Below are 576716 nucleotides of genomic sequence, written 5' to 3'. Positions count from 1 at the left end.
GTTCCTTGAAGGCACGGTGACTACTTGAACGGTACCTGACGGTTTTGGAAGATGATTTCATCCCTGTTATCCAAAGTCACCCCTCCCCCCGAGAACCATGGACTTTGCCGTTGGTGGGGAGGCTTGCTCGCCTCAGCGATACAGATAGCCGTATCGTAGGTGCAACCACAACGGAGGGGTATCTGTTGAGAGGCCAGACAAACGTGTGGTTCCTGAAGAGGGGCAGCAGCCTTTTCGGTAGTTGCAGGGGCAACAGTCTGGATGATTGACTGATCTGGCCTTGCAACATTAACCAAAACGGCCTTGCTGTGCTGGTACTGCGACCGGTTGAAAGCAAGGGGAAACTACAGCCGTAATTTTTCCCGAGGGCATACAGCTTTACTGTATGGTTAAATGATGATGGCGTCCTCTTGGGTAAAATATTCCGGAGGTAAAATAGTCCCCCATTCGGATCTCCGGGAGGGGACTACTCCGGAGGACGTCGTTATCAGGAGAAAGAAAACTGGCGTTCAACGGATCGGAGCGTGGAATGTCAGATCCCTTAATCGAGCAGGCAGGTTAGAAAATTTAAAAAGGGAAATGGATAGGTTAAAGTTAGATATAGTGGGAATTAGTGAAGTTCGGTGGCAGGAGGAACAAGACTTTAGGTCAGGCGAGTACAGGGTTATAAATACAAAATCAAGTAGGGGTAAAGCAGGAGTAGGTTTAATAATGAATAAAAAAATAGGGGTGCTGGTAAGCTACTACAAACAGCATACTGAACGCCTTATAGTAGCCTTATAGTAGCCCGCGCCTACTACAGTAGTACAAGTTTATATGCCAACTAGCTCTGCAGATGACGAAGAAATTCATGAAATGTGTCTGATGAGATAAAAGAAATTAATTCAGGTAGTGAAGGGAGACGAAAATTTAATAGTCGTGGGAGACTGGAATTCGACAGTAGGAAAAGGAAGAGAAGGAAACGTAGTAGGTGAATATTGATTGGGGCTAAGAAATGCAAGAGGAAGTCGCCTGGTAGAATTTTGCATAGAGCATAACTTAATCATAGCTAACACTTGGTTCAAGAATCATGAAAGAAGGTTGTATACATGGAAGAACCCTGGAGATACTAGAAGGTTTCAGACAGATTATATAATGGTAAGACAGAGATTTAGGAACCAGATTTTAAATTGTAAGACATTTCCAGGGGCAGATGTGGACTCTGACCACAATCTGTTGGTTATGAACTGTAGATTAAAACTGAAGAAACTGCAAAAAAGTCGGAATTGAAGGAGATGGGACGTGGATAAACTGAAAGAACCATAGGTTGTACAGAGTTTCAGGGGGAGCATAAGGGAACAATTGACAGGAATGGGGGAAAGAAATACAGTAGAAGAAGAATGGGTAGCTTTGAGGAATGAAGTAGTTAAGGCAGCAGAGGATCAAGATGAGGGCTAGTAGAAATCATTGGGTAACAGAAGAGATATTGAATTTAATTGAGGAAAGGAGAAAATATAATAATGCAGTAAATGAAGCAGGCGAAAAGGAATACAAGCGTCTCAAAAATGAGATCGACAGGAAGTGCAAAATGGCTAAGCAGGGATGGCTAGAGGATAAATGTAAGGATGTAGAGGCTTATCTAACTAGGGGTAAGATAGATAATGCCTACAGGAAAATTAAAGAGACCTTTGGAGAAAAGAGAACCACTTGTATGAATATCAAGAGCTTAGGTGGAAACCCAGTTCTAAGCAAAGCAGGGAAAGCAGAAAGGTGGAAGGAGCATATAGAGGGTCTAGACAAGGGCTATTTACTTGAGGACAATATTATGGAAATGGAAGATGATGAAGATGAAATGGGAGATACGATACTGTGTGAAGAGTTTGACAGAGCACTGAAAGACCTGAGTCGAAACAAGGCCCTGGGAGTAGATAACATTCCATTAGAACTACTGACAGCCTAGGGAGAGCCAGTGCTGACAAAACTCTACCATCTGGCGAGCAAGATGTATGAGACAGGCGAAATACCCTCAGACTTCAAGAAGAATATAATAATTCCAATACCAAAGTAAGCAGGTGCTGACAGATGTGAAAATTACCGAACAATCAGTTTAATAAGTCACGGATGCAAAATACTAACGCGAATTATTTACAGACGAATGGAAAACTGGTAAAAGCCGACCTCGGAGAAGATCAGTTTGGATTCCGTAGAAATATTGGAACACGTGAGGCAATACTGACCCGACGACTTATCTTAGAAAATAGATTAAGAAAAGGCAAACCTACGTTTCTAGCATTTGTAGACTTAGAGAAAGCTTTTGACAATGTTGACTGGAATACTCTCTTTCAAATTCTGAAGGTGGCAGGGGTAAAATACAGGGAACGAAAGGCTATTTACAATTTGCACAGAAACCAGATGGCAGTTATAAGAGTCGAGGGAAATGAAAGGGAAGCAGTGGTTGGGAAGGGAGTGAGACAGGTTTATAGCCTTTCCCCGATGTTATTCAATCTGTATATTGAGCAAGCAGTGAAGGAAACAACAGAAAAATTCGGTGTAGGTATTAAAATCCATGGAGAAGAAATAAAAACTTTGAGGTACGCCGATGACATTGTAATTGTGTCAGAGACAGCAAAGAACCTGGAAGAGCGGTTGAATTAAGTCGGGTGATGCTGAGGGAATTAGATTAGGGAACGAGACACTTAAAGTAGTAAAGGAGTTTTGCTATTTGGGGAGCAAAATAACTGATGATGGTCGAAGTAGAGAGGATATAAAATGTAGACTGGCAATGGCAAGGAAAGCGTTTCTGAAAAAGAGGAATTTGTTAACATCGAGTATAGATTTAAGTGTCGGGAAGTCGTTTCTGAAAGTATTTGTATGGAGTGTAGCGATGTGTGGAAGTGAAACATGGACGGTAACTAGTTTGGACAAGAAGAGAATAAAATCTTTCGAAATGTGGTGCTACAGAAGAATGCTGAAGATTAGATGGGTAGATCACATAACTAATGAGGAGGTATTGAATGGGATTAGGGAGAAGAGACGTTTGTGGCACAACTTGACTAGAAGAAGGGATCGGTTGGTAGGACATGTTGTGAGGCATCAATTGATCACCAATTTAGTATTGGAGGGCAGCGTGGAGGGTAAAAATCGAAGCGGGAGACCAAGAGATGAGTACACTAAAAAGATACAGAAGGGTGTACGTTGTAGTAGGTACTGGGAGATGAAGAAGCTTGCACAGGATAGAGTAGCATGGAGAGCTGCATCAAACCAGTCTCAGGACTGAAGACCACAACAACAACATCCAAAGTGACGCTGATACCGACAATATGTGGTTCATGCAAGACGGAGCTCGACCCCACCGAAGCAGGAGAGGAGAGTGATGTCCTGGAGGAGCACTTTGGGGACCGCATTCTGGATCTGCGGTACCCAGAGGCCACTGGCATGGGCCTCGTTGGCCGCCATATTCTCCAGGTCTGATTACATGCGATTTCTTGTTCTGGTGTACAAACAAGACGTATAGCAATAAGCTCAAAACCATTGCTGAACTGAAAACAGCCATTCAGGAGGTCATCGACACCACTGATTTTCCCCCACTTTCAGCGGGTCATGCAGAATTTCGCTATTCGTCTGCGCCACATCATCAACGATGATGGCAGGCATATCGAACATGCCATAGCCTAAATCCGAATATCTTTAGTGAATAAAGTTCGTAACTAATTTACGCTGTTTTTCGTATAGCTCAGTAACACTCACCCTGTATATCGTGCGTGGCAAATAGAAACACGATCCAATACCGGCGCAAAGGCGACCGTGGAGCAACACGGGCCTTACATGGCAAATGTGAAGGACAGTAGTGCTGAAATGTGTACGGGTGAACAGACGTGCTAATGTTGAGCAACTGACTGCCCACATGAAACATCCACGTTGACTGCTGTTCATCGGCGACGAAGGCTGGAATTTTCACGCCATTATCGCAACTGGGTGTCCACTGAGTGGTTACAGGTAGCTTCTCCATATTAATCACGTTTTGTGCTCCATCAAACAGATGGCCGTTGACGTTTACGGCGTGAAATGTCTGAAAGCAAGTACCCTGCAATAATATTCAGAAGGGACCAGGCCGGAGGTGGGAGCTTTATAGTCTGAGGGTTGTCGATCACGTCCACCCCTATACGCAGTGTGTTTTTCCTTGGCACGACAGCATCTACCTGCAGGACAATGCAGCGCGTCACGAAGCTCACAGCGTACGTGCGTGGTTCGAAGAGCACCATGATGCGTTTAAAGCACTCCTATGGTCATCAGAATCCGCGTATTTAAACCCGACCGGGGACCTGCGGCACCACCTCGATTGGGCTGTAGTCGCAGCGGATCGTCAGCCGAGAAATCTGGGCCAGTTGACTACTGCACTGAAGTTGGCATGGCTCCCCATGCCTGTCGGTATCTCCCAGAACATCATTCTCTATTTGACTGTGAATTATTGTATTTACTTTTCGTACTATCCAGATTTAGGATTTTATGTCACGGTCAAGTACAATGGTAATAGCTGTAAGACCATATCTTAATAATGGTCTGAACACTTTTAGCATTGTACTTGACAATGACACACAAGCCGAAATCTGGATAGTACAAAACATAATATAATAATACACAGTCAAATGGCAGATGGTTCAAATGGCTCTGAGCACTATCCGACTTAACTTCTGAGGTCATCAGTCGCCTAGAACTCAAAACTAATTAAACACACATCCATGACCGAGGCAGGATTCGAACCTGCGACCTCCGGCCAGCGTCAAATGGCAGTTCACTCTTTTAGAAAGTATTGCATGACTGTGGGTCAACGCCATCGAAAAAATTTTTATCTTTGATTCTCTTCCTGCACGTCTGGTACCGGTCCAGGGTGTAAGCTTATATCACCGCGACTGTGGCTTGGAGATGTACAGTCGCACTCAAAAGTATCCGAACGACCTGAATTGCATTTCACCTGATTCGAATACAACCCGCATAACGCAGCTGTCTACCAGATCCTCTAATTGCATCTTGGTACAGTCGTTTGACTATTGAAAATGGTTCCAAGTCACCACTACAAAACTCGCTCTGTATCGGAATAACTCAAGATGTAAAGCAATACCACGATACTACAAATATCAGGGAACACCTTATCACAGATAAGACTGTCCTTAAGGCTTGTAAGCTCACATTTATTGCAATAAATGACATACCTGAAATGTTACCACTCTCATTATTACGTCAGATAGGTAATGCACGTAGTAAGTTCGTCGTATTCATGATTTCCTCTTCAAAGTAACATACCATACAGCTAGTTGAGAATATGTATGAACTTCAAATGACACGACGAACCGACTCGTTCTGCATATGGATTTAAACCCATGTCGTGCAGAGTAAGATTTCGTGACTGACGGAAACTAAGTCATTCCTGACTAGGCATACAGAGAGTGACATACCTCGATCTTAGACAGTATCAGTTAGCAAATATCAACTTTATATTTACATAACGTAAACATTTTTAACGGATGTGAATTCCTACCCAGCATCTATTGTTAAATATTGCTTCTTTACAAGTAGCTTACTTGAAATGCCGTGAGGTAAAGATTTGTGTTGGACAGGGATTCGAACCCAGAACCTAATCGGATTGTTATCGAAGCACAATCAACTGTGACATATCGGATTTTTACGGCAGTAGCTAGACGTTTTAACTGAAATGACGAGACGAAACATTAAGTTTTTCCTTACCAGGACTCCAACCTGGCACCTATCGCTGTTAGATTCTAACATCGAACGTTAATTATGGGTTTGTTACGCCAGCAGCGACATGTGAGCATATTTGAACTAGAAATAATTTGACGAAGAGTTCTGTTCTGACTGGGAATCGAACCCCACACATATCGTTGTTGACTACACACAAAGAGACGTCAGCTACTTTTCTCCACCAGCAGCTCGGAATAACATTCTTGAACTTACAGTGATCTCTCAAATAGTTCTATGTCTCACTGGGAGTCAAAAACGTCAGATAACGTTAGTGTTGACAACGAATGAAAATGCATTAAAAATCAAAATTATTATCCACCAGCACATAGGTGTTCTCATGCTAGAGCTTGATAACACATAATGAAAACTTTAGTGCCGGGCCAGGATTCGAACCCATTCACGCGCAATATGTGGAGATGTTGAGGAATCTGCAGTTTTGAACAAACAAAAAATTATAGTCGAGCTGTATTGTCACGAAAGGATCAAATTCCGCGTTAAGGGCGGCCTGAGTTGCTTTCCCAGTGCAGAACCAATTTTATCGACATACAATACCTCAAATAAAAGATGGAATAAATGTCATGTGACCCTACATAGCGTTTGTTTCGTCACTAGAGGTAAATAACTAGTATAAGAAAGGTTACTGGTGATACAGTTCCCACATTTCGCCACTCCTGACTTTATTGTGGTTCAACCTAATGTCTACTTGGTAGAGAAGGAATATCATGTTTAATGTGAATTTCAGACCACAATGCCATTATACCTTCTTCACTTGGCGTAGCCAGAAGAGAATAGAATCTGTCTCTCCCTGTTAAAAATCATCGGCAGCAGTTGGAATCGAACCCACACCATCGACATAGGAACCCATCGTCTATCCAACAGACTACCAAATCTTCTTCTCTGAGTCATATTTTTCTATTATAACACTGGTGCGGCACACTCGATGAGAATTCTGACACACAGACTCCCTGTAATGGTTTGCATCATGTTCAGTACATTCATTTACTTGGTTGACCGAATCGCCATGAACTAGCTGCCTCGGCTACCCATTGCATACATTCGACTCTATTTTGTAATCACAAAAAAAAAAAAAAAATCACTTAACTGCTACCTACATAGAACTGCCAACAGTGTAGGATGCAGAAATTTAAATAGGAAGTGTTCATTTCCATTTGAGCTACACTATTGCGGTATCTGTTTGTTGAAAACGTCGTGCAGTGCAAAAGAAAAGCTGTAACTGTCTGTCTCTCGGAAGTCTAGGTCCGTCCATATGCATTATCTCACGGCACTGTGAAATTTGGAATTTCTGGAGGAACCGTTCATGACTTCTAGAGCTGCGGTAGCTACCTAACAGCTAATAGCACAACGGCAAGCGTCACGCACTGTAGATAAGACGTCCTGAGTTCTATTACCTTTCCTGCTACGTTTTTTAAACCGCAATTCTGTTGTCTGCTGAAGTTATCAATATAATGGAACTTTGAACATAATTCCCTTCACTTCTCAACCCAAAATAGCCACATGTGGAAAAGGGCTGACTTCTGCGACATTTTGTTCTTTTCAGGTTTAAAAGACGATCTGGCAGCAGATGCAACTTGAAGCTTTTGTATTATGTATGGGCAGAGCGCATCGTGCCAAAATAGTCAGAAAACTATTTTCTATATTAGCTGTCGTCTGGTAGTGGCATTTCATTCTTCTTCAAACCTTGTTTGACAGCTTTAACTCAGAACAAGTTTTCTATATGCATGTAATCAATAAACTGCATGTGCATTGTCAGACAGTTATACATAACATAACATAATTCGCATATATCGTTGAGGATTAATTTCTCTCTCATGTTTAGTATTGTTTCAACAACACTAATAGAACCCTTACGAAAACTATGCACTGTATTATAAGAAATGAAAAAAAAAAACTACCCACGATAACCTTACGACGAAAGTCTGTTTTAATAAAACTGAGCCCGCATCTCGTGGTCGTGCGGTAGCGTTCTCGCTTCCCACGCCCGGGTTCCCGGGTTCGATTCCCGGCGGGGTCAGGGATTTTCTCTGCCTCGTGATGGCTGGGTGTTGTGTGCTGTCCTTAGGTTAGTTAGGTTTAAGTAGTTCTAAGTTCTAGGGGACTGATGACCATAGATGTTAAGTCCCATAGTGCTCAGAGCCATTTGAACCAATAAAACTGAGTATCTGTACACAAGCGTGCCTCTATCGGCACGAATTAGTAAAATACTACTCACTTAGACTTCGATTGGGTCTGTGTTTAGTTGGTATACTGTGGCATACTCAACAGGTATGCAAATGTGGCATTTCATAAATACAGTTATGTATTCCTGGAAACCCAAAATTTGCTTGTCAGCAGCGGAAAGAGGCGTTACCTGCTGTGTAGCATTGTAAGTTTTCACCATTGCACTATGAGCTGAAAGTATTTTCTTGGGGTTTCCTTATCGATGTTTGATGTGATTGCTTGTAGCTCTTTCACAGAAGGGATAAAAACGTTTCAGTCAGCGAGACTGGAACGTCGAAACAATAACAGATGCTTTTTCACGGCTCAGCTCGTCACCACAGAGCTAGCGAAGAGGTACGTGTTATGCATTCCTCTTACGAGGCCAATAGTGGCTAGAAGTCGTAAACTGCTATTTAAAGGACGAGATTAGCTGCGATTTCCACGTGCAACGACTTTCCTGTGCTGAAAACCTTAAATTTACATTCTTTTGTTACACCTCAAGCCATAATAACTTTGATCAGGGCTTCACAACATACGTGCTCGCGGAGCAAGCTGCGAGCAGCAAGGCGCGAGCACGGAGCAGCGCAAGCACGCTACCCCCACTACCGGACCAGAGCGGAGAGTGGGGAGAGTCACGTGGGGCACACAACAGCTGCCGCCAGTCAATGTAAATCCGCGGCCACCTGCAGGGATATCATTCACAAATTATTACTGCGACAAATGAAACAAATAAAGGAGTATGTACACATGCCACATAATTTTATTAGCTTAGTGTATGCCTCTACATTCGCATCAATTTGTGAACTGTTACACAATAAAAGGTGTCATTGAAGTGTGGGATTCTCGGTTATCTTGTACTTCTCGCCCTTTACAATTGCGTCTACGTTCGGAGTAATTGTTCTTGTGCATTTTAGGCGCAGCGTGCAGTTTAAATTTCGATCTGACAATGCGTTTCTCAGGCGCGTCTTGTTACATTTCATTGCAGAGAACAGTTGTGCACAAACATACGTGGAACCGAACATTGATATTATTGTAGCCGCCAGTTTGTGCAAACGAGGAAATCTATCCTGAGGGAAGTGTCTGTAGAATTCCAAAATGTTTTTATTGTTCTGAAATTTGTCTCTGTATTCTCTGTCACACTGCAGGTCAATAATTTCTTGCTGCAGCTCAGGACGTATCTCTTAAATATTCGCTGAATATGGAGAGAACAGATCAAAATCACTGTCTAGTGCTGTCAGATCTTGAAAGCGCAGATCAACTAAACTATGTGAATAACGTTCACAGTCTTTGAGAACATCTTGCATGGATGATAATTTAGGAAAATGAGCTAGGTTTCCTGTTTCCAGCTGACTCACCCAAAGAGTCAATTTCAATTTAAAAGCTCGTATTCGATCTATGAAATGAATAATTAGCAGATCTTTACCTTGTAGTAAAATGTTCAAAGCATTCAGATGGCTAGTTAAATCTGCTAAGAACGGGAGATCACATTCAAACGTGCGCGCGCATTTCCCCTCCCTCCCCTCCCTCCCTACTCCGCGACCTTGCACCTGCTCGCGAGCATGTGCCTGAGCAGACGCAAGTACTCGCGCTCAAAACCGGCCAGTTGTTAAGCCCTTACTTAGATTGTTCAATGGAAATGACAGGAAAAATCAAGTGAACTTTGAGGCTTAATTCCGTGCACACCAGGAAGTAACTCGTCGATCACGGAGTTGCCAAACATACCTTGCGTTGTTGCCAAATCTCAGTTACAGTACAACCAGGAAGAAGACGAACGTATGCGATCCTTCAGTGGGCTGGGAAGTGACCATAGCTGGCGTCTCAAAGACGCGGCTGCTACGGCCTGGAATACATAATGCGTCTGATTCGCATTTATGTAACTAGGTTTAGGGACTAGTTAGTAATAATACTCAGAACTGACTGCAAACTAAGCATCATAAATCAGTAACTCTCACAGTTGTTTTTATATTTATTTCGTAACTGTACTCAAAACTAAGAAACTCATTCACTGACCTTTTCGTGCCTCACCGATAGCCGAGCACACCAAACAAATAAAAATAAATAAAGAATGTGTGTGTGAGATATATATATATATATATATATATATATATATATATATATATATATATATATATATATATAAGTAAGAAAGAATGAGAGAGAGAGTAAAAAATTGTTGTGAAGAAATTGAATACCGCTATGAAAAGAAATCTTTCATTAAGATGACACGTTCCACATCATTACGAAATGTCGTATTCATGATCTATGGATCAAGTATTAATCTAACCTAATCTAATCACATCATATTGCTGTCTAGCCGTGAACAGTCATGAATTACCGAAATTTTCGCCCTAACAGTAACCAAATCTAAACTTCAAAATAAAAGACGACAGTTTCTGTAATAAACCGGGACTTCTATCAAGACCCTTTCATCCCTGTTAACTAACCACGAAAGATGTCTGATATGCCTCCATTCAGAAGTAACAAAGTGTGCATGCATTTAAAAATGAATCAATTTATGTGAAGTTCTGTGACTGAAATAACTAAGTAAAATCATTTGTTACGTATTGGTTTTTCTTATCAGCTGCTAGGTGTTTGAATCTAAAATAAGGATACAAATTTTTGTGCCTGAGCGACAATCGAACCGCACTCCTATCGTTCTTCTTTATCGTCGACGAATATAGCTTAAGTATCAATTACCTACTCACCAACAGTAAGATATGTGCGTATTTGACCAGACATTTTTGCAACACATGAACAGACATTAAAAATGCACGATAATTTTCACTAGCAGGCCGGTGTGCAAGTGACAGGACTTGAAATGAAAACATGAATATTTTTGTACTGGATCAGGAATCGGACCCACATACTTACCTTTGGAGAAGACCTAGAGAATATTGCAGTCTTGGAAAAAGAAACGAAATGATTATACTGTTCCGAGAGATTCAGATCCTCGAAAGAGGAGATACGAATTCGAATCACAGTCTAGCACCAAAATTTTCAACGTCTCTAGTTCAATCAAGTACAAGTACAATAAGAGCCCTGTTTCTTTAAATGGCTATCGGTTCGTCAAATAAAATAAAATTTTCTAAAGTAAGTAAGTTTACTGGGGACAGTATTTCTGATTACCATGACCACCACCTATGTCATTTCCCAAAGTAAAGCGGCTCTGTCCAGTTCGGAATGAAGGAACGTGATGTTTAATGCGGATTCTGCATTATAACGTCTTTCTCTTGAGGTTATCAGAGGTAAAGTAAATCTGTTTATGCCTCTTAAAAGTAAATGTCTGAACTCACGAATTGCACTTGTGTTAGTTCGCTCCACCAGACCATTGTGGCCACATTTTCCAACCCCAGGAGTGTGCTGTAACGGATGATGTGCTTAGCTTACAAAATTAGTCACGGTGGAATAAAATGCGAGCCTATGAAATGGTTAAGTAGAAGCAAGCTTCTGACGCGGAGATTATGCTATTCTCACGTCATCAGGATATAAAGACTCTTCTAGGCACCATAGCCTCGATGTGAAGCCATTTTGAAATTTTCACTAATTAAGGAAACTTCTTAGTCCGAGAAAATCCACTATGAAGTGTGAAGTTACCGGATAATTCGATTATTACTCTCATTATTACTATCATTTTCTCCATACCGGTGCTGGAACACACGTGCTTGAAGATCATTTAAAGCCTTTGCGTCATTATAGAAGTAGTTGCCCAAGAACAGGTCCTTTCACTGTCTACGGAATCCTTTTCGTGTTAATATCAAACATCAGCAATTACTCGTAGATGACATTAAAACTAAAGTAATTGATGAAGAACTTACTTAATAACAAAAACTCTCTGCCTTTCTTCATTTACTTGCGCCTAGAAATGGCTGTCGAATACTGCCAAACCAAAAGCCAAGGGGTCATTCTGCCTTCCGATATACGCCACTGTCAGTTCTTCCATATGATTTGGTCGACGTGACCTGTTCCAAGTTGTGTATGACAGAGAATGTTTTAGAAAAACAATAGTTTTCTTTTGCAATAAACAGAAAGATTTTCATTCTAAGCTACCCAAGTTGAAAATTTTCCCAATATTAGTTCAAATTTAATATTCGCTTCTATAATGTAGGGAACTATTTCACAGTTGCAAACCCCACATCTGACTCATTGTCCTTACACTTAGTCGCTGACCATAAATTCTAGCTCAGAGTGACACCAGTTTAAGTAACCTAATGTAGCGAAGACTGTTTGCCGGTGCTCTTTCTCACCGGAAAATACCCAATTCACTCATTGGGCTCCATAAATACACTGTAACAGTAATCTTTGTGTGTATGCAATGGATACGGATTGTAAAATTTAGTGGTGCTCTCTCTTCCACCCCTGTACACAATATGCCTGACCTAAACGGGCCCTTTATCATTACAGGCCCTGGGCAGTGCATCATCAGATTGACAACAGGAATGTGCTTATACTGACAACCTCACTGTTCGTTTTAGCTGATTTTGTAAAAAAGGGGACGAAATGTCTCCCACTGGAAGGTCATGTTGTTTTATTTAAAACAACATGACCTTCCAGTGGGAGACATTTCGTCCCCTTTTTCCTTCTGTGAAATTTGTCAGTAAGCTTTTTGCCTTCCAACCAGCGAAATGCGGCAGAGTACGGCCAGTAAACGATTCACAAACCACGATTTAGTGCCGTTAAGACGATTTCTTTAAACATTGGCGTAGCTGAAGGAATTTAGTTTCTTCTTAAATCGTCTTATGCAGCAACGTTCACAGATATCTCAAATAGGAGAAGCTCTTTTCCAGGTACGAAGGTTGTAAAACAAACTTCCAAGAGTTTATGTCAGGTTGATCTTTTCGTCTGGTAGCACTGCGTAAGTATTTTGTCTAAGAGGTATCACAAGTAGTGTTCCTGTAGCTGTTTGAATCGTTGGTTGAAAACGAGTTTAACACCAGTGGGTACCGCACTGCTAAATATTCAAAATGATTATCAACCTAAGTCTGAGTTCATCCACAAACTGAGGTGTATTTATACTATTGAAGCTAGACTGTGTATCCTTGTCTTCCTTGAGTGGGCATCGGAAGGCGTTTACACACATGTATACGGGGGTAATCCCGAAAGTAAGGTCTCCTAAGGGACACGCAAGTGTCAACGCAGGCACAAACGAGAGATTCTTCATTTGAATGCCCAGCAGAAACCACAGTAGTAGCTGCATTGTGGCAATCTGATAAAGAGCAAGACTGCAAATACGAAGGTCTCAGGTTGAATCCTTAGTCAGGCCCATGATTTTTATGTGCCATTTTACACTTATTTCCCCTCGGGCAGTGTTTGTTGACGTGAAAAATGCCGAGTTGCACTGTGGTCCGAAAGCCACGTAAAACTGTTGGTTCCCCTATTAACTGGCTAGGCAAGACAACTCAGAGGCCGGAGGAAAACAACAGCATATCACCTCCAACAAGACCGTGCCTGTTAAAGCACTGTGGTGTTCAAACCACTCTTCCGACTGATGACTGCTTTACTTTCTACGGTTTCCAAAGTTAATGGTCTTCAGGTTATTAACATTTTTGTGCTTTCATGCTGTAGCTTTGATATCAGTAACCGGCCGAGCACTGTCGCCGTTCGAGTTGACAAGGTGCTAGACGACGATGCTGTCGACCCCAGTTACAATCTTGGTGATGGCTATGTTTCAGCTGAATACCTCTATGTGACTTTCTGCGTATTTCAAGATATACATTTATACACTTGGTACGCATCCAAGCCGATGATTTTTAATAGGGAGAGACAGAGTCTATTCTCTTCTGGCTACGCCAAGTGAAGAAGGTATAATGGCATTGTGGTCTGAAATTCACATTATATTCCTTCTCTACCAAGTAGACATTAGGTTGAACCACAATAAAGTCAGGAGTGGCGAAATGTGGGAACTCTATCACCAGTAACCTTTCTTATACTAGTTATTTACCTCTAGTGACGAAACAAACGCTATGTAGGGTCACATGACATTTATTCCATCTTTTATTTGAGGTACTGTATGTCGATAAAATTGGTTCTGAACTGGGAAAGCAACTCAGGCCGCCCTTAACGCGGAATTTGATCCTTTCGTGACAATACAGATCGACTACAATTTTTTGTTTGTTCAAAACTGAAGATTCCTCAACATCTCCACATATTGCGCGTGAATGGGTTCGAATAAAGTTTTCATTATGTATTATCAAGCTCTAGCATAAAAACACTTATCTGCTGGTGGATAATAATTCTGATTTTTAATGCATTTTCATTCGTTGTCAACACTAACGAAATCTGAAGTTATTGACTCCCAGTGGGGCACAGAACTATTTGAGAGATAACTGTAAGTTCAAGGAGCTGCTGGCGGAGAAAAATTTTGTGGCTGACGTCTCTGTGTGTGGTCAACAACGATATTTGTGGGGTTCGATTCCCAGTCAGCACTCTTCTTCATATTATTTCTAGTTGAAACGTGCTCACATGTCGCTGCTCGTGTAACAAACCCATATTTAACGTTCGTTTTCTCTAGAATATAACAGCGATAGGTGCCGGGTTGGAGGTCTGGGAAGGAAAAAATTAATGTTTCGTCTCGTTATTTCAGTTAAAACAATTAGCTACTGCCGAGAAAATCGGATATGTCACAGTTGATTGTGCTTCGATAATTATTCGATTAGGTTTTGGGTTCGAATCCCTATCCAACACAAAGCTTTACCTCACGGCTTTTCAAGTAAGTTACTTGTGAATAAGCAATATTTGACATCTTTCGTAGTTCGTTAACAGGGAAAATAGGTGCTGGGTAGAATTTCGCGTCCATTAAAAATGTTTACATTATGTAATTTAAAATTGATATTTGCTAACTGATACTCTCTAAAATCGAGGTGTATCACTCTCTTATGCCTAGTCAGGAACGATTGTTAGTTTCTGTCAGTCGCGAAATCTTAGTCTGCGTGACCTGGGTTTCAATCCATATGCAGAACGAGTCGGTTCGTCGTGTCATTTGAAGTTCATACACATTCTCAACTACCTGTGAGTGAATAACTTAAATTTTAATGTAATTTTGTGTTAAATAACAGGTACGATATGTTACTTTGAAGAGGAAATCATGAATACGACGAAATTACTACGTGCGCTACCTATCTGATGTAATAATGAGAGTGGTAACATTTCAGGTATGTCATTTATTGCAATAAATGTGAGCTTACAAGCCTTAAGGACAGTCTTATCTGTGATAAGGTGTTCCCTGCTATTTCTAGTATCGTGGTATAACTTTACATCTTGAGTTATTGCGATACAGAGCAGTGTTTTCTAGTGGAAACTTGTTGGAACCATTTTCAATAGTCAAACGACTGTACGCAGGAGCGCTTAGAGGACCTGCTAGACAGCTGCGCTATGCTGGGTGCACGACAATCAGGCGAAATGCAATTCAGGTCGTTCGGATACTTTTGAGCACGGCTGTACACGTGCAACAGTACTGAACGGCTCACAATGGGGCGTCGCTACTGTTGTCATCTTCGCTCGCGCGCGACTGTATATTGTCACGTAGAGGAAGGTGTAAGTAGATGAATGACGAACACTAACTTCGCTTAACGAAGGTTTATCCAGTACTTGCACATACAAGAGCACGGAGCGAACTGCCTCCGGCCAGAACGCATACGGTAAATATACAGCTACATAACATTCCGGTAAAATGCTTCCTGCCATTTGTCGATACTTCTAGAATGTACTCGAACCGAATATAGATTAAAATTGTACCCTCCAAGTGAGTATTAAACTCGCAACTCTCGATGCAACAGTTAAGTATCATATCCACTACACCACGGTGCTACTCAACTTCTTCTGTCACAGTATAAGGCTATAGACAATGGTGAGTTGGGGACTGCTGTTATGACAGCTAAGAACAACGTTGAAGACATCGCTCCTCGTGCTGTTATTGATGGACCCTGACAGGTGATCGTATTAATGTGACTGGAGAGTGTAGGAACATATTTAGCAAAGGATTATATTAAAAATAGGGCGTCCGTCGTTCGTTCAAACTACACTTATTTATAAACGTAAATACTACTAAGGGAGTAGGCTTTACGCCTGGTCCTACCAACTGACATCTGCTTGCAATACAGTACGATTAGCGGTCTATGATTGTTGGAAGTGCAATCAGCATAACGCAAATCCCTCCAGCCGTTGTCGCCAGTGCACGAATCCTGGTGATGCTGCCGCTTCTTTATTTGATCAGTCCCTCAATTGGGGCCACGAGGCTGAGTGGAGCCCGTTCTAAGGCCTCCTACGTGAGAAACATCCGAGCAGGTATCGGAAATTGAACCCAGGTCCTTCCGCATTGAATACGGAGGTGATCCATAGATAAACTGCCTATTGGCTTCTGTCTCGGGTTCTTCGGCCGACGTTCATCTAATGATTTTTCTGACGTTTCGCCAGCACGAGTGGCTGGCATTGTCAAAGCTTCACCCTCCATTGCCGGTGGTGAACTGGAGGGTGAAGCTTTGACAATGCCAGCCACTCGTGCTGGCGAAACGTCAGAAAAATCATTAGATGAACGTCGGCCGAAGAACCCGAGACAGAAGCCAATAGGCAGTTTGTCAACAAGTGGCCACGAAAGCCTCAACAATTTTGGATCCATAGATACTTAAGACACATATTTGTTTTACATGCCGTTAACTACATACTTTATTCCAGATTGTGACATCATACGACACTCCAGAGCGGTGTATAAAACGATCAAAATATAAATGAATGTAAAAGCCTTGTAAAAAGACAATGTTTGTGACTTACATGTCACAACATTTAACCACATAGTATGCACTTGAGTTTGTTTGTTTTCTGATCTCGAAAAATGGAGCTCTTTGTTGAGAAGCAATACAGACGGCTACACTCGGTCATAAGAGGGCAATATGATGCCGCCAGTTGCTTCGAAACAGTTAAGTTGAGTCAATCACGGAAATGCATCTTAATGCATCAGTTTAGGAGATGCTAGCATCAAATTCTCATACTGACCAATATTACGGAAATAAATTAATGATCTCGCAGACAATATTATTTGTAATCTCAGACATTTTGTATGTGATTCTGTCATCTATAATGAATATCTGTTTGATAAAAATTGAACAAATATCCAGTAAGATATTAATAAGATCTTCCCCCATGAACCATGGACCTTGCCGTTGGTGGGGAGGCTTGCGTGCCTCAGCGATACAGATGGCCGTACCGTAGGTGCAACCACAACGGAGGGGTATCTGTTGAGAGGCCAGACAAACATGTGGTTCCTGAAGAGGGGCAGCAGCCTTTTCAGTAGTTGCAGGGGCAACAGTCTGGATGATTGACTGATCTGGCCTTGTAACATTAACCAAAACGGCCTTGCTGTGCTGGTACTGCGAACGGCTGAAAGCAAGGGGAAACTACAGCCGTAATTTTTCCCGAGGGCATCCAGCTTTACTGTATGGTTAAATGATGATGGCGTCCTCTTGGGTAAAATATTCCGGAGGTAAAATAGTCCCCCATTCGGATCTCCGGGCGGGGACTACTCAAGAGGACGTCATTATCAGGAGAAAGAAAACTGGCATTCTACGGATCGGAGCGTGGAATGTCAGATCCCTTAATCGGGCAGGTAGGTTAGAAAATTTAAAAAGGGAAATGGATAGCTTAAAGTTAGATATAGTGGGAATTAGTGAAGTTCGGTGGCAGGAGGAGCAAGACTTTTGGTCAGGTGATTACACGGTTATAAATACAAAATCAAATAGGGGTAATGCAGGAGTAGGTTTAATAATGAATAAAAAAATAGGAGTGCGGGTTAGCTACTATAAACAGCATAGTGAACGCATTATTGTGGCCAAGATAGACACAAAGCCCATGCCAAGTTTATATGCCAACTAGCTCTGCAGATGATGAAGAAATTGATGAAATGTATGACGAGATAAAAGAAATTATTCAGGTAGTGAAGGGAGACGAAAATTTAATAGTCATGGGTGACTGGAATTCGTCAGTAGGAAAAGGGAGAGAAGGAAACATAGTAGGTGAATATGGATTGGGGGGAAGAAATGAAAGAGGAAGCCGCCTTGTAGAATTTTGCACAGAGCATAACTTAATCATAGCTAACACTTGGTTCAAGAATCATAAAAGAAGGTTGTATACCTGGAAGAATCCTGGAGATACTAATAGGTATCAGATAGATTATATAATGGTTGTTGTTGTTGTTGTGGTCTTCAGTCCTGAGACTGGTTTGATGCAGCTCTCCATGTTACTCTATCCTGTGCAAGCTTCTTCATCTCCCAGTACCTACTGCAACCTACATCCTTCTGAATCTGCTTAGTGTATTCATCTCTTGGTCTCCCTCTACGATTTTTACCCTCCACGCTGCCCTCCAATGCTAAATTTGTGATCCCTTGATGCCTTAAAACATGTCCTACCAACCGATCCCTTCTTCTAGTCAAGTTGTGCCACAAACTTCTCTTCTCCCCAATCCTATTCAATACCTCCTCTTTAGTTACGTGATCTACCCACCTTATCTTCAGCATTCTTCTGTAGCACCACATTTCGAAAGCTTCTATTCTCTTCTTGTCCAAACTGGTTATCGTCCATGTTTCACTTCCATACATGGCTACACTCCATACAAATATTTTTAGAAACGACTTCCTGACACTTAAATCAATACTCGATGTTAACAAATTTCTCTTCTTCAGAAACGATTTCCTTGCCATTGCCAGTCTACATTTTATATCCTCTCTACTTCGACCATCATCAGTTATTTTACTCCCTAAATAGCAAAACTCCTTTACTACTTTAAGTGTCTCATTTCCTAATCTAATCCCCTCAGCATCACCCGATTTAATTTGACTACATTCCATTATCCTCGTTTTGCTTTTGTTGATATTCATCTTATATCCTCCTTTCAAGACACTGTCCATTCCGTTCAACTGCTCTTCCAAGTCCTTTGCTGTCTCTGACAGAATTACAATGTCATCGGCGAACCTCAAAGTTTTTACTTCTTCTCCATGAATTTTAATACCTACTCCGAATTTTTCTTTTGTTTCCTTTACTGCTTGCTCAATATACAGATTGAATAACATCGGGGAGAGGCTACAACCCTGTCTCACTCCTTTCCCAACCACTGCTTCCCTTTCATTCCCCTCGACTCTTATAACTGCCATCTGGTTTCTGTACAAATTGTAAATAGCCTTTCGCTCCCTGTATTTTACCCCTGCCGCCTTCAGAATTTGAAAGAGAGAATTCCAGTTAACGTTGTCAAAAGCTTTCTCTAAGTCTACAAATGCTAGAAACGTAGGTTTGCCTTTTCTTAATCTTTCTTCTAAGATAAGTCGTAAGGTTAGTATTGCCTCTCGTGTTCCAACATTTCTACGGAATCCAAACTGATCTTCCCCGAGGTCCGCTTCTACCAGTTTTTCCATTCGTCTGTAAAGAATTCGCGTTAGTATTTTGCAGCTGTGACTTATTAAACTGATAGTTCGGTAATTTTCACATCTGTCAACACCTGCCTTCTTTGGGATTGGAATTATTATATTCTTCTTGAAGTCTGTGGGTATTTCGCCTGTCTCATACATCTTGCTCACCAGATGGTAGAGTTTTGTCATGACTGGCTCTCCCAAGGCCATCAGTAGTTCTAATGGAATGTTGTCTACTCCCGGGGCCTTGTTTCGGCTCAGGTCTTTCAGTGCTCTGTCAGACTCTTCACGCAGTATCTTATCTCCCATTTCATCTTCATCTACATCCTCTTCCATTTCCATAATATTGTCCTCAAGTACATCACCCTTGTATAAGCCCTCTATATACTCCTTCCACCTTTCTGCCTTCCCTTCTTTGCTTAGAACTGGGTTGCCATCTGAGCTCTTGATATTCATACATGTGGTTCTCTTCTCTCCAAAGGTCTCTTTAATTTTCCTGTAGGCAGTATCTATCTTACCCCTAGTGAGACAAGCCTCTACATCCTTACATTTGTCCTCTAGCCATCCCTGCTTAGCCATTTTGCACTTTCTGTCGATCTCATTTTTGAGACGTTTGTATTCCCTTTTGCCTGCTTCATTTACTGAATTTTTGTATTTTCTCCTTTCATCAATTAAATTCAATATCTCTTCTGTTACCCAATGATTTCTACTAGCCCTCATCTTGATCCTCTGCTGCCTTAACTACTTCATCCCTCAGAGCTACCCATTCTTCTTCTACTGTATTTCTTTCCCCCATTCCTGTCAATTGTTCCCTTATGCTCTCCCTGAAACTCTCTACAACCTCTGGTTCTTTCAGTTTATCCAGGTCCCATCTCCTTAAATTCCCACCTTTTTGCAGTTTCTTCAGTTTCAATCTGCAGTTCATAACCAATAGATTGTGGTCAGAATCCACATCTGCCCCTGGAAATGTCTTACAATTTAAAACCTGGTTCCTAAATCTCTGTCTTACCATTATATAATCTATCTGATACCTATTAGTATCTCCAGGATTCTTCCAGGTATACAACCTTCTTTTATGATTCTTGAACCAAGTGTTAGCTATGATTAAGTTATGCTCTGTGCAAAATTCTACAAGGCGGCTTCCTCTTTCATTTCTTCCCCCCAATCCATATTCACCTACTACGTTTCCTTCTCTCCCTTTTCCTACTGACGAATTCCAGTCACCCATGACTATTAAATTTTCGTCTCCCTTCACTACCTGAATAATTTCTTTTATCTCGTCATACAAAGACAGAGATTTAGGAACCAGGTTTTAAATTGTAAGACATTTCCAGGGGCAGATGTGGATTCTGACCACAATCTATTGGTTATGAACTGCAGATTGAAACTGAAGAAACTGCAAAAAGGTGGGAATTTAAGGAGATGGGACCTGGATAAACTGAAAGAAACAGAGGTTGTAGAGAGTTTCAGGGAGAGCATAAGGGAACAATTGACAGGAGTGGGGAAAGAAATGCAGTAGAAGAAGAATGGGTAGCTCTGAGGGATGAAGTAGTGAAGGCAGCAGAGGATCAAGTAGGTAAAAAGACGAGGGCTAATAGAAATCCTTGGGTAACAGAAGAAATATTGAATTTAATTGATGAAAGGAGAAAATATAAAAATGCAGTAAATGAAGCAGGCAAAAGGGAATACAAACGTCTCAAAAATGAGATCGACAGGAAGTGCAAAATGGCTAAGCAGGGATGGCTAGAGGATAAATGTAAGGATGTAGAGGCTTATCTCACTAGGGGTAATATAGATACTGCCTACAGGAAAATTAAAGTGACCTTTGGAGAAAAGAGAACCACTTGTATGAAGATCGAGAGCTCAGATGGAAACCCAGTTCTAAGCAAAGAAGAGAATGCAGAAAGGTGCAAGGAGTATATAGAGGGTCTATACAAGGGCGATGTACTTGAGGACAATATTATGGAAATGGAAGAGGATGTAGATGAAGATGAAATGGGAGATAAGATACTGCGTGAAGAGTTTGACAGAGCGCTGAAAGACCTGAGCCGAAACAAGGCCCCGGGAGTAGACAACATTCCATTAGAACTACTGATGGCCTTGGGAGAGCCAGTCATGACAAAACTCTACCATCTGGTGAGCAAGATGTATGAGACAGGCGAAATACCCACAGACTTCAAGAAGAATATAATAATTCCAATACCAAAGAAAGCAGGTGTTGACAGATGTGAAAATTACCGAACTATCAGTTTAATAAGTCACAGCTGCAAAATACTAACGCGAATTCTTTACAGACGAATGGAAAAACTGGTAGAGGCGGACCTCGGGGAAGATCAGTTTGGATTCCGTAGAAATGTTGGAACACGTGAGGCAATACTAACCTTACGACTTATCTTAGAAGAAAGATTAAGAAAAGGCAAACCTACGTTTCTAGCATTTGTAGACTTAGAGAAAGCTTTTGACAACGTTAACTGGAATTCTCTCTTTCAAATTCTGAAGGTGGCAGGGGTAAAATACAGGGAGCGAAAGGCTATTTACAATTTGTACAGAAACCAGATGGCAGTTATAAGAGTCGAGGGACAAAATACAGGGAGCGAAAGGCTATTTACAATTTGTACAGAAACCAGATGGCAGTTATAAGAGTCGAGGGACATGAAAGGGAAGCAGTGGTTGGGAAAGGAGTGAGACAGGGTTGTAGCCTCTCCCAGATGTTATTCAATCTGTATATTGAGCAAGCAGTAAAGGAAACAAAAGAAAAATTCGGAGTAGGTATTAAAATTCATGGAGAAGAAGTAAAAACTTTGAGGTTCGCCGATGACATTGTAATTCTGTCAGAGACAGCAAAGGACTTGGAAGAGCAGTTGAACGGAATGGACAGTGTCTTGAAAGGAGGATATAAGATGAACATCAACAAAAGCAAAACGAGGATAATGGAATGTAGTCAAATTAAATCGGGTGATGCTGAGGGGATTAGATTAGGAAATGAGACACTTAAAGTAGTAAAGGAGTTTTGCTATTTAGGGAGTAAAATAACTGATGATGGTAGAAGTAGAGAGGATATAAAATGTAGACTGGCAATGGCAAGGGAATCGTTTCTGAAGAAGAGAAATTTGTTAACATCGAGTATAGATTTAAGTGTCAGGAAGTCGTTTCTGAAAGTATTTGTTTGGAGTGTAGCCATGTATGGAAGTGAAACATGGACGATAACCAGTTTGGACAAGAAGAGGATAGAAGCTTTCGAAATGTGGTGCTACAGAAGAATGCTGAAGATAAGGTGGGTAGATCACGTAACTAATGAGGAGGTATTGAATAGGATTGGGGAGAAGAGAAGTTTGTGGCACAACTTGACTAGAAGAAGGGATCGGTTGGTAGGACATGTTTTGAGGCATCAAGGGATCACAACTTTAGCATTGGAGGGCAGCGTGGAGGGTAAAAATCGTAGAGGGAGACCAAGAGATGAATACACTAAGCAGATTCAGAAGGATGTAGGTTGCAGTAGGTACTGGGAGATGAAGAAGCTTGCACAGGATAGAGTAGCATGGAGAGCTGCATCAAACCAGTCTCAGGACTGAAGACCACAACAACAACATTAATAAGATTTCAAAGTGGTGCAAAGATTGACGACTTGTTTTAAATGGTCAGAAATGTTAAATAGTTCATTTAACAAAAACCAGAAAAATAGAATCCTATGACTAGAGTGTCACCGACTCACTATCGGAACCATTCAGCTCATATAAATACCTAATTATAACAAATTGTAGGGATATCAAATCGTATGATGACATAGGCTCAGACTTGGGTAAAGTGGGTGGCAAACTTCAGTTCTATGGCAGGATTATAGGAAAATGCAACCAGTCTACGCACGAAATGGAATGAAAATAATGTGTGCATCTCTTCTTAGAATTTTGATGTCTGGGGCTAAATCAAAATGGATCTAATTCGTCATACTGTACATATGCAAAGAAAAGGGGCAAGAGTTGTCACAGGTTTCAAATGGTTCAAATGGCTCTGAGCACTATGGGACCTAACTGCTACAGTCATCAGTCCCCTAGAACTTAGAACTACTCAAACCTAACTAAGCTAAGGACATCACACACATCCATGCCCGAGGCAGGAACCGCTCGGCCACCCCGGCCAGCGGTCACAGGTTTGATTGGTTCTTAGTTAACGTCATGGAAATGTTGAAAAGCTTGAATTGGCAGATGCAGGATGCGAAAATTACAGTAATTACGAAACAAGCAGAGGCATTTAAAAAGTCATTCTTCCCCTGGTCTAGATGCAATTACAACAGGAGAAACTCTTAACGTACAGGGTGGCCTAGAAATGTTGTGGTAAACTTTGGAGGGTTTACAGGTTGCCTTGTGGAATAAGTGGAGGAGAGGAATCCGTGTCCAGAAATATCATTGTTGTTTTTGGGGAAGGAGACCAGACAGCGAGGTCATCGGACTCATCGGATTAGGGAAGGATGGGGAAGGAAGTCGGCCATGCCCTTTGAAAGGAACCATCCCGGCATTTGCCTGGAGCGATTTAGGGAAATCACGGAAAACCTAAATCAGGATGGTCGGACGCGGGATTGAACCGTCGTCCTCCCGAATGCGGGTCCAGTGTCTAACCACTGCGCCACCTCGCTCGGTGGAAATATCATTCAGCGCCGCTACAGTGTGTGAAAGTGAGAGGCGCCGGCGCCTGGCACTAGGCAACCCCTTTGGCAGCAAACGTGACTTTGTACGCTGACCCACGGTAGGCGGAAGGTCTCGCAAAGTTGTGTGTTATTCAATGATCGCGACTGATTGTCACGATCGCCAGTGGAGCAGATGGAGGTTGCTGCTGTATAGAAAGTCTTTTGTTTCCTGTGAATGCAATACTCTGTTGGCTAAATTGATGGCAGTTTTGGACAAAGGTTTTCATGTGTAGTTTACTTTTCTCTAGGAAACCTCTAAAATCTCCAGCGTTTTACGTTACACAACATAAAAATAAGCTGTAAGTGGCCTATCAGTGTACAAAATCTCATTTGTTGCTGAAGGGGTGGCATAGTGGTAGGGGCCAGCATCTGTAACTTCGACGCCCTTTGCTGTCGTTGGATGAGGTTTATGGGCAGGGGTTCCTGTCTTTGATTTGCTCCTCAAGAAATCCTCCACGGTCACCCGGATTTAGTGGCAACATTTCTGGGACACGTGTGTGTAATATCAAGCAAAACTGATGATTAATGAGAACCACCACAGCTGTATTAATACACATTTAATGTGTCATGACAAGCTTTCTTCGTTAAAACACCACCAGGTTGCGGGGTTGTCGCAAAATGATTTAAGAGGTCTTGTTGACTTATGCAACGTTAGAAGCAAACTATGATAATGACGATCATATAAACATTCTACCGAGAACCTGGCGGAAACATGGAGTGCAGCAAGTACAATTGGCATTTTTCGTTGTGTACGCTAGTTCATTAAATCATGATATTGGCACTGCTCAGAAGCCTGATGATGTTCTAACGAACGGGACCGGTCGTGAGGTAGTAAATGTGTATCAATACAAGTGTGATAGTTCTCATTAATATTGGTGTCACTTAGCTGTTGACCTTGTGTAGTACCGCCGCAGAAGATGGCAAAGATAGGCTTTTAGAATTACCTTTGTAACAAAAGAGGAATCTCAGGAGAATATTGAGTTCTTTTCAACAACTTTTGTTTCAATTTCGCTTGAGAGTACTTTATATATATATATATATATATATATATATATATATATATATATATATATATATATATGAGTTATCATAGACGCAAGAATATTTTTTATGTAAAAGCATGACTTTCACGTGCAATCATAAGAAAAGGCAGTAATCTCTTCCATCCTGCAAGATATCGTAAAATATATATATATGAGCGAATCATCAAGATTTAATGAATGGACTGTATGATCGGCAATCACAGAAAAATTAGTGGTAAAACAATATCAGCGTAACTTAACATTGATTTCTATTAAATATACATATGTGTAGCAATCGAACAATTGCCTTTTTGTCAAGCACCAAGTGAGCTGCAAAATAGGGTTTGTGGGACTTCAGTATTGGTACGTTGTATTGTATTTTTCTTACGTTGCGAAGAATGTTCATGGCACCAAATTTAGTTTCAACAAGAATTCATGCTTTAATTCCAGTACTGCAAGTAGTAATTACTCTCATTACGTAAATTTCATGCCGATTCATTCTCTTTGTGTTAGCTGTTGGGCTGCCTTCCAGCACGATTATTCCAAAATCTACCAAGACTAACAAAACCTAAAAATGATGAAAGACTGTTACCATGCTGTGCTGTGATTTGCATAGCGCCAGTTCAAGGCGTAAGAGACACAAGCCCCGTTTGGGTAGCCAAGTTGAAAGGGGCGTTAAGAACACCGTAATCCAAGATTTCTATGCAGTGCGTATCACAATTAGTAGCGAAAACGACACGGATTATTGTGTAGAAGGGAAAAAGAGATATGGGGCCGGGGGAAGAGGGGACAATGCCAAATGATGAGTCGCTTACTTAGATAAGGTCTCGAAACGATGTGGATGGATGAAACCATTAGCAAATGAAGGGGCAGGACATATGCGTCTTAATCTAAAATCAGACAGAAGAAGTAAAACTCGTCAAAGTGCTACTGTCCGTCAGCGATCTCAGGAATAACAGACGTATAAAGCTAAAGGTCATAAGCATCCACGTGGCTGTGGTTTTACTTTTTACGTTGCTTTTAACGATCCGAGTGCGGCTGAACGCCATCCATCTTGTTTCTCCTCTGCCACACATATTTCAACGTCTAAAATGCAGCAAATGTTTTCCGGAGTTGGTTATCATCGCGAGAACTTTGCGACTCCGGAACAAATGGCACAACTTTTCGCGGCGCGCCGAAAGAAGTACAAGAGAATCGTCAGCTCTCGCGGAATTTCTTGCCTTCTTTCTTTGTTCTTCTGTGCTTTCGTACTTCTTTCATTTAATTTAGAACGGCGCGGCGCTAAAGAATTGCACATCTCACGGTCTCCCGAGTGGTTGTCTCACGGCGGAGCTCATTCTGTGCCGAGGAACAAATTCGCTTTATTCCGCCCGCCTTTAGCGGTATTACAGCCTCAGCGCCCCCGCCCCCCCCCCCCCCCCCCCCAAGGCCAGTAATACAATTTCGTCCTGAGAGCGAACCAAGAATCTGTCTCTCGGGAAATGGAATTCCTTCCTATATAAAATCCAGATTCTCCCAAGGCGAGCGTGACTCGAGATCATTTCTGCCTCGTTTGCTGCCGCTACAAATGTGAAATCCGAGAGCGACCAGCGTCGCCGACAGTGACTCGGGGCATCCGGCCATGTGCTGTCGGGTGTTTGCATACTGTCCATCTTTGCCGAAAGACTATATTCCCGAATAAGCTTGCTTTTCTGTTATTCCTCCATTTTTCCCGAATTCTCGCGCGAACAAGACAAACGTGGACTATATTTAGATAACAATACGTGCTATTTTTTCTGTGTATCTTAAATGTTTATGCCTGGTAGACAAAAATATTACCAAAAAACGTTGATAGGACGTCAACACTAAAAAACAAATAGGACAACAAGAACAAAAAACAGAAAACTGCCGTCTACCGTTACAAAAATGCTATACAGCCCTTAACCAAATACCCAATTACTAACACTATAATTGGTACTACAAATACTCTGACTACAATCGATAAACTTTCGTTTTTGTTCATTTATGAGCGTACATATAAAACGCACATGGTTGTTTCCGCTACTGGATGCACCCTCAAACAACCCGAGTCAACAGCCACTGAGTGCTGGAATCCTTGGGCATTGGACAGCACGACAGCTACGTTTCCATTGTGACAAAAGATTCCACGATTCACTGTTCTGTTTTAGAATTCATATTCCCGTAACGAGTTGCAGGAACGCGGTGGAAGATCTTGAAAACCATTCCATTCATTTTACCATGATGTCACGCCAGGAATATAACATACTGTATAGCTGGGAAGAAGGCAACTGAGATCGGTGAACACTGAATGAATTCTTTGTTGATCAATTGTCAAATCTGGTCAGCGGTCGGTGAAATATGAAATAAGGAAAGTCGCCAAACAGCTGCATGTTTTGCGAGGTTATTTTATTTATAAAACCAGTTTCGACATTCCGATAAAGCCATCTTCAGGCCCCTCTTCCCTCCATGTACAGACAATCTTATACATCGATACTTGCATACTGGAGCCGTCAGTATATGGATTCCATGAACTCATCTTTGGAGTGTCCACTTCGAAGATTTGACAACTGAGGTTGTCAACTGACTGACAACTGTTGCTGTCAAGTCTTCGAAGTAATCACTCCAAACATGAGTTCACGGAATCAATATATTGACGGCTCCAGTATGCAAGTATTGATGTATACGATTGTCTGTACATGGAGGGAAGAGGGGCCTGAAGATGGCTTTATTGGGATGTCAAAACTGGTTTTTAAATAAAACAATCTCTCAACGCATTCGGCTGTTTGGTGATTTTCCTTGGTAAGTATTTCACCGACAGCTGACCAGATTTCGCAATGGATCAACAGAGAATTCACTCAGTGCTCAACGATCTCAGTTGCCTTCCTCCCAGCTATACACAATGTTATATTCCCGGAGTGACAGCATGCTAACGTCTGGTTCAATGTCTCATAAAGTCATCCTTTGTCTTTCTGGATAATGCGGCTGCTATATCGTCCGAGATGCATCAGGTCGACTCGTCCCGAAGTGCTGCTTTGGGATGCAGTGACCTTAATGTCTAATCAGCATTACGCTCAAGCAATCACAGCCCCACAATGTGTGCTCTGTGTGCCCACACAGCCGCAGTGACAACTACCATTCGTCAGTTTTTTTGATTTTGTGCAGACCATGACAGGCATAGTAATATCATGACAAGCACAGTAATAGTATCAGTCCGCTCGACATGTAAAGAAATCTCATTTTTAGTCTGAATTTAATATGCTCTCCTACCAGTGTCTGAAGTGTCACATTCATTTTGCCACAGCTGTAACATGCGATCTTGTATTAATGTTTTCATATTGGCCTCGGTTGCAGGTGTCCTTCATATGTCTGTTTCATAGCCTTTGTTTAACAAATCTTTTGCTGATTTCTAAATCTAGCTTTCATATTACTAGTGTTAATGCATCATTCAGGGTCGCGTAGTAGTCACTCGTTAGTCTCGTTGCAAACTCCATTGTAATCTTCTAATGGGAAGCTAGCCTCAAAGCTGTAATACATAAGCGACAGTCAAATGAAAACGAGACAGATGGAAAAAGCAAATAAACTGTTTATTATATCAAAAGAAATCGCCATAATCGTTAATAGTCCGCCCCTGGTAGCTGAGTGGTCAGCGCGACGGAATGTCATATTAACGGCCCGGGTTCGATTCCCGGCTTGGTCGGAGATTTTCTCCGCTCAGGGACTAGATGTTGTGTCGTCCTTATCATCATCATTTCATCCCCATCGACACGTAAGTCGCTGAAGTCTCGTCAACTCGAAAGACTTGCACCCGGCGAACGGTCTAACGGACGGAAGGCCGTAGGCACACGGCATTTCCATTTCCAATCGTTAATACATTTATTGCACTGTAAGACAATACGAGCATTGCCTTCATGGGAAAATGGTTGCGGCTGCCTACGGAACCATGACTGTACCCAGGCGTGCACCTCTCCTTTCGAAACAAACTGACAGCCAAGAATGTCTTTCTCCAGCGTTCGAAAATCATGGAAATCGCTTGAGGAGACATCGAAAGAGTATGGTGGATGTTTAGGGCATACAAGCGAAACCTCTGCAGCGTAGTCGAAACACACTTGGAGACATATGGGTAGACGTTACCCTGCAACAGGCTGACAGCATCTTTCAGCATTCCTGGGCGTTTGGACTCGATGACACGCTCCAGTTTTTGCAGTGGTCCACGTACCACTGTGCGTAATTGTCACCCCGTGTTCCAGAACGTCAATGAGCAATTGGCCATTGCAGTCAAAGAAACAGGTCATCGCGACTTTCCCGGAGCTGGCGGGCACGGCTTCGGGTATTTTCGGTGGGGTGAATCCATGTTATTGGATTGTTGGCTCTGATGCTCGCCCTCTGGCTCAAAATGACACCATGTTTCATCCTCCGCGACAATGCTGAGCTGCAAATGATGTTCCTCATTGTTATACCGTTCCAGGTGATGCAATGATGTCGACATTCTGTTCAGCTTCTGCTCTTCCGTCAAGTTGTGGCGACCCCATGCGCACAGATTTTCCGGGACTGCGGATGCTGTGACGTAATGGCGCGAGCGGTATCGCGGCTGCTGCCAGGCATGAACCGAATGTGTTCCACTGTCCGCCGTCGGTCACATCTGAGGGTCAGCTGCATCAGTGACAGAACGGGTAACGATGCAGTGAGCCAGTCCTCCTTCAATGACAGCCAACCTTCTCCAAATCGCTGATTCTACGCAAACACAGGCGCACGTGACACACTGTGTTCGCGACACACAGCAGACTCTGAGGCATGAGCTTTGCTGCCTGCTACTGATTCCGCAGTCAAAAACCGCACTACACCTCGCCGTTCCTGTTTCCCTGCCTCCATAGCGAAGTCGGACGCATACACGACTCGCTGACCGCACGAACGGTCCAACAGACAACTGGCACAGCGGTGAACTATCACGCTGTTCCTCCCTGATTCCCAAGAGAGGGCACTTCTATACACACACCTACCTGCGTTACCAACTCAGCCCAACTCCACGCCCTTTATATAGCCTGTCTCGTTTCCATTTGACTGTCCCTTATATAAGCCGAACTGTACCCTCTATGCCCTGCACATGATGCTAATACAAACTGGTGGTATACTCTGATCGTTTTCAAGTCAAGGCTCTCTGTTTGGGATGGTTATAATTTTATGCATCAAGTTTCTGCTTGCCTTCTCTACATGCCACCTGAAATTACGACGTTCATCTAGACATAGCTGTAGATATCTCATCACCACGGCTCTTCTGGTCATTGCATCGTTTAGTTTTATTTTAACATTTCTCGCGAGGTTCCCTTTATGTTGGAGGTACGCAATTTTGTTAGGTGCTGGCGTCAATTTGACCCTTGGTACCATCCTACTCGTTCATGGGGTGCCGCATTACATTTGGGTCTACAAGGTGGTCAGGAACAATCTGGAAAGCTTGTAAGGCTCTTGCTGGGTAGGTTGTGCTAAGAAATAATTTCTTTAGAAAAAAAATTCCTATACACTGCGCCGTTTCCGAGTTAATTACGAGTATGATAGCAAACAAGAAGGTTGCGCGCGCGTACTCAAGCGACCCGCCAAATACAGTTAGTTTCAGTGTTTCTCGTAGAGCAGTTGAGAGCGCACAAGACTGCTCGTCCTTTAGCCCGAGTTGTGTCTCTCTTTTGGTCTGTTTTATAGAAAACAAAAGGAAGAACACGTCTGGAGGCACGGTCCCTAGCGGGCCGCTTGAATTTGCACGCACAACTGCCTGATTGACTAATTTAGACGCTAAATTATTCAGAAATAGCATAACGTATCGTATATTTTTCTTAACAATTATTTCTCAGCACGACCTACGCTGCAACACTGTAACAAGCTTTTCACAGTCTTTCTCGCCATTCTGCATAATTCTTCTCGAGTCTCTACTTACGATGAACAACACGTAACCTGTAAATGTTGTCAATTCGTTTTTGTTATCGATGTCAGACCGTGTTATTTACATTCGCGCTTCAGTACATCAACTCTATTGATAACTCCTTATGTTGTCGAATTACTGCGTCCGTCTGCGACAGTAATCCGGCCATTGGCATGGCAATTTTCTACAGATTCTCGTTTTCTAACGATAATGCGCCTGTATTGAAAAACATGAACGCGAAGAATATTTGCTTGAGGATTTTATTTATCAGTTATATTCAAACATCTATTGAGAAAGTTCCGGGAGTGGAGAAGCGGCTGCTTTTCAGGCATTTTAAAATAAATTTAGACGAGAGTAAGTAAAAAGTGACCTGCACAACTTTTACCAATTTTTGGAAATTTGTGGTAAGTTCTTATGGCACCAAACCTCTCAGGTCATCGGTCTCTAAGCTTACACACTACTTAATCTAACTTAAACGAACTTACGCTAAGGACAACACACACACCCATGCCCGAGGGATGACTCGAACCTCTGACGGGGGGAAGCCGCGCGAACCGTGACAAGACGCCTAAGACCACTCCTCTTTTTTTTTTTTCTTTTCTTTTCATATGAACCACAGCAGTACAAAAGTTACAAGTTTTTATCTCTTCAACATAGTAACGCTGCTTTACAATGCACTTGCTACTTCGTTGCATTACCTCTCAATTGCCACAAAAAATGCATTTTATTCGGTTGAGCAAAAGTAACGTGTCCACCACGTCCTTCCTCTCTTAATTTAGTTATATTGTATTCAAATAAATCAAACAAATGGAAATCGAAATGGGCGAGATAACGACTGTATACTGAACTTTTCAACACTTGGAAATATAATGTGTGATAAAAACGTTAAATACCCATAAGACATGGTCGGATGTCAGTGTAACTGCACACACATACGTACTATCGGCGGGGAGTACGTAAATGATTAGTTACAATTCTCTGTGACCGAGAGGAAGGCCACCAGAGTTTATTAATAATTGTTACGAGGCCTGGTAGGGTATACACGGGGAGTGAATAGCGTCAGGTTTTGAGTTCTTTCCACGAAGGTCACGGAGATGGCACGAACTTTTGTGTGACGGTGTTATCAGTAGCTGAAACTGTTTCAAAGGCATCTCATTTGGCCAACTGGTTAAATTGTGCGACGTCCATATTTGTGGTGCATCAGATGTGTCACTGACTGATGATGGACAACTTGGGAACGTGAGGGAAGACGTACCTGCGTTAAGGTTCCAGTTGACCACGTCCGACCACCACAAGTGAAGATGACAGGGCAAAGCTCCTTCATACCTGCGCCTGCCACCCGAGAGCAGATGTTGGACTCTTTGCAGCGTTGTGTCATTACAGCCCTGCTGACCGGAGGCTTGCAGTTTCCGGATCAGGGGATTAACATCCCGTGCACTGCCTGATGTCTACACCACGACGTACAGGCCTGCGTCTCGAGTGGTGCTGTGGCCGGGAACCATGGACTGCTGATGAATGTCGTCAGACTGTGACCAACGATGAATCTCCCTTCTGCGCTACACTGGGTAACCATCGTTGATGAATATGGTAGCGACTTGGGGATGTTATTGTTGTCGTCTTCAGTCCTGAGACTGGTTTGATGCAGCTCTCCATGCTACTCTATCCTGTGCAAGCTTCTTCATCTCCCAGTACCTACTGCAGCCTACATCCTTCTGAATCTGCTTAGTGTATTCATCTCCTGGTCTCCCTCTACGATTTTTACCCTCCACCCTGCCCTCCAGTACTAAACTGGTGATCCCTTGATGCCTCAGAACATGTCATACCAGCCGATCCCTTCTTCTCCCCAATTCTATTCAATACCTCCTCATTAGTTATGTGATCTACCCATCTAATCTTCAGCATTCTTCTGTACCACCACATTTCGAAAGCTTCTATTCTCTTCTTGACTAAACTATTTATCGTCCATGTTTCACTTCCATACATGGCTACACTCCATACAAATACTTTCAGAAACGACTTCCTGACATTTAAATCTATACTCGATGTTAACAAATTTTTCTTCTTCAGAAACGCTTTCCTTGCCATTGCCAGTCTACATTTTATATCGTCTCTACTTCGACCATCATCAGTTATTTTGCTCCCCAAATGGCTTCCCAAATAGCAAAAACCTGGGGATAGGCTTCTTTTTTCCATCATTTTGGAGAGACACAGTGGTGTTACTCCTTTAGTCTTGAAGAGGGCAGCCACAGGATATGACTTCAAGTCACGTCTGGTAGTGAATGAGGAACTCTGACAGTATAACGGTACCTCACGGACATCCCGCGTCCTTTCATTCGATAGTGTCGTGTTGCTATTATTAAACAGGACAATTCTCGTCCACACTTGTGTTTCTACGAACCGTCTGCGTGATGTTCAGGTACTCCTGTGGCTGAACTTTATCTCCGACAGAACGTGTGTGGGACACCAACTCAGATCTCAACGTCGTCCCAACCAGTATCAAGAATGTCGAGGACCACTTAGTTTCAGCTCGCACCAGAAGGGGATGACACGGCTGTGCGACACTCTTCTCTACAGAATCAGTGCACTAATCAGAGCCAGAGGGTTGCAACGCAGTACTGATAACTGTGGTCGTACTGCCAAGTTCTTCGCGAATTTCACTCGAGTTTTCAATCACTGAAATACGTCACGTGCCCTCTCAGCCTGTGAAGTTTCATTTTGTTTCCTCCTCCCCTTCTGGGTGCTTCACCTCTTTTGTCAGGCAGTATATTTATGATGAACAGTATGAACGCCGTTTGACAATAAACATCATCAATTGTTTGGAGCTGCAGGCTTCAGTTCGTTACAATGGATGCAGCTGTAACGTTCACTGATTACTAATTACCTCTTTTTGTCGTGATATTTCACAACTGGTCCTTGTGTTTCCCACGTGAGGGGGACCTGGAGATCCAGTGTGTTCCCAATCTGTGCTTTTCCCTCTCCGATTTAAAACCTATGTTTCATTTCCAATGATAATCCGTCTCAAAAACATTTCACCTTAAGTAGCCTGAGGGAACGGTACCTGCTGACGTGTTATCCCAAGGTCGAGTTTATGGTCTTCACTAAGATATTTGGGACCTACCTAGCACAAACTTTCAAACTTCGCCATAGTTGAGACTGTTACGGAAGATGTAATGTGCAGAATCATGACTAATGTGTATTTGGTTTGTCTCTTCAACAACACTCCCTCGCTTGATATTCAAAATCAGTTTACGTACTGACTCAATGCAGGCATCAGTCAGAAGTGGATTTGAGTGGACGCCCTGCTCTTTCCTCATCCTTCACGCTTGGTAAGCTTTTTTTGAATGGTTCTGTGCACTGGCAAACACTTCATCATGGTAATAATTTGCCCCGTATTATACTGTAAGTCGTCTACGGATTTCAGCTCCTGATACATCTTCGGGCCACAAGAAAACGGATTACAAAAAATGGTTCAAATGGCTCTGAGCACTATGCGACTTAACTTCTGAGGTCATCAGTCGCCTAGAACTTAGAACTAATTAAACCTAACTAACCTAAGGGCATCACACACATCCATGCCCGAGGCAGGATTCGAACCTGCGACCGTAGCGGTCGCTCGGTTCCAGACTGTAGCGCCTAGAACCGCACGGCCACCCCGGCCGGCAACGGATTACAGAACTCTGTGACTTATCCATGTTTACTTCCAAGGGCGCAAAGAACTCGTGGGGCAACACTGTAGCTTTCTAGTAAAGAGAACGAAACCATGGAGCGCCCTGCATCCCCATTATGTCTTACTGCAACCTAAAAACGATGCTAAAGAAAGTACAGACACTTATTGAGTTACCCTTGTACGATGAAACACTGATGATGCAGCGCTTGATTGATGATGATGGTGATGTGAGCATGCTTCATTAAGGATGATTTGAGGAGGACTTTGTGTAACAGTAGCTTATGACTTTCGATTGAGATAGGACTAAAAAGAATAACAGCTATATAAAGAAGATTGGCGAACATCTGTTGTGAGAGGATCGAATGAGCGAGACAGTGATGATGAAAGGTGAGTAGTGTTCTGGTTAGGAAGGAAGAATGTGGATTTGAGCCTCCATCTGGAAAGACCTGAGAGGAATAGGTTACAGATGATAAGATACCTAGATCTGAAGCATGATTCACGCAGTCTAGGAGAGCAGAGTGATTAAAATTTTCCTGCGAATCGTGTTGAGTGTTTGGAGACGGGGGGAAGGTGGTAGGTGGTGTTTTCAAGGACAGGGAAGTACTGAAGTCTCAACTGAGGCTTGTGAGAGATTTTACGAAGATACTCCAGATATTTTTGATGTACTGACGCTGGTGCTGCCTATGCTGAGAGAAGATAGTCGACTACGAAAAGTAAGATGGAGTACATCTAGCTCATGGATTTGGAGGCAGCCGTAAAACTTGGAAGAAACGAATGTTGATATTATTTTTATAAAGTGATTGATGACGTTTTTGTATTTGTGAGTACTAGCCGAGGCATTTATTCCCCCTGTTCTACTGGTTAATAGCTTTAGTCTGTTTTAGGGGTTTTGATGAGTATTAAGTGGGGATTGAAGTTAGTTTTTCATCGAGTGTTAGGCCTTGCTATTTTAGTAGTTTCGTACAGTGATGGGGCTATTGTAGACAGCTAGACATCACTAAGGTGGAAATTTAGCACAATTTTTCTGTGATTATTGCCTTAATTTCGCAGGATCCATGGAGGAACCTGAGCAACATTTCTTTTACCAAGAGCTCGTTCCGTGCCCACTACGGGAAATCATCCATGATAAAGGAGTATTGCGATGTCTCCTGTCCCTGGAGTTTCGTAACTCTATTCTGCTGGTATTAAAATTTTTTGTCTTATCGTATCTGGTTTTCTTCAACCACTCTTTCCAATGTTTCATCGATGTCGTAACAACCGACTTCGAAGGAGTTCTTCCCTTTTGTACTTAAGGTCGTCGACGTTTACAGGACGTCGGAGTTCGGATGCGTACTGTGATGCCCCTGTCAATCCAAAACGTGGCTTCAGCTCTTCACTTTATTTGCAGTACAGGAAATTGCTACCGAGGGCAAATAGTTTCGAAGCCTGATTAAACACTCCCTGGTGAACCAATACAAGGAGCAAGTCTCTCTCGCCGGCCGCGGTGGTCTCGCGGTTCTAGGCGCGCAGTCCGGAACCGTGGGACTGCTACGGTCGCAGGTTCGAATCCTGCCTCGGGCATGGATGTGTGTGATGTCCTTAGGTTAGTTAGGTTTAAGTAGTTCTAAGTTCTAGGGGACATAACCACAGCAGTTGAGTCCCATAGTGCTCAGAGCCATTTGAAGCCAAGTCTCTCTCGCGGTGCATCGACCAGTCCGTTCAAATTGACTAGCGCTCCGCGTTTCATAGATTCCAGCACTTTACAGAGCACATGCGGGGCATGTCTAGTGTTGACTTTACGTAGGAACTGCCCTTCCCTGCGTCTGAATACAAATTTTACTAACGCCGACGTGAACTCTGTCTCTACAACATACATACATTGTGATGGAATTCTCTTTGGATATTTTTCCTTCTTTCTTTACGCCATCTATGTTATAAGCCATATAAAAAACTTATACGAGGCCTGTTCAGAAAGTAAGCTCCGATTGATTGCCAAATTGAAACCACAGTGAACATCAGAAATGTTTTACTTGTAACAATTAGCTACACCTTTCAGCTACTTCTCTACGTAGTCGCCGTTCTGACTTAGACTTTTGTCATAGCGTTGTACCAACTTTTCAATAGCCTCATCATAGAAGGCAGCCGCCAGTGCTTTCCGCCAATTCTCCACGCTGGCCTACACCTCGTTGTCTGTGTCAAAATGTTGTCTTCAAAGACAGCGGTTCATGTGACCAGAGTTGAAACTCAGGGGGAGACAATTGCGGACTGTATTGTGGGTAATCTCACATTTCCATTTGAAAACGATGCAGGAGCATCTTCATTGCCCCTGCAGAATGCGGCTGAGAATTGTCTTGAAGAAGAAACAGCACGACAGTTATGTAATGTTAGCTGCATAGCTTCAGGCGAAATTTCTCACCAGGCCCTCGTACTTGGCGGCAGACACTATTTTCTAGACATCTTTACGCACTCACTGCGAGCTCAGAAATGAGAAGAGCGACGTGATGCTAACTGGGGTCATACTAGAGACACTACCCAACACATCTATACGTAGCCTTTAAAATGCCTCCTGTAACGGTGTTGCACTCCAAACAGGGAACTCTCATCGAGCTGTTTTGGCGGAAAACCAGAGGATCGCATATATCTTTAGGAGCTTTTCTGTAGTAAACTAAAGAGTTCACTTAAATCATGTCTTTCATTCCACTAGATGTTGCCTTGCTCGTCACATTTGATGTTTTTCATTTCTCCGCCTTAAGATTCACTGCTAGGACCACGATCTTTCAATGTGTTTATCAATACGCTGCGTACATTTACTACGGCATTGGGTCTCGAAGTTGTGTCTGTGTCACGACTATTTCTGATTCAGTTAGATTCGCTCACATGCACGAGGGTTTTTGCAGGGGTAGTTGCTATCTGAAGCAACCGTGTAGTAGAACGCCACTGGATTTCTTCTGTTATGTGCGCACAGTTTGTTACATTCTCTGTGCCAGTTTTCTATCCTATGTATTTCGCTAATCCACCGTCTACCGGCACAGCTACGTTCCTCTTATAGACACCTTATTTTTATATGTGTTTTGTGTAAGGACACTGATAACCTCGGCATGAGCGTCCGTTAGCTCTAAAAACACACACACACACACACACACACATGCATTATTTGTGACCAGCCTCTGCATGTTACACTCCTGGAAATGGAAAAAAGAACACATTGACACCGGTGTGTCAGACCCACCATACTTGTTCCGGACACTGCGAGATCACACGCACGGCACAGCGGACACACCAGGAACCGCGGTGTTGGCCGTCGAATGGCGCTAGCTGCGCAGCATTTGTGCACCGCCGCCGTCAGTGTCAGCCAGTTTGCCGTGGCATACGGAGCTCCATCGCAGTCTTTAACACTGGTAGCATGCCGCGACAGCGTGGACCTGAACCGTATGTGCAGTTGACGGACTTTGAGCGAGGGCGTATAGTGGGCATGCGGGAGGCCGGGTGGACGTACCGCCGAATTGCTCAACACGTGGGGCGTGAGGTCTCCACAGTACATCGATGTTGTCGCCAGTGGTCGGCGGAAGGTGCACGTGCCCGTCGACCTGGGACCGGACCGCAGCGACGCACGGATGCACGCCAAGACCGTAGGATCCTACGCAGTGCCGTAGGGGACCGCACCACCACTTCCCAGCAAATTAGGGACACTGTTGCTCCTGGGGTATCGGCGAGGACCATTCGCAACCGTCTCCATGAAGCTGGGCTACGGTCCCGCACACCGTTAGGCCGTCTTCCGCTCACGCCCCAACATCGTGCAGCCCGCCTCCAGTGGTGTCGCGACAGGCGTGAATGGAGGGACGAATGGAGACGTGTCGTCTTCAGCGATGAGAGTCGCTTCTGCCTTGGTGCGAATGATGGTCGTATGCGTGTTTGGCGCCGTGCAGGTGAGCGCCACAATCAGGACTGCATACGACCGAGGCACACAGGGCCAACACCCGGCATCATGGTGTGGGGAGCGATCTCCTACACTGGCCGTACACCACTGGTGATCGTCGAGGGGACACTGAATAGTGCACGGTACATCCAAACCGTCATCGAACCCATCTTTCTACCATTCCTAGACCGGCAAGGGAACTTGCTGTTCCAACAGGACAATGCACGTCCGCATGTATCCCGTGCCACCCAACGTTCTCTAGAAGGTGTAAGTCAACTACCCTGGCCAGCAAGATCTCCGGATCTGTCCCCCATTGAGCATGTTTGGGACTGGATGAAGCGTCGTCTCACGCGGTCTGCACGTCCGGCACGAACGCTGGTCCAACTGAGGCGCCAGGTGGAAATGGCATGGCAAGCCGTTCCACAGGACTACATCCAGCATCTCTACGATCGTCTCCATGGGAGAATAGCAGCCTGCATTGCTGCGAAAGGTGGATATACACTGTACTAGTGCCGACATTGTGCATGCTCTGTTGCCTGTGTCTATGTGCCTGTGGTTCTGTCAGTGTGATCATGTGATGTATCTGACCCCAGGAATGTGTCAATAAAGTTTCCCCTTCCTGGGACAATGAATTCACGGTGTTCTTATTTCAATTTCCAGGAGTGTATGACAAGCAACATGGATGTGTTTTGTACTCATACTGTTACTCTCCACTCCAAAACACATACTTAGGTAGTAAACTTATGAGTATAAATGTATTAAAGTGAATCTTATATTGTGGCTTGACAGCTATATTGCGTCACTCCGCAGAAAAGCGATACTTACTGCAAAAGTCCAATCTATCTGCAACGTTTTCGATGTTTGTGATCCCACACAGGAATCACTGATTGACTGACGAAGTGTCCCGAATGTCTTTCAGAGTAGCACACCCCTGTCTAATTCATACTTAAACTGCCTCCAGTGTGTAGAACATTCTAGGCACCCTCCAAAAACTCTTTCCAGATTATGCTTACATGGACCGAACCGAAATTCAGATGCCACCATATGATATGCAGTGAAGATTATTTCCATCGTATAACGTCCATCATACTTAGTTATTAGGATAAGCAACTTTCGTCCTCCACCCTGGTGCAGGTAGGAACACGTTCACAACATCCATCAAACACAGAGCACATACGAGAGTTATCGCCGCCACAGACTGCGAGCATACAGAGACACCCTCACCACTAGCGCGACAGCTACTTCTGCAACTCATAATAGAGTAAACATGCACCGTATTCACAATTCAATGTCAATGTCGTGACCATCGTTTCGCAGAAGCTATGGGACTGGTCTACATTCCTTCTGTGGCGCCACCATACATATGATACTAATGCGCAGCTGTTAATCGCTTCCAGCCTCAGCATGGCGCACAACTGTGCTAGTAAGTACTAGACTGTGGATTGGCATGTCCCAGTTTTCGATCCCACAGCAGTCAGTAGTAGTATTTGGATCTGTCAGTTCTACACTGTCCACTCGCGTCAATGTAAACACCTGTCAAAAGCCTGAGTAAGCACCTTTTGCAGCGTGGACACCTGCAGACGTGCAGGAAGAGAGTCTATGAGGTTCTGGAAGGTGTCTACATGGGTGTAGAGCCGTGTCGACTCCGGTGCTGTGGCAAGCTGAGCTAGGTTTCTCGCTTGAGGATCCATGGCGCGAACAAGCCGAGCGATATGGTCCCACAGATTCTCGATTGGGTTTTAATCTGGGGAATTTCGCGGCCCGGGGGAGTACTGTAAACACCTCCTGGTGTTCTCTGAATCACGCACTTACGCTGCGAGCTGTCACACACGTTGCATTGTTCTGCTGGTAGATGCCATCGCGCCGAGGGAAAACAAATTGCATAAAGGAAACGATAAGATCCCGAAGTACAGATGCATGCTTGTGTTTGTCCACTGTATCTTTCAGAAGGACAAGACCACCTGGGGAATGCGCTCTGGCCTGTTGCAGGGTGCGTGCTTTCAGACATTTCAAGCTTAACCATCCACAGGCCATCTGTCCGATGGAGCACAAAACGTGACTCATCAGAAGAGGCCACCTGTCGCCACCCAGTGGACGTCCAGTTGCGGCACTGGAGTGCTAATTCCAGCCTTTGTCGTCGATGAGCAGCGATCAGCACAGGTGCAGGGACCAGACGCCTGCTGCAGAGGCCCATAAGCAGCAACGTTTGCTAAGTGATCTTTGAGGAAACACTGTTGATAGCCCGTTAGTTCATCTGGGCGGTCAGAACTCGACAGTTGCACTTTTGTTCTCCCTCGGATGTTTCTGCAGCTGCCGTTCATTACTGTCTTCCATGGGCCGTGGTACACCAGAGTTGCTTCAGCGCCTGTTTTGAATGGCGCCATTTCGCCATGCACGCTATACTTTAACGACGATGGCACGCGAACTGTTTCGTAAATACTTGCACCTTTGGCCCGAAAGCCAATGATCATGCCCGTTTGGTCGTCAGATAAATACGTCTGTTTCCGCATTGTGACAATGACCGCACTGTTTTCAGCTTTCCCCCCCCCCTCCCCCCTCCCCCCCCCTCCCCGATAAGCTTTATATACCCTACACTGCTAGTGCCGCTACCTGTCATCTATCAGTTGTTACTGTACGTTGACGTCCGACATGGTCGGTGGTTACATTTATGTGACCGGCTACCTGTCATCTATCAGTTGTTATTGTACGCTGACGTCCGACATGGTCGGTGGTTACATTTATGTGACCGGACCGTGTATTAACGTGTAGAGTCGAACATTGTAGCTATAAATTGTAGCTTAATCCTATCTTCTTCTTTAGTCAGTTCATTTTATTAATTGTCCATTTTATTAACTGTGTGTAGTAGTCCGTGTAATCCATTTCCGTGTAGTTTACGTGTAACTTCATCCCTCTGACAAAGCAAATGGTCGTTAAAAATAATTCTGGTTTTTATTCTATATTTTAGACATGGAGTTCCTGCAAGTTACACCAGTGTTATCAATATCTTAACATACTGTATTTTTTATAAGTAGCATAAGTCGTTTGGATACTTTTGAACTTGGTCGAGAAGATACCTACATACTGACTGGCTGTTTCATTTTAATGACGATTGTGATTGGGAGAGTAAAACATTTACGCGCGTGCGCGTGTGCTTTCTTTCTCATTGCCAATATTTCTCTTCTCTAAAATAATTATGAACCAGGATATAAACAAATTATGAGAGAGGAGGGGTGGATATTGGTTCTGAAGAGTTAATACGGTTCTGATTTCTTAAATTAAAGTCAGACGAAATGGTTGAAGCTCTCAAAGATGGCTGGCAAGCGATGTTCCCTTGTTGCTCCGGATGCGGGACGCCATCTTCATCACACGGGATGCGGAGGGTCTAACACTGTAGAATTTCCAACGTACTGCCCCTCGAATCCTGAAACTATAACCATAAACCACTACCATAGTCGTGGCGATAGCTTAGTGCAGACCCTGATGCTCACTGCGAGGGATAAAGAAAACCCAGTTCATTCAACAAAATTCTTCCCTCAAGCTGTCTAACCCGCATTAAAACTAATAACCGTCATTATTGCGAGTACAGTTAAAAACGGCCTGCAAAATTACGAATGCAACTGGCCATCACAACTGAGAAATAAGTTTAATAACTAATTAAAGCTGCAATAATAACCTTATTAAACATATTATAAAAGACAAACTTAGCTGGTAAGAAAAAATTTCTAAAATATACAAGCAGCCTTGGCAAAATGGTAACAAGTCTTCAATGAAAACCTCCGACATGGCAATAATATAAGCTACTGTACAACAGAACTATTCAAATACGACAGCTAGGTCCATTAATAACTCAACAAATATCATTACGGGTAAGTGTAATTGTCATCAAATAACACTCATAAGCCTGGACCGCGCATAACTGCACAAATTACACTCTACAGCGACAGTCCAGTTCAGACATACACAGAGCCCCAAGTTAGCTTAGAATAACAGGACAGCTTCAACGCCTTTAACTAACAACCTCGCTCCGTAATACGTTTGCCTGCGTAAGGCTCCCATTTGCTGTTGCGTGCCATCGAACGATCAGAACAGCTATGTGGTGCGGGTACCCAGAATCATAATTACGGTCAAACCAGTAATTCAGATTAGCTATCTAACTACAGCGGTGCACCACTACTAGATTAACCAAAGATTAGTACAACTACTTTCGATAAGGTACCACACTGAATACCCGCCATGGAAGACGGAATTGTTGTACGATACCAGATCTTTTGAAGTCAACCAAACAGGCCGGAAGCCACCCACTCACGACCAGACCCAACTCATTTCAAAACACGATTCAGCTCCAGAAATCATATAATTCAGACTCAATCCTTCCGCAGTACAAAGTCCATTGGCTCATAACAAATGATTACGCTCTCGCAGACTTACTCAAACAGTTAATTACACAAAACGGTCAGATCGAGAGCTTCAGAAAATTGCGAAACAGGACCTAGACTTCTGCTGGAAGAAGTACAAGCTGAGGTAAGTGGAATGAAAGTTGGTAAATCACCTGTTCCCGACAATGTGAATGCCAAAATTCTCAAGTTGCTGTGTGAGGATAATTTAAAATGGTAGACTGCAATACTCCGTGACATCTACGACTCTGGTAACATTCCACGGGAATGGCTTAAATCCAAATTAATTACACTGCCCAAAGAGCCCGGAGCTAAAACTTGTCGTGAATACAGCACCATCAGCCTCATGAGTCACCTGCTAAAGACATTTCTGAGGGTCATTCACCACCAAAGAAGTTACAAGATTTGTGAAGAACAAATTTCTTCTACACAGTTTGGTTTCAGAAATGTATTTGGCACGCGCGAAGCATTATTTAGTATCCAGGTACTATTTCAAAGGTGCAGAGACGTGAATTGCGACATTTATGCCTGCTTTATTGATTATCAGAATGCTTTCGACATAGTAAAACAGCAGAATATTGTTAACGTTTTAAGAAGCATTGGTTTGGATGACAAAGATCTATGTATAACTGTGAACTCATACTGGAACCAGTCGGCTTCTGTGAGGCTTGACAGAGAAAATACAGAAGACTTAGACATACTAAGAGGTGTATGGCAGGGTTGTATATTATCCCCATTGATTTTCAGCATCTATTCAGAACGCATCTTTAAGGAAGCTCTTGATGAAGTAGAGATGGGAGTGCTCTTAAACGGAAAATATATTAACAGCATCTGATATGCTGACGACACAGCAATATTTTGGGATAGGGAGGATAGTTTGCAGTACCTTGTCGATAGACGTGCACAAAAAAGCTCTGAATATGGTCTAGATGTCAGCCCTCGAAAAACGAAAACAATGATAATCAGTAAAAACAGAATACCTGCATGTCACATTAAGATAGGCCAAAATCACATAGAGCAAGTACATAAATGCACGTACCGTGGCACTACAATAAATCACCAGTGGGATCTTTGTGATGAGGTGAGAATTGGAAAAGCCAGGGCTGTCTTCAATAAGATGAGTAACCTTTTCAAGAATCATGGCTTAGCAGTGACGACGAAGGTCAGACTTCCACGCTGCTACGAATTTTTCATCCTCTTCTATGGTGTTGAAACACGGACTGTGGCAGAATCGTTGGGTAAGCGGCTGGAGGCTTTTGAGATGTGGCTGTACAGGAGAACGTTAAGAATACCGTGGACAGCGCATGTCACAAATGTCGAGGTTCTACGAAGAATGAAGAAAGAGAAAGAATTACGAGCCACCGTGAAAGCAAGAAAGATCCAGTGCCTTGGATACATCATGCAGAACAACGATGCCCTCTCCTCCAGACCATCCTGCAAGGAAAAATACCAGGGAAGAGAAGCGTTGGCCGGAGAAGAATATCCTGGCTTAAGAACATCAGAACGTGGACCTCGAAAACATCTACAGAGCTATTTAGAGCTGCAAGTGACAGGAAAAGCGCCGCCAAAATGGTTGCCAACATCCAGAACCGATAGAAACCAGAAGAAAAAGAAGAGAGCTTCAAAAGCACAAAGCCATTTTACCTTATAGGTGTTTACCACGCTACGACGCCGTAACACTCGGCTCCATAGCTCAGCTACGTGAACTAAGAATTAATCAACACTCAGTCACAAGCAAAACCAATTACACTACTGCTCATTAAAATTGCTACACCACGAAGATGACGTGCTACAGATGCGAAATTTAACCGACAGGAAGAAGATGCTGTGATATGCAATGACTAGCTTTTCAGAGCATTCACACAAGTTTAGCGCCGGTGGCAACACCTACAACGTGTTGACATGAGGAACGTTTCCAACCGATTTCTCATACACAAACAGCAGTTGACTGGCGTTGCCTGGTGAAACGTTGTTGTGATGCCTCGCGTAAGGAGGAGAAATGCGTACCACCACGTTTCCGACTTTGATAAAGGTCGGATTGTAGCCTATCGCGATTGCGGTTTATCGTATCGCGACATTGCTGCTCGCGTTGGTGGAAATCCAATGACTGTTAGCAGAATATGGAATCGGTGGGTTCAGGAGGATAATACGGAACGCCGTGCTGGATCCCAACAGCCTCGTATCACTAGCAGTCGAGATGACAGGCATCTTATCCGCATGGCTGTAACGGATCTTGCAGCCACGTCTCGATCGCTGAGTCAACAGATGGGGACGTTTGCAAGACAACAACCATCAGCACAAACAGTTCGACGAAGTTTGCAGCAGCATGGACTATCAGTTCGGAGACCATGCACCCTTGACGCTGCATCACTGACAGGGGCGCCTGCGATGGCGTACTCAACGACGAACCTGGGTGCGCGAATGGCAAAACGTCATTTTTTCGGATGAATCCAGAGTCTGTTACAGAATCACGATGGTCGCATCCGTGTTTGGCGACATCGCGGCGAACGCACATTGGAAGGGTGTATTTGTCATCGCCATACTGGCGGATCACCCGGCGTAATGGTATGGGGTGCCATCGGTTACACGTCTCGATCACCTCTTGTTCGCATTGACGACACTTTGAACAGTGGACGTTACATTTAAGATGTATTACGACCAGTGGCTCTATCCTTCATTCGATCCCGGCGAAATCCTACATTTCAGCAGGATAATGCACGACCGTATGTTGCAGGTCCTGTACAGGCCTTCCTGGATACAGAAAATGTTCGACTGCTGCCCTGGCCAACACATTCTCCAGATCTCTCAGCAACTGAAAACGTCTGGTCAATGGTGGTCGTGTAACTGCCTCGTCACAATGCGCCAGTCACTACTCTTGATGAACTGTGGTATCGTGTGTAAGCTGCATGGGCAGCTGTATCTGTACACGCCATCCAAGGCCTGTTTGACTCAATGCCCAGGCGTATCAAGGCCGTTATTACGGCTAGAGGTGGTTGTTCTGGGTACTGATTTCTCAGGATTTATACACCCAAACTGCGTGAAAATGTAATCATATGTCAGTTCTAGTATAATATATTTGTCCAATGAATACCCGTTTATCATCTGCATTTCTTCTTGGTGTAGCAATTGTAATGGCCAGTAGTGTAAACGCCAAGCTAACTTTGTTATTACAATCAGATGTTGCTTTTGATCCTTCGCTTCGACACTGCTTGCACAACTTGTCACTCATCCATTTGTTCATTATTCATAATCAACAATAGCCAATTCTGTCACTGGTACACACTTGCTTCAGCGTCCAGCTACAGGTGATTGGCTGCACGCTATTCACTGTTCAAAAAATGTCTTTCTCCACGACTGCGCATTGTTTATCTTTTAACATCCGTCGCAAAGCAGGAGTTTACATTGTTGCTCGTGTGACAACACAGCAGTGCTCCGCAAGCTGTTAAAGGCGTCATCTGGTTCAGTGCGCTAGCTAAACGCGTTCCCACGCTGCATCAGTTTATAACTTTATACAAAGCTAATTCGTAACGGTCGAGGGCACGGGTCTTCACTGATATGATGACGTCACAGGTAAAACAAATACTGCGCGAGGGACACGTAGAGTTGCGATCTATCCGTCGTGGGCTGAAAGACAGTTTACACATTATCAGCCTCATAGTTATTAGTTATTCAAATCTGACGGTACCTGTTCACACACGAAAGTTGGATCGACGAGCGAATAGATGCTTTCACGTCAAAACTGTCATCACCAGTGTTCGTTCGGCAAGAAGAGCAGAGATGGCGAGGTTAAGTTCCTGATCACTGTTTCTGTGTCACTCGTCTTCTAAATCTTTCCCAGCGTTACATCGATTGAGAACATGCGGCACCGTTAACGGCGATTTGCCAGTATGATCAGGATGTTAATCTCGGCGCCTCTTTCGTGCTACTTGAAAGTATGAAACATGTGAAAGCGACGAGTTTTGTCCATGCACCTTCTCTTTCGTTGTCATAAACAGCATAGTTGTAACAGAAAACTCAAATCACACTCATCAAAAACTGGCATTGAAAATGTACTCTAAGAACACAACATTTACAGTCGCCGGAATGGTTCCGATGTATCTTTGGAATTAGAGCTTTGAGCCTACGCCTTTGGGTCCTCCAACGGCAATGTCATAAGACTTTCAATTTTTGTGGGTTCGTTTATTTCCCAGCTTTAGGTCTGGCTATAAAGCTGATCTGGGCCTTAGTTTATGTATGCACATCTTTGGTACAGATTTCATCTACAGAGGTTCTTCATTCAGTTTTGCCAATAGAATTTCCTCTTATTACCTTTATTTTTTGAGAAGTGTGCATCAACGTCCAATGATTCGCAATCGAATATCAGACAGGTGACTATCCTTTCCACTGCTGTTTGTGGTTGTTGTGCCGAGATAGTAAATCATTTTACTCTACAAAGCGTATTGACAAGGATACTGTGTTTGTCTGATGGTCGATTGTTCTGTTCAAGAATACGACCTTAGATATCTCATCGATGACTGATAAATGTCTGTAAGAAAAAGTACAACGTAGAATGCCATAACGGACATTTTATCGGAATACAGTCATTAGCGAGGCTATAAAGCCGATAGTTAAAATTCATTGTGAAATCCTCAACCGTCATTTATTTTACACGATTCCCTACTTTTTTCCGTCAAAGATGTTTATCAATCTTAGCTGGCATAAATGGCAGCTGAGCTTGATAATGGTCATTGACCGAAACTAGTAGGGAATTGTGCAAAATAAATGATAGTTGAACGTTTCACCATGAATTTTAAGAATTATTTCGGGGATGAATACCCTCGCCTGCCCATACATAAAATAAAAACTGATTATTTCTCCTTGTGTGTTAGTTCAAATGGTTCAAATGGCTCTGAGCACTATGGGACTCAACTTCTGAGGTCATTAGTCCCCTAGGACTTAGAACTAGTTAAACCTAACTAACCTAAGGACATCACAAACATCCATGCCCGAGGCAGGATTCGAACCTGCGACCGTAGCGGTCTTGCGGTTCCAGACTGCAGCGCCTTTAACCGCACGGCCACTTCGGCCGGCCTTGTGTGTTAGTCAATGGCTATATTTAGAAATTAATTTTCTGATTTAACTGTGCAACGTAACATGACTGATGAATCCAGTCATGTTTGTACATAACAATGTGGGTGTTCACATGTGAATTAGACACAGCAGTAGTGCAATGTTTTAATATTGATTAATGACTGAGCCATGCTGCGGTATGCATTGGTGCTGTTTTTAGGTTTCCGCCCTCCGTTACAAGCCAGACGGTATCGTTTAGTTGGCATGGTTGCGGTTGTTTGTCTTCTTCTCGGGTTGACTGTCGCCACTCGGCTTCACAAGCGTTGCCTGTCCGCTAGTGGCAGCAGCGGCGGTTATCGATATGTAGTAACTGTTGCCCTATCTTTGGGGCGACGTCGTTGATTGTCTGGGTCGTGTGAGTGGGCCACTTCGGTTGGGGACTCAGGAGGAGCCAGGTCCACGCGCTGCGGAACCACGGCGGGGCCGCTGGCGGCACGCATAGACTGCCGGAAGGGCTGTGGTCACGAGGGTGCAAGACCTCGTCGTAAACCGGATCCAGCAAGCTTTAATATGAGTGCATTTCAGTCCAAGTAGCGCGGAGTCAGTCACCCGTGCGGGCCCCGTAGTACGTATGTGACGTTGTGACACATTATACTCGCGCCGTCATGTGCAGTTTGGTAGATCTGCGTTCCACTTATTACTTGGAGGCCCTACTTTGTTGAAAGTACTTGGCTCAGTGATTAGATGGTGTGGTTACTCAACTGTGAATCAATAAAACAATGAAGAGATTTGTTTTATTCTGCCAACCGTCGTCAGAGTTGTCACAGAGAGCTCAGTGCAGGTTTTTGTGCCTAATGAATTTGATGTCACTCATTTGGTACTTGGGTTTGGCTCGCTTTGCGATTGGTTCCGGAAAACGTGTGGTTGGTGATTCTAGTTGGTTACATTTCGGTTTCGCCTCGCATGCAAATCTAGTGGGGTTTTAGTTACTGTTAGTTTGTCTGGTGTTGTGTACTGTGACTTGTTTGTTCATATTTTCGGGTTTGTGGAATCGGACGGAAATCTGGTAGTGGTTCCTTTCTCGTTCCAGGCGCTCTAAACACAGTATTCTGGGGACGTACTGCAGACCGCCGGTTCCGGCTTCGTCGTATTGTTCCGTCGTTGCATTGGGTTTATCGGACGTCAGGTATCTTCAGCAAGATTATCATTAATTAGACTGCCACTAGTCTGACTTACCATTTTGTGAAGTGAATGCAACTCTTGACTACCTATCTCATCACTCGCGAAAGTGTTTGTTGCCAGACCTTCTCAGAGGTCGATTCCTGGAGCAACGTCTGGATCAGCTGTTTGTGTTTTTAATTAACTTTTGTTACTGTATTTGCTGTTTTACAGCAGGTTTCAAGATTTTATTATATTACTGCCGTTCTTGGCGTATAAGGTCAGCCATGATTGTGGTTATTTGCTTTAAAATCCGATTTGGTATTTGTATTTCAGTAGTAAGCCATAAAACCTTATTTACTCCCATTCCTGGCGTCTGATGCCTTCTGCGGTGTTTGTGGCGACTTGCCTTTAAAATTTCAATACTCATAATTTGTAAGTTGCAACGAGTTTTAAACAGTTCTTAATTTATCGCCATTCCTGGCGTGTAAGGCCTTGTGCCGAGACCACAGTGGCTTGCTTTTAAAATATTATCTGTTGTATCTGAATTTAATGGTGATTTCCAAAATTTTAACTCACTGAAAACACTATTATTTACACTTGCTTATTCCTTCATTAATAACGTGTGGTATTTTTTTAAATTTACTGTTGAGTCTGGAATTACTGGTTTAAAATAAATTGTGTGTAACTGTAGAACGCAACCAATAGTAACTGATTACGGCCCCGTCCACAATCGTAACCGAATCCTGCCTTCCCTTGACCACCACGGTTTCAATGACATTAACTTCACTGCTGTAAGACCCTGGCTGAAATACTTGTCTGGTCATCGTGATTTAAGTTTCCTCTGATTTCTCTAAGATATTTTAGATTCATTGCGAATTAGTTACTTCTAGAATACACTGAGTGATGCTATAGATCTTCACTGACTACCTAAGCTAGTGCAGTCATTCATACAAATGGTAGGTACAAGTATAACGAAAAGGAGCAAGTTCGTCATTGAAATTTGAAAATAACTGACAAAATTATCCAAATAACGTCTGTAATAATTATTTTTGTCTTCGCATTTCGCGGAGGCAGTCTCATAGATATGAAGTACATAGAAATTTACTTGAGTATTTTTGTCGCGTGGGGTTTAGTTGGCCTCCGAGATGCGCATCTCGTGCGAACTCTGCCTAAAGAAAGCATTGCCTGAAGCGAAGGAGGCATCAGAAGGAACACCAGTGTGTGCTCGCTGCTAGAGTGGTGGTGGTGTTGGTGCTGGTGAGCCCATCTGAACTTCATGGAGCACGGAAGCGCACTCAGCTGCAAAGTTTACGTTGAGGATGCGGAAGAGCTTACGCAACTTTCAGCCAGAATATTTCCTGCGAAACTGCGTTCACTCTTTCTTGCATTCGCACAGATATCGCGTATCTAAAGACCGTGCTACCTATCGAACGTTGATTCCAAATACATTTTTTAACAGAGCAGTAACAATGATTTATGAAGCGAATGAAACAGATAGAAATTTCGACTGCTGGTAAACATTAATAGCCTTTACGGACCAGACTGTGTACACCATTTTACACGTAGGGAAAAAAAAAGAAGATTAATGTTCAGTGCACCGACCACGATAAGATCATGGGAGAATAAGCTCCCACTGGATAAGGATATTGCACTAAATTGATCTCGCCTTCGTAAAGGAATAATCTCTGCTTTCATCCTGTGCAATTTAAGGAAATTAAGAACAATTTCAATCTTAATCACAAAACAATTTTAAACCCAAAAAAAAAACCATTGCATTACTTTACATAAAAGATGTATGACTCGTAGAAAAAAGTACTTTACATGTTGATACCCACAGCCAACGGGCATTTCACGTTCTTTTGATACACGTTACGAGCGAAAGTACTTTACATGTTGATACCCACAGCCAACGGGCATTTCACGTTCTTTTGATACACACTACGAGCGAAAGTTGCATTGTCACTGTCAACAGTAACTCTGAAGTGAATGTTGTTTGTTGCATCGAGACCTTGACTCCTCTCTACACAAACAATTCGTGTCAAGAAGCTTAATAAAGTGTGTGCACGATTTCAAAGTTCGATGGCTACGTTGGTGTCTAGGGAAGGTCGTTGTCTCATAGTCCGATAACTACTCTGCTACTTTTCCGCTAATTGACTAAAGTCCATGCAAGATATGGTTGACAAATAGAAACGACCCTGCCCAAATGTTGGTTCTTTTTAGGTTAATAATAAGCCTTATTTCACCCTGGTTAATACTATGACTGGAACGACAGATAGGTCTGCAAGCTCATTCAGTAAATGACTACAGTCCTCAACAACACTCTCCTGTTGAATGTTACGGTCCAGCAAAATTAACTGTGAAATAACTCGTACAGAAATTTTACAAGTTCACAGAGCCGTCGCGCGTCATTTTCAAACACTCTGGTAACGAGTGACACGTCGTACGTCCACATTCACGCTGACGAGCCAAAACATTGCACCAGTACGCTTAACAGCATGCTACTCCGCAACTGGAGTGCGATACAGCACCAGCTCTACGTCGTACAAATTCAACCATCCCTTTGGTAGGTCTCCGGAGATATGTGACCCTTGATTACTATACACAGGTCACACAATTCCTGTAAACTAGTGTCCAGGTTTGTGGGCACGGAGGTGGCACCCGACAACGTCCAAAATCTGTTACTCCGGGTTCGAGTCAGGCAAATTTTTGTGGCCAAGACATCGATGTAAGTTTACTACCACGCTTCTCAAACCTCTGTAGCACCAAGCTGTCATAGCGATACGGAGAATTTCACTGCTAGAGGACGTCTCAGCGACGGAGATGACGTTTACACCTACATCTACGTCTACATACACACTTCCCAAGCCCCGTACGATGCATGATGGAGGGTACCTTCATCACTACTAGTCGTTTCCTTTCCTCTTCCAAACAGAGCTGGGGAAAAACTAGTCCACATGCCTCCGCAAGGGCCGTCACTCCTGTTATCTTCGAGGTTCTTACGCGAAATGAACATCGGTGGCAGTAGAATCGCCCTGCAGCCAGCTTTAGACGCCGGTTCTCTAAATTTTCTCAGTAGTGTTTTGCGGCAAGGACGCCGTCTTGTCTCCAGATATTTCTGTTTCAGTTCCCGAAGCATCTCCGAAATACACGCGCGTTAATCGCACCTGCCACTAACGAATGTAGCAGCCCGCCTCCGGATTACTTTTATGTCTTCCTTTAATCCGACCTGGTGTGAATCCCAAACACCAGAGCAGCACTCACAAGCGGGTCCTAGCAGTGTTAAAAAAATGGTTCAAACGGCTCTGAGCACAAAGGGACTTAACATCTGAGGTCATCAGTGCCCTACACTTAGAACTACTCAAACCTTCCTAACCTAAGGACATCACACACATCCATGCCCGAGGCAGGATTCGAACCTGCGACCGTAGCAGCAGCGTGGTTCCGGGCTGAAGCGCCTAGAACCGCTCGGTCACAGCGGCCGGCTGTCGAACACTCGCCATCGAGGACAACGTACTGCGTCCTATTACTTAAGAAGTCTTATAGTCACTGAAGGTAGGAGACGAGATACTGGCAGAAGTAAAGCTGTGACTACCGGGCGTGAGTCGTGCTTCGGTAGCTCAGATGGTAGAGCACTTGCCCGCGAAAGGCAAAGGTCCCGAGTTCGAGTCTCGGTGGGGCACACAGTTTTAATCTGCCAGGAAGTTTCAGTCAGTGACATGTCTGGCAATATACACGTACCTTCGTTAACAGTCTGCAGTGGGGCCGTGTGAAACGCTTTCCGGAAATCTAGGAATATGGAATCTCCCTGTTACTATTCATCCATGATTCCCAGGTGTCATGTGAGAATATTGCAAGTTGAATTTTCAACGAGCGATGCTTTGTAAACCCGTGCTCATTTGTGGACAGGAACTTTCCCATCTCAGAGGGAATTATTATATTAGAACTGAGAAAACGTCAAGAATTCTACAGCGAACTGATCCTCGTGCCTGCATCAGTACTGTGCCACGGATCGCAGCCCGCTTTAGAGAGCGGGTGAGCCTCCAACCGCCACGTTCTGTGATGCGTCGCGAGCGCCCAACAGCTTGTTGCCTACTCGTTTGGCCGTCTACCTGCCACGTCCCATAGATGCTGACGACAATAGCATGCGGCCAGCTGATCGGCTTCGCCAGTTCCGAGACTCCAGTTTCCAGCCGCTGGAACATGTCTGCACTTTGTCAACATCGCTTATGTCAGTTTATTTCCCCATCTGCTGCTCGTATCGTTGCTAGTAAACATTCCCCATTCGTCTTTGGTCAGCTCATATACTTTCTGGACCGTGTCACGTGACCGTATTTCCATCAGCCGGCATTCAGACTCGTAGTGAGCAGTGGTCTTAATGTTTTGGCTCTTCAGTTTGGATCCTGCCTCGACTAGCTCTCTACAACAGACTAACACCTCTGTTGCCGCTTCTCTGCCAAGTGGATTGCTTTTTATAGGTAAACTTCACATAATGTTTCACATCGATCACGTGTTCTTTTCAACGAATAAAACCGAAATTAAACTTAGCAATACCGCAAGTATAATACATCAAATAGAACTAGAATTTCACCAGCTTTACGTGATGACAGGTTTTCGCCGGATAACTTAGTGTGTGAGTTATTTACATCTCACTATGATGAGTTAATAAAAATGTCATTAACTATTTAAACCTTCTATGAAGTGGTAGGAGAGTGCTAGTTGATTAAATTCACTGTGTTACATATATGGTATTTATTAAAAACCGCTGCGTAGTGTACCATCAACATTGCAGCCATTTAACTTATGATTAACTCAAAGATAATAAACAGAAAAGACTTAACACAGATAAAGATCTCAACTTATTATATAATGTTTATATGTAGGACTAGTTTAGCGCCCGCTGCTTGGCTCACGTAGATTGTAGGGCGTGCAGATACTTTTTTGTTTTAATTTAATCGAATTTTTATATCGTTCGAAAACAGTAACACTTTCTAAGCGTTTCACACTAATTAAGACCATACGAGCATGGTATTTTCGAAATGTACTTCTCATCGACGGCCTTGGTGGCCGAGCGGTTCTAGGCGCTACAGTCTGGAACCGCGCAACCGCTACGGTCGCAGGTTCGAATCCTGCCTCGGGCATGGATGTGTGTGATGTCCTTATGTTAGTTAGGTTTAAGTAGTTCTAAGTTCTAGGGGACTGATGACCTCAGCAGTTAAGTCCCATAGTGCTCAGAGCCATTTGAACCATTTTGAACTTCTGATCAAAATGCGATTCTGGTAGCTGGAGTGCAAAGTTTTTGTAAATCATGCCTTTTGCATCTTTGTCGAGATATTTCCATGGGAACTTTCATCCGCTAACAAATTTTTCTCTATATCTAACCGAGAAGTGAAATACCAATTTTCATAAATTTAGCTTTCAAATATTTTTAATGTAACTAAATATTTTCTTAATAATTTTCATCCCCTATTCGACTCCCGTACTGTTGAATTTCCAGAAACACTGAAACACGTATTTTTCAATTTCTAACCTGGAAGTCAAATACCTGTTGTTATAGATGTAACCTTAAAAATCCTTTAGTAGGACTTTAGAAGTTATTTATTTTCAAAAAAATTATCACCCACTCTTTTGCCTCCATACTGGTTTTCCAAAAATTCAGAAACACGTATCTTTTATTTTCTGACCGAGAAACCAAATTCCAGTTTTCGCAGTTCTAACTTCCAAACTCCCTTGGTAGCGACATAACTATTAGAAAACTTGAATTGTTAGGTGTATTAGCACATCATCATCATCAATCATCATCATCATTTAAGACTGATTATACCTTTCAGCGTTCAGTCTGGAGCATAGCCCCCTTATAAAATTCCTCCATGATCCCCTATTCGGTGCTAACATTGGTGCTTCTTCTGATGTTAAACCTATTACTTCAAAATCATTCTTAACCGAATCCAGGTACCTTCTCCTTGGTCTGCCCCGACTCCTCCTACCCTCTACTGCTGAACCCATGAGTCTCTTGGGTAACCTTGCTTCTCCATGCGTGTAACATGACCCCACCATCTAAGCCTGTTCGCCCTGACTGCTACATCTATAGAGTTCATTCCCAGTTTTTCTTTGATTTCCTCATTGTGGACTCGTTCCTGCCATTGTTCCCATCTACTAGTACCTGCAATCATCCTAGCTACTTTCATATCCGTAACCTCAACCTTGTTGATAAGGTAACCTGAATCCACACAGCTTTCGCTCCCATACAACAAAGTTGGTCGAAAGATTGAACGGTGCACAGATAACTTAGTCTTGGTACTGACTTCCTTCTTGCAGAAGAGAGTAGATCGTAGCTGAGCGCTCACTGCATTAGCTTTGCTACACCTCGCTTCCAGTTCTTTCACTATGTTGCCATCCTGTGAGAATATGCATCCTAAGTACTTGAAACCATCCACCTGTTCTAACTTTGCTCCTCCTATTTGGTACTCAATCCGTTTATATTTCTTTCCCACTGACATTACTTTCGTTTTGGAGATGCTAATCTTCATACCATAGTTCTTACATTTCTGATCTAGCTCTGAAATATTACTTTGCAAACCTTCAATCGAATTTGGGTTCACATATCTTGATCTCACCTAGCCAGCCTATTGTTTTCAACATATGATCCATAAATAATATGAACAATAGTGGAGGCAGGTTGCAGCCTTGTCTTATCCCTGAAACTACTCTGAACCATGAACTCAATTTACCGTCAACTGTAACTGCTGCCTGACTATCTATGTAAAGACCTTTAATTGCTTGCAAAAGTTTGCCTCCTATTCCATAATCTCGTAGAACAGACAATAACTTCCTCCTAGGAACCCGGTCATATGCCTTTTCTAGACCTATAAAGCATAGATACAATTCCCTGTTCCACTCATAGCCGGCCGCGGTGGTCTCGCGGTTCTAGGCGCGCAGTCCGGAGCCGTGCGACTGCTACGGTCGCAGGTTCGAATCGTGCCTCGGGCATGGATGTGTGTGATGTCCTTAGGTTAGTTAGGTTTAAGTAGTTCTAAGTTCTAGGGGACTGATAACCACAGCAGTTGAGTCCCATAGTGCTCAGAGCCATTTGAACCATTTTTTTGTTCCACTCATAACACTTCTCCATTATTTGCCGTAAGCTAAAGATCTGGTCCTGACAACCTCTAAGAGGCCTAAACCCACACTGATTTTCATCCAATTGGTCCTCAAATAATACTCGCACTTTCCTTTCAACAATACCTGAGAAGATTTTACCCACAACGTTGATTAAAGAGATACCTCTGTAGTTGTTACAATCTTTTCTGTTTCCATGTTTAAAGATTGGTGTGATTACAGCTTTTGTCCAGTCTGATGGAACCTGTCCCGACTCCCAGGCCATTTCAATTATCCTGTGTAGCCATTTAAGACCTGACATTCCACTGTATTTGATGAGTTCCGACTTAATTTCATCCACCCCAGCTGCTTTATTGCACTGCAATCTATTGACCATTTTCTCCACTTCCTCAAATGTGATCCTATTTCCATCATCATTCCTTTCCCATTCTACCTCGAAATCTGAAACATTGCTGATCGTATTTTCACCTACATTGAGCAACTCTTCAAAATATTCCCTCCATCTGCCCAAGGCATCCACAGGATTCACCAGCAGTTTTCCTGACCTGTCCAAAATACTTGTCATTTCCTTCTTACCTCCCTTTCGAAGACTGCTAATTACACTCCAGAATGATTTTCCAGCAGCTTGACCCACATTCTCCAACCTGTTTCCAAAGTCTTCCCAAGATTTCTTCTTGGATGCTGCAATTATCTGTTTGGCTTTGTTTCTTTCTTCAACATAACTTTCTCTACCTGAGTTCTAGTATGTAGCCATTTTTGATACGCCTTCTTTTTCCTTTTACAGGCTGCCTTGACTGTGTTATTCCAACAAGCTGTTTGCTTCATCCTACTTTTACACACTACTGTTCCAAGACATTCTTTAGCCACTTCTAGTACTTGCTAGCGGTAACAGCCAGAAGATGTGCTTTGTTGGTGCTGCACAATTTAGAGATTTTGATCGAGATAAACTTACGCTGGCGTGTAGAGGTGTGCACGGACCAGCTAAGTGAAAAATCCGCGCAATACGCACGCCTATTTACATATAAAGGCCAGCTTGTGAATTATCCCACGTGTGAGGCCGCTTGTACAAGATCGTGTGTCGATTTAAGGTTCTGTATTCGAATATCTTACTGTTCGTATCGCGTAATCTTTGGTTAATTGTGTCAATACACGTTTGTATTGCGGTATATTGTGAAGTTTTGAACATTCGCGAGTGTCGCGATAAACCACTATTGTTATCGTCAGTTGCAGGCTTAAACCAAATTGTGCTCTTTCATAATTTTTATGGGCAGTAGGCCTGTCCTCGTTCAAAACAGTCTTTCTATAACTTCATTTTCCAATTACGTGAGAAATAGGTTACTTTCAGTACTCTCGGACGCTCATAAAACTATATTTTCGTAAATTAGTGGTACGAGTGTTTTGGTTAAAATGACTCTGAGCACTATGGGACTTAACAAATGGTGCAAATGGCTCTGAGCACTATGGGACTTAACATCTATGGTCATCAGTCCCCTAGAACTTAGAACTACTTAAACCTAACTAACCTAAGGACATCACACACATCCATGCCCGAGGCAGGATTCGAACCTGCGACCGTAGCGGTCGCGCGGTTCCAAACTGTAGCGCCTAGAACCGCTCGGCCACCCCGGCCGGCCGAGTGTTTTGTATACGTAATTTAATTCGTAGCAAATCAGCGTTTGTGTTCCGCAGTTCAGCCAAAGTGTACATCACGCGGTTCTAGGCACGCAGTCCGGAATCGTGCGACCGCTACGGTCGCAGGTTCGAATCCTGCCTCGGGCATGGATGTGTGTGATGTCCTTAGGTTAGTTAGGTTTAAGTAGTTCTAAGTTCTAGGGGACTGATGACCACAGCAGTTGAGTCCCATAGTGCTCAGAGCCATCTGAACCATTTTTGTACATCACTCCTGAATTTCAAGCATATAAACATGCGTTTTTGAGGATTTTCGGAAGCTACCATTGTCGTTCGCATAATAGACGAGCAATCGTGGTTTGTGATTTAGTTTCTGTAGCAGATTTTCTAACAAAAACCTTGTGTTGCATGTAGTTTTCCCTTAAAAAGGAGTAGCCCTATATATTATCTGCATTTATCGGAAATTATCTGGGTTTTAGAGTTTGCTAACAACATAAAATGTTTTAAGAAACTAGTTGTTTGTACCACAGGTTTCTGTGTTAGCTTAATAGAAATCTCGTTTTACGTATCTGCTTCAATTCCTTTAGGGAATTGTCAACCTTTTAGCTCAACAGATTAAAAGATAATCAGCAGGTTACATTTAAAATCCTTTCTTCACTGCCCTATAACACATTGCACCAGCCAAAATGCAGCCCCACTGTGAATGCTGTTGTCAAACACGAGATGCGTTGGTTGACGCTCGTCAGCAGCTGGAAATCGGCCCTGGCTGCTGTCTAACGTCTGACAGCCGCTGAGAACTGGTGTGTTGGAAGAGCTCCCGAGAGTCGTGTACCTCTATCAGTGTACCTACGTCAGCCTCTGTAGCGTAGCGGTACCGTTACCGCTTACCATGCTGGGGGCCTGGGTCCGATTCCCGGCAGGGGACTGGGTGTTGTGTGTCCTTCGTCATCATTTTCATCATCATTGACTCGCAAGTCGCCGACGTGGCGTCAACTACAGAGGACTTACAATACGGTGGCAGAACTCCCCGGAATGGGGCCTCCCAGCCAACAATGCCGTACTTTCAGTTCATTTCAGTATAGCTATATCAGCGTAAGATCGAAAGAAATGCCTCTGACAGGTGAGAGTTGAGCCGTGCGTGGCTCGTGTTCGTGCCATTTCTTATTTTACACCCTGTTTTTACCGTACTGCCACCCCGTTATGTTAATGTTCAAATATTGGTGCCACTGAGTCGCTGCCTTGCCTGCCCGTGAGCGGCAGCAGCAGTGCTTATCGATATAGGCCCTGCCGTATTAACTTTGGGACTGCTATTACTCCCTGGTCGTCGTGTGTCGTCCAGTGAGTTGGAGCGCGCCACCAGTGCAGTCGGGACGCAACAGCAGTGAAATCGGCGACGGAGCGCGGTCACGCGCGGACAGCCAGTACTCGCCCGACCGCTGCCGACGTACATGCACCGTCCAGCGGAAGGAGATTTGATCGCGGACGACCGTTGGTCGGTCGTTCCGTCGGTCGTCTCATCGGGCGACGTGTAACTGATTCTCTGACCGCTTCTGGGCCCCTTCAGTTACCGTCTTGTGGGACTTGGGTCGGTCCTTTCCTGGTGCAGGGATGCCACTTAGCCAGTGGGCGTGTTTCCTCTGCACGGTTGGGTCAGAGCCAGTATTTCCGCCGTCGTGTGTCTGGAAGTGAGAGGGAGACGCACCAGCAGTGCAGTCGCGACGGAGCGGCAGTCGCGGACGGACCAGCAGTCCCGTTGGTCGGTTGGTTGAAGCAGCGAGGAAATCACCGAGGCGCTAGTTTTGGTCGGGGCCGCTGCAGGCGTCCACGCGCGGTCAGCGTGTGTACTGCTGTTCCCATTACTACGAGGTCCGTGGGTCACCGATCCTGGACACGAAAGTTTAGTATTGACTTAATGTACTGTTCGCGTTGTGTCGTTTGGATATCGTTGTCGGCTGTTGGGAAATGTAATCTTGTCGGTGGGTCCGCTGACTGTCGGTCGGTTGGGTTGTGAATGGTTGGCCCGACTGCCTGTCTCACCCGTGCGAGCATTAGTGGTTGAATTAGAGCCACACCCTCGAATATCTGGGCGCCCGTATGTGGACTGCTTTATTTATTTTTAAAATTTGTTCTTCTTGTGGGTACTTTTATGGCTTCTAGCCGGTTTTGTGTTTTAAGTTAGAGTTGTTTTACCCTTAAGGCCTTCAGCCGAGTTTAAAGTACTGTTTCACGTAACCCCTTTGGCATTTAAAAAAAAAATTTTTATTTTTAAGGCTTCGGCCTTCAGCCGATTTGAATTTAACTTCTTTACTTCAGCCTAACTAATGAACTGTTTTAATATAAGGCTTGCCTTTTAAATTTCTAATTATGCTTGTGTTTTAAGTTAGTGGCCTTCAGCTGTTTTTAAATTAAAGGGGCTTTCACCCGGTAATTAAATCCAAAAGATTAAAGCTGTGTGTTCAAGAAATTTTTTGGGCTCTTGTAATTTCATTTTGGATCCTTTCCACTATTCTATATGTCCTGTCCTGCGGGTCAAGCAGGGCATTTCAAGAGTATTAAAATCCTAATGGTAAACCACCGGAGCATTCCTAACTAAATGCGAGAGTTTGAAGCGCTAGTGAAACGCAGTGAAGCTCACATAATGCAAGGTACAGAAAGCTCGTTGAAACCTGAAATCGATAGCAGTGTGAATTTTAGGAAAATTTTAGTTTATATCGAAAAGACAGGCAAACGGCCAACAGATGTGGTGTATTTCTAGCAGTAGACAAAAAACTCAGATCCACCTAGATATAAATTGAAGCTGCATGTGAGATTATTTCGGCAAGACCCAGTATCGGGTGCTTCAGTCTGGAACCGCGCGACCGCTAAGGTTGCAGGTTCGAATCCTGCTTCAGGCATGGATGTGTGTGATGTCCTTAGGTTGGTTAGGTTTAAGTAGTTCTAAGTTGTAGGGGACTGATGACCTCAGAAGTTAAGTCCCATAGTGCTCAGAGCCATTTGAACCATTTTGAACCCAGTATCAGGGGTGGGCATAAAACAACTGGATCCTTCTATCGCCCACCAGACTCATCTCCTGATGTAAGCGAAAACTTGAGAGAAAACCTCAGTTCACTTGTACGTAAATTCCCCAATCACACGGTAATTATCGGCGGAGACTTAAATCATCCAACAGTTAATTGGGAAAATTACAATAATGTTAGTGGTGGGCACGATGAGACATCCTGGGAAACTTCACTAAATATCCTCTCTGAAAATTACCTACAACAGATAATTAGGAAGCCCGGTCATGGTGAAAATACATTGCGTCTAATGGCAGCAAATAGACTTGACCTCTTTGGGGATGTCCACATCGAAAGTGGTATCAGTTTTACGCGGTTGTGGCAACAATGATTACCAAAGTACAAAGGACAACTAAAACCAGCGGAAAGATACATATGTTCAGTAAACTAGATAAAAAAATCATTAATGTCCTGTCTCAATGAGGAACTTGAAACTTACGGCACAATTCATGAGCATGCAGAGGAACTTTGGCTCAAGTTTAAAAGGATGATTGACCACGCACTGGATAGAAATGTACCCAGTAGAACAGTTCACATCGGGAGGGAACCTTCATGGTACACAGTCACTGTAAAGAATATGTGTAAAACACAACGTAGGGCTATAGATAGAGATATGCTGACTGAAAATCCTATGGTTGTCAAGAGAGCAGTGTGTGATACCGTAGCCGAATATTGTCAAATTACATTTCACAAAAACCAAGAAAATTCTGGTTGTACGTAAAGGCTGTTAGTGGCCCTATGTTAGTGCCCACTCCCCAGCAAATGAGACAGGGTGTCAAAGCAAAAGCTGAAATACTGAACTCCGTTTTCAAATGTTCTTTTACAAAGAAAAACCAGGAAAATTGCGCCAATTTAATCCCCGTACCACTGAAAACATGAATGAAATAAATATCAGTGTCAGCACTATTGAAAAAGAGCTGAAATCGTTGAAACTGAGCAAAGCTCCAGGCCCGATGGAATCCCTGTCAGATTCTGTAATGAATTTGCGGCTGAGTTAGCCTTTCTTCTCATTATAGCCTATCGTGGATCTCTCGAACAAAAACTCTACCCAGTTCTTGAAAAAAGGCACGGGTCACATCCATCTACAAGATGGGAAGTAGAAGTGATCCACAAAACTACCGCCTAATATCCTTGACATCGATATGTTGTAGAATCTTAGAATTTATTCTGAGCTCAAACATAATGAGTATCTTGAACAGAATGACCTCCTCAAGGCCAACCAGCATGGTTTTCAAAAACATCGATCATGTGAAACCCAACTCGCACTTTTCTCACGTGACATACTGAAAGCTTTGGATCAAGGCAACGAGGTAGAGGCAGTGTTTCTTGATATCCGAAAAGCATTTGACTGAGTACCGCACCTACGTTTATTATCAAAAGTACTATCACACGGGGTATCAAGTGAAATTTATGACTGGATTGAGGACTTTCTGGTAGGGAGGACACAGCACGTTATATTGGATGGAGATTCATCGTCAGATGTAGAAGTAACTTCGGGTGCGCCTCAGGGAAGTGTATTGGGACCCTTGTGTTTATGTTGTATATTATTGACCTTGCAGACAATATTAACAGTAAAACCCGCCAGGATAGCGGAGAGCACTAACGCGCTGCTTCCTGGACTAGGGTAGGCGCGTCGGCCCCGAATCGAATCCACCCGGTGGATTAACGACGACGGCCAGTGTGCTGGCCAGCCTGGATGTGGTTTTTAGGCGGTTTTCCACATCCTGCTAGGTGAATACCGGACTGGTCTGCACGCCCCGCCTCAGTTACACGACTCTCAGACATTTGGAACACATTCACGCTATTTCACGATTTCTACTAGACGCAAACAGCTGGGGTACACTAATTACGTCGCAGGGGGTATGGGAGGGCGGCAGGAAGGGCATCCGGCCAAATCCGTACTTGACCCTGCGCGCAATGCGGGATAAAGCCAGCAGCAAAGAGACAATATTAACAGTAAAATCAGGCTTTTTTGCAGATGATGCAGTTATTTGTGATGAAGTACTATCTCAGAGAAGCTGCATAAACATTTAGTCAGATTTTGATAAGATTTCAACATGGTGCAGAGATTGCCAGTTTGTTCTAGATGTAAAATTGTTCACTTCGCATAGTACCCTATGACTATAATATCAATGAGTAACTGCTGGAATCGGCCAGCTCATACAAATACCTATGTGTGACACTTCGCAGGGCAATGAAATGGAATGATCACATAGGCTCAATCGTGGGTAAACTAAGTGGTAGATATCGGCTTATTGGTAGAACACCGGGAAACCACAATCAGTCTGAGCCGTGGCGCGGCTCTCGGGCGCAAGACGCTATCGATTACTCCTCTGGTTGAGGTTGGCACTATGTGCGATCGCAAGCGCCTCCAGTCGGAGCGGGTCCTAAGGAGGGAGTGAGTGCGAGTACTGGAGTCTGGGACGGACAGCAGGGGAGATCCGACATTGCGGCCGCACTCTGAGGAGACCAGAGAAGAGTCGTTGTGCACGGCCGAGAAGGGAGCGCTGAGCAAGGCGGCAGTCAGCATCGCTTTCCGGGGGACAGAGAGAGGCGGCAGTCCAGCGAGCAGACACCGGCTCCGGGAACAGTGCTCCGGTTTGTGGACGTGACGTGGGTCGTATTTTGGCGCAGTATAGATTGCTTGGTACGCATCTGCCGCTCCCTTTATGCCCACGTGTGTTGTTCTGTCCGTATGTGGATTGAAAAGGTTACGCTCCGGCTGGAACAGTGGCTTGTGCTTTATGTTCATGCACCCTGACTCATTTCTTTTGCTGCAGGCAGCTGTAATTTCAGAGGTTTTTTTTCGTCGCGATTGTCTTAGCCTGCTGGTGCTTAGTATCCGAGAACAAGACAGGTAACGTGTGACCTGTTGTTTTGGGTTTTGGAGTCCTGTTTGGGCAACCTAGTTATCACGCACACGAATGTATTGCTGCCGAGTGAGGTTAGTCCTAATCTTGTGGAACTGAGCTTTCAGTGACTGGCTCATCTGCAAATTAATTAATTTAACCTTTTTGGTGTGTCGTTTTTTTGCGTTCAATGGTGAATTTCTTGTTATTCATTTGTGTACGTTTCGGCGTGAATGATAACTGTAAGATAGCAAGGTCTTGAAGGGCTTGCGTATCGTGACTGTATTTTTGCCAACTGCTTATTTTGATTTCTCGTTTATCGGTCTGGTGAAAACTTATGCCAAGTTTACTAATTTCCGCCTGTGGTCCGGAGGTTGGTTTGAAGGTAAATCCGTTGGTACATCTTTACTGGACCTAACTGTTAACTGATCTTGCGTTGAACTAATGCCATTATTAAATCGTTTCTTGTGTGCTATAAATTGTATTACCATAGACAAGGAGACAGAGCACATTCTGTGGTCGAGGGGTAGGCACGGTTGCTGCTTTGCGCATGGCGTCTTGTCACTCGCTATCATTTCCCGCGTTAGTACGGGCGGCGTGAGATTTGTTTGCTCGCGGCTGTATGCACGCTAGTTAGCTGTGCCTGCTCCCGCTTCAGGGTGTGCCGTGTTTCGTAAGGCGTACGCCGACTTTCAGTCACTGTTACTCCTGTGTTCCTGTCGGTCGCTTACCGAAACGTTAGTCTGTTTTAGCACGGTGGCCACTGGGCCGTGACGATGTAGGTTGATGACCAGCGTTGGGGCGGTCGTCCGCTCTGATTGGCTTCTGGTTAAACAGATCAAACTTGTTTATTTGCTGTAAATTCCTAAGTAGTTTGTGAGAAAAGTTGTAACTCAGCTTTTCATGATTTTACACAATTGAAGCATTTTGGTAAGGCATTTTCCTATCTATGTTTTATTTAAATGAGAATTCTTTAGTGGGGTTATTCACCTGTTGAAGCTTAACATAAAATTTGTAACTTAGCTTTCATGATTTTACTTAATTTAATCATTCTTGTAAAGCAGTCCTTTATCTACATTTTGTGTTTGGTAATTATTTATTGGGGTTATTCACTGGTTGAAGGTTAACATATGTTTGTAACCAAGTTCATGTCCTTGCTTAGTTGAGATTTGTTAAGAGCCTTTATTGCTGGAAGATCATTAAAGCTTGGGTGCTTGTAATTGTGAATACTGTTGTCTGTCTATGTTGTGGGCTACCCTTCCACTTCCACAGCCAAGCGATAAGGGTCATCTGCAAGGGGGAGCGAGAAAGCATTTTGGGGCTCTTGAGCCAGTTGCCTGATGTGTTAACTGATGAGTTAGGGGTGACTGACCGTATATGTTACTAGATACAATTAACTGATGATGTTCCTGTTAGGCTGCCGTCTTATCGCCTGTCGCCCCCTAAGCTGGATGCTTTGCGTCGTATTACAGACAAAATGTTAGAACAGGGGGTAATTATACCATCCACTTCTGCCTATTCGTCGCCCACGTTCCTGGTCCTCAAGGGGGATTCAGGTTACAGGCCAGTTGTTGATTATAGGCAGCTTAATCAGAAGGTAGTTTTGGAATCGGTGCCATTGCCAGACCTACATCACTGCTTTACTTGGTTTGCGGGAGCAAAGATCTTCACTGTACTCGTCTTGAACCAGGCATACTACCAGATTCCTCTTGCTGAGCAGTCTAAACCAGTCACTGCATTTTGCACTGACTGGAACTTATTCGAGTTCAATAGAGTCCCTTTTGGTCTGTCTACCGGTGCTGCGTCCTTTCTAGGTTGTTGGATAATGTCTTAGGCGATGTTAAGTATAAATTTATTTATAATTATCTTGACGACGTGGTAATTTTTAGTGCGAGTCTTGAGGAGCATCTTCGACACCTTGAACAGGTCCTTCTACGCTTGCGTAGTGCGGGCCTTACCGTCTAACCATCTAACATTAAGTTAGCATCCAAGGAGATTTCATTCCTGGGGCACTTGGTGTCGGCCGGTGGGGTTCGTATTGATCAGGACAGGACTAAGGATCTTCAAAAATTTCCTCCTCCAAAGAATAGATGGGCAATTGCTCGCTTTATTGGAATGGCGAACTTCTTTAGGAAGTTTGTACCCCAATTCGCTCAGTTGGCTGCGCCCTTGAATATTCTGCGCAAGAAAAATCAAGCATTTCAGTGGGGTGAGTCCCAGCAGTCAGGATTTGAGGCAATCAAGGCCGCTCTGGCGAACCCACCTGTTCTTGCTGTCCCCGATTTTCGTAAGGCCTTCGTAGTTCAAACTGATGCTTGGGGTTCAGGCGTAGCCGCCGTTCTCCTGCAGGAAGGTGATGGTGAGAGCCGTCCTATTGCTTATGCATCGAGAATGCTTTCTCCGGCGAAGCTCAAATATTCCGTGTACGAGTTGGAGGCGCTTGCCGTTCTATTCGCGCTTGATAGGTTCAGGTTCTACCTTGAGCAAGGCTTTTCTTACTGGAGACAGACAACCAGGCCTTGAGTTGGATCTTGGCGCGCCCCAGGAAAACTGGTAGAATAGCTCGGTGGGCAGTTAGAATATCGGCCTTTAGATTCACGGTCCGACATATTCGAGGAACGGAGAACTCTGTCGCCGATGCTCTAAGCAGGATGTTTGACGAAGGGACTAGTAATGAGCAGGAAGTCGTTGGGGTCGAACCGTGTAGTTGGGCAATGGATATTTTATCCGAGGTTCCTGAACTCTTTGGTAACCTTCGTGAAAGGTAAGAGCAGGATGTACATATCGCTGCGATTAAAGGCCAGCTTGCCGAGGGGAAGGAGGTGCCAGGGTATTGTGTCCATAAAGGGATTGTCTGCTATCGCACTAAGAGAGATAACAGAGAAAAGATTTGTCTTCCTGCGGAGCTGGTTCCTGCTGTCTTCCATTTGTTCCATAATTTGGTGGTTGGTGGACACTTGGGTCTGGCCAAGACTTTAGCTAGAATCAGGGAACACCTTACTTGGCCAACCTTGTATAAGGATGTCCGCAGATTGGTCAAGCAATGTTACCAGTGCAAGGTTTCTAAGCCAAATAGTAACACTCGCCGGGGTATGCTGCAGTCTATCAGGGAAACTAGGCCCATGGAAAGGCTATATATTGATTATGTGGGGCCATTACCTAGAACCAAGGAGGGCAACCGGTACGTTTTAGTTGTCGTAGACGCCTTTTCGCGTTTTTCATGGCTTGTTCCTAGTAGTGGTGTTAAAGCGGGCCTGACGATACGCCATCTCCCCCGTATATTTTGTATATTTGATCCTCCCAGGACGACGGTTAGCGATAATGCGCCAGCCTTCCTGTCCAGACAGTTTAAGAGATTCTGCTTTGAGAATGCGATTTGCTATCAGACCACGATTCCTTAGTATCTGCAACCTTCTTTAGCGGAACGCGTGAATAGGAACCTTAAGCCCGCCTTAATTGCTTATCACCAGAATTCTCAGAGGAAATGGGATATCTCTCTTCCCCGGATTAACCTGGCCTTCAACTCAGCTCATCATGAGTCCAGTGGTACCACGCCGGCCACCCTGATATTTTCCTATTCTAGTAATTCGCCCTCGGCTAATCTGTGGTCTGTGGATGATATTCTGCCTGAAAAGCTCAGTATTAAGGAGAATTGGGATAGGGCGCGGCGGAATATCAGGGCCGCACATCAGAGGCAGGCGCGGCGTTATAATGAGGGGCGTCGTCAACATCAGAGTGGGCGAGGAGGTCTTTGTTCGTAATTTTGCCGTAGGAGGTCAGGGCAAGGGAGCCATTTCTGGCAAACTGACTGCTCGGTTTCAGGGACCGTACAGGGTAATGAAATTCATCAACCGAGTCAGTCTGTTGGCCAGCCATACGACGACTGGTAGGGAGCTGCGGGTCCATATCTCCCAGGTGAAGACCTAACCCCCGACTTAGCCCTCTTAACAAAAGAAGAAGTTGGGGGGGGGGGGTCTCTTCCAGTTTTAGTGGGGGAGGATTAAGCCGTGGCGCGGCTCTCGGGCGCAAGACGCTATCGATTACTCCTCTGGTTGAGGTTGGCACTATGTGCGATCGCGAGCGCCTCCTGTCGGAGCGGGTCCTAAGGAGGGAGTGAGTGCGAGTACGGGAGTCTGGGGCGGACAGCAGGGGAGATCCGACATTGCGGCCGCACTCTGAGGAGACCAGAGAAGAGTTGTTGTGCACGGCCGAGAAGGGAGCGTTGAGCAAGGCGGCAGTCAGCATCGCTTTCCGGGGGACAGAGAGTTGCGGCAGTCCAGCGAGCAGACACCAGCTCCGGGAGCACTGCTCCGCTTTGTGGAGGTGACGTGGGTCGTATTTTGGCGCAGTATAGATTGCCTGGTACGCATCTGCCGCTCCCTTTATGCCCACGTGTGTTGTTCTGTCCGTATGTGCATTGAAAAGGTTACGCTCCGGCTGGAACAGTGGCTTGTGCTTTATGTTCATGCACCCTGACTCATTTCTTTTGCTGCAGGCAGCTGTAATTTCAGAGGTTTTTTTTCGTCGCGATTGTCTTAGCCTGCTGGTGCCTAGTATCCGAGAACAAGACAGCTAACGTGTGACCTGTTGTTTTGGGTTTTGGAGTACTGTTTGGGCAACCTAGTTATCACGCACACAAATGTATTGCTGCCGAGTGAGGTTAGTCCTAATCTTGTGGAACTGAGCTTTCAGTGACTGGCTCGTCTGCAAATTAATTAATTTAACCTTTTTGGTGTGTCGTTTTTTTGCGTTCAATGGTGAATTTCTTGTCATTCATTTGTGTATGTTTCGGCGTGAATGATAACTGTAAGATAGCAAGGTCTTGAACGGCTTGCGTATCGTGACTGTATTTTTGGCAACTGTTTATTTTGATTTCTCGTTTATCGGTCTGGTGAAAACTCATGCCAAGTTTAGTAATTTCCGTTTGTGGTCCGGAAGTTGGTTTGAAGGTAAATCCGTTGGTACATCTTTACTGGACCTAACTGTTAACTGATCTTGCGTTGAACTAATCCATTATTAAATCGTTTCTTGTGTGCTATAAATTGTATTACCATAGACAAGGAGACAGAGCACATTCTGTGGTCGAGGGGTAGGCACGGTTGCTGCTTTGCGCATGGCGTCTTGTCACTCGCTATCATTTCCCGCGTTAGTACGGGCGGCGTGAGATTTGTTTGCTCGCGGCTGTATGCACGCTAGTTAGCTGTGCCTGCTCCCGCTTCAGGGTGTGCCGTGTTTCGTAAGGCGTACGCCGACTTTGTCACTGTCACTCCTGTGTTGTCGGTCGCTTACCGAAACGTTAGTCTGTTTTAGCACGGTGGCCACTGGGCCGTGACGATGTAGGTTGATGACCAGCGTTGGGGCGGTCGTCCGCTCTGATTGGCTTCTGGTTAAACAGATCAAACTTGTTTATTTGCTGTAAATTCCTAAGTAGTTTGTGAGAAAAGTTGTAACTCAGCTTTTCATGATTTTACACAATTGAAGCATTTTGGTAAGGCATTTTCCTATCTATGTTTTATTTAAATGAGAATTCTTTAGTGGGGTTATTCACCTGTTGAAGCTTAACATAAAATTTGTAACTTAGCTTTCATGATTTTACTTAATTTAATCATTCTTGTAAAGCAGTCCTTTATCTACATTTTGTGTTTGGTAATTATTTATTGGGGTTATTCACTGGTTGAAGGTTAACATATGTTTGTAACCAAGTTCATGTCCTTGCTTAGTTGAGATTTGTTAAGAGCCTTTATTGCTGGAAGATCATTAAAGCTTGGGTGCTTGTAATTGTGAATACTGTTGTCTGTCTATGTTGTGGGCTACCCTTCCACTTCCACAGCCAAGCGATAAGGGTCATCTGCAAGGGGGAGCGAGAAAGCATTTTGGGGCTCTTGAGCCAGTTGCCTGATGTGTTAACTGATGAGTTAGGGGTGACTGACCGTATATGTTACTAGATACAATTAACTGATGATGTTCCTGTTAGGCTGCCGTCTTATCGCCTGTCGCCCCCTAAGCTGGATGCTTTGCGTCGTATTACAGACAAAATGTTAGAACAGGGGGTAATTATACCATCCACTTCTGCCTATTCGTCGCCCACGTTCCTGGTCCTCAAGGGGGATTCAGGTTACAGGCCAGTTGTTGATTATAGGCAGCTTAATCAGAAGGTAGTTTTGGAATCGGTGCCATTGCCAGACCTACATCACTGCTTTACTTGGTTTGCGGGAGCAAAGATCTTCACTGTACTCGTCTTGAACCAGGCATACTACCAGATTCCTCTTGCTGAGCAGTCTAAACCAGTCACTGCATTTTGCACTGACTGGAACTTATTCGAGTTCAATAGAGTCCCTTTTGGTCTGTCTACCGGTGCTGCGTCCTTTCTAGGTTGTTGGATAATGTCTTAGGCGATGTTAAGTATAAATTTATTTATAATTATCTTGACGACGTGGTAATTTTTAGTGCGAGTCTTGAGGAGCATCTTCGACACCTTGAACAGGTCCTTCTACGCTTGCGTAGTGCGGGCCTTACCGTCTAACCATCTAACATTAAGTTAGCATCCAAGGAGATTTCATTCCTGGGGCACTTGGTGTCGGCCGGTGGGGTTCGTATTGATCAGGACAGGACTAAGGATCTTCAAAAATTTCCTCCTCCAAAGAATAGATGGGCAATTGCTCGCTTTATTGGAATGGCGAACTTCTTTAGGAAGTTTGTACCCCAATTCGCTCAGTTGGCTGCGCCCTTGAATATTCTGCGCAAGAAAAATCAAGCATTTCAGTGGGGTGAGTCCCAGCAGTCAGGATTTGAGGCAATCAAGGCCGCTCTGGCGAACCCACCTGTTCTTGCTGTCCCCGATTTTCGTAAGGCCTTCGTAGTTCAAACTGATGCTTGGGGTTCAGGCGTAGCCGCCGTTCTCCTGCAGGAAGGTGATGGTGAGAGCCGTCCTATTGCTTATGCATCGAGAATGCTTTCTCCGGCGAAGCTCAAATATTCCGTGTACGAGTTGGAGGCGCTTGCCGTTCTATTCGCGCTTGATAGGTTCAGGTTCTACCTTGAGCAAGGCTTTTCTTACTGGAGACAGACAACCAGGCCTTGAGTTGGATCTTGGCGCGCCCCAGGAAAACTGGTAGAATAGCTCGGTGGGCAGTTAGAATATCGGCCTTTAGATTCACGGTCCGACATATTCGAGGAACGGAGAACTCTGTCGCCGATGCTCTAAGCAGGATGTTTGACGAAGGGACTAGTAATGAGCAGGAAGTCGTTGGGGTCGAACCGTGTAGTTGGGCAATGGATATTTTATCCGAGGTTCCTGAACTCTTTGGTAACCTTCGTGAAAGGTAAGAGCAGGATGTACATATCGCTGCGATTAAAGGCCAGCTTGCCGAGGGGAAGGAGGTGCCAGGGTATTGTGTCCATAAAGGGATTGTCTGCTATCGCACTAAGAGAGATAACAGAGAAAAGATTTGTCTTCCTGCGGAGCTGGTTCCTGCTGTCTTCCATTTGTTCCATAATTTGGTGGTTGGTGGACACTTGGGTCTGGCCAAGACTTTAGCTAGAATCAGGGAACACCTTACTTGGCCAACCTTGTATAAGGATGTCCGCAGATTGGTCAAGCAATGTTACCAGTGCAAGGTTTCTAAGCCAAATAGTAACACTCGCCGGGGTATGCTGCAGTCTATCAGGGAAACTAGGCCCATGGAAAGGCTATATATTGATTATGTGGGGCCATTACCTAGAACCAAGGAGGGCAACCGGTACGTTTTAGTTGTCGTAGACGCCTTTTCGCGTTTTTCATGGCTTGTTCCTAGTAGTGGTGTTAAAGCGGGCCTGACGATACGCCATCTCCCCCGTATATTTTGTATATTTGATCCTCCCAGGACGACGGTTAGCGATAATGCGCCAGCCTTCCTGTCCAGACAGTTTAAGAGATTCTGCTTTGAGAATGCGATTTGCTATCAGACCACGATTCCTTAGTATCTGCAACCTTCTTTAGCGGAACGCGTGAATAGGAACCTTAAGCCCGCCTTAATTGCTTATCACCAGAATTCTCAGAGGAAATGGGATATCTCTCTTCCCCGGATTAACCTGGCCTTCAACTCAGCTCATCATGAGTCCAGTGGTACCACGCCGGCCACCCTGATATTTTCCTATTCTAGTAATTCGCCCTCGGCTAATCTGTGGTCTGTGGATGATATTCTGCCTGAAAAGCTCAGTATTAAGGAGAATTGGGATAGGGCGCGGCGGAATATCAGGGCCGCACATCAGAGGCAGGCGCGGCGTTATAATGAGGGGCGTCGTCAACATCAGAGTGGGCGAGGAGGTCTTTGTTCGTAATTTTGCCGTAGGAGGTCAGGGCAAGGGAGCCATTTCTGGCAAACTGACTGCTCGGTTTCAGGGACCGTACAGGGTAATGAAATTCATCAACCGAGTCAGTCTGTTGGCCAGCCATACGACGACTGGTAGGGAGCTGCGGGTCCATATCTCCCAGGTGAAGACCTAACCCCCGACTTAGCCCTCTTAACAAAAGAAGAAGTTGGGGGGGGGGGTCTCTTCCAGTTTTAGTGGGGGAGGATTAAGCCGTGGCGCGGCTCTCGGGCGCAAGACGCTATCGATTACTCCTCTGGTTGAGGTTGGCACTATGTGCGATCGCGAGCGCCTCCTGTCGGAGCGGGTCCTAAGGAGGGAGTGAGTGCGAGTACGGGAGTCTGGGGCGGACAGCAGGGGAGATCCGACATTGCGGCCGCACTCTGAGGAGACCAGAGAAGAGTTGTTGTGCACGGCCGAGAAGGGAGCGTTGAGCAAGGCGGCAGTCAGCATCGCTTTCCGGGGGACAGAGAGTTGCGGCAGTCCAGCGAGCAGACACCAGCTCCGGGAGCACTGCTCCGCTTTGTGGAGGTGACGTGGGTCGTATTTTGGCGCAGTATAGATTGCCTGGTACGCATCTGCCGCTCCCTTTATGCCCACGTGTGTTGTTCTGTCCGTATGTGCATTGAAAAGGTTACGCTCCGGCTGGAACAGTGGCTTGTGCTTTATGTTCATGCACCCTGACTCATTTCTTTTGCTGCAGGCAGCTGTAATTTCAGAGGTTTTTTTTCGTCGCGATTGTCTTAGCCTGCTGGTGCCTAGTATCCGAGAACAAGACAGCTAACGTGTGACCTGTTGTTTTGGGTTTTGGAGTACTGTTTGGGCAACCTAGTTATCACGCACACAAATGTATTGCTGCCGAGTGAGGTTAGTCCTAATCTTGTGGAACTGAGCTTTCAGTGACTGGCTCGTCTGCAAATTAATTAATTTAACCTTTTTGGTGTGTCGTTTTTTTGCGTTCAATGGTGAATTTCTTGTCATTCATTTGTGTATGTTTCGGCGTGAATGATAACTGTAAGATAGCAAGGTCTTGAACGGCTTGCGTATCGTGACTGTATTTTTGGCAACTGTTTATTTTGATTTCTCGTTTATCGGTCTGGTGAAAACTCATGCCAAGTTTAGTAATTTCCGTTTGTGGTCCGGAAGTTGGTTTGAAGGTAAATCCGTTGGTACATCTTTACTGGACCTAACTGTTAACTGATCTTGCGTTGAACTAATCCATTATTAAATCGTTTCTTGTGTGCTATAAATTGTATTACCATAGACAAGGAGACAGAGCACATTCTGTGGTCGAGGGGTAGGCACGGTTGCTGCTTTGCGCATGGCGTCTTGTCACTCGCTATCATTTCCCGCGTTAGTACGGGCGGCGTGAGATTTGTTTGCTCGCCGTTGTATGCCCGATAGTTAGCTGCGCCTGCTCCCGCTTCAGGGTGTACCGTGTTTCGTAAGGCGTACGCCGACTTTGTCACTGTCACTCCTGTGTTGTCGGTCGCTTACCGAAACGTTAGTCTGTTTTAGCACGGTGGCCACTGGGCCGTGACGATGTAGGTTGATGACCAGCGTTGGGGCGGTCGTCCGCTCTGAGTGGCTTCGGTCGCTTGCACTTGGCAGTCACCTTCTGGTTAAACAGATCAAACTTGTTTATTTGCTGTAAATTCCTAAGTAGTTTGTGAGAAAAGTTGTAACTCAGCTTTTCATGATTTTACATAATTCAAGCATTTTGGTAAGGCATTTTCCTATCTATGTTTTATTTAAAAGAGAATTCTTTATTGGGGTTATTCACCTGTTGAAGCTTAACATAAAATTTGTAACTTAGCTGTCATGATTTTACTTAATTTAATCATTCTTGTAAAGCAGTCCTTTATCTACGTTTTGTGGTTGATAATTATTTATTGGGGTTATTCACTGATTGAAGGTTAACATATGTTTGTAACCAAGTTCATGTCCTTGCTTAATTGAGATTTGTTAAGAGCCTTTATTGCTGGAAGATCATTAAAGCTTGGGTGCTTGTAATTGTGAATACTGTTGTCTGTCTATGTTGTGGGCTACCCTTCCTCTTCCACAGCCAAGCTGTCCTATCTCCCAGTCTACCAAAGAGACGTTACAAATCACCCGTGCGACCCATCCTAGATTATAGCAGAAGTGTGTGGGAGCCGTACCAGACAGGACTAACGAGGGGTATTGCACGGATACAGAGAAGGGCAGCACGAATGCTGACAGGGTGTCACAGAGATACTGAAGGAATTGAAATGGCAGACACTTGAGGATAGACGTAAACTATCCCGATAAAGTCTATTAACAAAGTTTCAAGAACTAGGTTTAAGTGATTCCTCTAGGGATAACACGACCCCTTTCATAACGCTCACACAGGAAGAATGAGGACAAGATTAGAAGAATTACTGCACGCACCGAAGCATTCAAACAATCATTCTTTCCGTGCTCCATTCGTGAATGGAAGACGAAGAAACCCTATATATCTGGTTGAATAGGACGTATCCTCTGCCATGGCACCTCACGGTGGTTTGCAGAGTACAGATGCAGATGTAGATGTAGAAGCGTTTCATCCCCTATTTCATCCCCTTAGGAGTGGAAGTTCGGACAATCCCTTCTTAAACGATGCCTACGGTAGAAGAGCCACACGTTCAAATGGTTCAAATGGCGCTGAACACTATGGGACTTAACTTTTGAGGTCATCAGTCCCCTAGAACTTAGAACTACTTAAACCTAACTAACCTAAGGACATCACACACATCCATGCCCGCGGCAGGATTCGAACCTGCGACCGTAGCCGTCGCGAGGTTCCAGACTGTAGTGCTTAGAACCGCTCGGCCACCCCGGGCGGCGAGCCACACGTCTCCAAATTTCACGTTTCTATCCTTGGCGAATTGGACTGGGCGGCCGGCCGAAGTGGCCGTGCGGTTAAAGGCGCTGCAGTCTGGAACCGCAAGACCGCTACAGTCGCAGGTTCGAATCCTGCCTCGGGCATGGATGTTTGTGATGTCCTTAGGTTAGTTAGGTTTAACTAGTTCTAAGTTCTAGGGGACTAATGACCTCAGCAGTTGAGTCCCATAGTGCTCAGAGCCATTTGAACCATTTTTTTGGACTGGGCGATGATCAGCCAGCCAGTCAGTCAGTAAGGACATTGCCTTTTGTATATGGAGATTAATACTGAATCAAATACAAATTCCATTCAGAAAAAAGTGATTCCTCATAGAATAAAGATTCTCTTTCCAATATTAGCAGTTGGTCTTGGAATGAAGTTCAGTTAAGAGGATATGTACTATCACTGTATCAGCCAGCATCACTGACTGATTGTGTGTTATAACTTCCTCTGAAGGAGCGTTGCTAGTAACTGCAGTGTAAATGGTGACACCACACGGCACAGAATGGCCATGACCGTCGTGACGAACCCCACCACATTCACCGACACTTCCAAGCTGACCGCCAGGCTAAAGCCGGTGCCTTTGCCGTTGCCCACCTGAGAGAAGTACAACAGGTACAACCGCGCCCTCTATGTGGCCCAGCGGTGTCGTTAAACGCTGCCGCAGGAAAATTCAAATCCGCCTCTACCACTGGAACAGTTCTGTGCTTTTTTTTTTGAGTCATCAGTCTTCTGACTGGTTTGATGCGGCTACGAATTCCTCTCCTGTGCCAACCTCTTCATATCAGATAACACTTGCCACCTACGTCCTCTATTATTTGCTGGATGTATTCCAACCCTTGCACTCTAGTACCATGGAAGTCCTTCCCTCACGTCTTAACACATGTCCTATCATCCTGTCCCTTCTTCTCGTCAGTGTTTTCCAAATTTTCCTTTCCTCTCCGACTCCGCGCAGAATCTCCTCATTCCTTTCCTTATCAGTCCACCTAATTTTTGACATATTCCAGTAGCACCACATCTCAAACGCTTCGCTTCTCTTCTGTTCCGGTTTTCCCACAAATCATGTTTCACTACCATACAATGCTGTCCTCCAGACATATATTCACAGAAATTTCTTCCTCAAATTAAGACTGATATTTGTTATCACTAGACTTCTCTTGGCCAGAAATGCCGTTCTTGCCAGTGCTAGTCTCCTTTTCATGTTGTCCTTGCTTCGTCTGTCATTGGTTAACTTCATCTTCTTCGTGACCATCAATCCTGATGTTAAGTTTCTCGCTGTTCTAATTTTTGCTACATCTCATTACTTTCGTCTCTCTTCGATTTACTCTCAATTTGTATTCTGTACTCTCTTCATTAGACTTCATTCCATTCACGAGATCATGTAATTCTTCTTCACTTTCACTCAGGATAGCAATGTCATTAGCGAATCGTATCATTGATATCCTTTCATCTTGAATTTTAATTCCACTCCTGAACCTTCCTTTCATATCCATCATTGCTTCTCTATGTACAGATTGAACAGTAGGGGCGAAAGACTATATCCCTGTCTTACAGCCTTATTAATCCGTGGTCGTCCACTCTTATTATTCCCTCTTGGCTCTTGCACATATTGTGTATTAGCCATTTCTCAGAATTTCGAACATCTTGCACCATTATACACTGTCGAACGCTTTTTCTAGGTCAACAAGTCCTATGAACGTGTATTGACTTTTCTTTAGTCTTGCATTCATTATCAGCCGCAACGTCAGAATTGCCTCTCGGGTGCCTTTACCTTTCCTAAACCCAAATTGATCGTCATTTAGCACATCCTCAAATTTCTTTTACATTCTTCTGTAAGTATATTATTCTTGTCAGCAAGTCGGATGTATGAGCTGTTAAGCTGATAGTGCGATAATTCTCGCGCTTGTCAGCTCTTGCAGTCTTCGGAATTGTGTGGATGATATTTTTCCGAAACTCAAATGGTATGTCGCCTAGACTTGTACATCCTACACACCAACGTGAATAGTCATTTTTTAGCACTTCCCCTAATGAATTTAGAAATTCTGGAGGAATTTTATCTATCCCTTTTGCCTTATTTGACCTTAAGTCCTCCAAGGCTCTGCTGAATACTGATTCTAGTACTGGATCCGCAATCTCGTCTAAATCGACTCCTGTTTCTTCTTCTATCACATCAGACAAATCTTCCCCCTCATAGACTCCTTCAACGTACTCTTTCCACCTATCCGCCCTCTCCTCTGCATTTAACAGTGGAATTCCCGTTGCACTTTTAATCTTACCCCCCTTCCTTTTAATGTCAGCGAAGGTTGTTTTGACTTTTCCTATACGCTGAAACTGTGGTGTCACCGCTAGACACCACACTTGCTAGGTGGTAACTTAAATCGGCCGCGGTCCTGTAGTACATGTCGGACCCGCGTGTCGCCACTGTGTAATCGCAATCCTAGCGTCACCACATGGCAGGTCAGAAGACACGGACTAGACCTCGCCCCAGTTGTACGGACGACATTGCTTGCGACCAGAAGTATACGCCTTCCTCTCATTTGCCGAGAGACAGATAGAATAGCCTTCAGCTTAGTCCATAGCTACTACCTAGCAAGGCGCCATTTGTATCAGTGCTTATAGCTTACTACTATTCAAGAGATGTATTCCAACAAGAGAACAAAAGTTAAGTAACATCTACGTACTTTTCTTCTTATTCATTAATAAGTCTCATGTTCCAGAACTTCAAGCCCGTCTGCGTTAGTTTAGCGTGCACCTAGCTACCTCATTGTGTCTATGCTGTAGGAACTAGACACAACAGAAACTGTCCTTCCAAGAATAATTTCTTTTTCGATTTCTTCACATTTTTATGCAGCCATTTCGTCATAGCTTTCCTGCACATCCTGCTTATTTCATTCCTCAGCGACTTGTATTTCTGTATTCATGAATTTCCCTGAACATTTTTGTAGTTCCTTCTTTCATCGATCAACTGAAGTACCTTCTTTGTACCTATGTTTTTCTTTCCACCTTCTGTGATTGTCCTTTTTAGAGATATCCATTCCTCTTTAACTGTATTACTTTCTGAGCTATTCCTCATTATTGTATTTATAGCCGTAGATAACTTCAAGCCTGTCTCGTCATCCCTAAGTATTTCCGTATCCCACTTCTTTGCGTATTGATTCTTCCTGACTTCTCTTGAACTTCAGCCTACTCTTCATCACTACCACATTGTGATCAGGGTATATATCTGCCCCTGGGTACGTCTTACAACCCACTATCTTATTTTGGAACCTCTGTCTGACCATCATGTACTAAATGAAATCTTCCCGTGTCACCCTATCTTTTACAAGTATACCGCCTCCGCTTGTGATTCTTGACAGAGTATTCGCTATTACTAGCTGAAATTTATTACAGAACTCAATTAGTCTTTCCCCTCTCTCATCCCCTGTCCAAATCGCATATTCTCCTGTAACATTTCCTTCTACTCCTTCCCCTACAACTGCATTCCAGTCCTCCATGACTATAAGATTTTTATCTCCCTTTATGTACTATATAGTCCTTTCAGTATCCTCATATACTTTCTCTACTTTCATGTTCGGCTTGCGATGTCGGCAAGTATACCTGAACTATCGTTGTCGGTGTTTGTTCGCTGTCGATTCTGATAGTAACAACCCTATCACTGAACTGTTCACTCTAACACACTTTGCCCTGGCGTTCTACTCGTAACGATTCCTATTCCTGTCATACGTACCATTTTCTGCTGCTGTTGATATTACCCTATACTTATCTGACCAGAAATCCTTGTTTCTTTCCATTTCACTTCACTGACACGTAGTATGCCTAGATTGAGACTTTGAATTTCCTTTTTCAGATTTTCAAGCTTCCCTGCTACATTCAAGCGTCTAACGTTGCACGCCCCGACTCGTAGAACGTTATCCTTTCGTTGATTATTCAATCTTTTTCTCATGGTCACTTCCGCCTTGGCAGTCCCCTCCCGGAGATCCGAATGGGGGACTGCTCCGAAATCTTTTGCCAACGGAGAGATCATCATGACGTTTTCTCAGTTACAGGCCACATGTCCTGTGGATACACGTTATGTGCCTTTAATGCAGTGGTTTCCATTGCCTTGTGCATCCTCATGTCATTGATCATTGCTGCTCCTCCGCCCTTAGGGGCAGTTTGCCTCCCCAAGGACAAGAGAGTGCCCTGAACCTCTGCCCGCTCCTCCGCCCTGTTTTGTAACGCCGTTGGCAGGATGACTTACTATCCCGGAAGTCTTCGGCCACCAATGCTGATTATTAATCAAAATTGAAACGTTGTCGGGTTTCGAACCCGGGACCGAGGACGGTTTGACTACTAATCAAAGACGCTACTCTTTTTCTTTAATTTCATTTAGTTCGTTATTGTTCGCTTTATTTGTTCTCTGCGGACGTCCCATGATACCCATCCAAGTTCGTCAGTGACCCTGTCAATAAATTTTCTTTATTACAGAGGGCATCTAACCCTCTGACCGAACACGCTGAGCTACAGCGCTGGCATTGCTAGAGCACTGGTATACGGGTCTAGCATTGCACAAAACCGACGAATAATTGTACATTTACATATATATTCTGATTTATTATCCATTACGCACAGTATACTACCGTGTCTCAAATTATTTTATGTTTAAATTCTTTTTTAACGTCAATTCGACATTCCGGTTCATTGTCCAAACTCTACTGCTTTCGTAAAACTAGGATACATTCTTTGGACAGTGCAGCTCAAACGGAGGGAATGGTGTGGGAGTGACTATGACAAAAGGAACTGGCTGAGTGTGTGGAAAATGAAGACTGTGCAATTGATAGGGTTATTGGTGATAAGCTGAAAGAAACACAGAAAAATATTTTGTTCATCCAGGTTCATATGCTAACTTCGGAACGTGACGACCAGTTCGTTGAGAAAATAATGGATCATAATGAAGGATGCTACAAACAGTAATAGGCGATTGAAATGCCATCGTGGGACAAATGAAGGAGGGAACCATTGTACGCTGTCACGTCTTCGAAGGAGGAATAGCTGAGATGAATAGTTTACTGACTTCTTCAGGGTTAAGCTGCTAGTAGTGACAAATACATGGTCAAAATTCACATCGCAGGAGAAAGCTTGGAATCAAGAAGGTGCCCATTAGCACGTGCGGATATTAACAGCGGCCAAAATTTGCATACGACAGAAGTAGAGATAGAAATGAAAAAAACTGAAAAGGCTGCTGTGGTGAAAAAGTGGCACCAACAAAAGACAGGATCCGGGAGAGAAAGAACTACGTAAAGGCTATCACTTGAGCTTACTGAAACATTATGAGGCAAAGAACGATCTAATAATGTCAACGAGTATAGAAAATGCTGAAAGAAAGAAAGATAAAAGTATTAATTCATTCAGGGATGTCTTACCTGCGATACACCACTCGGTATCCGTCTCCGTCATTAGTCTCAACCCATGCCCAGACGAAGCCCATACCATTGTGCAACCGTTCCGGTACCAACAGAACCATAGGAGCAGTTCAAAAAACTGTAGGATATGTAAACGGAAATGGTACTAAAGAAAACCAGGGGCTACGCAGTAACTGACTTCAAAGATGGAGGTGGCCGGCCGAAGTGGCCGCGCGGTTCTGGCGCTGCAGTCTGGAACCGCGAGACCGCTACGGTCGCAGGTTCGAATCCTGCCTCGGGCATGGATGTGTGTGATGTCCTTAGGTTAGTTAGGTTTAACTAGTTCTAAGTTCTAGGGGACTAATGACCTCAGCAGTTGAGTCCCATAGTGCTCAGAGCCATTTGAACCATTTTTTTTTTCAAAGATGGAGGAGAGAAGGAAATTCAAAAACGAGACAATGAACATGCAAGAAAAACGTACCGAATGCTGAATAGCGAACTGCAAAGAGAAAAACAACAGGCTAAAACAGGATTGCGACGTAATGGACGGACTGGAGAGGAAGGGAAGATGTGTTATACTGTATTACAGAATAAAGGTTACGACGTGGGATCAAAATAGACCAAGAAAAACTGCTATGGAAATTCTCAGTAAAGACGAATGTGTATTGTACAAAGATCGCGAGGCTGCCCTCCAGTGATGGGAAGACTGTTTAAAAGGGGTATATGACGCAGATCACAAACTAACAATTTTGGAATTTGAATCCTTGAACAGTGTAGATTATGATAAGAAAGGACAAAGAAGCATAATGGAAGAAGTAAAGAGTGCAACAGATGCAATGAAAAATGGGGAATCAGTAGATTCAGATCGGATACCAGGAGAAATACTAAAATATACGAACGAAGAAGGGGGCTTTCTGACAACAGTAATGATCCCAGTACCAAAGAAACAAGGAACCAAGAAATGCCTTGCACACAGGATAATTAGTCTCATCCCACAAGCAAGCAAAGTTGTCTTAAGAATCATTAATCAAAGACTGCGAAAGGTAATGGGTAAGAATCTAGTTGAAGTGGAATTTGCTTTTGTATGAAATACAGCACAAGGAACAGGAATCTTGCGAATTTTGAGAGAGAGATTTACTGAAAAGGGAAGATCTGGAAAAGGTATCTGATAATGTGTCTCGAGGTAAACTTGCAACAAGAGTGAACAGGAAAAGCAGACGACTTATTATACTTCAAAAAAAAGTGCCAGTCAAAGTGTTTTCAGTCTGTACCTAGAGAATATGGCTGCCCACTGCCCACGAGACGGGAAAAAACTGGAGGACGAAAAGTATGGTGTTCCAGGTTTGTAGACGACATGGTCCTTCTAGCAACATATGATAAAAAATACCTGGATGGAGTGAATGCCAATGAAGTTAACGGAAATATTTATGGAATAAAAAACCGTACAAAGAAAATAAAAGTAATAGTGCTGGGAGGAAATAAAAATAAAAAAATAATGACTGAAGAAATATTAGAAGATGTGGCAGAACACGCACTGAATGAGACCGACCACGTAATAAAATTCGCCGACACGGAAGTTCTGGCTGTAGAGAACCACTATCACACGCGCTTGTTCAGAGAAGCTGTAGAAATACAAAAACACGCGAACAGTTTGAACAAGAAAGAGGAAAGCCTTAAGGTAAACGTATCCTGGCTTCCCGTACTGCAGCGAACGACCGTCGCAGGTAGCAAGAGGAGAACCGCACCGGAAATGACCGCGGAGAAGCCCTTGGACGTTGGCGCGGCAGGTACATATAGTCTGCGGCCGCGAGCTCGGCTCCAGTTCACCACCGGCAATGGAGGGTGAAGCTTTGACAATGCCAGCCACTCGTGCTGGCGAAACGTCAGAAATATCATTAGATGAACGTCGGCCGAAGAACCCGAGACAGAAGCCAATAGGCAGTTTGTCAACAAGTGGCCACGAAAGCCTCAACAATTTTGTAGATGTGGAAAGCTTTAAATACTTAGGAAGCAGCCGGCCGAAGCGGCCGTGCGGTTAAAGGCGCTGCAGTCTGGAACCGCAAGACCGCTACGGTCGCAGGTTCGAATCCTGCCTCGGGCATGGATGTTTGTGATGTCCTTAGGTTAGTTAGGTTTAACTAGTTCTAAGTTCTAGGGGACTAATGACCTCAGCAGTTGAGTCCCATAGTGCTCAGAACCACTTGCACCATTTGCACTTAGGAAGCAGGATGTAGCACAGAAATTAAAACCATGATAGTAATGACGAAAAAGGCATTTTGTAAGAAAAGGAGAATTTTCTGTAGCACTGTTGGCAAAGATTTGAGGAAAACACTAATAAAATATTTTGTGTGGTGCTGAAAGGTGGACACTGAGAAATAAAGTTACAGCAAACTGGAGGTTTTTGAGGTATAGGCGTGGCGGAGGATGGAAAAAATAAGACGGATGGATAGAGTGAAGAATGAAGATGTACTGATAATAGTGGGAGAGCAAAGGCAACTACTGAACGTAATAGAAAGAAGAAAAGGAAATGAAAATAGATTGGACAAATGTTAGGAACGAAACCGAGCGAGGTGGCGCAGTGGTTAGCACACTGGACTCGCATTCGGGAGGACGACGGTTCAATCCCGTCTCCAGCCATCCTGATTTAGGTTTTCCGTGATTTCCCTAAATCGTTTCAGGCAAATGCCGGGATGGTTCCTTTGAAAGGGCACGGCCGAGTTCCTTCCCAATCCTTCCCTAACCCGAGCTTGCGCTCCGTCTCTAATGACCTCGTTGTCGACGGGACGTTAAACACTAATCACCACCACCATCACCACCACCACCACCGTTAGGAACGAAGGAGGAGTTTGTAAAAAAAATCTTATAGAGAACAGTCTTAAAGAAGTGCACTGATGGAGAGGCGAGGGAGAGACAGATTTCAGATCCTGGATGATGCGATGGACGGCAGCAAATACAGCAGCATTAAGAAGGAAGCAATGGATCGCAAGAAACAAAGAGACAAAGCAACTGCTAATATAACAGAAGATATGATGATGATGTTGTTGTTGTTCAGACGTCATCAACGAATGTCACTGAAGTAGTAATGCATAAAGCAATAGTGTTTAACAGAAGACAGGAGGATAATGATGATGTTCCAACGTCGTCAATGAATGTTACTGGAATAGTAATGTATAAAGCAAAACTTTTCCCCAGGGCAACAATACTAAATCTGAATGAGAACTTCTAGTCGTCGCCTGACGATGTGCTCACTCCACAAACTACTGGATGTGACAAAAATAACTCATTCAAAAAATGAGGATTTTTGCAATTTCGTATTTAGTGATATTTATTTCTACTTATTCTGCGTCAGGGATCATACTGAATAAATGTTACTTCAACTTCAGCTCGCGGCTTTTGTCATGAGTGCTGATGCGCTGCCTGTCCAAGGCAACTGATAGACCTTCCTATCCATTATAAGTCGGTGGTAATTCATAGTGTCTGGCGAGAAATCGGAAAATCCTACGAAGTTCCAGTCATAGTTAAAGACAATGAACGATTTTGAATGTTCAGTGATATCTCTAGTGGAGCAGTCTCATGTTGCAGCTTGACAGACAGTAAGCTTAAATACTGAATTCCACCGGGAAAAATGTATTTATCGATGAAAAAAATGTGTGTGAAATCTTATGAGACTTAACAGCTAAGGTCATCAGTCCATAAGCTTACACACTACTTAACCTAAATCATCCTAAGGACGAACACACACACCCATGCCCGAGGGAGGACTCGAACCTCCACCGGGACCAGCCGCACAGTCCACGTCTGTAGCGCCTTAGACCGCTCGGCTAATCCCGCGCGGCTATTTATCGATGATTGTGCCATCATACTACTGTAAGATCACCGCAAACATCCACAAGTTATGTACTGAAACGAGACCTACTGGTGCTTAAAAAACATTTAAGAATGTTGAAAGCGAGCCAGGCCCCTGGCACAATTAGCTCCTGTCCTGTCGACCTCTTCATCTCAGAGTAGCACTTGCACAATACAGCTTTGGATGCCAGAAAATGGAGTGCCGAGTGTAGAAATGGAACATTTCCGACATATTCTTCTGTCTGAGTTCAGTAGAGGGATGACTACCAGAGGAGAGACATTTGCGCTGTATGTGGCGATAATGTCGTTGGCCAGTGCACGGTAAAAAATTGTTTTCTCATTTTGAGGAGGATCGCCTTGACATTAGTCACTCTCCACGTTCAGGAAGACCTTCGGGGTTTGATCAAGATCGTTTAGACACATTAATCCACAGGATGGTCAGCTATCCACGAAATGACGTTTCTTCCTTCGGGCGGCATGGCTCACAACACGTTACGCACTACACGTCGTAAACTCGTTCAACTTTGTACAGGTAAATAGAAAGCTAATCCGAAACAATGGACGTGCGACTAAAAGCTTGCGTAGTTTAATTGTTGCCGACGCGTACGGTATGACAGCGGAGGGAATTAGCCAGGCATCGCGGGCGCAGGGCACTGACTCTCTAGGCAATGGCCTATCTGTTAGCGATTGCACGCAGTTCTAGGTCGCGGTCAATCTGTGAGACATCAAAACTAGATCGAGCTAGAGACCGCCAGTTTGAATTTTTAAAATATTGTATACAAAGAGCGAAAATATGCATCGTCATTAATTTTTAGTTTAAATATACAATAAACGATGAAAAGGAGCCAAATATTCAAATGCATATGTAAATGCATATAGTCTGATCTCTAGTGATAAACTGTGATCATTGCACCATCGTGCAACATTTGTAAACAGTAAGAATGGTTCAAAAATCGGGTGTATGGGTATCGAAAGCTCTAAAACCAAAATCAAAAATGTCTGCAAGTGGCTGTATGTTCATCTCTGCTTGTTCGTCACCAATTATCTCGTGAACGACACCGACCATTCCTATCCTGTGCCGGCCGCGGTGGTCTCGCGGTTCTAGGCGCGCAGTCCGGAACCGTGCGACTGCTACGGTCGCAGGTTCGAATCCTGCCTCGGGCATGGATGTGTGTGATGTCCTTAGGTTAGTTAGCTTTAAGTAGTTCTAAGTTCTAGGGGAGTTATGACCACGGTAGTTGAGTCCCATAGTGCTCAGAGCCATCTGAACCATTTCCTATCCTGTATCATTACTGATGACGAAAAAAGGGTGTCTACATGCTAACATAACAAAAATAAGGAAATGACTGCCCCCAAAGAAAGCAGCAACTCCCCATACAAATGCCTGCTCCCGTCCACAAAAGACAATGTTTTGCAACACCGACAGTATGGTGTACTGCGAGTTGCTTCCCCCAGGTGTAACGATCGCTACTGACATTTGTTGTCAACAACTGCAGACGAAATCTAAGAATAACGAGCAGGAAGACTGCGTGAAGTGATGCTGCTTGACGACAGCACCCGCCCGCATTCTGCTTGACTGACAAGAAATACTATACAGGACTTGGGTCGAGAAACCATTCCGCACCCAGCCACCCTATTCACCTGATCTTGCGCCCTCATATTTTCACCTTTTCCACTCTCAATCGAACAACCTTCAAGGAACTTCTCTTCGAATGGAAATACGTTGCGATCATGGATCGACAAGTTTTTCGTCTCAAAACCACGTGATTTCTACAATCACTGAACCGAAAGGTTATCCTAGGGTTGGCAGATGCTGTAAAGTGTGAAGGAGAGTACATTATTGATGACTAAAGTCTCTGTTATGTGTATCTACTGTGCTTATTTATGGAAAAACGCTACAGACTTATGTACCAACCAGGGGGGATTCCAGCAGTCGGTCAATTTGGGGGGGGGGGGGGGCAGCCCTAATGAGGGGAGGGGGTTTAGGGGAGTGGAATATCGCTTAACAAAAGGAGAGTTAGGGTCCTCCGCCGAGAAACTGGTAAAATTTGGTGTTGCTTAAAGCAGTTTTTGATAGCTGTTTTGGAGTTCAGGGTGAAAAAAACTTATACATGGTAGATTTTATAAATTATATCAACCATAAAAAAGGTCAACTTACAACAAATAAGTTTTCATTAATTTTCTGGATACAGAAGATGACATGAATGTAAAAACTTGAATTTGACATGAGTTTAGAAAGAAATCTGTAACAAAATTCACTGTATATTTCCGTCTTCTGCCCAATTTGTCATGCTCATTCACCTCTGTTTCTTTTTACTGAATATGTCAGTGGGATTTTCAATGAGCATATCTCTTTCTTTCGCAAGACCCAATGCATTTAGTCTCGCCTGTCCCATTGTGTTACGCAAATAAGTCATTATTCGTCTCAAAGTAGAGAAGCTTCGTTCAGGAGTACTTTTGGTGACAGGAATAGTCTCAAATTTTTGAAGTGAAACATATACATTTGGGAAAAACTGCTTGTCACAGTTCTTTAATGCTTCAGTTGCTGTTTCAGGTCTTTTACTTTCATCAACCCACTTTTTCTTGCATCAACTCTTCTTTCATTAAAAGCGAAGAATTCTCCAAAAACTGTTCATATTTGTCGGATGCCTGGGTCACTTCAACCTCACTGTATTTTAAACAGAATGCACGAATAAGACCTTCAAGTCGTAATATGGCTGTTCATTCCATTCAACAGACCCTGTAATCCTTCTCCACCGTCACACTGAGGATAGCAATGTTGTCGGCGAAATTTATCATTCAACTTCTTTCACACGAAATTTAATCCCCCCTCTTGAAACCTCCTTTTATTACCGTCATTGCTTTTTCGATGAATAGATCGAAAATCATTATTAATCCCAGCACTTCGTTCTTGTCTTCCATTCTCTTTGTTCCCTCCTGGTTCTTGTACTGTCTCAGAATTTCGAACGTTTTGCACCATTTTTTATTGTTGAACGCCTTTTCTAGATCCAATGAACGTGTCTTGATTTTTCATAAGTCTTGCTTCCTTTACCAATGCCAACATCAGAACGGCATATTTCGTGCCTTAATCGTGCCAGAAATCGAACTGACTGTCAGTTTTCCTTTCAACAATACTGTACATTACCCTTGTTAGCAATTCGTTTGCATGAACTTTTGATTGTGTGATAGGATATGAGGTCGCATTCAGCTCAGTCCGCTAATAATCCCACTCTGACATGGCCGTTGGCAGAACGGTTGTGACTCCTTCTATTCTAAGTATTGACCGCCATTGACGATCAGTTTTGTTCAAAGTTTGGACAATCACTCAGTTCCAACCCTGCACGTTTTCACTACTAATCAAAAATGGTTGGTTGAAATGGCTCTGAGCACTATGCGACTTAACTTCTGAGGTCATCAGTCCCCTAGAACTTAGAATTACTTAAACCTAACTAACCTAAGGACATAACATACATCCATGCCGGAGGCAGGATTCGAACCTGCGACCGTAGCGGTCGCTCGGCTCCAGACTGTAGCGCCTAGAACCGCACGGCCACTCCGGCCGGCTAATCAAAAATATCCCTAGATCACTTAACTATTTTATACCACTTAGTAAACTAGAACATATGTTGTTGTTGTTGTTGTTGTTGTGGTCTTCAGTCCTGAGACTGGTTTGATGCAGCTCTCCATGCTACTCTATCCTGTGCAAGCTTCTTCATCTCCCAGTACCTACTGCAACCTACATCCTTCTGAATCTACTTAGTGTATTGATCTCTTGGTCTCCCTCTACGATTTTTACCCTCCACGCTGCCCTCCAATGCTAAATTTGTGATCCCTTGATGCCTCAAAACATGTCCTACCAACCGATCCCTTCTTCTAGTCAAGTTGTGCCACAAACTTCTCTTCTCCCCAATCCTATTCAATACCTCCTCATTAGTTACGTGATCTACCCACCTTATCTTCAGCATTATTCTATAGCACCACATTTCGAAAGCTTCTATTCTCTTCTTGTCCAAACTGGTTATCGTCCATGTTTCACTTCCATACATGACTACACTCCATACAAATACTTTCAGAAACGACTTCCTGACACTTAAATCTATACTCGATGTTAACAAATTTCTCTTCTTCAGAAACGCTTTCCTTGCCATTGCCAGTCTACATTTTATATCCTGTCTACTTCGACCATCATCAGTTATTTTGCTCCCCAAATAGCAAAACTCCTTTACTACTTTAAGTGTCTCATTTCCTAATCTAATCCCCTCAGCATCCCCCGATTTAATTTGACTACATTCCATTATCCTCGTTTTGTTTTTGTTGATGTTCATCTTATATCCTCCTTTCAAGACACTGTCCATTCCGTTTAACTGCTCTTCCAAGTCCTTTGCTGTCTCTGACAGAATTACAATGTCATCGGCGAACCTCAAAGTTTTTACTTCTTCTCCATGAATTTTAATACCTACTCCGAATTTTTCTTTTGTTTCCTTTACTGCTTGCTCAATATACAGATTGAATAACATCGGGGAGAGGCTACAACCCTGTCTCACTCCTTTCCCAACCCCTGCTTCCCTTTCATGCCCCTCGACTCTTATAACTGCCATCTGGTTTCTGTACAAATTGTAAATAGCCTTTCGCTCCCTGTATTTTACCCCTGCCACCTTCAGAATTTGAAAGAGAGTATTCCAGTTAACGTTGTCAAAAGCTTTCTCTAAGTCTACAAATGCTAGAAACGTAGGTTTGCCTTTTCTTAATCTTTCTTCTAAGATAAGTCGTAAGGTTAGTATTGCCTCACGAGTTCCAACATTTCTACGGAATCCAAACTGATCTTCCCCGAGGTTCGCTTCTACCAGTTTTTCCATTCGTCTGTAAAGAATTCGCGTTAGTATTTTGCAGCTGTGACTTATTAAACTGATAGTTCGGTAATTTTCACATTTGTCAACACCTGCTTTCTTTGGGATTGGAATTATTATATTCTTCTTGAAGTCTGTGGGTATTTCGCCTGTCTCATACATCTTGCTCACCAGATGGTAGAGTTTTGTCATGACTGGCTCTCCCAAGGCCATCAGTAGTTCTAATGGAATGTTGTCTACTCCCGGGGCCTTGTTTCGACTCAGGTCTTTCAGTGCTCTGTCAAACTCTTCACGCAGTATCTTATCTCCCATTTCATCTTCATCTACATCCTCTTCCATTTCCATAATACTGTCCTCAAGTACATCGCCCTTGTATAAACCCTCTATATACTCCTTCCACCTTTCTGCCTTCCCTTCTTTGCTTAGAACTGGGTTGCCATCTGAGCTCTTGATATTCATACAAGTGGTTCTCTTCTCTCCAAAGGTCTCTTTAATTTTCCTGTAGGCAGTATCTATCTTACCCCTAGTGAGATAAGCCTCTACATCCTTACATTTGTCCTCTAGCCATCCCTGCTTAGCCATTTTGCACTTTCTGTTGATCTCATTTTTGCGACGTTTGTATTCCCTTTTGCCTGCTTCATTTACTGCATTTTTATATTTTCTCGTTTCATCAATTAAATTCAATATTTCTTCTGTTACCCAAGGATTTCTACTAGCCCTCGTCTTTTTACCTACTTGATCCTCTGCTGCCTTCACTACTTCATCCCTCAAAGCTACCCATTCTTCTTCTACTGTATTTCTTTCCCTCATTCCTGTCAATTGTTCCCTTATGCTCTCCCTGAAACTCTGTACAACCTCTGGTTCTTTCAGTTTATCCAGGTCCCATCTCCTTAAATTCCCACCTTTTTGCAGTTTCTTCAGTTTCAATCTGCAGTTCATAACCAATAGATTGTGGTCAGAATCCACATCTGCCCCTGGAAATGTCTTACAATTTAAAACCTGGTTCCTAAATCTCTGTCTTACCATTATATAATCTATCTGATACCTATTAGTATCTCCAGGATTCTTCCAGGTATACAACCTTCTTTTATGATTCTTGAACCAAGTGTTAGCTATGATTAAGTTATGCTCGGTGCAAAATTCTACCAGGCGGCTTCCTCTTTCATTTCTTCCCCCCAATCCATATTCACCTACTATGTTTCCTTCTCTCCCTTTTCCTACTGACGAATTCCAGTCACCCATGACTATTAAATTTTCGTCTCCCTTCACTACCTGAATAATTTCTTTTATCTCGTCATACATTTCATCAATTTCTTCATCATCTGCAGAGCTAGTTGGCATATAAACTTGTACTACTGTAGTAGGCATGGGCTTTGTGTCTATCTTGGCCACAATAATGCGTTCACTATGCTGTTTGTAGTAGTTAACCCGCACTCCTATTTTTTTATTCATTATTAAACCTACTCCTGCATTACCCCTATTTGATTTTGTATTTATAACCCTGTAATCACCTGACCAAAAGTCTTGTTCCTCCTGCCACCGAACTTCACTAATTCCCACTATATCTAACTTTAACCTATCCATTTCCCTTTTTAAATTTTCTAACCTACCTGCCCGATTAAGGGATCTGACATTCCACGCTCCGATCCGTAGAATGCCAGTTTTCTTTCTCCTGATAACGACGTCCTCTTGATTAGTCCCCGCCCGGAGATCCGAATGGAGGACTATTTTACCTCCGGAATATTTTACCCAAGAGGACGCCATCATCATTTAATCATACAGTAAAGCTGCATGTCCTCGGGAAAAATTACGGCTGTAGTTTCCCCTTGCTTTCAGCCGTTCGCAGTACCAGCACAGCAAGGCCGTTTTGGTTAATGTTACAAGAACATATAGTAAACTAGAACATTATAACCTTCCTCGAGAAAAAGAAGCTTTTCACAATCAGTTTTAAGAATCACATCTAGCTTCTATCACGATATCTAGGAGATACCAGACGCATGAAATAGATTTTGACTTCCTAGACTTGCGACAGGTGCTCGACATTTTATTGCATTTTTGACGACCAAGGAAGGATCATACGTAGTGTGGTGTCACTGCCAGACACCACACTTGCTAGGTGGTAGCTTAAATCGGCCGCGGTCCATTAGTACATGTCGGACCCGCGTGTCGCCACTGTGTGATCGCAGACCGAGCGCCACCACACGGCAGGTCTCGAGAGACGTACGAGAACTCGCCCCAGTTGTACGACGACGTTGCTAGCGACTATACGGACGAAGCCATTTCTCTCATTTGCCGAGAGACAGTTAGAATAGCCTTCAGCTAAGTTAATGGCTACGACTTAGCAAGGCGCCATTAGCCTTAAATAGCTTGTATATAAAGAGTCACTTGTATCGCCACAATCTCCAGATGTCTCATCAAGAACGATGTATACAAGGATGTATTAAAAGTTAAGTATATTCCAAAGATACGTATTTTCTTTATCACATTCATTAAGTCTCCTGTTTCAGACCTCACTCCATCCTTCGTGAGTTAGCGCGTGCATCTTGGCCGCCTCTTTCAATTAGTGTGCGTAGTGTTGGCAAGTCTGCCGACACTACACGTAGTATCATCATAGGAATGCGATGGTCTCGAAGAATTTTAGATTTGTAGTACCTAGTATGCTATAATGCACGGCGAACGTTCAACAGTAATTGAAGTAACTTTACGTGTGTACCAGTTGTTTGTACTAGGAGCATTAATAGGTAAATAATTTGTCACGTGAAGTCAGCAACACCAACAGGTTCAGAAGCTTGTTTACCATATCCTGTTTGTATATTTATTTTAAAATGTCAGGATCAGGGGAACGTAGTTAATTAAATACTAATTAATTAAAATTTTATTTGAGTATACCAAGTTTGCTCACTGAATCGCACAATCGACCTTTTCATTAATCAGCTCGTTAAATTGGAGCTGTCCCGCTTAACCAATCTACACCACTTTGCCCAGTCACAAACAGGATGCTACAACTATTTTACGTGGGTTTTTTAATGGCGTACAGCAGCTCCTGAAGAAATGAATTTAGGCCTTTCATTCCTATCGAGGTAGTGGTACAATTTTAACAAAAAATAGCCAACTTTGAGACTGAAACTTGCCAGATCAGTGGTGTTTCAGCCACGTTTCTTGAGAATCTCATAGGGCTGGGGGGGAATCGGTCCACATTTCGTACTTTTCATGACTCTATTTGGCGAATAACTCCAGTGTAATCTTTTGTGTGTTATGTCTCTGTGCTCTCTTTTCTGTAGCTATCGAATGCCATGCATAAAGAAGGCGCCTACGTTACGTAGGGCTACCATTACGAATCTATGCGAGTGTACGTTTTCGTTGTGAGAGTAATTTCACATGAAATTCTTGGCGGTCGAACATACACTGGTGAAGGCCATTTGCAGTAGCAGCCAAAATGTTGGCTTTGTGTCGTCGTCGACACTGTAGAGTCTTGTACCATGGGAAGCAAGGAGAGGATGTTGTTTGGTGGCTGGTATGCTCTTTCTACAACAAAGCTGTGCTGCTGTATTAACAGGGTTCTTCATTTACCAGAACAGAAAGCTACTTGTCTTAAGTTAGTTCATGAGTTGTGGTACAAGCTCTTTCGTAATAGTCCACATTAGCCTCACTGCTACTCACATACAAGTCCTGTATGAACACTACATTCTCGTAGTCAGTGACGTGCACTGACAGACGCCAGTTACACTACTGACCATTAAAATTGCTACACCAAGAGGAAATGCAGATGATAAACGGGTATTCATTGGATAAATATATTATACTAGAACTGACATATGATTACATTTTCACGCAATTTGGGTGCATAGATCATGAGAAATCAGTACCCAGAACAACAACCTCTGGCCGTAATAACGGCCTTGATACACCTGGGCATTGAGTCAAACAGAGCTTGGATGGCGTGTACAGCTACAGCTCCCCATGCAGCTTCAACATGATACCACAGTTCATCAAGAGTAGTGACTGGCGTATTGTGGCGAGCCAGTTGTTCGGCCACCATTGACCAGAAGTTTTCAATTGGTGAGAGATCTGGAGAATGTGCTGGCCAGGGCAGCAGTCAAACATTTTCTGAACCAAGAAAGGCCCATACAGGACCTGCAACGTGCGGTCGTGCATTATCCTGCTGAAATGTAGGGTTTCGCAGGGATCGAATGAAGGGTAGAGCCACGGGTCGTAACACATCTGAAATTTAATGTCCACTGTTCAAAATGCCGTCAATGCGAACAAGAGGTGACCGAGACGAGTAACCAATGGCACCCCATACCATTACGCCGGGTGATATGCCAGTATGGCGATGACGAATACAAGCTTCCAATGAGCGTTCACCGCGATGTCGCTAAACACGGATGCGACCACCATGATGTGAGTAAACAGAACTTGGATTCATCCGAAAACATGAAGTTTTGCCATGCGTGCACCTAGGTTCGTCGTTAAGTACACCATCGCAGGCGCTCCTGTCTGTGATGCAGCGTCGAGGGTAACTACAGCTATGGTCTCCGAGCTGAGAGTCCAAGCTGCTGAAAACGTTGTTTAACTGTTCGTGCAGATGGTTGCTGTCTTGCAAACATCCACATCTGTTGACTCAGGGATCGAGAAATGGCTGCACGATCCGTCACAGCCATGCGGGTAAGATGCCACTCATCTCGACTGCTAGTGATACGAGGCCGTTGGGATCCACTACGGCGTTCCGTATTACTCTCCTGAACACACCGATTCCATATTCTGCTAACAGTCATTGGATCTCGACCAACGCGAGCAGCAGTGTCGCGATACCATAAACCGCAATCGCGATAGGTTACAATCTGACCAAGTCGGAAACGTGATGGTACGTATTTCTACTCGTTACACGAGGCATCACAACGTTTCACCAGGCAACGCCGGTCAACTGCTGTTTGTGTATGAGAAATCGGTTGGAAACTTTCCTCATGTCAGCACGTTGTAGCTGTCGCCACCAGCGCCAACCTTGTGTGACTGCTCTGAAAAGCTAATCATTTGCATATCTTCTTCCTATTGGTTAAATTTCGCGTCTGTAGCACGTCATCTTCGTGGTGTAGCAATTTTAGGGGCCAGTAGTGTAGAATAGTGACTGACACTGCGACTGTGACTGACGCACTGAATGACTGACTCTGTAACTGGTGTAAGTAGGCTGTTTGGTTTTTTTATTGGTAACACCACGTAGCGCTCTGTATGAAAATCACTGGCTGTGCTGATTGCAGCCTGTGGCTGGTTTGCATTGTTGTTTGCTATTGTAGTGTTGGGCGGCTGGATGTGAACAGCGCGGAGCGTTGCGCAGTTGGAGGTGAGCCGCCAGCAGTGGTGGATGTGGGGAGAGAGATGGCGGAGTTTTGAAAGCGGATGATCTGGACGTGTGTCCATCAGAGACAGTAAATTTGTAAGACTGGATGTCATGGACTGATATATATATTATGACTTTTGAACACTGTTAAGGTAAATACATTGTTCGTTCTTTATCGAAATCTTTCATTTGCTAACTATGCCTATCAGTAGTTAGTGACTTCAGTAGTTAGAATCTTTTATTTAGCTGGCAGTATTGGCGCTCGCTGTATTGCAGTAGCCGGCCAGGGTGGCCGAGCGGTTCTAGGCGCTACAGTCTGGAACCGCGCGACCGCTACGGTCGCAGGTTCGAATCCTGCCTCGGGCATGGATGTGTGTGTGACGTCCTTAGGTTAGTTAGGTTTAGGTAGTTCTAAGTTCTAGGGGACTGATGACCTCTGATGTTAAGTCCCATAGTGCTCAGAGCCATTTGAACCATTTTTTTGTATTGCAGTAGTTTGAGTTACGAAGATTTTTGTGAGGTAAGTCATTCATGAAAGGTATAAGTTATTGTTAGCCAGGGCCATTCTTTTGTAGGGATTTTTGAAAGTCAGATTGCGTTGCGCTAAAAATATTGTGTGTCAATTTAGTGATGGTCAGAATAAGTAAAGAGAGAAATGTCTGAGTACGTTCAGTTTTGCTCAGCTGTCTGAAAAGCAAATAATGTAAGAGGTTTATCAGCACAGTAATTCATTAATTTTTCTAAGGGGACGTTTTACTGGGCCCTCCGGTTGGCGGCGGCGATTGAGAGGGCGCTGCGGCGCTTTGCTTGCGAGTCTGTCCTTGGCCTCTCTCCTGATAGCCGCACTTGATTCAGCGCCTGTTATCGACTCGTTTTGCCGACCGGCGTGCTGGCGACACAATGCCACGATGGTTACACCAGTTCGTTCCCCACTTACGGCAATATTACGCCAAAACCAGAAATCATTGACCATCTGCCTTCTGTCATAAAGTATGTAATTTGTGACATTTTCTCAGACGTTTTCTTTTAGGAATATCTGACTTAGCATTCCTGCATCAAATGGAATTGGTATTAAAATAATTTACTATCTATTAAACGTTGCCGAAAATAATCCTCAAAACATTTTGTTACGATAAATGGAAGCACGATATTTGAAGTGCATAGGACTTGATGTTGCACTAGTGTTCAGCTTAATAGAAAAGCAAGACAATCTATTCTACAGAATTTACGAAGTGTTACAAAATGTTGCATAATTGTAAGACACTTGGCACATGAAGCGTCCAAAATATTTAATTTTAAAAGCTCTGAAACAATAGTTTCAAAATTACAACACAAAATACGGTGGCTGATAAAAAAAATGAAACGCCCAGTAGGGAAGGAGCAAATGGAATGAAATTTTTCTGCTTGAGGTGGTTTGTGGTGTTCTTGCAGTGATTGCAGAGTAAAGTCAAATTTACAAAGAACTTGGCAGTGTGAGTCCACTTATCTGTATGTAGAACCCCTCTGGCCTGGATGCACACACTAATTCGCTTGTGGAGGCTGTCACACAGACGTGGTATCCTCTCGTGAGGCAAGTTGACCCAGAACTCTTGTAACTGATCCTTGATGTCCTGGAACTGACACTACGATAGAGTTGACGTTCAAGCCGGTCCCACATATGTTCAATTTCAGACAAGTCAGGAGATGTTGTTGGCCACAGGAGTAACTCAGCATCATTGTGACAGTTCATAGGGACATGTGGCATGTGTGGAAGAATACTGTCCTCTTGGAGAACGACACTGCGATACTGTCGCATGAGAGGTAACACATGAGGACGTAGGATGTTCGTGACGACGTGATGACCTGGTCACACCTGACGGCTCCCCACACCATGACACCAGGAGTGGAAAAGAGGAAGAATCGGACACCTGCCCACGTTACCACCACACTCACTGATGATGGTAACTGGATTGTGCAGAAGTGCGGCGCATCACTGAAGTCGGTGTGACGCCATTTATCGCAGACCTTGCTTCCCGGTCACGACATCTTAATAGGAGACTGTAGATAGCTTCATGGGAATTTCTCTAGTATTTGGGTGTCATGAACGCGTTTGAAATTATACGCGCGCAGTATCATCAGAGAAGCAGTGTCGCCTGGAGGCCTGTTTGGACCATCTCCACTTTATTAGATGCACGGGACATGATTCGCACTGTTAATCGCGAGATGAGCAGACACTCCTCAGTCTAGTCAGCAACGGTCTGTCACGGGTAGTAGCACGCCATAGGCCGAGCGGTGCGGTTGTAGCTACATTCAGAGGAAGTGGAACATGTTGATTTACTTGTAATTGTTTTATATGGGGAAAAGATTGAAGAATTTTGAGGAGAATACTTTGTTATGATTATTTTGATGAGTAATAGAAGAGGATTTAATTTAGGGTAACTGATTTTAGATTTGCCACCTTATTGGGGAAGCTTGTAGTTAGGCACTCGTGGTCCAGACATCCTGAGACTTGAGTACAGGGAAAGATAAACAGCCATGTATAATTTCCAATTAAAATTTGGGGGTAGGAATAACAGTTGAATATTTAATGTCATTTTTACCACTTGTATTTTTGAAAATATCTCATTTATCCACTCAAAAACTGTAACTTTATGTGTATTAATGTTTGTGAAGCTAAAAAAGTGTAGTTTCTCAATATAGAACTTCTATAATCAGAGAACCAATTACATTTCATGTTATAATTTATCCCAAGTCATTGTCAGTATCCAAAGTCTACGGCAGAATGAGTTATCATTTCTACTTATTCAGATTTGTTATGAACCAAGTTGCTTTGCCTTTTTTTTCCCCAAAGAGAGCGCTGTGTGCAAGTGCATCTCAGTTGTAGCTCAGCAAATGCGACGCGCTTTCAAGACAAGTGCAGCGCCACTGTGCTTCCATTGTCCAACACATAAGCCAAAATTAAATAATGAAAGGAAGTTAACATTGAGATTTTCCTGGGTCCATTTATTACCAGTTTAAAAGTTTGATGATTCACAGCGTTGAATTCAGACGTTACGAATTTAAAAACAGAGAACCAGATAGCCACTTTCAATTACTTTCTCGCAGTCGTATTTTGCAACACACAACGAATTCTTTGTTGTAAGGTTACATAAGGCTGTAGCTAACATTTACTGCCAACAAACAAAACTTTCGTCATATGACAACAATAATTATGATTTTGTGTCTCAACCTCTCCAAACGCAGATGTTTGAGCTGTGTGGTGGTAATGGCAGCCAACGTATGTGCGTAATTCATCCCACTAATGATATGGGATGACGTAATTGGAAGGCGTCCGTTACTTGTTCTCGGATGGCAAGCGAAGATATGAATTGTTTACTATGGGGTCGGTGCACAATTCTACGTTCCTCCCATGCGGGGGTCAGACGTGTTCGACGGGAACCCTGATGAGTATATCTACTGTCACGTTTCCATCGGACCACTGTCACAACCACATTCGCCACAAATATGAATACTGCTCAGTCCGACCCGCTGGCCAAATGGCCAGCCACAATGAGGCCCCTTTGAAACTGTGTAATGTGCCGATAACGCAGTCCCACGTGGGCACGTGGCATCTGTGCGACCTTCAGATATCTGATCATCTGTTCACATACCCTTACATATCATACTAAGCCCGGTAGCCACACGAACACTAATACCCTGTGGCGGCCGTACTACCTGTCACTGCAACAGTAATAAGTTACACGCCCGAGTTACACTGACACCCGATCATATCTTCTGTGTTCTTTTTTTTTTTTCTTTTCTTTTTCAGGCGGTGTAGTTGCAGCTTACACACTTGGCAGCAACGTAGCATGACGTGGTTGGCAGCCGACCCTGTAATTAGGAAAATAATCTTGGCAGAGCCTCTCCATCACATCACTGATTCCATGTAGGAGATTCCGATCAGCCAGGGTTACGCATCTCGTCTGCTTCAGGGTCGTTGTATGCGAAACACAAGCACGCACAGGACATGTGTGATACCACACCCGCTACATTAGAATGGGGTTAATTAGAGATTAACAAGTCTCTGACGCTAGCAATAACATTAATTAATTCTGACTATAATGTGATTCGTGATTTTATGTGTGTTGCGAGAGCGAACGAGAGATAAAAAGTAGGCGGTAGTGATGCTCAGATGTAGAGGTATAGCAGTCATTTTTTGTTGGTTCTAATTCATGTTAATTCAGAAGTTCAGTGAATTTCGGCATGATGGCGTTTTCCGTTATAAGGGAGGTCTCTGTGTTAAGTCTGAAGTTCTTTAATTAGCGCCTCGAAAAAATAAAGGTACGTAATTAATTTTTTGTTTACTTGCAAGAGTCAAAACAAAATAGCGTTGCCTGTTGATAAAGTAGAGGTGAGCTGCTCCTGTAGAGTAGTGCAAGAATTTCACTGCGTACCATAACACTGCAAATAAATGAAAAAATAATTACGTACCTTTATTTTTTAGGGGTGATACTTAAAATCTTAGGGCTACCCCTGTTAGGCCTCCACGGGCGCACTCAGGAACTCAGTGTATCTTCCACTAGTATCATCTGTGCCTGGACACTAAAAATATATTTATTCGGCATCAAATCATTAAAGTGAGTTATCAGTGATGTCGTAGTATCATGTAACGGTGGTCGTCTGAGTAGACTTAAAGCGTTACAAATTTTGGTCATTGACTCTGGAGTTGTTACAGTCACAAGTCTTCGACGAGTCGATAGAATTCACATTGATAGATTCCCAATATCGAGGTGGATTTAGCACCAATGATGCTACATCAGTAAACTTTCTTATTACAAAAGGAAGAATCAGAAGCGGAATCTGGTAACACTGTAGGCAGTCTTTTGAGAACTGACAAACACTGGCTTTACGTAGACGTTTGTAATGAATTAAGTTGTTTCGATGTCCCACCTTCGACATTTGTGACTAAAATGATAATCGTATGTCACAAATCAATGAAAAATAACGTTCTCATCTGTATAGATGAATGTACTGAGCTAGATTCATGAAAAAGCATTTCTTTTTACATAATCATGATACTTATATGCTCAGTTTTGTATATATTTTTTTTAAGTTGAGTAATATCATGAAACCTGTGCATACCACTAAATACGGAAAATGTAGCATATTAGACATTCTAAATTTACGAGGGAAACCTATATAGTTACATTTGGATAGCTTCAACCCTAGGTTCTTAAGTCTACCAGACAACCTTCGAGCGTTATCGTCAGCAAGCACGGAATCTCGACGATCTGCACCTCGGAAATGGCGAACATAAACCTACGATAGTTCATGTCTACACTTTTGTCAACTAACATCTCTCCTCCGTATATAATGTATATCAGAAGCTCTTTACCATCATATATCACCTTCTTTATGCAGAATGAAGCGGCGAGTGAAAATTTGTATCAAGGCTAGGGAATCGAACCCAGGTCTCCTGCTTACTAGGCAGGTGCGGTAGCCACTACGCCACCTCGGCATAGCATTTTACATAACTAGACATCACCCTGGCACGCGTTACCCCTAGATGCAAATTCTCACTGCCGCTCCAGTCCACTTTAAATTCCCCCTTAAACACGAACAGAATTGTCGAGGATCGCCATGTTCTGGAACAGCACCTTAGCATCGGTCATAAATGGGGTATTCAGCCTCAAACCCAGGTGCAGGTACGTGTACAAATGAAATGAGACACGTTTTCAGAAACATTTGTGGTCTTATACAGATATAACTTTATGTATAAACACTAAAGCGGCTGGTGAAAATTTGTAGCAAGTTCGGGAATCGAATCTAGGTCAACTGTTTACTAAGCAGGTACGTTAGCCACTAAACCACTTGGACAAAGTGGTGCCGCCTGCTGTGAGCGAGCGGTTCTAGGCGCTTCAGTCAGGAACCGCGCTACTGCCACGGTCGCAGGTTCGAATTCTGCCTCGGGAATGGATTTGTGTGATGTTCTTAGGTTAGTTAGGTTTAAGTAGTTCTAAGTCTAGGGGACTGATGACCTCAGATGTTAAGTCCCATAGTGCTCAGAGCCAGTTGAACCTCTTTTTTTTTTTTTTTTTTAACACAGTGGTTCAGGCATGTGCACGGATTACCCTGACGACACTATCCACACTCGAACGGCAGTAAGAGTTGGCACCGAGGAGAAAGGCGTGCCAGTGTTATCCAAGAGTGCTGTGTACCCCCGTGCCAAGGTGGCTTAATGGCTAATGCAGCTGCATAGTAAGCGGGAGATCTGGGTTCGATTCCCTAGCCTTGATACAAATTTTCACTCGCCGCTTTAGTTTATATGCATCAAATCATATCAACAGTACAGTCTCTGAAATTGTGTCATTTCATTCATATATCATCTCTTCCGACGGCTATCATATATGGCTGTACCGTCTGTTTCCTTCCCACAAAATGTGCGGCTAGTATCATTTTTCAAACTATGCTCCATCCATCGCCAGTTCTGCACGCAGCTAGATATTCTGTTCTTTCTTTCTCCGCGTATGGTGTTACATCATCAGAACTTCCTTCCCGCGGAACGTGGAAGCCGCCTTGTCGAGTACAGTAGCGCACTCTTGGTAGATTTTTGCTACAGCCCCGCAGCACATTTCACACACTCTTCTCGTTTCCCTAAAACACAAGATTGTCATCATCTCGTCGTGCCAGGCGCAGACATTTTACCTGTGTTATGTTTTTTCCCGTACCATTTACGCGATACACATAAATTGTGGTAAACTCTGATGTTATTAGCGAAATTTTCCGTATCAGCAGTGACAAATTTATAAAGAATAATTCTGGGGCATTAAGAATAATCTTATTTCTCGCTGAGTTTTAACGGTTTTCCACGCCTGTGTTTCATTACAGAACACGAAGCAACTTTTTGAGAACGCTTACGAAAGACAATACCACACACGAGCATCTATGATAGGACAAAGAAAGCGGATATCCAATGAGTTTTGAAACAAGAACCACATTAGTGAAACATTTAATAAGGTGAATATTAAGAACGGAAAAGGCTTCCAATGCTTCAGCGCACTTCATTGTATTCTTGAAGGTAGCGTAACAACGACCTGAATGATTCACAAAAATCGTCTACTTCCAGTGGCGCCACAACATCTGGTGTAGATGCACTGCAACAGACAACCGATCACTGACCTTGATGAGCAAGCCTTTGTTTTGAGTAGGCCTGAAATTGCCACGAACAAAGTTTAGCCGGAACCGTCAGCTACCAAGTTCATTCCGCGATTCGTTCATTGCCCACCTCACTGCGTCTGGATCTACAGTAATCACACCTACATGGTTAAAATTGGTTTGCGGGAAGCAAATTGGTGGTGGGGTGTGGGTTGGGAGCTTACGGCGGAGCTGTGTTAAAAAATTCGCTAGCACTTTGTGAAGTAAGCTGCAAATTAATCTACACCTACCTCAGTACAGCGTTCAGCCCCGTAGTATGTAGACGACGTTAAAAGCAGCGTTGAAGAAAACCATCGTCCATACTTTGGATTCCATAGTCCGTGCACCACAGGTAACAAAATGAACCTGTAAATCTGTAGTAATAACGGGCAAAAGTGGATGCTTCCTTCCTTCACTGAAAATGTCCGCTTCACGATACTAATGTTTTTCATTGTCTTTTAGTTATGGTGTCAACAATCCCGCATTTAGGTCAATAGCAAGTCTACTACTAGTTCATGCAGCTTGTATCACACGCGAGACAGCCAAAAATGTACTAAGTCCATCCCGAAATATTATGGGATTAATACAGTCAATACTCTACTATGAAATGAGTTTCAACTCGGCCCTGTTCAGTGGATTCTTCAAAGGAAAATGCTCGCCAAAAAATGTTCTGCAAATGCATACTGAACATGCCACGCAGCAGTCTTCACAAAGGCCAATAGTTTCACACGCGGTTTTCTCTACAACAAACACTCCAAAATCTCTCAAACTTCACAGAACTGTCCGTAAAGGAATCTGCTTGCACGGCGATGTAAACTGAACGCGAAATAACAGTCACTTCTTCATTTTACAAATAACTTTTTCGGACACGTCTAACATGAGCTTCTCGTGCGACAGCTAGTCCACGACTCTCTCAATGACCTGAAGGTCATATAACTCGTTCCGATACTTGGGGAAGACTTTACTCTGATTGGTTGATCAAATGAACAGCCAATCAGATCAATCTTTCAAGATCATATTCGCGTCTAAACTGTTCTGAGTCAATAACTAGATCAGATTCATTGGCGTCACTTCGACAAGCAAATTATTACTGTAATGTTAATTAATTGAGACTAAACGACAATTAATCTTGAGATAACTCTAGAAAAACATTACCCTACCTAAAAACTATTCTGACTGCCTTCTTACAAAAACAAGCACGCTTGGACTTAAGTCATCAGCAATGTGGGTACAAACATCTTTCCCACACTATGAGTGCATAATGCATTACATGAAATTGATCTTGAAATTTAACGTATGTCTCACATACACGCACGCTCTCACTCGCTCTCATTGACTCCCACAATGACATAACACACAAGTAATAATTTTGCTTGAATTTTATAGGGCAACGGCCTTGCCGCAGTGGATACACCGGTTCCCGTGAGATCACCGAAGTTAAGCGCTGTCGGGCGTGGTCGGCACTTGGATAGGTGACCATCCAGGCCGCCATTAGCTGCTGCCAATTTTCGGGGTGCACTCAGCCTCGTGATGCCAATTGAGGAGCTACTCGACCGAATAGTAGCGGCTTCGGTCAAGAATACCTTCGTAACGACCGGGAGAGCGGTGTGCTGACCCCACGCCCCTCCTATCCGCATCCTCCCCTGAGGACGACACGGCGGTCGAGTGGTCCCGGTAGGCCACTCGTGGCCTGAAGACGGAGTACCTGAATTTTATATTACGATAATGAAAATTAAAGTTTTAATATGAAAATCTTCTGCAAACTGAGAGTTCTGTTTATGTTTTCAAATAATACCAAAAGAAACTAGTATAGTTCCTAACTGAATTTAATTCCCTAAGTGTCAGTTTTTGACTTTTTAAGCAATTTTCTTTATCTCCAAAACTATTATAGGTAGCGGTATCAAATTTTGACACAAATTTCTTCTGAATAACAAAAAGTCATGTACCAAATTTGGAATAAAAAAGATAAAATACAACGTAGTTATTTAGTTTCTTAGGTGAGCCGAGTAAGTGATTTTAGTACACGCCACAGTGGGCAGTCTCACGGTCCGCTTTAGCGACAGATGTGGCTGTAATAAATGATGACTAACTGACAACCTCAGCTGCTGACAGGTGTTGTTGTTATACCTCGATGTGGACAGCTGAAAATGTGTGCCTCGACCGGGACTCGAACCCGGGATCTCCTGCTTACATGGCAGACGCTCTAACCATCTGAGCCACCGAGGACACAGATGAATAGCGCGACTGCAGGGACTTATCCCTTGCACCCGTAAGAGTTTGGGCAACCTGTGCGCATTCGCACAGACAAAGGTCAATGGCTGGGTAGCCTTTACTATATATACAAAGACAGTAACTTGTTCTCGAAAGAACAGTTATTGTTGATGACCGTGCAGCTTTTCCCTGAAATAAATGATGACTAACTGACAACCTCAGCTGCTGACAGGTGTTGTTGTTATACCTCGATGTGGACAGCTGAAAATGTGTGCCCCGACCGGGACTCGAACCCGGGATCTCCTGCTTACATGGCAGACGCTCTAACCATCTGAGCCACCGAGGACACAGATGAATAGCGCGACTGCAGGGACTTATCCCTTGCACCCGTAAGAGTTTGGGCAACCTGTGCGCATTCGCACAGACAAAGGTCAATGGCTGGGTAGCCTTTACTATATATACAAAGACAGTAACTTGTTCTCGAAAGAACAGTTATTGTTGATGACCGTGCAGCTTTTCCCTGAAATAAATGATGACTAACTGACAACCTCAGCTGCTGACAGGTGTTGTTGTTATACCTCGATGTGGACAGCTGAAAATGTGTGCCCCGACCGGGACTCGAACCCGGGATCTCCTGCTTACATGGCAGACGCTCTAACCATCTGAGCCACCGAGGACACAGATGAATAGCGCGACTGCAGGGACTTATCCCTTGGAATCGCCAGCGCGTGCGCGAGTAATGAGTGGGTGGCAAATGTCTATAAGGTACAATACATATGTAGAATTGTGGACAGTTGGGAATGTGAGTCTCACGGGAAGCGTGCAAGGGATAAGTCCCTGCAGTCGCGCTATTCATCTGTGTCCTCGGTGGCTCAGATGGTTAGAGCGTCTGCCATGTAAGCAGGAGATCCCGGGTTCGAGTCCCGGTCGGGGCACACATTTTCAGCTGTCCACATCGAGGTATAACAACAACACCTGTCAGCAGCTGAGGTTGTCAGTTAGTCATCATTTATTTCAGGGAAAAGCTGCACGGTCATCAACAATAACTGTTCTTTCGAGAACAAGTTACTGTCTTTGTATAGATGTGGCTGTGACGCATACGCCGAATGCTACTATACTGCAGGCTTCCAAGACAGCTTGCCATAACGTAACAAACTGCAAAAGTCTGCAGTCGCGTAATAGCTGCGATGCTACAAGCTGAACAATAACTGTGAACTGGAGAAGAGAATTGTGAAGTGAAACGAATTGTAATTTAATATTTAAAAGAGCATGTTAGGTATCATTCTAAATAACAACCCTGGAATCCTTCTAAAATAAAATTAAAAAAGAAATTCTGTCTAGACACTTTAAATGCAAATTCTCTAAAGAAGACTGCTAAACTAAAACAACTAAAAATACTTTTGCAGGAAAACAAAAATCAGATTTTAACAGTTCAAGAATCAACGTTCCTAGATGAAAATGTAGTCGATACTTGTAACTATAGAATCTTCAAAAGCAAACCAGCAATCCAAATTATGAATCAGTTGCCATTGTTGGGTACAGCTTCCTATGTTCATAACAGTATAATAGGAAATGTTACAGAATTTAAATCCATCTCAGAGACGGTATCTTCCTTATCAGTTAAATGCAAAAACAAGAAAATACACACTTGTTAGTTGCCATGCACTAATAAATGAAGACAACAGGAAAATCCACAAAAAGCAGAGAAATTATGGGACTCTTTAGAAACTGTAATATCTAAAATTCCAAAGATGAACACTATATTATAATCAAGCGACTTCAGTGCACAAATAAGGAGAGAAAAGAAATTTAGAAATGCAGTAGGACAATTCCCAGCTCGTAGAAGAACCAACGACAATGTGTGGGGCGGCGGGTGGAATTAAATGTTGAATTGTAATGTTTTGTTTGTAATGTAGAAAAGATGCATTTCCCTGCCGTTTAACCATGTGAGGCGGCGGGTGGAATTAATTGTTCCTATTATTTATGCTGTCTTTTTCCGTTCTCAACACTGGCTCTCTAACTACAATATTGGCAACCAGAAAGTGATTAGCAATACGTGAAGACTGTAATTAGAATTCCTAGTGCCCACTTCATCTGAGAAATACACTTATAGCTACAGCTTAAAGCTCTGAGGAATTAGGAAATTGTCTGGGATTCATAATCAAAAACGATCGCGAAAAAAAAACGTACGATATATTCTGAAAGTCACAGATGAAAAAAAAAAAAAAAAAAAGGAATCCACACAATCTGACTAACAGAGCAGTTCAGAGTCTAATGCGCTGATGCACTATAACTGTCCAAATTAAATGTTTCAGTGAATGCTCGCCATAATTTGATGATTAGGTTCATCAAACGCCACGCTAAATAATGGTAGAATGTCTGTCCCGCGACGGCACGTGAAAAAACAACATACGCAAATTGAAGATAGATAATTAAAGTCGTCCCAGAATTAACACTTCTCTCGAAAATGATTTGATGGTTACGCGTATCCCGAGTAACTTAATACGGCATCCGAGGCTGTTTATAGCAATGATACCGACGCGACGCGACTCCCGACACAGATGGTGTGCTATTCAGCCTCTGGAGAGAACTGGGGCCTTCCTTCCTCGCGCAGCGTTCTTATATATAAAGCCGCGGTGCGGACGGCTAAGGGAACGCCTGATCAAATTGGCTTTCCCGACTAGCCGCTGTGCTAGTAATGCACCACATTAAGTTATTGAATATTGGTTCAAATGGCTCTGAGCACTATGGGACTCAACTGCTGAGGTCATAAGTCCCCTAGAACTTACAACTACTTAAACCTAACTAACCTAAGGACAACACACACATCCATGCCCGAGGCAGGATTCGAACCTGCGACCGTAGCGGTCGCGCGGTTCCAGACTGTAGCGCCAGAACCGCTCGGCCACCAGCGGCCGGCAGTTATTGAATAAATCGTAGCTTCTTTTGCTGATGGCAGTTGAAGCTCTCAATTTAAATGCGCAATCAGCACACAGGTAAGTAATCATAATAAAAGTTTGACATGGCTAAGTTAAATATTTTGGGCGAGAGAATTAATTTAATTACACTACACGCAGTAGACGAGCTCTGAACTTGCCCTTTGGAGATACGCTATCGCTATAGTTTTATAGTTATTCAATTGAAACTTCTCACATCTTTATGATTATAGCGGATCTCCCCTCTACTTAAATTTAAACATCCTAGCCTTATTTATTAGCCTACTTAATCTATCTTGCTTCCTTAATTTTTAAGACAAAAACCAGAACATCATGAATTTCCACTAAAATTTTAATTTGTGAGATCCAAAGTACTGTTTCTATTAAATAATTATGAAAAAGGAATCTAAATATAAATTTTTAAGTCTCTAGCTCTTTTCTGTTGCGCCAATGATTTTTACAGAAAAACGTCCAAATTTCGAAAAGGGTGAAAGTTATTAAACTGATATTCAACACATATTGATTTAGTGTTGCTCCTGACATCCTAGAAACGTTTCAGGTTATTTACTTGATTTTTAAAGTATTGTGCAAAATTTGACGTCAGAGCTAGTTACAGCGGACTAGGCTGGCACACAATGGAAAGACTGATGTGAATTTATTACGGCGTGAGTAGGCTGCTTCCCTACATCACCCTCTACTTAATTTTTTTTAATGTTAATGAACGAAAAAAAAAATTTAATTACGACAAGGGAAGCAAGAGTACAGGTTAACTCCCTATGAAATATTAAAATTGAAATGTAAACATATAGAAATATTAAAAGAAAACTGATTACCTACTTCAATTATTTAAGTTACTGGCATGTTCACTGCCTCTTAAGCAATATTATCCCTCAAAATTTAAGCAAAATCAATGAAACACTTTGGCATACCTTTACGGTACCTTTTATTGATAAAGTAGAAGGGAGATCCGCTATAATCATAAAGATGTGAGAAGTTTCAATTGAATAACTATAAAACTATAGCGATAGCGTATCTCCAAAGGGCAAGTTCAGAGTTCGTCTACTGCGTGTAGTGTAATTAAATTAATTCTCTCGCCCAAAATATTTAACTTAGCCACATCAGACTTTTATTATGATTACTTACCTGTGTGCTGATTGCGCATTTAAATTGAGAGCTTCATCTGCCATCAGCAAAAGAAGCTATGATTTATTCAATAACTTAATGTGGTGCATTACTAGCACAGCGGCTAGTCAGGAGAGCCAATTTGATCAGGCGTTCCCTTAGCCATCCGCACCGCGGCTTTATATATAAGAACGCTGCGCGAGGAAGAAAGGCCCCAGTTGTCTCCAGACGCTGAATAACACGCCATCTGTGTCGGGAGTCGCGTCGCGCCGGTATCATTGCTATAAACAGCCTCGGATGCCGTATTAAGTTACTCGGGATACACGTAACCATGAGATCATTTTCGAGAGAAGTGTTAATTCTGGGATGACTTTAATTATCTATCTGCAGTTTGCGTATGTCGTATTTTCACGTGCCGTCGCGGGACAGACATTCTACCATTATTTAGCGTGGCGTTTGATGAACATTATCATCAAATTATGGCGAGCATTCGCTGAAACATTTAATTTGGACAGTTATAGTGCATCAGCGCATTAGACTCTGAACTGCTCTGTTAGTCAGATTGTGTGGATTCTTTTTCTTTTTCTCATCTGTGACTTTCAGAATATATTATACGTTTTTTTTTTTCACGATCGTTTCTGATTATGAATCCCAGACAATTTCCTAATTCCTCAGAGCTTTAAGCTGTAGCTACAAGTGTATTTCTCAGATGAAGTGGGCACTAGGAATTTTAATTGCAGGCTTCACGTTTTGCTATTTACTTTCTGGTTGCCAATATTGTAGTTAGAGAGCCAGTGTTGAGAACGACAAGAGACAGCATAAATAATAGGAACAATTAATTCCACCCGTCGCCCCACATATGGATAAACGGCAGGGAAATGCATCTTTTCTACATTACAATTCAACTATATTAAATAACAACATTAATTTCCACCAGCCGCCCCACAGATTGCATGAGGCTAACTAGTTTGCGTCGAACTTCTCACCTGCAACTAATGACAACCTACATTAGAAAACTCCCAAGAAAAGCTAAAATGTGGATATCCTCCAACCCAATGTTAGAACAATTTCAGTTACATCATGTGACTATTTCGCGAAAACGTACAATGGAAATTACGAGTTTAAAAGTGGTAAGGAATGGTGAATTTGATTCTGATCATTACCTATCTAAAATCATTCAAACGCCTACCTAAGAAAGAACAAAGAAAGTCTCGAAGGTTAATAAAACATAATACATACATGCTTACTATACAAAAATGAACCAATTGAAAACCATCAAGACGAAATTAAAGTGACTAAACATGGCAAATAGCAAAAAAAATCCAGAGCAATAAATAATGCCGCACAGAAAACATTTGGGTCAATAAAAAAAATGGAAAATATGGTGGAATGGAATATGCGAAGAAGCCAGTGGAGAGGACTAAACAACTAGACAAATGGAAATTCTCAAAGAAAATTGAAGATTATGATCAATTTAAACAACAATCATAGGAAACAGCCAGGTTAACCAGAGATACCAAACGAGCCTTTGAAAAGGAGAAACTCGTGGAAATAGACAAAATTTTTTAAAAAAATAATACTCATGGCTTTTATCGAACTTATGAAGAAATTACAGGGGTACCAAACTGCAGACGTTTGTTTCAAAAATGAAAACGTCACAACTGGGTTAATCAATACTGAAAATTATGAAATACTAGAAAGATATTTTCATCAGCCTTTGGGCTGTCCTGAACCAAGTAAAAAATGGGAAGTCTCAGATATTAATGAAAATTTGAAACAATATTTACCACAACTACATAAGAAATTGAAGACACTGAAAGGCAACAAAGCTGTTGGAGAAGATTCTATTACGGCTGAACTTTTGAAGTGGTCCTTGCCAAATAAAACAAATGAGCCAAATTTAGTCTTTGAAAAAATCTGGAAAACAGAAAAAATCCCAGAGGAATGGAAAGTTGCACTGATACATCCACTCCACAAAAAGTAGTAAACAAGATGTAAACAATACAGAGGAATCTCTTTACTGCCGGTAGTATATAAAGCAGAACAGAAACAAAACTTGGAAGTCACTTAAGTGAATACCTAGGTGCTTTTAGGAAAGGAACGTCATCCTCAGAACAAACATTTAATGTCATGCCAGTAATTTGCCATAGATTACTTAATTCAAAGGACATATTAGTTATGTTTGTGGATTTGAAAAAGGCTTTTGATTCTTTTGACAGAGAAACTATAGATAATATAATTCGAGAATTTGGCTTTAAGTCTAAACTGTCAACCCTAATCCGTGAAACACTTACAGATACAGTCTGTAAAGGAAAATTTATGGAAGAAATTTCACAGACTTTCGAAATTAAACCAGGTGTACGACAAGGTGACGGCCTATTCCCAATTCTTTTTGATAGTGTTACAAAAAAATAGTAACAATTCGGAACGAGAAACGTATTGAACTCAACATCTCGCCTATAAGGTTAGGAAGAGAAAACAGAAAGATCGAAATCTACTGTCTTGCGTTTGCAGGTGATTTTGCTATACTTTCTGAAAATGTGGCATCTGCTATAACACAAATAAATCTCCTGAAACTTTGTAACAAAAGGATGATGCAAAATTGCTGGAAACAGATATTGGACAAATAGAGAGGGTAAAAAAAATGAAATATCTAGGAGAGATAATCCAGGAAAATGCTTTGGAAAAATCTACAATAGAGGAAAGGTTGCATAAAATTGGGAGAGCGTATGGTATTACCAAAGACCCCTACAATAAAAAATGCAAAAATAAGGCATTACAACACCGTACTGATGCCAGAATGTCTATATGAAACCGAACGCCTGTCATTAAACTATAATTTAGATAAAACAGAGGTACTTGAAAGACGAACTATAAGGAAAATATTAGGGCCACAAAACACAGAGGAAGGTTGGAAATTACGAAGTAATAATGAAATATACCAAAATAAAGAAAATATTTCAAACGTAATGTGTTTTGGACATTTATTTCGAATTCAAAATGGTTCAAATGGCTCTGAGCACTATGGGACTCAACATCTTAGGTCATAAGTCCCCTAGAACTTAGAACTACTTAAACCTAACTAACCTAAGGACATCACACACACCCATGCCCGAGGCAGGATTCGAACCTGCGACCGTAGCAGTCCCGCTATTTCGAATTCAAGACAGCAGAATAAAGAATAAGATTTTCAAATATTTGTGGTGTAAGAAGTCCACAAGAAGTCGAGTCAACGAAGGGAAAAAGGATTTAGAAAGAAACAATATAAAAACAGAAAATATAAACAACAAAGACGTCTTTCGGGAAAAAATATTGAAAATAGGATTCCAAGGCAGGGTAGCTAAAAGACTGGTTCAAAATGGTCTGAAGACAGAAGGAAGGAAACATAGTGAACAGATGAAAGTACACTGGAAGAAAAGAAAAGATAAAAGAATGAAGAATTGAAATTGGAACATGGTCTTCAAATGGCCTATTCACAGTAAAAAATAAATAAATAAAAATTCGCCAAATCCTGAGAAAGCAAACGAAGATGGTTATTATAAGTAGTCACCATCAATAGACAGAAAATACATTGTGATTTAGACTGCCACTTTTTATTCTTATACTAGCTGAGTACCCAGCGTCGCCAAGGTATGTATTAATTCCAATCTTCTATTAGTCCATATCCTCCTTAAACTTCTCTCGCCGTCCATGTCACCCTTCGCGCCTTCTCTGCCCATTTACTTCTCTCTCTCTCTCTCTCTCTCTCTCTCTCTCTCTGTGTGTGTGTGTGTGTGTGTGTGTGTGTGTGTGTGTGTGTGTGTGTGTACATCTGTTCCTCCCACCTCACACTGTTCATCTCCTCCTCTTTTCTCTGTCCATATCCTCCCCTTTTCTTTCTTTGTCCATTTCCTCTTCCCCTTCCCATTGCACGTCCCTACTCCTCCTCTCCCTGCCTGTCTCTTCCTTTTTAGTTTCTCATCCTCACCCCTGTCAATTTCTCCTTCCCCTCGCTCTGTTCATCTCCTCCTCCCCCTCTATGTGTCAATCTCCTCCATCCCCCTCACTGTCTGTCCATTTCCTCCCCCCCCCCCCCCTTCTATCTCCATGTTATCACACCGACCCTAAAAGGACGCTGGTGGTTCTTATCCTCTATTTCTTTCTAGATCATAGCTAACAGGTGTTCCAAGTTTAGTTGAAATCGTTCCATGGTTTTAGGATGAAATTTTTACCTGTGGCCTAGCCGCCGTAGACACACGTCAAATGTATTTCAAATTCATTGAAGAGGCAAAGAAACTGGTACACCTGCCTAATACCGTGTAGGGCCTCCGCGAGCACGCAAAAGTGCCACAACACAACATCGCATAGGGTCGAATAATGTCTGGAATAGTGCTGGAGGGAATTCACACCATGAATCCGGCAGGGTTGTCCATAAATCCGTAAGAGTACGAGGAGTTGGAGATCTCTTAATGAACAGTACGTTGCAAGGCGTACGAGATACACTCAATAACGTTCCTATTTGCGTGGTTTGGCGGCCAGCGGATATGTTTAAACTCAGAAGAGTGTTCCTGGAGCCACGTGTGTGAAATTCTGGACGTGTGATGTGTCGCAGTGTCCTGCTGGAATTGCCCAAGTCCGTCAGAATGCGCAGTGGACATGAATGGATGCAGGTGATCAAACAGGATGCTTACGTACGTGTCAGCTGTTTAGAGACGTATCTAGACGTTTCAGGAGACCCATATAACTCTAGCTGCACACGCCCCTCACCATTACAGAGCCTCCACCGCTTTGAACAGTTCCCTGTTGACATGCAGGGTCCATGGATACATGAGGTTGTCTCCATGCCCGTAATCGTCCATCCGCTCGATACATTTGTGTTGTGCAGTCATCAATGGTACACGAGTGGGCCTTCGGCTCCGTAAGCCCATATCGATGATGTTTCGTTGAATGGTTCGCACGCTGAAACATGTTGATGACCCAGCACTGAAATCTGCAGCAATTTGAGGAAGGGGCGCTTCTGTCACGTTGAACGATTCTCTTCAATCGTTGCTGGTCACGTTCTTGCAGCATCTTTCTCCGACCGCAACGATGTCGGAGATCTGATGTTTTACCGTATTAATGATATTCAGAGCACACTCGTGTAATGGTTGTACGGGAAAATCCTCACTTCATCGCTACCTCGGGAGATGCTGTGTCCCATAGGCCGAGAATGACACCACGCCCAAACTCGCTTAAGTCTTTATAACCTGCCATTGTAGCAGCAGTAACCGATCTAACAACTGCGCCAGACACCTTTTGTCTTATATAGGCGCTGCCGACCGCAGGGTCGTATCTGCCTGTTTACATATCGCTGTATTTGAATACGCACCCTATACCAGTTTCTTTGCCGTTTCAATGTATATTTGATATATTTTCCCACGTATCTGTTTACATATATCTGTATCATTAGCCAATTTCGCCCTGAAATTTCATTTTTACGCAGATAATAATTATCCTCCTGAATCATGTGTTGTACTGTGATATATTTTCATAGGTACCTTCAGCGTGTAGTGTAACGATGCACATGACTCAATGATTTTTTGTTTGAAATATGACCATGTGCAGACTTCGTCACCTACGTCGCTTACAAAACACTTCAAAAAATTATTTAAATTCTTTTAAAGTTCTCTATAAAATATTCTTGAACGAAACTGTAATTAAAACTGCTTCAGTTGAGTCGTTTGTGCCGAATTACGTCACTCAGTCCAACTAGTTTGCGCAAACTTTTGAAATTTAGATGTCGTTTGTTTCTTCTTGGAAATTATATTCTTGCAAGTTATCTAATTTTTCCCGTATTAAAATCAGACTGTAAAACCCTTAATATTCAAAAATCGAAATCAAACTCTTCTGAAAATTAATATCTTGGGAAAGGAAAAATTCAGTAATAATTCTTCCTCAATATAACTCTTCATAAATAATTCTCGAACACGTATTTAAGCTTTCGAGTATACACTGTTTTATTGTCTTCGTATATGCTACATACAGATGTGAACATCAGACTCGACAAAACAGAACTGAACGAAATACAACATGAACTAACAATTCTGTGACGTCATTACAATGGAAAATTACAAATTTTTTATTTATTTGAATGTTGGAGTTTCGACGGAACAACCCGGTCACAGGATCTTCTGCTGCTCTTTGGCCGTTGACCCGCGACATCTAGTGGCCAGCAATTTTCTTTCTGGTTCCGGCAGTGAAGATGCTGTTTCCGAGAGTTGCGCTGCTCTCTCCAAACATGAAACATACAAAACAAAAAATACAAAACTTTAAATATTTTACAAACATAACAAAATATTACAAATACATATACAAAACACTAAATTAAACTTATATTTACCTGCAGACTGAGCTGATCCTTGTGGATGGATGACGCTCTAATTTCGCGTCCCATTACAAGCGGAATATGTGGATTGTGTCTACGCTATACGCTGCGAACAGAGCTGGTAGTAAAGAAATGATAAATTGAAAGGTCGTACATGAATGCGTAGTTTTTCACACACCTCAGCACTAGACGTCGTATCTCCTGGAGAATGTCTTAAAATGATATATTTTCATAGGCACATTCAACTTCGTAAGTGAATACTGGTCCTGGCGGAGGTTCGAGTTCGAGTCCTCCCTCGGGCATGGGTGTGTGTGTTTGTCTTTAGGATAACTTAGGTTAAGTAGTGTGTCAGCCTAGGGACTGATCACCTTAGCAGTTAAGTCCCATAAGATTTCACACACATATGTTTTTTTTATGCCAAAAGTTTTCCAAATACTGTTAGTAGCAACGAAGGAATAAATTTAAAAGCCGCGCACGAGGCGGCAGTTTATTACACATCTCAGTGTCTATCACTTCTGTTGCACAATGATATAATTTTGCTCCTACATTCAGTGGTATATGTGACTACTGTCTGAAAAAAGTGTCGCGAATACATTTAGCAGGAAAGAAGTAATAAGTGAAAACGTTATGCTTCATACGATAGTTTTACTGCATGAAGAGCAAATATGTAGTAACCAAAAACTTTTTTTCGTTATTACTTTTTAGGGGGTGTCAGCGGGAAAGAATTTCGTAAAGGTTTGAAATTATGAGTAAGGACACTAAGTACTCTCATTTTCATATAGTGGAAGACTAGATTAAAGCCATTCGCATATCGTGGACTACACTGGCCTTCCCCCCCCGCCCCCCCCCCCCGCCCCCACCCCCCCGCCCCCCCGCCCACCCCGCCCCCCACCCCCCCAGCCCCCCCACGCCCCCCCCCCGCCCCCACCCCCACCCAGCCCCTTTCATAGGCCGGTGGTTCTTATCCCCACAGGACTTTCAGACAGTAAGTGATATATGTACCAAGTTTGGTTGAAATCGGTCTAGTAGTTTGGCAGGATATATACGACCATGAATTCAGAAGCTCCTAGAAGGTACTGGCCTGCAAACATGTTCTAGTCGCAAGACCAAGTTTTTGTTTCGGCGAGCACAAAGTAAGAAGAATAAAAATGTAAAGTCATCTGACACGTGCGAGCCCGGGCGGTCGCGGTCCAGACGGCAGGTGCAGCTCCCTCCCACCAGAGGCCAGCAGCGTCGCCCCGTCACCCCCGCGCCCTGCCGCCCCGCCACGCGGCGAGCGCGTGGGCGGACACACGACGCGCGTAGCGTAGCCCTCAGTAGACCCTCGGCCTCCGAGCGCGTCGCAGAGCTCTGGCGGAGGCAGCCTACGGCGTCAGCTGCCGCTACGCACGCACTGCGCTCGGAGGCTTCCGCGCCTCGAAACTAATGGCACGGCGTTAGACTGTACTGGCTCTTTTCGCTTTCAGAGTGCCGGCAGATACGATATCGAGTAGAGCAAATGAGCCCTTTACACCACCACTGCGACGCGGCTGCGACACCTGTTTATTTCTGGTCTCCGTGACAACCGATCCGGGAATGGGGAAAGGCGCGTTGTGCTGCAGAAAGCTGTTGATCGTGCTATGCGTGTCCTTGCGAGGTGGTGCGCTCGGAGGAGCGTTGTCGAGTGACAGGAGCGACCAAGATGAGCCCACAACTTGTGCCGGCGTGAGGTCCATCTTCGAAATGAAAAACGTGTCAGTGGAGCTGCCAGATGCACCGATAAGCGGTAAGTTCGTTACATCCTCTGGAAGTTTTTTGGGTAGCAGTCGTATGTTGCAATGTATATTTCTTCTCGTAGTGGGTGCATGACAACAAATGACACAATGAAATATTTGGCTTTACTGGTCTCGAATATATTTAGAAACATTTCTTACGAGTACTAGTCCACATTTGAACCAATTACGTCATGAATGTAGGACTTCGAAAGCTATACGCGTGTCACCCATCGCTCCTACAATTCCAACAACGCGTAATGTTATTCCAGAGAAGTCTTTCGCAGCGAGGGTTCGATTCAGTATGATTTTTCTTGGGTTTGTCGCAACATCGTGGCGTAGTATAAAATTATCTGTCTTTCGGCTATTGCTGTAGGCAGTCTTCGATGGGGTGTCGACAGTGTACAATGGAAGATTAGAATTAAAATCATGAAATTATTTTTACATTTGGTCACCCTTTCAGCTGGTTTGTACAGGGCCCCAAGTACTATGCAAAGATAACTTTATTCTGCTATCTCCTTGGGTTTGAAATTGCCAAGACTGGGAAGCGTAAGAAGCAGGTCTTCTGTAATTCCCTTATTTTAAACCAGCCATTCGTCATTAAGGTGGTTTGCGTACAGAAAAGACTGTTGATGAGAGGAAATCAGTGTTTGCGCAACCTTATGATAATCAATCCTGTTAGTTTTTAGAATTACATGCAACCTTCGACTGTCGATGTAACAATGGTCAGCGATACATTCCGAAAATTGTCGTGCGCTACAGTTCACGAAATAGCATATGATGATGCAGAAGAACGTCGCAAGACACAGTGGAGGAAAGGGAGAGAAAGAGGGGGGGGGGGGGGAGGGTAGTGAGGTGCACTCTTGTAATACGTGAGAAACCAGAGAAATCAAGTTTACTTTTACCGACAAAAGCAGCACAGCGACTGTTGGAATCAACTCGGCTTCGTGTTAAGTGGGGCTCGTTTTCGCGTCCGACCAGACTCGGGTTTCTTGTAGTTTCGACTCACATACACCCTCTGTCTGTGTTAGTCTCCTATTCCATCCCTCTTATTCACTCTCATTTCTTCTCTTTGTGTTTACATGATAATAGCTCTGCGCGCTCGCTCCATTGTGTGTGTATGTCTGTGTGTGTGTGTGTGTGTGTGTGTGTGAGAGCGAGAGAGAGAGAGAGAGAGAGAGAGCGAGAGAGAGAGATAAGAAGTTTGTTCGCTGTTTATTTGCAATTATTTCGCACACATTTTGTAAACATACAGAGACGAAAAATTAAGAAAAAGGAGCAACTAAGCGATAAAGTGTTTTGGGGATGGTATCGACAGCTTTTGTTGCAAGTACTCATAAGTGCTTTTGCAGCGACGTTCAAAGATGCCACGACTGAAGGAAACACGAAGTGAACGACGCGGATAGTCAGTATTACGAATGCAAATGCCTAACTAACAGTACTTCGGTATGTTTAACAATCGCTGAGATAATCTTTCCCTGTCGACCAAATTACGTTGTATCACTCGCAGTGTGATATTTGAAAAGAAGTATTGTATATTTAACAAGACGTACTGTGAGCGTGAACTCTATGGCTGGTCTCGGCGGAGGTTTATAGTCCTCCCTCGGGCGTGTGTGTGTGTGTTTGACCTTAGGATAAATTAGGTAAAGTAGTGTGTAAGCTTAGGGACTGATGACCTTAGCAGTTAAGTCCCATAAGATTTCACACACATTTCAACTTTTTTTTGCGAGCGTGAAGTTTAAATAACACTTTATTGTTGTTGTGGTCTTCAGTCCTGAGTCTGGTATGATGCAGCTCTCTATGCTACTCTATCCTGTGCAAGCTGCTTCATTTCCCAATACGCACTGCAGCCTACATCCTTCTGAATCTGCTAAGTGTATTCATCTCTTGGTCCCCTCTACGATTTTTACCCTCCACGCTGCCCTCCAATACTAAGTTGGTGATCCCTTGATGCCTCAGAACATGTCCTACCAACCGATCCCTTCTTCTAGTAAGTTGTGCCACAAACTCCTCTTCTCCCCAATTCTATTCAATACCTCCTCATTAGTTATGTGATCTACCCATCTAATTTTCAGCATTCTTTTGTAGCACCAAATTTCTAAAACTTCTATTCTCTTCTTGTCCAAACTATTTATCGTCCATGTTTCACTTCCATACGTGGCTACACTCCATACAAATACTATCAGAAACGACTTCCTGACACTTAAATCTATACTCGGTGTTAACAAATTTCTCTTCTTCAGAAACGATTTCCTTGCCATTGCCAGTCTACATTTTATATCCTCGCTATTTCGACCATCATCAGTTCTTTTGCTCCCCAAATAGCAAAACTCCTTTACTACTTTAAGTGTCTCATTTCCTAATCTAATTCCCTCAGCATCACCCGACCTAATTCGACTACATTCCATTATCCTCCGTTTTGCTTTTATTGATGTTCATCTTATATCCTCCTTTCAAGACACTGTCCATTCCGTTCAACTGCTCTTCCAAGTCCTTTGCGGTCTCTGACAGAATTACAATGTCATCGGCGAACCTCAAAGTTTTTATTTCTTCTCCATGGATTTTAATACCTACTCCAGATTTTTCTATTGTTTGCTTTACTGCTTGCTCAATATGCAGATTGAATAACATCCGTGAGAGGCTACAACCCTGTCTCATTCACTTCCCAACCACTGCTTCCCTTTCATGTCCCTCGAGTCTTATAACTGCCATCTGGTTTCTGCACAAATTGTGGTGGTGGTGGTGGTGGTTAGTGTTTAACGTCCCGTCGACAACGAGGTCATTAGAGACGGAGCGCAAGCTCGGGTTAGGGAAGGTTTGGGAAGGAAATCGGCCGTGCCCTTTCAAAGGCACCATCCTGGCATTTGCCTGAAACGATTTAGGGAAATCACGGAAAACCTAAATCAGGATGGCCGGAGACGGGATTGAACCGTCGTCCTCCCGAATGCGAGTCCAGTGTGCTAACCACTGCGCCACCTCGCTCGGTCACAAATTGTAAATTGCCTTTCGCTCCCTGTATGTTACCCCTGCCACCTTCAGAATTTGAAAGAGTATGCCAGTCAACATTGTCAAAACCTTTCTCTAAGTCTACAAATGCTAGAAACGTAGGTTTGCCTTTCCTTAATCTATTTTCTAAGATAAGTCGTAGGGTCAGTATTGCCTCACGTGTTCCAACACTTTATACTTGCTTAAAAACTGTGAACGAATCGAAGTAGTGAAATTTGAAGTTGTCGAGGTAGAATGAAATCAAATCCGTACAAAGAGTACGACGATTCGGCAGGTTCTTAAAATTTATCCTAACAAAATTACAGTAGTTCTCCTTCATTTTTTCCTGGTCTTATACTGTATCTCCACATGGTCGACTGTTAACCTGGATTTGGGAATGTTAGTGGCAGACAGTAGCCAGATGCCCTCTTTCCCCTCCCCTTCCCTCGCCCCTTCCCCCCAACCGCTCCTCTGAGACTCAGTTTGTGGTGCGTGTTGTGTACAACTTCATATACAAGAGTAAGGAGAGGTGGGGTACAGAAAGATGCGCCAACTGTCGTCATAGGAAAACTGGACAGGAGCAGAAATGATTAGTGAACAAGTTACACAACAAATAGATGACTTGTAAAGGCCGAAATACTAAATGTCTTTTTCCAAAGCCGTTTCGCAGAGGAATACTGCACTGTAGCTCCTCCTCTAGATTGTCGCACAGATGACAAAATGGTAGATATCGAAATTGATGTCAGAGGGATAGAAAAAACAATTGAAATCGTTCAAAAGAGGAAACGCCGGTGGACCTGATGGGATACCAGTTCGATTTTACATAGAGTACGCGAAGGAACTTGCCCCCCTCCCCCCCCCTTTTTGCAGCGGTGTACCGTAGGTCTCTAGAAGAGCGCAGCGTTCCAAAGGATTGGAAAAGGCCACAGGTCATCCCCGTTTTCAAGAAGGGACGTCGAACAGATGTGCAGAACTATAGACCTACATCTCTAACGTCGATCAGTTGTAGAATTTTGGAACACGTATTATGTTCGAGTGTAATGACTTTTCTGGAGGCTAGAAATCTACTCAGTAGGAATCAGCATGGGTTTCGAAAAAGGCGATCGCGTGAAACCCAGCTCGCGCTATTCGTCCATGAGACTCAGAGGGCCATAGACACGAGTTCCCAGGTAGATGCCGTGTTTCTTGACTTCCGCAAGACGTTCGATACAGTTCCTCACAGTCGTTTAATGAACAAAGTAAGAACATATAAACTATCAAAGCAACTGTGTGATTGGATTGAAGAGTTACTAGATAACAGAACGGCCGGCCGGTGCGGCCGTGCGGTTCTAGGTGCTTCAGTGTGGAACCGCGTGACCGCTACGGTCGCAGGTTCGAATCCTGCCTCGGGCATGAATGTGTGTGATGTCCTTAGGTTAGTTAGGTTTAAGTAGTTCTAAGTTCTAGGGCACTGATGACCACAGATGTTATGTCCCATAGTGCTCAGAGCCATTTTTGATAACAGAACGCAGCATGTCATTATCAATGGAGAGAAGTCTTCCGAAGTAAGAGTGATTTCAGGTTTGCCACAGGGGAGTGTTGTAGGACCGTTGCTATTCACAATATACATAAATGACCTTGTGGATGACATCGGAAGTTCACTGAGGCTTTTTGCGGATGATGCTGTGGTATATCGAGACGTTGTAACAATGGAAAATTGTACTGAAATGCAGGAGGATCTGCAACGAATTGACGCATGGTGCAGGGAATGGCAATTGAATCTCACTGTAGACAAGTGTAATGTGCTGCGAATACATAGAAGGAAAGATCCTTTATCATTTAGCTACAATATAGCAGGTCAGTAACTGGAAGCAGTTAATTCCATAAATTATCTGGGAGTAGGCATTAGGAGTGATTTAAAATGGAATGATCATATAAAGTTGATCGTCGGTAAAGCAGATGTCAGACTGAGAGTCATTGGAAGAATCGTAAGGAAATGCAATCCGAAAACAAAGGAAGTAGGTTAAAGAACACTTGTTCGCCCACTGCTTGAATATTGCTCACCAGTGTGGGATCCGTATCAGATAGTGTTGATAGAATAGATAAAGAAGATGCAACGAAGAGGAGCGCGCTTCGTTACAGGATCATTTAGTAATCGCGAAAGCGCTACGGAGAGGACAGATAAACTCCAGTGGAAGACGCTGCAGGAGAGACGCTCAGTAGCTCGGTACGGGCGTTTGTTGAAGTTTCGAGAACATACCTTCACCGAGGAGTCAAGCAGTATATTGCTCCCTCCTACATATATCTCGCGAAGAGACCATGAGGATAAAATCAGAGAGATTAGAGCGCACACAGAGGCATACGGACAATCTTTCTTTCCACGAAAATACGAGACTGGAATAGAACGGAGAACCGATAGAGGTACTCAAAGTACCCTCCGCCACACACCGTCAGGTGGCTTGCGGAGTATGGATGTAGATGTAGCTATTTCACCAAACATACGAATACTCATTACAAAAGATGCAACAAGGAATGGAGTACAGCTCTCGATGTCACAAGGAAGAAGCACAAAGGGAGGTATCGTAGCATAGTGACGTCAAACGCAAATGGGCTGGGCGGTTGCCACTGGGCGTCCTGTACCGTGGCGGCAGAGGGCGCTCGTGGTACAGAGCCGCTTGGTGGGCGCACGCCGTTGGGTTCGCCTGATTCCGCGAGACTGCTATCGGTGTCAAACGGTAATTTGCAGTTTTGTTACCAACGCAACGATGCCTGGTGGGTGGTAACGATATGTGATAGCACATATCCCCTTCTGTTTCCATGTAATGTTTTGTATGTGATAGTGTGAGAATGTTTTCGAAATGCCTGGGGAACTTGTAACTGAGGCAGGCGTACCATATTTTGTGGGTCCAGCCCATGACACAATTCCAAAGTTAGTCTTAAGAGCTTACTGAAACTTTAAACTTTATTTCTTCAGTTGCATATCTCACTATACATGACTTATTTTCAGGAATGATTTTTTGCGTTTGTAAGTAGGCTGTTTAGTTTTTTATGTTGGTAATGCCATGTAGCGCTCTATATGAAAATCACTGACTATGCTGTGTGCAGTCTGTGGCTGGTTTGCATTGTTGGAATATTCGCTATTGTAGTGTTGGGCAGTTGGATGTTAACAGCGCGTAGCGTTGCGCAGTTGGAGGTGAGCCGCCAGCAGTGGTGGATGTGGGGGGAGAGGCGGCGGAGTTTTTAGAGCGGATGATCTGGACGTGTGTCCATCAGAGACAGTAAATTTGTAAGACTGGATGTCATGAACTGATATATATATTATGACTTTTGAACACTATTAAGGTAAATCCGTTGTTTGTTCTTTATCAAAATCTTTCACTTTCTAACTATGCCTATCAGTAGTTAGTGCCTTGAATCTTTTATTTAGCTGGCGGTAGTGGCGCTCGCTGTATTGCACTAGTTCGAGTAACGAAGATTTTTGTGAGGTAAGTGATTCATGAAAGGTATAGGTTATTATTAGTCAGGGCCATTCTTTCGTAGGGATTTTTGAAAATCAGATTGCGTTGCGCTAAAAATATTGTGTGTCAGTTTAGTGATGATCAGAATAAGTAAAGAGAGAAATGTCTGAGTACGTTCAGTTTTGCTCAGCTGTTTGAAAATCAAATAACGTAAGGTGTTTACCAGCACAGTAATTCAATCATTTTTCCAAGGGGACGTTTCACTTTAATTACATGATAAAATTCGCAACAAGGAAGTTCTGAATTAATTTTAACACTTAGCAGATGTTTAACCCTACATACCGAAAGTTTATGTCTTTCTGCAGACAAAATGTTGCCTATAATTAGAAAACTCTCCCAACTGTAGCAGATGTCCTGGGCAGGGACATCGCAAGCACGACCAGTGTAGATAACCGCAACATCAAATGTCAGCCTTTCGAAAACAGCTTGAAAATTACTTCCCTGTTGTCTTTGACTGTATCTGGTACTCTTCCAGACTTGAATCACAGCCTACACTTGATTAAGAGGAATCCTATGTTTAGTTGCTTTCAAGTGGTCTTTAGTATCATCCATACCTTTATGTGCAACAGAAAATTCTCCACTACAAGGTGTGCTATAAATTCGCTCACTGTTACTGTCATTACGCAATTTCAAAAATTTGTATTCCTGCTCCAGGTTACTATTAAACAAAGACTTTCTTTTGCTCATTGCAAAACAGTCGGACGAAAAACATGATCAAAACGTATAGACGAGCTGCTTCACACACAAAAGCACTACAAACATTTTGCCGCTGTTGAGTTGCCAAAGGAGAAACAGTGAGCGAAAAGTTGTGGCAGTGTCGGTGGCATCGCCTTTCCACCGAGGCCAGCGCTTGCCCCAAGATCCACGGCTATAAGAGAGAGTCTTGCAATGTCCAACATAAAGTCTAAAACTTATGAAAAAATATCCACAAGTCACAAAATTCTAAAACCCTAGACATTTTTACAACCCCGGGTATTAACCAGGGCAGTGCTGAAAAAGTAAGACTGTTCGGGCTAGTTCCGGATGTATGGTAAGCGTACTGTGAGGAGAGATGCGGCAACCATTCCGGTATTCACCTAGCCAGATGTGGGAAACCGCCTAAACGCTACATCCTGGCTGGCTGACACACCAGTCCCCGTTCTTAATTCGCCGGGCGGATTCGATCCGGGCCTTGCGTTGCGCTCCGAACCCAGGAAATGGCGTGATAAGGCTCGCGGCTGTCCAGACCGGGCCCGCATCTCGTGGTCGTGCGGTAGCGTTCTCGCTTCCCACGCCCGGGTTCCCGGGTTCGATTCCCGGCGGGGTCAGGGATTTTCTCTGCCTCGTGATGGCTGGGTGTTGTGTGCTGTCCTTAGGTTAGTTAGGTTTAAGTAGTTCTAGGGGACTTATGACCACAGCAGTTGAGTCCCGTAGTGCTCAGAGCCATTTGAACCATTTTTGTCCAGACCGGTCCAACAATGATTTCACTGGCTAAATTTGTGGAGTAATACTCAAGGACCGAATTACCATGCTTTAAAACGTTTCTAATTACATGACTTGTTACAATGTTAATAAATGGAAAGTAAGCTTCATTTGAAAAAGAATTTTCAGTTTCTTAGGTTTTTTTAGTATGGAAAACGTATAGAGAAATAGCTCAATGAGCGACTGTATGCGTATAAGGTCGACAGAGTTGGCCGTACCAGATGAGATGAACACCGGCAAACGGGTAAATTTCCCTCTCTGTCACTGGAGCACGGATTAATTTCCGCTGTAATGCGCCGGAACGGAATTCCGGCACCTCCTAGAGATTTTTTTTTTAACTCACAGGAACAAGTAGGCACTTGGGATTTAAATTAGTAGATGTGTATTAAATCGTAACGTAATTATAATTTAGCGCGGTTCCTGGCACGAGTGAACTTGACAGTGCAACGAGATGCGATGGGCAGGAGCGTTGGGCGAGCAAAGGGGAGACGGGGGAACGTTTTTTTCTCTTCATGTTGTATTCCTAGCAACTGTGGCGCCACACACCGATCACAAGTGTTCTTTATTTGTAGTAACGAAAATGAACCTAAATCAGTCGAATTGCATTACAACTCAGTGAGCAGAAGACGAATGACATCTAAAGCATTTACTAAACATTTAACTCCGTGCCTCATGTCACAAACTGTTCCATTTTTCCTAACGCTTCGGGACGTCGAAATTGTGCGTGATACCGATGGGTCAGGAATACCTTCATCGCCATTTTCCGCTAAATGCTTCAGTAATTAATAATGAACACACATTTATCGAGCAGATACAATGCGACTGTTTGAACGTTGCGGCAGGCACCTGTTGAAAACATGACGTCAGAGTCACGAAGACTAACGACATGTGAAACTTCCTGGCAGATTAGAACTGTGTGCCGGACCGAGACTCGAACTCCGGACCTTTGCCTTTCCCGGGCAAGTGCTCTACCAACTGAGCTACCCAAGCACGACTCACGCCCCGTCCTCACAGCTTTACTTCTGCCAGTGTCTCGTCTCCTACCTTCCAAACTTTACAGAAGCTCTCTTGCGAACCTTGCAGAACTAGCACTCCTGAAAGAAAGGATATTGCGGAGACATGGCTTAGCCACAGCCGGGGGGATGTTTCCAGAATGATATTTTCACTTTGCAGCGGAGTGTGCGCTGATATGAAACTTCCTGGCAGATTAAAACTGTGTGCCGCACCGAGACTCGAACTCGGAACCTTTGCCTTCCGCTGGCAAGTGCACTACCGACATGTGTCGATATGTATCGAGCAGAACTAGGGAGCCGCTGCTACGCGAACAGACAGTAGCATGTGTTGATTATACTAAATCTTGTGGTTTTATTGTTTTCATTATAAGAAATTATGCTCTAAAAATCTGAACTTCAGACTAGTATTTTATAAAGAATGATTTCTCACTGTAAGTTTTATCACAAGTTTTCAAAAATTTAAACTTCTGAATTTTATGTCTGGTGGTGAGATGGTGGACGGGGGGGGGGGGGGGGGGTTGAAATTAAGCATTGCACTGCAGTCGCAGAGAACCAGTGCATTTGTCCATTGTGTGGATGTTTCCCAGAGCTACCTAACTTACAAATATTAGGTACAATATTAACAGCCTGGTCAATGGAGCTTCCTCCGTCGTTAGTACCCGGTGAGATTCATAACATAGTAAGAAGCAAAAACGTGTCACATTTTAGGAATGTGGATAAATACGTTTGGTTAACATCTGTGAAATAAATTTTGCGAAGTGGCATTACTGTTGTCGGTAAACCTGATTCGAAATTCAACACACAGCTGTTTGATTGTACGAAACAAAAGCAGTGTTCCAGAACCTGATTCGAATCTGGGCCCATGTCTTTCGCGGCCAGTGCTGTACCAATAGTGCCTTTCGGGCATGTTCCATAGAGGACTCAAAGCCTGAACTGGTCACGGGCTATTCCTCCGTCCTTCAGAATTCTGCACAAGCTCCTCCACAGTCTCGAGGCTAGCACTTCCGAGCGAACGGGTACAGGGGAAGCTAAACTTATCCATGGACTGAGAGAGGCTGCGGTTTGATTATTTTACTCCGTTCAGACCACTTGCTGCAATGATTGTATGCGACAACTCAAGCTTGTGTGTTGTGCAAAGATTTGCAGTTTTTTGTTGACAACAGTCTTCACGTAATAGTCGTCACAAATTTCAAAGAAGTGGACAAAGAAGAGACCTCAGTTTGGCTGTCTCCTGATGAAATGGACGCAAAAAGAACGAAGTATCGGGAGCATATTATTGTAGTAAGATTCGTGACGTTCTTACAATGAAGTGTGTGCCAATTGGATGGATACAAAACACCTAGAATGCATTTGTCTTTACGAAGAACATATGTGCGCCTGAGGAGGGTCATTTCAGAATCATGGTTGTAAAAATTGAAACAATATCTGAAGGACTGTGGATATCACTGTAAACGACATAATCATCGTTACGCTCTGGAGATAACATGGTAGTGAAATATATGTAGAGACGAAGTGAAGAACTACCGAGAACGAATGCATATCTTTTTGTAGACGGGCAAAATGTATCATCATAAGTGGCTACTTGGAAAAGCGTAATATCATAACTGTTTGTTACTACGCATCGTTAGCAGACTGTCTGCGACGACAGTTGAAACAGATCTAACAAAGATTAACGCACAAAAAAGTGCTTTGTGCGCGATTACGTCAGCTGTTGATAAAGGCAAAAGTCGGCTGGATGAATTTCGAAAATCATACAGTGAAGGCTTTCACGACCGGATGTCTCAGCTGCTGAGAATTTTTCCGGGTTGTATGGCCGTGGTTCAGACCACGCGCACATTCCACGGTGTTTAGGCCGCTCTTCGACGTGCGACTCGTCAGACGGCAAGACTCAGCACAACCAGGAGCACCTCCGAAGATGTCCAGCGTAGCCTTGGACGAAACGTCGGGGGTTGAAGAGTTCCATGGACCACGGCCATATAACCCGGAAAAATTCTAAGCAATTTCGAAAATGTTCTCAGCACTTCGTATTCTCCAGATTTTGTCTTATTCGCCTTTCTATCGTTTCCTACGCAAAAAAATGCATTTATGTGATGTGAATATACCAAAATAAAGAGAAAAATAAACGAATGTTATGCAGAATTGGAAAGAAATTTATTTTTTGATTGAGTAAGAAACTCAGATTCTTGTAGGATCATACGCATTATCTCAATGAAGATTTCTTTTAGTATTAAAGTTATAATTTTGAATAAAATGTTATGTTCGATGTAATTTTACCAAACTAATTAACACACCCTTGTTAAGATAGTAAGGCTTGGGGAGAGAATTGGCTTTGTCGAGTGAATAGAGACATTCATCGACACTGACTTCCATGAACCACGAGGAAGAAAGGTGTGGATTTCGATCTGCGCCTCCAAATTCTAAATAATGTGATATAGATAACTGAAACTACTTGAAAAATTGATGATATTCACAGAATATGAAAGGAAGGAGAGTTACGGTTCAACTCTACGAAAACATTGTCGGTGTGGTGTAAATTACGTGACCTTTATTACTCACTATGCTTTTTTTGACCTTATTCCTCTTCTGAGAAATAAAAAAGTGACACACTAAGTTTCGCCATAGATGTTAGGGCATCGACTCGAGTTCTTCTGCCCAACAAAAAAATTCACGTCCGTGTACGTGAATAGAATCTGTAATAGTCACCAAAGAAATGAAAACAGACATTGTTTATTTGAGCAGGAAAGGCTACGTACGCCTTGTAACACATAGGTCTAATTATGCAGAAGTTTGCAGACTGTAGACAGCATGCCAGCAACAAAGTATATGCAAATAAATAGGAGTGAATTAAGTGAATGCTATAGATCTGAAGACCTCGCAGACAACAGGCACGCACTCTATCGCCGTGGCTGTGTTTGGCAATTTAATGGCAGGCGTCTAGTGTCTGTGCTGAACGTTGTGGAGCTGTCCAATGAAGACAACAGGTCCTAAATCCCGTTTACGTGAAGCAGTCAAAGCGAAGTTCGTTAAACCGTGTAGCTCCTCTCTTTGTTAGAAAGGCTGGTGAGAGTTTGCAAAACGTTCCTCGTCGACAAAGCGTCTTCCCAGGAAGATGCGCTAACAATACATCCTGCTCTTCATAAAACTAGTGAACTACAAGTGTACGACAATAGAAGAACAACGCACGTTAGATGAAAAATATTTTGAAAAAAAAAACCTGTCAAATCTTTTGTGAGGCATTTTGTCCATAGGATGTAACAAGACAGATTAGAGGATCATTTGACACGCCTTTTAATGAATCTCGAAATCATGCACAGAAAATAAGGTGCCAGTTGAAAATGTGCATGCTCTCTCCTGATATTTCAAGGACTCTCTATAGAAAAAGTTTTGAGACTGAAAAATACACTCCTGGAAATTGAAATAAGAACACCGTGAATTCATTGTCCCAGGAAGGGGAAACTTTATTGACACATTCCTGGGGTCAGATACATCACATGATCACACTGACAGAACCACAGGCACATAGACACAGGCAACAGAGCATGCACAATGTCGGCACTAGTACGGTGTATATCCACCTTTCGCAGCAATGCAGGCTGCTATTCTCCCATGGAGACGATCGTAGAGATGCTGGATGTAGTCCTGTGGAACGGCTTGCCATGCCATTTCCACCTGGCGCCTCAGTTGGACCAGCGTTCGTGCTGGACGTGCAGACCGCGTGAGACGACGCTTCATCCAGTCCCAAACATGCTCAATGGGGGACAGATCCGGAGATCTTGCTGGCCAGGGTAGTTGACTTACACCTTCTAGAGCACGTTGGGTGGCACGGGATACATGCGGACGTGCATTGTCCTGTTGGAACAGCAAGTTCCCTTGCCGGTCTAGGAATGGTAGAACGATGGGTTCGATGACGGTTTGGATGTACCGTGCACTATTCAGTGTCTCCTCGACGATCAACAGTGGTGTACGGCCAGTGTAGGAGATCGCTCCCCACACCATGATGCCGGGTGTTGGCCCTGTGTGCCTCGGTCGTATGCAGTCCTGATTGTGGCGCTCACCTGCACGGCGCCAAACACGCATACGACCATCATTGGCACCAAGGCAGAAGCGACTCTCATCGCTGAAGACGACACGTCTCCATTCGTCCCTCCATTCACGCCTGTCGCGACACCACTGGAGGCGGGCTGCACGATGTTAGGGCGTGAGCGGAAGACGGCCTAACGGTGTGCGGGACCGTAGCCCAGCTTCATGGAGACGGTTGCGAATGGTCCTCGCCGATACCCCAGGAGCAACAGTGTCCCTAATTTGCTGGGAAGTGGCGGTGCGGTCCCCTACGGCACTGCGTAGGATCCTACGGTCTTGGCGTGCATCCGTGCGTCGCTGCGGTCCGGTCCCAGGTCGACGGGCACGTGCACCTTCCGCCGACCACTGGCGACAACATCGATGTACTGTGGAGACCTCACGCCCCACGTGTTGAGCAATTCGGCGGTACGTCCACCCAGCCTCCCGCATGCCCACTATACGCCCTCGCTCAAAGTCCGTCAACTGCACATACGGTTCACGTCCACGCTGTCGCGGCATGCTACCAGTGTTAAAGACTGCGATGGAGCTCCGTATGCCACGGCAAACTGGCTGACACTGACGGCGGCGGTGCACAAATGCTGCGCAGCTATCGCCATTCGACGGCCAACACCGCGGTTCCTGGTGTGTCCGCTGTGCCGTGCGTGTGATCATTGCTTGTACAGCCCTCTCGCAGTGTCCGGAGCAAGTATGGTGGGTGACACACCGGTGTCAGTGTGTTCTTTTTTCCATTTCCAGGAGTGTAGTTGGAACTTTTATACACCTTCGGGCGCATACCATAGAAATATGCCGAGGTCACACAACAGCTGACTGCACGGTCTACATACGTAATCCATCGGACAAATATCATCTAGCACTCTTCAATATTCTAAGATTTTAAATTAAATTATCAATAGGTACGTCATTTGCTGTACATGTTTTTGAGATTCATTCGAGGGGCACGTGAAACGTTGCTCAAATCTATTTCATTTCTTGCTTTTAGACAAATCATTTCACAAAATACTTATTAGTGATTTTCTTAACTTTCGAGTTTTGTTCAGAAAGCAGGAAGTTTTTTACACCTCATTTGCTTTCCTAGTCTCTTCTGCTCTCAAATTTCACTAAAGTTAGTACTCAATTCGAAAGAAACCTCTTTGACAGTGAAATGGTATACCAATGCAACATTTTATGGGCAAAACTCCCAGGCCTTAAAGAGACGAATTTTTCAATACTTCACTTACATAACCATCATTATGTGCTCGTGAAACATTTCAATTTTCCCTCAGATCACTTTTTCTTGATTAACATGATTACATTCACACACTTAAACTTTTATTACAACTCTAGATCTCACGCTGTTCTCTTTGATACCTCATTTATCCGCTTCCCATTTTTCGTTTGCCGAGGGAAGTTCTGACGTGTATTTTTCCTCGAATCACTAATTACGTTTCTCTTGATTATTCTGATTTCTTTGAAACAAATAACCAGATTTTGCAAAACTAGATCTGATTCTGGTCAACCTGACAACCAATTCGTCAGTTTCCAGTGGCTATGAAGATTCATACAAAAACCTGTTGTGTAATTTGAAGGGAGTCATGCTTGCGCTCCGGTCAAACATTTGATCAAAGATTAAAGCAGTGAATAAATGAAAATAACAGTCGGAACACACAATACGTACAAAAGGAGGGTAGTGCTTGCCACAGAAGTAAATGTTTTTCAATAAAAAAGCCTGTTACATAACTTAATGATTATATGCAAAATGCCTTAAAATATTTGCTAGTTCTACTCCTGCAACCCTTGAAAGGAACACCACGTGCGTAGATCGGAAGTAGATACCTCACAATAAGTGTACTCACGTGTGTAGCGGCACATTCTACCGATTTAAAGTGGAACTCTAAACGTGTGTGAACAAATTCTGAGCCATTTCTAACCAGTTGTGGAAATTATTCATCGCATTTAATTTTGTGTTTAGTGTATGGCATATTGTATCAAACCCTCCGCAGGATTTCGATAAAGTGAGCACATAATTAATTGAGTATCGTTCGATGGCCAGCTGAAACCTCTCTATCCGGTGAGGTTTATTTCAGAGCTGTTTCCACCATAGATTTCATTTCCTATACTTACTAGTATTTACAGTACAAGTTGTTTTTCACCAGTGTTTCTAACTACGTAGCAGGTGAATTGGTAAATGAAGCGTTATTCTTTATTGCAATGACAAATGAAGGTTAGTAACTGTGGCAATAAACTGTTCGATGAACACCCTCGCATGCGCTAGATTTGTTTTAAAATTTTATTTTTTAATTTTTTTATACAACAAAGAAAAGAAATATTCTCCAGAGCAGTTTGAAGAACACTTTTAATCCCGCTTTAGTCGAGACCGCAATCAGTACCTCAAGCGCTGATTCACTTTACTTGTTGCCAGATATTGTGAAAGTGAGAACAAAGATTAGCGACAACTAATGAAAGACAAGTGTGCTGTTGGATGAAGATGTACGACAAGCACAAAACATTTCCCACGCAATAATAGGAGTCTGAGTGTCGTGCAAAGTAGTTGCTAGATTCATTATTCGACAGCCTAACATAGGACCATGCAAGATCGCTGTTACTTTACTGACAGTATTTGGTTTATCTGTGCAAAGAATAAGCTAAACTAAACTCCTTCCGAACAGACCTAGGGACGACTAACGGTATCGTCCGACCGCCGTGTCATTCTCTGTCAATAGGCGTCACTGGATGCGAATATGTAGGGGCATGCGGTCAGCACATTTACATTCCGCAGTCGCTGTCGCTCTATCTATCGAAGCCTGCGAGGATTGTCCACGGACCAGTAATGCATGTTTCGTAAATTCACTGCACCGTAGTTTGTGAAACCTGCTTCATCGGTAAAGAGGCAGAACTGCAACGCATACTCTGTTAATGCTGATTGACAGAAATCGATTACTGAAGTCATCTCCATGTAATTGCTAATGCAGCGACACATGATACGGGTGGAATTTGTGACGTTGAAGTATGCGCATTACACTACTTTGACTCATTGCACTGCCTCTAGCGATGTCACGGGAACTCATGTGTGGATTCTCGGCAACAGCAGCTAACACACGGACTGCACTTGCTTCTCCTGTGATGGGTTTTTTAATGATCTGTTTGCGTGTTACCACCAGACCTGTTGCATGCAATTGTTTGTAGATATTTTCAAATGTGCGGCGCCTTGGATGACGTCTGTCCAGGTACCTTTCTGAATACAACCTGCAGACTGCAGCTGCATTTTGTCTACACTCGCCATAGATGACTATCATCTCTGCCTTTTCAGAGTTAGAATAAACCATTTTCACAGTTCTTAGGACACTGTACACACTGTTGTACTTGCGACCTTCTCACGTTCCTACTGTGCCTACTTCTGTTCTTACTTGTGTACACTATCACAGACGTCCGGAAAGACAGTGGAATGCAGTTATTCTGAGTACATGGACTAATTCAGCAAGCGCTATGTGCAGACACGGGAACAGCCAAACTCGTAAACATCGTAGTCTTCGTAAACATACCCCTGCAGATCTTGTTTGTTACAACACGTGACTGAACGTTTGAGGGTTCAAGCTTCAACTTTGCATTACAAATTACTCTGGATGTACGTAACACTTCACAATGTAAGAACCGGCGTTGATTAAGTATTTTTTTCTATTTTCAATTGTGCTAAAAATAATAACGGGTTTCCATTAAAAAAAACATAAGTATGTGTTGAAAATCAGACTTCCGTGCCTTTCTCAATGGTTTCTATTAACCAATTACAACAGCCCCTGTCCTATCCTTCGGTCTTCAGTGTTTGTTGTGGTTTGGGAGGTGTTGCCAGTGTTAGTGTTAAATGACTCACCCTGTAGTGCCACGCCGACTGCAGTATCGTGGGCAGACTCGCTGTGTTTATCCGTCGTGGATCCATGGTCCGAACAGCCAGATTGAGGTGGTCCCACAGTTTCTCTACTGGGTTTAAACCCAGGCACTTTGGAGGCCATAGGAGTATGGCAAATTCATCCTGGTGCTCTTCTAACCATGCACGTGCACTGCAAGCCGTTTAATACGTTGTATTGTCCTGCTGCTAGACATCATCGTGCCGCGGAGGGTAAAAACTTCGTGGAGGGGTGAACATGGTCCCCAAGGATAGATTCATACTTGTGTTAATCCATTGTGCTTTCCAGAATGACGAGATCAACATTCCGCAGACCATGCCGCTCTCTCCTATACCCTAGACCCAACCGACGATTGTTGCGCGACTATACACGACCAACTGAGGCACTGACGTGCAAATTCCAGCTTTCGTCCCTGGTGAAGAGCAGTCAGCATGGCTGCATGACCCAGGCGCCTGTTGCAGAGGTCCATAATTATGCAGCAACGTTCTCCGAACGATCGTTTCATCTGGCCGGTCACTTGCTCGACTGCTGATCGCCTGTTCGCCAGTTACTTCCCCGCAGCTGCCGTCCGCCCTTCTCAACTGTGGCCTTGGCGCCAGATGTTGAAAGCACCTTCTTGTGTACGGAGTAGGCCAACTTTAACCACGCTGGCTGGCGGCCGCTGTTTCAGACGTGCTTCCACCCTTGCCCCGAAATCCAATGATCATTCCCTTTCGGACGCCACATTCGCTCCGTTTCCACATTACGACAACGATTGCACTGTTTTCCGCGTCTCCGCAATACACTTCGTATATCCTCCATTGTTAGTGCTGCTACCTGCCTTCTGTGAGAACGAATGTAGGCAGTGGTCAGTCTAGTATAATACTAAGACGTATATCCTCCATTGCTAGTGCTGCTACCTGCCTTCTGTGAGAACGAATGTAGCCAGTGGTCAGTCTAGTATAATACTAAGACGAGAATAGTGTTCAGTTTCACTTACCTGACTGTGACAGCCAACATTTGTATAGGCTGAGCAGATTTCGTGAAAAGGTCCCGCGTTTGATTCGCTTTAAACTAATGGGATAATCCACTGTATGCTTTTCTCTTTTTGCTTTCCAAACGACGATAAACTAATGATGTTCTTCACGGGTTTGCAGCCGGACCATGTCGTCGTCCAGACACAATATTTCGGCGGACCAGCTGGTCGCCATCTTTAGGGGAGTCAATGCTAGCCTCGCCGGAACTGGATTCCAGCCACAACGACGGAAACCTTTATACACCATGATCAGAGCACCGCGCGTGCAAAGAAAGGATGATGGGACTTTTGGACATAGTGTGTATCGGAAACCCACTCATACTGACCGCTATCTTCATGCAACCAGCTGTCCTCCGCCACACCAACGTAGTGGAGTTTTGCGGACTCTGGTCAAAAGAGCTTATGCCATTCCTGATGACGAACATTTGAAAGAAGAACTTGACCATTTGAAGATTGTTTTTAAACACAATGGATAGCCGGCCGAAGTGGCCGTGCGGTTAAAGGCGCTGCAGTCTGGAACCGCCAGACCGCTACGGTCGCAGGTTCGAATCCTGCCTCGGGCATGGATGTTTGTGATGTCCTTAGGTTAGTTAGGTTTAACTAGTTCTAAGTTCTAGGGGACTAATGACCTCAGCAGTTGAGTCCCATAGTGCTCAGAGCCATTTGAACCATTTGAACCACAATGGATATACGGAACAACAAATATGCCGTGCTCTTCAGTTTGGTCCGTCACGCGAGGCAATAGAGGATACTTTTGAAGCTGTTGCTTATTTACCCTTTGCTGGAAGTGATTCACCCAAAATTTCAAGAATTTTAAGAAAATATAATACTAAAAGTGTTTTTACGCCGGTGGCCAAGACTAGAGCCCTTCTTGGCTCAGTTAAAGATAATTTGGGCTTGAAGAGGCCCGGGGTTTATGAAATTGCGTGTCACTGTGGAAAGAAGTATATTGGTCAAACTATTCCGGTGCGTGGAACATCATCAGCACACTCGGTTGTTCCATCCTGAGAAGTCGGCAGTGGCGGAACATTGCCTTAACGAAGGACACAGGATGATGTATGACAAGACACAATTGATCTCTCCTGCTTCTCGCTATTGGGAATGTGTTCTTAAAGAATCCATTGAAATTAGATTATCCAGTAATATTATTCACAGGGATAAAGGTTTTCCTCTGATATGGAATCCGATTTTGTCCGACATTAAACATCAACTGTCTTCTTTTCGATCATTGGATTCTTCCAACTAGTACTGTTTCGTTTCTGCCGTCTTCTCCCACCGGCGCGCTGCGTGTCTATTTGCCGCCAGGAGGCGCTGCCCATCATCTCACGTAGGCGCGGTGCTCTGTCCGTGGTGCATAAAGGTTTCCGTCGTTGTGGCTGGAATTCAGTTCCGGCGAGGCAGTGCACGAGCATTAAAGGCCTGGCCAGACAGAATCCGGCCTGCCGCTGCGACGGACGGCACAGCGGCGGGCCGCGCCCGTCAGCGGCCAGGAACGCCACACAGGCAACGGGGGGCCGGCCGGCCGCAGCGACTCTTGATGCCTCAGCTGTGTTACACTGTGGAAGGGGCCGAACCCCATTATTAAGCTTGCATGCGTGGCGCGATTGTCTTGGCCTTAGACGATTTGGAATTCTCACGCGGGACGCGTTATCTTTGTGCGAGTTTATTTACTTATTTATTTATTTTTAATTGCAGAAATGAGTAGCTCGCACTAGCGATACGAAATGGCACCAAGAAGAGGAGATGTTGGGTGCTCGACATCAATAGCAAGAGAGAAAGCTTACGAGAATACCATCGTCTGTGTATTGATCTAAGAGTCTGACGAAGATAGGTTCTTCAAATATTTTCGTATGTCACGAGAATGTTTCTAGGAAATGCATCGCCTGATAAAAAGGTAGCACCGAGAAGTGCACAACGAACTGGAGAAAGCCAATTGATAGAAGGCACAGGTTAACCATTTGTTTGAGGTACGTTTTACCGTTTGTAGCCTCTTTGTGCTTCAAACAGAAGTCATATAAATTATTCCATTTCAGTTTTGCTGTATCATATGAAAGGTTCGGCGGAAGAAAGTTCTATCTCACAACTTAGTTACGAGTGGAGTGATAAATTTATTTGCAGTGTTTACGAATACAGCAAACGATAGTAACATCTAGTTCCGTATGTCCCGCTAGAGAGACCTTTCTACTTAATAGATTGTTTTGTTTCATTGTATTCATACCATTCTCATTGAATTTAAACAAACATATCTTTGGTCGTTAACTTATCCATTCGTTCTATCGGCATAACAGATTTTAATCTTTTCCAGATACTTGACTACAGGCGACAGTCACCAGACCATAGCTTTTTCTTTTCGGTTAGGACGTTCAACAGTCTCAGATATTGTGAAATAAGTGTGCCAGGCAATATGGACTGTTCTACAGCCCAAGTATTTATTTACATACTCCTACAACAGAGATGTGGAAGAAATCTGAAGAAGGATTTCTAGAACTTTGGGGGTTTCCGGACTGCCTTGGAAGCATAGACGGAAAGCCTATCAGGTTAAAATGCCCGAAGGATAGTGGATCCCAGTTCTTCTGTTACAAACAGTTCTTTTAGCTAGTTCTCCTGGCGATCGTTGATCCATACTACGGAGTTTACAGTAGTTGATATTGGAAGTTATGGACGTCTCAGTGACAACACTATTTCTGAGAATTCAGCTTTCTATCGAGAGTATATCGAGGGCAAAAGTATTCTACCTCCAAATCAGGATCGCGTGCATCATACAAAAAGTTCTATTCTCTCACCTCCTCTGTAAGTCTTTGTGTGTCCATGATGCGTGCACTACGAGCTGCAAGACAAAAACCGCCTCACGCCGCTGCTTCCAGTGTGACAGAAGAGCAGTTGAATGCGCCACCAGGGGCAAGCAGCCGCTCCGGCTTGCGGCGAATCTGTAATCTGTGACAACCCGGCGGCGGCCGGTGCGGCAGGCCGGCTGCCGGTGCGTCAGAGCCGCACCCTGTGTGACCGCCGCCGTACAGTAACGAGCGACTCAACAGTGCGGCCTGCCGGCTGCGGTTCAAGGCCACAGGCCGGACGGCCAGGCCGCATTCTGTCTGTCCAGGCCTTAACTCACCTGAAGATCGCGGCCAGCTGGTCCGCCGAAATACTGTGTCTGGACGACGACATGATCCAGCTGCAAACCCGTGAAGAATATTAGAAGTTATTACGCCAGGAAAGTCTACGAAAAGACGATAAACTAAAACTGTACTAACATTACACTTTTTTACGTCCCATTTCTCTGGGCTTGTGCTGAGGGACTGGAGGGAAATGGGTACAGCCACTCGTGTCCGTCTGGGTCAATGACTGTGAAATCATTGCCGCAGGATGCAGTGAACTCTGTGCCGCTTAGGCTGCTGGACGAGTGCCAGTTGGGCCACTGTGCCTGAAGTAAACACAATTTAGTATCAATTCGCAATTTCATATCCTTTGTTCTCTACAATTTTCCAATAGATGTTTTCTCTACTTTTCTTACCACGCAGCATCAAGAGCTACAGAAAATTTTTAACTGTCTAATAATTTGTTTCGTATTGTTCAAAATTGCAAATAACCAATTGTATCTGAACTGATCACTCTAAAACACACATTTTAAACTATCTGTATATTACGCGTATTTGCTGTATCAGAGTAAGGCCAGAGCAGAGTACTGAAGCAGAGTACTGATTATAAAGTACGACACCGTAAGCGTGTCGGCATTTCGTTGTTTACGTTGCTTCTTCGTCTTCGCAATTTAGATTGCCGTAGTACGAGCCATTATAATCAGGTAACCCACCGCCGTGGGGCGTTTCTTGTAGATGATACGAACCCCTAATTTCAGCGTAGAATTGGAACATTCAGATGCGCAGAACAGCAAATTTGTCGTCAACATATACGTTTCTTAGAATCAATTTCTTTTATTTTCGCCAATGATCACAAAACTTTTGGTCGTTAGATTACCTGTTTCAGTCAGCAATGGCCATCTTCAGATCTGTCTTAGGTCAATGTGTAAAACACTTCTAAATATGGTCCCTGCTGACTGAAACTGGTATCATGAGGACCAAAAGTTTTGTGATCATTGGCGGAAATAAAAGAAATTCATTCTACACTTACTGTATCACTGTTTTCACCCGCGACCATGTCGTAATTTGTATACATTTATTCTCGCGACATAGGACGTTGTGGTGCTTACCCATAAATTTCCCATGAATCTCGATTCGCCTACGTATCAGCAATTGTAGTAGCACTTACTAACAAATAATGCATAACGCATTATGCAGATCTTGGTGCCACTCGCGTCCATCGAGAAAAGATAACCTGAAGATGCCTAAATAAGGCGAAACGCGTCGCTGAAAACTATAAGCGCAACCAAGACTGCTTTTAACCAATAAGATCTACGTTTATTGCGGCCGAAAAAACGCCGTGCAAGAACTGGACCAAAGACGACTGAAGAGAATCGTTCAGGGTGACAGAAGTGCAACCCTTCCGCAAATTTCTGCAGGTTTCAGTGACGGGCCATCAGCAAGTGTCAGTGTGTGAACCACTCCACGAAACATCATCGATATGGGCTTTCGGAGCCGAAGGCCCACTCGTGTACCCTTATGAATGACGACCCAAAGCTTTACGCCTCGCCTACGCCCTTCAACACCAATATTGGACAGTTGACGACTGGTCGGACGAGTCTCGTCTCAAATCGAATCGAGCGGATGGACGTGCACGGGTATGGAAATAACCTCATGAATCCATGGATCCTGTATGTCAGCAAGGGACTTTTCAAGCTGGTGGAAGCTCTGTAATTGTATGGGGCTTGTGCAACTGGAGTGATATGCGACCCGTGATATGTCTGGTTATGACTCTCACAAGTGACACGTACTTACGCATCCTTTCTGATCACCTTCATCCATTCATGTCGATTGTGCATTCCGACCGACCCACCCCACACGTCCAGAATTGCTACAGAGTGGTTCCAGAAACACTCTTCTGAGTTTAAACACTTCCGCTGGCCACCAATCCCCCCGACATTAAAATTATTGAGCATATCTTGGATGCGCTGCAACGTGATGTTCAGATCAGATGTCCACCCCCCTCGTACGCTTAAGGATTTATGGACAGTCCTGCAGGATTAATAGTGTGAGTTCCTTCCTACACTACTTCAGACATTAATCGAGTCCATAAAACTGACTTCGATTCCAATTTGCATATTCACGGGGTAAGGTAACTCGTCCTCTTGCTTTTGTTGATATTAGGCAAATGAAAACAGAACTATAATGCACATCGCTCGTTCAGTGAACCTTCAGTCCAACGCCTACCACTGTAAAAGAAAAGTAATAATGATGCAATATAATTTTTTAAACTTTTCCGGCGATTCGTTGTCACCTCGTAGGATCGGGTGTATTGCCAGAGCGCCGCGTCATTCCGCCACGATACTTCGACGTCTTAACTCGGCGTCTTGATGCGGTGTTTCCTGAGACTGGTCACTTTGCTGACTGGGTCCTATATTTATGCCTGGGCGGTGCCCGGTGTTCACTACGTGGTCCGCGCCCGCTGTGGCTGTTTCTTGCGATGATAACCTTCTCCAGGTGTTCCCGCCTCCGTCCGTGGCCATTCTGATTGTCTCCTACGGTGGCGGTGGCCCCATGGCGTCCCATATCAGGTCCTCCTTCCAGGAGAACTCCTAGGCCTATCGTGACTCTGCAGAAGTTCCTTGCGCTGTTCGTGACTGCTGCGGCGTTCTCTCGTGACCGCGTCATCCTCCTGACGTTCTGAATTCGGTACGCGCCTGCGATGTGCGCTTCCTGTGGTACCTGGCTGCAGTTGGAGTTGCATATTATGTCCGCTTCTCATACTACTTCTCATTACCTTCGTCTTTCTTCGATTTATTGAGAAGTAGTAGAAATGAGAACAGCGACAAACCTAACATCAGGATGGATGGTCACGAAGCAGATGAATTCTGCTACCTAGGCAGTGAAATAACCAATGACGGACGGAGCAACGAGGACATCACAGGCAGACTAGCAGTGGCCAAAAGGGCATTCGTGGCCAAGAGAAGTCTACTAATATCAAACATCAACCTTAATTTGGGGAAGAAATTTCTGAGTATGTACGTGTGGAGTACAGCAGCGTATGGTAGTGAAACATGGACTGTCTGAAAACCGGAACAGAAGAGACTCGAAGCATTTGAGATGTGATGCTACAGACGAATGTTGAAAATTAGGTGGACTGGTAAGGTAAGAAATGAGAAAGTTCTGCGCAGAACCGGAGATGAAAGGAATATGTGGAAAACACTGATAAGGAGAAGGGAGAGGATGAAACGACATCTATTAAGACATGAGAGATAACTTCCATGGTACTAGCTGTTGAGAGCAAAACTGTAGAGGAAGACAGAGACTGTAATACATCCAGCAAATAATTGAGGACGTAGGTTGAAAGTGATACAGTAAACGTGGTCTAGGGGTAGCGTCTTTGATTGATAATCAAAACGTCTTCGGTCCCGGATTCGATCCCCGCCATTGCCTAAATTTTGATAAATAATCAGCATTGGCGGCCGAAGACTTCCGGCATAAGAAGTCAGCCTCATTCTGCCAACGCCCTTGTCAAAGAGGGCGGACGAGGGGATAGAGGTTCAGGGCACTCTCTTGTCCTAGGGGTGGGAAATTGCCCCTAAAGGCGGAAGAATCAGCAATGATCAACGACATGAGGATGCAGAAGGCAATGGAAACCACTGCATTAAAGACACGTAGCGTGTATCCACAGGACATGTGGCCTCTAATTGAAGAAGTGTCATGATGATCTCTCCATTGGCAAAAGATTCCGAAATAGTCCCCCATTCGGATCTCCGAGAGGGGACTGCCAAGGGGGAGGTTACCATGAGAAAAAGATTGAATAATCAACGAAAGGATAACGTTCTACGAGTCGGGGCGTGCAATGTCAGAAGCTTGAACGTGGTAGGGAAACTAGAAAATCTGAAAAGGGAAATGCAAAGGCTCAATCTAGATATAGTAGGGGTCAGTGAAGTGAAGGGGAAGGAAGACAAGGATTTCTGGTGAGATGAGTATCGGGTAATATCAACAGTAGCAGAAAATGGTATAACAGGTGTAGGATTCGTCATGAATAGGAAGGTAGGGCAGAGGGTGTGTTACTGTGAACAGTTCAGTGACCGAGTTGTTCTAATCAGAATCGACAGCAGACCAATACCGATAACGATAGTTCAGGTATACATGCCGACGTCGCAAGCTGAAGATGAACAGATAAAGTGTATGAGGATATTGAAAGGGTAATGCAGTATGTAAAGGGGGACGAAAATCTAATAGTCATGGGCGACTGGAATGCAGTTGTAGGGGAAGGAGTAGAAGAAAAGGTTACAGGAGAATATGGGCTTGGGACAAGGAATGAAAGAGGAGAAAGACTGAGTTCTGTAACACGTTTCAGCTAGTAATAGCGAATACCCTGTTCAAGAATCACAAGAGGAGGAGGTATACTTGGAAAAGGCCGGGAGATACGGGAAGATTTCAATAAGATTACATCATGGTCAGAGATTCCGAAATCAGTACTGGATTGTAAGGCGTACCCAGGAGCAGATATAGACTCAGATCACAGTATAGTAGTGATGAAGAGTAGGCTGAAGTTCAAGACATTAGTCAGGAAGAATCAATACGCAAAGAAGTGGGATACGGAAGTACTAAGGAATGACGAGATACGTTTGAAGTTCTCTAACGCTATAGATACAGCAATAAGGAATAGCGCAGTAGGCAGTACAGTTGAAGAGGAATGGACATCTCTAAAAAGGGCCATCACACAAGTTGGGAAGGAAAACATAGGTACAAAGGAGGTGGCTGCGAAGAACCCATGGGTAACAGAAGAAGTACTTCAGTTGATTGATGAAAGGAGGAAGTACAAACATGTTCTGGGAAAATCAGGAATACAGAAATACAAGTCGCTGAGGAATGAAATAAATAGGAAGTGCAGGGAAGCTAAGACGAAATGGCTGCAGGAAAAATGTGAATACATCGAAAAAGATATGATTGTCGGAAGGACAGTCTCAGCATGCAGGAAAGTCAAAACAACCTTTGGTGACATTAAAAGCAACGGTGGTAACATTAAGAGTGCAACGGGAATTCCACTGTTAAATGCAGAGAGCAGATAGGTGGAAAGAATACATAGAAAGCCTCTATGAGGGTAAAGATTTGTCTGATGTGATAGAAGAAGAAACAGGAGTCGATTTAGAAGAGATAGGGGATCCAGTATTAGAATCGGAATTTAAAAGAGCTTTGGTGGACTTACGGTCAAATAAGGCAGAAGGGATAGATAACATTCCATCAGAATTTCTAAAATCATTGGGGGAAGTGGCAACAAAACGACTATTCACGTTGGTGTGTAGAATATATGAGTCTGGCGACATACCATCTGACTTTCGGAAAAGCATCATCCACACAATTCCGAAGACGGCAAGAGCTGGCAAGTGCGAGAATTATCGCACAATCAGCTTAACAGCTCATGCATCGAAGCTGCTTACAAGAATAATATACAGAAGAATGGAAAAGAAAATTGAGAATACGCTAGGTGACGATCAGTTTGGGTTTAGGAAAAGTAAAGGGACGAGAGAGGCAATTCTGACGTTACGGCTAATAATGGAAGCAAGGCTAAAGAAAAATCAAAACACTTTCATAGGATTTGTCGACCTGGAAAAAGCGTTCGACAATATAAAATGGTGCAAGCTGTTCGAGATTCTGAAAGAAGTGGGGGTAAGCTATAGGGAGAGACGGGTCATATACAATATGTACAACAACCAAGAGGGAATAATAAGAGTGAACGATCAAGAACGAAGTGCTAGTATTAAGAAGGGTGTAAGACAAGGCTGTAGCCTTTCGCCCCTACTCTTCAATCTGTACATCGAGGAAGCAATGATGGAAATAAAAGAAAGGTTCAGGAGTGGAATTAAAATACAAGGTGAAAGGATATCAATGACACGATTTGCTGATGACATTTCTATCCTGAGTGAAAGTGAAGAAGAATTAAATGATCTGCTGAACGGAATGAACAGTCTAATGAATACACGGTATGGTTTGAGAGTAAATCGGAGAAAGACGAAGGTAATGAGAAGTAGTAGAAATGAGAACAGCGAGAAACTTAACATCAGGATTGATGGTCACGAAGTCAATGAAGTTAAGGAATTCTGCTACCTAGGCAGTAAAATAACCAATGACGGACGGAGCAAGGAGGACATCAAAAGCAGACTCGCTATGGCAAAAAAGGCAATTCTGGCCAACAGAAGTCTACTAATATCAAATAACGGCCTTAATTTGAGGAAGAAATTTCTGAGGATGTACGCCTGGAGTACAGCATTGTATGGTAGTGAAACATGGACTGTGGGAAAACCGGAACAAGAGAATCGAAGCATTCGAGATATGGTGCTATAGACGAATGTTTAGGTGGACTGATAAGGTAAGGAATGAGGAGGTTCTACGCAGAATCGGAGAGGAAAGGAATATGTGGAAAACACTGATAAGGAGAAGGGACAGGATGATAGGACATCTGCTAAGACATGAGGGAATGACTTCCATGGTACTAGAGGGAGCTGTAGAGGGCAAAAACTGTAGAGGAAGACAGAGATTGGAATACGTCAAGCAAATAATCGAGGTCGTAGGTTGCAAGTGCTATTCTGAGATGAAGAGTTTGGCACAGGAAAGGAATTCGTGGCGGACCGCATCAAACCAGTCAGTAGACTGATGAACAAAAAAAAAAAAAAAAGGTAGAAAGTGCTACTCTGATATGAAGAGGTTGGCACAGGACAGCCGAATCAAGCCAGTCAGAAGACTGATGACAAAAAAAAAAAAAAAAAATTACGTCCGCGGATGTTGCATCAATCTCCCGTGGCGGTAGCTACCGTCTGCTGTTTCGTATCAGGTGTGCTCACAGGTTGTGCGGTGCCAGAGACTGACCCCTATATTATCCATGACCGCTGTGGCTGACTCCCGAGTAGATAGTTGTCGCCTGGTTCTCCAATGAGGTGCCATCCTGTTAATTACTCCTCCAGTCGTCTGAGGTTCATTATTAAAGATCTTATGTCTACTGTTCTGGTCGTTTGACCAATACAAGGCGTACCAAAGTCGCAAGGTATATGTTAATGTCTTGGTTTCTTAACGCCAGATCACCCTTGACCAATCCAAGGATGATGTAGTTTTAATGAAGAACCACCTTTAGTCGACAAAACATATTGTTTGAAAGTATTGTCGTCCGAAGTGGCCGTGCGGTTCTGGGCGCTGCAGTCTGGAACCGCGAGACCGCTACGGTCGCAGGTTCGAATCCTGCCTCGGGCATGGATGTGTGTGGTGTCCTTAGGTTAGTTAGGTTTAACTAGTTCTAAGTTCTAGGGGACTAATGACCTCAGAAGTTGAGTCCCATAGTGCTCAGAGCCATTTTTTGAAAGTATTACAGTATTTATTTATTTATTTATTTATTGAAGTGGGGACCTGGAAACGACAGATAGGCTTCGTCCCCGCCGTAATCCTCAGTAGTACACAACCCCGCAACAGACTATAGCAGTCCACTCACCCCACCGCCGCCCCGCACCGAACCCAGGGTTATTGTGCGGTTTGGCCCTCAGTGGACACCCCTGGGAACGTCTCGTTCCAGACGAGTGAAACCCCAATGTTTGCGTGGTAGAGTAATTATGGGGTACGCGTACGCGGATACTGCGCTGCAATCACCGACATAGTGGTGCAAATGGCTGTGAGCACTATGGGACTCAACTGCTGTGGTCAAAAGTCCCCCAGAACTTAGAACTACTTAAACCTAACTAACCTAAGGACAGCACACAACACCCAGCCATCACGAGGCAGAGAAAATCCCTGACCCCGCCGGGAATCGAACCCGGGAACCCGGGCGTGGGAAGCGAGAATGCTACCGCACGACCACGAGATGCGGGCACCGACATAGTGTAACTGAGGCGGAATAAGGGGAACCAGCCTGCATTCGCCGTGGCAGATGGAAAACCGCCATAAAAACCATCCACAGATTGGCCTGCACAGCGGGCCTCGACACTAACCCGCGGATCGCATTCGTGCCGGGGACCGGCACGCCTTCCTGCTCGGGAAGCAGTGCGTTAGACCGCACGGCTAGCCGGCCAGGCTGACTATTGCAGTACTGTATTACTTGCACCCATATTGTAAATAAGGAAACAACATTGCAAGCACTGCTCTGCTAACTTGGATTTTCAGTAGATGGGTAGCACTTCGTTGGCACACATTGCACTCACACAGACCATCTGCTGAAGACGGTTGGCTGAATTCCTGGTGTGTCTTTTCCTTTGTGTTTCCCTTCGTTTACTCTTCAGCAAGTGGACGAGTTACGTCACTGCGGGTACCTTTGCTGTGTTAGTACAGGAGAGGCAAAGTTAATTTTGTGCTACGTTCTTAATAACGTCATATTAGCATGAATGGTACACTGTTTTTGAACAGGTCTTGAGGAGACGAAGTGGAGGCTGCTATTTGCAAATAGACTTGCTTCGGTTCATACGTTCATAATGAACAAAGTTACAGGAAAGACATTTGTACTTTTTAATGTCATCTTGGTAGGTAAACAGCATTTGCTTGATACATTTTTTTTTATGTTGTGGTCAAGATAAATGTGATTTCCTGCATATGCTAGTAGGTAAAGTACAGCTTTATATACAATTATATGGAAATTCATTTCACTTTATACATTGTAATATCAATTTACACTTAATTAATACTGGCGCAGTTCATTCGTAATTTTCATTAACAGTAGTAGCACGTCTGAGCAAACCATATCAGCTTTGTGCCAGAGATGTATGAATGTTTGGTATACTTTATTTTCTCAAATTACTCGTAGTTAAGTGTTTGGCTAATGCTATATCTAATTTCTTACATTCTATTGCACCTCGTGATGTTGTTTACAAGTAAAGTTAACATAAAATTGGAGAAAAATTGAAAATGAAACAGTATCATCAGTCTGATCTGTGGAGAACTTATTTTGTGTTTCACGTGACAAAATGCCTCCTCAACGTGAAATAGCTGGAAGTGACGTCACAAAATGCGTAGAGCGCCACGTCGACGACAGCTGCCTCGCCACGTGTGCCGATGTCTTCACTCCGTTCCTCTCTTCTTCCCACGGTGTCAAGCATACAGCCGAGAAAATACCCACCCTTCTGAACACCCTCTCCAAGGTCAGAGATAACGTGAACAGACAGGGCTTTCGTCCATGATCGAGTCGAAAAGAGACCCACATCTACATTTTGAGAAGTTACTGTTAGTTTGTGAATGTTTATGACTGCAGAGCATACTGAACTCACATTTTGGAGTTTGGGAAATTATTAACAATTTACAGTTCTTCATGCCTGACACTAAGTGTGTTTTTATTAAAATCGTTTTTCAGGAGTGATTTAATACTAAAATGTGTGTAATTATTTGCAATTATGTAGTATGATACGGTAAATGTTCAAATGTGTGTGAAATCTTATGGAACTTAACTGCTAAGGCCATCAGTCCCTAAGCTTACATACTACTTAACCTAAATTATCCTAAGGACAAACACACACACCCATGCCCGAGGGAGGACTCGAACCTCCGCCCGGACCAGCCTCACTGTCCACGACTGGAGCGCCTGAGACCGCTCTGCTAATCCCGCGTGGCATGATACAGTAATTATTTTTTGGTTTCTCTTCCTTTTTTACTTAGATTTTTAAAATATAAGCGTAAAATTGAGTCCTTGCGACGAGGAAGCAGACTTAATGAATACAGTAACTTAAGTAGTACTTATTCAATACATAAATAAATGTATTAATGTACAGAGTCAGTTGGATGCCAGTGTTCTCGAAAGATATTTTTTGTGTAAAATCGTAGATTCATTATAAAAGCTTATTTCTTTGAACAGCTACAGCAGGAAGACTAATTAGAAGACTAGATTAACGGATTCCATGGAATAAGTCACTTTTGTATAATGCTCCTAAAGTTGGGTGTTTCGTAAAACAAGAGAATAAATCTGAAAATATTAGTGTTTCAGGAAAGCATAAAGTAAATCTGAAAATATTTCACGGTATGACTGATAAATTTTGTGAAAATTCATAGCATTGCTTGAAGAGCTAACTGTGAATTAAAAAATCATCTTCGATATGTCCAAAGGCAGATGCCACAACACGTGGCGAGCAGTGATCCAATGCATGTCTGCATTTGTAGATGTGTGTAATACTAATCGCTGTTCATTATCATGTACCTGAATTGTAGCATAAAATTATTTCCATTTACTATTATCTTTTTGGTCTTAAAGTTCCCACCGACCTTAATATGATGCTAAGAAGCCGGGACTATGAATTGAGGTTCATTTTGTAATCTAGCTGTGGTAGGTAATACTTTCAAAAGTTGAAAAACGAACAAAAAGTTATTTCATGTTTCTAAATTCAGTAAACTATATGGTCCTGCTTCGTTAACATTCTATTTTGCTATTTTGATATTGATAAGCAGATTCAAATTTGTACGACCCTTGGGCAAACAGATGACATATCTCGCATAAAAACAACAAAATCCTATAATAACCGTTCGGAAAAAAGAGAACCTCGAATTTATGGGGTGTTACGCATCAAGTTCGACTTGGAACACAGTCTGCTTTCAGATACGACCTAATATACCTCTCAGGTGGAAACGCAATCCTGAAGTATATAACACCAATAACAAAGAGTGTTCGAAATAATACCCTTGTAAAATTAATCTATGTTGCGGTTGTTGTTGTTGTGGTCTTCAGTCCAGAGACTGGTTTGATGCAGCTCTCCATGCTACTCTATCCTGTGCAAGCTTCTTCATCTCCCAGTACTTACTGCAACCTACATCCTTGTGAATTTGCTTAGTGTATTCATCTCTTGGTCTCCCTCTACGATTTTTACCCTCCACGCTGCCCTCCAATACTAAATTAGTGATCCCTTGATGCCTCAGAATATGCCCTACCAACCGATCCCTTCTTCTAGTCACGATGCGCCACAAATTTCCCTTCTCTCCAATTCTATTCAGTACCTCCTCATTAGTTTGTGATCTACCAATCTAATCTTCAGCATTCTTCTGTAGCACCGCATTTCGAAAGCTTCTATTCTCTTCTTGTCTAAACTATTTATCTTCCACGTTTCACTTCCATACATGGCTACACTCCATACAAATACTTTCAGAAAAGACTTCCGGACACTTAATTCTATACACGAAGTTAGCAAATTTCTCTTCTTCAAAAACGCTTTTCTTGGCATTGCCAGTCTACATTTTATATCGTCTCTACTTCGACCATCATCAGTTATTTTGCTCCCCAAACAGCAAAAGTCGTGTACTACTTCAAGTGTCTCATTTCCTAATCTAATTCCCTCAGCATCACCCGACTTAATTCGACTACATTCCATTATCCTCGTTTTGCTTTTGTTGATGTTCATCTTATATCCTCCTTTCAAGACACTATCCATTCCGTTCAACTGCTCTTCCAGGTCCTTTGCTGTCTCTGACAGAATTACAATGTCGTCGGCGAACCTCAAAGTTTTTATTTCTTCTCCATGGATTTTAATTCCTACTCCAAATTTTTCTTTTGTTTCCTTTACCACTTGCTCAATATACAGATTGAATAACATTGGGGAGAGGCTACAACCCTGTCCCACTCCTTCCCAACCACTATTTATCTTCCATGCCCCTCAACTCTTATAACTGCCATTTGGTTTCTATTCAAATTGTAAATAGCCTTTTGCTCCATGTATTTTACCCCTGCCACCTTCAAAATTTGAAAGTGAGTATTCCAGTCAACATTGTCAAAAGCTTTCTCTAAGTCTACAAATGCGAGAAACGTAGGTTTGCCTTTCCTTAATCTATTTTCTAAGATAAGTCGTAGGATCAGTATTGACTCACGTGTTCCAACATTTCTGCGGAATCCAAACTGATCTTCCCCGAGGTCGGCTTCTACCGGTTTTTCCATTCGCCTGTAAGGAATTCGTGTTAGTATTTTGCAGCCGTGGCTTGTTAAACTGATAGTTCGGTAATTTTCACATCTGTCAACACCTGCTTTCTTTGGGATTGGAATTATTATATTCTTCTTGAAGTTGCGGCAGGAGCACAAATAGAGCGGTGTCCATTATCTAACTGCTTACATAGTAATTTTTTAAATAATTAATTACGAAAGATTTATGGAATAAAACCTGTGTCTAAATTCTTCTAAAAATTAAGAAAATAATTCCCGCATACAGATCCGGAAAACTACCGGTATTCCATTTCTGAAAATATGAACGCTGGAAGTCTAGCATTGGCAACTGTGTTGTGTTCTATGTGACGAGGAACCGGCCTGTAGAGGTGATTAAAATTAATGTAAACTGAAATTTCAGAATACTCAAACGAATCACTGTAAAACGTCGAACAATATTCGGCAATAACTACACGGAGCTGCTGCGCTGCCACCATAGTTTTTATTTCAAGAAGCTTGTTAAACCTGAGCAAATTACAGTTGTTGCGGTAAGTTCTCCCTCTATCTTCCGGTGATTTTAATGAAGGGCTTGCACAGATATGGTGACTATTTATTAGACAGGATGACTAAAGGGTTCTTTGTGTCCTGAAATTAACAAATTTCTCGTTGATTCTGAGACTCGACTAAGGTACCGCTAAATTCATATTGTAACAAAAATCCTTAGAACACAAAGACAAAGCGTCAAAGTCGAAAGTTGTTTCTGTGTATTTCGCAATTTTAAATTTAGAAAATCGAGGAGTCGCTATCAGTATGAATGTGTAATTGAACAGTGTAGCGGCTTAATAGCACGATCTTGTTAGAGATACCACAGAACAAGCAATCACTGACGAAGTTTTCTGTGTGAAATAGTAGAAACTCCTTCTATTTATTTCCTTGAAATGTACAACTCTAAACATAGATATCACTTACAATAAGTCAGCATTAGTCTTTGACCGACCTGCGAAATGTTGCGTTATAGTTTTTATTTTTATTTATCGATACATTTTGTGGGGGTTAAACCCAATGTTCCTCTCTTCCTCCCTTCCTTCTTTCCCTTTGTATGAGGGGATGGGAGGGAGGGAGAGAGGGGGAGTGCTGCTGTAGTGGGGCGCCGTCTATTCTTAGAAGGGATGAATATCCGAACTTACAGAGTCCTAAGAAATACGGTTTCCCTCTGATTTCGAGGACAGATCCAACATCCGTATCTTTTAAATACCTGTAAATATAGCCCGGTCCGAGGCGGATGTTTACGGCGGGGACTGACGTGTTCGGGGAGACACGTGTCCCCAGGTTTCGCCGCTGGCGCTGCCTGTCACACGCCCCTTCCCCACATGCTGGTGCCTCCCTGCTTGTGGTAGGCGAGAGCGGTCCAACAGGTGCAAGGAAAGTTGCGGCGTATTCCTTGTATCTGGTTACCGCACACGTTCCTAAGGTAATGACAATTACCAAATGAACAACATGACTAACATATTCGTGAAAACGACTGACTTATTTCTATTCATTGTATCCGTATTACTGAACTGCTAAGACGAAGCACAGCACTTGTTGCAGGTTGCCTGTCTTAACGAACGACCTGAAGGTGAAACAAAAGTTTCGTTTTCAATATTTCTTATATTTTTGACCGAATTGAAAAATTGTAAGCGCTGTCATAATCTCCACGTAAAAAGGTATAATCTTACATTGAAGTTTAATTGCAATAAGGCGAGCATTAAAATTAGATCTATTTATTTATCGTATGGTGATACATATACAAAGATTACAAAGCTACTATATGTCAACATTTAAGAACAGCTCGCCAGCATAAAATAACACAAATAACAACTGCTGTATATGGATATCAAGATCTTTTATGTATTTAATAGCATCACTCGTCGCTGTGAGGTATTGACCCGCTAACAATGCGCATGGCCTCGTTGCGTTGTACGTCTATCTTTTTTACGCGTGGATTATTAAGCCACAAAGGCGCAAAGTAATCTGCCGCTGAGTATACCAAACTGAGTGCTGATACCCGGAGGGTGTCTGTTGACCACCCACAACAAGAGACGCAGAGTTTATGGAGAATGTTTTTTCTGGTTTTGAGCTTAGCAGATGTTCGTATCGAGTGCTCCGTGAAAGAAAGTTTCGTATATAACGTGATTCCAAAGTGTTTTGGATGCATATTATGATGAAGTTTAACTCCTTCAAAATACACTCCTGGAAATGGAAAAAAGAACACATTGACACCGGTGTGTCAGACCCACCATACTTGCTCCGGACACTGCGAGAGGGCTGTACAAGCAATGACCACACGCACGGCACAGCGGACACACCAGGAACCGCGGTGTTGGCCGTCGAATGGCGCTAGCTGCGCAGCATTTGTGCACCGCCGCCGTCAGTGTCAGCCAGTTTGCCGTGGCATACGGAGCTCCATCGCAGTCTTTAACACTGGTAGCATGCCGCGACAGCGTGGACGTGAACCGTATGTGCAGTTGACGGACTTTGAGCGAGGGCGTATAGTGGGCATGCGGGAGGCCGGGTGGACGTACCGCCGAATTGCTCAACACGTGGGGCGTGAGGTCTCCACAGTACATCGATGTTGTCGCCAGTGGTCGGCGGAAGGTGCACGTGCCCGTCGACCTGGGACCAGACTGCAGCGACGCACGGATGCACGCCAAGACCGTAGGATTCTACGCAGTGCCGTAGGGGACCGCACCGCCACTTCCCAGCAAATTAGGGACACTGTTGCTCCTGGGGTATCGGCGAGGACCATTCGCAACCGTCTCCATGAAGCTGGGCTACGGTCCCGCACACCGTTAGGCTGTCTTCCGCTCACGCCCCAACATCGTGCAGCCCGCCTCCAGTGGTGTCGCGACAGGCGTGAATGGAGGGACGAATGGAGACGTGTCGTCTTCAGCGATGAGAGTCGCTTCTGCCTTGGTGCCAATGATGGTCGTATGCGTGTTTGGCGCCGTGCAGGTGAGCGCCACAATCAGGACTGCATACGACCGAGGCACACAGGGCCAACACCCGGCATCATGGTGTGGGGAGCGATCTCCTACACTGGCCGTACACCACTGGTGATCGTCGAGGGGACACTGAATAGTGCACGGTACATCCAAACTGTCATCGAACCCATCGTTCTACCATTCCTAGACCGGCAAGGGAACTTGCTGTTCCAACAGGACAATGCACGTCCGCATGTATCCCGTGCCACCCAACGTGCTCTAGAAGGTGTAAGTCAACTACCCTGGCCAGCAAGATCTCCGGATCTGTCCCCCATTGAGCATGTTTGGGACTGGATGAAGCGTCGTCTCACGCGGTCTGCACGTCCAGCACGAACGCTGGTCCAACTAAGGCGCCAGGTGGAAATGGCATGGCAAGCCGTTCCACAGGACTACATCCAGCATCTCTACGATCGTCTCCATGGGAGAATAGCAGCCTGCATTGCTGCGAAAGGTGGATATACACTGTATTAGTGCCGACATTGTGCATGCTCTGTTGCCTGTGTCTATGTGCCTGTGGTTCTGTCAGTGTGATCATGTGATGTATCTGACCCCAGGAATGTGTCAATAAAGTTTCCCCTTCCTGGGACAATGAATTCACGGTGTTCTTATTTCAATTTCCAGGAGTGTAGACATCTAGGACACTGTGTGGCAATCTATTGGCCAGATGAAAACATGAAACTTCTGTTTCATTTGAGTTTGTTTGTAACCTCTATTTATGGAAACAGTTGCTTAAGATGTCCAGATCAGAAGTTAGGATTTCTTCAGTTCTTTCAAAAGTTTTGTGTTAGTAGCTATTGCCCAGTCGTTTGTTTAGCCGAACTTCAAATTCAAATGGCTCTGAGCACTATGGGACTGAACATCTGTGGTCATCAGTCCCCTAGAACTTAGAACTACTTAAACCTAACTAACCTAAGGACAGCACACACATCCATGCCCGAGGCAGGATTCGAACCTGCGACCGTAGCAGTCGCGCGGTTCCGGACTGAGCGCCTAGAACCGCTAGACCACCGCGGTCGGGCATAGCCGAACTTACTGGACTGTGCAAGAGGGATATCAGATACATATAAATTAAACAAGAGATTTAGAAACTGTCTTTAGGTAGCGTACCTGAAGATGTACTATATTCATCCAGCGTTTGAGAATGAGAGCACTTAGTAATTTCAAACATTTTAGAAACTTTTTCTCACTGATATCACTGTAAATTAATGAAAGGAAAAACAATTTTTCTTCTTTAGGGCCAGCACATAATATATGTCTAATAACGACATGATTATTAGATGCACCAAATAGCTGCTTATAATAAGTAATCTTTATTTACGACAGACTGTTTCGGCTTTATCGACATTTTGAAGTACGTCTAGATTGATGTGACTTTCATATTGCCCGCAGCTCGTGGTCGTGCGGTAGCGTTCTCGCTTTCCGCGCCCGGGTTCCCGGGTTCGATTCCCGGCGGGGTCAGTGATTTTCTCTGCCTTGTGATGACTGGGTGTTGTGTGCTGTCTTTAGGTTAGTTAGGTTTAAGTAGTTCTAAGTTCTAGGGGACTGATGACCATAGATGTTAAGTCCCATAGTGCTCAGAACCATTTTTGAACTTCCATATTACGTTGTTGGTTGAATGTTTTATAACTGTCACTGCCTTAATAAGATGGTAAATGATGTCATCACGTTGAAAATAAAATGTTACTTGCGACGTGAGAACAGTTTGACAGTTCCACTCTTACGATGCAGTATGTTTATCACCATACATGTTGTTTGTTGTGGTCTTCAGTCCTGAGACTGGTTTGATGCAGCTCTCCATGCTACTCTATCCTGTGCAAGCTTCTTCATCTCCCAGTACCTAGTGCAACCTACATCCTTCTGAATCTGCTTAGTGTATTCATCTCTTGGTCTCCCTCTACGATTTTTACCCTCCACGCTGCCCTCCAATGCTAAATTTGTGATCCCTTGATGCCTCAAAACATGTCCTACCAACCGATCCCTTCTTCTAGTCAAGTTGTGCCACAAACTTCTCTTCTCCCCAATCCTATTCAATACCTCCTCATTAGTTACGTGATCTATCCACCTTATCTTCAGCATTCTTCTGTAGCACCACATTTCGAAAGCTTCTATTCTCTTCTTGTCCAAACTAGTTATCGCCCATGTTTCACTTTCATACAAATATTTTCAGAAAAGACTTCCTGACATTTAAATCTATACTCGATGTTAACAAATTTCTCTTCTTCAGAAACGCTTTCCTTCCCATTGCCAGTCTACATTTTGTATCCTCTCTACTTCGACCATCATCAGTTATTTTGCTCCCAAAATAGCAAAACTCCTTTACTGCAATGAAATCTTGAAGATGACATTATGCCGAAAGTGGCCAATGGTGGAACAATAAATAATTCACTCATTTTGGCAGATTTTTTTAATCATTTAAACAGTTCTATACGACTGTGGCACGTAACATAAAGGAATGAAAGGAAAAAAGGAAAAACAAGGTGTCCGTAATTTATGGGCTCAAAATAGATGGACGATAGTTGATCTTAAGCTGAGTGCTTACTATTACGGAGAGAATGGTCCGAAATGAATAGTTCAGGTGATACGAGGTACTCAATGAGCCACGTGTCAGACACACATTTTTGTAGACTGTTTATGATTCACAAGAAAACAACCGCTTATCGCACCGACCATTGGTAACACCACCTAGAATAATATACGATCGACTCTGACGTATCCGTACAAGACGGTCCCAACCCATCCAAGACACCTATTAAGGGGTCCGGCTACCCTTTATCTATAACAATGGCTTCAACTCTCGCTGGGGACGCTTTCAATGAGGTGTCTGAATGCGTGCAGAGGAATGACAGCCCGTTCTTCCCAAAGAGCCCAAACCAGAGAAAGTAGTGGTTTCGGACGCTGGGGTTTGCAGCGAAGTCGACGTTCTGATTCATCCGAAAGGTGTTCCATTGGATTCAGGTCGGGACCCTGGTCACGCCAGTCCGTTTCAGGAATGTTACTGTCCACACACCGTTCCCGTATAGATCCTACTTTACGACAGGGTGCACTGTCAAGCTCATTTAAACAATTATGGTCACCGAACTGTTCCTCTGTTGTACGCAGTACATGATTCTCTCAAATGTGTTCATTTAGCAGTTTCTTAAGCGCAGTAAGGGGACAGCAGCCGTACCACCGAGAGCAGCCCTGTACCATAACACCACCTCCTCCCTATGTCACAGGTCGCACCATACATGATGGCAGATAACGTTCTCCAGATATTCGCCAAAGCGAAACTCTTCCATTGGATTGCCACAGCGTGCCACGTACTTCAGATCACTCGTTCCCAGTAATTCAATGTGCTGTGGGGTCGCTCTTTGCAGCACCTCGACAGCCACCCAGCACTGGCTGCAGAAATGCGTGGCCTGTGAGGAGTCGTTCGGCCATTTTTCCTCGTTTCCTTTTTTTTCTTTTTTATCTCACCACGCACAGTCTTTGCGCTAGTTGCACTGCTGGTAACGCTTCGGAACTCACGAGTGATTCCTTCCTCTGACCACCGCGCGGGGTGGCGCAGTGGTTAGACACTGGACTCGCATTCGGGAGGACGACGGTTCAATCCCGCGTCCGGCCATCCTGATTTAGGTTTTCCGTGATTTCCCTAAATCACTCCAGGCAAATGCCGGGATGGTTCCTCTGAAAGGGCACGGCCGACTTCCTTCCCAATCCTTCCCTAATCCGATGAGACCGATGACCACGCTGTCTGGTCTCCTTCCCCAAACCAACCAACCAACCAACCTTCCTCTGACTGCATGTGACTTTTACACCCACCTTCCGCAATGTCCGACGTTCTGCGTCCGTCAGCACATGAGGTCTGGCTGGTTTTGGTTTATCTGTGGTCGTGCCTTCTCGTTCCCTCTTCACAGTCGTATCATCTACAGTGGCCTTGGGCAGCTTGAGAAGAGTCGAAATGTCACTGTGAGATTTGTTATTCAGATCACATCCGTGACAGGTAAACGTTCGAAGTCAAGCGCTCGGAGAGCTGACGTAACATGCTGTTGCATACTCTATGCCGACAGATTCTAGATGTACCCTTGTCCGTTTTTAAGCTACGCTACAGTTCAATTTATTTGTGAAAATACAAAGTACAGTCTCCAACAAATTTTACATATTCACAAGTTCCTTTACCTTTACACCAAATAAACACAGATTCATTTACAGAAATCTTACGTCTACTACGTGTGGATAGGAAGAAGGGTGAGGGTGACATATAATTAGATTTGCCAAAGTCTTTATTTGCATTTTCGGTAACATGGTACGTCTTGTAGGCGATGATGTCTCTGTCTACGAAACTTTCAAGTCCAGACACGTTTGGAACACCTGTTCCTCCTCGTACAATGGCCACTGTCAACCAACCATTTCCATGGATGAATGTATCGTTAATGTCGATGCTGAAATTGAGTCTGCATCCACAGAATACTGCTGGTCCATCTAGAAGGGCGTGTGCAGCGACAGATTTAATTGTGTTCTTCTTCTTGTCAGCAGCAGATGTTGTCATTTCAACGTCTTCTATAGTTTTGTATATTGTCTGTCGTGCACGTCGCCGTTGTCGTCGGTAGCGCCGACGACAACGGCGACGTGCACGACAGACAATATACAAAACTATAGAACACGTTGAAATGACAACATCTGCTGCACGTAGTGACCAACCCATTCCCCTGTTAATCTTCTCTACTGACAACGCATTTTTTAAATTTTTTTTACATAGGGTGGAGCCCCTCCACACCCACACCGGCCTGATGGCCAACACAAATATTCTACTGCCATCTCTCCATAGGGGCTAGTTTTCACTAAGTGAGGGCTTTGCAGGATGCGGGTACTATGATGTTTGCGTATGTCTTGTTATGATTAACCATTAAGCCTAATACCCGCTCATCTAGAAATGGATTGGTTCGAAAATTGAACGAAGGGTGGCGGTTTGAAGAGCAGAGGAAAAAGTGCCAAGGCAAGAGCCGAGGGAGAAAAACCTCTGCGGTAGTCTGGTCGGGTAACAGCGGTAACGGATTGCGTGCTATCTGCGACAGATCGCGCAAGGTCTAGGTAAGTTAGTGGTGGGTATCATGCAGACTGATACCTTTGACGTTGCGAGTCGTTGTCACTCGACGGTTGCAGCTGGGTACCGGTGTTGTCTACTCGACCAGCATCAGCATACCTGTGACAGTTGAGTTCGTCATCGGTTAGTGTCCGATAGGTCACACATCGGATGCACATTGCAGAAGGCTAGTGTAGGTGGTTTGTTTGTTCGTTAGTGTGCGAGTTTTCGGCTTCCATGCTTTGCCTGTTGCTCGGCTGTGATAGCATCTGACATGTCCATTGAGTGTTGATGTGCAGGGACTCGCCGATGTTGTCCCTTGTGAGTGTGTGTTAGCTCGCCATAGGTGGTTAGGCCCTAGGTAACATTGTCTTATGCTTCCACCTGTGGTTCTGATCATAGTTCCGCAGAGTAAGGATGAAAAAAATGGTTCGAATGTCTCGAGTTCCTCCCGCCGGAGGTTCGAGTCATCCCTCGGGCATGGGTGTGTGTGTTGTTCTTAGCATAAGTTAGTTTAAGTAGTGTGTAAGTCTAGGGACCGATGACCTAAGCAGTTTGCTCCCTTAGGAATTCACACACATTTGAGCATTCACCCACATTTGTCACGAGTTCCTGTGTAGTCGTGTGACGAGTTTTGTGAATACTTCCTCGAGAGTTTCAAGGCGGTATTCATTGTGAAGATCCGCGGTGCCAGCGTAGCGGCGAGTGCTGCCAATGATACGTGCCACTTTGCTCTGTGTTAAGCCGTCGGCACACGGACCGTGCATCCGAAAGTTGAGCGTTGAGCGTGCCGAGTTTCTGGCGTCATAGCGTGGAATAGCACGTTCGGGAGACTTTCCGAGCGTGCAGAGCAATATCTGGCATGTCAGATATTCTGAGCGTGCATCTGAGCGTTGACCAATGAGATGCCACAACGCCACCTACGTCACACGCACGCCGTCTCCCTTCAGTACAGAGTTGTGAGGCGCCATATTGGCATTCATTTCAAGTTTATATGTATATATGCCGTTTCTGAGCACCAACAAATTCAGAATCACTGGAAAACCCTTTGTTAACTGTGTGATTCGTTCCAATAAAATAACGAGAAACATCATATTCATGGCAAAAGAATTATTGTAACTTGAGTATTATGAGAGTAGGCTATTTGAAGGCAGCGACACTCGGAAGACCCACCCAAAACGCATTGTTCTTTGTACAATTTGTTATAATTAAATTTCAATTAGTAACATGTCTACGATAAGGTTTTCTGCAACGGGTAACATAGTTTGATTGCTTGCCATGAGCGTGTGTTATTTGTTTAGTGTCATGAGTAGCGTCACCGTCTTGTGTTGATTTGAAAGTTGGGGTGGAGGTTCGCGTCTTAACACTACTAAATTTTATTTCCTAACATTCGCGTTTTATTAGGTTCTGATACTTTATTATTAGTTTAATATAAGTATATACTATAATATTTGATGTTATGTAAATATAAGTTCACCTTTTTTTGAGGGGTGACTTTGTTCGATTGGCTTAATCCACAGGACAGCTTGCGCTACTTGTATAAAGATATTTTGCTCCTTTTTTGTTGCAAAGATTCTGCTACAGGGTAGGAACAGTGATTAAGTAAGACTGACCTTGGGGTTTTACTAAAATGTGGGAATGATGAAATAATGTTTATCTTATGGGGAGAAGTATTCCAAATTTGTACCGTACTGTTTGTAATGGAACTTTTATATGTCTCTGTCCTTATTGATTGGACATGGTACTTTCCTTTTCGTGGACGATGGAGGAAATGTGCGTTTTAATAGAGCTAACGTGGGAATTTTACGCGCGCCCGTTGGGTAAACAGTGTGATTTACGAACTAGAAACATCCCTCGACTGCCGCTGGAGTGCGTTGCGATCGCGTATACCACGTTGGAGCCCACGTACCGTATGCACAAGTCGCATCGTTCCTGAGCGTTCAGCAGCACGTTGAACTTGGCACGCTCAGCGTTAACGTTCGACAGCACGGTCCGTGTGCCGACGGCTGAAGCTGCAGGCGACCCAGGCGTGTAGGAGCCGCGTACCGCCAGGCGAGAGCTGCGTGTCTCATCAGTGGTCTGACAACGCAGCACTCCCCACGTCCATTTATACTGGCGGGTCCGCCTCTCATGACACCTAGTGGTCAATTCCGCATTACACAGGTGTATCCACCGCATTACATAGGTGTATCCACATACTTTTGATCAGATAGGCTTGTTCATTACTGCCTGTCGAAGATGAAGCACTACTCCTAAAAGGAACTTCCAGAGACGCACTGAATGTGATGCAACAAGATACAGTGTCTAGGAAGCAGAGCGAATGTACAGAAAAGCGTTTTGCAGCAATCGTCTTCCTTAGACTAAGAAATATGCTGTCGTAAGGCAAATGCCAGGAAAAACCTGCTCTGCACTCAGATAAAAGGATGCTGACGTAGATTTTCGACAAGTAATTGTTCGCAGACACTACAGTTCAAGGAAATGGTGTTGGACAGTATGGGAAAGAATTCAGTGTAAACCTCGCGTTAACTTGGCGCTGGAACGTACTCAGTTACAGTAATGGTGAGGCAGCGGTTAACCCTTCATCTTGAACGACGTGTGCAATCAATGCGGTCAAATGATTTTGAACGCAGTTGTAAATTCTGTCAACGCATTACCCATGCCAGTACTCCATTGTCGAACTTCCTACAGTTCGCGGTTCGAGCCTCTTTCCAGGTTCATGTATTGTTTATCTGCCGCATTAGCAACAGCCGATAGAGAGTGACGAAAACTGCACGCCAGCGCATCTAGAACTGTCAGCGTTAATTTTCCATGAACTCGCAGGCTGGAATTACACAAGATTAACTAACGGAGCTTAAGCTGTCGTCAGCCCATTTGAATCGTGTCCGTTGCTTGGTATTTACTGCAAATGTTACGTCACAGCTGTCAGCCGCGATGGTTCCAGACCTGGGGGTAACATGAAAGTTCTGATCGATAAAAACAGAAGTGTACAATTGAATTTCGGCCAGGGAACTAAATAAGCTTAGAAAACCATTTCTGTTATCGCTAATTCGTGAGACTGTAATACTGATTACATGAGTTACCAAAAGTACGTATTCTTTTAAATACCATAATTAACCTGTGACACAGTGTGGCTGAGATTACAGCTTGTGAAACGGATTTATGAACAAAATTTTCCTCACATAGTCCATCCACTATATACATGTTCCTTAATTTGCACCTACGACCGTAAAATAGACTTATACATCACGTTTACTTACATATCTCACTGAAATGCCTTTTCTAAGTTGTAGAAAGTTCCCACAGTACACAATAAAATGGTTCATTATTCACTTTGCAACAATAAACGAACTAATTAACAACTCAAGAATAATTACTTAATGGCTACTCCATTGCTGTAGGGCCTACGCTCTATTATTATTATTATTATTATTATTAGCGGCAGTCTTCATACACAAAGCAGTCACAGCCTGAAGATGTCCAGTTTCTGCCTATTCAGCAGTAAGCAGTCCAGCAATCAAGTAATTTTCAAGCAACAAAATTAGTCCACATATTTTAATTTGGTTGTTTTTAGGAAGTGCAGGGTGTGAGTGAAGTAAATGTCGCTAGGGAAAGAAGTAGTGCACAGCAAACATGTTTTACAACAAGTGTCTACCCTCAATGTGGAAAATTGCCTTTCTTTTCTGAGATGGAGTTGAAGGTAGCAATCGTGTTGCAATCAAGATTGCTTCATAGTTCTGTAAAACAGCGGTGCCACAAATAAGAAGTATCAGTTGTCTCATTGACTCATTAGTTCACTAAATATCATTTATCTTTCGACATTTAGCAATGTAACTGTTCAAAGGAAGATTAGTTAGGCGCTGATGTTGATGGCTGATAGTGGTGATGGTATAGTGGGCAGAGGGGAGGCAGAGGGCGGAGGGGTGCTAGCTAGTATGTGATTGCGCTGAGGACTAGTGGTCTCAGAAAGATTGGGAACCAGTGTGTTACTGGATAATGAGAACATAGTTACAACCCGAGGATGTACCATCTCACGTCGATATTAATGTTCATGCGCACCTGGACAACAAACAACCGACATTGTTAGATTGTAAGGGGAAACGCTGTCCCACTGCCGGCAAGGTCACCGAATCTCGCCCCTCAGAATTTTTTCATGTTGGTTACAGGAAGTCGCTTAAAATAAAATTCTAGCCACCGCCCCAGGCTTCGCACAGGTACCACTAACTATCAACTGCCAGACGACTACAGCTGTTTCTGAGATTAGTCTTCGCATAGAGTCAGAAAAACGCGGCGGGGGGTTTTAATTTAAGATATGCAGTGATGTAAATAAGCCTAGAGGGACCAATACGAATGGAAGACCAAGAACGAAGTGCTCGGCTTAGAAAGGGTTTATGACGTTCTTTCGCCCCTAATGTTCAATCCACAAATCTAAGAAGCAAAGACTGATATAAGAGAAGGGTTCAGGAATTGAATTAAAATTCCGGGTAAGGGATATCAATGAGAAATTCGCTGTTGACATTGCTATCCTCGGATGCAGTGGTGAAGATTTACAGGATTAGTTGAATGGAATGGACAATCTACCGTGCACAGAATATGGATTGAGATTAAACCGAAGAAAATCGACAGTAATAAGGAGTGGCAGAAATGAGATTCATAAAAATCAGATTAACAGAGGCGAAGATAGCGTTCCTGACCAAAAGAAGTAGCAGTATCGGGCATAGGCTTTAATTTGAGGAAGAGAATGTACGTTTCGAACGCAGCATTACATGGAAGCGAATGATGGACTGTGAGAAATCAGAAAAGAGCATAATCGAATCGTTTGGGATATGAGCCGGAAGTGGTGGAACGGTAAAGAGAAATCGGTGAGAAGAGAAGAGCAAGGAACAAGATGACTGGACACACGTTAAGACATCATGGAATAACTTCCATGATACTAGAATGAGCTGTGAAGGGTAAAATCTGCAGGGGAAGACAGACACTGGAGTACAGGTCTGGCGCAGGAACAACTGGGACTAGGAAGTGCGTGGGGGCAATGTTGGCGTAAATTCGTAAGCAAATGTTATTCATTGTACATATAAACAAACACAACAATGGCGTATTCTACCAAGAAGTGACGGAGCAGTCAGTAATTGCAAATGGAATTCAATTTATTAACATGTATAACAATCCAGAGCACATACAGAGTAAACAACGACAAAAGAGTATAACAAAATCGAATTATTATCAAACCTAACTAGTCCCGAGTACATGGATGATAGGCAGTAACCAAAGAACTCGACGCTCAGAAAAACCAAATATGACTTAGGAATTAATATAGGTAAAGGTGGATAAATGGGTCCCTACTTTGTTTTTTTTATATAACACCTTTTATTTTTAGTATAATCACCTGAAATTAACATAAAGCATTTCTCTAGTATGTCCTGCAAATAGTTACGACATGTTTTGGTTCAACTTTTTAATAGTTAAAACACAATTTTATTTTTCCTGATAGTCTGCATTTTGTTGCGTCAAGAATTTGTGCTGGTAATATGGGCCCCGATGTAGTTTGAAATAAAAAGAAACAAAAATTTGAAAAAATAATTTTATTTAATTTTTGTGTATAATGAAAGAAAGATTCACTCTGAACATTGTTAATTGAGTCTACTGGTGGGATGATTTTCACAGCCTACGCCTGGTCTATTCACAAAAGTCACACACGTAAGTATCAAGTGATCCTGTTACAGCTGCAGATAATGCACCAACTTGCCTTTTTCCCTGCAGGCCGATGACACGAGAAATTTTTCTTTGAACGACACTAAGACCTGACTCATGTGCCGGCTGGGGTGGTCGAGCGGTTCTAGGCGCTACAGTCTGGAACTGCGCGATCGCTACGGTCGCAGGTTCTAATCCTGCCTCGGGAATGGATGTGTGTGATGTCCTTAGGTTAGGGACAGAGTACACTTTAACCGCTTTTTTCAACCCAAGTTTTTTCTCTTTAATAGCTACAATAGCATTTGACATATTTGCTTTGTCCCACGATTGCCGTTTCGATTTTTTTGGTGGTACAAGATGTCTTCGAGGCATCTGAAACATAAAGAGTAGCAATATTTGTAAATGGTCCCATACAATCTGATTGATTTTACGGGGCCCATAATACCAGCAGCAAAAGGGGCCCATATATCCACCCTCGACATCTTGGGAAAAACGATTTTGCCTACGGATAGTTTGGTTCGCAACCGACGTTAATTAATGTAAAACGGCATCCCAACAACAACCCAAATACGTACCTTACCTTAGTTTTAGTAATAAAATGTTAGAAATTTGAGTTTTATTCAAATAAACACTAACCTTTCAAACTTTTGATGACAGCGAAAAAATTCACAGCACAACTACTCACAAACCATGACAGCTACTACGTCTGCACACTCTACAGTGAAGTTAGGCAACTAGCTCTAGTAGCTCATGTGCTCTCCGCTAGAATTCATGGCCTGTACTTCCAAATATGTAGGGGGCCCATAATACCAGCAGGGGCCCATTTTTCCACCTTTGCCTCTACAGATAAAGCACTTTTAATCATCTTGCCCAATTTGAATCAAAGTTAGAAAACTGGGGAACAAATGCCTTTACAGGGTACTCGAAAATTCTCGTTACAAACTTCTAGGAGTTGTAGAGGAGAGTGAGTACATATATATTGAATAGGAACTCACGTCAGTTGTTTAACTCATCACTTCTGCTTGAGGATTTGAATTGGGTGTGACGCAATGCAGTTATTAGGTAACAATTCGAAAGGACACCCGACGAAATATCCATTTATCACTTAAGCACATTTATTTGTATTAACACTTAAACATTACGTTTTTACATTATTCCAAAACACAGCGGACCATACTATACATACAGAACTTAATATTCAAGTATTAATATAAACAAATGTGCTTAAGGGATAAAGAGGAGTTTCGTTATGTTTCCTTTCAAATTGTTACCTAATAAATGTACTGTGTCAAGCCGAACTCAATTCCTCAAGCAGAAGTCGATGAGCTAAACATCTTAATTGAAACCGTCTTACGTTTCTTGATATGGACTCGTATTCATAATATTACGTACTCCTCCTCTCTACAAGTCCTAGAATTTTTTAACGGGAATTTTCGAACTCCCTGTAGAATTTAACAATTCCATAGTATCTAATGTAATAGAAAGAATGACAATAAACCAGACCACCTAATGCGATTGAGGCAACACACAAGTTTTTGAGTTAAGATATAGAAATAACAACGCACAGTGAAAGCATACGAGACGCTCAATAACAGATATCACCCCAAAACCAAATTCAAAAAGTACCCAACCAAGGCCGACCCCCTGCTTACCGCGGAACAGAGGGGACAAGACAAACGAAGTTCACAGTGGAGCCAACGATCTATACATCCCGCAACACACATAATATCAGAGCAGTAAATCAAAGAAATCCAATAGCAGTGACACTATCTTCCGCTAGTGCTCTTTCAGTTGAATACACTAGGCCCAACTGCAGCGTCCTTGCATTTCACTGCGTAGTCAATACGCAATCCAAGTAGGATAGCCCTGCCTCTCTATATCATCCTCAGTCCTGAGCTTACATTTTGTAAATGAAAAGTTTATATAGATGTTCAATGCATCAATCTTGGGCAAAATGAGATTGAAATACTGAAACAAAAAAACCAGCGTGATTCATGAAAGTTTTAGTACATGTTCGATGTGAATACAGTCTATGTTAAAGATAAATAAAATATGTGCAATATTCGTAAAATTCAATATTAAATACCTAGAAGTTATGAAAAAAACGTCAATGGAATGTAAAAATATAAGAAGTTGCAAATTGCAGTCCCAGCGCTACATCGAAAGCAGTATATGTTTATATCGCTGTGATGAAATAAACAATCTCTTATTCGACAGTGCAGAGTCTGTAAGCATATTACATCAGTATCTAAATGCATTCTAGTCAAAATCATTAAGACCAAACAGAAATTACCTTTATTTTTCGAAGACGTGCTGACACTGCTATGAACACCTCTATTAAGCATGTGGTGCAAACTACTGGGGACATGCAGAGGCGGAGAGCAAGCAATGCAGTGTAGAGTATACGTTACGGTTGGGCACAGCAACTTTGGTTTATCCCCTGAGCTAGAAAAGAATGAAATTTCTATGTAGCATATATGCTACGTAGGGATTAAAGAGTATATGCAGTGCAGCCAGCACTTATCACAGAAAAAAACTCACTCCCCAGTAACTCTCGTGCTCGGAAACCACTGTAACCAGCCCTCCACTGCCGGCTGCCCTGCAGTCTTTGGATTCGCGAAGCCAAGCAGCATCCGCTGCTCCGTCCCGAATTCTGACCCTTTCTAACAGCAAACGCCTATCTGCCTCGACTGTCTCTCCGCTGTTTTGTGACACTTTTCTTGGTTCGTTTCTTTCCTCTGCCCCGCCACAGCTGATGACAGTGGCCAACCGCTGGACCAGCCATGCCAATGATAACAACCTCAACTTAGGTGCTATGCATGCTCCTAACGTCAAATGGAAGACTTGGCTCACACCACGCACGGCAGTACGGCGTGGGCTCAAGCTGACGCTGCCTGTGAAGTTGGTGTTGCCAGACCACCATCGGCTCTGCGTGGACCCCGCTTCTCGGTGCACTCGCTCAGTGACCAGCAGACACGACCTGCTGCACTCGGAGCGCATGAGCGGTTCTAGCTCGAACTGCTAAGTGGGGGCGGGAATTCAGATGTGCCATGAAATTTTTAAATCACGGCACACAAGTAGAACCAACAAATTACATAACTGCTTCTCTGAGAGGAGGGTTGTCACAGGAGGGGAAGTCGAGGCGAGCTATATAAAAGTAGAAGATGAAAAATAAAGAATAGAGGACTTCTTTGGTATTGTAAGTAGGCTGTTTAGGTTTTTATGTTGGTAATGCCACATAGCGCTCTGTATGAAAATCACTGACTGTACTGTGTGCAGTCTGTGGCTGGTTTGCATTGTTGGAATATTTGCTATTGTAGTGTTGGGCAGTTGGATGTGGACAGCGCGTAGCGTTGCGCAGTTGGAGGTGAGCCGCCAGCAGTGGTGGATGTGGGGAGAGAGATGGCAGAATTTTGAGAGCGGACGATCTGGACGTGTGTCCATCAGAAAGAGTAAATTTGTAATATTGGATATATGATGACTTTTGAACATTATTAAGGTAAATACATTGTTCTCTATCAAAATCTTTCATTTGCTAACTATTCCTATCGGTAGTCAGTGCCTTCAATAGAATCTTTTATTTAGCTGGCAGTATTGGCGCACGCTGTATTGCAGTAGTCCGAGTAACGAAGATTTTTGTAAGTGGTTCATGAAAGGTATAGCATATTGTTAGTCAGGGGCATTCTTTTGTAGGGATTATTGAAAGTCAGATTGCGTTGCGCAAAAAAAAAAAAAAAAATAAAAATAAAAAAAAAAAAAATAAAAAATAAATGTGTGTTAGTTTACTGTTGATCAGAATAAGTAAAGAGAGAAATGTCTGAGTACGTTCAGTTTTGTTCAGCTGTTTTAAAATCAAATAACGTAAGAGGTTTACCAGCACTCTCATTTATAAAATTTTTCTAAGGGGATGTTTCAGTATATGAATCTTTTGCAGAAAGGGAAGACGATCTGATTGATAGGGTTATAACTGTGTATCGTGTTTACGTTTGTTTCCTGTCATTTAAAGTCCATCAGTTAACTGGAAATCACGTCGAGTGTGAAATGTGAGTAACAATTCGTATTCTGAGTGCAAAACACATGAAAACGATCGAAACACACCGGGAGGTTAGCGTAGTTTGTGAAGAAAGCTCTGTCATCGCTGGAGTGGCAAGAAGGTAAGTTAGTGCATTATAATTCTTACTTCAAAAACACTTCTCGTATTCCATTACTTCTGGCACACCAGTAAACTTTGGCGCTAATGTCCATGAAGATGTGTGAAGTAGGTGGCCGTCTGTCATCACCGAAGACTTGGTGCAGAAAGTTGATGCAAACGTTCAAGAAAAGTACTTCACGAATTCGGTTTTACTTAATAAGTTTTCTCAAGTTTCAACAAGTGGTCACAACAAAACTCTGGAAATAACGCTCAAAGTAGCGGAAGATGCGTTCACATTGGGCAAGTAAAATGCAGACCGAGATGCAGAAACCAATGGAGCAGCCAGTGTTTTTAATTTCCTTATGAGGTACAGTAACTAATCTAAGGACATCACACACATCCATGCCCGAGGCAGGATTCGAACCTGCAACCGTAGCGGTTGCGCTGTTCCAGACTGAAGCGCCTAGAACCGCTCGGCCACTGCGGCCGGCAACGAATGTCATGAATAGTAGAAAGGTCCGGGGAAATGAAACTTGAGTGGAGTCAACGGCTGCGAATATCAGCTCCATAAATTAGTAATGATACTGCATTTCTATATTTTTCTCTCAGAATGTATAATGAATTCCGATACACTGTGTGAGACCTTAACCAAACTCAGTCGAGCAGCCCCCCCCCCCCCCAAAAAAAAATGCGTGTCAGCTAAGTTTTGTTCATGACAGTGCTCATCCATAAGGCTGAACGAGCGCTAGATCGCATAATATGGCTGGGAATAACTTGATTACTTTCTTTATACCTCCGATTTGGCTCTCAGTCGTTATCACTTGTTTCTGTGCTTGAAGGAGCATTTACATTGTCAGCGCCATGACGACGACGATGGTGTCAAAATGGTCGTTCAACAACGACTGGCAAATCAGCCGACAGACTTTTATGTGAATTGTAGCGTTGGATTTGGGTGGAGCGGCGTTCGTGCTGGGTGCTATGTAGGTGTGGCTTTACCTTGATGAAACGATTTTTAGTAAACCAAAATATATCGCTTGACTACTGGTGCGGCAACGCAGCGATTAACAAAGTGGCCTAGCATTCAGGAGGACGACAGCTCAAATCGCTGTCCCACCATCTTGATTTAAATTTTCCGTGAGTTCCTTCGATCACTTAAAGCAAATTATGGGATCCTTTGAAAGAGCACGATCGTTTTCTTTCCCCATCCTTTCTTAGTGTGAGCTTGTGCTCCGTCTTGTTGTCGATGGGACATAAACACTAATCGCCCTTCCGTTTTTTTTTCTTGTTGGACAACAGCAGTATGGCAACTGAATTTAATGCATCCCTCCCCCACTTATAGTTCCGAAAGCCAGAGCATTAGAACAAAATAATAAGTGAATAAAATTTCTTCAGTACAATGATAAAAAAATTTGAAATTAACAAGGCCCCATTAACATTAAAATTGGAAGCAACGACAAGAACATAAGCAGTTAACAGTATATGGCCATTTGGCCAAAAAAATACAATAATAACAAAATGAAAATAGCTTTCACATCGAAGCACTTGATACACACAATAAATCAGAACAGCAGCCCTCAGACGTAGCTGGACTTTCACACATTTACATTACTACTACAGAGTCTAGTCACAGTAATGTGCTATAACGATCCACAGACAGCAGCACTAGCAGTGGAGGGTACATAAAACGTGACAGGGGGACGCGGAAAACAGTGCTGTCGTTTCGTAATGTGGCCATGATCTTTGGTTTTCGAGCCAAGGCTGGAAACATTCCCCAGACGGCTGAGTTAGTAAACTGTTATTGTGCTGCCGCGATTAAAGTATGCCGAGGCAACTGTGGTATACCACGGACCTTAGACAACATGGGTGAACGACGGCTGCGGAGATGTGTGCAGGAGAGTAGACGTGCAACTGTGCAGCAACCGACCCAGATGAACCAAGGGGCTACCAACGGTGTCTGCTGAACGACCGTACATCGGCGACGAAGGCTGGAATTTACACGCCAATAGCGCAACTGGACGTCCGCCTACAGGTTTCTCAGATGAATCACGTTTTATGCTCCATAGGACAGATGGCCTTTGCCGTGTACGGCAGGAACTTGTGAAAGCAAATACTAGAGGAAGCTTTATGGTCTGGGTAATGTTTTCACGGCATTGCCTGCGCATAACTTCGAGACGTTGTTGGGACGATCTGTATTTTTATGTATATATTTGTGAAAGACAGGATCACTTGATTTCAAGACCTTTATTCCAGTTTGCCAGTTTCAAAAGAATCGTGCTGTCATCTGCATTTTGAGAGTTTTATAATGCATTTACACTTTTTTCTCAAAGTGTAATGCCAATCTGAAGATGACACTACGAATCTGTCGGAACTAGTAATTGGGATAAAGATCTTCAAATCAATCGATCTTGGCTTTCGCAAAAAAACATATACATTCCCTGAGTGATGTCATCATTTGGGAAGGCGCAACACATCAACCCAAGTACGTATCTATCCTTGTGGACCATATTCACACCTAGATGCACTTTTTCCTAGACACGATGGCATCTACCAGCAGGACAATGCAACGCGTGACGCAGCTCGCAGTGTACATGCGTTGTTCGAAGAGCACCAGGATGAATGTATCGTATTGCCCTGACTAGAAAACTCATTTTACTTAAGCTCAATGGAGAATCTGTGGGACCAACTAGATCGGGCTGTTCACATCATGGATCCTCAACGGAGAAACATAGCGCAGCTGGCCACAACACTGGAGTCGGCATGGCTCCACTTCCCTGTCGGTACCTTCCAGAAACCCAGTGACTCTCTTTCTGCACTTCTCGCAGTAGTCGGCACTGCAAAAGGTGGTTATCCCGGCTTTTGACAGGTGCTCACATTATTGTGACTGGACAGTACAGGTCTACCAGCCACTACCTTCACCACCTATTCACTGCTACACACAATACTACCAACCCACTAAAATACCACCTACGCAAAATTTTACAGTTCTCTGGAGATGGGACCTGGATAAACTGACTAAACCAGAGGTTGTACAGAGTTTCAGGGAGAGCTTAAGGGAACAATTGACAGGAATGGGGGAAACAAATACAGTAGAAGAAGAATGGGTAGCTCTGAGGGATGAAGTAGTGAAGGCAGCAGAGGATCAATTAGCTAAAAAGACGTGGGCTAGTAGAAATCCTTGGGTAACAGAAGAAATATTGAATTTAATTGATGAAAGGAAAAAATATAAAAATGCAGTAAATGAAGCAGTCAAAAGGAATACAAACATCTAAAAAATGAGATCGACAGGAAGTGCAAAATGGCTAAGCAGGGATGGCTAGAGGACAAATATAAGGACGTAGAGGCTTATCTCACCAGGGGTAAGATAGATACTGCCTACAGGCAAATTAAAGAGACCTTTGGAGAAAAGAGAACCACTTGTATTAATGTCAAGAGCTCAGATGGAAACCCAGTTCTAAGCAAAGAAGAGAAAGCAGATGGATGGGAGGAGTATATGGAGGGTCTATGCAAGGGCGATGTTCTTGAGGACAATATTATAGAAATGGAAGAGGATGTAGATGAAGATGAAATAGGAGATATGATTCTGCGTGAAGAGTTTGACAGAGCACTGAAAGACCTTAGTCGAAACAAAGCCGCAGGAGTAGACAACATTCCATTAGAACTACTGACAGCCTTGGGAGAACCAGTCCTGACAAAACTCTACCATCTGGTGAGCAAGATGTATGAGACAGGCGAAATTCCCTCAGACTTCAAGGAGAATATAATAATTCCAATCCCAAAGAAAGCAGGTGTTGACAGATGTGAAAATTACAGAACTATCAGTTTAATAAGTCACAGCTGCAAAATACTAACGCGAATACTTTACATACGAATGGAAAAAGTGGTAGAAGCCGACCTCGGGGAAGATCAGTTTGGATTCCGTAGAAATGTTGGAATACGTGAGGGAAGACTGACCCTACGGATTATCTTAGAAGCTAGATTAAGAACAGGCAAACCTACGTTTCTAGCATTTGTAGACTTAGAGTAATCTTTTGGCAATGTTGACTGGAATACTCTCAAATTCTGAAGGTGGCAGGGGTAAAATGCAGGGAGCAAAACGCTATTTACAATTTGTTCAGAAACCAGATGGTAGTTATAAGAGTCGAGGGACATGAAAGAGAAGCAGTGGTTGGGAAGGGAGTGAGACAGGGTTGTAGCCCCTCCCCGATGTTATTCAGTCAGTATATTGAGGAAGCAGAAAAGGAAACAAAAATTCGGAGTAGGTATTAAAATCCATGGAGAAGAAATAAAAACGTTGAGGTTCGCCGATGACATTGTAATTCTGTCAGAGACAGCAAAGGACTTGGAAGAGCAAGTGAACGGAATGGACAGTGTCTTGAAAGGAGGATATAAGATGAACATCAACAAAAGCAAAACGAGGATAATGGAATGTAGTCGAATTGAGTCGGGTCATGCTGAGGGAATTAGATTAGGAAATAAGGCACTTAAAGTAGTAAAGGAGCAAAATAACTGATGAAGGACGAAGTAGAGAGGATATAAATGTAGACTGGCAATGGCAAGGAAAGCGTTTCTGAACAAGAGAAATTTGTTAAAATCGAGTATTGATTTAAGTGTCAGGAAGTCGTTTCTGAAAGTATTTGTATGGAGTGTAGCCATGTATGGAAGTGAAACATGGACGATAAATAGTTTGGAAAAGAAGAGAATAGAAGCTTTAGAAATGTGGTGCTACAGAAGAATGCTGAAGATTAGATGGGTAGATCACATAACTAATGAGGAGGTATTGAATAGAATTGGGGAGCAGAGGAGTTTGTGGCACAACTTACTAGAAGAAGGGATCGGTTGGTAGGACATGTTCTGAGGCATCAAGGGATCACCAACTTAGTATTACAGGGCAGCGTGGAGGGTAAAAATCGTAGAGGGTGTAACGACAACTGTACATATAATAATTTTTTTCTGTATGAATTTCGATAAATTAGTGTGAACAATGTTTGATTTTATTTCTTTCTCTTTCGTGTCGTGTTAAAGAAACTGTGAGCAACTTTTGTGATGAATATTATTATTTATGTTAGATTTCAAATAATGTGATAATCAAAAGAAAGTGTACTTAATGTTAAAACTATTGTAAGATGTGAATATTGTAATTTAAACACTTGGTCCATACGTAGGTAATGCAGTAGGATATGTGTAGTAGAAAACCTGTGGTGAATACCCTACCTGTAGGGGAGCGGGAAAAGGTGGAGGCAGGCGAGCGCGGGAAAACGCACACTGGGCGCGGTTCGGCACAACGGGCTAAGTAAGACGGTCGGAGGCGAGTAACAGTAACAGTCGGAGTTGTGAATCGGTTAGAGGAACACGTACTGTACCGAGGCGCTACCCAGGAAAAGTGGATTCCATTGAGCCTCGGATGCACCGATTCCGACGACTACTTGGCATGGCTATATTCTGAGGCACAAAAATTGGAAAGATTACGACGCTAAGAAGATGGAAAGTGCCGATGTAGTGTGAGCCTTAGCCGTGCTTGTATGTGTGCCGTGCTGCCCGCTATCTCGCTGCCCGCCAACCGCCGCACCGACTTGCACAGGTCCAACTTTTATTTCATCTTTAGAAGTGTATCTGTGTGGACCAGTGTCGAAACTGTTTCTAAATGTTCAATAATAACGTGACTTTTACCAGAATTGCTTTAGCCATGACTTATCCTGATCACTGACCTAGACAGGATCCTTACCTCGTATTGTGCAACCCGAGTATCCTGAACTGAAAGTTTAAAAATTAGTGTTAATAAGAATTATCAGTAGATCTCTCTATGCTATAAAGAAGTTTAAAAAGTCTATGTGTTATTGCAAATGTTGGTAAAGAACAATAGTATGACTAACTTGGAAGAGAGTTTTTTGAATTGAGTTAGCGATGTTATTTAATTAATTTGAGACAGAACTAATGACAGTTAAATTATTCAGAAGTAAGACAAAAGAGTAGTTATCCATAAATAGATAAGTTTGAGTGTTAATTTGCCTTTTAGTACTTAACAGTTTCAGTATAACGACCATAACAGTTTCAGCCCCCCCCCCCCCCCCCTTCTCTTGTCCATTCTTTCAAATCTTGAAATGTGCTGATCAGATTTTACCAGTAAAGCTAAGTTCTATATTAATCCTAAGTGTATTAATGTCGTTTTCCAATTTTAATAGTGACATTGTATGTGTGCTTTCAAAACTGCTTATTCTAGGAAAATCTATGCCCGATTTCAGTCTGATCAATGCAGTTCGTAGTAATCATTGCTGTGTGGTGTTGTGTGAATTTATCTCGTCCAAATTAGTACAAAAAGAGAAAACTTTAGTTCAGTGGCTTTTTCTGGTTACAAACTTTGCCATATAACGCATCGTTACTACGTGTTACTATGCTTGTACATGCACCCACTTGTACAAGGAAAAACTCACTCATTGCCTAAGTAGGCTGGCGACCGAATTATTAATTATAGGTAGAATCTACTGTGTATACTTCTTGTCCATACGAACGAGCAATTATACTTTACATTTGCTTGATGCATCACTGTAGTTATTGACTGAGTACAAGTCCGATCTTGCTTCTATTAGGTACACGCGGTCAACTTATGTACTAAAATCCTTGTTTAAAAAGGTGAAGCCCGTGAACTTATTACAGTACAGGCTTTATACAGCTAACGTACGGCCGTTTAGGGCGGTAGCGTTACAAGTGGCTTCCCGGTGACAGGACATCCAGTTGTTGTCGATTACAAATTAATGTAAATACCGAACAGTGGATGTTCAGTGGCACGAATAGCAATAAAGCTCAGTAAAATAAATTACAGTGAGCGTCAAGTATAATAGTGTGGTATAGTTGGCATTCAATATGGACAGGAACGTAGGCAGGGTAAATGCGCCAAGCGAAATGGAGAATGCGGCTGGCAGTAGCCGGAGTTTACGTGGCCAGATAACAGATGGCGTTAGCGGAAGACAATTAGCGTACATACAATACCATGAACACGTCAACGAACAGATTGAAATGTCGAGATCGTCTCGAACACAGCAAGGGACAAAACAGGAAGTAGAGGGTGACTTAGTAGATGATAGTGGGTACGTGAACGAATCCACTGACATGTTTGATTCACCACAGATAAATAAAGAACCGAAAGAAACTTCTGAAGTAGAACCGGAACACACGGATTCCGTAGAACAAAACAGTGTAAAAATTTTAAGCATGAACGACTTATTTGAACAATTAACCAAACAAATTGCAGGACAGAGTGAACAACTCAAAACACAAAATGAGCAACTTCAAAAACAAGTCGGCAATCAGGTTAATCAGCTTAAAACGCACGTTGACGAGCAGCTCAAAACACAGAATGAGCAGCTTAAAACACACGTTGACGAGCAACTCAAAACACAGGGACGTCAGCTCAAAACACAGAATGAACAGCTTAAAACACACGTTGACGAGCAACTCAAAACTCAGAATGAACAGCTCAAAACACACATTGACGAGCAACTTAAAACACAGGTGGATCAAATTAAAGCACAGGTCGAAGGACAGGGAATTAAAATTAGTAAACAAATAGAACAAGTAGAACAGAAAGTGGGTAATTTAAGTTCTGTGGTAAATACTCTGAAACTTGAAGTTGATACCATTAACAAGAATATGGATGCTATGCAGGGGGAAATTGTTAACATTAACAGTAGGTTCGATGTTGAAATTCTCAACATCCAAGAGAAAGTAGAGCCCCTGGTAGAAACTAAGGTAGACGAAAAATTTTTCGGTCTTAAAACTGAGATCGTAAACGAATGTCAACACGGAATATCACGGTTGGAAAAGGTAGTTTTAGAAACTGAAAGGGATTTAGATAAAAAAGTAATCGGATGTGTTCAAAACTGTGAACAAAATTCTTCGAAAATTCAAGGCAAAATTTTTGAGCTTGAGAATAAAATTAAAGATAGGCCTGGTGTTGTCTGTAATGGCACACCGATTACGAAGCTGTTAGAAGGCGAGGAACGCTTCGATCCAGCCAAGAAACATAACGGGTGGCAACCGTTAGATTTCATTAAAAATTGCGAGAGAGTATTTCCTGAGCACTTGTCTGATCAGGAAAAGATAAATGTTGTAATTAGCGCCTTAGCAGGTGATGCTAAGCGCTGGGGAATAAATTTAACTACCGAACGAATGACGTTCGAAGAATTTAGGCGAAGATTTACGGAAGAATATTGGTCTGAACAAAAGCAGGACCATTTATGGCGGGAGTTCATCATGGCCAAACAGCATGATAACAGGGGCAGGAATTCTTTGAAAGATTTCTGCGAGCATTGGTACCGGAAATTGACGCATTTAAGAGGCAGAAGATCAGATTCAGAAATTATCTGGGAGTTATATAAAAAGCTCCCAGAAGATTCAAAGAGGTATGTAGGAAGCAATCATCGTAGCTTCCAAGCATTTCTAGAAAGAGTCGAAGACGAAGACCATTGGCGCGAAAATCTTGCCAATTATCAAAATTTTGGTCATCGTAATAATCGTAATAAAGACGAACGAAATGACGGCGAAGGATTTCGCGTCAATATGTTACAAAGAGGAAGAGGAAATTATTCAGGTCGCGGTAGAGGGTATACCGCGCAAAGTAATAACGACGCGGGAAACTAATTTCCGCGAACGTTGCGGGCCAAACGGAAGCGGACAATACATACCGGCCCCGAGTTGAGAAAAGATACCGGACCGACCGTAATGTAATGAGACAGGCTAGGGACAGGCACGGAACGCCGCGAAGTGTTGTGGCGAAACAAGCGTCAGCTGCGAGCCAGAATGAGTCATTTATGCCGCACAGAACGCTACATGTTAACAGGCGAGTGGAGCATCAGCGGACAACGACCCAACCTAGCAGAACATCTGTTAGGAAAGAAGCCGCTGGAAATACGGCAGCAGTAGATACGAACATAGCCGTCAGGGCTAATGAAAGTTTTACGAGTGATAATTCCGTGGCAAAGGAAACGGTAAAGGAAACTGTGAATACACAGAGAGGTGCGGTTAGCAGGGTTTGTAATGAGAGAAAAGTCGAGGATAAATTAGCAGAAGTAACTGATTGGCGTGTGCAGATCGACGATCTGTACAAGGGCCTAAAGCAATGTGAGTGGGAGGATTTTAAGAAGGAGTATGAGGTAAAGAAATTAGTTAGTGGAAAAGGAGATAGTAGGGACGTCGATAAGGTGACGTGGCCCGAATTGGAAGAGGAGAGAATAAATAGCGCCGCGCAAAGTACGCGTGCCGCCAATAGGATGCAGATTAAGGGTAGGAAGGATTTGGAGGATGAAATCCTCAGCATTGACGAAGAAATAACTTCTGCTAACAGTCCGCCAATAGTAAAAGCTGCTACCGAGAGGCACCGTGGAGAAGGGGCAGATGATTACCTGAAAGTAATCAAAGTCCACGAGGATTACACCGAATATGAAGTCACTGTGGAAGTGAATAAAACAGAGGACGAGGCCGTATTGCCAAAAGAGGAGGTTGAATTGAAATCCAAGCCTGACGACAATAGAGAGGAGGAACTTAGTGCCTGTCTCAGAAAAGCTTTTATGTTAGAACCTGATAGCGATCCGGTATGGTCGGATTCCGACGATAGTTCAGATGATGAAAGGTACGCAAATACAGACGAAAATGAATGTACTAACTCTCCCTATTGTGCAAAAGTAGAGTACTTAAGTGAATCTGATGGTGAGGAAGAGAGTAATGATGACTCTAGTGACGATGAATTTGCAGGTGTAAACGAAAGTGAATATACTTTTACTGAAAGAGGGTATGAGAAAATTAGTGACATTTTTCCAAAGAAAGATACAGAAAGTAGAACTGGGCCAAAACCGAATGAATTATTCAGTAATGTAAAACAGGGGCATACTTTGCAGGAACCTCCAGATGATACTATACTGGGGCACGCCTTAATAAATGTTTTGAAGGAGTGTGAATTACAGGAACAAAAAGAACCACCTGATAAAATGATGGCAGAACAGGGAATGTTGTACCTTGCTAAAGACTTTGAAATTTCAAAACCTAAAAAGCCACCTAATGAAACGAAACGTTGGCAAGATCTGAATGGCTTGGTGAAAGATGTAGAAAATAAAAGGCCTAAAAAGCCACCAGACTTAAGTGACTGTTTTATGAACCCTAAAAGACTGCCTTGTTAATAAAGAGACTGGGGGCAGGATAATGTATTTGTATATATTATTAGTATTATGCATGACTTTATTATTACTGTTTCTCAGTGTTACCTGAAAGTGAATTATTGTTTTGTTGATTTGGAGTCTGGGGCAGATTTATATCGGATTTTGAGAATGTCATGAACACATTACATCATGAAACTACAGGATTTCCACCGGAAGAAATTTTGTTAGGCAGAAATAGTAAAAGTTTAATTGAAGAAAAACTAGAGTTTCCACCTTGTACAAGTTTGGGATTGGATCAAAAGAAAGAATTGGTGATAAAAAGGGCAAAGCAAAAAGCTGAACCTAGATCTAAAAGACACAATAAAAATTTAAAAGTTTCAAAATTTAAAATTGGAGATTATGTTCTTTTAAAAACCCACGAAAAGTCTAGTGAACTAAACCATGAAATTTCAAAATTTAAATATATTTATAATGGACCATATATAATACAGAATATTCCACACGACAATGCTTACTACCTGATCTACCCAAAATCCAAAAGACCTTTAGGTGTAAGAAATATTGTGGACCTGAAACTGTATGTTCCTAGAAATGAGTGATATAAGGATAATCAGAAAGCGACTTGCAGTAAATGTGCTATATCTTATGCTGAACCCAAGTTATTCTAAATGTAACTAATCTTTGTAAATGTCTGTATACCCTTGAAAGTGTGCTAATGTAGTTATGTGAGTTTCAGATTACCAATTGTACTGTAACTGTAAAAATGTATGGAGAAAAGGACTGAAATGAAAGGATAAATGCTATCAGCCAGATAAAAGATGGGACTGTCAAAAAGGAAAATGGGCAGTGTATGAACCATGATATGAAGGACTGCCAAATACCAATGAGGGCAGATAAATAGTCGATGGAAAATTATAAATGTGATCCAGGAGATGTGACAATATGGAGTGAAAAGGACTGCCCAAATCTGCTTGATAGGCAGCAAATATGTGTAGTTAATTTTTTGAATATGTGTGTGTGTGTTTTGTTTAGTAAGTAAGGAAATGGACTGCTATTCAAAGTAAGCAGCGACAAATTATCTTATAGTGTATACAAAATATGCAATTGTTTTTAAATGCATTATTCCAGAATTTTAAATTATTTCTTTGAAAAAAAATGATTAAATTACTATTTTAGTAATGTTATGATGGGAAGTTGGACTGTGCAAAAGGCACTTGAGTAAATAACAAATAATTATTCTTGATGTGTTAAAAGTAGTGTAAACCTTTTGGACATTTAAGTAAAGATTCAGAACCACTGTATGATTGTAAGATTCAGTGTTCCCATAAAATTTGGACTTAAGCAAAATTTTCTGGAAACAGGGGCATGTGTAACGACAACTGTACATATAATAATTTTTTTCTGTATGAATTTCGATAAATTAGTGTGAACAATGTTTGATTTTATTTCTTTCTCTTTCGTGTCGTGTTAAAGAAACTGTGAGCAACTTTTGTGATGAATATTATTATTTATGTTAGATTTCAAATAATGTGATAGTCAAAAGAAAGTGTACTTAATGTTAAAACTATTGTAAGATGTGAATATTGTAATTTAAACACTTGGTCCATACGTAGGTAATGCAGTAGGATATGTGTAGTAGAAAACCTGTGGTGAATACCCTACCTGTAGGGGAGCGGGAAAAGGTGGAGGCAGGCGAGCGCGGGAAAACGCACACTGGGCGCGGTTCGGCACAACGGCCTAAGTAAGACGGTCGGAGGCGAGTAACAGTAACAGTCGGAGTTGTGAATCGGTTAGAGGAACACGTACTGTACCGAGGCGCTACCCAGGAAAAGTGGATTCCATTGAGCCTCGGATGCACCGATTCCGACGACTACTTGGCATGGCTATATTCTGAGGCACAAAAATTGGAAAGATTACGACGCTAAGAAGATGGAAAGTGCCGATGTAGTGTGAGCCTTAGCCGTGCTTGTATGTGTGCCGTGCTGCCCGCTATCTCGCTGCCCGCCAACCGCCGCACCGACTTGCACAGGTCAAACCTTTATTTCATCTTTAGAAGTGTAAATGTGTGGACCAGTGTCGAAACTGTTTCTAATTGTGTAATAATAACGTGACTTTTACCAGAATTGCTTTAGCCATGACTTATCCTGATCACTGACCTAGACAGGATCCTTACCTCGTATTGTGCAACCCGAGTATCCTGAACTGAAAGTTTAAAAATTAGTGTTAATAAGAATTATCAGTAGATCTCTCTATGCTATAAAGAAGTTTAAAAAGTCTATGTGTTATTGCAAATGTTGGTAAAGAACAATAGTATGACTAACTTGGAAGAGAGTTTTTTGAATTGAGTTAGCGATGTTATTTAATTAATTTGAGACAGAACTAATGACAGTTAAATTATTCAGAAGTAAGACAAAAGAGTAGTTATCCATAAATAGATAAGTTTGAGTGTTAATTTGCCTTTTAGTACTTAACAGTTTCAGTATAACGACCATAACAGTTTCAGCCCCCCCCCCCCTTCTCTTGTCCATTCTTTCAAATCTTGAAATGTGCTGATCAGATTTTACCAGTAAAGCTAAGTTCTATATTAATCCTAAGTGTATTAATGTCGTTTTCCAATTTTAATAGTGACATTGTATGTGTGCTTTCAAAACTGCTTATTCTAGGAAAATCTATGCCCGATTTCAGTCTGATCAATGCAGTTCGTAGTAATCATTGCTGTGTGGTGTTGTGTGAATTTATCTCGTTCAAATTAGTACAAAAAGAGAAAACTTTAGTTTAGTGGCTTTTTCTGGTTACAAACTTTGCCATATAACGCATCATTACTACGTGTTACTATGCTTGTACATGCACCCACTTGTACAAGGAAAAACTCACTCATTGCCTAAGTAGGCTGGCGACCGAATTATTAATTATAGGTAGAATCTACTGTGTATACTTCTTGTCCATACGAACGAGCAATTATACTTTACATTTGCTTGATGCATCACTGTAGTTATTGACTGAGTACAAGTCCGATCTTGCTTCTATTAGGTACACGCGGTCAACTTATGTACTAAAATCCTTGTTTAAAAAGGTGAAGCCCGTGAACTTATTACAGTACAGGCTTTATACAGCTAACGTACGTCCGTTTAGGGCGGTAGCGTTACAAGGGGACCAAGAGATGAATACACTAAGCAGATTCAGAAGGATGTAGGCTGCAGTAGGTACTGGGAGATGAAGCAGCTTGCACAGGATAGAGTAGCATGGAGAGCTGTATCAAACCAGTCTCAGGAGTGAAGACAACAACAACAACAACAACAAGTTCTCTGGACGATAGTATGCACAATTCTGATTACGCTCCCAGAAAAACCTAGCCCAATGTCTAAATAAATGCAGTAAATTCAAGAAACGATCGTTTCCTGTGGAATATGACTGACCTTACACTCCGTGCACACCACTTGTGCGCTTCACTGTACACTAAACAGAGCTTGAACCAACTAAACCGACCAGTATCCCACTGTCGGTCTTGTAATCTGGAAGGCCCTGTCTGCGTCTCCTCATAAACTAGCATCCTCTCTAGCCGTCGTCAAGGCATGTTGACCATACGCTGCCGTTTCGCCCAACATGGGCTGTTAGTGGTGCCCCAACTCTGCAGTAGGCTTTGTCTTACTGGCTGTCCACCGTCTCCTCGTTCCGTCTGCGCAGCTCCAACCACTGCCACTGTGACGCCTTCGGCGTGCTGCTCCGCTATAGACGAGGGGGGCCAATGCTGCTATTCACGCTCGGCGCCAGCCGTCGGCCCCCCAGCCGCCCACACCGCGGCTACCGGCGGAGGCTCTCCTCGGTGCCGCCACACAGCCCGCTCCGCTGCCCGCCCCACCAAGCGCCGTCACACAACTCGGCCACGTCCCAGCCGGCCCCACCGCTCCCCGCGGTCACTGTGACAGATGTTTCTACTTACGAGCAGAACAGGTGACTGACTTCCTATGGTTTGCGCCGTCTCCTACGGTCAGCTCGGTGCAGCGCTAGCAAAAAACGACGTGCTACGAATTTCTAATTCCTGACACAGGATGGAATTCAGGAGTTGGTTCTTCGCTATGTCGAGAGTCTTCATATCGCAGGAAATTATGTTGAAATGTGGCTTAAGGTATAGGCATTCATAGGGTAATAAATTCCACTTCTTTCTTTAAAGGCATAACGGTGCTGTAAAACAGTTGCCGTAGAGCAGATAACGTATGATTGTCCTGAACAAGTGATGTTCTGCAACCAGCAGATATTGGAAATTCATTGTACTCGCAAGATCTCGGATCCTGCAGCCACTCTGGAATGTTGGTTTAATTCCTCTGTGGCAGAGCACCTTACCGACCTCACTGACGCCTCTTACAAAAGATAAGTAATAGGAACAGATTCTTTTGTTCACTTGTCTGTTTTACACAGAAGCGCCAGAAAAACTGGTACAGACATGCGTATTCGAATACAGTGATATGTAAACAGGCAGAACAGTGTGCTACGGTCGGCAACGCCTATATAAGACAAGAAGTGGCCGGCGCAGTTGTTAGTCGGTTACTGCTGCTACAGTGGCGGGTTATCAAGATTTAAATGAGTTTCAACGTGGTGTTATAGTCGGCGCACGAGAGAGGGGACACAGCATCTCCGAGGTAGCGATGAAGAGGGGATTTTTTTAACATTTTGCGAATATACCGTAAGTGTCAGGAATACGGTAAAACATCGAATCTCCGACATCGTTGCGGCCGGATAAAGATTCTGCAAGAATGGGACCAATGACGACTGAAGAGAATCGTTCAACGTGACAGAAGTGCAACCGTTCTGCAAATTTCTGCAGATTTCAGTGCTGGGCCATGAACAAGTGAAAGCGTGCGAACCATTCATCGATATGAGCTTTCGGAGCTGAAGGGCCACTCGTGTACCCTCGATGACTGCACACGCAAAGCTATACACACTGCCCGGGCCGTCAACACCGACATTGGACTGTTGATGACTGGAAACATGTTGACTGGTCGAATGAGTCTCATTTCAAATCGTATTATCGAGCAGATGGACGTGTACGGGTATGGAGACAACCTCATGAATCCATGGACCCTGCATGTCAGCAGGAGACTGTTCAAGCTGGTGGAGGCTCTGTGATGGTGTGGGGCGTGTGCAATTGGAGTGATATGGGACCTCTAATACGTCTAGATACGACTCTGACAGGTGACACGTACGTAAGCATCATGTCCATTGTGGATTCCGACAGACTTGGGGAGTTCCAGCAGGACAATGCGACACCCCATACTTCCAGAATTTCTACAGAGTGGCTCCAGGAACACTCTTCTGAGTTTAAACACTTCCGTTGGTTACCAGATTCCCCAGACATGAACATCATTGAGCATATCTGGGATGCCTTGCAACGTGCTGTTCAGAAGATATCTCCGCCCCCTCTCACTCTTACGGATTTATGGACAACCCTGCAGGATTCGTGGTGTCAGTTCCATCCAGCACTGCTTCAGACATTAGTCGAGTCCGTTCCACGTCATTTTGCGGCACTTCTGAGTGCTCGCGAGGGCGTTACACGATATTAGGTAGGCGTACCAGTTTCCTTGGCTCTTCAGTGGTTTTGGGAGCCTACAAGTTCCAAAACATATATTTATTTTGTATATGCTTGATATCCGTTGTGTTGGACATGTCCAAAAGGACAGACACTACACATATATAACTACACTCCTGGAAATGGAAAAAAGAACACATTGACACCGGTGTGTCAGACCCACCATACTTGCTCCGGACACTGCGAGAGGGCTGTACATGCAATGATCACACGCACGGCACAGCGGACACACCAGGAACCGCGGTGTTGGCCGTCGAATGGCGCTAGCTGCGCAGCATTTGTGCACCGCCGCCGTCAGTGTCAGCCAGTTTGCCGTGGCATACGGAGCTCCATCGCAGTCTTTAACACTGGTAGCATGCCGCGACAGCGTGGACGTGAACCGTATGTGCAGTTGACGGACTTTGAGCGAGGGCGTATAGTGGGCATGCGGGAGGCCGGGTGGACGTACCGCCGAATTGCTCAACACGTGGGGCGTGAGGTCTCCACAGTACATCGATGTTGTCGCCAGTGGTCGGCGGAAGGTGCACGTGCCCGTCGACCTGGGACCGGACCGCAGCGACGCACGGATGCACGCCAAGACCGTAGGATCCTACGCAGTGCCGTAGGGGACCGCACCGCCACTTCCCAGCAAATTAGGGACACTGTTGCTCCTGGGGTATCGGCGAGGACCATTCGCAACCGTCTCCATGAAGCTGGGCTACGGTCCCGCACACCGTTAGGCCGTCTTCCGCTCACGCCCCAACATCGTGCAGCCCGCCTCCAGTGGTGTCGCGACAGGCGTGAATGGAGGGACGAATGGAGACGTGTCGTCTTCAGCGATGAGAGTCGCTTCTGCCTTGGTGCCAATGATGGTCGTATGCGTGTTTGGCGCCGTGCAGGTGAGCGCCACAATCAGGACTGCATACGACCGAGGCACACAGGGCCAACACCCGGCATCATGGTGTGGGGAGCGATCTCCTACACTGGCCGTACACCACTGGTGATCGTCGAGGGGACACTGAATAGTGCACGGTCCATCCAAACCGTCATCGAACCCATCGTTCTACCATTCCTAGACCGGCAAGGGAACTTGCTGTTCCAACAGGACAATGCACGTCCGCATGTATCCCGTGCCACCCAACGTGCTCTAGAAGGTGTAAGTCAACTACCCTGGCCAGCAAGATCTCCGGATCTGTCCCCCATTGAGCATGTTTGGGACTGGATGAAGCGTCGTCTCACGCGGTCTGCACGTCCAGCACGAACGCTGGTCCAACTGAGGCGCCAGGTGGAAATGGCATGGCAAGCCGTTCCACAGGACTACATCCAGCATCTCTACGATCGTCTCCATGGGAGAATAGCAGCCTGCATTGCTGCGAAAGGTGGATATACACTGTACTAGTGCCGACATTGTGCATGCTCTGTTGCCTGTGTCTATGTGCCTGTGGTTCTGTCAGTGTGATCATGTGATGAATCTGACCCCAGGAATGTGTCAATAAAGTTTCCCCTTCCTGGGACAATGAATTCACGGTGTTCTTATTTCAATTTCCAAGAGTGTATATACGTCTTGATGGCCATTAAGGTCATTTCCGTGCAATGAACTTTCTCTCCTGAACTCTTGTGGAAATGAGTGTGAGGCCGTATGGTGAACAGGGGGCGCTACGTAAGTAGTGCGCGACAAATTCGGGATTTTGGTTGGAGGGGAAGCGTGGCCGGGTAGCCAAAGCAGTAAAGGACAGAATCGGGGTTCGAATCCTGTCCGGCACGAATTTTTACTTGTCGCCATTGAATTCATTTCAGTGCCTGATTGCGACTGATGTCAGAATTTCTATTTCATTTCATTGTGTAAATATATTTGAAATCGAACCCAGTACCGAGTTCTTCGATATTGGCAACGAAGCCAAGAGAACGGTTCAGGAATTGAATGAAAATTCCGGGTAAGGGATATCAATGGGAAATTCGCTGTTGACATTGCTACCCTCGGAGACAGTGCTGAAGATTTACAGGATTGGTTGAATGGAATGAAGAATCTACCGTGCACAGAATATGGATTGAGATTAACCCGAAGAAAATCAACAGTAATAAGGAGTGGCAGAAATGAGATTCATAAAAATCAGATTAACATAAGCGAAGATAGAGTTCCTGACGACAAGAAGTAGTAGTATCAGACATTGGCTCTAATTTGAGCTTTAGACACCTTGCCAACTGTTCTTTGTCCAGTGAGCAGGATGGCGAGTGGAGAGGGTGGGGAGGGACAGCAGTGGTGGACTCTGCGGCGGCGGCGGCGGCGGCCAGTCTTGACGAGGTGGTCTCGGCGACCGCTCGGAAATAGAAACTCCGCCGAGAAGTCCGGAAATAGAGGCGCTCTACGATGTGAGAGATACCGAGCCGTCCCCTGCAGGCAAGTTTTGTATTTACATACAGATAGCTGAAGGGAGGGCTGCCACTGTCCTGCTAGCTGGGGGGAACTTCATTAACCAGCACGTTGTTTATTCGCAACTGCATGCACACGCGTAGGACAAAATAGTGTAAACGCTCTGACTGCGTGACCTCATTTCCGGAGCGTATTTCCTGACTTACGCCTGCTACGGCGAACTTATTTTCTCCTCTCTCGTCCGCATCTGTACTATAACGTTTCTAGACGTCAGCGATTCAGCAACTGTGTAAATTTGAAGATGTTGAAAAAATCAGCCAACTCGTTGCAAAATAAAGGTTTATTTACCTCTTGACCTAGGTTTCGATATTTCTAAAAAATATCTTCTTCAGAAGGAGTGGGCCTTGATACATCACATGGTAGTAAATTACATTAGCTTAAGTAGAGCGGCTCTTGTCATATATGAAATTGATATAGAAACCAGATACATCACATACCATGACATTAAGGCAGCAGCCAGCTCACGTCAGAATAAATGCACAAATGTATTCGCCCACTGGTAAAGGCTCTTGGTGACATAAAATTAAAAACAGGAGTCCAAGGAACATAATATTTGTGTAACCTAAGTGTTCACCATGCCAGAGACTGATGAGCTGGCCTTTGTCTCTGGTGTGAGGTAACGGGCGTGTTGCGGCGCCCTGGAAATATTCTAAGTTGAGTTGGCGGGCAGCTAAACTAATAAAGTTTAGTATCTGACAGTAAATTATAGAAGTAACATCCAGCAACGAATTTCCAAAATTTAAACGCTTCATCCGATTTCCGCGATCGACGTATCTTTAGAAAGCTATTAGTATAAACCTAAATTGGTATAAATTGCAGGCATGTAACTTGACTAGTACATGAGTTATTGGAGGTCCAAGTGGCCGATTACTATCGATCGCGACAGGCTATAAGTACTCCACAGTTACACGAAAAAACGGTAGCAGCATGCTTATAAATATATTTATTCGTCAATGTCTTTGTTTATTTCCGATATACACTATTCATGAAGAAATTGGTTAAATATTGACTGTGTTTTAGAAAGCAAAGTGACATTAGGCTACTGGCCTACCTTTTGATATATGTTTATTTAATTTGTTTATGTATCTAATAATGTGTGTTAGAGCGTGTTTATGGACCAGCCGCAGGAATATTTATATAATTTCAAGTTATTTAAATGTAAATCCAGTACTTCGAATGTGTTTCATTACGTTTATGTGGGAGGGTTCACAGCGCTCGTGAATGGGGAGGCTGGATGGAAGCGAGTTTGAGTGAGGAGTTCTGGACAGTGCGACGAGAGAGGACGGCACGGGACACGGGAGGGGGTGCTGGGCGCGGACAGTACAGCGCGAGGGACGCACAGTTGCGGGAAAGACTTGGAGTGGAGCAGTTTGCGAGTGGTCGCGGGAGATAGAAACATTTCGTAGTGCCGACTTGTGTACTTGTGAGATTTCCGTGGCTTCTGCAGTGAAGACGTAGTACGCGTTTGGAAGTGAAAATCTCCCGAGCTATGTTGTTGTTCATAACTAATTACGTGAGGTAGGAATCTATTGTTTCCCTGTTATTCCACTTATATTCTATTTAAATGCTGGACCATCGATACCAATAAGTGCTTTGCAGAAATATACCGCATTCTCAAAAGAACTTCCACTATCGTACTCACGATTTAAAGTCGTTAAGATAGTACCTGCAGATTTTATCTAATTGCAATCTTTCATTTATAAATTTATATGTTACTCTCATAATTCGCAATAGACGAGTGATAGAAACCTTCGACCATTCGATTCCTTGTGTGTATTCTTATCGTATACTGTAGACTCAGCAGCATTTGGCCTGTAATGCGGCAACTACGTATCCCAGCCCCTAGACAACGAAACCAGCCAAAACTTTTAATATTGCAACGTTGTTGAGTCAGAGGGTGCGTAGTTGAGGGCCACCACACACCTCATTTCATTTCATTTATTACTTTGAAAGCCCGCGCTGGCATGGTGAACACTTAGGTTTAGGCTTTAGGGTGGGGCGACTCGGGCGGTCGCCCAGGGCGCCGGGGCCCAAGGGGCGCCACGTACTAAACGCATGTAAAAAAAAAAAAATTACAATTTACAATCACCCATTTCGCGAAACTAAAATATTATTCAGTCTCATTCAACATATGTCGCTAATCTCACGAATGCGCGATGAATTCGGGGTAGCAGAAGAGAAATCATGCTGAATGCAATCTTCGTATTGTCTGCAACCATCCATGTTTGACGCGGGCTAGCACGGGCTCTACCAAAGCGCCTCTCTTATTTGTTTCAAGAACTGCAACAAGGAAGAGCCCATGCAGCCGCACCATCTCTCGTTTACAACAGAAACTACCGGTCGCTCCAAATAAAAGAAAATACAGACTGTGAAATATACATTACATTATGATTTAATTAATACGAATGTATTTATATCGAATATTTGTGACTTAATGACTCATGTACATTAATTAATAGAGCATGCAATGCGTGCACTGCATTCATAGAGAATTCTCCCCTAACTTACTGAAATAATACAGCGCCACACAATGTTTGTTAGACTGCATATGTTGGCAGCGCTACGATTTGCACCCGCATGTCAGTAATTGTCAGTAAGAGTCGGAGGCAGCGGTCATGTTTTCGTGGCTGAATAATTGTGAGTGAAACGAGTGTCGTGACTGTGTCAACATTTTAATTTTCTGGTAGGTGCGAAAAACATTTTTATCTTTCAGTTCAGGTTTTTTTCTAGTTACGTCTACTGATAGGTGAATTTCTTTATTTGTTATAGATCGAATATTGTGGTCGCGAAATAGAGCAGTGTCCAAGCAATAATTTGTCAAATTATTAAATCATGCCAGAAGAGAAGGAAATGATTAAAAAAAAGCTTTCTGGTTCAGAAAATCGGAAAAGAAAAGCTGAAAAAGAAAAAGTTCTTGAAGAAACTAAAAAGCACATGAATATTTATAAGTACCTTAAAGGAAATTCTAAGGCAAATACTTCAGATATTGAATCAAAAGTCCATGTATCAGCAAATATTTCTTCAGACTGTGAACAATTATACACAAAAAATATACAATCATCTATTGAAGGTGATCAAATTGACCAGCGCAGTACATCTTTGCATGAATCCTCTGATATTTCTCCAAGTCAAAATCAACACATGACATCTGTGGTCGATGAAAGTATCAACGTTCTTGCAATAAAAGAATACAATGTTTCTGATGTAGGTACGTGGCCAAAAGTACTTAATGCTAGAGATATAGATCGCATTATAATATGTGGACCCTCACAAGTATGTCTAAATAACTTTCCAAAAGATGAAAATGGGCGTCATTTCTCTTCAACTCGTTACACAAGAAAACTATCAAACGAAGAAACTATCAGACGACGGTGGCTAGTTTATTCTGTATCAAACGACAGTGTCTTTTGCTTTTGTTGTCGACTGTTTGATTTAAAGTCAACTACTAATTTGACTACCACTGTGGGTTTCAGAAATTGGAAACATTTAAGTGAAGCTCTGAAACTGCATGAAAATAGTCCTAACCACAAAAAAGCATTTACTCAATGGACTGAAGCTGAAATCAGGTTTAAAGCTGGATTAACTATTGACAAGGAAGAACAAAAGCTAATTTCTAAAGAAAGTTTACGATGGAGCAATGTGCTTCAAAGATTGTTGCACATTACTTTGTATTTGGCTGAAAATAATATGGCATTCAGAAGGTTATCAGATAAATTATTTACCCCAAATAATGGAAAATTCTTAGGTCTTGTACAGTTATTGGCAAAGTTTGATCCAATCATGGAAGAGCACGTCAGACTGGCATTGAATGGTGATTTGGCTGACCATTATTGCGGCAAAAATATAGAAAATGAATTAATAGAACTCATGGCATCACACGTTATGTCTACAATCGTATCCCGCATAAAGGGTTCAAAGTATTATGCAATCATAGCTGACTGTACTCCAGATATAAGCCACAAAGAACAACTTTCGATAATTTTAAGATGCGCCGACATAACAGAGGATGGCGTAAGTGTAAAAGAACATTTCATCTCATTTCTGCAATTAGATGATACAACCGGTGAAGGCCTCACAGAAAGCATTTTAAATACATTGAGTGATCTTGACCTTAACATTAATGACTGCAGAGGACAGGGCTACGATAACGGCGCGAACATGAAGGGGAAAAATAAAGGCGTCCAGAACAGAATTAAGAAGTTAAATCCACTAGCTTTTTTTGTGCAATGTGGATGCCATAGTTATAATTTGGTATTGTGTGATGCGGCAAAATCATCAGTAAAATCCGTGACACTGTTCGGAATGTTACAAAAAATGTTTAATCTATTTGTTGGATCGGTAAATAGATGGAAAATATTGACCGACCATTTGAAGATATACACCCTGAAAAATGTAAGTGACACACGCTGGGAAGCTCGAATTGATAGCGTCAAAGCGGTTCGTTATCAATTATGCGAAATGCATGACGCTTTGGTTTCCTTGGCCGATGCTACTGAACAAAGCGATGCTGCGGTGTCACACGAAGCGACAACACTAGGAGGACAATTAAAAGACTTCAGCTTCATTGTTTCTCTCGTGACATGGTATGATGTTCTGTTTCAAATTAACGTTGTTAGTAAAGCAAGTCAGTCACCCACAATCAACTTTGTCGAGTTTATGGGAATCCTTGACAAATGTTGCTCTTATTTGGAAACATATAGACAAACAGGTTTCGAACAAGCTATTGTAACAGCAACTGAACTGGCTTCGGATCTTGATACGCAGCCATTATTTAAACCACAAATGCGATTAAGACGTATTAAACGCAGGCCGGGTGAAGAGGCTGTTGATGATCAAATAACTGACCCAGAAAAGAAGTTTAAAGTAGAGTTTTTCAATGCACTGTTGGACACCGTGCACATATCCATGAAAGAAAGATTTGAACAGATGCAAGAATTTTCTGCGACGTGGAGTTTCTTGTTTGACATTAAAAAAAATCAAAATAAAGAAGAACTAATACAATGCTGTTCTAAATTACAAGAAAAGTTAACTGTCAACATGAAGTCAGATATTGATAAAAATTTGCTGTGCGACGAAATTTTAGGCCTGCAACACTATCTCGAAGACAGCCAGGCAACGCCTATTGAAGCCTTAAACTTCATAAAAAAGCATAATCTTCAAGAGTTATATCCCAACATCTGGATAACGTTACGTATTTTGCTAACAATACCAGTGACTGTCGCAAGCGGCGAACGCAGTTTTTCCAAACTGAAGTTGATAAAAACGTACTTGCGGTCTACAATGTCTCAAACAAGACTAACCAGTTTGGCCTCACTGTCCATTGAAAATGAAGTTGCAGAAAACCTGGACTTTGCTAATCTGATCAGAGACTTTGCCGACAGAAAAGCGAGAAAAGTAAAATTTTAGTCGTTTATAATTGTTTTTCATTAGGCGTAATATGTTTTGTGTTCAGATGACTGACAGAAAATATAGGTTTATGGCTTACAGTTATATTAAATTCAATAAAAATATGGTACCCAATTCAAAATTAGTGTTTTTTCGTTATACATATTACCTCCTATATATAAAAATCAATTGTTGTGTGTTAGTCTCACCAAAACAAAGAAATGGCTTGACCAATTTGAATAATTTTTGTTTTGTTTTGTTCGCTTTAGTACAGGGGTGCTTCAGAAAAGAAAAGAAATATTTGGGATATACGAGCCTGTTTCAACCACATTTTACGCATCTTTTCTTTGTTTGGAACACGCAAAAACAATTTTCTGGAGTTGTTGTAGATGTACAGTGCAGTACTACGCAATATTTTTAGACAATTTCCTAAAACGTGAATGCCCAAACAATATATCACTGCTATACTGACTGTTACGGCAGCGACAGCAGCATGCTGGACTGACGTCACAGGCTACACAAGCCTCACATGGAGCGTCTTAGCGGGCTTTCAGATTATTTGGATTTCATTTCCATTTAACAAAATAAAATACTCAAATTTACGATGGAAAAAACCATGTTATGATCATAAGATGACGCCATTAACCACTTAAGACGATTTCTAGAAAACAGTCAAATACCGTGTTGCAAAGCACTGCCAGGTTCGCTATTTATACAATAAAGGGCGCCAACTGGACGACTCGCCCGGGGCACCTGGATGGCTAAGGCCGGCCCTGGTTATGCTGATTTGCCGTCATGTCACTTTCGACTTGTACCAAGCTGAAGGTGTCCGCTTGGTATCCGTTACAACTACTGCAAAACAGACAGTCGTATATAAAGCTATTCGATGCAAATTCTCTTATATAAAGCTATTCGAAGCAGAGTCTCAGCAGCCTCGAGAGATATCCTGAGATATTTTCAGCAGATTATTGGAGTATTCCAAGAACAACTAAATCTAACGATAGATGGATCTTACGTCGTCACAGCCACTTCAGTTGCGCTTCAGTATGTCTAAGCTTACAGCTGACTCCTATGATGCCCCTGGGCAGGGAATAACAGGAAATACCTTTAACATAAATCATCGGGTATCTAATTTCACTAAGAGACTCCGTAATTTATACGATAAACACGCTAAGCTAAAAACGGTAAGAATCAGGAGAAAATCTGCACCATGGCTAACCGATCAATCCAAAAGCTTTATGAATATCAGAGTCGCGGCACACAGCAAACATAAACGGCACCTGGCCTCCGAGAATCATCCCGCCTAGAGGGGATTACGCAACCGAGTTAGTCAGTCGGTGAGAAATGCAAAATTTCGGTACGCCCACTCGTTAACTGAGGACTTTCATAGGCCCTCCGTCTGGTGCAAAAATCTACGAGGGCTAGGAATAGGCAAACGTCAATCTCCAGCTGAATCTGCCGTTCCTATTGAGGATCTAAATGAGTACCTCACCTCACCTACATCTCTACTTGGACAAGTACGCAAACCATCGACCTTGAAGTACCTGCGATCGGTACCGACGACATATCTTTTCTGCGGCCTCAACACAGTCAGTATGCGACAATATCACAATACAAATGATGTTTCCTCGTCGACCCAATTACTGCCGATAATAGCGTATATTTTTAACCGTTCCTGACTTCCAGCACTTTCCCAATGGCCAGGAAAAATGGACTCATAAAACCTCTACCCAGAACCGAACCTGCAAAGGAACCTCGTGACTGCAGAACCATTTGCGTTGTACCACCATTATCAAAGGCGTTAGAATACAGATTGTAGTTCACGATTAGTTTACCAGTTACTTAACGTCAAATAACCGTCTGAATGAAAACCAGCCTGGTTTCCGTAAAGTCGCAGTACGACGGCTGGTCTTATAAAAGCGACTGAAGATCTGAAACAGGATACGGACAAACATGATGCGACTTTTCTGTGCTTTTTGGGTTTCAGCAAAGCTTTCGAAACTGATGTGTCTAACATTCTACTTGCTAAACACAAAACTCAAAACTTTTCTTCGAATGCTGTAAATTGGTTCCACTCATACCTTACATAACACCAACTACGTGTAATGATCGCAACAAAGAAGTCACAGTTGAAGAATGTAGTATCAGGGCTCCCACAGGGATCACTTGTGCGTCCATTGCTTTTCTCATTATACGCTAATAATGTGCTGAATATTGTTTCTCATTGCAAAAATCATTTATATGCTAATGACCTTCAGTTATACCTAAGTGCCAGTCCAACAAATCTGCGCACAGCCATCCAGAACATAAATCCTGACTTACTTGCTTTATTAGAATGGTCACAGAACGTGGATTTGAATCCTAACGTATCAGAAACGCAAGCAATCTTAGTCGCTCACAAAAGAGTTATTACTCCTCACTTCAGAGAATTTCTTCCAGCCTTAATCCTAAACAGCACAGAAATCACGTTTTCTTCCTCTAGAAAGAATTTGGGGATAGTTCTGGACCATCTCCTTCACTAGACTGAACACGCAACTGCAGTCTGTCAGAAGGTGTCAACGTAACTCCATTCATTACGGAAGTGTAAAAAAGTATTTCCACTTCAGCTCCCCCTTCTTGATTATGGTGATCCTGTTCTCCAAAGACTTCTGTATGAGAGCTCATGTCGGCTTAAACTGGCGACGAATGTTTGCGTGCGATACATCTGTGATGTACGCGATTTGACTACATCCTTCCTGCTTATGGACAATTAGCATGGATACGTGTCAATAAGCATAGAGATTATCATACCTTGAGCTTGCAGCATCGTCTTCTCAAACATTGCGCTCCTTTCTGTCTATCTTCAACCTTTCCGCTACTAGCTTAACAACACAGAAAAAATACTCGTTCTCGAAAAAGTAAAATCCACTGCACAACGCTGCCATTTTCTCTAAATCATTTTCTGTGTCACGAACACGACTTTGAAACACCTTCCTGAAAATATCAGAGAAATTAAAATCCTTAGAAGCTTCAAAAGTCAGCTAATGGCCGTCTTTCTATAACAAAAGCTGTCTCTTCTTGCAGCTCACTCCAATCAGCACTCCCTCCACCACAATTTTTCCCAACCCTTGTGTAAATAGTTCTCTACTGAAATTTTCTGCTTTCCTAGAGCCACTGTCACTCTTATTTCAATCCTCTCCTCCCTCATTATCCTTCCACTTCTTCTAATGCCAAATAAGGCTTCAAAAGTGCTAGTCTAATCATTATGAATCTCAGTGCCTAAATTATTTTATTATTATTATTAATGTTATTATTACTATCACTGTCACTATTATTATTGTTATTGCAAATTATTACTTGCTGTTAATTATGTAAATGATTAGTATTTATTTTGTTATGTAACTACTAATTACTATCATTCTTGATCATCGAATATTTTATCATCATTAGTAGCGTTACTCTTATTACTATTGTTGCTAATTATTTTTTATTAATATTGCAAATTATTATTATTGTGATTGCTGTGTAATATTTTTTGTATGTGTTGTCCCTGGTTAGATGTAAGAGAGGGTCTTAGGCCCTTATCTGCTCAGGCTAAACAAGCAATAAATAAATTCATAAACAAATAAATATAACGTATTTTTTTTGTAAAGACGTATCAAGCTACAGCAATGATATTGATGATAAAATCTGAGTCGTTAGACTGCGTCATATTCCTCATCAAACTTCTGTAGTGCTCGACGTTCCGATACCTCTACAGGGACGTCCTTCAGCCTCTCAGTGGCGTCTCTAAATGGCTGAATTCTATCGAAAGACAGGGTCGCATTCACTCATAAAAGACTTTTTTGTCTTACTTCTTCGGGTAAGCTGAGTTACTGGGTAAAAGAATCCTCCAGGTTACTATTGGTGGACCGTTGTCATTGGGAAAATACTGAAAGCAGTGACTGACAGTCAGAGGGAACCCAAAATGGTGTTTCCTTGTAGTCGTTTGTGCTCCTCGCTCACCGTGGCTAGATTTTTACTATGGTGACAGTGGGTAACTACGAAGACGAAAGACCCTAACCTGTTGTAATAAAGATCTCGTTCTTCGAAAATAACCTTCTACTCTCGTTTGACAGAGTTCAACCATCCAATAACACCACTGGAGTCTTGAAAAAGGTTCCAGCAAGGGAGATCGAAACATCGAGCACTGAAGAAGTTTGAAGAGGAATGTTATACGGCCTAACGACTCGCAAGATTTTACCGTCAAAGACAAAAGCCACGACACTCTTCTGTGTTGTATAATAGTGACAATGTCCGGTTGTATGTTTGTCTTTGATTTCGTTAGTATGTAATTACCACATCGCTTGCAAACCTATCAGAGGTTTCGGCTGTGCACTTTGAGCATATGAGTGGGGTAATAACTGGCCTCTGGAAACTGAAAAAAAAGTCCAACTCTTTTGCGTATGTTTGTATCAGAACTTTTAGACTTCCTTCGTCTTTCTTGCTTTCTTATGCATACACGTGGTATTAAGGAACGCGGCTCCACACTGGCTAAGTTAATTGACTATCACGTTGGAGGAATAAGATTCAAATCTTTATCCGAGCTTTCGTATTTAGATTTTCTGTAGCCTCGCTAGATCAGTTAAGGCAAATGCGGAGACCGTCCCTTTGGAAAACTAACGATTAATTTCCTGCCACAACCTTATCCATACGTCTTCAGTGACACTGTTCTAGACTTGACACCAGTTATCTTTTCTGTCTTACCTCTAAGCCTGTATGCTTGCCATGACTTCCTCTTACACCCAACGCCATCGGTTATTGTATTATTTTTTGTTATATTCCCATCTCTGTCTTCGCCTAAAGTTTAATTTTCGTCCAGTACAGCTCCCTCCAGTACAATGCAAGATATTTCCAGATGTGTTAACAAGTCCTGTCAACCAGCCCCTTCCCCCAGCCAGTATCTTTCACTTTTTCCTTCCCTCGGCGTCTTCTCTTATCAGCCCACTTAATCTTCAGCAAGCTCCACATCTGAAACACTTCCAATACAGTACTCCAGACCTACACTCTCAAAACTTTCTTAAACTGGAAGACTTGTTCAATGCTTTGGAGCATTATGGACAGGATCCTTCAACCAGCTCGGAATTTTGACTATCTAACGTCCCTATTGGAGAAGTTAGCACGATATTCCTCAGGAGGAAACCCACACCCCTATGGATCAATGACATCCTGAATAACTACTTGCATAAGGGCCAGAGATGGACCAGCGCAGTTTGAGAAGCTCTTACTCTCGAATATATCATCTAACTTTTCTAAAGCTGGCTAGCCATTTGTTTGTCTCTACATGTACATCTACCGGCTTGAGTCCCATTCGGATGATTCCTATGTTGTGTGCCTTTTTTTTGTCTTGGAGTGTAAGCACCTGCCGCGCCAATGTCATTACTGCTAAGGTTCTTCTCTTGTTAACCGCAGGGTCGCAGGTTCGAATCCTGCCTCGGGCATGGATGTTTGCGATGTCCTTAGGTTAGTTAGGTTTAAGTAGTTCTAAGTTCTAGGGGACTGATGACCTCAGCTGTTAAGTCCCACAGTGCTCGCAGCCATTTGAACCATTTTTGTTAACTGCAAGCACTCCAGCACGCTAATCCAGCACCCATTTACCTTTCTAATCCATTTTTCTTCCTTGTTAAAACCATCGTTATGTTCATAAGTTTCAATAGTTCCCCTCAACAAAAGGGTATGGTTGTCTTTCTTCACTGCGAGAACCTGAGTGTCAGAGAGTTTTATTACGTGGTCACTCCAAGTGGCCCGGGCTTCGCTGCGGCTCATCTCCGCCTGTCCCAACTTGTAATACCGTTTATGTTCGACGATACTGCTATTAACGTATCGTCCGGTCATTCCAAGATAGTCCACGGCTTGCGAAATACTCCCAACATTACTAGTGCATCCCTTTAGTCTTTTGCCGTTGCGAGACATTCACTGAGTAGGATAATGCCTTCGGACGTAGACTGGACAGTTACATACATTCTGACATCGGACTCGGCTTAGTCTGACACCAACAGTGGAAGGTGAATATTTGACAATGACAGCAACTCGTGCTGGCAAAACGTAAGGAAAATCATTAAAAAACGTCGGCCAAACATCTCCAGACGAAAGGTAACATGCAATACGCCAATAGATGACCACGAAAGCCTCAACAATTAAGTAGCACAATTCATTCACTTCGGCTGCTACGTGGTTCCCAATTTTGATAAGTTTATTGCTAATCTCATTCCTGCTATTGCTCATCACTGTCATCTTTCTTTAGTTTATTCTCCATATTCAATTATCGATAGACAATTCCATTCAGCAGAGCCTGCAATTTGGTGAAACAATCAGCAACGAACTGCAGAAAAGAAATTTTATTCCTTTACCGGTTTCAGGAACCTAATGCCCTTCTTCAGAATTTTATTGATGATGAATTGGTTATTAAAATTAATGTGGTTGGAGATTTTGAGAGCTTTCAGTTTCTTTTTTTTTCTGTACGAGTAGGTGGTTCTTTGCGTCTGGTTTGCATTAAATTTAGTACTTTATCCATCTTCAGCAACAGTATTTCTGCTCGTGGAAGTAATCGGTATCCAGTTGCACAAAATAACCTTCTTCTGAATAAAATAGATCACATCGCCTGCTCTTCTCAAGAAGAACACTAGGTACCTGAAATCCGTAAAGAAATAAAATTTCTTTCGTGCAACTGACTGCTGATTACTTCAGAAAATAGAAATACAGTTGCTGAAGATGGGTATGATTCTAGATCCTGTAATTCTTCCTCACTCTGATCGAGAATAGCAGCGTCATCAGCGAACCTTATCTCTGTAATCCTTTTACTTCTCTGTCGGGAAAAGTAGGATCAAGTGGAAGTATCGAATGAACTCTCCAGCAACGGGTTAGTACAATCAGAAATATTTGTAAAGTGCAGTTGAGTGGTATCCATACCTACTAGGTACGTAATCAAGGAATTAGTCCAGGAGTTGGCGATTAGGTAATAATTTTTGCAATCGAATGAGCCGCTAAAGTGATTGCGTGAACAGGTTCATCAACCAAGTAAATAGTGAAGGAAAGTCAACTCTTACACTGCTGGCAGTTGAAACTGAAAATCTATAAAAGCGGCTTGCAACAAGATGGTTAATTGTCATGAGCTGGCCGGAGTGGCCGAGCGGTTCTAGGCACTACAGCCTGGAACCGCGCGACCGCTACGGTCACAGGTTCCAATCCTGCCTCGGGCATGGATGTGTGTGATGTCCTTAGGTTAGTTAGGTTTACGTAGTTCTAAGTTCTAGGGGACTGATGACCACAGCAGTAAAGTCCCATAGTGCTCAGAGCCATTTGAACCATTTGAATTGGCATGAAATGGATTACATGCTCGGATATACAAATGATTAGCATCTCAGCACAACCACACAAAGTAGGTAAGTATAACGCTATCTGTATTGTGTAGAAGCAATGATTATGCAAAGGTTGTTTGTTTGTTAGATGGCGTAAGGAGGACAACGTCTCCCAGTACGTGTCAGAATTCGACGGCGGTTTATCGTTCCACGATGTTGCTGCTCGCGTTGTTCGCGATCCCACAACCGCCATGTGAATGTGGAATCGATTGGGTCAGGAGGGCCTGGTACATACTTCTAGCGCCCGAAGGGACAGAAATGTTATTCACGCGACCTCGCCAGAATACTAGCTTTGAGTCCGCAAATGGGAATGTTTGCAGGAAGACAAGTGTGCACAAGAAAAGTGCGACGGTGTCTGCATCGCCATGACTGTCAGGGCGGCGGCTGTGTTGTTCTTTTCCTTTTTTTCCCGCTTTTGCAGAAAGAGGCGCCCAGACAGAGGAGCCTCTAATGATGGCAAGTTAATTGCTCGCCTTAAAAGTAGAGAATAACACTTGACACTCGGCTTTCCATAATATAGCGAAATAGAACACCGAGAACGAAACATGGGTTATCCAGATAGATTCATAATCCAAGTGAGTTCACTTTTACACACCCGTTCTACGCGATATGTCATCCGACCGAAACACAATAATATCCCACCCCACAACGAGTCCATCTTACGTAACCCACTGCACGTACTAAATTAGTCCGTAGATCTATGACCAAACAACATTCATGTTCATTTCGGGTTATAAACTACTTGACTTCGTGGAATACAGAATGCTCACGACTGATTACCTAACAGTATCTGACACTTAATCAGTAAGTCTTCCTTTGTTGGGAATGTTATCCGAAATGCCTAAACTAAGAGCTTAAGCCGGCCGGAGTGGCCGAGTGGTTCTAGGCGCTACAGTCTGGAACCGCGCGACCGCTACGGTCGCAGATTCGAATCCTGCCTCGGGCATGGATGTGTGTGATGTCCTTAGGTTAGTTAGGTTTAAGTACTAAGTTCTAGGGGACTGATAACCTCAGAAGTTAAGTCCCATAGTACTCAGAGCCATTTTAACCATTAAGAGCTTAAGATAAAGCAAATTAAATACTGAGAACGTGGAGCTGGGAGTAGAACTGCCAGACCGAGAAAATATTTACGCCAGAGAAACAATTTATTTTAGTTTTCTAAGGCAGTATTGCACCAAAGCAACGAAAACTGCTAAAGTTTGTTGCCATGAGGCTTAACAATAAACACAAAGAGTTAGTAATTTGTCAAACTGACACCTTAAATAATTTATAATCTTGATAACTTCATGCATTGGCTGACCATGGTAACTACAACATAGAAAAGACAGTTTTCATTAAACATGGAACTGAATAAAAGACATACCATACTACAAATATGAAAACAGACTACTGCTGTTTACACGCAAAGCATGTAGAAACAAAAGTAATCTTTAGCGCTCTGAATACACATAAATCAAGCTTTTATAATACTAAGTGGAAAAACCATTATCATTCAAGAACACTTCTCAACAGGCAAATTTGTACCAAAGCCCAATCACTTACACATACTGCTGTAGACAAAAATTCAGCACCCTCAAGGACTGTGTTCAGGTGCGCCAGGGCATAACACGTGCATACTGATGGGTTTTATTTTTAGCGATTTGACACATATGCATTCAACACGTATCCTGTCTCCAAAAATGCTCCAGAAATGAAGGGAAGCAAAGTAACTGAGGCCAAAAATATAGCCATTGATCTCAGCAGACTCGACAAGTTGCCACATAAAATGGCTGTCATGCACAGTACTGTGAGGATAATACGGGAACAAGAAATAACACTCCTATCATTCATAGAAAGCTGTAAATCCTATTGACTTCGGACTTCACGTCATTTTGAATCAGTTGAATGCAGAGCCGCGTAATCGACTTTCACTTTCCTGCGTATGTACTCATCTCGGGTGAAACCTCTTTCACCAGAGACTGAATGATCAACAGTTGCAACATCCGTCGGAATCCGAACTCTGCAGTTGTGAAGAACCATTCATAAAGATTTGCAGTGAACTTGTGGCGGCCCTTATCTGCTTCCTCCCGTTTAGTTTCATTGATGAACTCAGCGTTTCTGAGAAAACTCTTCACATTCTTGGGAGACATCGCACTTGTGGTCCCAATATGATTGAACCCCAACTCGCTTTACATATATAATTTTTGTGACTTTTGCTAGGCGTTCTCTGGAAGATGGACAGGAAAGACAGGGATTGTTTGTGCCCTTTCGCCTGAACCGTCCGCATTAGTATCCTCCTTTTAGGGTACTGTGAACATTCTTGTGTACAAGAGGTACTTATTGAAATTGATAAGAATCTACAGACAAGAATATTCGCGAATGGGGAGACAGCAATTGAAACACCGCTGACATGCCTGCACAGAAGCTCCGGGGGGGGGGGGGGGGGGGGATGCCGCACCTGGAGAAAGTTAACAGTTAAATAAAAATGTTAGAAAAATAAATGTATTTAGACTTCCTATCCTATGTTGACATATTCCGGTCTTCACCATCCCTGAAAGGTTGCTCAGTTGTCACGGAGACATTCTGTATGCAAACCACATTTTACGATCCTGTTATTTTACTCCTAGTGAGTAACAGCTATTTTACAGCCGCCTATGCGAGCACGCGCGTGCCTTCACGTTTCTTGTAGAGGACAGGGCAAATAAAAGTGGTCCACACGAGTAGATATGATTGGACGCGAATTTACGCATACACCTACACCCCGTGAAGAGCACACCACGTGGACGCCACCCATGTAATCCATACGAGTTCAGAGCGTAGTGCGGGCTGTGTCAGTGTGAGTGGAGCAGTGGAAAGGGGACGATGGTGCTCACAGTGGAGCAGCGGAAAGTTTCATGAAACAGTGTGGTCAGTTGTTTGTTGAGAAGTTTAATGGTGCCAAAGCGCCAGCAAAGAGTGGCAGGCAACGCTTAGTCCGAAAATGGCGTCAGACAGGATCTGTTTTGAACATGTCAAAAAAATCCCGAAACGTGCCCGCACATTAGAAAATGTGGCTGTAGTTCACCAGAAAATACTTCGGAGTCCGATCAAATCACCACAACGCCTGTCGCAAGCGATCGGCGTATCACAATCGTGTAGACGAATGCCTCGCCTGGACCTGAACATGAATCCCTACGAGTGTCTCTCTTTCATGCATTAAAACCTGCAGATGCTCCTGAGCGCCTCCAGTTTTGCGAGCGGCTGTTCACTGAGATAACAATGAGTGACTTGGCTGTGCATCAGCTTTTTATGTCTGGTGAAGCCTGGTTTCACCTAAGCGGTTATATCACCTCACAGAATCACAGGTTCTGGGCAGCGGAGAATCTAAATAATTTTCGCGAAACACGATTGAATGTTGAGAAGGTTGGGATTTGGTGTGCATTGTGTGCACTCTGCATTACTGGTCCCGTCTTCTTTCATCAGACACTGACTTCGGCGCGTTACATTGCCAACATTTTGAAACTATCTGCGGCAGAATTAACACAGGGGGAAAAGATCTACAGTTACTTCCAGCAGGGTGGAGGAACTGCCCACAGAGCCGGCCGATCATTGGAGCACATTTATATAATCTTAACGCCTGATAGAGTTAGTAGGATCGCGGCCCTCGCTATCGGTGTGCGATTAGTTTGTGTTTGAAGCTCTCAAGTCGAAGATGTATCGCAATAACCCTCATTGTCTTCAAGAACCGCAGCAGAACATTTCTAATGAAACTGCAGCAATTCCAGCAGTCCATCTTCGTTCCGCCTTGATGAACATGCTGACCAAAGCCCAAAAGTACCAAGAGATGAATGGTGGTCACTTCCAACATGTCCTATAGTCAGGTTAGCACAGTATTTCATTTCCTCTACTGTGTTTCTTTGTACCCTGGAATTCTGTTCTATGGGCTACTTTTATCTACCCCAAGGTATATTTGAAGTGGAAGATAGTAATAATATCAGCCAATATATTTTATTATTTATTTTCTGGAATTTATGATACATTTCAAAATAGTCATGAAGTCCTAGCTTTCAACCAGAGAAATCTTTGTTTATTTCATTTCTTTTTAGTTTAATTTTTATTTTACTTTTTAATGTGTTTTCAGCTGTTTGGAGAAATATATACTGCTGACCATTAAAAATACAACACCACGGCCGCAGCTCTCAGTAAACATCAAATTGGCATGAGGCGTACTGGATGCTTTAGCGCAAACGGTTTGTGTTTCAGCGTGGCTACACGGTTGCAAGAGCGATTTATCCTCCCGTAAAAGTACTGTCCGAGTTGGGTCATATCATGTCATACTGATATGCAGTCAGCGTTTTCAGGAGGGCCACACCAGGTAACGTACAGGGTATCAGCGGCGCCACGCGACTAGTGGCTGAGAGGACGTACATACAACTCGCTATGCTGTGCAGGATCGTACAGCCAATTCGCATACTTTCAATCAAGAAATGGGCCTGTCTGCATCAAGACAACTCTCCACAACGTCGATGCGATGACGTCTGGAGCGCCGCAGACTGTCAGCAAGTGTTGCAGCTTTCCTTGATGTGGCAGCAGAAAGAGGCACAGTGGGAGCGCTGGGCATATGAACAGTACGGTCAGGTCCCGATTCTGTGTACAGGAACATGGCGGACATATCCATGTACAGGAACATGACGGACATATCCATGTACAGGAACATGACGGACATATCCATGTACAGGAGCATGATGGACATATTCATGTACAGGAACATGACGGACATATCCATGTACAGGAACATGATGGACATATCCATGTACAGGAACATGACGGACATAACCATGTACAGGAGCATGACGGACATAACCATGTACAGGAGCATGACGGACATATCCATGTACAGGAACATGACGGACATATCCATGTACAGGAACATGACGGACATATCCATGTACAGGATCATGACAGACATATCCATGTACAGGAACATGACGGACATATCCATGTACAGGAACATGACGGACATATCCATGTACAGGAACATGACGGACATATCCACATACGGAAGCTCCAAAGAGAATGAACGTTACCAGATTGCATTCGTCATCGTCATGTCGTCATGAGGACCCAGCTATTCTACTTCTGACGTGATGAGGCTGATGGATATTTTCTATCTTTGAGACTTACATAATGTTAACTATCATCAAGATAACGCAAGGCTCTCTGTTGCCCACCCTACCCCGACCTACCTCAATACAGAAGATGTTCGACTGTGCCCAGCCCAGCACGTTCTCCACATCTCCGACCCACTGAAAAGTCTGGTGATGAAATATCGAGAATTTTTACAGATCTACGCCGGTCACTATGAGTGATGAATTCAGGCGTAGAGTTGGGGCAGCGTGAAATGACAGCCTCATATCTGTCACCCAAGCTCCGTTCGACTCGATGGCCGGCTTGTTTAGAGCCGTCCTTTAAGCCGGAGATAGCAGTTCTGTGTGATAAACTTAGCACCTCATAAATCCCCAAATCGCCCAGAAATTTAATCGTGTATTCTTCCTTTTATGCTGTAAGCATACAATAAGTAAAATTTCGTTATTTGCTGCCCTTCCTGCTGTTGAAACATAAATGGCCTGCAGTGTAGTTGCTACAGACTATACTATCTTGAGTCTTCTTGCAGAGTGAGCAAACGATGGTTTGTTTTTCCCCGGTTCTTGTTCTTTTTTCTAGGTAGTCTCTTCATTTCGTTGCTTCCAGCTTTGAAGTCAAGTCTCTAAGATCACTGCTTTTTTCTCTTTACATTTCTTGTGCAAACTATAATTGTTTACTACAGACACGACATACAACTAGGAAAATAATTGTCCTCACCAGTTGAATGATTGTATGACAAAACATCGAGTGACCTGCTCTGCCATCAACAGCGCCCATTTATAGGTCTCCATACCTCAATCGGTAGTAGCACAACACTTATAGTATCTTTGTTCTCCATCTATCTGTCTGACTGTTACAAACACGAGGAAGACGTGTCAAATTCAAATTTGTGGCCCATACTGAGACCTATGTTCCCTTTGTAGTGTAAAAACGTTAAGCTTCTAAGTCAGTGCAATTAAAAGATACGGCCGTTGTGTCACATCTTTTGACATTCACAAACTCACTCATTAAAACCTGTAGAGTACTTCCCATAGATCTACGAGTCATCAAACTTGGAAGAAGCAAGGTTTCGCAGTAAAAGTAAAGGGGAAAAATCTGAAAATATTTCTTTTTTATTCTGTTATCGACTTAACATTGAAATATTCTAGAAAGACTGATAATTCCCAGGACCGTTACTGGCCTTTATAAGTGTCGATAACAGGCAAAACATCGTTCGGATTCTCGATTCCTGGGATGGATTAATTGCGATATTGGCGTGAGTTTGGAATGGTATTGGGATTTTTTTTAAAGGAGGATAAGACCAATTGTATGGTATAGTTATTTTTTGTGATTTTAAGCCGTCCTTTTGCGGCACTATGCATATGGTTGTGTAATTAGGAACGATCTTTGTGACTAATTACGTAATTAGGATGAAATTTGGGTCAGTCTCCCGGCCTCCCGCATCTGGAGAGTCTGAATGTGTTAGGGGGTGCTCTTAGGCTTTCCATCCAGTCGAATCAAGGTTCGAGTGGTTGTTGTTGTTTTTTTTAACTTGCACTGAGTGTTTGTGCATTGAATTCTTTTCGAGTGTTTAAGCTTTGTGAGCGTGTTTTCATGCATTATTACAGTGATGTGCATGGTGTGTAACTGGATTATTTCAGTAATTTAGGAGTTGGATTGTTTGAGGGAAGAGACCAGACAGCGAGGTCATCGGTCTCATCGGATAGGGAAGGACGGGGAAGAAAGCTGGCTGTTCCCTTTCAAAGGAACCATCCCGGCATTTGCCTGGAGTGATTTGGGAAAAACACGAAAAACCTAAATCAGGATGACCGGACGTGGGATTGAACCGTCATCCTCCCGAATGCGAGTCCAGTGTGCTAGCCACTGCGCGACCGCGTAATTTACGAGTTGTTTGCGTCTCTGCACATCAGCATTATTTATGAGTACTTTCGAGGTCCGTCAACTGTATATTGTGACTCCAAGCACGTTAGGGTGAGTGTTTTGCATCAGCGTAGTAAATAAATTAGGTGAAATCCGTAGCTAAATAAATTGTCCAAAAAGTAAATAAAGTACACTCCTCCCTCTCTCCAGCAGCCCAAAACATGCTGATTCGTTTTTCACACCAATTTTCGCTCCTTCCAGACTGCCGGCAGGGTGAGTGTTTTGTATCAGCGTAATAAATAAACTAGGTGAAATACGCTCCTCGATGTATGTAGGAAATGTGGAAGTGAGTTGTTGGATGATTTGAAAAATAGTTGAAATTAGGTAGTTGAAAGTGTAACAGACCCTTTTTTTACCTATATAAAGCTCTGTGGGACTTCGGCCGCACATAGGGCTGGCCCAGACGGACCTGAGTGTTCTTAGAGAAAAGCGTATGTTTGTGCCCGGCAGACGTCGGTGGGTCTGAATGTAGGCTAGTCAGCTGCCATTATTATTATCAACACGCTCTGTCATCCGTGACACATAGACAGCCGGATGACAACTTGACATATAGAGAAGCACTGTAGTAGCAGCGAAGTAGGTCTGTTACCTCTTGTGCACAGCATGACCGTACTGTTCATATGTTCAGCTATCAATATGTCAGCCCCATTTGACGGTAACACGAAACTAATGATGTAGATAATAAATTTAAACAAATTATATTCGAATTGAACGGAAACACCATACTAACCCCTCCGCCCCCCCTCCCCCCCCCCCAGCCCCCCGTCAGCTGCAGGTGTAAGCTCTTAGAGTAAAGTTGGTGAACATTTTCTAAGATGATGGCGAGCACACTTGATGGTGGTACTGCGTATAATAGTTTAAATAAAGACTTTTGTCCAGTGCATGTAATACAGCTATCGATATCTCAGTCTCTTGTAGCGGTAACAAAAAAATTTATAGAAATTGTATTGGAATTGAATGAGCAGCACGATACTAACTCCCATCTTCTGCAGGAGTAACCTCTTAGAGCAAAATTCGAAATTCCAAGAGGATGACGAACACACTTGATGGTAGTTCTGCAGCTAATTGTTTAAATAAAGACTTACGTCCAGTTCCTAGGAAGAGTTGACTTAGGTTAGTGGAGGTAGCCCAAGTGCCCTTTATTTCCCACGATTTTCTTTGATTAGTAGAGATAGTCCAATTGACCTGTCTTTCCGCAAAAAGCCACAATTTAGGATAACGGCCACACTTGACGCTGGTAGTGTCTCTAATTGTTCAAATAAAGACTTATGTCCAGAGCGGAATGAGTGCATGTAATACAGCTATCGATATCTCAGCCACTTGTGGTGGTAAAACGAAACTAATGCTGTAGGTAGATAGTAAATTTAAACGAATTTAAAGATATTTAATGAAAGTTAAAGAAATTTTAACAAATTTAAAGAAATTTATAAAAATTATAGTCGAACTGAATGTAAGCTCTGAGAGCAAAATTCACACACATTTTCCAAGAGGGTGGCGAAGACAATTGGTGGTGGTACTGGCTATAACTGTTTAAATAAAGACTTTGTCCAGTTCCTAGGAAGAGGTTAGTGGAAGTAGCCCTACTAGCCTTTCTTTCCCGCCATTTTCTTAGGTTAGTAGATGTATTCCAATTGACCTATCTTCCTGCCAAAATTCAAACTTCCCGCGAGTTCGTAGGACGAGGTGGTGGGCGGGTGACTTAGGCTAGTAGAGGTAGCCCAGTTGACCTATCTTCTCGCCGTTTATGGATACCATTACTTTGGGGCGATGTCCTTGTTTGGGGTGACGGCCGCCACATTGGATTTGGGGTGACGCCGGCCTTGTCCTGCTACTCACGCCGTCCTCTTCTCCGCCTATCTTCGACGACTGTCCAGAAATATGGTAGACTGTAGTGGTTTATAGAACGACGTCACTGGGGACTGGGGGCCAGATAGTGCTTCGGACGAATCCAGCTTCTGTTTGTTTGAAAATGATGGCCACATTTTGGTTCACCACACGCAGGGGTAGCGGCATCACAGTGACTGCATTCGCACAAAACATGCAGCGCCAGGTCGAAGTCTTCTTGTGTGGGGTGCTGCTATTGGGTATAGCCACAAATCAGAGTCGGTGCGTGTTCAGGGCACTGTGTGAACCTTGACCTACGCGAATGACATCCTGCGGCCCGTAGCCAATCCTTTCCGCACACCATCTCAGACGCCAATTTTCAGCAAGACAATGCACAACCACATGTCGCTGCACGAACACTTGCCTTCTTGTTGTCACAGGATGTCAGCCTTTTTCTGGGGCCTGCTAGATCACCAGATTGTCACCAACAGAAAACATGTGAGATATGTTGAAAAGACAGGTGCAGCGCTGAGGGCCAGTGTCAATCACCACAGATGAACTTTGGAACCAGGTGAATGCACCATGGATGACTACTCCACATGACACCATTCGTGCCTTACACGCGTAGATGCCATCACCCATGGAACAAGTTATCAGTGCCCATGGCGAACCATGTGCCTACCAGGCAACAGGACACATGCCGAACCGAGATGACTGAAATGCTTACCATTTTTGCAGAACATACAAATGTACATGTCTTGTGAATATGACCGAAATGTATCTAGTCGTTCAAAGTGGTCTGTTTTTTTTCTGAACTTGAGTGTGTAATACGATCTCCACTTACCTCTTTTCCACGTAAAATAACATGTTTCCAAAAAGATTTCAAAACACTTCCCTATCACGTGCCTTCAACATCCCGTTAATAGGACGCCTCTGGTTGTCACACAGCTGCACACTACTTCGCATTCAGGGATTATAAGTGGGGGGGGGGGGGGGGCTGCAGTTAGTCTGAGCGACAGACAGATAACAAGTGTGCGCAAAGTTTAAAAGCCGTGCTACCAGAACTATGGGCTAAATTTCCACGCGGGGTGGATAGCTGGAGGTGACATCTTGCACGTGTACTTTTCTTCTCCTTAAAAAAATCAGGTCTATTTAGTGGTGTTTCCTTGTAAGAGATACCCATTTTTCAGAAACAAGTTCGCTGCAGTCTATAGTAGCGTAACTGCCTTCTCCGAGTTCTCTGCTGGTCCCCGTGGGCACACTAACCTGGATTGGCTTTGGCTTTGAAAACTTGTGTTATCGCGAGCAGCTCCCTGCAAAGTACCCTATTCGATTCCAAAGCATTCTACGGCGTTCGAGATTGCTAGCGTACGTCTCGGACCATTCCGAAACTCAGCCCAGAAACTCCTTTCCAGCTTGCATTTGACATTCATTTCAATCACTTGTTTCAGCTATCGTTTGGACTGATCTACGCCTCTTCAAATGAGAAGGTACACGGGTTATCAACGACTAATGTTACAATTGTTGTTGCCTACATAACCTTTAAAGGCACATTTGCAGGATGGGCGTGGATATATTGCAAAAACTTATATATAAGTTCAGAAAATAAATAAAGAATTACTTACGATATTAATTAGTACAAGTGGTTGTATCGATTGTAGGGTGCAACCGATGCAACATTAGAATAATTACGCAGTTCAGTTATTTTGCCGAGAAAACGGCACCTTTGTTGTTATTCAAATGGCTAAATGGTTCAAATGGCTCTGAGCACTACGGGACTTAACATCTATGGTCATCAGTCCCCTAGAACTTAGAACTACTTAAACCTAACTAACCTAAGGACATCACACAACACCCAGCCATCACGAGGCAGAGAAAATCCCTGACCCCGCCGGGAATCGAACCCGGGAACCCGGGCGTGGGAAGCTAGAACGCTACCGCACGACCACGAGATGCGGGCTTTGTTGTTATTGAAGTGGTCCAGATTGGACTTACATCTGCCATGGCTGCAGATAATTATCTGGCTCATCGCCATGATTCTATTTTATTTAGACGCAATGTCACTATGCGTACTCATAGCTACAAACAGCAACAGAATTAAACTTTAGTACAATATTTTGTGTATACAGTGATATTATTTAATCTTGTGTTTCATTTACGTTGCAAGCTATTGTTCCGATTAAGCGGCGTCTTGGCATGGCTAAAGGTCCCGTGTTAAAAATGCTGTGAATGGTCCAGCATGAACCAACGCTTTGTAATCATTCAATATACGAAATCCGATAAAGAAATATTTTAAGAAAAATCACTCACGATCAAATTTACAAAGAACGGACTTTACGCAAAACGCCATTGTCAAGAACCCATAGTTTCTGTAAACTGATCACATACTATTATCATTATCTATTATTCTTTGTCTGTTGGGTGATATTCACAAACCAGACCGGAAAAGCCACGACAAATAAAAAACCTTGGTATAAAATTAACTGATTCTCAATTGTATATGCCGTCTTTGAGGAAGCACAAACCTATTCATAGTATGCTTTAACAAATGTTTTGCCTAGTGACGAGGCTAAAATTACTGCAGGTTTTTCCTGTGACAGAAATTATAATTTTTTTCTAAGCTGACAATAACCGACAAATTTGTGTTCTTTACGTCGTGTGAGTACAAGTTCTACAACAAGGTCCAAATAGCGACAACTGCCGGCATCTCAACTTGCCCTGAAAGTTTCGTTTGAAATACAACATCGACATGATCTTTTCATCACCTCATCTCTTCTTCTTGCAACTATCTGAAGATGCCATTGCTCCACACTTTCTCTGCTCAATGGACTCGTCGCAAACATGTCCTGAGATATGTGTCCTCAGATACAGCAACAGTTGCGAGATATTCGGTCCTTGTATTTCAAACTACACTCCTGGAAATTGAAATAAGAACACCGTGAATTCATTGTCCCAGGAAGGGGAAACTTTATTGACACATTCCTGGGGTCAGATACATCACATGATCACACTGACAGAACCACAGGCACATAGACACAGGCAACAGAGCATGCACAATGTCGGCACTAGTACAGTGTATATCCACCTTTCGCAGCAATGCAGGCTGCTATTCTCCCATGGAGACGATCGTAGAGATGCTGGATGTAGTCCTGTGGAACGGCTTGCCATGCCATTTCCACCTGGCGCCTCAGTTGGACCAGCGTTCGTGCTGGACGTGCAGACCGCGTGAGACGACGCTTCATCCAGTCCCAAACATGCTCAATGGGGGACAGATCCGGAGATCTTGCTGGCCAGGGTAGTTGACTTACACCTTCTAGAGCACGTTGGGTGGCACGGGATACATGCGGACGTGCATTGTCCTGTTGGAACAGCAAGTTCCCTTGCCGGTCTAGGAATGGTAGAACGATGGGTTCGATGACGGTTTGGATGGACCGTGCACTATTCAGTGTCCCCTCGACGATCACCAGTGGTGTACGGCCAGTGTGGGAGATCGCTCCCCACACCATGATGCCGGGTGTTGGCCCTGTGTGCCTCGGTCGTATGCAGTCCTGATTGTGGCGCTCACCTGCACGGCGCCAAACACGCATACGACCATCATTGGCACCAAGGCAGAAGCGACTCTCATCGCTGAAGACGACACGTCTCCATTCGTCCCTCCATTCACGCCTGTCGCGACACCACTGGAGGCGGGCTGCACGATGTTGGGGCGTGAGCGGTAGACGGCCTAACGGTGTGCGGGACCGTAGCCCAGCTTCATGGAGACGGTTGCGAATGGTCCTCGCCGATACCCCAGGAGCAACAGTGTCCCTAATTTACTGGGAAGTGGCGGTGCGGTCCCCTACGGCACTGCGTAGGATCCTACGGTCTTGGCGTGCATCCGTGCGTCGCTGCGGTCCGGTCCCAGGTCGACGGGCACGTGCACCTTCCGCCGACCACTGGCGACAACATCGATGTACTGTGGAGACCTCACGCCCGACGTGTTGAGCAATTCGGCGGTACGTCCACCCGGCCTCCCGCATGCCCACTATACGCCCTCGCTCAAAGTCCGTCAACTGCACATACGGTTCACGTCCACGCTGTCGCGGCATGCTACCAGTGTTAAAGACTGCGATGGAGCTCCGTATGCCACGGCAAACTGGCTGACACTGACGGCGGCGGTGCACAAATGCTGCGCAGCTAGCGCCATTCGACGGCCAACACCGCGGTTCCTGGTGTGTCCGCTGTGCCGTGCGTGTGATCATTGCTTGTACAGCCCTCTCGCAGTGTCCGGAGCAAGTATGGTGGGTCTGACACACCGGTATCAATGTGTTCTTTTTTCCATTTCCAGGAGTGTATTTTGTACCTCTCCAGACTGCGAGCACACTCGTAAGCAATTGAATTACAGACAACTAACTCATATATTAATGTTCACTAAAAGTGCAATAGCATGAAGATGGATGAAAAAAACGCCAAACTAGTATGATGTGTACTACACTCTTGGGTATGCAAATGATTAGCATTTCAGCGAATCCGCAACAAAGCAGATAGGAGAAGCAAAGATAAATAGGGGGTGAGGGGTTTCTCATTTTGAATCTGCGTTTGAATGGTGTTTGTTTGTGAGTAGATTGTGGTATGCCTCGTGTAAGAAAGACTTGTTCACACGGCCATTGTCGCGTCCCATAGGTGAGTATTTTTATGGAAATGATGTGGAACGAGTCAGTTTACAGGATATGCATACGCGATTAGCGTTAACATGAAGGAACGGAATATCATTTTATTCCTACCCACGTAACTACAGTTAAAAACGTGGTTTTTCTGGATAATAGTTTTCACATAGAGATTCGTCAGTGGAATAGGAGGAATTGTCCAGGAGGAATTCTTTTAAATTAGATATAAAACTTCCTTCTCTACCTGCCAGACATGTTACATTATTGGGAAAATGATCAAAAATTTTTATTGCTGTGGTCGGAACTCCTCTCTGATCCAGTGATGTTGTAATAATGGGTAATAAAGATCATCTTCCGCCTATTGTTGTAGATATGTACATAACTGTTCTTGTCAAATTGTCATGGGTTATTTATGACTAATTTCACTAGCGAACATGTGTGTTGCGACGGTGCAGTTAAAATGCCTAGCTCCTTGAAGATTTACCTACTTATGTCCGTGGGTGAACACATATTATATTTATGCTCGCTTTTCTGCAACCAGCACTTTTTGAGTGGAAATATGTCAGGAGACTGACACGTTTGTTTCCAGGATTAGATGTTATACGTAGAGTAAAAGTTTGAGAAGCTCCATAATATATTTCTTCCACCTCAAGTTTTCATCATCATGTACACCCAAGTATTTGGAGCTACTGTCCGCTGCTCATGTGCTACGTCAATTACTGATTTGTTTTACAGAGAATTGAATGGAGAGTTTTTTTTTTTTTTTTAAACTTGCAGAGTGTCCATTTTCAGAGAACCACTTATTAATTCTTTGGAAAATATGGTTTACTAACTCTTCTGTTGTTTCTCTCTAATGCGAATCATTATAACGCTGCAAAAAGTACCAATTTCGTTTTTTGAATGTACTGTGGAAGGTTATTCACATAGATATATAAGTGACAGGAATGGATACAAACTTGAACCCTGTGGGACTCCCTTTGTGATTTTTTTTTTCTTTTTACCCCGTCACTAAAATTTTCTACCTTTCCGACACTGTATCAGTTGTTCAGCACAGCCCTTTACACTCTGTTTGACAAGCATGATTCGAACCAACTCTCTGCAAAGCCGTCAGATCCACTGAATTGAGTTTTTCGAAGCGAGTATCATGAGCTAGACAATCGAAGGCTTCGGAGAGATCACAAAAATACCAGCTGATGGTAAAGGGAGCTTGGCGGTTGGTCTTTGTGAGAGAGATTCTTGACCTAGCTGTAGTCTGAAATCTTCTATTACAAAAGGTAAGGATTGGAGGTGACGTGAGGTAATATCAAGCAGAGCTGGAACGCAACTTCTAAATTTATTCAGAAACTCTTGGTGTATTCGTATTGAAGGAGTCATACCCATGAAAATACCATATCTCAGGACAGACACGATGCTTAGCTTGCACCGTTGCGTCTCTTATGATAAGACACTCTCACTATAAGTTGCACCCACGACACGACACGCAGAGTTTCTCAGCTTCTCGCCTGTGATGTCACCTGTGCTGACACTGGTGCAACTCCCTCTGCCTTGCCCTTTATGGCTACTGATGTGTTTTGCCCCTGCCTGGCTCTTGCCGCCGCCGTTCATCTCATTCGGAGCGTCCTGCTCATCTACTCTCTGCCCATTGCTTGTTAATCTGGTCTGTTATTCTGTCATGGGTCATCGTACACACCGATTTTTATTCGGATTTTCCCTCGATTCGGAATTTTTCCTAATTACCGCGTCTGTCCCTGACATGACATGATCCTGAAAACACACCACCATATCATTGGCTCTGCATTGTATTTAGAGGCTGGGTGTAGAGAGAAAGGCATTTCTCCTTATATGGTCACACATTGCATTCAAGACCTGTTATTGGCTCCTCATAACGGGTATGTGTCCCTCCCAAAGACCCTCTCTCTATGCCTCTCTTCCCATGTTCTCTGTCTAGTCATAGCGCCGTGTTCCGAGTTCAGTTGAGCTATGCTTGTTAACAGTGTATTGTAACGCACTTGGTTATTAGCTTAATCACTCGATTGACTGGTGCCGGGTTGTTTGGTGGTTTCGTGGCTATGTCGCAATACGAGGGGCGAATTTCTTGTGGGGCATCGTGGAATATTCTCGCTTCAGCCCCTATAGTCTTATGACGTAACGGGGGTGCGTTCCTAGAAGAGAGCTGTCACAGATTTTCTTTTGATCGAAAACGAGACAATCGTAGGTATTTACAGGGCCTTGCAGAATGTCTGCGGAGACCTGGCAGTAAACAAAAGCAATGCGAGTCGTTGGGCGAAGCGACTGTCATCATCGCAACGAGGTCGCGCAAACCCGTCCGAGCTGCCTCGTGCCGTCCGGCCGCACACAGTTGTGCCCCCCCCCCCCCCCCCCCCCAATGAGATCGTCGCCACAAAAACGCTGAACTACTTCTCCTTCTCCACGACAACGCAAGGCGTCGCACAAGACTGCACACTCGAGAGGAGCTTGCAGAAAACTTGTACTTAACCTCCAGCAATGTCTCAGTTCAATCGTGGAGTCCTTAGAGGACGGTTGAGAGGCGTACGACGTGACTGGCCGTGCTTCTGCATCCAAGTTTTGCGAAGGTTAAGACAATCCGCCGTTGGACTATCTTAGGGAGTCGTCGTGTGTGGTTCTTTCGACCTGTTTTGCAGAGAAACTCTCAAAGTTTATGCCCCTTGCAGGAACAGAATCAGTGCCGTCGGGTTATCTGTAAAATGGAACTTTACTTCCTGTGATTCTAAGCGATGAAGCGGGAAGCTGGATTATTCGGAATTACGTTCAAAATGGATGCCATTATGTGTATTTGTTTACTAAACACTACAAACTGGAATTTTTAAGACAATGAATCATGGATGATTAACCGGAAACTAGTAACCTCCTGTGAGCACGGTCTTAGGACGGAACTAGATTCGAAGGCGTCCTATCGGCGACTCGCGACTATGGCGCGCAGCCTCTACTCGCACTGACACTTGTGATTTTTCGTAGCAGTTCGTACATTTTCTTCTAGTTTAAGAATTATTCATATATTTATCGAGATGATAGATTTCTCAGGTTTTAGTATTGTTGTAAGAAAGCTGTTATGACCTATAGGCTTCTTTTAATATCTACACTGGAAAAAGTTACTTTTATTACCAAATATTTGTTAAACAATATTAATTGCATCGCGCCAGAATAACTGTTTTTCCTGCCGCTGCTGATGTAACGGGCGTTCTCATGTCCAGCCACAGCGCCTCACACAGACGTGCACTGGCTACGCCGTATGCTCCACCGGCTCCTTCAAATAGCCTGGGAACTGAAACCTTACTCCCGATTGTGTGCATTCTGCAATACCGCTTTCCTGACTGAATGCTACAAGGTATCTGCAGACGCGATACGAAATTATAAAACTGGAAAATACGGAAATGAAATTTGCCTAGTACCTTATAAGCTCACAAAAGGTCATTGGACTGTTTTTCCTCATCCATCCTACACCCCGGATCACGCACCTTCCGACTGCCATGGCTTTGGCCAAATGAAGGATGCCCTCCGCGGAAAGCAGTAGTGAATGATTGGGTGGTTACTGATGGAGCAAGTCAATTGCTCCAACGTCGGCCAGTAGAGTGGTAGCATGCAGGCATACAGGACCTCCAAGTAAGGCGGCGTAAGGCCATCGCATTGAACGGAGATTATGTTGAGGAATAGGATTTTGTACCCCAAAGAGTGTGGTGTATTGGAGCGCTAAATAAAAACAGCCTGCTTTCAGAAAAAAATGTGTTTCATTACTTATCGAACGCCCCTCGTACTTCGACGACGTACATTACTCTCTATCAGTTACTATTTTCTTACAAAACTTGGCTTTTTCTTTGTTTCTACTACATTGTCCAGCACTGCGCAGCCACATCATGTACCTTGTATCAGAGAAAGGACATGTTGGCAAGAAGCCACGTATCCGAGACGACATCATGACGATACCTGCAGAACCAGGGAGTATCAGCAGCATGGCGACCATTGTTGCAGTTTCTATTGAAGTGGGAGCAGAGACGGGCTTCGCTGATTGCGGTGCGCTTAACGACAAAATCACGCCCACGATTCTGTGTACAGCATCGTAACAGATTTTTTGGCGTGTGGAGGTCCGAACGTTATAAGTTTTCGACTATCGCTCTCATTTTTGCCGCAACTCACATGCAGTGTAAGATCCGCAGAGAATGCAAGTATTGTCAAGGTTCATGCGATGGTCGAGAGGTGTTAGTAGGAATTCTTAGATCAATACATTGTATCTAAATGTAAAGACAATACGCAGAACGCCTCCTTTAACAGGTAAAATGTACAGTAAATTATAACACGCAATGCCGGCCGGAGTGGCCGTGCGGTTCTAGGCGCTACAGTCTGGAGCTGAGCGACCACTACGGTCGCAGGTTCGAATCCTGCGTCGGGCATGGATGTGTGTGATGTCCTTAGGTTAGTTAGGTTTAATTAGTTCTAAGTTCTAGGCGACTGATGACCTCAGAAGTTAAGTCGCATAGTGCTCAGAGCCATTTGAACCATATAACACGCAATGCACTGAAGGAGTATTGTATTTGTTGTCAAACTGAAATTGTTGGGTAAAAATTGAGCATAATTGGATGGGGACTTAATACACAAGTTTAAATGTCCAACACATTTGTGCTGAAGATGGCAATATTTCTTGCTGAACTCTGTGGCGGTTCGTAACCACAGATTCGCAACCATGTCAATTTTCACTATAAATTATTATCAAACACCCTGTGAATGGACTCGTGGAGCAGATGTCTCTCATACAGCTCGGGTCCTTAGTAGAGTCAATTAGGCGTTCGTCTGCAGCCGTTTCTTAAAAAAACGGATGAATTTCTGTACAAAGAACGTTGGCAATCGGCAGTGCCTGGGTGAAGTTGTATTGCTGTTAGGTAATCGACAGCGCTAATACGAGCAGTTTTGTGTATTGGTGTTACTGCGTGCAGTCTCGCCAGTAAAGCAATGTCACACGAAGTTATAGTCCTTGTGTAACTTGACAACTAGCGTGACGGCTTTCTATTACTGCAGGAAGATACTGTGAACTGCTAGAATGTGAGCTTGGACCCAGACGCGCATGCTTTTGAGTGATAGCTCCTGCGCTGTTTTTCTTAAAGGATTCCTTGAATGCTACCTGCGCTGTCGAGCCAGATCCGTCGCGCGTGACGTCACAATCTGAAAGCGCGGCTACGATGCAAACACGCTTGTACATAGGTATACATCACTACTCGGCAATTCACAATTAAGAACTTGTCAGAGAGTTCATCGAACCACTTTGGTTCGTTCTACTCTCGAATAGCACGAGGGAAAAACAAATACTAAAATCTTTCCACGTGAGCTCTCATTTTTCTTATTTTATTACGATTTTCATCTCTACCTGTATAGGTGGCAGTCAACAAAACATTTTCGCATTCAGAGGACAATGATGGTGGTTGAAATTTCGTAAAAATATTTCGCCGCAACGAAAAACTCCTTTGTTTAAATGGTAGTCACTAAAACTCACGCATCGTATCCAAGATATTCTCTCCCGTATTTCGGGACGATACCAAACGAACTGCCCTTCTGAACTTTTTCAATGTCCCGCATCAGTCCTATCTTATAGCAGAACCCTAGCAAAGGACAGACAAGCGTAGTGTAGGCAGTCTCTTCAGAGGATTTGTTACATCTTCTAAATGTTATATATCCATAAAATTGTAGTCTTTGGTTCGCCTGCCTCACAACGTTATCTATGTGGTTGTTTCAATTCAAGTTGTTCGTAATCGTTACCCCAGACATTTGGTTGAATTTACAGTCCTTAGATTTGTGTCATTTATCGTATAACTGAAGTTTAACGGATCTCTTTTAATACTAATGTAAAGGATCTCGCGCTTTTTATTATTCAGCATAAATTGCCGTTGTAAACATCATACAGATATCTAGTCTAAATCATTTTGCAATTGCTGTTGATCTTCTGATGACTTTACAAAACGGTAAGTGACAGCATCCTCTACAAATAATCTAAGGGTTGGTTATGTTATCCAATCGTTTATAGAGATAAGAACAGCAGCGCCCTATGGCATTTGCCTGGGGAACGCCAGATGTCGCTTCTGTTTCTCTCGATGACTGCCCGTCACTTACTAACAACTCTGACTTTTCCGATAACAACTCCATTCGCACAACTGCGACGATACTCCATAAGCACGCAATCTGATTAGAAACCGCTTGTGACGAACTGAGTCGAAAGTCTTCTGGAAGTCTATAAATAAATGGAATCATTTTGAGATTCTCTGTCGATCTCACTCATTACTCCAAGACAATAAAGTCATTTGTGTTTCGGAAGAACGGTATTTTCTGAATCCATGCTGACACTATATTAATAGATCGAATTATTCGAGGTTTTTCATAACGTTCGGACACACTACATATTCCAAAATCTTACTGCAAATTAATGTCAACGACAGAGGCCCATGATTTACCGGATAACTTTTATTACCTACCTTGTATATTGGTGTGATCTGTGCAGCTTTGCACTCTTTAGATACAGACCTTTTGTCCAGCGAGCTGTTGCATATGACTGCTAAATATGGAGCTATTGCATCAACTTACTCCGAAAGTAACCTAATTTGTACATCGTCTGGACCGGAACACTTGCCTTTATTTAGTGGACTAATTTGCTTTGCTACATCGAGGGTATCTATTTCTAGGTTACTAACGCTGACAGCATTTCTTCATTACAATTCTGGTAGCTTCGTAGTGCCATAAATACAGCAAAGAAGGTATGATTGTTTTATTTCATGCACACAGGGGATAATCGTGCCTATATCGCGTGAAATACCTCGTTATTACAACAAAAGTCAGTGTGCCTAAGCTCTGGAAAGAGGTTTGAGTTCTGCGTATATCGTGACGCGAGGGAAAACCATATGAACCAACCCTTTTAACTGAGATACATTCATTCTTCTGAACCAAATACAAAAATTCTTCCATCTTATTAAAATGAAATACAACATTTAAAAAGGATAATGTTTCTGTCTTTGGAAGGCTAATCTCAACTGTCCACCAACACTGGAGAGCATATCCTTATATCATTTCTGCTTTTTATCACCATTCTTTTGTTCATTTTTCATTATTGATTATCCCCGTATATGTATGTGACACCAAAATTTCTCCACCGTCCTCTCTTCTCCTGTATTTCAAGGTTTAATCAGTTGTACCTGTTCCTCGTGACTGCTAAACAACTCAGATATGGTAGTCTCTCTATACACATTCTTTAATGGTGATGTTCCCATTGTGGTGTCACTGCCAGACACCACACTTGCTAGGTGGTAGCTTAAATCGGCCGCGGTCCATTAGTACATGTCGGACCCGCGTGTCGCCACTGTGTGATCGCAGACCGAGCGCCACCACACGGCAGGTCTCGAGAGACGTACGAGAACTCGCCCCAGTTGTACGACGACGTTGCTAGCGCCTATACGGACGAAGCCTTTGCTCTCATTTGCCGAGAGACAGAATAGCCCTCAGCTAAGTTAATGGCTACGACTTAGCAAGGCGCCATTAGCCTTAGATAGCTTGTATCTAAAGATTCGCACTTGTATCGCCACAATCTCCAGATGTCTCATCAAGAACGATGTATACAAAGGAAGGAATAAAAGTTAAGTATTAGAGGAGCTGCATACTTTTCTTATTAGAATTCACTACTTATCCTGTTCCAGAATTCACGCCCGTCTGCGTTAGATAGCGTGCATTTCGGTCTCCTCTATCTACAAGGTGTTGGCACATTCACCAACACATCACCCATAATGTTTTTTTTCCCTCCAGTCCTTTCACTAACGTTATATATATCTATTTGATACCTAATGTCCTCATTTCTTATAAGGTCTTCCCCGGTAACATATCTACATTTTCTGAGAAATCTCATTTCAGCTTCTTGTAGTTTACTTTCATCACTTTTTTGGGGATCTATGACACACACACACACATATATAGAAATACATGTGTAGCCATTGTTTGATAAAATTTTAATTTTATTTCCTTCCGAAATTTGTTTCGGAATGTTTTGTTCATCATTCTGTGTACTGACTGGTATCTGCTAATCTTTTCTATATCGTTGTCCAAATCATAGTTCATATGCATCGTACATAATTACAGTTGGAGACCTATTAAAGTGGTGTATTATCTAATATTATTTTTGAGCGGCTGGGTTATTTAACATGATGAGCCACGATGAGTACTGAGCCATGATGAGTACTAATACACGAAGATCACATTCTCTTGTCCCTAATTCATGTCGTTTATACACTGCTTTTTGTAGTTGATTTTTACTTGCTTCCGAAATTGCTACATTACCTATATACATAAGGAACTGACATATTTATTTCTATTAATCTGTTTACCCATATTTACTTCTTCTATCCACTTCTTAAACAACTCTTTTACACTAAAAGCCAAAGAAACTGGTACACCTGCCTAATATCGTGTAGGGCCCCCTGCGAGCACGCAGAAGTGTCGCAACACGACGTGGAATGGACTCGACTGATGTCTGAAGCAGTTCTGGAGGGAATTGACACCATGAACTCTGCAGGGCTGTCCATAAAGCCGTAAGAGTACGAAGGGGTGGAGATCCCTTCTGAACAGCACGTTGCATGGCATCCAAGAGATGCCCAATAATGTTCATGACTGGGGGGTTTGGTGGCCAGCGGAAGTGTTTAAACTCACAGGAGTGTTCCTGGAGCCACTCTGTAGCATTTCGGGAAGAATGGAGTGTCGCATTGTTCTACTGGAATTGCCCAAGTCCGTCGGAATGCACAATGAACATGAATGGATGCAGGTGATCGGACAGGATACGTACGTTCGTGTCACCTAGCAGAGTCGTATCTAGACGTTCCAGGGACTCCATATCAGTCCAATTGTACACGTCCCTCGCAATTACAGAGCATCCACCACCTTTAACAGTCCTCTGCTAACATGCAGGATCCACGGATTCATGAGGCTGTCCCCGTACACGTCCATCCGCTCGATACAATTTGAGCCGGCCGCGGTGGCCGTGTGGTTCTAGGCACTTCAGTCCGGAACCGCGAGACTGCTACTGTCGCAGGTTCGAATCCTGCCTCGGGCATGGATGTGTGTGATGTCTTTAGGTTAGTTAGGTTTAAGTAGTTCTAAGTTCTATGGGACTGATGACCTCAGATGTTGAGTCCCATAGTGCTCAGAGCCATTTGAACCATTTGACACAATTTGAAAAGAGACTCGTCCGACCAGTCAACGTGTTTCCAGTCATCAACAGTCCAAAGTCGTGGTTGACGGGCCCAGGGGAGGCGTAAAGCTTTGTGTCGTGCAGTCATTAAGGGTACACGAGTGGGCTTCGGTTCCGAAAGCCCATATAGATGCTGTTTCTTTGAAAGGTTCGCGCGCTGACACTTGTTGATGGCCCAGCACTGAAATCTGCAGCAATTTGCGTCAGGATTGCACTTATGTCACGTTGAACGATTCTCTTCAGTCGTCGTTGGTCCCGTTCTTGTTGGATCTATTCCAGCCTGAGCGACGTCCGAGATTTGATGTTTTACCGAATTACTGATATTCACGGTACACTCGTGAAATGGTCTTACGGGAAAGTTCCCACGCATCGCCACCTCGGAGATGCTGTGTCCAATCGCTCGTGCGCCGACTATAACACACGTCCAGACTCACGTATATCTTGATACCGTGCCATTGTAGCAGCAGTAGCAGATCTAACAACCGCGCCAGGCAATTCTTGTCTTATTTAGGCGTTGCCGACCGTAGCGCCGTGTACTACATATTTGCACATATCTGTATTTGAATACGCATGCCTATGCGAGTATCTTCGGCGCTTCATTGTATATACACAATGTATAAGACTGGTGACAGGCTGCAGTCTTATTTGAGTCGTTTATTGGTATTAATTTCCTCAGTTTTATTATTGTTAATATTCATTATTTTTGTATTCTTGTATAAGTAATAGCGTTAATTTCTGTTAAAGATCGGCAACTACAATAGACTTTTTCCAGCCTATCACTTGCTGCGTCTCTAAACCTTGTAACTGCTTCGACTGCTAGTGCAACATTTGGCTTCATCCGGGTCACGTAGCAGGCGCACTTGCTCGAGTTACTGCATTCGTGGCGACAGCAGAGGCGCTGTCCCTCCCTTCCTCTCTCCCTCTCCCTCCCCCCCTCTCTATCTCTTTCTCTTTCCAGCAACAAACATCTGTAATATAATTGCTCTCATGTGTGTATTTCCTCCAAGTACTGCCAGCAGTCGGCTCTGGAATAACCTTCACATAACATTACAGTGAACAAGTGTCTTCCCAATTTTAGAATTAAGCTAGTAACTTATGTCTTGTAATGAATAAATTAAATCTTTAGGTTTCTGAATGCTACTACAATTCTTAGTTTATCTAAATTGTTACCCACAATCTGAAGCATGTATTTCATTCAATCCACCCTTCTCCTTTTCTCTGCCTTCTTTTCTTCCTTTCCTTTTTTTCCTAAGTTGTCATTTTATGTTACAGTTGTTTTATTAAAAATCAATGACATACCTGTGAATTGCCATTAAATGTCCTGTTACATTTGTTACAGCAATGTTGTAAAATGTAAGGATTCTTTTTCATGTGAGAGGCTGGTAAGCAACGGTTAGAGGGTCCGCCGAATATGAGTTGTGTAAATAACAATAAATGATTTTTCCTCTTTCAGCATTTGCCGTTTGTTGGTTCTATAATAAGTAGATATATTTTTATAATTGGTAATATTTTAATTTTCTTGTATTCTGCAACAACACAAATTACCTGGGCCTAAAAACCTTTCCGTTTTTCAGATAATCAGGTGCTCGGGTGTAATAATTCTTTTCCTTCTTCTGTTTTGGCAGTTGTTGACGTTGCAGCTACAAGAGAAAAATTCCTGGCCGAGTGTTGTAGGAGGTTATCAAATGGTTCAAATGGCTCTGAGCTCTATGGGACTTAACATCTATGGTCATCAGTCCCCTAGACCTTAGAACTACTTAAACCTAACTAACCTAAGGACATCACACAACACCCAGTCATCACGAGGCAGAGAAAATCCCTGACCCCGCCGGGAATCGAACCCGGGAACCCGGGCGTGGGAAGCGAGAACGCTACCGCACGACCACGAGCTGCGGACTGTAGGAGGTTATCGTTGTCGACCGGCATATTTACCTAATAATTTTTCATTCTGGAAATATTCACTGAGTTATAACCTGTAGAGGTAATATATAGTATGCCTAGATTCTTTGGTACAACTATGAAAAACTAGGAACTTTAGAAAGAAAAGTACATTTGTGAGATAAAGAGCATCGCAATGCAAAGAGAAATAAAATCCAGCTATAGCACAAGGTGATAAAGTTTTGAGGAATTGTTCACATCGAACAATACCTGCGCATACAGAGACATAGAGCAACAAAATACGGCACGCAGCTACCACTTCCCAACAAACAGAATTCTAGGCGACGATGGAATGGAGTTCTCGTGGTCCGCTTTATATTCCGCTGAACATAGGGATCTTCTTGGTTGCAGTGTGTTGAACTTCTTACCAGTGCTGAACATCATTGACAGATAAGACTACAAACAACTACACATAACTTTATGCCTAAGTTTTTGGACAACATAACATTACTCAGCAATATTCCCGCTTTCTGTGTCTTAGGTTAAGATGAACACACTGTGTACGGTAGTGGTATCACGAGAAATATAGCATCAGGTCGTTGCTCTCCATAGACAAATGTTGTCTAAATTTATGACTTTGTGTCTTTTTCTGCATTTCTTCTCCCTTTTCTCTCAGTACGCTATATTTTTGGTGTCGTTACGAGTCATTCAGTTTAGGTGTGAAGTGTTTTACAAGCATAAAAACCAATGTCTTATTTTAATCTAGAAACCTCATGTGCAATTTTTACGTCAAGTCTTTCTCCCGTGGAATGCGTTACTGACAGCATGCCCACGTTCAAACGAAATTTCTGTACCCCTTAACGAAACATAAAACAATATTTACTGAAAAAATTATTAACCGTTTTAATGAAAGGCCTGATCAAGCGTATATTACCTATTTTGAACTATCTAGGACTCGCAATAGAGGTTCCTCACTTGATTAATTGAATGCAAGAATATCGCAGATATGTTTAGTGCTCTGTCTCTGCAATATCCTTTGTTCCGCGGCGTGCTAGCTCCGCAAGGTATGTTGAACTTCTGTTTAGTTTAGAAGATAGGAGGCGAGGTGTTGGGGGAAGTAAAGCTAGGCGCACGGATCGTGAGTCGTGCTAGTATAGGTCAGTCCCCAGAGCATCATTCATCAGTGAAAGGCGAAGATTCCAGGTTCGTGCTCCCGTCCGGAATGTGGTTTTATTTTTCCACGAAGTTTAAAATCAGCGCACACTCCACTGCCAAATGAAAATTCTTTCTGGGAACATAACGACTTTGTAGCTGACAGAGGGTTCATTATCTGAAACTTCCTAGCAGATTAAAACTGTGTGCCGGACCGACATTCGAACTCGGGACCTTTGCCTTTCGCGGACAAGAGCTCTACCAACTGAGCTACCCAAGCACGACTCACGCCCCGTCCTCACAGCTTTACTTCTGCCAGTACCTCGTCTTTCTTTCAGGAGTGCTAGTTCTGCAAGGTTCGCAGGAGAGCTTCTGTAAAGTTTGGAAGGTAGGAGACGAGGTACTGGCAGAAGTAAAGCTGTGAGGACGGGGCGTGAGTCGTGCTTGGGTAGCTCAGTTGGTAGATCACTTGCCCGCGAAAGGCAAAGGTCCCGAGTTCGAGTCTCGGTCCGGCACACAGTTTTAATCTGCCAGGAAGTTTCATATCGGCGCACACTCCGCTGCAGAGTGAAAATTTCATTCTGTTCATTATCTGCTTGTTGTTTCAGCTGCCCCAGGCTGCTTTTGGTTGCTTACTAATCGTGTCCTCCGAATACCTGGTGTTGCAGGCCGTGAGCTGACCGTGTGCGTGTCCGAGACGTCGTGCTGCACGCCCGAGATGGAGTCGGCGCTCCAGCGGCTGGTGCAGAGGGACTTCCAGGCGCTGCTGCACCACAACTCCAGGTCGCTGGAGGGCCTGCTCGTCTCCGCCGCCAACACCATACGAGGTCAGTCTCCCACGTCTTTCTCCTCCCTCCTCCCTCCGGCCCTTTTTCTCTCTCTCCCTCCATCTCCCCCCCCCCCTCTCTCTCTCTCTCTGTGTCTCTCGCTCTTTCTCTCTCCATCCCTCTTAGGACTTAGTGCAGTAAAAACCTTAGAACAATGGTGACAAATACTAACGTATTCATAGTGGTAAGCGTCCACAGACGAAAATCCATAGATAAAATCATCCTGATTTTGAAGTTACATTTCTACATTTACATGTACATGCATGCTGTGGGGTGCAACGGTGGAGGGTACCTTCAGTAGAAGAGATTTGTTTCACATTAGCGAAGATACTCGTAGCTGTCAAGGTATCCACTTTATATCCCATTTTTACTGTACATTTTTTCCTTGTTTTGATCCATACTTTCATCACTCAAAAAGGGAAAGAAAAAAGCTTGCCGTAGAAGAGATTAACGAAGATGAAGTAATGCTCGTAACTGTTACGCAATGAATTTTAGACCCCTTGCATACTATACTTTTTTACTTCCAATGATCGTTCCTTTGCATCCCTGAATATTGAACAATTCTCCTGGGATGCTCTGCATAACAGGAAGAAACAGGAGCAATAACGAGATGATAGATGGAGATGAGACCAGCCTTCTGTGTGACCAGAGGCATAAATAGAATAAAAATTGTGTGTCTACAGAAAGCTCTAAGATATTATGCAAAATACTGAGCCCTGAAGAAGGTGGTGACAGATGCATGGAAGACTTAAGGAATAACTCTACTGGATTACGAGAACAATATATGGAGAAATCCGACAGAAAAAGGCAAGGTTTTCGGTCCAGGTGATCAGGACGATAATGGACTGTACAACTAAAAGATTATGTGTAGAGCAAGAGGAAACACAGGGAGCAACCTGGTTGCTGAACTCTGGAAAGACTAGCTGGAATTGGCAATCAAGATAGAAGGGAAGGAAAACTTTTTGAGGGAAGTCATTTCCCTGAGCAGGCTGATTTAATTTTGGAAATAATCACTTCATTTCATGATTTAAGTATTAGCTAATTTCGCCCACGTAGGCGTTATCAAGCTATCTCTGTTAGTTGCATCGCAGTGAAGTATTCTAAGCATATAGCATCATTTATTCTTCACATTGTGTGGAACAACGAACATTTGATTTTCGTCCTTGGTAAGAGTTTGACACAACGATGTTAGTTACGGACGCAAACGATATATACATCTGAGATGTGAAACCCATTCGTAAAAAGAGAAAAATTTGACCCATATGAGTTTCACGTTTGAGATGTGATGTATATGCAGTTGTGCCCGTAGCTACCATAGTTGTGTGAAGCTATCACTTGTCACTTCCTGCACACAGAGCTGAAAATATATGAAGCTATATACTTACAGGTTCCTACTGGCAAGTAACAGAAATAGCCTGACAATGCCCAAGGTAGCGAAATCAGGTAAGAGCTGAATCATGCAATAAAGTGGCTATTTAAAAAAAATAAAATAGCTTACACGGAAAACTGATTTATCTCAAGAAACTGACAGTGAATGTGGCACCGTACATACAAAAGACACGCACTGACCAATACACCAGAGATCAACGACAGAGAAGACGACAGGAAAACCTTGGACGTAGGTAGAGTAACCAAGAGAAGAGGATACCCAGAAGGTAATGGAAAAAAAGGGACAGAGGGGATGGGAAAGGATGAAGACGTTCTGGGAGGAAGAGAGAAAAAAAGGAAGGACGTTTAGTGTTTGACGTACCGTCGAGAATGAGGTCATTAGAAATGGAGTACAAACTCGGAACAGGTGAAGATGGGGACGGAAGTCGGTCGTGCCCTTTCAAAGGAGTCATCGCGGGAGAGTGGAATAGAAGACGATCCGTGAAGGGCGTACCCGCGGTCCTCTGAGGACCGTAACGAAGGAAGAAAAGAGAGAGAGCGGCAATGGTTTACAACAGAGCGTAGAAGAGGCAGCCCATAAAACGACGAACAGGAATCGTGCCGTTACGAGTTCCGCCGCCCGGAGGCAGCTCGTTTGCGGGGCGCCTCTGGCTGGCACCTCGCAGATGAAGACGCGTGAAGTGGCTGTCCTGTCCCCCCCACGTAACGGCCCATTTCCAAGGTTTCGATGCGTTTAGCGTAGGTATTGTGAGCTACGGGGCGACGCGAACTCCGTGTGTGGCGTCCCGAGAGAGATGCCGGCAGGAAGTCCGCCATTCAAAAAGGACGTGCGCTGTTTAATGCCGCGGAGGGCCGTGACAGAATTACTGAGGCGGTCGTCGGCGTCGCGCGCAGCGGGGGCGGCGGAGGCGGAGGGCGGCTGCGAGGATAAAAAGACCGCGGCGCTGGAGCTGGAGGCGGAGGCGAGGAGGTCCGGAAACGAGGCTATTTCCAGCCGGGGCGTCAGCGGCCCGCGCCGAGATCCAACCGGCGACGGCGTATTTCGGAGCGCACGGACCTATCTCTGGAGCGACAGGTAGAATTAACAACGGCAGGAAACGCCGACTGAGAGGTGTCTCCCCAGTGCCAAGCGAACGCCACTAAGGTCAACAGACAGCCCTCCGTCCTAATGGAAGTAGCTCTTATGGAGCGAGACGCCACCAAAAAATATCTCAGCAGTTAACAGCTTCTCCGTACCGCTTATTTCCTTCTTTTGCCTTATTGGTAATGTTGCCTTTTTTGGCGTCAACCTTTCAGCTATTTCTGCTTCTCTACCGGTCTCTTGATCTTTGCGTACCTGCTATACAAATGGTCCGAAATATATGTTTCGTTCTTTTTCTTCATTTACTCTTTATTTCTTACATTTTAAAGCTCACAGACAAAGTTTCAAGATGGTCAATTTATACGCTAAAAATACTTTCTTATAGATTACAACATGGCGAGCTGACAAACCCTGCACTGCCCAGCTATTCATTTTGCCAATTCATTTTTAGAAACGGAAACAAAAAATGAACTGCGTTTGTGGCGCAATATCGAAAAAAATTCATTTCCTTGTATTCGTGAAAACATCTCCAAAATTATGAAGCAGTCGTACAAACTTCCCGGGTAGTTTTTGTACACTGGGCGCAACTGTTGGTAGTGTTGTGAGGCAAAGAATGACATGACCTTATCTACACAGTCGGTTTCGTTAAGTGTGACCATTCTATTGCCTTTATCAGCTTTTAATGCTATAGCATCAGTTAATAGCAGTTAATGGTGTATGTTACTCAGAATGTTCAGTTCTGTCTTGGGCTGGTATTTGTATACAGTCTGTTCGCATACTTTCTCCCCTATAATGTTTGTCGCGTTAACTGTAATTTCATTCTGTTTTCTGTATGAGAGATTCGCTACGTATATTGCAACAGTCGGTCGTGAATAAAGATTAATTATCATAAGCAGCCATTTGGTGCATCTATTCTAACAATCATGTCTTCATCAGACGTATATTATGCTGCTGGCCGTAAAGAAAAAAAAATGTTGAGGATATCATCTTATAAAATAAAGGGGAACATGCTGAGTTTTATTCTCTTAAAAGTCAAATTAGCGAAGATACTTGAAGGCATCACATATAATAAGCACTGCCTTCGATATAATGTCATTCCTACATATGTCTACATAAAAGTGACAGCAAGACCAGACCTTGTGCCTGAGATCAAGACCTTTACAGCAAGATTGTGAATAAGATAAGAAATACAGGACAAATTACATCGAAAAGAAACAGTGAATCAAGAACACGATATAGTACATCTAAAGTTAAGTAACAGTGTAACATCAAAAACTTGATTAAATTTCACATTTTGTACATAGATACATTTCGAATAAAAGCAGACATAATCGATGTACCCGTAACAAGAAATTCACAAAACTTCTACACATTCAGCATCGCATACGACAAACAATACATGAATATGATCAAAATATCCACGGGTGTGCTGCCGGTCTATAGTGTCCAACGGGCACAATATTTCGGCGATCATACATGTCGCCATCATCAGGTGAACTGACGGACTGAGCTCCTGTGAACGTGCCGGCACGGAGATCCGTACGCTATGGCTGCTCAGAGGGAACTGGGTTCGGTCGCGGCGGCGGCCGATTTAAATACCCTCCGCCCGTGGCGCGCTCCCTCCGCAGTATACATGAATATGAATCTCATTTCCAATTTTACACACGTTTAGAAAATTTCACAAATATAGAATTTACAGATAACGACACATGTCTCCTTACAAAAGATCTGAAATACAAAATAGCCCCATCACTGCAGTAAAATTCTGTAAACCACTTGACAGCCACTGTTAAAGTTGCAGTAGATGTAAGGAATCTCTCATACAGAAAACAGAATGAAATTACAGTTAACGTAAGAAATATTATAGAGAAGGAACTATAAAAACAGAATGCACACAAATACCAGCCCAAAACAGAGCAGAAAGTTCTGAGTAACTTAACCATAGGAAATGGAAATGTCGTGTGACGAGGGCCTCCCATCGGGTAGACCGTTCGCCGGGTGCAAGTCTTTCGATTTGACGCCACTTCGGCGACTTGCGCGTTGATGGGGATGAAATGATGATGACTGGGACAACACAACACCCAGTCCCTGAGCGGAGAAAATCTCCGACCCAGCCGGGAATCGAACCCGGGCCCTTTGGATTTACATTCCGTCACGCTGACCACTTCTTTTTTTTTTTCAGCTACCGGGGGCGGACACTTAAACCATAAACTGGGTGGAGCTGCTTCGCGTGTCTGCAGTGCGATTTTGTAAACGTCTCTATGGCAACGACTCTTCGTAGCTATGTAGATGGCTGTTGTTTTTGCCCACTGGCCTTTGTTCTTCGCAGTTAAAAGCTGAGCAAAGACTTGCCAGGTGTCAGTGATGCCCTTAAGTTTACACGACTGCAGGACACGGCATTTTTACGCTCGTCTCAGCGTTTATGACGTCGTTTTTCCTGAACACTGTGTTGGATTACGATATAAATTTGTAGGTGCCCTTAACGGCATATGTGGATACCACCTGCAAAATTTATTGCGAATAGATTTAGGCAAGGAAGTAATAAATTTAAAAGTCATGCATGACGCAGCAGTTTTTCACGCATCTCATTGTTTATGATGTCATATCTCCGGAACTGTTATAGATAGGTTGTTTCTTACCCCCACAGCGATTGTTGCTTGACGGTACTGAGTATACATAGAATGTTACGTAGAAATCAGTTTAGTGGTTTAGGAACAGATGTGGAACATACACATAAACACATACACACAACCATTTTTATAATTATGGATGTAGGGCGGAAGTGATGCAGACGTAGTTCTTAATACAGTTTTGGAGGAATGTATCTTAGCCGGCCGGTGTGGCCGAGCGGTTCTAGGCGCTTCAGTCTGGAACCGCGCGACCGCTACGGTCGCAGGTTCGAATCCTGCCTCGGGCATGGATGTGTGTGATGTCCTTAGGTTAGTTAGGTTTAAGTTGTTCTAAGTTCTAGGGGACTGATGATCTCAGATGTTAAGTCCCATAGTGCTCAGAGCCATTTGAACCAATGTATCTTAGTGTCAAATACATAACTATGAAACTATCTTGGAGGTACAAGTAGATCGACGAGTAAACACTGCTTCCTGCATATATCTTGCCGTATTTACATCTATAACCTGCAACCTACTGTGAAGTATGTGACAGATGTTACTTCCAGACAAACTATATATTATGGATTACCAGTACACTCCCACCCCCACATTCTTTAAACAGTCGAACTTCCATGTACGAGGACCAATCAAAAAATAACGCGTCTTTTTTTCTCCTTAGATACATATTGTTAAGTGAATAATTTTAATCTGGCTGTATCCTTCAAAGCTTTTTCTCCAGTCCACTGCAGTAGTAACTGTCTGAGTCAACACATGGCAGTGCTGCAGTCGCTGGCAAAATGGCCGACTCGATGTCCGTATTAGACAGCGTTCTGTGACAGAATTCTTCAGCGCAGAGAGTGTAATGCCCATTCACATTCATGAAAGACCGAAAAATGTGTACGGTAATGCAGCAGTGGATATCAGCGGTATTAGACAATGGGTTTGTCGCTGTAACGAAGCTGAAGGGCAAACGCCGTTGGTTGAGTACAGTTACTCCACACAGTATTCAGAGGGTCGATGACACTATTCGTGATGACCGCCTGGAGACTGCCAATGACCTCTGTCGCAGCACTCCCTCAGTAATGGTGGTGTGATGACGGTTATCCAACAACTACGATACCCAGAGGTTTGTGTAAGTTGTGTACCAAGAATGTTAACCGACCAAAATATAGAGACCAGAAAAACAGTTGCCTCCTAACTCTTGCACCGCTTCTGTTTGGAGGGAGAAGACTTTCTGGAAAAAATTCTGACCGGAGACGAAAGATAGGTTCATTTTTTGAACCAGAATCAAATAGGCACTCAGTGGAACGGCATCACAGGAACTCAGCGAAGAAGAAAACGTTCAAAACTGTACAATCAGCAGAAGAAGTAATGACTACAGTAGTGTGGAGTGCAGTTAGTGTTATTATGGTTGATTTTTCCAGCACGGATGCACACTAAATTGTGTCCAATACGTCAGAACCCTCAAACAGCTTAAAGCAGGTCTTCAGCGAGTTCGCTCAACAAAAGCTATGCCGAATGTTCTTCTTTTGCATACCAGTGCAAGACCACATACCAGTCGCCACACCACTGAAGAGGCTGCGAAAACTGGATGGAAAGTCTTGCCTCGTCTCCCATACAGCCCTGACTTTGTACCATCAGACTTCTATTTGTTCAGGCTGCTAAAAGAAGATTATCATGGGATTCGTTTTGAAGATGAGGAGGCCCTGAAAAAGCCCGAGCGTCAATGGTTTCGTAAGCAGAACTGTGCGTTTTACCACACTGGAATAAATGCGCTTGTTAAAAGACAGCCTAAAGCTGTGGAAATGGACGGAGATTACACTGAAAAGTCAGAAATTAATCGTCAGTCGTGGTTTTCAGTCTATGTAGTTCTACTTGAAATTATTGACAGATAAAAAAGGAGGCATTACTTTTTGTCTGATCTACTACATCTACATCTACATCTATACTCCGCGAGCCACCTTACGGTGTGTGGCGGAGGGTACTTATTGTACCACTATCTGATCCCCCCTTCCCTGTTCCATTCACGAATTGTGCGTGGGAAGAACGACTGCTTGTAAGTCTCCGTATTTGCTCTAATTTCTCGGATCTTTTCGTTGTGATCATTACGCGAGATAGATGTGGGCGGTAGTAATATGTTGCCCATCTCTTCCCGGAATGTGCTCTCTCGTAATTTCGATAATAAACCTCTCCGTATTGCGTAACGCCTTTCTTGAAGTGTCCGCCACTGGAGCTTGTTCAGCATCTCCGTAACGCTCTCGCGCTGACTAAATGTCCCCATGACGAATCGCGCTGCTTTTCGCTGGATCATGTCTATCTCTTCTATTAATCCAACCTGGTAAGGGTCCCATACTGATGAGCAATACTCAAGAATCGGACGAACAAGCGTTTTGTAAGCTACTTCTTTCGTCGATGAGTCACATTTTCTTAGAATTCTTCCTATGAATCTCAACCTGGCGCCTGCTTTTCCCACTATTTGTTTTATGTGATCATTCCACTTCAGATCGCTCCGGATAGTAACTCCTAAGTATTTTACGGTCGTTACCGCTTCCAATGATTTACCACCTATGGCATAATCGTACTGGAATGGATTTCTGCCCCTATGTATGCGCATTATATTACATTTATCTACGTTTAGGGAAAGCTGCCAGCTGTCGCACCATTCATTAATCCTCTGCAGGTCTTCCTGGAGTACGTACGAGTCTTCTGATGTTGCTACTTTCTTGTAGACAACCGTGTCATCTGCAAATAGCCTCACGGAGCTACCGATGTTGTCAACTAAGTCATTTATGTATATTGTAAACAATAAAGGTCCTATCACGCTTCCTTGCGGTACTCCCGAAATTACCTCTACATCTGCAGATTTTGAACCGTTAAGAATGACATGTTGTGTTCTTTCTTCTAGGAAATCCTGAATCCAATCACAAACCTGGTCCGATATTCCGTAAGCTCGTATTTTTTTCACTAAACGTAAGTGCGGAACCGTATCAAATGCCTTCCTGAAGTCCAGGAATACGGCATCAATCTGCTCGCCAGTGTCTACGGCACTGTGAATTTCTTGGGCAAATAGGGCGAGCTGAGTTTCACATGATCTCTGTTTGCGGAATCCATGTTGGTTATGATGAAGGAGATTTGTATTATCTAAGAACATCATAATACGAGAACATAAAACATGTTCCATTATTCTACAACAGATTGACGTAAGCGAAATAGGCCTATAATTATTCGCATCTGATTTATGACCCTTCTTGAAAATGGGAACGACCTGCGCTTTCTTCCAGTCGCTAGGTACTTTACGTTCTTCCAGAGATCTTCGATAAATTGCTGATAGAAAGGGGGCAAGTTCTTTAGCATAATCACTCTAGAATCTTAAGGGTATCTCGTCTGGTCCGGATGCTTTTCCGCTACTAAGTGATAGCAGTTGTTTTTCAATTCCGATATCGTTTATTTCAATATTTTCCATTTTGGCGTCCGTGCGACGGCTGAAGTCAGGGACCGTGTTACGATTTTCCGCAGTGAAACAGTTTCGGAACACTGAATTCAGTATTTCTGCCTTTCTTCGGTCGTCCTCTGTTTCGGTGCCATCGTGGTCAACGAGTGACTGAATAGGGGATTTAGATCCGCTTACCGATTTTACATATGACCAAAACTTTTTAGGGTTCTTGTTTAGATTGTTTGCCAATGTTTTGTTCGAATTCGTTGAATGCTTCTCTCATTGCTCTCTTTACGCTCTTTTTCGCTTCGTTCAGCTTTTCCTTATCAGCTATGATTCGACTACTCTTAAACCTATGATGAAGCTTTCTTTGTTTCCGTAGTACCTTTCGTACATGATTGTTATACCACGGTGGATCTTTCCCCTCGCTTTGGACCTTAGTCGGTACGAACTTATCTAAGGCGTACTGGACGATGTTTCTGAATTTTTTCCATTTTTGTTCCACATCCTCTTCCTCAGAAATGAACGTTTGATGGTGGTCACTCAGATATTCTGCGATTTGTGCCCTATCACTCTTGTTAAGCAAATATATTTTCCTTCCTTTCTTGGCATTTCTTATTACACTTGTAGTCATTGATGCAACCACTGACTTATGATCACTGATACCCTCTTCTACATTCACGGAGTCGAAAAGTTCCGGTCTATTTGTTGCTATGAGGTCTAAAACGTTAGCTTCACGAGTTGGTTCTCTAACTATCTGCTCGAAGTAATTCTCGGACAAGGCAGTCAGGATAATGTCACAAGAGTCTCTGTCCCTGGCTCCAGTTCTGATTGTGTGACTATCCCATTCTATACCTGGTAGATTGAAGTCTCCCCCTATTACAATAGTATGATCACGAAACTTCTTCACGACGTTCTGCAGGTTCTCTCTGAGGCGCTCAACTACTACGGTTGCTGATGCAGGTGGTCTATAGAAGCATCCGACTATCATATCTGACCCACCTTTGATACTTAACTTAACCCAGATTATTTCACATTCGCATTCGCTAATAACTTCACTGGATATTATTGAATTCTTTACTGCTATAAATACTCCTCCACCATTGGCGTTTATCCTATCCTTGCGGTATATATTCCATTCTGTGTCTAGGATTTCGTTACTGTTCACTTCCGGTTTTAACCAACTTTCCGTTCCTAATACTATATGCGCACTATTTCCTTCAATAAGCGATACTCGTCTTAAACAACTTCAAACTTCTGTTCACTTTACAAATGAGTTAATGTGTTAAATATTTTACCCTAATCGTATAAGAAAGAAAAACGTGGGAAACGTTTGAAATTATGTTCAACATTTTCTTGGAGGAAGTCGCTAAGTCCTCCCATTACCAAACACTGGATGAGCGTCGTATGAACTGCGCTCCGTTATCTCCTGAACATAATGAAATAATTTTGCAGGTAGCCTACATTTAGTGGTGTATCTGGATACTCTCTGCAGAATGTGCTGCGAATACAGTTAATAGTAGAGACGTAAAAAATTTAAACATCAGGCCTGACGCTGCGGTTTTACTTTATGAACAGCGAAAATGTAGTAAGCAATAAACTTTCTTTTTCCTTTCCATCGTTTTTAGTCGGTGTTGAGCGAGAAAAAGTTTCGTGAAGGTTTGAAATTACGTGTTAAGTTTGTTGGGAGTAGCTCAGTGCTCCCATTCATAAATACTGGGTGAATATAGTCTGGGTGATTTGCGTTCCGTGGGGCGCGCTACCTGACTCTAATACAGGTTGAGTCTTGCAAAGAAGAAAGCAGCATCCAGATAGTGTCCCAGGTTCATGTTCGGACGACGGTTTACGTTTAGATGCACGTTTATTAATGCTTACATTTGTTTTCTGCTCTTTATTCCCCTTGTGGTAAAGGATCCTTGGGATGGTGGTGGCCTACTGTCTTAGAAACTACCTATTCAAACGTAACCGTCCATAACAACTACTAAGCACACTATAAACAAATCTTGAAGGCTGAGTCCTCTGAAGGACAGTTACATTTAAATAGGTCTTTTCTGACATCGTAGGACACCACCATCCCAAGAACCTTTTTACCTTACCTTAGCTTTCGGCAATATAAACATCAATATATGTGCATCTGACTTAAACAGGCGTCTGAAGTTGAACCTGTTGGTTCTAAACCGTTAACAGCGCTATTTTTATAAACAAATTGCATTATCAACCCTGGATAGTTACTGTCAGAATCAACCAGCTTTTTGTATACAGACATGGTCTGAAAATGTAAAGTTTCAACAAAATAGCATCTTACATTAATACTTTACTTCTTGTGTTAAACATTTAGAATGCCTTAGAAGTACTTAAACCTAATTGCTAATGAACAACTTTTGACTGAATGTTAAATTTTTAAATTCGGCCAATAACTGTATGAAACATGGAAATTCAAATTTTTGCTACCTCTGGAAGTCCACAGATGGGCAACCAGCAACGGTGAATGTGCCCAGGGCTAATAGTTTAGTAATGCACAGTTTAGTCAGAAACAGTCTGAAAAAATTGTAAGGTTCTGACGTTTCTATAAGCTGAGTCAGTCCTTCAGACAATCATTACTTTTTCAATTTCTCCTCATTTTTCATGCAGCCATTTCGCCCTATCTTCCTGCATTCACTGTTTACTTCGTTCCTAGGTGACTTGTGATTCTGTATTTCCATGAGCGTTTTTGTACTTCCTTCTTTCGTCGATCACCTGAAGTTCTCTTCTGTTACCTATGGTTCCCTCGCAGTTATCTTCTTTATACTTATATTTTTCTTTCCAACTTCTGTAATTGCCCTTTTTACAGATGTCCATTCCTCTTCAACTGCACTGCCTACTAAGCTATTCACTGTCGCAGTATCTCTAGCATCAGAGAACTTCAAGCGTATCTCTTCATTCCTGAGTGTCTCCGTGTGTCAGTTCTTTGGTCACTGATTCTTCCTAAGTAAGCTCATAAACTTTAGCCTACTGTTCATCATCATTAAATTGTAATATTAGTCTTCATGTTCTCCTGTCGGGTTCGAGTCCCGGTCCGGCACAAATTTCCACTTGTCGCAAACAGCTGACGTCAGTGCACAATCGAAGAATGCTACGTATTTCGTAATATCTCTTTTTGTAGTAATCTGACAAATTCGATCTCGTACAAAGGCTTAATGGTAGTCGTCCTATTCGTGAACCATTTGCGACTGAAAGTAATAATGGTAAGCGAGATGCCCACAACGCCGGCCGGAGCGGCCGAGCGCTTCTAGGCGCTACAGTCCGGAACCGCGCGACCGCTACGGTCGCAGGTTCGAATCCTGCCTAGGGCATGGATGTGTGTGATATCCTTAGGTTAGTTAGGTTTAAATAGTTCTAAGTATAGGGGACTGATGAGCTCAGAAGTTAAGTCCCATAGTGCTCAGAGCCATTTGAACCATTTTTTGCCCACAACGACGCACTGTGAGGTGGCTCTGGCGCAGTGAAAATACAAACGCTAGTGTGCGCTTTGGGTTGAATCGTGTAGACGAATCGTAAGACCTGTCTACTGATATCTCGTCACAGTCATGAATCATACTGTAATATCATCAGTGCCTATGAAAACTTCTATTACTGCAGTTTCGATTGTCACAAATTATCATCAGACAACATGATTTTCGGCAGATATGTACAAGCTGTGGGGTACAACATACTAAAAATATTTCTGGAGTTGTACCAACTTTCTTACTTTAAACTCAGTCAGCTTTGTTTACTATAGGGTGGCTAAAAACGGTTTATATCAGAGGCCATAGCTTTTGATTACTACGTCTCTGCAACAAATCTACACAAAGCATCTCCTCATGTGCGTCTGTAAAGCTGCTTCGAAGAAAGCCTGCAAAGGCAATGTAAGTTGTAGTGACCAAATATATCTGGAGTCTTTTAAATTTTTTCCTGTCTATGGCTAACCATATACTTAATGAATTTCATCTAAAAGGCTCCCATAAAATTAATATTAAAACCTCTTACTTGTCTTTTTCTTCCTTTAATGACCATTCTTAACCACAACCTATCCAGACGCTTCGAAATAAAGTAACCCACACTGCTGAACAGCAAAGTGTGCTGGAACTCCATCCTGTTGTAAGCACACATGATATGATCCGTGGTTCCCTTTCAAAAAATATGGTCCAAACTGGTATGTGATGTCGTCCTGCCCCATACTGCTATGAAACTACAATTAGATAATTCTGAAATGCTCCAAGTTTTTCGGTTAATACTGATCTCTCCTCTCATTTCAATCAGAGAAACCTAAATTCTGTTGACTCTGCAATAATGATCACTGGTACCATATTAATTTGCAAGCAATAACGATCAACACGTTACACAAAAAAACAACGCATTCGCAAATAAAGCGCAAACTTTGTAAAGTCTTGTTTCATTTCTATTATCATCAATATCCCTACGGCTACAACTGAGAAAAGTAAATAATAATTCTATTTTGTCCCTGTTTTTGAGCTGATGAAAAGGATTTTTCATAGTAATAATTTTTTCGGTATTGCGTTGTTTCAGTTGCGAAGCCAGGTTGATGTGAGCAGACGCAGTTATACTGCTGAAGATCGATTAGTGGCGTGTATGTGGGAACGTGAATATTCACATACAAGGTAACTAAGGCAACCCTGAGTGACTGGAAGAAACATACTTTTGTTTCAAGCTATATCAAAAACAGCCCAGCGAGTGGGCGTAAGAAAACGTGAGAGCAAACATGTGCCGTCATCAGTAGATTGAGTAGTTCCCAATGAAATTCACCTGCAAAAGAAGTACCGCAGTCGACAACATATGAGAATATTAAAAAAGGATTTTAAAATGAAACGGTTTAGACAGATTTTTGAACGAATTATCTGATAAGGTGGAGCTGTAACTAGCAACCTGCCTTTCTTTGCTGGCACAATTTTCAAACACACGAGTCTTATTTTCTAATGAATGACCGATACATCGCACTTTATTCATGATAAATATGGTTTAACTGTCTACGGGAGATCCTCATTACGTGCACAAAATTGAAAGAAACTCGCCTCATGTTTTTGAAGGGTATGCGGATGGAAATTCTTATTCGGACGTTTTACAAAGACTGGAAGAATAGGGAATCATGGTTCACCTGTGGTTACAGCAGGACTGTGGTCCAGTTACTCTGCTACTCACCTGCGTGTGTTGCTTGATTTCAAGGCCTCTGGTTTGGTCACGATACAGCAATACCTCTAGCCAGCACGAAGCCGGGATATTACCACACCAGACAGCTCATTATGGGGAATAATCAAGTCCCATGCGGCTCAGTGTCGGTACATCAGTAAGGAGTAATTGTGCCAAAGTGACCAGGAGTCCTTTAGACGCATTACTCCTCAGATGTTCTGCACGGTGTCAGGGAGGTCATAGACATGAGCAGATAAGACATGATGTGGCATAAACAAATGCTCTGGGTATATAGTTTTTATGTGTAAGAAATCCAATATCCAATAGAGGATGAACATTAATAAAACCGAGAAACTGCAGGGACGGATTTTTGAGTGAAAACTGAGGACAAGAGGTCCTATGAACATGTGTGCAAAAATGGATGATGTGCGTGCTACGAGAACAAATTGTCCTGGAACACAATACAGAGACGTATGGCATCATGAACTGCCGCACTCTTTCGTACGTTACAGCCTCTCTCCAGATAGCTTCACAGGCGTTGTGAACTCGCTGTTGAAGGGTCTGCACATCAGGAACTGGTTCAGCGTACACAGCACTTTTCAGATGCCCCACATAGGTAAAAATTCAGGACGTTTATGTCCGGCGATCTAGCAGACTACAGGGCCTCCGCGTACTATCCAGCGCCCGGGGTAGTTTTTGCTGAGGTGTCAGCGAACTGGTGTGGCCTTCCGTCATGCAGAAACCACATAGCCTGTCGTATTGCCAGAGGCACATTCTCAAGCAGCCCAGGCAGAGCATTCCGCAGGAAGTCCAGGTATGCTCCTCCGTCAAAGCGTTCTGGAATAAAAACCGGCCCACGTATGTGGTCGCCATAAATCCCTTCCCACACATTGATACTGAACCGTTGCCGATGAGACGCCTCAACCATTTCTCAAGGATTGTCTGTAGCCCACAGATGATGGTTATGCAAACTGATGATGCACGTTCTGCTAAAGGTTGCTTCGTCGCTAAAGAGGGCTGATGACGGTAATCCAATAACTGTGATAGTTTGGTGCAAAAACCATCGACAAAATCCTTCCCGTAGAGGGAAATGCGTTGCAGATAATCCTACCAGGCGTTGCGGTTGCCATGCAGGATACACATAACCTTACTTCGGCTTACACCATGTTGCCATGTTGGCAGGCCACTGGCATGGAGCTTGTACTAGGGTTCGCCTCAGTATCCTGAAGAACCTGGTCCTACAGATCTGGTGTATGCATAGTCCGCCGCGTCTCTAGCGTTTCCATCAGCATAGCCGTACACAAACACCACCTCTGCTTGTTCCCAACTTGAATACCGGACCATTCTGTTACTTACAGTACGCTGCGCCAATCACACAGCCAGCAACACACGAGGAGTACACGGCACGTGGTGAGAGGAACTTTCATTCCTCAGCGTCGTCTACCGTGGCAACGATGCATTTCCCGACACACGTTCATAGGACTTTATTCCTCCATTTACATTCAGGATCCGTCCCTGCAGTTGGTCGGTTTTTTGAGTGTTCACCCTATATACGTTTTGACCAAGAGGTAAAGAGACACAGCATAAGGTGAGAAGTAGAAAGGTGTTGAACCGTTGTGTCAAATGTATTAAAATAAATTAGATGAGGACGTGGTCCACAGCCTTAATGTAATAACTGAATTCTGTCATCCGTCGTAAGTCGAGTCTCAGTCTGTTGGTCTTGGGATAAAGAGTGTGGCTGGGAACAGTGGGTGTGGGACGAAATCCCAGCCAGATCGCAGAAACTTCCAAACAGAGACGCTAACCACTCAACAGTGTGAGGAGTCGCCAGGAAGGATATGCAGCTCGAATTCCATGTTAATCTGTGTGCCCACGTTTCCCAAGCGGATACTTGAGGTAGCTTACGGACACGCAAGTTTCTATTGTGGCGTCCAGTTTACAGACTTGCACCAGGCCATTGAGCCACATGCATATTGCACACATGTGGCTGTCAAAAATATTAAATACGATGTAATTTCGACATTCTGTCATCGTGAAACGTAGGCAAGCTGAAACATACTTCCCAGCAGTCTGAATCCAAATACGCAGCGTTGCAGAAGCGCACCTGCTCATCCAATCCCTCGCGAGCAGACTGTTCGTGCTCGCGTGGGATGTGCTTCTACCATCCTGTGTATTTGGATTCGGACTACTGGAAAGCATGTTCCAGAATGCCATACCTTGATCTTGTAGAGTAGGCTTTAGCATAATGTTTGACAATGAGAAAATGTCGAAACGCAATAAAAATTTTTAACAGCCATATGCGGAACGACCACGTTCAGTGTTAAAATAAACTTCATACGCACCCACGCTGACGTTCTCACAGCGCATTCGCCCAGTGCCACATTCAAAGAGAAAGGACCGCAGAACCCACACGGGGGGCGATCATTTCTACAGCCGAAAACGTTTTATCGGCGACAGCGAGTATCGAAATTTCTTCTCCTGCGTCGCGTGATCTATGTATCTCCGCGAAGCCAATAAGGCACACGACGCTGCAGTGAATTTGCGCCCCGAAGAGAGAGAGAGGGGGGGGGGGGAGGCTTTTTGCTCCGTTCGGTGCGAAATGGAGTTTTGGTCACAGCGAGAGAACCCCTTTTGAGATAAATTTGCAGTGGGGCCCCGACGGCTGCTCTGCGCTCATAAATCACGGCTCGGCCCGTGGCGCTAGATTGGAGAGCAGGCCGATATTCGCGCCCGCTTTGTACTGCGGTTGTACAAGCGGGCCGTCTGCCCTCCGACTCACCCTGCCGTCCACTGCCTAACGTCCCCTCCTCTCTCTCCTCTCTCCCCTTTCCTGTCCCTCTCTCGTTCCGAACCGTAGATCCTCACACCCTCCACCCTCCTCTGTCTCTCTCTGTCTTTTTCTCCCCTCCCCCCTCTCCCCCCCCCCTCTCTCTCTCTCTCTCTCTCTCTCTCTCTCTCTCACACACACACACACACACAAAAGTGCATCTTCTTCTCGTTTCTGTTTGTACTAGGAATTTGCTTTTTACGCCCTCTTGGTTGAAATAATTGATCTTTCCACCTTTTCCTCTGTCTTCCTAAAGATCTTCTGCCCACTGGGTAATACTTCATCATTAATTTTGGTACACTGTCGTCATCCATCCTTCTGATGACACGGTCCTGCATTCTTTAACCTGCTCATCTAAGGTTTTTACTGCCAGTTTGTCCCTGGTGACGGTACTTTCCTCCTGTTGGACTATGTGTACCCAAGTATTCTTCTTAGCAATCGCATCTCCGATGCTTGTATTCTTTGTTCATTTCTTTTTGTTACAGCCTTCGGCTCACTTGCGGATGTCTTAGTCGGTAATGAAATGGTTTTATAGAACTTAAGTAGGCTTTCCTTTCTTATTGTAGGTCTGAAAGTTATATAGAGTATATCGTTGCGTTAATGCAATAAGGCTTTCTACTTTCTTCTGTGTGTTGATTTCTGTAATGAATGGTAGTCTTACGAGTTTACTCTGTCTATTTTCTGATAATTAATTATTATTTTCCTGGGAATTGGGTTGGGTTGGGTTCTTTTGGGGGAAGAGACCAAACTGCGAGGTCATCGGTCTCATCGGATTAGGGAAGGACGGGGAAGGAAGTCGGCCGTGCCCTTTAAAAGTAAACATCCCGGCATTTGCCTCGAGCGATTTAGGAAAATCACGGAAAACCTAAATCAGGATGGCCGGACTCGGGATTGAACCGTCGTCCTGGGAATTGGTTTCTGGCCACTGGAAGCCCCAAACTCTTGTTATCTTTGAGTATACTAATATATTATATAACGTTGCCCTAGTGGATTAGATATGAGCAGCTATTTGTAGGGTATTCATCAGTCACCACTTAATCATCGACAAGAAATATTGTCACAAAATAATTCCTTTTGTTGAAGACATCAGTATAAGAAATTTATTAATTCATTGCCTCAGTATATTGTCAATATAAATGTTAAAAAGAATCGGAGACAAAGTGCATACTTACCTTACTTTAAAATTTTTCCTGCTCTTACATTTTCCGTTTCCAGCAATGGCGATTGCTGACCCTTGGTGCATCCGTTCTACTACCTTCGTTATGGATAGAAGTAATCATCGTCATTATATTCCACAGCTTTTCTCTATTTACTTTATCGAAAGGTTTCTCGTAGTCTATAAATACTCATTGTGTCTCTCTCCTGAACTCTATGTGTTTCCGCGATGATTTGTCTATTAGTGCACGTATTGTCTGTGCATCATCTGCCTTTCCTAACGTCCATTTACTCTTCCATCGGGATACACTACTGGCCATTAAAATTGCTACACCACGAAGATGACGTGCTACAGACGTGAAATTTAACCGACAGGAAGAAGATGCTGTGATACGCAAATGATTAGCTTTTCAGAGCATTCACACAAGGTTGGCGCCGGTGGTGACACCTACAACGTGCTGACATGAGGAAAGTTTCCAACCGATTTCTCTTACACAAACAGCAGTTGACCGGCGTTGCCTGGTGAAACGTTGTTGTGATGCCTCGTGTAAGGAGAAATGCGTACCATCACGTTTCCGACTTGGTCAGATTGTAACCTATCGCGATTGCGGTTTATCGTATCGCGACACTGCTGCTCGCGTTGGTCGAGATCCAATCACTGTTAGGAGAATATGGAATCGGTGGGTTCAGGAGGGTAATACGGAACGCCGTGCTGGATCCCAACGGCCTCCTATCCTTAGTAGTCGAGATGACAGGCATCTTATCCGCATGGCCGTAACGGATCGTGCAGCCACGTCTCGATCCCTGAGTCAACAGATGGGGACGTTTGCAAGACAAAAACCATCTGCACAAACAGTTCGACGACGTTTGCAGCAGCATGGACTATCAGCTCGGAGACCGTGGCTACGGTTACCCTTGACGTTGCATCACAGACAGGAGCGCCTGCGATGGTGTACTCAACGACGAACCTGGCTGCACGAATCGCAAAAAGTTATTTTTTCGGAAGAATCCTGTTTACAGCATCATGATGGGTGCATCCGTGTTTGGCGACATCGCGGTGAACGCACACTGGAAGCGTGTATTCGTCATCGCCATACTGCTGTATCACCCGGCGTGATGGTATGGGGTGCCATTGGTTACACGTCTCGATCACCTCTTGTTTGCATTGACGGCACTTTGAACAGTGGACTTTACATTTCAGATGTGTTAAGACCCATGGCTCTACCCTTCATTCGAGCCCTGCGAAACCCTACATTTCAGCAGGTTAATGCACGACCGTATGTTGCAGGTCCTGTACGGGCCTTTCTGTATACAGAGAATGTTCGACTGCTGCCCTGGCTAGCACATTCTCCAGATCTCTCACTAACTGAAAACGTCTGGTCAATGGTGGCCTAGCAACTGGCTCGTCACAACACGCCAGTCACTACTCTTGATGAACTGTGGTATCGTGTTGAAGCTGCATGGGCAGCTGTACCTGTACAAGCCATGCAAGCTCTATTTGACTCAATGTCCAGGCGTATCAAGGCCGTTATTACGGCCGGAGGTGATTGTTCTGGGTACTGATTTCTCAGGCTCTATGCACCCAAATTGCGTGAAAATGTAATCACATGTCAGTTCTAGTATAATATATTTGTCCATTGAGTACCAGTTTATCATCTGCATTTCTTCTTGGTGTAGCAGTTTTAATGGCCAGGAGTGTATTTTCAAAAATGCCTGCTAGGCTCTGTGTTACTATTTTGGAATATATTTTATACCCCGAGTTTAGCAGAGAGATAGTCCTCTGTTCTCGCAGTTACTTCTCTCTCCTTTCTTGTAAATAGGTGTTACTGTAGACAATTTACAGTCCTCAGACTAACATACATACGTACATGAATATATACACAATTACTGAGATCGCTCGACACGCTGATTCACAATAACAAACCTAAAGGACGATGCACGACTGTTAGGAAACGACGAGGCGTTTCGTTTTTTCAGAGAAACTTACATTGAGATTAAAATTCCTTTGGTCATTAGGACACGTCATTTTGAAACTAAATTTTCTATCAACACCGAGGATTCTATCGTCTTTGCAGTATTCGCCTTCAGGGTGACTAAACTGCTGGATTGTGGGAACATTTTTCCGTTTGTATGGCCCTGTTTCTGATATCACGTGACAAGTGACTTCACATTCGTGAACGTCACTGTACCTTTGGGCAACGTTTTCCTGCAACAAGAGGTCTGTGTGTTGAAGCTGATGACTCGCTGTGGCCTACCAGTCTCCTGCTAGGGTAGAACAAGCAGTAGCCGCCTGTACAACCATACCTCCGCAGGCACCTTGCCTCTTAACTGTGCAATGAATTTTAGCAAGTCGATTATATGGGGAAGACCATAATGAAGAACCCAATAGTTAGTCGCCCTGAAGAGAACCGCTACAATGGCTATCGAAATATCGGTTTTAATAATGGTTTCAATTTCAACGTTACGCGATCTAATGCCCAAGAGGACACTAGCCGTGGAATCCTTCATACTTGCGCACTGTCCATTCACGTTAAAGAGACCACATGACAACAGCCTGAATAACCACCTTCTGAGAGAGAACCTCAGCAAGACGTACAGTAAGAGCGTCAGTGAAGTTCTGGGAGGTATGTCAGGGATGTGGTAGCCATGCCGGCTCCAGTGTAGTGCCCAGCTGCGCTACGTTTCTTGGCTGATGATTCATGGCGCCTACAGTCCGATCGAGGTGGTCCCACAGATTCTCGGTTGGGATTTAATCCAGGGAGGAAGTACTGCAGATTCATCCTGCTCTTGGAACCAGGCACGTACATCGCTATCTGTGTGTCACGTTACACTGTCCCGCTGTTAGATACCACTATGCTGAGAAAATACTACATATAGTGGTGGACAAGGTCCCCAAGGATAGATGCATACTTGAGCCATTGTGCCCTCGATTAATGACGAGGTAAAGCAGGGAATACCACGCAAACATTCCCCAGACCACAACACTTCATGGTCTGGCCTGGAACCTTCCGACGATTGTCGCAGGGTGTTTGGTTTTAGACTTTTCAAGCCGTAAGCGCCAACGGCCAGCATATAACGTGACTCATCTGAAAAGGCCACCTGTCGCAACTGAGTGAACATCTGAATGATCGTTGAGGAGACACTGTCGGTTCATCGGGGCTGTCAATTGCTCAACAGCTGCACGGACACATTTTAGCAACCGTTGTTCACCCTTTCATCAATGGTCCGTGCTGCACCAGAACTGAATGGCGCCGGGTTTGGGTACCGCCATTTTGTCATGCAGGATATTCTTTAACGATGCTGCCACGCAAATATTTTGCAGACGTAGCCATTTCGGGAATTCTTCGATCACTGGTGCAAAAGCGAATGATGATGCTCAGAGAAATGACTTCACAGCGGCTGCCCCCAGCCCGCCGACACGCTTTGTGTAGCCTCCACTGCTTGTGCTGCCACCTACCTACCGTGAGTGGTTATTGAACTTTGACGCCGAACATAGATGGTGATCACATTAAAGGGTTGGTTCAAATGGCTCTTAACACTATGGGACTTAACGTCTGGGGTCATCAGTCCCCTAGAACTTAGAACTACTTAAACCTAACTAACGTAAGGACGTCACACACATCCATGCCCGAGGCAGGATTCGAACCTGCGAGCATTAAAGGGACTAGACCGTGAATTACTGCAGGATATCTGCGAGCCTCAGCCAAAGACAGAAGCATTCATTTCCAGTGCATAAGACTTCACGGATATCATAAATGTTGGGCCAAGGCAAGTGACACAGTGATGAAGGGCCAAAGAAGTACGAACTGAAAAACGTAACTTAAGACATTGTGCAAATGGCTCCGAAACGAGTCTTAGAGATATTTTAAAGTATGGCACCATACAAAAATATCAAAGATGACGCAAGGCAAGACGCCACATAAAATCTCACGTTACTCAGTTATTCTCCTAGATTTACACAGAGTGGGCAAAAGTCATAGGAAGGCGTTGAAAGTGATATCACTCAATGCCTGCTCAGTCCCTAATGTCTGGCTGAAGTCCTAATAGCGATGTGCACCTAATGAACTCGACGGCGATCTGACTCACAGTCTACCGTAGATTGTATTGTGTTGAACTACTGAACGTGTCAGTTGAACAAGATTGCGGAGACGATGAGAATATACTTTGATGAGCCAGAACATTTGACTATTGCGACTTCAACAAAGGAAAGACAGTTACGGGACGGCATCTGGCGAGGAAAGCTTCAGAAATGGCGAGGCCGATCCGCTGCTCACGTGCACCAATGAAACGTTAAAAGCTGAGAAATTGCGAGTATACGACAACTTGTTGGACGTTCTCGGGTCAACATAGAACTTGGTCGGAGGTTTGTGCTCTCCGTGAAACAAGAGAGGCGGCGATTTGTGGCAGATCCGACAACAGAGTACAATTAATTATCAATGAAATTCGTCAACAGCCGTGTAAGGTAGATGTTATTTTATTTCATTTTGACTACCTGTTTCGGTATTCTACTGTTCCTCTTCAGGCCCCACAGACATCTCTCAGAAATAAACGATGGACGCTTGTATCATGTAACAAGCATATGTGAGCAACAGGTATATGGACAGTGCCCTTTGGAGAAGGTGCCCAGTGTTTTAAATATTTTAGCGATGACAAACGCTTATAATGTGCTGAGTTTTGTCCAGTTCACGTGTGGAGCAGCAGTCAGTTACGGACTTCTCAAGGCAGCAGTGTTTGCCAAGTTGGTATCTTCAATCTGGTGCAGTGACTGGGATGATTGCATTAATGCTCATGGAGATTTTGCCTAATCGACATACCGATTATGAATGTACTATACAACCTGACACAGAGGCTGCTCTGAATTGAGTAATTCGTCCAAAAAGGTGTTTACATCAAATTAAGGTTTTATCCGTTTATAATATCATAATGATTTATAATAATATTCGACTGGTTAATAAGATACGAGGGCTATTCCGAAAGTAAGGTCCGATAGGTCGCGAAATGGAAACCACGGTAAAAATCAAAAATGTTTTATTTGCAACAGTTAGATACACCTTGCAGCTACTTATCTGCATAGTCGCCGACCCGACTTAGACGTGTATCGTAGCGTTGTACCAACTTTCCCATACCCTCGCTATAGAAGGCAGCCGCCAGTGCTCTCCGCCAATTCTCTACGCTGGCCTACGGCTCGTTGTCTTGTGCCGAAATGTTGTCTTCATAACCAGCGGTTCATGTGACCAGAGCTGAAACTCAGAGGGAGACAATTACGGGCTGTATTGTGGGTACTCTCACATTTCCATTTGAAAACGATGCAGGAGCATCTCCATTGCCCCTGCAGAATGCGGCTGAGAATTGTCTTGAAGACGAAACAGCACGACAGTTATGTAATGTTAGCTGCATAGCTTCAGGGGAAATTTCTCACCAGGCCCCCGTACTTGGCGGCAGACACTATTTTCTAGACATCTTTACGCACTCACTGCGAGCTCAGAAATGAGAAGAGCGACGTGATGCTAACTGGGGTTATACTAGAGACACTACCCAACACATCTGTGCAAAGCTTTATCGGAATTTCATAGTCGTTTCCATTTCGTGACCGATCGGACCTTACTTTCGGAATAGCCCTCGTACATCAACCACTACTGTGACAAAACTGTTCCTCCCTGAATTCAGGGTGCATAGAAAGGGATAAATATTCTCCAAGTACCAAAGAAGACAATTCTTAACTGATGTATTACCGAATCAATTTTTAACAACTACAATACTGAGACGCACTATCTATAGCAGGGACCGCCAAGAGCTCTGATCACGCGCACTACGGATGCATGCGTGCAAATCTCTTCACACGGGAGAGCACTTCCCTCTCTACAACGCTACGCTGGCGGAGCTGAAAGAGGGGGAAGGGAGGGAAACTGCCAAAGCTCTGCATGCAGCTTTGCTCATATTTCTCAGCAACATAGATCGCAAACGAAACTGATTTGGAGTTTTATTTAATTATTTTTCGGCGCACTGAATAAATAATAAAATTTATATCTGGTAAATCTGTCGGCATATGGCCAGGCACACACAGTTTCGCAGATTTTAGTCACGCAGGTTGCCAAGTAATCGTACTTAATTAGTTTCATAATCGAAATACTGATATCACGTTTGCAGCCTCATTATGGAGACCTGGAAACCATTCCTGAGGGAAACAACATAGAACTCCTGGACGGTTTTAACATAAAAGGATTTGTCTTTTAAAAGTCAATTACATTGCAGATGCACAAGTTCTGTCTGCAGATGTACAGGAGCGTCTTAACTGAAACAGTTCAAAAGCAAATGTAAGGTTGGAGTATCCTCAAATGCTTAGAAAGCTATTCCTGTAATTTTTCAAAGCCACTATCGTCTGTTCAAAATCTGCATGTTCTTGAACGTCGGTGAACTTAGAGAAATTGTCGGTGTTTTTGGTCAGAAGCTGTGTTTACAGATCGGAATTTTCTCTTTTAAATGTATCCACTTCCGCTGTGAAAATCACCTTGCAGTGTCTCGCTGAGGGTAGTCTGAAGTCAACTCTATTAAAAATGCGAGATCTGCAACCCATTCCGGGTCTTCTAATTCGCGTTCTTGATTTCCTTTTTCCTTCAGTAACTCAATAATAGTGTGTCTTAAATCGGAACCTCTTCTCAGGCACGTTCTTTTATTTAACCAACGTACTTTGCAGTAACAGGTGACATCTCCGTACTCTTCGATCAATACCATCAAAAAGTATTGGAATTAACGATGTAATACTGTGTGCAACTTCAGAAAATTTACAATTCGCACCACAAGTTCCATCACATGTCCCCCGAATGCCACATTTAACAGAAACTGCTTCTTGATGTACAGAACAATGAACCCGGTACAAGTCATCTGCGTTATAATTTTTATCGCTTTCGTCGTGAACTAAATCTTTAACTTTTTTTCATTGTTTTGCAATGACGTTTCATAGTAAATTTCCATTACCATACATTATGTGACTACGCAATAGATACTGAGAGTTCTCGTCCTTCTCCTCTGTGATTCCTATTAATTTTTAAAGGATTGCGACGATAGATCGATAAACTGCCTCTTTCTGCACAAACAGCCATCGGACCTGCGAACTTCCTTCACTACGAACAAACAGGAAAGGTAAGCAGTGCTGTAACAGCGATTCTGTCGAAGTGATGAAGTCATGCCGATCATATTAACCCCTACCAAATTCCGGAAGGAAGTGCCGCCTCGCATTGCTAAATGAAATGTCGCACTGCTCCGAGAAAGACCGACCAGAGCCGAGAGGTACCGAGTAGTGGCGAGACAGACCGAACCTTGGACCGGACGCGTGCAGCTCGGTGCGCACGCATGAACTTTGCACTCCGTACCTCACTCTAATTTACAGCGATTGCGGTCTGTTCACCAAAATTAGTTTTATTATGTACAGAAGAATGAAACTATTGGTGCAACCTGACCTGGGGAAAGACTATACCTGGGTTCCGGAGAAATGAAGGAAAAGACAAGGCAATACTGACTCTGCGATGGCATTTGTAGATTCAGAAAAAGCTTTTGACAACGTCGACAGAAATACCTTTTGAAAGTCTGATCCGATGAAGGTCGGTCCGCTGGAAGAGTTGTAGATGCTAATGAGGCTGTTTTAAAGAGCATTAAATGGAGATGTTTCATAGGTTAGCGGTGATCCCTTTGTTTGGAAGACTTTTCTCGAAGATACTGCAAGATCTGGTAGAGAAAGAAACAAGTAACCAGGAGCGAGAAGAGGAAGCAGGATTCCGAGTATTCCATAATGAAACTACCACTTGAAAAACGCAGAAACATTGGACTGGGAACGTATGTTGCATTGATTTACGTGGACAAACCATATGATAATGTAACCGCCAAAAAACTGCGGAAAGTTGATAGATTTATATCACAGATTGCTGCAGGCTGTTATGAAATTACATGAAAATAAGACAGCGAGAGTAAGGATTGGGAATACTTGGACAAAAGAATTCGACGTGAATAACGGTCTGAGGGAGGAACGTGGGCTGTCGCTGACCCTCTTTAAACTGTATCCAGGAGCAATCTTACAGGCTTGGCATCGAAAATGCCAGGTTATGAGAGTGTCAGTAGAGGACAGCAAGATACACACATGAAAAAAAAGTTTTGCATCACCGCCGTTCCGAGAGTTCCAGAACCTGTACAGAGAACTGGAATAGAGATCAACATAAACATCACTTCCGCACTTTTTATTGCTCATGGAAACCACACATTGCCTGTTGTACCACCATACAGCGAGACGTTCAGAGGTATTGGTCCAGATTGCTGTACACACCGATACCTCTAATGCCTCTTGCATTGATGCATGCCTGTATTCGTCGTGGCATACTATCCACAAGTTCATCAACGCACTGTTGGTCCAGATTGTCCCACTCCTCAACGGCGATTCGGCGTAGATCCCTCAGAGTGGTTGGTGGGTCACGTCGTCCATAAACAGCCTTTTTAAATCTATTCCAGGCATTATCGATAGGTTTCATGTGCTGGCCACTCTAGTCGAGCGATGTCGTTATCCTGAAGGAAATCATTCACAAGATGTGCACGATGTGGGCGCGAATTGTCGTCCACGAAGACGAATGCCTCGCCAATGTGCTGCCGATGTGGTTGCACTATCGGTCGGAGGATGGTATTCACGTATCGTACAGCCGTTACGGCGCCTTCCATGACCACCAGCGGCGTACGTCGGGTCCACATAATGCCACCTCAAAACATCAGGGAACCTCCACTTTGCTGCACTCGCTGGACAGTGTGTCTAAAGAGTTCAGTCTGACCGGGTTGCCTCCAAACACGTCTCCGACGATTGTGTGATTGAAGGCTTATGCGACACTCATCGGTGAAGAGAACGTGATGCCAGTCCTGACCGGTCCATTCGGCATGTTGCTGGGTCCATCTGTACCGCGCTGCATAGTGTCGTGGTTGCAAAGATGGACCTCGCCATGGACGTCGGGAGTGAAGTTGCCCATCATGCACCCTCTTGCGCACGGTTTGAGTCGTAACACGTCGTCCTGTGACGGCACGAAAAGCATTATTTGACATGGGGGCGTTGCTGTCAAGGTTCCTCCGAGCCATAATCCGTAGGTAGCGGTCATCCACTGCGGTAATAGCCCCTGGGCGGCCTGGGTGATGCATGTGATCGACAGTTCCTCTCTCCCTCTGTATCTCTTCCATGTCCGAACAACGTCGCCTTGGTTCACTCCCAGACGCCTGGACACTTCCCTTGTTCAGAGCCCTTCCTGGCACAAAGTAACAATGCGGACGAGATCGGACCGCGGTATTGACCGTTTAGGGATGGTTGAAGTACAGACAACCCGAGCGGTGTACCTCCTTCCTGGTGGAATGACTGGAACTGATCGGCTGTCGGACCATTTCCGTCTAATAGGCTCTGCTCATGCATGGTTGTTTACACCTTTAGGCGGGTTTAGTGATATCTCTGAACAAAAATTGGGAAATTTGTCCTAAAGACTATGGGATCAAGCTGCTGAGGTCATCGGTCCCTAGGCTTACGCATTACTTAATTTAACTTAAACTAACTTACGATAAGGACAACACACACACCCATGCCCGAGGGAGGAGCCGCGCGAACCGTGGCAAGACACCCTAGACCACACGGCCACCACGCGTGGCTTATCTCTGAACAGTCTGTGATACAATATCCACAGTCAACGTCTATCTTCACGAGTTCTGGAAACCGGGATGATGCAAAACTTTTTTTGGGTATGTATTTAGCCCGTATTTTTGCAGATGACCAGATTATACAAGCAGGAGATGAATATGATCGAGCCATAGGTATTTCTTTCTTTTCTTTTGAGTCATCAGTCTTCTGCCTAATTTGTTGTCGCCTGCCATGAATTCCTCTCCTGTACCAACCTTTTCCTCTCACAGTAGCAACTGCACCCTGTAGTGTACTACTTCGTACACTGCGGAAAGAGAGTGGTGCGTCAACTGTCGTGGTTGGAATGATGGAGCAGGAATCATTAGCGAATAAGTTAACACACTGAACAGAAGATTTACCAACTCGTATTTCTCCAAGTGTACAAAGACTCATTAGAAGTAATGCAGCAAGAATTAGCGTCCAGCTCCCAGTGTCAACAAGGAAGAGGCTCGCTGTACTGAGCGATGTCGCAGGAAAGAGGCTCCCAGTGAAAGTGTGATGTCTGGCTGCCGCCAGCCGCCCTGAACTGCGGCGGCACGGACTGCTCGTGCTACGGATTCGCTGCAGGAGTGGCTTGGGTCCGCCAAATCTCGCACGACCGTTTCCGACGTCCGACAGAAACGTGCAGTTTCGTTGCCAAGGTTGACGCTGCTGGTGGTATCAACACATGGTACCACACAAACTACGTCCTCAAGATCCTTTTTATCCCCTACAGCTCCCTGTAGTACCACGGGAGTTACTCCCAAATATCTCAACAGATGTCTTATCATCGAATCCCCCCACCATGTCAATGTTTTCCATATGTTCCTTTCCTCGCAGATTCTGCGAAAAAACTTCTGATTCCTTGCCTTGTCAGTCTACCTAATTTTCAAGATTTTTCTTTAGTTATATGATAATAAAGCTTAATGAGAAATATAGTAAGGCTGGCATGAGGAAGTGAGAGTACTTGGCTGTTGGAATAGGAAAAGTAAATAATTAGATGGCGAAGTAATTGTAGGTGTGGAAGGGGCAAAATATCTTGGGGTATTATTTAATAAAAAGGCCATAAGCAATGACGAAATCACTATTAGGATTAATAAAGGACGAGCTGTAACAATATCAATGGACTCTGTTCTGTGGAACGGAAAGTTAAGAGGAACAATGAAGAAGAGAATGTATAAGACTGCAGTCTTTTTTACGGAGCAGCAGCCTGGGACGTTAGCAAACAAAACAAGAATGATCTGAAACTTCCTGGCAGATTAAAACCGTGTGCCGGACCGAGACTCGAACTCGGGACCTTTGCCTTTCGCGGGCAAGTGCTCTACCAACTCAGCTACCCAAGCACGACTCACGCCCCGTCCTCACAACTTTACTTCCGCCAGTACCTCGTCTCCTACCTTCCAAACTTTACAAAAGCTCTCCTTTCTTTCAGGAGTGCTAGTTCTGCATGGTTCGCAGTAGAGCTTCTGTAAAGTTTGGAAGGTAGGAGACGAGGTACTGGCAGAAGTGAAGTTGTGAGGACGGGGCGTGAGTCGTGCTTGGGTAGCTGAGTTGGTAGAGCACTTGCCCACGAAAGGCAGAGGTCCCGAGTTCGAGTCTCGGTCCGGCACACAGTTTTAATATGCCAGGAAGTTTCATATCAGTGCACACTCCGCTGCAGAGTGGAAATCTCATTCAAGAATAATCTGCTTGCGACTGAGGTTGCTTACTTAAGGCGAAGCTGAAGCTGTATTAGGAAGGGTAGGATTGGAAATGACGTAATCCGACAAAGGACGAAAATGGATAGGGATATCTGTGACGAAATCCAACAAAAACAGCTGATATGGTTTGGCCATGTGAATAGGATGAATGAAGATGGTATACCAAATAGAATAGTACGATGGATACCATCCCAGCGGAAGGAAAGGGGTCGCCCACGACACAACTGGCAAAGGGATGAGGAGGAGACGATCGAAGCACGAATATGAACGCTGTTCATCAGAATGTATAGCGTCTTGAAATGCAATTATAAGACAAATACCGACACAATTACATGAAGGTGACTGGTAAGTCAGGTAATTCTAAAGGAATTACATCAGGAACTAGATGCTGAAAAAAACAGACGAGTTTTGCCATTTACGTAAAAACACAAGTGACGATGACAGAAGTAAAGAGGTCCAGCCACAGCAATGTGACCACCGACTGTGTTTGACGTCAGCGCGCAGTAGCCACTCACAAACGGCAGGTGGCAGCACGAGCAGAGGTGGGTATATAAAGCGTCTGAGGGGGAAGGGAATGCAGAAACCAGTGCAGTCGTTATCGTAATGTGGAAATGGAGCGATTTATCTGACGTCCCAAAGGGCATAAGTACTGGCTTTCGGGCTAAGGGTGTAATCATTTCCGAAACCGCTAAGTTTGTAAGCTGTTCACTTGCTGTTGTGGTTAAAGTATACCGTACACGACAAACTGGCGCTGTCTATAACCAGCGCAAACGCAACTGCGGCGCACCACAGGCCATAGATGACAGAAATGAAAGTCGGGTTGCGGATATGTGCACGGGCGAACAGAAGTGCACCTGCTGAAAAACTGCCCACCCAGATGTACCAAGGGACAGTGTCTCCTCAACGACTACTAAGCGAACGTTGCTGCCGATGATCCTCCACAGAGGGCGCCTAGTTCATGCACCTACGTCGAATGCTTTTCATCGGCGACGGAGGCTGGAATTTTCACGCCAGTACCGAAAATGGACGTCCACTGAGCGGCGACAGGTAGCCTTTTCAGATAACTCCCTGTTTTGCCCACCATCGGCGTGAAATCTGCGAAAGCAAACACCCTACAACAGTCGTCAGAAGGGTCCATGCCGGATGAGGGAGCGTTATGCTTTCGTTGCATTCCCCGGGAGGTTTCGCCATTCTGGGAAGCACAGTGCATCAATAAATATGCATCTATAGTAGGGGACGATGTCCATTCCTACATGCACTTTGTATTTGCTTGGCACGATGGCATCTGGCAGCAGGACAGTGCAACGTGTCGCACACTCGCAGTGCATCTGCGTGGTTCGACAGGCACCAGAATGAGTTTATCGTTCTCCTCCAGCCAGCGAACTCCCCGGATTCAAACGCAGTCGGGAATCTGTGGGACCACCTCGATCGGGCTATTGGTGCGATACACGATACCTAGCGCAGCTGCCGATGTCGCTAGGGTATGCGTGGCTCCAGGTTCCTGCCGGTACCTTCCAGTGCCACACTGACACTCTTCCTGCACGTCTCGCGCCGGTTAGCGCTGCAAAAGGTGGTTATTCGAGATTTGTGGACAGTGTAGATTAACAATAATAAGAATAGGTTGCTGAAAAAAAAAGAAATCTTTTAACAAAGTAGCTTAATAGTTGACGGAAGACTGGGAAAAGGGGGATTAAAAACTGTAAAGGGAGACAAAGCAATATATACACTCCTGGAAATGGAAAAAAGAACACATTGACACCGGTGTGTCAGACCCACCATAGTTGCTCCGGACACTGCGAGAGGGCTGTACAAGCAATGATCACACGCACGGCACAGCGGACACACCAGGAACCGCGGTGTTGGCCGTCGAATGGCGCTAGCTGCGCAGCATTTGTGCACCGCCGCCGTCAGTGTCAGCCAGTTTGCCGTGGCATACGGAGCTCCATCGCAGTCTTTAACACTGGTAGCATGCCGCGACAGCGTGGACGTGAACCGTATGTGCAGTTGACGGACTTTGAGCGAGGGCGTATAGTGGGCATGCGGGAGGCCGGGTGGACGTACCGCCGAATTGCTCAACACGTGGGGCGTGAGGTCTCCATAGTACATCGATGTTGTCGCCAGTGGTCGGCGGAAGGTGCACGTGCCCGTCGACCTGGGACCGGACCGCAGCGACGCACGGATGCACGCCAAGACCGTAGGATCCTACGCAGTGCCGTAGGGGACCGCACCGCCACTTCCCAGCAAATTAGGGACACTGTTGCTCCTGGGGTATCGGCGAGGACCATTCGCAACCGTCTCCATGAATCTGGGCTACGGTCCCGCACACCGTTAGGCCGTCTTCCGCTCACGCCCCAACATCGTGCAGCCCGCCTCCAGTGGTGTCGCGACAGGCGTGAATGGAGGGACGAATGGAGACGTGTCGTCTTCAGCGATGAGAGTCGCTTCTGCCTTGGTGCCAATGATGGTCGTATGCGTGTTTGGAGCCGTGCAGGTGAGCGCCACAATCAGAACTGCATACGACCGAGGCACACAGGGCCAACACCCGGCATCATGGTGTGGGGAGCGATCTCCTACACTGGCCGTACACCACTGGTGATCGTCGAGGGGACACTGAATAGTGCACGGTACATCCAAACCGTCATCGAACCCATCGTTCTACCATTCCTAGACCGGCAAGGGAACATGCTGTTCCAACAGGACAATGCACGTCCGCATGTATCCTGTGCCACCCAACGTGCTCTAGAAGGTGTAAGTCAACTACCCTGGCCAGCAAGATCTCCGGATCTGTCCCCCATTGAGCATGTTTGGGACTGGATGAAGCGTCGTCTCACGCGGTCTGCACGTCCAGCACGAACGCTGGTCCAACTGAGGCGCCAGGTGGAAATGGCATGGCAAGCCGTTCCACAGGACTACATCCAGCATCTCTACGATCGTCTCCATGGGAGAATAGCAGCCTGCATTGCTGCGAAAGGTGGATATACACCGTACTAGTGCCGACATTGTGCATGCTCTGTTGCCTGTGTCTATGTGCCTGTGGTTCTGTCAGTGTGATCATGTGATGTATCTGACCCCAGGAATGTGTCAATAAAGTTTCCCCTACCTGGGACAATGAATTCACGGTGTTCTTATTTCAATTTCCAGGAGTGTAGGTTCAAATGGATGTACGTTACACAAGTTGTAAAGGTATACAAAGAATAAATTCTCACTCTGCAGCAGAGTTCGCACCAATGTGAAGCTTCACAGCTGATTACAACTCTGTATCGAACCAGGACTTGAACCCGAGACTCTGGTCTTTCGCAAGCAAGTTCTCTATCGACTCAGCCATCACAACCTGACCTCACAGCTTTACTTCCACCAGTACTTCATCTCCTACGTCTAAAAGTTCACAGTTTTCCTACATAGCTTGTAGGACTAGCACTCCTGGAGAACGGTAAAGTCAGAGGAGCAAAGGTTCCAAGTTCGAGTCCATAACTATATAAAAAGACTTGCACAAGGCAGTTCAGCTTGGAGAGCTGCTTCCAACCTTTCGTCATACTGGTGACTATATTGTCTAGTCTCATTAAAGTGACCACCTGTCAAAAGGCTGAGGTACCATTTTTTCAGCTCTGACCACTCTGAGGGGTGGAGTAAGAGAGTCAACGACCTTATGGAAGTTACCATGCTGACTCCAGAGCCGCTGCGAACAGTAGAGGATTCGTGAAGCGAACAGCCCCGTGGAGGTGGTTCTACACATTCTCGGTAGGATTTTAATCTGGGGAGTCTAGTGGCCAGGGGAGTACCGTAAACACGTCCTGCTGCTCTTCGAACTACGCACGTACACTGCGAGCCGTGTGATAGATTGCATTGTCCTGCTGGTAAACACCATCGTGCCGAGAAAAGACAAATTTGGGGGTGGACGTGGTCCCCAGGGATAGATGCATCCTTGTGTTGTCCCGTTGTGCCTTCCTGAATGATCAGATCATTCGAGGAATGCCACGAAAACGTTCCCTAGGCCGTAACGCTCCCTCCTACGGCCTGGACCCTTTGGTTTCCAGTGGGAAATGTAATTAATCTGAAAGGGCCACCCGTCGCCACCTAGTGAATGACGAGTTGCGGTATTATCGTGAAAACTCAAGCCTTTGTCGGCGGTGCAGTCACCATGCGTGCACGAACGTCGTACTTGTGGCGGAAGCTATACACATTAAAATTGCTACACCACGAAGATGACGTGGTACAGACGCGAAATTAAACCGGCAGGAAGAAGATGCTGTGATATGCAAATGATTAGCTTTTCAGAGCATTCACACAAGGTTGGCGCCGGTGGCGACACCTACAACGTGCTGACATGAGGAAAGTTTCCAACCGATTTCTCATACACAAACAGCAGTTGACCGGCGTTGCCTGGTGAAACGTTGTTGTGATGCCTCGTGTAGGGAGGAGAAATGCGTACCATCACGTTTCCGACTTTGATAAAGGTCGGATTGTAGCCTATCGCGATTGCGGTGTAACGTATCGCGACATTGCTGCTCGCGTTGGTCGAGATCCAATGACTGTCAGCAGAATATGGAATTGGTGGGTTCAGGAGGGTAATACGGAACGCCGTGCTGGATCCCAACGGCCTCGTATCACTAGCAATCGATATGACAGGCATCTTATCTGCATGGCTCTATCGGATCGTGCAGCCACGTCTCGATCCCTGAGTCAACAGATGAGGCGTTTGCACAACAACCATCTGCACGAACAGTTCGAAGACGTTTGCAGCAGCATGGACTATCAGCTCGGAGACCATGGCTGCAGTTACCCCTGACACTGCGTCACAGACAGGAGCGCCTGCGATGGTGTACTCAACGACGAATCTGGGTGCACGAATGGCAAAACGTCATTTTTTCGGATGAATCCAGGTTCTGTTTACAGCATCATGATGGTCGCATCCGTGTTTGGCGACATCGCGGTGAACGCACATTGGAAGCGTGTATTCGTCGTCGCCATACTGGCGTATCACCCGGTGTGATGCTATGGGGTGCCATTAGTTACAAGTCTCGGTCACCTCTTGTTCGCATTGACGGCACTTTGAACAGTGGACGTTACATTTCAGATGTGTTACGACCCGTGGCTCTACCCTTCATTCGATCCCTGCGAAACCCTACATTTCAGCAGGATAATGCACGACCGCATGTTGCAGGTCCTGTACGGGCCTTTCTGGATACAGAAAATGTTCGACTGCTGCCCTGGCTAGCACATTCTCCAGATCTCTCACCAATTGAAAATGTGTGGTCAATGGTGGCCGAGCAACTGGCTCGTTACAATACGCCAGTCACTACTCTTGATGAACTGTGGCATGGTGTTGAAGCTGCGTGGGCACCTGTACCTGTACACGCCATCCAAGCTCTGACTCAATGCCCAGGCGTATCAAGGCCGTTATTACGGCCAGACGTGGTTGTTCTGGATACTGATTTCTCAGGATCTATGCATCCAAATTGCGTGAAAATGTAATCACATGTCAGTCCTAGTATAATATATTTGTCCAATGAATACCCGTTCATCATTTGCATTACTTTCTCGTGTAGCAATTTTAATGGCCAGCAGTGTACATAGCCACGTTCGCTGAATGGTCATTGACTAGACACTGTCGGTAGCCCCTTTTTCACCTGGGCCGTTAGTTACGTATCAATTGCACGTCTGTTCATCTGTACCCATCTTCGCAGCCGTCGTTCGCCCCTGTCATCTGTGGCAAGTGGTGCGGCGCAGCTGCTTCGGAGCCGGTCTTGGAAGCGCCAGTTTGCCACGCGCGATACGCTTTAGCCACGGCTGCACGCGAACAGTTTACAAGCTTAGTTGTTTCGGAAATGCTTCCGCCATTGTCCCCAAAGCCAATGATCATGCTCTTTGGACACCTGATAAACCGCCTCGTTTAAGACCGTGGCTGCAGTGCTTTCCGCGTCCCCCCACCCCCTCCCCTACCGAGACACTGTACTGTGCGTTTACAACTGTGTGGCTAATTCGGGTGCGACTGTGGTTTCTCCATACCCAAGTAGAGGAACGTTCTCCTCGTGTGGTGTGGGGTGACTCCTGTATCCTCTTGTGCACAATTTAGAGGCACGTCCGACTGTACACCGGTGCGTGCCCCCCCTACCCCCCCCCCTCCCCCAATCTTCGCGAGACGGCTGCACGTTCCCAGTGCACACGGCAAGTTGCACCTTCACATAGCCCCTACTCCTAGTGGTGTCACCTGCAGTCTGAGTCGTTATTTCACGTTGACATTGAACGTAGGTAGTGATTACATTAATTTGATTGGACGGTATAAAACAGCTGTAGCAAAGTAGTGTTCCGTTGCCATGTCTCTTTTGTGGGCGGACCTAACGTTTTCTTGCCGTAAGGCGGAGAACGCGCCGTGCGCCCACTTCTGGAGCCGTACGTCAGAACAGTGGTTGGCATGCGCCAGTCTCAAACCTGGCGCCAGCTGCCGCCTGGCACAGAGGTCGTCCGCGGCTGGGCCGGACCTCGCCTGATGGACGGCGGCCCTGCCACTAATGGCCGCCCGTAATTAACGCCGGCCTGCCCTCGCGGTTCTCTCCTCCCCTCCCTGCCTCCCACCTCCTGCGCCCCTCGCCCCACACTCCTTCTCCCCCTTCCCTTCCCTTCGCTTCCAGTTCCCTTGGCCTGCGTAATGGCCAATTTGCTTTAATAGGTTTATACTGAGGGAGCGCGCCCAGCCGTCGCTTGTTTTCGTGCTGCGGCCGCTCCGCTCCCCAATTGACTTCTTGTTACGGCGTGCCAGCTCCGCTGCCGCCGCGCCGGGACATCTGGGGCAGCGATTAGGAGAGGCGTGACCCGCGGCGACGTAACGGACCGCACGATATGTAGACTCACAGGGACTGACTGCTGCCGTGCAGCTCGGAGAGAAAGCTACAAGCTTGGGTTCGGTGTTTACGGTCGTGACTGGCCTTTGGTACTGTGATTTCAGTGAAAGTATCGTAGTTCGATGAACGAGCAGGAATCATCGGCATCTTCCTTGGACAAAAATAGAATACACAGAGTGAATCTCAGTTCCAACGACAAAATTCAGGGCGAAATTACAATGAAATGAACACCCTTAGCTGCTTACAGGCGTTGATATAGGTCAACGGGGACAGATGAAATGTGTGCCCCGACCGGGACTCGAACCTCGGATCTCCTGCTTACATGGCAGACGCTCTATCCATCTTTTTTTTGTTTTTGTTTTTATTTTTATTTTCTTTTTGTTTTTTTTTGTCTTTGCCTTTCGCGGGCAATTGCTCTACCAAGTTCTCCCTCTTTTTTTTTCTTTTTTTTCTTTTTCTTAGGATGGTCAGGGCGTGGTACACGCCGCACTAGCAGTGGGGTCTCTTCACGGCACTGCCAGTGCGTCGAGGCCTAAACCCCTCCCACCCCTTTTTTCATGTCCCCTGTTGGGTCACAGCAATAAGTGTGCAGAAATTTTAACACAAAACTCCCATTCTCCGATGTAAGAAAGACAAAGAAACCTCCTCTCTGAGTAGAAACTGAACACTGATAAAACTTAACAATTCTTCTTGAATCACACAAATACTTTGGAAGTCGAACACGAGTAATTCCGAACAAAACGTTGTGAAAAAAACTCTTCGTCTAACATAGAAGTTCCGGAAGCAAGGTAATATTAAATAAATAAGAACACAAGTGACTTAATTTTCTTCTGTTCGTTCTTGTTCAAGGTGTTGTAGTGGTTCCACATATTTAACCGACACCCATTCTTTCAAAAATGATCTTCAGCATGTTGCCGTAGTGCTTCTTGTGGTTACGATACGTTCTGATTTTTGCATATTAACACTTCATGTAAACGCGGAATTCTATCTCGTTGTCCGACCCAAATTTGTTGATGACATAACTAACATTTTTTCCCAGTAACCAGCTAATGGTCCCCCTATATTCACTTGTTGTGATCAGTTCCACATTTGATCAGGTAGCGTACGTGATGACAGAAAGTTATCGATGGAGTGGGATTGCCTAAAGAGGCTTCTGCTTCCATCTGCCACAGAAATAGTAAAGTAAATTGAAGACGTACAGTACGAAAGGCTGGGAGACGTCTTAGGGCAGGCTCAGCATCCAAATAAGAAATGCTTTTCCTGTCTATCGCACCAACAGCCACCTTTCCTTCGCGAAGTATACACTGTCCTTTAAAAAACTGTGTTATACCTCATTTCATGTTATTCATATATTATTTTTTTCCTTTTCTTTTTCTCTTTTACTTGCCCTGCACTCTGGCAACTTATTATCGATCTGTTTTATGTTTTGTAAGTTGATTTTCTAAAAAACGATACGCCAGTGTATTTTAGATTTTTCCTCCCCCCTTGGTCTGCTATGTTTTTTACGTACATTTTAAATTTGAATTACTTCATGAGTCACAAATGCACAAGAGGTATTTTGTGTTAATATCTTGCAAAACCAGTAATATTAAGTCTTCACGTGACACATGTCACATAGAGGGCGTTCCAAGCCCTGTCACACCGTGGTCTATTGTACAGGTGCATGTAAACAGCGGCCTCAGTTTATGTGATCGCTCTAAGCCTGTGGTTATAGCTTTATACCAGTGCCTACCAATTTTAATTGTATATTACAGGTATGTTCCTACCAACTGTTATGTTCATACCCAGGTGTAGTTGTAATTTTCGGTTTTATACTCTCTTATCGTTATGTGACAAAATTTTTGACTTCTAGCACTGAGGATGGTCACTAAGTGACCGAAAATCGATTTTGGTGACAATGAAACAACAAAATACGGCCAATGCTGATTTTCCTTCCAATTCTATTGTAAAATTTCGTATTTATTCATGGACAGTTTCCGAGTATTTTGTTATGAGGGAGACGTAGTCTCTGGTGTGTTGTTGCAAAGTAATCCCATTTGGTTTCATTTCTTATCCTCTGTTGCACTGAAAGCGTCTGAACAACAGTGCAAATGTAGACTATATGGAAACAACTTGTTCCACTGACTGACGGTAGCTGGTCTTGGCGACAGTAAAGCCCGTTTCACTCTTCGCCCGCTAGGAGGCATTCAGTACCGCTCGCTTCTGTCTCGTGTTTGCTTTTCCGGCAGTGTTAGCTGCAGTACAACAGTGATACTAACCGATATGAAGATTTCGACAGTCCGCAACTCGCGTATAAGTTTACTGGAAGGGAGAAGGCCACAATGGCGCCTATGCTCATCTGTTTCTGCAACGACGGTAGCCTCACCACGGTACGTTCTGGATCTTCACATAGGCGCCCACGAGAAATAAATCCTTCCATTCAGGAATGGTGATTGCACACTACAGGCTTTTGACCCGCCACGATAGCCGAGAACGCAAACGCGCTGCTTCCTGGACTCGGGTAGGCACGCCGGCCCCGGATCGAATCCGCCCGGCGGATTAACGACGGAGGCCGGTGTGCCGGCCAGCCTGGATGTGGTTTTTAGGCGGTTTCCCACATCCTACTAGGTGAATACCGGGCTGGTCCCCACTTCCCGCCTCAGTTACACGACTCGCAGACATCTGAAACGCATTCACACTATTTCACGATTTACACTAGACGCGGACAGCTTGGGTACACTAATTGGGGTGGCGGCAGGAAGGGCGTCCGGCCACCCCTTATAACTAACCCTGCCAAATCCGTACTTGACCCTGCCGAACCTGCGCCCAGTGCGGGATAAAGGCAGTAGCGAAAGAAGAAGAAGAATTGCACACTACAGGCTTTTCACTCTGAAGGTATTTTCACAGAATATGAGGTAATTAGGATAAGAAATCGAACACATCATAATTACACTATCAGTCTGTATCGATACCAAGGATCTATTTTACCAAAACACTCAGAAAATATCAATGAACCACCTTCCAAATTTTGTTCGCGAAATTCGGGTTCGCCCTTATATACCGGATTCCTCATATAGAATAACAATATTTCAGGAAGTTATATTAGTTTATCCACATACACCACAAAACACAGACACACTGCAAAATACAGGGTGATTCAAAAAGAATACCACAACTTTAAAAATGTGTATTTAATGAAGGAAACATAATATAACCTTCTGTTATACATCATTACAAAGAGTATTTAAAAAGGTTTTTTTTCACTCAAAAACAAGTTCAGAGATGTTCAATATGGCCCCCTCCAGACACTCGAGCAATATCAACCCAATACTCCAACTCGTTCCACACTCTCTGTAGCATATCAGGCGTAACAGTTTGGATAGCTGCTGTTATTTCTCGTTTCAAATCACCAATGGTGGCTGGGAGAGGTGGCCAAAACACCATATCCTTAACATACCCCCATAAGAAAAAATCGCAGGGGGTAAGATCAGGGCTTCTTGGAGGCCAGTGATGAAGTGCTCTGTCTGGCGGCCGATCCATCGCCTCGGGTAGTTACGGACAGATAAGTGCCAATGTGGTGGCGCTCCATCCTGCTGAAATATGAATTGTTGTGCTTCTTGTTCGAGCTCTCTGCTAGCTCTGCGAGTCGATTTTCCTGGGCTGCAAACAAATGCTTGCTGGATGCGTGCTACATTTTCATCACTCGTTCTCGGCCGTCCAGAACTTTTCCCTTTGCACAAACACCCATTCTCTGTAAACTGTTTATACCAACGTTTAATACACCACCTATCAGGAGGTTTAACACCATACTTCGTTCGAAATGCACGCTGAACAACTGTCGTCGATTCACTTCTGCCGTACTCAATAACACAAAAAGCTTTCTGTTGAGCGGTCGCCATCTTAGCATCAACTGACGCTGACGCCTAGTCAACAGCGCCTCAAGCGAACAAATGTACAACTAAATGAAACTTTATAGCTCCCTTAATTCGCCGACAGATAGTGCTTAGCTCTGCCTTTTGTCGTTGCAGAGTTTTAAATTCCTAAAGTTGTGGTATTCTTTTTGAATCACCCTGTACAAAACTAAAGATTTTTACTAAGTTATTTTCCTATGTTATAAAAGTTGCTCTGTGACCCGATTATAGGACTTTTATATTACAACGCAACGGGCATTCCTGGAAGCTTATGTGTGTTTAGAGAATCGAGTTGACCATTAGTTTTAGAGGAACGCCGCTGGATGCCAGTTCACGCATTCATGGTTCGCTCAGCCAAAGGCAACACGAGCCAGTGACTGCGACTCAGCGCGCTTTTCGTTGGCGTTTACGGATTGTTCCGCCTGTGGCGGAAAGTATTCGTCGATGGAGTCAGCAATATTAAGAGACAGGCTGCTTACGTAAAGTTAAGAATCCATCTCGCCCTTATGATGAAACAATTGAGAGTATTCGGCAAGCTTTCGAGCGGAACAAACAAACGCTCGCCGCGTAAGCTGGAACCTTTTGATTCCACACATGATTTATCTAGCAAGTGGTTAGATTTCTACAAATCATGTCAAGTTAAAGCTCTTCATAAAAGGAAATGTCTTGACGTCAGCCATACTCTATTAGTGGTTGTGGAATACAGACATTTACCGCTTTTAGTTTTCAGTGATGAAGTACCAGTAGAGTTAACTGGAATGGCGTGCGCACATGGAGACCCATCAGAAAATCGTTGATTGATAATGAGATAAGCCTGAAGCAAATGCATTTTATGTCACATCTAATGAAAAGGTACATTGCCTTTTTTTGGGGACTATAATGTGACTATAATGATGTAGCTGCAAATGCTGTTTCATTCCATAACTTCAAAATAACTCTAGTGATTTGATATTCCAACAGGTTGGAGCCCCACTACAGTAGTCCTTGAATGTACAATGGCTCCCTGCCTTAAAGTTCAATAGGGCGCTTGGGATCCCGAGACCCTACCTGTGGAAATATGTGAAAGAATGTATTTTTCGTTCCCTTTTCAGAATAACAGCAGCAGCAACTTATGTTGCTGTTGGTAAAGAAACTTTAATGAGGTGAGCCACGCGGTTGCCGTTGACACATAGAACACTTGTAATAACATGTCTTAAAAGGTTAAGATTTTGACTTTATTTTGCAGTTTGTCCCTGTTCTTCTGTATGTTTCCATCAGTAAATATAAATTGTTACGATGTGGTAATTATTTTTCAAAACGCTTCATACTTCCATATAATGACGAAGCTGGAATGATAATAACTGTTTCGACTCATTTACTTAGACAGTAATCATAAATAATTTAAAGGCAGCTATGTTACTATAGTAATCTAGAGCTTGATGGCGGCTCCAGCCAGTGATAACACCCATCACTGAAATAAATGGAGAAAAAATATCAGCTTGCAGTGGATACGGTAGCGCTGTGGAATTGAAGGGAAGGAAACGGCGGATGCAAAGACCAGGAAAGGAAAACAAATCCCCCTCGCTAGGGGAAATACACAACTGTACACCAGATGAGCCGTCCGTATTCTCTGTCGAGTGAAGGAATTATAGCTAGCTGTTCTGGTGTAAGAAATGAAGGCAAAACCTTGGCAAGAAGTCCAACAATCTTCACTCCCAGAAGGGTCCACAAGAGAAACTGGTCGTGAGATTTCGAAGTACCAGAAGGGCATGATTGTTTGGGCAGCCAGCTGCACAGGCAGGTATCTATGTCAGCCTAATCCTTAAGTCCTGCAACAGTCCATAACCCACGGATGACAAACGCGAAATGATTTCTCACTGTAAGCTAAAATTTTAATGTACACATACTGAATGAAAGGTTATGAGTTTTCTGACGCCATTTCTCCTCATACATAATTCACATATCCACAGTCCACGGAATTCCTCCAGGTGTCTTCAATCCCCAGGGTTGCCAGGTCGTCCATTAGCGCTACATTGATCGTGCTATGGGGCGTCTGGTGTTTGATTTCCCATCAAGTGTTTTCTTCATCTGTCTTTGCTGTGGGATACGGGATGCATGGCCCACCCACTCGATTCTTTTGCTCTTCGGCTTCTGCAGGATTGTTGGTTGTTGCATAAAGGGATACATTTCCTCATTCTTCCTCCACCTCCATTTTCCTTTATCAAAGATCGGTCTTCATATTTTCGTCATTACTCTTCTTTCAAGTATTAATATTTTTTCCTTTTCTCGTTTAGTCATGCTCCAGGTTTCCGAACCGTACATGACTACTGGTCATATCACTGTGTTATATATTCTCATCTTAGTATTCACTGTTATTGATTTCGGATTCAACGTCTCCTTGAGGGAATACATGCTTCTCATTTCCATTGCTGTTCTCCTTGATAATGATTTTGAGCTGAGCGTTTCCCTTAGAGATTGCATGCTTGCCATTTCCACTGCTATTGTTTCCTGGATGTGCATTCGTATACTGTTGTCACTGGTAAACCGAGATCACAGATAATTTAACTGGTGAACCTTCTTCAACCTCATGGTATCTATTTTAAGAAATTCTTCCTGCTCTGGTCTTCCTCCTAAATGCGTCAACTCCGTTTAGTCTTGATTCACCTTTAGCCCAACCTTCTGTGCGTAGTTGTCAATATTCTGGTTCACTTCTTTCAACTCATGGCTTGATTCACTTAACAGCATTATGCAATCTAAAGAGACAAATGAAATTACCATCCGTACTCCAACCCACTCATTTTGTTTACATTCCCTTATTACTTTGTCTAAGAGGACATTGAACAGAAGAAATGAGAGAGCGTCCCCTTGTCTGGGGCCTGTCTCAGTCCTTAATGGAAACACACTGCTCCCATTGACCGCTACATACAAGTTTGCACCATTCTCATTAGCCTCTCAGGGACTCTGAAGTCGTGCAGTGCGTTGTAAAGCCTATTCGTATGGAAGCTGTTTCTCCAGACAGCGTTACACGCTGATAAGCCAAAACGCTACGACTAACGTCCACCACGGAATGCCTTATGGTGAAGCTGCGGCAGGTGACGCGGCAAGTAAAGTATATAAGCTGAGTTCAGACGAACTGGTACTCGTTCACGATGCTGGCCCGAAATGGGAAAATCCAGTGACATAAGCGATGGCGGCAAAGGACGGATTATTGTGGTCCGGCGACTGGGAACGTGCTGCTGCTGTGGCCATCTGTGGGAAGAGATGAGTAGATGACACGAGTAGGCGAGCTGGTATCGGACGTCCACGACTCAGTACAGAAAGTGGCGATCGGAGGCTCTCCCGTTCTGTAAAGCTGAATACGCGTGGATGTCTGACAGATGTGACCACAGAGTACAAGGCTTGTGTAAGCGCGTTTTAGAGGGCATAGTTCACCGCACAGTGTTGGAAATGAAGCTCTGCAGCAGATTATCTCCACGTGTTCGTACGTTGACTCAGCGACATCGTCAATTGCGATTGTAGTGGGCAATGGATTATAGAGACTGGACATCACTAGAAACATGTCACCTGGACGGATGGGACCGTGGATCAGCAGAAACAGTCACCTGGACGGATGGGGCCGTGGATCAGTAGAAACATATCACCTGGATGGATGGGACTGTGGATCAGTAGAAACATATCACCTGGACGGATGGGACTGTGGATCAGTAGAACCATGTGACCTGCACGGATGGGACTGTGGATCAGTAGAACCATGTCACCTGGACGGATGGGATTGTGGATCAGTAGAACCATGTCACCTGGACGGATGGGATCATGGATCAGCAGAAACATGTCACCTGGACGGATGGGATCGTGGATCAGTAGGAACATTCACCTGGATGGATGGGATCGTGGATCAGTAGAAACATGTCACCTGGACGGATGGGATCGTGGATCAGTAGAAACATGTCACCTGGACGGATGGGATTGTGGATTAGTAGAGAGATGTCACCTGGATGGATGGGATCGTGGATCAGTAGAAACATGTCACCTGGACGGATGGGATCGTGGATCAGTAGAACCATGTCACCTGGACGGATGGAATCGTGGATCAGTAGAAACATGTCACCTGGACGGATGGGATCGTGGATCAGTAGAAACATGTCACCTGGACGGATGGGATCGTGGATCAGCAGAAACATGTCACCTGGACGGATGGGATCGTGGATCAGTAGAAACATGTCACCTGGACGGATGGGATCGTGGATCAGTAGAAACATGTCACCTGGACGGATGGAATCGTGGATCAGTGGAAACATGTCACCTGGACGGATGGGATCGTGGATCAGTAGAAACACGTCACCTGGATGGATGGGATCGTGGATCAGCAGAAACATGTCACCTGGACGGATGGGATCGTGGATCAGTAGAAACCTTGTGTCAGGTCGATGGTCGTGTCCGGGTGCGACGACATTCAAGCGAACGGCTGCTGGAAGAATGCTCCGCGCCAAGAACGCAGGTCGGTGTGAGCAGTACTAGAATGTCGGGGACCTGTGGCAGTAATATTGGGTTGGTACATAAGTTCGTAGCCTTTTTGTTTTGCATTTTGGTATTCTGGTCGTTATGAGTTTGTTTATTGACTGTCATTTTTTATTTCACTGGTGGTGCTTGAGTTTACATATTGTCATCTTGTCATTTGGAGCCAGCGAATGGAGCTGTGGACGCCAGAAAATGGGGTGCCAAGTGGAAAAATCTGAACGTTTCCCACATATTCTACTGTCTGAGTTCAGTAGAGGGTGACAGTATCGGGCGCAACCAGAAACATTTGCGCCATGTGTGAGGATAATGCATTTGGACAGAGGACGGCAAGAAAATGGTTTTCTCGTTTTAAGAAAGATCGTTTTGACAGTAGTAACTCTTCGCGTTCAGGAAGACCTCAGGGGTTTGATGAAGTTCATTTAAACGTGTTAATCCGTAATGACAAACGTCAGTGTACCAGAGAACTGGAAAATGTGATGAACTGTGATCGCTCTACCACTACCGTGTGACATTTGCATGCAATAAGGAAAGTCCAAAAATGGATGCTATAACCCAAAATCACAAAAGTTAGCGGATGGTCATGTTTGCATCTCTGCTTGCTCGCCATCAACAAGCGAAGATAAGGAAAAGAAAGGAATGGTTGAGCTGAAACAAAGCAGCTACTCCCCGTATAAAGACCTGCTTGGGTCCACAAAAGATAATGACATGCGTTTGGCGGAACAGCGAGGATGTGATGTACTACGAAGTGCTTGCCCGCAATCTAACCACCACTGCTGGCGTTTATTGTCAACAGCTGAGACGTCTCGCAGACATAATCCAAGAACAACGACCAGCACGACTCCTGAAGCGACGCTACTCGACGATAACGCCTGTCCGTATTCCGACAGACTGACAGAAAATACTGTGCAGGAGTAGTGAAGTCATTCCGCAACCGACTTATGCTCCTGATCTTGCGCCATCAGACTGTCTCCTTTTTCTGTTCTATATCGAACAGCCTTCAAGGAACTTCCTTTCCGGTTGAAAATGCGCTCCGAATATAGGTTTGCCGAGTTCTTCGCCTTAAAACCAAGGGATTTCTACAGTCGCGGTTTCGAAAAGTTACCCCAGCTTTGGTAGGCTGTTGTAAATATTGAAGGAGAATGTATTATTGATGACTCTGTTATGTGTATGTTTTGTATTTATTATAACTTGTGCAGAAACGCTACGAACTTCCGTGCACCAACCCATTAGGAGACACTTGACAGCTGTGGACTACGTGAATGTTATTGTGGACCACCGTGCTTGATGTCTTCCCCGACGTGGATAGCAACTTCCAATGGATAAGTGTCCCTCTAAAACGGCCATAATCGTGCTACAGTGGTTCGAGGAGCCTGATAGTGGCCTCACGTTGATGCCTTGGCCCCCAAAATCGCCTGATCCGAACACGATGGAACACATATGGGATGATTTCGCACGTCAGCTCCGCGCACACAAATCACCGGCCCTTAATTTACAGGATATGCGAGACGTGCATGTAGACACCTGACACCACACGCCTCCTAAGAACTACCGAACACTTGTCAATTTCATGATACGCATACTCGCTGCTTTCTAAAGGTGGACCAATGCGCTGTTAAACAGATGGTCATAATGCTTCTGCTCATCAGTATATGTGTGTGTGTGTGTGTGTGTGTGTGTGTGTGTGGTGTACTTCTGAGCACACATTTTCATGTAACTGCCACGTTTATCTTCGTCCTGCTAATTATACTGTGGTGTGCTTGTTTCTTTCGTGTAAATGACGTATATCGACGTCAATGTGCTAAATACATTGAAAATATTAAAGAAAGCTGATAATATATTACGCTGCTCACGTAGCAAAATAAAAATAATCAGTTGATGTGGTCGACATGAGACCTTTGCGCTGACTGAACCAGTTTCAGTATGTAAATTACTGTGATTAAGTTACCTTGGGCCATAATGATATACATCGTCGTTATGCAAATGCTTTGTAGTAAATAATCGTGCGACAACCCCTCGCGTTTTAACCAGATTTTGCACTGGCGGCCTAGGTCATAAAAGCGTAGTTGTGCTGTACACTACTCAATCGCACGAACGCGTACTGTGTGGGACTCACGCCAGTGACTTAACTTACTCAGTAGACCCTGAATTACGGCCCCGCATATACAGGGTGCTCCATTGATAGTGACCGGGCCAAATATCTCACGAAATAAGCATCAAACGAAAAAACTACAAAGAACGAAACTCGTCTCGCTTGAATGGGGAAACCAGATGGCGCTATGATTGGCCCGCTAGATGGCGCTGCCATAGGTCAAATGGATATCAACTGCGTTTTTTAAAAATAGGACCCCCGTTTTTTATTACATATTCGTGTAGTACGTAAAGAAATATGAATGTTTTAGTTGGGCCACTGCCCTCAGTTTAAGACGATCACGAAACAATAGCAAGGAAATAGTTAGGTTTTTGCATGGCGTCAGGATCCCTGCCCAGTTTAATGGAACAAAAGTTGCAATGTGGTTTTGCGCGGCTGGCTCATCTCTTTAATTCCGCGATCAACCAGTCATTTTAACGTCATCCAAGGTTTCAAAAATGGTTCAAATGGCTATGAGCACTATGGGACTTAACATCTGAGGTCATCAGTCCTCTAGAACTTACAACGATTTAAACCTAACCAACCTACGGACATCACACACATATGCCCGAAGCAGGATTCGAACCTGCGAGCGTAGCGGTCGCGCGGTTCCAGACTGAAGCGCCTAGAACCGCTCGGCCACTCCGGCCGGCTCATCCAAGGGTTACTTATTACTATTAACGTATGACGACTGTATCAATAGCTATACCGGAGATTGTGTATAAAGTTTTTCATGTGGCTGTCGCAGCGCTTTATGGCCTTTTCTTTTCGTTTTAACATGAGTAACTACTCTTAAAGCAGTACCACCATCTTGAGAAAGGCCTCTGATGACCAGGCTGTTAAGAGCCCAACACTTTTGAATCCATCCATCTATCATCATGAAGAGTGCTGGGTGGAGAACTGGTATGAAAGTGTATGTTTACTCCAGACACGGTCCATGCCTGAAAAATGGGGGAACTGAACAGACCAGTCAAGAATCCTAACATCTCCCAAGGCGTTTGTGTTATCTTGTATTAACGTGCTGGAACATGACATCGAGAACTCTCATCACTCAGACTATGACAACAGATTTTACCAATATTCGCGAGCATTCAGTCTCGCTTCAATAATTACGAAATCAGTCCTTTTCGCATGCCCATGAGATTCCACGAGACAGAGAGGTGTGGGTTTCGATAACTATGCTTTCACCTTTCTGGGACGTTGTGCCAGGTCGTCTATGAACTTGTTAGCATCGATCTGAAAGCCACACACAGAAACAAGGCTCATCGCTAAACGCCACAGAACGTCATCCTGACTCTGGCTCTGCACCATGCAAGTCTCTGCAGTCTGTGGTATGATGTCGGTGGAAAACGACGCATGACAACTCGAGATATTAAGCCAGCTTCTAGTAGTCTGTTCTCGGTGGTTCGTGCCAGTGGAATAAAGTTGCTACCATCTCGTGGTGTGGTCGTTCCAGGCGACCCATGCTTGGTTCTTCTCGCTGCAGTGTTGTCCTGAGAATATCTCGTCGGCTCTTGCTCTGTAGTCCTCGAACTGCAACCAACTGTCTGTGCGCTCTGTCGGTAAGAAGTCCGTCACGTCAACGATTCAACTTTCCTTAAAGTCAGAAAGCGGACTTCAAGACGCATATGCTCTTCCTCTGGTCATTCTGCCTTGCATCTACACTTTTAAATTTCCAGTAATGTTAGGGACACCAAATATCCATAGTGTATTCATGCCATTCTCCATGTGTATAGCTGGCTTTCTTTTTCGCTGAAAATGTTGCAAACAAAGTGCCATAAAGATGAAATTTTAAGCAACATACACTCTAAGATGCACCATAAAGGGATTCTTCAAAAGGGACGGAAATAGTAGATGTGATTTACTTCTACATATAAACAAATGATTACAATTTTAGAAAAAAAAGGGTGATTAATTCAAGAGAAAGAACTTCAAATTGAGCTAATCAATAAAGCGTTGGTCCTGCTCTGGCACTTGTGAAAGCAGTTATTTGGCTTGATATTGATTGATAGAGTTGTTGGATGTCCACCCCAGGGATATCATTCCAAATTCTGTCCAACTGGCACTGTAAAAATTCCTACCTGGTTGGGGGCACCTGCCCATAGTGGTCCAATCCTCATTAATTGGTAAGAGATCTGGCGACCTTGCTGGCCAAGGTGGGGCTTGGCAAGCACCAAGACAAGCAGAAGAAACCCTTGCCGTGTGCGGGCGGGCATTATCTTTCCCTCACTCCTCTGGCTCATTGCGTCAGAAATAGTCCACCAATAAGCGTTACTCTTACAAAAGGGACCTTCATTTCTTACATATCCTGACTTCGCCATCGTATTCTGCGTATCAAGACGTTTCATTCGAGCCGAAACTCCATAGGGTAGAGTCTATTTTACATACTTCCATTTAATCGATATGCAAATCTAATAAATAAATCTCAAGTGCTCACCGAGATTAAAAAGTCGAGGCTGGTGTACACAAACATTCAAGACACGATGGCCACAGGAGTTTTTGTCCCACGGAGCCAACCAGCCTGCTGGAAAGTCCGTAGGAGGGTGGGTTAGCATGCAGCTGCGCCGGCTGGCCAACTGCTCATGGACCAAAACAGTTTTTGCCAGAGAAAAGGGATAATGGCCTGCGTGTTCACCTTAAAAGCAAAACCCGCTGTATTGTTTGGGAGATCCCAAACAAACACATTTTTTTGATGGACCTAGTGTTCATTTTCAGAGTTCTCACAAGTGGTCAGTAAACACCTAATGCAGATGCTATAAATTTCCGGATTGGTCGGCTTAGCCATTCTCCCTTTTGTAAGAGTAACGCTTATTGGTGGACTATTTCTGACGCAATGAGCCAGAGGAGTGAGGGAAAGACAGCGGATGATACACCCTTTCGCTTTTTGCGGTTGTTCCGGTGACGCTCTTGTAGCGGGAACACGCAGCGGGAGCGAGTGTGCTCGTGCATGTACGTGGGGAGCGAGGAACAAAGTCTCTACTCAGTACTGCACTGGGAGAGCACCTCTGTCGCTAGCGAATCAGAGTGATACTCTATATTGAGTCAAGTCGCTCACAATTAAGCGTTTGTTCATTGTGTTGGCAATGACACTTAATGTGCGGTGTGAACACAGACAGAGTATTAGTTAGCGCCTGCGAGCGAACATTGAGTGGCGTTGCGGTGGACTGGTTATCTAACCTGTGTACCACGCCAATAGTTAGACTAGGGGCAGATAGGAGTGCTTGACTTCATCACGGCGTAGTGAGAGTTCGATTCGCGAAGGTAAATCCAGATAGAAAGAGATAGTTTCGTTATTTTTCAGCGGCGAACGACGCAGGCATCAGTGGTCGCAGCTCACAGAATTTTGCGCTACAGCGTAGGCGAGCCCCATCTTTCCTCCATTAAAAACAACATACTTCATTCACGTCACTCCATTACCTTTCTCATGCGACAGCCTCGACCGTACTTATAAAAATTCAATCGGATAATTATTCAAGTTGAGTAGGCGCGGCTCACACCATTCTGCCGAGTAAATGACATTTTTAAAGAAAAGGGATAAAAGAGCTTTCACACAATTTGTATATAACTGTCATTAAGAGGATTCCTGTTCATAAGACCGCAAATTTGTGTATCAGTTTATAAATAAGACCGCAAATTTGTGTATCAGTTTATAAATAAAAGTTTCACTTGATTTTCTCAGATTTTGCAATAAATAATATGTTCTGTTTGTTTAATGCTTTTCTCACACTAACTAGCAATACTCCAGTACCCAAGTATCCCACTAATATTTGTGTGTCTTTTCCATACAGCGGACGATTTCAAAAGATATTTATTGCTGAAAGTTTTTCAGGCATTTCTTTTTGGTACGTTAGGAGCTTCTGTCTGACTTCTGTAGCAGTGTGGTATGGAAATTGCTTCTTGCAGGAGCCAAATGGTGCTTGTCAGATCAATCCATTGCGCAACTCGTCAACGTAACACCCACACACTAACAAAATTAATTCCAGGATGGCTTTCCATGAAGCGCAACAAAACGGGGAGTAGACTGTTCGCCGTACCGCTGTGCTGTAAGAGGGCTGTGGATGGCGACCGAAGGTGTCCTGCTCTGAAATCAAATGGCACTCCAGACCTTCACTAGTGGCTGTTGGGTGATATGGCGGCAGGCAGTCAGGTTTGCCGCTGTCTGGAGCGTCTTCAGACTCGTTTTCGCTGGTCGTCGAGCTCAGCTGGAAGCTCGACTCATCCCTGAACAAAATACTACTACAGTCAATGAAAAACAGAACGAAGACGCGTCTGGCGACACCCACAACAACTGTCATATACCAACGTGAATGTCGCCCTCCGTATGGTCCGACAACCGGGAGTGGCGGTCTGGGGTGCGAGGAACTTCTTGTCGTAGCGGGACCCACTTACTTGCTGTCAGCGGCAGCCTTACAGCAGAGCAGAAGGTCGACAATATTTACCCGTTTTGTTGCGCTTCGTGGCAGTCCATCCTGGGCTTACATTCCAACAAGATAACGCCCGCCCGCACACGGGAAGAGATTCTAGCGCTTGCCTTCGTGCCTGGCAAGCTATATTTTGAGCACCAAGGGCGCCGGATCTCTCCTAGGTTCAGACCGTCTGGAGCATCCTGGACAGGGCCCTCCAATCAACACGCAATTTTGTCGACATAAAGTGCCAATTGGACAGAATTTGGCACGATTCCCCTCAGGAGGACATCCAACAAATCTGTCGATCAGTGTCAAGCCGAACAACTGCTTGCATAAGGGCCAGAGGCGGATCATCGCATTATTGATTTACTCAATTTGTGAAGATTTTTCACTTGAATAAATCAACCAATTTTCCCAAAATCGTAATTATTTGGTTGTCTGTGTACGTACCGGGTGATCAAAAAGTCAGTAAAATTTGAAAACTGAACAAATCACGGAATAATGTAGATAGAAAAAAATGTACACACGTGCTTGGAATGACATGGGGTTTTATTAGAACCAAAAAATACAAAAGTTCAAAAACTGTCCGACAGATCGCGCTTCATCTGATCAGAATAGCAATAATTAGCACAACAAAGTAAGACAAAGCAAAGATGATGTTCTTTACAGGAAATGCTCAATATGTCCACCATCATTCCTCAACAATAGCTGTAGTCGGGGAATAATGTTGTGAACAGCACTGTAAAGCATGTCCGGAGTTGTGGTGAGGCATTGGCGTCTACATCTACATCTACATTTATACTCCGCAAGTCACCCAACGGTGTGTGGCGGAGGGCACTTTACGTGCCACTGTCATTACCTCCCTTTCCTGTTCCAGTCGCGTATGGTTCGCGGGAAGAACGACTGTCTGAAAGCCTCCGTGCGCGCTCTAATCTCTCTAATTTTACATTCGTGATCTCCTCGGGAGGTATAATTAGGGGGAAGCAATATATTCGATACCTCATCCAGAAACGCACCCTCTCGAAACCTGGCGAGCAAGCTACACCGCGATGCAGAGCGCCTCTCTTGCAGAGTCTGCCACTTGAGTTTATTAAACATCTCCGTAACGCTATCACGGTTACCAAATAACCCTGTGACGAAACGCGCCGCTCTTCTTTGGATCTTCTCTACCTCCTCCGTCAACCCGATCTGGTACGGATCCCACACTGATGAGCAATACTCAAGTATAGGTCGAACGAGTGTTTTGTAAGCGTCCTCCTTTGTTGATGGACTACATTTTCTAAGCACTCTCCCAATGAATCTCAACCTGGTACCCGCCTTACCAACAATTAATTTTATATGATCATTCCACTTCAAATCGTTCCGCACGCATACTCCCAGATATTTTACAGAAGTAACTGCTACCAGTGTTTGTTCCGCTATCATATAATCATACAATAAAGGATCCTTCTTTCTATGTATTCCCAATACATTACATTTGTCTATGTTAAGGGACAGTTGCCACTCCCTGAACCAAGTGCCTATCCGCTGCAGATCTTCCTGCATTTCGCTACAATTTTCTAATGCTGCAACTTCTCTGTATACTACAGCATCATCCGCGAAAAGCCGCATGGAACTTCCGACACTATCTACCAGGTCATTTATATATACTGTGAAAAGCAATGGTCCCATAACACTCCCCTGTGGCACGCCAGAGGTTACTTTAACGTCTGTAGACGTCTCTCCATTGATAACAACATGCTGTGTTCTGTTTGCTAAAAACTCTTCAATCCAACCACACAGCTGGTCTGATATTCCGTAGGCTCTTACTTTGTTTATCAGGCGACAGTGCGGAACTGTATCGAACGCCTTCCGGAAGTCAAGAAAAATAGCATCTACCTGGGAGTCTGTATCTAATATTTTCTGGGTCTCATGAACAAATAAAGCGAGTTGTCTTTCAGCATCCCTAGAGATGTCGGTCGATCACGATACACTTGCGACTTCAGGTAACCCCAAAGCTAATAATTTCACGGACTGAGGTCTGGGGACCTCGGAGGCCAAGCATGACGAAAGTGGCGGCTGAGCACACGATCATCACCAAACGACGCGCGCAAGAGATCTTTCAAGCGTCTAACAATACTTTTTTGTTCTAATAAAACCCCATGTCATTCCAAGCATGTGTGTCAATTTTTACCTCTCTATCTACATTATTCCGTGGTTTATTAAGTTTTCAAATTTATACTGACTTTTCGATCACCCGGTACATCAGATCCGATGATTTGTATCCCTTACGGATAGTTCCTTCGTGGTGCGTTTTTTTGTTTCTTTCCCCTACGAGTTCTCCCGTGATCGGCTTCCTTCATAAGGTAAACGTGAATTGTTTTGTTTTTAATTTTCAACACTTACGTTCACATCAATTATTTCGTTGTTAATTTTGCACGTTAACTGCTTGTAATAAATAACAAAATGTACATTAAATGTAAACTGGTGTGTCAAGACACATTTTCCGGTGTGTAGGCTGCTGTTTGTAAACAAAATTGCATTTAAAACAAAGTCGGTGTGGCGCGCAAACTTCGTTACGCTGCCGCTGCGTGCGGCCTCGCCAGGGGTCACCACGCCACAGCAGCGCCAAGCGTTAACCCGCAGCCAGCTCACGCGCACCTGCCTGCCTTACCAGTCCGCCCTGACACACGGTTGGCTGCCCTCTGCGCGTTCCGTGCCTGCCGGACGGGTCAGTGCGCGTTACAAAACGGCCCCAAAAAATATAAATACAAAACGAATTGCTGGTGTCACCGAAGGCGTCACAATTGTTAGGAAAATAAAAAGAAATATACCGCCAGTGCTAGCCGACTACATGCACGCACTCAATAATTCAACGTCTATACGTAACATCCAGGAAGCTAAAGAGGTGTCGAATATTTTCAAAAGGGGTAGTACTCATCAAAACTCTTTCGAGTTTTGGTGAGTACTACCCTTTTTGAAAATATGGGAAACTGTCCAAATTCAGTCTCCAGGTCGTCTTTCTTTATTTCCACATGATCCGTTTTGGTACAGCTACCCACCAAGCAATTTTTAACCGCTCTAGCGTGGGATTTAGTGGACTGGGTGTTGGTTTGGGGACTGTGCAGACGTGGGACTCATTAACAGTTATGTAATGTAGCATACAACCTACAAATAACAGAAGAGAAAACGACATACAATAAAAAAGAATATATATTTCTGGAGCCCAGAAGTGCTTAAGTATGGCTAATAATCAACAGAACAATTATCTTTATAACAATATCAGTATAAATTTAAATCCAGAAAACATTCAGTTTTGGCCTCTACGGAAAACGTGCCAAGAGCACAAAAATTTACGTTTGGCACTCGACCATAACAACAAACAGCTGCTGTTAAACTGACGATGGTGAAACAAAATCTTCTACACCTGGATCTACTACACTACTGGCCATTAAAATTGCTACACCAAGAAGAAATGCACATGATAAACGGGTATTCATTGGACAAATATACTAGAACTGACATCTGATTACATTTTCACGCAATTTCGGTGCATAGATCCTCAGAAATCAGTACCCAGAACAACCACCTCTGGCCGTAATAACGGCCTTGATATGCCTGGGCATTGAGTCAAACAGAGCTTGGATGGCGTGTACAGGTCCAGCTGCCCATGCAGCTTCAACACGATACCACAGTTCATCAAGAGTAGTGACTGGCGTATTGTGACGAGCCAGTTGCTCCGCCACCATTGACCAGACGTTTTCAGTTGGTGAGAGATCTGGACAATATGTTCGCCAGGGCAGCTGTCGGACATTTTCTGTATCCAGAAAGGCCCGTACAGGACCTGCAACATGCGGCCGTGCATTATCCTGCTGAAATGTACGATTTCGCAGGGATCGAATGAAGGGTAGAGCCACGGGTCGTAATACATCTGAAATGTAACGTCCATTGTTCAAAGTGCCGTCAATGCGAACAAGAGGTCACCGAGACGTGTAACCAATGGCACCCCATACAGGGTGATACGCCAGTATGGCGATGACGAATACACGCTTCCTGTGGTGTCACTGCCAGACACCACACTTGCTAGGTGGTAGCTTAAATCGGCCGCGGTCCATTAGTACATGTCGGACCCGCGTGTCGCCACTGTGTGATCGCAGACCGAGCGCCACCACACGGCAGGTCTCGAGAGACGTACGAGAACTCGCCCCAGTTGTACGACGACGTTGCTAGCGACTATACGTACGAAGCCTTTGCTCTCATTTGCCGAGAGACAGTAGAATAGCCTTCAGCTAAGTTCAAGTCTACGACCTAGCAAGGCGCCATTAGCCTTAGATAGCGTGTATCTAAAGAGTCTCACTTGTATCGCCACAATCTCCAGATGTCTCATCAAGAACTATGTATACAAAGGATGGATTAAAAGATAAGTACCAAAGGAGCTACGTACTTTTCTTTATAGCATTCATTAAGTCTCCTGTTTCAGACCTCACTCCATCCTTCGTGAGTTAGCGCGTGCATCTTGGCCGCCTCTTTCAATTAGTGTGCGTAGTGTTGGCAAGTCTGCCGACACAACACTTCCAATGTGCGTTCACCGCGGTGTCGCCAAACAGGGATGCGACCATCATGGTGCTTTAAACAGAATCAGGATTCATCCGAAAAAATGACGTTTTGCCATTCGTGCACCCAGGTTCGTCGCTCAGTACACCATCGCAGGCGCTCCTGTCTGTTCTGCAGCGTCAAGAGTAACTGCAGCCAGGGTTTCCGAGCTGATAGTCCATGCTGCTGCAAACGTCGTCGAACTGTTCGTGCAGATGGTTGTTGTCTTGCAAACGTCCCCATCTGTTGACTCAGGGATCGAGACGTGGCTGCACGATCCGTTACAGCCGTGCGGATAAGATGCCTGTCATCTCGACTGCTAGTGATAGGAGGCCGTTGGGATCCAGCAAGGCGTTCCGTATTACCCTCCTGATCCCACCGATTCCATATTCTGCTAACAGTCATTGGATCTGGACCAACGCGAACAGCAATGTCGCGATACGATAAACCGCAATCTCGATAGGCTACAATCCGACCTTTATCAAAGTCGCAAAAGTGATGGTACGCATTTCTCCTCCTTACGCGAGCCGTCACAACAACTTTTCACCAGGCAACGCCGGTCAACTGCTGTTTGTGTAAGAGAAATCGGTTGGAAACTTTCCTTATGTCAGCACGTTGTAGGTGTCGCCAGCGGCGCCAAGCTTGTGTGAATGCTCTGAAAATCTAATCATATGGATATCACAGTATCTTCTTCCTGTCGGTTAAATTTCGGGTGTGTAGCACGTCATCTTCTTGGTGTAGTACCGAGCGAGGTGGCGCAGTGGTAACACACTTGACTGGCATTCGGAAGGACGACGGTTCAATCCCGCGTCCGGCTATCCTGATTTAGGTTTTCCGTGATTTCCCTAAATCGCTCCAGGCAAATGCTGGGATGGTTCCTTTCAAAGGGCACGGCCGACATCCTTCCCTAATCCGATGAGACCGATGACCTCGCTGTCTGGTCTCTTCCCCCAAAACAACCCAACCCCCTCTTGGTGTAGCAATTTTAATGGCCAGTAGTGTATTATTACTGTCACCAGATAGTTGAAGCACCACCTGTGGACAACAGTACCAAGACAATCACACTTATGTCTTAATAACTTCCCATACGTTAACATGCATACGATACTGCAGTGACTGTGTTATTAAGAAGAACGATGCATGCATGTCCGAAGTAACGTGACATCCATCGTTCATCTGAACAGCACAAGCACTGCAATATCATCTTATCCGGCGATAGCACGCAGCGACTTAAAGTTGAAGTGTCCCCCCCTGTATGGGAACGACATAATGTGTGCGCGAGTACAGGTTGTAACGCAGGAACGAAGACACATACAGGTTTGCGTCTGGCCTTGGTTCGTGCACGGATAGCCAAAGTAGTTACGGCGGACGCTCGCGTAAAGTGGGAAGTCCTGGTTAGAGACCCGATCTGGACGACCCAGAGCAACATCGTGCAGGAAATATCAGTTCACACGTGTACAGAGCGAACGTCAAACGATTCGTAATGCACCTGAAATTCGCGAGGAAGTATTAGGTTGGTGCATAAGTTCGTAGCGTTTTTGTTTTGCATGTCGGTATTCCGGTTCCCATGTGTTTATTTATCGACTATCATATTGGTTCACTGGTGCTGTTGGAGTTTACATATTGTCACTTTGTTATTTTGGGATACTGAGTGGAGTTGTGGACGCTAGAAAACGTAGAGCCAAGTGGAAAAGTCGGAACATTTCGCGACATATTCTCCTGTTTAAGTTCGATAGAAGGGTAACAGCAGTGGATGCAACCAGTAACATTTGCGCGGTATATGGAGATAATTCCAGCACGGCAGGAAAATGGTTTCTCGTTTTAAGGAGTACCTTTTTCACGTTCGTGACTCTCCACGTTCGGGAAGACGTTCGGGGTTTGATGAAGATTCATGTAAATGCAGTAATCGACGATGATCCTCGTCAGTGTACTCTAGAAATGGCAGATGTGACGAACTGCGATCTTTCCAGCTTTATCGTGCGACGTCTACATGCAATGGGGAAGATTCAAAAACGGGTGTATGAGTACCGTATGCTATAAGCCAAAGTTTTAAAAATGAGCGGGTGGCCATACATACATCTCTTCTTGCTTCTGGTCAGCTGGCTCGTGAACAAGACCGACTATTCCTACCCTGTATAGTTTCTGGTGACGATAAATTGTGTCTTTATGCTAAAATAAGGGAAAGGAAGGAACGCTTGCGCCCAAACCAAACAACAACACTTGGTACACAGACTTGCGCATATCCACAAAAGATAATGTGTATCTGGTGGAACGGCGACGCCCTAGTGTACTACGAATTGCTTCCCCGAGGTGTATCTATCACTGAGACGTCTAAGAATGACGACCAGGTAGACTGCGTGAAGTGATTGTATTCCACGATAACGCCCGCCCACATTCTGCTAGACTGACAAGAAACACTATACAGGAATTGGGTTGGGAAGTCATTCCACATCTGCTTTATTCAGCTGATCGTGTGCCCCCGCCCCCCCCCCCCCCCCCGCAGATTTTCATCATTCCGCTCTCTATAGAACAACCTTCAAGTAACTTCATTTCCGGATGAAAATGCGTTCCGAACATAGTTCGACGAGTTCTCCGCCTCAAAACTGCAAGATTTCTACAGTCACTAAATCGAAAAGTTGCGCCTTCATTGATTTCACTGCCTGGGGACTAAGTATTTCTGTTGTCCTCATCATTTCATCATCATCATCATCATCATTCGTGATAGTGGCTAGATTGCACCGCGTAAAAAATTGTGACTTTGTACGGGCGGTGATGACCGCGCAGTTTAGCACCCCACAAAGCAAACATCATCATCATCATCATCAACGACATCATTGGCAGACTGTTGTAAATATTGAAGGAGAATATATTACTGATGACTGAAGTCTCAGTTATGTGTCTCTGTTGTTTTTACTAAACTTACGGAAAAACGCTTTCAACTTATACAAAAACCCAAAAAATAGTATGGAAGCAGTGCCAAACTGTCTCAACAGTGCAACAACGTCTTCGTGAACAAGGTTTAAAGGGTTGCTTTGCGGCCAAGGAACCTTTAATACGCAAACAAAACACGGAGGAAAGATTGCAATACGCACAGTAACATAAAAATTAGAACGCGTAGCAGTGCTCCGAGATGTTATTCACGGAAGTACACTAGTGCCCATTAAAATTGCTACACCAATAAGAAATGCAAATGGTAAACGGATATTCATTGGACAAATATATTATACTAGAACTGACATGTGATTACATTTTCACACAATTTGGGTGCATAGATCCTCAGATGAAAAGATAGAGAAAATGTATGAGGATATTGAAAGGGTAATGCAGTATCTAAAGGGGGACGAAAATATAATAGTCATGGGCGACTGGAATGCAGTTGTAGGGGAACGAGTAGAAGAAAAGGTTACAGGAGACTATGGGCTTGGGACAAGGAATGAAAGAAGAGAAAGACTGAGTTCTGTAACAAGTTTCAGCTAGTAATAGCGAATACCGTGTTCAAGAATCACAAGAGGAGTAGGTATACTTGGAAAAGGCCGGGAGATACGGGAAGATTTCAATTAGATTACATCATGGTCAGACAGAGATTCCGAGATCAGATACTGGATTGTAATGCGTACCCAGGAGCAGATATAGACTCAGATCACAATATAGTAGTGATGAAGAGTAGGCTGAAGTTCAAGACATTAGTCAGGAAGAATCAATACGCAAAGAAGTAGGATACGGAAGTACTAAGGAATGACGAGATACGTTTGAAGTTCTCTAACGCTATAGATACAGCAATAAGGAATAGCGCAATAGGCAGTACAGTTGAAGAGGAATGGACATCTCTAAAAAGGGCCATCACAGAAGTTCGGAAGGAAAACATGGGTACAAAGAAGGTAGCTGCGAAGAAACGATGGGTAACAGAAGAAATACTTCAGTTGACTGATGAAAGGAGGAAGTACAAACATGTTCCGGGAAAATCAGGAATACAGAAATACAAGTCGCTGAGGAATGAAATAAATAGGAAGTGCAGGGAAGCTAAGACGAAATGGCTGCAGGAAAAATGTGAAGACATCGAAAAAGATATGATTGTCGTAAGGACAGACTCAGCATACAGGAAAGTCAAAACAACCTTTGGTGACATTAAAAGCAACGGTGGTAACATTAAGAGTGCAACGGGATTCCACTGTTAAATGCAGAGGAGAGAGCAGATAGGTGGAAAGAATACATTGAAAGCCTCTGTGAGGGTGAAGATTTGTCTGATGTGATAGAAGAAGAAACAGGAGTCGAAGAGATAGGGGATCCGGTATTAGAATCGGAATTTAAAAGAGCTTTGGAGGACTTACAGTCAAATAAGGCAGAAGGGATAGATAAAATTCCATCAGAATTTCTAAAATCATTGGGGGAAATGGCAACAAAACAACTATTCACCTTGGTCTGTAGAATATATGAGTCTGGCGACATACCATCTGACTTTCGGAAAAGCATCATCCACACAATTCCGAAGACGGCAAGAACTGACAATTGCGAGAATTATCGTACAATCAGCTTAACAGCTCATGCATCGAAGCTGCTTACCAGAATAATATACAGAAGAATGGAAAAGAAAATTGAGAATGCGCTAGGTGACGATCAGTTTGGCTTTAGGAAAAGTAAAGGGACGAGAGAGGCAATTCTGACGTTACGGCTAATAATGGAAGCAAGGCTAAAGAAAAATCAAGACACTTTCATAGGATTTGTCGACCTGGAAAAAGCGTTCGACAATATAAAATAGTGCAAGCTGTTCGAGATTCTGAAAAAAGTAGGGGTAAGCTATAGCGAGAGACGGGTCATATACAACATGTACAACAACCAAGAGAGAATAATAAGAGTGGACGATCAAGAACGAAGTGCTCGTATTAAGAAGGGTGTAAGACAAGGCTGTAGCCTTTCGCCCCTACTCTTCAATCTGTACATCGAGGAAGCAATGATGGAAATAAAAGAAAGGTTCAGGAGTGGAATTAAAATACAAGGTGAAAGGATATCAATGATACGATTCGCTGATGACATTGCTATCCTGAGTGAAAGTGAAGAAGAATTAAATGATCTGCTGAACGGAATGAACAGTCTAATGAGTACACAGTATGGTTTGAGAATAAATCGGAGAAAGACGAAGGTAATAAGAAGTAGTAGAAATGAGAACAGCGAAAAACTTAACATCAGGATTGATGGTCACGAAGTCATTGAAGTTAAGGAATTCTGCTACCTAGGCAGTAAAATCACCAATGACGGACGGAGTAAGGAGGACATCAAAAGCAGATTCGCTATGGCAAAAAAGCATTTCTGGCCAAGAGAAGTCTACTAATATCAAATACCGGCCTTAATTTGAGGAAGAAATTTCTGAGGATGTACGCCTGGAGTACAGCATTGTATGGTAGTGAAACATGGACTGTGGGAAAACCGGAACAGAAGAGAATCGAAGCATTCGAGATGTGGTGCTGTAGACGAATATTGAATATTAGGTGGACTGATAAGGTATGGAATGAGGAAGTTCTACGCAGAATCGGAGAGGAAAGGAATATGTGGAAAACACTGATAAGGAGAAGGGACAGGATGATAGGACATCTGCTAAGGCATGAGAGAATGACTTCCATGGGAGCTGTAGAGGGCAAAAACTGTAGAGGAAGACAGAGATTGGAATACGTCAAGCAAATAATTGAGGACGTAGGTTGCAAGTGCTACTCTGAGATGAAGAGGTTAGCACAGGAAAGGAATTCGTGGCGGGCCGCATCAAACCAGTCAGTAGACTGATGACCAAAATAAAAAAAAGATCCTCGGAAATCAGTACCCAGAACAACCACCTCAAGCCGTAATAACGGCCTTGATACGCCTGGGCATTGGAGTCGAACACAGCTTGGGTGGCGTGTACAGGTACAGCTGCTCATGCACCTTGAACACGATACCACAGTTCATCAAGAGTAGTGACTGGCGTATTGTGACGAGCCAGTTGCTCCGCCGCCATTGACCAGACGTTTTCAGTTAGTGAGAGATCTGGAGAATGTGCTGGCCAGGGCAGCAGTCGAACATTTTCTGTATCCAGAAAGGCCCGTACAGGACCTGCAATATGTGGTCGTGCATTATCTTGCTGAAATGTAGGGTTTCGCAGGGATCGAATGAAGGGTAGAGCCACGGATCGTAAAACATCTGAAATGTAACGTCCACTGTTCAAAGTGTCGTCAATGCGAACAAGAGGTCACCGAGACGTGTAACCAATGGCACCCCATACCATCACGCCGGGTCATACGCCAGTACGGCGATGACGATTTCACGCTTCCAATGTGCGTTCACCGCGATGCCGCCAGACACGGATGCGGCCATCATGATGCTGTAAACAGAACCTGGATTCATCCGAAAAAATTACGTTGTTCCATTCGTGCACCCAGGGTCGTCGTTAAGTACGCCATCGCAGGCGCTCCTGTCTGTTCTGCAGCGTCAAGGGTAACCGCAGCCAGGGTTTCCGAGCTGATAGACCATGCTGCTGCAAACGTCGTCGAACTGTTCGTGCAGATGGTTGTTGTCTTGCAAACGTCCCCGTCTGTTGACTCAGGGATCGAGACGTGGCTGCACGATCCGTTACAGCCATGCGGATAAGATGCCTGTTATCACGACTGCTAGTGATACGAGGCCGTTGGGATCCAGCACGGCGTTCCGTATTACCCTCCTGAACCCACCGATTCCATATTCTACTAACAGTCATTGGATCTGGACCAACGCGAGCAGCAGTGTCGCGACACGATAAACCGCAATCGCGTTAGGCTACAATCCGACCTTTATCAAAGTCAGAAACGTGATGGTACGCATTTCTCCTCCTTACTCGAGGCATCACAACAACGCCGGTCAACTGCTGTTTGTGTATGAGAAAGCGGTTTGAAACTATAATCATGTCAGCAGGTTGTAGGTGTCGTCACCGGCGTCAACCTTGTGTGAATGCTCTGAAAAGCTAATCATTTGCGTATCACAGCATCTCCTTCCTGTCGGTTAAATTTCGCGTCTGTAGCACGTCATCTTCGTGGTGTAGCAATTTTGATGGCCAGTAATGTATTTGCAAGCCATCGTAGAACATTTGTTCGACAATTTCGTGGAGAACATAAGCAAAGTCAGTGTGTGACACCAGTGGTGAAAGATGATTGGACGTCGCTCATGGTGAGTGGTTTTTTTTGTTTTGCGGGTGATAAAGTTGATGATCTAGTGAGAGTTACTGGAACATAAAATAAGGGAGGGTATCATGGGATACTGATGAACAGTGCCTTTCCATCTGACAAGGGTCATATTGGTCGTCGGTTTCTTCTGGAGCAGGATAATGATCCCAAATATTTTTCTAAATTGTGGAGAAGTTATGTCAATAAAAGAGAGAAATGTGGGAATTGAAGAATGTGATTTCGCCAGGTCAGTCGCCTGAGTTAAATCCCATTGAGCTTTTTCGGGATGAACTTCATTACGACCATCATATCAAGAGTTCAAAATATTTACCTTGAGCGCTGATCAATGTCACAAAATGATTTTGAGCCTCCAATACTGCTGACTGAATTTCATCTGAACATTTCGCTGCTACTCTCGTACTGTTCGACATGTCGTATCGTCGGGTGTCATCTGTATGTCCTTGCAGGTTTGCTGTTATACGACAGTCCACTGTTGTTAAATGTAGGAGCGAGTATGCCATTTTGAGTTTCTGTAACGACCGATTCAGCGATGTCCAATTATATTAATAAAGCCAGTAATCATCCTTGACGGATCAGCGGGCGACATTGATTGTCCCGTGGAATGAATTCTAAAAACTGCAGCAGGATGTATGCTAGAAAATGTCGAAACCTGTGTCTGCTTAGAGTTCTGTCAATGAAACGGAGACCAATGATGCGATTCTTGAAAAGCCTGCACCTAACGTCGACAGACCAAGGTCGTTGTTTACTCATTGCCTCTCGGCCAGCATGTATTTTCATCCATTCGTGCATATTGCCAATATTCATTTGTCCCTACTTTGTAAAAGATGCTTCACTTGCAAACAAAGTCTTGCATAGGAAGGCCACATTACTTTTTAGTTGTTCGTAGATATCATTCGCAGGACTGTAAGCGATTTTTAATGTTACTGACGTCAGGATGTTGGAGCGAAATGTGGAAAGGGTGACTGGGCTGGAATGTAGTATTCGAGGCCACTTCTTGCTCTGATCCCATCCGCACGATGAAGCTGACAGTGATTTATGGATCAGGTGTTACCGCTGCTAATGTGTTGGTTGCTTTTCTCTCAACAGCAGTTTTTCTTTTTAGTTGCCGTATTTTATTCTTCACATTTACAAATGTTTGATTTTTTTCGTAATATTTGCAACAACACATTGTTGGGGCTTAGCACGATCGGGATACTTTCAATATACAGCCGCATCGCTGCTCTAAAATTTTTTGTGACATTCGTCATAAGCGAAAATCATATCACTTTTTCGACTGGCGTGGGGATATTCAGGTGGAGATTATCGTACTCCGTAGTCTGGAATAACTGAAATAGAGACGTGTTCCCGGGAGAGGTCTTTGTTCCTCCCACGCTGTTAGCGGCGGCGGGCGACATTTCGTGGCGCGGAAATCACGGATTCATTATCGGCCAGCACGCTCACACAACACACGGAGATTAGGGGCGGCAGTGCCTTAAGTGCGTAAGTCCATATCGATGTCATCCCACGTGTGTGCATGTGTGCAGTACGATTGAGATTACGTGATCTCTGGGGCAAAGTGTGTACTCTCATGCAGCGAAGCGTCCTCCAACTACCCTGACACAATGCGGTGGTAATGGGATGGTGTACGCTTATTGTCTGCTGAGTACACAAGCCTCCTGCGAGGTGCGGATAGTCCCTCTGACAGAACGGGAGGGGATTAGAAACAAGAGGAGGGGGGTGGAGGGGTGAACGGGAGATGGCAGACGTACCACGGCATCACGACTGACCAGGAATTAACGCCGAAACGGACATCTTGATTCCCACCAGCTGCGTCCGTATTTATCCGACAGTGGACGTACTGACACCCATTAGTTGCCATATTATTTATCCATAGCGTAAAGCCGGCCGGGGTGACCGAGCGGTTCTAGGCGCTACAGTCTGTAACCGTGCGACCGCTACGGTCGCAGGTTCGAATCCTGCCTCGGGCATGGATGTGTGCGATGTCCTTAGGTTAGTTAGGTCATCAGTCCCCTAGAACTTAGAACTACTTAGTTCTAAGTTCTAGGGGACTGTTGACCTCAGAAGTTAAGTCCCATAGTGCTCAGAGCCATTTGAACCATAGCGTACATGTTGATTCCCATAAGCTGTCGCCGACCGTGGTGGCCACGCGGTTCTAGGCGCTGCAGTCCGGAACCGCGCGACTGCTACGGTCGCAGGTTCGAATCCGGCCTCGGGCGTGGATGTGTGTGATGTCCTTAGGTTAGTTAGGTTTAAGTAGTTCTAAGTTCTAGGGGACTGATGATCTTAGAAGTTAAGTCCCATAGTGCTCAGAGCCATTTGAACCATCTGAACCATAAGCTGTCAACAATTCTATAACACTTCCCTTCATATTTAACAGAGACTTAGGAGTGTCTACAAGCAGTTGGTGTGGTTAAAAATGTTTGTCTTTCTGATATTCTCATAACCTAAGTACAATACACACGAAGTTGCAATTGTCAAGCATAAGCAATAAAATTATGTAGTTGGGAGAAGCTTGTAGCAGATGTTCGGAACATATTCATAATTTTAAATAGTTTTGTCTGTCCCGCGTTTTTTGAGTTCTTTTCTTCTCGCTTCCCATTTCAATGTAAGTTTCAGTTTGAATACCCTTTAATATCTCTAACAGATGGGATATGTGTGGATACGAAGAGTAAAATTGAACGTTCAATTTGCAGTGGAATACCTCATAGCTCTTAGTGTGCATTCAGAACTAGTGCTAGTGTCGGAGCATATAATGATTGGAAAGTCTCTATCTGCAGGAATAAAAGTACGTAGTAAATAATCAGAAAAGTCATTCGGTTGTTCATTGCTAGTTTTACGGGACGTTAGGTCTGTGCAGCCAAATGACAATAATTTTCCTTATTCGAACCAAACCAAGGTTTTGGAACATATACTGTGCTAGAACATTATGAAGTACCTCGAAGAAAACGATTTACTGACACATAGTCAGCACGGATTCAGAAAATATCATTCTTGTGAAACACAACTAGCTCTTTGTACTCATGAAGTAATGAGTGCCATAGACAGAAGATGTCAAATTCATTCCATATTTTTAGATTTCCAGAAGGCTTTCGACACCGTTCCTCACAAGCGTCTTCTAACCAAACTGCGTGCCTATGGAATATCGCTTCAGCTCTCCGAATGGAATCGTGATTTCCTGTCAGAAAGGTCACAGTTCGTAGTAATAGACGGAAAGTCATCGAGTAAAACACAAGTAATTTCCCCAAGGAAATGTTGTAGTTCCTGATCTATATTAACGACATAGGAGACAGTCTGAGTAGCCGTTTTAAATTGTTGGCAGATGATGCTGCCATAAACCGTCTTGTAAAGTCATCAGATGACCAAAACGAAATGTAAAATGATTTAGATAAGATATCTGTATGATGAGAAAGGAGCATTTGTCCCTGAATAAAAAAGTGTGAAGTTATTCACATGAGTACTAGAAGAAATCCACTAAATTTCGATTACGCGATAAGTCACACAAATCTGAAGGCTGTAAATTCAACTAAATACTCAGGGATTACAATTACAAATAACCTAAATGGGAACGATCACATAGATAATATTGTGTGTAGAGCAAACCAAAGACTGCGATTGATTGGCAGAACACTCAGAAGGTGCTGCAGGTCTACTAAAGAGACTGATTACACCCCGCCTGTCTGCCCTATTCTGGTGTATTGCTGTGCGGTGTGGGATCCGCATCAGGTTTTGTATAATCGCGAAATAGGGGAGATAGTGCCACAGACATGATACGTGAAATGGAATGGCAGTCATTAAAATAAAGTCGTATTTCGTTGCGACGGGATCATCTCATGAAATTTCAAGCACCAGTTTTCTCCTCCGATTGCGAAAATATTCTGTTGGCACTCACCTACATAGAGAGAAATTATCACCACGATAAAATAAGAGAAATCAGAGCTCGCACAGAAAAATGTAAGTGCTTGTTTTTTCCGCGCGCCGTTCTAGAGTGGAACGGTAGAGATATAGCTTGAGGGTGGTTCATTGAATCCTCTGCCAGGCACTTTATTGTGAATAACACAGTAATCTCGCAGTTGTAGATGAAATCCTGAGTTTTCAGAATATCAGTATCACATTTAGCTAAGTTGAGGCGTATAATTTTGGAGAGGCGCTCACACAGATTTTCTTCAGCCTTTCTCATCACAATATTACTGACACACTGCCAGTTTAATACACCCGACTCAACACTTCCATTATTATGGTCCAACACGAACCGACAATGCAATTTAAAGAATTTAATTTTACAAAACACTCACATATTCTCCTCGTAAACTTGTATCCATAAACGCCATCGACGAAACGCTTATGGGAACAGAAATTTTAACCCTCTATCATTGTTCTCAATGGAGAGACGTCTACAGACGTTAACGTAACCTCTGGCGTACCACAGGGGAGTGTTATGGGACCATTGCTTTTCACAATATAAATATAAATATATATATATATATAAATATATATATATATATATATATATATATATATATATATATATATATATGACCTAGTAGATAGTGTCTTAAGTTCCATGCGGCTTTTCGCGGATGATGCTGTAGTATACAGAGAAGCTGCAGCATTAGAAAATTGCAGCGAAATGCAGGAAGATCTGCAGCGGATAGGAACTTGGTGCAGCGAGTGCCAACTGACCCTTAACATAGACAAAGGTAATGTATTGCGAATACGTAGAAAGATGTATCCTTTATTGTATGATTATATGATAGCGGAACAAACACTGGTAGCAGTTACTGCTGTAAAATATCTGGGAGTATGCGTACGGAACGATTTGAAGTGGAATGATCATATAAAATTAATTGTTGGTAAGGCGGGTGCCAGGTTGAGATTCATTGGGAGATTCCTTAGAAAATGTAGTCCGTCAACAAAGGAGGTAGCTTACAAAACTCTCGTTCGGCCTATACTTGAGTATTGCTCATCAGTGTGGGATCCGTACCAGGTCAGGTTGACAGAGGAGATAGACAAGATCCAAAGAAGAGCGGCGCGTTTCGTCACAGGGTTATTTGGTAAGCGTGACAGCGTTACGGAGATGTTTAGCAAGTGGCAGACTCTTGAAGAGAGGCGCTCTGCATCGCGGTGTAGCTTGTTGTCCAGGTTTCGAGAGGGTGCGTTTCTGGATGAGGTATCGAATATATTGCTTCCCCCTACTTATACCTCCCGAAAAGATCACGAATGTAAAATTAGAGAGATTCGAGCCCGCACGGAGGCTTTCCGGCAGTCGTTCTTCCAGCGAACCATACGAGAGTGGAACAGGAAAGGGAGGTAATAACAGTGGCACGTAAAGTGCCTTCCGCCACACACCGTTTGGTTTGTGGATGTAGATGTAGATGAACAGTCTCTTCCCCTTTTGACGCCGGCCGTGGTGGCCAAGCGGTTAAAGGCGCTACATTCTGGAACCGCGCGACCGCTACGGTCGCAGGTTCGAATCCTGCCTCGGGCATGGATGTGTGTGATGTCCTTAGGTTAGTTAGGTTTAAGTAGTTCTAAGTTCTAGGGGACTGATGACCTTAGAAGTTAAGTCCCATAGTGCTCAGAGCCATTTTTGAACCCCTTTTGACTTGTCATCATATCAGTCTCCTTCGCTCGCACATAATACACCGATTACTTACAAGACTAACTGACCTGTCTGCGCATGGGTTGAATGGAGTAGCCAGCAGGAAGCTATCGGAATCAACACGGATGTAGTTGTTCGGCAAACTTATCGAAAGTGCGAATCAAGTCGTTCATTATTCGACAGGTTGACGGAAAACGGCATCATCACAGGCCTGAATTTAGGTTTATTTATAAGAATGTTCCTTCGTACCAAGAGCTTTTAACCAGTTTCTACTCTGTGTCAACAGTCGAGGTAATCATTTCCATACTTCGTCCGATGGCGCTGGTCCTCTACCTGTGATAATCTCTGAGCCCTGTGGCGTTCAGGCAGTGGAGGGTATTTCACGGTGCAGTGGTTTCTGTAGCCTATACAATTAGTTCCCTTCCGTCTCAAGTTTTGAAGATAAATCCCTATTTTCAGTCACTTGCGCTGGTGAACGCAATTTTCCCAAAATGGAGAACGCAATCCTTTTTCTTCATTTTCAAATTGACCATCTGACTCAACAAATTTTTCTGTCAGAACACCGAACAAATTTTGCTTGCCTTAATACAACTGGGTTGCGCTGAGTGACCGCGTGGTTAGAGGGGCCATGTCACATATTGTGCGGCCCCTCCGGCCGGAGGTTCGAGTCCTCCTTCTGGCAGGGGTCTTTGTCTTGTCCTTAGGATATTTAGGTTAAGTTGGTTTAAGCAGTGTGTAAGTCTAGGGACCGATGACTTCAGCAGTTTGGTCCCTTAGTAATTCACACACATTTGAACATTTAACACAATTGTTGCGTGAATTGAGTTGTTTCAGGCATCGAGTCCAGACATAATATCGCATTTATCGGAAACATGTTGGCGTCACGCTTCCATCACCAACACTGGGTGTCCGCACTACAGGGTTCAGTAACCGCGACAGTACTGCAGCTTGTGCGAATTACGTCGTACATTAGAGTTTAATTGCCCTCCAGTACCTGATGAATAAATATTACTTTTAATGAATCTGAATATTACGCAACAGCTTCCTGTGTCCATATGAGATACAATGTTGAAATTAGCCAAAAGAGTTCAAAATGGTTTAAATGGCTCTGAGCACTATGGGACTCAACTGCTGAGGTCATTAGTCCCCTAGAACTTAGAACTAGTTAAACCTAACTAACCTAAGGACATCACAAACATCCATGCCCGAGGCAGGATTCGAACCTGCGACCGTAGCGGTCTTGCGGTTCCAGACTGCAGCGCCTTTAACCGCACGGCCACTTCGGCCGGCTGCCAAAAGAGTTGGTCCCACATGAAACCTACCTTTATGTGGTATTGTTCCTCAATTCATGGTAGCAAAATACGGGATAACTTATTATAGTGGTTTCAACATTCGAAAGATGGATTTATTACGAGAATCTTCAAATATTATTTCAGAACGATTGTACGGAACAACTGGAATAAGTAAACTATCAGCAATATTGTACATTTGTCATTAATTTGTCTTACGTTTGTCATAAATCTTTGGTTAGTTTTAACGAGTTTGTTGTTAGGTGCCGCAACCGATTTCCTTCGATAGTCGATAATGAAATTATTTCACATACTTCAATTATGCGTGAATTTTTGCTATAAACACAAAAAAAAACAGTAATTTCCTTCAAGACTTCCAGATCATAACGCACGGAATAAGAATGTTCACTGTACACTTTGCAGTACGAAATTTATCATTGTTCACATTGTACACGTGGGAAATAAAATGAACATTAATTCACTATTTAAAATAAACCGTCAATACCTGGCGGTGAAAACAGATTCACACACGGCAAAACAAATACTGATATTTTCATATACCTAGTGAGGCACAACTCCGGTTAGAAGTTCGTGAATTGCACATTGTTACAATAAAAACGCTATTCAACCAGTAGATACCTAAGTACTATGTAAAAGCAATGTGATTGCGTCAATCGCTATTGAACAACTAACCAATGTTCTTCCTGAACTACAATTGATGAGTGCTGGAACTTTAATAGAGGCAACACTGGCGCCCAAACGTAACGGAACGGAATCAGATAACGTCGTTTACACTACAGATCAGTTACGTATAACTGCTCATGCAGTTGGACCCTTCATCCCCATATCAAGGGCGCGCGGTGTCGCAGACGTCGTGTACGGTCTAGTGTTGTGCTGTCAGTATGCTTTCGACGCAAGAGAAACAAAGTTGAATAAAAACTGAATGTGTCATTGAGGTCTTCAAGACTCTTGTGGGGAATCTGCAGTGCCTTACAGAGCAGCGGCAAATGGGGTAAAATCTTTCAATGAGGGACGCAGATATTCGACGGCAGTTCGTGCTGTATCAGTGCAGAGGAAGTGCCTGCTCCTAGCCTCTTACATCGCGCTTAAAATTTTTGAAAACATTATCAGCGATCTTTAAAATTAAAATTTAAAGATTAAAAACAGTCCTGATAGCAAATTCTTATTTTTATTGGAGTGACCGGTTTCGATTCTGTGGTGTCACCGCCAGACACCACACTTGCTAGGTGGTAGCCTTTAAATCGGCCGCGGTCCATTAGTATACGTCGGACCCGCGTGTCGCCACTGTCAGTGATTGCAGACCCAGCGCCGCCACACGGCAGGTCTAGAGAGACTTCCTAGGACTCGCCCCAGTTGTACAGCCGACTTTGCTAGCGATGGTTCACTGACAAATTACGCTCTCATTAGCCGAGACGATAGTTAGCATAGCCTTCAGCTACGTCATTTGCTACGACCTAGCAAGGCGCCATTATCATTTGCTATTTATCTTGTGATGCATGTACCGTCAGACCGATGTTCACCAATAATGGATTAAAGTTAAGTATTCCAGAAGCTACGTACCTTTTTCGCTAGTCTCAAGACATTGTCCTGTTCCAGACCTCACGCCATCCTGCGTGAGCTTTAACGCGTGCCTTTCGGCTTCCTCTCATTGTGGGTTGGCGCTCTGGCCAATCCGCAACAGATTCTATTTAAGAACCATCTTTAGACTCTGAAAAAACTTATTACCAGATAGCGGGATCGTGATAATAGTAAGTATATATAACAAAATGTAGAACTAATAGATAAATATACCCAGAACGGTGGTTGGACTCTGTGGCGCCGACCGTCGACGCTGGAATAACTGCTAATCGGACGAGGAGAGAACGGTTATTAAATAGGTTTGGTCACGCCCACCGTCCTGAGTGTGACATCATTGCTAGCCAATCAGAAAGTCGTCTATGATCAGATAAGCACAAGAAGTAGATTAAAAAGTGCGTTATAGTTAAATTACATGGTAACATCATTATATATGATTATTCATCTTAAAAATAAAATACAAAGGTTACTTGGTTTAAGACCAGGTAAAAGTATGCTGCCCTCTAACTTCTATTCTGTGAAGATGCACCAAAGTTATTTAAATCGAAAGGGAGACGCTACTCGCAAAGATACATCAAGGGTTGCCATGGAAACGGCGTCCTATTCCGATGTGGCAGTCTACAGTTCTGTCAGAGGTCACAATAGGCGATGACCAATGGCCTCTGTCGATATAACATGTTGAAGACAACTAGAAGGTGAATTATAGTTATATCGTAACATCACATAAGTCTCATTATTCGTTATGAGATCTAAACTGTTAAGGCTAAAGATTTAAGATCAGCTAAAAGTACGCTGCCCCTTAATATCAATTCTGTAAAAGATGCACCAAAGGTTGCTATATCGACGGTGCTAGCGGAGGTACAACGAGAGTTGTCGTGGAAAACGCTCTGCTGGACAGTGGTCGACGTCAAACGATTCGGGAGATGGCTCAGGAGAGAGGATTAGTGCATACGGCTCTGGTTCACATTCTGAAAGAACTCCTGTAAATGGGAAAATTGCATCACGATGGGTTCCACATGATTTGACGGAAATGCAGGAATGTCTATGATACGATGCTGCTGGTACCCACTTGGAACGCTATGAAGGAGAGGTTTCCTCATGCCGCATCAGTAAGCTGGATGCGACGTGAGTCAAATAATGCGAGCCGCACCTGAAACGACAATCAGACGAATGACGTCATTATTGGCACTTGTGACTATCGATAGTTCGTCAGAACTACAACACTGTGATGGTGATTTTCGTGTACCGCTTCGATGGTGTTATCCTAACGCAAACCGTTTCCGAACGACAAACCACCAATGCGCTGTATCGCCGTTAATTTTTACTATACAGCCTGCGACCAACTTTTAGAAAGAAATGGACACCCTTTCTTCAGAACCATGTGGCAGGACAATGCTCCGGCGCATCCAGCGCAAGTTGTGAATTATTTTTTCGATTGATGGCGCTGGCAACTGCTGCGCCATCCCCACCCAATATTCCCCGTTACAGAGAGTCGTCGGGCAGTAGATCGCTCCATTCGAACTATAAGCTCAGTTGGCGCTGCTGAAGGTAGCTTAAAGACTGTACATCGCTGGCAGCGAATTACGGACAACCCTCGTGATCACTTTGAAGGACTGTAAAATATTGAAACATATATTTATTTTGTATCAGTTACAGTAAATAGTTGCTACTATCAAAATTTCGATGAGAATTCAAAGCCAATTCATTTACTTGTTGTTCATCTAGATAAAGATAGCGTAGTCAAATTTATTCAAAACTTGTACTATACGCATTGACGCCGCGCGGGATTAGCCGAGCGGTCTCAGGCGCTGCAGTCGTGGACTGTGCGGCTGATCCCGCCGGAGGTTCGAGACCTTCCTAGGGCATGGGTGTGTGTGTGTTTGTCCTTAGGATAATTTAGGTTAAGTAGTGTGTAAGCTTAGGGATTGATGACCTTAGCAGTTAAGTCCCATCATACGTACTGACAACTACACTCCTGGAAATTGAAATAAGAACACCGTGAATTCATTGTCCCAGGAAGGGGAAACTTTATTGACACATTCCTGGGGTCAGATACATCACATGATCACACTGACAGAACCACAGGCACATAGACACAGGCAACAGAGCATGCACAATGTCGGCACTAGTACAGTGTATATCCACCTTTCGCAGCAATGCAGGCTGCTATTCTCCCATGGAGACGATCGTAGAGATGCTGGATGTAGTCCTGTGGAACGGCTTGCCATGCCATTTCCACCTGGCGCCTCAGTTGGACCAGCGTTCGTGCTGGACGTGCAGACCGCGTGAGACGACGCTTCATCCAGTCCCAAACACGCTCAATGGGGGACAGATCCGGAGATCTTGCTGGCCAGGGTAGTTGACTTACACCTTCTAGAGCACGTTGGGTGGCACGGGATACATGCGGACGTGCATTGTCCTGTTGGAACAGCAAGTTCCCTTGCCGGTCTAGGAATGGTAGAACGATGGGTTCGATGACAGTTTGGATGTACCGTGCACTATTCAGTGTCCCCTCGACGATCACCAGTGGTGTACGGCCAGTGTAGGAGATCGCTCCCCACACCATGATGCCGGGTGTTGGCCCTGTGTGCCTCGGTCGTATGCAGTCCTGATTGTGGCGCTCACCTGCACGGCGCCAAACACGCATACGACCATCATTGGCACCAAGGCAGAAGCGACTCTCATCGCTAAAGACGACACGTCTCCATTCGTCCCTCCATTCACGCCTGTCGCGACACCACTGGAGGCGGGCTGCACGATGTTGGGGCGTGAGCGGAAGACGGCCTAACGGTGTGCGGGACCGTAGCCCAGCTTCATGGAGACGGTTGCGAATGCTCCTCGCCGATACCCCAGGAGCAACAGTGTCCCTAATTTGCTGGGAAGTGGCGGTGCGGTCCCCTACGGCACTGCGTAGGATCCTACGGTCTTGGCGTGCATCCGTGCGTCGCTGCGGTCCGGTCCCAGGTCGACGGGCACGTGCACCTTCCGCCGACCACTGGCGACAACATCGATGTACTGTGGAGACCTCACGCCCCACGTGTTGAGCAATTCGGCGGTACGTCCACCCGGCCTCCCGCATGCCCACTATACGCCCTCGCTCAAAGTCCGTCAACTGCACATACGGTTCACGTCCACGTTGTCGCGGCATGCTACCAGTGTTAAAGACTGCGATGGAGCTCCGTATGCCACGGCAAACTGGCTGACACTGACGGCGGCGGTGCACAAATGCTGCGCAGCTAGCGCCATTCGACGGCCAACATCGCGGGTCCTGGTGTGTCCGCTGTGCCGTGCGTGTGATCATTGCTTGTACAGCCCTCTCGCAGTGTCCGGAGCAAGTATGGTGGGTCTGACACACCGGTGTCAATGTGTTCTTTTTTCCATTTCCAGGAGTGTACTTCTATGCCCAGTAATCTCTTATTTTGTCCCAATAGTGTGTTCACATTTTTTGTGTGATTTGTTGACGCTTAATAGCTCATGTATCCAAGTTGCTGACAAGAAAAACATATCAAACAATTGAAAACAAAACTGAGGATGCACGAGGTGACGACCAGATTTGATTTAGGAAAGGTAGAGACACCGGCGAGACAGTTCTGATGTTGGACTTGACAATGCATACAAGACACTTTAATAGGAGTTCTCGAAATAGGAAAAGCGTTAAACAATGTAAGATGGTGCAGTATGTTCACAATTGCCAGGAAGATTGGTATAACCTGTAGGGAAAGATAGGTAATACACAAAATGGACAACAACCAAGAGAGAACAATACAAATGGAAGACCAAGAACGAAGTTCTCGCATTATAAAAGGTGTAAGACAGGGATGTAGTCTCTTTCTCCTACTGTTCAATCTGTACATTTATGGATAAATGGCGGAAATCAGTGTTCAGACGTGGCATGTCAATGATAAGATTCGTTGATGATATTGCTGTTCTCAGTGAAAGTGAGAAAGAATTACAGGACCTGTTGAACGGAATGAGCAGTCTAGTAAGGACACACTATGGCTTGAGGTTAAATCGAAGAGAAACGATGTGGGTTACGAGAATGGGAGTAGCGATAGGCGTAATATGAAAATTGGTGACGAAGAAGTAGATGATGTGAAGCAATTCTACAACCATGGAAACAGAATAACCCATGACAGACGAAGCAAGGATGACGTGAAAAGAGGACTAGCACAGACAAAGAGCTCATTCCTCGCCAAAAGAAGTGTACTATGACCAAAAGTACTACTCAATTTTAAATAAAAATCCTGAGAATGTTCATTTGGCTCACAGTATCGTATCGAAGTGAAGCACGGACTGTAGCAAACTCGGAAAGTAAGATAATCGAAGCTGAGATGTGGTGCTGGAGAAGAATATTGAAAACTAGGTGGACTGATAAGAAACAAGGGGCATTTGAGGGAGCCGTAGAGGGTAAAAATTTTGGGGAAAGACACAGATTGCAATATGTCCAACAGATAATTGACGACGTGGGTAGCAAGTGCTACTCTGAGGGGATGGAGAGAAGAAGAAGTCGTGAGACTGCATGAAACTCGTCAGCAGACTGACGCAGCACTGAAGGGGTATCGAGAGACATTACCTAGTGACTGAGAAAATAGACTCGTATTAGGAAGTAGCGGAGTTTAAATCTCATCCGGCCATCCGGTATTAGATCCCCATAAGAGTACCTAGAGGTAGATGAATGCCTGAGAATACCGGGATGGTTTCTCAAATAGGCCACCACTGAAACTTCCTGGCAGATTAAAACTGTGTGCCGGACCGAGACTCGAACTCGGGGCCTATGCATTTCGCGGGCAAGTGCTCTACCATCTGAGCTACCCAAGCACGACTCACGCCCCGTCCTCACAGCTTTATTTCGACCAGTACCTCGTCTCCTACCTTCAGAACGTTACAGAAGCTCTCCTGCGAACCTCGCAGAACTAGCACTCCTGAAAGAAAGGATATTGCGAAGACATGGCTTAGCCACAGCCTGGGGGATGTTTCCAGAACGAGATTTTCACTCTGCAGAAGAGTGTGCGCTGATATGAAACTTCCTGGCAGATTAAAACTATGTGCCGGAAGTAGAAGTAAAGCTGTGAGGACGGGGCGTCAGTCGTGCTTTGGTAGCTCAGATGGTAGAGCACTTGCCCGCGATCGGCAAAGGTCCCAAGTTCGAGTCTCGGTCCGGCACACAGTTTTAATCTGCCAGGAAGTTTCATATCAGCGCACACTCCGCTGCAGAGTGAAAATCTCATTCAGGCCGCCACTGGTTTCCTTGCCATAGTACCGAGTGGTTCTGGCACTCGACTCAACTTCGTGTGGAGGCCGTTTAGTCCCTACCCCGCGGACCACATATAGGTTTCCCGTGATTCCAGTACATCGCGTAACACGGCTGATTTCCTTATCCTTTCCTCCCTAATCCGATCTTGAGCTCTAATGACATCGTGGCTTACGGAAAGTAAAGCGCTGATATTTTTCTCTTCCTTTTGCGCCCTTATAGACGTACTGCTTTCGGACTAGCTGAAGGCGATACATGTCATCTACACGTAGCGAAAACAACAGTTTACTGCTGGTACCGCTTCATCATGAATTAAAAATTGTTCAAAAATTTTTTTACACCACCTGGGTATCTGCAAAAGTGTCTCGGCTACGTTTCAAGAAGACAAAGAAACTAGAGAAATTTGAATTTTACTGTAAAGAAAAAACAAAACAATAACCCAAATAAAGCCTATTAGAAAGCGTACATTTTCGCACTCCTTGCTGGGTAAGATTCAGTTCTGTGTTGTACCATATCGTGTCTTAAACGTACTGGCGTTCGAGACGTTGCTGCTCACGCCTCGCCCACTCTTCGAAGACTGCCCCATCAAAGTATTCAATGTGTGAAGAGGTTTCTTGCAATCACTCACCGCAAGTTTCCGATGGTCACAAACATTCTCAATCTGATTAATGTCAGCATACAACTCAGATCATTCCAGTCAGTTGATTCTTGCCTCCCGGGGTTAGGTGTTTATGTGGTCGGTGCAATGTGACCTTCCTTCACCGCCTTAAAACACGAACCCATCTTCAAAATGTCGACGGTAGGGTTTTTCAGTAGGTTGGAGATACCGTCCCGGTACTACAGATTCCTCCACATCAGACATCAGTACCAGACGAAAATATGACTGGCCCACAACCCTGTAGAACCAGGAGAGGTGCTTTGGCATCCAGCCGCCTCCACACTCTTTTACGGTGATCTTGAGGAATCAGAATGACCCTGAATATGTAGGACCGGAATTACAGCAACAACGCCGTACGCCAGAGACTCCGCCACCCCTGTTTCCTCACCTCTCGTTTCTTTACGTATTTCGAAGGTAGTTTCGTATATTTGTACCATAAAATTGAGATTCAAAATTACAATATTAATCAGTAACGGAATTAGTATAAGTAACATCATGGACTCTACAGTTATAAGTAATTTTTCTGCTTACAGTAAGTAACCTGTGAAAAGGAAAACTGCATTAGAGCTCGCGCTACTTGGCCTTCCGATGAGAAGGGAGTACGTAACATGGGTATCTGCACCAAAATATTTTCCAGAGGGACAGAGTGAGGGCGATCAAGACTCTAAAACTGCCATTCTGGATGTAAATGAACTAGTCCAATTCGAGACATGTCATGCCACAAACTGAGTTACATAAGTAATTTTTCAAAACATCTCTCTGGAGTACAACGGTTTGTTTATTACTTCAAAATGATTATGAGCAATCACAACCGCAATAAACTTTTTCTTATATACAGGGTGTTACAAAAAGGTACGGCCAAACTTTCAGGAAACATTCCTCACACACAAAGAAAGAAAATATGTTATGCGGACATGTGTCCGGAAACGCTTACTTTCCATGTTAGAGCTCATTTTATTACTTCTCTTCAAATCACATTAATCATGAAATGGAAAAACACAGCAACAGAACGTACCAGCGTGACTTCAAACACTTTGTTACAAGAAATGTTCAAAATGTCCTCCGTTAGTGAGGATACATGCATCCATCCTCCGTCGCATGGAATCCCTGATGCGCTGATGCAGCCCTGGAGAATGGCGTATTGTATCACAGCCGTCCACAATACGAGCACGAAGGGTCTCTAGATTTGGTACCGGGGTTGCGTAGACAAGAGCTTTCAAATGTCCCCATAAATGAAAGTCAAGAGGGTTGAGGTCAGGAGAGCGTGGAGGCCATGGAATTGGTCCGCCTCTACGAATCCATCGGTCACCGAATCTGTTGTTGAGAAGCGTACGAACACTTCGACTGAAATGTGCAGGAGCTCCAACGTGCATGAACCACATGTTGTGTCGTACTTGTAAAGGCACATGTTCTAGCAGCACAGGTAGAATATCCAGTATGAAATCATGGCGGTGGATCGAGGAAGTACAGTACATACTGACGAAACTAAAATGAGCTCTAACATGGAAATTAAGCGTTTCCGGACACATGTCCACATAATATCTTTTCTTTATTTGTGCGTGAGGAATGTTTCCTGAAAGTTTGGCCGTACCTCTTTGTAACACCCTGTATAAGGTTACTCTTATACACCCTCTTTAGACACACTGCATGACGGCAGATGGTGGAGGTGAACGCAGCAGTCAGCGTTCGTGGGGATGCAGCTCGTGATCCGTTCACTGCCACCATGTACCGTCATACTGTGTGTCTAAAGGCGACCTGAAACTGTAAACTTATATATAAAAAAAGTCTCGGGGATGTCTGTGGTTCATGGGAGATGAAGGATACTGCTATTTCCACCTTACAATAACAACGAAACACATCAGTCCACTGTTGCTTATTCACAGAAGGAAAAGAGGTAAGTTAGCATCACATATAGAAATCATCTCGTCGAGACTCTATTTAGGCAAAGTCACCGAATTTCTGCACCATTTAGCTTCTTCACCTCACTCTTCAAATTGAATAGGAAATCTTACAAAAATAAATAAATTAATCAATCAATAAAATAAAATAACGGATATCCGCGCAATGATTATAACCAACAACCAAAGCAATATAATCTTGTGCACGAATCAATGCGGAACCTCAGCTACACAGTGACATTAGCGGGTCAGTCGGTTTCCAACTTAACAGTTTACCACTGAGGGAAGTAGAGCAGTGCTTAGCACACTGGACTCGCATTTGGGAGGACGACGATTCAAATTCCCGTCCGACCATCCGTGTTTAGATTTTCCTTGTATCTCCAAATCCCTACAAACAAATTGCGGGATGGTTCTTTTGGAATAACACGGCCGATTTACTTCCCCATTCTGTCTCTAATGACGCTAAACCCCAGCCTTCCTTCCTATATGCCTTCAACAGTGTACCAAACAGAGTAGCGCAGAGTGGCGTGCAGTCGGAACCCGCGAGCTCTGACGGCCCACTCCGGCCGCCTTCCAGCTGCCAACCCGTCTGCGTTGTCTGGGCTGGGCGTGCGGTGTCATGGACTCCGGCAAGTAGGCAACCAGCACTCCGGCACGAGGCCACACGCGACGCGCGTCACGCCGAATCTCGCTACTCATAAAATATGACGCTGTCAAAGTGGAGCTCGCCACCTATTTCAAATTTTTATTCACAAGTGTCTCGATCTAATTTACTCCTCTGATATATTTTAAGCAACCACACTGAGTGTGTGATGACGACTTCGCGTGTTACTCTCGTAACAAGATACTGGATTTTTAGCTCTGGTGGTGACTCATTACAGTCGAAACAATTTAACATATATTTCAACACACTTGTGAATAAAATGAAATATTTCTCTAAATACTAACTTTAAATCAGGACGACAACACGATTGAAATAAAGCTGTCAATACAGTTCGTACTGTTCAATAACAGTTTGGAAATAGAGTTCCTTATAAAAAATTGAAAAACTGTAGGTAAATCAAACATACGCAACGGAATGTGGATTAAATAAAAAATTTTTCATAAGTACAAACAACATTAAATGAAACACAAGATGCAAAGAGTCTCAGCATTTTTTTTCTTTTTCTTTTTCTTTTTTCTTTTTTTTATTGACGTGTATGTGAAGTTGCTATTCAATCTGTATATTGAGCAAGCAGTAAAGGAAACTAAAGAAAAGTTCGGAGTAACTATTAAAATCCATGGAGAAAAAATAAAAACATTGAGGTTCGCCGATAACATTGCAATTCTGTCAGAGACAGCAAAGGACTTGGAAGAGCAGCTGAACGGAATGGACAGTGTCTTGAAAGGAGGGTGTAAGATGAACATCAACAAAAGCAAAACGAAGATAATGGAATGTAGTCGAATTAAGTCGGGTGATGCTGAGGGAATTAGATTAGGAAATGAGACACTTAAAGTAGTAAAGGAGTTTTGCTATTTGGGGAGCAAAATAACTGATGATGATCGAAGTAGAGAGGATATAAAATGTAGACTGGTAATGGGAAGGAAAGCGTTTCTGAAGAAGAGAAATTTGTTAATATCGAGTATAGACTTAAGTATCAGGAAGTCGTTTCTGAAAGCATTTGTATGGAGTGTAGCCATGTATGGAAGTGAAACATGGGTAGATCACATAACTAATGAGAAGGTATTGACTAGAATTGGGGAGAAGAGGAGTTTGTGCTACAACTTGACTAGAAGAAGGGATCGGTTGGTACGACATGTGTTGAGGCATCAAGGGATCACCAATTTAGTACTGGAGGGCAGCGTGGAGGCTAAAAATCGTAGAGGGAGACCAAGAAATGAATACACTAAGCAGATTCAGAAGGATGTAGGCTGCAGTAGGTACTGGGAGATGAAGAGGCTTGCACAGAATAGAGTAGCATGGAGAGCTGCATCAAACCAGTCTCAGGACTGAAGACCACAACAACAACAATGTGACAGTGTTACTTTAAAACCGAGAGCATCTCCACTGCCCGGGTGCAAAAGTTACCGTCTTGTGATAGGAATTAAACCGGTGGGACTAAATTTTCTTTCAGAATCCTATAAATGTGCTCTGAGCAGTCAGAACCTTTTTCCCGCTCGTTTTCCAGTAAGAAGCCACATTTTCTTCCATTTCGCAGTTTTGATTTATATATTTCTCCAATTCATCTATTGAGGTAGCACAGTCATTGACATCTGCTCACAAAGTAAAGTTTATCACTTTCGCTGTTAGTCGACATTTTGTGGAATTCGATGAAAGAATTGCCTCGTCATGGCTCGCACGTGTACTTTATCCGTAATGCTTTTTACCAGATTGGAAAAATACACAAGTTTTTAATATATCGTTTTGAAAATCAGCCTTGATGTGAATCCTACTGTGAATATAAAAGTATACTGAAAGTAAACATTAATGCGCTGTTGTTGAAGGTATTTTAACTATTTCATTCAAGGCTCCGCCAACGTCGCTCACAGATTCATCCTGGTGGTCTGATAAAGTATTCCCATGTATTCGGTTATGTTTTACGGTAGGGAGCATCGAATGTGACACCATGAGGCGTATACTCGCCTTTGTGACCGTCCTTAGTTAGGACTGGCAGTTGGCAATTCGCTGTGGAAACAGCTACTGGGGGATATTAATATTGCAATAAACTGATTTTACGTCTTACCTCTGCCTCGACTTCATACTTCTTTTCTCCATGTATCACTTTGAGACTACTAAATAGTGGATGCTGTAAAACTACTAATTCATGGTACCCCTGAGCACTTAACTCTTCTTCTAACTATAACTTGAGACGCTTACGTAAACGTCCTATTTCAGTGGCTTCTCTGTTCCGAGGTGCCTGACGCAAACGTTATAATAGTCTCATATTCCACATTAAAAGAAGATGCAGTGTGAGCGTTTTCTCCAATTCTATCTCGTTGGACATCTCCTTAAAGGGCTCTAAAATCCCCATCTTTTAAAAGGCTTTCTATAAGTTAAACGCTACAGTATCAGAATTACGGCAACAGAGTAGCATACACACCGTGAGAAGACAAATTACTTCGTTCACACCGTTATATCAATTCCTTCAATTCGAAGATTTTCTCCTTTCTCAGAGAGCCTTTCGCACAAGTCCGAATACTGGCTGTCAACAGATTCTATTGTAGTCAACCGCATATTCCAGCGAGTATCGTTGGACTTTTCCAGTGTTCTATCAAGTTTGGGAAGGCTACGTTTCTTTGCGTAAGTTGGTTGGTTGGTTGATTTGGGGGCCATACCCTTTGAATGGAACCATCCAGACATTTACCTGAAGCGATTTAGGGAAACCAAGGAAAACGTAAATCAGGATGGCCGGATGCGGGTTTGAACCGTCGTCCTCCCGAATGCGAGTCCAGTATACTAACCACTGCGCCACCTCGTCGGTCTTTGCGTAAGTGACTCAGTCAGAAGAGCATGAATTTGTGGACAATTAACCCATATATATATATATACAGGGTGAGTCACCTAACGTTACCGTTGGATATATTTCGTAAACCACATCAAATATTGACGAATGGATTCCACAGACCGAACGAGAGGAGAGGGGCTAGTGTAATTGGTTAATACAAACCATAAAAAAATGAACGGAAGTATGTTTTTTAACACATACCTACGTTTTTTTAAATGGAACCCCGTTAGTTTTGTTAGCACATCTGAACATATAAACAAATACGTAATCAGTGCCGTTTGTTGCATTGTAAAATGTTAATTACATCCGGAGATATTGTAGCCTAAAGTTGACGCTTGAGTACCACTCCTCCGCTGTTCGATCGTGTGTATCGGAGAGCACCGAATTACGTAGGGATCCAAAGGGAACGGTGATGGACCTTAGGTACAGGAGAGACTGGAACAACAGATTACGTCCACATGCTAACACCTTTTTATTGGTCTTTTTCACTGACGCACATGAACATTACCATGAGGGGTGAGGTACACGTACACACGTGGTTTCCGTTTTCAATTACGGAGTGGAATAGAGTGTGTCCCGACATGTCAGGCCAATAGATGTTCAATGTGGTGGCCATCATTTGCTGCACACAATTGCAATTTCTGGCGTAATGAATGTTGTACACGCCGCAGTACATCTGGTGTAATGTCGCCGCAGGCTGCCACAGTACGTTGTTTCACATCCTCTGGGGTTGTAGGCACATCACGGTACACATTTTCCTTTAACGTACCCCACAGAAAGAAGTCCAGAGGTGTAAGATCAGGAGAACGGGCTGGCCAATTTATGCGTCCTCCACGTCCTATGAAACGCCCGTCGAACGTGTACCTCACCCCTCATGGTAATGTACATGTGCGTCAGTGAAAAAGACCCATAGAAAGGTGTTAGCATGTGGACGTAATGTGCTATTCCAGTCTCTTCTGTACCTAAGGTCCATCACCGTTCCCTTTGGATCCCTACGTAATTCGGTGCTCTCCGATACACACGATCGAACAGCGGAGGAGTGGCACTCAAGCGTCAACTTTAGGTTACAATATCTCCGGATGTAATTAACATTTTACAATGCAACAAACGGCACTGATTACGTATTTGTTCATCCGGATGTAATTAACATTTTACAATGCAACAAACGGCTCTGATTATGTATTTGTTTATATGTTCAGATGTGCTAACAAAACTAACGGGGTTCCATTTAAAAAAAACGTAGGTTTGTGTTAAAAAAACATACTTCCGTGCATTTTTTATGGTTTGTATTAACCAATTACACTAGCCCCTCTCCTCTCGTTCGTTCTATGGAATCGATTCGTCAGTATTTGATGTGGTTTACGATATATATCCAGCGGTAATGTTAGGTGACTCACCCTGTATACTCCAAATTAAAAGTATTTTGTATCACTGCATTTAGCAAATCATAGGAATAATTCAATCGTGAAGGATAGGCATAACGTTGTCGTCTTGATCAGTTGTAAAAGGCATGACTTTCAAAGCAATCACTTGGGTACTAAGAGACATATATTGTCTCAACAGGGCTCCTCGAATCTTACTGCCAGTTTTTTACTCATCTTGAAACTGGATCATAAACATAACACCAACTCTGAGGTTCCAGTCAGGAAACAGGAGACAGTGAATGTAACATGATGATTCCTTCTTGCGTTACACGTCCACATATCCGTTGTTGCAGACCAATCACCTTTTGTGATATAGACAATTACCTCAGACGCCATAATCATATCTCTGGGTCTTTCAGCACTCCCTGCTATGTGGCACAACTCGGCTGTTGGGATAGTTCTCCATATGTCTCTCCATTATCGAATAATGTCTGAGCAAGATCTTAAAACCCTTCACCTCCTATAGTGCCGCTTGAAGCTTAAGTCTAGCGCACACATAACTACGCATTTATCAATAATCATGTCTCGAACGTGTTTAGAAAGGTGTTTCTCGTCAGCACAAGACTCTTGTTTCTTAGAGACGCATGGATGACGAAAATGTGCCAACTGCCATTTGACCCTTGAGCATGAGCGTAAACTTCATTGCACAGAGAAAAGCAGGCAAAACTAATGTTTCCCATCCCCACCATCCACTATAGACTTAAATACCGTTCAAAGGTTTTAAAATTCATTTCAGGCTCTGTAGTACTATATTCACCACTGACTTTTTTCTTCTTTTATTTAAATTTTTCTTGAAATACTCTCCTTCCTTTGCAAATGACATTTAATTTCTGCACTCATGTACTTCGACAAGAAAACCTGGAGAAGTCGGTGATGATATAAATTAGCCGACACACTCCGCTGCAGCGGTCAGCAGTGACCTGCTGGCCATTCGCAACGGCAGTCAGCTCTACCCACCAGGTCGTAGTACACCAACGCCAGCGCGCAGCATTGCACGGCCTATACAACGACGCTACTGTCACCTAAGGAATTACTCCATGAAAATTTCTCACAGATTTCCTTACTGAAGACTGAAATGTGAACGTGTTGTAGAGCACATACTTGTTTACAAAATGACTGTTTTATGAATTTTTAACATTGTGTATGTAGCCCTGTCAGCAACTGTGCTAATTGAACATGTAACACGTCAGCCCTAGAAACCAAGCTTTACCCAGGCGCCGGCCGGTGTGGCCGAGCGGTTCTAGGTGCTTCAGTCTGGAACCGCGCGACCGCTACGGTCGCAGGTTCGAATCCTGCCTCGGGCATGGATGTGTGTGATGTCCTTAGGTTAGTTAGGTTTAAGTAGTTCTAAGTTCTAGGCGATGGTGACCTCAGAAGTTAAGTCCCATGGTGCTCAGATCCATTTGAACCATTTTACCCAGGTTTCGGCCAAAATAATTTGGTATATATGAAGATGGTATCTGTTCTTTCGGACATGTCCGCAAGAACAGATACCATCGGTGACCAAGCAGCTCGTTAAAATGAAATTACAATGAAATGAATACCCCTAGCTGCATACAGGTGTTGATATAAGTCAACGGGAACAGTTGAAAATGTGTGCCCCGACCGGGACTCGAAACCGGGATCTCCTGCTCACATGGCAGACGGTCTATCTATCCGAGCCACCGAGGACAGAGGGGATAATGCGACTTCAGGGACTTATCTCTGTCACGTCTCCCGTGAGACCCACATTCACAACTTATTTTCCCGCACTTGTCTTCTTAGAGGAACCGGCGAAAATCCGCGAGTATTGAGTATAATGGGCAAGGGCACTTTAATATAGTGCGGGACAATAAGTTGTGAATTTGAGTCTCGCGGGAGGCGGTGCTAGAGATAAGTCCCTGAAGTCGCACTATCCCCTCTGTCCTCTGTGGCTCAGATGGATGCCGGCACCTGTAAAAAAAAAAAAAAAAAAAAAAAAAAAGAGTTAAAGAATCAGCGATCAACTTGAACGGATGTCATATGACGTCCGCCGAGACCAAGGGCAGCGAACACTACCGAACAAAATGAAGATAATTAAAAAAAATGAGATGGATGGAGCGTCTGCCATGTAAGCAGGAGATCCCGGCTTCGAGTCCCAGTCGGGGCACACATTTTCAACCGTCCCCGTTGACTTATGTCAACACCTGTATACAGCTAGGGGTATGGCCAGCGTGTGGCATAGCTGAGGACGGGGGAAGCTGTGCCACCACCTGAGTGAGTATGACGTCTGAGTGTGACGTTTTTGTCTTTTCTGCGCGAATATCGAAGGTCAAGACGCTGCAGCAGGGTCCAGACAGCCAAAACTTTGTCATCCAATCGAAATGAAGTGACCCACCACTGTGCTTGTCATAAAGTTGAAAATGGTTCAAATGGCTCTGAGCACTATGGGACGTAACAGCTTAGGTCATAAGTCCGCTAGAACTTAGAACTACTTAAACCTAAGTAACCTAAGGACATCACACACATCCATGCCCGAGGCAGGATTCGAAACTACAACCGTAGCAGTTGCGCGGTTCCGGACTGAGCGCCAAGAACCGCGAGACCACCGTGGCCGGCATCTCATAAAGAGGCCTGCGATTTGAGAAGACACTGCTCTAGATCAATACCAACAACGTGTTTGTTAATGCGTATTTTGAACTGCCAGATTTGGAATTTTCTGTTGCTTTCCCCTGTTTTTCCATGAAATACCGATTTCTCATCAGTCACACTGGAAATAGCATTGAGTCATCTCTTCCATGTAGTTTTTTGAAAATACAAAATTGAGGAAGAACAAGTAAGTTTCGTTGCGTTAGTGTTCTGGCCGCCATGCGATTAGTCTCTTGGCTGCCACTGGTGTTGATGGCCGCATGCTTTGCTGATTTTAGGGAAATGTAAGTTTCGCAATCTGCAGTAGCGCGATCTGTACTTTGAGTAAATCACTTCTTACGTGTTCTACCACGCAACTTGAGTTGCTCTTTTGATTATAATTTGTGATTTTGTCTCATAAACATTAAATTTACGAGCTGCCCAGATAGGGATAATTTGTTGCGTTTTCGCTATGCAGTCCTCCGTACAATTTCGTACCTCCCCACATTATGTGTGAATTCAGTCCAGATTTTTAGAAAACATTGCTCTCTTTGTGTAGCGTGTCTTATAACTAGAAGAAATAAAAATCTGTTATATTAAGACTTGATTTCACTTACAAGGCTGCGCGCGGTAGCTGTGCGGTCTGAGGCGCCTGGTAACCGTCCGCGCTGCTCCCCCCGTCGGAGGTTCGAATCCTCCCTCGGGCATGGGTGTGTGTGTGTTGTCCTTAACGTAAGTTAGTTTGTTAGTTTAAGTAGTGTGTAAGCCTAGGCATCGATGATGTCAGCAGTTTGGTCCCATAGTTCATACCACAAATTTCCACATTTTCAGTTACAAGATCCCTTAAATTGTCCTACAACTTTTTTTTTGACTAGGCATCCACTAATAATAAAAACTAGTATCGCGTGTAGTCGAAATTGTGATTGTAAAGTAACGAAAGTCAATTGTTTTACATAAATGACTGGAATTTATTCGTATGAAGATTCTTAGTTCAAGCTACCGATCAAAATAACAGAAGATTTGTCATTATCACGTTATTTCTATTACTTTGTCAACGCAGAAATCGTATCTCTAGCTCCTCAACTTTCAGTTCTTCGAGGCGTAGCCTAAAATATAATAAGGGAAGTTGTAGCCATTCAAAATGAAGTACTGTAAGTTAGAATGTGTGTGAAATCTTATGGGACTTAAGCTTACACTTGGGGACCTAAGCTTACACACTACTTAACCTAAATTACCCTAAGGACAAACTCACACCCATGCCCGAGGGAGGACTCGAACCTCTGCCGGGACCAGCCGCACGAAAGTTAGAAGTTTCCTTTGTTTTTATATAGTTTTTATATAGTTCTCTTAATTTTAATGTGTTCAAAGTTAGTATCGAGCATTCTTAGATGAAACTAAGCAAAAGACGATGCCAATAAACATCATTATGTACAGTCTGTGCTGTCTCCTATAGCTTCGTTACTATGATGTTTTGTTCTCCACTGCTGACAACATCAACGACCTAGTAGTGCCTGCGTTGTAGCTGCCCGGTATGCGTAGGTTACAAATGAACGATCTGTAACATTTCAACATGAGCCTCCGTGCAATGTGATTTCACTAAATGTTGTTACTTTCGTGTGTCGTTGCTATATTACTGAAATATATCTGCGTTATTGAAATAATTCTTTGATTTCTCTTGTATTCCTGAAGCATTAGAAGTGCGTTCACAAATTTTGTATTAACGATGGAAAATTAACTTTTTCCTGATGACAAAAAAATGGATTGCCGTGGTATTACGTGCGGTAACCTATAAAGCGAAATGTTTTTCATTACAAAATCTGCGTTGTAAATTCATCAAACCGCAAGTCAAAATTATGTGGAATTACTTTCAGTGCACAATTAAGTGTATCGTTTTATTAAAAGAATTGCATTATCATTATGAATGCCCACGTACCTATTACTTTGTCAATGCAAAAACTGTGCCTGTCTAGCTCTGCGTCTTTCACTCCGACTTGTTTGCATTCTCCTTCTAGGCACAGCATACGACAAGGAGTCGCAAACCGTAGCAATTCAAAATGAAGAAATTAAAAAATGGTTCAAATACCTCTGAGCACTATAGGACTTAACATCCGAGGTCATCAGTCCTCTAGAACCTAGAACTACTTACACCTAACTAACCTAAGGACCAAGGCAGGATTCGAACCTACAACCGTAGCGGTCGCGTGGTTCCAGACTCAAGCGCCTAGAACCGCTCGGCCACCACGGCCGGCGAAGAAATTAAAAATTAGGAACTTACTTCAACTTCTCTGGTGACAGTGGCAAATGACCGCAAAGTTATTCTTACAGAAAAGCAAGCGAAATAACTACATCAATATACAAAGTCATTTACAGACTTCGTTATTACGATATGTCGATTTTCACTGCTGTCAACATCACCGACCCAGCAGTTGTCGCTACCCGGTAAGCGCGTGCTACTGCAGCTGAACCATGTAAACATGAACGTCTCTAGAACGCGTTTTCACGAAACGTTGTTACATTCGTGTGTCATTTCTACCACAGCACACGATCGGTGCACAGGACAGAAGTTGGTAGAACTTCCATTTTCGATGGACTCGTCTTGGAGATTTTAATACACGATAGAGAATATATCATCAGAGCTATGAATATGAAAGCATCTACTTCCTTTTACCACTCGTAGCGGCCACGTATGCCCATGATTTTTTCTTTGTGCACTTCTGTGGCAACGTACCTTTCGAATTATATAGATTTCATTGGCTCCCCTGTATAATTAATTATAAAAATCTGTACTTCAATTTTCGTATGCATGTGGCCCAACTTAACGATCCGTCTGTTATTATTCAGTGATGGTAACAACCACTGCAGTCCCTCAAATTGTTTTACGATTATTATTTTTGTTTATTGAGTAGGGACAAGTGCGTCGATTTCCCACAGTTTTAAAAGTTTTCTGTGTGTTGTTTTATGACTGTTTGGCCAACGTCATTGCTGTATTCGGACGTAACAAGCAACAACATGTAATAGCCATGACATACCATAGCACAGGTGTCTGGTTAGAAGCTCACAGAAACAGCTTAAACTCTTCATTCACAGCGGAAATAGCACACCTGGCAACGGGGGACGGATTACCGATTAGCGCCAGCTTCCGGAAAGCATTTCCACTCATCACTACACGCTAGTTGTACTATGGGTCGTAACTGACACTTAGAAACCAAATACATCCCGCGGGGAAGATTGCGCACTGTCTAGTCTGTTTTGCGTTCTCCTAGGGGTACCTATGAGCAAAAATGTTTGGATAACAGGTGTTATTGACATCTGGCGACAACTAGGAGACGGATCTTCAATGTTCTGTAACTCATTACAGCGGTAGAATGTTTGAGTTGTCTCTGAGATGCACGTCATTTCCACGCGCAGCTTTCCGTGTCGACAACCCTTCATACTGTAAACTTGCAAAGAGCAGTTGGTCTGACCTTCTAATGACCTTTCGAGACATTTTGACACGCTGAACAATGTACAATAACAGCGCTGGTAAAAGGCTCTATAAATTCAGGCGTACTTTTGTGTCCATTTAAGTATAGATTCTCTGTGGTCAAATTGAGCGCAGAGAAAGCGTTTTCTGAACAAAAACGAACAGAACTATGCAAGTCGTCACGGTGGTGCAAAACGTTTTTTGACCACTCTATTGCAGTACAGCAATCCTATGACACGGTGGCTTACGAAAAACCTGCTGTCTACACGTGTTCGTCTCAATGCTTCTGTGAGCTGAGAAGTATCATCCGTTGGGTGCATCACTGCCGATTACACGAGGAGTGCTACGTCGGAAAAGGTCAAAATTGCGTGCAGTGCCGATCTTTTTCACTCGCTGAGACGACAAGAAATCTGTCTCTCCGCAATGACAGCTGTTCCTGTCTCTGTCGCACTTCAGTTCATATATGCTTTTCCGTTGGGCATTTGACTGGAACGACATCCCAACAACGATCCAATGCGTCATTAAAATAGAAACTCATGTGGACTTAACTCAACCTTAGCAATACTGGATTGTCGTCTATTTCATACGACATTACATAAAATTGTAGGAAAGCGATTTCATTAAATTAAGCACAAACAAGACATTTTACAATTTTACCGCATTCATTGCAATCAGTACACCACGAAGCGATAAGACTGTTTACATAACAAAACTGTTGCATCCTTGAGCCTCCGGTTCTAGATGTACCCTTGTCCGGTTAGTGGCTGACGCTACAGATCTTTACTTATGAAAATGCAGAGTACAATCAGCTACAAATTTTACACATTCACATACACCTTTATCTTTAACCCAAATAAATACAGACTCATTTTGATTAATTTTTCTTTTCCTACGAGTTACAAGACAAGTGAAGAGGTTGAGTCATAAGCTGATTTTCCAAAATCTTTACTACCAGTTTCAAACATATGATAGGTACGGTAGGCAATTACATCTCTATCATTAAAACTTTCAAGACCAGGTACACTAGACACTCCGCTACCACCTCTTGCTATGGCAACGGTAAACCATCCATTTCCATGTGAGAAAGTGTCGTTTATATCCAAACTAAAATTAAGAGAACATCCAAGAAATACAGAAGGTCCATCGACAAGAGCGTGGGCTGCAACAGTCTTCACTGGAATGCGATTTTTCTTGTCTCCTGATGTTGTTGTAAGTTCAATGTTTTCAATGGTTTTGTAGACTGTTGTGCTGGTACGTCGATACCTTCTGTAGGGCATGTTGGCGGCGTTCAATGCACTTGCCTGTGCAGCAGCAAGACACAGACTGAGTGTAGCGCGAGAGCGCGCTCGCTTATATACTGTGCGAGGTCTTTGACCTTAGATAAGGACTTAGAGGAAACACGGAGTAGAAACTCCTTCGAAAGAAAAAAAGCTATAGTGGAAGCCCCGCCACGGCATTAGTGAATTGGGCGGAGGTGGATCATTGGAGAGGAAAATATTGGAAGCAGATGAAGACCAATAGTATGCAAGACAGAGTAGAGTGGACGCTGTATGCAGTAGTTATGTAGAGATGGAAAGGTTAGCCGAACATGGGAAATGTGAAGGACAGCGTCAAGTCAGTCGAAAAGCTGCTGATCAAAAACAGTTTCTGAAGCGCAAGTTTTACAGTGAAATGAAGTGTTTCTTTCTTTTTTTCTTTTCAGTTTGACCAATTGCGTAACGCTGTTAAGTGAAAGACGATTACTAATTTTAAGACTATAGATCTGCCGCGCCTGGAACTATAACCGTCTACAATTCCACTTTAAGCAACGACTCTACTTACCACAAATGTCCCATTTCACATACATATTGTAACATTTCAGGTACCAAAAAACTGTTGGCTAGTAAGGAAAACAGCTTTCAGCTTCCCCTGTGGACTGTATTTCATAATTTAGTAGAAACATTCCAATACTTTACATTCATGTGATTAAATCTGTTAAATATTTCACCATCAAGAAAGTCCATGTCTGCACTTAGTTCTTTGTTGCTCTTCTTTTCAATGGCACAAAGCCTGACCTCTTTTGTAGTTTTTCAGTTACTTTCTTTTCTTGCAGTAAACTAATTATCAGCGAGTAGCAGAATGTTGTGACGTTTTTGTAAAGTTTATGTAATACGCTATTTTGTAAATCTTTCTTCATTTCAGTTTTCTCTGACTCCATTTTCAAGTTGCTTTTTCGTTTCTTGCACTTTTCATTCAATCCTCGTTTCTCGAGGTGCCGTGAATTTCGATACATAGCTGGTACCCTCTGGACTGAAAGATCAGTGCCGGATTCACGGTCTACTTGTTTCAGCTCTCATCAGAATTTAAATTAAACAAAAAGAAAAAAAGAAGAAGCGATGGGAGTGAAAGGTCCGAGCGCGCGCGGGCTGCTGGCTGCTGGGGTGACGCGCTGGCCGCTCCGGATATTGAGTTAGGTGCCGCCGCCGGTTACCGGCTGTGGACACGGGAAAGCTCTCAGAACTGGCGACCAGCGTTCGCAAATGTGGCGTTTTCCGTCGGATGCGCAACTGAAGTAGTCCAGCAGAACTTGCAACGTACAGCTGAGAAAGCACTCGTAAGTTTAGGAAAAACTGGTAACAGAGGAGAGAATCCACTTTTCTTTATAAATAACACCCATACGCGTATCAACAATAGACGACGAGATTCGAGAATCGATTTCAGCGCAGTGTTATCTTGTTGAAAAATGACGTCGCCGAGACCTAGCTGCCAGGGCACAGTCACCAGTGTTAACACGTCAGAAACGTAGCGTCTGCTGTAAAAACTAGCAGGCATGTCAACCAAAGGCGGTCGTGCTGTGTACCGACTGCACGCGATACTGTCACGTCAAGTGTTGGGCCCGTATGTTGATGCGAACTGTCGACGTCCGCTCTCCTCGAAGCGTCCACACACAGGTTTGTCGTCCATCAAAAATGGTTCAAATGGCTCTGAGCACTATGGGACTCAACTGCTGAGGTCATTAGTCCCCTAGAACTTAGAACTAGTTAAACCTAACTAACCTAAGGACATCACAAACATCCATGCCCGAGGCAGGATTCGAACCTGCGACCGTAGCGGTCTCGCGGTTCCAGACTGCAGCGCCTTTAACCGCACGGCCACTTCGGCCGGCTGTCGTCCATCAATACGCTCCGTGCAGATCCGAGACTCGTCTCAAGCACGACTGAGCTACTACTGCGCAGGATGGTGTCGTCGGCCGCATCACTGCTGCCCCCTTAGGGGAAGCCGGAGTAAAGGCGACAACGGTCGCCGTGCTGGCGGTCTGTGGTGGTCCAGAAGTCGTCGTAGTGGCTGTGTGCGTGCTTCTCTTCCTGCAGACGAGCTTGTCTCCTGGCGCTGATGCTCAACATCCAAGTCAGCAGAAAATGAAACCCTACTACACAGCACTACAGGGAATTTATTCGCATTTGCGTAATTGAACCAAAAAAAATGGTTCAAATGGCTCTGAGCACTATGGGACTTAACATCTGAGGCCATCAGTCCCCTAGATCTTAGAATTACTTAAATCTAACTAACCTAAGGACATCACACACATCCATGCCGGAGGCAGGATTCGAACCTGCGACCGTAGCGGTCTCGCGGTTCCAGACTGCAGCGCCAAGAACCGCTCGGACACCCCGGCCAGCCGTATATGAACACCTTCGGCTGTATATTGGAATGACGACAAGGAAAATTTGTGCCGAAGCGGGACACGAACCCGCATTTCCCGCTTTACACGTGATATTGACTAATCCGCTTCGGCCATCCGAGCACGAATCACGACCAGACTCACACCTCCACCTGCACTAGTACGTTACGTGTGTTACCCTCCAGGAAGGCCATGTCTATTGAGGGTCGAGGGCCTGGTATCGGTGAAAAAATACGAAATAGCAGCGCTTGTGTTTCACGCGTCGTACTTCTTAATAACACAAGCACTGCTATTTCGTAGAGAAATCTACTAGTTGCTGTGCAAAGTAGGTGGCTTCCAATCTAGCACGGCATTAGGTCTAAAGCATAAGTAATATGGACAACACAGTAGGAAACAAGTAAGAGACATTTATTAACACAATGTGCACCTAAATACTCTGCTTTGTATGATGAGTGACGCGTGGCTCTGTAGTCCAAAACCTACAGGTTGATCTAACGAAAGACGTTCAAAACAGTACTGTAACTAAAAGACATAGAATTCCGATTTGAATATAACTTTGAGACATGGCGGTTACGGTCCGTTTATAGCGACAAACTATAACTTCGGCAACTGCTGATGGGCGTCGGCTGTAGCTTTCGACTGGAAAAGTTGCTCACGAACAGGCCTAGTGTTGCTTTGCGTCTGCCCTTACCCTTCCGGGGGTGGAATAATCTGGCATCTGCGATCTCACTGATGAAAGCAGAATGTGCGAGCGCCGGCTGACACACCTGTAAGCATGTGGAGCGGCTATCTGGAGGTCTCGTGGTAGAAGCATAAATACACTGAGATGTGCTCACATACAGGTGCCGGTAGTATCGCGTGCACGAAGTATAAAAGGGCAGTGCATTGGTGGAGGTATCATTTGAACTCAGGAGATTCATGTGAAAAGATTTCCGACATGATTATGGTCATCAGACGCGGAATGGTAGTTGGTTCAAATGGTTCAAATGGCTCTGAGCGCTATGGGAGGTCGTCCCCTAGGACTTAGAACTACTTAAACCTAACTAACCTAAGGACATCACACACATCCATGCCCGAGGCAGGATTCGAACCTGCGACCGTAGTAGTCGCGCTGTTCCGGACTGAAGCGCCTAGAACCGCTCGGCCACCGCGGCCGGTAATGGTAGTTAGAGCTAGACTCACTGGCCGTTGCGTTTTAATAGATACACAGTGTCAACAGTATGGCGACGATACATTTCAGCCATTAACTCTCACCACGGACAACGCCTCCGCTTAATGACCGAGAGCAGCGGCATGTCCGTGCGCAGTTCGGCGTTAATGGCCTGTGGTAGAAAACAGCCGACGCAAGTGCCTTTGCCAACAGCACGACGCCATCTGTAGCACATCTCCTGGGTTGGTAACCATATCAGTTGGACCCTGGACGACTGGGGAAGCTGGTCAGACGAGTCTAGTAAGAGCTAGTTGTAGGGTTCGAGTGCACGATGCCGTTCAGCCAAGTTGTCAAGGCACTGTGCAAGCTGGTGCTTCATAATAATGTGGGCTGTGTTTACGTAGAATGGATTCGGTCCTCTGGCCCAGTTGAACCGATCGTTGAGTGGAAATGGACTTCAGAGTATCAAACAATAATGGATGAGAATGCACTATGTCATCAGGCCACAACTGTTCACGGTTGGTTTGAAGAACATTCTGGACAATTCGAGCATCAATGAAGTCCAACATTTATGGGACATAATCTAGAGGTCAGTTCGTGCACAAAATCCTGCACTGACAACACTTTCGCAGTTATGACTGGCTACAGAGACAGGGTTGGACAGTATTTCTGCAGGGACTTCCAGCGACTTGTTAAGTCCGTGCCTTGTTGAACTGCTACAGTGTTTGGGGCAAAAGGAGGTCCGACGCGATATTAGGAGGCATCCCATGACATTTGTCACCTCACTGTAGGCTCCAGTTTATGAGTGCCGTCTCCTTGGTGACAGATAGAAACTGTGTGGCTCCGGTCATGCAGAGTGCCCGCTTGGTTTCACCCTATGTTGCTATCAGTGTGTACCATGTGTGACTTCATACACAGCAGGAAGCTATACTCCAGGGGCAGCCAAGATTTCGACTCAGTAGGCATGCCCTGGTACGAGTGCCAAAGCACTCAGTCTATCTGCACACTTCCCCCATTCCCACAGCTCGCTGTCCGAGTGTAAGGAGGGAGAAACTGCAACTGTGCTACATTGAAATGGTAATCCAGTCTCACTGCATACGACTTGGTTTCATATTTCCATTTGTCAACAACACAGATCACAAACAAAACAAATTTTCAACATTATCTAGTTATTTCTGGCGCACTGAAGACGTAATATAATTTTTATCTGGTACAAACAGTCAGCATACGGACAGACACGGACGGTTTCACAGATGTAAGGATTACAGGCTTGGACGCTGCCGCCTCGTGTGAATACGAGAGCGAGCTGGCGCCATCTTGGAACGCTGACGAACTGCTGTGTCAGCATTCGCATGCCGCAGAGCGCCTCCACGCACACAGTAGTCGCGTCTCGTCGCTGGCTGCACGCACAGGCGGAACTGTTCGCAAAGCGTGTGGTTTCGACGCGTAATTTATGTCTTTTTCACCTTAAAATGGAGTTTTGAACAATCCGTATTTATCGTTGATGCTGATGTTTGGTTTGTGGGACGCTCAACTGCGCGGTCACCAGCGCCCGTACAAAATCCCAATTTTTGCGCAGTCCAGTATTTTTACAGTCAAATCTAGCCACAATCAGGAATAACGATGATGGTGATGAAATATGAGGGCAACACAAACATCCAGTCCCCGGGTGGAGAAAATCCCCAACCTGGTATTTATTCGTGGTATAGACACAGTTATGATGGGTCAGCGTAGCGAGCAATTTATTATAAATGTTCTAACAGAAATGAAGTGGTAATGATTAACAACTCGTAGTTCGCGTCTTTCTGTACCTCACGGACCCAATGCTGCAATAATCCTGAGAAATATTGAGGGAGGGCCTCGACCCAGGACTCAGACCCATAACCGCGTCATACAGATTCTCGCATTCAGGTTGCCAGTAGGCATGACTTAGTTTCGTAATTGGACAAAGGTTGATGGAAATACTTGAGCACTTTTGTAATCAAGTTATGGACACATGAAATCTCTACCCCTGCTCATTGGTTACGTGATCTACCTATCTAATCTCCAGCATTCTTCTGTTGCATCACATTTCAAAAGCTTCTATTCTCCTCTTGTCTAAACTATTTATCGTCCATGTTTAAGATGCATTCAAGGCTATACTCCAGATAAATACCGGCAGAAACGACTTTCTAACACTTAAATCTATATTCGATGTTCTCAAATTTCTCTTCTTCAGCAACGGTACATTTAAAATCTTCTCTACTTCATCAGTTATTTTTCTGCACAAATAGCAAAAATCATTTACTACTTTTAGTATATCTTTTCCTAATCTAATTTCCTCAGTAACGCCTGATTTAACTCCACTGTATTTCATTACTCTTGTTCTGCCTTTTTTTATGTTCATCTTATAACCTTTCGTCGAGACAATCTCCATTCCTTCCGACTGCTCTTGCCAAATACGTTCGAGTAAAGATGGGTCGGTTCTTTACATTCAAAGCCTATTGTTAAGAAATAAAGCTCAGAGTATCTGCACGGAACAACATCATCGTAGACTTACAGGAACCATCTGGAGCGCTCTATCAGAAGTGATTCGGACATCTGCGCTGGCACTACATACCCCGTAGCAGAACATTCTCCACCATTTCGGCAAAATTCTGTACAGTCCAGACATGTTGACAGAGCTTTAAATGAGACTGGGAGACTTCCGTTAAGGCTATCTGCGACCACTTTCTGTGAGTAAAGTGTACCAAATCATGGGAATCGCACCACCAAGCATTCGCAAGAAAGCAGCTTCGTAAGGGGAGAAGAAGAAATAGGAAACTGATCCCAGACATCCACTTTTGGATGTAAGCCTCAACGCCTAAGACTCAGATCAACAAAGAGCTCCATACAAACAACTGTAACTATTCCTTCATATCCAGGAGCACGCAGAGTGGAGCGTTGACGAGATTCTTTGCCTGCAGCATACGAAGTGAAGGCCAAAGAGAAACCAGCTGCAGATTCACACCTAACGTACGTGACATGGGAAACGCCGAAAGGGTTGAGAACCTATGGTGTCACGATGTAAAGTCAATCTCAGGAAATGGCTCAGTGGTGATAAAATTTGCCAGGGTGGTAACTTGCAGAACTAACAATATCTCCTCGTATGCAGCAACCTGCCGAATACAGTACTATCGGTGATCTTGCTGCAGCTAACAAAACAGCAGTTTTTCATCTTTCTGACTGTATTTCATACGTTCTTGTTGTAGATATTAATCCCTGTATTTTTATTTTTATTACTTTTGTCTGCAATCTATTGGATTTCCTCTGTATTTGATTCTTTGTGTGTGATTGAGGTCTGCGCGTGTTATTAATGGTCTACCAGTATTGTGATAATTTCGAGTCCTAGTCACGTAAAATAAATAATAAATTAACTAGCACTTCGTGGACTTTCTGCTGACTTATGTGCAGCAATCGAAGTATTCTCTCTCTCTCTCTCTCCTCCCCCCTGTATGTCTGTCGCAGTGATAATGTGTTTCATATTCACTGCGGTAAAAGTCTTAAACGGAATTTAGACTTCTTCCGGGTACGCTTTTCCTGCCATTACTCACAGCTGCCCTTTGGACGCTAGCACGCCACTAATAGCGATTTATTGTCGAGTGCCGCTCACGGCTCATTTCAGCGCTGTTGAATATGTAACAGGGCAAATGATACCGCGGGCGCGTTTCATCTTGCCGCCGGTCTGTGATGCTAAATGGCGCGTAATTTGCAGCTGCGGGAAATTATTCACGAGCTAACCGTGAACTGCAGGACCACAATTTGACCCTCTGGTTATACAGGTTTGCAGTTAACGGTTACAATGTTGTTATGCTCTGGTTAAAGTATCCAAGAAATTTTACCTCTCGCTTTGGTTCAAGGTCGCACACTTAAGAAAGATTCACTGATTACATTGCTCCTTTTTATGTGTTCATTGTGGAAACAGTTTAAGATGGGTTATATAAAATATGTGGAATTGCGGGTTGAAGGCCAGATATCAAGGTTCTTCCTCAGACGAGCAAGATTAATTATTTATTTCACAGTAAGGCATATGAAAGAGAGCAAACCTAGCCGTGGAAACCAGTGTGCTGCTAAAACTCAACAATAGTTCTTTTCAGATGGCTACGGCTTCTACAGACGATGGATAGCTTGATCTCAACACGATGGTATAAACATCTCATTTAAAGGCGAATGCTATATTTTTTTCTTTGGGTTATTCTATTGTTTACCCCTGTGTTAGAACTCAATTTATTTTAATTATATTTGGCTCTTTGAGGTCTTGTTCGGATGTGACTAATTTCGAAGATAAAATTATCGATTAATAGTACATACTTTTAATCTTCTGCACGAGTGTCTCATGTAGATATAAATTTGGGCTACATTTCAGTTTATATGCAGGACGACATAGTTTTTATTTTCAAAATAACCATCGGAATTTACAGGCATGCACATATCACCTTGTGGTACTTTTGACAGTTGCGTTTAGGATCAAAGATTCCATTTACTTTTAAGAAACGTATGATGTGCCGTTCACCAGGCGTACGAAAGAAACCCAGAAGATACTCACACTCGTGCCACGCTCTTGAGAGCAATCTTGGAGCTACTGGATTCACTGACTTCATGCGGCGCCGCAGTTCATCCAGAGCTTTTGCAGCTGGTGGCATATTGACGGGGTCTGTGCCAAACATTACAGAAACAGGCAACATAACGTGAAACCAGGCAACGTCGGAGGTCGGTGGTGCAATGCGAAATCAGTGTGGCCCTTAGGGCATATCCGTCGTTGAGGCAATTTATTGTGTAAGAAATGCTGTTACGTCACGTCAGAAAATTGTAACTAAATTGTACCTATTGAAAAGTTATTACTGACGCGACGCACATTCAATAACGAACGACCGAGATAGCTCCACCAGTCAATTTAGAAGTAAATGTCCTCTACGTAGTGGAGCGACTTAAATTGATTGAGGCAAGTCTTCTGGGCCAGATTTTACAGCAGTTAGGTTTCATTCGGATTATGTTGATGAAACAGCACCGTGTTTGACCATCAAATACAACCACTCGTTCGTGAAAGACCCATACCAAAAGGCTGTACAGTTGTTCTGGTCACACCAATACTCAAGAAAGGGACTAGAAGTAATTCGCTGAATGATAAGTCCAGATGATCGATTTGCAGTGTGATTTTGGAACATATACTGTCCTAGAACTTTACGAAACACCTGAAAAAAAGATATATTGACACATAGCCAGCGCCGATTCGGAAATGTTGCTCTTGTGAAACACAACTGCCTTTTTATTATCGCGAAGTAATTACGCTATCGACAGGGGTCTCAAGTTGATTCCATGTTTCTAGATTTCTGGAAGGCTATTGATACCGTTCAACACAAGCGTCTTCTAATCGATCTGCGCACATATTGAGTATCATCTCCTGTGTCACTGGATTCGTGATTTCCTGTCAGAAAGATCACAGTTCTTAGTAACAGACGGGAAGTTATCAAGTGAAACATAAATCACGTCCCCAAGCAAGCATTATATGCCCTCTGCTGTTCTTAATCCACAGAAACGGTTCAGGAGACGATCTGAGCAGCTATCTTAGACTGTTTGCAGACGATGTTTTCATTTGCCGTTTGATAAACTTATCAGGAGATCAATACGGACTACAAAATTATTTACACAAACATTTTTGACATCATCGTAGAAGAACAATGACGCGTAGTACCGACTGGTAGCTGTCACGATCTGGTTGACTGCTGCACAACGGCTACGTGCGCTGCCTCCTCACGCCGTCTGCCAACACATCGTTTATATCACGTTGTATATTTCAGAGCTTTGGTCTCAGAACGGTTTATAGACAGTAACTGGTTACCAGAATTAAGAAAGAAAACTTTTATTGCTTTCTAGACTCCTTTATATTACAATTTACTAGATATCGTCATGGTTCGAAAGTGTCAGTTGAGCCTGAACAATACAAATGAGACGTCCTCCATATGAGCACTAAAAAATTCCGTTAAACTTTGTTTACACGATAATGTATACAAATTTGAAAGTGTTCGATTCAGTTAGATTACAGCAGTCACGGAAGATAGCGTTTTATTGGCAAAACTCTAAGACATGCAACGAATCTACTAAGGAGACTACATATACTACGTTCTTCCTTCTTCCTGTGAGGTATGGTTTTCTTACTAGTTAGGATTGACGGAGGACTCTGGAAAAGTTCAAAGAAGGCCAGCCCGTTTTCTATTATCGTCGAATAGGGAAGACAGTGCCACGGATATAATAAGCGGATTTGGGGGGCAGTCATTAAGACGATAACGTTTTCCGTTGTGGCTGGATCTTTTCACGAAATTTCAGTCGTAAGCTGTCTCCCCCGAATGCGATAAATTTCGTTCACTTCCACCCATGTAGGGAGAAATGACCATCACCATAAAATACGAGAATCAATGGTCGCATGAGAAGTAGGATTTTTCCCACATGGTATTCGAGAGTAGAACGGTAGAGAAATACTGTGAAAATGGCACTACGCACCTTCTACCAAGCAGTTAAGTGTGAATTGCAGAGTAGACATGAAGATCTAGGTGTAGACGTAGAACTCTACGCAGCCACATGCACTAGGAACTTGTTACTGGCACTAAGGTAAACCTGTGGTTTTCACGTGAATGTAAAAATCCAGATCCAGCATCCATCTTCATCCCTTTAGAAGATATTAATGTTAAAATTCACCTCCAGTATCTCTCTTCATCCGTGTAAAAGATATTACCTTGTGAATTTGAGGTAGTTTTCGACTTGATCGACCACAAGTGTCCCGTATCAAACTGTTCGTCTCAGCTTGCTCTACATTACTGTGGCACATTGTAAACCTCAAATTGTCCTACAAAAGCTACAACGTATGTGCCTCGAGCGAGTTTTTCGACATTCTCGCGGTGTCTTCGCACAAACCATTAGTTCTAAAGAAAAAAAATGAATAGGACCTTTTTCGCTGGAGGGTGTGGTTATTCAAGAAAAACTTACAAAGTGATATTAAATGTGTTCTACCTCGGAAACCATTCGGAATAGGGCAAATGTCCATATGAAGCTTTTTGTTCAGAATCACTAATATTATCACCCCTCAAAGCATGTACCTTTCCTCCTGACTCACTCTGTATATACAGGGAGTCTCATTTATCTTGATCACCCTAAATAACTCTTTCTCCAGATGCGAATTACAAAATGTTTCAAGCAAACGTTCTTTAGCCGTCAGGGGGACATCAGTCAGCAAGACTGCCTTCGTTGTAGCTTTGTGTTTTACAAAGATATGAACAGCGTATGGCTTTTTTAAATCACACCCTGTATTTTACATTTGGTAATTCATTTCCTCTCCTAAAGACCTATTCATAAGAGTTGCAGTGTACCATTCACTCAAACACAACGTTATTAATTACATAACACTGACGTTGACGCTTCCAGCGCTTAGTGCAGGTACTCGCGGTAAAGGAACACATCCACGTACTGACGTTGACAGAGAATAAATGTAAACATAAGTAGAATGCACATCCGTCATTCCGTCAACCATCGTCACTTGAAGAGTTGTGTGAGTAGAATGTCAACAAAGAGAAGATAGAAATGCTACTCGTCTATGGGGAATGTAAGTTAGCAGAACAGTAATTGCAATACTGTTTTCTTATGTACGGGTACATTTATTACAATAGTTTAGTCCTTTTAAATACTGTTGTGTAGAGTAGGCATACAGTAAAGGCTATCCACCCTACAAACTGCATCGACGTAATGTTTCTTTTATTGTTGTTGTCGAAGGTAGGCGAAATGCTACGCAGGCAGCGAAACTGTACAGAGAGCGATAACCTGACAAGAACCCATCTTCCGACGGATGTTTTCTCGTCTGGTTGCGACGCTTCAGGAAACGGGAAGTTTCAACCCACGACAACCCAATCGTCGTAGCACTCGCACAGACGAAGCTGCAGAAGTTGCTGTTCTCGCTTCCGTTGTTATGAATCCATACGTGAGCACACGACAGCTAGAACACGAGATTGGCATTCCCAAACCCAGTGTTCATCGTATTCTTACACGTCGCCGGTTCCACCCTTACCATGTGCACCTGCATCAAGAAATGAATAGGAATGATTTCTAGAATCGTGTACAGGTCTGACCGTGGGCACAGCAGCAAATCCTCGCCAACCCGAACTTCTTCTCCAATGTTCCATTTACCGATGAATGTTCCATCTCAAACAAAGGACAGGTAATTACATGGAACATGCATTATTGGTCCAGCGACAACCCATGATGGCTTAGACAGGTTGAACATCACCGTCGATGGAGAGTTAACGTCTGGTGTGGGATGCTTGGTACTACAATTATTCACCCATATTTCATCAATGGTAGTCAAAACGGCACAGCGTGTGCCAACCTCCTCATACGAATTCTTCCTCCTCTTCTGGATGAAGTGCCGCTAAGAACCAGAATGCTTTTGTAGCATCAACTCGATGGATATCCAGCACGTAATGCCTTGCGTGCACGTCGTGTTCTGAACCGAAGGTATCCTGCCCGGTGGATTGGTCGAGGAGGAACAGTTATCTTGCCCCTATAGGTCTCTTGATTTAAGTTCTCTGGACTTTTTTTCTTTGGGGATGCATTAAAGACGTTGTCTATCGTGATATTCCAACAACTCTAGAGGACATGCAGGAACGTATCATTCTTTCTTGTAATTCTCTTCAGCAGGAAGTAGAAAATAATTCTTTCATTCAACGAGTGCACCAGTGTATCGGTGTCCAGGGTCAACACTTTGAGCACCTTTGAATGTTCTACTCCTGGGCAATGGTACACGAGACACAAAGTCAATTTTGTGTTATGTTTTTACTTGGTTTTCATTTGTTTTCTGACGACTCCAGCAAGTGGAGGAGTTTGTGGTCCCGGGCTCAAAGTCAATGTTGTGTTATGTAATTAATAACATTTTGTTTCAGTGAATGGTACAGTGTGATACATTTTTGAATAGGTCTTTAGGAGAGGAAATGAATTACAGAATAAAAAATACGGTGTGCCATTTAAAAAAGTCATACCGCTGTTCATATTTTTGTAGAAAACAAAGCTACAACGAAGGCAATCATGCTGATTGATGTCCCGCTGACGGCTGAAGAGCATTTGATTGGAACATTTTCTAATCTGCATCTGACAAATAGTTATTTAGGGTAGTCAAGATGTATGGGACACCATATATATGCAAATCCTGGCCTTGACTCAATGATTATTCATTTCACTGGTTGTGTTCGTTTCATGTTCCATTGAGCGGTTCATACAATATAGTCAGTATACGTAGCAGACTTAATCACACGACAGCTACGGACGTGAGGGACAAAAGTTCTTTGAAATTAACTGCACCAGGAATACAGTCCCTTACGATCCACACCCTCATTCAGAGCTCTGTAGTACTGACTTTACTTCTGAGCGATGTGGTGCATTATGCTGATGCCAGTACTCGAACGGCCTTTTCATCTGAATCGGTAGTACTCACATGGTACTTATTCTCTACAGTACTGCTCCACAAATACCTTAGAAGTTCCAGCATTATTCTTTTCAAACTGGTTTTATTATTAATAAAACTATTTTTGAGACACGTATTGTTGTTATCTTTCAATGACTAGTCCATGATTACTTTTAAAAAGTAAGAGTCAATTCTGAATTATACAGAACACTACATATTTTTGTACAGTTCGTGTGAATTTAAAATCTGATGCAGAATATTTTGTTCCTATCGTTTGTTATTTCTCCACAAGTAGTTATGCATTTCTCATTCGTAATGAGAAATTCTTACGCAAAATTGGTTTCTGAGATTTTCGTTAAAACGTACCCTGGACTAATAGCGCCGTTTTGGAAATAGTTGTGACATTTACAAATGATCGAAACGATTTGTTATACAAACAAATTTAATACAAGAGAAAGCGTGCGAATATCATCTTTCTTTGCAGGATGTGCTGCATGTCAATGTAACCAAATAAATGAGGAAGATACAGTAATGTTTCTTGCTTTCCCACGTTATTCAGCTGTGTGAAAGTTGAATGAGAGCTGCATTTATTGGCTATGATACAGCGACTCCAGATCACTCATTAACCCAGCATCTGTTCTCACGAAATGTAATGTAGAAGAAGAAAATTCTACGGTTGTGAGCAACGAGTCCAAGCAGTGACACAGCTGGCAACGAAAGTATTTAAATTTACTTTGTAGAAATTCTACGTAAATATTACAAAATTTTGTGAAAACGTTATCTCTACTAAAAATAAATCTGTGAAAGCGTCCTGTCCCTCTGTCTTTGAACGCGCTCATCTCCAAACCTACCAGACCAATTTTCATTGGAGTTTCTCAGGTAACTCGACCATAGTTGGCGTACTGTATAGGCTTTGGTTCTTCAAAATCGGATGACGGGATTTAAAGTTTTACTGAAACTTTCTTAGCTGTCTCTCTGCTTGTCAGAACATGCTACCTAATCTCCAAAACTACTACACGGATTTTCATGGGATCTTCACTGGTCACTTGAGCGTAGTTATGTGTCATGAAATCTGGATCACCAAAAAGAATGTCCGTATGTATTATAAGCAATTAAGTATGTATGTATGTACGTACGTGTGTTACATATCTCCTCAGAAACCACTGAGCTGATTTCAACCAAATTTGGTGCCCGTATCACTTACTGTCTGGGAAGAATGCCTGTGGGAGTAAGAACCACCTACCTATCAGAGGGGTGCCTGAGAAAGAAGTGCAGACCACGACGAGCGAATACCCAGATTTTATTTATACCGTATTTGAGAACTGGCGCACTTACAAGGGGAGCCCGCCAATTGTGAAATTCAGATTCGATTCATACTGCGCATAATAAAAGCTCATGGCCAGTGGTGTAATGTGGCAAAGCACCAAGATGCACTTCTCAGCCGTTGTCGAGAAAATCGACAGTTAAAAGAAACCGTTGGGGTGAAATAATCTCTACGATTAATCATTTTCCTACAGTGGCGTGGCGCAGCGGTAAGCGCTCGGGTTCGTAATCCGAGGGTCGCCGGATCGAATCTCGCGCCATGCAATTTTTTTTATTATTAGTTTTTTGTAATTCAAACATTAATGAATTGCTCATGCATGTTGGTGAAGGCGGATCGCTCTCCAACTGTACCGCCTCCATTTTTCCGTTAATAGGGTGTACCAAAGCTCTCCCGTCCGCACTGATTTTCGACGATGTTATAAGTTGCGCTAGGGACCGCATCTACCTTCTTTCGAAGTTAGCAGGCAACTACGCTGTTATGCGGCGGCTCGTTTCGGCCCATTAAACATCTGTCCTTCAAGTGTAACGAGCGAGTAACGGAGTTTATATTTCATACCTGCCACAGCAAATTTGTGTTCAGGGGTGTCTATTCTAATTCGAATGTTTGACTTACGCTATACGTATTCGTTTCGGAATATCTTTTCTACGTCTTCCGTTAACTATACGTGGTTAACATTATGAAGACAATTAATAACATTTGTGAAATACAACTTTGTTTGCGGAAAACATAATGATGTTCGAAGTCGCCAGTTTTCCCACGACAAACGACTTACAACAACTTATTATATGCATAATTGTTGCAACTGATTGCCAGGAATTATATATATATAATCAGTGCGGACGTGAGAGCTTTGGTACACCCTGTTAAACAAACGGAAAAATGGAGGCGGTACAATTGGAGAGCGATCCGCCTTCACCAAGATGCATAAACAATTCATTAATAGTTTATATATATATATGACTTACAAAAAACTAATAATAAAAAAAATTGCATGGCGCGAGATTTTTTTATTTTTTACGCGTCCTAGCTACTTTTTTTTGAACAAAAATGAAAAAAGGAAAAAAAAAATTTGGAAAGTTTGTTTTCTGCTTTTTTTTATTTTTATTTTATTTTATTTTTATACAAATGGATAGAAGGAAGGCCGTTCTTCTGCGGCTACATAAACAGAATAATAGGAAGTCGTCCCGTTACGACAAAGGATGCTCCATACTATAGCCCGCTGCGAATTTTTCGATGACTGTCTTCTCGTTGCTGTGTTGTTTCCGTTGTTTGTTCAATCTCATAAAAAAAAAGGAACTGGGAAGAGGTGCTATGGTTATCTTCTCATGTCATCGATAATCCAGCTGCGAGGCGGATTATGGAATGCGCTCCAAAGAAAATTAGAAAAATATTGCCTATATTTAGGGTTCTTGACGATCGCACAATGTCGTTCGTTGAGGTAATACCAAAAATCGGGTACTGTCTTTTCGCCATTACCGAGTAGGTAGTGAACAGCGTGGCCGCTGATCCACGTCACAGAGTTCGTTTTTGCTCTTGGGAAATAAATCTGATCGGGGAAAAGAAGTGATCGGGTAGTTATCCTGTCGGGAGTCGTGCGTGTGAGAAAAGCCAATATCTGAAGCACCAAATACCAAACGTCCTTTGCCGACCCGCATTCGAAACGATGTTCATCCGTGTCAATCACTTGGCATGTGGCACACAAGGGTGAATCAGCTAGGTGGATGTGATGTAGGCGGGACTGGCACAACTGTTTCCCATTAACAGTTACGTACCATGCAGATTGCACGTTAGTATCAAGGGTGGTGGCATTCACTGCCTGCCACACAGCGCGTCACTTTGTGTTGGGGTGTTTGCTTTCAATCACATTCGGCGTCCTGTTCATTTGCATGGCAGCATATACCGCCCTCGTCATCATCAAGCGTGTGGGTAGTAGTGCGGTGCGGATGTAGCTTAATTCAAGGAAGAACTGGCTAATGTAGAAGAAAGGTGCTGGGATGTCCGATATCATCACAGGGGGTGCGAGTGAGATTGGACGTAAGGCTTCCAGTAAGAGACTTGTGAGGCACGTCGGACTTCGTCGCCACAGTTGCAGGTGACAGCTGACGAACAGGGCCTTCGCTCTGTTCTGAACATGACAAAGGCCTAAACCGCCTCTGCTCCTCGGGAGGGTTAGGGACTCGTAACGAATCTTAAATAACATGCCCGTATTAACAAAGGATCCCAAAACCGCCAACATGCGGTGAGCCAGGGTAGGTGGTACGGGGAGTATCTGTGCAAAATGGGGGATACGTGACGCCAAATAGACGTTAGCATATCGTGTCCGTTGCAGGAGGGCTAGATGTCGCAGACGGTGGTCACTTATTCCTGCTCTCATCTGATTCAATAAACGCCTGTAGTTAAGGGCTGTTGAACGCTTCATGTCATATGTGAAATCAATGCCAAGACAGCGGATTGTGTCACTGATTCTTAGCGGTGCGACACTCTCGTCGGGTAGGCCTCTGCCTATAGACAGGGCGTGTGATTTGTGGAGATTGAGATGGCTCCCCGATGCCGCGCCGTAGGTCGCCACCCACGCCAGTGCTGCACGAACTTCGTCATTATTGCGAAGAAGGAGTACCAGATCATCCGCATAGGCAGTGCAGCAAAAAGTGTGTCCACCAAGGGATATTGCAGTCAGGCGTTGTCGGAGGCCGCAGAGGAGTGGTTCCAAGACGAGGGCGTACAATATCGCCGAAAGAGGGCAGCCTTGTCGCACCGATCGCTGGATCTGTATCGGCGGCGTAAGACGGCCATTATATAACACCTTGGACGTCACGCCGCGTAGGAGACGCATCAGTACATTAACTATGACGTCCGGATATCCCATGTGTCGCAGTACCTCCATCAAAAATGTGTGGTCGACTCTGTCAAAGGCCTGGCTAAAGTCGAGTGAGGCCAAAACTCCTGGCAGTTGGCGAGCTGTGGCTAGCGCGATCATATCTCTATATCGGCACAATGCAGTGCGAATATTATGGTCACCACCTAACGATGCCTGGTCCTGCGACACAACACATCGTACTGATCGCTTTAGGTGTGCCGCCAGAAGCCGGGTGAAAATCTTCAAGTCACTGTTGAGTAAGGTCAAGGGCCGATAGTCACTGATCCTGGATCCGCTTCGTGGTTTGTGTATAGGCACAATCAGTCCTTCTAGGAAGGCCCCAGGTATCTGCGTCGTGGGAGACATAAGATCGCGGCAAATATCAGTCCATGCTGGTGCCAGCAATTGTTGATACGTCCGGTAAAATTCCAGAGGAAGGCCATCAGGTCCCGGGGACTTATGAGCAGCACCCCGCCTGTATTGCTTCAATGATTTCCTCTTCCGTTACATCTGCAGTCAAATCCGCCGCCGCTGTCGGAGAGATCGAGCCATAAGTGAGTTGAGAGACTTCGGCGATCACCTCTGGGGGATGTCGTTGTTCCGAGTACAGCCTAGTGTAGTGAGCATGAAGGGCGTTTCCTATGTCGCGCTGGGTATCAAGGCGTCGTCCGTCTTCCGTCGTGATAGCTTGGATCAGTGTCCTGCGTCGGCGCCGTCGTTCTGCAATGACGTGGTACATAGACGGTTCCTCCTGGGCCACTCTGTCTTGAGTGCGCGCTCTGACGATCGCACCCTCAAGGTGGCAACGTGTTAATCTGATGATCTGTGCCTTGGCACGGTTCACCGTCACCTGCCGTGCAGGTGAGTACGGCAGTGTTGTACATTCCCTTAAGATGCTGTAGTAAAAGTCCATGGTGTTGTGTCGGCAGACTTGCCAACACTACATACACTAATTGAAAGAGGCGGCCAAGATGCACGCGCTAACTCACGAAGGATGGAGTGAGGACTGAAACAGGAGACTTAATGAATGCTATAAAGAAAAGTACATAGCTTCGGGACTACTTAACTTTTAATCCTTCCTTTGTATACATCGTTCTTGATGAGACATCTGGAGATTGTGGCGATACAAGTGCGACTCTTTAGATACAAGCTATCTAAGGCTAATGGCGCCTTGCTAGGTAGTAGACATGGACTTAGCGGAAGGCTATTCTGTCTCTCGGCAAATGAGAGCAAAGGCTTCGTCCGTATAGTCGCTAGCAACGTCGTCGTACAACTGGGGCGAGTTCTCGTACGTCTCTCGAGACCTGCCGTGTGGTGGCGCTCGGTCTGCGATCACTCAGTGGCGACACGCGGGTCCGACATGTACTAATGGACCGCGGCCGATTTAAGCTACCACCTAGCAAGTGTGGTGTCTGGCAGTGACACCACACATGGTATGTCTCTTCCATGCTGCTACATCTCGGCCGTAGCCTATCAAGGTCTTCCGGAGGGCTGGTTTGGCGCAGAGTAACCACCACGACAGTGTAGACCGGTAGGTACCACGCCGGCGGCTACAAGAGTCCCACGTGGTCTCTATAAGGCGGCGGCATTCCTGAGAAGCGAGGTGGGCGACGTTCAACTTCCAAAGACCACGGCTGTGCCATACCTTCTGGCGGCCGAGGGTAATAGCGCAGATGTAGGCCTTGTGGTCAGAAAAAGCTGTGGTCCAAACTGCAGCAGCTCTTGTCCCCACAGCTATGGAGCGCGAGACGGAAATCCGGTCGATGCGGCTGGAGGAATGGCTGGTGTAGAGAGTAAATCCGGGCCGATCGCCACAAACATGTTCCCACGAGTCCACCAATTGAAGATTATTTATAATTGTCGTAAGTTCTGCGCAGGGAGAATGATGTGGTAACTGATTCTTGGGTGCTTGGCTACAGTTAAAGTCCCCTCCCATTATCAAGGCGTCCTGACGGCCCATAAAGAGGGGCGTGATTGTATGAGCGAAAAAGGTGGATCGTTCGCGACGCCGACCAGATCCTGACGGTGCATAGATGTTAATAAGTTTGACTCCTTGGATAGTAAGAGCCATGCCTCTGGCGTCAGGGAGATATTCGACGTCTTCTGCGGATATACCTTCGCGGAGGAGGATCGCCACACCACTGCCATTGGCAGACGCATGTGAGACCCAAGTCGTGTAGCCATAGGATCCCTTGAAGTCTGCGACATACACCTCTTGAAGGAGCGCAATGTCGATGTCTGCTGCGTTGAGCAGGTCCTGTAGCATCTTTAGTTTATGTCGGGCACGTATGTTGTTGATGTTAATCGTCGCTAGACGGTACGTTTGGTCAGCCAGGTCGGCAACTGGGTTGTGTAGGAGGCCAGGTGTGGGCGGCAGGGGCGGCCCCACAGAGGCTGACGATACAGCCGTAGTCACTGTTGTTGGTCGGTGCTGGGTACAGCCGCGGGAGCATCTCTGCCTTCGGCATCCTCCTGGTGCTGTGGCTCATCCTCGACATCATCCGCCCAAGAATCAGATGCAGCAATTGGTAACTGTTGATGAGTGCTGTCAGTAGAGCGCTCTCGCGCATGTTCAGTAGCAGAAGTGATGTTGTCAGACTGAGGCTCAGAAATTGTATCAGCCGTAGCATCGTGACGGGAAGGGTGAGTTGTGGTGGTAGAGTCCTGATTGTCGTCCGACGCCGGATGGTCGTCCGGGTCACACATCCGAAGCAGGCAATCATCGGATGGCGTATGGCGCCGTTTCTTGCGTTTTCGAGGGGACCGTTGTTTCCGGACATGTTGTTCTGAGTCAGAATGCGGGCGACAATCATCTGATGCGGTCTCCATTGGTAGGAAGGCAGAGGTCGGGACAATTTCCGTTTCTACTTCCATCTTCTCTTTAGGCTCGTCGTGGTGGCACAATTGATCACCGTCTTGAGGCAAGTCTGCCGATGACGTCGTAGAGGGGGATATGCTGTCCCCCACACTGTCATCGACCACTGACTGCAATAAGGTGTTTCGATCCTGGGCAGGAACAGCTGTTGCGGTTGCAGCCGCCGCATACGTGATGGGGAGTGAAGTAGGCGTCGCCGGGGATGGAACTTCACCAACCGGTGTCTGAGTCAGTCGGCGTTGAATGCAGGCAGATCGGACATGTCCTTCCTGGCCACAGCCGGCGCAAGTACGCGGTTGTCCGTCGTACATGACAATGGCTCTGCAGCCGCCAATTACTAAATAGGATGGCACATGCTTCGCCAGTTCAATCTTAATTTGTCGCACTCCATTTAAGACGGGGTACGTTTCAAACGTTTGCCATTTTTCAGCCAAGTGGCTTAGCACGTTGCCGTACGGTTTGAAAGCTGTCATCACAACATCTGGCGGGACTTCGAATGGCAGCTCGAAGACCCTCAGAGTGCGAAGGCCTAATCCAGCGTGGTCGATCGTGACAGTTCCTATGTGACCATCAGAATGATTGAATTTAAGTCCATGAGCGTGTCGACACACAACATCAGTGCACGCCTTTTCATTGATCATTTTTATGTAGACGACAGTTTGTGTTATAGAAAAGTGGATCCCAATGATGTCTTGAGGTGCAATATGAAGTTCTTCCCGGATGAAACGTTCAATGTCAAGTGCTCGAGGTCTTGCATAGTCCGCTTGAAATGTGATCTTAATGGTGGACTTGCGATACGAGTGCGCCATGGCACTACCGAGACACGGACGCGTGACACTCGCCGCAGCGGAAGGTAAACAGTAAACACTCGCGAGCGCGGTGCGCTAGCAGGGGGACACAGGCACGACGACCTTGCCCCACCGCTGCTAACAGCGGACTGATTCGATCCGGCGACTTTCGGATTACGAACCCGAGCGCTTACCGCTGCGCCACGACGCTGTAGAAAATTATTAATCGTAGGGAGTATTTCACCGCAACGGTTTCTTTTAACTGTCGATTTTCTCGACAACGGCTGAGAAGTGCATCTTGGTGCTTTGCCACATTACACCTCTGGCCATGAGCTTTTATTATGCGCAGTATGAATCGAATCTGAATTTCACAATTGGCGGCCTCCCCTTGTTAGTGACCTGCAACAGTCTTTCCACATCATTTGCAACCACTGTGAAGATTTTTCTCGCTTACAGACCTCCCAAAATGAGGACAGGAAGAAAGTTTCTCCCTGAGTACATTTTCGCTGTTCATGCAGTAACACCGACGCATGTTTATTTCTTCTTTACTACTGACAGTATTTACGACACATTTTGCAGACAGTGTGCAGATGCAGCACTGAATATACGCTCAAAATGATACCATCATACGGCACATGTTTCAGGAGACATGATCTCATAATCACTGAGGTGTGTGGGAAAATTGCCTCATCGTTCGTGACGTCTGAATTTATTACTTCTTTGGTTGTAACTCTGTTCGCAACGCATTTAGCGCTCAGTATCCACGTTGTTGTGTTGTTGTGGTCTTCAGTCCTGAGACTAGTTTGATGCAGCTCTCCATGCTACTCTATCCTGTGCAAGCTTCTTCATCTCCCAGTACCTACTGCAACCTACATCCTTCTGAATCTGCTTAGTGTATGCTGCTCTTGGTCTCCCCCTACGATTTTTACCCTCCACGATGCCTTCCAATACTAAATTGGTGATCCCTTGATGCCTCAGAACATGTCCTACCAACCGATCCCTTCTTCTGGTCAAGTTGTGCCACAAAATTCTCTTCTCCCCAATCCTATTCAATACTTCCTCATTAGTTATGTGATCTACCCATCTAATCTTCAGCATTCTTCTGTAGCACCACATTCCGAAAGCTTCTATTCTCTTCTTGTCCAAACTATTTGTCGTCCATGTTTCACTTCCACACATGGCTACACTCCATACAAATACTTTCAGAAATGACTTCCTGACACTTAAATCTATACTCGATGTTAACAAATTTCTCTTTTTCAGAAACGCTTTCCTTGCCATTGCCAGTCTACATTTTATGTCCTCTCTACTTCGACCATCATCAGTTATTTTGCTCCCCAAATAGCAAAACTCCTTTACTACTTTAGGTGTCTCATTTCCTAATCTAATACCCTCAACATCACCCGACTTAATTCGACTACATTCCATTATCCTCGTTTTGCTTTTGTTGATGTTCATCTTATATCCTCCCTTGAAGACACCATCCATTCCGTTCAACTGCTCTTCCAAGTCGTTTGCTGTGTCTGACATAATTACAATGTCATCGGCGAACCTCAAAGTTGCCACGTATGCCGCTGAATGTGGCTACAAAATTCCACTGACGGCGTAGTGCAGCAGCTCGACGCGGCATGGACTCGACGGGCCGCTGGAAGTCGCCTGCAGGAAAACTGAGCCACGCTGACTCTGTAGCCGTCCACGACTGGGATAATGTTGGCAATGCAGGTTCTCCTGTACGCGAACTGGCCTCTCGATTCTTTCCCATAGATGCTCTATGGCTTTATAGTGGGCGATCTGGGTGGACAGATCGTTCGCTCGAATTGTCCAGAATGCTCTGCAAACTAGTCACGAACAGTTGTAACCCTATTAGATGGCACATTGTCACTCATATTAGTGTCATGATTTTTTTTTTAACATGAATTCCATGAATGGCTGACCATTCCCTGTAAGCACAGCCCCCACCATTATTGAGCCACCACCAGCTTGAACAGTGCCTCGTCGAGAACTCGGGTCCGCTGGTTCGTGGGGTCTGCGCCACATTTGAACCCTACAATCAGCTCTTGTCAACTGGGGGGACTCATGTGACCAGGTTTTCTAGTCGTCTACGGTTCAAGCAGTATGGTCGTGAGGCGCTGCAGCCGATGTCGTGTTGTTAGCAAATACACGCGCGTCCGTTGTCCGATGCCATAGTCCAATAACGCCAGATTTCCTAACAGATACGTTCGTCGTACGTCCCACATTGATTTCTGCGATTATTTCACGCATCGTTGCATGTCTTTTAGCGGTGACAAGTCTACGCAAACGCCGGTGCTCTCGGTCGTTACGTGTAGGCCTCGGCCATTGTGTTGTCTATGGTGAGAGGTAATGTCAGAAAACGTGGTATTCTCGACACAGTCTTAACACTGTGGAACTCATATTATTGGATTCCCTAACAATCTTCGAGACGGAATGTCCTACACCTGTAGCATCAGCGACCACTCCGCGTTCAAAGTATGTTAATTCTCGTCGGTCCGCAGCTCGTGGTCGTGCGGTAGCGTTCTCGCTTCCACGCCCGGGTTCCCGGGTTCGATTCCCGGCGGGGTCGGGGATTTTCTCAGCCTCGTGATGACTGGGTGTTGTGTGCTGTCCTTAGGTTAGTTGGGTTTAAGTAGTTCTAACTTCTAGGGGACTGATCACCATAGATGTTAAGTCCCATAGTGCTCACAGCCATTTGAACCAATTCTCGTCGTGCGGCCATAATCGAGACGGAAATCTTTCAAATTCAAATGGCTCTGAGCACTATGGGACTCAACATCTGAGGTCATCACTCCCCTAGACTTACAACTACTTAAACCTAACTAACCTAAGGACATCACACACTTCCGTGCCCGACGTAGGATTCGGACCTGCGATTATAGCAGTAGCGCCGTTCCGGACTGAAGCGCCTAGAACCGCTCGGCCACAGCAGCCGGGCCCGGGAAATCTTTCCACATGAGTCACGCGAATAGAAATGATAACTGTCACAAGTCCTTTTACACCTTATGTACGCGATATTACCGCCGTCTGTATATGTGCATATCGCTGTCCAACGACATTGTGTATCGTTGTAGAGCACTGAGAGAGGAGGAGGAGGAGGACTAAAGGGTAAAGGAGGAGATGGAGTGAAGGAAGAGGACATGGACACAAAAACAAAAGAGAAGGACGGAAACAGGGGCTGGAGAGGATGGACAGAGAGAGCGGCAGAATTAGAAGGACAGAAAGTTGGGGGGGGGGGGGGCCTTGAAGAGAGACAGAAAGACAGAAGGGGGGGGGGCAGGCGAGATGGACTGAGAGAGGTGGGGAAGGAAAAGATTTGCCTATAGAGTTGAAATAAACACATACCTGGGCAAGAGTAGGTACTCAGTTATTTGATTTGTCAATAAGTTTAAAAAATTAACAAATATATGTCATTAATAATTAGTTTAAAAATTGCTGAATTCATGTTAAATCAAAGCATCTGTTCACAAAGCATATCACTGTCATACAGATCGATTTACGCAATGTTATATTTGATACAAATGAAGTGATCGATGTCAATCGGTATCGAACAGTTCGTATCACAAATCAGGTATCGCAGTACAGAAATTGGACTCTTACACGGTCTTGTAGAAACTAAGTGTTGAAGCCTCCCCAACTCTTTTGTGGTTCCCTTTTCAGGTACTCCACGTCGACGTCTGCTCGTAGATACGTATCGTCGGTAGGTTTTCCGGCTTTACTTCTCGACGTGACAGCGACGACTCTCCGATGAGGTGCGGGCCTTGTCTTTTACTATTACTGCGAGTCTTGTAAATATTGATTTTATTTAGTAATTTTCCCGGCTAAATCTCTCCCCTTTTATGATTAAGACAGCCTGCGCCACCTTTCGGAGGGAGTGGGGACGTCAAAGACTCACAAAAGTTCATGTTAAGCAGTCCGTAAAACACGTAAACGCTCACTTCAGTTAGCGTGTTAGTTAATGCCTACGCTTTCCGCTAGATGGTGTTGACTTACTGCTGAATAGCTTTGGTTCCGTAAAACATTCACCGATTAGTACTAGGTAAATGAAATGAGTACAACACTCTTGTATTTCACTTTCACTCTATATTCAAGGATCAAGATGGTGATGGATGATGGTCTATTTAAAAGGTTCCTAGCCTGCAGGAATCTAAGTAGTCTGCAAATGCTGATATGCACGCGCTCTACGTCCAGATTCGCAACTAACGGCACACGACACTTTTAAAAGTGCACACGTTAATATCTGAATACCGGTACCTCTGAATTAGCAGATAATTTGAGTTTCTGTCTTCTATATGTCCGTAAAGTTCCAATCTAGGACTATGCTGTGTACATAGTTCCGCGTAGTCAGCGCGTACACAACTTTCCCACTAGAGCGCACCCCGCTAAGCACAACAGCGCAGGCGCAGCGCTCGTCCGTCTCCGCACTACGAGATGGCGCTGCCATAGAGACGGATCGAATTCTGCTTCCGCCGATCCGCGTATTAATATCTAACGCAGCCAAGGAGATTGCTGCTAACGTAGAACCTTTTCACCTCGCGGATCACACTCGCGCAGATACATGAACGCGCGAGGTATTATAACACGTGTACAGACCTCCGATCAGTTAGTCTGCATTAGTCTGTACCAGTCTATAGTCAAGTTTCAGTCTGCGCCTAATAAGATTATCATATTCCTCTACATAGGCATGAAGATAAATGTATAGACACTTTTGTCAAGTATCAGAGATATATGTGAGAATAAGATTTACGTGCCAATACCAAAGGAACTTCAGATAGTCAAGTTAAGTAATTTTTATGCTTGTTATTATTTCAATAAATGTGTGTGAAAAGTAATCAAGTTCTGTTTAAAGTTGGTCACCGTCAATCTGCTTCTCTAAGCGTGCAAGTGGCATTTCTATCGTCTGACCTAACGGCAGAAGATAAACACGCCACAATAAGACCACAAGACATACTGGTGACACTCGCCTACTTCGTCAGAGCGACAAGTCAAATAATCTGATGGTGTGTGTACCGAAGGTCTTACAGTACGCACACCACAGACTAAAGTCCTGGAATCCCCTTAATACTCTGTTGCTACTAACAGTCAGAGATCGTACACTACATCACTTTTAATCTCCATAATATTTTAACAGTTTATCGTGAATCTTAACACGATAAAGTCCAATCAAATTATTGTCTCGCTGACTGACACATGTTCCCCGCCCTTTAACGAAACAATCAAGGGAAAAAGGCCCGCACCTCATGGGAGAGTCGTCTCTGTCACGTCGGGAAGCAAAGCCGGAAAGCCTACTGACGATACGTATCTACGAGCAGACGTCGACGTGGAGTACCTAAAAACGGAACCATAAGAGAGTTGGGGACGCTTCAGCGTGTGCTACGCTCGTTCCCGTCGCCTGACGTGCCGCCCCGGCGCGCCGTGTTGCAGAGCACGTGGTGTGGCAGCTGCGGCAGTCGGAGGGCCGGGCGCGCGACCTGCTGGCGCCGCTGCTGGGCCGGCTGCCCGAGGCGCCCCGAGGGGACGACCCGCTAGCGGCGCTGTACGGGCGGCTGGTGGCGCGCCTGGAGGCGCCGCTCCAGCTCCAGCTGCAGCAGGGCGCGCCGCTGGACGGCGCCCTGGAGGAGCTGCTGGCGCGCCTCTTCCCGCTGGCCTACGAGCGCTCGCTGGGCGGCGGCGGCGGCGCGCACCGCCTGGCGGCAGAGTACCGCGGCTGCCTGCGGAGGGCGGCGCGGGAGCTGCGGCCGGTGGGGGACGCGCCGCACCGGCTGGCGGCGCCCCTGCAGCGCGCGCTGCGGGCGGCCGGCGTGCTGCGGCAGGCGCTACTGCTGGGCGCCCGCGTGCTCAGCCGCGCAGACTCGCTGCTCACCGGCCAGGGCGGACCCACAGGTACGTCCGCCGTCACCAGTCCAATTACGCTGTACAGTAAGGACGTCTCCATTAACTATGTACACTACTGGCTACACCACGAAGATGACGTGCTACAAACGCGACATTTAACCGACAGGAAGAAGATGCTATGATATATGCAAATGATTAGCTTTTCAGAGCATTCACACAAGGTTGGCGCGATGACTGGGTGTTGTGTGATGTCCTTAGGTTAGTTAGGTTTAAGTAGTTCTAAGTTCTAGGGGACTGATAACCATATGTTAAGTCCCATAGTGCCCAGAGCCAGCCAAGGTTGGCGCCGGTGGCGACACCTACAACGTGCTGACATGAGGAAAGTTTCCAACCGATTTCTCATACACAGACACCAGTTGACCGGCGTTGCCTGGTGAAACGTTGTTGTGATGCCTCGTGTAAGGAGGAGAAATGCGTACCATCACGACTTTGATAAAGGTCGGATTGTAGCCTATAGCGATTACGGTTTATCGTATCGCGAGATTGCCGCTCGCGTTGGTCCAGATCCAATGACTGTTAGCAGAATATGGAATCGGGGGGTTCATGTGCGTAATACGGAACGCCATGCTCGATCCCGACGGCCTCGTATCGCTAGCAGTCGAGAATACAGGCATCTTATCCGCATGGCTGTAACGCATAGTGCAGCCACGTCTCGATCCCTGAGTCAACAAATGGGGACAAGACAACAACCATCTGCACGAACAGTTCGACGACGTTTGCAGCAGCATGGACTATCAGCTCGGAGACCACGGCTGCGGTTGCACTTGACGCTGCGTCACAGACTGGACCGCCTGCGATGGTGTACTCAACGACGAACCTGGGTGCACGAATGGCAAAACATTTTTTCGGATGAATCCAGGTCCTGTACGGGCCTTTCTCGATACAGAAAATGTTCGAATGCTGCCCTGGACAGCACGTTCTCCAGATTTCTCACCAATGGAAAACGTCTGGTCAAAGGTGGCCTAGCAACTGGCTCATTATAATACGCCAGTCACTATTCTTGATGAACTGTGGTATCGTGTTGAAGCTGCATGGGCAGCTGTCCCTGTACACGTCATCCAAGCTCTGTTTGACTCAATGCCCAGTTGTACCAGGGCCGTTATTACGGCCAGAGGTGGTTGTTCTGGGTACTGATTTCTCAGGATCTGTGCACCCAAATTGCGTGAAAATGTAATCACATGTCAGTTCTAGTATAATATATTTGTCCAATGAATACGCCTTTATGATCTGCATTTCCTATTGGTGTAGCAAATTTAATGGTCAGTGGTGTATGTAACAGACCCGGTTGGGAAGCAGGCCTGAAAAATGGGTGCCAGGGGCTTGCTTGAGGACAGTATTGTCTACCTAAACTGGTAGCCAACAGGCAAAATAAATAAACTTTGGGAATATGATTTCAATGAATGGCTATTCTTTCTATTTGATGAGATGTAGTGGGACCTATCTCCCTCCCCCTCACGTGACGTTCACTCAATAGTCGAGTTAAAAATATCCAAAAATTCAGTTTTTTATTTGTTTTAAATACTGATAGCAATACTTCAATAAAAATCATGTTTTGTTTATTAAGTGTGTTACCCAGTGTTTTTTAGCATTTGATTAAAAACAATTCATCTTAAAACGCCAGTCCTGAGAAGATTCGGGAGGACGTACAGACAGAAACAGACTGACAAAAAGGCTACACGAAAATAGTATTAACTGTTATGATTGTACCCTAAAAATCTGATCTTTTATTGGAGTATTTCATACATTAAATATCATTGAACCTAAACCGTCTTTACGTTAAAAGACAGCATAGTTTGTGCCTTCCTTTGATCTGTGTGACGACACTCTGGATTCATGTCACCACTAAGAGAATCCTTGTCAGTGAACTTCAGCCCAGCTTCCTTCCACAAACGATTAACTTATTGTTCGCATCTGTGTTCTGTCTTGACGGCATGCTGCTTAACACACACATGGTAAATGTGTTTGATACAAAATCATGTTGAACACAATCATATCGGCCTTATACATGGTGATTTTTTTTCCACCGTCTACAAACTCTAGCCATTGATCGATGGTATGATATGGAACCAAACCTGATGAACTAATGTCCGGAAAGCATGGTTTCCACGCTAGACATCGTTTATTCACCCGCTCAGTCATGCAGCCACAGTTGCTGTATGTGCTGAAAATGGTTACCATGTGCCTCAACGCGTGCATGTATGCGTCGTAGCATGTTCTGTCTCACACCTTCTAATTGGCCAGGCTGCATCCTCTCAATAATTTCCAAGTGTCAGTCGTGTAGTGATGAGTGCACTATGTCGAAGCTAAGTGAACTCAAACGTGAGAAAATTGTTGGTGCTTTATCGTTGGGCTTCCGTAACCAAGATAGCCTAAGTGCTTAGTGTTGCAGGAGACACTGTATCGACGATTTATATCGCATAGGAGAGAGCGAAAAAACATCATCTCCACTAAGTCACAGGCTGGCCGGGGTGGCCGAGCGGTTCTAGGCGCTACAGCCAGGAACCGCGCGACCGCTACGGTCGCAGGTTCGAATCCTGCCTCGGGCATGGATGTGTGTGTGGTGTCCTTAGGTTAGTTAGGTTTAAGTAGTTCTAAGTTCTAGGGGACTGATGACCTTAAAAGTTAAGTCCCATAGTGCTCAGAGCCAGGCAAGCACTAAGTCACAACGCGGACGAAAGCGTAGCCTGTCTTGAACGATCGTGACAGACGGTCAGCGAAGAGAAACTTCCTGGCACATTAAAACAGAGTGCCGGACCGAGACTCGAACTCGGGACCTTTGCCTTTTTCGCGCAAGTGATCTACCATCTGAGCTACCCAAACACGACTCACGTCCCCTACTGACAGCTTTACTTCCGCCACTTTCCAAACATCACATAAGCTCTCCTGGGAACGTTGCAGAACTGGCACTCCTGCAAGAAAGGAACTAATACTAGTTCTGCAAGGCCGCAATATCCTTTTTTAGTTCTGCAAGGTTCGCAGGAGAGCTTCTGTGAAGTTTGGAATGTAGGAGACGAGGTACTGGCGGAAGTAAAGCCGTGAGGACAGGGCGTGAGTCGTACTTGGGTAGCTGAGATGGTAGAGCACTTGCCCGCAAAAGGCAAAGGTCCCGAGTTCGAGTCTCAGTCAGGCACACAGTTTTAATCTGCCAGGGAGTTTCATATCAGCGCACACTCCGCTGCAGAGTGAAAATCTCATTGTGGGTCAGCGAAAAGGATTGAGACAAAAGGACGACAGGTGCAGAATTCACTGCAGAACTAAATGCCGCACTCGCGACCCCTGTCAGCACCAAAAGAACACGAAGGGAGCTGCATAAGCTCGGAACTGCAAGGCGAGCTGGAATTCCAAATCCACACATAAGTGATTCAAATACCCATGACAGGAAAAGCTGTTGCCGAAGTCATAAAATCACGACTAAGAAGCGATCTAAGAAAGTCATTTGGTCGGAGAAATCTTGTTTTGCACTCTTTCCAACTTCTGGCCAAGTTTACGCTCGGCGTACGCCGTCCCAGGTCTGTGATGCAGGCTGCTCTTCGCCAAGAGTGAAGCACGACCGGCGGTGGGGGCGATGGGGGAGGGTGTTCGGTGATTATTGGGGCAGTCATGTCGTGGCATTCCTTGGGTCCTACGGTGACTTTCCAAAGTCGCATTCCTGTCAAGGATTATGTGATCATTTTGGCCGATAGGTGCATCCCAACGTACAATACTTGGTCCCCACTGGTGGTGACGTTCTCTCACCTCGCACCGGTTTTGTGAGCACCAGGAGAATTTCCCGCATCTTTCCTGGCCACCACAGTCACCAGATCTGGGCATTACTGAGACTACGTGGCCTGCTTTGAAGACAAGGGTGCGTGATCACTGTCCACCATCATCATCTGAACTAGCCACTACTCAGCAGGAAAAATGGAATCAGCTTTCCGTAAAAACCATTAAGACTTCCAGTGGCACGGCATCTGGAAGAATATCAACGATTGCTGTTTTCTAGTAACTTAAGGGTAAGGCGGTACTACTTTGTCAACAGAAAATTCCCAACAAACTGAAAACAATACGAAGTCTGTCCAAAAAGTCCCGGAACTTTGGCCACAAAAGTTTTCCACGTTTACCTTTTACTTATTGTGCGTCGTTTCCTTCGAAATACTTTCCTCTGTGATTGATACACGGCTCCCAACGCCGTTTCCACTTCCACAAGCAGGCTTGGTACGCCTCTTGTTGGATCACTCAAAGCGCCACCCGCGAATTTTCTTTTATCTCATCTATCGTCCTAGATATTCGTCCCTTCATCGAGGTTTTCAACTCTGGAAATAAAAAAAAGTCCGCAGGGTCCAGGTCTGGAGAGCCCGGAGGATGAGGCAGGACAGTGATTTCGTTCCTTCTGCAGTTGTCACGCATGACTTCATGACCCGTGGGACGAACTTGACGGCAACAGCTCGCGTTCCAACGATCTGCGTCAGGTTCTCATGACATGATCGAATCGCAATGTTACATTCTTCTGCAATCTCACGGACAGTCAGTCTTCCATTGGCACAATTTCGTTGGCGTTCCTCACACGACTGTCGTCGGCAGACGTCGAAGGCCGTCCTGAACGAGGGTACTTTTTAACTTCCGTCCGGCCATTTTTAAACCACGTGAACCATTCGTAACACCGAGTACTGCTTAATCACTCATCATCTTAGGATTCTCGCATCATTTAGTGTGTCTCTGTAAAGATTTTCTTGAGTTCAAGTATAATGCAGATGCGTTGCTCCTCTAACTCTGCCAGCTCAAAAAACGCAAAACTGTGCGACACAACGTTCTACTCAGTACAGCACTGAACAACAGCTGACAGATATACAACAATGAAACTTCCGGCAGCTACACACCTAACGCAGGCGTGTGCAGGGATGCCAACCGCGTTTCGCTCCAACACACCACTGGCGCGAAATTACGAATGTTCTGGAAGTTTTCGAAAAGATTTCGTATTTCATTCGCCTGGCACATTCTCCGCTGTGTACCGCCTGGAATCTAGATGACACCGAAAAACACCGATTTGTTTGTGGCAATGCAAACAACGTAGGCCTATGACTGTCCATCTGAATTAACTTAGGGGGTATCCAAAGAACACGGCCCAGCATGAAAATACCGACGGGCCTTCTACATCCAGATGACGAATCTTACCCGAAAAGGAAGAAAATGCTATCAATTATTTAAAGGGACATACGATATTTTACATATTCTCAAAAACGGACAAGAGTGGAGAAGATTTCTGGTTGTACATGACTACCGATACGCAGCACCACAAACTACAACAAATGAGCGATTATTATAATAAATATTGATTCTTCCTTAAGATAACTGTATTGTGGATTCTACGCAAATGTCACCATGAATTTACTCAACTGGAAATTTCCCACAGGACTCCGTTTGAGGACATAAAGATGAATGTATTGTAGCGTAAGTAACTATTTATAAAATGCGTTTTGTTTTCTGATACGCTTTCCTATGTAATGTGATTATATGAAAGTTTAAATGTTTAAGTTAATAAAGTGTACCTGGTGCGTCACACGAGTCAGCATCATAGGGTAGAGTCCGCGCTTATGTTGTAGTAGGCTTCACAGGGATGTTTATGGCGTTACATCTCACTTGTATGAGACCTATTAACTATACTAAGTGAGCTAAACACAAAAATCTGGGCAAGGAGGCCATGCAGACTGACCGCTGCATCATCCTCTCCCGATATCTTTAATCATGTCAGCAGAGGTAGGGAGAGGGGACAGTACAACACTTCCTCAACCATTAATATCAGCTGTTCAAAACTGCATGTGGTACTACTTCTTCGTGTAGCTCCTCAGTTGTCACTTATCCACACTGGAATGAGTGGACAGAGTTGTGGATGATGATGATGATGTTTGGTTTGTGGGACACTCAACGGCGCGGTTATCACGCCCGTACAAATTCCCAACCTTTGCTCAGTCCATCCTCGCCACTTTCGCGAATGATGATGGAATGATGTCGACAACACAAACACGCAGTCATCTCGAGGCAGGTGAAAATCCCTAATCCCACAGTTCTGGAAATGCCACCGAGGAAATAGGTTTCAAACTTGTATCACTCTCAATGCAGTCATACTGACCACTTTTGTGGAGGCAAACGCAGGCCACATTCTGCACTCTGTCTTCTGCACTTCTGCTTCATTGTGCATTGTAAGTGAGTATAGAATCTGCTGGTGACAGTAGTACAACCGGCGAGGAATGATTCGAAAATGACTGTGCCGCAAATCGGCCCATCCCGCTGTAACTAAAATATCCTATACAGTGTGCATAGCTGGACTGCACTGCTGCTCATGTGATACTCCTCGCACTGCCACATACTAGCTCGACGTGCTGTGCAGATGCCTGTAATGCTGTCACAGGTGGAGTAGCACCAGGTCTCATGTCACGTGCTGGAGAAATCGAAGTGTTTGCTCTACCATATGCTGTGTTGAAACCGTACTGCTACCCTGCTCCTTGAGACTGATGTATCTGAACGTCACCCCTGTTACTGCAGTGGAGCTGGCAGCATGGCAGTCTTCAGTGCTGTGTGTGTCGTATTACTCGTGCTAACACGCGCCGCGATAATCCTGCACTGGCTGCGTGTGCTACATAGCTGATCAATCTGAATCAGCTATGTAGCACACACAGACAGTGCAGGATTATCGCGGCGCGTGCTAGCACGAGTAAATAGCACCCTGCTGCCAATGGTGAAGTAGCGGCCCAGGCACGGTGCCACATCCTGTTTGCACTACCACATGCTGTGATGGGGCTGCACTGGCTCAATATGCAGTCAGACCTGCCCCAGACCGCTGTAACTAAGCACAACACCTGCTGTGTTACCAGAGGTGGAGAAGTGGCCGACGTGCAGTGCCACGTGGCGCTGCTGCATATGCTGTACTGCTCGCGCTACCACACGCTGTGACGATGCAGCACTGGTTGGTTGCCTCAGAGCGCTGCAGCTGACCACCGTTCCCGCTGTTCCGCCACAGGTGGGGCGGCGGCCGAGGCGCAGTGCCACGCGGCGCTGGTGCGCATGTCGCACTGCTGGCGCTGCCGCGGGCTGCAGAGGCGCGTCCGGCCCTGCGCCGGGCTCTGCCTGAACGTGCTGCGCGGCTGCCTGACGCAGCGCGCCGCCGAGCTGGACCTGCCGTGGAACGGCTACGTCGAGGCCGCCGAGAGGCTGCTCGCCGCCGTCCAGGGCCGGGCAGCCGTCGACGACGTGCTGCGCTCGCTCGACGCACGCATCGCGGAGGCGGTCGCGGCCGCCGTCGAGCGGAGCGCCACTCTGCAGCAACAGGTGCGCCGTCATTTGTCGCATTAATCACGTACAAGCAGTAGCTAACACTTGTAAGGATGACATGTGCAATATAATAAAGCAACAAACTCGCAAGAGTGATCAGAGTAGCTTCGTTTTTCCAAACAGCTGATGATACCAGTTAGATGGCGCGCGGGGTAGCCGCGCGGTCTGGGCCCCTTGCCACGGTTCGCACGGCCCCCCCCCTCCCCCCCACGTCGGAGGTTCTAGTCTTCCCTCGGTAATGCGTGTGTGTGTGTTGTCCTTAGCGTAAGCTAGTTTAAGTGTCTCCGGAACGCCCTATACTTGCAATGTTAAAATAACGCTTATAAATTACATCTTTCCTCACAAGGTATTTGAGGTAGGAAGTTGAACTTTTTACAGATTATTTATTGGAATATGGGCTACAGCTTAACACAGGGATTTTACAAAATTTTAGTTCAGTTATTAAAGATGATTTTTTTTCAATTGTAATGAAAATTCACAACATTTTTTGCAATTTTTTACTTATATATTTAAAAATAAACAGTTTTTTGGAAAAAGGCTGTGTTAAATTATGCAGAAGGTACTGTGTAACATTTACTGAAAGTTTGAAACAAATATGTTTGGAAGATCCTTAGAAAACATGTAATTAGTATGAGAAAATAGAGGTTTTGGGAATCGAGCGACAGAGATTGCATTAACTTTTTAGTGCATTCCAGGTCCATAGGATGGATTATCTTCATCCTCTGCAAACTCCTCCCCCAGCTTCCTCTTGTTCCTCCTCCTGTTTACTCTTGCTTGTATTTCTAGACTCTTTACAGCCCTGTCTGCAGCCCGAAGGCGTTCCTTGTCTAAAGCAAGCATCGCTCGTACCATGTTAGAACCTATCTTCATTCCCATATTTCTAAATACCTTTGGCTTTCCAACATTTCTCCTTTTCTTAAAAGCCTTCAGAGGATTTAAAATAACTTTACTTTTACTCATTATTATACTTCAACAAAACAGAGACTCAAGAAAGAGAATTAATTACGAATATTTTCGAGATAACGACAGAGTAAATAAACATGAAACAATCGAAAATCACACCAGCGATATATATTGAACCATCACAGGTTAGGCACAACACATACTTTATCTCACATCACTAAAATGTACCTGATGAACACGGACGTTAATAATAACACCATTTGACAGCAGTTTAACAGCGCCACAGTGGGTCACGCCCATGTAGAACACATTTCAAAAAAAATTTAAAAATAGTTGTAGTCTTCGGAATTGAATAAATTATATATCTATTAAAAGGTAATAGTCTGCAGATACAGAAAACGCAAAAAAGTAAAAATTGAACTTTTCATGATTTTGAGCCTTTCCGGAGCCCCTTAAGTTAGATTAAATAGTACGTAAGCCTAGGGATCTATGACCTCAGCAGTTTGGTCCCATTGAAACTTACCACAAATTTCCAAATTTTACCACTTAGGTGGACAATACCACTTAGGTAGGCCCGCCCGGTTGGCCGTGCGGTCTAACGCACAGCTTTCCGGGCGGGAAGGAGCGCCTGGTCCCCGGCACAAATCCGCCCAGCGGATTTGTGTCGAGGTCCGGTGAACTGGCCAGTCTGTCGATGGTTTTTAGGCGGTTTTCCATCTGCCTCGGCAAATTCGGGCTGGTTGCTCTTACTCCGCCTCAGCTACACTATGTCGACGATTGCTGCGCAAAAAAGTTCTCCACGTACGCGTACACCATCATTACTCTACCACACATACATAGGGGTTACATTCGTCTGGTGTGAGACGTTCCCTGGGGGGGGGGGGGGGGTCCACCGGGGGCCAAACCGCACAATAACGGTGGGTTCGGTGTGGGGCGGCGGAGGCGTGAAGTGGACTGCGGTAGTCGTCGTCGCGTTGTGGAACACTGCTTCTGCGGCGGAGACGAAGCCTCTCCGTCGTTTCTAGGTCCCCGGTTAACATAACATAACATAACATAACATACCGCTTAGGTGGACAATATTGCGTATTTTCGCCGAGTCTGGTATGCGTGCTTACAAATAAGATAACAGCCCACAGCAACAGGCGAGGATGAAGAGATTAGTCGCGAAAATACTGTCCACAGAAATGTTCTCATCATATTGTCAGGAATGTGAAGTGATGTCTCACAGGAGACATTAAAAATGGTCCAAGTACCGCGAATTTTGATTCTATGTCTTCTTCTGGAAACTGCTGACAGTCAACTCAGTCTCAGAGTCTATTCAGGGAAGTTTACAGAATGGTTCGATGTCTGTAGTCTTTTCGCCGAGCACGATATACAGGGTGGTCCATTGATCGTGACCGGGCCAAATATCTCACGAAATAAGCGTGAAACGAAAAAACCACAAAGAACGAAACTCGTCTGGCTTGAAAGGAGAAACCAGATGGCGCTATCGTTGGCCCGCTAGATGACGCTGCCATAGGTCAAACGGATATCGACTGCCTTTTTTTAAATAGGAACGCCATTTTTTATTACATACTGGTGTAGAACGTAAAGAAATATGAATGTTTTACTTGGACCATTTCTTTCGCTTTGTGACAGATGGCGCTGTACTCACCGGTACAACTTATTCTTGACAGTCTAGATCTAATGCAACATGGTCTTCACCTCCTCATTTTGACACATTATTCTACAGCCATGCCAGATGGATTACCGAATTTTTTGTAATTCTATGACGGTATGCTGCGCTTTGTAGCAGCCTACAGAGCTTCGGTTAACCACAGTTCTTGGAATGGGGCTCTTTTCGGCCTTTAAATTTCACATTTTCCTCTTTCTTCTATCTCAGAAATGGTATTTTCTCTTTGCAACTGATGCATTTCGGTTCATAGGTGACGTACAGATGAATACATATTCTTGAAGCAAGACGGTATTCTTCAAAGTGTAGAATGAAGGCTTTTACGACTGGGTGACATGGCTGTTGATATACTTTCCGGGATGTGAGGTCGTGGTCCAAGAACTTTTCTGCTCCTTACGTTTCGTCCAGAACTGCGCTGGACTTCCTCAGAGGCGCTGCTCCGCTGAGTCTTGCCGACTGACAAGACTCAGCGGAGCAGCGCCTCTGAGGAAGTCCAGCGCAGTTCTGGACGAAACGTAAGGAGCAGAAAAGTTCTTGGACCACGACCTCACATCCCGGAAAGTATATCAACAGCCATTCTTCAAAGTCTCCTAGACTCGCTCAGCGACTGTGAAAAAGAAAATGGTCTCATCAAGCCCTGATCATAGCGAGATGGAAAACTACCGTCGTGATGAAGTTTTATAGCAGGAAGAGGGTGTCTCCATGTGGGAAATGGATTTGGATGCCAGGCAGGTACACTACAGCCACGTAAGAATGCAGAGTGACGTAGCGGTAACATTGAATTAAAAGTTCTTGTGTTTCCCACCGCGTCAAGTAATTAAAATTGCTCGAGCTTTCGGCCAAGTATGGCAGTATGGCTGTCATACCACTTGACTACCCAAGGAGTATTTAGCTTTATGTAAAACTTTTAGATCGATTGTCTCCATCGTCGGTAAGTTACGAATATATTTACTCGTAGTTTGCGTTGGGTGGTGGTGGTCGGGGGGAGGGGGGGGGGGGTGAGGCCCCATAACATACACGTCAGCGTGCTAGAATGGTAACAAAGGAAGGAAGAATTGAGAAACAGGTCATTAGAGACGGAGCACAAGTTCGGATTAGGGTAGATTGGGGAAGGAAATCGGCATTGCCCTTTCGAAGAAACCATCTCGGCATTTGCTGTAAGCGTTTTAGGGAATTCATGAAACACTTAAAGCTGGATTGCCGGACGCTCGTCTGAAGCGTTGTCTTCCCCAACTGGGAGTGCAGTAAGCTGACCACTGCGCAGCCTGGCTCAGTGCTGATGGAATGGTCTCTCTCTGCTAATACAGAGGGCTGTACGAGGAGGGACAAGAAAATAAATTGACAACGTTCTGTAAATCTGCACATGCGCCCTTACTGAAGGACGACGCCGAATCGACGACCGCGCCAAGAAAAAGTTATGATTTCCCGTGGACAGCCTGACATCCATTGGTAAAGGTTAAAGTTTTATTGGTACAGTTAAATATGCAAGCGTGAGTCAGTATAGCTTGGCGCCCCGTGGCGTATCCCGCGTGCCAGCCTCCCATCCTAAGATGAGCTGAAAACATTGTCATCTTAACTAAAAAAGGTAAAGGCACGAGAGAGGCAATTCTGACGTTGCGGTTGATAATGATTACAAGACTGAAGAAAAATCAAGACACGTTCATAGGATTTGTCGACCTGAGAAAAGCGTTCGACAGTGCAAAATGGTGCAAGATGTTCGAAATTCTGACAAACGTAGGGGTAAGCTATAGCTAGATACCGGTAACATACGGTATGTACAAGAGCCAAGAGGGAATAATAGGAGTGGACGACCAAGAACGAAGTGCTCAGATTAAAAAGAGTGTAAGACAGGAATGCAGTCTTTGGGCCCCTACTGTTCAGTCTGTACATCCAAGAAGCAATGATGGAAATAAAAGAAAGGTTCAGGAGTGGAATTAAAATTGAGGGTGAAAGGATGTCAATGACACGATTCGCTGATGAAACTGCTATCCTGAGTGAAAGTGAAGAAGAATTACATGATCTACTGAATGGAATGAACAGTCTGAGTACAGAATATGTATTGATAGTAAATCGAAGAAAGACGAAAGTAAAGAGAAGTATCAGAAATGAGAACAGCGAGAAAGTTAACATCACGATTAATTGGCGCGAGGTACATCAAGTTAGGCAATTCTGATACCTAGGCATTAAGATAATCAATGACTTACGAAGTAAGGAGGACATCAAAAGCAGACTAGCTATGTCGAATTTGGCATTCCTGGCCAAGAGAAGGCTACTAGCATCAAACATAGGCGTTAAGTTGAGGCTGAGCGGGATTAGCCGAGCGGTCTAGGGCGCTGCAGTCACGGACTGTGCGGCTGGTCTCGGCGGAGGTTCGAGTCCTTAGGGCATGGATGTGTGTGTTTGTCCTTAGGATAATTTAGGTTAAGTAGTGTGTAAGCTAAGGGACTGATGACCTTAGCAGTTAAGTCCGATAAGATTTCTCACATACGTTAATCTGAGGAAGAAATTTCTGAGAACATACGTCTTGAGTACGGCACTGTATGATAGTGAAACATGGAGTGTGGGTAAACTGGAATAGAAGGGAATCGAAGCATTTGAGATGTGGCGCAACAGACTGTTGAAAACTGGGTGGACTGATAAGGTAAGGAATGAAGAGTTTCTGCGCAGAATCGGAGAGGAAAGGAATATGTGGAAGGAGAAGGCATAAGATAACATCTGTTAAGGCGTGAGGGAATGACTTCCATGGTACTTCAAATGGCTCTGAGCACTACGGGACTCAACTGCTGAGGTCATTAGTCCCCTAGAACTTAGAACTAGTTAAACCTAACTAACCTAAGGACATCACAAACATCCATGCCCGAGGCAGGATTCGAACCTGCGACCGTAGCGGTCTTGCGGTTCCAGACTGCAGCGGCTCTAACCGCACGGCCACTTCGGCCGGCCTCCATGGTACTAGAGCGAGCTGTAGATGGCAAAAACTGTAGAGGAAGATACATCCAGCAAATAATTGAGGACGTAGGTTGCGAGTGCTACTGTGAGATGAAGAGGCTGGCACAGGGGAGGAATTCGTGGTGGGCCGCATCAAACCAGTCAGAATACTGATGTTGTTGTTGTTGTTGTGGTCTTCAGTCCTGAGACTGGCTTGATGCAGCTCTCCATGCTACTCTATCCTGTGCAAGCTTCTGCATCTCCCAGTACCTACTGCTACCTACATCCTTCTGAATCTGCTTATTGTATTCATCTCTTGGTCCCCTCTACGATTTTTACCCTCCACGCTGCCCTCCAATGCTAAATTTGTGATCCCATGATGCCTCAAAACATGTCCTACCAACCGATCCCTTCTTCTAGTCAAGTTGTGCCACAAACTTCTCTTCTCCCCAATCCTATTCAATACCTCCTCATTAGTTACGTGATCTACCCACCTTATCTTCAGCATTCTTCTGTAGCACCACATTTCGAAAGCTTCTATTCTCTTCTTGTCCAAACTGGTTATCGTCCATGTTTCACATCCATACATGGCTACTCTCCATACAAATACTTTCAGAAACGACTTCCTGACACTTAAATCTATACTCGATGTTAACAAATTTCTCTTCTTCAGAAACGATTTCCTTGCCATTGCCAGTCTACATTTTATACCCTCTCTACTTCGACCATCATCAGTTATTTTGCTCCCTAAATAGAAAAACTCCTTTACTACTTTAAGTGTCTCATTTCCTAATCTAATCCCCTCAGCATCACCCGATTTAATTTGACTACATTCCATTATCCTCGTTTTGCTTTTGTTGATGTTCATCTTATATCCTCCTTTCAAGACACTGTCCATTCCGTTCAACTGCTCTTCCAAGTCTTTTGCTGTCTCTGACAGAATTACAATGTCATCGGCGAACCTCAAAGTTTTTACTTCTTCTCCATGAATTTTAATACCTACTCCGAATTTTTCTTTTGTTTCCTTTACTGCTTGCTCAATATACAGATTGAATAACATCGGTTAGAGGCTACAACCCTGTTTCACTTCTTTCCCAACCACTGCTTCCCTTTCATGCCCCTCGACTCTTATAACTGCCATCTGGTTTCTGTACAAATTGTAAATAGCCTTTCGCTCCCTGTATTTTACCCCTGCCACCTTCAGAATTTGAAAGAGAGTATTCCAGTTAACGTTGTCAAAAGCTTTGAAAGGTCTCTGTTGGATTCCTTTCATGTTTAATTTCTCAAATTTGTTGTCTTTTAAGGAATAAATTCCTCTTCTAAATTTACTGTGGCGTTTCTGACTATCTGGGAGGAGACTGAGTAGTGGAACGTGTTACTTTTACACGTAAACAAGAACGATCTCTCACACTACTACACTTTAAAGCACAGTTTATATGTAATTCTTATATGTAATTCATGTCACACAGTCTCATACGGAACCTACATCCGCTTTCTTTTATATACTGTGTATGATAAGATACTGTCATCCCCCTTCCCTTCTGTGTGAGAGGATGAATGATCAAATGTGTTTGTAGCTGCATGCTTGAGGGTAGCAGACAAGGCTGTCTGCTAGAGAACAGTAGGACCAACGTTGAAACAGGTAGCTACGGTTCCTAAAAGCAGAGAGGTTTCCATTCTTAGTATGGTCCGGTCCGTCCCCTGTCATGTTGGTATAGGAAGCTGCCCCTCTGGCGCCTTCCGTTGGTCTTTGTGAGCGACTCTCGGGAGCACGCTGGGTAGTTCAGTGGGAGTCGGGCAGTTGGAGAGTTGCAGCCGAGCAGTAGGCAGTTGGAGTCCAGTAGTAGCGCAGGGCAGTCCAGCAGTTGCAGTCTGGCGGTGCGAGCGTCTGAAGTGGTAAGATCTCCGGCTAAGCGCGTGTCTGTTAAGTCCATAGGACAATGGATTTGTTAAGTTCAGCTTAACTGAGAATTTAATCATTTTATTTCGGGTTAGCTTTAAAATAGCTAAGGTTATCTTTAATTGCAGCGGAGTGTGATTCTCGTGTCCAGTTCAGATTATTTGGCGGTAGTTGCTTTGTTATTACTTTGTGAGTAAAGTGGAACCACGTGTTGGTCAGTAACTCTAAGTAAGATCAATCTTAAAGGCAAATGCTTGTGTGATTATAACGTATCGTCTTGAAAAGATTTTGAATATACCAACTTTTCTTTATGTTCAACCCACGTGGCGTGTACTTTGTGAGACCAGTACCACGTGCTTATATAACTGTTTGACCCATCAGGTTAGTAGTAAGACGTTAGTAACCAGTTCGAGGTTTTTCTTTTGTAATTTGCTTTTTGATCTAATTTATTTTTAATATCTAAATTATTGCGGAGTTATACGCTTTCTGTAAACCAAGTTGACCACGTGAAGGGTAATTACAAGACGGACAGGATTGTGCTACGAAAATAATTTCTTTAACTGAAAATTTGAATCTATTGGTTGCGGTTAACTTCTCCCCAGACAGCTCAACGGCTTGTAACCAGCTTTCACTTTTATTGATTAGCAGTAACGCTTCCAGCATACCAAATTTCATGATACAATCTTTCACATGGCGACCCTGTTCTGTGATTCCGCTAGACTCTGGAATCTCTGAGACGTTAGATTGCGAGCGTGTTATAATCTTAATTTTTTTCCCCTACAGCGCTCAAACAACTTTTGCGTTGTTTCCGAGCAGACGTTCAAAAGATTCACGGCGTTGTTGAGCGGCGTTGTGTTGTTTGTCTTGTTGTTTTGTTTTCTATATTTGTGTGTTTTATATGTGTGTGTGTTTTTTTTGTTCTCGCTTGTACATTGCACTGTTTCGATCAAAGAGAAAAATTTGTTTTGCGTGTGAAAAAGTGCGTACTAGGTTGGGTATCTTTCGTGTGACTGTCGTAATTTTTGGGGGACACATTTATTGAGATTAGTGTGTTGCGTACTGGGTGTAAATTGCACTAATGCTGACACGTAACCAAGCTAAAAGTAAGCGGTCCGACAACTTAAGCAACATGGACCAAGGGGATAATTTGATTTCCAATATTAACGCGTCGGGCGGTTCCGAAAATGCAATGGAAAATACTTCAGACGAAATGCAAAACAGCACGAACGGGCTCACATCAGAGCCAGAAATTAGTTTGCCCCCAACTAAGCAAATTGATTTGGCAGAATTCATGAAAGCCCTATTGCAACAAAATAAAGAAAACGCAGAGAAATCTGAAAAATCGATCCGCGAGCTAGGCGAACAAATGACGCAGAAATCAGAAAAATCTGAGAAATCGATCCGAGAGCTAGGCGAACAAATAGACGAAAAACTAATCCAGCAGACAAATAAAGTCGACAAGTCGATGCAGAGAGTGTCCGATGATATCTCACAAAGAATAAACAATCTGGCAAGTGAAATAAAAAGCGATATTATGAAAGAATTAGGCCGAACATTTGAACAGATCGATGACCGTCTGCAAGCGTTAGAACAGAGCAAGCGCAGTGGCGAGGCCGAATCTAAAGAAAGCGAAGAACGGCTACTTAGGAATTTCCAAGAGCTGAGAGAACAATGCCAAAGAGATCGTCAGCAGGTACTCTCGAGGGTCCAAGTGGCTGAAACGCATTGTCCCACGGCCGTTAGCAACACAATAGCGAACAACAGTTTAGCGATCCACGCGTTGGAACTGCAGGTCGAACAATTGAAGCAGACTGGGGCGGAGGACAAGAGACAAATAGATGAGAAGATCGCGGCATTAGCGGACATTGTAGGCACAATGAAGCTGACGGAAAGCGAGAACAATATCACACAGGTAGCGGCCGCAGAGACCGAAGAAGTGCGTTCGCTTCTTAAATTCCAGAAGGGACAGTTTGAAGTAAACAGACAGCACAAAGCTGTAACAGGCGATTTACAAGAACGCGTGGCGCATCTGGAAAACCGCATGGCGTGTGATTCCGAACTCGCCAATAGCAATAAAAATAGCCGTACGAACAGTGCAGAGAGGGACTCCGGCCACGAGGGAGATTTTGACGACAGGGAAGAATGTAATTTAAGGGGCAGACATGAGATAAATAGAAACATTCAAGGGCCTCGCCAGGAGGAAATGCGGGGATTTGATTTCAAACATTTCCTTACGGTAAGAAAATTTGAGATATTCCGAAATTCTCAAAAAGGCATACATCCACGAGCATGGCTCGAGCAATTTGAGTTCTGTCTTCCTCCCGACTGGGCAAGTTCACATAAAATAGAGTATATGTGTGGCTATTTGGAAGGCGAACCGGCGAGTCGTATGAGGTCGGCAGCGCGTCACTGCAACTCCACTCGGGAGTTTCGACAAGCCTTTCTCTCCGCCTATTGGTCGGAAGCGGCACAAGATAGGGTCAAACATGGCATAATTATGCTGCCAAATTTGAACCAGTCTGGTTTCGGCAGCCCTGCACGCCTATTCGACCACATGCTGCAGGCAAATCAATTTTTATACGACCCATACGGACCTGCGGAACTAATTAGGATATGCATCACCAAATTGCCGATGCACTTGCGGCACGTCATTCTTGCGGGACGATGCAAAGAGGACGTGGAAACATTTAAAACGCTTCTCCAAGAGTTGGAATACAATACACCAGAATGCCCGCCTAATCAGGCACAAAGTTATTACGGGGCTCAGCAGCGCGATCGCAGTCGTGGCCGTATTACTAATCAACGGCGTGACTGGTCGTCGCGACGCGAACGAAACAATAATCGAGACAGGCCGTATAGAAACTGGGGTAACAGTCGCGAACACAGATGGAGCAACAGAAATGATAGAGGATGGGGACAAGATCGTGAACGCAACAGGTACGGCAACCAGCATCGTTACTACGATGAACACGGTGGGAGTAGAATTGTAGGCGGAGCCCCACATGATGTCGAAATTCGGCCGGCCAACCCCAGACATAATACAACAAATGGGAATGAACGAAACCGGCAATGACAAATGATCAGCCCAGAAGGCGCCAATCGGAACAAATGAGCGACATGGCAAATGAGTACATAGGATTTATAGAGAGGAGAAAGAATTGATTAGTTTAAATTTGTGGCGTATGAATTTTGAATAATATGTTAGTAAAAATAATGATAAAGATATTTCTATGTGATTGATTGAAGTGATGTTTTAATTGTTTTCTTTCCTTGTGCAATTAGGATTTAGTTTGATTCAAACGTAAAGATAAAAGGTTTCCTTGTGAACAAGTGAAATGCTTTTTTTGTGTCAATTGAAAAGAGTCGCTCCTGAGAGAAGCAAGATCGTTGCTGAAATTGCAAAAACTCAGGGGAATATCCGATCTGTGGGTATTATGGGTCTGGCAAACCCAGGTCCCCAGCTGTTAGTAGCCTTGTTTCCGATTTTCTGCTTTCCGTGCTACTATCTATCTATTACTATTCTATATCTGTCAGTATAAATGAGGATCTCTTACTATAGTATGCGTGCTGTATGAATATTTTAAGATAGGAGAACTCTGAGAAAGGAATGAGTAAATCTGGAATCGTGAAAACAGGATGCGATAATACGATTGTTTAACCATTGGCTTCCCAATATGCGATGATATGTTAATATTGATAATATATGTTTTTTTTGTTCTTTATAGCTGAGTACGTAAAGTGATGTCTGTGGATCTCGTAAGTATATTGATTCCCTTCAAGGTGAAAGAAGAATTGTGGTTTGTGTAATTTACGTGGCCCTGAAATATTATTGTGGTAGTCATACGAGCGGTTTTTTCAGCAAATGGAGAATGGAACGGAAATATGGATCCTTTTTGTAGTCTTGATTGATGTTGAGCCAAAGCCCGAAAAATTATTCTGCGTGAATACTTGTCCCAGAAAAGCGACGTTTATGTGTTTTGTGTTTTGCTGATGCTGTGAGCATTACAGCCTACTGTTTTCGCTGGTGCGGGATGCACTGCAGCTTATATGGTTTGTACTGAGGAAGTTTCCCTCTTGAAGGTAGAGGATGATTAAATAATTTTGATTATGGGAACGAAGGAAAGCTTGGTTTAAGGTAATAAGGATGAAGCAAAACATTTGTCATTTAAACTACAGGAGGATTCGGATCTTTTGTGTCTGTTGTAAGTTCAATATGTTAAGATGATACTGTTTTACAGAATAGAGGTGACCACAATTTTGCCATTCATGAGAAATGAATCCAGAATAACCACCACAGGCGAAATAACTGATTTGAAGGCGAAAGGTAACGTAAAGAAGGAACGAAATCGAAGCAAAATGGGTAAGAAAATGTAATATAACCTGTATAATTAAAATATTTTACCTTCTCAGAGCCGTCTGTGTGATTAATTCTAGTGACAACGTAATTTTAGATGAAATTTTCTTACTGTGTTATGTGTGAATCTATGAGTATGATAAATGTATAATTGCGAGTCTCTTTTCAGGTGTGTGAACTGGTATAAATGTTTTTGCGTGTAAATAACCATTGTTCTTTTTACTGTGTATGTTTAAGGAAAGTTTCTACATATTTATCATGTGACAAGACGTATGCCGCGAGCGTCAAGAAGAGTACGAAGTATAAAAAATGTTGTAGTGGTATAAACACTTTGTTGAAGTAGCATTGAAGTGGCTTGTGGGATTAATTAGTAGTGGATAGAAGTAGAATTTTGAGTAATGCATGTTTATGGGTAGTTAGTTTGTAGAATAGACAACAGGTGTGCATGTGTGTGTGTAAATAACATGTGAACCCCATGCTCTCCTAACCTATACTTGCGCAAGGCATAACCCTATTCATTTTAGTGGATTAATAAGTGGCATTTGATTTATTAAAACACAAGTGAACCACATTAGTGATGTGGATTTAAATATTATGTTGTCAATTCATTTAATTTTTATTTTTACATTGTAAAGTCATTTCACTTTTATTTTTTATATTGTCAAGTCATTTAACTTTTAATTTTATATTGTCGATTCATATAACTTTGTTCTTAAAAATTGTGAAAGACAATACTAAGTGGTATTATGTATGACATTGTGTAATCACATAAGGATGATAAAAAAAATTTCTGTGAATGCAGTTGAGAACGTGAAAGCGAACCGGCAAAACTCTTAAGAGACAGCGGGAGCAGCCAGCTAGTTGTAAACTGGCGGGTTTCCCAGCGGGACACGCTGTCAGCCAGGCCACTTCGGGAGCGCGGCCGACAACAAAAGACCCTACGCCGCAAACACTTTCCCGTATACCTGCAGCTAATGGGCGGCCGCCCCGCGCGACCCTTCCTGAAGGGAATGACCTGAGATGGGCGAGCGGTCCACCGCGCGGAAATCCATCTCCTGGCAACGCACCTCACGCACGCGACCGTGACGAGACGGCCGCGGTGAAACAAAACAAGGGGCGTGGAGCCTTTTGACAGGTACTGTCCAAAGAAACTTGCAGACGTCAACGACGCCTATCGACATTTCCTGACGGATGCCTACTGTCAAGCGACAGTAATTCATGGTTAGATGTTCTCTGGTCGCTAAGGGTGACACGAAGAAGAGCCATTGAAGTGTCATCCTTGCCCAGGAATATCAACCTGGCATGTCAATCGAGGATACTGCACGAATTTGACAATACAAACATGGAACAAAATCGAGATGTTCGTGACACAAGAGAAACTTCATGAGAGGGCAGTGACGGCGGGATCGCACGCAACAGATGGACAAAAATCCCTACTGACAGCTGCGGCGACGAACCCCCTCCCCCACCCCTTATATTGTGCCACGGAACAGTGGAACTAGTGAGTGTATCAGTGAACAGTGATTATACGATTCTTAATTCAATGCATATACGTGTGTTTCTGTCACAGAAACTTTGACTCGTGTGTTTTGCAGGGACTCGATTTATTGGTCTTTATTAAACTTTGACTCTTGTATTTTGCAGGTGTTCTATATTTTTTTAAAAACTTTGACTATTGTATTTTGCAGGTGTTTTATTTATTGGTGTTTTGTTTTAGATGTCGACTATTGTACTGTTTTATTGATCAATGTTTGTTCTTGTGTTAGGTATTAGATTTGTGTTATTTTGTTTGGTAAATTCATTGCTGTGGCACTGCTTCCTTTATCAGTCAGATTGCTATTCATTCTCATTGGGCTGTGATCGATTAGCCTTTGCATGGGGCATATTTATTGTGAGGAACCCCTTAAGGGTAACAATCACACAATTATTGTACTTTCAGTATAATGACACAGTGCTCTTTGTTTGCTAACTAACTGAAATATTGTAGAGTGATTAAATTAGTGCCACATAGTTACGTTAATTCTACAGATTATTAGTTTTATAAGATATAGAATTTTTTTGCGATAACCGCTTTGTAAAACATGTTTTTTCTCTTATATTTTTTTTGCTTTTGCCGATTGTGGATTGTAATGTTCTGCCTTGTAATACTGATGTTATTTCCTGTTGCTTTTTAATTGCTGTGGCACCTTTGCTATTTTCATAAATTTTGCTTGTTAATAAACAGTCATAAATTTGCCTGTGATCAGTTGGCTCTTGCAATGAGCAAATACTGGTGAACTCCATAAGGGTAACAACCAGAAATTGTTTTCATATCAATGACACAGGAACCATTGTTTTTACTTGCTGACCGATTTAGGTCTACACGACCTTTTAAATAGGTGTCACAGATTGTGTGTTTTTTTTTCTCTCTTTGAAATTGGTAGATTGTAAAGATGTTTGAAATTATTGTGTTTTAGCAAGTAGCTGGTGACCTTTTGCCTTTTTCTTTACACTTTTGGTTTAAGTAGGGTGTGAGAAGCCTGCTTGGGAATGTCCTAGCATGGCCAGAAAATTCCCTGCACAGTCTTTTCCCGGAGCGTTGGGGTTATGAAAGGTCTCTGTTGGATTCCTTTCATGTTTAATTTCTCAAATTTGTTGTCTTTTAAGGAATAAATTCCTCTTCTAAATTTACTGTGGCGTTTCTGACTATCTGGGAGGAGACTGAGTAGTGGAACGTGTTACTTTTACACGTAAACAAGAACGATCTCTCACACTACTACACTTTAAAGCACAGTTTATATGTAATTCTTATATGTAATTCATGTCACACAGTCTCATACGGAACCTACATCCGCTTTCTTTTATATACTGTGTATGATAAGATACTGTCATCCCCCTTCCCTTCTGTGTGAGAGGATGAATGATCAAATGTGTTTGTAGCTGCATGCTTGAGGGTAGCAGACAAGGCTGTCTGCTAGAGAACAGTAGGACCAACGTTGAAACAGGTAGCTACGGTTCCTAAAAGCAGAGAGGTTTCCATTCTTAGTATGGTCCGGTCCGTCCCCTGTCATGTTGGTATAGGAAGCTGCCCCTCTGGCGCCTTCCGTTGGTCTTTGTGAGCGACTCTCGGGAGCACGCTGGGTAGTTCAGTGGGAGTCTGGCAGTTGGAGAGTTGCAGCCGAGCAGTAGGCAGTTGGAGTCCAGTAGTAGCGCAGGGCAGTCCAGCAGTTGCAGTCTGGCGGTGCGAGCGTCTGAAGTGGTAAGATCTCCGGCTAAGCGCGTGTCTGTTAAGTCCATAGGACAATGGATTTGTTAAGTTCAGCTTAACTGAGAATTTAATCATTTTATTTCGGGTTAGCTTTAAAATAGCTAAGGTTATCTTTAATTGCAGCGGAGTGTGATTCTCGTGTCCAGTTCAGATTATTTGGCGGTAGTTGCTTTGTTATTACTTTGTGAGTAAAGTGGAACCACGTGTTGGTCAGTAACTCTAAGTAAGATCAATCTTAAAGGCAAATGCTTGTGTGATTATAACGTATCGTCTTGAAAAGATTTTGAATATACCAACTTTTCTTTATGTTCAACCCACGTGGCGTGTACTTTGTGAGACCAGTACCACGTGCTTATATAACTGTTTGACCCATCAGGTTAGTAGTAAGACGTTAGTAACCAGTTCGAGGTTTTTCTTTTGTAATTTGCTTTTCGATCGAATGTATTTTTATTATCTAAATTATTGTGGAGTTATACGCTTTCTGTAAATCAAGTTGACCACGTGGAGCATGTGGTGTAATCACCAAAGTAGCCATCAGCTATTCTTCTTGGGAAGATTTCACAAAGATTTAATGTGAATTTAGTATACCAGTGTGTGGTAATTACATGACGGACAGGATTGTGCTTCGAACGGAAATTCTTTGGGTAAAAATTTGAATCTGTTTGTAGTGATTAACTTTCTCTTGCATGCGTTTCAATGTTCTTTGTGTGTTGTTTTATGAATGCAGTGTTGTATCCAGTCTCCCAATCTTGACTCCATATTTTATGTGTTCCGTAATATTCCAATCTCACAGTCTCACAATCGTAAATAAGGCACCAGCTCAGTTATAACTCACGTATAATATGCTGAAATTTCAATGAACAATCTTTAAAATAAATTTGCAAATATAAACTGATTTCTTTCTTTTTATTTAAATTCTCCTTTTTATATAGATATATTACCGGTTGTTGTATGACTGTAAAAGATTATAATCAATGATAGTCTGATTGGTAATGTGGTAAACCTAGACTAGTTACCCAGTCGTGAAACAGTGGCCAAGTAAACGCACGGTTAACCTCACAAGACAGCTCACAGTTTTAAACCGCTTTCATGGTCTAATTAGCACCCGATTTCAGCATACCAAATTCAAGTCACAATCTTACGCTATTCTGCAAAGCAAATTAGAGATACAATCTTTCAGCTTTCTCTAAGTCTACAAATGCTAGAAACGTAGGTTTGCCTTTTCTTAATCTTTCTTCTAAGATAAGTCGTAAGGTTAGTATTGCCTCACGTGTTCCAACATTTCTACGGAATCCAAACTGATCTTCCCCGAGGTCCGCTTCTACCAGTTTTTTCATTCGTCTGATGACACCCCAAAAAATAAAAACCCAAAATTATAAAAATATAAACCTAAAATGAAAAGCCCGAACTGGAACAACAAAGGAAAATAAAACTCATAATAAAGCTCATCTAGCAATTAAAATATAAAAAAATTACATAAGGACGAGCGTGTAGTGGAGTCGGTATAAGAAGTTCCCTGGCAGCGTAGCGTTGACGGCTGCCAGTGAACAACAATAGTCGTTTGTGTAACTTAACAACTCTGTGGCGTTGCCAATACAGGTGTTTACAAAATCACGTTACGTGACTCGTTGAGCAAGGCGCGCGAAGCTGCGACGCTCAGCCGGCTGCAACTGTCAGGAATCAAGTTAGGCCGATTCTGCTGCAGCGGTTCCATGTCGCTGACGTTACGGAAGCACCCCATGGGCTCCCTACCATTAGCCATCATTCATGCGCCCTTTCGTTGAGTTTAACACTTTCTTTTGGTTTGAGACACACTAACACATTTAGATTCAATTTTTCTTAATCTAGGGCAAACTTTTATGTCCATTCCATTTAGATTTAAGCCACATATATTAAAATAAATGTATTAACACATTCTAACTTCACACCACAGTGTCTTGACATTTAGGTTCGTCCACGTGGCCACGCCTGTAGCAGACATTTCCATGACCATATTGGGGAATTAAAACTTTGCCGAAATTTCGGGCGACTGGTGGCAGAGTATTACACAGTATTGCCCTTGTCTTCGACTATACTGTACCAGGCATACAAACATTTGTAACCGTTTCGCTTTTTTATCGATGTTTCTTGTTTTTGTACATGTAAACTGGTTACCTATTCTTAAATTTCGTGTGTGTCTGTATGACAACGTGAACCTGAACAAAGCAAATCGTGTGCTTACGTCAACGCTACTTAAAAGTGTTGCCAAATCCATTTTAAATGGTATAGCTGTACTGCAATTAACTTACACTAAAAATAATTAGACTTCGTAAAACTGTATACTAAATAGGCTATCCTGTGAAATTCTGTACTGTACAGTGCAGTGAAGAGTGCTACAATGCGTGACGTCACAGTGTTTGTGTTACAGTTCCAACACACAAAACTATCAGAATAAAGATTCTACATAAATTTACAAACGACACTTTGAAAGAATAACTATCCAAAATGCTTCTGTGAAAATTTCGTGCAAATTTATGTTCGCGAGGTGACTAAATAAAATGGTACACACACGCGTGTATGACACTGCACTGTAAGTAAAAGATTGGTTGAGAAAGTAAATGAGACCTGAACTAAACTTTACTGAACTGAACCTGACGATAATTTTCAAAGGCAAAGCTTGAATGTAAACGTATTTACTGCTTCCTGACTGGTATTAAACTGGACCTAATAAATTTTGATGACTTACCTTGTGGTAACGACAACTCGGTACTACTCGACAGTGGTGAACATTAAAGGGCCGCGCGGAGTGGCCGCGCGGTTTGAGGCGCCATGTCACGGATTGTGCGGCCGGAGGTTCGAGTCCTCTCTCGGGCATGTGTGTGTGTGTGTGTGTGTGTGTCGTTCTTATCGTAAGTTAGTTTAAGTAGTGTGTAAGTCTAGGGACCGATGACAACAGCTGTTTGGTCCCTTAGAAATTCACACACATTTGAATTATTTTAATATTAAAATACAGTGCAGTGGCAAACCAACGAAAGAAAAAACTTGACAAGTGCAATGCATGCAGAAGCAACTATGCTATCCACATTTTGCTTTATGTTTTGAGCAACTGTGTTCCGTTAAATGCAATGCGGTGACAAACAAATACAAAATTAAACTTTCGTCGGGAGACTGTGAAAGAAACTCAACTTGCTAAGTGACTGAAAAGAGTCTAGCATTCAAAATTTTATTATCAATCTCATTCCTTAAGAATTACAACCATCTTAACAAAAATCACTTGTTATAAAAAATAAGACTCTGCCACGAAGTTAGCTAATAAAACGGTAAAAGAATGACGAATTTATAACTCTTGAGTCTAAGTTATGTGAGCAGATAATTTTGTTTAATCCTGTCTCGATAATCAAACTAACTGACCTGAACCAATAAAAAAACGTGCAAAAAAATTGCCTTTCTCAAACTCGCGTTAAATCACGTGCGAGAAAGCAATGCAGCGACAACCATACGTGAGTACCTTCACACTTCTCAAATCAGTCTTTACAAAATCATGTTTCCAAACAGCAACATCCTCTGCATTTTTGCTAGTTGTTTCCAGACCGCTCAGCAGCATGGCCTAAACTCTCTCACTTACTACTCACTGAGTGATATACTGGCAACGAAAAAAGCTACTGACACCCAAAGATCACATTGCTTTGACTCAGAACCTCTGAGCCGTAATATATCGTCTACTGAAGACTTCTCGTTGGGAAATATCCCGTGTACAAATATGAAGTACGACACATCGAATAAAAAGGGATCTCACATCACTTTCATTGAATACCAAAGATAAGTTAGTCACTCCAGGAGAACTGGACAAGTTGAGTGATAACCGCCGAGTATTCAAATGCAACTTGAAAGGTTCCCTAGTGGCACATTCCCATTCTGTACAGGAGTTCACAGAAATGGCTGAGAACGTCTCTCTGCAGTCAGTGTTTTCTTCACATAATCTCTCACAATCATTGTCATTTTATAAGCTGACTCGTCCATGACCAAGGAGCTGTGACTCCCACAGTCCCACGGAACCTGGCACTTAAACAAATAAGATGAATGAATATACAGAAATGGTTCAAATGGCTCTGAGCACTATGGGACTTAACGTCTGAGGTCATCAGTCCCCTAGAACTTATAACTACTTAAACCTAACTAACCTAAGGACATCACACACATCCATGCCCGAGGCAGGATTCTAACCTGCGACCGTAGCGGTGGCGCGGTTCCTGATTATAGCGCCCAGAACCGCTCGGTCACTCCGACCGGCATGAATATACAGGTTGGTCCTTTGATAGTGACCGGGCCAAATATCTCACGAAATAAGCATCAAACGAAAAAACTACAAAGGACGAAACTCGTCTAGCTTGAAGGGGGCGCTGGCATAGGTCAAATGGATAACAACTGCGTTTTTTTTAAACAGTAACCCCCATTTTTATTACATATTCGTATAGTACGTAAAGAAATATGAATGTTCTAGTTGGACCACTTCTTTCGCTTTGCGATACATGGCGTTGTAATAGTCACAAACGTATAAGTAAGTGGTATCACGTAACACTCCGTCAGTGCGGACGGTATTCGTTTCGTGATACATTACCCTTGTTAAAATTGTGATCATAGTGCCCAATGGGCGTGTGCTATGTATGCTGCTCGGTATCCTGGATGACATCATCCAAGTGTCCAGACCGTTCACCGGATAGTTACGTTATTTAAGGAAAGAGGAAGTGTACAGCCACATACAAAACATAACCACGACCTGCAACAAATGATGATGCCCAAGTAGGTGTTTTATTTAGCTGCTGTCGCAGGTAATCCGCACGTCAGTTGCAGACAAATTGCGCGAGAATCGGAAATCTCAGAAACGTCGGTGTTGAGAATGCTACATCAATATCGACTGCTCCCGTACCATATTTATATTCACCAGGAATTGCATGGCGACGACTCTGAACGTCGTGTACAGTTCTGCCATTGGGCTCAAGAGGAATTAAGGGACGATGACAGACTTTTTTGCACGCGTTCTATTTAGCGATGAAACGTCATTTCACCAACAGCGGTAACGTTAACCGGCATAATATGCACTATTGGGCAACGGAAAATCCACGATGGCTGCAACAAGTGGAACGTCAGCGACCTTGGAGGGTAAATGTATGGTGCGGCATTATGGGAGGAACTATAATTGGCCCCCATTTTATCGATGGCAATCTAAATGGTGCAATGTATGCTGATTTCCTACGTAATGTTCTACCGATGTTAGTACAAGATGTTTCGCTGCATGACAGAATGACGATGTATTTCCAACATGATTGATGTTCGGCACATAGCTCGCGTGCCGTTGAACCGGTATTGAATAGCATATTTCGTGACAGGTGGAATGGTCGTCGAAGCACCATACCATGGCCCGCACGTTCACCGGATCTGACGTCCCCGGATTTCTTTCTGTTGGAAAAGTTGAAGGATATTTGCTATCGTGATCCACCGATAACGCTTGACAACATGCGTCAGCGCATTGTTAATGCAAGTGCGAACATTACGGAAGGCGAACTACTCGTTGTGGAGAGGAATGTCGTTACACACATTGCCAAATGCATTGAGGTTGACGGACATCATTTTGAGCATTTATAGCATTAATGTGGTATTCACAGGTAATCACGCTGTAACAGCATGCGTTCTCAGAAATGATAAGTTCACAAAGGTACATGTATCACACTGGAACAACCGAAATGAAATGTTCAAACGTACCTACGTTCTGTATTTTAATTTAAAAAACCTATCTGTTATCAACTGTTCGTCTAAAGTTGTGAGCCATATATTTGTGACTATTACAGTACCATCTATCACAACGCGAAAAAAGTGGTCCAACTAAAACATTCAATTTCTTTGCGTAGTACACGTATATGTAATAAAAAATGGGGGTTCCTATTTAAAAAACGCAGTTGATATCCGTTTGACCTATGGCAGTGCCATCTAGAGGGCCAACCATAGCGCCATCTGGTTTCCCCCTTCAAGCTAGACAACTTTCTTTCTTTGTTATTTTTTCGTTTGACGCTTATTTTCTGAGATATTTGGCCTGGTCACGGTCAGTGTACCACCCTGTTAGTGATCGCAAAGCCCCAGTTTTCCTTCCTGTATTTGCTTGCGCTATATTTACGGTTCAGCACGTCACAGTCTACATCTACATTTACAATCCGAAAGCCACTGTACGGTGCGTGGTGGAGGGAACCCTGTACCACTACTTGTAATTTACCCTCCTGTTGACTTGCAAACAGAGCGAGGGAAAAACGACTGTCTGTACACCTGCGTGTGGGCCCTAATTTCCCGTACCTGTCTTCGTGATCCTTACGCGCGATGTATGTTGACGGCAGTAGAATCGTTCGGGAGTCACCTTCAAATGCCGGTTGTCTAAATTATCTCAATAGTGCTTCTCGAAAAGAACGTCGCATTCCCTCCAGGGATTCGCATCTGAGTTCCTGAAGCATCTCCATAACATTTACGCGTTGTTCGAACCTACCGGTAACAAACCTAGCCGCCCGCCTCTGAATTTCTTCGATGTCCTCCTGCAATCCGACCTAGTACGTTATCCAAACACTCGAGCAGTACTCAAGAACAGGTCGCACAACCGTCCAGTATGCGGTCTCCCTTACAAGTGAACCACTCTTTCCTAAAATTCTCCCAACAAACCGAAGTAGACCATTTGCCTTCCCTACCATATTTTTCACATGCTCGCTCCACGTCATATCTCTTTGCAACGTTATGGCCAGACGTTTAAACGACTTGACTACGTCAAGCAGAACAGTAGTAATTCTGCATCCGAAAATTAAAGGTCTGTTCTGCGCACTCATCTGCATTAACAAACATTGTTCCACATTTAGAGCTAGCTGCCATTCATCACACCAACTGGTGTGAGGGTTGAAGTAGTGAAAGCAGCAGAGGATCAAGTAGGTAAAAAGAGGAGGGCTAATAGAAATCCTTGGGTAACAGAAGAAATATTGAATTTAATTGATGAAAGGAGAAAATATAAAAATGCAGTAACTGAAGCAGGCAAAAAAGGAATACAAACGTCTCAAAAATGAGATCGACAGGAAGTGCAAAATGGCTAAGCAGGGATGGCTAGAGGACAAATGTAAGGATGTAGAGGCTTGTCCCACTAGGGGTAACATAGATACTGCCTACAGGAAAATCAAAGAGAACACGTGAGGCAATACTAACCTTACGACTTATCTTAGAAGAAAGATTAAGAAAAGGCAAACCTACGTTTCTAGCATTTGTAGACTTAGAGAAAGCTTTTGACAACGTTAACTGAAAAACTCTCTTTCAAATTCTGAAGGTGGCAGGGGTAAAATACAGGGAGCGAAAGGCTGTTTACAATTTGTACAGAAACCAGATGGCAGTTATAAGAGTCGAGGGGCATGAAAGGGAAGCAGTGGTTGGGAAAGGAGTGAGACAGGGTTGTAGCCTCTAACCGATGTTATTCAATCTGTATATTGAGCAACCAGTAAAGGAAACAAAAGAAAAATTTGGAGTAGGTATTAAAATCCACGGAGAAGAAGTACAAACTTTGAGGTTCGCCGATGACATTGTAATTCTGTCAGAGACAGCAAAGGACTTGGAAGAGCAGTTGAACGGAATGGACAGTGTCTTGAAAGGAGGATATAAGATGAACACCAACAACAGCAAAACGAGGATAATGGAATATAGTCAAATTAAATCGGGTGATGCTGAGGGAATTAGATTAGGAAATGAGACACTTAAAGTAGTAAAGGAGTTTTGCTATTTAGGGAGTAAAATAACTGATGATGGTCGAAGTAGAGAGGATATAAAATGTAGACTGGCAATGGCAAGGAAATCGTTTCTGAAGAAGAGAAATTTGTTAACATCGAGTATAGATTTAAGTGTCAGGAAGTCGTTTGTGAAAGTATTTATATGGAGTGTAGCCATGTATGGAAGTGAAACATGGACGATAACCAGTTTGGACAAGAAGAGAATAGAAGCTTTCGAAATGTGGTGCTACAGAAGAATGCTGAAGATTAGATGGGTAGATCACATAACTAATGAGGAGGTATTGAATAGGATTGGGGAGAAGAGAAGTTTGTGGCACAACTTGACTAGAAGAAGGGATCGGTTGGTAGGACATGTTTTGAGGCATCAAGGGATCACAAATTTAGCATTGGAGGGCAGCGTGGAGGGTAAAAATCGTAGAGGGAGACCAGGAGATGAATACACTAAGCAGATTCAGAAGTATGTAGGTTGCTGTAGGTACTGGGAGATGAAGAAGCTTGCACAGGATAGATTAGCATGGAGAGCTGCATCAAACCAGTCTCAGGACTGAAGACCACAACAACAACAACAACAACAACAACAACAAACTGGAAATTTTGCCTAGATTGTCTTGTATCTTCCTACAGTCACTCAACTTCGAGACCTTACCGCACACCACGGCATCGTCAGCAAACAACCGCAGATTGCTGCTCCCCCCACCCTCCGGCCGCCAAATCATTTATGTATACAGAGAACAACAGCGGTGCTACCACACTTCCATGGGGCATTCCTGACGATACCCTCGCCTCTGATGGACACTCGCCGTCGAGTACAAGATGCTGGGTTCTATTATTTAAGAAGTCTTCGAACCACTCACATATCTGTGAACTTCTTCAATAGGCTCGTACCTTCCTTAACAGCCTGTAATGGGTCACCGTGTCAAATGATTTACGGAAATATAGAAATATAGAATCTGCCGCTGGCCCTTCATCTACCTCAGTATATCATGTGAGAATAGGGCAAGCTGAGTTTCGCACGAGCAATGCTTTCTAAAACCGTGCTGATCCGTGGGCATAAGGTTCTTAGTCTCAAGAAATCTTGTTACATTCGAACTCAGAATATGTTCAAGGATTCTGCAGCAAACAGAAGTTAAGGATATTGGTCTGTAACTTGGCGGGACCTTACTTTTATCTTTCTTTTATACTAGGGTCATCTGCTTTTTTTCAATTATACGAGGGCCGTTCAGAAAGTAACCTCCGGTTGATTTAAAAAAATACACCAAGTTAAATAAAAATATTTTAATATATACATCTCACAACTACATCTTTGCACTATTTTTCTACATAGTCTCCATAGCGATTGAGGCACTTATCGTATATCTTCACAAGCTTTGAAATTCCTTCTGCATAAAAATCACCCGCTTGTGCCTGGAGCCAGCCTGTGACCGCATCTTTGAGCTCTTCGTCGTCATCAAACCGCTGTGACCCGAGCCATTTCTTAAATGCATGAAGAGGTGATAATCACTTGGCGCCAGGTCTGGGCTGTAAGGTGGATGGTTGATAACGTCGCACTTGAAGGACTCAAGAAGGGCCGTTGTTCTGCGAGCAGAGTGAGGACGGGCGTTATCGTGCAAAAAAACGATACCGGAAGTCAGCATACCACGGCGTTTGTTCTGTATAGCCCGTCGTAACTTTTTTATTGTTTCACAGTACACGTCTTGATTAATGGTCGTACCACGTTCCATGAATTCAACCAACAACACCCCTTTGGCATCCCAAAACACCGTTGCCATCAGTTTTCTGGCAGAAAAATCTTGCGAGGCTTTTCTTGGTTTGGTAGGCGAATTTGAATGTGCCCACATCTTTGATTGTTCTTTTGTCTCAGGGTTCACGTACTTAATCCAGGTTTCGTCACCGGTCACGATTCTGTTTAACAATGGTTCTCCTTCGTCCTCATAACGTGACAGAAAGTCTAATGCAGAGGCCATTCTTTGAGTTTTGTGGTGGTCGGTAAGGATTTTGGGCACCCATCGTGCACAGAACTTACGGTAATCCAACTTGCTGTCACTATCTCGTACAAGAGAGTCTTAGAAATCTGTGGAAAACCAGTAGACAACTCCGACATTGAGAAACGTCGATTTTCACGAACTTTTGCATCAACTGTCTGAACGAGTTCGTCAGTCACCAATGATGGTCTACCACTCCTCTCTTCATCATGAACGTTTTCTCGTCCACTTTTAAATAAACGTACCCATTCACGGACAACTCCTTCACTCATAACTCTTGGTCCGTACACGGCACAAAGCTCACGATGAATAGCTGCTGCAGAATATCCTTTGGCTGTAAAAAACCTTATGACAGCACGCACTTCACATTTGGCGGGGTTTTCTATTGCAGCACACATTTCAAACTGCCACAAAAACTAAACTAGCGCAGGTACGACGTTCACTCGACCACGGCTTGATGCCGACTGACCTGTTGAGTGCGTGAACGCACAGATGGCGTCGCTACTCCCCCCACAACCCGCACTGTGACCAATCGGAGGTTACTTTCTGAACCGCCCTCGTATCTATAAGTGTCCCAGAATAATGCAATGAGTAGGAAGGAGCAAATACCATTCTTACTGAGAGAGAGAGAGAGAGAGAGCGAAACACGTATTGCTACAGAGAATCTGCATGTCGAGATTTGGGTTCCTCTTGAGCCTGTTGCAATAGGTATGAAGTTAAGTGAACTTTTTTCGTGAAAGTGACAGAGAGCCGAGATTCCGCAGTCACAAATCGTTGCTTCGCCTGGACGGCGGGACGCGGCTGTGATCTCTGCGGCTGCTCTGTCTATCTCGGCCGCCGCAGTTGGCCCGCTGCGCACTCGCGCGGGGAAAAGGACAAAAGAGGGCAGAATTAGGGAACAAACGAGCCATTGTTCCAGATTTAAAACAGCTCGTCCCTTCAAATAACATAAATTCAGTGTTCGGCATTGTGGGAGCGGCGCGGCACGCAGAGAGAGAGACAGCTATGTGCGTGCGCGTGGTGGAGAGGCGGTAGTAGGGGAGGGGAATGCGACAGCCCCACCAGGAATCTCGTCGTAAATGGAAATGGCCGGAAACAAAAGAGTGGCGCCCTGGGTTCCGCGCGTCCTTCCCTCGCGTTGCCACGCTCTCTGCCGGCGCACGTCTTTTCTTTACGTTTCGCGGCTGACATTAAGCAATTCTTCTTATGATGGATCTCAGCTTAGCTACATTTCGTAAATTAAAATCCACAAATCTTTATTCACTAAACTGTTATACCAGTGTTTATACCTTTGTTGTGCAGTTTCCTTTTTTATTGCTTTCGTTACGATTAATTGATTCACATAAACGATTTGTTATTTCTCTATTCTTGTTTCATTGGACTTGCAGTGCGATTTTCCTCTCTCAGCTTCTAAAATAAAGGTATTTATTTCTTCAAAATAAAATTCAGTAATCGATTGCACAACGAGATTACCTTATAGTACCTTATCGGCTTCGGCAGATTAATCTGTCGTCTTCGGAAGTCTACAAAATTTAGGAAAAGACGAATCATCAGAAAGCGGCCTTACGTGTATGTAAAGTACAAGAAACGTATTCAGTACACCGATAAGCTGACATCAAAATCAAGGAAGCATAATGATATCAAAATATGTATGCGATTATTCTAACCAAAGAATTAATCTGGTGCGTATGAAAAGTATAGGTAACGCATATATTAAAGAAGTTATACAGTAGATAAAAAGGCTCAACCGCTCATCAACTGTTAGTACGGAGTTTAGGTTATGAGGTCCTACTCAAACATAATGATATCAAAATGTGTATGCGGTTATTATAAGCAAAGAATTAAGCTGGTGCGTATGAAAAGTATACGTAAGGCATTTAATAAAGAAGTTATACAGTAGATAAAAAGGCTCAACCGCTCATCAAGTGTTAGTACGGAGTTTAGGTTAAGAGGTCCTACTCAATGGCTGGTATAGAACTTTATTTATTAAAGGTTCAAATGGCTCTGAGCTCTATGGGACTTAACATCTTAGGTCATCAGTCCCCTAGAACTTAGAACTACTTAAAGCTAACTAACCTAAGGACATCACACACATCCATGCCCGAGGCAGGATTCGAACCTGCGACCTTAGCAGTCGCGCAGTTCCTGACTGAAGCGCCTAGAACCGCTCGGCCACCGTGGCCGGCTATTAAAGGTTGAAGTTGCACCACGGGCGGGTGGTATAGCTCCTGCCCATTCCACCCTCCACTACCCTGGAGACGAGCGAGCTTCTAGAACCACCAGGTGAATCAACTGAACGCAGACTTCGGTGTCAGCGAATGGGGAACGTACAGGGTCACAATTATTGAACTATATGAAATAAAATCCTCATAACTCCTGAACGGTTTGCGTTTGGACGTTCAAGCTGCACTGTTCGCGGCGGGGCATCATAGGAATTAAGTGTAGTTTCGTTTAGCGACCGAGCCCACTTTTATTTGGATGGGTTCATCTATAAGTAAAACTGGCGCATTTGGGGGGACTGTGAATCCGCATTTCGCGATAGAGAAGTCTCTTCACCCTCAATTTGTATCACTGTGCAGTCCAATGTCCAGTCACAGAATAATCGGTGCGATATGGCTTGATGTCATGGTGGCTACCGAACGGTACGTGAAGGTCTTAGAATACGATTTCATCCTCATTATCCAAAGTGACGCTTATGTCGACAAGAAGTGGTTCATTCATGACGAAGCTCTACCCCTTCAAAGCAGGAGATTGTTTGATGTCCTGGAGGAGCACTTTGGGGACCGCATTCTGGCTCTGGGGTACCCAGAAGCCACCGGCACGGGGCTCGATTGGCCGCCATATTCTCCGGAGCTGAACACGTGCAACTATATTATAGACAAGGTGTACAACAAGAGCCCCAAAACCATTGTTGAGCTGAAAACAGCCATTCAGGAAGTCATCGACGGCCTCGAGGTTCCGACACATCACCGGGTCATGCAGAATTTCACTATTCGTCTGCATCACATCGTCGCCAATGTTGGTAGGCATATCGAACACGTCATAGCCTAGATCCGAATATGAGTAGCGATGTTTACATGTTGAATAAAGTGTCTGCACGCCGTAGTTTGTAATAACGTTTCTTTATATAGTTGAATAATTGCCGCCCTGCACGACGGCCCACAGTACATGTTATGCGTTGGCTTCATACATGCGGAGAGCTCCGCTTTTCGCGGATGATGCTGTAGTATACAGAGAAGTTGCAGCATTAGAAAATTGCAGCGAAATGCAGGAAGATCTACAGCGGATAGGCACTTGGTACAGGGAGTGGCAACTGACACTTAACATAGACAAATGTAATGTATTGCGATTGCATAGAAAGAAGGATCCTTTATTGTACGATTATATGGTAGCGAAACAAACACTGGTAGCAGTTACTTCTGTAAAATATCTGGGAGTATGCGTGCGGAACGATTTGAAGTGGAATGATCATATAAAGTTAATTGTTGGTAAGGCGGTTACCAGGTTGAGATTCATTGGGTCCATCAACAAAGGAGGTGGCTTACAAAACACTCGTCGGGCTATACTTGAGTATTGCTCATCAGTGTGGGATCCGTACCAGGTCGGGTTGACGGAGGAGATAGAGAAGATCCAAAGAAGAGCGGAGCGTTTCGTCACAGCGTTATTTGGTAAGCGTGATAGCGTTACGGAGATGTTTAGTAAATTCAAGTGGCAGACTCTGCAAGAGAGGCGCTCTGCATCGCGGTGTAGCATGCTGTCCAGGTTTCGAGAGGGTACGTTTCTGGATGAGGTATGGAACATATTGCTTCCACCTACTCATACCTCCCGGGGAGATCACGAATGTAAAATTAGAGAGATTCGAGCGCGCACGGAGGCTTTCCGGCAGTCGTTCTTCCCGCGAACCATACGCGACTGGAACAGGAAAGGGAGGTAATGACAGTGGCACGTAAAGTGCCCTCCGCCACACCGTTGGGTGGCTTGCGGAGTATAAATGTAGATGTAGATGACTCATTCCTGGTAAGTTCCTGTGGGATCAAACTGCTGAGGTCATCGGTCCCTAGACTTACACACTACTTAATCTAACTTAAACTATCTTACGCTAAGAACAATCACACATCCATGCCCTAGAGTAGGGGGGGGGGGGGGTTGGGGGCGACCGTGGCAAGGCACCTAGACCACGCAGCTACCCTGCGCGCCGCCTGACATTGTTACCAACATGTTCCCGCAGCCCTATGATGAAATTTATCTTTCAACTCTAAACCCAATTGGGTATTGAAATAAATTCAGTGGCGACAACTGAAAATTTGTGTGGGACCGGGACCCGAACCCGGACGTCAAACTTTGCGCGAATGGTCGCTGTAACCGCTTTGGCGAGCCGAGTGCGCTTTACGTCCAACACAAATTCCCAACTTATCGCATACTGCACAGGTAGCGTCCCCTCTCCATCACCCACATTGATCGCGACCTCACGCTGATTCCCGCAAGGAGTCAGACATCTTCATTCAATGATCATTAATTGTCGTCACGGCACGTATATTTATATGCTTCTGGAGGAATAGACACCGTACATATTCCTTGACGGCAATTAATGATCATTCAGTAGGGATGGACTCTTCGCCTGAGCCGGCCGGTGTGGCCGAGCGGTTCTAGACGCTACAGTCTGGAACCGCGCAACCACTACGGTCGCAGGTTCGAATCCTGCCTCGGGCATGGATGTGTGTGATGTCCTTAGGTTACTTAGGTTCAAGTAGTTCTAGGGGACTGATGACCTCAGCAGTTAAGTCCCATAGTGCTCGGAGCCATTTGAACCATTTTGAGTACCGATGAACAACTCACTGGCTCGTCTAAACAACAACACACAACCAGTGCTCTAGAATTAAAGTTCAGGCCAAGAAAAGCGAGGCAGCAGTTGCTTCCCGATATCAGCTTAACGTAGGTTCCAAACGGCGAGATACGAACTGCCGATCAAGCCTCCGAGACGGGTATTTATTACCTGTAGCAGATCAAAGAGCATCTACATGTGGCGTGTTTACCGCGATGTCTGGAATCGTGACCGCCGCAAGCGCAGCATCGTCTTACACGGGTACTACAGCCGGTCCCTCTGAGTCAGTTCCCACATCTCAGATAAAGCATGCGATCTGGAGTGAGTGTAGCCAGGCAGTGACCGGGCCGTGGTTGTGGAGAGGAAAGGTAAGGAAAAACAGCAGGTGAACGGGTCTCTTGATGTGAGAAAATGTGAGGATGTTAAGTTGTATGTGACCAGTAACGCTCAGATTCTTTAAGGAATCGAACTACCACGTGTAAAACGTCAAAAAAATGGTTCAAATGGCTCTGAGCACTATGGGACTCAACTGCTGAGGTCATTAGTCCCCTAGAACTTAGAACTAGTTAAACCTAACTAACCTAAGGACATCACAAACATCCATGCCCGAGGCAGGATTCGAACCTGCGACCGTAGCGGTCTTGCGGTTCCAGACTGCAGCGCCTTTAACCGCACGGCCACTTTGGCCGGCGTAAAACGTCATTCAGTGATATAATTTTGCAGGTACATTCAGTGGTATATGTGGATACTGTCAGCAAAATGTATTGCGAGTAGAGTTATTAGTAAAGATGTAGTAAATTATAACGTCACATCTGATCCCGAAGTTGGAGTACATGTACATCGAAAATATAGTAAGTGCTAAACTTTCTGCTTTCGTCATTTAGTGGGAGATGTTATCGACAAAAAGTTTCGAAAAGGCCTGAAATTATTTGTGAAGTGTATTGGAAGCCGTTAAGTGCTTACTTTGTCAAATACTGGTTGAATATAATCTGAGTAACTTATTCTCCGCTGGACACACAGTTTGTACAAAGCCATAATGTGACATTTTCTTTACAATTGTTTATTTCTTATTGATTACATAAGTTCAACACAACCTTGTTCCGTTATGTGTCATTATAACGTGTTCGTCTAGATCAGGGGTCTCCAAACCACGGCCCGCGGGCCGAAACCGGCCCGCGAGGGCCGGCAAACCGGCCCGCGTTAGCTGGCCGGACACCCCCGGTATCCGGCCCGCCAAATATTTGCCGTGGTACCTATACTGGCAACAACTGAGTTTCGAGGTCTGTCGCGACCAATACACCGCGACATTGGATCTCCTACTCGCTACAAGAGTACAAAACTAAACTTATTGTTGCGCCTCTTGAAACAACAATGCGTTGACATACTCTACCTCTGTTACGTCTTGCAGTAATAGTGTTGCTAACAATGATTTTGAGATTTCGTTAACTTTGCAGGACGCTTTCGTGAAGAATGTGAAGTGACATACTTTTTTGTCGGTGAAATTCGCCAGAATAAAATACGCCAGAATTTCGGTCAGGTACGTCCACCAATCAAAATTATGTAATTAAATAAAAATCGTAGTTCGTTTCAGTGCTAGCTATTCCCACAACCTGAGATTTTTGCGATTTCATCTTTCCTTTAGCCTTACATTTTTTTTTAAAAAAAGTTCTTTATTTCATAACACAATAATAATTATACAAGATTGACCCACCACCTTATTGATTAGTGGGTCCTATGTTCCTACCTTATACATAGCAGCTTTTACATTATACTTAATTACAGACAGTTATGCGGTTAGTACTAGGCAGACTACTTCTTATTTTAAGTTAGCTTGAATTCTAGTTACTACAAAAGGGTCAATACTAACTGCCTGCAGCGTTACAATTGTGCCAGTGTAATTATAAACCTACTTTGGAAGCCTTGCCCATAGAGCTAATCCCTATGGGCGTGCCCCTGGCACCGGGCAGGCAAGGGTGGTTTATCGCTGCAGGTTCCTAACTTACTATCCTATTCTAATTCCCTAAATCTACTTTTTATTCTACATCATGGTTCGTGCGTTGTCATATTCGGGATCACCCCAGTCCCCCTAGTCCCGGTCGTGGCGGATTCCAACTGTGAAGTCGACCTATCCACGAACGGGCGGTATGGGACCAGAGCTGTGGTCGCAATCGGTGTTTTCTATTTAACTAGGCTTGTAGGTCTCTCAGAAAAGCTTTTAATACTTTTTGTGATACCTCGTTTGCTAGTATGTTTAGTCTTTGAAAGGTCTCCTCTTGTCTCAGAAGGTCATAGGTATTTGTACTTGGTAGTTGTCGTCTCAGTGTCCCGGCTACATCATCGAAAAGGGGGCACTCGTAAACCACATGGTCAGGAATACCCTCCGTTGCACCACAGTCACACGCAGGCGTCGCCCTTTTCCCAAACCGACTTAGATAAGTCGGATATGGGCCATGACCGGTGAGAAAGTGGAACAAACCCCTAGTTGGCTCAAAATACTTCATTTTTAGTCTTTCCTTGACGTCTGGTAGGAACTGAAAGGTTCTTCTACCAGTTCCGTCCGACTCCCATACCTCCTGCCATAGATCTGTCCCTCTTTCCCTTATCTCCCTTTTTTCCCTGACTATTACCCCCATAATTTCCTCTACCTTGGTGTTAATACCCTTTCTGGCCCAGTACCAAGCGGCCTGTTCCCTGATCTTAATATCTAAAGGGCAGAGCCCCATTATGATTAGCAGTGCTCCACCCGGAGAAGTTCTATATGCTCCCACGGACCTTAATATCATGTTCCTTTGTACTCTTCTCACCGTCATGGCAGGCACCACCCTCGTGAGCCTGTGAGCCCAGACTCCTGAGCCGTAACCCACTATTGATGTCAGTATACTGTTGTGGTAGAGCTTGATTAAGTCAGGCGGGAGGTGGAATCTCTTGTGTCCTATAGAAATCAGGTTATTTAATAATTGTAGGGCTTTCTGGGTTACGGTTTCTATGTGCCTTGCAAAGTTCCACCTTTCATCGATGATGATTCCTAAGTAGCGCGTTTCTCGTCTCCGTAGAACGGGCGTACCGTCAATTCTCACGGTCGGGTTTCTCGTTAATTGTCCTTTAAGTAGCAGGTAAGTCGACTTGGTTGGTGAGATCGTCATATTGGTGTTACGGCACCATAGTGTTCGCTCTATTTTAGGTTCTATATCCTCGCGACTTCGGCCGCCGACCAGCAGGAGGAGGTCGTCAGCGTAGGCTATCACCTCTAGCACTTCTTCGCTCTGTTGCAGGCTTTCCAGAAGAGGCTCCATGTGGATGCCCCAAAAAAGGGGACCCAACACGGAGCCCTGGGGGCAACCCTTGGTGATGGTTTTCCGGACTTTCCCGCTAGGGGATGATAGCCATACCTCCCGATCTTCACAATAGCTCCTCAAACACCCATATAGCAGCCCTGGACACCCCTTCTCCCGAAGGCAGGAGAAGAGCGAAGGCCACCATAGGTTGTCGAAGGCGCCACTGATATCCACCATGATGCCAACAACATACTTACACGGGGCTGAGCCGCAGGCCTCGGCCGCCAGGGCGATTGCATCAGATGCCGATCGTCCCGGCCTAAAACCGAATTGTCTGTTGCTCATCCCCTGCAGCATGCGGTGAGCAGTCAGTCTGTTCGCTAACAACTTTTCAAGGAGTTTGCCAAAGCCGTCCAGCAGGCAAATGGGCCTGTAGGATTTGGCCTCAGCGGGGTCCTTCTCGGGGCCTTTTTTGATGATTACCACGTCTGCAGTTTTCCATGTTTTTGGAAATTTGCCTTGTCTAAGGCATGCATTATAAAGATGTGTAAGTGGGGCAACTAGTTGTGGGGCCAAGAACTGCACTACCTCCGCCACAATGCCATCTGGTCCGGGGGCTTTCCCTCTCTTTAAGGACTTGATAATAGCAGCAACTTCCTCTTCAGAGAAGGGGAGGACCGCTTCGTCGTTTACGTACCTATGAAGGTCTTCGTTTCGTAATTGACGCTGCTCTTCGGTGTCATTATTCCTGTCATCGTCAGGCAGCCTTACATTACGGTGATCATGGAGTGCTAGGGTGCTTTAATACTACTAGGTAGATCTTGACCCTTATGAGTTCGTGGAGGAGTCTATGTGGCCCGCGGACTAAAAAGTTTGGAGACCCCTGGTCTAGATGTAGTAACGTCCATAAATCACCTTGGAACGTAAGTTCTTTTATGTATTGTGTAGTTAACATAGGTTCCTTAATTACTTTAACTAGATGCAGTGACGCGCAAATCATCTTAGAACGGAAGATCTTTTATGTGCTGTGGTTCTTTCTCTTTCTTTCTTTTTTTTTTGACAGTTCTAAAATGAGAGATTATTCCAATGATGATTTGCCTCTTGGCGCGCCGTTAGCTAGGCAGCTTTGAGACATATACGAGGTTTGATAAAAAAATTCCTGAACTTTATCCACAAAATTTTTCTACGCTTATTTTTTAGTTATTGTGCATGGTCTCCTTCGAAATACTCTCCTCCGCAATTGATACACCGCTCCCAAAGCCGTTTCCACTTCCGGGAGCAGTCTTGGTACGCCTCTTGCTGGATCGCACGAAGCGGCGTCTGCGAATTCTCGTTTATCTCGTCTGTCGTTGCAAATCTTTGCCCTTTCAATGGGGTTTCCAACTTTGGGAATACAATAAAAGTCCTCAGGAGCCAGGTCTATAGAGTACAAATGATGAGGCAACACAGCGATTTCGTTTGTTGTGCAACAGTCACGCACCAACAAGGTTGAAGTGCGGGTGCAAGAGCCATGAGTTGTCTCATTTCAGGCCGTTTCCTACTCACATTTTCTCGCAGGAATCTCAACACTTCCCGTTAGTACCATCGATTAACAGTTTTTCCCCGTGGCATGAATCCATGACGCTCTAATCCTTCAAAGTTAAAGAAAACTCTCAGCATAGCTTTGATATTTGACCCGATCCGACGAGCTTTCTTTGTTCTTGGAGAACCCACTGTCAAGCTTGAACCTTGGTCTCAACATCGTAACCATAGACGCACGTCTCACCACCAGTTACAATTCTCTTAACAAAGACCTCATTCTAATTTGTGCGATGCTGCGAAGCGAAGGTCTTTCTGATCTCTTGACGAAGATGTGTCAGGATTTCATGGCATGATCCAGCTGAAATGTTACATTCTTCTACAATCTCTCTGTCAACCAGTCTTCGAATGACATGCACAATTTCGTTGACATTCCTGACATGAGTGTAGTCGGTAGGCATCAAAAAGCGTCTTGAACCAGGATCATCTTTAACTTCGATCCCGCCATTTTTAAACAGTGTAAACCAGTCGTGACACTGAGTACTGCTTAAGCACTCATCATCGTAGGCTTCTCGCATCATTTAGTGTGTGTCTGTAAAGGTTGCCTTGAGTTTCACGCAAAATTTAAAGCAGACGCGTTGCACCACCAACACTGCCATCTCGAAATCCGCAAACTCTGCGACACAACGCTCTACTCAATACAGCACTGAACAACAGCTGACAGATATACAACAGTGAAACTTCCGGCAGTTACACATTAAACACAGGCGTGTGCAAGAATGCCAGGCGCATTTCGCTCCAATACGCCAATGGAGCGAAATTATGAATGTTGCGGAAAGTTTTGAACAGACCTCGTACACTGTTTCTAATTTTAATATTTGATTTGTTGTGTTAAAGTCCATCCAAATGGTCCAAATGGCTCTGAGCACTGTGGGACTTAACTGCTGCGGTCATCAGTCCCCTATAACTTAAAACTACTTAAACCTAACCAACCTAAGGACATCACACACATCCATGCCCGAGGCAGGATTCGAACCTGCGACCGTAGCGGTCGCGCGGTTCCAGACTGTAGCGCCTAGAACCGCTCGGCCACTCTGGCCGGCGTTAAAGTCCGTCTCTATAGCTCAGTGGTATGCGGAGGATCTGGGTTCGATTCCTGGTACTGCCAGTGATGTTTCCTCAGTGGGAGAACTGGTAACGGGTGGACTCAGTCTCGTGATGCCAGCTGAGGGCCGACCTGACCCGATAGTAGCGCGTCCAAGGCCGGCAGAGCGGCGCGCTGACCCCACGCTCCTCTGTACCGCATACAATTAACGCCACTGACTGAGAATGACATCGATTAGCCGTTGCAGGCCAGAAAGCAGAGCTGAACGAGGAAAATTTACTCGCAGTTTCTTTGTATCAGCACGATAGTGCACCCTAGCGTAAAGCAACACGTGTGAGACAATGACTTGTGGACCACGGCGTTCCTGAAAAGGGCTCGCCTGCCCAGAGACCCCACCTGAACCAAATGAAACACCTTTGTGTGGAGTCAGAACGTCGACTTCGCTCTAGATCCCAGCGTCCAACATCGTTACCTCCTTCGGTTTCGGTACTCGAGGCAGAACAGGCTGCCATGGGCGGACATTCTGACACCTCACAGAAAGTGTTCCCAGCAGAGTTTAAAGGCGAAGGGTGGACACATACCATATTAATACCCATAACTGACGGAAAGCCGCCGAGTATGGCAGAAGTGATTTCTGGCGTTCCTCGGAGCGTTATAGGTCCTCTGCGGTTCCTTATCTGTATAAACGACAATCTGAGCAGCCGTCATAGGTTTTTTGTAGATATCATCTACTAAAGTCATAAGAAGGTCAAAAATAAAAATTGCAAAACGATTTAGATGAGATATCTGCATGGTGCGAAAATTGGCAATTCACCGTTTTCTTGGCAGGACACTTAGAAAATGTAACAGATCTACTAAGGAGACTGCCTACACTACGCTTGTCCGTCCTGTTTTGGAATACTGCTGCGCAGTGTGGGTTCCTTACCATAGAGGATTAACGGAGTACACGGAGAAAATTCAAAGAAGAGCGGCACGTTTTGTGTTATCGAGAAATAGGGGAGAGAGTGTCAAGGATACAATACACGATTTGGGGTGGGCATAATTAACACAAAGGCGTTTCTCGTCGCGGCAGGCTCTTCTAACGAAATTTCAATCACCAGGTTTCTCCAGCCGGCCGCGGTGGTCTAGCGGTTCTGGCGCTGCAGTCCGGAGCCGCGGGACTGCTACGGTCGCGGGTTCGAATCCCGCCTCGGGCATGGGTGTGTGTGATGTCCTTAGGTTAGTTAGGTTTAAGTAGTTCTAAGTTCTAGGGGACTTATGACCTAAGATGTTGAGTCCCATAGTGCTCAGAGCCATCTGAACCATCAGCCAGGTTTCTCCTCCGAATGCGAAAACATTTTGTTAACGCCGACCTATATAGAGAGAAACGATCATCGTAATAAAATAACAGAAATCAGAGCTCGCAAGGGAAGATATGGGTGTTCGTTTTTTCCACGCGCTATCCGAGAGTGAAGTAATAGAGAATTATTGTGAAGATGGTTCGTTGAACTCTCTTTCAGGCACTTAAGTGTGATTTTCAGAGTATGCATTTAGATGTATATGTAGATATACAGGGTGTTACAAAAAGGTACGGCCAAACTTTCAGGAAACATTCCTCACACACAAAGAAAGAAAATATGTTATGTGGACATGTGTCCGGAAACGCTTACTTTCCATGTTACAGCTCATTTTATTACTTCTCTTCAAATCACATTAATCATGGAATGGAAACACACAGCAACAGAACATACCAGCGTGACTTCAAACACTTTGTTACAGGAAATGTTTAAAATGTCCTCCGTTAGCGAGGATACATGCATCCACCCTCCGTCGCATGGAATCCCTGATGCGCTGATGCTGCCCTGAAAAATGGCGTATTGTATCACAGCCGTCCACAATACGAGCACGAAGAGTCTCTACATTTGGTACCGGGGTTGCGTAGACAAGAGCTTTCAAATTCCCCCATAAATGAAAGTCAAGAGGGTTGAGTTCAAGAGAGCGTGGAGGCCATGGAATTGGTCCGCCTCTACCAATCCATCGGTCACCGAATCTGTTGTTGAGAAGCATACGAACACTTCGACTGAAATGTGCAGGAGCTCCATCGTGCATGAACCACATGTTGTGTCGTACTTATAAAGGTACATGTTCTAGCAGCACAGGTAGAGTATCCCGTATGAAATCATGATAACGTGCTCCATTGAGCGTAGGTGGAAGAACATGGGGCCCAATCAAGACATCACCAACACTGCCTGCCCAAACGTTCACAGAAAATCTGTGTTGATGACGTGATTGCACAATTGCGTTCGGATTCTCGTCAGCCCACACATGATGATTGTGAAAATTTACAATTTGATCACGTTGGAATGAAGCCTCATCAGTAAAGAGAACATTTGCACTGAAATGAGGATTGACACATTGTTGGATGAACCATTCGCAGAAGTGTACCCGTGGAGGCCAATCAGCTGCTGATAGTGCCTGCACACGCTGTACATGGTACGGAAACAACTGGTTCTCCCGTAGCACTCTCCATACAGTGACGTGGTCAACGTTACCTTGTACAGCAGCAACTTCTCTGACGCTGACATTAGGGTTATCGTCAACTGCACGAAGAATTGCTTCGTCCATTACAGGTGTCCTCGTCGTTCTAGGTCTTCCCCAGTCGCGAGTCATAGGCTGGAATTTTCCGTGCTCCCTAAGACGCCGATCAATTGCTTCGAACGTCTTCCTGTCGGGACACCTTCGTTCTGGAAATCTGTCACGATACAAACGTACCGCGCCACGGCTATTGCCCCGTGCTAATCCATACATCAAATGGGCATCTGCCAACTCCGCATTTGTAAACATTGCACTGACTGCAAAACCATGTTCGTGATTAACACTAACCTGTTGATGCTACGTACTGACGTGCTTGATGCTAGTACTGTAGAGCAATCAGTCGCATGTCAACACAAGCACCGAAGTCAACGTTACCTTCCTTCAATTGGGCCAACTGGCGGTGAATCGAGGAAGTACAGTTCATACTGACGAAACTAAAATGAGCTCTAACATGGAAATTAAGCGTTTCCGGACACATGTCCGTATAACATCTTTTCTTTATTTGTGTGTGAGGAATGTTTCCTGAAAGTTTGGCCGTACCTTTTTGTAACACCCTGTATAGGTGTCGAGATAACTTTTCGTCGGATGATGTATAACCGCTACTCTCCGAGCCACTTCCCAAATCGGAGTGGAGGGGTGTTACATGAAGGATGGGAACTGGAGTGAGTGTAACTGAACAGTGACAGGGTAACAGCAAAGGCAAGGAAAGAGAGGAAGGGAACGGGCTCCTGATTTTAGAAACGATGGGAGTATTAAGTTGTATTTGATAACAGAGATAAACATTTTCAGATATTCTGACACCAGCAGAATGTGCTCTGTATGCGAAGTGTTTTCTAAATTGAAACTGTATGCCAAACCTGGACGCAGCCAACAATCCTACTACTGACTGAGGCCGGCCGGGGTGGCCGAGCGGTTCTAGGCGCTACAGTCTGGAACCGCGAGACCGCTTCGGTCTCAGGTTCCAATCCTGCCTTGGGCATGGATGTGTGTGCTCTCCTTAGGTTGGTTATGTTTACGTAGTTCTAAGTTCTAGGGATCTGTTGACCACAGATGTTAAGTCCCATAGTGCTCAGAGCCATTTGAACCATTTTGAACTACTGACTGATTTATCCATAACTAATCCCCACAGCCCTTCCTACCTTCGCAGAACCATTTCTGTATCCTTCTGTTGGATTCTCGTTCCTGTGAGAATTAGCGTCGCTGAGAAATGCTTTAATCATAATCTTGGCGTCGTTTCTATAACGAATGTTTCACCCCACAACGACGTGTACGCTCTTTTCAAACTTTCTGACAGACTGAATCTGTGTGCTGAACTGCGATCTGAACCCAGCAAACCTTTACCAGCTCAGTTATCCAGGCACAACTCACGAACCGCCCTCACAGTTTTAATGCTGCCAATGTATTCATCCTACTTCTCAACCTCCACAGAAAGTATAGACGTCGGACTTTTGTACACTAGCGGCCAGTGGTCAGGGCACCAACTTTACACATTAATTCTCTTTGTTTTATATACGCAGCGGGACAACGTTTGTGGGTAAGAATTCTGTTCCCACCGCGAATCGCGGCAATACTCAGCTTGATGGTAAAATCTTCCGTGCCGTTAAGCTGCGTCGTAGTCTCCTTCAGACTTTCTCAGTGCTCGGCATTTCGACCCCTGGACTGGGATCTTCACATCCCACAGACGCTACTGCGGTTTTGCGTCCACCTGCGGTCGAATAGTGAACGCCTTGATTTCGTCTTTCGGTAAGTTCGCTGAACAGTAACATCCGTGTGGATGCCGCTACCTTTCGGCTGGCGGCGCTTAGGTACCGCATTCCACCGTCGCACAGACAGACCAGTCAGGCTTGCAAGTAGTCAGTGCGCTGTGTGTGAGCGGTGGAGGTTGATGTAACGGCAACTGAAAAGGGCAAGTTACTGTTGTTAGTGACATACTGTTAAAACTTTTGTCCATTATAATTATCCGGGCTGTTATGCTAACACACCCACTGGCTCGCTACTGACTGCCGCTAAATTCCGTGTCCGCGCGCTCCCACGCCGCGGCGTGACGTCACGTGTTTTGAAAACGTCAGTGCAATTGGCCACTGTCCGTCGCAGTCGATCGCCGTTGCATCACCCAGTAGTGGACACACATCTTCTTTAGCACCGGCATCCATATACCGTTTAATTTCACGCCCTCCTCCTTTCGGTTGAAATTATTTGGGTGTTTAGCGATTTCGATTGCCTCCCTGGAGAGCCTTTCGTAATATCCGCTTGTGGCCGCTAGTACTTGCGTCTCCTCGAAACGAATATTGTGGTTCCCTGGCTGGAAAGCATGCTCCGCAACAGCTGATCGTTCCGTTTCTCCTCTTCTACAATTTCCCTTGTGCTCTTCAAAACGTTTCGAAACAGTTCTTTTAGTGGTACCCACATAAACATCACCACAGCTGCATGGGATCCTATACACTACAGCTTTTTCCAATGGTTTGCGAGTGTCCTTGGCAGGCTTAAGGTATTGCTGTATCTTCCTGGAGGGCTTGTAAATAACGGTAATATTCCGCTTCAAGATCCTCCCTATTCTTTCCGTTACATTTTTAACAAACGGCAGGAAAACCTTAGATTTTGCAGTAGCCTGTACGTCAATATGATTTCTGCATGGCTGCCTCAACGCACGTTTTATTTCAGTGGACGGATATGCGTTCTTCATTAGTGCATTGTGGAGATGTTCCATCTCAGCGTCGAGCAACTCAGGTTCACAAATATTTCTAGCTCTGTCCGCTAACGTCTTGATAACACCCCGCTTCTGTTGTGGGTGGTGGTTCGAATCCCGGTGCAAATAACTGTCCGTGTGCGTGGGTTTGCGGTATACTGAGTGGCCCAAACTACCATTTTTGTTTCTAAAAACAAGCACATCGAGGAAATGTAATTTGCCGTCTACCTCCTCTTCCATTGTAAACTGAATTATCGTGTTTATGCTGTTCAGATGTTCGTGGCACCGGCTTAGTTCCTCCCAACCGTGTCTCCACAGCACAAACGTGTCATGCACGTATCGGAACCATACATTTGGTTTTTTGCTGGCAGTATCTAAGGCCTGTTCTTCGAATTTCTCCATAAAGAAGTTTGCAATTACGGGACTTAGGGGGCTTCCCATAGCCACGCTATCCGTTTGCTCATAAAACTGTTCATTCCACTTGAAATATGTGGTCGTCAAACAACACTTAAACAGTTCTGAAATGTCGGCAGGAAAAATGCGATCCAGCTGTTCCAATACATCATTAAGTGGAACCATCGTAAACAGCGATACCACAACGAAGCTGACCGATATGTCTTCCGGCTGGACCACTATGCCATTCAATCTGCTGATGAAATGTGTCGAATTCTTTATATAAGAGTCCGAACGTCCCACATGTGGTTTTAACAGCGTAGTCAAAAACTTGGCTAACGAATACGTGGGCGAACCAATGGCACTTAGTATCGGTCTTAACGGCACATTTTCTTTATGAATTTTGGGCAATCCATAAAGCCTCGGTGGTAGCGCAACCGAATTGCAGAGACCTTTCTGTACACTCTCTTCAATGGAGGACTTTTTTATTAACCGCGACACAGTTCTGAGAACGTTTTTAGTGGGGTCCTTATTCAGCTTGCGGATCCAGTAGATCAGTAATTTTACTCTGATAGTCGGCCACATCCATAACCACCGTTGCGTTTCCTTTGTCAGCTGGGAGAAACAAAATACTATCGTCGTCATTCAGGAGTTTTAAAGCTCTTCTCTCACCCACAGTTATATTACTTTTCGGCGGTTTTGCTTTGGCTAATATTCTCACTGTTTCTATACGGATTTCTTCAGCTGTTACAGAATCCACACTGCGAATTCCTGCTTCTACACTGGCTATAATTTCTTCCGTGGGCACAAGACGCGGACTAACAGCAAAATTTCCTCCCTTGGCAAGCACAGATGTCTCATCGTCAGATAACGAACGTTTGCACAAATTGATAACGATCCGCGAAACATCTAAATGCCGAACAGTCTGATTAGGTAGCAAATTATCAAACTTCTTCTTCTGTCTACTAGACGTTGTCAACATACGCTTCCGCATGGTATCATGCAGTAGTCTGTCAATTTTATCCCAGTCACCGCTACACAGTTTATTACTGATCGTAATATGGAGAGACATTAAGGCGGTCACGCCATCTTGGCAGCGCGCCAGCCGCCCGCAGACTCGGCGCTCTAAGCCGACGCGAGCACTCTAGTTTTGCTAGTGCTCGCGTCCGGGATAACGCGCGGCTGGCACTGTGAAATATTCTAAGTCCGATTCAGGGTCACGCGCTCTGCCGCGTGTAAGCGAGCGATCGCCGCGTAGCGGCTCATTCGCGCTGCTGCTGTCGCACAGGCAACTGCATTGAACGCTGCCAAGATGCGTTACCGACGACAACGGCGACGTGCAAGACAGACAATATACAAAACTATCGAAGACGTCGAAATGACAACTTCTGCTGCCGATAAGAAGAAGAACACAATTAAATCTGTCGCAGCACACGCCCTTCTAGATGGACCAGCAGTATTCTGTGGATGCAGACTCAACTTCAGCATTGACATCAACGATACATTTACTCATGGCAATGGATGGCTGACAGTGGCTATTGTACGAGGAGGAACAGGCGTTCCAAACGTGTCTGGACTGCCAAAGTCTTTATTTGCATTTTCAGTAACATGGTAGGTCTTGTAGGCGATGATGTCTCTGTCCACGAATGATTCCAGTCCAGACACGTTTGGAACGCCTGTTCCTCCTCGTACAATAGCCACTGTCAGCCATCCATTGCCATGAGTAAATGTATCGTTGATGTCAATGCTGAAGTTGAGTCTGCATCCACAGAATACTGCTGGTCCATCTAGAAGGGCGTGTGCTGCGACAGATTTAATTGTGTTCTTCTTCTTATCGGCAGCAGAAGTTGTCATTTCGACGTCTTCGATAGTTTTGTATATTGTCTGTCTTGCACGTCGCCGTTGTCGTCGGTAACGCATCTTGGCAGCGTTCAATGCAGTTGCCTGTGCGACAGCAGCAGCGCGAATGAGCCGCTACGCGGCGATCGCTCGCTTACACGCGGCAGAGCGCGTGACCCGTCGGGTCTGCTGAATGCGCTCTCGTAGTAAGGCCTCCTCAGTCCGTTTGAAAATGCGTTGCGCCTTTCCCGAATAGAACAGTCGCTTTATCTTCAGAAACTTCGGTATAACGCCGACGGCTCTGCAACGAGACAGGAATGTGAGGGAACACAAAAGCTGCACCTTCTGGAGTCCTTCCAGGCGTCGCAATTCTCTTGACATCTCCTCCCCGTAGATGCGTCTGATACAAAAATGTAGACTTTCACGGCCGGAAATATCAAGTCCATTATAATTATCCGGGCTGTTATGCCGTGGTCGGTTGATGAATTCTGTGTCGATTCCCAACGTTTCGTCTCCGACTGCGGGAGACATCTTCAAGGGGGTCCGTAGCTCGATGGAAGGTCCAACACACCCACTGGCTCGCTACTGACTGCTGCTAATTTCCGTGTCCGCGCGCTCCCATGCCGCGGCGTAACGTCACGTGTTTTGAAAACGTCAGTGCAATTGGCCGCTGTCCGTCGCCGTCTATCGCCGTTGCACAAGGGAAATTGTAGAAGAGGAGAAACGGAACGATCAGCTGTTGCGGAGCATGCTTTCCAGCCAGGGAAGCACAATATTCGTTTCGAGGAGACGCAAGTACTAGCGGCCACAATCGATATTACGAAAGGCTCTACAGGGAGGCAATCGAAATCACTAAACACCCAAATAATTTCAACCGAAAGGAGGAGGGCGTGAAATTAAACTGTATATGGATGCCGGTGCTAAAGAGCCGGCCGCGGTGGTCTCGCGGTTCTAGGCGCGCAGTCCGGAACCGTGCGACTGCTACGGTCGCAGGTTCGAATCCTGCCTCGGGCATGGATGTGTGTGATGTCCTTAGGTTAGTTAGGTTTAAGTAGTTCTAAGTTCTAGGGGACTGATGACCACAGCAGTTGAGTCCCATAGTGCTCAGAGCCATTTGAACCATTTTTTGCTAAAGAAGATATGTACCACCCGTCCACTACTGGGTGATGGCAACGGCGATAGACGGCGGCGGACAGCGGCCAATTGCACTGACGTTTTCAAAACACGTGTCGTCACGCCGCGGCGTGGGAGCGCGCGGACACGGAATTTAGCGGCAGTCAGTAGCGAGCCAGTGGGTGTGTTGGACCTTCCATCGAGCTACGGACCCCCTTGAAGAAGTCTCCCGCAGTCGGAGACGTAACGTTGGGAATCGACACAGAATTCATTGACCGACCACGGCATAACAGCCCGGATAATTATAATGGACATGATATTTCCGGTCGTGAAAGGCTACATGTTAAAATTTTTGTTTCCATTAGCCCCTCGTCGATGGCGTTGATAGATACAAGAGTACAAGGAGAGCTAGCTTTGAGAAATTAAATTCTTTAACTTGTACTGTCGGTTTGCTGTTAAATCACAGTTGTGAAAAAGGATGACTGTGGTGTATTAAACCGGCAGAGAGTCGGTAATATAGTGAAGAGAAAAGCTGAAAAAATTTGTGCGAGCGCCTATCCAAACTTATATGCCTCTAGTTAGCTAATGATGATATTGAAAGAAATATTACTGCCAGTCGATTATGGAAACTTCCGAAGTTAGCGAATCCGTGAAGCACTGGTGAGAAATGTTTCCACAACATAAAGAGAAGAAAATTTTTTATTCGTGAATAATCCTCCAAAGAATATTATGGATTTCTCACGATAAAGCAATTTGTATTTTCTGAAAGCGTGAAGAGATATATTTACAAACTGGGCCTTTAAGAGTTGCCTTTAGCTGTTCCACCAAATATTTACAAATCATGGCGTAAATGAAAACAACTATTTCGCATCGTTTTTTAATCCGAAACAGAAAAACTGAAACATATAAGGAAAATTTGCCCTTAATTGCAAATAACAGCAATATCGACTTTATGTATGTTGACTTTGAGATGGCAATTCACCAGGGAATTAGTAACTTTGGCCCCAAACCAATATAAACGGCTGCAGATTTCATCTCTGGCAGACAAATAATTTAAATCAAAAGAATCTGAATCAGAAGAGTCTTGAAACCTTTTTTCGACTGTCTCTCCAGCCCCATGACCGAACTGAAGATTGGTTCCTCGAAGACCTAATAGCCCGCAAACCTATCAGTGAACATCTTGATGAAGTTTTTGAATATTGTCTTCATACCTACATTCTTGTAGGTAGCGACGTTCCAACCATTATGTGGGTCGACTTAAGTAGTAGTTCTCAGTGGACTACTAATTGCTCTGAGGAATTCCACGCTGAAATGGACGCTTAATTTTACTCTTTCCATCGAAACATACTCCATCTCTGAGACATTAAACAATTGCTCAGACTCAGTGTTACGTCAAAATGAGACGCGAGGAGAAAACTACTCCCAAAAACGTGTGGGACAAAAAAATAAAAAAAAATTACACAAAAGAACAAATGCAAAAGCTGTCAAATTAAACCATTATTTCGTATCAGTACCTTCAAAACATGTTCTGTCCCACCTACTTAATTTTGTTACTTGTGCTTGACAACTGCAACTTTGCTTGTAGTGTACTTACATTACGACAATATCGAAAAGCCAAACATTTTTAACCATACCCACTGTATCTAGACAGTCTGAGACGTGGCGCGAATCGTCAGGTCTCCCCACGCCCATATCTTTGGAACGTGGGCCGCGAGGCTTGCGAAGCCACGAGGCAGACAAATGACATGAGATGGGTGACGTCAGCATTGTCAGGGAGTGGCGGCAGTGAGGCGTTTACAAACATCAGTTCTGAGTTGGGCGTGTGTGACGGATCCTACGGTTTGTTGCCGATTTGTCTTCTGAGCACGCGGGGCGTGTTTCCAAAGAGGTAGTAGGGACCAAAGATCTGAAACTTCGGGCCGATGCTAAAACAGAAACATCTAATGTGCCGTGGAAGACCATTTCTATCCTAACCATAGCTCCAGACAGCAAATATTGATATGGTTGAGGATTCCGATTCTGAGATTCGTAAAGAAAACGCTTCAGCATGTGTATACGTCAGCCACGTTAGGCAGAGATCAACAGAGGTCACACTTTGTAACAATAAATTTTATTACAGACAAAATTCGTGAAAATATTGTGTGGCTACTCCATGGTGTATTGAAGAAGATTGTTCAGTCGAAAGTGGTATGACCACAGCAAAATTTACACGCGTTTTGACTGTAACAAACTTTATTATTTTTCATTTGCCTCAAAGTTCCTAACTGTCTCGTACACATTTTGAATTAAAAACATGGCAGTGTACTGCCGCAACGAAATGGCCATATTTTGATGTGCTTTTAGGTACTAACGAACTTCTTTCCATGTCCTAGACATCTCTATCAAAAAGACAAATAGCCACAAGACGATTAATTTCGGAATAATAATTTTGAAATGAGGCATTTTCGAAATTAACATACTGTTATCTTATTCCATCTCCAAAATATTAATGTTAAGATAACAGCTTTCGTCAAAGATGAGTGGATATTGTTCGTGTAGGAAACAACGGTACCGATTTGGAAGAGTATACGTATGGTGTGAAAGAGCGAATCTTAGAAAGGTATTTAACTGGAGTGATTTTGGACTGCTACGTAGACAAAAGAGTTATCAAACTGTGTTTTCAATTAATTTAACTGCGCTGGACCGAATACGTGCACGTTTTTGCGGAATAACTGGCTAAAGAATGCTAGACAAAGAGCAGTACGACAATAGAGGCGTGCTGTTCTTTGTTTTTTACCTTCTTTGCCTGCCTCTTCAGGTGGGTTCTGCTTCGTTTCCATCAAAGCGGGTAGGAACTGGAACTCGCTAACTCAGCACAAAAAGTTTCGTTAACGATTAAACGTCAGTTACTGAAACTGTTATTTATTTTCTTTTCTCGTTACTACTTGCATCAAAGGACACCGTAATTAACCGTTACCTGAAGTCCGGTTGTGTTTCGGACAGCTTTTTCGCGTAAAGTACTTGTACCAGGCACTTGTGTAACAAGTCTTTAACTATGTAAGTGCATGTTCTCATCTCCAATCGTAGTTGTATTTCATTTTATTTGGCTTTCGGAGTCTAATGGCCGATTAGCTAGAGAAAAGGTACTAAATGGTTCAAATGGCTCTGAGCACTATGGGGCTTAACTTCTAAGGTCATCAGTCCCCTAGAACTTAGAACTACTTAAACCTAACTAACTTAAGGACATCACACAAATCCATGCCCGAGGCAGGTTTCGAACCTGCGACCGTAGCGGTCATGTGGTTCCAAACTGTAGCGCCTAGAACTGCTCGGCCACCTTGGCTGGCTAAAAGGTACTAAACACACATTGATAATATCAGAACATATATATATATATAAGTTTAAAAATGTGTTTTTCAGTCTGTTGTTGATTGACCTATAAGTAAACTAACGAACAATAGTTTTGGATAATTTAAAGGATAAGATAGCGGAACGATATAAGAATATTAACGATTGCTACTGGTGTTGTGGCAGAAATATCCACTGAGGTGACGAAAGTCATTAGATAACGGTATGCACATATACAGATGGTTGTAGTATCGCGTACAAAACCTATAAAAGGGCAGTGTATTGGTGGAGCTATCATTTGTACTCAGGAGATTCACATGAAAAGGGTTCCGACGTGATTACGGCCGTACGACGGAACGTAACACACTTTGATCGTGGAGTGGTGTTTGCATAGGACATTCAGTTTCGAAAATCATTAGAGAGTTCAGTATTCTTCACATGGCAGGTGTTACCTCTCACCGTGGATAAAAGCTTGTAACCTCCCAACAGAAAAATTCCGAAACCTCCCAACAGTAAAAATATAATTATTTATAATTCACATTCTGCGTAACCTACCAACAGATAAATTCCGTAACCTACCAATAATACAATGTGACTAATCTCTCAATAAAATTGTGGCTCACTTATAACCTTTCAATAATTGGCTGTAAATTTAAACTGGTAAATTTGGACGTCGTCAGTGCTGCGTCATGGCCCTGAAAGATCATTCTGAATAAATTGAAATTCTTACCTCAATAAGGTCGCCGGATAACGCATATATATCTGCTCCTATAAGAAAGTTTTTCTGTCACAGCCCAGTGCAAAGCTGGCCGATAGATTTGTCATGTATAAAAGGAAACAAGTGCTTTTTCTTTACAATAATCGGGATGACTATGGATTGGAGAAATTAGTAAATTCTTTAAATTGAGATGAATGATTATCAAAAGTTAACTTTTATAAGAAAGATTATTATTAAGAGATTTCGTTTTAAAAACATTTACATGGGACTTGATATAACAATACTACATATGCGCGAGGCTGCTTTTACCTTATACTACAACGCTCAGGCTACGCCATCGCTCCCCACGACCGGCCCAGCCAACTCCACACACAACACTGCTAGCAACTACAAACTCCTACTGCTACACTGCTCTTACTGCACTCAACACTGCTCTCTGGTCTGAGATTCTCTCATAGATTACATATCGCAGGCAGCGCGTGAGCAATCCATCGAAATTACATGTGCTCGAGTGCGCTAGCAAGAAATTCCTTAATCATGGATCTCTTACAAGCTGTGGCCGACGGCCTTCACTTAACGACCGAAAGCAGCGGCATTAGCGTAGAGGTACGTCTCCATTAGGACAATGCAGTGACATTCAGCATTAACGGTCTATGGCAGCACACGACAGACGCCATTCCCTTTGCTAACAGCACGACATCGTCTGCAGCGCCTCTCCTGTACTCATGGCCACACCGACTGGAGCCCACACGATTGGAAAATCATAGCCTGACGAAATGAGTACCGATAAGAGCTGATGGTTGGGTCCGAGTTTGGCGCAGGCCCCTCAAAGCCATGCACCCAAGTCGTCAAAAAGGCACTGCGCAAGCTGGTTGTGGCTCCATAATGGTGTGGAACAGACTGGGACCTGTCGTCCAAATGTGCCGATAATTGACTGGAAACGGTTATGTTAAGGTACTTGGACACCATTTGCAGCCGTTCATGGACTTCATGTTCCCAAACAACGATATAATTTTTATGGATGGCACTGCTTCATGTCGCCCAACCACGACTGTTCGCAGTTGTGTTGAGCATTCTGGAAAATTCGAGCGAATGATTAGACCTGCCGGATCGCCCGACATGAGTCTTATCGAATATTTACGGGACATGATCGAGAGGTCGGTTCGCGCATAAAATCCTGCAGCGGCAACATTTTCGGAATTATGGGCGGCTATAGAGGCAGCTCCAGATACTTGCAGTTGACAGCCGACGATTCGTTCAGTAATTGCCATGTGGAGCTGCTGCACTACTCCAGGCAAAAGGAGGTCCGACACGATATTAGGAGGTGTCACGTGACTTTTGTCACCTCGGTGTGGGTGTACAAATACACGGCCGTAACGACTTGTAACAGTATACATAGGATATGCAAAAAAGCGACTTAAAAAGGCATTTAACTGTGAGTGATTCTGAACTGCTGTGTAACAAAAGAGTAGTATTTTAGAGGGTAGACCGAGAAAGATAATTGTTATAGCACAGCACATTTGCGAAATAGAACGAAAAGGTGTAGGAACTATATCGATGTAAATGCTTGATGCTACGGTTGATTGTACATATAAAATAAATAAATAAATAAATAAATAAATAAATAAATGGACCAACTTAAGTCTGTAAGTACACTACTGGCCATTAAAGTTGCTACACCACTGACACGACGTGCTATAGACGCGAAATTTAACCGACAGGAAGAAGATGCTGTGATATGCAAATGATCAGCTTTTCAGAGCATTCACACAAGGCTGGCGCCGGTGGCGACACCTACAACGTGCTGACATGAGGAAAGTTTCCAAACGATTTCTCATACACAAATAGCAATTGACCGGCGTTGCCTGGTGAAACGTTGTTGTGATGCCTCGTGTAAAGATGAGAAATGCGTACCATCACGTTTCCGACTTTGATAAAGGTCGGATTGTAGCCTATAGCGATTGCGGTTCATCGCATAGCGACATTGCTGCTCGCGTTGGTCGAGATCCAATGACTGTTAGCAGAATATGGAGTCAGTGGATTCAGGAGGGTAACACGGAACGCCGTGCTGGATCCCAACGGCCTCGTATCACTAGCAGTCGAGATGGCAGGCATCTTATCCTCATGGCTGTAACGGATCGTGCAGCCACGTATCGATCGCTGAGTCAACAGATGGGGACGTTTGCAAGACAACAACCATCTGCACGAACAGTTCGACGACGTTTGCAGAAGCATGGACTATCAGCTCGGAGACCATGGTTGCGTTTACCCTTGACGCTGCATCACAGACAGGAGCGCCTGCGATGGTGTACTCAACGACGAACCTGGGTGCAAGAATGGCAAAAAGTCATGTTTTCGGATGAATCCAGGTTCTGTTTACAGCATCATGATGGTCTCATCCGTGTTTGGCGACATCGCGGTGAACGCACATTGGAAGCGTGTATTCGTCATCGCCATACTGGCGTATCACCCGGCGTGATGGTATGGGGTGCACACGTCTCGGTCACCTCTTGTTTGCACTTGGAACAGTGGACGTTACATTTCAAATGTGTTACGACCCGTGCCTCTACCCTTCATTCGATCTCTGCAAAACCCTACATTTCAGCAGGATAATGCACGACCACATGTTGAAGGTCCTGAACGGGCCTATTTGGATAAAGAAAATGTTCGACTGCTGCCCTGACCAGCACATTCTCCAGATCTCTCACCAATTGAAAATGTCTGGTCAATGGTGGCCGAGCAACTGGCTCGTCACAATACGGCAGTCACTACTCTTGAGGAACTGTGGTATCGTGTTGAAGCTGCATGGACAGCTGTACCTGTACACGCCATCCAAGCTCTGTTTGACTCAATGGCCAGGCGTATGAAGGCCGTTATTACGGCCAGAGGTGGCTGTTCTGGGTACTGATTTCTCAGGATCTATGCACCCAAATTGCGTGAAAATGTAATCACATGTCCGTTCTAGTATAATATATTTGTCGAATGAATACCCGTTTATCATCTGCATTTATTCTTGGTGTAACCATTTTAATGGCCAGTAATGTACTTGACCAACTTATTGGCACCGTGTCATTACTGCTGGGCGCGACATTGCATTTGGTCCGTATGCCACCAGCATTTCTCGGACAATTTGTGTGCACTTTAGACATTTTCTCCGCAAGAGTCGTACCGTCCCACGTACTTCATCTTCGGAATTCAGTTGCTGCTGCCGTGCCGATTCACTACTATATTGTGGTGCACCTGTTCTCAGTAATGCAATAGAACTGTGTCTGTAGGAAACCCACAACATCCACTCTCTTGTGACCGCCACTCATGTTGGACAATGGTCTTAGAGTTGAGTCGTCTAATGGAACAAGTGGGACTAACTTTTTGAAGTCTCGTCGTATCTTCCAGCGGGTAACATAGATACGTTCCAGACGTCTTGCCGTAGTTGAAAAGCATTCATAGTGGCCAGACGATGCAATTCAGAGGGTGAAAGTTCTGATCAATATATGTTTCGAATTTTGTGGTTTCTTGCAAAAGAATGTCTTCTTCTTCTTCATCAGTGATACGACTTTGAGATCTTACCCACAGGAATTCTATCGTCTGACTTTTGAATTTCACGCTGAATGTACTGCCAAATGATTGCTTGTTTTGAAATTCCACTCCTTATGCCTTAGAGGCTATAAAACTGACTTCGAATTGGACAGAATGAGGACCTTGGAAATCTGAGGGAACTTACATATTTTAATACTTCTAGTAAAGCAACAGCTTACACAGAAAAAGAATCGAAGTTTCTTTCTGCGGCTGAAACATTCTGAAGACATGCATTCGTATACAAAGTAAAGCATAGCCCATCTTTTCTCTCTCCGACAATTTGAGGCCATCGGAATACACGTGTAAAAAAAAAAAAAATAAATAAATAAAACAAACGATAATTTGTAGTTTGCTTGGTACAGTACATCGCTTCAGAAATGTGGACTTGGTATTAGTTATGAGTTGTGTAAACGTACAGGTACTCCATGGGAGACTAATTATGCATATCTCCAAACGCGGTGCCGTAGGCGAGGTATGTTTTCCTGTATTCTTCGCAGTACCACATCAGTACAGTAATGGAGTATTTTGAATCCTTTGGGTGATTGTTAAGGTTTCGGAGAGTACCAGCCACAAGTGTGTGCGTGTGTGTGTGTGTGTGTGTGTGTGTGTGTGTGTGTGTGTGTGTGTGTGTGTGTGTGTAAGGGGGGGGGGGGGAGGATGCCCTCGCCTGCATCTTTAACGAGTCGAGTTCGTAAGTGTGTGTTGCAATGATACCTTAGAACTTCAAGGCAGTGTATGGGACGCCTATGAGAACAGAGTGATCACAGAAACCCATACCTGGAAATCTCATCTGATGACACTACAGTGCATCTCAAACACTACTCTCCTGGATCTCCCGGATTTTGGTAGGGCGCTGCTTGTGAAGGTTATAGATCAGGTTTCAAACCCCGAACCAAGATAAAAGTCTTACTTTTCGTATACAATCATCACATTACACACTACGCTCATAGTAACAGAATTCATTCTAAGGAGAAACTGAATGAGGTTGTACTGTTTAAAAGAGAGTGGCTCGCTTCCCACGCCCGGGTTCCCGGGTTCGATTCCCGGCGGGGTCAGGGATTTTCTCTGCCTCGTGATGGCTGGGTGTTGTGTGATGTCCTTAGGTTAGTTAGGTTTAAGTCGTTCAAAGTTCTAGGGGACTGATGACCATGGATGTTAAGTCCCATAGTGCTCAGAGCCATTTGGACCAAAGAGAGTGGCTGAAGGCTTTCCTGCCTTCCTGATTTAGGTTACCCGTTGTTTCCCCAAATAGTTCAGGCAAACACCGTAAAGATTTCTACTAAAAGACCGCGGTCGATAACAAATCTCATTCTTGTTACACTGGCCCGTTATTAGGTAAGTGCCTTTATATCTAAATTGTGTTGTTTTTCTTTTTTTCTGAAACTGTAATACCATCACATATGCATTATCCTTGTAAATGATAAAACAACCACATCTAAATTCACGGGGACTTCGCTCTTCGCCGGCCGGGGTGGCCGAGCGGCTCTATGCGCTTCAGTCTGGAACCGCGCGACCGCTACGGTCGCAGGTTCGAATCCTGCCTCGGTCATGGATATGTGCGATGTCCTTAAGTTAGTTAGGTTTAAGTAGTTCTAAGTTGTAGGGGACTGATGACCACCGATGTTAGCCGGCCGAAGTGGCCGTGCGGTTAAAGGCGCTGCAGTCTGGAACCGCAAGACCGCTACGGTCGCAGGTTCGAATCCTGCTTAGGGCATGGATGTTTGTGATGTCCTTAGGTTAGTTAGGTTTAACTCGTTCTAAGTTCTAGGGGACTTATGACCTCAGCAGTTGAGTCCCATAGTGCTCAGAGCCATTTGAACCATTTTTTTTTTGCTCAGAGCCATTTGAACCAGTTTTGAACTTCGCTCTTTAAGTATTATCGTGGCTCGATCTCATTTTAAAGATTATGCCTACCATACGGCTCCCACCTCTCTCACAGCATCAAAGGTAGACACGTCTGCATGTTCGCTACAGCTCACGGTAGGCTGAATGAAATTACGACGCGTGCACGAGGTACGAATGCTGGAGGCAAGTACTTTGAAAAACATCATGTTACCGTTCTTTATTCGCAACAGCAACTACTATAGAAATAGTGGCTTTCTCTTCAATTTTGTTTTGTGGTACCTTGTGATTCCTTTCATTTTATTTTAATTTTCACGAGTGCTTATACTTTTTTCTTACTTGCGTATTTGAGATAAAATACTGCAAGACCCTGTGGCGTAGAGGGCAGTAAATGCTATGTACGCGGCGAAAGAACTTTCTCTCCTTCCAGCAGCAGATCGCTGGAAAAACGAATAGTTCGAAAGGAATGGAAAACGACGCAGGAAACCAAACCAAAGAAGTTACTTGCATCTCCCGTATCACAAACAGTACACATTTCAGACCTAATTCAGACCACATCGTACGTATTTTCAGATGTGTTTAGTTCCACGATGTTATCATGCACAATGCCCAGCCTACGTTCCGCTGGCGCGAGATTGTTGCTTACGTATCAGGTAGGAGTTGCTGCGCTGGCTGTTGTGTTTGGAGGCAGGCTGCCGAGGCGTGCCGAGCCAGAGGAGGTCGGGCTGCAGCTTGTTGATCTGATAAGACGCTGCGTTCGCGTGCGGACCGAGCCGTTATCTGCGGAATATACTGCTAAACGGCTGGCGACACGACGGCGTAACAGCGTCAGCAGCGCTGCATGCTGACCCTCTTGGATTCGCCGCGTGTAGCGACCGAAGGTTGCGTTGTTCCCACATACTTCTCTTCCTCTCACCCTCTTCCTCCAGTCCCTCCCTCCCTCCCTCCCTCTCTCTCTCTCTCTCTCTCTCATTCGTGGCAATGAGCTTAATTTTGGTGTTGAAGTCATTAGTAACGGGCAATAACCCTGCTCCACCTTTGATGAAAATAAAAATAAATAAATAAAATAAAATTAAGTAGTGAAAAAGCGATTCGGAGAGTAATTAAATAGTGTAGATGAAATACATCAAGGACAAATAAGGCTCAGAACTCTATCTAAAATTTCTTTTCCTGTAGCATTCCTAAATCGATTAAGACAAACTGAAGGGTAAAAAACTGAGGAGCTGGGAGGGAAAGGACTAGATCAGTGATCGCTAAACTTTAGAAGTTTTTAAATCCTCCCAGGAGATACCAAAAAAAGTTGGACAGAAATAAGAACTTTTTTTTTTTAAAAAAAAGAGCGATTGTTTATTGCCTGTTAACTTATACCTCTAGTAAATATGAAATGAATTTTAATTAAATCTTATCTCCAAAACTATCACATAATGAATCTACTTTCCAAAAATGCAACTTTGATGAATTCACAATCTTCGTATGGCTTCTTATTCTCTGCAATAATTTTTGAAGCTCGGAATTAAGCCTCAGTTGCTGCATTATTCTTGTCCAATGCTTCTAAAAAAGTTGATTGTTGAGCATTAAGTTTGGATTTTACGCTTGAAACAGAATACAGTGGGAGATTCTTTTCAATACCTGAGTGAACGGGTTTGTAGAGACGTTCAATGTTCCCTTTCTTCCCAACTGATACAATTGCATGACACACTAAACAAACCATCTGTGCTTCACCTGTGACAACTTTTTTGCTTTTTGCTTGAACACGCCATCATTAAAGAAAAAGAAAGCTTAGTATTAACGTTTAAATCAAACAATCCACGTTAGAAAATATCTTATATCAGCACGAAAAATATAACGTGCACAACCTCACGAGTGTGCAGTGAGGTACGAGGCTGACACTGTAGTGTTCTTGATTGAAAATGGCAGTTGCGTGTGAGAAACAAGCAGTTGTTGCCGTGAGCGAAACTGGCACTGGAAAACTAAGAATTACACAAATTTGTGGATGTAAAGCTTCATAATTGAGGCAAAGAGTGATCACATGTCAAAATGGAGCCAGAAACGTAATACAACGTGATTAAAGCGGGCAAAATACGTCAGGAGCCTGCCCCTGTCCTCTGGCAACAAGGCTGCACACTGCGTAGCAGCTTGACAATATGCCCTGGTAAATGGCAACACTCCAAGACAGTCTCACTAAACGCTAGTAATAAACGAGTTACAAAATAAACGGCATGAAATCAAACAAGTTCATAAACAAAGTTAAAAATCTTAGAGCTCTGTAGATTTTATATATATACAGGGTGTTTCAAAAATGATCGGTATATTTGAAACGGCAATAAAAACTAAACGAGCAGCGATAGAAATGCACCGTTTGTTGCAATATGCTTGTGACAACAGTACATTTTCAGGCAGACAAACTTTCGAAATTACAGTAGTTACAATTTTCAACAACAGACGGCGCTGCGGTCTGGGAAACTCTATAGTACGATATTTTCCACATATCCACCATGCGTAGCAATAATATGGCGTAGTCTCTGAGTGAAATTACCCGAAACCTTTGACAACGTGCGATGTGGCCGGGCACCATCTTGCATAAACCACGAGGTGTTCGCAGTGTCGTCTAAGGCAGTTTGTACCGCCACAAATTCACGAAGAATGTCCAGATAGCGTGATGCAGTAATCGTTTCGGATCTGAAAAATGGGCCAATGATTCCTTTGGAAGAAATGGCGGCCCAGACCAGTACTTTTTGAGGATGCAGGGACGATGGGACTGCAACATGGGGCTTTTCGGTTCCCCATATGCGCCAGTTCTGTTTATTGACGAAGCCGTCCAGGTAAAAATAAGCTTCGTCAGTAAACCAAATGCTGCCCACATGCATATCGCCGTCATCAATCCTGTGCACTATATCGTTAGCGAATGTCTCTCGTGCAGCAATGGTAGCGGCGCTGAGGGGTTGCCGCGTTTGAATTTTGTATGGATAGAGGTGTAAACTCTGGCGCATGAGACGATACGTGGACGTTGGCGTCATTTGGACCGCAGCTGCAACACGGCGAACGGAAACCCGAGGCCGCTGTTGGATCACCTGCTGCACTAGCTGCGCGTTGCCCTCTGTGGTTGCCGTACGCGGTCGCCCTACCTTTCCAGCACGTTCATCCGTCACGTTCCCAGTCCGTTGAAATTTTTCAAACAGATCCTTTATTGTATCGCTTTTCGGTCCTTTGGTTACATTAAACCTCCGTAGAAAACTTCGTCTTGTTGCAACAACACTGTGTTCTAGGCGGTGGAATTCCAACACCAGAAAAATCCTCTGTTCTAAGGAATAAACCATGTTGTCTACAGCATACATGCACGTTGTGAACAGCACACGCTTACAGCAGAAAGACGACGTACAGAATGGCGCACCCACAGACTGCGTTGTCTTCTATATCTTTCACATCACTTGCAGCGCCATCTGTTGTTGAAAATTGTAACTACTGTAATTTCGAAAGTTTGTCTGCCTGAAAATGTACTGTTGTCACAAGCATATTGCAACAAACGGTGTATTTCTATCGCTGCTCGTTTAGTTTTTATTGCCGTTTCAAATATACCGGTCATTTTTGAAACACCCTGTATATAATCGATGCTACACTACTGCCCATTAAAATTGCTACATCACGACGATGACGTGCTACAGACGCGAAATTTAACCGACAGGAAGAAGATGCTGTGATATGCAAATGATTAGCTTTTCAGAGCATTCACACAAGGTTGGCGCCGGTGGCGACTCCTACAACGTGCTGACATGAAGAAAGTTTCCAACCGATTTCTCATACACAAACAGCAATTGACCGGCGTTGCCTGGTGAAACGTTGTTGTGATGCCTCGTGTAAAGAGGAGAAATGCGTACCATCACGTTTCCGACTTTGATAAAGGTCGGATTGTAGCCTATTGCGATTGCGGTTTATCGTATCACGACATTGCTGCTCGCGTTGGTCGAGACCAATGACTGTTAGCAGAATATGGAATCGGTGGGTTCAGGAGGGTAATACGGAACGCCGTGCTGGATCCCAACGGCCTCGTATCACTAGCAGTCGAGATGACAGACATCTTATCCGCATGGCTGTAACGGATCGTGCAGCCACGTCTCGATCCTGAGTCAACAGCCATCTGCAGGAACAGTTCGACGACGTTTGAAGCAGCATCGACTATCAGCTCGGAGACCATGGCTGCAGTTACCCTTGACGCTGCATCACAGACAGCAGCGCCAGCGATGGTGTACACAACGACGAACCTGGGTGCACTAATGGCAAAACGTCATTTCTTCGGATGAATCAAGGTTCTGTTTACAGCATCCTGATGGTCGCATTCGTGTTTGGCGACATCGCGGTGAACGCACATCGGAAGTGTGTATTCGTCGTCGCCATATTGGTATATCACCCGGCGTGATGGTATGAGTTGCCATTGGTTACACGTCTCGGTCACCTCTTGTTCGCATTGACGGCACTTTGAACAGTGGACGTTACATTTCAGATTTGGCTCTACCCTTCATTCGATCCCTGCGAAACCCTACATTTCAGCAGGATAATGCACGACCGCATGTTGCAGGTCCCGTACGGGCCTTTCTGGATACAGAATATGTTCGACTGCTACCCTGGCCAGAACATTCTCCAGAGATCTCACCAACTGAAAACGTCTGGTCAATGGTGGCCGAGCAACTGGCTCGTCAGAATACGCCAGTCACTACACTTGATGAACTGTGGTATTGTGTTGAAGCTGCATGGGCAGCTGTAGCTGCACATCTCATCCAAGCTCTGTTTGACTTAATGGCCAGGCGTATCAAGGCCGTTGTTACGGCCAGAGGTGGTTGTTCTGGGTACTGGTTTCTCAGGATCTATGCACCCAAATTGCGTGAAAATGTAATCACATGTCAGTTCTAGTATAAAATATTTGTCCAATGAATGCCGGTTTATCATCTGCATTTCTTATTGGTGTAGCAAATTTTAATGGCCAGTCGTGTAATATAAATGCAGAAGTGTGTTTGTCTGTTACCTTTTCACGGCTTGATGATTGATCCGATTTTAATGAAATTTGCTGTGTAGTTAGTTTGAACATCGAGAAAGAACATTGGTGCTTTAGAAAGTTTGTAGCACAAGATTTGAAAGAATATTACGCGCATTAGGAAAATATATTTACTCCTTGAAAAAGCTATTCACTATTTGACTATGCAACTATCATACATGTCAAAATGATTTTGTTGGTTGATATGTTCTACGTAATACGATTCAACGTAATGAATACGGTGCTTCACAGGCCGCAATCTGTTTAATCCATACTTTATATTGATATTACGCTAACGTCCAGAAAAAAAAGAACACCTTTAACGGCTGGAGATAGGACGTTCATATTCAGAATACATGCACATTAGTATCTCTGCAGAAATGATTAGCATTTCAGTCACCTCGGTTCAGCGTGCGTCCTATTGCCTAATGGGCTCAAGTTCCGTCATGGGATCTGATAACTTGTTCCAAGCGTGATAGCATCGACGCTCATAAGGCGCGAATGGGATCCTGTGGTATAGGCATCCATGCTGCATTCACCGGGTTCCATAGTTAATCTGACGTGGTCGGCATTGGGTCAGAGCTCTGCACATTTCGTTTCATCATATCAAATGGTTCAAATGGCTCTGAGCACTATGGGACTTAACATCTATGGTCATCAGTCACCTAGAACTTAGATCTACTTAAACCTAACTAACCTAAGGACATCACACAACACCCAGTCATCAGGAGGCAGAGAAAATCCCTGACCCCGCCGGGAATCGAACCCGGGAACCCGGGCGCGGGAAGCGAGAACGCTACCGCACGACCACGAGCTGCGGACGATTCATCATATCCCACTCGTCTTCGATTGGCGACAAGTATGGTGATCCGGCTAGTGAGGGCAGAAGGACACTAATGAAGGCACATGCTCGAGCAGCAACGTGTGGATGTGCATTGTCTTGCTGAAAAATGGCGTCTCGGGTGCTGTGCAGAAATGGTATGGCTAATGGTGGCAGGATGTCGTCCACGCAGGTCACGCTGGTCACAGTGCCCTGCACGCGCAGCGGCTGTGATTTGTGGTCGTGCCCGATAGCTCCACACACCATAAGGCCCTGAGCTGGCGCTGTATGTCTTGCGTGAATCCAGTCACAGCGATGTCGCTTCCCCTGTCTGCGGCGATTCAAAATACGGTCATTATTTTCAAACAAACAGAACCTTCGACAACACTATCTGATGCCACACCTGTCCCCAGTGACGTCGTTCCTTACACCATTTCCATATGGCATGTTTCTGTACATTCGTCAAAGGTAGGTGGAGAAGTGAACGACGCGCACATAACCCATGCCGTAATAAACGGCGACGGACTGTCAGCCTTGATAGTGTACGATGTGTTACAAAGTTCCACTGTTGCGCGAGAGCCGTGGGGGGCGCAGGTCTGTCCGGCAATGCGATTCGGTTGGTTGACTTGGGGAAGGGGAGCAAACAGCGAAATCATCGGTCCCATCGGGTTGGGAAAGGTAGGGGAAGGAAGTCGGCCGTGGCCTTTCAAAGGAACCGCCATTTGCCTGAAGTGATTTAGGGAAATGACGGAAAACCTACATCAGGGTCGCGGGCTTGAACCCGTCGTCTTCCCGAATGCAATGCCACTCAGATGAGGTGTCAATCTCCTCAGGAGATGGTCTGGGTTGTGCGACCTGACCCATCTCGGTGTATTCTACGGCCTTCCGTGAACCATTCTGCACACAGCCGTTGCACTTCCGAAATACTTCGTCCCACACGAGCAGCAGTTTCTCGAATGGATGTATCACATTTTCTCATGCCAACAATGCGCCCTCATTGAAACCGCTGACCTGACGACACGGTTCGCGCATATGTCTGCGAGGCATCATGCACGTCTGCTTAAGTCACACCGAACCGTTACCTTCAGTTTATGACGACAACGAGATCCCTAGGCACATTTTATCTGTGGGTGGTGTCACGCCCCCGATATCGGAGTTGACACTGAGCCTGCGAGCTGACATGGTTCAAATGCTAATCATTTTTGCACAACACACTAATGTACGTATTCTGTGAATATGAACGTCCTGTCTCTAGTCGCTTAAGGTGTTCTGTGTTTTCTGAACATAAGTGTATTAAATGAAAAACTAACTCTGTTTGGCTTTCAAGACTATAACGCTGACCCGATTTCGATGAAATTTGATATACACGTAACTTGAACCCTGTGGAAAAACATACAGGGTGTTTCAAAAATGACCGGTATATTTGAAACGGCAATAAAAGCTAAACGAGCAGCGACAGAAATACACCGTTTGTTGCAATATGCTTGGGACAACAGTACATTTTCAGGCAGACAAACTTTCGAAATTACAGTAGTTACAATTTTCAACAACAGATGGCGCTGCGGTCTCGGAAACTCTATAGTACGATATTTTCCACATATTCACCATGCGTAGCAATAATATGGCGTAGTCTCTGAATGAAATTACCCGAAACCTTTGACAACGTGTCTGGCGGAATGGCTTCACATGCAGATGAGATGTACTGCTTCAGCTGTTCAATTGTTTCTGGATTCTGGCGGTACACCTGGTCTTTCAAGTGTCCCCACAGAAAGAAGTCACAGGGGTTCATGTCTGACGAATAGGGAGGCCAATCCACGCCGCCTCCTGTATGTTTCGGATAGCCCAAAGCAATCACACGTTCATCGAAATATTCATTCAGGAAATTAAAGACGTCGGCCGTGCGATGTGGCCGGGCACCATCTAGCATAAACCACGAGGTGTTCGCAGTGTCGTCTAAGGCAGTTTGTACCGCCACAAATTCACGAAGAATGTCCAGATAGCGTGATGCAGTAATCGTTTCGGATCTGAAAAATGGGCCAATGATTCCTTTGGAAGAAATGGCGGCCCAGACCAGTACTTTTTGAGGATGCAGGGACGATGGGACTGCAACATGGGGCTTTTCGGTTCCCCATATGCGCCAGTTCTGTTTATTGACGAAGCCGTCCAGGTAAAAATAAGCTTCGTCAGTAAACCAAATGCTGCCCACATGCATATCGCCATCATCAATCCTGTGCACTATATCGTTAGCGAATGTCTCTCGTGCAGCAATGGTAGCGGCGCTGAGGGGTTGCCGCGTTTGAATTTTGTATGGATAGAGGTGTAAACTCTGGCGCATGAGACGATACGTGGACGTTGGCGTCATTTGGACCGCAGCTGCAACACGGCGAACGGAAACCCGAGGCCGCTGTTGGATCACCTGCTGCACTAGCTGCGCGTTGCCCTCTGTGGTTGCCGTATGCGGTCGCCCTACCTTTCCAGCACGTTCATCCGTCACGTTCCCAGTCCGTTGAAATTTTTCAAACAGATCCTTTATTGTATCGCTTTTCGGTCCTTTGGTTACATTAAACCTCCGTTGAAAACTTCGTCTTGTTGCAACAACGCTGTGTTCTAGGCGGTGGAATTCCAACACCAGAAAAATCCTCTGTTCTAAGGAATAAACCATGTTGTCTACAGCACACATGCACGTTGTGAACAGCACACGCTTACAGCAGAAAGACGACGTACAGAATGGCGCACCCACAGACTGCGTTGTCTTCTATATCTTTCACATCACTTGCAGCGCCATCTGTTGTTGAAAATTGTAACTACCGTAATTTCGAAAGTTTGTCTGCCTGAAAATGTACTGTCGTCCCAAGCATATTGCAACAAACGGTGTATTTCTATCGCTGCTCGTTTAGTTTTTATTGCCGTTTCAAATATACCGGTCATTTTTGAAACACCCTGTAGGTTGCCTTAGGAAGCAAGCGGGTGAATGGAATATCCAGTGAAAACAACCATGTTAAAGGAAGATAATTTATGGCTACTTCAATAGTACGACACATAGATACACACACCTCTTGACGTCGACGCATGTTTTCCTGGGTCGACAGAATCTATGCACGTTTCTTAATTTTTCTTCAGTCTTGCTTAAACTGTCAACCACAACGTCAAAACTGCTTATTTGGCGCCTTCACCTTTTCTGGAGCCAAATTGATCGCCATCTAACATCCTTCATCCTTCTGCATATTATTCTTCTGCATCTACATCTGCATCTAATCACACAAACCAGCTATGCACCTTACCTTGTACCACTACTAGTCAGGTCCTTCCCCATTCCACTAGCAAGCAGAGCGAGCGAAAAACGACTATCTGTCTGCCTCCGTATTAGCTCTGTCCGTATTAGCCCTGTCTAAATTTTTGCCAATAGTCTTCTTCATAAAGAACGTCGCCTTCCCTCCAGGGATTCCCATTTGAGTTCGCAAAGCATTTCCGTAACACTTGTGTGTCGCTCGAACGTACGGGTAATAAATCTAACATCCCGCCTCTAAATTGCTTCGATGTCGTCCTTCAATCCGACCTGGTACGGATCCCAAACACTCGAGTAGTCTCAAGAATAGGTCGCACCAGCGTCCTATAAGGTCAACCACATTTCCCCAAAATTCTCTCTATAAGCTGAAGTCGACCACGCATAACCATAGTCGCTATAATGACTTTATGATCACTAATCCCCGTCTCTATACAGATTCTGTCGATGTCTTGCTTGTTTGTAGCTAAAATACTTCCAGTGGGTTTTCTGTGTTGTGAGTCAGTCCTTTCAACAGTCATTTCTTTTTCTATTTCTTCACATTTTTCATGCAGCCATTTTATCTTACCTTCCCTGCACTTCCTATTTATTTCATTCCTCAGCGACTTGTATTTCGGTATTCCTGAATTTCCCTTAACGTTTCTCTATTGAGAGGCACCCACATGCCTTGCTCATACTGTGGCATCAAGCAGTCAGGCCTGCAAGATGAGTGGTCTGCCAAGCGAGTGGATTCATTCTTATTTATCAAGTAACATGAGCTCTAGTACTCACAATTAAGTTACAAATTATTCTCCTGTTTGAATATTACGCAACGGATACGGAAACGCACATCTGACTATTAGTAATTTACACAACTCTTGACTGTTCACTACGTACTGGCAATACCACATTTTGTTTCTTACCCAACGGCATTGATCAACACGTGGCCATCGCACTAAATATGAATGGCGCACACATTATAAATTCTGGATGTCATGACAACATACTAAGAAGGAAAAGGCCACCAATCTTTTTCTTTTCGCTATATTTTTTTATTCCGATAAATTCTATAACCTAAACACACCATTACATTTTCTACAACAACTGCACATGAGAAACTCCGCCCAGTGGGCATGGCTTTACATTGGTGATTCCCTATCTTATGGTCTCGTAATTATCTAATACTACAGTGCACTTTCTGGATAGGATGGTGGATCTTTAGCTATATCTCACACTTCGACTCTCACACCCATCATCGAAAATTTCCTCCACACCGAGCGGTACAAAAGGAACATGCATAACCCACTGCCTCTGTACCTATCTTGTTACTCTCCCATGCCAACCACACATACTTAAATTACATGAAATACACCACACTGGCAACATGGAATACGACACAAGGAATAGTCACAACATTATAATCACATCACTTTCAGCTTTCCCACTTCAATTAGTATTCATCCCAGTTTCACACGACACTGCACCACTTCGTAATTTTGCTTTCCTACTATGAACTCTGGAGGATATATGCACGTCTTCCTGTGCAATGCAAGCCGAGTGGCGTTGCTGGATAGACGGCTGACTCACCTTGCTTCACCTTTGAATCAAGCGTCACACGGAAACATAACACGCAAAGTAATATTAAGAACATATTCGTCACACACGCGAGTCCTCAACTGGTACCATGGACGAGTACTTCTCTTTATCCTTTGTCTCACACACAGATTGAGACTCACACAGTACTCACCTCGTGAAAGTACTCGTCTCTAATTTCAAGTCCTGCACACGGCATTTCTTAAATATTTCCAACTTATAGTACACACGCCAGTAATTCAGCTTAACTTTAGCACTCGGAAGTATTTCAACTTATTGCTACACGTGGTTTCATTACGACCGTTGGTCACTTCCGTAGATTACTACGATCCCCTTAAAATTACCTGCCTGACATTTAATTCTCCCCACAAAAGTTCCTGAAATAGAGAAATTATTATTCCAAACTACTGTTAAGTATTCCACATGCATACCATTCTATCCACTCTTTTGTCTTTACAGAGCGCACCTAAGACAGGTCTTACCAACACAAGATCCAGCGCCAGAATGCCGAAAATATGGCTGTTCTTCAGGTCAGCTCGCACCTCCGTCGAGGTGGGGGCGCACCATGTTACCGTATTGGTCAGCCACATTTCAGGCGCTCAAAGCTCAGGTAAATTTCATCTCTTTGGTTCCACCAAAGGTGACCAAAGGACCGTCTGAAAGATGATCATATACTGCACATTCACTATCTGCGGTTAGCAGACGACCATATATTCATTCATTTCGCAGATCTCACCAAATTGGATGTAGGGATTTATTTTGTGGGAGTGCACATGTGATAAATTAAATAAATAAATTGTCATTCTTTGCTACACTGGTATCCGGCTTCGGTGTATTAAGTGAAATTGAGTTATTATTACAAAAAATATGTTGTTCTGACAAGAATAACGAAGAATGTTGTACCTATTTTCAATGTCGGGCGGCACTGTACCCTTTCACTATTCCATTCTTTCATCGATCAACTGAAGTATTTCTTCTGTTACCCGTCGTTTCTTCGCAGTTACCTTCTTTGCACCTATGTTTTTCTTTCGAACTTCTATGATTGCCCTTTTTAGAGATGTCCATTCCTCTTCAACTGTTTTGCCTACTGAGCTGGGCTTTACTGAAACCTCTATATCCTTAGAGAACTTGAAGAGTATGTCTTCATTTCTTAGTATTTCCGTATCCGAGTTCTTTGCTTATTGATTGTTCATGAGCAACCTCTTAAACTTCAGACTACTCATCGCCACAACTACATTTGTGATCTGAGTCTATATCTGCTGCTGGGTATGCCTTACAAAGCAGTACCTTAATCTCTGACTGACCACGATGTAATCTAACTGAAAACTTCCCGTGACACCCGGCCTTTTCCAAGTACATCTCTTCGTCTTGTGATTCTTGAACAGAGTATTCGCTATTACTTCCTTAAATTTATTATAGAACTCAGTCTTTGTCCTCTCTCATTCCTAGTACCAACCCTATATTCTCCCAAACCGCTTCTTGTACAGCTTTCCCTACAACTGCATTCCAGTCGCCCATGACTATTAGATTTTCATCGCTGTTTACATACTTCATTATCCGTTCAATATCCTCGTGTACTTTCTCTTCATCTTCAACTTGCGACGTCGGCTTGTATACCTGAACCATCGTTGTCGGTGTTGGATTGCAAACGATTTTGATGATAACAATGACTGAACCTTTCACGGTAATTCACTCTCTGCTCCACCGTCCTATTCATAAGAAATCCTACTCCTGTTATACCATTTTCTGCTGCTGTTGATGTTACCTTATGCTCTTCTGACCGTAGATCCTTGTCTTCTCTCTGTTTTGTTTCACTGACCCCTACTATATCTAGATTGAGCTTTTGCATTTCCCTTTTTAGATTTTCCAGCTTTCCTGCCACGTGCATATGAGTTACTGATGTATAGGCGAGAGGAAACTCAGGTTATTGTTTTCAAACAAGTTGTTTCCTTTAGCCTATACACCAATAAAGGAATGTGGTGGAATGAACTGCTGTGAGTATGTTGGATGGTAACTCACTGAAACGCACTGAGGGTGACTCTGTATAGCAGAAATCTGAATATGCAAGAATAATAAAATCCAGTGGGATTGGGACTGACTGGTGTGCTGTTTCAGCGGATGATCGGCATCGCCTGCAGCGACTCTGCTGGGCCCTAGATGACTGCAAAATCGTGTTCACGTCAGTTGAGTCCAGATTCCTGTTGGTAAGACTTGGCGATAGGATTCGAGTATGGCGTAGACCCCATGGAGTTGTTAATAAGGCACTGTACCAGGTGGTGGTAGCTTCAAAATGGTGTGGGATGTGTTTACGTGAAATGGACTGGGTCCTGCGATCCAACTGAACAGATCATTCACTCGAAATGGTTACGTTAGGCTACTTGGAGGCAGCTGAAGCTGTTCATGGACTTCATGTTCACAAACAAAGATGGTATTGTTATGGATAACAATGCGGCATGTCAGCCGGCCGCAGTTGTTCGCGACTGGTTCGACGAACATTCTGGAGAATTCGAGCGAATGACGTGACCAACGAAATCTCATTGAATATTTGTGGGACATAATGGAGAGGTCATTTCGTGCATAAAATCCTCCAAATGCAACACTTTCGCCATTATGGTTGGCGATAGAGGTAGTATGGCTCAGTATTTCTGCAGGGGACTTTCAGCGATTTGGCTCCACACCACGTCGAGTTGCTGCACTATGTCAGGTAAAAGGAGATCCGACACTATGTTAAGAGCTGTTCCGTGACTTTTGTTACATCAGTGTGTAAAGTGAATAAATGTGTACCTGTTGCGAAAAATGGCCATTCCAACAGACTTGCCGCTCTCGGCAGTTTTCCTGTAAAGAAATGTCAGATACGTATAGTTAATTAGAGTAGCTCATACCACGATATTCAAGGGCAGGGGTTCGAAATTATCAAACAGAATTAATTGGGTGATACGTAGTACTGCTCCACTCTCCAGGCAAGTACACTACTGGCTATTAGAATTGCTACAGCAAGAACAAATGCAGATGACAAACGGGCATTCATTGGACAAATGTATTATACTAGAACTGACATGTGATTACATTGCCACGCAATTTGGGTGCATAGATCCTGGGAAATCGGTACCCAAAACAACGACCTCTGGCCGTAATAACTGCCTTGATACTGCTGGGGATTGAGTTAAACAGAAAATGTTCAAATGTTTGTGAAACCTAATGGGACTTAACTGCTGTGGTCATCAGTCCCTAAGCTTACACACTACTTAACCTAAATTATCCTAAGGATCAACACACACACCCATGCCCGAGGGAGGACTCGAGACTCCGCCGGGACCAGCCGCACAGTCCACGACTGCAGCGCCTAAGACCGCTCGGCTAATCCCGCGCGGCTAACCCACTGATTCCATATTCTGCTAACAGTCATTGGATCTCGACCAACGCGAGCAGCAATGTCGCGATACGATAAACCGCAATCGCCACAGGCTACAATCCGACCTTTATCAAAGTCGGAAACGTGATGGCACGCATTTCTCCTCCTTACACGAGGCATCACAACAACGTTTCACCAGGCAACGCCGGTCAACTGCTGTTTGTGTATGAGAAATCGGTTCAAAACTTTCCTCATGTCAGCAGGTTGTAGGTGTCGACACTGGCGCCAACCTTGTGCGAATGCTCTGTAAAGCTAATCATTTGCATATCACAGCATCTTCTTCCTGCAGGTTAAATTTCGCGTCTGTAGCACGTCGTCTTCGTGGTGTAGCAATGTTAATGGCCAGTAGTGTGTCGCTGCACACAGCCTCGTATGGAACGCTGGACGTGTGTAGAGTCCTTAGCACAGACGAAATATTTGTGGGACGCTCTGGCTGGTTGAGCTCTGACGGAGCGCACTTCGGGGTTGTCGCAGAGTGGCCTGGGCCCCGCGACCCTCGTTCCCTGCTGCTGCCTCTGCCTGCCTCGCAGCTGTTGTCGTCTCATAGCGGGTGGAGGCGCCGCAGGCGGCCGCCTAATGCGATTACCGGCCCCGGCTTACACGGCCTCAGCTGCGGCCGCAGCCACGTCTGGCGGCCGGCCACGGGAGCGCACTCCGGACGAGTAGCCTCTCGTCTGCTGCTGCTGCTGCTGCTGCCGCAGCTGTGCTCGGCATCTACAGACGCAAGTGGCGCAAAGGCACGCACTGGGAAACACTGCACCCGGGGCACCGCCTACGACACACAGTGGTACAGCTTTTCCCGCTGCCACTGTCCTGCTTAACACGACGTGAAATACACTTCTGCCCATTAAAATTGCTACACCACGCAGATGACGTGCTGCGGACGCGAAATTTAACCTACAGGAAGAAGATGCTGTGATATGCAAATGATTAGCTTTTCAGAGCATTCACACGAGGTTGCCGCCGGTGGCGACACCTACAACCTGCTGACATGAGGAAAGTTTTGAACCGATTTCTCATACACAAACTGCAGTTGACCGGCTTTGCCTGGTGAAACGTTGTTGTGATGCCCCGTGTAAGGAGGAGAAATGCGTACCATCACGTTTCCGACTTTGATAAAGATAGGATTGTAGCCTATCGCGATTGCGTTTTATCGTATCACGACATTGCTCCCCGCGTTGGTCCAAATCCAATGACTGTTAGCAGAATATGGAATAGGTGGGTTCAGGAGGCTAATACGGAACGCCGTGCTGGATCCCAACGGCCTCGTATCACTAGCAGTCGAGATGACAGGCATCTTATACGCATGGATGTAACGGATCGTGCAGCCACGTTTCGATCCCTGAGTCAGCAGATGGGGACGTTCGCAAGACAACAACCGTCTGCACGAACAGTTCGACGACGTTTGCAGCAGCATGGACTATTAGCAGGGAGACCATGGCTGCGGTTACCCTTGACGCTGAATCACAGACAGGAGCGCCTGCGATGGTGTACTCAACGACGAACCTGGGTGCACGAATGGCAAAACGTCATTTTTTCGGATGAATCCAGGTTCTGTTTACAGCATCATGATGGTCTCATCCGTGTTTGGCGACATCGCGGTGAACGCACATTGGAAGCGTGTATTCGTCATCGCCATATTGGCGTATCACCCGGCGTGATGGTATGGGGTGCCATTGGTTACACGTCTCAGTCACCTCTTGTTCGCATTGACGCCACGTTGAACGGTGGACGTTAAATTTCAGATGTGTTACGATCCATGGCTCTACCCTTCATTCGATCCCTGCGAAATTCTACATTTCAGCAGGATAATGCACGACCGCATGTTACAGGTCCTGTACGTGCCTTTCTGGATACAGAAAATGTTCGACTGCTGCCCTGGCCAGCACATTCTCCAGATCTCTCACCAATTGAAAACGTCTGCTCAATGGTGACCGAGCAACTGGCTCGTCACAATACGCCAGTCACTACTCTTGATGAATTGTGGCTGTACCTGTACACGCCATCCAAGCTGTGTTTGACTCAATGCCCAGGCGTATTAATGCCATTATTACGGCCAGAGGTGGTTGTCCTGGGTCCCGATTTCGCAGCATCTATGCACACAAAGAGCGTGAAAAAGTAATTACATGTCTGTTCTGGTAAAATATATTTGGCCAATCAATATCCGTTTATTATCTGCTTCTTGGTGTAGCAATTTTAATGCCAAGTAAAGTAGTCTTCAACTTTCTAAACCTTTTTTCATCTCTTGGCACCAAGGACTGAATTAATTATTTTAATTTTATTGTATTTAACTTTCGTTATATGCAGCATCGACCATACTGCCAGTATTAACTCCAATAGCACACGCCTAATATAAACGATCGGTTTAAGTCATGTGACAAAAGAAACGCAGCATAATGAGTAGTAAAACAGTGTCAGTACTTTGATTTTCTTCTTCTGATTGCATGCAACCGATAACAAGAATCATTAGTGCCCATTCGGCACGGAGGGCGTCTGCATAATTTTCAACGCGAGTTGTGTGAGGAAGTGCAAGTACGGTGTTGACATTTGAGAAGCCCGTCTTCTAGGTTTCCTGGAACTCTTACACCTGCGTCCCGTTACCGACTTACCAACACCTGTCTCACAAGTTACTCGTTGGTGTTCCCGCAGACGACCTTGTAAGTAGGGCAACCACAGCTATGAGCAGTCATCTTGGGCATCAATAACCGCTTTAGCTATATTTTAATCCTTTATTATTGGAACATTACAAGTTTCGTGATTCTAAAAGCCACAATTTCATGTGAAGATATGACTAAAACAGTAGAGAGGAAAAGCTCGGAACCTTTTTACCCAATATTCGTTGCACGTCAAAACAAGACACCAGTAAAAAGCGATATGTCATAAAATAAATCAGCCGGATTCCATTATAGTGAATGGGTCCTAAACAAATCATACCATAGTGGTCCATTGGTAAGGGGAAAATAAATAAAAACTTTTAAGACCTAATTTTGGGCCCGAATGATAAACCAAGAAGTGGTTGCCACCAAACGTGGCTTTTAGTGCCACAAAACCGGTAATGATTGAATAATAATGGATGAAATACAGCTGAAGCGATTATTAATACCCAAAATCAGTGCTGTTTCGTTCGCAGTAACAGGGCTCACTTGCGCAGTTGCCGAAAGCTGTCACAAAATAACCGGAAGGCTCTCCTAGAGCGCTCTATACACTGTAATTTTCACAACATTGTCAGACTACTGTTTGTGTGTCACATACATCACATGTTCAATATAAAATCAATGAATGGATCAAAGATCCTTCTAAATATACACTCTGAGACAAAAAAAAAAGAAAACGCCCGGCCGCTGTGGCCGAGCGGTTCTAGGCCCTTCAGTCCGGAACCACGCTGCTGGTACGGTCTCAGGTTCGAATCCTGCCTCGGGCATGGATGTGTGTGATGTCCTTAGGCTACTTAGGTTTAAGTAGTTCTGTGTCTAGTGGACTGATGACCTCAGATATCAAGTCCCATACTGTTACAGCCATCTGAACCATTTGAACAGAAAAGCGACACACGACGAAGGAGTCATCGGAATGAGACGAAAATCGGTACCTGAGATGCACATGTACAGACAAAGTAATGATTACAATTTCAGAAAAACTGAATTATTTATTCAAGAAAAAGAGTTTCACAAATTCAGGAAGTCATCAACGTCTTGGCGCACGTCTGGTCCTTACGCAAACTGTTATTCGACTTGCCTATGATTGATGGAGTTGTTGGATGTCCTCCTGAAGGATGTAGTGCCGGATTTTGTCCAATTGACGCATCAGATCGTCAAAATTCCAAGATGGTTGAGGGCCCTGCCCGTGACGATCCTTACGTTCACAATTGGGAGAGATCAGGCGAACTTCCTGGCCAAAGTTGGGCAAGCGCGAAGACAAGTAGTCGATATTCTCGCCGTGTGTGGTCAGGCAATATCTTGCAGAAATGTAAGCCTAGGATGGTTTGCCATGAAAGACAGCAAAACGGGGCGTAGAATATCGTCGACGTAGCGCTGTGCTGTAAAGGAACCGTGGATGACAACCAAGGGGGTCATGCTATGACAATAAATGGCACACCAGATCATCACTCCTGGTTCTCGGGCTGTATGGCGGGCAGTAGTTAGGTTGTGGACACGTCTTCGGCTTGGAGTCTCATATACTGGAGTGGAATTGTCTTCAGTCGTGAAACCCGTTTCGAACTGGGTCTAGATGGCCAGCGAAGACGCATCTGGAGACGCCCCGGAGAGTGGCGGGGTACCAAGCTGACAGGCGTCCGCCATACGGTCGGATGACCGGGAGTGACGGTCTGGTTACCTTTTCACAGCAGCACCCCTTGGTTGCCATCCGCCGTTCCGTTACAGCACGGCGGTACGTCGACGATATTCTGCGTCCTGTTTTGTTGCCTTTCATGGCAAGCCATCTTAGGTTTACATATCAGCAAGATAACGCCTGCCCGCACACGGCGGGGGGTCTCTGCTGCTTGCGTTCGTGCTCGCCAGACTCTGCCTCGGCCAGCAATGTCGTTGGATCTCTCCCCGACTGAGAACGTTTGTACCATTATGGGCAGGGCCCTCCAACAAGCTCGGGATGTTTACCATCTAACGCACCAGACGGACGGAACTTGGCACGGTATCCCTCAGGAAGACGTCCAACAACTCTGTCAATCAACGTCAAGCCGAATAACTGCTTGCGAGATGTGGACCAATGCGTTATTGATTCCCACAATTTGTGAAGGTCTTTTTCTTGAATTAATCACCCATTTTTCCTGAAATTGTAATAATTTCTTTGTCTGTACATGTACGTCATATCTGTCTATTTTCTCCCACTGGGATAATTTCTTCTCAGTGTGTCTTTTTCTCGAAAGTTAAGTGTGGATAATTAATTTAACATTATGATAAATTAGCATTCATTTAATGAATGAAATATATTATTTATGTCTAAACAGTAAGTGACAACTTGTAAGACGACTTCATTTAACTTCACAATATTGCGGAACTGTTCTGCAGAAACTTTCACAAAATCCATTTAGTTAGTTATGACAGAAAGTTATATCTTACACGACGTTTCACGAAGAGGCTATTATATACTAAAATGTCATGAAGGACGATCGATCACTTCATTCTTAGTTATCAGAACATAAATTACAACGTCAGTCCTTTCTCCGTATATATGAATAACACAGTGGATAACGTCAGAAGTTCCATAAGGCTTTCAGCCGATGACGCTGTTGTGTACAACTAAGTCGCAACGCTTGGAAACTGTAGAGATGAGCACGGAGGGAGGCGTGCGGATCATCGACGCCTAGCAGTTACACAACAAAGGAGGAGGAGGAGGAGGAGGAGATTAGTGTTTAACATATCGTCGACAACGAGATCATTAGAGACGGAGCGCAAGCCCGGGTGAGGGAAGGATGGGGAAGGAACTCGGCCGTGCCCTTTCAAAGGAACCATCCCGGCATTTGCCTGAAGCGATTTAGGGAAATCACGGAAAACCTAAATCAGGATGGCTGGAGACGGGATTGAACCGTCGTCCTCCCGAATGCGAGCCCAGTGTGTACACAACAAACTGAAAGTCTGTAGGTTGTATTGGATGCTTGTGCAATATTATGAAATAAATGAAAAAGTTGTAAAATACATTATGGAACATTGCAAATATTGTGCAGCGTGTTGTCATTACTGAGCAGCACTCTGCCACTTGCTTACAAGATTCATTTTCATTCATAAAACTTTCAGAGGCCCCATATTTCGTTTTGTTATCTTTCATTATTATTACGCTAGTTGGGAAATGTGTAAAAAATTAAGAAATTAAATAGGTTCGATTGCATATGTTGCATGTTATATTTTGAATTCATTTACATTGTTATTTTAATTTTCTTCTTTTACTTATCTGTGGATAAGTAAGAGCGATTTTTTTAACATTATTGGAGCATAAAGTGTTGGGTTGTATTCAGTTCTGTAAGGATCAAGACAAAGGGTCCAAATATTCCTCAGCCTATTAAAGATGTCATTAAGTTAATTTGCAAGAAACAACATATTCCTAATTGAACTGCATATTAATTTTATTCTTTTCTGGCAGTCACTAGTCAAAGAGTTCCTTTAACTTTTTGGGTAAGTTTTCCTTATTTAACTTACGTACGCCCTTTTCCTTACAGTTTCTTATATATGTTCTACTACATTCGTTGTTTATATTGCAATGGGCGCTAGATGGTTACCAAATTTCACATTTTTCTTTACAGTGTTCTTTGTATTCTGTTATTAAAATTATTTCGTATGAAATTAGTTTAGCTGCAATTTCATTGTCTTTGCTTTTTATTGGTACATTAGAGATTCTTAACCTTATAAATTAATTCCGTCAGTGTTTCTATTTATTTTCCTTCAGTTCTAGGATTTTTTTGCTTCTTATTTTGGAGAAAATTCTTTTTGATATTGCTCAGGTTGAATCTGTATATAAGACACAGAACAGCAAAAACTTTTACTAGGTTTAGGTAACATCAATGTGAATGAAATCGAAAAGACGAGAAAGATGATGCGTGTTAATTACTGGCCAGTACATGCAAAGAAAGGTATCGAACATCTCTGAGGAAAGTACTTATAAGGAAATTCTAATACGACGGTTGTCCTTAAATTAAGGTCTCCAATGCTTTTTCAAAATTGGCTCAAATGGCTCTGAGCACTATGGGACTTAACATCTATGGTCATCAGTCCCCTAGAACTTCGAACTACTTAAACCTAACTAACCTAAGGACATCACACAACACCCAGTCATCACGAGGCAGAGAAAATCCCCGCCGGGAATCGAACCCGGGAACCCGGGCGCGGGAAGCGAGAACGCTACCGCACAACCACGAGCTGCGGACAATGCTTTTTCACCTAGTAAACATCATTTTATTGCAAAACCAATTACAGATTCTGAAAGACTGGACTGCTAGCTATTTTCCAACGTAGTCCCCGTCACGATAGATGCATTTTTGGATACGCTCCGAAAGCTGTTTCATACCCACGTGGTACCAGTCTCACGCCGACTCGTGCAGGAAGGAATGGATGCCTTCTGCTCTTCGTCGCTTGAGAATATTATTTCCCGCCAAGTAGTCACTGGCAGCCAAATCAGGGCTGCGTGGAGGATGGTCAATGATTTCCCACCCAAATTTGGCAGTGAGGGCTGTCGTGGGGAGGGCGACGTAAGGGCGGGCGTTGTCATGGTGCAGAGGAACTCCCTTTGGCAGCCGACCCTTCCTTTTGTCCTGTATAGCCCGGCGTAGCTTTGTTAGTGTCTCGCAGTCCCTTGCCACTCTAATTGTTGTACCTTTTGCCAGGTAGTCGACCAGCAGAACGCCTTTCCTATTCCAGAATACCGGAGCCTTCACCTCACCCGTTGACGGCGTTTGCTGGAACTTCTCCACATTTGGAGAACCGGAATTGTTCCTTAGGCTCTGGCGTGAAGTAGTGGACCAGAGTCTAATCCCCGGTTACAACTGAATCCAGAAGTTCCTCACCCTCTTTCCCGTAACGGAGCAGAAAATTGCGTGCACTTTCGATGCGCTTCTTTTTGTGTTCATCAGTGAGCATCCGCGGCACCCACCTGGCCCACACCTTGTCATACTTCAAAATGTCCGTCAAAACCTTGTCCTAGAGAGGTCCTCTGCCAGTTCGGCAATCTCTCGCACAGTCACATGCCGGTCCGCAAGCAAAACGTCTTCAGCTTTCCTCACTGTCTCGTTCGAAACTGACGGACCCCTGCGGCCGGCCTTCTCGTGTTCATTTGTCCAGCCGTCTGCCAACTCCCCACACCATTTACGCACATGTTTCACGTCTGTATACTTTTCTCCATACACACCAGTCAACTGGCGATGAATTTCCGTTGGAGTCGACCCCTTAATCCGCAGAAACATAATCACAGAACGCAATTCACACTTGGCGGGAGCGTCGATTTTTCCTTCCATCGTTAACGGCTGCCTCGTCGAGAATGAGCGCCTCAGAGAGATGGGGACTGGCAACAGTAGTGGAGAGGTTTGGGAAGCTAAGAACACGGCGTTGTTGTCAGATTTAAGCTAGCTCGCTCCTGCCCGACCGGGGCTCTTCGGAGACCTTACTTTACGGACGACCCTCGGGTATGCGAATTTTTGACACTCTTTTACTAATTTTCCGTCCAGTTGTTTCTTCTGAGAATAATGGAAAGGAACTATAAAACAATTTTGTCATATGATGACATGATGGAAACTGTGGCTGTTATCTGAAGACAAATGTTGATGGTGTTAGGGCAGCAACCAGCCACAAATTTACTTTCAGTTCCTTTACTCAAAGGGTACCGTTACCGATCATCTTCAGACGGTTTACACGCTTTCCTTATGACATATGGTGTGTTTTTTACAGATTAATTGTCTTAAAATATAAATAATATATAATTATAAGCGGGCCATACACATATGGTAGCGTTACAGATTTTTGTTGCATGTGACTCACGTGAAATGTCGGTCCGGAGTGTTTGCATTCATAACATTCCTCCAATAGATGTGAATACATTCCCACTGCATTCTTATTGTTGGCCGGCCGGAGTGGCCGATCGGTTCTAGGCGCGTCAGTCTGGAGCCGCGCGACCGGTACGGTCACAGGTTGGAATCCGGTCTCGGGCATGGATGTGTGTGATGTCCTTAGGTTAGTTAGGTTTAAGTAGTTCTAACTTCTAGGGGACTGATGACCAGAGATGTTAAGTCCCATAGTGCTCAGAGCCATTTGAACCATTTTTTTTCTTATTGTTGCACACGTAAATTTTTCTCACACGTGTGCAACAATAAGAACGCAGTGGGAATGTATTCACGTCTGTTGGAGGAATGTTATGAAAGCAAACACTCCGAACCGACATTTCACGTGAGTCACATGCAACGAAAATCTGTAACGCTACCATATGTGTATGGCCTGCTTATAATTATGTATTATTTATATTTTAACACAATTAAGCTGTAAAAAACACACCACATGACATAAGGAAAGCGTGTAAACCGTCTGAAGATGAATCACAACGATTGGAAACCGGTAACGGTACCCTTTGAGTAAAGGAACTGAAAGTAAATTTGTGGCTGGTTGCTGTCGTAACACCATCAACTACACTCCTGGAAATTGAAATAAGAACACCGTGAATTCATTGTCCCAGGAAGGGGAAACTTTATTGACACATTCCTGGGGTCAGATACATCACATGATCACACTGACAGAACCACAGGCACATAGACACAGGCAACAGAGCATGCACAATGTCGGCACTAGTACAGTGTATATCCACCTTTCGCAGCAATGCAGGCTGCTATTCTCCCATGGAGACGATCGTAGAGATGCTGGATGTAGTCCTGTGGAACGGCTTGCCATGCCATTTCCACCTGGCGCCTCACTTGGACCAGCGTTCGTGCTGGACGTGCAGACCGCGTGAGACGACGCTTCATCCAGTCCCAAACATGCTCAATGGGGGACAGATCCGGAGATCTTGCTGGCCAGGATAGTTGACTTACACCTTCTAGAGCACGTTGGGTGGCACGGGATACATGCGGACGTGCATTGTCCTGTTGGAACAGCAAGTTCCCTTGCCGGTCTAGGAATGGTAGAACGATGGATTCGATGACGGTTTGGATGTACCGTGCACTATTCAGTGTCCCCTCGACGATCACCAGTGGTGTACGGCCAGTGTAGGAGATCGCTCCCCACACCATGATGCCGGGTGTTGGCCCTGTGTGCCTCGGTCGTATGCAGTCCTGTTGTGGCGCTCACCTGCACGGCGCCAAACACGCATACGACCATCATTGGCACCAAGGCAGAAGCGACTCTCATCGCTGAAGACGACACGTCTCCATTCGTCCCTCCATTCACGCCTGTCGCGACACCACTGGAGGCGGGCTGCACGATGTTGGGGCGTGAGCGGAAGACGGCGTAATGGTGTGCGGGACCGTAGCCCAGCTTCATGGAGACTGTTGCGAATGGTCCTCGCCGATACCCCAGGAGCAACAGTGTCCCTAATTTGCTGGGAAGTGGCGGTGCGGTCCCCTACGGCACTGCGTAGGATCCTACGGTCTTGGCGTGCATCCGTGTGTCGCTGCGGTCCGGTCCCAGGTCGACGGGCACGTGCACCTTCCGCCGACCACTGGCGACAACATCGATGTACTGTGGAGACCTCACGCCCCACGTGTTGAGCAATTCGGCGGTACGTCCACCCGGCCTCCCGCATGCCCACTATACGCCCTCGCTCAAAGTCCGTCAACTGCACATACGGTTCACGTCCACGCTGTCGCGGCATGCTACCAGTGTTAAAGACTGCGATGGAGCTCCGTATGCCACGGCAAACTGGCTGACACTGACGGCGGCGGTGCACAAATGCTGCGCAGCTAGCGCCATTCGACGGCCAACACCGCGGTTCCTGGTGTGTCCGCTGTGCCGTGCGTGTGATCATTGCTTGTACAGCCCTCTCGCAGTGTCCGGAGCAAGTATGGTGGGTCTGACACACCGGTGTCAATGTGTTCTTTTTTCCATTTCCAGGAGTGTATAAAACAGCACCAACGTCTTGAGCGTCCAGCATTTCGAAATGGAGTAAATGATACTCCATTTTACTGTAGTTCAGTAACAAGTATATAGTACCGATCATCTAGGGGCCACTTTAGCCGGTGAGCCCCGGCAGCGCGGCTACCGGCCCCTGTGGGCCAGGCACTGACGACTCCTCTCTCCCCTCGCCGCCCTGCTGCAGCGGCACTCGTCGGCTGCGGCTGTGCCCCGGCGTGCTGTACACACAGCCCGGCTGCGGTGCCCCTCCAGAGGAGGAGGTGTTAAGCGCGACCCGCGCAGAAAGCCGCCGCCCGCCGTGTCCGCCTCTGACGCGACCGTTTTGTCTGCGCCCACGTCCGGCGAACAATAACGCTTTGGGTGCGGCGCGACTCGACACGGCTGCTATCCACAGCAGGGCCCGACAGGCGTTCTCAGCGACCACTACAGCTCTCGGCGTGGCCGCGAAACGAGGCCGCACTGTACAGCGATCCTCCGCACACACAAACTGACCGACTGACAGAGTTCGGCTTTCCGCAAACGTTCGTTATCGATACATACAAAGCGTGTTTCAAAAAGATTGACCCGTTTTCAACAAGATTATATTTTCTACGTGAATGAAGATAGGAACTTTCCAAAGAATCCTGATCTTTTACAAAGATATATTTAGATGACAATCAGTTTCGCTTTTCATGAGGTAAACTTTCAGTTTAATAAGCCACGGCTGCAAAATACTAACGCGAATTCTTTACAGACGAATGGAAAAACTGGTAGAAGCCGGCCTCGGTGAAGATCAGTTTGGATTCCGTAGAAATGTTGGAACACGTGAGGCAATACTGGCCCTACGACTTATCTTAGAGAATAGATTAAGGAAAGGCAAGCCTACGTTTCTAGCATTTGCAGACTTAGAGAAAGCGTTTGCCAATCTTAATTGGAATACTCTCTTTCATGTTCTGAAGGTGGCAGGGTAAAATACAGGGAGCGAAAGGCTATTTACAATTTGAACAGAAACCAGATGGTAGTTATAAGAGTCGAGGGACATGAAAGGGAAGCAGTGATTGGGAAGGGAGTGAGACATGGTTGTAGCCTATCCCCGATGTTATTCAATCTGTATATTGAGAAAGCAGTAAAGGAAACAAAAGAAAAATTCGGAGTTGGAATTAAAATCCATAGAGAAGAAGTAAAAACTTTGATATTCGCCGATGACATTGTAATTCTGTCAGAGACAGCAAAAGACCTGGAAGAGCAGCTGAACGGAATGGACAGTGTCTTGAAAGGAGGATATGAGATGAACATCGACAAAAGCAAAACGAGGATAATGGAATGTAGTCGAATTAAATCGGGTGATCCTGCGGGACTAAGATTAGGAAATGAGACACTTAAAGTAGTAAAGGTGTTTTGCTATTTGGGGAGCAAAATAATTGATGATGGTCGAAGTAGAGAGGATATAAAATGTAGACTGGCAATGGCAAGGAAAGCGTCTCTGAAGAAGAGAAATTTGTTAACGTCGAGTATAGATGTGTCAGGAAGTCGTTTCTGAAAGTATTTGTATGGAGTGTAGCCATGTATGGAAGTGAAACATGGACGATAAACAGTTTGGACAAGAAGAGAATACAAGCTTTCGAAATGTGGTGCTACAGAAGAATGCTGAAGATTAGATGTGTAGATCACATAACTATTGAGGAGGTATTAAATAGAATTCGGGAGAAGAGAAATTTATGGCGCAACTTGACTAGAAGCAGGGATCGGTTGGTAGGACATATTCTGAGGCATCGAGGGATCACCAATTTAGTATTGGAGGGCAGCGTGGACGGTAAAAATCGTAGACGAAGACCAAGAGATGAATACACTAAACAGATTTAGAAGGATGTAGGTTGCAGTAGGTACTGGGAGACGAAGAAGCTTGCACAGGATAGATTAGCATGGAGAGCTGCATCAAACCAGTCTCAGGACTGAAGACCACAACAACAACAAGGTAAAGCCACCAGAGAGGCAGTTTTGACGAAGTGATTGGTAATGGTAACAAGACTAAGGAAAATCGAGACAAGCTCATAGGATTTGTGGACGATGTAAAACGGTTCAACATCATTCAAAAATTCTAAGGAAAAAAAGTGTAATCTATAGGGAACGACGTAATGTACAATATGTACAAGAACAAAAAGGGATAAAAATAAGAATCGAAGACCAAGAATGAAATGCACAGTTTAAAATAAAAAGGTGTAAGACAGTCTTTCTTCCCTACTGTTTAATCTGTACATCGATGAAGCACTGACGAAAATACAAGAAAATGGTTCAAGAATAGAATTAAAATTGAGGGTGAAAGGATGTGAATGATAAGGTTCGCTGATGACTTTGCTGTCGTCAGTGGAAGTGTGGAGGAACTGTTGAAAGGAATGTACAGTCTAATGATACAAGATATGGACTGAGGCCAACCGCGCGGCCTCTACTGCCGGAGGTTCGAGTCCTCCCTCGGGCATGGGTGTGTTTGTTGTTCTTAGAATAGGTTACTTTAAGTTAGTTTAAGTAGTGTGTAAGTCTAGGGACCGATAACCTCTGCGGTTTGGTCAATTAGGAACTCAGACACATTTGAAAAATTTTTAGGGTAACCAGAAGAATGACTAAACTAATGAGGAATAGCACAAATGAGACTAACCATAAAGCTAAAATCCTAGAGTTTCTACTTAGAAATAATGTTTCCACAAAAGTAAACAAGAAGTGAATAATAAACGAATAATGTATTGTCCGCTGTTGTTAACACCTTTTTCCTACGGTCAACAAGCTGTTCAACTTCTCGGCGGTAGAAGTCACCTGGTTTCCACTCTAAGACATCGTCCAGTAAAGTTTTCAGTTCCACGTCATTACTGATAGAAATAGTACGCAACGCATTCGAGAGAGACCAGAAAAGATGGAAATCCGAAAGCGCCAAGTTGGGAGAGTACGGTGGATGTGTCAGCATGTCCGAGTCAAGCGTTTCAGTGGTTTCTTTGGGGATGTGAGGGTGTTGTGGAAGACGCCATGTCACCGATCAGGTCGTTTTTCCTGCATAGTGTTAGTAAGTCGATGCACTTGTTGAATGGAAATTTACGCATTCACGGTTTGGTTCCGTTCAAGGAATTCGTACTCGATCATGCACATCTTTTAAGACTAAATTGCCGCCTTTGAGTCACTTAACCAATTCTGAGTCGTCCTAAGAGGCAATGCTTCTTCGTCATACGCTTCACAAATATATACTGAGATACAAATCTCTTGGCACCTCGATTAAACGGAAAAAGCAGAAAGCATCGAAAACGCTCCTTTGTGTCAACCTACACTCCATTTTAATGACCTGGGAAAGAACAAAAAGCATACCAGCATCAGAAACCAAACACGATGTTTTATAGAGAACAAAATTCTCTATTGAATAACATAAAACATTTTACTTCTCACACAAATTTTTCACTTAAGGGTAGGGGTTAACACTTATGTACGCCATAGTCTGCTTCTTTAAGACTGGAAATGTGACTTTATATGTACTGCAAAACATAAAATGAATACCCCGAACGAACGGGAAACGTTTCATTACTCAATTATGATGATTTAACTATCATGCCCACGAGGCCTGCTTTATGGGGGAAGGGGGAAGGCACAGAGAAGCCATCCTGTAGTTTGGTGAATACCAAATACAAAATGTTGCTTTTGATTCATATTTCACTTCTGTAATAGTTCTAAAGGGCTGCCGATCCTTCCCTCATATGCCACACCTGCAAGTTATGTCTTAAAATACGCATCTTTGAGAGTAATGTCAAATTGCGTTCATCCAGAAAACAACAAAAATTAATAACATGGCGAAGGGAACTGAAAACTGCTTAAAACGGCGAAATTACGTAAATCCAGAATGGCAGTCTGTATTTCTACTATAAGTCAAGAGTAGTACAGCTTGTTCAGTGGAATGTTACAGAGGAAATCTCCCACAGTGTTGACATTTGCAGTTCGTGTTGTGATCTCACCACTTAGGGACGGAAATGACGCAAGGAAGTAGCTATTGCAAATTTGTGGTAAGATCTTAAGGGACCAAAATGCTTAGATATTCGGTCCCTAAGCCGACACACTACTTAATCTCACTTAAACTAACCTACGCTATGAACAACACACACACCAATGCACGAGCGAGGACTCGAACCTCCGACGGGAGCAGCCGCGCGGACCGTGACAAGGCGCCCTTGACCGCGCGGCTACCCCGCGCGGCCTAAGTAACAATGTTTCGTGAAAGCGCGTTAAGGTTATGTTCATGTTCACATCTGGTACTTCTTTGTAGCTGTGAATACGAAATTAAAGTAATGAAACAGCTCAAGTTAAATCAAATCGCTGCGTAATGGCTAGCACAGTGGCACTTAACAATTAGTGTCAGCTCGTGTAGATTGGCAAACCCGACGACAAGGGTGACGAAAGGTACCAGATTCTGTCGATGACTTCTTGATTGTACCAGGGGGTATTGCCTCAAGAAAAGTTGGTCAAGCTGTATGGTATGGTTACATTACGTGAATGCAGTTGGCCTCAAAGTACAAGGTAAGAAGCAGCAAGGTTAGTTGACGTAAACATTACCGTATGATGCGGGTCAGTTGCTTAGAGTGTGAAAGAAATGGGAATTGTACGTTATATGTATACTACTTTCCGTTAGCTAGGGAAGCTTTTTGGTTTTAAATTTAAAAAGAAAAGGAAATTACGGGTGAACAGTGCCACGACAATGACATTTTTCGATTTAAAGTTAAAAAACTTCAAAATAGTAGTGTAAGTCATGGTAACATAATTCGCCACAGCCCAGTCACTCTCTTCAATTTGCCTGATGGGGCTAATGAAAAACCAATCCACTGAACTGCCATAATAATACCTTCAACGTTAATAGTTGTATTGTAATAGATAAAACATTGCAGTGATGCCATTTTTTTAACGTGTCACTCATGTGGCGCAGGGATTCCCAGACGGTGGTACGCGTACCACTGGTGATATGCAATGACATCTCCAATAGTTCGGTTACAAGTAAACGAAGCACGTACTGTTGTAAACACAATCATTCGTTTACGTTACTTAATTTGACATATGAAACCGACTGATGAAATGGATTTACCGCGGACTCTTTGTTTCGGACAGTACGCAGAACACAGGATAGTCGGATTGTCCCCGCCCATCACCTTCCTTCATCAGGCGCCGTCGCTTTGTGAGTGAATGAATCGTCTTGTTTCGACGATAGCGATATTTTGATCGAATCATCTGTGTGGTTGTAAGAAAGTTCTCGTGCCGCTTTGAACTGCTGCCAATTTGTGCAGCGCAGCAGTAGTAATTACGCAGTGAACGGTTTATTGTTGTTGTTGTTGTCACTTTGTTGGCCGTTACGTTGTGTGGTATCGTGATATTGCGTCAAGAACCGGAGTTTGCTATTACATCGAGTTCCTTCTTAACTACTATAGTATTGTGATGCAAAATTTAACTTGATTGTGTGACCTATAAGTCATCGTGTTTTAAGTCAGAAAATTCCTTCTGCCCCCAAGGATGCAGTTAAAAATCCTAAAACAACACCTAACCGCAAGTATGACGTGGATTTCGTTTAGCGTCTGGAGCTTTTTACACCAACCCCGGGGAGAGCCTTTACGCTGAGACTGCTGAACCTCCGCTGTCCAATCGGCGAGCTGTCCTGAGTCCCCCAGTCATCTGTCTTCCATTCCTGCTCATCTGACCCATGCCCTTTTTTTCGACGCCCCCTTGGATTTAGGTCATGCAGGTGGCCCTTCCTCTCTACTACCACCGTCAACCCACTCCCGTCAACTACTGCATTCACTTTTCTTCCAATTTCCTAGAACTTTCTTGACAAATAGGAGTACAACGCCACCTTGGGTTCGTCCCCGGACCTGCCTTCTCTGTGACTTTTGCCAGGCTCCCAAGGGTAGTACTCCCCCTATAGTTTATAGTCGGGCATTTGCTGCTCTATACGCGCGAATGGAGGATGCCACGTTTATTTTCAGTGACAGCTCCACTTGGCGGGCATTTCTGTGGCATTCCTCTGAATCCCAGGGCATGTTTGTAAACGCGGAAACGAGGCAGCCGATATAGTGGCCAATGCTGCAGCATAGGAGACTGAGGATCAGAGGCTTGAAGATAAATTCCAAGGCGCTCATCCTCAGTCCCCTACGGTGGTGGGACTATCATCTCTTCTTTCCTATCGTCTTCTCTCCTCTTCAGTCTAAACTATTCCATGTACTTCTTTCTTCTAATAAAATTTAATTTTGTAAAATTTCTGTTAAATCGGTTTTGGGAAAGCTGCCAAAGTAAAAGAAAAAAAAAAGAAAAAAAAAGAAAAAAAAAAAGACCCGCCTCCACGTGGCGGGACACGGGCAACGGTGCGACAGGATGCGGAAACTGGTGTGAGTTTCGTCAACTACATCAGCATCAGTACACCTGTCGTAGCGGCTAAGTGGTCAAAACAGACCCACCTTAAGCATTTAGGTGGTGGGTCGTAAAATCAGGGCGGCAAGTGAAAAAAAAAAAAAAATAGTCTCTCTCCCTCGGCCCGCTGTTCGCATGGTGCCCTTTGTCGATCTACAGAGCGTTTTATGTCGTCGTGTTGCTCTTTTATGGCACAATCATTGGTCTGCACTTCAGTATAATAAATTATGGGACATAAAACGTCTTCCCTGTTCTCGGTTCTCTTCCTGCCGGCCTCGTCGCCGGGAGGAGGTAATTTTGACTCCGTACACGGCACTGTCGTTTGAGCCATCGACATCTTTTAAGTGGCGATCCTCCCCCACTTTGTCCCCACTGCTCTCAATCGTGGACGGTGAAACACCTTTTACTTCTGTGCCCCTATTTTAATCTGCTACGCGCCCGTCTACAGCTGTCGCCTGATACATCTTCCCTTTTAGCAGATAACACGCGCTCAGCCGATCGCGTCCTTGAGTTTGTAAGTGTTAGTAAGATGACATCGGTCGTTTGAAGCTCTTTTCGGGAAAAACAAGCTCTCTTCAGCAGCACTTTTCTAAGATTTCCTTCCGTTTTTAGTTTCCCTCCTTCTTGAGTTTCATTCCCATTGCTGCTGATTAAAATTCCTGTTTTTACCCTTCATTAAGCCACAGAATGACCATAGATGTTTTGCGCCCTAAAACCATAATCCATAATCCAAACAAAGGTAATGTACCAGTAAAATTAAAACAATTGCAGACCTAGGTCGCGAAAACGAAGTCTTTTCGAGCTAGCTTTCTGTCACTTCTAAGAGTGTCTTCACCAGAAATAAAAAATTTAAAAAGACATGTCACGTATAAAATAGCTATGAAGCGATAACATTGTAGTCACAAAATATTAAAATAGAACCCACAGAGGCAGCCCACTAAGGCTTGCACCACTTGTCGAGCTCCCGCAGCTCGACGTCACCTAAACGTCAACCATACTGAAAATGTTTTCTGCTGTAGCATTTGACTTAAGCGGTTTAAAAATAAAAAACTTCTCTTATAGTTTCAGCATGGACAACACGTACAAAAACGAGTAACTGCACTATATTTGTGACCTCTGTACAGTACTCTATTTGCAGAGCGAAATAAGGGCACTTTTGCAGTTGCAATAACAAAGTTTCTTCAATTTTGGGAAACAAGCCTGTCGTTTACCTTATTGCTGGATAACGGAACTTGTTATTACTTTGCAATTCTAAAACTAGCCAGCTATAAGGTTTTTATCAACTTACTTCTGATTATAAGTGTTTATGAAATTTTACATGCATTTCGAGTCTTTTTTTTTTATAAAGGTTTTCCTTTAAAAACTTGTAAAGATTTGCCAACTAAGTCAGAGTGCTTAGAACTTTGATGAAGTTTCAATAAAGAATGCTTAGATTAACTAAAAGAGATGGAAGACATAAGAGTAGCATATTTAGGAAGGAAACGGCCATTGACACTATTATAAATGTGAGATCCTGTCACCCCAGGAAGCATAAATGGGCATACTTCAAGCCTATGATCAACAGGATGCAACCTAGTTATGTAGACGTGGAAACTCTGAGGAAAGCAATGTAGACGTCCTGGATAGTTTTAGAGTAATAGGATTTGTCATTAAAATGGGAATTGTCTTGTAGGTGGATAGGTTACATCTGTACGTGCACAGAGAAGCATTCAGCTGAAACATCAAATGGTCTCAAAAACAGCTCGCAAACGGATGTAAGACTGGCAGTGTCCTCAAAACATTTAGGAAACTATCCTCATAATTCTTTTAAGGCCACAATGAATTCTTCAAACTTCGCGTCTTTTTTTTTTTTTTTTTTTTTTTTTACGCCAATAAGCTTAGGGAACTGGACTGTGTTTACAAGAATTTGTTCCATCTACAATTCGATTTTCTTTTTAAGTGCATCCCCACCAAATCAGAAATAGTTTGTTTCTCACCTCGGAATGTCTTACTGTAAACCGTCCACGTAAAATGTGTGGTCTGCAATCCACTCCGGGTATTGTAATTTTCCTTCCTGTACTACTTTTTCCTTCTTAAATTCAACATTAGCGGGTTTTAAAACGAAAAATCGTTCCAGACATTCCCCTTCACTCAGCCAGTTTGGTCTTCAATAATATATAAAATGTCCATACTCTTCGTTCAATTCCATCCGTAAACGTTGTAAATGACAACGGAATAATTCGTACCACCAATTTCTTCACGTGCTCCGTGGCTGCAAATTTATCAGAGAAGTGTTTCTTAATGTACAGAACAATGAATCCTGACTGTCGATCGTAGTTATTTTTGGCTCTTTTACTGTCTACTAATCCCTTGAACTCTTTGTGCATGATATTTTCAACAGCCACTGGACCTGTAAGCGTCCTTGATATCACGAACAAATACTGAAGGACAAACAGCGCTGACAGTGCGCCACAGCTGAATGAGGACAGAGTGCCGACAGGAGAATGTGGCACTGTCACTTCCGAGGAGGACCGAGCAAGGCCGACGCGCGCCGAGACTCGGCCCACACATCCGGCTCGCGTGCGTTTTGGTCGGCCCTGTTTTACATGATACAGATCGTCGCTAATGAACGCTTCGCTGCTAGATAGGTCAATAGGGTGTTAAGTGCCAGAGCGGTATTTGACCTCTACAGACTAAGAAGCTTCTAACTGATAGCAGCTGTTCTCCCCTGCATCAGGGGCACCAGCGAGACCTGAAAGCAGAGAGTGTCATCACGGTCTTGTGAAGTAACTAGGGAGACTGCCTCAAAACACTTACAGGCGTTTGCGTCAACTTCTGCAGATGTTGGTGGTGACGTAGGATGGACAGAGGACGCAAGATTGACAGCGCTATCCATCATGTCGTGTAATGCCAAATGAGTGTGAAACAAAAGAACATCCCAGATGAGGAAAAAAATGGTAAACTGTGCAATTAACTGCAGTTTTCCAGAATTATTTTCACTCTGCGCTGGTGGGTGCACTGTTTTGAAACTTCCTCCCTGATTACAGTTGTATAGCACACCGGGACTATAGAGACCTGGACGTTTTCCTTTTGCGGATAGTATTCTGCCGATTTTACTAACTACGTCAAACATTTATTATAACACTATAGGCCTACATATGATACAAAACAATATTTTATTCAGACGAGAAACATTTCTGAACTGTAGATAATTAATGACAGCAGCAGCACATGTTTTCACGTAAAAAAGTGTTCGATGATGTACAGCCACAGTCGTGCAACAATTTTTAAATGAGTCAACCGCCATTTGTCTGTGTATTACTGTACTGATCTTCTGTACTATCTAGCTTTCGGCTTTTATGCCAGTATCAAGTACAATGCACAAAGTTGTTAGACCATTATTATGTCATATTTGTTAAGGCAGATGGACTGTCTTAACAGATATGACGTGATAATGGTCTAACAAATGAAATGGCTTCCCAGACCATCATTTCTGGTTGTCGGGTCGTATGGGTGGCGGCAGTGAGGTCACCCAGTGAGGTTGGTAGCCCACCACTTTCGTAGGCGTCCCCAGGCGCCTCCAATCTTATTGACTGAACTATCTACAGTGATGAGTTTCTCTTCGAACTGGACCTTGACGACAAGCGAAGGCCTATCTGGAGACGCTCCGGACACGTCTGGGATACAAACCTGACTGCCGCCCACCATATGGCCCAACAACCACTTTCTTAATTTACGAAAAGTATTTTGAATAGGATATAACGTGGTCGTCTCACATATAAATGGTCATTATTATGTAAAACAGAAAATTATATAAGACAATGCAACAGCAAATATTAGGTTAGTTTTTGTACGAAACAATTTCAGTGTAATAAATCGATAAAAAAAAAAGAATACGGTATTTCAGTCAGCTTTACTAGTTTAGTTGATATCTTCGACTGTTACTAGATAGCACAACTTGTTTCACGTCCACGTTGTGGCAACTTCGACGTTTGAGCCTCTTAGTCTGGTGTTACCTGCAGCGACTGTTTACATCTTTCACCCATTGGCGGCGTGTCCTGTGCTATAGTTTTACTGCAGCACGTGAACATCCGACCAACTTCGCAGTTTTAGAGATTCTTGCACACAGTTTCACCGTAGTAATAATCTCCCCTTTGTCAAAGTCGCTTTTCTCAGTGGATTTTCCCATTTGCACCCTAGATCTTCGCTAGGGTGATCCCTCTCCCGCCTCTGCTGCGCTTACATACTTCTGCTACCGCGTCAAGTGCTCGAAACGCCACCAGGCGGCAACCAGCGTCGCCGTGTGCAGTGATTGTACTGTTTTGGCTTATCAGCGTATTAATCTTCTGTTTGAAACCTGAACTAATACACTACGACAATATCATTTATTCCTTTGACAAAAAAAGAACGCTCCTTAATTTGTGTCTTTTGTCTACATATTACCACATTGTGGGCGAAAGGAACCCAGATCTAAGTAAGGGAACTGGACAAGATAGGAGGGTTGTCCAGAAAGTAAGTTCCGATCGGTGTCGCAATGGAAACCACAGTGAAAACCAGAAATGTTTTATTTACAACATTAAGGACCTTGCGTAGTACAGCGGTGTGGATCTCCCGCATCGTCCCCTATGCTCCTCGAAGTATGGGACCTCATCATCATCACACCTTCCACCTAATTCTCTACATAGCCTCCGCTCCAACTTCGAGTTTTGTCGTAGTGTTGTATCAACTTTCCAACATCCTCGTCATAGAAAGCAGACACCTGTGCTTTTGGCCAGTCATCTGCACTGGTGTGCAGCTCGTTGTGTGTGGAAAACTTTTTTCTTCATAGCCAGCTGTTCTTGTGAGCAGATACGAGACTCACGGGGAGCCAATTACGGACTGTATTCTGGGTGATCAAGCACTTCTCATCGGAAACGCCGCAGAAGCGTCTTTATTGCCTCTGCATTGTGCGGCCGGGAATTGGGATGAAGAAGGAACTGCTCGACAGTTGTGTTATGTAGGCTGCATGACACAGGCGAAATCTCTAACCAGGCCCTCATATTTGGCGGGAAACGCTATTGGTCCAAATGGCTCTGAGCACTATGGGACTTAACATCTGAGGTCATCAGATGTTAAGAACTACTTAAACCAAACTTAAACCAATCTAACCTAAGGACATCACACACATCCATGCCCGAGGCAGGATTCGAACTTGCGACCGCAGCGGAAACGCTGTTCCCTACGCACCTTTACGTGCTCACTGTTCACTCGGAACTGAAAAAGAGGACGCGACCCGATCGACGGGCATACTCGAGACACTGCCCAACACATCCGTGCAAAGCTGCACCGAATTTTCCCAGTGGTTTCCATTTCACGACTGATCGGATCTTACTTTCTGGAAAACCCTTGTTTTAGCACTAAACAAACAAATGTAAGAGGAAAGTTAGAAAGAGTATAGAAAATAGATTAACGAGATGTTTAAAATTAAAACCAAGAAGAAACAGAAAAAGGCAAGAATTCTCTTATGTAAGGAACTACATTACGTGGTATCGTCGAAGCAGGAAACATTTCAGAAGTAAATCGGCAAAGCCGAAGACAGCTTTCTTCTACGGAAAAGATGTACTATTGGAGAATAGAGGAGCAAACCCTTGAGAGTGAACTTGTGGATCAGAGCCTGACTCGCAGTCAAACTGACAGCACGGGAAAACTGAATAAAACTGCAATACTGAAATGTGTGGCATAAAAAATGTTAGAAATTACTTTGATATACTGCGGCGAACTATCTGAAACAAAAGGTGACGAAACTCATATATGAGACAACCGTTGCCACAAGAAGGGACTGGTTAGCCGGTAATTTGCCAAAACATCCAGATATAGTTAAATGTTTACTGTAAGCAGCAACATACGGACATTGTGCAGCTCGTGGTTGTAGTTCTGAAGCACGGGCGGCAGCAACAGTGCCTTCGGAAGGCCTGCAGCCGCGGCGTGCGAGGACCCCCGTGGCCGGCAGGGGGCGCAGGAGTTCAGCGGTCGATTCCCGGAGCCATCTATCAACACGGGGGAACGCGCCTGCTGTGCTTACCGAATCAATACCTGCCTCTATCCACCCTGCTCTGTGCTAATCCTGCACGGGGCCTCGCACTATTTTCGGCACATGCAACTCATGCAACAACATTCGCTGAAAGAAGATAATCGATTTTCCTCTAATTTCTAGAATTTTCTTGTCGTTCTCTTTTCAGGAGATGGAGGTCGTAATATGTTGTCTGACTTTTCGTGGAAAGTGCTCTCTCGAAATTTGAATATTAAACATCTTCGTGATGCGTAACGCCTCTTTTGTTGCGTCTGCCATTGGAGTTTCTTGAGAATCTCTGTAACGCTCTCGCACAGATCAAACGATCCCCTGCCGCTCTTAGTTGGTACTTCTCTATTTCTTCTATCGGCCCTGCGTGAGAAGACGCCCAGATTAACAGATAGTGTGGTGGTACAGCAGTGGATTTCTTTTGCTATGTATGCACAATATGTTAAGTTTATTTCCGTTAAGGCTTAACTGCCAGAACAGACAGATTGATTAACAGTACACAAGAATCGGTCGAACAAGCGCGTTATAAGCCACATCCTTCGAGGATGAGCTACATTTCCTTAAGATTCCTTCTATGAATCTGTCTGGTATCTGCTTTTCCTACTGTTTGTTTTATGTTGTCATTCCACTTACGGTCGCTCTGGATAGTTACTCCTATATATTTTACGGTAGACGCTGTTTCCAGGAATTTATCATCAATAGTATGGCTAAATGATGATGGCGTCCTCTTGGCTAAAATATTCCGGAGGTAAAATAGTACCCCATTCGGATCTCCGGGCGGGGACCTCTCAAGAGGATGTCGTTATCAGGAGAAAGAAAACCGGCGTTCTACGGATCGGAGCGTGGAATGTCAGATCCCTTAATCGGGCAGGTAGGTTAAAAAATTTAAAAAGGGAAATGGATAGGTTAACGTTAGATACAGTGGAAATTAGTGAAGCTCTGTGACAGGAGGAACAAGACTTCTGGTCAGACGAATACAGGGTTATAAATACAAAATCAAATAGGGGTAATGAAGGAGTAGATTTAATAATGAATAAAAAAGTAGGAGTGCGGGTAAGCTACTACAAACAGCATAGTGATCGCATTATTGTGTGGCCAAGATAGACACGAAGCCCACGCCTGCTACAGTAGTACAAGTTTATATGCCAACTGGCTCTGCAGATGACGAAATTGATGAAATGTATGATGAGATAAAAGAAATTATTCAAATAGTGAAGGGAGACGATAATTTAATAGTTATGGGTGACTGGAATTCGATAGTAGGAAAAGGAAGAGAAGGAAACGTAGTAGGTGAATATGGATAGGGGGTAAGAAATGAAAGAGGAAGTCGCCTGGTAGAATTTTGCACAGACATAACTTAATCATAGCTAACACTTGGTTCAAGCATCATGAAAGAAGGTTGTGTACATGAAAGATACTAGAAGGTATCAGATAGATTATATAATGGTAAATCAGAGATTTGGGCACCAGGTTTTAAATTGTAAGACATTTCAAGGGGCAGATGTGGACTCTGACCACAATCTATTGGTTATGAACTGTAGATTAGAACTGAAGAAACTACAAAAAGGTGAGAATTTAAGGAGATGAGACCTGGATAAACTGACTGAACCAGAGGTTGTACAGAGTTTCAGGGAGAGCATAAGTAAACAATTGTCACAGATGGGGAAAAGAAATACGGTAGAAGAAGAATGGGTAGCTCTGAGGGATGAAGTAGTGAAGGCAGCAGAGGATCAAGTAGGTAAAAAGACGAGGGCTAGTAGAAATCCCTGGGTAACAGAATACTGAATTTAATTGATGAAAGGAGAAAATATAAAAATGCAGTAAACGAAGCGGGCAAAAAGGAATACAAACGTCTCAAAAATGAGATCGACAGGAAGTGCAAAATGGCTAAGCAGGGATGGCTAGAGGGCAAATGTAAGGATGTAGAAGCTTATCTCACTAGGGGTAAGATAGATACTGCCTACAGGAAAATTAAAGAGACCTTTGGAGAAAAGAGAACCACTTGTATGAATATCAAGAGCTCAGATGGAAACCCACTTCTAAGCAAAGAATGGAAAGCAGAAAGATGGAAGGAGTAATATAGAGGGTCTATACAAGGGCGATGTAATTGAGGACAGTATTATGGAAATGGAAGAGGATGTAGATGAAGATGAAATGGGAGATATGATACTGCGTGATGACAGAGCACTGAAAGACCTAAGTCGAAACAAGGCCCCGGGAGTAGACAACATTCCATTAGAACTACCGATAGCCTTGGGAGAGCCAGTCCTGACAAAATTCTACCATCTGCTGGGCAAGATGTATGAGACAGGCGAAATACCCTCAGACTTCAAGAAGAATATAATAATTCCAATCCCAAAGAAATCAAATGTTGACATCTACATCTACATGATTACTCTGCAATTCACATTTAAGTGCTTAGCAGAGGGTTCATCGAACCACAATCATACTCTCTCTCTACCATTCCACTCCCGAAAAGCGCGCGGGAGAAACGAACACCTAAACCTTTCTATTCGAGCTCTGATTTCTCTTATTTTATTTTGATGATCATTCTTACCTATGTAGGTTGGGCTCAACAAAATATTTTCGCATTCGGAAGAGAAAGTTGGTGACTGAAATTTCTTAAACTTCCATCCCAACTCGCGTATCATATCTACCACACTCTCTCCCCTATTACGTGATAATACAAAACGAGCTGCCCTTTTTTGGACCCTTTCGATGTCCTCCGTCAATCCCACCTGGTAAGGATCCCACACCGCCCAGCAATATTCTGACAGAGGACGAACGAGTGTAGTGTAAGCTGTCTCTTTAGTAGACTTGTTGCATCTTCTAAGTGTCCTGCGAATGAAACGCAACCTTTGGCTCGCCATCCCCACAATATGTGGTCTTTCCAACTGAAGTTGTTCGTAATTTTAACACCCAGGCACTTAGTTGAATTGACAGCCTTGAGAATTGTACTATTTATCGAGTAATCGAATTCCAACGAATTTCTTTTGGAACTCATGTGGATCACCTCACACTTTTCGTTATTTAGCGTCAACTGCCACCTGCCACACCATACAGCAATCTTTTCTAAATCGCTTTGCAACTGATACTGGTCTTCGGATGACCTTACTAGACGGTACATTACAACATCATCTGCGAACAATCTAAGAGAACTGCTCAGATTGTTACCCAGGTCATTTATATAGATCAAGAACAGCAGAGGTCTCAGGGCGCTTCCCTGGGGAACACCTGATATCACTTCAGGTTTACTCGATGATTTGCCGTCTATTACTACAAACTGCGACCTTCCTGACAGGAAATCACGAATCCAGTCGCACAACTGAGACGATACCCCATAGGCCCGCAGCTTGATTAGAAGTCGCTTGTGAGGAACGGTGTCAAAAGCTTTCCGGAAATCTAGAAATACGGAATCCACTTGAGATCGGCTGTCGATAGTGGCCATTACTTCGTGGAATAAAGAGCTAGCTGCGTTGCACAAGAACGATGTTTTCTGAAACCATGCTGATTACGTATCAATAGATCGTTCCCTTCGGGTTGATTAATAATGTTTGAATACAGTATATGGTCCAAAACCCTAATGCAAACCGACGTCAATGATATAGGTCTGTAGTTCGATGGATTACTCCTACTACCCTTCTTAAACACTGGTGCGACTTCGCAATTTTCCAATCTGTAGGTACAGATCTATCGCTGAGCGAGCGGTTGTATATGATTGCTAAGTAGGGAGCTATTGTATCAGCGTAATCTTTCGAAACCTAATCGGTATACAATCTAGACGCGAAGACTTGCCCGTATCAAGCGATTCGAATTGCATCGCAACCCCTAAGGTATCTACTTCTTAGAAACTCGTGCTAGCATCTGTTCGTGTTTCAAATTCTAGAATATTACATTCGTCTTCCCTGGTGAAGGAATTTCGGAAAACTGCGTTCAATAACTCCGCTTCAGCGGCACAGTCGTCGGTAACAGTACCATCGGCACTGCGCAGCGAAGGTATTGACTGCGTCTTGCCGCTTGTGTACTTTACATACGACCAGAATTTCTTCGGATTTTCTACCGAATTTTGAGACAATGTTTCGTTGTGGAACCTATTAAAGGCATCTCGCATTGAAGTCCGAGCCAAATTTCGCTCGTCTGTAAAATTTATCCAATCTTCGGGATTTCGCGTTCTTCTGAACTTCGCATGCTTTTTCCGTTGCCTCTGAAACAGCGTTCGGACCTGTTTTGTGTACCATGGGGGATCAGTTCCATCTCACCAATTTACGAGGTATGAATCTCTCAACTGCTGTTGCTACTATATCTTTGAATTTGAGCCACATCTCGTCTACATTTGCATAGTCAAATGGTTCAAATGGCTCTGAGCACTATGGGACTCAACTGCTGAGGTCATAAGTCCCCTAGAACTTAGAACTACTTAAACCTAACTAACCTAAGGACAACACACACATCCATGCCCGAGGCAGGATTCGAACCTGCGACCGTAGCGGTCGCGCGGTTCCAGACTGTAGCGCCAGAACCGCTCGGCCACCAGCGGCCGGCTTGCATAGTCAGTTCGGAAGGAATGGAGATTGTCTCTTAGGAAGGCTTCTAGTGACACTTTATTAGCTTTTTTAAATAAAATTATTTTGCGTTTGTTTCTAGTGGATTTGGAAGAAACGGTATTGAGCCTAGCTACAACGACCTTGTGATCACTAATCCCTGTATCAGTCATGATGCTCTCTATTAGCTCAGGATTGTTTGTGGCTAAGAGGTCAAGATGTGAAAATTACCAGACTATCAGTTTGCCGGCCGCGGTGGTCTCGCGGTTCTCGGCGCGCAGTGCGGAACCGTGCGACTGCTACGGTCGCAGGTTCGAATCCTGCCTCGGGCATGGATGTGTGTGATGTCCGTAGGTTAGTTAGGTTTAAGCAGTTCTAAGTTCTTGGGGACTAATAACCACAGCAGTTGAGTCCCACAGTGCTCAGAGCCATTTGAACTATCAGTTTAATAAGTCACAGCTGCAAAATATTAACGCGAATTCTTTACAGACGAATGGAAAAACTGGTAGAAGCCGACCTCGGGGAAGATCAGTTTGGATTCCGTGGAAATATTGGAACAGGTGAGGCAATACTGACCCTACGACTTATCTTAGAAGAAAGATTAAGGAAAGGCAAACCTACATTTCTAGCATGTGTAGACTTAGAGAAAGCTTTTGACAATGTTGACTGGAATACTCTCTTTCAAATCCTGAAGGTAGCAGGGGTAAAATACAGGGAGCGAAAGGCTATTTACAATTTGTACAGAAACCAGATGGCGGTTATATGAGTCGACGGACATGAAAGGGAAGCAGTGGTTGGGAAAGGAGTGAGATAGGGTTGTAGCGTCTCCCCGACGTTATTCAATGTGTATATTGAGCAAAAAGTAAAGAATACAAAAGAAAAATTCGGAGTAGGTATTAAAGTCCATGGAGAAGAAATAAAGACTTTGAGGTTCGCCGATGACATTGTAATTCTGTCAGAGACAGCAAAGGACTTGGAAGAGCAGTTGAACGGAATGGACAGTGTCTTGAAAGGAGGATATAAGATGAACATTGACAACAGCAGAACGAGGATAATGGAATGTAGTCGAATTAAATCGGGTGATGCTGCGGGAATTAGATTAGGAAATGAGACACTTATATTGGTAAAGGAGTTTTGCTATTTGGGGAGAAAAATAACTGATGATGGTCGAAGTAGAGAGGATATAAAATGTAGACTGGCAATGGCAAGGAAATCGTTTCTGAAGAAGAGAAATTTGTTAACATCGAGTACAGATTTAAGTGTCAGGAAGTCGTTTCTGAAAGTATTTGTATGGAGCGTAGCCACGTATGGAAGTGAAACATGGACGATAAATAGTTTGGACAAGAAGAGAATAGAAGCTTTCGAAATGTAGTGCTACAAAAGAATTCTGAAGATTAGATGGGTGAATCACATAACTAATGAGGAAGTATTGAATAGAATAGGGGAGAAGAGGAGTTTGTGGCACAACTTGACTAGAAGAATGGATCGGTTGGTACGACATGTTCTGAGGCATCAAGGGATCACCAATGTAGTATTGGAGGGCAGTGTAGAGGGTAAAAATCGTAGAGGGAGCCAAGAGATGAATACAGTAAGCAGATTCAGAAGGGTGTAGGTTGCAGTAGGTACTGGAAGATGAAGAAGCTTGCACAGGATAGAGTAGCATTGAGAGCTGCATGAAACCAGTCTCCAACTGAAGACCACAACAACAACAACCTCTAATTTCTCGAATTTTCTTGCAGTACTCTTTTCGGGAGATGTATGTTGGAGGTCGTAGTATGTTGTCTGATTTTCGCGAAAAGTACTCTCTCGAAATTTGAATATTAAAAATCTTCGTCATGCGTAATGCCTGTCTTGTAGCGTCTGCCATTGGAATTTGTTGAGCATCTCTGTAATGCTCTCGAGCCTACTCAAGGGTCCCCTGCCGCTCCTAGCTGGTACTTCTCTATTTATTCTATCAGTCCTGCCTGAGAAGACCCCCAGATTAACAGAACTCAAGAATCGGTCGAACAAGCGCATTATAAGCCACTTCCTTCGAGGATGAGCTAAATTTCCTTAAGAATCTGTCTGGTATCTGCTTTTCCTACTATTTGTTTTATGTTGGCATTCCACTTAACGGTCCCTCTGCATACTTACTCCTATACATTTTACGGTAGACGCTGTTTCCAGGAATCTGTCATCAATAGTGTGGTTGTACAGCATGCTAAGTTTATTTGCATTCAGGCTCAGCTGCCAGAGCCTGCACCATTCTCAGTCCGCTGGAGGTCGTTCTGCAAATCGATAGCGTCTAATGGCGTTCCTAATTTACTATAGACAGCCGCATCATCTGCGAACATTCTTAAGCAGCTTACAAGGCTTGCTACTAAATCACTTATATACATTGTAATCAGTAATGAACCTATGACACCTCCATGGGGTAATCCGGAAATTCCTTTTTCATCTGTCGATTTTGTTCCGTTACGAGCCACGTTGCTTTTTCTTTTTTGTTTTTTCTTTTCTGAAATCAGGGAACACGCCACTCACCTGGGTGGCATTGTCCACAGCACAATGGATCTCATGGAGGAACAGAGCTAGCTGAGTTGTTTCGCAAGATCCCTGTTTGTGGAATCCATATTGATTTTCAGAGGAGATTTTCGTTCTTCAAAAACGTCAGTTTTTTAACACGATGCAAGCTCGAGAAATTAGAGCTAATACAAAGGGTTAGCGACAATTATTCTTCCCACGCGTCATTCGCGAATGCAACAGGGACGGGGGGATCAGTCAGTGGTAACAGAAGCACCTCCGACACACACTGCTGGGTGGCTTGCGGAGTATGATGCACAATGTCGATGTAGATGTAGATGCATCAATTCATCAACATCTACCCATAAGGAATATATTATTATTTATTATTTATCGTATGGCTTTACCAGTGAAAGTGCGTTATTAACATCGTAAATTTACATAACATAACATATAAATACAAATATACATATACACACATACATAATAATAGAAACAGAACAAACACCAGTCATTATTAAATCTGAGCACAGTTGAAATATAATCACAGCTACAATTCGTCATAAATATATTGATAACACTAAACAGAAATCTCGTTTTCAACATACACACACCGGATAAAAATTGATCGGCCCAGAATATGTGTCGCGCTAATCCCGTATAACACCACGTCTGTTCTTTGAAATGGGATCAACAGGCCGAAGAAGAGGGTCCACAAGATTCTTCAGGTAAACCGCATGAGGCTGAAGCCACTAACTGGTGATTAGATCCTGTAACATTACAAGATTGTGGAGATTTTTAATTGCCACATTCCATCAGCTGTTTCGAATAGCAAAAGAAATCTTTATGCGGTTAAGATCGGGAAATTTTGCATACCTGACGAGAATGAGATTTTCACTCTGCAGCGGAGTGTGCGCTGAAATGAGGTACTGGCAGAAGTAAAGCTGTGAGTACCGGGCGTGAGTCGTGCTTCGGTAGCTCAGTTGGTAGAGCACTTGCCCGCGAAAGGCAAAGGTCCCGAGTTTGAGTCTCAGTCGGGCACACAGTTTTAATCCGCCAGGAAGTTTCATACCTGACGAGGTTCGATTCGTGTTCCTTAGCGTTCGTCAAACCAGCCCAGTGAACACGGCTGATGCCCTCTTGGAACACGGAAGCGTCTATAGCACATTCATTATGAAGATGTAGAAGAAAAGACTGGACTTAATTATCAAGAATGTTCAAATAAATGTTTTACTTCGGAACCTCCACTTTCGGTCTGACTATGTACAACTGAATGAAACGAATTTTGTCACGACTTTATTATCTAAAAGACACCATCGGTGGCAAGGTTTGTAGTTCAAACTGTAGAAGTTTTCTCGTTCTGGTTCTGCAGTCGTTCTTCTGCTTTCTGTTGGTTGGCTTGTTTGCGGGAGGGGACCAAACAGCAAGGTCATCGGTCCAGTCGGGTTAAGGAAGGATGGGGAAGGAAGTCGGCCGTGCCCTTCACAGGAACTATCCTTACATCTGCCTGAAGCGATTTAGGGAAATCACGGAAAACTTGAATCAGGACGGCCGGACGCGGGTTTGAAGGGCCGTCCTCCCGAATGCGCGTCCAGTGTACTAACCACTGCGCCACATCGCTCGGTCTGCTATTCGAATACCACTAAGAATGTAAATATGTGTAATGGAAACCGATCGAGATAGAAAGGTTTATTCCTACATCCACGACGACCGTATCCGACTGTTCGTCATGCCGCCACGATCCAAGAATCCTGCATCGAGAGCATCGAAGCAGACAACAATAACTTACGTGCGCTGAAGAGGGGTGGTACGCAATCAGTATTGTCAAACCAAGCTCTATGCACATTGGCGGTCACAGAAAAAGAAGTTCGTAAATACTGCATATATGTATTGAATATTGAGGGTCTGTTGATATTGATGCCAGTTACAGTTCACTCAGGATACGTGTACCTTCCAATTTCTTTCAATTATTCTTTCAATATTTCCGTTTTAATTATTTAAGCAGCAATTTTTGATCAGTTTCCATTATACAGGGTGTTACAAAACGGTACGGCCAAACTTTCAGGAAACATTCCTCACACACAAAGAAAGAAAATATGTTATGCGGACATGTGTCCGGAAATGCTTACTTTCCATATTAGAGCTCATTTTATTACTTCTCTTCAAATCACATTAATCATGAAATGGAAACACACAGCAACAGAACGTACCAGCGTGACTTCAAACACTTTGTTACAGGAAATGTTCAAAATGTCCTCCGTTAGCGAGGATACATGCATCCACCCTCCGTCGCATGGAATCCCTGATGCGCTGATGCAGCCCTGAAAAATGGCGTATTGTATCACAGCCGTCCACAATACGAGCACGAAGAGCCTCTACATTTGGTACCGGGGTTGCGTAGACAAGAGCTTTCAAATGCCCCCATAAATGAAAGTCAAGAGGGTTGAGGTGAGGAGAGGCCATGGAATTGGTCCGCCTCTACCAATCCATCGGTCACCGAATCTGTTGTTGAGAAGCTTACGAACTCTTCAACTGAAATGTGCAGGAGCTCCATCGTGCATGAACCACATGCTGTGTCGTACTAGTAAAGGCACATGTTCTAGCAGCATAGGTAGAGTATCCCGTATGAAATCATGATAACGTGCTCCATTGAGCGTAGGTGGAAGAACATGGGGCCCAATCAAGACATCACCAACAATGCCTGCCCAAACGTTCACAGAAAATTTGTGTTGATGACGTGATTGCACAATTGCGTGCAGATTCTCGTCAGCCCACACATGTTGATTTTGAAAATTTACAATTTGATCACTTTGGAATGAAGCCTCATCCGTAAACAGAACATTTGCACTGAAATGAGTATTGACACATTGTTGGATGAACCATTCGCAGAAGTGTCCCCGTGGAGGCCAATCAGCAGCAACTTCTCTGACGCTGACATTAGGGTTATCGTCAAGTGCACGAAGAATTGCCTCGTCCATTGCAGGTGTCCTCGTCGTTCTAGGTCTTCCCCAGTCGCGAGTCATAGGCTGGAATTTTCCGTGCTCCCTAAGACGCCGATCAATTGCTTCGAACGTCTTCCTGTCGGGACACCTTCGTTCTGGAAATCTGTCTCGATACAAACGTACCGCACCACGGCCATTGCCCCGTGCTAATCCATACATCAAATTGGCATCTGCCAACTCTGCATTTGTAAACATCGCACTGACTACAAAACCACGTTCGTGATGAACACTAACCTGTTGATGCTACGTACTGATGTGCTTGATGCTAGTACTGTAGAGCAATGAGTCGCATGTCAACACAAGCACCGAAGTCAACATTACCTTCCTTTAATTGGGCCAACTGGCGGTGAATCGAGGAAGTACAGTACATACTGACGAAACTGAAATGAGCTCTAACATGGAAATTAAGCGTTTCCGGATACATGTCTTTTCTTTATTTGTGTGTGAGGAATGTTTCCTGAAAGTTTGGCCGTACCTTTTTGTAACATCCTGTATATTACATATTTATTCCCCCCGCCACACGTACAGCAATAAGTGAGAACTGCAACTCAAAATGTTTCAATGAAAATTCTATTTTTATATCTAAATTTATACTTTCACTCTGAAGAAATACTAAGCAGCACGACGTGTAAGGAACGATCCAGGGATCTGACGAGAGCCGGCCGATGTGCCCGAGCGGTTCTAGGCCCTTCAGTCCGGAACCGCGCTACTGCTACGGTCGCAGGTCCGAATTCTGCCTCGGGCATGGATGTGATGTCCTTAGGTTAGTTATGTTGAAGTAGTTCTAAGTCTAGGGGACTGATGACCTCAGATGTTAAGTCCCATAGTGCTTAGAGCCATTTTTTGATCTGACGAGAAGACGTGATTGTAGAGGCACAGCTGTTCCCACATATAAGTCCGTTGTTACAGAACAGGTGGTTCTTTTCAAGATATTATAACGTCGATGGTACTAGCACCTAAGTTTTTAAAATCTCTGGGCGAGGCAGAGCAGAGATCGTACCAGCGAATTAGTTGAGTACAGTATGTTTCCTTCTTTTGAACTATTGGTGGGACTATCACTAAAAAATAGAACGTGAGACGAAAGAACATTGTTTTGGTAGGAGTATTGGTGTGGTGGCGACAAGACTGGGTTTGCCCTATATTGAACATTTAACAGCTCATTAACAGCTGCGAAATTAGCCACAGACAATTTCCTCCACTAATAAATTCGAGAGCTAATTTCACAGCTCAAGTGTCTGGAAATTAATCGGAGGAAATTTAGGAAGAATGCGGAAAATGTGCCTGGGAACGTTAACTTCGAGAGTCACACTCGATTACTCGCTAATTAGTAACCGGATATCTTATGACTGGAAAGATCCACTGTGAAACGCGTCATTATAAAGCACTCTTTTTATCAATATATCTGAGCTTGTTTCCTTCAGGTGATACACGGTACGAACGTACAGAATTTTACACTCATAAACTTCGCAAACAGGAGGAGCCAGGTGTTTCCTTCATTTTTATTACCTATCACGAAATCGAAAGTACTTTTTATTGACACAGATAAATATGCAGCACACTTGAGTTTAGTGTTCCGAGATAAGCGGAAGCCACAGGAAACAAAGAAAGATGAAACTTAATCAGTTGTTAAATCACTAAAGGCATGATGAAGCTTCAAGTAATATTACGAAGTTCAGTGCACCACATTTAGTTCTGTAGCCAGTCACCTTCAGTTGCGGTCAGTTTCGTGACACACGCGTTAGCAAAAACACTTTATAAAAGGGGTGAAAGAGATGATGTACACAAATTCTGGCCAAGTTATTCTCTACCACTGTACACAAAAGTTTTTGAGAAATCAATGGACAAGTTAGTGGCCGTATATCTGACTATATGTAATTTGCTATCAGACTCGCAGTTTGAGGCACTAACAGAGCGAAATAATTGGTCGAGGACACTAGGCTTTGTCTTTCAGTTAACAAAAGCATTTAATTGTTTAGACCAAGCAATAAGCTGTAGCTTAAGTTGGAACATTACGGGGTTAGGGAAGGAGCTCAACAGTGGTTCACTTATATCTGGAAAATGCGAAGCAGAAGGCTGTGCTGCAGTGTTAGTAAACAGGAAAGAGGTAGTACCTAATGGTGCCACGTAAAGTAGGTGGGGCGGAAGGGGGTTTCCGTAGGGTACAATACTGGGTGTGTTCTTGATATAAATCGATGATCTGCCATTTTACTGCCCCACGACGATCAATCAGTCAGTGAAGTCGACTGTTTTAAACTCCTAGGACTGATGATAGAAGGAAGCTTTCTGCGAAGTACCACGTTCAAGATCTTGTGCGGAAACTGAAAGGTACAATCTTCACTATGCAGGTTCGAACATAGTGGTAATTATTTAATTACAAATTATACAAAACAAATACATGTTTCAAAGTTTTGCTGTCCTTCAAAATAATCATCAGCATTGTACACAACCCTTTGCAAATGTTATGGAAGTCGTAACATATCCTTAGCAGTGCCGGTTGTGTTGATAGTTTGGGTAGAGCAGTCTAGTACCTGACAAATCCCTCTACGAGTTCTAAAGTGAATGCGACGAATTACTTCCTTCAGTTTAGGAATCCCGTTGAAATCTCTCTCTAAGCTAGTCGCAGGCTGCCTTCCAAAAATGAACAGCTTAGAGAAAGAAGCGACGACACTTTCTGCAAGACCCACCCATTGTTTTGTAGGACAGTGATCGGCCGTGTACGGGGTAAGTTGCGACATATTTCGCCGATCTATGGGAAGGGAAGTGCTGTACTACCCACCACCCTACTCGGAATTAACCCTCCGAGACTTCAACTTGTTTACTAAACTTAAAGAGGCACTTCATGGCATTCGCTTCAGAACTGTTTCAGAAATTCGTCGGGCAACAGATCGCTTCTCTCGAACTCTCAACACCACTGACGATGCTGACGATATCCTACGACTTCCGCATCGCTGAATTCGGGTTATACACGCTTCTGGTGACTACACTGAATGATGGCCAAAGTTTGAAACACGTGTCTGTTTTGTATAAGTTGTAAATTAATAGTTGCCACCATTAAAGTTCCATCCCTCGTATGAAATTATTTACGCTGACTCTAACACTGAAACGTGGAATCATGTTTACTTTGGTTCCTTTCACTCTACTATCTCGTATGGACCCATAGTTAGGTACCAAGAATACCCTTAGAGCGAAGTATATCGATGATTACCTGGAGTTCACTGATTTGCTAAATATTAACAGCTTCGCCAAAGCGTCACCACTACATCTGGACATCGTTCTGTAGCTCATTTCGGAATGACAAACAATTTAAGGCAGTTCGCGAACTTAGTGTAGGTCGTTGTTCAGGTGTCTCGGAATTCTGCCTCTGCCATTCCTGTACATACATTTGATCGCGGGATTTGTTGACAATATTGACTCATTCTCAATAAAAAGCAACATTCCTTCAATGAACACTAGACGGAAAAATGACATACACTTAGATAACACTTCCTTAATCACTGTGTAGAAAAGTGTACAGTTTTAGCAGCTTTCAGGCTTTCAGCATAATGAAAAAAATTAAGTGATAAGCTCGAAGTATTCAGCTCAAGGAGAAAGGTTCCTATTCTGTTCAAGAGTTGCTCGCAGTAGCTGATAACTTTTTAATGTAATACATTATTTATTTGAATACTCCCATTTTTTCGTGCTTCATTAATTCTTTCTAATCAGTACTCTGTTTCCAGAGTACTGACTCGTCCAACTATAAAGTAGCTTTGAGTCACACACTCTGAGGGAACCTGATAAATAAAAATACATAAAAACTTCGTATTATGCACTGTGACTTATCTAAAACTACTTCGAAAAATACTATAATGTAGAAAGCGCTCAGTACATACAAGTCTGGGATGTCTCCCACATTGAGTAACTGGAAGAAGAGTTTGGATTATTTCCTCGCAGGATAAGTTGTTTTTCATGTAAGTGAAATTTTAAATGAAATTGCCTGATGCATTGGTAATTTAAATAATGGTACTGTATTACTAATAAATAAACTGCATAAAATTATGTATCAGCGAAACTAAACACAGCAATATTAATGCAGCAGAAGTTGGTTTAGTACCAGTTTGTGAGATTTAATTATATAAAAAACAACAGAGCTGTAACAATTTAACGAAGTGTCGAAATCATGGAAGTCAAGAAACAATGATACAGATGTTGAATGATGCTGTGAGTGTAGGGGATGCACTACGTCCCTAATTTCATTTTTCTCGTATGTGTCACAGTTAACAAATAAAACGTGAAATAACAAGTGGAAAATGTATACGAGTGCACTGAAGAAACTCCAGAGTTCATTTACAGGCGGCATTCTGTTACGAGGTAGGATAATATCAGCTCATCATGATACCGTCCATTTTGGCTCCATTCATCACCCTCTTCTTTCCCCTATAGCGCCGAAAACCTCTGTAATCGTGTGGGACTAGACAACTGAGATCAATAGTATGTGAGTAGAGCACCCGAATTTCCATAGCACTATAACAGTGAATATTACGACTGCAAATAATGTAACACTTCAATATCTTCAACATGTCAGCAACTGTATAAATATTAATTTTAATTTTAATAATCAACAGCCTCAGTTGCTCCGTTTACCTAGAATTTACCTAGGTTTCAGTCGGGATAACCCAACCTTCTTCAGAATAACAGTAACTACTGTTTGCCCACTGTGGACATGGACTTCTCTGCATGCTGTGACATGCGGTGAGAATAGCCGCACATGTGGGGCCACGGCTTCGGTATCCCATGGCGGGGAGGTGATTAGGTTGGCTCATCAAGTCTTGTTATGCAGCTGTGAAATGGCGAGTGATTTCTAGCACCCATGGTGAGGAGGTGTTTTGGATGGCTCGCAAGGTGTTGCCCAGTAGCGAATAGGCGAGTTATTTCTTGCGTCGTGTCCTGTTTACTCGATGTTACTGTGATGGCCGCTAAAACTGAAATGCCATGGATGCGGAATGCAACATCAGATTGGCACGATGTGTACTACAGGCTTGGATATGCAAATGGTCAGCACTTGAGACAACCTAACGGAGTAGGTAGGAGTAAGCCACCTAACTTCTGTATGTAAGGAAAGATAACACAGCAAAATTCTCATTCAGAAATCGCATTTGAATTTTGGCTGTGAGAATGACGTGTTAAAACGTCCACAGGCACTCTTTAACAACGCGACATCGGCATGATCGAAGCCTTTCGAGACAGTCATTTGTCATTCCTCGCACTGGTCGGGATCCTACGACTGTCATGCGGATATGGAACCAATGGGTTGAGGAAGACCATACTCGACTTCATGAGAAAACTCAATGGCCCCACGTAATTACCGTCTGATTGAACAAACACATTGTCCGCGCGGTCTTGTAGAATCGTACATAAGTGAAAAAAATGGGCTTGTCTTCAGTATCACAACTATCCATACGGACAGTGCAACGATATCTGGACGCCACAGACCGTCAGTCATTGTTGCGGCTCCCTTGACAGAGAGAGAGAGCGCTGGACTCAGGAGTGGCACCATGTACTGTTTCCAAACGAGTCTCGCTTCTGCCTACGGCATCACGCCGGATGTGTGCGCCTGTGGAGGCTCTGAGGAGAGAGAACGTCGTCAGATTGCATTTGCTATCGCCATACCAGCCCAGTCTTTGGCGTGATGGTATTGAGTACCACTGGATACATAACACGACCACCTGAGCAGCAGACAGTTCTCATGTGGCAAGGCGAGTGGCTGTGCCTTCGTCTCCGTGGTGTTGTCTTTCAACAAGATAACGCAAGACCGCACGTTGCCGTTCTGTCCTGAACTCCCTCGATACAGAGGCTGTTCTTCTGTTATCCTGACCGCACGTTCTCCAGATCTCTCAGCCATTGCAGTTCTATAGTCATGCACGCCGAGAATTGTCATACTAACACTCACCAGACACTGCGATTCACAGAGTAGACGTAGCATAGCATGACGTACCTGTGCCTGTCATCCAAGCTCATTTTGACTCAATAGTCAACCAGGCAAGAGCCATAGTTGCCGCCAGGGGTGGCTGCTCTGTGTACTAAATGTGGCACTCTACACTGCCGTATAAGTTAAAGATTTAATCAAATATTCTACTCTGTATTCTATATGGTCACAAATAGTAAAATTCTTAATTTGGTATGCTTTCTGGTGTTCAGTTTCAATGGCCAGCAATGTACTTTCCTCGATACTCGATGGTGACCCCATGTAACCCTGGCTATACATTTATAAGGATTTGCTGTCAGGTTTGTAGCTTTTATGGCGCTTGATGAAAGAGTGGTGCTACGGTTGACTCAGTAGAAAAAGTAAAATGGATATCAAAAGAAATGTTGGGAACCCATTGGTGGTACATAAACGAAGTTGACCGTTTCTACTTCCCTAACGGTTACTTCCTACCTCTATTTTCAGATAAATGTCTGCATAACTCGAAAGTTGATCTGTCTCCTTGATCGGAGCAGCATCGGTAATAATTCTACCACACAGCAGGTGTTCCAGACGAGCCGTGTTTCAAGAATGAGGGGCAGAGGGAGAAATTACAGAAAAGTGACGGATAGGCAGTAACCAACTAATTTCGGCACAGTGTAATTCCTTCTTAAACGCAAGCTAGACTTTACAGTGCTGCAAAATCATCACTCCAAAACGCAAGATTATCAGTGATGATAGATTATTCTCTGTAGGAAAAAGAATTTAAATGAATAAGAATGCTAGTGATAACGAAGAAGTTCGTTCCAGCCCCTCGAGATTTCTAACTGGACACAATGCTTGTGAAACTAGTATGATGAAAGGAGGGGAGACACTGGTTGGCCATGAGAGTAATCGAGACTCGCTGCTAAGGTGATACGCGCTCCAAGTTTACCGAATTTGCCACAGAGCGGTGTCTGCAGTCGGGTCGCAGCGTTGCACGCTGACGGCCACTCGCGACAGTCGACTACGTCTTCTCTTGATGTCACCGCATTGCTACCGCCGTTTAAACTCTGCACTTCTGACTCCAAGGTGATGGAGGTCAGAACATCACGTAAGCTAAGTTGGTGGTAGACGTCTGTACCAGTCTTCACTAACGATCGGCAGCAACCGTTAAAAAACCGTCCACCCGCTAACGTTACAAAGGCGGTTGCTATGATTTCTTCTGCTGCTACACACGGTGTGGCAGGGGTGTCTTCCAGGCTCTCAAGTTGGGTATACGGTTGTGGTGACAACTCGAGGACATCTTCCACAACAGCGTGACTACAAAAGAAATTTGAACTAAACGGTTTTTCTTCTCTTAAAGCCCCAGAACAGGAAAACTTGTTGCCGAAGCAAAAAAAAAAAAAAAAAAAAAGTGTTTTATTGAGGATAGAAGAACGTCATTTGGTCGAATGAGCCTCGTTCCGCACTGCTTCCAAATTCTGGCAGTTTTTAAGTCCCAAGGGTGGAACATGCCGGGAGACCGGCGATGACTGGGTCACTGGGCAACCATTCGTGGTATTCCATACCTAAATTTGCATTGTTTTGCAGGAAGAACGCCTTAAGATTGTACAGGACCTGTGTTTTAAAATGTCAACGCGTTTCCTGCAATGCATTAAGCATGGTAGTGAGTTGTGATTTTGGTGTTTCTTAGTTTCGTACAGCTCCTGTACAACTCCTCGCTTCTAAGACATCGAACAAAGTGCAATATTAAACTTTATCGCCCAGCATGACCCAAAACCGCGCTTTGCTCTGATTTTCTGGAAACGTGCGGGACTCGTCAGAGCTACACTCGTAGCCACAGTAATGTCTCAGTGTGGCATAACTCAGGGTCTATACTAAATATCTATACTAAATACAGCATTTCTTTGCGAAAAGTTTGTTCAAAATGGTTCAAATGGCTCTGAGCACTATGGGACTCAACTGCTGTGGTCATAAGTCCCCTAGAACTTAGAACTACTTAAACCTAACTAACCTAAGGACAGCACACAACACCCAGCCATCACGAGGCAGAGAAAATCCCTGACCCCGCCGGGAATCGAACCCGGGAACCCGTGCGTGGGAAGCGAGAACGCTACCGCACGACGCGAAAAGTTTGTAAAGACTTGTTTCACGACTAAAACAAAACAAAAGTGTGGCAAAACTGAAAGCATCGCTTAACATGCAGCTTTCAAAATCTGCATATAAGATTTTCAAGTCACTTAGCACGCACCCAGTCGATCCGTGATTACGGTAACTGTACGTATGATTTTCCCTTCCCTTTCAATCTGTAACTGGGTTTTAAATTAATTAATTAAGTCTATACTCCCTCTTTGTATGGCTCTCCTGGCATTCCTGTTCACGTACTTAGGAGGTGACCTGGAAACTTCCATGGTTTACACCCTGTCATTAACACTTCGCTGCCACGCCATCCGACTCTCGAAGTGACAGTTTTCTCTGTATCTCAATATTTACGGTACACCATTGATAGAGTCGTACTTGAAAGGCTCAGAGTAGATACGGCCTCTAAGATACACTACTGACCATTAAAATTGCTACACCACGAACATGACGTGCTACAGACGCGAAATTTAACCGACAGGAGGAAGATGCTGTGATATGCAAATGATTAGCTTTTCAGAGCATTCACACAAGGTTGGCGCCGGTGGCGACACCTACAACGTGCTGACATGAGGAAAGTTTCCAACCGATTTCTCATACACAATCAGCAGTTGACCTGCGTTGCCTGCTGAAACGTTGTTGTGATGCCTCGTGTAAGGAGGAGAAATGCGTACCATCACGTTTCCGAATTTTAAAGGTCGGATAGTAGCCTATCGCGATTGCGGCTTATCGTATCGCAACATTGCTGCTCGCGTTGATCGAGATCCAATGACTATTGGCAGAATATGGAATCGGTGGGTTCAGGAGGGTAACACGGAACGCCGTGCTGGATTCCAACGGCCTCGTATCACTAGCAGTCGAGATGACAGGCATCTTATCCGCATGGCTGTAACAGATTGTGCAGCCATGTCTCTATCCCTGTGACAACAGATCGGGACGTTTGCAAGACAACAACCATCTGCATGAACAGTTCGACGACGTTTGCAGCAGCATGGACTATCAGCTCGGAGACCATGGCTGCGGTTACCCTTCACGCTGCATCACAGACAGGAGCGCCTGCGATGGTGTACTCAACGACGAACCTGGGTGCACGAATGGCAAAACGTCATTTTTTCGGGTGAATCCAGGTTCAGTTTACAGCATGATGATGGTCGCATCGTGTTTGTCGACATCGCGGTGAACGCACATTGGAAGTGTGCATTAGTCATCGCCATACTGGCGTATCACCCGACGTGATGGTATGGGGTGCCATTGGTTACACGTCTCGGTCACCTCTTGTTCGCATTGACGGCACTTTGAACAGTGGACGTTACATTTAAGATGTGCTACGACCCGTGGCTCTACCCTTCATTCGATCCCTGCGAAACCTTACATTTCAGCAGGATAATGCACGACCGCATGTTGCAGGTCCTGTATGGGCCTTTCTGGATACAGAAAATGTTCGACTGCTGCCCTGGCCAGCACATTCTTCAGATCTCTCACCAATTGAAGACGTCTGGTCAATGGTGGCCGAGCAACTGGCTCGTCACAATACGCCAGTCACTACTCTTGATGACCTGCGGTATCGTGTTGAAGCTGCATGGGCAGCTGTACCTGTACACGCCGTCCAAGCTCTGTTTGACTCAATGCCTAGGCGTATCAAGGCCGTTATTACGGCCAGACGTGGTTGTTCTGGGTACTGATTTCTCATGATCTATGCACCCAAATTGCGTGAAAATGTAATCACATGTCAGTTCTAGATTAATGTATTTGTCCAATGAATACCCATTTATCGTCTGCATTTCTTCTTGGTGTAGCAATTTTAATGGCCAGTTGTGTACATCGTAACAACATTATTACAGAATAATTATTTAAAGGATTTGGAGGTGTTTGTTTTGAGGTGTCCAATACATGTGTGTGTACTTCAGGTGGCATGTAAATCCCATTTTGACAAGTTAAAACAGCTTAAACTTCATACTCGTTTATGCAATCAGAAGAAATGCTACAATGGCTTCATACTTTTTAATGACAATCAGGTGAAATGTCTTAGACCTTGAGTACAATAATCATATTGGCTACAGCAGTAAAATTATACATAAATGACAATGTTTGGTTGGGATTAATAGACAGATGTGACAGGCTGTGTGTGTGTGAGAGAGGGAGGGTGGAAAGAGTGATTGTATGAGAGCAAACTTTACATGGCAAGGGGTCTTACGATTACATGCTACATATATTAGCTGCCTAATGGTTGGGGTAATACATTGGTCACTGCTTTAAAATATGCAGATAGATATACAATTTCTGCCAGTAGTTGATGTACATATAGTTTCAAGCTGACAAGGGGTACAAGCTGTTGGTGTGATGAATTATCTGTAAATGAGGTCAGTCTCTTGTACTTTTGGCGGCTGCAATATTTATGGTAAATATTAAGGTGTGTGGGCATATATATATATATATATATATATATATATATATATGTGTGGGGGGGTGTCTGTGTGTGTGTGTGTGTGTGTGTGTGCATTTTAAATGATGTAGGCAGTTGCCGGAACAGGGATGATACTATTGTAAATATTGTCATTTTTGTCATTTAAGATGGATTCAGATTGTTTTACTTGGTGTTTGTGTAATTGGATGTCTAGTTTTCTGCCTTTTTTCCCCAAATAGTTTCCGTAACATCGTTCGAGAAAGATAGCACAGCGTGCGCCTCGATCCTGTCATAGCCGACAGGACGAAAGATTTCAGACACTGTCAGCCTCCAATTCCGACAAGCGAATGAACTCGCCCACTACTCTGGACGAAAACTGATCACTGAACGTCGGCCACCGTGTCCTGCGTGGGCTATACTGGGTGTGTCGCTGTTACGCCGAGGCAATGGAGCAAAGCGAGCAGTGGAGACGCGTGAACTGACAACGGCAGACAAAGGCGAACACCCAGTCCTCATTGGACAAACTGATGCTAAGCGCTTTTTGGGACTGCCATGGTGCGGTGCTAACAGATTATGCTCGTAAAGGGCGACGATATTGGAGGCTGTCAGGACGGTTCTTGGCGGTAAATTGCGCAAGGGGGTGTTTTTGCTCCACGACGTTGTCCCAGGCATTCCCGCACAGGACACAGCCACATAGGCTGCCCCTCTCGACTGTCGCGTTGTGCCTATGTGACTTTTCCTTTTGCCTTGGATGAAGAAACCATTGCGTGGTAGGCATTTCCAGAGTGACGACGACGCGATTTTCGAGACGTAACTTTCTCTGCACAGCCAAAATGGAGACTTCTCACCCAAGACCTCTGCCAAGTCACCCATCGTTGCGAAAAACGTGTCGTGTTGAAGGCTAAATAGGCAGAGAATGACTAACGCCTCATGTCATGGTCGTAGCTTGATTTTCTGGAAGTGGTACTCAAAAGTTATAATTTTTAATGGTCTTGATGGCCATAAAATATAGCTACAGCTTTATGATTACCGGTTTCCGTTGAGCAGCGACCTGCTTCAGCTATGCTTACTTACTAGTCTGTACAACACCGGCCGCATTAACAGCAGAAGGCTAACTGATGTGCTGGTTGTGTGCGCTAACAGTCATGCTTTGACCACTTTTTTAATGTTAAAAAGTTATACTTGCTACCGATACTGTTGGAACAACATTGAACTTAGGTACCAACTCTATAGTAAGCACGATTTGAGGATGGTCGCTAGTGAACTGAAACCGGTAATCATCAAGTTATAATCATATTTTATTGTTATTAGCACTATTAAAATTTATAACAAGTAATGCAGATCTCTGTGTGTCCTTCATCCCATTGTGCCAGATGGTACTGATTATTAAGACTTTGTGATCATCCACCGTCTTGTGTCACACGCTGTGGGGAACACAGTATCCAAATCTTCGTATAACTTGTAACAAAAATGACTTGTAAAGATACACATTGTCTGGGAGAACAAAGTTGAGTGATTTAACGACACAATAGTTGTGGGAACTGTAAAGGCACTGTTGCGCGTAAAGAGTGTTCTTCGTCACATTTCTGGCAGTTTTAAGCGATTATTTTTGTCGAATACAGACTTGCTGTAATATGAGATGTTTTTAACACAGTTAGTGGCGACAGACGCAGTGAGATGTGGCGATGTGGAGTTGCTTCGGTTGCTATAATATCATTCCTTAAATAGATTTTTTTCTTATATGTTTATCTACACGTAAGGCACATACCGTGATTACACAGAATTGTTAAATTCTTATTCACTCCGTATTTTGATAAAATATATTACTCAGTGTATAGTTTTAATACCACTAGTGATAACAGTTAATTAGTATATTTTTCAATAGTTTACTTAGAGCTATATCAAACACATGATAATCACTTGTTAATATTTATTGACTATTCCGTCGGTTGTTGGAGGAACATACACGTAATAATAACTTCAATACAAAGTATTAGTGTTTTACCATAATATTTATTAGTTCGTTATGAACTGGCTTTCGGCTTTTTAGGCCATCGTCGGATACCTTAATGCTAAACAGGTAGTCCATACAATTTCAGCGAGAATTCATAACTGTACAGAGTCAAGCACTGCTGTAAATTTTATGTCATTTGTTGTGATGTGAATTACAGGATATGCAGTATTGTTCTGTTTCACGTCATGTACCTGGAGTAATATGTCCCTAATGTCTTCCATTTTCACGTACTTGATAGTCACGGCAGCTACGTCGTCTGCTTCATAAGTACGTTTTGTGGCTGCCAGAGGTGTGAGTCATTGTCTATTATCTCTTTGTTGTCGTGCGTCGTTGCTGGGACTTGGAGGTCTAATTTCTACAATTTCAGCTTGTCGAGAGGGCTCTGCCCTATTTGAATCACTCCAGTTCTGATTAAATTCAGGTCTGTTGTCATGACTATAGCGTCTGTCGTCTTGTCGGTAATTTCTGATACTTCTTTCTTGTCGATTAGGTGGTGGAGAATTTCTCCTGGAATCGTAATTGAAGGTGGAATGTTGCGTCTCAAGTCATTCTGTCTTCGTTGATAATAATTATTCTGGTTCCCATACTTTCTATTTATACGGTTGTCTTTGTCATAGTCATTACCACGGAGATAAGATCTTTTTCTGTAATTATTGTTATTCTGCCAATGGTTGTCATATTGGTGGTGTTTGTTTGGTCACAATCTGCGTTATATCAGTGGCCTTGTCGTGTACGGTAATTATTTCTGTCGTCACGAAATTGTGATGGATGTGACATGGAATTGTTGTTGTTTTCCTGTTTTCGCATCATGTGGTTGTCTGTCTCGATTTCCAAATCTTGCAAAAGTCCCTGAAAAGCTCCGATATCATCTTTACAACGTCCAGCCAAAATAATATGTTATTTAAGAAACTATCAGGCTCGATTGCGGTAATGAAACCAACCTTTACCTAGGTTTCAACCCAAGTAATTGAGCCTTCTTCAGAAGATAAACCTGGTTCTATAATATGTCTACGAGGGCATGGTCTAGAAATAAAACATCCTGAATAGGCGTAGTCACATTTTATTCAGGCTGTTTTAGTTTTATTTCTAGACCATGCCCTCGTAGACTTATTATAGAATCAGGTTATCTTCTGAAGAAGGCTCAATTACTTGGGCTGAAACCTAGGTAAAGGTTGGTCTCATTACCGCAATCGAGGCTGATAGTTTCTTATATAATCGATTATCACTATTGCTGACTGGGCTGCAATGTTGAAAGTCCTAAAATAATACGTCTTAAGTGTTCAGGCAATTTAATGAAGCAAATGCGAATAAGTTCTGAGGGGCTGTCCGGGTTTGATAAATACTGATTCTTGTGTAACATATCTTCCCAATATTTGAAAGGGCTGGAAAATTCAGAGTGTTCGAAATGCTTCTTCATTATAATGCTGTATTTTACTCGATCTTGAGTAGCGTGAGACCACAGCTGGTTCATTTTCTGAATAGACACACACACACATTCTAATCTATGCTCTAATGATCAATTAGTAGGAAAACAATGAAAAAACTGATGAAGCCAAGCTTGTGGATGTATGTCATTACTAAAATTCTTGAATGTTTTAAATTTACTCGTTGTGATGAAGGGCTTAAAGTTATCGTGTCGCCGAGTTGCAAATCGGTCGTTGTTACGTCGTGTCGGCGATTCCATCACAAGGCCCGGTGCACCCTGCTGACTCCTTTCAAAAACTCCGAAATACCATGTGTTTTGTTCTTGCATCACATGTGCCAACTGATCTTGTACTTCCCACATTTCTCTTTTGTGTTGCTTGTTGATTTGTTTCTGGCTTTGCTTGAATTTCCTAATTTCCTCGTACTCCTCTGGGTCAATAAAGTCTACCGGTCTTTTATCATTAAAATCATCATCTACCTTCATAGATAAATTTGTTAACTGATCCGAAAGTGCTGCTACTTTTTCCGATAATGTGCTGATTTCCTCCGTGTGTTTTTCTGAGCCAAGTTTTAGAATGTCCATTTGTGCCGTAATCGTATATACTGTGTCCTTTAAGTTTTCCTGATTTTTTACAAGTTGTGCGACCAAATCGGTAGATGCAACAGAGTCAATTTTAGACTGCAAGGTGGCATGATTTTCGTGTACAATGATATGCAGTTCTTTTATAAGTGCTTCATGATTTTGTAATGTGTTTCATGCCGCGAAAAAATAGGCTGAAAAGGCTCACAAATTTGTGTTTTTACGTCTTCATAAATGTTTTGATATCGCGATTCGGAGTACCCCAGCGGTTAAATATTCACGTGTTTGTTCAAGTGCCTGTTTACTTTTGTCAATTATGTCTAACTTTTGGAGTTGTTGCTGTGTATGTTGCTGCGTTTATTTCTGATTTTGTTCCATTTGTTGCTGCATTTGTTCCTGATTTTCTTCCATTTGTTACTGTATTCGTTTCTGATTGTGTTCCATTGTGTCTAACTTTTGTTCTGTTTGATTTTTGAATTAGTTGCAGTAACAATGCATCAGTGACTGAAACATGTTCCTTTGTGTTTTTCGTCAGTGCGTTTGCGCCGGTAATATTCGTATTTTGAAAAGCAGAGAGTGTTTCTTGGCTTAACTGAGAAAAGCGTAATGACGAAAAACCTGAAGCTACGGTATTGCAAGATTTTGTTCTGTTATTTCGCATTCCTGAGGCGAACTGTTACCGACCGATCGTTCGACAATGTTCACTGATTTTTTCAATTTGCACCCCTTTATTTACTGTCTCGTTCGTGTCCCTATACACTATTACCAAATTATTGTCTTGAACATTTGTCAGTCAGTTACGATTATCACACTGTTTTGCACAATAACAAAAATAGCAAAAATATTAAAAAACGCGCTTTGAAAAGTAAAAATAGGAAGAAACACTAAAATAGCACTGAAAATAATCAATATCTAATTAGTTGCAAAAGCGTCTGCGAGATACTTTGTGCAAATCCACATGCATGACACAACTACTTTGCACATGACAATACAGAACAACCATAAGAAACTACAAAGGATATTCCATATATACAATTACGCGCTAGCAGTGAACAGTAACTAATTTCCAATCATGTGCAAATTATTCAAACTACAAGAGGGATCAGAAGATTCCAGTGAAGTATCCTCGGCTAAAGGTTGACAAGTGAAACTTCTGAGTGTTTGCTTATTTTTATCATTTCAAACACTGACCTACAGAATTTTCCCTGACACAGGCAACTCAAACTTAACCTATTCATTTATTACCCACAATGTACAAGCCCAACGCAATCTGACTGCTATACAGTGACAACATGGCTTCAAATAATTAACACGTAAGAATGGCCCTGAATTGGAAGGAATCCTAACAGTAACCTATACTTTTCATAAGTCACTTACATCACAGAAAATCTTCATAACACGAACCACAGTCATTACAGCAAGCAGCAACTACTGCCAGCTGAATAAAAGGATTCTAACTACTAGGAGGCACGTGGTTAGCAAAAGGAAGAGCAAACAACGTATTTAGCAGATTTTACCTTATTCATGTGACTTTCAGTTCCAAAAGTCATATAGTTGTCAATAATTCCACTACCCAAACATTAGCAACTACATCCTTCCTCATTGTACAATGTATGTCCTACCAACAGTGTCTTCACGAAGGGCTTATGTCCAAGCCATCCGTTCGCTAACTGCTCACTGCTAGTCCGTCCAGCCACACAGTCTCTCACCGAGGGCGCAGAGCGCTGTCAGCGATATTAATTACAGTCTATAGTACTGCCAATGTACAAACATATAAACAGGCTACTTGCACATGGACTGTGGGAAAACCGGAAAGGAAGAGAACAGAATCATTCGAGATGTGACATTACAGACAAATGTTGAAAATTACACAGACCGATAAGGTAAAGATTGAAGAGGTTTTCCGGAGAATCGACGAGGAGAGGAATATTTGGATAACACCGACAAGAAGAAAGGACTGGATGACAGGACATTTGTTAAGACATTAGGAAATATGCTTGCATGGTACGAGAGGGAGCTGAAGAGAGTATGAACTGTAGAGGAAGGTAGAGATTGAAATACATCCAGCAAATAATTGAGTATGTAGGTTGTAAGTGCTACTCTGTGATGAAGAGGATGGCGCAAGAGAGGAGTACGTAGCGGACCACATCAAACCAGTCAGAAGACTGATGACCCAAGAGAAAGAAAAAAAAAGTGAATTCTGAAGTACTACGAAGAGTTCAGCTGTCACAAGTACGGAGCTACAACGAATGTGTCGAGTAGCTCCTCACAGGCCACACATCTCTTGGTCAAGCCTAAGCGACGCTCGAGGTGGTGGAACGAGCGACTTACTGCATAGTGGATGAGTGGAAAGGAGAGATTTGGAGTTTTTAATCGCTCTATATCTGTGTTATGTGCCATCTTATGTAGTGCTAACGGTGACGTACGGAGAAGGGGGTGATACGGAGTGGACTGTTTTCGTGCGGCCGCCGTAGTCCAGTTAAGAAAACGGGAAGATATGAACACTTTCTACAGCATTTTGTACTGAGTACAATAGAAGAACAGTTCGGAGACGATCGTCATAAAGTAGCGTGTATGAGTCAATGTTTTGTGGACAATAACATTGCTGAGATGGAATGGCGTGCCCAGAACCCAATGGATGAGCTAGAACTTCGATTTAGCTCCAGACGCCAGCGGCACAACTTCCCTATCTACTCTAGTTTCGGGATTTGAGTAAGAGTGGGCTGCCATTCATCCACAGATAACCATACACCACACTGAAAGTGTCCCCGGGAGATTTGAAGCCGTAATTAGGTGGTCATGCCCCATGTTAATGTCCTCTAACGGATGTCTGGATACTTTTGATCAGATAGTGTAGCTTAGCGAGCTGTAGTGTTAAATCTACAGAATAACTTACAGACAAGCTTATCACGGTGAATGTGGCTAATGATAATAAATGTGAATGAAATGAAAAGTAGACTTGCCAATGTTATGTCGAATTATTTAATAACCACCAGGGAGATGGCGGCACAAGATGATCTGCGAGACTTATGAGACGCGGGAACAGGTCGGCAAAGTTACAACAGGCCTACAAAAGCAAAACGTTCCTGTTTTTAGCCTTTGCAAATGCGGTCACGTTTAGCAGCGGATTGACGTGTCTACTTTGTCGTCGATTTGCTGAGTTTGGGGCGCACACGCAGCACCGCGGCAGCGCACTCCGTCGCGAATAGAGGGCGCCGCTCACAGCATTGATCCCGGCGCGCGCTGAGTGATTTATCCGCGGACGACGCGCCGGCGTTGTGTACACGCGCGTTGATATGCGCGGCGGGTCCGCGTGATGGAGTGCCGCGCGTCACCGCCGCCGCCGCCGCTGCCGCCTTCCTGCCATCACCTGTTGGCGCTCTGAGGGACGCGGGGCTGGAGCACACCGCGGTCCGAGAACTCGTAACGGCGTGCCCGTACCCGCTGGGAACTGGTACTCGCTGCAAGAAAATGGATGCTCACATTGTTACACTGATAAGAGCAGCACCTCAGTTATTAATAGCGCTCCTAAAATAATGAATGGTGTAATGTATCTTTGCAACAGTAACTTTGAATAAAATGTTCTCGGGTTTCCAACTCGTGTAGTTTTAAGCAATTGACACGGTTGGAAACCCGAGAACATTTTATTCAATGTTATCGCCGCTAGACTTTGCATTCATACTGTAAGTAGGCTGTTTAGGTTTTTATATTGGTAACGCCACGTAGCGCTCTGTATGAAAATCACTGGCTGTGCTGTGTGCAGTCTGTGGCTGGTTTGCATTGTTGTTGGCTATTGTAGTGTTGGGCAGTTGGCTGTTAACAGCGCGTAGCGTTGCGCAGTTGGAGGTGAGCCGCCAGCAGTTGTGGATGTGGGGAGTGAGATGGCGGAGTTTTGAGAGCGGATGATCTGGACAGAGACAGTAAATTTGTAAGAATGGATGTAATGAACTGATATATATTATGACTTTTGAACACTATTAAGGTAAATACATTGTTTGTTCTCTATCAAAATCTTTCATTTGCTAACTATGCCTATCAGTAGTTAGTGCCTTCAGTAGTTTGAATCTTTTATTTAGCTGGCAGTAGTGGCGCTCGCTGTATTGCAGTAGCTTGAGTAACGAAGATTTTTGTGAGGTAAGTGATTTGTGAAAGGTATAGGTTAATGTTAGTCAGGGCCATTCCTTTGTAGAGATTATTGAAAGTCAGATTCCGTTGCGCTAAAAATATTGTGTGTCAGTTTAAGGACAGTCATGTATAATTTTTCTAACGGGACGTTACAATACAACAATAAGTTTGATTAATCACAGCCATTCTTTACTTTGAAGCCGAAACTTAACGTCACTGGACAAAATATACTCCAAGCAAAAAACAAAACAAACAAAAATGTACAGATGATTACAATTTCAGAAAAACTGGATGATTTATTTAAGAGAAAGAGCTTCTCATATTGAGCAAATATGTAACACGCTGGTTGACCTCTGGCCCTAATGCAAGATGTTTTTCGGTTTCGATGTCTTTCTGAGGGATATCGTGCCGCATTCTGTCCAAATGGCGAGTTAGATTGTCAGAATTCTGAGCTGGTTGGAGGACACTGCCCATAATGTTCCAAACGTTCAAAACTGGAGAAAGATCCGGTGACCTCGCTGACCTAGGTAGTGTTTGGCAAGCACGGAGACGAACAATAGAAACTCTCGCTATGTGCGGGCGGGTATTATCTTGCTAAAATGGAAGCCCATGATGGCTTGTCACGAAGAGCAGCGAAACGGGGCGTAGGATACCGGCTGCGTATCGGTGTGCTGTAAGGGTGCCGCTGATGACAACCGGTCTTGAATCTTACCGACTAGAGTAGAATTTTCAGCTATGAGTTCCACGTAGAGATGAGCCTTGATGACCAGCGAACACGTGTCTAGAGACGGTCCGGACAGTGGTGGGATACGGACCGAGCATTGCAAGCCGTGCGGCCGACAACTGGGCGTAAAGATCTATGGTGTCATTTATTTTCATGGCAGGTCCCCTTGGATTGTAATCTGTGGCACCCTTACGTCACAGCGGTACGTCGACTATATTCCACGCCCCGTTTTGTTGCTCTTCGTGGGGAGCCATCCTAGGCCTACACCGATGACGCATGTAGCGGCAGCGAAATTGTGTGACAGTGTCACTCAGTAAGACAGTTCGAAGTGATAACGTGTCAAACGGGCAGAATGGTGTTTTCACGTAGCCGTGGCCACACCGTGAATGTAGCTGTCCAATCTGTTGGTGTATCAACGCGCACTCTCCAACTGAAACTTCCGTACTGTATGGCGAAGACCCGCTTGCGACCACGGTTGTAATCCCCGCACATTTAGCAATGACCGGTATTGGAGGCAAATTACGCGACGTATTGCTCCGCAGACTTCGTGGGAAACGTATGTTGGCGGACCTGTCCTAATTTACTACAGTGCTACCAGTACACAGTTCAAGACGCTACTGGGGTTAAGACTCTCGTTAATCTCATTTACCACTGACGTACACTGAAGATCCCCATTCAAGGTGTAAGCCCCCGCTACGGTCCAGATGCATGTAAAGTCATTTTGCGCTGGGAAACGGAAGGAAGCGGTTGGCCCTAAAACGTGGACCGTAAATGTGTGCCCAGATAAACATTAACAATTACTTAGCAGTGGTGGGGACTGAAACTTCCTGGCTGCTTAAAACTATGTGCGGAACCGAGAATCGAACTCGGGACCTTTGCCTTTAGCCACTGAGCTACCCAAGCACGACTCACGACCCGTCCCCACAATTTTACTTCCGCCAGTCTCTCGTCCCCTGCCTTCCAAACTTCACAGAAGTTCTCCTGCGAAACTGGAAGAAAGGATATTGAGGAGACATGGCTTAGCCACAGCCTGGGGGATGTTTCCAGAATGAGATTTTCACTGTGCAGAGGAGTGTACGCTGATATGAAACTTCCTGGCAGATTAAAACTGTGTGCCGGACCGACACTCGAACTTGCTGCAGAGTGAAAATTTCATTCTGCAAGCTGCCATTTCGCCAATCTTCGATTACGTACTTTATTTCCCCAATCAGAAATCTCCGAAAAATATTATTCTGATAGGTTCGGCGTCGCTTTTCGAAAGACTGCGAGCGCTGACGTATCACAACTCCTCGTTCCAAAACGTTGCGTGTTCTACCCTATGTGAAATCGCCTCTCCCAGAGTTGCGAGCGCCGACCAAGTTTCTAAGCCGTTCCACCAGAACTTTCTTCTCGAGCACGGTGGTGCAGTGGTTAGCATATTGGACTGATATTCGGGAGGCCTTCCGATTTAGGTTTTCCGCGATTTCCCTAAAACGCTTCAGGCTAATGCCGGGATGGTTCCTGTGAATTCAATTTGAAAAAACTACAGTGGTAAAACTCGATGCCCTGTGATTCAAGGAATTACCCCACTGTTAGCTGCACATCAGCATAGTTTTGGAAGTAACGTCCCGAGAGTGCAGCTTTCAATGCAGGGAACAAGCCAAAGACCGATGGTGTAAGGTCGCGGCTTTAGGTCATGTGATCCAACTTCTCATTTCTCCCATCCGAAGCGACGAATCTGATCCTGTGTGAGCCTTCATGTGTACGGTTTTGCATTGTCGTCCAACAGCACGAGGGGGAGGGTGTCCCAGTAGCGTGCCGCGTTGATGGTCCCTTGCCAAAAGTGGAACAGGAGAGTAATATGTAGGAAATCGTCCACGCAACTTATAAGTGCATTTCAAAATATTACTACTTAATAGGAAATACCAACCACCAGAATTGTTTATAACCTATAGGTACAGTGACCAAAATGTAAATTAAATGGCAAACATATGTGCATATTCCAGGCCGCTGAAGATGCCTTGCAGAAAATAAAGGCGAAACGCGTATGGCACTACAATTGTGTTTTATTCAGTTGCTGTCAGACGGTACATAAAGTATACCGTAATATTACACGAAACTGAGGAATATAAGACTACAAAAGTTGAAGATGTCCTGGTGAAGTTCAAGTTGTGCTGCAGCTCTTTGCTTCATTGAGCGTTTCAAAACATACCACACTCAGACAAGTTGTGAATAAAAACTCTGGCTACAAGTTTTTTTCGGAGTAAAAACAATATTCATTAGAACATTTTATATCTCTGTTAATTTCAGTACTTCGTAATAAGGTCCTTAAGAACAGATAAACCAGGTAAAATCTTTTCAAACGAAACATAACACACATAGATGTCGCATCCAGGATGAATGAGGCCAGTCTAGAAGGTGATAAATACTCACTTCTTTTATAGCAGTAATCAGTACCCTGTAGCACTCCAACTAATTTCAATAAATCCGACTACTCGATTGGAAAACGAGCACCGTAAATAGTCAGTAAATCTTCAGTTTCTAATATCTTTCTCATAAATAAAACAGGATAACATACTGAATTAGAAAGGAGAAACACATATCCGAAACCACCAGAATTTTCCTGTGGAAAAAATGGATTTTATGTCTTTTGTAACACCCGTGGTAAAGGGGTGGCCTTTTCGATTAGTAAATAAAACGTCCGCTGTCCTAGGTTCGAACCCCACAATCGTCTAAATTTTGCTTAAAAATCGTCAATAATGCCCGCCGAAGACCTCCGGGACAAGAAGTCACCCTCATTCTGACAACGGCCTTTTCAAAGTGAGCGAAGGAGCGGCCAGAGGTTAAGCGCGCTCTCTTCCCCGTGCGTTAGAAAACTGCCCTTAAAGACAGAAGAATTAGCCATGATCAACAGCATGAGGATGCAGAAGGCAATGGAAGCCACTGCTGTATCCACCGTACAAGTTGATTGTAATTCAAAAAGTTCATGATGATCTCTCAATTAGCAAAAGATTCCGGGACAGCCTCCACTCGCATCGTCAGAGGGGACTGTCAAGTGGGTGGTGACAATGAGAAAAAGACGGGATAACCAACGGAAGAATAACGTTCTACCAGTCGGGTCGTGGAATGCCATAATTTTGAACATGGTAGGGAAGCTTGAAAATCTGAAAAGGTAAATACAAAGGCCCAGGCTAGATGTAGTGGCGGTTGCTGAAGTCAAATACAAACAGGACAAGGATTTCTGGTCAAATGAGTATAGGGTAATACCAACAACAGCAGAAAATTGTATAACGGGAGCAAGGTTCGTTATGAATAGGAAGATAGGGAAGAGAGTCAGATTCTGTGAACAGTTCAGTGATAGGGTTGTTCTCATCAGAATCGACAGCAAACCAACACCGACAACGGTACTTCAGGTATATACCCCGACGTTGCAAGCCAAATATGAAGAGACAGAGGAAATAATGAGGATACTGAACGCGTAATTTAGTACGTAAAGGGAGATGAATATCTAATAGTCATGGGGGATAAGAAGGAATTACGGGAGAATATGGGCTTTGTAGCAGGAATGAGAGAAGAGGGAGACTAATTGAACCCTGCAATTAATTTTAGCTAGTAATAGCGAATACTCTTTTCAGGAATCACAAGAAGTATACTTGGAAAAGCTCGGGAGATACGGAAAAATTTCAGTTAGATTACAACACGTTCATGCAGAGAGTCCGAAGTCAGATACTTGATTGTAGGGCGTATCCAGGAGCAGATATAGACTCAGATCACAATTTAGTAGCGACGAAGAGTAGGCTGAAGTTCAAGAGATTGGTTAGGAAAAATTAATGCGCAAAGAAGTGCAATAAGGAAGCACTAAGTAATCAGGAGATACACTTGAAGTTCTCAGAGGCTACAGCTACTGCGATAAGGAATAGCTGTGTAGGAATTACAGTTAAAGAGGAATAGATATCTCTAAAAAGAGCAATCACATAAATTGGAAAGGAAACCACAGGTACAAAGAAGGAAACTGCGAAGAATCCATAGGTAACATAAGAAATAATTCAGATATTGATGAAAGAAGGAAGTACAAAAACGTTCAGAGAAATTCAGGAATATAGAGATACAAGTCAATTAGGAATCAAATAAATAAGAAGTGTAGGAAAGCTGAGGTGAAATAGCTGCAGGAAAAATATGAAGAAATTAAAAAAGAAATGATCTTCTGAAGGACTGGCTCAGCATATAGAAAAGTCAAACCAGCCTTCGATTAAATTAAAAGCAAGAGTGGTATCATTACAAATGCAATGGGAATTCCAGTGTTAAATGCAAAGGAGAGAGAAAATAGCTGGAAAAGTACACTGAAGGCGTCTATAGGTTTCTGTGAGGGGGAAGACTTGTCTGATGGCGTGATAGACGAAGAACTAGGAGTGGACACAGAAGGCATAGAGGATCTAGTATTAGAATCAGAAATTAAAAAAAAAAAAGAAAACTTTGGAAGACTTAAGATCGAATAAAGTAGAAGGGGTAGACAACATTCCATTAGAAAATCTAAAATCACTGGGGGAAATGACAAGAAAACGAAAACGTTCATTCCGTAGATTGCAAGAGCCGACAAGTTGCAGAATTATCGCACAGTCAGCTCAATAGCTCATGCATCCAAGTAGCTGACAAGAATAGTATACAGAAGAATGAAAAAGAAAATTGAAGATGCGTTAGATGACGACCAGTTTGGCTTTAGGAAAGGTAAAGGCACCTGAGAGGCGATTATTTAATGGAAGCAAGACTGAAGAAGAAACAAGACACGTTCATAGGATATGTCGACGTGGAAAAAGCGTCGACAAGGAAAAATCGTGCAAGTTGTTCGAAATTCTGAAAAAATAGGAGTAAACTGTAGGAGAAGACGGGTCATATACAATGTATATAAGAACCAAGGGGAAACAACAAGAGTGGAAGGCGAAGAACGAAGTGTTCGGATTAAAAAGGGTGTAACACAGGGATGTGGATTTTCGAGCATACCGTTCAAACTATAAACCGAAGGAGTAATTAAGGAAATAAAAGAAAGTTTAAAGAGTGGATGTAAAATTCGAGGTAAAAGATATCAATGAGAAAATTCGCTGATGACATTGCTGTCCTCAGTGGCCCGCAGCTCATGGTCTTGCGGTAGCGTTCTCCCTTCCCGCGCATGGGGTCCTGGGTTCGATTCCCGGCGGAAGTCAATGGCAAACCACCGCCACTAGGACTTTGCCTAGTATAGCGGTGCGGGTCTCCCGCATCGTCCCCTACGCTCCTCGGAGTATGGGACCTCATCATCATCATCATCCTCAGTGGAAGTGAAGAAGAATTACAGGATCTGCTGAACTGAATGAACAGCCTAACGAGTACGGAATATAACTGAGAGTAAATGGAAGAAAGACGAAAGTAATGAGAAGTAGGAGAAATGAGAACAGCGAGAAACTTAACATCAGGATTGGTGATCACGAAGTAGATGAAGTTAAGGAATTCTGCTACCTAGGCTGCAAAATAAGGTATGATGAACGGAGCAAGGAGGGCATAAAAAGCAGACTATCACTAGGCAAAGGGAATTCCTGGTCAAGGGAAGTCTACTAGTATTAAACAAATGTCTTAATTTGAGGAACTAATTTCCGAGAATGTACGTTTGGATCACAGCATTGTATGGTAGCGAAACATGGATTGTGGGAAAAGAAGACAGGAAGAGAATCTAAGCATTTGAGATGTGGTGTTTCCGAAAAATGTTGAAAATAAGGTGGACTGGTAGGGTCAGTTATAAGGAGCTTCTCCAGAGAATCTGCGAGGAAAGGGATATGTAGAAAACTGACAAGAAGAAGGGACGGGATGGTAGGAAATCTGTTAAGACATCAGAGAATAACTAGAGGAAACTGTAGAGGATGACAGACACTGGAAAACATCCAGAAAATAATTGAGGACGTAGGTTGCAAGTGCTACTCCGAGATGAACAGTTTGGCACATGAGAGGAATTCGCAGCGGGCCGCATCAAACCAATCAGAAGACTTACGACTAGAAACAGTGATCATCCTCATTGTTATCAAATACTACGACTGGCTAGCTGATGTCTTCATGTTTTGTGACCTCTGTCCATCTAACAACTGCTCCCTCGCAGAAATCGAGAAGCAGCTGAGCCCTTCAGACATGTGCGCGGGCAACGTACCTGTTGCCTCTTCCAGTTTTCCACAGCAGAACGACTACTTCGCATACACGAGATACTTTTGAAGCCTGTACTCTGCCCCAAAGGGCCCACGACTTACGTCCTGCCTACCACTTGACTTCACGAGATACAATCCGCTCCATGCAGGCCTTTCGGCCAGTGAGCCTACGGGGCAGAATGTGGACAGACACTTCAATCGTCCATTTCATGCTAACGCTCATAGTACTTGCTCTCAGATATTGCATTCTACCGCACTCTCAGAAGGTTGTATCCCAAAGGGCGAAAACTCTCGTCTTTGAAAAGAGTACGGTCGACCCTGAACTGCAGCCACTTAGTCGGATTGAGGGAAGATCGACCTATTATCTCCAGGTTGGAGAACAGTTTCTGTCCCCTGGAAATTAGAAAACTGGCGCTGACATTCACAACCGCAACGAGCACTAGCCGACGGGCGGAGACAGAAAATGATACGTTACAAACGTTGTATTTGATATCATCTCACACTTTAATTGTTAATATCATTCTGAATTATCAGATTTCGCTTGCGTTCAATTTCTTGTCCACAGGTTTTGCCTCTGTCCCCAGTAAACTAGGATTCAGCGTCGTACTCAAGTACTCGACTAAGGACTTCTTCCTCAGTCTCTAGTTCGCTATTGGTACCAATACACATCTTTATTTGGAGAAACTTTTCTGCCCCTCCTTCAGTCTGTTTCTCATAGCTCACTTACGGCCATTTAATGCCATATTTCTTGTTGCATAGCAGAATCCTTCCACTTCTTAAATAATGTGACAGGTCAACACAACCTTTTATTCTACTCTTTGGCTCTGTTTTGTTCATACGTAACCCCAGTCATGTGCTAAGTAGATTGGCAGTTGAATTCAGCAGTTCATCTAAGTCCGTAAACGTATTCAGAAGGAGCGGTGATCGAATTCCCTTCAGTTCCTGATTTTCTCTGATTATTTCATCTGCTGTTTCGTTTTATTGTTTTAGTTTTCTAAGCTTTTTCTTCAATTATGAGTTAATATAATGCCATAAGACATTAGTGAATAGGAAAAGTAAGTTTTGTTTGACATTTTCATCTCCTACATTTGATTTTACCCGCAACACAATGGAGTTCAGTCGTTTGAATGATCTGTAACACGTGGCGATTTCAGGTTCTCATAAATATAAATACAAATTTATAATACTATCATATTTATTTATTCACTCTAATGTATTATTTCTAGTGGTGTGATCAGTTTCTTTGCAGTAGAGAACTGAATGTATTCTGCTTTTTCTATGTTCACTAACGGTTCATTTGCAGAGCGATCAGTTAGTAGTTTTCAATAAATTTTATTTACATCTTCAAATGAACTTTTTCCATTAGGCTTTATTTAGTTATTTGTTTATTTATTTACTCTTCACAGCCACTTTCTATTATCTCGAAATCTAAATTAGGTCACACTACTGGTATTTTTGTGTACAATGAAAAGTGAACATCATTACTACCAGACACTTTGTCAGTGAATCTCAAAACTGTTTCCCGCTACATAACTATGAATACCCATCCTTACACATGTAACAGAATTTCCCTTCTTGCTTCTGTCCATTCCTAATCCATTGCTTTAAATTCTGTCGCCCATCATGGCTCAATCAGTTTCCAGCTCCAATAAACCACGCCAACTTTCCATTTTCTCCAAATCAATAATTACTCCATACTTCGAATACCTACAAGAGAGCTTTATTTCCATCCTTACAGCCAGCTCGATTTATAAAAAAAAAAACACTTAACATTATACGCAAAACTTCTTATACTAAGATAAAATCAAAATACTTCAACAACACTACAAATTCTACAGAGGGAAAACCCTAACAATACAACAAATAAACACAAGAAAGAAAAAAAGTTTCTACCGCTGAAAAATTACTATTAAACCCTTAACCAATTACCCAACAACTGACACTACTGTCGGTACTACCGTTTCTATAGTTAAGATCGGTACATTTTTCTTTTTGTTCATTAATCAGAGTACATAATCTTGTAGAGCTTTATGAGGCTTGATTACAATACTTTCATCTTCAGCAAAGCGAATTGTTTCTGAATCATTTATATATGATCAAAGATCATTTTTAAACAGTAAGAACAAGAGCGACCCCAATATTATTCTCCACTCTGAAGATGGTTCTACATTGTCGTACCTACAGATTGTGCTTCTGATAATTAAAGCAGTTTCCAATCAAGTTGTTAATCATTCTTATTTCTTGTACCGTAAGTATGTCTCTTAGCTGTACCTTAACTACATACAAATTTCTTTCTCAGGTGAAGAGAGTGTGCGGACCACACATGTGGGACTATGGTGTTACGGACGAGAACACTGCACACGATGGAGTCCGTTCCAACGGCACTGCGTTCCAGCAGAGCTTGCCTGGTGAGTATGTGGCTCCATCCAGTTGTCTCAACTTTTCTCCTGCCTCAGAAATCTCAACACTCAGGTTATCCCTCTAATACATGCAATACAATGGGGTGTCTCTAACTAGAGATATTTCTGCGGTGAGCGAGCGCCGTTACGATCAGTGTATAAACTTTACTGCCGTGAGCCACAGCGCTTCTGAGCGACGGTGTCGTTTCTTTCCGAAACCAAATTGCGGTTTAACTGAGTCGTTTCGACTACACAGATTTCTGATGTCGACCAAATGGCAACACTTGCGTCAGCATCGCAAATACAAGTAAAATGATGAGTTCAAAATTATTATTATTTTCGATTATTCCCATTTAAGAGAGCGTTTGAACTTGAATTCCTTTATGATGATTGTTTATGTTTTTTCTGAGCCCAAATTTATTTCATGTGTTCACTGTGTTGTTTCTTTCGCTCCGCTGTCCATTTGCATCCTGGTCTCTTCTGTGTTGAGGTGTCAAATTTATGTTTTTTGATGATGTTCCTGAATTCAGTTCTATTTTCTGCATTGTTTACTGTTATGTGTGCTTGTCTGAGGTCCTCTTCAACTTCTTTGATCCATTTTGTTTTTCCCCTGCCTGAGTTGATGACTTTAAGAATTCGCTTTGAAATTCTGTTTTCATTCATCCTGTGGATATGTCCGTAGAACTGCATTCTTCTTTTCCTTATTGTATCCGTGATCTTGTCTGTGTATTTATATAATTCTGATGTTGGTCTCTTCTTCCAGATTCCTTGCTCTTGTATCGGGCCAAAAATTTTCCTGAGAGTTTTTCTTTCTTGTTTCTCTATTTCTTTGATTTTAGTTTGCCCACCTATTTGTGTTGTTTCAGATGCATACAGTGCCTCCGGAAGTACGACAGTGTTGTAGTGCCTCAATTTTGCGTTAATGGATATGGACGTTTTGTTATAATAGTTCCACGTGAGTTTATATGCTTTCTGTAGTTTTTTTTTATTCTTTCCTCATTGGCCTTTAGGTTGATCCCTGATGGCTGGATGATTTCTCCCAGGTACTTAAAATGTGGTACTTGTACGATTTTCCCATGGGTTGTCACAATAGGCAATTTGTCTTGTGGCACTCTTTCTACGTACTGGGTTTTCTCATATGAGATTTGCAGGCCAGTTCCTTGTGCAATTTCGTGTAACTTCTCTATGGCGTTAGTGGCTTCTTTTCTATTATTTGTGAGGATTGCAAGGTCATCTGCAAAAGCTAAACACTTCACATTGAATCTATTATCTTTTCTAATGCCAATCTGGATTCCTTTGACTTCTTTTTCCCATGTCCTGATGATTTTTTCAAGAATGATATTAAAGAGTAATTATTATTATTATTATTATTATTTATTTCTGTTAATTGATAAATAAGCCAGGATAATGTCAATAGTCTTGTCTTCACCACACCAGATCATAAACTTAAATTAACTTTAACTACAAGGTTACTGCATTAGCTATCCGGTTCACCCACTTTCAGTTACCAAATCAGGAAGTTTATTTACACGTGTGGCTCAACTTATAAAAAGTACTGTATCCTACTCCAGATGAATATAAACAAGGACAGTTACGATGCCACAATAATAACAGCTGTAATCAAGCAAACAGTGTGGTAATTAAAGCATTTCGATTTTTACTGGTACTTCCGTAAACATGGTGTAGTGCAACAAAACATGTTTTTCAGAATCAGACGCCACCGTTGCTGGTATTGCCGATTAGTACGGTAATGTCGAACGACAGCGATGATAATGACTTTGCCGGGCTCACCGGTTCGCCGCTGTCTGCGGTGTATTGTTTCCTGTGACTACAGGCTAATTCACAAGTCTCCCACCCGCTTGCGAGGCCTACTCATTGTTTTTACTCGTTTACATAATCTACTGGAGAACGCTAGAGATGGCTACGCGTGGAGTTCGGTTACACTTCCAAAACAGTTCGTAAGACAATCTGCTCCCAACGTTACAACGCATTTTAAACTATTTTTTCCTGTTGTAGTTAATGTAACTGTTTCCGTGTGAGAAAAAATTAATAGTTTCCTATGTAAACACTCTACATGTCTTCATTTATGTGCCTTTTGTGTCTTCTGTTGAAATGACGTCTGCTTAAAGTCGCACGCCATTTTACTTGTCTTTGCTACACTCACTTGTGATCTGAAGATGGCCTAAGACACTGAAAACCAGTTCGTTACCAAATAAATATCATTTTCTAGAATATCAAAAAATGTTTCCTGATTAACATTATAAACATTACACCATAAATGGTGTTTCATGTTTCAAAAGAGAGGAAAAGATTAAAAATGCAATCACCCGTCAAGCGTCGTGACTCAGCTCGCTCTACTACTGTGGAAGTTAGTCTGTGATGTCTTAACAGAGGTCCTGTCATCCGCTCCTTTCTTCTTGTCAGTGTTATCCATATACTCCTTTCCTCGCCCTGTCCCCGGAGAACCTACTCATTCCTCACCTTATCAGTCCACCTAATTATCAACATTCGTCTGTAGCACCACATCTCAAATGCTTCTATTCTCTTCTGTTCCGGTTTTACTACAGTCCATGCTACAGTGCCATAAAATACTGTGCTCCATATTGCATTCTCAGAAATTTCTTCGTCAAATTAAGGTTCAAATGGCTCTGAGCACCATGGGACTTAACATCTGAGGTAATCAGTCCCATAGAACTTTGAACTACTTAAACCTGACTAACCTAAGGACATCACATACATCCATGCCCGAGGCAGGATTCGAACCTGAGACCGCACCGGTCGCGCGGTTCGAGACTGAAGCGCCTAGAACCGCTCGGCCACACAAGCCGGCTTCAAATTAAGGCCTATGTTTGATACTAGCAGACTTATCTTGGCAGGAATGCACTTTTTGCCATTGCTAGTCTCATTTGATGCCGTCCTTGCTTCGTCCGTCACAGGTTATTTTGCTTCCTTGGTAGCAGATTTCCATGACTTCATTTACTTGATGAACACAAATCCTGATGTTAGGTTTCTCGTTGTTCTCATTTCTGCTCCTTCTCAGTGTTTTCGTCTTTCTTCGATTTGGTCTCAATTCTGTACTCATTAGACTGTTCATTCCATTCAGCATAGCCTGTAATTCTTGAACCTTCCTTTTATTTCTTTTATTTGCTTGATCGATGTATAGATTGAGCTGTATGGGGCAAAAGACTACATCTCTTACACCCCTTTTAACCCGAGAACTTCATTCATTTTGTCCCATTCTTATTGTTCTGTCTTGTTTCTTGCACATACTGTACACTCTTTGACATAAAACTTGACCGGCGGCCGGCCGCTTCAGAGGCTAAGTCCGCGCCGATCGCGACATGGGACAAAAAAACTGGCCAACTCGCTAATTCTCTAAGTCCGGTTATCTGCACAATCTGGCAACACTGTAGACTGCGGCACTTCCTGGAGGAAAACTTGTCCCATGACAGAGAAACTCTAGGCTGATTACGCCTGTGGTCTAGCGGTAGCGTGCGTTGTTTCTGTTCATAATGTCAGTTGATCGAGAGCAGCTGGCACAAAATATTTTTATAGCCTCTTCTGTCTCAATGCTGAAGACGTGAATGTAATGGTAGCGCAGATTCAATCTATTTCGCTTTGTGACACACCGATATCAAAATTTTATCCAGTAACGATTTTGCGGCAGATTTCCTGCAGACTGTCCTCCTCTGGACGCCGTATGCGGCAAAGCTCCGGGATCCATTTGCTGGCTACTGGCAGCGGCCGTGGCGACAGCAGCGGCGCTGCACTCCCCCGTTCTTTATCGAAAGCGCCTGCTACCGCTCATCGCTTTTGATGATTTAAAACGCTTTATTATTAAATGTTGCTCCACAGAAAATTTCTACAATTTCCATTCACGCTCAAAAGCAACGGAGACAGACGCCCTGATTAGTAGGCGCGTATTATATTACATTAATCGGCAAGAGCTGAGTATGGCCCGAAATTAATTTTATAGACTGGGACGAAATTAAACCACCTCACTACATTCGATGAATTTATAAATGCTTCATACCTCGTTTCTTTTCCTTTCAAACTCAATTATTTGTGCAACTTTTGGTCAATGTTTGGATGTTTTCGTCAAGCCAGAGTGAGCGTCTGTGGTGTAAAGTGTATTACAGTTCTTGTTTCATTCCTTATGGTAAGTCTATGCGATAAACTGTGTGAATACCTTGCAATGCATGCTCTGTAGCAGTGCAGGAACATTGCACATTTGGAGTTCCATGTATGGGTTCATGAAGTATTTATTGTTGATCGGAAGTGATAGTTAAGGTCATCAGATTTAAACCAGAAAAATTTGTCGTTTTGAAGGTTTCAGAGAACGAAAAGGAATTGCTAACGCCGGTGTTAGAAAACGTCTACAGTTAAATGCTATTGCAAAAATTTAGAAGAAGGGAACTACATTAATGAACATGTGCACTTCATAAACAACCTTCTGACATGTTAGACCTATATGACGAACAAAGCTCAAATTTATATCATTGACAGTCGGTTTGAATCTTTTCAGGGTCTATTTTACAGTGAAGCACCTTGGAATTTGCAAAGCAGAAATCCATGATATTAACTTAATTTACTAAGTCGAAATCGAAGATTGATGTTTAAAGGCATTCTTCAGATTTCGCATAAGAAATTTTTACTAGCAGTTTGCAACTCCATTAATTAAAATGGAAAATAAAAGGTTGCTGTCAGCGGCTTCTACCGTGATTCGAACTGCTATGTCTTATAGTACCAGCACTGCAACGCACAAGGGAACCTCTGAGCTAACGACACACTGGCGAGCAGAGGCGGAATATAGTCACTGCGATGTTGCCTGAGCCTCAAAACGCAACCTTAAACACACGAACAGAGGAGGTGGAGATTACTGTTTTAACGTCCCGTCGACAACGATGTCATTAGAGACGGAGCACAAGCTCGGATTAGGGAAGGATGGGGAAGGAAATCGGCCGTGCCCTTCCTAAGGAACCATCCCGGCATTTGCCTGAAGCGATTTAGGGAAATCATTGAAAACCTAAAGCAGGATGGCCGGACGCGGGATTGCACCGTCGTCATCCCGAATGCACACCCAACAGGTGTTACTTATGTGAAGAAAGCCAATCTTGGAGTCCAGAAATTAAATATACTTTCTAATTGTGTCATCTTGCAGTGGATTATATCGTACGAGTCTTCGATGTGGAAAACGAATGTCAAGTGAATTTAGCGAGGTAACGCCGACCTACACCCGGAAGTAAATGCACTATCAGAGTGTTGACAAATACTTGCTACGACGCTGCCATTTCTAGGCTCTCTGACGAGGCAGCTCTTCAGCGAAATGCTTGCCGTGATTCTCCGATACGGTTCTTCAGAGTGGAGACGCGCGCGCACGTTTGGTTTTTATGCGGCGTTCTCCCCTGATGGTTTCTGACGTCGCCTTGTGGGCTATGTATACATATGAGACATTCAATTATCATTAATCCAGAATGATACAAGTTTCAGCTTCCGGCGTGGAAGAAGGCTGTTGACGCCGACATTATATCATTTCAACGTAGGGAAAGCAAAACGGATCATTCAATGTTTCTCATTCAACATAAAGCATGTGAGATAATTTCCCGTAACGTTCGTAATCATCTAAAAATACAAACGAAGTAAAAATACACCGGAAGCTTATTCGAATTGAATATAACGCTTTGCACCTCGATGTCGAATTTGTCCACTTGCAATCTTTTGCAGCATACACATAGAATGTCATGATTACCACGAGAATGAAGAAATATGTTGGTAAGGATGGAAGCAAGAAGAGACGCAGTCAACAAATATTCTATTCCTCATGGCATTCATTTCATTTGACACGTAAGAAGAGGTAAAGCGGGAATTTACTTTCGTTAACACGAAAGATATGCCGCACATATTGATAACGAGGAAGTCTGCGTCTTCATACGTTTCCTCCTTGAAATCTGTATGCTCTATTATATACTAAGTAGCCCGATCATTGTTTCAGTAATGTTACCCTCTTGTTTGACCCCGTAACGATGAACAGATTCCAAATGCATGTCTCCCTTCCTGGGTTGTTTTTTGTGTTTTATTGCTTGGAATTCCTGAATCAGACCACTGTGCCTTCCCCCCTCGTGGGTTAGGTCTCAAAACTAAACCGCTTTGTATCCAATGGCATAATTTATTCAGACAGCATCAGCATAAGACTATCAAACAAAGCCTTCCATTTACAGTTGCAGCACTCTAACCAGCACTGACCAAAGTGTAATCCACGGTCATGGTCCTAAATTACCAGCTGTCTGCTACTGTGGCAAAGTCCGTACTACACTGTCGATTCCGCAGCACCATTTTATCTGGTAACACTGTGTAGTTGCACAGTTGTGCTACCAGGTCTGTCCTCACACTGTCAACTTTATGTATCTCACTTCTCCTGCAGCGTAGATCACGAGGAGCCGAAGTAAATGAGTGTATTCTGCATGACGTAACATTCAGTATTCCCTTCTTTCATAGCCACTCTTCATGTGCATCGATACCAAATAGGAATGCGAAAACTCTTGCGAGTGAGAGAATGACAATAACAATCGTAACAAGAACAAGCAAATAATGAATGATGTTTATTCCAACGCAGAACGAGAATGGCTTTAAACATAAAAATCTGTATCTATATCTATATCCATATCTATTGATCTTTGAGTTGGCACAATGCAAATATATTCTTAGCATTTAGTTACTGAATTTAGATCTGGATGTTTGCAGAGAAAAGGAAAAGTCGGTACTTCTCGCTAGTGTAATATAATGTGAACCAGCAACTACCCTTTCCTTAGAACACGACTCAAGCAGGTCCTCAAGTAGGTAGCAAGGCACTGCTGCATTCTCTTCCCTGACATTGCTCTGATGACGGTTAATGCAGATAGTTCCGATTATGAAATACAAAACGTATTGCAGGTTAGTTCCTAGGATAGTAACATTAAATTTGCGTTGTAGACGGCACATGAACGTGACGACTATCCATATTACTCATCAATATAAAAAGACAATATTTTGGGAATTTAGCAGGATTACTCAAAATGAATTCTGAAATTGGGTGACTGACTGCACAGGTGCTAAACGTCGTCAAGAGTATACGATGTCCTAATCGCATTAGGAATATGAAGATCGTCTTCGACAGCTCGCAACTTTCACATTGCTATCTCCACCCTACTCCAGACAGCCCTCGGTGGAGTTGCACTACGTTGCCGATGTTATGGAAGGCCTTCAAACCGACAACAGACCACATATTGAAAACTACAAGCGAATTCTCTTGCAGCGTGAGCTTATTGTAACTAATCTAAAAATTATTGGAGAGGAACATTGTCCTATTCAAAAAAAGTAAAATGTTACACACTGTTGACGTCAAACGGACATTATCTATGTCCTGTCTTGTGTCCTACTCATCTATAATATCAAGTGTACTATGAAAATGATTATATATAATGGATGATAGGGTAATGCATTGATACCAGATGGTGGGGGCCGGCCGGTGTGGCCGTGCGGTTCTAGGCGCTTCAGTCTGGAACCGCGTGACGGCTACGGTCGCAGGTTCGAATCCTGCCTCGGGCATGGATGTGAGTGATGTCCTTAGGTTAGTTAGGTTTAAGTAGTTCTAAGTTCTAGGGGACTGATGACCTTAGAAGTTAAGTCCCATAGTGCTCAGAGCCATTTGAACCATTTGAACTATTTAACACAAAATGACATTAAAAATTAAAGTTATTCACGAGCAGCTAGTTGAGAATATGTATGAACATTAAATGACACGACGAACTGAAATAATATGACGAAGAGTTCAGCGCTCACTGGGAATAGAGCCCCACACATATCGTTGTTGACTACACACAAAGAGATGTCAGCTACCGAATTTTTCTCCACCAGCTGCTCAGAATAGCATCTTGAACTTACAGTCATCTCGCAAATAGTTCTGTGTCTCACTGGGAGTTAAAAACGTCAGATATCGTTAGTGTTGACAACGAATGAAAATACATTAAAAATCAAAATTATTATCCACCAGCAGATAGGTGTTCTCATGATAGAGCTTGATAATACATAATTAAATCTTTAGTGCCGGGCCAGGATTCGATCCCATTCACGCGTAATATGTGAAGGTGTTGAGGAATCTGCAGTTTTGAACAAACAACAAATTGTAGCCGAGCTGTATTGCCACGAAGGGATCAAATTCCGCGTTAAGGGCGGTCTGAGTTGCATTCCCAGTTTAGAACCAATTTTATCGACATACAGAAGCTCAAATAAAAGATGGAATAAGTGTCCTGTGACCATACATAGCGTTTGTGTCGTCACTTGAAATGAATAACTAGTATAAGAAAGGTTACTGGTGATAGAGTTTCTACATGTCGCCACTCCAGACTTTATTGTGGTTCAACCTACCGTCTACTTGGTAAAGAAGGAATATCATCTTTAATGTGAATTTTCAGACCACGCAGCCATTATATCTCCTTCACTTGGTGTAGCCAGGAGAGACTGGAATCTGTCTCTCCCTATCTAAAATCATTGACGGAAGTGGGAATCGAACCCAGACCATAGGTATAACAACCTATCATCCGTCCAACAGACCACGAAATCCTCTTCTCTGCGAGTCATTTTTCTATCGTAACGCAGTTGCGCCACACTGGATGAGAATTCTGACACACAGGCTCCCTGTAGTAATTTGCAGCATGTTCAGTAAATTCATTTACTTGGTTGACCGAATCACCATGAACTAGCTGCCTCGGCTACCCAGTGCATACATTCGACTATTTTGTAATCACAGAAATAAAATCACGTAACTGCCACCTACACACAACTGCCAACAGTGTAGGATGCAGAAGTTTAAATAGGAAGTGTTCCTTTCCACTTGAGCTATTCTATTGCGCTATCTGTTACTAGAAAACGTCGTTCAGTCCAAAAGAAAAGCTGTAACTGTTTGTCTCTCAGAAGTCAAGACCTGGCCATATGCATAATCTCACAGTGCTGTGGAATCCAAAGGTTCTGGAGGAATAGTTGCCGAGCTCTGGAGCTGCTGTAGCTACGTGTCAGCTTGTAGCATAGATAAGATGTCGCGAGTTCGAATACATTCAGTGCTACATTTTTTAAAACGCAATTCTGCTCTCTGCTGAAGGTATCAATCTAATGGAACTTTGAACATAATTCCCTTCACTTCTCAACCCAAAGTAGTCGCATGTGGAAAAAGGGCTAACTACTGTGACATTTCGTTCTATTCAGGTTTAATAGACAGCAAGCAGCAGATGCATCTCGAAGATGTGCAGGGAGAGCGCATCGTGCCATAATATGTCAGAAAAGTATTTTCTACATTAGCCGTCGTGTGGTAGTAATATTTTATTCTTCTTCAAACTTTGTTTGACAGCTTTAACTCAGAACAAGTTTTCTACATGCATGTAATCAATAAACTGCATGTGCATTGTCAGACTGTCATAGGTAACATCAGAGAATTCGCATATATCGTTGATGATTAATTTCTCTCTCATGTTTACTATTGTTTTAACAACACTAAAGGAAACCTTACGAAAATTGTGCACTGTATTATAAGAAATGAAATAAAACTAACCATGATAACCTTACGACGAAAGTTTCTGTACACAAGCATGCCTCTATCGACACGAATTAGTAAAATACTACTCACTTAGATTTTGATTGGGTCTGTGTTTAATTGGTATGCTGTGTCATACTCAAGAGGTATGCAAATGTGGCATTTCATAAATATAGTTATGTATTCCTAGAAACCCAAAATTCGCTTGTCAGCAGCGGAAAGAGGCCTTACCTGTTGTGCAGCATTGTAAGTTTTTCAACATTGCACTATGAGCTGAAAGCATTTTCTTGCGATTTCCTTATTGATGTTTGATCTGACTGCTTGTAGCTCTTTCACAGAAGGGATAAAAACGTTACAGTCAGTGAGACTGGAACTGCGAACCGTAACAGACGCTTTTTCACAGGTCAGCACGTTACTACAGAGCTGGCGAGGAGGTATGGGTCTGACCTTCCTATTACGAGGGCAATAGTAACTAGAACTCGTAAACCGCTATTTGAAGGTCGAGATTAGTTGCGGTTTCCACCTGCAACGACTTTCCTGGGCTGAAAACCGTACATTTTCAGTCTTTTGTTACCCTTCAAGCGATAATAACTCAGATTATTCAATGGAAATGACAGGTAAAATCAAGTGAACTTTGAGGCGTAATTCTGTGCACACCAGGAAGTAACTCGTCGATCACAGAGTTGCCAAACATACGTTGCCTTGTTGCCAAATCTCAGTTACAGTACCAGCAGGAAGAAGACGAACCGATGTGATCCTACAGCGGTCTGGGAAGTGACCATAGCTGGTGTCTCCAAGTCGCGGCTGCTACGGCCTGGAATACGTAATGCGTCTGATTCGCTTTCTGTAACTGGGTTTAGGGACTGGAGCGTAGTTACTAATAATACTCAGAACTGACTGCAAACTGAGCATTATAAATCAGTAACTCTCATTGTTGTTTTTATATTTCTTTCGTAAGTGTACTCAAAACTAAGAAAGTCATTCACAGGCGTTTTCGTGCCTCGCCGATAGTCGAGCACAACATACAAATAAAAATAAAAAAGAATGTGTGTGTGTGTGTGTTTGTGTGTGTGTGTGTGTGTGTGTGTGTGAGAGAGAGAGAGAGAGAGAGAGAGAGATAAATAAAAAGCAATGAGAGAGAGTGTAAAAAATTGTTGTAAAGAAATTGAATCATGGTATTTAAAGAAATCTTTCATTAAAATGACACGTTCCACATCATTACGAAATGTCGGATCCATGATCTATGGAACAAGAGTTAATCTAATGTAATCTAATCTAATCTAATCACATCATATTGATGATTAGCCATGAAGAGTCATGAATTACCGAAATTTTGGCCAATACCAGTAACCAAATCTAAACTTGAAAATAAAAGACGACAATTTTTGTAATAAACCGTGACTCCTATCAAGACCCTTTCGTCCCTGTTATCTAACCACGAAAGATGTCTGATATACCTCCATTCTGAAGTAACAAAGTGTGCATGCATTTAAAGATGAAGTGCATGATGTGAAGTTCTGTGACGGAGATACGAACCCAACACGTAATCCGATTGTTAACTAAGAAAAATCAAATGTTACGTATCGGTTTTTCTTACGAGCCGCTAGGTGTCTGAATCTAAAATAAGGATACAAACTTTTGTGCCTAAGCGACAATCGAACTGCACACCTACCGTGCATCCACGAATATAGCTTAAGTATCAGTTGCTTACTCATGAACAGTAAGATGTGTGCGTGTTTGACCAGAAATAACGACACCTGTTGCGATTTTTGGAAACACATGAACAGACATTGAAATTGCGCGTTAATTTTCACTAGCAGGTGGGTGTGCACTTGATAAAGCTAGAAATGAAATTATGAATATTTTTGTACTGGATCAGGTTTCAGACCCACTTACTTACCTTTGGAGGAGACCTAGAGAAGATTGCAGTCTTGGGACCGAGATATTCAGATCCTCGAAAGAGGAGATACGAATTCGAATCACAGTCCAGCACCAAATTTTTAAACGTCTCTAGTTCAATCAAGTACAAGTAAAATAAGAGCCCTGTCCCTTTAAATGGCTATCGGTTCATCAAATAAATTAAAATTTTCTAATGTAAGTAAGCTTACTGGCGACTGTATTTCTGTTTACCATGACTTCCGCTGTGTCATTTCCCAACGTAAACCGGCTCTGCCCAGTTGGTAATGAAGGAACGTGATGTTTAATGCGGATTCTGGATTATAACGTCTTTCTCTTGAGGTTACCAGAGGTAAAATAAATCTGTTTGTGCCTCTTAAAAGTAAATGCCTGAACCCACGCATTGCACCTGTGATAGCTCGTTCCACCATACCATTGTGGCCACATTACCCAGCCCCAAGAGTGTGCTGTAACGGATGATGTGCTTAGCTTACAAAATTAGCCACGGTGGAAAAAATGCGAGTCTATTAAATGGTCAAGTAGAAGCAAGCTTCTGACGCAGAGATTATGCTATTCTCATGTCAGCAGGATGTAAAGACTCTTCTAGGCATCATAGGCTGGATGTGAAGCCATTTTGATTTTTCACAAATTCAGCAAATTTCTTAGTTCGAGAAAATCCACTGTGAAGTGTGAAGTTGCCGGATAATTCGATTATTATTGTTATTATTACTATCATTTTATTCATACCGCTGCTGGAACACGACCGTAGTCTTCAGGTAAAACGCGAGACCAGCTAATATGACGTCTGGCGACCGAAAGCACATATCGACAAAATTTTTATCGCCCCTTTCCTCTCGGTGCTGAAGCTATGAGTGTAATTCAAGCGAATCTACAATATCATATTAGCTGGTCCCGCGTTTTACCTCAAGACTACGGTCGTAGTCAAGAGTAATATACTAAGACTGGAGTCAAGACTTCCTCTGGGAAGTGCCGCAGTCTACATGTTGCTAGATCGAGCATATTGCCAGACATAGAATTCTGAGAGGAGCACGACTGTATTGCCCACCTTACGTGAACGACTCGGCGGTCAATTTTTTGGTCTGAGACTGTATCTACAACACATATTGCACGCTGAAGACCCAGAAGAATTAAAAAAAAAGTAGTTTATGAGAGCAACGTTAACCATAGCGTTCGAAGTATTCATAGTATTGTATACGTGTGTGTAAACGCCTTCCAATGACCACTCAAGAAAGACAAGGATACACAGTCTAGCTCCAATATTATAAATACGCCTCAGTTTGTGGATGAACTCAGACTTAGGTTGATAATAATTGTGAAAATTTAGCAGCACTGTACCCATTGGTGTTAAACTCGTTTTCAACCAATGATTCCCACAGCTACAGGGATACTACTTGTGATACCTCTTAGACAAAATACTTAAGCAGTGTTACCAGACGAAAAGATCAACCTGACACAAACTGTGGGAAGTTTGTTTTACAACCTTCTTACCTGGATATTCAGCTTTTTCCTATTTGAGATATCTGTAAACGTTGCTGCTTAAGACGATTTAAGCAGAAACTAAATTCCCTCAGCTTCGACAATGTTTAAAGAAATCGTCTTATTGGCACTATATCGTGGTTTGTGAATTGTTTACCGGCCGTACTCTGCCGTATTTTGCCGGTTGGAAGGCAAAAGCTTACTGACAAATTTCACACAGAAATTACTGTTACAGTGTACTTATGGAGCCAAATGAGTGAATTGCGTATTTTCCGGTGAGAAAGAGCACTGGCAAACAGTCTTCGATACATTAGGTTATTTAAACTGGTGTCACTCTGAGCTAGAATTTATGGTCAGCGACTAAGTGTAAGGACAACGTTTCGGATGCGAGTTTTGCGACTGTGAAATACTTTCCTATATTATAGAGGCGAATATTAAATTTGAACTAATATTGCGAAAATTGTGTACTTGGACAGCTTAGAATGAAAATACTTCTGTTTATTTCAAAGGGAAACAATAGATTTTCTAAAACACTGTCTGTCATACACAACTTGAAACAGGTCATGTCGACCAAATCATGTGGAAGAACTAACAGCAACGTATATCGGAAGGCAGTAAGATCTCTTGCCTTTTGGTTTGTCAGTACTCGATAGCCATTTCTAGGCGAAAGTAAATGAAGAAAGGCAGTGCGTTTTTGTTACCAAGTAACGTCTTCGTCAATTACGTTAGTTTTAAAGTAATCTACGAGTAATTGCTGGTGTTTGATATTAACATGAAAAGGATTCCGTAGACAGGGAAAGAACCTGTTCTTGGGAAACTACATCTATAGTGACCAAAAGGCATTAAATGATGTTCAAGCACTTGTGTTACAGCAGCGGTATGAATAAAATGATATTAATAATAACAGTAATAATCGAATTATCCGGCAACTTCACACTTCACAGTGGATTTTCTCGAACTAAGAAATTTGCTGAATTTGTGAAAAATCAAAATGGCTTCACATCCAGCCTATGATGCCTAGAAGAGTCTTTACATCCTGCTGACATGAGAATAGCATAATCTCTGCGTCAGAAGCTTGCTTCTACTTGACCATTTAATAGACTCGCATTTTTTCCGCCGTGACTAATTTTGTAAGCTAAGCACATCATCCGTTACAGCACACTCTTGGGGCTGGGTAATGTGGCCACAATGGTATGGTGGAACGAGCTATCACAGGTGCAATGCGTGGGTTCAGGCATTTACTTTTAAGAGGCACAAACAGATTTATTTTACCTCTGGTAACCTCAAGAGAAAGACGTTATAATCCAGAATCCGCATTAAACATCACGTTCCTTCATTACCAACTGGGCAGAGCCGGTTTACGTTGGGAAATGACACAGCGGAAGTCATGGTAAACAGAAATACAGTCGCCAGTAAGCTTACTTACATTAGAAAATTTTATTTTATTTGATGAACCGATAGCCATTTAAAGGGACAGGGCTCTTATTTTACTTGTACTTGATTGAACTAGAGACGTTTAAAAATTTGGTGCTGGACTGTGATTCGAATTCGTATCTCCTCTTTCGAGGATCTGAATATCTCGGTCCCAAGACTGCAATCTTCTCTAGGTCTCCTCCAAAGGTAAGTAAGTGGGTCTGAAACCTGATCCAGTACAAAAATATTCATAATTTCATTTCTAGCTTTATCAAGTGCACACCCACCTGCTAGTGAAAATTAACGCGCAATTTCAATGTCTGTTCATGTGTTTCCAAAAATCGCAACAGGTGTCGTTATTTCTGGTCAAACACGCACACATCTTACTGTTCATGAGTAAGCAACTGATACTTAAGCTATATTCGTGGATGCACGGTAGGTGTGCAGTTCGATTGTCGCTTAGGCACAAAAGTTTGTATCCTTATTTTAGATTCAGACACCTAGCGGCTCGTAAGAAAAACCGATACGTAACATTTGATTTTTCTTAGTTAACAATCGGATTACGTGTTGGGTTCGTATCTCCGTCACAGAACTTCACATCATGCACTTCATCTTTAAATGCATGCACACTTTGTTACTTCAGAATGGAGGTATATCAGACATCTTTCGTGGTTAGATAACAGGGACGAAAGGGTCTTGATAGGAGTCACGGTTTATTACAAAAATTGTCGTCTTTTATTTTCAAGTTTAGATTTGGTTACTGGTATTGGCCAAAATTTCGGTAATTCATGACTCTTCATGGCTAATCATCAATATGATGTGATTAGATTAGATTAGATTACATTAGATTAACTCTTGATCCATAGATCATGAATACGACATTTCGTAATGATGTGGAACGTGTCATTTTAATGAAAGATTTCTTTAAATACCATGATTCAATTTCTTTACAACAATTTTTTACACTCTCTCTCATTGCTTTTTATTTATCTCTCTCTCTCTCTCTCTCTCTCTCTCTCTCACACACACACACACACACACACACAAACACACACACACACACACACATTCTTTTTTATTTTTATTTGTATGTTGTGCTCGACTATCGGCGAGGCACGAAAACGCCTGTGAATGACTTTCTTAGTTTTGAGTACACTTACGAAAGAAATATAAAAACAACAATGAGAGTTACTGATTTATAATGCTCAGTTTGCAGTCAGTTCTGAGTATTATTAGTAACTACGCTCCAGTCCCTAAACCCAGTTACAGAAAGCGAATCAGACGCATTACGTATTCCAGGCCGTAGCAGCCGCGACTTGGAGACGCCAGCTATGGTCACTTCCCAGACCGCTGTAGGATCACATCGGTTCGTCTTCTTCCTGCTGGTACTGTAACTGAGATTTGGCAACAAGGCAACGTATGTTTGGCAACTCTGTGATCGACGAGTTACTTCCTGGTGTGCACGGAATTAAGCTTCAAAGTTCACTTGATTTTACCTGTCATTTCCATTGAATAATCTGAGTTATTATCGCTTGAAGGGTAACAAAAGACTGAAAATGTACGGTTTTCAGCCCAGGAAAGTCGTTGCAGGTGGAAACCGCAACTAATCTCGACCTTCAAATAGCGGTTTACGAGTTCTAGTTACTATTGCCCTCGTAATAGGAAGGTCAGACCCATACCTCCTCGCCAGCTCTGTAGTAACGTGCTGACCTGTGAAAAAGCGTCTGTTACGGTTCGCAGTTCCAGTCTCACTGACTGTAACGTTTTTATCCCTTCTGTGAAAGAGCTACAAGCAGTCAGATCAAACATCAATAAGGAAATCGCAAGAAAATGCTTTCAGCTCATAGTGCAATGTTGAAAAACTTACAATGCTGCACAACAGGTAAGGCCTCTTTCCGCTGCTGACAAGCGAATTTTGGGTTTCTAGGAATACGTAACTATATTTATGAAATGCCACATTTGCATACCTCTTGAGTATGACACAGCATACCAATTAAACACAGACCCAATCAAAATCTAAGTGAGTAGTATTTTACTAATTCGTGTCGATAGAGGCATGCTTGTGTACAGAAACTTTCGTCGTAAGGTTATCATGGTTAGTTTTATTTCATTTCTTATAATACAGTGCACAATTTTCGTAAGGTTTCCTTTAGTGTTGTTAAAACAATAGTAAACATGAGAGAGAAATTAATCATCAACGATATATGCGAATTCTCTGATGTTACCTATGACAGTCTGACAATGCACATGCAGTTTATTGATTACATGCATGTAGAAAACTTGTTCTGAGTTAAAGCTGTCAAACAAAGTTTGAAGAAGAATAAAATATTACTACCACACGACGGCTAATGTAGAAAATACTTTTCTGACATATTATGGTACGATGCGCTCTCCCTGCACATCTTCGAGATGCATCTGCTGCCTGCTGTCTATTAAACCTGAATAGAACGAAATGTCACAGTAGTTAGCCCTTTTTCCACATGCGACTACTTTGGGTTGAGAAGTGAAGGGAATTATGTTCAAAGTTCCATTAGATTGATACCTTCAGCAGAGAGCAGAATTGCGTTTTAAAAAATGTAGCACTGAATGTATTCGAACTCGCGACATCTTATCTATGCTACAAGCTGACACGTAGCTACAGCAGCTCCAGAGCTCGGCAACTATTCCTCCAGAACCTTTGGATTCCACAGCACTGTGAGATTATGCATATGGCCAGGTCTTGACTTCTGAGAGACAAACAGTTACAGCTTTTCTTTTGGACTGAACGACGTTTTCTAGTAACAGATAGCGCAATAGAATAGCTCAAGTGGAAAGGAACACTTCCTATTTAAACTTCTGCATCCTACACTGTTGGCAGTTGTGTGTAGGTGGCAGTTACGTGATTTTATTTCTGTGATTACAAAATAGTCGAATGTATGCACTGGGTAGCCGAGGCAGCTAGTTCATGGTGATTCGGTCAACCAAGTAAATGAATTTACTGAACATGCTGCAAATTACTACAGGGAGCCTGTGTGTCAGAATTCTCATCCAGTGTGGCGCAACTGCGTTACGATAGAAAAATGACTCGCAGAGAAGAGGATTTCGTGGTCTGTTGGACGGATGATAGGTTGTTATACCTATGGTCTGGGTTCGATTCCCACTTCCGTCAATGATTTTAGATAGGGAGAGACAGATTCCAGTCTCTCCTGGCTACACCAAGTGAAGGAGATATAATGGCTGCGTGGTCTGAAAATTCACATTAAAGATGATATTCCTTCTTTACCAAGTAGACGGTAGGTTGAACCACAATAAAGTCTGGAGTGGCGACATGTAGAAACTCTATCACCAGTAACCTTTCTTATACTATTTATTCATTTCAAGTGACGACACAAACGCTATGTATGGTCACAGGACACTTATTCCATCTTTTATTTGAGCTTCTGTATGTCGATAAAATTGGTTCTAAACTGGGAATGCAACTCAGACCGCCCTTAACGCGGAATTTGATCCCTTCGTGGCAATACAGCTCGGCTACAATTTGTTGTTTGTTCAAAACTGCAGATTCCTCAACACCTTCACATATTACGCGTGAATGGGATCGAATCCTGGCCCGGCACTAAAGATTTAATTATGTATTATCAAGCTCTATCATGAGAACACCTATATGCTGGTGGATAATAATTTTGATTTTTAATGTATTTTCATTCGTTATCAACACTAACGATATCTGACGTTTTTAACTCCCAGTGAGACACAGAACTATTTGCGAGATGACTGTAAGTTCAAGATGCTATTCTGAGCAGCTGGTGGAGAAAAATTCGGTAGCTGACATCTCTTTGTGTGTAGTCAACAACGATATGTGTGGGGCTCTATTCCCAGTGAGCGCTGAACTCTTCGTCATATTATTTCAGTTCGTCGTGTCATTTAATGTTCATACATATTCTCAACTAGCTACTCGTGAATAACTTTAATTTTTAATGTCATTTTGTGTTAAATAGTTCAAATGGTTCAAATGGCTCTGAGCACTATGGGACTTAACTTCTAAGGTCATCAGTCCCCTAGAACTTAGAACTACTTAAACCTAACTAACCTAAGGACATCACTCACATCCATGCCCGAGGCAGGATTCGAACCTGCGACCGTAGCCGTCACGCGGTTCCAGACTGAAGCGCCTAGAACCGCACGGCCACACCGGCCGGCCCCCACCATCTGGTATCAATGCATTACCCTATCATCCATTATATATAATCATTTTCATAGTACACTTGATATTATAGATGAGTAGGGCACAAGACAGGACATAGATAATGTCCGTTTGACGTCAACAGTGTGTAACATTTTACTTTTTTTGAATAGGACAATGTTCCTCTCCAATAATTTTTAGATTAGTTACAATAAGCTTACGCTGCAAGAGAATTCGCTTGTAGTTTTCAATATGTGGTCTGTTGTCGGTTTGAAGGCCTTCCATAACATCGGCAACGTAGTGCAACTCCACCGAGGGCTGTCTGGAGTAGGGTGGAGATAGCAATGTGAAAGTTGCGAGCTGTCGAAGACGATCTTCATATTCCTAATGCGATTAGGACATCGTATACTCTTGACGACGTTTAGCACCTGTGCAGTCAGTCACCCAATTTCAGAATTCATTTTGAGTAATCCTGCTAAATTCCCAAAATATTGTCTTTTTATATTGATGAGTAATATGGATAGTCGTCACATTCATGTGCCGTCTACAACGCAAATTTAATGTTACTATCCTAGGAACTAACCTGCAATACGTTTTGTATTTCATAATCGGAACTATCTGCATTAACCGTCATCAGAGCAATGTCAGGGAAGAGAATGCAGCAGTGCCTTGCTACCTACTTGAGGACCTGCTTGAGTCGTGTTCTAAGGAAAGGGTAGTTGCTGGTTCACATTATATTACACTAGCGAGAAGTACCGACTTTTCCTTTTCTCTGCAAACATCCAGATCTAAATTCAGTAACTAAATGCTAAGAATATATTTGCATTGTGCCAACTCAAAGATCAATAGATATGGATATAGATATAGATACAGATTTTTATGTTTAAAGCCATTCTCGTTCTGCGTTGGAATAAACATCATTCATTATTTGCTTGTTCTTGTTACGATTGTTATTGTCATTCTCTCACTCGCAAGAGTTTTCGCATTCCTATTTGGTATCGATGCACATGAAGAGTGGCTATGAAAGAAGGGAATACTGAATGTTACGTCATGCAGAATACACTCATTTACTTCGGCTCCTCGTGATCTACGCTGCAGGAGAAGTGAGATACATAAAGTTGACAGTGTGAGGACAGACCTGGTAGCACAACTGTGCAACTACACAGTGTTACCAGATAAAATGGTGCTGCGGAATCGACAGTGTAGTACGGACTTTGCCACAGTAGCAGACAGCTGGTAATTTAGGACCATGACCGTGGATTACACTTTGGTCAGTGCTGGTTAGAGTGCTGCAACTGTAAATGGAAGGCTTTGTTTGATAGTCTTATGCTGATGCTGTCTGAATAAATTATGCCATTGGATACAAAGCGGTTTAGTTTTGAGACCTAACCCACGAGGGGGGAAGGCACAGTGGTCTGATTCAGGAATTCCAAGCAATAAAACACAAAAAACAACCCAGGAAGGGAGACATGCATTTGGAATCTGTTCATCGTTACGGGGTCAAACAAGAGGGTAACATTACTGAAACAATGATCGGGCTACTTAGTATATAATAGAGCATACAGATTTCAAGGAGGAAACGTATGAAGACGCAGACTTCCTCGTTATCAATATGTGCGGCATATCTTTCGTGTTAACGAAAGTAAATTCCCGCTTTACCTCTTCTTACGTGTCAAATGAAATGAATGCCATGAGGAATAGAATATTTGTTGACTGCGTCTCTTCTTGCTTCCATCCTTACCAACATATTTCTTCATTCTCGTGGTAATCATGACATTCTATGTGTATGCTGCAAAAGATTGCAAGTGGACAAATTCGACATCGAGGTGCAAAGCGTTATATTCAATTCGAATAAGCTTCCGGTGTATTTTTACTTCGTTTGTATTTTTAGATGATTACGAACGTTACGGGAAATTATCTCACATGCTTTATGTTGAATGAGAAACATTGAATGATCCGTTTTGCTTTCCCTACGTTGAAATGATATAATGTCGGCGTCAACAGCCTTCTTCCACGCCGGAAGCTGAAACTTGTATCATTCTGGATTAATGATAATTGAATGTCTCATATGTATACATAGCCCACAAGGCGACGTCAGAAACCATCAGGGGAGAACGCCGCATAAAAACCAAACGTGCGCGCGCGTCTCCACTCTGAAGAACCGTATCGGAGAATCACGGCAAGCATTTCGCTGAAGAGCTGCCTCGTCAGAGAGCCTAGAAATGGCAGCGTCGTAGCAAGTATTTGTCAACACTCTGATAGTGCATTTACTTCCGGGTGTAGGTCGGCGTTACCTCGCTAAATTCACTTGACATTCGTTTTCCACATCGAAGACTCGTACGATATAATCCACTGCAAGATGACACAATTAGAAAGTATATTTAATTTCTGGACTCCAAGATTGGCTTTCTTCACATAAGTAACACCTGTTGGGTGTGCATTCGGGATGACGACGGTGCAATCCCGCGTCCGGCCATCCTGCTTTAGGTTTTCAATGATTTCCCTAAATCGCTTCAGGCAAATGCCGGGATGGTTCCTTAGGAAGGGCACGGCCGATTTCCTTCCCCATCCTTCCCTAATCCGAGCTTGTGCTCCGTCTCTAATGACATCGTTGTCGACGGGACGTTAAAACAGTAATCTCCACCTCCTCTGTTCGTGTGTTTAAGGTTGCGTTTTGAGGCTCAGGCAACATCGCAGTGACTATATTCCGCCTCTGCTCGCCAGTGTGTCGTTAGCTCAGAGGTTCCCTTGTGCGTTGCAGTGCTGGTACTATAAGACATAGCAGTTCGAATCACGGTAGAAGCCGCTGACAGCAACCTTTTATTTTCCATTTTAATTAATGGAGTTGCAAACTGCTAGTAAAAATTTCTTATGCGAAATCTGAAGAATGCCTTTAAACATCAATCTTCGTCCGATTTCGACTTAGTAAATTAAGTTAATATCATGGATTTCTGCTTTGCAAATTCCAAGGTGCTTCACTGTAAAATAGACCCTGAAAAGATTCAAACCGACTGTCAATGATATAAATTTGAGCTTTGTTCGTCATATAGGTCTAACATGTCAGAAGGTTGTTTATGAAGTGCACATGTTCATTAATGTAGTTCCCTTCTTCTAAATTTTTGCAATAGCATTTAACTGTAGACGTTTTCTAACACCGGCGTTAGCAATTCCTTTCCGTTCTCTGAAACCTTCAAAACGACAAATTTTTCTGGTTTAAATCTGATGACCTTAACTATCACTTCCGATCAACAATAAATACTTCATGAACCCATACATGGAACTCCAAATGTGCAGTGTTCCTGCACTGCTACAGAGCATGCATTGCAAGGTATTCACACAGTTTATCGCATAGACTTACCATAAGGAATGAAACAAGAACTGTAATACACTTTACACCACAGACGCTCACTCTGGCTTGACGAAAACATCCAAACATTGACCAAAAGTTGCACAAATAATTGAGTTTGAAAGGAAAAGAAACGAGGTATGAAGCATTTATAAATTCATCGAATGTAGTGAGGTGGTTTAATTTCGTCCCAATCTATAAAATTAATTTCGGGCCATACTCAGCTCTTGCCGATTAATGTAATATAATACGCGCCTACTAATCAGGGCGTCTGTCTCCGTTGCTTTTGAGCGTGAATGGAAATTGTAGAAATTTTCTGTGGAGCAACATTTAATAATAAAGTGTTTTAAATCATCAAAAGCGATGAGCGGTAGCAGGCGCTTTCGATAAAGAACGGGGGAGTGCAGCGCCGCTGCTGTCGCCACGGCCGCTGCCAGTAGCCAGCAAATGGATCCCGGAGCTTTGCCGCATACGGCGTCCAGAGGAGGACAGTCTGCAGGAAATCTGCCGCAAAATCGTTACTGGATAAAATTTTGATATCGGTGTGTCACAAAGCGAAATAGATTGAATCTGCGCTACCATTACATTCACGTCTTCAGCATTGAGACAGAAGAGGCTATAAAAATATTTTGTGCCAGCTGCTCTCGATCCACTGACATTATGAACAGAAACAACGCACACTACCGCTAGACCACAGGCGTAATCAGCCTAGAGTTTCTCTGTCATGGGACAAGTTTTCCTCCAGGAAGTGCCGCAGTCTACAGTGTTGCCAGATTGTGCAGATAACCGGACTTAGAGAATTAGCGAGTTGGCCAGTTTTTTTGTCCCATGTCGCGATCGGCGCGGACTTAGCCTCTGAAGCGGCCGGCCGCCGGTCAAGTTTTATGTCAAAGAGTGTACATTACTCGTCTTTCCTACAGCTTACCCACATTTTTCTCAGGATGCCGAATGTCTTCCACCATTTTACATTGTCGAACGCTTTTTCCATGTTGACAAATCCTATGAACGTGATTTCATTTTTCTGGAGTGTTTCTTTCATTATCATCCACAATGTTATAACTGCCTCTCTTATGCCTTTACCTTTTCCAAAGTTAAACTGATCGTCATCTAAGAGATTCTGTTTTCCTTTCTAAGCTTTAGCCTATTATTCTTCTTGACAACATGGATGGACGAGCTCTTACGCTGACTGTGCGATAATCTCGCACTTGTAGGCTTTTGCAGTCTTCGGAATTGTCTGGAGGAGGTTTTTCCAAAAGTCTGATGGTATATCGCAAGTCTGACATTCTACACACCAACGATACTGGATCCTCTATCCCTTCCCCATCGACTCTTGTTTCTTCTTTCAACACGTCATCAAACAAGTCTTCCCCTCTTAGGGGTCTTCAATGTAGTCTTTCCATCTATCTGCTCTCTCCTCTGCGTTTAACAGTGAAATTCTCACTGCACTGTAAATGTTCCGCCCTTGCTTTCAATTTCACCGAAGATTGTTTTGACTTTTCTGTATTGTAAGTCAGTCCTTCCAACAATCATTATTTTTTTTTATTTCTTCACAATTTTCATGCAAACTTTTCCTCCTATTTTCCGTACACTTTGTATTTGTTTCATACCTGATTGACTTATTTTTATGTTCCTGAATTTCTCTGAATATTTTTGTACCTGCTTCTTTCGTAGAACAGCAGAGCTGTTTGCTCTTGGTTTTCTCGCCGTTGTCTTCCTTGTACCTATGTTTTTCCTTCCAGCTTCTGCTGTTGCCTTTTTAGAGATGTTCGTTTCTCTTCAGCTGAACTTCCTACTGAGCTATGCATTATCGCAGTACCTGTAGTCTCGGAGAACTTACGGTGTATCTCTTTACAGTGTAGTGCTTTCATATCCCATTTCTTTGCATGTTGGTTCTTCCTGACTAGTCTCTTAAACATCAGGCTACTCTTCACCATAACTAAATTGCATATATTAAGCAGTAGATACTAAGGAGGCCTTAAGAAGGCTACTTGCAACAGTGAACGATGTCAGTTCTCCAGTTAAATGGCTTGACAGAAGACATTTGAACAACAGTTTTTATTTAGCAGTCTTGCACCGCCATTTTTTCCTCATATGGCCAGTTTTCGTTTTACAAATAATCCATACTGAGATCTATCCTCGAACTAATTAGCTCCACATCGTACCAACTGACAGGTACTTTGTGAAAAGTATACATTTGACAATGAGTTGTTTGTAACTGCGGAACCGTCATACGCGAAAAAAAGTATGCGACTCCAGACTTGTAAAGCGGAGATGCTATTGATGAGTGCTAGCCTTCGCATCGTACCTGACGCTACATAAGGTGTATGTCCTCATTAGATTTTTTCATATGGGGTATCATAAAACCCACGGGGTGTGAAAGCTCAGTATAATCCGGACAGCAACTCTTTCACAGGTTCTGGTTGCCTGTCTAACTGTACACAAAGAGGTTAGTTTAGGGAGTGTGACGAAACATAATGCGCCGGTGAGATTGACGGTCTTCTCCTTGAACAATTGCTATGAGGTTAAGGTGCTGCTATAAACTGTAATTTGTTTGTGTCGATCAAAATCTAAACATTCATTTCTGTCGATTAGTTCCTAATCTTGAAGTTATCAGCGTGTGATCCTCTTCCACTTATATAATTTTGGCCCTAAATATTTTGGACCTTCAGATATATACTCTAATGACACCTATGGCGTGCACAGTGGAGTGTTGGGAAAATTTCATCATACTGCACGTAAGCTACACTTTGTATACAAATATAAAACTTTTGTCACTTTGAGAACTCAAAAGCCTAACTTACGAAAAAAATGAAAGATTTATAAAATGCACTTTAACACAAAGAAAAGATGCACCACGAAAGAAATATCGTAATGAGATGGAAATCGAGAAATGTGCTGTACGTGTACAGAGAAATAAATCGTCGCATTTTCAGAAAATTTAATGATTTATCCAGTAGAAAGAGCTGCGCAAACTGAGCAAATCAATTGCGGATTGGTCCACCTCTGTCCCTTATGAAAGCAGCTATTCGGCTTGGGACCGGCTGATAGAGTTCTTAGATGCCCTCCTGAGAGATGTGGCGACAAATTCTGTCCAATTGGCGAGTTGGATTGTCAAAAACCCTGAGCTAGTTGGAGAGCACCAAGCCACCAGTTACCTGGACACAACCTTGTTGGCAAGTGGGAGCTCGATACAACACAAGCCGGGACTCGTGACACGCCGCCGCTGATCTGGGGTCCAGTGTGAATGTTCACTGGTCCATGCCAGTAGCTGAGCTCCGTGTCGAGGTGTCAGAATTTGTCTTCGTGGAGTCCTAGTTGAAAGGGGCTTCTCAAGTCAGGAGAGCTTCAGCCGCCAAGTATGGCTCTGCGGAGGAGAAGTAACGCCCGTTCGTCAAAGATTTGTGGACTTCCTGTGTGGGGGTTTACGCGTGTGAATACATTGTGTCCCTGATAGCGAACATCCACTCTCTACAGTGATGACCTACGCAACACGATCCGTAATGTCTGATATTCTGTCACGGATTCTTGATTCGATTGTCATGCCACATTCAGAGCCGGTTAACTCGCAACGTACTGCCACGTTCAGTACACAACTGTCTGTAACAGACCGCGTAGATATCATGTCTACACTCTAACCACACTCAGCATATAGCTGCGACGTTCGGACGTCAACAAGGCACATCACCTTTCCTGTGACTTCAGACAACCCAACCGACATCCCCAAAGTTCACGAGTGACGTGCTTTATATTAATCAAGTAGTAAATTCAATTTAGAATGGAGTTCTGCTAAGTACCTGAAGATAAATGCACTTTGGTCTGTTGACAGCACCAGACAGTGATCAGCTATCGTCGAAGCTGCATCCCTTCATGGCGAGCCTAAGAAAGAGCCGCGGCTTCTACGCCAACCTGGCCGAGTCGCTGTGTTCCGACGAGAGCTTCGCTGAGACCAGAGACACGGCCGACTGCTGGAACGGCGAGCGCGTCGGAGAGTGAGTACCCTCCAGCAACCTATACGCAACCATGTCCCAGGGCAGGCAGGCGCTGGCGCTGCGCTGTAGACTGAGAACATGGTGCCTTGTAGGCTCTCCTCCTACAGTGTGTGTGTGTGTGAGTGTGTGTGTGTGTGTGTGTGTGTGTGTGTGTGTGTGTGTGAGAGAGAGAGAGAGAGGGGGGGGGGTCGGGTGAGGGAGAGGGAGAGGAATTTAGAGAGAGAGAGAGAGAGAGAGAGAGAGAGAGAGCTACAGACGAGACAGAGACAGACACATACAGCAGCAACTGGAACACAAAGAAAGCTGTCGGAACGTTCAAATTGGGTCTGAGAGATGCCTTCTATTGACAGAACCAGTCAGTTAGTGGCAATAAAGGCACTTGATAATGAGAATAAATTCTCGAAATGCGCCGTGCTCAGCATGAAGAAATTGTAACTGGTGCGACGTTTTAGTATTTAAATCGCATAGTTTTTATCGCTTGCAATATCTGTTACTCACACATCCGTCCATTGTCTTATACATTTTTTTCATTTAGTCACTAAGTGCACGAATTGAAAGTCCATTGCACTGTTCCGCATACTGTCTCACCAAAGCAGTACCATAAACTATGATGAGACAGTATGAGGAACAGTTCAATTGACTGTCGATCTGTGCACCTAGTGACCAGAAGAATAACTGGTAATGGACGCATGAGTGGCAGATGTTCAACTCAGGGGTTCCCAACGAAGTTTTCTCGAGGACCCCCTCATCGTGCATGGTTGGTACCCTGTCATATCACAGTATCAAGTACCCAAAAAAGCCAAATTAAGAGTCTTTTTATACATTTTCTATTTTTGGTACCTAGAAAAAACATTGACATATTCATTATTGAAAAAAAAATATTGGGCTTAAAACTGCTCGTGCAGGAAGCGGCCAAAACAAAAAATCTGATATAATATGAAATATACTTAATATCTCGCGGACCCATCTGGCATAGCTCGCGGACCCCTGGGGGTCCGCGGACCACGGTCTAGCGTGCCGTCGACGGCGCGGGTATTAGAGACGGAACGCAAGCTCGGATTACGAAAGGATGGGAAAGGACATCGGCCGTGTCCTTGTCAAAGCAACCATCTGGGAATTTGCCTGCAGCACCTTAGGAAAATCACGAAAGCCCAAAATGTGTATGGTTGGGCGGGGATTTGAACCGTCATCCCCCCCCCCCCCCAAATTAGTGTCTAGCGTGCTAACCACTGCGCCACCTCGCTCTGTTCGTGACGCGAATCTGGAGGCTCGTTCGAAACTCTTTGTCGATAAATAAACATACATTACTGCGGCTTTTGCTTGTTTCGTCACGCTGTTATTTGAAACCAAATTAAACTAAACTCCGTCCGAGCAGGCCTTGGAATGCCCAACGGCACCACCGGCCGCCGTGTCATCCTCAGACCACAGGCGTCGCTGGATGCGGATATGGAGGGGCATGTGGTCAGGACACCGCTCACCCGTCCGTCTGTTACTTTACGAGACCGGAGCCGCTATTTCTCAATCAAGTAGCTCCTCAGTTTGGCCCACAAGGGCTGAGTGCACCCCGCTTGCCAACAGCGCTCCGCAGACCGGACCGTCACCCATACAAGTGCTAGGGCCAGCCAGACAGCGCTTAACTTCGGTTATCTGACGGGAACCGGTGTTACTACTGTGGCAAGGCCGTCGGTTACGCTGCTATTTGAATAATGTGAAATGTTGCTGACCTCCAGCTGCAGTATTAAGAGGGCATATAAATCCAATCTAACGTATGGATCTCGTGAAAGTGACTAACACGAGACACAGCCCATATTACTTTCATCTTAATTTATTGACTTACCAATATACGTGAGAAGTGGAACGGTAATAACAAAACATTTCAGTTTGTAATTATTTAAAGATATTAGCTCCTCCCCAAGGTATGAAAGTCCAAGGGATATCTGCCTCTGGCACATGTGGATGCGGCACGGAGGATCATGTGGTCAGCACGCCCCTCTCCCGGTCGTTTTTCAGACTTTCTAGACCGTGCAGCCGCTGCTACTCGGTACAGTAGCTACTCAGTTGGCGTAATGAGCCTCAGTGCACCCCATACTACTCCTTCCGAAGGAAAAATCCATGGCAGTGCCAGGAATCGAACTCGTGTCCTCTGCATGGAGTGATCAGCCAGATCATTATGACCACTTACCTAATACCCGGTATACCCAGCTGAGCCGCGCTGGCCCCGGGTTATGCGTCGGTTTAAATCTTGACTGTTACTCTGCGTTTGGTTTCCCGCGGTTATTGCGGCTATGACGTGGTTCTTACTCTTTCTACGTGTGGCAGCAGCGGTGTGTATCGATATTCGCACCATCTACTATCTTTGGTCTGGTGCATACAGTTTCCGGCTAGCCGGCGTGCGGCAGTCGGTCGGATGGTGTGGATCAGGCAGGAAATCTCCGCGCGACGCAGTGGTCCGGGTCCGCTGGCGGTCCCTACGGTGTGTCGGAGTGTGTGGGAGCTGTTCTGATTGCTGCGAGGTTCGTGGCTCAGCGACTCAGGACATCAAAGTTGAGTTGTGATTTAATTACCGAAGCCAGTCTGTTCACATTGTGCCGTTGGTTTTCATGGTTGGCTGTTGGGGGTATTCCCGTGAGCAACAGCGAGTGTTCGAGTTGGAAAAAGTTTGGCCAATATCCGGTGGAGTTTAACTGTATTTTGGTTATTTGAAGTCCAAGTGCCCCAGCGGAGTTTTCTGCCTTGTGGCCACTTAGCTTTCCGGTAACCTGCCCTGGCCGCTGCCGTAAAATTCAGGCAGTGTCCGTTCCTCACCGTGTTGTCGCTGTCCAACACGTGTGTGTAGTTTTGACAGCCTTTTATGTTTTGTCACTGGAGTTCATTTTGTACTGGTCGGGTGGAAAGCAAGTCGTCTTGTCGGTGGGTCTGTTGACTCTCTCTTGGTTGGGTTGCTGGTGGATCGGATATTGTTGGGTCGGCTACCCGTCTCCACTTAGCGAACGTTAACTTCTGAGCGCCGCTGGCTTTACTGCCTATTCTTATTGGTGTTTGACTTTGTATTTTGATGGGTCATAGCCGATGGTTTGAATTTGAATACCTTTAGTTGGCTTTTAAATAATGGGCCTTCAGCCGTTTTAAAATTAAAAGTTCCTTACTTGTCAAGTCTTAGATTGTTTGGGCCTTCAGCCTCTTTTGAAATATTATTTAAGGACAAAACCTTGCGCCTTGTGCCTTTTCAAAATTTATTGTAGCTGTGTTTTAAATCATGAGCCTTCAGCCGTTTCAAAAATTAAAGAGGTTGTGTCCTTAACCCATAAGATTGTGTGACATATTCAGTCGATAGTTAAGCTCGGAAATTGCGATGTAATGGTTGGGTGACTAAATAAAGTTATATGTGTTCAAATGTAACTGACAGCCGCTCAGTTTTGGCTCCTTTCCACAATTCCAACTACCTGTTCTGTCCTGCGGATTTAACCAGGCGGTTTCACCACCTTTGGCACTGATAACAGCTGCGAGGTATCGTGACATGAAAGCAACGTGGCCTTGGAAGGTTATTGGAGGAAGAGGGCACCACATCTGTGCACACAAGTCGTCTGATTCCCGTAAAATCCGGGAAGGGGAGCGATGGAGGTCTGACGCCACTTTCAGTCACATCCCACAGAGGTGTTCAATCGGGTTCAGATGTGGAAAGTTGAGTGGCCAGCACATCAGCTGGAACTCGCCGCTGTCTTCCTCGAACCACTATCGCACTCGTAGGCTTGTGACATGACGCATTATCTTGTTGAAAAAATGCCACTGCCGTCGCAAAACATTCCCGTCATGAAGGGGTGTACGTGGCCTGCAACCAGTCTACGATACTCCTTGGCCGTCACGGTAACTTGCACGAGCTCCACTGGACCCATGGATCCCCACGTGAATGGCTCCCAGAGCATAACGCCGCCGCTTTCCCATTGACACGATGAAGATGGTATCGGGGTTAATGAGACCATGCAACGCTCTGCCACTGCGCCAGCGTTCAGTGCTGATGGTCACGCGCACATTCCAGTCGTAGTTGCCGATTCCGTGGTGCTATCATTGGCACATGCAATGGGCCATCGGTTGCCGAGGCATATCGTTTGGAGTGTTCGGTGCACTATTTGTTGAGACACACTTACACCCTCCCCATCTTTAAAGTCTCATGTTAGTTCCGCCACAGTTCACCGCGTGGCCTGTTACCAGTCTGCCCAGCATAACGTCCAACTTCCGTATTGAAGGGTGGCCACCCAACCCCAAGGCGTCTGAACGTGGTTTCGCCTTGGTTTCGACACGTTGCTGCTCACATCTATTACTTTCCCCTCTTTGGGGAAGTGTGAGGGGGAGTTTGTAGCCTTTCGGCTTTTACTCCCCTGTGAACGTGTGTGTGTGATTTTTCTATAGTTTTTTGGTGTCTGTGACTTGTGATGTTTGTTGTGAGTGAGTCTGGTACTTGCCTGAGGTAGGCGAAGAGATTAGTGTTATATGGGGAGGAACTGGATTAGGGATTGGGTATTGGGATTTTCTCTTCGACTTAATCGTGAAAGATCGTCATAGGGCGCTTATGCTTATCGCGGGACATGTCATACCGACCTAGGGAGTGGATGAGTGCGTTTCCTGATCTGGAAGAACCCTCATAGAAGGCCCTTGCCAGATCCTGGAAACGCTCTCTCAGGAGTGGGATTTCGGCTGCGGCGTGCAAGTCGTCCGTGGGGAATCCGAGAGGTAGATGCAGTGCCCTTCTGAGGGCGCGGTTCTGCAGCCTCTGGAGTTTGTCCAGGTGCTGCTTTGCCGCGTATCCCCAGACAGGGCACGCATACTCCATTACTGGCCGGATCAGGGCCTGGTAAACATTTACTGCTACTGGGCAGGGAAGGGAGCTGGTTGTGTTCAGGATAGGGTATAGGATGGACATTCTGGCGCAGGCCTTCCTGTGGACCTCGTTTATGTGGGGTTTCCACGTAAGACGAGAGTCCAGGGTTACACCAAGGTACTTGGCGGTTCTGCGCCAGGGGAGTTGGATTCCATTTAGGTGAAGGTGGAGAGGGGGACGTTGAGGAGGTTCGCGCCTCCGAGCCTGCGGGTAATCAGCATTGCCTGCGTCTTCTCAGAGTTGATGGTGATGCGCCAGCGACGGGCCCATGTTTCCGTGTCATCTAAAACCTTTTGTAGCCTACGGATGACCAGGTCCTTATTCGCGTTTCTCGTGTAGAAGGCTGTATCGTCGGCGTACTGTGCAGTGTGCACCAGGGGGGCCGTTGGTGTGTCCGCAGTGTACAAACTGTACAATACGGGCCCCAGGACCGATCCCTGTGGCACCCCAGCACGAATACGCCTTCTGGTGGAGGTGGCAGTTTCTACTTTGACGGAGAAAGTCCTATTCGTGAGATAGCTCTTGATCACCTGAACTATGCTCCCGTTTCGCCACGTGTTGAACAGCGTTTCTCGAACGCCCGACTAGTTGTGCTGTTCCCAAAATGCTCGTGCGCAGCCTCCGAGCCATTACAATCTGCCCTCGGTCAAACTCACGAGGGAATGGTCCAATATGACTCCGCGAATCACTCGCGCGGCGCCGCGTAGCGGAATTATCGAGAGTCCACAGGGACCAAGTTTAAGCAACTAAAGTCTGGTTTACAATGGAGCGAATGGAAGCGAACACATGCGAATGAGCACTTGCAGAAAATTCACTATCATTCGCTTGAATATAGATAGAAATGTTTGGACTAGAGAGAACGGAAGAGAACACGAGGTAGCGCACATTGCCTACGAACGCTGTCTTATTGGTTTTTAGTTTTGGAGCTAATATGCGGCATACAGGATACAGCTCTATCTCTTTAGAGCCACAATGCGAAACTTTGTTGTTCAGTGAGAATTATTTTGAATGGTGAGTGCACTGTTCTCGACGGAGTATGAAAAATGGCACAGGGAAGGTAGAATTTAAGTGTCTCAATTTGTATGGAAGCGTGACATGCGTGGAGATCGTGCACTTTACACGGAATTGGATCCTATCTCTCCTTATCAGTGGTCCAAAACTTTTCTTATATGTCGGCTGCCATTTTTCCCTAGCTTCTCATTACCATTGAGGGGAAATTTATAATCAGAACACTAATTACCGACGTTGAGCATCATCTCAAGAGGTGACACACCTAGCGTTTCCACTACGCATGTAAGGTCTAATATTGATATGCCATTTTTTTTTTCTAAAGCAAAAAGCGCACGCTTCGTGATCCAGGGAGCGCGGGACCAAATCCCGTTCAGACCACAACTTTTTCATTATGATTTTAGCCGAGCATTCACTTCTCACGGATGGAGTAGCCACGAAATACATGTTGTTCAGTCGGCCGGAGTGGCCGTACGGTTCTAGGCGCTACAGTCTGGAGCCGAGCGACCGCTCCGGTCGCAGGTTCGAATCCTGCCTCGGGCATGGATGTGTGTGATGTTCTTAGGTTAGTTAGGTTTAATTAGTTCTAAGTTCTAGGCGACTGATGACCTCAGAAGTTAAGTCGCATAGTGCTCAGAGCCATTTGAACCATTTGAACCATGTTGTTCGGATTCCACGTTAAACTGCAGGTCTCCATTTTCCGATTAGGCAACTGGGGAGGGTTAGGGACACATAAGGAGGTGCAGTTACGTCCTGTTGAATGGCATGCAAGAGGAAATTACACACTCTTTTGCTCGTGCTTGTTAGCATGTTTGCTCCGGTGAAAGCCTAGCTTAAACTATGCAAACATTTTTAGAATTACTTCATATCGACATTCAATTCTTGCACATGTAATTCTGATAAAAGTGGCTACCAGAGAAAATAAATTCATGGCAGTGTCTCATGTCACACGCGACGTCAATCAATGAGGACTTGTAATTTGTTGAAATGAAATGTCTTTTGCAGTACCACATTTCATAAAAATTCCTGTAGGCCATTCCTTATAATACTGTTTGAATGTTGTACATTTGACTATCAGTGAAACAGTTCTTTGTTTATTTTACCTGTAGTCGTCACAAAAATGCGAAGTGTCTATTGAATCACCAAAACAAACATTTTTCTTGCACCAGGCACACCGGAAAAAGGAAAAATTGAGGCAGTTCAAAAAAAAATGGTTCAAATGGCTCTGAGCACTATGGGACTCAACTGCAGAGGTCATTAGTCCCCTAGAACTTAGAACTAGTTAAACCTAGCTAACCTTAGGACATCACAAACGTCCATGCCCGAGGCAGGATTCGAACCTGCGACCGTAGCGGTCTTGCGGTTCCAGACTGCAGCGCCTTTAACCGCACGGCCACTTCGGCCGGCTAATTGAGGCAGTCAGGCACTTCGCAGTAAGAACTAGTTTTATTTAGACAGAACTGGGATGGATTCAGAAATGCTCCCGGCCGTTATCCTGCATATTGCGCTGGATACCACGCATACTTCATCAAATTCATAAAGCGCAGTGAAGCGAAGAAAACTGGTAATGCACAAATGACTGGAGCTTAAGAATACTGTTCCGCTAATACACCTGAAATAAATGAGAGGTATTGTCTGATAATTTCCTGACAAATGCTTTCCACTGTCGAAAAAATTCTTTTCGAGCGGTTGAATCGCACCGGTAGTTCCATATGGGATCCACATTATATCTATAGATTTTTCGTTGTCCTCCACAGAAACAGAGGCGTCGTTATCTCCAGACCCTGAGCACAACAGAAGCAATGAATTATTTTCTCCACTGGTAGGAATACGTTTCGAACGAAACGTCGAAAACTTTTCTTTCCCATTTTTCCAGATTTTGATACGTCGATTACAAGATTTTTGCAAGTAAACAGTCCATTCTTTTTATTTTTGGTCCTAATTTGTCTTGCGGTTCTTGAATACAGATATACAGCTGCGTGAAACAGTAAACTATTCATGCTTATCAGTGGCATTATTGTAAATGACTGTGTCATTGCATTCATTGTTTGGGTAACCGACTCCGTCTTTTTCGCACCCCCACAGTGCGGTATGCATGCAGTTATTTCACGAAACCTGACTGACCAGCGCTATAAACAGCAGTTGCGGGGATAACGGCAAATTTCGTCTTTACATCAGCTATGAGTTTCTCTATAGCATTGTCTATCACTGGCAGCTGCTCTACACGTTTACGTGACGTAAACTTGGTAATTTTGCGACTTTCTAGTCTGTACAATTTCTTGAACCTGCATAGCCAGGTCGACGAAGCCTGTAAATTAGCAATGTTCATGTCAGATGCAATTCGAAAAGCCCAGTCTCGTCGATATCCATCTGTAACGGGGCATAGCTTCTCACGAGCAGTTCTAAATCTTGCGAACAGTTTTTCATTCAGATGGTTTCGGGTTTCCGTTTGGTGCATATTTCTTACTTCATGTAATTCATTCTTCCATTTGTACAGTTCATGCACCGATTTTACGAATCGAAAACGCCACTGCGTAACTTCAAGCGTATTCTCCCACCTACATTTAACCAATATTACACTGCCTTTTCTTTGTCGCTGAATGCTGTTGCAGTACGTGTTTCTTTTTTAGGCTCGGAAGGCATTCTTCTTCTTCTGAACTGTTACTGGCAGAAGTGACGTCCGAACCACAATTCATGGAATCGTCAAACGAAATGTCGATATCATTCGAATGAATGTCAAGGAAATCAACTAACAAATGACACATATGTACGCGCTCATGAGAAGTAGGTGATTTCGGCTGGGAACCACGTTCTTCATATTTCATCATTGCTAAATTGAGAACGTTAAAGGGATTCCATATTACAGTGAAACTGGAAGAAAAAAAAGTACCATTAGCAGGCATGCCCTTCGAAAGCACAATAAGTATTGAACTTTATCTGTATTGTCAATACTTACCAGTACTGCAAAAAGCAACTGATAATTTGTAGTAGACGTTACTGGAGTGGCTAATTCGAGAGAGTAATAACTATGTACTGCAGTGTCAGAGAAACTGTCAACGAACGGTAACCTGAAACGTCCTTTACAAATTATGATCGGGTTGTGTCGTGTTTCCTGTTTAGAAATGTACCGCCGACCTCGGCTGTGTGTGTGTGTGTGTGTGTGTTCTACCGCCTCCTGGCGAGCTACGAATTTGGCTATTTTTAGCTATTTTTTAAGTACTTGCAGTGCTTCTCAGCAGCTATAATTTTGACAGTACATTTCTTTCGTTGTATTCTTCCTGTGTAAAACATTTCAGGGTAGGTTTCGACATGTTAAAATATTGAACCATTCCTTTGTCAGACTGCGCGCCTTCCCCAGTCTACACACGACATATTTCATCACTCCATGCACCGTGCGTGTGTCTTGACTAGCGGTTATTCCTCAGGAGATGACGCTGCTATCGCCTGGACGGGACTATATCGATAGTAGGTTGATTATCTTCTGGCCGATCAGTGTATGCTGACCACTCGGCTACGGAAGCGAACTATAAATATTTAGCCGGCCGTTGTGGCCGTGCGGTTCTAGGCGCTTCAGTCTGGAACCGCGTGATCGCTACGGTCGCAGGTTCGAATCCTGCCTCGGGCATGGATGTGTGTGATGTCCTTAGGTTAGTTAGGTTTAAGTAGTTCTAAGTTCTAGGGCACTGATGGCCACAGATGTTAAGTCCCATAGTGCTCAGAGCCATTTTTTTATAAATATTTAATCATATTAATTAAGCTCGACGCCCTTAGCGGAGAAACAGGGTAACACTTAAAAAGGTAAATATGTCTGTTGCTGTTGCGTAGGCTGAGCACTTTTAGTTATTCACGAGTAGTAATTCGGTTTCATGGGTCGGACCGTCCTTTGTATGAAATCTGCACGTAACGTTAACTTTACATTTGAAAATGCCGCAACTTTTCAGCATCGTCATCGGCAGGCGTTCGTCATTCACTCGTCGAGATAGGCCGTCTACTGGTTGCTGCGGCCATTAGGCCTTCAGCTATACCCGCCCGGCACAATGTCGTCTTCGCGGCCTTTCCGTGTCTCTGACACACTAAAGAACTTTACTGATCTATCTACCATCCATCCGCTTAGCTACATGTCTTCTCACCTGTACTTCACTTTATCTGACAGTAATTGTTTGTTCCTCCCTAGCCTACTCCCTGATCTCCAAGTGATTCCCAAAATGCACCTTTCAACTGCTCACCGCAACCCTGAGTTTTTCAATGGTTTTCAAATTAAAAGTTGTGTCTCACTGTCGAAAGTCAAAGCTGGAAGTACACACTCATTGCAAAATTTTCTGTTCAGACGCATCGGAAACTTAGGTTTGAAAATGATATTTAGTTTACGAAAAGCGCTGTAGACCAGTTTTACTCTTCTATTTATTTTTTGAGATAAGGTCTTTTTGGCATAACTTGACAGAAGGAAGGGATAGGTTGGCAGGAAACATTCTGAGGAACCAAGAATTTTCGTAATGAAGAGCTGTGTGCCAAATAACTGTAGATGAATACCAAGGTTTGGGTACAGTACGTCAAGTGTATGCAATGGCAGTAGTTATCAAAAAGGTTAGAATGGATGTGAGTTGCAGTAGTTTATCCGGAGATGGAGAGGCTTCCACAGGACAGAGTATCGTGGACAGCTGTGGCAAACGAGTCTTCGGACTGAAAACCACGACAACATTTCTTTTCCTGTCCGTCCTGTTGTTCTCTTAATCAGCGGTAAATACACAAAAGTGTTCACCCGTTTTTTGGCATATTTGTTAATTTTTATGCTGATGTTTTCCGTGCGCTGATCATACGAAGGCTTCCAATAAGGAATGCAACACACTTTTTCCCGACCAATTTCGGTTGCAAAAATGCGAGACTTGTGGGATATCGTGAAATATTTCGGCTTCAGCGCCCGTAGTTTCATGAAGTTCCGATAGGTGGCGGCGCTGTACGTAGCCTTCAAAATGGCGTCTGTAACGGATGTGCGACCCAACAGAGAGACGTCACTGATTTTCTTTTTTGGTGGGAAACCAGAGTATTGCAGATATTCGTGCCGTTTGCAGAACGTCTACGCAGACCTAGCAGTGAACAAAAGCACGGTGAGTGGTTGGGCGAGGCGTACGTCATCATAGCAACAAGGTCATGCAAACTCGTCCGATCCCCCACGTGCTGACCGGCCGCACCCAGCTGTGGCTCCTGCAGTGCTGGAACGTGCGGACACTCTCATTCGAGGCGATCGACGGATCGCAATCAAACGCCTAGCTGCGCAACTGGACGTCCCTGTTGGGAATGCTGACACACTCGTCCACCAGTTGGGGCACTCAAAGGTTTGTCATTCCTCGTCTACACTACAGCCCGGCTCTCGCACCTTCCTCTGACTTCCATCTGTTTGGCCCAATGAAGGATGAACTCCGCGGGAAACAGTACGCAGATGACTGGGAGGTCATTGATCCAGCAAGACGTTGACTCCCACGTCGAACAGTAGAGTGGTATCGTGCGGGCATACAGGCACTCCCAGTAAGGCGGCGTAAGGTCTTCACACTGAACGAAGATTATGTTGAAAAATAGGGTTTTGTGATCAAAAGAGTGGGGAATAATACGGTGTCCTGGGAACCTGAATAAAACTGACCTGCTTTCAGAAAAAAAAAGTGTCACATTACTTATTGAACGACCCTCGTGCATTAACGTGGGCTCGTTATAGTAATCAAGCCTGCTTCTAAACTAGCTTTATTATCAAACTTCCTGGCAAATTCAAACTGTGCTCTACCAGAACTCGAAACTGAGATCTTCGTCTTTTGCGAGCAAGTACTCTACCGGCCGATCCATCCTACGGGGTCTTGACACATCATCGGATAGTTCAGTTGATAGATTGCTCGTCCGCGAGCAGCAATGGTCCCAATATCGAGTCCCACTCCGGCACACAGTTTTAATCCGTGACTAAGTTTCAGATCAGCGTACACTCACCTGCAGAGGAAAAATTCATCCTTCCTCTATTACGTTCTTCCACTGTCGTATGAAGTCTATCTCCAAGACGTCTAAACTGTACAGTGTTATGGGAAAAACCTACGTTCCATTAGCACGTGTTCCTTATTCTTTTTCTCATTCAAGCGATCTGAAAGCTTATATAAGACTCCAGAAGTTGGTTTTTGTGATACAGAACTTCTTTGCTGACAGCTCATTCAACTCTGAATTTTCCATTATTTGTGGAAGTTTAATGGAACTGTAGCATTTATGTTGATATTCTTCAGTACATTAACGTAGACTGAATCATCGCCTAAGTAGGTTAGTAGAATTTTCGTAGAAATTTAGTCCATTACTTGGTTTTGGTGTCACTCCAATGGCTCTTTTACCTGCTGTTGAGAAAGTCAGTTGTCACGACATGATGGCCTAAGAATCCTATAAGAAGTTAGTGGTTAACTAAAAGCTGTCGCTGGGCAACGAGGCAAATGTAAATATTTAAACTTGTTTTTAGGATCTGATGAAAGACGCTTTCATGAAAAACGCCAAAAGGTGATAAAAACTTTGTTGTACTGTAACTGGTTCCGACAATTTGTGATATCTTGCAGACTTCATACCTGAAAATGGTGTATTCAACATGTCTTGTACTTTCAAATACACTGCAAGACGAAAAAAATGACGCACCGCGGTGGAGTAATACGAATTGGTCACAAATTGATAGTCATACAGATATCGGTGGAAAATGCAAAACTGTAATACAGGGTGATTCAAAAAGAATACCACAACTTTAGGAATTTAAAACTCTGCAACGACAAAAGGCAGAGCTAAGCACTATCTGTCGGCGAATTAAGGGAGCTATAAAGTTTCATTTAGTTGTACATTTGTTCGCTTGAGGCGCTGTTGACTAGGCGTCAGCGTCAGTTGATGCTAAGATGGCGACCGCTCAACAGAAAGCTTTTTGTGTTATTGAGTACCGCAGAAGTGAATCGACGACAGTTGTTCAGCGTGCATTTCGAACGAAGTATGGTGTTAAACCTCCTGATAGGTGGTGTATTAAACGTTGGTATAAACAGTTTACAGATAATGGGTGTTTGTGCAAAGGGAAAAGTTCTGGACGGCCGAGAACGAGTGATGAAAATGTAGCACGCATCCAGCAAGCATTTGTTCGCAGCCCAGGAAAATCGACTCGCAGAGCTAGCAGAGAGCTGCAAATTCCACAATCAACTGTATGGAGAGTCCTACGAAAAAGGTTAGTTATGAAACCTGAACGTCAACTACCCGAGGCGATGGATCGGCCGCCAGGCAGCCCGTGACAGAGCACTTCATCACAGGCCTCCAAGAAGCCCTGATCTTACCCCCTGCGATTTTTTCTTATGGGGGTAAGTTAAGGATATGGTGTTTCGGCCACCTCTCCCAGCCACCATTGATGATTTGAAACGAGAAATAACAGCAGCTATCCAAACTGTTACGCCTGATATGCTACAGAGAGTGTGGAACGAGTTGGAGTATCGGGTTGATATTGCTCGTGTGTCTGGAGGGGCCCATATTGAACATCTCTGAACTTGTTTTTGAGTGAAAAAAAACCTTTTTAAATACTCTTTGTAATGATGTATAACAGAAGGTTATATTATGTTTCTTTCATTAAATACACATTTTTAAAGTTGTGGTATTCTTTTTGAATCACCCTGTATTTGGCGGTTGATAGATCAATAAAGGGCATAGACTATTTGCGATTCTGTGTAGTCACTTGGACAGTATTTGTACCTCTCAAACAGGCGCGTGAAGAATATTCGCAGAAGTCGCCATTTGAGAGAGTAGGCGCAGTTGGGCTCAAAGAAGCCCGTTGGAGTAATCGGCGGATCGCACCACATTTGAATAGGAGAAGTGCCACTATGATGTTGGGAAGGAATGGGTGAACCATGGCCAAACACAGCGTCAAGAAGGAAGCAGTCGAGGTGGAGAGATCCGGGGCGCAGCTGGAGAGATCCGGCGTGCAGCCGGTGCTCCAGTGACAGCAGGGACCACTAACAGGAGGCTCACAGGAACGGCGCTGAGCTCACGGCGGCCCTTACGCCGACTGCCGTTGACCTCTGTACACGAACGAGCACGCTTGCAGCGACGTCGGGCGCTTTCAGCCTAGAAGCTCATTGACTGGAGTAGAACTGTCTTTAGTGATGAGTCCCGCTTCGAATTGAGCCCCTATGATCAGGTATGACATCTCTGGAAATGCGCCGCACAGCGGCGGGGACCATCTTCACTGTCGTTCGCCTTAGGCCCGACAACCAGGAGTGGGGTTCCATTTATTTCCATAGCAGGAATGCCTTTGGTTGTCAACCGTGGCATCCTTGCAGCACAGCGGTACATCGACGCTATTCGATGCCACGTTTTGTTGTCCTTCATAGCAAGCCATTATGAGCTTATATTTCAGCAAGATAACGGCCGCCCGCACACGAGGAGAGTATGTACTGCCTGTCTCCTTGCTTGCCAAACCCTGCCTTGAGCAGAAAGGTATCCGGATCTCTCCCCATTTGATAAAGTTGTGAGACTATGGGCGTGATCCTACCAGCTCGGAATGTTGACAATCTAAAGAGCCAACTGGACAGAATTTGGCCCGAAATCCATCAAGAGGGCGCCCAACATCTCTTAATTAATGTACAACCGAATAACTGCTTGCATAAGGGCCGGAGGTGGGCCAACGCGTTATTCACTTGATCAATTTGTGAACCTCTTTCTCGTGAATCAATCATCCAGTGTTTCTGAAATTGTAATCATTTGTTTGTCTAAACATGTACGTCACATCTACCTATTTCCGTGCCATTCTGATAGTTCCTTCGTGTTGCGCCTTTTTTGTCAGTGTGTGTGTTATGTAATAAATTTCGCAATAATACGCCATTGATATACACAACTTTAAGTCCACTAGCTCACTCCTGTAGTAGGAACAGTAGTCGTGTGTTGTAATTTAAATAAGAAAATGGCCAGTTCGGCAGAAACCGGTAATAATAGTGTAATAAAAACATGATGTAGATACTTTTGTTCATAAAATGGAATGATCGTATGTCTGTATTGGTCGAAAGACCACATCTGGGCAGTTCGGCCGCCTAGTGCAAGTTTTTCTGTTTGATGCTACTTCGGCAACTTGAATGTCGGTGATGAGATGAAAATGGAGAACAGAAACAACTAGTCCACGAGGGCAGAAAATTTCTGACCCGGTCGGGCATCGAACGCGGGAACCGAGGACCTAGCGGCAGCAACGATTAACATTAGACCACAGTCTGCGCACGATAAAGTAATAAAACAAAATGATTATTATATCCTGTCAAATAAGGCTGTCTTTGTGTTTCATTCCAGTATTTAGGAGTAATGACTCAAAGGTGCAGCTGCCTCTTTTCCCTGTACCCCGCCTCTTGTCGGACTCTGCTGTATGTGTCTGCTTGCAGGTACACAAAGACGGTCGTGGCATCCAGTCTGATCGCGCAGAAGTACAATCCAGAGCTTGAGTGGGTTCCAGTCACGCCCGACCCGCGCATTGCGGAGCTCAGCGACCAGCTGCGACACTTAAAGCAGGTAATGTAAGGCATTGCGCATCGCAATAGTTTATGTGCAGATTCCGCTACAGAAAACTCTAAAAGAAGAAACAGACTTGACACCGTCAATAAAATTCTTCTGAGTTTGAGACTGCATTGCCAACTATAAAATTCCTACGTTTCGGCGACTATTGCAAGACGCCTTCCTCAGGTTATATTGCTAACTGCGACGTTTACGTACAACAGACTTGACACCATCCACAGTACGATGGACATCAAAATAGAATTTCACGTCCTGCAATGTCCATAACTTCAGGAACTGTAATGAAATACCATTTCCTTTCCTTTTTTTTGCACATTAAAATGCCTTGCAACAGAACACATCCATAAATGGTGTACGGGCTTTTTTCTGTTAAACTGAAGCATGATGACTTGGTATGGAATCTACGAGTTGGTATCAAATATACACTGAAGCGCCAAAGAAGCTGCTACAGGCATGCGTATCAAATACAGAGATATGTAAACAGGCAGAATACGGCGCTGTGGTCGGCAAAACCTATATAAGACAATAAGTGTCTGGCGCAGTTGTTAGGTCGGTTACTGCTGCTGCAGTGGCAGGTTATCAACATTTAACTGAGTTTGAACGTGGTGTCATAGTCGGCGCACGAGCGATGGGACACAGCATCTCTGAGGCAGCGATGAAGTGGGGACTTTCTCGTACGACCATTTAAAGGGTGTGACGTAAATATCAGGAATCCGGTAAAATATCAAATCTTCGACAGTGCTGCGGCCGGAAAAAAATCCTGCAAGAACAGGACCAACGACGACTGAACAGAATCATAGAGCGTGTCAGAAGTGCAACCCTTCCGCAAATTGCTGCAGATTTCAGTGCTGGGTCATCAACAGTTATTAGAGAGCGAACCATACAACGAAACATTATCGATATGAGCTTTCGGAACCGAAGGCCCAGTCGTGTACCCTTCGTGACTGCACGATCTGAATGATCCCTGGACGTCGGCCCTGGTTGTACTGTGCCACTTCCCTTTCATGGGTGCTCTGAATATTTGCCCTGTCCCTACGCCAGTTATCCTTGATTATTTCAGGACTAATATCATTGGGCAACAAATCATGAATGGACCAGATATTTGATAAAAGGGGAGTTAATGGGGTAGGCAAACATGAGAGAAACAGAGGTAACCCTGTGCGCCTCATGTGTGGCGGTATTAAAGGCTGTATTCAGCCATGGCAAGGAAAGATTCCATTTAGTTTGAGCCTGAAAGTGGAAAACAATCAGAGAAGACTTTAGTTTACGAGTAACCCGTCTCACGAATGAATGATGGGTAAGAAAGTGTCGTGGTGATGTGTTTAACCCGTGATCGGAACAGAGGTTTCGAAACTCCCTTGCGCATCATCGCTGTCCTTCAGAAGACCGAAGCAAGAGAAAATCTTACTCAAAGCTTAATACTTTGTCTTGCAGTAAAACCGCTATTCGGAAGCAACCAGCTGAACTGAATAAACCCATCAGCCAACACATGGGATCTGCGGAAGAGGACTGACATAATAAAACGACGCTCCTTGGGAACCTCTGAGTGGATTGAAGCAACTCCCTATGCCCATCGGAACTCGGATTAGCCATCTTGCATTCCCGACACTAACCCTTTGTCGAACATCAGGATACAGACTGTGCCAATTTAGGGACTCACAGACCTTGTGGCTAGTTTTATATACCCCAGATGGCCCCCCACAACAGAATTTTGATAATATTTGAAAACAGCCGGAACAAGGGCCGTAGGTACACATTTTAAGATCGTCATACCAGTGATCGCGTTGGCAGAGAGTGTCCTTCTGTAGTTCATACTCAGGAACTTGATGACCCACTCGCAACTTCTCCCTGATGGAGCCCAACTTGGGATCCTGTTCTCGTTGCGCAGAATCAGCAAACAATATTCGAAACGTGGCAAGCACTGAATTAAGGAGACCTACCACCTCCTACACGTCGCACATTCTGCACAAGGTATCCACTACAACGTTATCGCACCTCCTGAAGTGGCACACGTTGAAATGGAAGCCAACCTCGCATTACGCCTAATTTTGCGCAGACGAGCCAGAACCCAACTAAGGGCCTGGTTGTCAGTGTAAAGTGTGAATTCCCGGTGTTCAAGGTAGTACGCGAACAGGACAGTCAGAGCTTCCGACTGATAAGCAGAGTATTTCTTCTCAGCTGGAGACGGGCACATACAGATACAGGCTGGGAGCTCTGCTCTCCACGTTGCTCCTGAAGAAACACGGCGTCAAGCCCTGAGTTAGAAGCGTCGGCCTGGATCACGAAGGGTTGACCGAAGTCAGGAACAGCCAGACCATGGGAACTACTCAAAGCGATCTTAAGCAAATCAAAGACAGCCTCCTCTCCCTTCTTTCGCAACAGACTTAACAAAGAAAACTTCAGAAGAAATTTTCGGAAGAAGTCAAACACTTCAATGACACGGGCTACCGCTTTCTTAGTCTTAAGAGGGCAGAAACTAAATGCTCTGGTCCTAGACTGACCAGTCCTGACCCCCTAAGCCGGGACTAAATGCCCGAGAAAAGATACCTCACCACGAGCTAAGGTAACTTTAGACGGTTTAACAGGCCCACTTGCCTCAGACGCTCCAGAACAAGTCGCAAGTGCTCCAAATGCTCGGAGAAGGTGGCACTGTAAATGACAGCATCCTCCTAGAAGTTATACACACGTTTGAACTTCAGATCTCCGATCATGGAATCGAGTAACCTTAGAAAGAACTGCCACTCGGTGGAAAGGCCGAAGGGCACTTGGTTGAATTCATATCAGTTCCAGTCAGTGCAAAAGGCAGTGGCCGCCTTGAATTATTCGGCAAAGGGAAGCTGGCAATGTGCTTGTTTGAAATCGAAAACGGAAAAAATAGTAGGCCGTGGAAAACCATGGAAAACAACCGTCTAGACCAGAAAGAGGGACAGACGCCAAGATTAGTTTACTATTAATGATACGATAGTCCAAAATGGGACACAACCTCGCCCCCCCCCCCCCCCCAATTATTCTTAGGCACTATAAATTGTCGATGATGCATATCGCGAGGTGGACGGCCTTATAACCCTCTCAAAAAGCATTATATATACCAACTCAGAAATACCTTCATCCTACACTATGTGATCAAAAGTATCCGAACACCCCCAAAAACATACTTTTTACGTATTAGGTACATTGTACTGCCACCTACTGTCCGAAACTCCATATCAGCGACCTCAGTAGTCATTAGACATTGTGAGAGAGCAGAATAGGGCGCTCCGCGGAACTCACGGATTTCGAACGTGGTCAGGTGATTGGGTGTCACTTGTGTCATACGTCTGTACGCGAGATTTCCACACTCCTGAACATTCCTAGGTTCAAATGGTTCAAATGGCTCTGAGCACTATGGGACTCAACTGCTGTGGTCATTAGTCCCCTAGAACTTAGAACTACTTAAACCTAACGAACCTAAGGACATCACACACATCCATGCCCGAGGCAGGATTCGAACCTGCGACCGTAGCAGTCGCACGGTTCCTGACTGCGCGCCTAGAACCGCGAGACCACCGCGGCCGGCAACATTCCTAGGTCCACTTTTTCCGATGTGATAGTGAAGTGGAAACGTGAAGGGACGCATACGGTACAAAAGCGTACAGGCCGACCTCGTCTGTTGACTGACAGAGACCGCCGAAAATTGAAGAGGGTCGTAATGTGTAATAGGCAGACACCTACTCAGCTAATCACGCAGGAATTTCGAACTGCATCAGGATCCACTGCAAGTATTATAACATTTAGGCGGGAGGTGATAAAACTAGGATATCATGGTCGAGCGGCTGCTCGTAAGCCACACAACATGCCGGTAAATGCCAAACGACGCCTCGCTTGCTGTAAAGAGCGTAAACACTGGACGTTTGGACAGTGGAAAAACGTTGTGTGGAATGACGAATCGCGGTACACAATGTGGCGATTCGATGGCAGGGTGTGGGTATGGCGAATGCCCGGTGAACGTCATCTGCCAGCGTGTGTAGTGCCAACAGTAAAATTCGGAGGGGGTGGTGTTATGATGTGGTCGTGTTTTTATGGAGAGGGTTTACCCCTTGTTGTTTTGCGTGGCACTACCACAGCACAGGCCCACACTGATGTTTTAAACACCTTCTTGCTTCCCACAGTTGAAGAGCAATTTGGGGATGGCGATTGCATCTTTCAACACGACCGAGCACCTGTTCATAATGCACGGCCTGTGGAGGAGTGGTTAGGCGACAATAACACCCCTGCAATGGACTGACCTGCACAGAATCCGGACCTGAATCCTACAGAACACCTTTGGGATGTTTTGGAACTCCGACTTCGTACCAGGCCTCACCGACCGACGTCGATACCTCTTCTCAGTGCAGCACTCCGTGAAGAATGGGCAGCAATTTCCGAAGAAATCTTCCAGCACCTGATTGAAAGTATGCCTGCGAGAGTACCAGCAAGGCTAAGGGTGGGACAACACAATATTGAATTCCAGCATTAGCGATGGAGGGCGCCACGGACTTTTAAGTCATTTTCGGCCAGGTTTCCGGATACGTTTGTTCACTTAGTGTAGGTGGAGACAGCCGTGAGGGTGACTGCCTGACTGGAAGACGGTCGGAATGTAAAATCCCATATTCAGTTCGACGTCACACCCGGTTTATCTGTCAATACTTCCTGGGAACCATCAACATTTTAATGAGAACCTGTCTGGAGGTAAGTGTGCAACTTCGAACACTGCGGCAGTAGGCCTGACGCTGGTATTACAAAGAGCTGCCCTCCTAGAATGGAGTCAAGTGAAAGTTAACCTCAAGACGAAATCCAAAATAAAATTTCCCATGGGTATAATCCAAAACCAATCTCACTTTGCTCATTAAAATCACACTTGAAGAGGTCGGTGCTTAAACCCTCCGCCACCGACAACTTTATGGGCCAAGAAAATTCACCGAAGTGACAAGAAATGCATATGGATCCTACCAAAGGAACAGCTTGACCATTAACAGTTCTACAAGTTCTAGCTACAGGCTTTAAATTGGGAAACATACAAATGATCCGTTGTCGGGAGTACCATAGACTCATTAAGGGAAGACTGCTGCCGGAATCCAGCAGCGCACAGGGCGGCTCATGACTGATGTACACGCACACAAACTGGAGAGGATTATAGGTCACCGCTTTTACGTTATTACATGTGCTCGAGAACTTGAAAATGGTGCACGCCGTCCTGGGCTATGACTTCAGCTGGCGAAATCCCTTTTCCGTTGACCTTACACTGACGAGCAAACTGCTCTCGCCGACCGCAGCGATGACACCTACCTTGGGAGAACATCTTGCTAGCGGAAACGGCACCCGAGGTGGGTTTGGCGTAAGACTGAGATAACGCCTTCTCACAGCCTCTCCATTGATCAGCTTGATTAACCCCTCCACAAGAGTGATTAAACTATCCAAGTCACGATAGGTAGACAGTCTCTCCACAAACAAGACGCTGGAACAGTATTCTGGTTTAGTCCCTTGCAAAATGGCGGCAACAATCTCATGCTCAGCTATCTATGTATCACAGGCCACGGCTGCCCTGCGTACATCACGAATAATCTCAACTGCTTTCCCTTAATCGTGTTGGACACGAAAAAAATACTGATTAACGAGACGGCTCTTAACCCTGGCAGGCATGAGCTCGCTTAGCTTGGGGGCGCGAAATTACTTTAAACAGGCCTTCCTCGCTAAAACTTCACTAACGATTTCGGCGAAGGACTCTTGAGATAAAGGACGCACCAATTAAAAAATGGTTTCCCATGAGATTTTAAAAAGTTAACTTGTTCTTATAAGGTAACAGTAAACCACAGAAATTTAACCAATTCCTGTTGGGTATGGGCAGCAAGGTATTCTATCCCTTGCAACACATTCAAGAATGGATTTTAGGTAATTTAGCAAAACTGGACTGCGGGTTCTCTATATCAGTTCTTCTGCGCTCCGGAGAAATTTTTCGTTTTCCGTACCCACCAGATTTTCCAATTCACCAAGCCGCTGATCACTCTTCCACTCTTAGCCATTCAGACTATCATGCAAATTTATCACTGTTAGGCAGCTGCTCAACCTCAGCTTTGAACTGCAAATGGGTGATTACCGAAGCGAGGTCTTCAACTCTAAGCAACCTGTGCATAATTTGCGCCTGCATCCAGTGGAACTGAACGCGTGATGGGGCACTAAACCGAAGACTGTAATGTCTGCTCTATCTCTGACAGGAAAGTGATGCGGTGCTGCATGGGCACGCTCTCCTGACAAATACGCTCTGCCATCAGCTGAACCGAAGTCCCTACAGCTGAGCGAAGACGCACCGAGTGCTCTGCGAGGTATTCATCCTCTGCCAATCCTTGGATTTTGTTCTCGTATCTCAACTGGTCATTGCGAAGACAGCTCACTCTCACCCTGACGTGAGTCTCCATAACAGATGAATACACCTGAATCCCAAAGCGAAAAAACAACAGATTATGCGCATATATGATCAGTATAATTCAATCCAACTTCCAGAAACAACCACGCTACGCTCTGTTACGAGAATGGTACACTGGTACACATAGCTGATGCAAGGTTGCCTGGCGGTGGAAGGACTGGGCAAATTAAGGATTCGTGTCACTCCTCAGAAAAAATAGCGTTACCAATTAGGTCAACAGGACCTTGACATACTGACAGAAAACTATCGAATTGGTTAAAAAATAATTTAAGAACAATTACTGATAATCGATCAACAGTGTCATCAGATACTTCAGAGAGATGAAATAACAAAAAGAAAAAAAAATTGTAGTGTTCATTCAAATACCTGCTCTCAACTCTCCAAAAGTCATACATGGGAATATGAAGTGAGAGAATTTAAATTTACTACAAATGTTTTTCTCTGTCCAAAGGTATACAAGTTTTGTGCGCCACAGGTTACTATTTTTTAAATATTTACAGCAAATTTCAATAAGAGAAGCATGATAATATTTCATTAATGGAAGTTACGTAACAATCTCTTCAAAGGTTCTAAGGAAGTTTTCAAAGCGGGCAGGCCAGAAACATGTTTAGAATGCGTGTGACTAAAATACATCAAATAATTCATGTTTGCCTAAAAAGGAGTTCATTAAAACAAAAACAAAAACAATATGAAACCACCGCATTCGAGCAATGTGGTCCAGCCAAACGGACCCAAAGTTACTAAGGGCAGGCCCGATATGCTGCTCACCACACTCTGTTTCCAACCGGCCAGTTGGAAGACGCCCCAAGGCACAGACATACAATGATAGCCTGATGATGAACAGAGAAGTGGTTTTTAAATGAAAGCCGCGCGGAGTGGCCGCGCTGTTTGAGGCGCCATGTCACTGATTGTGTGGCCCCTCCCGACGGAGGTTCGATCCTCCCTCGGGCATGGGGGTGTGTGTTGTTCTTAGCGTAAGTCAGTTTAAGTTCGTTTAGGTAGTGTGTAAGACTAGGGGCCGATGACCTCATCAGATTGGTCCCTTAGGTTTTCACACACATTTGAACATTTTAAGTCAAAACTTAAATCACCTGATTACACACTGGCAGCGTAGGCTAAATAGTTGTGGGAAGTCGATAAAAGATAAGGTAACTGGCAACGCGGTCCTCATATCGCCTGACTAGACGCAACAACAAGAAACAACAACAACAAGAAGAAGAGGCTGAACCGAGTCCCATATAGAAGCAGCAGGCCTCAAACACGCGCAGGAACCGAACCAGTCACAATTATCACAAACACAGTGGGGAACAAAATCAGTCTTCACGAATGCTGCGTGGTCCCGGGACCGAAGCAACGAACTGGAAGTAGCCCACCCAGCAAACAAAGTGGAAAAACTTGGAGACGCCCGAAGATGTGTGGATCACAACGACGCATCGCTCGCCTCCAGACCTGGTTGGCCAAAGGAATATTGTCTCCACTCCCGGCCGACCGAGGTGGCCGAGCGGTTCTAGGCGCTACAGTCTGGAACCGTGCGACCACTACGGTCACAGGTTCAAATCCTTCCTCGGGCATGTATGTCTGTGATGTCCTTAGGTTACTTAGGTTTAAGTAGTAAGTTCTAGGAGACTGATGAGCTCAGAAGTTAAGCCCCATAGTGCTCAGAGCCATTTCAACCATTTGTCCATTCCCGTTTCCAGTGCACTTCCCTAGAGTCCGGGAGATGCTCAGCCAGACTAACTTGGAACTCACAGGGCGGGGCGGCAGAACACACAGCCTCGCTGACCCGTGCTGCCCGTGGTGTCTTCCTGACCCCCGCTTCCGGAAAACCGCCTCGACGGCATTCGCGGCAAACGCTCCGCCACCCCTTCACACCAAAGAGTTTCTTTCAGGAGGCTTGGCGTGAGTTACCGATCGCGCAACTGTTCACTCTTCTTTTACACTCCTAACTCTGCCAACGACATAGACGCATTTTTGTGCTGTGGTAGGAGCAGTTTTCATTCTGTTAATATTGTTTGTTGTAGTTCCAAGAACTTAATCACGAATATGTGATTACATGTTTTCCCAGATATGTTTATCTGTTGTCGTGACGTTCAAACTTACAAATTTAATTTTTGAAATTCTGTGAAATGTCTTGGGCGCCGACTGAAAATGGCTTTTTACTGATGGTATACAAAAAGAATTATGTTGGTGCAGGCACGCTGAGGGCATGCATAGTCTAAACGATCTTATGTGGTCTGTTTTATGATGCGGCATCAAATCAAGTATCATACTGTTGTGTATATAGTTCCGCGTAGTCAGCGCGTACACAACTTTCCCACTAGAGCGCGCTCCGCTAACCACAACAGCGCAGGTGCAGCGCTCGTCCGTCTCCGCACTACGAGATGGCGCTGCCATAGAGACGGATCGAATTCTGCTTCCGCTGCTAACGTAGAACCTTTTCTCCTCGCGGATCACACTCGCGCAGTGATACCCGAACGCTCGAGGTATTATAACGAGTGTACAGACCTCCGATTAGTCAGTCTGCATTAGTCTGCATTTGTCTGCACCAGTCTGCATTAGTCTGTACAAGTCTGCGGAAAATGGCCATTACTAATTCAGTGCTTCATGGCGGTTTTATCTGAATGCTTGTCATAGCGTAACAAGAACAACTTCCTGGCATATTATGTTAGTTACAGTTTATAATAAAATCAACATTGTGTCTTTCTCAATTTAACTTTTTCTGTCCATGTCCTGTTCCTAATCCATACTGCAAGAACTGTGACTATCGTCGGAGGTTTACTCTGTGAAAAGCAGAATTCGTAGAGTATTGCTGTGCTGCAACCGATTATAATGCCTGTTTCAAAGTTACAGTCCACAGGGCATGGTAGAAATCTGGAGTCGGAAATATGGGGTCCGTATCAATATCCTTGCGACGTGCCGATGCCATCAGTTACAAATAAAATGGTGAAAGAAAATTGTGGTTAGATCTGACAATGAAAATATGTTGCTAGTCGCACAAATCACAATTCAAGTGACAGAAAGTCGCAGTCGTCTTATGATACACACCCTCTTCCAGATTTTTCTGTTCTACACATGAACCCCTTGGCGTACACAGACGGGTAGAACAAAAATTTGCCACAGACCCATTCTCTTCGGTAGACCTGCGATCGGTACTTGTTATAATTGTTACAGAATGCAGCGTGAAGGCTGTAGCCTGTACTGTCCACTTGCCTCGTTTCGTGGCTGATGCCTCCCCCCGTACATCAACTGTCCATGGTACAAGGCCAGAACAAAGCGGCAGTATCTTCAGGAATACAGTGGTAAATTCCAGTCGATGTGATGGTGCACGCATATGGTGCATGTCAACTGTACTTAATACATCTGGTATATCATCGAGTGCCGCTAAAGAGCTCATGAACATTCCACATAGTCTACAGGTCCTGATTCATTTGGGGGTGATCATCTGACAGCCTCCACTTCCAACCGTTTCTTGACGGATTGCGTGACGAACTGCAACTGTTCTCCAAAATGCGTATCAGAACGTTGTTATGTGGGTAATCATAATGTTCTGACCAGTAAGTGCAGTCGAGAACCTGGAAAATAAATATGTGAGTGACAAATGATGTGAATTGGGAGAGCGGGCAGGGGTCACACGTTACTTTCTCGGTAAGATCCCATGCTACTACTGTGGTTGTGGATTTTTGTGATCTCTCCAATTTGCTTACGGCGAATGCTGGGGTGGTTACTTTCGTGAGACAATGGCTATTTCCCGTCATTGGTTAATGAATGAAGCTAAGGGAATTAATTAAATGTATAGTAAAAGCAATACGATAATGATGATACTCTGATTGACAATTGCTAAAAAAACGATTGGCACTTGCCGAGAAACAATTGCCAGTTGCTACGGAACAACCAACAATTCCTACAGAATACCCGGCTAACAGTACTAAAAGCAAATGTAGAGGTCGGGACGTGTTAACTGCAGCGAAGCCTGTGTACGAACGTTCTGTGTGCACTCGACACTTCGTGCAGTACGGCGTTTGACGAAGGTGGTTGTGGAACCGATTAGCGCGACATTCCACTTGGTACAGCAACAGGAACAAATCTGCAAGACATCACGTGAAAGCTTACGATCGTGGACGAGCAGGCGGACGCCTCGAAACCGGTGCAAGTGTCACTGCTGTGGCCACGGTAATGCGTTACAAACAATCCTGTTGGACGAACATCCTCAACTGAGCATTATACCAGAGGTTGACAATACCGCTACAGTTGCAAGGTTCTTTTATTGTTATAAATATTCATTTGGTGTCAGTTATATGTCTTCGATATGCTGGTGTACTATGCGTGTGTTAGGCGGCTGTGGTGTTACGCCCATCTTCAGGTGTGTCCACCGTGGCGTTCGGAGTCACAGAAACAAGTTACGACACCTGAAGATGGGCGTATAAGAGCCCGAAAGCGGTCGTGTCCTAAATAAAAGAACCTTACAACTGTAGCGATATTTTCAATCTCTGGAGTAATACGTTTGTTCAAAAGTGCCACCTCGACATTTAAAAAGGCCAGTGACAGTGGAAATGCTATGCGAAAGCATACCGACCGTTGTGGACGGATGCACCGCAAGAAGGCCGAAACGTAGCCCTAGTGACGAAAAGGAACAAACATCTAGGCAGATGGTTGCAGACCTTGAAAGTTCTACCTGGACTCATGTCTCTGCCACAACGATTTCGTGTTTCGTTGCGATCAAATCAGGCTGGTTTGTATGCTCGATGCTTGTTAAGTGCATTCGACTTCAATCACGCCATAGTCGAGAAGGAACTATTTGGGGTAGCGAGCACGTTAATTGGTAACATCAACGGCGGTTCAGAGTGATGTTCTCCGGCGAAACTGTGGCAAGTGATTCTGGCCATGATTCTGGCCACTAGTCAGTGTGGAGAGAGAAGGGGACAGGTCGCACATCACAGAATGCCTTTGCGACAGGTACCGTTACACAATAGTGGTACTGTCAGGAGATTATTCTGGATCATCTCCATCCATTTAGGGGTGCGATAGTTCCCGACTTTCTGTCTATGGACAATAATGCTAGTCCACGTAGGACCGCAGAGATATCGGACACATGGAAAGTGAAATTATTGAACGTACAGAATGGCCTGGGTACTCCACGGACCTAAATCCTATAGAGGATGACTGGGATGCTCTTGGCAGAGGTATTTCTCAACAAACACCCCTCCTCGAACTGCTGAAGAACTGAAAACCGCTTTGAGAGAAGAGCGGGACAATATCGCCCAAGGGCTCCTCAACAGTTTGGTAGCCAGCGCGAGTAACAGGTTCAAAATGTGCCTTAATGCCCGAGGAGAGTCCGATATCAAACTTTATGTTGGGAGTCTGACCTGTGTCAAACATGAAAGTTATTTTTGTCTGTTATCCTCTTTCCCATGTGGTAAAAGCTATACCATTTTTCGTTTTAAATGTGCAACTCGTCCTCTATTACTTACGTAGCGTGTTTCATGTATTGATTATTCCTGTCCAACAATGTATCCTTTCCGTAGGAACTGTCAAGAAGTGTACTTTGAAGGTATGATGAGTTGTTATAGGTGAATGGGACGGTGTGGGTGCTGTAGTTGTCAACGCTGTGGCACGGATCACTGTACCGAGTGCACTTGGATATGAAGTTCAGTGTTGGGTTTGTATTGTAGTACGGATCAAAATGAGTGAAACAGTATTGTGCTACGGATACCAAGCCTTTTCACTTTGAGCGGCACCGATACTGGCGTCGACTTTATGTGTACATATCACCGCCAACAGCTGTCAAAAGTCTTACCTAACACCACCGTCACCACCCCCCACTCATCCCAAACTTGTCTCTTCACAAGGCAATGCCTATAATCACTACTCGACTTCGGTATCACCCCTGAAAGATTTCTGCGCTTAGAGTTTTGTAGTCATAACTAAAAGTTTGTTCCAAATACAACGAAACTTATAAGTTCCATGATCTCATTTTAGGCACTAGAAGTTCGAATTAATCAGTCAGAATATATATGAAGGGCCATCTAGGCACTGCTTTCGCTCAGTACTGTTTTTTAAACTAAATACTGCCAGACGATATTTTGTAGCTACTGCAATTTCTCTCTTTTTCGTTCTGTTTTCAGGATTCTTCACTACCAGAATCAGATCATCACGAATCTAGAGGGCGTTCGTTTTAACTTCCGATAGCTCAATATCTCGTGAACGACGCATCATACAACCAAAATGTTCTAGGTGAAAAGTTAATATTGATAAAGGGTACGTCCGTCTCTACCACAATTTGCCACCTCCCAAGCACCGCTCCTGCTTGGAGGGGGGGGGGGGGGGGGGGGGAAGTTCAGCTTCTATTTTCCAACGGGAAACCCCGTTTTTACTGCATATTCGGCTCCTACGCCAAAAAATACGTACGGTTTACTCAAACCATTGTTTTCCATTCGCGGTAGATGGCGCTGTAATTGATAAATACAAAGTGTGCCTGTAGTTGCAATTAAGAACTGACGCATCTGATTTCACATTTCATTTACTACCTAAATGTGAACATTTGTGTTCTAACAATTCATATTTATGCTATGCATTTACTTTAATTTTGGGAAATTTGATTGACAGTACGATATTGTTAGCCGTTTCAATATCTGGATAGCCTTTCACTATCGCTTCATGGACATATTGTCTTATTACAATGGTCGTGGTTTGTGTTTCACCGGCCAGCGCGAAATTAACGGTGGTTGGGTGGAAAGACACATCGAAATCAGCCACTGTGGTGGCGTTGTTTCGACGATGGCCACCGAAACAAAGCATTCCGATTCTCTGCGGGCTCACCACAGTCAATGCTTTAGAGAACAAAAAGCTACGCTACCGGTCAGTTAGTTTATTTGTCAGAAATCCCGATGTCTATATCTAGTACATGTACTGTACAATCACATTTGCAACTCTCAAGTAACGTTTGAACATTAGTATCAACCGTTAGAACGCAAAGGTTTACATGTACGTTCTAAATGGAATGTAGAATTAAGTGCCCCAGATCTTAATTGCAAAAAGCGGCCGACTTGATATTTATCGATTACAGCGCCATCTACCACGAATGGAAAACAATAGTTTTTAGTAAACCGTAAGTATTTTTTTGGCGTAGACCACCTGAAAATACAGAACTGACTCCGCCCTCGCTGGAGGGTGCTTCACAGGTGGCGAGTTATTGTACAGACTGACGCCCCCTTTCGCAATATTAACTTTTTACCTAAAACATTTTTTCTCGTACGATGCGTCGTTCATGAGATATATAACTGCCAGAGCTTAAAACAAACATCCTGTATATTCTTTAAGTAAAGTGGTTGCTACTTAATGTTACCAAGTTGTGACCGTGAGCAGCTGTAGTGAGGAGACGACTTTTGACGTGCGGCTGGTGCGCAGGTGGTGGTCAGCCAGCTGACGGAATCCCCCACGGCGCTGTCCCTCGTCCGCTACGTGGAGGGCAGCGGCGGCGACCGAGACGCCCCCGGCAGCTGGGACAGCGAGCCGGAGGACGGCTGGAGGGGAGAGGGCTCCGGCTCTGGGGAGAAGCCCGTCGGTAAGTGTGCGCCGGCTGCAGCCGAGGCCACGTCAGCTGGCGGCGCACATTCCACCACACACGCCACACACTGTGACGTCGTAACTCTTCTTCTACTTTCAGAGAAAACGAAACGTACACAGGGTGGCCATAAAGTCCTGCTATAATTTCAAAAAGTTATAACTTGGAAAATATTAGAGTCAGAGCACCGTGGCTCGTAGTAAAACGTTTAGCAGCCGTCAACCCTATTTTCCGTTATGACGGAATTTCAGTAAATGTCCCACTCGTCGCTTGTAGAACATCAAGCCGATACTCGAGTTTTGCCCATGTACATGTCAGCACTGCAGCATCGGCAGTTCTCACTGCTCGATTCGTGCACGAAGAGCAGCAATTTCACTGATTGGTGACACGTGCATGCGATGCTTGGGGTAACTGCAGAAAAAGGATTGTAATGGCGTGACGTGGGGACCCATCCATCTCTTCGGAAATGTGTCATTAAGCATATTCGGCAAGTTCAAAATCGTATATGGCGGCGCATCACCTTGCTGGAGCCGCGCGGGGTAGCCGCGTTGTCTCAGGCGCCTTGCCACGGTTCGCGCGGCTCTCCCCGTCGGATGTTCGAGTCCTCCCTCGGGCAAAAGTATCTGTGTTGTGCTTAGCGTAAATTAGCTTAAGTTAGATTAAGTACACTACTAGCCATTAAAATTGCTACACCACGAAGACGACGTGGTACAGACAGCAAATTTAACCGACAGGAAGGAGATGCTATGATATGCAAATGATTAGCTTTTCAGAGCATTCACACAAGGTTGGCGCCCGTGGCGACACCTACAACGTGCTAATATGAGGAAAGTTTAAAACCGATTTCTCAAACACAAACAGCAGTTGACCAGCGTTGCCTGGTGAAACGTCGTTGTGATGCCTCGTGAAAGGAGGAGAAATGCGTACCGTCACGTTTCCGACTTTGATTAAGGTCGGATTGTAGCCTATCGCAATTGCGGTTTATGGTATCGCGACATTACTGCTCGCGTTGATCGAGATCCAATGACTGTTAGTAGAATGTGGAATCGGTGGGTTCAGGAGGGTAATAGGGAACGCCTTGCTGGATCCCAACGGCCTCGTATCACTAGAAGTCGAGTTGAGAGGCATCTTATCCCGATGACTGTAACGGATCGTGCAGCCACGTCTCGATCCCTGAGTCAACAGATGGGGCCGTTTGCAAGACAATAACCATCTGCACGAACAGTTCGACGACGTTTGCAGCAGCATGGACTATCACCTCGGAGACCATGGCTGCGGTTACACTTGACGCTGCATCACAGACAGGAGCACCTGCGATGGTGTACTCAATGACGAACCTGGGTGCACGAATGGCAAAACGTCATTTTTTCGGATGAATCCACGTTCTGTTTACAGCATCATGATGGTCGCATCGGTGTTTGGCGACATCACGGCGAACGCACATTGGAAGCGTGTGTTCGTCATTGCCATACTGGCGTATCACCCGGCGTCATGGTACGGAGAGCCATTGGTTACACGTCTCGGTCACCTCTTTTCCGCACTGACTGCACTTTGAACAGTGGACGTTACATTTCAGATGTGTTACGACCCGTGGCTCCACTCTTCATTCGATCCCTGCGAAACCCTACATTTCAGCAGGATAATGCACGACCGCATGTTGCGGGTCATGTACGGGCTTTTCTAGATAAAGAAAATGTTTTACTGCTACCCTGGCCAGCACATTCTTCAGATCTCTCACCAACTGAAAACGTGTGGTCAATGGTGGCCGAGCAATTGGTTCGTCACAGTGCGCCAGTCACTACTCTTGATGAACTTTGGTATCGTGTTGAAGCTGCATGGGCAGCTGTACCTGTACACGCCATCCAAGCTCTGTTTGACTCAATGCCCAGGCGTATCAAGGCCGTTATTACGGCCAGAGGTGATTGTTCTGGGTACTGATTTCTCAGGATCTATGCACCCAAATTGCGTGAAAATAATATAATGTATAATATAATATATTTGTCCAATGAATACCCGTTTATCATCTGCATTTATTCTTGGTGTAGCAATTTTAATGGCCAGTAGTGTAGTATGTAAGCCTAGGGACCGATGACCTCAGCAGTTTGGTTCAAAAATTTTTACCTTGCTGGAAGGTGATGGACGGCTGCGGCTCTTCGGTCTGCAGTAACAGAAAATGTGTCATCACTTCCAGGTACTCATTTCCCGATATGGTTTTCTGTGCGAAGTAAAATGGTCTTGTCACCCTAACGTGCATTAGGCCACAACAAAAATTAAGCTTCTCCCTGCCACGAAGGTGTAAACTAGCTCGCGTCCGTAGTCGACCAGTACATGTGCACCCCGGGTAATGCTAAATGAGCTAGAATGAATAGGCAACCAGACTAGATAATAAATTTCCTGGCTACAGACATGCAGACAAATCGAAATCAAAAAGCTTTAAAAAATGGACCTTTCCAGGACCAACTGATTAAAAGACTTGGCCCTGAAATTCGAATATGCCATTTAAACATAGAAAGTATTAGCCGAGCTAAAAGCGAGTACCTATCTAAACTCCTTGCAGATAATGATATTGACGTTGTTCTAATCCAGGAAACACATTCTCCAACTATGGAAGATCTGCTTAGAAGAGGTGGGATCCATGGCTACGATCTTATGGGTGCTACGTATCACAGTGTTTATGGTGTTGCCACCTATGTAAGGCGCAATATCGAGCATGCTCGTCTCATTTCGATAAATACGGAAAATGATATCCATTAAGTCTCTGTGCAAGTGGAGGAGACCATTATAAACCATATTTACAAGCCACCAAATGTGCCACGGCCACTGGATGTCCTGCCAGTTACTGCCCATCCGTCGATTTATGCTGGAGATTTTACTGGTCACTACCGTCACTGGAACTACGCATGTGACAGTGAGTGTGGTGTTGCACTCAACGACTGGGCTGGAAATGAAAATCTATTCCTGGTTTATGATACCAAGGATTTGGGAACTTTCAGATCGGCCGCTTGGCGAAGAGATTACAACCCGGAGCTCTGCTTCGTGCCCCGGGGCTGGGGAGGGCGCCCAGCGCCTATATCCAGAAAGGTCATACCTAATCTGCCACACAGCCAGAATAGGCCAGTAATCCTCTATATGGGGCTCTCTGTCCCAGTAGCGAGATCTGTACCACGACCCAGATGGAATTTCCGTAGGGCTGATTGGCGGAGTTTTGCTGACCACCTAGATAAATATATCTGTTTTATTCCACCAGAACCTAAAAACTACCCTCGATTCGTTGTGGCTCCTTACTGCTGCTAAGAAGTTTATCCCTCGTGGGTACAGAAAGGAATATACGCCAGGCTGGAATGAGCATTGTGACAACTTAATGAACAGTGTAGCGAAACTGGCGACAGCGATATTGCAGACGACCTCCTACAATGTCTTGACGCTGCTAGAAGAGTGCGATGGTGTGAGATGGTGGAAAATGTTAACTTCAGACTTTCAAGTAGAAAGGCATAGAGCCTTCTGCGTAAGCTTGGCCGAGCCTTCAATATACCCGGGCAGTAACCTGGTATTTCAAGAAACCAAACCGCTAATCTTATAGTTGAAACATCTATAATAAAACAAGAACTCACCTCTCTAAAAGCACAGTGCCCAAACGAATCCAGTTCCTCTTCACCACTTACTCTGGCTGTATTGGATGAGGCCTTGAAACAAACTAAACATGCTGAAGCGCCTGGTGTGGATAATATACACCCGGAATTTCAGATAAACATGGGTAATGGTGGAAAAAAATGGCTGATCCGCTTCTTCTCCAACATCCCAGATAGTGGAACATTTCCTATCGAGTTAAAGAAAACAAAAATAGTGGCAATTTTGAAACCAGGCAAACCAGCTGACCACCCGCAACGCTTCAGACCAATTTTCCCCTTGAGCTATACTTATAAACTCTTGGAGAGGCTCATCTATAACAGAATTAGCGGCTTCATTCTGGAACGTATTGCAGCTGAGAAAGCGGGTTTTCAGGCCATAGAGAAGTTGCTTCGGCCAAGTAATGGCCCTAACAACTTTCACGGAGGCTGGTTTCCAAGAAAACGTAAAGACACCTGTCGCGTTCGTATATCTAACTCTGGCATATGACACGGTCTGGAGAGAAGGGATGGTGTACAAATTACCAAAAACAATCCGATGCCGGAAAACAGTAACTCTCATCAATACCATGATAAACAAGAGAGGATTTGCTGTTGATAACGCAACATTGAATCGATTCTTTACATTTCATTTTGTATTACCATTCGTTGTTGCAGCTATGGCAGCAATTCACTTATTCTTTCTCCATCAAACAGGGTAGATATTTCCGTTTTTACTTGGGAGGAAATGTGAGCAAGGAGAGGAAATTAAGTAATGGTCTACCTCAGGGCTCCGTCTTAGCGCCCCTATTATTGGACATATATAGCTCCGATCTCGCCAAAACCAAGTCAACAAAATTCTGCTACCCAGACGATTTCGCTCTTGCTTGTAAAACCAAGGATCTAGGATGAGCGGAGACAATTCTCACAGAAGATCTAGGTGTCATGAGCGCCTATTTTAGCAAGTGGCGACTTAAACCCAGCACAAGTAAAACTGAAGTATGTACGTTCCATCGGACAGACAAACTAGGTAATGCGGAGCTCAGAGTGAAACTTATCGGAAACACTCTTTGCCGTAACAAGTACCCCAAGTACCTTGGTGGCACCCTTTCATACAGAAAACATCTTGAAAATACTGCTGCCAAGATAAAAACTCGTAACAGTATTATTCAAAAATTGTGTGGAATGACGTGGGGAGCTTCAGCAGATACCTTGCGCACATCACCCATTGCGCTGGTGTTCTCAGCAGCCGAGTATTGTCCCCCGGTGTAGCTAAACAGCTGCCACACAAACTTGATCGATGTTCAGTTGAACCACACTATGCGGTTAATAAGAGTGGCAATCCGACCAACACCGATTTACTGGCTTCCTCTAATGACTAACATCTATCCACCCGCAACCTGCAAAAGCGAGGCCTTGCTTAGGGAATACGGCAAGATGGAGGAGAACCTGGAATTACCCATACCAAGTTTACTACGAAATAGACTCCGTTCAAGAAACCCTCCATTGCGGCAAGCAGAAGAGCTAGATGCCAGTAACACTGGTGTGAGAGATCTGTGGGACGAAAGCTGTCAACGTATTGAAAATCCTGAAGAGCCTGAGTGGTTCCGAAAGTGTAATTGTGATATTGCTGGCACAGAACTGGACAGGAAACTGTGGGTCACATTGAACAGAGCTCTCATTGGGCATGGCCGATGCGCGGACTCTCATTGCAGATGGTGTGCTGCAGAGTCTCCGGCTTGTGACTGCGGGGCTCCGAAACAGACAATCGAACTCATTAGGGATGGATACCCCTTACACTCCTACCAGGAATGTTGGAGCGACCTCATAAAAGCTGATGGTACGGCTCTTATATGGATTGGGAACCTAGATATTGACATTTAGTTACTTTTATATGTAGTTTGTGTATTTTCATATTCATGTTATACATAGTATTACTAATGTTATATACCTGTAATTTTAAACTGCATGTGATCCATACGAATAAATAAATAAATAAATAAAATCCCTATCAGGGATGTGTTCACGTGCGTTGTGTGGATTTTTGGAGCCCCAAATCCTAATGTGAAGACTCACATGACGAGAATTGTAGAATGTTACTTCATCTGGAAACGGGCACTTTTTCCAATAGCGACCTTGGAGGCCAGAACAGAACACGCGAATCCATACCACAATACTTCGACCATTTGCACTTTGTATGCTAAAGGCATAATAGCTTATCTAATGCTTTATGCTTCCTATAGTTCGCGCGATCCATGACGAATTGACTTACGGGGGCTTCGTCGAAGTGCTGCTTGCACTCTGACAATACGTGCCTGAGACACGGGCGGACGTCCACTTCGACGGAAATCTTTATCACTCCCCGTCTCTGTGGGTTTCCTAACCACTTCATTATGTTTGTTTTTGCAATGGTGCCCTCCCTTACTGGTGTCGATAATTCCGCAGATTTACGTTCTGCATAACACACTGCACATTTCTCCTTCTTCTGACCTGTCGCTATTTTAATGAACGCCCAAGACAAATCCACAACATAGGACAAAGAAAAAAATTGTAAGAGACTAAACGTTTTACAGCAAACTCCGATTCTGTATTTCTAATAGTTTCCAAGTTGCGATTTTTTAAAATCACAACGGAACTTTACAGACACTCTCTGCCTATTAAACGAAACGAGTGTACACTGGAATTCATCGCTGTGCTTAAGCAACTCCAAGTGTAGTAGTTTAGAAACTGGTTCTCATGTGCAACATTCACGCGAAGCTTTCAGCGAGGGGCGAGCTTTTCCTGAAAGCAGTTAGGTTTTATTCAGGATTCTAATACACCGTATTATTCCTCGCTGTTTTTTTCTACAAAACCCTGTTTTTCAACATAATCTCCGTTCAATATCATGGCCTTACTGCCTGCCCACCTGGAACGAATCCATTCGTCGACGCCAGAGGCAACGTCTTCATGATTCAGTAACCTCGTTACACATCCACCTACTGCTTCCCACGGAGTGCATTCTTCATTGGGCTAAACAGGTAGAAATTGCAAATCCGGGCTGTAGCGCGGATGAGGAATAACAGTGCAGTGGAGCTTTGTGAGCTGCTCTAGGGTGCGCAGACTTGTGTCGTGGAGAGGGAGACGTTCGTTTGCACCTATGCAGAGACGAACACGCTGAAGTCGTTTGTCCAATTTCCTGAGGGTAGCCTCTCCGGTCCTCCGCGTGCTGGCCGGCCGGATACAGTTATCACTCTTGCCATGCTGGAACGTGACGACACTCTCACTCGATGTGACGGATGGATCACAGTCAGACAGCGCGCTGGTCAGCTGGAAGTCTCTGTTGGCAGTGTCGACACAGCCGTCCACCAGTCGGGGTACTCAAAGGTGAGTGCACGCCAGGTTCCTCGCCACCTAACAGTAGACCATAAAGAGCCATGAAGGACCACCTGTGCGGAATTGCGCGACCGTCACGAGGCTGATCGTGACCATTTTTTGTCGAACAGCTTCACAGGTGTTGAAACATGGGTTCATCATTTCGAACAGGAAACAATATGGCTATGTAAGGAGTCACGCCACACCACCTATCCTCCGAAGGAGAAGTTGCGCGCAACACCCTTCAGCCCGTAAAGTCGTGGCGACAGTCTGTTTGAAATATTCTCTCACGCCGCAACGATCAACTCTGAAGTGTATTGTGCTACCCTCACGAAAGTGAAGAAACAACTTCTGGTTGCTCGTCGCCACAAAAATGCAAACGAACTTCTAATGACAACGCGAGGCCTCTCTTAAGTTTTTGCGCCCGAGAGGAACTCACAAAACTTCACTGGACTGTTCTTCTCCATCCACCCTACAGCCTCGATCTCGCACCTTCCGACTACCGTCTGCCCGGACCAATGAAGGATGCACTCCGCGGGAACCAGTACGTGGATGATACGGAGGTTAGAGATGCAGCGAGACGCTGGCTTCGGCGTCGACGAGTAGAGTGGTGCCAAACGGGCAACCAGACTCTGCCAGTAAGGTGGCGTAAAGCCGTCGCAATGAACAGAGATCGCGTTGAGAAGCAGGGTTTTGTAGTCATAAGAATGCGGAATTACATGGTGTATTAGAGTCCTGAAAGAAACAAACCTGTTTTCAGAAGAAAAAAAAAATGTGCGGCATTACTTACTGAACGTTCAAATGGCTCTGAGCACTATGGGACTTGACATCTGAGGTCATCAGTCCCCTAGAACTTACAAGGGAACCTCCCCATCGCACCCCCCTCAGATTTAGTTATACGTTGGCACAGTGGATAGGCCTTGAAAAACTGAACACAGATCAATTGAGAAAACAGGAAGAAGTTGTGTGGAACTACGAAAAAATAAGCAAAATATACAAACTGAGTAGTCCATGTGTAAGATAGGCAACATCAAGGCTGATGTTAGCTCAGGAGCGCTGTGGTCCCGTGGTTAGTGTGAGCAGCTGCGGAGCGAGAGGTCCTTGGTTCAGGTCTTCCCTCCAGCGAAAAGTTTAATTTTTTTTCAGTTTATGTGACAAACTCTTATGTTTCCATCACTTTTTTGGGAGTTATTATCACATCCACAAGAAAACCGAAATCGGGTAAGGTAGAAGAATTTTTTTACCCATTCGCCAAGTGTACAAGTTAGGTGGGTCGACAACATATTCCTGTCATGTGACGCACATGCCGTCACCAGTGTCGTATAGAATATATCAGACGCGTTTTCCTGTCTAGGAATCGGTTGACCTACACCAGTGTCGTATAGAATATATCAGACGCGTTTTCCTGTCTAGGAATCGGTTGACCTATGACCTTGCGATCAAATGTTTTCGGTTCCCATTGGAGAGGCACGTCCTTTCGTCTACTAATCGCACGGTTTACCGGTGCGGTCGCAAAACACAGACACTAAACTTATTACAGTGAACAGAGACGTTAATGAACGAACGGACAGATCATAACTTTGCGAAAATAAAGAAATTAAAATTTTCAACGGAGGTAAGAATTGAACCGAGAATCTCTCGTTCCGTAGCTGCTCACGCTAACCACGGGACCACGGCGCTCCTGATCTCACTTTGGCCTTGATGTTGCCCATCTTACGCATGGACTACTCAGTTTGTATATTTTGCATATTTTTTCATAGTTCCACACAATTTCTTCCTGTTTTCTCGATTGATCTGTGTTCTGTTTTTCAAGGCTTATCCAGTGTGCCAACTTATATCTATATCTGAGGGGGCTGCGATGGGGAGGTTCCCTTGTTAGAGCTACTTAAAACTAACTAAACTAAGGACATCACACACATCCATGCCCCGGCCGGATTCGAACCTGCGACCGTAGCGGTCACGCGGTTCCAGACTGAAGCGCCTAGAACCGCACGGCCACACCGGCCGGCACTTACTGAACGTCCCTCGTAGCTTTTCTTTTACTTTCGCAGAAAGGGAAACGTACAAGATATTCATAAATTTCTCATATCGTTTCCGAAAATCATAACTGCGAAACTATTCGAGAGAGAACATCGTGATTTTTTTATAAATATGTCCTCCCTGTACAGGAATATACGTAACGTGCGACTGCAGCTTGTGACACAAGGACGACGACATATCGAGGTTTGGGTCTGGCCATGATTCGTGCACGGGTAGCCGAAGCCGTTAAGGCGACCGCTGGCGTAAACCGGGCAAACCGGGTCAGAGTCCAGGTCCGACACGAGCTTTCACTGTAGCCATGCGCGCGTGTCAGAACGACTATTCCATCGCACTTCTTAATGACACAGACACTGTTGTTTAGTATCACGGATGTGTTCATGTGTGTGGTGTCGGTGTCAGCAGCCACAAATCCCAACGTTGTGGTGGCTCACATATCCAGAATTGTGAAACGTTACTTCATCTGGACACAGGCATATTTTCAAGAAGTCATTCTAAGCGACTATGGAGGCCAGTATAGATCACGCGGATGGATACCAAAATGGACGATTGTTTGGCTGTATTACCTGTAACACTTGCACTTTGTGGTACATAAAATTACGCGACCGCTAATATAACACGTTACGAGCAATCGTCCTTGGTTCCTGCAATTCGCGCGATGCACGACGAGTTGACTTGCTGAGGCTGAATTGAAATTCAGTCATCAAGTCTGTCAACACGTGCTTGAGACCTAGTCGTACTTCCACTTCGACAAAAATCTTTGACACTGCTTGTCTCATTAAAGCTTTTGAACCAACTCATTGTGCTTGTTTTTTTCCGGTGTTGACCTACCATACTGGCAGCGATAATTCTGCAGTACCATTGTAACAGATTTAGGTTCTCCATACCAGATAATACATGGAACTTTCTTCTGGCCTGTCGCTATTTTGATGCACCCCAAGTCAAATATGTAACATAGGACAAAAGGAAAAGAAAAAAGGTATGACAGCTGCTAAACTTTTTACAAAAAAGCACGATTCTCTATATCTAAAACTTTGAAACCATAGCGCGACTCTGTGGGCTCCCCGTACGTATTGCGTTAAATGAATCTATCGCTTTTGCTGAGCAGCTCCTAGTATACTAATTGAGAAACTGGTCGTCGTATACCACATTCACATGAAGCTTTCTAGATACTTGCTGGACGCACTACTTTGGTCTCACTTGCGTCTACAATTTTTAGCATTTCAACAAGTAGAATTTTGTGGCAAGACTGTTTTAGCTTTATTACGCATGTCATTGTTCCCAACTGCAACACACTGGCAAGTAATCTTTCAAGCGATTTAGCCTCACTTGACCATTTTTCATTGGCCCTAGTAACCTAGCTGTAAGGTGCATTAATTACATAATGAAGTAACCATCCATTTTGGTAACAATGGGACTTGATCGTTGTATAGCTTACTATGGCATCTGCACCTCTCATTAAAATTCTAATACACTACAAGTTGGCTGGTCAATCTGACTTTTGTCAGCGGTAACACACATATCTATAATACAATTTCGCGTATTTTTCATTTTGTAAAGGAAAAACGGGAAGACAGTTTCATCTTATAATCTGTCATTATAAAACCAAACTTCTCCAGCTATGAGCTGTCCACCTGTGAAACGGAAGGCTCTGTAATGACGCCGAGTTCTGACATTAAGAGGACAGACAATGTTGGCGTTGGAATTTGAGACAGCCAGCTCTCACTACAGGTTTAGCCTGGGTCGCCTTCTTCACCCTCTTAAGCGTTGATATTTCCAAGTGCACACAGAACTTTTTCATATTTGAAAATTGCTTCATTTGGTAACTACAGTCCTTTGCATTAGTGTTGTCCTAACGTGATCATGTTATTCGACTTACGGGGTATACGAGGGTCGCTGTTGAGATATGACATACTCTCTTTCCTAGCACCTCCCAGTCATTCAGCGTACGCTGTTTCCAGGATTACGTAATTTTCATTTTGAACGTAAACTCTTCTAATTTGTTAGGCAGGATGATTTTCCTCTTTAGTTTTTTCTTGCACAATAGACTTTTCGAACCTTCAGTTGGGATCCTCTTCAGGTTCACCTGGTGTTCCCAGATAGCTGAACACTGTCTAAGAGCAGTGTCGTGTTTACTTATCAGAGGCAGTTTGCCTGCACTTACTCTGAAGAAGTGCGGCTATTGGGCGAAACTTTTCAGTCTATTATTGCTGGTAACCCGACGAGTAGAATAATATGTGCTCTTATGAACGTACAAAAAGGATTCTGCTGAAACCTATTAAAATATTGAAATTAACTGTTCACCTTACTTTATAGCAAGTCATTTATTGAGGAAATTGAGACGTCTAGTTGTAAGCATAAATACTTTTGTGAACTACTCGAAAGATTTGTTAGTAATATTGAGCACGGTGAAAATGTACATGGGTGACAGACATTCTTGTAAGTTTTGATATGAAATGAGTATCCCAGTAGCAGGTACTTTGGAAATCAGAGGGGAGGAAGTTGTTCCGTATGTGCGTGACCTGGTCCAATTATGTCTGTAAACGAGCTGTTTAAGTGGAACGTAAAATTTTATCAGAATTGGTATTGCCATTGGTTAACCTTTATAGCCAGTCGCAGCTGACATTTTTATGCAACAATTTGAACAATATGCATTAATAAGTGCGCCACTAAAGTCTTCCGCTTGTCTCTACTATGTGAATGACACACAATAAGAGCTTGATACATTCCACAATGTGTCAGAATAGATTCATCACGCAATGAACTTCACCAGGGAGGTAGGGAATGATGTCAGTCTGTTGTTCCCACATGTGGTGATCCAACAGTGTAGGGAATGATGTCAGTCTGTTGTTCCCACATGTGGTGATCCAACAGTAGTCTAGACATAGTGTGTAGAAAGCCTAGAAACACAGATAAATATCTAGACGCCACTTCGTATCAGCACTCAGTCGAGAAGCAAGCATTGTTAAGCACTCTGCCTTCATGTGCCTTCCGTATCAACGGTAATAGCAGCTTGAAATCGCAGCTGAATCTGTTAAAGAAGACACTCAAGGCCAACGACTGTGATGGTTTATCCATAGAAAGAGTTTTCAAACGACATATCGTTAATTATGCTAATATGTAAGATGACGAACCGCCTTCTTCTCTGTTACGCTACCGTTCATTTATAGACTTACAACCCGCATATGCGGACTTATGTTTCCGTCATAACAAAATAAAAATCTTTTTGTGTGGGTGTGGCAAAGTGCATATAGAAGAAACGGGAAGGACTGGAAAAGAATGTACTGAACGGCACGACCGCCACAGGCAGTTAAAACAAAGTGTGATATGTGCGGGAAAGGAGCACTCGAGGAAGGTAGCCAAAATATAGATTTCAACAACGTACGAGTGCTAGCCGAGAAAAGCAACATTCAACGTCTGAGAAACGAGCGAGATTTATAAGAACGAATATTAACTCGAATAGAGAAGGCGGCTATAGGCTTCCAGTTTCGTGGCCTCCCGCAGTCGAGGAAGTAAATACACGGCGACGGTGCGCGAGGAATGCAAACAAGGACCAACATGCCAGCTTTGAGGCTCGATAATAATATCTGCATAAAAGTTTCCCGTCTCCTGCTCTTCTAGTTTTGCTATCTGTCCAATGACGGCGGCCCACCCACAGCGGCCGCAAAAATTTCAACAAATAACTTCACTTATTGAGAATGAACACGGGAAAATTCCGTTTTAAAATTTGCAAGGTACGCTTTATGTCCAAGCCACATTTTATTTCCTTATTTTCCTGTTTTACAATGTCGTATCACTTCTTTAGATACGATCAGTGAGTAAAGCGGTGCTGCAGAAAGCACAAGGTCGGGAGTGAGTAAGATTTCAGTTGCCACGCCGGCCGAAGGAGCCGGTGGACCATACGGCGCTGCCGGCGGGCGGCGGTGCGAGGCGCTGCGGCTGGACGGGAGAACGCATCACGTCAACTGCGGGGTGCCAGGGGGAAACAAAAACACAGTCGTCCTGGCGCGATGCAGGTACTCTCACTTAGGGAATATTCACTAATAAAAGTCTCCTTTTCCAATACAGATGTTAGGAGAAGCCTACGGGTAAATACTTTTTTACAACAATACCACAGTGCTAGAAATCGAGCATCGTAATAAACAAAAGAATAATGTTTAAACTAACGAAAACGTACGAACGCGTACGAAAAATTACGAGTGTGAGTACGAGATACAGGCTGCGCGCCATAGGCGCGAGTCGCCGATGGGATGCTTTCTGATCTACGAGGGCCGTTCAGAAAGTAACCTCCGGTTGATTTAAAAAAATACACCAAGTTAAATAAAAATATTTTAATATATAAATCTTACAACTACATCTTTGCACTATTTTTCTACATAGTCTCCATAGCGATTGAGGCACTTATCGTATCTCTTCACAAGCTTTGAAATTCCTTCTGCATAAAAATCACCCGCTTGTGCCTGGAGCCAGCCTGTGACCGCATCTTTGAGCTCTTCGTCGTCATCAAACCACTATGACCCGAGCCATTTCTTCAAATGCATGAAGAGGTGATAATCACTTGGCGCCAGGTCTGGGCTGTAAGGTGGATGGTTGATAACGTCCCACTTGAAGGACTCAAGAAGGGCTGTTGTTCTGCGAGCAGAGTGAGGACGGGCGTTATCGTGCAAAAAAACGATACCGGAAGTCAGCATACCACGGCGTTTCTTCTGTATAGCCCGTCGTAACTTTTTTATTGTTTCACAGTACACGTCTTGATTATGGTCGTACCACGTTCCATTAATTCAACCAACAACACCCCTTTGGCATCCCAAAACACCGTTGCCATCAGTTTTCTGGCAGAAAAATCTTGCGAGGCTTTTCTTGGTTTGGTAGACGAATTTGAATGTGCCCACATCTTTGATTGTTCTTTTGTCTCAGGGTTCACGTACTTAATCCAGGTTTCGTCACCGGTCACGATTCTGTTTAACAATGGTTCTCCTTCGTCCTCATAACGTGACAGAAAGTCTAATGCAGAGGCCATTCTTTGAGTTTTGTGGTGGTCGGTAAGAATTTTGGGCACCCATCGTGCACAGAACTTACGGTAACCCAATCTTGCTGTCACTATCTCGTACAAGGGAGTCTTAGAAATCTGTGGAAAACCAGTAGACAACTCCGACATTGAGAAACGTCGATTTTCACGAACTTTTGCATCAACTGTCTGAACGAGTTCGTCAGTCACCAATGATGGTCTACCACTCCTCTCTTCATCATGAACGTTTTCTCGTCCACTTTTAAATAAACGTACCCATTCACGGACAACTCCTTCACTCATAACTCTTGGTCCGTACACGGCACAAAGCTCACGATGAATAGCTGCTGCAGAATATCCTTTGGCTGTAAAAAACCTTATGACAGCACGCACTTCACATTTGGCGGGGTTTTCTATTGCAGCACACATTTCAAACTGCCACAAAAACTAAACTAGCGCAGGTATGACGTTCACTCGACCATGGCTTGATGCCGACTGACCTGTTGAGTGCGTGAACGCACAGATGGCGTCGCTACTCCCCCCACAACCCGCACTGTGACCAATCGGAGGTTACTTTCTGAACCGCCCTCGTAGTTCTGTCGTAAGACCACACTCTCAGGAAATTGCTAGTTTTCAGTTAATCATTATTAATTGTGTCGATATTATCAGTTTATGGTGGTTAGTAAATAAATAAATCATAATGACATACGTTTTGAACGTTATTCCGAATAATACACCTTTCCGCTTCATCAGATAGAATCACAGGAAGCATAACTGCTCTTTACAGAGAACCAGACGGCACTGATACTGCTTCTGCGAGGGATATAAACTTCGAGAGATTCTCAGCAAAACAGCTAGAAAGCATCCTATACGACGACTAACTAAGACATTCCAAGGACAGATTGTCTTAACCTCCGCAAAATCTGATGCAAAAGCGCATGGGTCGGGGGTCGGGAGCGTTCTTGCAAAGCGAACGTGACACTGGTCTTTGAAACTATTCTGCTAATTTGGAACTCCGGAGTACCCTAGAGGAAATCTGAACAGAACGGTCGAAACGGTGATTGTGGAAGAAACGTGCTACAAGATTTTACCTCCAACGACAACAATCACAAAAGCGTGCAGACCCACATTGTTTTATTTCTGTTTTCAAGTCTCTGTGAGCTTTGTAAAGTGTATTCTGTCTGGTAACGTATTTTCACTGTTTATGGATCGTATTTTCTGTAGTCTACGTTGGGGACCAAAATACTGACCGAGGAGCTGTAAAATCGTTGTAGAACATCGAAACAGGATCGTACGCTTCAAAACACCGAACGACCGAACGGTCACAGAATTATGACTAAAAACGTATGATACAGAGTATAAGTACAGAATCATCGTGAAAGACTGGCAGTACTTGTATGTCATTTATAAAATAATAAATATGCAGAAAGGGAATTAGTCACAAAGATATTTAAGACAAAAAATGGTGATGGCGAGCCACTAAGGGCTGCTGGTTACCTACGCGGTTACAGGTTGCAAACGGACTAGAGATTCTGTACTTATACTCTGTATCACACGTTTTTAGTCATAATTCTGTGACCATGTTATAGACCATTCTTTGATTTAAATTCTGACGAAGACACTCCTAGCAGTGTTGAAACACGGTTAATTCGTTAAAAATAGTGACCGAGGGCTGTTTTCTTTCAATTGTAACTATTCTCGGTCTCTGAACGTGCAGCCATTTACAAAATTTTGTGATATACTTCTATTTCGGCCCACTTACATACGTTCTTATGTCTTTCATTTATCACTATATGGTATTCAACAGCAAACAAATATTTATTATGATCGAACAGTCCACGGGTGTATTGCCGCTTCATAGTGACGGACACAACATTACGGCTATCAATCATGTCTCCATCGTCAGGTGCGCTGACGAATTGAGCTCCTGAGGGCGGGTGGCCGCCTTATAACCCCCCCCCCCACCCCGCTAATGGGCCGTTCCTTCCGTGGAGTATTCTTAATTATACTCAGTGCTGGTTCCCATACCTTGCTACAATTATAACCGCAGTCTCGGTTGATGAGTTCGTCCCTGTTGCGAATTTCGATGCTCTCTCTCTGACAACGCTGTCCCAGTATTTAGCAGTCTGGGCCGAGATCTTGGTACGCTCGTAATCCAACTCTTGTTTTCCGGACAAACAGTGCTCTCCGACCGCCGACTTGTTAGGATACTTCAGTTGTGTGTGCCTTTGATGTTCTGGGCAACGATCTTCGATGGTGCGCACTGTCTGTCCAATACAAGTCTTACCACACTGATAGTGAATCTGGTATACACCTGCCTTTCGCAATCCGATATCATCTTTCACACTTCCCAATAACGCTCATATTTTATTGGGCGGGCAAAAGATAAACTCGATGTTTCTTTAATATGCGTCCGATATTCCCCAATAGTGCGCCAGTGTACGGAATAAATGCAGTGGCTACTTCTTCCTCTGGGACTCCTTCCGTCCTCAAAGGTTGTACTGTAGTGGTGGGGCAGAGAACGCGTCTAATCTGCCATTCCGAGTACCTGTTTTCTCGGAATACGGTACTGACTGGTTCCAGCGCCTGGGGCAGACTCTCTGTGTCTGGGATGCTGCGAGCCCTGTGTACCAGTGTTTTTAGAACCCCAGTTCTCTGAGAAGGGTAGTGACAGCTGTTTACATGCAAATACAGATCAGTGTGCGTTTTCTTCCTGTACACACTGTGACGTCCAGGAATGGTAATCGTCCTTCTGCTTCGGTCCCCATTGTGCATTGTATCTTGTGATGTATGGAGTCCAGGAGCTTGTCCCTGCCATGGGGCCAGGTGACGAACTTTTCATCCACATAACGGAAAAAGCAAGTAAGTTTCCATTCGGGTGACGCCAAGGCTTCCTCCTCGATGTACTCCATATACAAATTCGCGCCCACGGGTGACAGTGGGCTACGCATCATGACTACTTCCGTTTGTTCACCGTATTCTCCATTAACAGAAAATACGTGGAGGTCAGGAAATGTTTGATAACGTCGGTGGTCGTCTCGTCAAATTTCTGGCTATAAGCACGACTATAGCTAACACTTGGTTCAAGAATCATAAAAGAAGGTTGTATACATGGAAGAATCCTGGAGATACTAGAAGGTATCAGTTAAATTATATAATGGTAAGACAGAGATTTAGGAACCAGGTTTTAAATTGTAAGACATATCCAGGGGCAGATTTGGACGCTGACCACAATCTATTGGTTATGAACTGTAGATTAAAACTGAAGAAACTGCAAAAAGGTGGGAATTTAAGGAGATGGGACCTGCATAAACTGACTAAACCAGAGGTTGTACAGAGTTTCAGAGAGAGCATAAGGTAAGAGTTGACAGGACTGTGGGAAAGAAATACAGTAGAAGAAGAATGGGTAGCTCTGAGGGATGAAGTAGTGAAGGCAGCAGAGGATCAAGTAGGTAAAAAGACGAGGGTTAGTAGAAATCCTTGGGTAACAGAAGAAATATTGAATTTAATTGATGAAAGGAGAAAATATAAAAATGCAGTAAAAGAAGCAGGCAAAAGGGAATACAAGCGTCTCAAAAATGAGATCGACAGGAAGTGCAAAATGGCTAAGCAGGGATAGCTAGAGGACAAATGTAAGGATGTAGAGGCTTGTGTCACTAGGGGTAAGACAGATACTGCCTACAGGAAAATTAAAGAGACCTTTGGAGAGAAGAGAGCCACTTGTATGAATATCAAGAGCTCAGATGGAAACCCAGTTCTAAGTAAAGAAGGGAAAGCAGAAAGGTGGAAGGAGTATATAGAGGGTCTATACAAGGGCGATGTACTTGAGAACAATATTATGGAAATGGAAGAGGATGTAGATGAAGATGAAATGGGAGATACGATACTGCGTGAAGAGTTTGACAGAGCACTGAAAGACCTGAGTCGAAACAAGACCCCGGGAGTAGACAACATTCCATTGGAACTACTGACGGCCTTGGGAGAGCCAGTCCTGACTAAACTCTACCATCTGGTGAGCAAGATGTATGAGACAGGCGAAATACCCTCAGACTTCAAGAAGAATATAATAATTCCAGTCCCAAAGAAAGCAGGCGTTGACAGATGTGAAAATTACCGAACTATCAGTTTAATAAGTCTCAGCTGCAAAATACTAACGCGAATTCTTAACAGACGAATGGAAAAACTGGTAGAAGCCGACCTCGGCGAAGATCAGTTTGGATTCCGCAGAAATGTTGGAACACGTGAGGCAATACTGACCCTACGACTTATCTTAGAAAATAGATTAAGGAAAGGCAAACCTACATTTCTAGCATTTGTAGACTTAGAGAAAGCTTTTGACAATGTTGACTGGAATACTCTCGTTCAAATTCTAAAGGTGGCAGGGGTAAAATACAGGGAGCGAAAGGCTATTTACAATTTGTACAGAAATCAGATGGCATGAAAGGGAAGCAGCGGTTGGGAAGGGAGTGAGACAGGGTTATAGCCTGTCCCCGATGTTATTCAATCTGTATATCGAGCAAGCAGCAAAGGAAACAAAAGAAAAATTCGGAGTAGGTATTAAAATTCATGGAGAAGAAGTAAAAACTTTGAGGTTCGCCGATGACATTGTAATTCTGTCAGAGACAGCAAAGGACTTGGAAGAGCAGTTGAACGGAATGGATAGTATCTGGAAAGGAGGATATAAGATGAACATCAACAAAAGCAAAACGAGGATAATGGAATGTAGTCGAATTAAGTCGGGTGATGCTGAAGGTATTAGATTAGGAAATGAGACACTTAAAGTAATAAAGGAGTTTTGCTATTTGGGGAGCAAAATAACTGATGATGGTCGAAGTAGAGAGGATATAAAATGTAGACTGGCAATGGCAAGGAAAATGTTTCTGAAGAAGAAAAATTTGTTAACACTGAGTATAGATTTAAATGTCAGGAAGTCGTTTCTGAAAGTTTTTGTATGGAGTGTAGTCATGTATGGAAGTGAAACGTGGACGATAAATAGTTTGGACAAGAAGAGAATAGAAGCTTTCGAAATGTGGTGCTACAGGAGAATGCTGAAGATTAGATGGGTAGATCATATAACTAATGAGGAGGTATTGAATGGAATTGGGGAGAAGAGGAGTTTGTGGCACAACTTGACAAGAAGAAGGGACCGGTTGGTTGGACATGTTCTGAGGCATCAAGGGATCACAAATTTAGCATTGGAGGGCAGCGTGGAAGGTAAAAATCGTAGAGGGAGACCAAGAGATGAATACGAGTACATTAAGCAGATTCAGAAGGATGTAGGTTGCAGTAAGTACTGGGAGATGAAGAAACTTGCACAGGATAGAGTAGCATGGAGAGGTGCATCGAACCAGTCTCTGGACTGAAGACAACAACAACAACAACAACCACGACTGACTCTTGTAGAGGCAGCTTGGTGAATAACGAAACAAACTGTCGAGACAATTTCTGGCTGCAAGACTCAGTTATCCTGGTGAGCTTCTACGTTGTTTCATTATTCACCAGGTAGCATCTATTAGAGTCAGTCGTGATTATATCCAGAAATTTGAAGACCACCGACCTTTTCAAGCATGTCCTGACCTCCAAGAGAAGAGCTGATGGCACATTGGATCACGGTGTGTACAGGAAGAAAACGCACACTGATCTGTATTTCTACGTAGTCAGCCGTCACCAACCTTCTCAGGGAAATGGGGTTCTAAAAACACTGGTACACAGGGCGCGCAGCATCTCAGACGCAGAGAGTCTGCCCCAGGAGCTGGAACGCATCAGAACCGTATTCTTCCGAGAGAAAGGGTACTCGGAATGGCAGATTAGACGCGCTCTCTGCCTCACCACTACAGTACAACCTTTGGAGACAGAAGGAGTCACGGAGGAAGGAGTAGCCACTTCATTTACTCCGTACACTGGCGCACTGTCGGGGAAAATCGGACGGATATTAAAGAAACACCGAGTTAAAACTGTCTTTTACCCGCCCAATAAAACACTAGCGTTACTGGGAAGTGTGAAAGATGATCTCAGATTGCGAAAGGCAGGTGTATACCAGTTTCACTATCAGTGTGGTAAGACTTGGATTGGACAGACAGTGCGCAACATCGAAGATCGTTGCCGAGAACATCAAAGGCACACGCAACTGAAGTATCCTAACAAGTCGGCGGTCGCAGAGCACTGGTTGTCCGGGACACGCGAGGTGGTTTACGACCGTACCAAGATCTCGGCCCAGACTTCTAAATATTGGGACAGCGTTGTCAGAGAGAGGCCATCGAAATTCGCACATAGGACGAACTCATCAAATGTGATTGCGGTTATAATTGTAGCAAGGCATGGAACCAGCACTGAGTATAATTAAGAATACACTCAGCAACGAAAACAATCTGGCGAGCTGGGCGGACGCAGCAACTACACCGACCCCTACGTCTCCGCGACTACCGACGCGCGACTGTGGGCGCGGACCGCGGAGGGAACGGCACATGGGGGGAGGGCATATAAGGCGGCTGCCCGCCCTCAGGAGCTCATTTCGTCAGCGCACCTGACGATGGCGACATGATTGATCGCCGTAATATTGTGCCCATGGACCAGCAGTATACCCATGGACTCTTCGATCAAACAAATTCCCCGGGAGAAACTGAAGAATCACATTATTTATTATTATAATATGATTATACGAGGGTTGGAACTAAAATAGTGGCAACTATTTATTCACAATCAATACAAAAGAGTTACATGTTTGCACCTGTTACTGTCCTTCAAAGTATTCACCAGCGTTGTGTAGAGCCTATTGCCAGCCATGTGGAATGCGTAGTACACCGTTAGCAGAGCCTGCTATGTTGGTGTGAATGGAGTGGTCTACTACCTGTCGAATCTCTGATACAGTTCTGAAGCGGATGCCACCTTCATCTTGGGAATCAAATGCACAGTATGACTGTTCGTTTTTGGAGCATCACCTGCGACCAGCTTTGCAAAAGAAGCAGCGACACTTTCTGCGCAGCCCATCCATCATTTCACACGACAATGCGCGGCCGCATACAGCGCAAGCTGTGGCTCCTCTGTTTGGTCGATGGGACTGGGAGGTACTGTATCATCCACCATACTCCCCGGACTTAGTCGTTGTGACTTTGATTTGATTCCGAAGATGAAGAAACCACTTCGTGGCATTCGCTTCAGAACTGTTCCACAGATTCTCACCATCAATAGAACAGGCTCTGCTAACGGATACTACGCCTTCCACGTTGCTGGCAACGGATTCTACACAGCACTGGTGACTACCTTGAAATACAGTAACAGGTAAAAACATGTAAATCTTTTGTATAGGTTGTGAATAAATAGTTGCCACTATTTAAGTTCCAACCCTCATACTATTGGCACCGACGGAAGTACACTGCTCAAGTCGTACAAATCATCGACTTTGTACACATACGAACAAACACGCTTTCACATACACTACGCTTTTAATTTTCTTATCTGGGACATACAGCCGCACAATTAAATCAAAAACAGTTTCCATCCTTCGGTTCCGACCATGGGTAGCGGCATGCTGTAGAGCAAATACCACAACTGGAAATCCCCCTCCCATGTATTTCCTATTGGTATTCCCTCTGCCTCACTTCAAGCACACCTGGTATTTCGATGAAAAGTTTTTGAGTTTAAAATGGGTCTTCACTCAAACAGCCCGCTTCTACCCAGAAAAATAGAAACGGAATACAAGGTCTCCTTTATCTACGCCCACACGACTACTCTTCAGTACACACTTAAGTGCCCGACACAGGATTCATCAAATAACTTTCAGACTATTTATCTGCCGTTCCGCTCTCGAATAGCACGTGGGAAAAACGAACACTGAAATCTCTCTGTGCGAGGTCTCATTTCTTTTATTTTATAACGATGGCGATTGTCCCCTTGTGTAGGTGACGGCGAACAAAAATATTTTCGCATTCAGAGGAGAAAATCGGTCATCGAAATTTGATGAGAAGATCCTGCCGCAACGAAAAACGCCTTTGTTTTAATGATTGTCACTTCAGTTCTCGTATCACGCCCGTGGCACGCTGTCCGCTACTCCGCGGTAATACAAAGCGAACTGTCCTCCTTGAAGGAGAGGGTGCCATACCGCACAGCAATACTGCAGGAGAGAACGCACAAGCGTAATGTGCGTAGTCTTTTCAGTAGATTTGTTGCATCTTCTACGTGTCCTTCCAATGAAACGAGGTCCTTGGTTCGCTTTCCCCCAGCATTTTCTATATGATAATTCCAGCTTAAATTGTTTGTAATTGTTATCCTTAGGCAAAAAGTTGAATTGACGTAATTTAAATTTGTTTGATTTCTCGTGTAAAAGAAACTTAACGGATTTCTTTTAGTACTCATGTGAAGGACCTCACACTTTTTACACTTTAAAGTCAATTTCCGCTTTTCACACCACACAAATGTCTCCATCATTTCGCAATTGATTTTGAGCTTCTGATGACTTTGTTAGACGGTAAACGATTGCATCATCTGCAGGCAATATGAAGGGGCTGCCCAGATTGTCTCCTAAATTGTTTATGTAGATAAGAAAAGGTGTGGGTTGGTAACACTTCTTGAGCTGTACCAGATATCACTTCTGTTTCACACAAGCATTATTGAAATATATTCACTAATCGTAATAAATGTTCAGAAATGTAATTAATCTTATAAACGTAGGCTTCTGGGGCCTTTGTCACTCTCAATAAAATTTTTTCTGGGTTTGTGACCACATTGTCAATATGTAAAACTACCGACGTTTCGGTCACTGTTACAAGTGACCTTCTTCAGGGCGATTTTGTTTCCGGTCACAAATCCAGAAAAATTTTATTGATTGTAATTCATCTTCTTCAGTTTACTATTTCATGCACTCATTTTTATGTTTATCTTTGTTTTTGCTGTTCTAGTTGTTGGAGGTGAGACGATGTCAACAGACAATACTGTTTATCCCTCTTCGGATGAAGAAAGTGACAAACAAGGGACGAGTACTTCCAGTAACAGACTTCCAGCTGACACGGTGCTCGCTGTCTGCTGCGTTATACTTACAAGTCGTGTTCTGTACGTAGCCAGTATGTGGTAATCAGCACAATGCCTTCCTTAAGCCGTGTGCTTCAAATCTCTTTCCGATTCTACATTTAAAGAGATGTCAGAAACGACATTATGCCTATGGAAATCCAGTACATAGAGCGAATCACTCTGTGATAACGTAATTAAAAAGTTATACATTGCCCTCAAGTGGCAACTGTACCAATTTTTTTTGAAAGATTTAATCACTTTTGGAAACGGTGTTGCCTTTGGATGAGAAAATGTCTAATAGCATCAAGATACTTCAGAAGATTTTATAGCTCTTTGAGTAGCAGATCGAAGTACAAAAGCCCTTGATCTAAGATCTCATGTGTAAAGAAGGTGGTATTCATATCGTTAATAAAAATTTCGTAAGCGTTATACGTTTCAGCACTGACCATTTAGGTGCTGAGTGTTTATTTAAATTATATACTTTGTGGTCTGAAAAGAAGACAAAAAACTGAAGAATGTGACACATCAAAGGAAACATGAAATATCGTTTTCATTGAAGTGTGTCTCACAATGTAATCAATAAAAGCTGAAGAATTTAACGATGTTTAACAATAAACTCTTACAGAACTTACAAACTTGTACAAAATCAGTCAAATATTTTTGTACAAACCAAACATCACGTTTAGAATGTAACATTCTTCTGTATCAATAGATCAACTGCTTGTGTACAGCAAATATAATGCCAAAAAATGACGTGCACAGCTTGTTATCTTTATGTGAATCTCTTTCCACATTAAGTCAGTTCACTCTGATTGTTTTTATTGCAGGTTAAATAATCCTTTTCCTTGGGACGAGAATTGTTTCAAACATACAGAAATTCAGGACTATTTTGCGTTCACTTGTTACCAAAAATGTATTGTTTAAGATTACATTTAATTTACATTAAAGAGGCGCTGTCACGCCCGGTGTCCCGTATGACTACATTTAGGTTTAAGTAGTTCTAAGTCTAGCGGACTGATGACCTCAGATGTTAAGTCCCATAGTGCATAGAGCCATTTGAACTATTTTGAACGAGAAACAAAATCAAGGTTCCTAGTATTTGTGTATGCATTCGTATGAGTACTGTAGCAATCATGTGGTCTTCTTCTTTCATTCATTGCGTGAAGTGGGAAAACATTTTTAGAAAGAGCTTTGTAATTTGTCTGTTGTGTAGTAAAAACTGTGCGCCTGACGCCCGAGATCCAACTAACAATGAACTAATTAAAAAGGAATACAGAATAGTAATGTTAAAAATCTGTAGGTACCTGTTTACAAGAGATGATAGAAGTGGTGGCCACGGGCATTTCGAGACAGAGTTGCCACTTCACAAGCAATTCCACAAGAGAAAGTTAACCGGCACGTGAGGTGTACCGGTTTTATGTGGGCACCTTGTGTAAAGTTGTCGTGTAATATATGAGATGTGCAGTTTAGGTCCTCATATCAGTAATCACTGAAATTGGGTTCAAAATAATAATTAAACAACTACACTCTTGAACCACTAAGATCACAATATAACTTCAAAAAAAGCTCTCGCTATCATGAACTTCGCAAAACATCTCACTAAAACGTCAGATCACTTCGCGTTGCATTCAGAATCCATCGATCTACCAGGACAGTAATTGACGATTTAACTTTGTCTGAAACATACATCCATGCAAGGGACGAAGTGGTTATTCGTAACAGTTTGCAATAGCAGATTGTAAGTAATTCAGTTAACTGTTGGTGGCATATCTGATGATTTACCTGGTGAGACCAGCAGCAACATGTTTGCACAATATGGCAGCCGTGCTGCATGCAGCTAACTGCTCAAGGTAATCAATGAAATGGTATGGGCACAGCAATATAATTTAAGGAAAAGCTTATTAATGTAAATTTACACATTTTTGCCTAGATAGTACTGTTGACTCACAAAGTTTACAAAAAAATGTTCAAACGTATGTGAAATCTTATGGGACTTAACTGTTAAGGTCATCAGTCCCTAAGCTTACACACTACTTAACCTAAATTATCCTAAGGACAAACACACATCCCCATGCCCGAGGGAGAACTCGAACCTCCGCCGGGACCAGCAGCACAGTCCATGACTGCAGCGCCTAAGACCGCTCGGCTAATCCCGCGCGTCACACACAGCTTACATGGCTTCTCAAAGTAGCAAAAATAAATAAATAAATAAATTTTTTGCAATGAATAAAGAAATTGCAAACTCTGAAATACGATTTCTAGCACGACAATAACTCTTTAATGCTGCCGGAGGGGATAGGAAGCTTGAACTTTGATTTCATCCTTTGTGGATATGATATCGTGGTTGTAAAAATCATTTCTAAAACGGCGGCTCAATCACCTATTTACAGCGTAAAACACAGTACACTTTACGCATTCTGAAGGTCAAGCCTTCATCTTCAGAAATACTGTACAAGAAACCTCTAAGAGCGACCAGTATGGCCTACGTAGTTCTCAATGCAGGTATTACGTTGAATTTTGTAGACACCAGTTCTCTCGTATTTTTCATCGATGTTAAAAGATTTGAAAATATTTGTCACTTTCTGAAGAAGATTACTGAAGTGTGGGATTGTGACCTTAAGTATTCCGGACGGCATTCTCCTTTACATTCTTGCACTGTTTTTGTACGGAAATTTATTAATAGAGCGTTTCGCGACAGTCGTTAGGTCTGGCTAGCTTTTTTATGATGTTTATCTCCATTATCCTGTCTTGTTTATTTATCGGAACACTAAATTATTAGACATCGAAAGGCAGAAAGATTTTGGTTATTGGGATGAGAAGAGTTACTGTGCATTAAAATATCTGTTGTACTCGACTTCCTGAATACTTTGAGGGAATGTCTAATATCTTGCTTCATAATATTTAAATTGGAAAATTGCAGGTCACAATTTTTCTCCCGTTTTACATTGAATCCAGTTTTATCGTGTAAGTCAGTAAATTCATTTACAATTTCAGCAACTTCTTTTTCCCTCCATCATTCAAAAGCAGCATATTGTCTACACAGTGCTTGTAGAATAAGATTTTGTCCGTGCGGTGTTGCATGTTAATGAGGATCTTTTTTTTTCATGATGAATAGCGAAAATGTCTGTTACAGTTCCGTACACGCCTACTTTCACGTTTCGATTGTTACCTCCTATTGATACTAAGAGATCTTGCCACACTTGTCTGTAAAACAGAATCTCGATGGGCAACTCTTACATTTGATGTGCAGTGAGTGGAAGACGTTTGAGGCATTATAAAACCACCCCATCTTAAACATTTTACGTCTTTAGTTCATGGATGTATAACTAATAGAACGCAGTGCGCTATACTGGATAGTGAACATCATACATTTCAGTATACGTAACTATTCAGCAGATTGGATGATTAACACTTAAAGATAGTTCGGAGATAGTGGTGTTGTGTAGAGGGGAAGTATATTTTACGAAATTTTATTGTGTTTCCCTGTAATTCGAGTGGTATGAGTTTCAGCAGATCGGTCATGTGGACTCGGAAAACTTCCTCAATGCTGTACAAATATCAGGATGTGGTAGATAAACGGTATGGTTCACACACTCGTTACCCATTTTTTCTTCAATATGGTTAACGAAAATGTTTGCTATGGTTCCATAACATACTGGAGCCTAAACCAGTCCGTCTTTTTGCAGATAAAATTTATTCTTAAATAATCACAGTTTTATTTGAGAACGCGTGCTAGACGTTTAATAAATTCGACAATTTCCTGCTGACATAGTCCTTCGTTCTTCAGAAAATTTTGCTTTGGTCACCTCAACGGCCTCATTAACAGGTAAATTCACATAAAGGTTTTTAATATCTATTTTTAATGTCTACAGGTAGAAGGCAAGTACTATCAGCAATAGGCTTAACCTTTTTTTAAAAATTTTGTATTAAAAGACGGTCTTAGTATGGGTTACAAACAGAACGGCGAAAATTAAAAAAGTATCGCCTCGTGGTTCCAAAACCGCGATCGTCTTCCATTGGCTGACGGCCTAAAACGGCCTCGAAGGAACCTGTTGTGACTAATCAGAGCTGGTTGTAGTACGATGGCGTGCGGAAAAGTAATGGTTCTGAATTTTTTATGTGAAAACACTTGAAGCTCTTTAAACAAACCAAACTTTTATTAACATTCTACATCTTTTCTCCTCACGAGTACATATTTGCAGCCCTCTGCCGCTAGAGGGCTCCGAATTGTAGCGTCTAACATGGCGGTGTGTGATGTAACTATGTCGATGCGTGAGAAACAGCCTGCTGTAATCGAGTTTGAAACTCGAACATTTCGTCCACACTTGGAGCCCTCTCTCCTTCAGAATGACAGCGTCAGACATGTATAACAATCCGACCCCTTTGGGGCCGCTGTCGCCGATCATCCTCCATACGGGCTCGACTTGGCGCCATCCCATTTTTCAGCCGTTTCCAAAACTTGAAGATCACCTCCGAGGACTTCTTTTGAATAGCGATGAAGCGGTGCAAGCAGAATAGTGGCCGTGGCTCCGCCAAAAATATCAAACATATTACAGTGGCGGTATTAACACACTGGGCTCTCGTTGGGAGAAATGTGTTCGTCGCCAGGGTGACTGCGTTCAGAAATAAAGAATTATAATAATTTTTGTTTTATTTAAGAAGCTTTAAGAGTTTTCAAGTAAAAATTAGGAGACATTACTTTACGGCACACCCTCGTATAAACACGCAAAGGGTTGCAAAGGTAAACTCGAATTTAAGAAAAGTAAAAATATTCTTAGAAAATAATAAAATTGCAAATGAACAGGTAGCCTTCAGTTCGTAGTGAAAACAGAAGTATGAGTATGTGAGTATAAAGCCACAGTTCGAACTGAAGTAATACAATAACTGCAGATCCAGGAGAAATCGTTAATTTGCTGATTTCACCATACGCCAGGTAACGTACGCCTAAGCAACGCCTGGATAGTGGAAAGTGGAAAGTAGCTAGCAGCAGCAGACGAACTTCCACCCACTGCTACACCTCAGTCTGTGTCCACAGGATTAGGTAGTTAATATCTCAAAATTATGTTAGTGTGACAATGCTCATCGTGGAAGAAACCGATTCGAGTCCCGATGATAGACAATATTTCCAGCGCCTGTTCGAAAAAGGAAGAAGAGAAGGCGGTAAGCAGTTTCCTTATGATCAGCCTATGAGTAAATATCATGGAATAAAGATCGAACCTCTCTCTCTTTGGATGGCACGTACGCCAGAAACTGCGGCATCTTTGATGATGTTCAGTTCCCGGTCGGCTGTCTACTAGCACCGTGCCCACACTCTTCATGCTCCCTCATCGCCATCAACAACGCCATCACAACTCTACCATCTGCTGTACGTACACTCATCTCGACACATGTACTAAAATGTTTACATTTAAAACATCTAACTGCAGTACGTCGTCAACTACAAAAGCCTGACCAGGTCACGAGGCACGTGGTATCGACTGAGTATGCACAAACGAGGGCCTTAAAATAAGTTAGGCAACACACTTTTTTCTCGGGTAACTTGGGTAAAAAGTGCAGGATTTGTTGTGGGACATTATTAGTTCAGTCATAAGATAATGTAGTCCCGCTCCAGCCCCGCATAGTTTCATGATGTTCCGGTAGGTGGCGGTGCTATACGCAGCCTTCAAAATGGCATCTGTAATGCAAGTGCGTTCCAAGCAGACAGCTGTCAATGAGATTCCTGAGGCGGAAAAAGCATAGCATCGCACTTATTCAAAGGCGCTGGCAGAATATCTGCGGAGACCTGGGAGTGAACACAGGCACAGGGACTCGTTGGACGAGGTGCCTGTTGTCATCGCAACAGGGTCTGGCAAACACGTCCGGCCGCTCACAGCTGTGCTACCTTCAGGAAATTTCAGAAAAGACTTCAGCGTGTTGGCCGCCACGGAAATGCAAAGGAACTCCCACTTCTTCAGGAAAACGCAAGGCCCAAAAAAGTCTGTGCTCCCGAGGAGAGCTCGCAAAACTTCATTGGACTGTTCTTCCTCATCTGCATTACAGCCCGGTTCTCGCACCCTCCGACTTCCATCTGCTTGAGCCGATGAAGGATGCACTCTGTAGGAAGCAGTACGTAGAAGTTGCAGAGGTTGTTGATGCTGCAGCAACGCGGTGGTCTAGCGGTTCTAGGCGCTTCAGTCTGGAACCGCGCTGCTGTTGCGGTCGCAGGTTCGAATCCTGCCTCGGGCATGCATGTGTGTGATGTCCTTAGGTTAGTTAGGTTTAAGTATTTCTAAGTCTAGGGGACTGATGACCTCTGATGCTGTCCCATAGTGCTTAGAGCCATTTGAACCATTTTTTGATTCAGCAAAACGTTCGCTCCGACATCGACCAGTGATGACACCATGTGGACACTTACGCCCTCCCAGTAAGGTGGCAAAAGGCCGCCGCACTGAACGACGATTGTGTTGAAAAATTGGGTTTTTTAGACAAAAGAGCGGGGAATAATATGATGCGTTGGAACCATGAATAATACCAGCCTGCATTCAGAAAAAAAATTGTTGCACTACTTACTGAGCGGCCCACGTATGAATTTATACATATTAATAATAATAATAATAATAATTGTAATGTCCTCAGATATAGTTTTGGTACACAATGGTTTCATTAACTCCTCGGATGCTGTTTCGTACAGCATTTCAGATTGCCGCCAATCGGGCGCTGCCGACAGTCGTGTATCCTCTGCAAGTGGCATCGGTGGATGTGGTATGGATGGTCGTCGTTGGGCTTCTTGTCCATGGAACCGCAACTAATCGGTCGGGCAGCTCCTCAGTTGACCTCACGAGACTGATTCCACCCTGTACCAGTCTTCTCACCAGGGAAAAGTCCACAGTAGTAGCAGGAACCGCACCCACGTCCTCCTCTTGGCAGTAAGCCACGTCGACCAATCGGTGACGGAGGCGGACTACGACTCGTATACTGTCGATCAGTACATATACCACACACTCAAAAAAACCTAAACTGACTTTCTAAGAAACAATATTTTAGTTTTTGGACCAGGATGGATGGAAAAGGAGGAAGTAATTGGCTAGGACCTGTCGCAAGAAATCAAACCGGCATCCAACTCCAGTGTTTAATAGGTACACTATGGAAAACTTAGATCCGGTGGTGAAAGAGTGTTTGAATAAAATAAGCGTGCAACTTCGCGTCTTGGCCGTCGTACAAATTTGACTCTGGTTGACCAGAACTAATCATTCGTTAGTAATAGATTTTGCAAATAATGAACGAACCGAAACTTTCCGTATGATTAAAACTAAGGCCGGGAGTCGAAGCAGAGACCTTTGCCTTCAGCGGGCGTCTACCGACTTCTTTTTTGATCTCTCATCTCCCTTCTAGCCCATCATGTCTCTCTTCAAAAATGCCTTCTTTGAATAACTTCTCACGCTTTATTCCTCCACTTCACTTTATTAACGCGTAACGCGTAGTATTCCTCATCATCGTAATATAACAACCACAGTTCCTCTTCGAAACAAAAATAAAAAAACTCTTTTCTAAAATATAAACACGATATCTCTTGCCAAACGAATAAAACTTATTTTCTAAACCAAGCAAGATTACTCTTTTATAACAAGTAGAATTTCTGTCCTAAACGCAGACAAATATTCTCATTTGAAACGAATATTGCTCCTTTCCTGAAACAAACGTTGCTTCTGTTCTGAAACAAACTGGGCATCTCTTCTTCGTCTCAAATACACGAGTCTCCTCTTTCATATTAGCGCTTCTTTTCTAATGCGAACAAGATGCCTCTTCCGTCATAAACAGGGAAGATATTCCGAACGAAACAACCAAAACTTTTATCTTAAGATACGATAATCCTCTTGCGAAACAACAAATCTCTTCTTCTAGAACAAAGAGAGACAAATTCATTTTCTAAAATGAACGATTCTACTTAATCTAAAACAAACAAAGGTACCGCTTCCACAAATTAAGTTCGTTTTTCAACACCAACTAGACCATTCTTCTAAATCAGACAAACATTTCTTCTATAACATAGGTTCTCCTCCTATAACAACCAAGACCCCTATTTTAAAACAGCAAGTCTTCCCTTTGAAGACGGACCGTGCCTACTTCTGAAAATTTCTCGAACATATAGTAGATGACACAGGTGCTCATTTAGCGTATGATCACTCCGATGCACTACTGATCTTCACGCCTTTCCCGTACTATAGTTTGATCTAGGAGTTCATATGGCAGTACAGGTGTCAAAAATCAGCAAAGTTATATTTTTTTCGTGTATTTTAGCAGTTTGTTGTGCTCCGCCGACATATAGCACCCGGGCTCCTCATGACATGTTAGACAATGATGTATCGTTTACACACGGTGGTTCAAAATGAATATACAGGCTACATTTACCTTACAATTATAAATAACACACCAAATTAAAGAGAAACATGAACATTTTTTCTTACAATTATTCAATGTGAACACCGATCACACATCGAGTCGATAGGCGAGTTGTTCCGAAACATTGATCAATGTGTCGCGAATAATTGTTGCAATAACAATGTTTCTAGAGTCGGATAGATCAGTTGGTATCGGAGCCTCATACACACAATGGCGTCAGATCGTGTGTGAACGTGGAGGTCGTGCATAAAATGCTGTGTCAACCGGCCCCTTGCGCCCGATCCACCGGTCGGTCGGATTCAACGCCGTTCAACCAGTCGCGTACTGAGTTACGCCAGGGAGGCGGCGCACCATCTTGCTCCCAAATAAAGACGTGCTGTTCAGCTTCTTCCCATTGAGGCACGGGCCATACGTGTAGTACATCGAGATAAGAAACATCACTTACAGTTGATTCCCCGAAAAAGAAAGGCCCATAAACTTACCGCGGGGATATTTCTTGGGGCTAAGCGTGAAAGACTCGCACTTGTTCAATACGTTTTTCAATCACTCTTTGTCCTTCCATACTCTTCCCATTGCGCTCAGGCATACAAACAAAACTGTTTGAGTTGCTCTTTCATTTGGTGTGTTATTTACAATTGTAAGCTGAACATAATAAATACGACAACGCCTTAATGGTATGTTTATTTTGAAACACCCTGTATATTGACAAGGGGCTATGCCGTATTTGATGTAGTTTGCTGTTTCTGGTAATCTTTTGATTGTGCATTTGAAGTGATCAATGGGTTTAGTACGACTGCAGATATCTTTTTCCAGTCCTTGCAGTTCTTATTCTCAATTTCAGCTTCGCTCCTATATTGTTGGCATTTCGCATTGTATATCTCACTAGCTTCTTTTTACTTCCCTCAACTTATTTTTCTATACAACCATACCAAGAAAATGCGTAGGTGACACAGATGCCTCTTTGTCTTCGATTATCTGATAAGGCTTCTTTGAAGCTGTTGACTGTGATAAAAAATTTTTCTCAGGAACAAAGCAGTACATGGCGCCCTGATGGTTATCGGTTATGCTCATCCTCTTGCACAAGAGATCTTCATTACGTTGTGAGCAATTTTAAATGTTTCACCTTTCTCCACAAAATGCTGACAACCATTTCCGTTCAACGTGTTATTCCCGCTGGTATTGGAAATATGTGTGCTATAAGCCACATTTTGGGTATCGTAATTTATGCACTGATGGCATTGAACGCTCTGTGGCATATCTTTCCAACCTCCCTCGTTTGCTCCTAGCCCTGTTCTGCAGTTGATTGCACTACCTCGCTGTAGGTGCCTTGTCAAGCGCAGATCCAATGTTTTCATATTGTTAATGGCTTCCATCCAGTCAGTTAAAATGCAATTAGCATCAGACCCCTCTGTTATTGTTGCATTAGAAACTTTGCAGCAGCTGTCAGCTAGGTCCTAGATCTTGTTTATATCTTCGTTATGTGCTGCTAACAGGCTGACTTCATCGTTGTAAAAGTGCACACTGTTAATTTTTTCCCCCTTGATATGGTAGTCCATTAGTTTCAACGATGAATAGCTGTAAGTAATGGCTCTAATGCGCAAGCGAACAGTAGCATGGAAATCGGACAGCGCTGTCTAACCAAACGGTTAATCCTGTTCGCTTTCCTATGATTCCGTCTATCTGAATTCTTGACTAGGTTTAAAAGTATTACGTTAAAAAGTCACGCACATAAACCCATTTTAGAGTCTTATTTAGGCAATAATGATTCATACGATTACGCTTAGTAAAAAATCAAGTGACGGAAGTGCAGCACATAAAACTTCTACCGCATTTCTGATGTTGGTTAGGGTGTGAATGATATTCCATTCTTCCAGCAGTTATTCGGGTAAATATCTTAAAAAAAGAATTAAACAGTGTTGGTGGTCTATGGTTTTCAATATATCCTTTTCAGCATCTTTAGGGGAACTTCAGTAGGAACACGACTCGTTTGTAGCATCTCATTACATATTTTTCAGCAGTTCCCAGTATTCCGCACTGAATTCTGTAGGTAGTTCATCAGGGCTTGGTGCGTTGTTCTTGGGGCTCTTCACAATAACGTCCGGATCACGTTTCTCTGTTATTTGCTCCATCAATGATACATTTCCTCGTCGCTGACGCCTACTTTAAGGAAATTCTATTTTTCGGCTTCATTTTCGTCTGTCGATTTTTCTTAATATCTTTCGAATTTTTAGTTACATCGTTTTTCGTAGATAAGTCTCTCAGGCCGCGGACCGGAAATTCCTTTGTACTGTTTTCCCAGTTTCGTTCAGTTCTAGACTAAGGCATTAACGTCCTTCGTACATTTTATCCACCACTGAGTTATACTGGGTGGTTATAACGAAAGTACAATTGCTCAGAGAGGTCCAATGTGGGCTGTAAAAGTCGTTTGGCAGGGAAACTTGGTAGATATTCTAATACGTTAACGCGGAACGGATTTGCCCTGAAAAAAAGGAATTACTTCCAATTTTGGCCAGTAGTTGCGAAACTGGCGCTGCGAATACAAGGGAGATGTAAACTATAGAAATGTTTATATAAGTAATGGATTAGGAACAGGACATGGACAGAAAAAGTTAAATTGAGAAAGACACAATGTTGATTTTATTATAAACTGTTACTAACATAATTTGTTCAATATAAGCACCAGAGACGTCGACAAGGCGCTGCATCCGTGAAACGACTTGATGAACTGTTCCTGGCTGCAGTACCGTTGAATTCTGAGGAACGTGTATCTCTGGTAAACGCGTTCTTTTAGATCTCTCTGGAGCAGAATGTCACATGGATTCAGGCCACGTGATCGTGCTTGTGAATACACCACGCACAGTGACATTCGACAAGAGTAATGGCTCTTAATGCGCAACATGTTGTTTAACAGTACCCCAAATTCGGCAGTTCCCTATATTCACTACAGTGTAAAATGTACATCGTTACTCCATACAATACTGCCCGGCTACATGTTATCAACTTCGATGCGTGCCAGAAACCGAAGAGCAAATGCGGAACGTTGCTACGGATCATGAGGTTTCACTTGCTATGCCCTATGGATCTCGTAAGGGAACCAGTGTAAAATAGACCTCAAAACTTTCCGTATTGTCGACCATGGTAAGAAGAATTCTTGTGGGGCTGCACGAGCACAACCAGTACACAAGGCACGTGTTGATACAGCAACAGCAACCCCGCCACTAGATTCCACCGGGGTAGGACGCCTTTCTCTTCCAAGAGCCACACCAAGCTCACCCTGTTTTAGAATTCCATTATCATCTTTTTTAAACCATTTAATTACGTCGGAACTCTCCTGAAATATTACCTTCTGCGATACTCTCTCACGCAGTACTGTAATTGCTGTCGTTCGTATAAAATAGTTTTCGTGGAGATATGTTCTGCCTATGCAACTAATCGAAGGCAGTTTGTTTATTGCCATACGCGTTTCGTTTCTTTTACTTGTGAAACATCATCAGTGGCCTGTGATACATGTTTCTTTTTATACATATAATAAACGTATTTTATGGTAGCTACAATATGTTTCTACATTACATTTTGTCGTGTCTTTCTCTTGTTTTATTTTATTTGATTTTTTTAAAAGCTAGAATAAACATTTATAGGAATAAACATTTATAGGATTTCTAGCGCTGTTAGCTCATGCGTGTAGTCCTGGAGATGTATTCACTGGCTTTCATGCTCCAATTGGCCGGTTTCCGGCGTTCTTTCACCCTCATTTCATTCGACACATCGCATACATAACTTACACTTTACATTTTGTGATCAACATATGTGTGTTTTCGGTGTGTAGCGTTGCCATCTGTCATTTTGTGTTTATCTGTCTTCGTTTGTTTGTGTTGTGTGTGCGGTTCGATATTTCTCATTTGTTATGTGTGTATATTCTGCTGTGCGTAAATGTGTCATAGAGAGAGAGAGAGAGAGAGAGAAGGGGGGGGGGGGAAAGATTCATTAATTATTTTTCTGGTCATGTTTCGGATCTCTGTTTGTTATTGTTTTGGTGGAATGATCAGAGAGTTGTTGCTTATATGGATTTGGTCACTGAGTACCTTCTTTTCCATTGGAATGGCTCTTTGTTTATGAAAGTTTTCTTGCAATGTCAGGAGCTTTTTGTTGTGATTATTCACTCTGGTAAGCGTCATGTCGCGTTCCATGTTGGACGATTCGTGTCCATATTTTATCAGATGGTCGGCTATTTTCATATTTCCGACTTATTGTATGTTCTTTATGTCTAGTTTTGAAGTTCTTGCTTGTCATCGTCACATATACTCATTTACGTTCTTGCACTCTAGCTGGTATATACCTGCTCCTTGGTACAAATTTCACCCTGAATTAATACATCTCACAGATACAGAATTAACAGAGAAAGAAACGCATGTATCAGAGAATGGGCTCAAACGCAGCATCGGTACAAAAATAGATAACCACTACACAACTACGTAGAAAATCTGTTTGTAGAAACAGAAAACATCCTGACAGTGGAAGAGACACAAGAAAATAACACCATAAATACTGGACCAGCACGAGAAATAGAAAAGAAATAAATAAATAATATAACGTCACAGAAAGAGCAAAACCGCATATTTAAAAACAAAAAAAACCACTAAGAAATTAAAACGAAAGCTACAACCCAACAACATCACAGTGACAGGAGCTGATAAAGGGAATCGCACTCTTCTGATCATTAATGAACGATATGTAGAAAAAACTAAAGGTTTCATCTCCTCCAACAATATCACAAAACAGAAATCTGATCAAACTGCATCTCTCCAGACATGCATAAAAAACAACCCCAAAGACATCAGATACATACTCACAGATAAACAAAAACAACACGCCACGCAGAAGAACGCAAAATTACCAACACTCAGAAGCCAGCCCAAGGTCCACAAACCCCATATTCCGTTGAAGCCCCTTATTAATTTCATGAACGCACCATCACTTCATGTGGCACAACACACGAACAAAATTATAATGCAATATTATAAAATGAAAAACAGCAGAACAGTGTAAAACACAAATGAATTCGTAACATAAATAAAAACCTTATACATCCCACAGACAGCATCACTCATCTCTTTCGACATAGAGAACATGTACACGTCAGTACCTACTGCAGCCACAATAAACATATCGAAGAAAAGTTACTGACGTACAACAGACTACCTTCAGACAATATTAATAAAATAACTAAAACCCTCAAAGCAATCACATCCCAAAATTACTTCCAATTTGAAAGGAATTTTAGTTACAAGAAGATGGGCTTCCAGTGGGGTCTCCATCAGGAACATTGGCAAACATATTCATCAACCACATAGAAAACACCATCTTTGGTACAGTCACAACAAAGAAAGGATACAAATTTGTTTACTGGTACACATATGCGGATGAGATAATCTGTATGGTTGATGAACCAACAGAGAAAACTGATAAACTTCATACAGACATAAACAACATACATAAAAATATGCAGTTCAGCACGGAAAAAGAAACACAAAGCAAATACATTTCTTGGATACAACAATGAAGAGAGATAACAATAAACACACATATGACATCTTCAGAAGGCCAACAAGAACAGACATAATTAGACATACTTCATCCAACCACCCACAAAATCAAAAATTAGCAGCTCTACGACACATGTTACACTAACTAAATAACATCCCACTCAGCAAAGAAAACTATGAAAAAGAATTACAAACAAGATAACTCATAGTCACAAACAACGTTTACAACACCCATTTAGTACAAAAAACTCAACCAAAAACTTAAAACACTGTTAAAGAAAAAGAAAAACATGCAGGGAACACCAAAGTACTCCACAGACACTGCAGCTCACACGGAAACTCAAAACAGTAACACTGATGACATGACTACCGAAATAAATGGTACACTCTTACATATAAACACAAAGCAACTCTCTAGGTAACAAATATATTAAAGGAACAACCACACATATATTACAGAACAACAAACACTGTCCAATAACATTTATAAACAAGAGACAATCAGATAAATGCCAAAGGAACAGGTTATACCAGCTACAGATCCAAGAATGTAAATCAGTATATCTGGGGACGACAAGCACGGAATTCAAAACTAGATATGCAGAACACGTAACAAGTTGGAAATATGAAATAGGCATTCTACCTTCGCCGAACGTCTGATAAAACATAGACACGAACCATCCAACATGGAACGTGACATGACACTCATCAGAGTGAATAATCACAACAAAAAGCTCCTGAAATTGCAAGAAAACTTTCTCATACAAAGAGCCATTCCAATGGACAAGAAGGTACTCAGCGACCAAATCCATAAAAGCATGAAATGTGTTTAATCTCCTTTTGTATTCTGGCTGTTGGATCTTTATGTATTTCAGTTATGTTGCTGGTTTTCTATGTATGTTGTTCTGTCCATCTTCCATACAACCCCTTTCTAGGTAACATTTCATACCAGATTGCCAATGTCTTCAAACTAAAAGGCATAAGCATATCCTTCACAACAGACAACAACATTGGACAGAAGTTATCCCACAACATCAGCACACGGAACCCACTTCATCACACAAGTGTGTACAAAACTGAATGTTTGGACTATGACTGCTTCTACATAGGCCACACAGGCAGATCATTTGAGATTAGATTCAAGGAACACATGGCAGCCCTAAAAACAAAAAATACCACACATCAGCAATAGCTACCCGTCTGCATGAAACAAAACACCGTGTTAACAACACAAGTATTAGCATCCTACACATCCAACCAAAAGGCAGAAAACTAGACATCCTCGAAACACTTCAAATATACGAACACCAAACGAAACAACCAGAATCCATCTTAAATGACAAAAATGACAATATTTACAATAGTATCATCTCTGTTTTCTGCAACTGCCTACACGCTTAAAAATGCACACACACACACACACACACACACACACACACACACACACACACACACACATCTTAATATTTACTATAAATATTGACAGCCGCCAAGAGTACAAGAGATTGACCTCATTCACAGATAATTCATCACTTGTACCCCTTGTCAGCTTGAAACTATATGTACATCAACTACTGGCACAAATTGTATATCTATCTGCATATTTTATAGCATTAACCAATGAATTACCCCAACCTTTAGGCAGCTAATATATGTAACATGTAAGCTTAAGACTCCTTGCCATGTAAATGTTTGCTCTCATATAATCACTCTTTCCCCCCTCCCCCTCCTCCCCTCTCTCTCTCTCTCTCACACACACACACTTTCTCTTTGTCTTCCTCTCCTTCTACCTCCAGCCTCTCACATCTGTTTATTAATCCCAATCAAATAGTGTCATCTATATATGATTTTACTGCTGTAGCCAATATGATCATTGTACTTCAAGTCTGTAACACTTTACCTGATTGTTATTAACAAGTATGAAGTTTAAGCCATTTTAACATTTCACCTGATTCTATAAACGAGTACGAATGTTTAGCTGTTTTAACTTGTCAAAATTAGATTTATATACCACCTGAAGAACACACACATATATTCGAAACCTCAAAACAAACACCTCCAAATGCTTTAAACAATTATTCTGTAATAATGTTGTTACGATGTATAGTTTTTGCACTTTGCGATTATGTCTTCTCTTCTGCTATACGAACCTTGCACCCAGCAGATTCCAGACGCCATATTTGTTTACAAATGTGACAGTATACAAGTGATGTATTACGACAGCAAAAGGAACCTGTGACCACTGGAGGTACTCCAGTATACGTATTTTATGTTTACCATTAGATATCAGTTTAATTTTTTGTCAGAAGTAATCCTAAACCATATTCTGAAATAGTGTTTTGTTTCTCCACTAGGCAGTGCCATAAGTTCCTCCGAAAAATCGTAACACAGCGCACACACACAAATGTCATACTAACTAATGTAAATCCACCCGATGATGGAGGTTTAAAACTTTGAAACGCCTCGTGGAAATAAATAAAACGGTGACTGGTAACAGTAAACTTGTTGCTTCATTTAACCTCATGAGTGATTAAACAATATAAACTTTTCGTATTTACTTCACTCAGATAATAATTGAAAGCTACATTTAATGTTTAAATTCAGCACCATTGTGATTTACCTGGAGCAGATTCTACAGTATTGTTTATATCCTGCAAGGTGGCTATAAATGCGGTGAAACGCCATCTCATCTGAAGCTCAAAGTATTTCATACTTTTCCATTTTACTCAGAAAGAGACAAGTGAAAATTGCCCATGGACTCAAAAGAGAAAAGACCATGACTGATGTATGCCATGCCTTACGTCATCTGAAAGACCAGACAAGTTTATCAGTTGTATTAACAGAAAGCTCTACTGACGATGTTGCCATTTCAACATCACAGGGAGTTATACAGTAAACTTGGCAACATGTGATCGCAAGAATGGAGTTCTGTAAGAAGGGGTCTCAGTTTAACTCTACTCTTCCCTTACAAAAAATGTAAAAGGTATGAGAAAGTGGTTTCATTGATTACATTTCTACTAGTTACAACATACTATTGTATCTGCACTTGAACTAATACAAATAAAATTCAGTACCTCGGTGTGTTAAGAGCAACTGAAGCAAAAACTTTCTCCTTGGCGCTTAGAATCAGTCACGCATGTCAGTCACGTAGAACTTTCTTAATAAATTATTTTTTTCTAACTTTTCTCTTTTTTTTTTTTACACCCATGAAGTGAGCAGCATAATTTTGGAACATTACACAACAGAGTCGTACAAACATACCGTCATTTGACCATCGGACAGACTACCTCATGGACGACAAAGTAATAGGCATAGCAGGCGTAGAGAAACAACTCAAGGATTTGAAAGCAAGCAAATCACCAGGTCCGGATGGATTCCCAGTTCGATTTTACCAAGAGTACTCTACGGCATTGGCCCCCTACCTAGCTGGCATGTATCGCGAATCTCTCCCCCAGCAGGGAGTCCCTAGCGCCTGGAAAAAAGCGCAGGCGACTCCAGTGTGTAAGGAGGGTAAAAGAACAGACCCGCAAAATTACAGACCAGTATCCCTAACATGCTGCAAAATCCTTTAACATATTCTCAGTTCGAATATAACAAACTACTTGTGACTGAGAAGCTTATGTGTACGAATCAGCATAGTTTTAAAAAGCATAGCTCGTGCGAAAACTCAGCTGGCCCTTTTCTCATATGATATACTGCGAACTATGGATGAAGGACAACAGCCGGATTGCATATTTCTAGATTTCCGGAAAGCATTTGACGCGGTGCGTGATTGCAGGCTGTTAACGAAGGTACGAGCATATGGTGTAAGTTCACAGATATGTGGGTGGGTCGAAGACTTCTTAAATAGTAGAATCCAGTATGTTGTCCTCGACGGCGAGTGTTCAGCAGAAACAAGGGTCTGGTCAGGAGTGACTGAGGCAAGTATGACAGGACCGCTGACGCTTTATACATGCGTAAACGATTTGGTGGACAGAGGGGGCAGGGGGGGGGGCAGGCAGCAATCTGCGCTTTGTTTGCTGAAGATGCCTGGTGTACGGTAGGGTCGCGCGGGATTAGCCGAGCGGTCTTGGGCTCTGCCGTCATGGACTGTGTGGCTGGTCCCGGCGGAGGTTCGAATCCTCCGTCGGGCATGAGAGTGTGTGTTTCTCCTTAGGATAATTTAGGTTAAGTAGTGTGTAAACTTAGGGACTGATGACCTTAGCGTAAGTCCCATAAGATTTCACACACATCTGAACATTTTTGTATTGCAGGGTGCTGAAGTTGAGTGACTATAGGAAGACGCAAGACGATTTAGACGAAATTTCCAATTGGTGTGATGAATGGCAGCTAGCCCTAAATGTGGAAAAATGTACATAGTGCTCAGAGCCATTTTTGTGGAAAAATGTAAGTTAATTCGGATGAGGAGAAAGATCAAACTTTTCACGTTCGGATAAAGTATAACCAGCGTCCTGCTTGACACAGTCAGCTGGTCTGATGTCTGGGCGTAGCGTTTCAAAGCGATATGAGATGCAACGAGCATGTGGGAGCTGTGGTCGGGAAGGCGAGTGCTCGACTTCGGTTTATCGGGAGAACTTTACGGAAGTGGGGTTCCCCTGTAAAGCAGACAGCATATGGGACGCTGATGCCACCTATTCTTGAGTACTGCTCGAGTGTTTGGGATCCTTACCAGATGGCATTGAAGGAAGACTTCGAAGCAATTCAGAGGCGGGCTGCTAGATTTGTTACCGGTAGCTTCGAACAACACGTAAGTGTTACGGTGATGCTTCGGAAGCTCAAGTGGGTATTCCTGGAAGGATGGCGACGTTCTTTTCGAGGAATAGTACTGAGAAAATGTAGAGAAGCGGCTGATGATGCCGAAAGATTCTACTGTCGCCAACATACATTGCGGATAAGTATGCTCCATTTGAGAGTGGAACAGCAAGGGAAATGACAAGTAGTGGTACAGGGTACCCTCCGCCATGCACCGTTCGGTGGATTGTGGAGTATCTATGTAGATGTAGATATCAGAAAACATTCTCAATTTTTTTGTTCTAGTTTAGAGTCCCGATCCGGCAAACGAAGTTTCAAGAAGCGCAATTCCGCTGAGGAGTGAAAATTTATCCTGGAAACAGGCGTGTCGTTAATAATAAGACACATAATTAAAGTTAATGCATCGAGAAACTCACCGACTCGTGCACATTGAGAAATCTTAGCGGTTAACATGGAAATTACCGTGAGTAATAACCGAAGTTTGCCCATTCCGAGGCTATCTGAAGTCTGGTTTTCCTACAAAGCAGAAAAACCAGAGTGAAATATTTACAAGAGTTTAAGTGCACCTACTACATATACTGCCTCACAAAAAACGTGAAGCATCCAAAAGACACGGTCGGATGTGAATATTACAATAGTAATGACGATGTTGACAGTAAGATCAGGCTTTTTGCTGGTGATGCAGTTACTTGTAATGACATGCTGTCTGAGAGAAGGTACATAAATTTTCAGTCAGACCTTGATAAGATTTGAACATGGTACACAGATTGGCATTTTGCCCTAAACTTTCAGAAATCTAAAATTATGCGACTCAAAAAATGGCTCTGAGCACTATGGGACTTAACATCTTAGGTCATCAGTCCCCTAGACCTTAGAACTACTTAAACCTAACTAACCTAAGGACATCACACACATCCATGCCCGAGGCAGGATTCGAACCTGCGACCGTAGCAGTCTCACGGTTCCGGACTGCAGCACCTAGAACCGCAAGACCACCGCGGCCGGCTATGCGACTCAAAAAACGAAAAAAAAAAAAAACCGTAGTATCCTACGACCATAATATCAATGAGTCACTTTTGGAATCGGCCAAATAGCTGGGTGTACCATAAAGGGTATGAAATAGAATGATCACAGAGGTTCAGTTGTGGATAAAACATGTGCTAGACTTGAGTTTATTGGCAGAATACTGGGGAAATGCAATCACTCTACGAAAGATATTGCTTACAAATCACTGTAAAACTGATTCCAGAATACTGCTCAAGTGTGTGGGACCCGTACCAGATATGACTAACAGGCGATATTGAACATATACAGAGAAGGACAGCACGAAAGTCACAGGTTCGTTCAATCCGTGGTAAAGTCTCACGGAGATACTGAAGGAACTGAACTGGTAGACTCTTGAGGACAGTCGTAAACTGCCCCTAGAAAGTTTCAAAAACAAGCTTTAAATGATTACTCTATGGATACACTACAACCCCTACGTGTCGCTCACATAGGGATCGTGAGGGTAAAAATACAATAACTACTGCAGGCACAAACAATCTTTCTTCCCGTGCTCCATACGAGAATGGAATATGAAAAACCCTAATAACTGCTACAGTAAGACGTGCCCTCTGCCATGCATCTCGCGGTGGTTTGCAGATTACAGTTGTAGATGTAGATGTAGATGTAGTTGTAACTTGACTACCGGCGGGTATGGAAATGATTAGTGCTGTGATTCTCTGTGGCAGGTAGAACACCCACCAGAGTGCACTATTGGTGTTCGTGTTTAGTGTGGTTGCCAGGCCTGGTAATGTATATACAGGGCGCGAAAAGCGTAAAGTGTTGAGCGAACACTGTGAAGGGCATAGAGACGCCGCGTACTCGTGTGAGACAGCGTTACCA

At 43.8% G+C, this 576716-nt stretch overlaps 2 protein-coding genes and 4 non-coding genes across 6 annotated transcripts; 3 read left to right on the top strand and 3 right to left on the bottom strand.

Annotated features, from left to right (window-relative positions):
• Window positions 1–103707: 103707 nt before the first annotated feature.
• Trnat-ugu (transfer RNA threonine (anticodon UGU)) lies at window positions 103708–103781 on the bottom strand. The gene has a single exon. It is a non-coding gene; the product is annotated as a tRNA-Thr (tRNA).
• Window positions 103782–104038: 257 nt separating this feature from the next.
• On the bottom strand, window positions 104039–104112 carry Trnat-ugu (transfer RNA threonine (anticodon UGU)). Its single transcript has one exon. It is a non-coding gene; the product is annotated as a tRNA-Thr (tRNA).
• A 257-nt stretch (window positions 104113–104369) lies between these two features.
• Window positions 104370–104443, bottom strand: Trnat-ugu (transfer RNA threonine (anticodon UGU)). The gene has a single exon. It is a non-coding gene; the product is annotated as a tRNA-Thr (tRNA).
• A 184-nt stretch (window positions 104444–104627) lies between these two features.
• On the top strand, window positions 104628–104701 carry Trnat-ugu (transfer RNA threonine (anticodon UGU)). Its single transcript has one exon. It is a non-coding gene; the product is annotated as a tRNA-Thr (tRNA).
• Window positions 104702–115498: 10797 nt separating this feature from the next.
• LOC126235623 (uncharacterized) lies at window positions 115499–348486 on the top strand. Its single transcript, XM_049944335.1, has 4 exons — window positions 115499–115932; window positions 224037–224195; window positions 341533–341793; window positions 348389–348486. Exons 1-4 carry the CDS (start codon window positions 115743–115745, stop codon window positions 348484–348486), a joined length of 708 nt encoding a protein of 235 aa, XP_049800292.1. The 5' UTR covers window positions 115499–115742.
• A 285-nt stretch (window positions 348487–348771) lies between these two features.
• Window positions 348772–556893, top strand: LOC126235622 (glypican-5-like). The gene is made up of 7 exons (XM_049944334.1): window positions 348772–348907; window positions 348998–349305; window positions 477775–477883; window positions 503577–503739; window positions 519025–519151; window positions 532998–533154; window positions 556050–556893. The coding sequence occupies exons 1-7, from the start codon at window positions 348772–348774 to the stop codon at window positions 556220–556222; spliced, it is 1173 nt and encodes a 390-aa protein (XP_049800291.1). The 3' UTR covers window positions 556223–556893.
• The last annotated feature ends 19823 nt before the right edge of the window (window positions 556894–576716 follow it).

This window comes from Schistocerca nitens, chromosome 2 (genome assembly GCF_023898315.1).
Source record: "Schistocerca nitens isolate TAMUIC-IGC-003100 chromosome 2, iqSchNite1.1, whole genome shotgun sequence".
Classification (NCBI taxonomy): Eukaryota; Metazoa; Arthropoda; class Insecta; order Orthoptera; family Acrididae; genus Schistocerca; species Schistocerca nitens.
This window is presented reverse-complemented; position numbering and strand designations above follow the sequence as displayed.

Bases quoted from the DNA above. Each gene is read 5' to 3' on its own strand.
- LOC126235622 (XM_049944334.1), top strand. From the start codon at position 348,772: ATGGGGCTGCACTGGCTCAATATGCAGTCAGACCTGCCCCAGACCGCT. The intron at 349,306-477,774 runs GTGCGCCGTCAT...TTTCTTTCTCAG, and splicing joins GCGCCACTCTGCAGCAACAG to GTGAAGAGAGTGTGCGGACC. The intron at 503,740-519,024 runs GTGAGTACCCTC...GTCTGCTTGCAG, and splicing joins AACGGCGAGCGCGTCGGAGA to GTACACAAAGACGGTCGTGG.
- LOC126235623 (XM_049944335.1), top strand. From the start codon at position 115,743: ATGGGGAAAGGCGCGTTGTGCTGCAGAAAGCTGTTGATCGTGCTATGC. The intron at 224,196-341,532 runs GTCAGTCTCCCA...GCCGTGTTGCAG, and splicing joins CGCCGCCAACACCATACGAG to AGCACGTGGTGTGGCAGCTG. The intron at 341,794-348,388 runs GCCTGGCGGCAG...ATGCTGTCACAG, and splicing joins CGGCGGCGGCGGCGCGCACC to GTGGAGTAGCACCAGGTCTC.